Source organism: Glycine max, chromosome 6 (genome assembly GCF_000004515.6).
Source record: "Glycine max cultivar Williams 82 chromosome 6, Glycine_max_v4.0, whole genome shotgun sequence".
Lineage (NCBI taxonomy): Eukaryota > Viridiplantae > Streptophyta > Magnoliopsida > Fabales > Fabaceae > Glycine > Glycine max.
In genome coordinates, this window is record NC_038242.2 from 1,410,061 (window position 1) to 1,912,098 (window position 502,038).

The 502,038-nt window shown below is 31.4% G+C and overlaps 54 protein-coding genes, 2 long non-coding RNA genes, 3 other non-coding genes and 4 pseudogenes across 92 annotated transcripts; 31 read left to right on the plus strand and 32 right to left on the minus strand.

Annotated features, from left to right (window-relative positions):
- Window positions 1–2,090: 2,090 nt before the first annotated feature.
- Window positions 2,091–7,466, minus strand: LOC100791684 (WD repeat-containing protein DWA2). 6 transcript variants are annotated; one of them, XM_003527354.5, is made up of 13 exons: window positions 6,933–7,466; window positions 6,769–6,852; window positions 6,568–6,700; window positions 6,306–6,417; window positions 5,834–5,933; window positions 4,916–5,043; window positions 4,479–4,548; window positions 4,043–4,131; window positions 3,694–3,739; window positions 3,254–3,324; window positions 3,100–3,173; window positions 2,856–2,914; window positions 2,091–2,403 (listed from the first exon to the last, which is right to left on the minus strand). In XM_003527354.5, exons 1-13 carry the CDS (start codon window positions 7,449–7,451, stop codon window positions 2,362–2,364), a joined length of 1,527 nt encoding a protein of 508 aa, XP_003527402.2. In that variant the 5' UTR covers window positions 7,452–7,466; the 3' UTR covers window positions 2,091–2,361. The 6 variants fall into 6 exon arrangements, 3 of the variants coding, with proteins under 3 accessions (XP_003527402.2, XP_006581142.2, XP_040872181.1); XM_006581079.4 differs by having other exon boundaries at window positions 3,100–3,324; XR_005891928.1 differs by lacking the exons at window positions 2,091–2,403; window positions 2,856–2,914 and having other exon boundaries at window positions 3,105–3,173; window positions 3,533–3,739.
- Window positions 7,467–12,336: 4,870 nt separating this feature from the next.
- Window positions 12,337–12,596, minus strand: LOC121175035 (uncharacterized). The gene is made up of 2 exons (XR_005891935.1): window positions 12,534–12,596; window positions 12,337–12,436 (listed from the first exon to the last, which is right to left on the minus strand). It is a non-coding gene; the product is annotated as an uncharacterized lncRNA (long non-coding RNA).
- Window positions 12,597–19,977: 7,381 nt separating this feature from the next.
- Window positions 19,978–23,447, plus strand: LOC100786713 (uncharacterized). Its single transcript, XM_003527595.5, has 2 exons — window positions 19,978–20,907; window positions 22,565–23,447. The coding sequence occupies exons 1-2, from the start codon at window positions 20,401–20,403 to the stop codon at window positions 23,336–23,338; spliced, it is 1,281 nt and encodes a 426-aa protein (XP_003527643.1). The 5' UTR covers window positions 19,978–20,400; the 3' UTR covers window positions 23,339–23,447.
- Window positions 23,448–30,677: 7,230 nt separating this feature from the next.
- Window positions 30,678–31,631, plus strand: LOC100787270 (uncharacterized). The gene has a single exon (XM_003527596.3). It carries the CDS (start codon window positions 30,678–30,680, stop codon window positions 31,629–31,631), a length of 954 nt encoding a protein of 317 aa, XP_003527644.1.
- An 8,201-nt stretch (window positions 31,632–39,832) lies between these two features.
- Window positions 39,833–43,400, plus strand: LOC100787793 (protein ALTERED PHOSPHATE STARVATION RESPONSE 1). 2 transcript variants are annotated; one of them, XM_014777204.2, is made up of 4 exons: window positions 39,833–40,832; window positions 40,922–41,127; window positions 41,584–41,807; window positions 42,521–43,400. In XM_014777204.2, the coding sequence occupies exons 1-4, from the start codon at window positions 39,989–39,991 to the stop codon at window positions 43,257–43,259; spliced, it is 2,013 nt and encodes a 670-aa protein (XP_014632690.1). In that variant the 5' UTR covers window positions 39,833–39,988; the 3' UTR covers window positions 43,260–43,400. The 2 variants fall into 2 exon arrangements, with proteins under 2 accessions (XP_014632690.1, XP_003527645.1); XM_003527597.4 differs by having other exon boundaries at window positions 39,834–40,832; window positions 40,940–41,127.
- Window positions 43,401–46,128: 2,728 nt separating this feature from the next.
- On the minus strand, window positions 46,129–50,270 carry LOC100788338 (pentatricopeptide repeat-containing protein At2g06000). Of its 4 annotated transcripts, XM_006581080.4 has the most exons (6): window positions 47,968–50,270; window positions 47,735–47,868; window positions 47,133–47,183; window positions 46,966–47,046; window positions 46,759–46,822; window positions 46,129–46,413 (listed from the first exon to the last, which is right to left on the minus strand). In XM_006581080.4, exons 1-5 carry the CDS (start codon window positions 49,477–49,479, stop codon window positions 46,804–46,806), a joined length of 1,797 nt encoding a protein of 598 aa, XP_006581143.1. In that variant the 5' UTR covers window positions 49,480–50,270; the 3' UTR covers window positions 46,129–46,413; window positions 46,759–46,803. The 4 variants fall into 4 exon arrangements, 3 of the variants coding, with proteins under 3 accessions (XP_006581143.1, XP_040872175.1, XP_006581144.1); XM_041016241.1 differs by lacking the exon at window positions 47,133–47,183 and having other exon boundaries at window positions 46,966–47,071; window positions 47,968–50,269; XM_006581081.4 differs by lacking the exon at window positions 47,133–47,183 and having other exon boundaries at window positions 47,968–50,268.
- A 1,352-nt stretch (window positions 50,271–51,622) lies between these two features.
- LOC100807408 (ATP-dependent zinc metalloprotease FTSH, chloroplastic) lies at window positions 51,623–55,188 on the minus strand. The gene is made up of 5 exons (XM_003527386.5): window positions 53,655–55,188; window positions 52,755–53,001; window positions 52,476–52,659; window positions 52,061–52,232; window positions 51,623–51,958 (listed from the first exon to the last, which is right to left on the minus strand). Exons 1-5 carry the CDS (start codon window positions 54,918–54,920, stop codon window positions 51,737–51,739), a joined length of 2,091 nt encoding a protein of 696 aa, XP_003527434.1. The 5' UTR covers window positions 54,921–55,188; the 3' UTR covers window positions 51,623–51,736.
- Window positions 55,189–60,713: 5,525 nt separating this feature from the next.
- LOC100788860 (lysine histidine transporter-like 8) lies at window positions 60,714–64,629 on the plus strand. Its single transcript, XM_003527599.5, has 5 exons — window positions 60,714–61,107; window positions 61,244–61,377; window positions 63,054–63,478; window positions 63,572–63,703; window positions 63,891–64,629. Exons 1-5 carry the CDS (start codon window positions 60,770–60,772, stop codon window positions 64,377–64,379), a joined length of 1,518 nt encoding a protein of 505 aa, XP_003527647.1. The 5' UTR covers window positions 60,714–60,769; the 3' UTR covers window positions 64,380–64,629.
- A 5-nt stretch (window positions 64,630–64,634) lies between these two features.
- Window positions 64,635–67,141, minus strand: LOC100814378 (uncharacterized). The gene is made up of 2 exons (XM_003527399.4): window positions 66,886–67,141; window positions 64,635–65,484 (listed from the first exon to the last, which is right to left on the minus strand). Exons 1-2 carry the CDS (start codon window positions 66,999–67,001, stop codon window positions 65,277–65,279), a joined length of 324 nt encoding a protein of 107 aa, XP_003527447.1. The 5' UTR covers window positions 67,002–67,141; the 3' UTR covers window positions 64,635–65,276.
- Window positions 67,142–68,680: 1,539 nt separating this feature from the next.
- Window positions 68,681–69,405, plus strand: LOC100500598 (uncharacterized). The gene has a single exon (XM_003527405.5). It carries the CDS (start codon window positions 68,789–68,791, stop codon window positions 69,116–69,118), a length of 330 nt encoding a protein of 109 aa, XP_003527453.1. The 5' UTR covers window positions 68,681–68,788; the 3' UTR covers window positions 69,119–69,405.
- Window positions 69,406–72,672: 3,267 nt separating this feature from the next.
- On the plus strand, window positions 72,673–80,867 carry LOC100776222 (L-ascorbate oxidase homolog). The gene is made up of 8 exons (XM_003527413.5): window positions 72,673–73,638; window positions 73,792–73,901; window positions 75,573–75,843; window positions 77,985–78,087; window positions 78,192–78,537; window positions 79,139–79,504; window positions 80,177–80,255; window positions 80,370–80,867. Exons 1-8 carry the CDS (start codon window positions 73,483–73,485, stop codon window positions 80,580–80,582), a joined length of 1,644 nt encoding a protein of 547 aa, XP_003527461.1. The 5' UTR covers window positions 72,673–73,482; the 3' UTR covers window positions 80,583–80,867.
- Window positions 80,868–83,467: 2,600 nt separating this feature from the next.
- Window positions 83,468–87,652, plus strand: LOC100780490 (enoyl-CoA hydratase 2, peroxisomal-like). 2 transcript variants are annotated; one of them, NM_001255771.3, is made up of 12 exons: window positions 83,468–83,616; window positions 83,692–83,753; window positions 83,866–83,888; window positions 83,981–84,086; window positions 84,559–84,629; window positions 84,820–84,892; window positions 85,488–85,527; window positions 85,699–85,771; window positions 85,838–85,988; window positions 86,725–86,795; window positions 87,090–87,263; window positions 87,389–87,652. In NM_001255771.3, exons 2-12 carry the CDS (start codon window positions 83,697–83,699, stop codon window positions 87,474–87,476), a joined length of 927 nt encoding a protein of 308 aa, NP_001242700.2. In that variant the 5' UTR covers window positions 83,468–83,616; window positions 83,692–83,696; the 3' UTR covers window positions 87,477–87,652. The 2 variants fall into 2 exon arrangements, with proteins under 2 accessions (NP_001242700.2, XP_025984477.1); XM_026128692.2 differs by having other exon boundaries at window positions 83,490–83,616; window positions 83,697–83,753; window positions 87,389–87,646.
- An 11,671-nt stretch (window positions 87,653–99,323) lies between these two features.
- Window positions 99,324–99,403, minus strand: MIR394G (microRNA MIR394g). Its single transcript, NR_126743.1, has one exon. It is a non-coding gene; the product is annotated as a microRNA MIR394g (primary transcript).
- Window positions 99,404–108,100: 8,697 nt separating this feature from the next.
- On the minus strand, window positions 108,101–108,172 carry TRNAP-UGG (transfer RNA proline (anticodon UGG)). Its single transcript has one exon. It is a non-coding gene; the product is annotated as a tRNA-Pro (tRNA).
- Window positions 108,173–118,659: 10,487 nt separating this feature from the next.
- Window positions 118,660–120,226, plus strand: ODC2 (ornithine decarboxylase). The gene has a single exon (NM_001249411.2). It carries the CDS (start codon window positions 118,682–118,684, stop codon window positions 119,984–119,986), a length of 1,305 nt encoding a protein of 434 aa, NP_001236340.1. The 5' UTR covers window positions 118,660–118,681; the 3' UTR covers window positions 119,987–120,226.
- Window positions 120,227–124,310: 4,084 nt separating this feature from the next.
- LOC100499708 (putative plastocyanin) lies at window positions 124,311–125,143 on the plus strand. Its single transcript, NM_001251766.3, has one exon. The coding sequence runs from the start codon at window positions 124,413–124,415 to the stop codon at window positions 124,914–124,916; it is 504 nt and encodes a 167-aa protein (NP_001238695.1). The 5' UTR covers window positions 124,311–124,412; the 3' UTR covers window positions 124,917–125,143.
- A 932-nt stretch (window positions 125,144–126,075) lies between these two features.
- LOC100789389 (phospholipase D delta) lies at window positions 126,076–134,329 on the minus strand. Its single transcript, XM_006581082.4, has 10 exons — window positions 133,001–134,329; window positions 131,917–132,033; window positions 131,137–131,331; window positions 130,355–130,636; window positions 130,189–130,257; window positions 129,933–130,080; window positions 128,536–128,684; window positions 128,247–128,414; window positions 127,294–127,494; window positions 126,076–126,812 (listed from the first exon to the last, which is right to left on the minus strand). Exons 1-10 carry the CDS (start codon window positions 133,919–133,921, stop codon window positions 126,519–126,521), a joined length of 2,544 nt encoding a protein of 847 aa, XP_006581145.1. The 5' UTR covers window positions 133,922–134,329; the 3' UTR covers window positions 126,076–126,518.
- Window positions 134,330–136,963: 2,634 nt separating this feature from the next.
- On the minus strand, window positions 136,964–146,092 carry LOC100789917 (hippocampus abundant transcript-like protein 1). The gene is made up of 14 exons (XM_003527601.5): window positions 145,803–146,092; window positions 143,488–143,599; window positions 142,854–142,966; window positions 141,475–141,597; window positions 141,166–141,371; window positions 140,997–141,072; window positions 140,155–140,241; window positions 139,953–140,033; window positions 139,842–139,874; window positions 139,589–139,642; window positions 139,408–139,449; window positions 137,950–138,028; window positions 137,793–137,863; window positions 136,964–137,253 (listed from the first exon to the last, which is right to left on the minus strand). Exons 1-14 carry the CDS (start codon window positions 145,965–145,967, stop codon window positions 137,197–137,199), a joined length of 1,299 nt encoding a protein of 432 aa, XP_003527649.1. The 5' UTR covers window positions 145,968–146,092; the 3' UTR covers window positions 136,964–137,196.
- Window positions 146,093–150,671: 4,579 nt separating this feature from the next.
- SMT2-2 (24-methylenesterol C-methyltransferase 2-2) lies at window positions 150,672–152,144 on the plus strand. The gene has a single exon (NM_001317553.2). It carries the CDS (start codon window positions 150,758–150,760, stop codon window positions 151,847–151,849), a length of 1,092 nt encoding a protein of 363 aa, NP_001304482.2. The 5' UTR covers window positions 150,672–150,757; the 3' UTR covers window positions 151,850–152,144.
- Window positions 152,145–156,316: 4,172 nt separating this feature from the next.
- On the minus strand, window positions 156,317–156,886 carry LOC113001851 (uncharacterized; annotated as a pseudogene).
- Window positions 156,887–157,190: 304 nt separating this feature from the next.
- Window positions 157,191–158,379, minus strand: LOC100794321 (uncharacterized protein At1g76070). Its single transcript, XM_003527447.5, has one exon. It carries the CDS (start codon window positions 158,170–158,172, stop codon window positions 157,393–157,395), a length of 780 nt encoding a protein of 259 aa, XP_003527495.1. The 5' UTR covers window positions 158,173–158,379; the 3' UTR covers window positions 157,191–157,392.
- A 2,695-nt stretch (window positions 158,380–161,074) lies between these two features.
- On the minus strand, window positions 161,075–163,755 carry LOC100800850 (pentatricopeptide repeat-containing protein At1g20300, mitochondrial). 4 transcript variants are annotated; one of them, XR_001388960.3, is made up of 3 exons: window positions 161,982–163,755; window positions 161,560–161,687; window positions 161,075–161,405 (listed from the first exon to the last, which is right to left on the minus strand). XR_001388960.3 is itself a non-coding variant. In XM_006581084.4 (2 exons), exon 1 carries the CDS (start codon window positions 163,707–163,709, stop codon window positions 162,015–162,017), a length of 1,695 nt encoding a protein of 564 aa, XP_006581147.1. In that variant the 5' UTR covers window positions 163,710–163,755; the 3' UTR covers window positions 161,075–161,405; window positions 161,982–162,014. The 4 variants fall into 4 exon arrangements, 2 of the variants coding, with proteins under 2 accessions (XP_006581147.1, XP_006581146.1); XR_414551.4 differs by having other exon boundaries at window positions 161,560–163,755; XM_006581084.4 differs by lacking the exon at window positions 161,560–161,687.
- Window positions 163,756–164,053: 298 nt separating this feature from the next.
- On the plus strand, window positions 164,054–168,034 carry LOC100798201 (probable prolyl 4-hydroxylase 3). Of its 4 annotated transcripts, none has more exons than XM_006581086.4 (9): window positions 164,054–164,194; window positions 164,306–164,556; window positions 164,645–164,732; window positions 164,940–165,037; window positions 165,157–165,254; window positions 166,384–166,513; window positions 166,618–166,805; window positions 167,188–167,277; window positions 167,495–168,034. In XM_006581086.4, the coding sequence occupies exons 2-8, from the start codon at window positions 164,360–164,362 to the stop codon at window positions 167,259–167,261; spliced, it is 873 nt and encodes a 290-aa protein (XP_006581149.1). In that variant the 5' UTR covers window positions 164,054–164,194; window positions 164,306–164,359; the 3' UTR covers window positions 167,262–167,277; window positions 167,495–168,034. The 4 variants fall into 4 exon arrangements, with proteins under 4 accessions (XP_006581149.1, XP_006581150.1, XP_006581148.1 ...); XM_006581087.4 differs by having other exon boundaries at window positions 164,055–164,194; window positions 164,329–164,556; XM_006581085.4 differs by having other exon boundaries at window positions 164,062–164,194; window positions 164,316–164,556.
- A 4,845-nt stretch (window positions 168,035–172,879) lies between these two features.
- Window positions 172,880–177,218, minus strand: LOC100790965 (RNA pseudouridine synthase 2, chloroplastic-like; annotated as a pseudogene).
- Window positions 177,219–179,147: 1,929 nt separating this feature from the next.
- Window positions 179,148–186,336, minus strand: LOC100808125 (probable nucleoredoxin 2). 2 transcript variants are annotated; one of them, XM_003527473.5, is made up of 3 exons: window positions 185,952–186,336; window positions 180,721–181,221; window positions 179,148–180,182 (listed from the first exon to the last, which is right to left on the minus strand). In XM_003527473.5, the coding sequence occupies exons 1-3, from the start codon at window positions 186,060–186,062 to the stop codon at window positions 179,490–179,492; spliced, it is 1,305 nt and encodes a 434-aa protein (XP_003527521.1). In that variant the 5' UTR covers window positions 186,063–186,336; the 3' UTR covers window positions 179,148–179,489. The 2 variants fall into 2 exon arrangements, with proteins under 2 accessions (XP_003527521.1, XP_003527520.1); XM_003527472.5 differs by having other exon boundaries at window positions 179,148–180,113; window positions 185,952–186,335.
- A 10,180-nt stretch (window positions 186,337–196,516) lies between these two features.
- On the minus strand, window positions 196,517–197,613 carry LOC100811160 (E3 ubiquitin-protein ligase ATL23). The gene has a single exon (XM_006581089.4). The coding sequence runs from the start codon at window positions 197,261–197,263 to the stop codon at window positions 196,871–196,873; it is 393 nt and encodes a 130-aa protein (XP_006581152.1). The 5' UTR covers window positions 197,264–197,613; the 3' UTR covers window positions 196,517–196,870.
- Window positions 197,614–205,615: 8,002 nt separating this feature from the next.
- LOC113001852 (uncharacterized) lies at window positions 205,616–206,354 on the plus strand. The gene is made up of 3 exons (XM_041016055.1): window positions 205,616–205,672; window positions 205,803–205,964; window positions 206,154–206,354. Exons 1-3 carry the CDS (start codon window positions 205,616–205,618, stop codon window positions 206,352–206,354), a joined length of 420 nt encoding a protein of 139 aa, XP_040871989.1.
- Window positions 206,355–208,772: 2,418 nt separating this feature from the next.
- Window positions 208,773–211,944, plus strand: LOC100814379 (probable 26S proteasome non-ATPase regulatory subunit 3). Its single transcript, XM_003527484.5, has 8 exons — window positions 208,773–208,992; window positions 209,109–209,299; window positions 209,668–209,805; window positions 209,882–210,018; window positions 210,115–210,169; window positions 210,460–210,570; window positions 210,800–211,039; window positions 211,304–211,944. Exons 1-8 carry the CDS (start codon window positions 208,914–208,916, stop codon window positions 211,814–211,816), a joined length of 1,464 nt encoding a protein of 487 aa, XP_003527532.1. The 5' UTR covers window positions 208,773–208,913; the 3' UTR covers window positions 211,817–211,944.
- A 2,923-nt stretch (window positions 211,945–214,867) lies between these two features.
- LOC100792023 (expansin-A11) lies at window positions 214,868–216,842 on the plus strand. The gene is made up of 3 exons (XM_006581090.4): window positions 214,868–215,163; window positions 215,350–215,671; window positions 216,259–216,842. Exons 1-3 carry the CDS (start codon window positions 215,025–215,027, stop codon window positions 216,563–216,565), a joined length of 768 nt encoding a protein of 255 aa, XP_006581153.1. The 5' UTR covers window positions 214,868–215,024; the 3' UTR covers window positions 216,566–216,842.
- A 2,073-nt stretch (window positions 216,843–218,915) lies between these two features.
- On the plus strand, window positions 218,916–220,163 carry LOC102662391 (expansin-A11). Its single transcript, XM_006581091.3, has 3 exons — window positions 218,916–219,042; window positions 219,282–219,606; window positions 219,857–220,163. The coding sequence occupies exons 1-3, from the start codon at window positions 218,916–218,918 to the stop codon at window positions 220,161–220,163; spliced, it is 759 nt and encodes a 252-aa protein (XP_006581154.3).
- Window positions 220,164–220,919: 756 nt separating this feature from the next.
- On the plus strand, window positions 220,920–224,227 carry LOC100775677 (protein Abitram). 2 transcript variants are annotated; one of them, XM_003527497.5, is made up of 6 exons: window positions 220,920–221,315; window positions 221,402–221,450; window positions 221,542–221,668; window positions 222,073–222,143; window positions 222,286–222,358; window positions 223,812–224,227. In XM_003527497.5, exons 1-6 carry the CDS (start codon window positions 221,138–221,140, stop codon window positions 223,923–223,925), a joined length of 612 nt encoding a protein of 203 aa, XP_003527545.1. In that variant the 5' UTR covers window positions 220,920–221,137; the 3' UTR covers window positions 223,926–224,227. The 2 variants fall into 2 exon arrangements, with proteins under 2 accessions (XP_003527545.1, XP_006581155.1); XM_006581092.4 differs by lacking the exon at window positions 223,812–224,227 and adding an exon at window positions 222,706–223,698 and having other exon boundaries at window positions 220,940–221,315.
- Window positions 224,228–229,548: 5,321 nt separating this feature from the next.
- On the plus strand, window positions 229,549–234,314 carry LOC100792549 (la-related protein 1C). Of its 2 annotated transcripts, none has more exons than XM_003527605.5 (6): window positions 229,549–230,342; window positions 230,558–231,149; window positions 231,225–231,369; window positions 231,464–231,554; window positions 233,369–233,440; window positions 233,629–234,314. In XM_003527605.5, the coding sequence occupies exons 1-6, from the start codon at window positions 229,950–229,952 to the stop codon at window positions 233,869–233,871; spliced, it is 1,536 nt and encodes a 511-aa protein (XP_003527653.1). In that variant the 5' UTR covers window positions 229,549–229,949; the 3' UTR covers window positions 233,872–234,314. The 2 variants fall into 2 exon arrangements, 1 of the variants encoding a protein (XP_003527653.1); XR_005891931.1 differs by having other exon boundaries at window positions 229,556–230,342; window positions 233,306–233,440; window positions 233,629–233,706.
- A 2,218-nt stretch (window positions 234,315–236,532) lies between these two features.
- On the plus strand, window positions 236,533–238,359 carry BZIP47 (bZIP transcription factor 47). The gene is made up of 3 exons (NM_001358718.1): window positions 236,533–236,956; window positions 237,049–237,126; window positions 237,990–238,359. The coding sequence occupies exons 1-3, from the start codon at window positions 236,618–236,620 to the stop codon at window positions 238,062–238,064; spliced, it is 492 nt and encodes a 163-aa protein (NP_001345647.1). The 5' UTR covers window positions 236,533–236,617; the 3' UTR covers window positions 238,065–238,359.
- A 13,162-nt stretch (window positions 238,360–251,521) lies between these two features.
- SSTP-2 (subtilisin-type protease precursor) lies at window positions 251,522–255,813 on the plus strand. Its single transcript, NM_001249582.1, is given in 9 exon segments — window positions 251,522–251,787; window positions 251,871–252,115; window positions 252,246–252,357; window positions 252,505–253,015; window positions 253,923–254,023; window positions 254,220–254,462; window positions 254,563–254,677; window positions 254,746–254,956; window positions 255,217–255,813. Coding segments are annotated over 9 exon segments (2,301 nt in total). The 5' UTR covers window positions 251,522–251,581; the 3' UTR covers window positions 255,774–255,813.
- Window positions 255,814–262,840: 7,027 nt separating this feature from the next.
- Window positions 262,841–266,162, plus strand: SSTP-1 (subtilisin-type protease precursor). Its single transcript, NM_001251323.1, has 9 exons — window positions 262,841–263,074; window positions 263,169–263,428; window positions 263,530–263,641; window positions 263,827–264,328; window positions 264,409–264,512; window positions 264,667–264,912; window positions 265,025–265,139; window positions 265,250–265,460; window positions 265,556–266,162. The coding sequence occupies exons 1-9, from the start codon at window positions 262,866–262,868 to the stop codon at window positions 266,107–266,109; spliced, it is 2,313 nt and encodes a 770-aa protein (NP_001238252.1). The 5' UTR covers window positions 262,841–262,865; the 3' UTR covers window positions 266,110–266,162.
- A 526-nt stretch (window positions 266,163–266,688) lies between these two features.
- LOC102665130 (uncharacterized) lies at window positions 266,689–268,902 on the minus strand (annotated as a pseudogene).
- Window positions 268,903–269,437: 535 nt separating this feature from the next.
- On the minus strand, window positions 269,438–271,937 carry LOC112997680 (GDSL esterase/lipase At3g14820). Its single transcript, XM_026128806.2, has 5 exons — window positions 271,673–271,937; window positions 271,135–271,265; window positions 270,319–270,552; window positions 269,932–270,187; window positions 269,438–269,836 (listed from the first exon to the last, which is right to left on the minus strand). The coding sequence occupies exons 1-5, from the start codon at window positions 271,929–271,931 to the stop codon at window positions 269,643–269,645; spliced, it is 1,074 nt and encodes a 357-aa protein (XP_025984591.1). The 5' UTR covers window positions 271,932–271,937; the 3' UTR covers window positions 269,438–269,642.
- Window positions 271,938–276,370: 4,433 nt separating this feature from the next.
- On the minus strand, window positions 276,371–280,319 carry LOC100793078 (GDSL esterase/lipase EXL3). Its single transcript, XM_026128807.2, has 5 exons — window positions 279,959–280,319; window positions 277,913–278,043; window positions 277,532–277,765; window positions 277,000–277,255; window positions 276,371–276,839 (listed from the first exon to the last, which is right to left on the minus strand). The coding sequence occupies exons 1-5, from the start codon at window positions 280,239–280,241 to the stop codon at window positions 276,649–276,651; spliced, it is 1,095 nt and encodes a 364-aa protein (XP_025984592.1). The 5' UTR covers window positions 280,242–280,319; the 3' UTR covers window positions 276,371–276,648.
- Window positions 280,320–289,823: 9,504 nt separating this feature from the next.
- LOC100793604 (GDSL esterase/lipase EXL3) lies at window positions 289,824–294,653 on the minus strand. The gene is made up of 5 exons (XM_041016253.1): window positions 294,250–294,653; window positions 291,267–291,397; window positions 290,908–291,141; window positions 290,513–290,768; window positions 289,824–290,115 (listed from the first exon to the last, which is right to left on the minus strand). Exons 1-5 carry the CDS (start codon window positions 294,572–294,574, stop codon window positions 289,925–289,927), a joined length of 1,137 nt encoding a protein of 378 aa, XP_040872187.1. The 5' UTR covers window positions 294,575–294,653; the 3' UTR covers window positions 289,824–289,924.
- Window positions 294,654–298,891: 4,238 nt separating this feature from the next.
- On the minus strand, window positions 298,892–307,379 carry LOC100794840 (protein FREE1). The gene is made up of 10 exons (XM_003527535.5): window positions 306,337–307,379; window positions 304,941–305,027; window positions 304,711–304,842; window positions 300,495–300,626; window positions 300,167–300,232; window positions 299,966–300,076; window positions 299,594–299,683; window positions 299,449–299,479; window positions 299,212–299,282; window positions 298,892–299,098 (listed from the first exon to the last, which is right to left on the minus strand). The coding sequence occupies exons 1-10, from the start codon at window positions 307,183–307,185 to the stop codon at window positions 299,021–299,023; spliced, it is 1,647 nt and encodes a 548-aa protein (XP_003527583.1). The 5' UTR covers window positions 307,186–307,379; the 3' UTR covers window positions 298,892–299,020.
- Window positions 307,380–310,570: 3,191 nt separating this feature from the next.
- On the minus strand, window positions 310,571–313,112 carry LOC100794123 (prostaglandin E synthase 2-like; annotated as a pseudogene).
- A 5,430-nt stretch (window positions 313,113–318,542) lies between these two features.
- On the minus strand, window positions 318,543–322,244 carry LOC100798550 (rac-like GTP-binding protein RAC1-like). 2 transcript variants are annotated; one of them, XM_014776161.3, is made up of 7 exons: window positions 321,973–322,244; window positions 321,439–321,526; window positions 321,238–321,347; window positions 321,070–321,133; window positions 320,398–320,462; window positions 320,210–320,275; window positions 318,543–318,945 (listed from the first exon to the last, which is right to left on the minus strand). In XM_014776161.3, the coding sequence occupies exons 1-7, from the start codon at window positions 322,069–322,071 to the stop codon at window positions 318,814–318,816; spliced, it is 624 nt and encodes a 207-aa protein (XP_014631647.1). In that variant the 5' UTR covers window positions 322,072–322,244; the 3' UTR covers window positions 318,543–318,813. The 2 variants fall into 2 exon arrangements, with proteins under 2 accessions (XP_014631647.1, NP_001240094.1); NM_001253165.2 differs by having other exon boundaries at window positions 318,808–318,919; window positions 321,973–322,080.
- A 6,674-nt stretch (window positions 322,245–328,918) lies between these two features.
- Window positions 328,919–330,286, minus strand: LOC100802281 (uncharacterized). The gene has a single exon (XM_003527547.5). The coding sequence runs from the start codon at window positions 329,780–329,782 to the stop codon at window positions 329,225–329,227; it is 558 nt and encodes a 185-aa protein (XP_003527595.1). The 5' UTR covers window positions 329,783–330,286; the 3' UTR covers window positions 328,919–329,224.
- Window positions 330,287–334,910: 4,624 nt separating this feature from the next.
- Window positions 334,911–344,433, plus strand: LOC100794655 (kinesin-like protein KIN-6). Of its 3 annotated transcripts, XM_006581093.4 has the most exons (24): window positions 334,912–335,511; window positions 335,601–335,800; window positions 336,047–336,170; window positions 336,273–336,367; window positions 336,887–337,022; window positions 337,373–337,438; window positions 337,604–337,666; window positions 337,872–337,922; window positions 338,282–338,364; window positions 338,455–338,593; window positions 338,938–338,980; window positions 339,251–339,405; window positions 339,538–339,726; window positions 341,589–341,698; window positions 341,804–341,849; window positions 341,971–342,077; window positions 342,181–342,256; window positions 342,399–342,505; window positions 342,605–342,680; window positions 342,820–342,926; window positions 343,021–343,096; window positions 343,544–343,695; window positions 343,820–343,898; window positions 344,056–344,433. In XM_006581093.4, exons 1-24 carry the CDS (start codon window positions 335,032–335,034, stop codon window positions 344,167–344,169), a joined length of 2,874 nt encoding a protein of 957 aa, XP_006581156.1. In that variant the 5' UTR covers window positions 334,912–335,031; the 3' UTR covers window positions 344,170–344,433. The 3 variants fall into 3 exon arrangements, with proteins under 3 accessions (XP_040872159.1, XP_006581157.1, XP_006581156.1); XM_041016225.1 differs by lacking the exons at window positions 342,605–342,680; window positions 342,820–342,926 and having other exon boundaries at window positions 334,911–335,511; XM_006581094.4 differs by lacking the exons at window positions 342,399–342,505; window positions 342,605–342,680 and having other exon boundaries at window positions 334,911–335,511.
- LOC121175036 (uncharacterized) lies at window positions 343,332–344,210 on the minus strand. The gene is made up of 2 exons (XR_005891937.1): window positions 344,081–344,210; window positions 343,332–343,884 (listed from the first exon to the last, which is right to left on the minus strand). It is a non-coding gene; the product is annotated as an uncharacterized lncRNA (long non-coding RNA).
- A 4,946-nt stretch (window positions 344,434–349,379) lies between the features above and the next one.
- Window positions 349,380–356,018, plus strand: LOC102664074 (uncharacterized). Of its 2 annotated transcripts, XM_006581097.4 has the most exons (4): window positions 349,380–349,738; window positions 350,151–350,244; window positions 351,982–352,122; window positions 352,558–356,018. In XM_006581097.4, the coding sequence occupies exon 4, from the start codon at window positions 352,674–352,676 to the stop codon at window positions 355,680–355,682; it is 3,009 nt and encodes a 1,002-aa protein (XP_006581160.1). In that variant the 5' UTR covers window positions 349,380–349,738; window positions 350,151–350,244; window positions 351,982–352,122; window positions 352,558–352,673; the 3' UTR covers window positions 355,683–356,018. The 2 variants fall into 2 exon arrangements, with proteins under 2 accessions (XP_006581160.1, XP_006581159.1); XM_006581096.4 differs by lacking the exon at window positions 351,982–352,122.
- Window positions 356,019–359,028: 3,010 nt separating this feature from the next.
- LOC100814019 (uncharacterized) lies at window positions 359,029–359,358 on the minus strand. The gene has a single exon (XM_003527565.4). The coding sequence runs from the start codon at window positions 359,356–359,358 to the stop codon at window positions 359,029–359,031; it is 330 nt and encodes a 109-aa protein (XP_003527613.1).
- Window positions 359,359–364,555: 5,197 nt separating this feature from the next.
- Window positions 364,556–364,639, plus strand: TRNAL-CAA (transfer RNA leucine (anticodon CAA)). The gene has a single exon. It is a non-coding gene; the product is annotated as a tRNA-Leu (tRNA).
- A 1,187-nt stretch (window positions 364,640–365,826) lies between these two features.
- Window positions 365,827–371,918, minus strand: LOC100795186 (pathogenesis-related thaumatin-like protein 3.5). Of its 2 annotated transcripts, none has more exons than XM_014777208.3 (3): window positions 371,412–371,869; window positions 370,612–371,317; window positions 365,827–367,474 (listed from the first exon to the last, which is right to left on the minus strand). In XM_014777208.3, the coding sequence occupies exons 1-3, from the start codon at window positions 371,467–371,469 to the stop codon at window positions 367,429–367,431; spliced, it is 810 nt and encodes a 269-aa protein (XP_014632694.1). In that variant the 5' UTR covers window positions 371,470–371,869; the 3' UTR covers window positions 365,827–367,428. The 2 variants fall into 2 exon arrangements, with proteins under 2 accessions (XP_014632694.1, XP_006581161.1); XM_006581098.4 differs by lacking the exon at window positions 365,827–367,474 and adding an exon at window positions 368,315–369,049 and having other exon boundaries at window positions 371,412–371,918.
- Window positions 371,919–379,292: 7,374 nt separating this feature from the next.
- Window positions 379,293–384,235, minus strand: LOC100795719 (protein PSK SIMULATOR 2). The gene is made up of 13 exons (XM_003527610.5): window positions 384,032–384,235; window positions 383,602–383,917; window positions 383,001–383,314; window positions 382,816–382,908; window positions 382,614–382,704; window positions 382,200–382,293; window positions 381,738–381,835; window positions 381,509–381,578; window positions 380,719–380,816; window positions 380,525–380,641; window positions 380,297–380,373; window positions 380,121–380,165; window positions 379,293–380,017 (listed from the first exon to the last, which is right to left on the minus strand). The coding sequence occupies exons 2-13, from the start codon at window positions 383,824–383,826 to the stop codon at window positions 379,522–379,524; spliced, it is 1,818 nt and encodes a 605-aa protein (XP_003527658.1). The 5' UTR covers window positions 383,827–383,917; window positions 384,032–384,235; the 3' UTR covers window positions 379,293–379,521.
- A 1,627-nt stretch (window positions 384,236–385,862) lies between these two features.
- On the plus strand, window positions 385,863–389,628 carry LOC100819883 (tubulin beta chain). The gene is made up of 3 exons (NM_001354292.1): window positions 385,863–386,496; window positions 388,295–388,564; window positions 388,660–389,628. Exons 1-3 carry the CDS (start codon window positions 386,097–386,099, stop codon window positions 389,334–389,336), a joined length of 1,347 nt encoding a protein of 448 aa, NP_001341221.1. The 5' UTR covers window positions 385,863–386,096; the 3' UTR covers window positions 389,337–389,628.
- A 4,145-nt stretch (window positions 389,629–393,773) lies between these two features.
- On the minus strand, window positions 393,774–395,410 carry LOC102664899 (uncharacterized). The gene is made up of 4 exons (XM_041016257.1): window positions 394,909–395,410; window positions 394,736–394,798; window positions 394,465–394,539; window positions 393,774–394,277 (listed from the first exon to the last, which is right to left on the minus strand). Exons 1-4 carry the CDS (start codon window positions 395,191–395,193, stop codon window positions 393,885–393,887), a joined length of 816 nt encoding a protein of 271 aa, XP_040872191.1. The 5' UTR covers window positions 395,194–395,410; the 3' UTR covers window positions 393,774–393,884.
- Window positions 395,411–399,785: 4,375 nt separating this feature from the next.
- Window positions 399,786–402,351, minus strand: LOC100785675 (transcription initiation factor TFIID subunit 11). The gene is made up of 3 exons (XM_003527594.3): window positions 401,913–402,351; window positions 401,762–401,832; window positions 399,786–400,243 (listed from the first exon to the last, which is right to left on the minus strand). Exons 1-3 carry the CDS (start codon window positions 402,222–402,224, stop codon window positions 399,916–399,918), a joined length of 711 nt encoding a protein of 236 aa, XP_003527642.1. The 5' UTR covers window positions 402,225–402,351; the 3' UTR covers window positions 399,786–399,915.
- A 3,029-nt stretch (window positions 402,352–405,380) lies between these two features.
- On the plus strand, window positions 405,381–410,625 carry LOC100781933 (ER lumen protein-retaining receptor erd-2.2). Its single transcript, XM_006581101.4, has 7 exons — window positions 405,381–405,698; window positions 407,135–407,504; window positions 407,739–407,938; window positions 408,908–409,048; window positions 409,411–409,491; window positions 410,092–410,216; window positions 410,311–410,625. The coding sequence occupies exons 2-7, from the start codon at window positions 407,282–407,284 to the stop codon at window positions 410,357–410,359; spliced, it is 819 nt and encodes a 272-aa protein (XP_006581164.1). The 5' UTR covers window positions 405,381–405,698; window positions 407,135–407,281; the 3' UTR covers window positions 410,360–410,625.
- A 2,828-nt stretch (window positions 410,626–413,453) lies between these two features.
- GASA8 (gibberellin-regulated protein 8) lies at window positions 413,454–414,634 on the plus strand. The gene is made up of 3 exons (XM_003527602.4): window positions 413,454–413,613; window positions 413,768–413,807; window positions 414,197–414,634. The coding sequence occupies exons 1-3, from the start codon at window positions 413,533–413,535 to the stop codon at window positions 414,376–414,378; spliced, it is 303 nt and encodes a 100-aa protein (XP_003527650.1). The 5' UTR covers window positions 413,454–413,532; the 3' UTR covers window positions 414,379–414,634.
- Window positions 414,635–418,342: 3,708 nt separating this feature from the next.
- Window positions 418,343–427,860, plus strand: LOC100796244 (uncharacterized). Of its 7 annotated transcripts, none has more exons than XM_041016229.1 (15): window positions 418,344–418,843; window positions 418,991–419,142; window positions 419,252–419,309; window positions 419,727–419,833; window positions 419,940–420,162; window positions 420,261–420,498; window positions 420,607–420,673; window positions 420,763–420,817; window positions 420,943–421,012; window positions 421,094–421,187; window positions 421,308–421,640; window positions 421,736–421,957; window positions 422,253–422,619; window positions 427,087–427,152; window positions 427,718–427,824. In XM_041016229.1, exons 1-14 carry the CDS (start codon window positions 418,735–418,737, stop codon window positions 427,134–427,136), a joined length of 2,145 nt encoding a protein of 714 aa, XP_040872163.1. In that variant the 5' UTR covers window positions 418,344–418,734; the 3' UTR covers window positions 427,137–427,152; window positions 427,718–427,824. The 7 variants fall into 7 exon arrangements, 6 of the variants coding, with proteins under 6 accessions (XP_003527659.2, XP_040872163.1, XP_040872162.1 ...); XR_005891927.1 differs by adding an exon at window positions 425,622–427,022 and having other exon boundaries at window positions 418,345–418,843; window positions 427,087–427,860; XM_041016228.1 differs by having other exon boundaries at window positions 427,087–427,858.
- A 79-nt stretch (window positions 427,861–427,939) lies between these two features.
- On the plus strand, window positions 427,940–429,777 carry LOC100796775 (WEB family protein At1g75720). The gene is made up of 2 exons (XM_041016056.1): window positions 427,940–428,080; window positions 429,325–429,777. The coding sequence occupies exons 1-2, from the start codon at window positions 427,940–427,942 to the stop codon at window positions 429,775–429,777; spliced, it is 594 nt and encodes a 197-aa protein (XP_040871990.1).
- Window positions 429,778–434,471: 4,694 nt separating this feature from the next.
- Window positions 434,472–435,066, minus strand: LOC102666133 (uncharacterized). Its single transcript, XM_014777118.2, has one exon. The coding sequence runs from the start codon at window positions 434,992–434,994 to the stop codon at window positions 434,623–434,625; it is 372 nt and encodes a 123-aa protein (XP_014632604.1). The 5' UTR covers window positions 434,995–435,066; the 3' UTR covers window positions 434,472–434,622.
- A 7,527-nt stretch (window positions 435,067–442,593) lies between these two features.
- LOC100797301 (transcription factor E2FC) lies at window positions 442,594–446,318 on the plus strand. 4 transcript variants are annotated; one of them, XM_006581110.4, is made up of 14 exons: window positions 442,594–442,729; window positions 443,036–443,210; window positions 443,320–443,370; window positions 443,468–443,553; window positions 443,709–443,797; window positions 443,887–443,941; window positions 444,786–444,838; window positions 444,924–444,974; window positions 445,055–445,103; window positions 445,193–445,258; window positions 445,343–445,419; window positions 445,576–445,774; window positions 445,852–445,909; window positions 446,045–446,318. In XM_006581110.4, exons 2-14 carry the CDS (start codon window positions 443,036–443,038, stop codon window positions 446,053–446,055), a joined length of 1,020 nt encoding a protein of 339 aa, XP_006581173.1. In that variant the 5' UTR covers window positions 442,594–442,729; the 3' UTR covers window positions 446,056–446,318. The 4 variants fall into 4 exon arrangements, with proteins under 4 accessions (XP_006581173.1, XP_025984601.1, XP_025984597.1 ...); XM_026128812.2 differs by lacking the exon at window positions 442,594–442,729 and having other exon boundaries at window positions 442,737–443,210; XM_026128813.2 differs by lacking the exon at window positions 442,594–442,729 and having other exon boundaries at window positions 442,737–443,210; window positions 445,852–445,904.
- A 3,742-nt stretch (window positions 446,319–450,060) lies between these two features.
- Window positions 450,061–452,999, minus strand: LOC100797848 (putative HVA22-like protein g). The gene is made up of 7 exons (XM_003527614.5): window positions 452,898–452,999; window positions 452,355–452,395; window positions 452,140–452,238; window positions 451,989–452,045; window positions 451,825–451,888; window positions 451,513–451,722; window positions 450,061–450,618 (listed from the first exon to the last, which is right to left on the minus strand). The coding sequence occupies exons 2-7, from the start codon at window positions 452,384–452,386 to the stop codon at window positions 450,250–450,252; spliced, it is 831 nt and encodes a 276-aa protein (XP_003527662.1). The 5' UTR covers window positions 452,387–452,395; window positions 452,898–452,999; the 3' UTR covers window positions 450,061–450,249.
- Window positions 453,000–458,071: 5,072 nt separating this feature from the next.
- On the plus strand, window positions 458,072–463,893 carry LOC100812226 (endoglucanase 2). The gene is made up of 6 exons (XM_003527638.5): window positions 458,072–458,692; window positions 458,855–459,138; window positions 459,826–460,263; window positions 460,779–460,926; window positions 463,021–463,187; window positions 463,270–463,893. Exons 1-6 carry the CDS (start codon window positions 458,473–458,475, stop codon window positions 463,600–463,602), a joined length of 1,590 nt encoding a protein of 529 aa, XP_003527686.1. The 5' UTR covers window positions 458,072–458,472; the 3' UTR covers window positions 463,603–463,893.
- A 3,850-nt stretch (window positions 463,894–467,743) lies between these two features.
- Window positions 467,744–470,578, minus strand: LOC100815440 (cytokinin riboside 5'-monophosphate phosphoribohydrolase LOG1). The gene is made up of 7 exons (XM_003527643.5): window positions 470,273–470,578; window positions 469,791–469,888; window positions 469,689–469,719; window positions 469,478–469,577; window positions 468,831–468,901; window positions 468,253–468,396; window positions 467,744–468,134 (listed from the first exon to the last, which is right to left on the minus strand). Exons 1-7 carry the CDS (start codon window positions 470,396–470,398, stop codon window positions 468,039–468,041), a joined length of 666 nt encoding a protein of 221 aa, XP_003527691.1. The 5' UTR covers window positions 470,399–470,578; the 3' UTR covers window positions 467,744–468,038.
- Window positions 470,579–500,215: 29,637 nt separating this feature from the next.
- On the plus strand, window positions 500,216–500,967 carry LOC100778552 (auxin-responsive protein SAUR50). The gene has a single exon (XM_003527657.5). It carries the CDS (start codon window positions 500,360–500,362, stop codon window positions 500,660–500,662), a length of 303 nt encoding a protein of 100 aa, XP_003527705.1. The 5' UTR covers window positions 500,216–500,359; the 3' UTR covers window positions 500,663–500,967.
- Window positions 500,968–502,038: the final 1,071 nt, after the last annotated feature.

The window sequence follows — 502,038 nt, forward strand, 5'->3', positions numbered from 1 at the left end:
CCCTCAATCTTCATTTTTAATATTGAGAATTTTAAATATTTTTTCTTTCCTTTTATTTAGAAGTGAATTTCAACACCATTCTTAAAATAGGTCAATTTTTTTGTCGATGGTAAAGAAAGTGCGTGAAATGTACTTCTAAAAAAACTCCAATTGAGAAAAAGAGGAGAGTGGGAATTTTACTCATTAGGAATTTAGAGCATATGAGTTGATATTTTTAGATATTTTGATGTTATATTTAATCAAAATTATTATTATCTTAATAAGTATATGATAAAATAATAGTAATAGTTATTAAATAAAATTTTAATTATTATTATTATTATTTGTACTCCATCGATCGTACATCGATCGACTTGCGACTTTAAATCTCTTTGTGTTTATGCATTTGAGGTTGAAAAAATTGTATATCTTATCAATCGCCATTGTCCGATAAGTCATGATCTCACTCACCTAAGTCCATGTTGATTGGTAGTTAACCTTTCTCCCACTAGTAACAATAAACACTTCTATAATTTTTATGGGGGTATAATAATCGTCCAAGAAGTATCGTTACAAGATACTCATAATAGTGATTTATAGAGAGTTATGAATTAAAATGATTGTTATTAAACAAGGGAAGGAGTCATTTAAATAAGAAGTCTTAAAATAAGTCTAAGATGACATATTACACTTGTCTTAGTTTAATGTTTTTGAATTAGGTTTATTAAATTTCATATACGATCTAGTTAAAAGAATAATATTAAAATATTATAAAAAATTATCTATTAAATTTTTCAAAAAATAATTATTAATAAAATTAATAATATTCTGTATAATTACATGATCACGAAGATAATAATAATAATAATAAGTAATTAATTCACTCGTGCGAGCGAATCCTCTCATTCTCATAGACTTTCCAAAGACGAGAATCCACAAATAAGATATTGGGCAGATAACGTGGCCGTAGGGACATACCGACACGACAGAAAGGGTAAATAAAGTGGACTTGAATCAATCCACGTTGGAAAGCAAAAGTCGTCTCCCCTTATCCACATCTCAGCCCCAAGTCTTAAGTCTAGTCACTGAAAATTGCTCGCACCTTCACTTCCACCCCTTGTTTAACGCTGCCTCGGCACGTGTCTTTCAATTTCGCCACGAGGACATGTCAAAGCACCCGTTGACCATGAGAACAAAATTGGTGGATAAGAAGCTGACTCAATCTGAGAGCAAGCTGACGTGGTACGAGAAAGTTGAAAGAAAATTCATGGTCATTAACCTCTTCAAGTGGCAGCCAAAAACAAATCACCTACCAAGTGAAATCTCTCTGATTGCTCCTTGACTAGGAGACCAAACAATGTTATATGATCCGTTTCAGAGCGAGAACAAAAAGGACGTAGCCGCATATGGCAATGGAACTCAACGTTCCTATATTCTTCCTCTTTTTTGAGGGCCACAATTTACGTAGACTAGCTAATCCAAAACAAAGAGGGTGCAAATCCAAATTTAAAGGATTAGATTAGGATGTCCCTGAAGTGACATCTATTTATGGATATGATTGATTGCTCTCTTTAAACTAGTATTTTCAACAAGCATTGTTGCACCCAAATGCTCAAATCTTTATTCACCACAGACGCACGCCAACTACATGGAGTCATGGACAACAAATGATTTCCAATGTAATCATTTAAGTGACTCAGTTTTGCACTTGGATAGTAGGTCTCGATAACAAATTGTACACCGATCAAACAAACTTATCATAGCGCCATTGATAAAAATAGGACATCTACAACGTCACGTTGTCCACGAATCTGGCTAACACAAAAGGTGTAGCGGCTCAGCCTCACCATTATTAACCAATGACCAACTAGTTATACATTATAAATATATAGAAAATATTATCTCCTTTAATTTTGAAGCATACATTATATTCAAATAATAGTAGAACCATAAATTAATTGGCAAGGGTCGGAAAAATTAAAACTTCTCTCCATTAGCTATAACGACACTCAGCCAATTTCATATAGGAACGTTCTGTTTCCCAATTACAGTCGATTTATTACCTTTCCAAGAAGACATTAGAGAACAAACTCGAGAGATAAAGAAAGAACTTGAATGAACTTGTAGTTCCATAGATATACAACGACTCCATGAATTACATGGATGTCTAATCAAAGAATAAGCTAGAAACACAATCCAGCCTAAAACAATTCAACGTTGAAAGATAAAAAAAAAATAAAAAAATAAAGCCAAAATGTTGATTTCTAAGCTATCAATGCAACATTTGGGTCTTTCAGTCATCTATTTATCTGAAGACCCGAGAGGCAGAAAATTACTGACATACAAAACAAGATGACAAATGATGGTAATTGGTGCTGAACTTTATTTTTTGGAGATGAAAGGCTTCACTGATTCAACAACAACCTGTTTTTGAGAACGAAATGTCAAATTAATGTGATGATTATTGATAAACGTAGACAAGTAAATTGCAAGAAATAACTATCGAATTCTTATCTATGCTTTTGAGAAAGTCACAGATTTAGATTGTCATTATACCCAACCAAAGGCGTAATCACGGGGCAAATAATAAAACAAGCAATTATACTTTTGTTGATAAATATAAGTATTATTTATCCAAGTTGTATGGTCTTATTGCATAAAAAAAAAGTTGCATGGTCTTATGACCACATGCATGCTATTAGCTCCCCTATTAGCAGGAAAGTTCATTTACAAAAACGGAGTGTGTAACAGTAAGATAAAGAAACTGAGAAAATTTGACACCAAAAGAAGAGTTTTATGTTTTACGCATTTTTTTTTCATCAAGAGAATTTATCATCTACCATTGAGAATTAGCCTAGATTTACTTGTAGTCTTACCCTGCCATCATAGGATAATGATGCAAAGATCCATGGTTCACAAGAACTCCATGTGAGCCCTGTAACATGAATAAAATATTCGTGAAGAAAAGTACATGTGAGCTTAAAAGTTAAAACCATGTAAAAATTGGCAAAAGAAGCAGAAGCTACAATTATTTGCCTTTTCGGAATGTGGATCAAATTTGACATGATGTAATTCTAAACACAACTAAAGATCATGGATTGAAAAACCTTAAGCTCTTACCATAAATGCTGTCTTCATAATCACTGTACGTATTAAGCAATGGATCAACCCATCGGGCAGATGAATTGGCTTGTCTGCTAAAGTAAGCATAGATGAATAAAAAGTAGTCCTAAAATAAATGTAATATAGTAACATCTTAAGATAATAAGATGACCTTTCAGTTGTTAACTCATCATGATTTATTGAGGCAAGCCACAAGTTGACAGTTGAATCCGTACCAGCACTCTGTAACATCCACATTCCATGAAAAATAAGTAAATATCCCCTACATGATAATTTAGTATGCAGACCACCTTTAACCAACAAATGGACACCAGCAAGAGATTTAGAAGTCATTAAAAATGCATATTTGTATGTGTGCACATGTGGGTGTGGGAAAAAGCTTCTCTAAGGCAAGTTTATATGTAAAGTAAGCAATTAAGGGTGTATCCACCTTCAAATTTTAGTTGGATAAGCTCACCATCCACTTTAACATAAATCAAGGATCGATACACCCTTCGCTTTAGAAACAAGCTCACTTCAGAGGATCTACATCCCTCTGTGTGTGTGTGTGTGAAAGAGAGACAAAGAGAGAGAGAGGGAGCGAGAGAGAACCAAGATCATTCCATCATACTCTGGGTTACACTTGACAGTCCAAGTCCTAGCAATACAAGTAATACAGACTGCCAATCAGATGTCAAATGATATCAAATAGTATATTTTCATTTTAGAAATTTTTTTTAACAGAATAAAGAAAAGTTATTTGTGCTTTAAAAGTATGATTGTCACAACATATGGTAAGCACTGAAAATAGAGCAGTAATTTCCTTCTCTGCTTTCATTTTTAGTTTACTTTCATTTTTTCCAAAACAGAGATGATTGAAAATTGGAACATAGTAGGATTCTTGGATTGGGAATATAGCTAAAATACAAAAATCAGCTTTGTAACTATACATGGTAGGTACCAATGAGTATGTCCTGGAAGCTCTTGGATGGGAACTTTAGGTTTTCTTAGATCCCAAATATGTATCCCAGACTCATGTTCTGCAGTAACCTGTACAAAACATAGCAATTCAATTTTGCCAACATGAACAAAAGGTGGCAGAATATTACTATATCAGAAGGCAGTTGCTACTATAAACTCATTGAGTAATAGACGTGAGAAAAAAACATGTAATGCAAATCAAAGTATTTTAATACTTGGAAAACAAAAACAAAAATAGTTATCTATGATGTGTTAATTTGAATCTGTAATTGAATGTGAGAGAAAAAATGCTGGCAATCCATATAAAAGCATTGGTGAATTTCAGAAAATGTTAAAGAACACATTATCACAAAACACATTATGAAACCAGTTAGTATAGACATATTATAATGAGGATCACAAATTTCAACTCTTACAAGCATGTGCTGCTTTTGGGGATGGTAATCAACACTGCATACATGGGAACACTCGATTGACATAGTCTTCCTGTGATTCAAAGAATCCTATTAGTAGACATGAAATTCCTAGAGGTACCAATTCAGACAAAAAACTAATTGATTTCAGGGGGATGTATATTTGTCTCTCCCCCCCCCCCCCCCTCCCCAATCCTAGTTGCAAATACATTCACTTCCAAAATTAAACAATATTGAATAATTTTTCAGGATGCCTAAGATCATATTACTGCATAATTCAAAGTTCAAAAAAATTAAATCAACTCCTTTCCTTGTGAAAAAAAAAATGAACAAATGCAACCATAAAATCACATTTTTGCTCAATGTGGTGGAATATTATCATGTCATCAACTAAAATAAACCAGTAAAAAACTTAATGATGTTATATGAACATTACATACTTCATTGTTCTGACATCCCAAAATTGGAGATACGATTCACAAGTTGCAGCAACAGAACTCACATCATGTGGGTTCCATGCCCCTCCAGATAACTTGTGCAGCATACCAGCGGAATCTTGCGATTGTACCTGTTTTTTTGCTCGAATTTATTGGAAGGTGTTGGAGGAACTAAGTCAAAATCATCAAAAGTTTCAGGCATTTACAAATAGTAGTGACCATAATCACACAAGTCTATGATTATTTAAGTCCCAACTAAATCTTGAGTCCTAAATTTCCGAACTACAGTTACATACAATATTATTTAACACCAACTTCCAAGAAAATTTTGTGGTGTTTGACTTGCAATGAGATTGGAAACTAAAATCAATATCAGATTTTCAAACCCAAATACCCTTAAGGGAACAAAATTAAATCCATTATGGACAATATGTATGGCCCACTACTGAGTCACTTTTATCATGAACTTACTCATCACAGATTTGTTTTAAGAAGTCCATTGACCTATATCTTCACTCATCTTCAACCATTCATTTTCTATAATGCCTCTCATTCAAATAACTTCATAAGATTCAGTAACAAAAATCACATGATAATTGTTCATATATTACAATTCAAGGAATGTATATTGTAAAATATTTCTCCAATTACTTTTGAATTTTAAATGCCTAGATAAAAGAGAAAAACTATCCGCTTCATTTTTGCACAGGACGAAATGATCTTTCATTGTTTACTTTCTCCAACACGTTTTCTTCCTCTTTCTATTTAGGATTCATTAATTCGTTCATTATAACAAATGATGGTAACTTGAATAATGATAACATGTTATTTTGTACAAACATGTGTTTCCTGTATGAACATATGAAAAAAAAATGTATGTATTTGTGTCACAAAAGGTGTACCATACCATAAAATTCATACCAGTGCAATTTTCTTTGAAACGTCTAAATTCCACAAGTACAGGTTTTCCTCATTGATGCTGATCAATTTATCATGTCTTCCAGATGGCCACCATAGAATACTGTTTGGTGGTGAATATTTAGTAAGGAATACAAATTCAAGATTGATGAATAGACTTAATTACATTTTTTATCCCCCCTAATACTTTTACAGCAGCTAAAAGTGCAATTAGTTAAAAGTGCAATCGGGTCACAATAGAGGAGCTAAAAGTGCAATTAAACCTAAATAATAGAAGCAAATTTTCCGGGTGATAGCTAAAAGGGTGGTCCAGTAGAGTAAACTAAAGAAATGACGCATTGCTTGATAGTTAATATCAGCATTTAACTATCTCCCCCACATATAAACCTAGGAAAATGACATAGCACATAATGGAAGCCAAACTCTCTAAAAACATCGTTCTAGAGTCAAGAGCAAACGGGAATTGCAAACTCACCATTTAATCTTGCCAGAATCTGTGTCAAGTGAGGTAATTCTCTCTAGCTGAGGTGAATTTAACTCGCCATATAGCTCGGGGATCTGCCATATTGCTGCCCCATACGTTTCACCTATAAATAAATAAGAACATAAAGGTAATCACAAGTCTTCCTAACCAAACCAAGAGCCTTAGAATGTAGCACAAGCTATCTCAACATACGGGAAAACACTTACAATGTGAAAATACACAAACAAAAAAGTTAAAAGAAGAGGTTAATTACCGTTAGAGTAGACGGTTGAAAAGATCCGTTGATCAAAGGGACAAGAGACAAGGTCCCAGATCTCGTTGGGGTGAGAGAACAATCCCTCGCAGAAGAGTTCAGTTCCACTCGACGAAAGCCGAATCAGATGTACCTATCATGGAACGATTCACTCAATTAATTTCTACAGGGATCAAACTAGAACAATATGCGAGTATGTACCTCATTTTCTTCTTTGAGGCTGAGAGTGCCAGCGAGGAAGCTAGTGTGATCTGTGTCTGCTTTAACATCCGATATGCACCTAGCCTATTATATAAAAGAGTATAAGAAATGGAATAGTTAATTAGATCGATGCACAAAATTCGTGAGGGTTTCGTGCCTTGGACCTGATATTTTAGACCGTATCCGATGCCTGAAGACGCAGCTTGCATTGCTCTTTCTTTTTCTTCGACGCCGAATCTAATACTACACCCGCCGTGCGACACCTCAATACAAAGTAGAGTTGCTGCTCGCTGGGTTTTTTTCTTTTTTCTTTTTCTGAAGCCGTATTTTTGGACCAGGGGAGTTGCTAGGTGCACCCAGCAATATTGCTGGTGCACCCAGCAATTGATTGAAAGTACCATTTTGCCCTTTAAAATAAAATTATAAAAAACGCAAATCATTTCCGGAACAGCTCTGCTAGACAACAAATTCTTCTTCTCTCCCGTCCCGGAACACAGCTTCTTCTCTCCCGGAACAGCTTCTTCTTCTCCCGGAACCTGCTTCTTCTCTTCTCCGTGAAGCTTCTTCTCCGCGAGGCGCGCCAAGGCTTTCTTCTTCTTCTCCGCGAACAGGTTAGTTCCCCTTCCCCTTACCCTTAGCTTGTAATGTGCATCACTGTTAGCATAGCAATGGAACCTTAGCATAACAATGGAACCTTAGCATAGCAATGGAACCTTAGGGTAGAAGACGAGAGGGGAGAAGACGAGAGTACGCCGGAAAAAATGGCGGAAATGGCTGACGGAGGAGTCTTCCGGAAGACCCCTTAGGGGTTCTTCCGGAAGAACGTTTTCCGGAAAGTCTTCCGGAAGAACACTTCTTCCGGAAGACTTCCGGAAAACGTCTTCCGGGAACTTTCCGGAAGAAGTGGTTCATCCGGAAGAATTCCGGAAGACGCCCACTTCCGGAAGAAGTTTCAAACTTCCGGAAGACCTTTCCGGAAGAACCCTTCTTCCGGAGTGTTTCCGGAAGAACCACTTCTTCCGGAAGTGGGTTTTTTTTTTTTTTTGTGTTTTTTTTTTTAAATTTTTTTTAAACAGAAATTGTTTTGTTTTTTTTTTAAATGAATTATTTTATTTATTTTGGTTATTTTGTTTTTTAGATTTTATGAAAAATGAAGTTTGGGTTTTTGATGTCATATTTTTTTTATAATTTAAATTGTGTATTTTTACTAAATATTAATTTGTAAATTAATTTTTTTTTATAAAAGTAGTTGTGTTTTTTTTGTTTATTGTTTTTTTTTAAATTAGTGTTTTTTCTTTAAAAATGAAGTTGGCTATTTTTATAATTAAAGTTGTGTGTTTTGGAAGTTTTATAAAAATACTAATTTTTTATAATTAATTAGTTTATTTTATTATAAATGAAGTATTTTATTTACTAAAAAAATTGTGGATGTTTACTAAATAATTTTTTTTTTACATTAGTTGTTTAATTTTTTTTAAAAATTAAGTTGTGGATGTTTAGTAATGAATTATTTTTATATTAGTTGTGTTTTGTTTTTATAAATGAAGTTGTTTATTTTTTTTAAAAAAAAATTAACTTGTTGATGTTTACTAAGTAATTTAGTTGTGTTTTTTTTTATAAATGAAGTTGTTTATTTTTTTTTAAAAATTAAGTTGTGGATGTTTACTAATTAATTATTTTTATATTAGTTGTGTTTTTTTTTTTTATAAATGAAGTTGTTTAATTTTTTTTTAAAAAAATTAAGTTGTGCATGTTTATTAATAATTTTATTTTACATTAGTTGTTTTTTTTTATATAAATGAAGTTGTTTAATTTTTTTTTAAAAAAATTAAGTTGTGCATGTTTATTAATAATTTTATTTTACATTAGTTGTTTTTTTTATATAAATGAAGTTGTTTAATTTTTTTTTTAAAATTAGGTCGTGTATGTGTGAAAATGATTTGATTTAAGTTAGTCTTATTTGTTTATAAATAAAGTTGATTTTTTATAAAGAAAATTGTGTATATTTTGACCGAAAAAAAAACGTGTTCGACATGATTTACAGATCATGGCCAGAACACGAGGTTTAGGTCGTGCCATAGGTAGATTTGTAGGCAGAGATAGAGCTGCTGACGAGGATGCTGGCGATGTTCCCGAGAGGCGTAGGCCTACTGCCTCAGCCCGTAGGCTACGCGTTCATCAGATGACTACGGAGGGACGTGATATGGCTGAGGACGTCGCTGACATGACTGATGATGTCCCTGAGCAGCCTACGGAGGCACCTGAGATGCGTGCGGACGCACAGGGTGCTGATAGTGGTGAGGGGTCAGATGGTGATGATGCTGCAGAGGGATTCCCTGGTGGTCCACGTGACCCGTCAGTGCTCACATCATTTGCCGAGCATGTTGCACATGCCGTGTGGAGTGGACAGGTATTTTAATTTGTTAATTATTTGTCATTGTTTATTTATTTGTTTATGATTAATTTTTTTTAATAATTGTATAATTTGTACTTCAAATCAGGAACGTCCTGATTTGAAGTTAGTGTCACATGGGAGGAAGCTGACACTGATTGGGAGGCCAGTGCCTGAGATTGAAGGCCTGGTGGCTGCCACAGGATTAAGTCCACTGATAGATTGTTCAGTTATTACTGGCGATCCTGGACTTATATCCGCATTTGTGGAGAGGTGGCACAGTGAGACTAGCACCTTCCACCTTCCAGTAGGAGAGCTGACGATCACATTGGATGATGTGTCGTCCATTCTACATTTGCCCATCACTGGCGCCTTGCACAGTTTCCACGCTCTTTCTACGGAGGAGGCCAGATTCTTGCTCACGGAGTTGCTGGAAGTGTCTGCGGAGGAGGCCAGAGCCGAGACAGCGCTCACACGTGGAGCATATGTACGATTAGGATGGGTTCGTGACATTTATGAGACCAGATGTCAGGCCCGGCGGTGGATTGTCGCAGCTCGCGCTTATTTGCTGCACCTTGTCGGTTGCACTCTTTTTGCTAATAAGAGTGCAACATACGTGCATGTGGTCCACCTTGACGCTTTCCGGGACCTCGCTCATAGTGGTGGTTACGCTTGGGGGGTTGCCGCGCTGGTTCATATGTACGACCAGTTAGATGAGGCTTGTAGGACCACCACCAGACAGCTTGCGGGGTACTTGACGCTATTTCAGGTAAATTTTGTGTTTATTAATATGTTAGGTTCGATTATGATTTAAACATGTTTTTATGTTATGTTAACCTCAATTATTGTGTAGTGCTGGATCTATGAGCACTTCCCTAGTGTGCATCAGTGCGTGACTGACGACACATACCAGGAGACGTCCCCACGTGCTTCCCGGTGGTTGACGTCGAAGGCGCACATGAAGGGCATCACAGGAGCACCCTACAGGGCACGTTGTGATGGTTTGACCGTCACAGATGTGTCCTGGTTGCCGTACACGGAGCATCGGGGTGTTAGGGCGTTTCAGGAGATTTCATCGTTCCAGGGTCAGCTCAGATGGGGTCCTATGATCGTCGCAGTTCGACCGGAGAGGGTGGTACGCCAGTTCGGTTACATCCAGAGCATCCCTCCGCCGCCTGTTAGTGCACGATTGTCACAGGAGCAGATAGATGACAGGTGGATGGAGTTTGCGGATCACTTACTACCTGCGGGTCAGCCTTGTTTAGTGCCTGGGCAGGTATCTGCGGATTACATTGAGTGGTTTTTCCGCATATCTCACCCTTTCATGACACCGACCCAGGCAGCTGACCAGCAGAGGGATGCACCAGCTGCAGACCCTGAGGACTACATACAGCCGCCCAGCCCCCAGGTTCCAGTGGCATTTGACCCCCCTCCATATGTGGTAAGATTATTTGCGCGTTTAATGTTTTATGAGTTGTTGTTTATTTTGAATTTCATAATAAATGTTTTTACTGACTTTGACAGGATGATTACGAGGGATATGAGGCGATTGCACAGAGGTTGGAGCGTGTGCTCAACCTTAGGATAGTCACTGCAGGCACAGAGTTATATGACATTATGCAGGACTGCCTGACGATCGCGAGAGGGGGACCCAGTGCTGATGGGACGGTCAGGGCTCGTCAGAGACGCCGCACGGACCATTGATCATTGTATTTATATTGTTGTGTTGTAGTTGACATGAATATTTGTAATTATTACAGTTTTTGTTTAATATAGTTGGCGTGTTTTGCACAGTTTATTATTTTATAATATAGTTTGTTATTCCGATTGTTTGTGGTCCTTAAGCGAAGTTTACGGTTGTTTTAAATTTATTTTTAAAAAAAGGGAACCTAGAATCATGAGTTTTGTTTGTAAGAATTACATAAAAAATAAAAGTTTTTAAAATAATTAATAAATCAGGAAATAGTCCCGTTCCCCAGTTCTCATGTTTGGACGTCAAAGAATCCAAAAAAAATAGTCCCGTTCCCCAGTTCCGTCAACTAACACGTCAAAACAAAGCCTCAAAATCGAAAAAAATAGGAAATGAACCCTTTTTCCATGTTCAAGTATCCATGTTTGGGATTTTTTTGCGTGGGTGTGCCTGTGCCCTGAGACAATGGAGGGCGGCCATTTCTCATGTTTGGACGTCAAAGAATCCAAAAAAAATAGTCCCGTTCCCCAGTTCCGTCAACTAACACGTCAAAACAAAGCCTCAAAATCGAAAAAAATAGGAAATGAACCCTTTTTCCATGTTCAAGTAAATAATTACTGTAATAACCGAATTCATGATTGGCCTAAAGCAAGCAGAGCTAGCATGCACAGTTCCATTATAGGCTACATAACAGCATATTAGACCTAATCATCTTGCTTGTTTACAATGTGATAAACGGATTAATTAAAGGATCCTAAAAAAGATCAAATCTTCCAAATGCACAGAAGCTCCACGATCACAATCTTCAAAACCTATTCATTAAAGAAGCAAGAGAGTTCATTAAAGTTCAAACTTGGAATATTCTTATTCCCCTTGTATTCTTGTAACTCTCGCAAGCATACTCATCGTCACCATTAAAACGCATTCACGCATAGAAGGCGGCGCGCACATTCTCCAAGCAATTAATAGCCACCTTAAGTTACATATGATTCACTCTCATCATCGTATATTCCTATTTCGTATTCATATAAATTGCCAACTTCCTTTCATATTCCCCACGTTCTACTACTGTTTCAGCAAGGAAGGGACTTATAATCCTTCTTCAATACTTCAACGTCTTTATATATCTTCGTGTCTGGAGCATGATCATGGAGTCTCAGCCACTTATGGGTTGGAGCTCTTTCTACGAAATAGATGAAGAACCATTTCCATTTACGTGCCAATTTTCTTACAGGTAAACTATGAATGTCATTATGTGTTGTCAATTATGACAATGATGTATGCTGTACGCGTAAATGATTTTTGTTGGACCAACAATTTCCTTGCTTAACCAAACGAGTAGTTGATAATATTAATTGGTTAGTGACGGGTTACAACGAATTATATCGCATAATGAATACAAATAAATAAACAATGAATGTTTAGTCTTCATTTAGGTCTACATAGTGTGTTTTGAATGACATCAAGCTTGTGTATTCCTGCATTCTACTAATATATGGAATTGCCCATTGCTTTGCCTGAGAATAACAATTGGTTGACCACAACAGCGCTGGGGGCGGCAACGGACAATGGTCTTTCAAATAAACCTGTTGTACATGAACAAACATTATATCATGCGCTGACCGTGCCAAACGAACAAGCGAAGTCATTGCATAATTGTTACACTAACTATATTCAATGTACCTGAACAAAATGATTTCCAAACACGTGACCGACACATATGATGCGGTGGCCAGAAGAGTCAGGTGGTGGTTGACTTCTAAGAGGGAAAAATGTCATGCTTTGTTGTTGGGACAACGATACAAGGATTACGTTATACCGTGAAGCAATCACATATCCCATGTCTGTTATATCCATCCACTTGTCCACACTAACCTGAATGAACCAAACATACACATGTAAGTAATTTAAACATTGTTATAAAAAAAATTAACCTAAAAACATACCTTTGAAAATCCATCAACAAGTAGGGACAACTTTAATTGTTCAAATCTCTCTGTGCCACCGAAGAGGTTCATGTACTCATGCGACCACCTGCCAAGTTCTTTAAGCAATTCATTACGCACTAACGGCCACGAATCTTCCCCCATACCTAATAAAGCGCCAATGGACCGATATCCACAGTTACCGTCCGCTTTCACATCCACAACGTCACGAATGAAACCTTGAAAGAATGACGCAAATTGATCCAACATCGGGATGATCCTTGTTGGCTGACGCGGTTGAGAACATGATGCACTTCGTTTCACTGGAGAGTTGCTGCTTTGAACAGAATGAAAAGCATCAACATACTCCCAGTAAGACGGATCACGCTTTGTGGATGTTTGACTTCTTTTCATCGGTTTCTTCGGTGCACCTTTAGTGTTCACCTTTGATGGAGGAGGGCACATAGAGTTATGATCAGGGTATGCGATTTCTCGAAGTTTACTCTTCAGATTTACTTTGCCAGCCACATCAAGTTCATCAAACCTTTTAGATATGACCTCTATTTCTTCCTTGATGGTGACTTCCGTCTCACATAACCCTTGGTCTGAAAAGCAAAGTCTCCTCCAAAAAAGATGGACTGACTCCAATGGGATGCTGCTAGCAGTATACCTAGAAAGCTCACATGCACAAGGAAGCCGTGCGTGCTTCTCATCACACAACCACAAGAAGAGAGATTGTTGCCGAGATAACGTAGACGGTCAATCTCAGAAGCAATCTGATTTAAAGCATCCCTCGAAACCATCCAAGAAGCCTCTTGTATAAGGTTTTTTTATATACATGGCCAACCACATGCGTACTGGTTTCAAAGGATGCTTTAATTTCGACGTGTTGCAGCGTGATCATGTTGTTCATGGCATCCCAAACACTACATAGGTCTCCAACGCTATTTTGTAGTACTCTTTTGAGAGCCCAATGAGCTGATTCAACCCTACATTTAAAATACACAACAAACATGAAAATATACAACAATTAAATACCATTTAATATTAATCGTTACTAACAAATAAAATCAGTTGTTAATACCTGTTTGTTGTTGTGTTGCCTAGGTGCATGACCTTATTCGTCCATGCTGTAATAAATTTTTCCTTGTGGGGGATAATCCATGTGTCGTTAACATAGTCAACGAACATCGGCCAAGGCGAACAAGCAACTTGAAACTTCTGATATGACTCATGGAACTCGTATTCGGACGGACAATCAACCAAAGTACCCCAGTTATCCATTACATAGTCCCACGCATTTTTTTCCCCGATTAAAGATTTGCACTTCGCCTTCACATTCTTATCGATATGAAACCTGCACAACAAATTAGTAGACTCGGGAAACACAGTTTTCACTGCATTCATCAGTGCTAGGTCTCTGTCAGTGACAATAACAAGAGGGAGGCGATCGTGTCTTAAAAATAGGCCTCGAAATCGTTCCAAAGCCCATACAATATTATTAACACGCTCAGCCTCCAGATATGCAAACCCAGCAGAGAATGTCATCGCCGTTGGTGTCACTCCAACAAAGTCAAGTAGTGGGAGTCTGTACCTGTTTGTTTTGTAGGTACTGTCTATAAAAAACACCAGATGACATGCATTGCATAACTTTACTGCATCTGGGTGACACCAAAACAGATCACGCACCACAACTTCATCCTTCAATCTATGCCAATGAATGTATTGATCACGTTCGAGAAGCTTCATCAGATGCTGCATTTCGGTATCAGCTCCTCTTATTGAAGAACGATATGCACTTCTTGCATTGTAAATTTGCTTTATCGTGGTGTAACTGTCGGCATTGTGTTCCTTCAACGTTAGCAAGATGTTTTTCGGTTTCACCATCGACTTTGTCATATCAGCAATAATTTTCTTTTCTTCCTTAGTCAATCGCCCGGCGTATGGATGTCCAACTAAGGACTTGCCAATTCATGATTATGAATCCCACAGATCAACTTCACCATCCAACCTTCCCCTCCACGCACTGGTTTCCCACGAAGCCTGAAGGGACAACCACATTTCCTACTCCCGGTGTCTTTTCTAACGAATTCTTTATTTCTACACTTGTACGTACCACTCCTTTCACACCCAATTAACACAAATGAACTTCTTCCTCTGCTACCGGTCTCTGTGTCAGATCTCATAATCACTGCAACAAATCCATTTTCATGGGCAACTGTTCGAGCCCATTGCAAAACATCATCTCGAGTAGCGAATACCTACAACGCAACCCTAACACATTAATTTTCATACAAACCATCAATTCAACCAATGACTCAAATTATCATGATTACCTGAGATGTATTAAAAGCATTTGAACAATCGACATGTGGTTCATTCACTCCACATTCTTCTTGATTATCATAATCATAATCCATATGAACTTCTTGTGACATCGCAAAGTCATACCTCCATTGATCTTCGTCCATCTTAAGGACATATGCATCATACACAAGTACATTCAAATTATCATATAACCACATCCAAAAATTTACTACACCTTAAATAACAAACATATTAATAGGACATATGCATCATACACGACTATATTAAAATTATCACTATATTCTAAATTTATAACTACATTATTTACTTAAACTAAACTTATCACTATAATAAACAACTAATAAAACATTTTTGTACCATTATACATTTAAGTTACCTAAATCATTTAATATTATACCATTATACCTAATTAAATCAATAATCCACAACATATATAAAACAGAAATAAAAAAAAATTATAAAACAGAAATATATATATATATATATACCATTATAAAACAAAAAAATTATAATCCACAATATATATCATTATACCTAATTAAACCAATAATTCATTATTAACTAACAGAAATATATATATAAAACAAAATTAAAAAAAATTATAAAACAGAAATTAAAAAATTATAATAATTTAACATTCGGAAGAAGGTCTTCCGGAAGTTACGAAGCCAATTCCGGAAGAAGTCTTCCGGAATAGTTTCCGGAAGACTTCTTCCGGAATTGGCCTTCAACTTCCGGAAGACCTTCTCCGGAAGTGGTCATTCCGGACCTTCCTCCTTCTGTGCCTAAAATTTCTTCCGGATACACTTTTTACTGTTTTTCTTCTCTAAAAACTAACCGGAAAACGAAATAAACGCGTACCTCCGACAAAATAGGAACAACAGCCACTAATAAAACTTCAAATACGGAACACGGGACCACCAAATCTTCAAATACTTCACTTCACGGGACCACCAACAGACTGCTGAAGGGACCACCACCGAAACAACAGCAAACGGAAGAAACAAACAAAGCAAACGGAAGAAGAAACAAAGCAAACGGAAGAAGAAACAAAGAAAGCGCAGTAAAACACAGCCTGAAGACGTTAATTTAAAGAAATTTACACAAGGGCAAAATCGTCATTACGTACGCATTAAAAAAAAAAATAACTTCCGGAAGAAGCTTCTTCCGGAAGTCTTCCGGAAGAAGCTTCTTCCGGAAGACACTGGAATTCTTCCGGAAGAAGCTTCTTCCGGAAACATTCCGGATGACGTTCTTCCGGAAATTGTCTGTGAGTTTTTCCGGAAGACACAAATTATTCTTCCGGAAGAAGGTTCTTCCGGAAACTTTCCGGAAAAATTATTTCCGGAAACTTTCCGGAAGAACCTTCTTCCGGAAGAATAATTGCTGAAGGGCAGTTTCGCCACTTCACTGTTTGCTGGGTGCCCCAGCAATAATGCTGGGTGCACGTAGCAACTCCCTTGGACCAGTTGTGTAGGCATTCGCAGTAGTTACAATGGGCTTTGAGCAGAACACTATTCATTAAAAAAACCCATTAAGCATTTTAGGCCTCTTCCTAAAAAAACCCATGAAGCCCGCTATGCATAATACAAGGGAAAAAGAAAAGAAAAGAAAAGAACAGAACGAAAGAATCACCTGACAAAGAAAGAGAGGAAAAGTATATAGAAGAAATTTTGGTGAGACTTATCCCATCCATGCTCAGGAATCAAGAAATAGTCCTTTTCAGTTTCATTCACTACGTATCAATCACCTTCTCCTTCCACCAATCTTCAGCCTTAAAAAACTTGCAAGAAATAATACGGCATTGGAACGTTCTATGGATCAGATCATGTTTTTGGTAATTCTGTACGTTTAGAGCAAGTGGTGCATGTCCTCTTAACCGCTGCATGGTGGCAAATTAATCCAGCGCCAAAATAATGGGCTATGGGATAAATTTGCATCCGCTCATGCACCACTTTCTGAATGTAGACGTGGTATTGAATAACTGCAGAACCTAATTCGGCCTTTTATAAGTTTTATTACTTGATTAAAATTCACTTGTCAATTGTGATTTGTGAAGTTCTGATTGTTGAAATATGTATACAAATCTTAAGTTAATTATATAAAATTTTGAAAAAGTAAAAAAAAATAAAAATTCTTTAGTATTTTTCATGAGTTTAAAAGAAAAAAAATATATCTGAAAAGGATTATGCCATAAAAAATATTTTTAACAAATTTAAATTATGTATAATCTAATTCTTCTGTTTTCTTTTAATCTTTCCCTATCTTTATAATCTTTTTTACTTTTTTCATGCGGTGCTTCTCTTATTTCCGTTCGAACGCCTCGTGTGATAAGCCCGTAAATATGAAAAAGAATAATGATATTTTTTATGTTTGAATGGAAAATAAAAGATACAACAGAACAATTGATTTTATACAAAAAAATGGTTTTTCTTTAGTTTACATTTTTCTTCATTCAAATAAATAAAGGATAAATGAACAAGCAATCAAGTATGCTCATCATACTTATAATATCTAAAAAAGTAACAGATTTTAGCATTTTTTTAAATGTTAGTTTTTAATCTTTTATATTTTTTATTTTTATTTTTAATATATTTATCAAATTTATTAATTATCTTTTTTAAATAGTTTACGATTTTATTGCTTTTCTATTTTATTTTTTACAATTTTTAGTTACTTTAACCATTATTTTAATTGAACATTTATAATTTAATAAATTAATTTTTCAGCTTTCAATTATTAATTTTTAATTAGATTTTCGGCTAGTTTTTTTTTAACACAGCCCAAATATAAAAGTGTGTTGTTAATTATAGGAAAATCACAAAGGATTTTGTTTATAAGCAAATAAAGAGGAAGTTAAATAGAAAATTAAAAGTAAAGATTTCTGACAAAAAGAGAGAACTAATAATAATAATAATAATAACTGAAAATTAATTGAACTATAAACCACCAAACTGAAAATTAATTTACTACTACTCTTAGACTAATTAAAATTTACAATAATTAGTTTAATTTGATTTTGATTGATTTTCATTAAAATATTATTCCATAAAAATTTATATACTTTTTTATTTTTGAAATCAAATTATATTAAAAAAAATCTTATTAATAATCTATATAAAAAATTAACATGCTAAACATTCTATAAAAAAAATATGCTAAAATTTCAATTTTGGTTAAATCAACTATATATTGAAAATGTCATCAATAAAATAATATGAAACCCAATTGATATTCATATAAAAAATATTTAAAAAATGTAACATTAAAGTAATATATAAGTGTTGTAGGTTGATTTGAATTTAGAAACATAAATAGCAAACTCAATTTTGATTTTAATTTTTTTTAAAAAAAATTGGTTTTTATTTTGAATTTGTTTCGATTTGACCACCCTTAATTTAAGTGAAAACATTTGTGGTTTTTACATTAAGGAGATCATCCAACTAATAATAAGAAATTAATATCTTTTTAAGATGTGGACTTTTTTTATTTGCAATGAGACGTGGAGATTATCAAATTCTAAAATGTAGAGATGACACCTAAATTTTGCCTAACTATTTATTACGTTAAAGATATAAAAAAAATTATTTAGTTTTGTAAATAATTTTAAACATATAATAAAAGTTCGTATTTTTACCTCATATGTCCATGTATGGGCCATCGTAGCTATACCTAACTTTACTGCCGGTCTAACCTAACCTAAGTAAAATAATAATTGGTTAAGTTTACGGGATTTGATTGAAAATATCAAATTTGTCAATCACATACCCCAAACTGACTTGATTATTCTTGCAGCAATGTATATCACTTTATATAATAGAAAATACCAATAATTATGACATAAATAAATTTTATTCGTGAAACTGCAACTATATACTTTATTTTAAATTTAAATTAAATCATAAATGTATGAATGAAATAAAGGTGTATTTTTAATTAGCATATATATATATATATATATATATATATATATATATATATATATATATATATATATATATATATATATATAAACTGAAATCTTAAGGAAATATAGTCATTAATTATTTTACTTTTATATTTATTAAATCAAATTAAGCATAAATGTTAAATTAAAATAAATTTTATATTTATTACTTTCCTTTTTATTTTATTTTGATTTTTTTTTTACTATTTTTGTTGCAATGTATACTACTTTGTATAATAATAAATTATATATATATATATATATATATATATATATATATATATATATTTATAAACTGAAATCTTAAATATAACATAAACATTAAATTAATCATTAATGTTTTTCTTTTTATATTTACTAAATCAAATTATTCATAAATGTCAAATTAAAGCATTTTTTTACTTTCCTTTTTATTTTATTTTGTGACTATTTTAGTGCACCTAAAATTACAAAAATGGCCATTCAGTTTTGGGGGGATTTTTTTTTGCAGCAAGGTATACTACTTTATATAATAATAAATAAATAATATAATAATAAATTATATAGCAAATTTAATTTAATAAGAAAATATAATAATTATTTATCAGGACCATTTTTTTAATTAATGAGTTACTAGTCACACACTCTTTTGATTATGTTATTTTTTATTGTTTGAAATTGATTAAAAAAAAATTGGTTCTCATATTATATCTTGTATTCTTTTAACATGAATTTATAATTTTTAATAAAGTTTAATATATTAAAGAATGTGTGTTCGAAAATTTGTTCCTGATTTTGTGATATAACTAATTTTGGGTTAGACAACCAGCTAAAATCTTCCAAAACTGGCCGGATCGGATTTGTCACATCAAACCCACACATGCAATAATTCAACCCCCTTTATTTATTTTTATCTATTTATTGACTGAAATCAACCCCCTTTATTAGAAAAATACATAAAAGAAAATGTTTGTTGAGAAAAAAATGAAGACGAAGATGACGATACACGTTCTTGAATCAAACATGGCGTTACAATTAGGTGTATGTGTGAATTAGAAAACTCTGGGGACTTTTCAAAATTCTCCTTCTCTAGGGTGGTACCTCCCAAACTTCTCGTGATACCAAATAGCCGCATGGTATTAGTATGCATATGGTACGGTACCCGCCACCTTCAATATATGCAACCCAACAACACCAATTCTCACCAAACCATATATGCTCCTTTCATCATTTAATTTGAATCATATTGCTCTCTCTCTGCGTTAGTTGTATCGCACATCATCGTACGTGATCACAAAATTACCCTTTGGCAGAACAAGCTACTAATATAAACCTCAGGGTTTTGTGGAAAAAAAGAAGGAAGAGATCGACGATGTTACAGAGCCCCAGAAAGTTTGTGACGCCCTTTACTAAATGTGTTTCTGATCTCAATTGGCGTTTAACTGGGTTGATCATCCCTCTAGTTTTATTCATCACGTTCTTCTCTCTCCATTATTCATCTTCCACTTCTTCAAACGGTTTTTCAGCCTTTTACCCTGTTCAGCAGTTTCTCTTCAACCTCCCTTTTAAGTTTATCAGCGAGGAAGATCCTGTTGTTTCCAAGGATGAGTTGTTGCGGTCCAAAATTGCGGTGTGTTTGGTTGGTGGTGCCAGAAGGTTCGAACTCACGGGACCCTCCATTATCGAAATGGTGCTCAAAGAATACCCCAATTCGGATGTTTTTCTTCATAGCCCGTTAGACAAGGACACGTTCAAGTTCTCGCTCCTGAAGTTTGCGCCGAACGTCGCCGCCGTTCGAATCTTCCACCCTCAACCGTTGCCGGAAAACGAGTCGTATGTTCGAGTCCTCACCGCGCATAACTCGCCCAACGGAATCCAGGTCATTTCGCTGCTATTTTCTCTTTCTTTCTTTCATTATTATTACTACTTTTTCCCCTTTTTGGATTTTGATTCCTAAAAATACCACATCATCAGAATCATGTTGTTAAACGTATTATTGCTGATTACAGTGAATGAAATTATATTATTAGTGTTGCATTTTTTGTAATTGTTTTAGTTTTTATTTTTTAAGTAGCTAGTGTCTTGAGTACACTTTTTAGGAATCTCCACATATTGTTTGGTTGATATTGGTTTTATGGAATAATTTGTGCAAGTTGCTCTGGGTCACATTTTTTGTACCTTGGCGGATATTTTCATATCAGTATCGAATTCATTTCTTTTTCACCTCGCCTTCCAGAAACCAGAAGTCTATTTATATTTATTTATTTATTAGGATGCTATCTTAAAAGAAAAGTAAAATACATTATCAAATATCTTTACTTGCACTACATTTCATCTTCCTAACCCATGTAGGTTGGTTAAAGCAAAAACTGTTGAGGGAACCCAGTCATTTATGACTGGGACAGAATGTTTTAACTGTATTAAATATATAGGAGGTTATTATCGTAGGCACGTAACACGTACGTTCACGTTAGGTCGTGTATTTATGCATATGTTTATCTTTAAAGTATACTTATCTATAAAACGGATACTTAATTTGTATAACTTTATATGTATGTTAAAAGTTAATTTAATTAGGTAGTAACGTTCTTTTTTTAAGAATTTATACACATCATTCTTATATTATAATATAATTAATAATAATATAAAATATGATACTAAAGGAGAAATAAATTGAAACTGAAAAAAATATTTGAAAAGTTAATGTTTTCTATTTATATTAAATTAAATTTGATAAAATCTGTTTGAATTTTTATTTTTAAAAGCTTGATATATCTCATAAAAAAACAGCTGATATATAATAATCTATTTTCCACATACTGGAATATATTTTTTCGTTTTTATGTAATATCCAGGTCAGTTTGATCGACACTTTCAATTATTTGGCAAGCTTTTTTTTGAAAATGTTCCTGAACATAAAATTGGGATGATAAAAAAATATCAATTTAATATAATAATATATATTTTAAGATAAGTATAACATACAATATTAATTTTAAATTTGTTTCATTACTCAAATGAATAATGGAAACATTTACTCTTTTTTTCACTGGCTATCAGTCAACCACTTTGTACTTGAATTTGCTGCAATTCTAAAACACAACCATCTTTACTTATAGCTAAATTAATTCCTAGCCTGTTTTACTTTTTATTAAATATGTCTACAGTCTTGTGGATCTGTTAAATCTTTATTTATTTAATTGTTTAATATTTACTTATTTAGGATCGAGTTGGATAAAATTAGAAACTTTGGAGAGTTAGGAGGCAGTTTTCAGTTTGGTAGGGTTGACAGGGGTAGTGTGTGAGGGCAAGTTCCTATTTTCGGGTCACCATTCCTTTCTTACCCTCAATGATTTATGAACTTTAATTGCTAAATCAGTAAAGCTAAACTGAACAACCAAGCTTGCTTAGAATTGAAGTATCAAGTAGTAGTATGACGCCAACGTAGAAACTAAATGCTAATTATGACTGTTTTTATTTATTTATTTATTTTTGGTATTGATATATGACTGAATTTAATTTACGTTATTACGCAGGGGCTTCTTCAGTACTTTAACCTAGTGGAGGGATGCCTAACGATGATAAAATCACACCAACAGAAGAAAAACTTCACGTACGATTGGATAATCCGAACACGTGTTGACGGGTACTGGAACGCACCGTTGGGTTCCGAAAACTTCGTTCCGGGAAAGTACCTGGTCCCAGCGGGCTCCTCGTACGGTGGACTCAACGACCGTTTAGGAATCGGCGACCTCAGAACCTCGACGGTGGCACTGTCGCGTCTCTCTTTAGTTCCAAACCTCGATTCCGCTGGCTTCAACAACCTCAACTCAGAGGCAGCGTTTAAGGCCCAACTCACGACGCTGAACGTGAGCCACGTGGCAAAACGACTCCCGTTTTGCGTCGTTTCGGACCGCAGGTACGATTTTCCACCGGGGCGGTTCGGGGTGCCGGTGGCGGCGCTGTCGAGCCCGGGCCCACTGAGTGGGGCCAAGTGCAGGCCATGCAGGGAGGTGTGTGAGGGTTTGTGCGCGGAAACTGTGATGGATTCGGTTGAGAAGGTGTGGAGTTGGACCCATTGGGAGAACGGTGCGCTTCAGCTTTGCGACGCTCACGATGCGTGGGAGAGTGGTTGGGAGAAGAATTTTGACCGGCTTGCTGGGAAGAAATTTGCGGCGGCTAGGAAGCGAATTCAGTCTATGAAAATGGAGGAGTGCGTTAAGGATTTTGTTCAATTGAGGAAACGGAGTGCGCATTGGAGTGCGCCTCTGGTGGATGAGATTTGTGCATTGGGTTTGAATCCACCCTGAACACCGTTTCTTTCTTTCTGTCACACAGTTTAGTAAAGTCACTACTGGATTTTCTACTTTTCTTTGGCGGAAATAGGAGAAATATCAATTCTTTTTTCACTCGTTGGAATATTTATTTTTCAAATTTAAATATATAACTATATATAAGTGGGTGTGAATATGGCACTCTAATAAAATAAGTACATCGTGTTAAAGTAAAAAGAGAGAGAAATATGTTTTTAGACTTTAATAAACAATAATAAAATTAATATTACTTAATTATAATGTATCTATAATTTATTATTTATATCTATCTATAATCTCTATATAAACGTAGTTTTTTTTTTTAATACAAGCCGAAACAGGAAAACATGAGAAAGAGAAAACTAGAAACGAACGGACAGAAACTCCTAAAGCATCAGAAAACAGAGATTGTTTCAGATCATTAGGACAGTTTTCCCACACTTTGAAAAATATAGTTTATTCGACAGTTTTGATGAGTGATTAAAATTGGGATTTGGGAGTTATCTGAGAGTTGGTTATGCATGATAATTGAAAAATAATTATGAATAATATATTTTCTAATTACTTATTATCAGACTTAGACCATAAAAAAAACTATTTTTAATCAAAACTCATTTTAAAAATTAAGGACATTGGCCCACGTACTCAGTTCATGTATTTCGTTCGTAACAAACAACAATGCTGAACAGTATAATTTGTACTCTTTTATTCATCTAATTACTTATTTATCCATCCGTCATTTATTCATTTTTTGGTATCATCATCAAATAATAATAGAATAAGAAAGCAAAAAAGAAAAAGAAAAAAAAAAGGAAGAAGACAAAACAAAAGTGGAGAAGAGAGGGCGTGGAAGAAGCTCCTATATATGAGAATGAAAAGCAGTTGTACGGCCTTGTGTTTTATTCTCTTCTCTTCTTTGGTAACTAGCATGGGCCATATATATTATTTATTTGAGTAGCAAAGCTCTCAGTACTGAAAAACAGTGGACCAGGCACGTCTCTCTCGTTCTGGAGATCACCGTAAAAATCATCACCCAACTTTGACGTACAAAAGGAGACAGACACAACACAACACAACCACCGTACCCTCTTGGTTCTCTTCTCAAGTTTGTTCATGTGATTCCACCATCATCATCAACGTCAATTAATACAACACACTGCATGCCCCACACCACGTGTACCAGCAAGACCCATGAATTCAAACCCCAAATCCCAGTCATTTTGCTATGGCCACCGCTAACGTGAAATTAATACATTACTTCCAAACAAACGCCAACTAAAAGAAAAGAAGAGGAAGCAGACAAGCAGCGGCATCAGTTCTATCAATATTTTTTTTCTCTTGCACTACTAGTTGGTTTCAATTTGTTTCTGCAATTAGACGATTCGGTTGATCCGAAGTAGTCGAGTCATGTTGATCTTGGAATATTTCTTGAATGAGTTTATTCTGTACTAACAGAAAACACTGTTGGAAGTCGCGTTGCTGCCTCAGTTTCCAACCAAATTCAAGTCCAACTCTTGTTAGAGGAATTGTGCTGGTGGCATGAAATGAACCACGAAGCAAATTGTTGAAGATTGGAGGATCAAGTTACTGAAACGGTGTTGCCCTTGCGTTTTATTTTTTGCAAAACGTAAAGGGAATTGCCTCAACAATTTTTTAGCCTGTTAAACGAAGAGAGAATTTAAGAAACATTTTTTATAGTTCAGTGTAAGAAAAATTGGAAATTAGGAGTCTGTGGACGAAAGAAGAACTGGCCATAGGCATGCGTCCATTGTAACGGGCCCACCTAGGCCTAATCTGGTGCAATGGATGCCGCAAGGAAATTACTATTCACACCTCCCTTTCACTATTAAAGGTAAACCCCCTGCCTTTTTAGAAATGATTTAAATACTCCTGAGTCTTGACATTTAACCACCGTATTACCGGCGGTGATCTTAAAAATCATTTTCAAAATATTTTAGGATGTAACAATTCAAATATTTTAGAAATTTGATTTTTGTTTATATTTTAATTTAAGAATTAGGATTAGTCTCTCTTGTATATTTTAAAACTTAAAACTTATAATTCAGTAAAATACACGTCATATTTGCTAGTTGTTATAATTCAATCATATTTTTAAGAGAAGTAATCAAGCTGAAATAGCGACATTTACAATATTGAAATTTCTTTGGGTGGCATATAAGTGTAATGGACTTGTGGTGCTGGTTCTCTTTTGTTTGCTTAGCTGTTTCTTTCTTCGTCATGATCATGTTACGCACACTAAGAAACAAAAAAATTGACTTGCGAAATGACTTATTTCGATTCGTTTTTAAGTTAATTTTAAGATTGTTTTATTAACACAAATCATTCCGTTCACTTGTGTATTTGCATTTATTTTAATTTTAGTACGGTTGAAATGGTCATAACATTTATGATGGTGAAATATCTGTATGATTTTTCCATTTTTTTAATACGGTCATTCAGTATTATAATATCTACTTATTTTGGGAAGGTATGCATTAACAAATTATTCCCACTTATTTTTTAAAAGACTATGTAGCAAATTGTAGCATCAATTAGTAAGGATAAAAGTGTTGGCTGCCTAAAAGAAAAGCAACATAAAAGGTGGTCAGGGAGATGTAGCATTAAGTCACTAACCATATATAGGAAGAAAAAAAACATAAAAGATGAAGCAACACCATGATAAGGGATTATTATATTTTGTTACTGGATATAAGACTGGCCAGTGATATCTAAATCTCTGTCTCCGGTTGAAGGGGGAGGGTTGTGTTTGGGCTTGATAGCGTCCTTATCAACGGGGCCATCAGCACTCTGGCTCTCACTTGCCGGTGGCTTTGTTGGCTTCTCCGGTTGCCCTTTCTCCGTACCGTACATTCCACCACCATAGGCACCATGTGTTACCGGCTCCATTCTTGAGATTTGGGGTCCTTCCCCCAGTTTTTGCTTTTCATTTTCACCCTCTTTTTCCATTTGAGGCTGAGTGATCCCACCCCTCTCCTCATTATGTACATCTTTATTTCACCTTGTATGTTGGACGAGTGTCTTTTTTTATTTACGTGCCAACATATATCCATGCCACGCAGCCCATGTTCTCTTTCAACCGCTTCATGTAAACACCATATTCTTCCTTTTTATTTGTGCATGTCTTGCACTTATGCTTCTTTTCTTTTCTAGATTTTTTTGGGTCATATTTTTTACCCATTATTCGGCTTAGGCCCATTGAATTTTGAACAGTGACTATTTTTTGTGGATAGAACAATTTAACGGGGACAATAGTTTGTCTGGGCCTGTTTTCCCTTTTCTTTTGGGCTTTCTATCCCATACGAAAAAAGGAGACAATGTTTTGTCCTATAATAATAATGTATATTTAGCATTAAATCATTAACATTCGTTAGTCTTACATGTATGATTTACCTAACTTAATCTCTGAAAGTGGCATAATATGAGTGTTGTAAGTTTAATGATTAACTCAAATACTTATATAAACCAAATGACTAAAATGTAATAGATGAAGATGGAGATGAAGAATACTTCCAGGTGCCACAAGTATAAACAACTTATTTGCCAACAAAAATTAATTTAAAATAATATATCTATGTAGGAAAGAATCATCGCATCAACACGGAATACTTCACATCACTGTGAGGTAAAAGAAGTTAAAATAAATAGGTAATAATAAAATGAATTTAATTATAATTATAATTAAATAATAAATTATTTAAAGATAAAATATGCAGTATAGTATTCCTCGTGTTATACCTGTCATATTAAATTAGAAAAACATAGAAATAAAGACACACCTATTTAGATAATACTACACCAAAAAAGAATAAAACTCAAAAGTAGAAGCTTAAAGGTGAAACCTTGGTTTAAAACGCTGGAATAAAACTTCCTTAGCAAATTGCTATCAATGGGTATACTAAATAGGTGGTGAGTTGAACTCACTATCATGTTTAGAAACAAATAATTACTTACTATTACCTCTCTTCCATAATAATCGTCCAATAAAAAGAAAAAAATTGTCCAAAAATAATTTTTATTTTAGATTTTTAATATAACATCAATTACTTTTTTTCTCAGTTATATATCACTTATAATATTAATGATATGAGAAACAAAAATAAAAATAATAATAATAATGTTAATTTTATAAATTGAATTAATGACCTAAAACGAAAATTATAATAATACAAAGGGAGGCAGTATCACTTTGCACCCACAATAATCTTTTTACTACCAAGCCTAACACTGTTATTAAAAGTTTGCTTTTATAACAATTCCCCTAAGAAAGTGTTATAAAAAAGTATTCAAAATTTATCTATTTTTTAATTAAAATAATAATATTTTTAATAGGAAAGTGCTCTTAATAATAAAGTCATTGTTCTTATTAAAATAAATAAATAACATGTCTTTAAAAGTGCCACAAAAAGTTTTAATCTATGTTTTGATGTGAAGAAGGAAACAAAGAGAATGAAAATGAATAGGTGAGAAATAAATTCTTCTCTCATAAATGTTACTAATACTTCTACAGTGTATCACAAATGTTACAAAAATGGTTGGCGATGAAGTCATAAAGGTCATTTTTGATAAATGTAACGATGATGATGACCTTGAATATCAGCTATTGAATGCATGTCTCAAGAAAAGTGCACTTGTGTTTTTTTTTTTCCTCTCCTCGCTAGCTGTTCTAGCACCGGATACATAGGTTTTAGAGGCATCTTGCTGGATCAGAAAGGCAACATCATCTTGAATTAATATATTAAAGCTTCTTCCGGTACAGCAGAGGTGCTATCTCTAACTACACTACTCGTTCCTTGATAGTGAAATTGATTCAAACTCTTCTTATGTGGTCGATGGTTTTACAAAAAACAAAGGCAGTCCATAGATCATGGTACTCAATTTAGTGGATTTTTAATAAAGCTTTCCTTAAGTCATGTTAACAGAGAAGCCAATAGGCCTGCCCGCATATATTGGCTTCTCTATCCCATTTGGATTAATTAATTGTATTTGGTTTTGAAAATTTGAGCTTATGAGTGCCAAATGTCTGGCTTACATGAAAGTGTCGGAACATCATCAAATTAATGTATTTATCTTTTTATTTAATTTTAGGAAGACATAGGATTACTCATCTAATTAAGTCTCGCTCCACACTATGTAATATGGGTTTAAATATATTTTTATTTATGTAATTCAACCTTTTTTTATTTGTTTTAGCCATTGAATTTGTTTTATTTTTCCTTCTTAAGACACTTTAAAAAAAATGTTATGTAAAATGTTTTAAAGATGAAATTATATAAAAAAAAATTATAAAGATGAAAATAAAAAAGCCTTGATTTAATTTACAGGGTCTAAAAAAAATATTGAAGCCTCCCATGATGTGGTGTCTATTTACTGCAAAATGAACCGGTATTATTTAGGATTAACAAATTAATGCACTAATATGTACACGCAAATGCGGCAACTATATTACAACAACCGTGATTATTGAGGCTGTTAGAAGGCATCAGTGATTCCTAAAAGGGCTATATCCGTGGTAACAATAAACGGGTCATTAAATAGCAGAATTACACAGTGCGTCAGTAACCAAAAGCATATATATGAACATGAATTGGCATACATATCACTTTACAAGTCGATCCTAAAAGGACTATGAAACAGTTTTTCAACAATTCCTTCCAAGAAGATTAATGATAGTTTCAGTTTTAATGAAGGAATATTAAGCCTTTATTTTGTTCAAATTAACCCCCGAATTTCAAGTTGAACCTCATGAGTAGAACAAGAAATACTTTTCTAGCAACAACAATTAGCTTAGACCCTTTAATTGTCTTCTGCACAAAAAAGGCTCGCTAGCTGTTTGACTTTAGGAAGATCATTTTCCGGATATTTTGGAGGATTATTGATTTCCACATAATCTTGTTAGAAATTATAAACCCAGCGCATAATCTTCTTGGACTAAACATCTTCAGATCAAGCATTTCGAGTTCCAAGGGATGGCAATATCTGTGTAATTACAACCAACACGCGTTCAATTAATAGAAAAACTAGAGAATCGCCGGAAAGCTATGAATCATTTAAGATTCCATATCAGACATTACAGGAGAAACCACGCCGACGCACGCGGTTGTTTACATGATTGTGCACCAAGTTGTGTTAGTGACAGCTTGTTCGCTATATACAGACACAGTAGCTAAATATTTGTTTTCTTCAAAAAGAAAAAAAAGTTAATCATATTTTTTCATGTTTTTGTGTTATTGAAATGAAATACAATAAGGAAAATATCTTCTTTTCTTTTTAATACCAAAACAAAATCAAGTAGATTTTTTCCATTGATATAATTAATACATCGATTTGTTTAAACTTATTTATTGAAATAAATGTTTATTTTGATAAAATAAGTAATTTTTATTTTTTTAGTGTATTTATCTAAACTATTTTTACTTGTAAAAAATAGTTTTATGCTTATTTTAATAAAAAAAATCTTATTTGTTTCTTAAAAATAATTTACTTATTAAAAACATGTTTATATAAAAACACTTATTTTAAAGTTATGTTTTGTAAGTTTAAATAACCTTTCTAAATATGCCGAATACAATGAGGAATCACATGAGTATATTCAAAGTAAAAAAAAAATTAAAAAATTAGCTAAGGAACACACTACCAAATTAACTTGTCTGCTACCGTATTGAATACAGGAAGAAGAAAATAATCTCAATACCTTTCTAAATTGGTTAACAATTATTCTAACACTACAAAAATATCTTCTCATTATTATGAATCAGATCCACTGTCATCTTGTAATCGGATTCAATTATCACTAAAGAAAGTGCATGTAATAAAAAAAAAAATCACTAAAGAAAGAAATGGAATGTAAAATGATTATTTTTAACGTAATAATTAATTTTGGTTTTTCTTTCATTTTACCAAATTTTGATATTAGAGGGGAAAGCTGGAATAGTTTCTTTTACATTACTCTCCCTTATTATCTACTACCACTAACAAGAAATTTGATAAAAACAAGAAGCTAAAATAGTAGTTTTTTCAATTTCTGAGAGGGGAAAACAAGCTCGGCGACTATGTGTCTATGTCTTGGTGTGCACGTGTATTACAGAAACTAAGCATATAATGTGACAGAGATTAAAAAAATAGCTGAATAGATTATTGTAGTATAACGTACATAAGTATTTTTAATTGATGAATGATCATAATTTTATTACACACATATGATATCCGTCATATAAATACTTGAACGAAATACCTTCAGGGTCGCCAAAATACAAGAAACTTGTCTCTGCATTCCTTCCCTCACTTGCTTATTCATTCATTAAATTCAAATAGAAACATGGTAGGAGTTTTCCGGCGCTCCCTTTCATTCCCAAACAAAAATCCGAACCGTCCATCAGCTCCGAAACCGCACATATCTCACCACATCAGGTCCATCAGTCTTCCGTGCAGATCTCACCCTCTGATCTCAGAGATCAAGGACGAGATCAACGGCCTCAGAGCCTGGGCCTCCACCTCAAAATCCAATCCACAAACACACACAACAATTTCCCACGGTTTAACCCTTCTCAAAGACACACACGAAACCCTTCAACACATTCTCCAACTCCCCCAGACTCTAGAAACCCTCAGAAGCCACCCTCTCTGGGTCGAGAAGCTTCTAGAAGACTTCCTCCGTTTCGTCGACGCCTTCGGAATGTTCCAAACAGCCATTATGTCTCTCAAGGAAGAACACTCCTCCGCTCAGATGGTCATAAGAAAACGCGACGAGTCCAAGGTTGTCGCCTACGTAAAAGCTAAGAAGAAAATTTCCAAGGAAATGGAAAAGCTCGTGTCTGTCCTCCGATGTGTTCACGTCACACAACATCAGCAACATTCCATGCTGCAGGTTCCATCTTTCATTGTGGATGCTGAACTGAGACACGTCATCGCGGATGTCATGAGCGTCACGGTGTCCGTTTCCGTTGCGCTGTTCAACGGGATTGGGGTGTCGTTTTCGTCACGAAGGATAACGTGGACGCAGATGGTGAAGTTGTCCAGAAATTACGGTGGGAGGGTGAATAATAATAAGGAGCATGAAGGCATTGAAGAGCTTCGAAATGGGGTGGAATTAGTGGAAAGGCTTCATCAGAATCTGAAGAAGAAGGGTGATGAAGAAGTCAGGTTGGTTTTGAAGAAGATGCGGGATTTGGAGGAATGTGTTTGTGGCATTGAAAGTGTTACCGAGAAAGTTTTCAGGGCTTTGATAAACTCTCGGGTGGCGCTGCTCAATATTCTTACCCTTACACGGTAGATAGATAGCTTCTGTTACATATTTTTTTTTTTTTGTTAAAATTATTTTTTGAAGAAAAGATAACAAACTTCATTCTTTTTTATAATGTGTCCTCGTCCTCTTATCTTTTAACGGCAATTATATTGATTGAACACACGTGTATGACGAGAAAATTAGAAAATTTCATCATGCTCATATCGAACACACGTGTATGACGAGAACATTATATTGATTGAATAGCGTTATACAGAACATCATGTATCATATATATGGGCTGTCTTCTTGGATAACCTTTCGTTATGTTCATCGGTATTGAACATCGATCAATATATGTAAGTTAATTCTCCAGGTTTTCTCATTTATTTATTTTCGAATCTATTGCCACGGTTAGACTCGAATTCAAATTCAAGACTACCAGGTCATTGATGTGCTGGTGATTTATGCCATAATATTTATAAAACGGGAAAGGTTCATTATGAAATAAATATTGTCCATAGGTATTGGAGGAGCGCATATACTTTAATTAAACCAGATAGACAATTCAGTTTTTTTCCCCTTTTGATAATAGAATAGTTCGTGCATTTCTCCGTTGTATTGTAGACCACTAGAGCAAACACTTAGACACGCAAGCAAAATTAATTAGCCACATGTTTAACACCCTGGCTCCCAAACCCCAAAGGCAAGACCATCTTCACGTAGGCAAGTCCCTTTTTATAGTATAAATTAAATTATTTTTCAACTTTACATGCATTATTTAGGAGTATATATATATATAGGAATAGATTCCCTTTAATACAAGAAAAGATGGAAGTTGCGATGAGCCATTAAAGGCACATGGCATGTTGACGGTTCTTAAATACGAAGAGGACATGAAACATGATGACAACCAAACTTAATTAGCCAAAGGCCTAAATCTGTAAAGGATAAAAAGGTAGCACGTTAAACCTAGCTACCATCACCATTTGAAAATAATTAGAGCACACATGATTTGTTAAGCACAACTGAACATCGGGCTACTGGGTTGTTGTCCATATCATTATGATTATTTTATTTTAGACTAGTGACTTCATATGAATTATTATTTTTCTTTATCCCTGATCAGTTATTATTATGATTAATTTTTGGAGTTCGTTAATGAAACCTTGAGATATACTTTAAAAATTAATAAAAATATGATATATTGAATAAAATAAAATAAAAATAAAATTTCAATATTTTAGCTTAATCTATTAATCCACCTTAACTGAGTATACTTCCATTTTTTTTATTGAGCCGAAAAAAATATTATTTATTTATTTTAAAGATAGGTTCTGCGCAGCGTTCTCAATCATTCCTTTTTATATATTTATAAATACTTTCAAATCATTCCTTCATTATAAGGACTGTTTCTCAAGAAAATCAACCTTTAATTTTCTTCTAATCATTGATTCTGCTTCCTCTTGGTCCTCATCTTGTGTAATGAAAACGAATTTTCCACCGGCACAGACAGCCCATCTTCGCTCATGACAGTATGGGATATATAGGCCTCCTTCTAGCAGGCCCAATTCTCTAATCACAAGGTAGTGTGGTCCCTCTAATTAATGTTACTGTGTTAGTTGCAACTGTACTAAAATGTGGTTATGCTTTCATCAAAAATAAAAATGTGGTTATACTTTAAATATATACGTGAATTATTTTTTGCTTTGAATAGAAATGGTCAAAAGATAGGGGTCAAAAGTCAAATCCTACTCTTCAAAATTGTCTACATGATTCTTTTAGGTATATTTTTATGGTTAACTTAGTCAATAAATCACCACAATTTTATTAAATTTTTAACTACATCTTTATAATTTAATTTCTTCATTAAACCCTTATATTATTGTAACTTTATAATTGAATTCCCATCACTTTATTAGACATTTGAATAATGTTATATCTATTTTTCTATAAAAAAAAATATGTTTATCTCCGTATTACTTTATGAATAAAATATTAAATAAAAAATAAATACAATTAATGTCTCGACGGTATAAAATGTACTCCATATATAACTTTGATTGATTAATAAGAACGGGATTAAAATTTATTGTTGACATTTATGTATAATTAGCTAGAAGTCAAGATGATATGGTGGAATGTGTATAATTAAATGGCATCGGCCACAAAGTATAAATTCATTTGAAATTTCAACCGACTCTTAATTAATATTTTTGCGACAAAGGAATCTTATCTTAAACTATAAAAATGACATGCCTTAATTATTTTTCAACTTGAGATTATGAGTGGTGTAAATGAGTACGAGATCGAGGCTGGACTTTTTTTTTTTGCTACAGACCTTAATATTGAATATCTCTATTACACTACATTTTCATCTCAAACACCAAAGTTTATGTCGAATTTAATTAAAAAATTGCTACCATGAGAATAGTGTAGAGTATTTACCAATTTTGATGAGAATTAATTTTTATAAAAAAAAATCTCTTTTAATCATATTTTTTACCTCCACAAGATGCAAACTTAAATTTGTATTTGAGTAAATTAAACTTAGTTTTACTCAAACTAACATTATATTGATTCACATTTATTTGAAGTGTCATGCTTAATACAAGCTTGAAACGTTTTTATGGCTGATTATATGAACCTTCATCATTTAAACTACATAAAGAATCAAGAGTGGTATCCCAAGAAAAAGGTTGTGTAATTTAGTTAAATCAAAAGACATTTATGTCTTGAAAATGAATTAGGACTCATAATTATTTTGATTAGATGTAAATAAATACAAATAATAAAAATTGTGTCTGATATGTTATTAGAACATAATCTGTTTCTATGCGTTTGAAGTTTTCAGGATATACTCATAAAACAATATGATATAACATTTAAGTAGAATATTTAAAACCTTCATTTAATACTTTATGTCTAAAATTATTTCATACAAAAAATATTTTTCTAAGATTTGTCAAAGTCCTGTAAAAAAATAAAAGAAATTCACAATCTGAAAGATGTTGATTTTCATCGAAAGATGCGCTTGGTTGTTGTAAACCTATAACAATGAAAGAAGTAACTTTCTTATTGAAGTACAAGACACATTATTCTATATCAACATGAAGAATGGACGTGCATTTAATATGCATTTAATGTTCTAACGGACTCAAGATATCAGGTAAAGAACAAAGTAAAGAATTCAAGTGTTGAAAGACAACATATACTTGGAGATTAAGGCTATATATATAATAAGCTTTAAAGGAATAAGATATGAATCATCTACGCGAATCATTATTTTATTATTTTTTCTAAAGCTTTCTATTAATTCCGGTAAATATATAAAACTCTCAAAAGACCTTGTATATCTTGAGAGAAAAGACTAAAAGTATTAAGTGATATATTCTTCTCTTAGACGGTCATACTTTAGTTGGAAAACAATCATCCAACAAATCTTGTTGATTTGTTTAGAGCGAGCAATGACTTGATAGAACAAAGAACTTGCAAGTGTAAGAGTTAGAAGTGAAAGTGAACAATATTTGTAACTTTGATAAGTTAATGAAAACTTGGTGATTTTTAATAACTGGACGTAGTTTTGAGGTAGAGATAAATCAATATAAATTCTTTGTGTGCTTTCTTATTTAACTGATAAAGAGTTTTGAAATTATTTTTAGATCTTACATCATCTTTCTAAATAATTTTTTTTATCATTTGATCTTTTTATATTTATCAGATGATAAACTTGTTTTATAGTCCTAAGAAAAGTTTTGAAATTTTTAAAAATATAATTCAATCCCTTATTGTGTTATTTATTTTTACAAAGTTTAAATTAAAAATCTTTTTTTCTCTCTCAATCGAGTCATTTTTGTTTGTATTTATGATTTCTTTTAAACTCTGACACATTGAAACTTGTCTTATTTCCAAAGTTCTAGTTCATGAGATCTACATTGAAACTCTTTTACTGTTTATAAAAGGTAATTAGATCCTAACAAAAAAATATTTTCAATTTAAAAAAATCTTAATTTCATATGCACGTTCGAGTTTTATATCCATTGTTCATATCAAAACAACATTCATTAAAGTTGATATAAAAAACATTGATTTGGTGGAAGGATTCTAATAGGATTTAGACACATTGAAGACTTGTTATTGAGATCCAAATTAAACGTTATGCATCTGGAACCATGCAATATTATTAATTAAAAAGGAAAATAATAAGTAGAAAATTAAATTTGCAAGAGAAGTCCAATGGTTATATTTGACACAACACAATTGAAGTGGAAAGGGATAATACTTCACAAATTATAGGAGATTAATTAAGTACTGTGTATGATTTGGTAGCAATCATTTTTAACCCATGATAAAATAACTAGTTCTCCTTCAAGTTATATGGCACAAGAGAAATCCAATTTTGCAACTTTGGATAAGACCTTTCATGAAGATAAATTTTAGATAAAATTGTAATAAATTTAATAAAATACTCGTATTGCTCAAATTAAAAGTTCCATCTTAGAATTCACTTCTGACCCGCATAAACGTTGGGTTGACCTTATGCACCTTATATTATTACATTATTTAATACAATAGTTTTAAAATCAAACTAATATTATATCAATAGTCCTATAATTTTATAGTCACTACTTATAAATTTTATATTAATTAATTTTTCCATCTCAAAAACCAAAAACTCTAACTATTTCCTACTATTGTCTATCATCTTTATCTTCAAGAATACACCATATGTTATAAGATCATTTTGCTATTTCCTAATTTAGGAATATCAATGATTAACTATTTATGAACTTTTTTTCTATAATATAATGGTCTTATTGATCGGTGTCCGTAAAAAAAAAAGATTTAAAAAAATTGTATGAAAATACATTTAAATAGTATACATGAACACAAATTTACCATAAAATTTAATGTAAAATTTTGAACCTAACACACAAAAGCTGTTTTTTTAGGCTAATCAAATTTTTGAGATAAAATTAGTTTTACCTATCAATAATGAAACATATATATTCGTAAAAAATCAAATTTAACTCAAAATGAATTCTCTTAATTCCTAGCATGAAACCAACTATACTCATAATCAGGGACTCCATCTTAAATTTTAAATTTACCGAGTTTTGATATTCCTGCTTTCTATTTTTGGTGCGCTTTTAAAATTTGTTTGGTACTGTGAGGACAATTAACTGCATAATGTAAAAATATTTTGACACTGACATGCATGCCATCCGTTCTGCGTCACACTCATCCGACAAAATTGTCATTTTGTTTAAAATTGCAGAATTTTGGATTTTTGGCAGAAGGAACGCGCATGAAAAAGGGGGAAATTTGGTTCATACTAAATTTTATTTATCATAAATTAATATGATGCGAAAAAATTAAAAATATAATAAATAGTAATAGAATATATAATATATAAAAATATTTATATATCATTACTCGAGATAACCCGTTAAAAACTTAAAATATACCTTTAAGCATGAACAGATTTGTTTTACTAAAAAAAATATGGACAGATTTAGAGGTAGATTTTATTTGAAAGTAAATTATGACAACATGGTATAAAGTTATGGTTGTCTGTAAAAACGACTCATCGCACCAGGACTATAGGGGATGAAAATAGAACTCTAACGACTTTATCTACTGACAACGACCCACCAAAAAAGAAACATGTCCCTCTAAGCAAATTACAATTTCCGAATTATCTGCCTTTTATCATACGTATGTCACGTATATATCAATGCATTTAGTAGCAGACTTTCGCCATGTTTCTGTCGGACTAGGTGTTTGGGATTGGTATTCGAGTTTCACTACATTCATATATAACATGATTCTGCGTCTGTGTGCGTATTTTATAATAGTTTTTTACTATTTAAGAAGGACTATGACTTTTCGTAGAATTAGGATATGGCAATTGGCACGATATAGCAAGAGCATTGTTGTTCTATATATTCGGTCCAGAGTAGTTTCCACATCAGAAAAAGAACAAGGGCACTATGAGAAAAGATGGAACTACAAGACACTTAAAGATAAGGCATGCACACATGCCTACCACACTCAACGCGAGTTGGAATTCCACTCACAACTTTCTTTTCATGTAAAGACAAATTTAATTTCCCATCAAGGGCAAAGGGAGTTCACTGGAAACTTTTTTTTTTTACTAGTACTAATTATAATAGCTTTGCTCCCATTTCCATATCCTTCCACCTTAATCAACTTCATCATATTGCCTCGATACCAACCCCTCAAAATTTCCCTATGGCCTCATAATAGTTCACTTTGAACTTAATCAAGTGAAATGATAACGTTTGGATTCTTTCATTCATCTTCCATATGATCGATCAAAAAAAAGCTAGGGAATTCATTGCCTTCACCTTTGGTGAACAATCATTAGTATTAATAGTCAAGTTGAAAGTTGCGCAAATTTAACGGAGTCCGGTTGCAACGGCAAATGGATGGTTACCACGGTTTTCCTAGTGTCAATGATTAGACATCAAATGCCATTGTAAATTCATAATGACGTGAGGTGTAGCTAAATTTACTAGATTTTAGACAATTTTCATTGAAGTGAAATGTTAAAAAGTTAGCCTTTAAATCATAGTTTAATAATTTTAATCTGACTAAGCCCTGATTTAGGATTATATAAAATTAATATTTTTAAAATTTTATAAAAACTCCAAACATATGAATAATTCTACACTTGATGCTGAGAAGTAAAAAGCTTTCAATATTTCATAGGTTGTATTTGGTAAGTTAAACTACTTTTTTTTTTTTTTTTACAGTAAGTAAGTTAAACTACTTGTTACATCATTAACAACGGTCAGAATGCGGGGAGAAACAAATCACTCTTCCAAAGAAAGAGTATAAATTTTATGTAATATTTTTTATATTATAAATTAATTAGAATTTATTTTATATATAATTATTGAAATGATTATTACAAATTATATTATCATCATACATAATCCTAATTTATAATTAAATGATAATAAAAGAAGTTTATACTATCGATTCACTTCAGTTAAATTCTTGAAAGAAAGAAAAATCTGAAGTTCTAATTTTTTAAAAAATAAGATAACTATAAGAAAATTCATATGGCCGAATTATAAAATCAATTCTATATAAATACTCTAACCGCAAAAGGCGAAAATCAAATTAAAATACATATTGAGAGTTAAGTCACACCTCAAAAAAAGTCATGCCTCTAAACAAAAAGAATCTCAACTTTTTGTATGAGACCATATATATACTCTCTACCATAACAATCTTGTTTGAGTAGTATTATATTATCAACAATAAAATTTTCTCTTTGTCCTTCAATTTGTTTTCTCTCTTTGAGTGTATATTTAATGCAACAAATGCACGAAGCTTAAACTTAAATTTTTAATTAAGTTTTATTTTTGACAAAAAATTGTCTATTAAAAAAAAGTTAATTTTGTGTAAGTTGATTCAAGCGTTTCACATCTCACCCTTTAACTGTTTATACTTGAAAGATTTGAAAAAAAAACATATATTTAAAACATCACTACTACTTGTGCTTGGGTTGACTAATTTTATATTTGAAATAATTCATAATCAAAGTATAAAACATTTAATTATTCTATGTTATAATTTGATTATATAGTGGTTATGCAAAAAATTAAATGCCCAACGTTATTTTATGCATTCAAATTTTATGATTTTTTATTCATACAAATGTTATGATTCCTACCTCTCTCCACTTTACACACATAAATTTTATGATAAAGTAGTTTTTTATTATTATTAGAAATCACAATATAAATTATTTCTCCATGAAACAATTTATATATTGAAATTAAACTTATTTAAGAATATATGATTTTCGCTAACATGATTATTGCAATTTTATAAAATGTGATAATGATTTTAATTTGATGAACAAAAGACAGGAAGGTGAGTTGTACAAAAGATTAAAAGAAAGAAAAAAAGAAGAGAGAAAACAGCATGTAGGACAAGTTTCTCCTTATAGTGATTTACTTAAAAAGACTTGTTGTCCTTTTTCTTTTTCCAGCAAATATTCGAGTGAATTTGAATACATCTAACGGCGATAACTGTGAGTTAACTTGACTTGTTAGAATACACACGCAATAAAAGTAAATAAACAGTGAATTGAGGACTATCCGTGCAAAAAAACTCAAAAAATCACAGCAAAGAGACGTTACATGCGCTACCCGCCACTTTATTATCACAGTTGCACTTAGCGGTCCACTCCTAGCTTAAATTATCAAATTGACCCATTAACACAAAACGCTTTTCCAAATCAACTGATTTCGAAACGTCACTAATATTTAAGAACCTGCAAATCACTCTCTTTTCCACCAAGCGCAGGCACTGATTCAAAAAAATAAAATACTAATTTAATTCGCAGCCGGTGACTCGTCGGAACCATGGGCTGCAACACCTCGAGACTTGACCGGCTACCGGCGGTGGCCCTGTGCCGTGACCGTTGCAAGTTCGTGGACGAAGCGCTTCGGCAAAGCTACGCCCTCGCTGACGCCCACGTGGCACACATGGAGGCCCTGAAAACACTAGGACCCGCTCTCCTCTGTTTCTTCGACGGTTTCGACGATTCCGACGAAACTAGTGTTCGAATTAAGGAAACCAAAGTCCCTGTCGCCACGAAATCTCCACCCCCTCGCTCCCCTTCTTCCCTTAGTTCGGACTCAGACGATGCAAACGTTCTTTTGCATTCCGAATCAGAAACCGAAGACGCGGAAAAAGAAGAGTTCCAATTGTTCACTCGCGCGCGTTATGATTACGCGCACTCGGCTCGTTACCCTCCGTTTTCTCCGCCGCGTGGCTATTCCGGCTCGAAGCCGCCGTCTCCGCCGCCTCCTTCCGGCTCCGCCTGGGATTTCCTTAACTTCTTCGAGCCGTACGAGAAGTACCACGTGCCGTATTTTCCTAGCGGCGGTGATGCTGACGGGGCAGAGAAGGACAAGGGGAAGGTTGAGAAACGTGACGAGTTTAAATCCAAGGGAGAAAATGAAGAAGTGAAGAAAAAGAAGGGTGATTCGAAGGAAAAGAAAGTGGTTTCGGAGAAAGAGGAAGTTGTTTCAGTTTCAGAGCAATGTAGTGACTCTGCGAGAGTGAAGTCAGGGAAAGGTTTCTCCGAGGCAATGAAAGAGATTCAGGTTCTGTTTGAGAAAGCATCGGAGTCGGGGAACCCCGTTTTGGAAATGCTGGACGTTGGGAAACTCCGTTACCATCGAAAATTTGACCTCAATCCGGGTAAGTATGGTGGTGCATGTGTTTTTTTTCTGTTAATTTATCGTTAATTATTTAATTGTTTGTGGTTGTTGGTGAAACTAACGAAAAAGTGAGGTATTTGGGATCAGTTTCGTGCAAGATGATGCATGTGTTTACTCCCTCAAGTCCTATTGGGGTTAAATGCATAGAATCCTCGTTGCTTGGGCGGAGAATGGGTTCTGGGTATGAAGGAGACAAGGGTCATAGTTACGGTAATCTCTGCTCTACTCTGAAAAAACTATGTATGTGGGAGAAGAAGCTGTATCATGAAGTCAAGGTATAAACTTCTATTTTTCTTTTTATTTTGCTTCCTCTTGATTATGTTCAAACTATATTGTTACTTTTGTGAGTCTTTTGAAATTTAGCAAAATAAATATATTGGAAAAACCCAAGTTTTTATTTTTTATTTTTACTATAGTGGTTGATAAAAGCTTATAAAACTTATTATAGAGCCTATTCTAGATGTATTACTGAATCAATCACTTGTCATATCCATGCATCAACCCTACTATTGTTGAGCATGAAGAAGAAGTGTTATGGGAAAAGAATTCAAGTCCTATATGTTAACTAACGATTGTGCATAATAAGAGATTATTATAAAGCTTAGACAAATCACACCCTCACACTTTATAAGCTAGTTTTTTGAGTATGAATTAGAATTTAAGAAAATAAAATGTGTCTTCTACGGGTTGAAGATCCATAATTGGCTTTGTGTTTTTTTTTTTTTTTTCAGGCCGAGGAGAAATTGCGCATGCTTCATCAGAAAAAGTGTAAGCAGTTGAGACGTATGAAACAAAAGGATGCCAATGCACAGAAAATTGATTCTGTTCAAACTTTTGTTGGGATTTTATCTACAAAAATGAAAATTTCTATACAAGTAGTTGACAAGATATCCATTACAATTAGTAAGTTGAGGGAAGAGGAGCTGTGGCCGCAGATCAACAGATTTTTTCTCAAGTAAGTCATAACTAAAGTTTCTCGTAACTAATTCTATGCTAAATTGTTTGAGCCATGATCTTAAGCCATAATAATTGCGTTTCTGTTATTCACCTTTTATGGAAATGTTCGAAAAATGGATAGCTAAGAAATAGTAATTTTACTCTTTAAGGACGTTATCTTGTTTGAGTCTGCAGCATACTGTGAATATAGTCTTATACTACTATTGTAGGTATGATTAGTATGAGCATGAAAACAATAACACCCTATTATTGCTGCATTAGAAACATCCCATCTCTATGTTCTGTATCAACTGAAGTGTGATAGAGACTTGAACAATTAGATAATAAATAAACAATAAAGAATATTCTAATTTTAAGTGACGAAATTAGGTGAGTGTTTGGTGTCATGTTGGGTATCCACGTTCACTGGAAAATCATATTAAAATTAACACTCAAGCAACTATTTGTTGCTTCTGGAAACCACGTTGAGTGCAAATCAACGTGTGGTAACACTATAAGAAAATGCAAGTGTATGTCCCTTTTCCGGCAAAGTAATTGAGGAACCTCCTGAGTGACTTCTTAACTTCCAAGTTTAGCTATTTATGTAACTTGTTTAAAAAGTTGTTTTGAACATTAATGCATCTTTGAAGGCATCTAAAAGATTGTTATTTTCCTTCCATTATACTTCTTTTCCCTCCTTCACTTGCTGATGATTATCCTTGTATGGAAAAGGTTTCTCGGAATGTGGAAAGACATGCAAGAATGTTACAAATGCCAATACCAGCAAATTGTTGAAGCCAAAACTTTAGATGCCTCATCGTTAAACACAAAGCCTGGCAATGCTCATATTGATGCAACAATAAAACTCAAATCTGAGGTACAGAAATGGAATTTGAGCTTCTTAGATTGGATTCACGCCCAGAAGTCTCATGTGAAAGCCTTGAATGGTTGGCTAGTAAGATGTCTATTATACGAACCCGAAGAAGTACCCGATGATTCAACTCCCTTCTCACCTAGCAAGATTGGGGCACCACCTGTGTTTGTGATCTGTCACAAATGGTCGCAGGCAGTGGATAATCTCTCAGAGAAGAATATAATCGAAGCCGTAAATGGGTTCATGCTAAGAGTGAATGAGCTCTGGGAAAAGTATATTTTAGACCTTCAACAAAAACTAACATTGGACAAAGAATTTGAGAGAAAGGTAAAAATGTTGGAGAGGGAAGAGCAAAAGATGCACAAAGTGATGCGGGCTCATGAGAAAAAGATGGTTACAGTTGGCAGAGAAGAATCTGATGCACTGTTACGTGGAGATGCTGTGCACCATGCTGATGTCGTTGACACTACTAACCTACAATCAGGTTTGAAGCAGATCTTTGGTGCCATGGAGAAGTTCACTGACTCCACTGTTCGCTTATATGAAGAACTTTGCCAACAAATTAAGCAAGAGGAGAAACCAACAAAAATTAACTAGCTTTACACTTTTTAGATTGGATGAATTTTGTAGGATTGAAGTTATCACAATTTTCTGAACCTAATTTTTATGTATACGGCATCTCATAAAGTTTCTTCGAGGAAACATTTGGTTACTTAATATTTGGGGATTTGTTTTTCACATTCCTTTTTATTTATTTTTTCTTAGACACCCCTCGGCATTTTTATATTTTTTTCCAAAAACATTCATTCTCAGAAACTAATTTTAAAACATATTTTTAGATGTTGGTGCAGCATCTGAAATTTGGTGTCTCGAATAAATTTATTACAATTCAGAAACTAAATTTGGAAATGTGTTCTGGAAAGCTATGAAAGCACCAAACACAAGTTTTCCCAGATGTATTCAATACATTACATTCTAACACTTCGAAACCGTTCCTTTGTTTTTTTCCGGAACCGTGCATGATGGCCCCTCATCTTAACCTAATGATCATAAAGTTGTTCAAGCTCTGTTAGCTTCATGTGTCTACCATAAACTATATAAATCCAAAAAAATCAATCGTAGAATTCATACTTTTTGTCTTCAACATGTAATGAGTGATGATACATGTGCACTTCCACATATTATACACTATTATTTATTTCAATTTCTCATTTCTATGCATCATAACGTTTATCATATTTATATTTCTTTCTTTCTCAACGTAAGTGTAAATTAGCACTAGTACTCTCTCTTTGGATAGAGTATAAAATAGAGAAAAAAGAGAGAAGAAAAGATATGTTATTTGTATTAACAAAATTAAGGAATGAAACAAGAGTCTTATAATAATGAACAAAACCTATAATACATGCACAAAATTGTAAGTGCATACTTAGCACATCAATATTGTGATAAAATCTACTCCCTTTCACGCGTGGGATCGGAGGGAAGATTTTTTTGTTAGACTCGCAATTTTATTCTCACTCTGATTTCCCTGCAAAAAGACAACTGAAATATTTGTTATCCCTCCCATTTCAAATCCATCTATTTCCCTCCTTATTTCAGTGATTAAATAGGTATATATTTATATACTACTAATTAAATCATCAAACAATATAGAATATCATTCAAATTTTAAAGTGAATCTTAAAAGAACTTATCAATAAATTTATAAATAACAAATAATGATTCATTATTCTTAAATAAAATATAAAACAAATTTAATATAAGAAATGTTAAATTAGAATTTATTATTCTAGAATGTTATTCTTAGTCATAAAAATAAAAAGACATAATTTTTTTTATAAATTATATAATATAAATTATTTACTTAAATAACATATTTTGATATTATATATATAATGTGTGTGCAGAGCCGGATATGGTGAGTATTATAATACTTATATTTATCCTCATTCTTGAAAAAATTACATATAAATACCCGTTCATCTTCAACCTCAATAAACAAGTAATTACCATCTTGTTTTTAGATATTTTTAATAGTATCGGTAGGATCATATTGATTATTTTCCACATGAAATAATAAAATACAAAATCGCCTCCTTCCTTCAATATTTGTCCCTTCCGTTGTCGGCCCTACTTCTTGAGTTGCGTGCATTCGTGTGTCTCCTTCTAAAAATTAAGTTCTAGAAGTGTTAGTCAAAATGTTTTTAAATTAATGTATAAATAAATTAGTTTCTTAAATGTATTAACTATTTTTGAAACTAAATTCTAGAAATTCTATCCACAACAAAAAATGTATTTTGGAAATTAATTTCCAAAAAAATATATTTTTGCAAAAAAGAAAACACAGAATAATGCGTATAATAAAAAGGAAAAACAATCTTTTTTTTTTTTATTAAGGAAACATGATATTCTAAATTCAAAAGCAACTTATTTGTTTGTTTCTTTTTTTGGTTTTGTGCTTTTGGACTACCGATTTATTTATTTAATATTTTGATTTTGTGGACAAGAAACTACTATTTAATTATTATGGTAAACTGATAAAAGATCAATTTGATCTATAAAAACACTTTAAGAGATGAAAATAAAATTTTTAAACCTAGAAGACCATAATAAAACCAAAATATAAGATGAAGAACCAAACATATAATGTAACCTATTCAATTGTTTTTTTTTTAAATATAGTTCTTTATTATTTCACAATATTAACTTATACCTTTAGGCCATAGCCTACATCTAATTGGAGTGTTTTACATTTCATCGATGATTATCATCCGTGTACAAAACTGTCAAGTATTTTTATTTTTTGAAGTGTCAAAACTGACAAGTTAGAATAAGAGATACTGACAGTTAATATTTTTCCACATCAAAACTAATATCCAATAATACATATACAATGGTTAACGTTAATCTCTTATGATGTATTACCCCATTAATACATCACAAACACGCGTAACGTTGTCAGGTCCATTTGCGTTATTTTCTTCTCCGTGTTCGTCCATCCTCCATCTCTGCGCAAGATTTTATGTACTTTGGCGGTTTTGGCCTCAAACTCACTCCCAAGTCCCATCCATCCAGGTAACAAGACTACTTCCAATCTCATCTTACCAAGGATTTCCAATCCTCAACCATCATTATAAGTTTATAACTATAAATAACTTTATCTCCCTAATGGCGTTACCAGTATTATTGATTTAACTGCTTTGGGACCCAATGACTCATTTTGGGAACCATCAATTAGTATTATTGATTATTTAGATAATCCCGTTATTCACAATTCTAACACGTAGAGCTTCTTGTATTCCTTTGTCATGTTCATGAAGAAATAATTATAATTATGTGAAAAAAGCATCCAAATAGTTTACGGAGAAATCGAGTAAAATGAAAAAATATACGAGACAAAAAAAATGAATTTAAAAAATAATTTTTTTTAATTCCCAACTGGAATAGCTCTGCAAGATTGGTCTTGAAGAATAAGATATTCGTTAAATAACTTATAAAAGGAGTGTATCTAGGACATCTTATTCTTATAAGGAGTGCATCAAATAGAGAAAAAGGGGCGTCAAACTGCAAATAACGATACCCTTCTAGAAATTACTCTGAACCATGATCCAATAGGATTATTAACCTACTAAAAGCAGAGCATCAAAGAAACCACCCCAATGCTAGCTCCGCAGTTAAGCTTGCTAGGCTTTGATAGAGGGCCACACTTTGGTTCCAATTGCCATGGAGCCAGTTTGTCTTCAAATAACTAAAAATGTAAATAATGTGTATGTTAGTTACCACATAGTTAACAAAACAAAAATTATAAAAAGAAAAACATCTTTTTATGAATAAAAAATAAAAAAATAACAAATTACTTCAACGTATTAGTTTAATTGGTATCTTACAAATTTACAGTGATATATATCTTAGTACGCGTCCTTGAGAAAAATAGAAGATTATAAAGTGGTTTAGTAAATATAGTAGGGAAAATATAGATAGTAGAAAAGATAACTCTCCTCACCTATCTAATAGAAACAGTACAAATTTACAGTTAATGTACCACGAGCAACATGAAAGTGATGGATTCACGTATGAACGAAAGACAAATTACCTCAGTTCATCAAATTGAAGTCTAATTTTGTGAGTAAACAACTTCTCATCGGTTGAGGGGTATCCTAGAACATAAGCCAGCATCAAAATTCATAATTCAGATAGTACTTGAATGTTATAAAGTTGTCATGCTTTATTTTTACCTATTTTCTATGTATTAGGTTCTGCCTACACATAATTTACCGAAAAGAGGCAAATTAAAAATCACCTTGTACCCATGAAGCGCACTTTGTACCAGTTGTGATATCTCAATAAAAGCATCTTGTTGAGAAGCCCCATGATTAAATACCTTGTCAAATGTAAAAGTGTACCAACTATATGTTGCCAAAAACTCCCATATGGTTAAAAAAACTCAGCAACTCAAGTAAGGCTTACCAAGTCTTGCAGAGTAGAGTGAATTTAACCACTGCAAGTGCATAAAACCACCTGTATGGAGTCAATACACGGTTTACTTAAGATCAAGGAGTTGTGCTGTTGTGTTTTGAACCACAGGAGATTTTCTGCAATCGAACTGTGGTTATAGAGGGTTCTTTGCATTTTGGCCCAAGTCTTTAAATCTTTCTACACAATCATGAATGACAATAATCTTGAACAATTTTACGATACAACCACCTTCTATCTTGTAAGTTACCGAGCCTAAGAACAAAAGAATTTCCTTAAGACCCCTTTTCAAATGTTTCACATTTTATTCAATTTCTTACAAAGAGAATTCAGTATACTCTGAAGCAAATGCACTATCATATGAACAAGAATATCAATTACTAGCACTACATTTTACAAACAAAGAGACTAAATAAAACCTATTTCATGTTAGAAACTAATTTTCAAATCTATAGGAAAAATGAAAAATCCATGTTTGGGATTTTGACAAGTTTTATGTCACAACCATCCAACCCTCCTCCTCTACCTGGACTTGAGACCAGCCATGAGACCATGAAAAGTGAAAAATCAACTCAACAAAATTAAATAGAGTATACCTAATGTCAGGTCCAAAAATAATCAGCAGAAACTTGGAGGGAATGGCAATGCAAATGTAAATACTGATAATCTCCAGAAACAAGAGACACCCTGTCCGATGATAGCATGCCATTGATCCACAAGCTGGAAACACCTGCACCAAGTACTCGAGGCATAATGGTGGAATGCCGTGTCAATCCACTGGTTTGCACTTTGCCATAGCACTTCACTAAACAGCAACAGGTATACTTACATATGTGGTTTCATGATAAGATTTCTTTGATGATGTAGTACCCAATGTCAGGTTCTGAGCAAGAACTTCCTTAACGCGGGCAGCTTCACCAGGCATTCCAGCCTTCAAAAGACAGGATCTTAAATTATTTACAGTGATTTCATCTGGTGCACAACCAACAGCCAACATCTTATCAAAGAAACCAATTGCTTCAGGCATTCTCCCTTTCATACAATGTCCAATAATAAGAATGGTAAATGTCAACTTATCAGGCTTGCACCTATTCACCTCCATTTCTGCTACAATTTTATTAGCCTCATCAACATTGCCAGATTTGCAATATCCATCAATGACAGGATTATAGATAAATGGTTGTGGAACAATGTCGCTCTCATTCAACAGTCTCAAAATGTCACGAGCTTTATGTAGTCTGTTATTATTGCAAAGACCACTGACAAGAACAGAGTATGTATATAAACTAGCGCCAATATTTTTTTCATTCATTTTATGCCACATATCCATTGCTTGGTGCACCTGCCTAACTCGAAAATGCCCATTAATTAGAGAAGTGAAAGTAGCAACATCAGGCAGACAACCTTGAACAAGCATTTTCGAGTACAAGGCTAGTGCAGAAGCCATGTCACCCAACTTACCAAAGCCATCAATAAGAGCATTAAACGTGAACGTATTAGGTGCAGTTCCAGAATTAATCATTTCATCAAAAAGTAAACTCCCCTCCTCCATCTTTCTCAACTTACAATAGCCCGAAATAATCATGGTGTAACTAACAACATCAGGTGCAAACTCCCCATTCAAGCAAACTTCCCTTAGCAAACTTCTAGCTCTATCCACCTCATTAATCAGACACAAACCATGAATGAGAGTATTATATGTAATTACATCCGGCAAACAACCAAAACTCCTTAAATCCTTGAGAAGCTTAAAAGCCTCGTCAATTTCTCCGACCCTGCACAACCCTCGGATTAAAATATTGACTGTGTAGGTCACGGGCTTATACCGCAATCTGATAAGCTCCCTAAACAAAACAACAGCATCAACTACCTTATTCTGCCTAATCAAAACATTGAACAAGTCATTATACACAACAGCATTGACTCCAACATTATTGCACTGAACATCAGCTAGCAATTCCCTAGAAACATCCAACCTACCGACAATGGCATAAGAAGAAACCAAAAACCCTAACAACCGATTATCAGGAATCTGGCCATCACACCTCATCCAATCGTACACCACTTTCGCCGTATGGTGAAGATTGGATCGGCAGAGTGACCTCAAGAGCAAACTATAAGTCAAATAAGAGTGACTCATGTGCAACTTGTGTCTGCTGAATTCAACGAACTTGAAGCCGAAATGGGGAATAATGCTTAACTTATCGACGACCTCGTAAACGAGCGAAGGAGTTAGGTGATTACTGAAATAACCCACTAAGGGGTCGAGCAAGTTGGCGCGAACGCAAACAGTGTAGGCGATCTTGACGAACCAGGCTTCCGCCCCTCTGATAGAACCCATGAATACCGAGGCGATAACATCGGTTCTAATTCGCCGCAAATGCAAATGCGCACGCTTCGAGTTTTTTCTACCTTGGGCCCGATTGGGCCTTTGATCTATCTGAACTCCTCCATAGACTCCACACTCGTAAGTTTAAATTATTACAAACACCGAATGTTGCAAGGGCAATCGCTGCTGCACAGTTAAAGAGAAAGAGACCGGTTGTATTAATGAATTTATGAAGATTGTGTGTTCGATTGATTTTAGTGTCTGGTATGCGTGACCTAGATTGGAGGGATGTATTTATCAGGAACGGACCAAGACAAGACTGCGTTTTCTAATGGGAAAAGGGATCCCCCAGCCTCTCTCTGCTTAGGGTTAGGGTTTTAGCATCTATCACCTCAGGCGCCCAGCCCACATGTGTGAAGTGAACTAATGTCACTGTTTGTATATAATGTAGGGGGCAAATATCACTATTTGTATATCATCCATTATGAAAAACTCACTATTTTAAGTAAAAAGAAAGAATTTGACGTGAAAATATGAAGTATTGAGAACTAAGAAGTAGAAGGACTTTGATTAAAGTCATAATCTAATTCTTTTATATTAGCATTTAGATTTGGTATATAAATTTTTCTTTGTTTGCTATCTTCATTATAGTTGATAATATTTTTATTCAAATATATTTCCCTCAGCCATTTTTCTACTGTCTTATAAATATGTTATGTATATTATCATCACAAGTCTTTTTTTTTAAGAATGAATTTGGTGGAAATTTTTAATTGATATTGAAATTTTAGCACAAACTATATAGGATGAACATTTTTAGCAATTAACACCTCTATTGAATTGAAATATTGTTGGAGCATCTCATTAATCAACGAATTTATTAGCAAAACATACTAACTAAATTAATTTCAGCAACGATAGAAATTCGTAAGCAAAAACAAACAATTTTTTTTAAAAAAAGGTACATCTGACATAGGAATATCAATAAGAGACAAAAAAAAAAAAAAACCTTGTTGAAGGGATGAATGGAAATCTTCAAAATTGAGATAAATGAAAAAGTTCAATTTTTGTGAATGGTTGATTTGTTAATTGTACCTTAATTGGATTTTTTTATATTTATTTGTTTTCACAAAATTGTTTTGTAACCTATTGGAATGGGAAATGTACAACTTCAGAGTGAAAAGAACAAACATTCGTGAAACAACGAAGGTCTCTTTGCTATATTTAGAAAAGACAAAAAATCAATATTTTGCAGACAAAAATGGAAAACTAGAAATGAACCAAGATTTTGTAAAACAAGAATGACGAATAGCATGAAAAACCAATCCCTGCAAGTGCAAACTAAGAATGACAACGGTTGCTTTGTCGCACAAGAATAATGAAGATTGCATATGAATCATTAAAGTGGGAATAATTTATTTTTTCTATTTTAATTATATAATTTTTATTTTATTAAAAATAAATTTGATATAACTTTTTAAATGAATTATAAAAACTTTCGTACCCCATTGCCCAGAGGCTCTTCGCTATGCGAGAATTATAATAATCTAAAAAGAAAATTGTTAGGAATAATTAGGATATGCATACTTTATCTTCTAGAATACATGCTGCACTTCAGAAATGCCCAATCTTGAGGAAGCACCTCTTACCACTCTACATCCTTGTTCTCCAATGCCCAATGCTTGTTCTCATACGAACTTATTGCTATTCATCAGATTTGATTGATGACTAATTACAAAGATGGCAAAGGGAGTGATGAGGTACTAACTTGTAAAGATAGAAGTTCTTTATGAGCAAGTTTCAAATGTTACATTGAATACGTCTTCATACATGTTCAGTAATCTTTTCCATTTCTTTGGCGTCCAAATGGATGCTGCTGCTCTAGAGATGCTATACAAGCTCAACATGTCTATGTTGACTGACCCAAGACATTTTTTCACATGCAAGCGGTTGCTCTTTCCAAATTAAAGGTGAATAAGGATGCAGCAGACATGATGATTGAGGCCGATGCTCACGAAAAGAAAATGCAGAGGGAAATAACCATAGGTTCATAACATTCTGTTATTTTAGCAGTAAATCCTTTGTATACAGTTGAAAATGAACTTCATTCTAAAGTGTAACACAGAGAGAACCATATTTCTTTTTGCGTAAGCTGTTGTGATAATTTTTTTTTCTCCTTGAATTTGATAAAATAATTATTGATTCTTACAGTGTACATGTCAGAGCGTATTTTATAGTACAATCATAATTGTGTTACTTACGTGTATGATTATGCAACATATAATTCAGCTTTTCCATCAATGAATAGACTCATGAACTCTTCACCATCCACAGTTTCTTTTTCTATGAGAAGTTGAGCAAGCTTGTGAAGGATGTCAATGTGAGTTGTGATAATATGTGTTGCCCTAGAATATGCTCTCTCTACCAGTTCCCTCACTTCCGCATCCACTACATCCGCAGTTGCCATGGAGTAATCCTTTTGCGATGACATCTGCGTTACAATCATTTGACAGGGTGAGGCATATATACATTGGTGTTGAAGAACACCGTTTACATTGTAAAAGGCATCAATCTGTTATAGGTCATGGCATACCTGTTGACCCAAGAATGGATTTCCACCAGGTCCACCAATGGCAACTTGTCCAATTTTTTTGCTGAATCCAAATCTCTCAACCATCTGCCTTGCCACTCGTGAAACTTGCATGAAGTCATTTGATGCTCCGGTGGTGACATTTTCCTGGCCAAAAATAACCTCTTCGGCAACCCTGTTTTGCCATAGAGACATGGAATTTGTCAGATAATATTCAAACTTCAAAGCACAAAACTCTGCATCTCACATCTACAAAATTATAACCATATCCCACAATACAATAGTAGACAATAATAACAACAGTTCATATATAGATCACTCAAGAGTAGGCCAGTAGTGTTGATATAAGAATGAATGACTAGCAAATGTCAAAATCTAAAATCAAACAAGGTAACTGTGCATGTTGTGTTCCACTGACCTTCCACCCAAGGCAACAGCCATCTGATTTTCAAGGTAACTTCTACTGTACAATCCAGACTCAAGCCTCTCTTCACTGGGAGCAAAAAATGTGAGACCACCAGCTTGGCCACGAGGAATAATTGATATCTTGGCTACAGGGTCATATTCAGGCATTAAAGCACCCACTAGAGCATGGCCAGCCTCTGAAAATCAACATGGGAAAAAAAAGGTTGAATACCCAAATACCAACCAACTCTTAACAAACTTGCGTGTTGAACATTAAAAAAAAAATGCATACCATGATAGGCTACTAATTTCTTCTTCTCATCTGAGACTACAGCATTTTTCTTCTCGGGTCCAGCTATGATCCTTTCAAGCGCATCAGATATCTCATCTTTACTTATTTCCTTGAGGTCACGCCTGGCTGCAAGAATAGCCGCCTCATTCATCAAATTCTGCAGATCAGCCCCAGTGAATCCAGGGGTTCTCCTAGCAATTTTTTCAAAATCAACATCCTTTGCAAGCGCTTTTCCTCTAGAATGCACCTGAGAGAGAAGAGTTGATTAATCCAGATACACAAATGTACGAAACAAAATCAATCGAGACACATTGCATACAAACGTGGACCTACCAAATGCACCAATCTAATTAAAAAAGCACAAAAAACTTACATGCTAAGGTGCTCTTGATATACTTCAATCAAGATTAGAATTTCATCTAAATAATTTGTTAGAAAAATGCTAGCAAGTGGCAACACACTCTCTAACTCTATTATTAGCTGAAATTTATTAAAAATCACAAATTTATGTGAGTCTCATTCCTTACACAGCATTCAAGATTTTATAGTTCATAACAATCTTTTTGGTAACCACCATAATAGTCCTTTGGGCCAAATATGGAATTAATCAAGTCCACGCTCCTGTCCAAGGATGTATTTTGTGATAATTGAACTCAAGTCCTCTCTCACAAGTTGAGCTTGTGTTGTCAACTAAGTGAGTCTCATTGTGTAATTTATAAGTAAATAGTAGAGGGTGTTATAAAGGAATGTGTCACATAATTTCATGCTAGAACTCCTCTCTACTTAATAAAATGTTAGCTAGGTTATGGAAGTGAAATTCTAATACTAGTAACAGTAATTAAAGAACAATAACAATATCAAAAGGGTTATGATGTTATGTTATGGCTGAGACAGACTCACCTGAAGGATTTTAACTCTGCCGGCAACATCAGGTCTATCCACAGTAACTTGCCTATCGAACCGGCCAGGCCTCAACAACGCCGAATCAAGAACATCCGGTCTGTTAGTGGCAGCCAAAACAATAACACCAGAATTACCAGAAAACCCATCCATCTCAGTAAGAAGCTGATTAATAGTTTGTTCCCTCTCATCATTTCCACCTCCTAGCCCCGCCCCTCTCTGCCTCCCAACGGCGTCAATCTCATCAATGAAAACAATGCACGGCGCCTTCCCCTTCGCCTTCTCAAACAAATCCCTCACCCTCGAAGCACCAACCCCCACGAAAAGCTCCACGAACTCCGAAGCCGCGCACGAGAAAAACGGCACCCCAGCTTCTCCCGCCACCGCCCTCGCCAGAAGGGTCTTTCCGGTTCCCGGTGGCCCCACCAAAAGACACCCCTTCGGAATCTTCGCGCCCAACGCGGTGTACTTATCGGGATTCTTCAAGAAATCAACAACCTCTTGGAGCTCAAGCTTCGCTTGGTCCGCGCCCGCAACGTCAGCGAAGCTCACACCGGTTTCGGGGACTTCCTGGAACTTGGACTTGTTCCGTCCAAAGTCCATGGGCCCACCCATCCCGCCAGGCCCACCGGGCCCGCCTTGAGCTCTCCGGAAGAGGAAGAACAAACCCGCGAACGCGAGCAAGGGGAAGAGCAAGTTGCCAACGATGTTGAACAAGCTGTTGGGGGATTCGCCTTCCGCGACGGAAATGTCGACGCCGTTCATGGCGAGGATGTCGATGAGGTCCGGGTCATTGGGGACAATAACGGAGGCGCGACGGCCGTCAACCGCGGTTAGTTGGAGGGCAGAACCGTCTTTGCTGAACCTGACTCGCTCGACCTTACCCTTCTTGACGGCGTTTAAGAAGTCGCTGTAGCGCCAATTGGTGCCTTCGGGGAGGTCGGAAGAGGATTGGGGCTTAGGCGCAGTGAGGAGGAGGTTCTGTGAGAAAGGGGATGAGGGTTGGCTCTGTTGCGCTTCAATCACGGGGGGAGGGGTCAAGTTATCAGCGGCTAGGGCTTCTGGGGTCACAGAGAGGCTCGCGGAGGAGACGATAAGTGCAGCTAGAGCAGCCCGTGAAGATGCGGATTTGACTTGCTCTGAATTCTGAGCTTTTAAGATGCTTCTCTTGAAAAGAAATGGTAGTGGAGTGGATGATTTGCTTGTGACTAGAACCTTCCTTCCGAGCAAGTTTGAACAAACCAAGGCGCTGGTGGCGAAGGCCATTGATTCAATGATCTATGCCACACTCACAAAAAATCACCGTTTCATATAAAGCGTGCTTTATCAACTAAAATCACGATTATATATCTTCGATTTTGCTTCGGCTACTTGCTGGATTCTATGCCATAGATTTTTGGTATACGTGGCCTAAACTTGATCCATTTATTTATCCACACCACAGACTAGGTTAATAATAAACCCAAACAAAAACTATAATATCAAGCGTGGTTTGCTTTTACAGCCGATTTTGGTTTTGTGTCTCGGGCCATTATGTGGACTTCGCCTGCTCTGTTATAAGGGATTTTGTTCATGCACATTGCACAGTTAATCTTTCTTCCACGCCTAATATTTTGAGTTTGACTGAAAAATTAATTTTATCCCTGATTTATTTAATTTAAATTTAAATTACGGATTGGGAATCGTGGTTGGTGTCCGACGTGCTTCCAAAATCGCCGTTGTGAGCCACGAGTTTTGTTTTCTTTGCGTTTTTTTATTTATTGGATATATGGATTTCTAATTCGTATTTTTTTAATTTTATATATTTTTTATTTAATAAAATAGTTTATTTAAAATTTAATTTTTAATTTTTTTGTTATTTAATTATTTTTTAAATATTTATTGTTGTTAATTTTATATAATTATTTAATTTAATAAAAAAATTGTCTATTTTAATTCAATAAATAAATTATTTATTTAATAAATTTGTTTATTTAAAAATGAATGCATAAATTATTTTGTTATATAATTACTTTATAAATCTTTATTTTAATAATTTTATACATTTAAAATTTTTAAATTAAAAAAATTGAAAAATTAATTTTTTTACATATACAAATTTTTATTAAAGCATGATTTTTATTTAAAATTTATATATGTAAAAAAATATATTATTAAATCAAAATTAATTATTTAAATTTATATATGTGTTAAATATACATTATAAATTTTAATATTATATATACGATATTAATTATTTTATAATATAATTAATTTGGTTAAAATTTTGTATTAATAATATGAAAGTTACATATTTGATACATGCATATAAAATATATTGGATGTAAAAAAAAAATGCTAGTGCCAGAGAAAATCCCTGTTATAATAATTTTGGGCCCATGCTTACTGGACCTCATATATTTCCACCTGCGCTCCATATTAATTTTAAAATTAACCAAAAGCCCAACAATACCAACTTTAGTAACCAAGTTGGTACCTTATCTTAAACATTTTATATTTTACCATTCTCAGTACCACAATGGGTCTAGTCCAATTCCAATATTCGTGAGTTTTTCTTATATAATTAGATTGATATATTATAATCACTAGAAGTGTGCGTGCCTTAGAAGTCAAGGTGCCTTGAACACTTTCAGCGGGGGACAGAGGCACGTGAGAGGTGGAGAAGGAAGGAGGTCAAGAGTTTAGGAACTTGGGGTGAGAAAAAAATCTTGTAAATAAAAGGAGGGCAATTAACAGATTTTGAAAATTAAAAGGGGGTGCAAAATGAAATATACTGGGTTCAAGAAGTAGTAACCTAGATTTTGTACGAAACTTCAACTCTGGGCTTCTGTCTTGTATCTTCTTGATGTGTAATTTTAGGTCAAAAAAGAAATTGAGGGTTTCTTCCTCCACCTCAAAATTTTCAAGCCTATTCCTCTACATTTCGGCAAAAGTATTTCATAATGTAGAATTACAGTCTAGTATGTAAGGGGGTGACACGAGAGATTCGTGAGGTGCAGAAAACACGTGTTGGATCTAATAACCCAAACCAAGTTTCTGAAAGATTAATCTCAAATCAAACACGTGTTGAAAATAATCTACACACAAGTGCAGAAAACGAAACTAAGCAACAAAGACCCGTAACACAAATCAAATGGAAATTTTCACCTTTCAGATTTCGTGTGAGGGAAAAAAAAAAAAAAGGAATGCTTAGAGAGACATTAGAAACATGCTTACCTCAAGTGAGACCAGAGAGTGGATGTTGAAGCGTTTTCAACTTTTCGGAGAATGGAATCAGAGTACGACAAGAAACCAGAGTGAAGGTTGAAGCGGTTTTCAAGAGTGGAGGTTAAGCAATGGAAACGACAAGATAAGAACACTGAAAATCATATCCATGCAGCAGGGTTGAACGCAAAACCCAATCAAGCAGAGAGAACAAATATTTTTCGTAGTGGAAGAAGAAGAGACGCTACGGACTCACGAGGGAGAAATGTCATGCGTGAAGTGAGAGATTTTTTTTTAAAAAAAAAAAATGCTATATTACTATAGTGTTCATATTTTAAGATTAAATTTAACGGTAAAATTACTATATTCTGACCTGACCCAATCTAAGATTTTTTAATTATAATGATGGATTTTCCCAAAACTGATGATCCAATCCAACTTGTATACACCTTTGGTTATTATAATAATAATTACAATTTATAAACTTGTAGTTCATTATAACAGTATCCCCCACACACCCACCTAAAGTAGATCATAAAGGATCAAGGAGTATGATAAAGTGCCATAATTTATCCCATCAATAACCAGCTGAAAATGGGTCGGATATCAGCCCATTATTTTTTAAGCGAGTTGAAACTTCAAAACATTAATCTCGTTTAAAGGTAAAATGGAATTTAACTTACTTTAAATTAAAAAAGAAAACACGGGATAAATAAAAAAGACTAAGATGCAATAAAACGCATAAAAAGTTGGTAAATAAAAATAAAAAAACCAAAATAAATGACAATTTTAATCAACGTTAAAATTTACTTTTTGTTGCTTGTCAATTAACTAAATTTGTACATGCAAAGATTGGGAGATAAAAGAAATCAGGTCCTATTTTAATTTTTTAAAATATGATGGTCAATCCAAATGGATTAAAACTATTATTGTCAATCTTAACTAAATTCATCTGCATCTTCCTTATATGTTGTGAAAGTAATAATATAATTTTTTTATCAATAAATATTAGTTGTTAATTATTAGTTTTTTTAATATGAGTAATCGAATTTATCTCGTTTTTTCTTCTTCCCTTTTTCCTTAATATATGCGGTTGAATAAAGTTTCATGACTTCATTAAATAATTTGGTTCACTTTTATTAGTGAAGCTAGGATGTAATTTTGCTTTATAATGATAAAATATTAAAAGAGAGAATGCCAAATAGATATACTATGAATCATTTTTCTAAAAAAAACAAAGTATCTTTATACCCGAGGCAAAGACAAGAAAAAAGTGATGGCACAAGAAAGTTTGTCAAGAAAATTAAAGAAAGCTCCAAAGCAACTTTGGTAAAAGAAGCCACTTCAAAGATGCATGCAACCACAAGACCCAACTACTTGGTCTCAAAGGTTTGTTCATTATGGCAAAACATTGGAAAATAGGTGGTGCGCTTACCTTCGAAGACCCTAAAGTTTTTTGTTAGGAGGGTTCCTCAAGCTTTCGTTGAATGTGTAGAAAAAACTAGAACAGCCACATGTTTAATGCACGGAAAGCTGAAGACACATAAAAGGGGATTTGTTCAAACGAACCGTGGGACAGAGGTTGACGGCAGAAACAACTAGGAATGAGCAAAGTTTATGAGCCTTCGAAGAAAATTGGTAATAAGGCTTTATCTAATTTTATCAACAAATTAAATAAAAATAGGTGATTTAAATAAATAAATAAAAGCAAGTAAATATAATTCCGACCAGAATGTGATTAATGTCCGACTCATCACATAGCCTACTTTGGAAAACGCCGATCATTAAGGCATTAACAATATGTCCAAAAAAATAAGAGAGAGAGGGAGAAAGAAAATGCTAATCATAGAGTACGTAAATTATGTAATTCTCAGGCTTACTATTTTTCATACCTATCGTTATATACCTACTTATTTGATGGGAAGAAAATAGTGGAGTATTAGTTTTTTGGATTGTGTTATTTTGGTTTTTTAGATTTCAATTACCGTAAATGGGTCTTTTGGGTTTTCTATATTTTATAATCGAGTCTTTTTATGTTGATTTATTTAATTTGATATCAACTTAACGCCAAATTTTAGATGAATAAAACATTTGTAGCTTTGTAAATTTGTAATTAACATTTACTTATATTTTTGAAGAATACATTATATGTTAAATATAATTTATTTAATGAAGTAAATAATTTAAAAACTTTATAAAAAATGCATTTTATTTATTTCATATGAATTCTTAGTTTAATGTCTGAATTAATAAAATTAAACATGTACAAAAAATTAAATGAAGTAAGTTTATCAAACTCCTAAATTAATCATATTAAGATCCCTTCTCTTCTTGTGTGCGTGCAGGAGACATATCAAGTGAGGTGATTTTTTCTTGTGAAAGTGAGAAAAATAATATTTACAATTAGATATTATTGTAAATGATTAAAATAAAAACATATAGTCCCAAAAATGTACAAGTTTGTAAAAAAGTCACATGATGACGTAGATATATATTTTCACCAAAAAATGAAGTAAACGATGTTTTTGTTTTTGTTCCATTCATGGGGATGATAATATTGGTTGTTGTGCATGGTGTATCTCGACCAACCCACTACTTGGACCGAAGCGACTGCTGTTTTCTAATAGAAACATTGGTTAATCTAGTCACAACCACTCACAGTATGATAAAGCAGTTGTCCGAAAATCATATTTTGTAAATTGAACGCACACGGGATACTTTTATTTGAGAAAAAAAATGTCACCCTTTCTAAAAAATTAGTTTATCATATTTAATTTAACCAATTTTAATTGATTTTTTATAATTATCTTTCATTATAATTTAATATTAAAAAAAAGAGTTATTGAAACTAAAACTTCAATTAAATAAAAATATTTTTAAAATATTAACATTAAATAAGAAAAAGCTAGGTAGATTTTTCTTATATGAGAAAAAAATAATTTTTTTCTTCTTCTTATATTTGATATTAGAGGAAGTACATTTTTTTATCTTGATATTCTCTTCCTTCTTATTTATAAGACCCAAATTTTAAAAAATGTTTATTTTTTCTTACATGACTCAATCTATAATATTTCTTATATTAATATTTTTAAATTAAAAACACACTTCATTAAAAGAAGAAAAAGAATGCATTAATAAACCATTAGAAGAGAGAAAAATATAAATGACAATGATAGTTTTTTTAAAAATAATTTAAAATAAATTTATTGTTATAAACTAAATTAACTATTTTTCTTAATCTTAATTAGGTAATTGAGTCTAATATATTAGAACAAGGAGAATATCGTTTACTCCTTCATTTAATAATTATAAATTTTTTTCCAACTAATTCATGTGAGTCCCTTAAGAAAAATGATAAATTTTGTTAATCGTATTACATTAATTTTTAAAGAGAGAATAATTAAATAAAGGTGTATAAGAGAAAAATATTTTAAAAAAATACATCTAAAAGTTAGAAAATAATCTTATAATTATAAAAAGAAAAAAACAAACTTATGAAAAGGTTATTATTCATAATTTTTTATCTTCAGAATCATGAGGAAAACTACTAGTATCTTATATCATTTATGTCAAAAAAAATCACAATTGTATTCTCTCTCTCTCTATATATATATTATTTTTTTATCTCGTGATAATAAAGAAACTATATAATTGTTACATAAATTTAATCTATGCTGTAATTAATCATTAGATAACCGACGTACATACGTTGACTTGGCATGCAGTAAGATTATTTGCTACTGCAAAAAGAGTTTTACTCCGTAAATAGAAATGTATTAAAAACGTTAATTGCATCTTTACGTACTTTCCTCATTTCTTATATATATAACGGAGGCTAGGATCAAAATACAATTCGTGACTTGACTTAAAAGAAGAGTGGTGTGAGTGTGAGGAGTGACAATTATCATAATATGGAGGAAGTGGTGGAAGTAAAGGTGAGTGCTAGACCGAGAGAGACTCAGAGCTCTCTGCAGGGGATTTCAACTCCATCAGAGGATGGGGTCAAAAGCCCATTTGCAACTCGTTTTCTGAGCACCCCTTTAGCCAGCCCCATGAAGAAGGCCATTGAAAACATGCAAGGTTACTTGGGAGAAGTTGGTCGCTTCACCAAGCTTGACCCACAAGACGATTGGCTTCCCATCACCGAGTCAAGGAAGGGAAACGCATACTACGCTGCGTTTCACGTTCTTTCTTCAGGGATCGGATTTCAGGCTCTTGTTCTTCCATTAGCCTTCACCACTCTTGGCTGGTCAGTTTAATCATATTTATATTTTTCTAACTTCTTTTTCCTTTCCTCTTTAGGTATTTGGTTTCCATATTTATGATAATATGGCTATTGGCCAACACCTATTAATTAAGTTTCATATTTATTGGTGTTGATGCAGGACTTGGGGAGTCATATGTCTCTGTGTGGCTTTTACATGGCAGCTCTACACGTTGTGGTTACTGATTCAGCTTCACGAATCGGACTCAGGGTTGCGCCATAGCAGGTACCTCAGACTTGCTATGGCAGCATTCGGTAAGCGTACAGTTATAGTTTTTTTTTTTTTTTTTGGCTATTATTACGTACAAAATCGCCAACTCATACAAAAATGATTTTCGACATCTAAAAACATATATTTGGCACACTTACTTGTAAAAGAGGGAAAAAATATAAGTATCATACAAAAAAAGATCATTGCTCGAACTTACAAGTGCAACGATGGAAAAATTGTGACTCTCAACTAATTAAAAATATCATTATTATGATTATTATGATAATTACTATAAAAAATTAGCAATCTTTTAACACATGATGATTTATATCTGAATAATAATATACAAATTAATTGATACTTTTTAAAATGTTCAGTTAACATAATGTTTTGTATAAATATTTTTTATCCCGTCATCTAATAATATAAAATTATTGAAAATAAATTTATTGATTTTTATATTAACTATTTTTAGTTATTATAAAAGTCATATTTAAAATAATTTTAGATTGGTTAAATATATAAAATTATTATTTTTTAATACATAAAAATTAAAGTCTTAATTTATTGAATTTACTTTTTATATACTGTCAAGTGTAAAGTTAACACACTAATTATATATCACATAATGTAAAACCATGCACTATTTACCCTAACTTATTTGTATGTGGGCCATATATTTTATGCTTATATAATCTAGTTCTTTAAGAAAATAAAATGGAACCAATGTTTCAAAGGAAGTACATATATTATTTATTCATTGAAGTAACTTTAAATCATATCATCTCCTAGTAACAGCATTAAAGTTGAATAATGATGTAGATCTTGCTTTTTTTTTCTTCCTTTTGATGTACTGTGTACATACTTATCTACACTTTAACATCATAAACATTTAGATTTAGCAAATCTTAAGGTAGACTTATTTCAACTATTAAGAAAACAACAAAATGCTGTCTAAAGAGTATTAATTATTTAAAGTGGATGCGATATATGGGTATTATTTCCTTTGGAGATTTAAAATAATATAACCCATCAAATTGACATGACATGTCAAATGAAGAAATGAAACAGAAAAACATCATCTTATACGTGGATCTAAAATATGTCCTCCTCAAAGTTTTATTACATAATTATCTTATTTAATTGGAATAGGGCTATCATTTATAATGATACATGTACTCTGTATATAAAAAATGACTCCTTCTAATCTGTTATTTGTGCTTGATTTTTACATCAGTTTTAATTATTTCAACATCAAATTAATAATTACTCTAAAAGAAGATAAATAATTGACATAGTATATAATTCTACTATTTCTCACTTATATTTTATTATATTTTCTATACACACATTTTAAAATTATTTTTTTCAGAATCAAGGAAGCAACAAAATTATTCCTCGTCAATTTTAAGAACATAGAAAAAACATTTCCCTTTAGATAAAACTTATGTTTGTTGCTCTTTATGCATGCACAAGTTGGTCTGTTAGGTCAAGTTTATGGCTGTTGTATTATGGTTGACCCCGCCTCTCGTGAAAGCAACTTCAAAAGTATATTCTGTTTTATAGAATTTAAAAATAAGCACCATACCCGAATAGTTATAGTGATTAGTGGTGTAACCAATTTTAAATTTATAAGGCGTTGTTGTTGTTTTTTATGATATGTTGACCGAAACAAACCTCGGCAATTGACAAGACAAAGGACAAACGAAACTGCATGCAGGAGAAAAGATGGGAAAACTACTAGCACTCTTCCCAATCATGTATTTATCGGGTGGAACGTGTGTGACACTTATCATGATCGGAGCTGGCACAATGAAGATATTCTTTCAGATGGTGTTTGGAACGCCAAGCCCACTCACAACCATTGAATGGTATTTGGTGTTTACATGCACAGCCATTTTGCTTGCCCAGTTACCAAACCTCAATTCAATCGCTGGGGTTTCCCTCATAGGGGCCATCACTGCAGTGAGTTATTGTGTTCTTATATGTATAGTATCTGTAGTCCAAGGTAGACTTCATCATGTATCCTATGAGCCACGAAGGGGACACTCAGAGTCAGAGGCTAGCATGATTCTTAGCGCGTGGAATGCACTAGGCATCATTGCTTTTGCTTTCCGCGGTCACAATCTTGTGTTGGAAATACAGGTACGTAAAAGTATTGCATGGTCAAACATTTTGTCTGCATTTAAACAGTTAAAAGCATTTATTGTTGCTAAATTGTCCCCCTCAAAATTGTAGGGAACCATGCCTTCGGATGCTAAGCAACCCTCACGCTTGGCCATGTGGAAAGGTGTTATGTTTGCTTACATAGTCATCGCCTTGTGTTTGTTTCCCCTTGCCATTGGAGGTTATTGGGCTTATGGAAATTTAGTAAGTATTATTAATTAATTTCCGTGGTAAGACTTCCTACAATTCCCATTACTTTATCAAAAAGCTCGTTCCAAAATGAAATTATGGGAAGTGCAGGAAGTAACAGTCGTATCCGTGATAGCCTGTTTTTCCAATTATTGACTTTGCGATTGATCATAGAAGCTAACCGCTTGCTCTTTGGTGCCAGATACCTACCAATGGAGGGATGTTAGGTGCTTTGCAAAAATACCACGAACATGATACATCAAAATTTATCATTGCTTTGATAAGCTTGCTAGTTGTTATAAACAGCCTCAGTTCCTTCCAAATCTATGCAATGCCAGTATTTGACAATCTGGAATTCAGATACACCAGCAAGATGAACAGACCTTGCCCGAGATGGCTACGAATAGCTTTCAGGGGTCTCTTTGGGTGCCTAGCATTTTTTATTGCTGTAGCCTTGCCATTCTTACCAAGTTTGGCAGGTCTTATAGGGGGTGTTGCTCTACCAATAACCTTAGCATATCCCTGTTTCATGTGGATACAGATTAAGAAGCCACAAAAATGTAGCACAAACTGGTACATTAACTGGACACTAGGCGTTGTTGGGATGATTCTAAGTGTACTGGTTGTCATAGGAGCCATTTGGGGAATAGTTGCTCAGGGCATAGAGATCCATTTCTTCAATCCCCGGTAGAAATAAGATACTTATACTATGCTCAATCACAACACTGGAAGTTGATTTGCAACTGTTTCATGGACAAGCATGCGGAGCACACAAAGTTGGGGACATTAACTCCCATCAGAAATGAAATTGAGAGAATGTTTGGCTTGTGACAACAGACATTCTATTCTAATTGTTTGATATCGTTCATGAAACATGAGTCATTTTGATGTAAAATATCTGGAAATAAAATGTATTTGCAGAATGTGCCAGAAAAGAAAAATGAAGTTAGTATGTGAATCTGCCCATTAAATATTCCATTGACAATCACAAATCAACTAGGTCTTAGGTCGGATAAGGAAATATTTTCACATCATCACCCAAAGTGAAGTTAAACAAGGGTTACATTCTCCATACAAGGCCAACACCACAAAAAATTATCTTCAAAGGCTAGCAAAGCTAGCAACACTTTGCACCTACCATTTAATCACCTTATGCGCAATATCACATTGCCAAACCTATCTCGCACATATGTTGTCATTATACAATAACTCATCAGATGGTATTTGAGCTTTCAATGTCAAGGGGTCAAAAACTCAATAGTAACTTGCAGCAGTTGCACTATGTATACAGAAACAAACAGCAAAAAGAAATGCCAAATATATAGGTTGTGACAAGATCCTAGCATTACTAAGCCACATTGCCTCCAACAATGATCTAGATCAACCAATTGGATAAGCTTGTCTTGATGTAAGAACCATCAATTATATACTTCAGTCGACTTGCTATGTGTGGAATCAGAGGATACACAATCCAGTGATGAATGATAAGCGAGACCAGTTGAAATGGTCACAAATGGCCAAGACCCTAGCCAGTAAATGAATGGTAAGAGAATAGGAAATATGCCAAAGGTCAAGACTTGATGCCACTTTACATTGACAATGGAAGAAGCATCCTTCGTCTCTTTTTCCTTGCAAGCCTTACTTGCTTTGTAATTTTCATGCATAAAAGCAATAGGATTGTGATGCAGACTAAAATAAAAGCAAGCCGGATGTGCTTGAAGTACAAAGAGACTACGGAAAAGACCAAGAAAGCTAAAATAACAAGTTCCCATATTACAAAAACCACCACATCCACCCTGCACCGCAATAAAGAGACATCATTATCACCAGATTATGTTATTCAAATTTCAAAAAGCATTGACAGACAGAGATAACAATTAATCCAACTAAAAAAGACTGCAAGTATTTTATATGCATTTCAGGGCCACAAGTCATTTGTCTGATAGTGTTCAATTGGTTCAGAAATTTGGGAGGAAAGGGCAATAAAGAGACCAAAATCTACTCATTTTCATTGCACTTCCTACACTAGGGAAATTTTAAGTATATTGCTTTTATTGTTATGACTACAAATTATATATTTTCTGTAAACTGTAATCATTGGTATTTTCCCCTTTGATCCTCTCCCCCTACATTAAAAATCCCTACCACCAGTAATTGTAAAGGTGAAACATTAATTTGTGCTTATGATTAGTGTTGCCATTTCAAGTTCAACAAAAAGTACTGATTGATGGGCACATAAGATTCCAAAGGCTTGGCGAAACAATGATATAATAAGCAAATAAATGTGCTATCAGGAAGAAAAAATTATTTATCAGTACGAACTATGAATTTGAAATCTTTTAGAGAAGCCCCTAAATATTAAACAAGTATAACCTTTTTTTAAAGCAGCAAAATATCTGAGATCAAAAGTGTATGAGAAGAGGAGATCCAGATTGAATTAATAAGGGCATACCTGTCATCCTAACCAATTGGGTTTAAACTTGGAACTTAGCCATAGAGCCTAGACAACTACTCCAGTATATAGTGACAACATCAATTTTGATAACATACCAATCTTCTCCTACTCCTACACATCAAAATCCCCCAAAGTAACAACTAACTATGACTTATTTTGCTTTTTGTAACCAATGAATCTAATAACTACTTGAAGCCACTTTTCACCACCGCCTAATTTCAATATTATACCCAACAAGATACAAGTCCTGCATTTAAGATTAGCAAATAATATGAATCAAAAAACTTGTTTTTCTGTTTGTATTCGTTAACTATCCTTTACCCTGGTTAGGAAAAACTACCTTATTTTTAATAAGATTAGGCACATACCCAAATCAAGGAGTCTAATGAAACGTATGTGCTCGGGAATAAATTGAAAACTAATCCAGACAACCACGCCGAATCGAATCACCCTGTACGTGCCTACCAATTTATTATAATACTATTTTCCTAATCGAATCATATTAACAAGTAACCACAATTTTCATCTTAGTTTTAAACACAACAAAACAAATTGTAACGGGAAATAAGCCAAATCCAAAAAACATTGCAAGTAAGAAAAAAAAATTAGCCTAGCGAAATTCGTGATCTTTCAATCCCGTGGGTACAATAATTGTGAGACAAACAATAAACATGGAAAATAAAAAGGGGTTTTTGATTAATAAAAACAGCGCAAGGATTCATAATTTGAAAATGAAGCATACCTGGAAGTGGTGATGTTTGAAGAAGTGGAGGAGAAGAACGAGACAGAGGCCCAATCATGCTTGGATCGAATCTGATACTCTCGCAGCTGTTCAACCAGATTCGATCGTGTTATCATGGTTCGCTCGCTGTCTCTCTCTCTCTCTCTCTCTCTCCTCCTAAAGCAGAAGCAGAAACTCTGATTCTTTCTCTCTCTAAAACGAAAACGTCGACTATGCGACTTTTTCAGAGCCAGCAAATGAATTTTGATTGTAGTTAGAACGAACTAAACATGCATCCCATTTGTTTTGTTTCAGGCTTTCAGAATTCAAACGGGCCAAACTAGGCTCAATCTATAGGCCCTTAACTAAATTCTGTTCCGGCTCGTAATTTAAGTCAAGAGTATTGTTAATAGTACCTTCATAATTGCTAAGCATACCCCTTCTTTAGCTTAATTTTTTTGACAAAATACCCCTCATAATAGGAAGCGTGTGTTGTATTATGGTGTGTGTTCCAAATACAAAAAATAAATGTGTTTCCATTTGTATCAATTATGAATACAAAATAGAAATTCACTTCCTTTGAATTATAAATTTATGTGAAACAAAAATGTGTTTCCAATAATTATGGGAATCGAGTTTGCATTTTTATGAATGGAATTATAGTTCCAACTACAAAGAAGTCAAGCATAACATAAAACAATGCAAAATACATTTAGTGAAACAAAGTAGTGACAATCATGAGACTTGCTTGTGTATAATTTTTTACTTAAACTAGTCATGGTCAAATCATTAGAGTTGGTTGATGGTTTTGGTTAATACAAGCTTGTCATGATCTAGTTGATGGATCTCGGTTGACAGAAGGAGACCATGAATGAATCTTTGGAGTTCATGGATAGCTCTAGTCGACACAAACAAGTCATGGTCTTTGTGATTAGATTTGAGCGGTGTCACACATATAACTAAATAATATTACAAATTATAATGTTGTAAAATAAAAATTATATATCACAAACATATCCTTACATTTTATAATAGTACCAACTCATGACATTTAAAAATTTCATGATCTAAATTTAAATTTAAATATTATAGGTGGGTCTTACCCATAACATATTTAGTGAGCATTACAACATTCTTTAAAACTACACTAGAATATCAAATTTAAGTTTTTTTTTTTGGATGGAAAAACATCATTAGAAGAATGAAGACTCTACTATAAGTGATTAGTCTAATTTTTTAACAAAAATTAATTACAAATAAAATTGGTACATAAATATTTCAAAACATAATAAAAAAAAGAGAGAAAATGATTTTCTCAAAACAAAAGAGTTAATATTCAGTTATTAGTAATTCAAATTTTCGAGTGATTAGTTTAAAAATAAAATTGATTTTTAAAAGACTAATTAATCATAGAAGCTTATTTCCAGTTCTTTTAAAAATTGTTTTTTTTTTCTTTCTTTCTTGTTTTCAAAAAAATTTCAAAGGTGTGATTATTGATTCATTCACACACAAAAAAATATAGACTTTGTTTTATGAAAATAAGAAACAAACGACACATTTTCATGAACAAGTGATAAAAAAATGTTTCATTAGATAATTTTTTAAGTACTTTTTTTAATACTAAAAACAAATATTATCCTATTAAAAACATATTTAGTCTCAATTTTAAATGATAAGTATTCACTCTGGTCAGTATTATTAAAAAAAACATGTGCAGTTTTAGAAGATTTTACTATTTTTAAATTAAAAATAAATAAAAACTTCATCACATTTTTTTTATTAAATTCCCAAATTTAATATTTTAATTATTATTTTTGAACGAGATAAAAAGAAAAAAAGAGCAACAAGAAAGTAACACAGAGGTGAATCCGGCGATATCGATTGCAATTTGTAATCAGGGAGGTTCTGTTGTAGGTGGATAACCATGGCTTCGTCTTCAGCTTCTCCTCGACCGAGCGCCGCCGCGGAACATTCGAAGAGGATATTAGGGTTTATGGCGCACGCGAAGCAACGGAAGGACAGCTTCATTCAATTCTTCGCCATGACGGGTATCCTTCTATTGAGCATGCGATCTTTGAGCCAGAAGTACAAAATCCACGGCCTCCAAGAAGATATCCACGCCCTCAGGGTCGAGCACGATTCCCTCACCGACCGCATCAACAACATCAAGAACGACCTCCTTCGAGAAGCTTCTCATGACCCCACCGGCCTCTTCGCTTCTCGCCTTCGCCACCTCTTTGCCGAACAACACTGAACCCTTTCGGTTCCTCCTCTCGTGAGTTATTTTTTTCATCTCTCCGAAGAAACAATTTAAATTAACTCGTGAATAATAATAGTCTTTGAAGGTGTTTGTTGCTTTCTGCTAAGAAACATTGGTTCTAGTTGAGGATATGTGTAATGTTTTGCACTTAAAAGATTCGTATTAAATGTAATGTCCTGTGAGGATGAATAGAAGGGATGCAATTAGGAGCGTCTTCATATATGTCTAACAGCTTCAATGTTGATGTTGTGTTTATATGTGAAGTCACTTTGCTGGAGTAATGCTTAATTTTCCCAAAAACTCTGATGCCAAACCATTGTAAATTCCACCACGCCTCAACTGCAATAAGTTTCTTGAGTCTGAATCCACACTCTTCCACATGTGCGACCAATTTACTTTGAGTGATAATTAGAAATATTCACTGGATCTGGCCTTAGATTAAAATCACAAATAGGTGAATCAAGTGTCCTACCTGACCTTATCAATGTTTGCAATCCCTCCATCTCTCTATGTTCTCTGGATTTGGTTAATTCTTTTATCTTGGCTTTTCGTTTTGCAACTATTCTCTATTGCACAACGCTTGATTAATCTAATATGGCTTGCCAAAAACAAATACCCACGCTTTGATTTGGCATGCTTTCCCTTTGAACAAAAAATCCGTGTATACTTAACCTCCGATTTCATTCTTTCATATAGTAAGATGATTACTTCATAGGTTGTGAACTCATGATCACGATTCTTGTTACCACAATTTCATGGACCAGTTATATGGTTATAGTATCTTATAATGAGGTGAGCAACCCTCTCCTCTTTATTTTGAGGGGTTGAGTCAGCTAATCCATTCTCAATTCTAATATGATATCACAACTTATCAGGTCCTAATATTGCTAGTTGAATATATGAGACGTGGGGGTGGGGTAATGTGTGAGGGGTTAGTGAATAGCACCATTGATTGATTCTCAAATTTACTTACCATGAGAAATTATTCGGCATTAGGTATTGTCTACTAAACCAATAAGAGTGAATTTAGATACTTTGCGATATTTTGTTAACTAATGTCCTAGACACACAACAATTAATTTGATTTTCCAATTATTAAATCTTTTACTTTTTATTTTATTTTCAAAAAATGTTTAACGAGTGTTATAATGTCATTTGAAGCAAAACCCTATTATAGATGAAGTTTTGAGCTTAAACCTACCATGTACTTGCTTGGATTGAGTAATTGAAAATTTTGAGAAATTTAAAATCCTAAAAATGAATTTAATTTGTATTTATATACATTGAAAATGTATTTTTTTTATATAATCATCCCATCAGATATGTATAGTCTATTTATAATAACTTTTAAATGTCAAATCCATGATGGTTTTTTTATTGATTAATAGTATAAAAAGATTTATACGGACAAAGCATGGAAATTAAATTCTTTAAAAATTTTAATTACATCAATTAAATTTTCATCATTCTTTGAAATCTTTTTGTTTGGAAAAAATATTTAAATTCATCGATCCTGAAAATAATTTGTTTAAAGTGAGTAATTTAATTTCCTTCATTGTTGAAATAGAATCACAACGTGACTTTATTAGTTAATCTACCAATGTAGACGAATATGGGCATGCAAACTTGTCGACCCAACCTAACCTGACAGAGATTTTATGCTTTGAAAGTGACATCAATGTCAACTCAGATTTCGGATTAGAGAACTTTTAATATTTTTATTTTATTTTTTTATTCATAAAAATTGAATACGTTATAATGTTAATATATTTTATTCAACCAAGTTAATTTTTTTAACATAAATAAATGATATTATTTATATTTTTATGAAAGAAGCTAATTTGTGATTAGCAACGAGAAAAGATACACCTCTGATAATAATAATCGTCTGTACTGCTGAAAATATTATAGAGAAAAATTAACATAAAGCCAACAAAGTTTAATATGATCACCAACCAAAACAGTGTCAAAAAATTAAATAAGTAGGATAAGAAAATTCTAAAGTGACTTAATCAGTCAAAAGTATGCCAGCTTATAAGTAAGATAATGTACAAATAATTCAAGATATTTATATTTAGACACTTAACAAATTACAAACACCTTAACAATACTTCTAATTTTGTTTTTGTTATATTTCTTTTTCCATCATATCTATGACCAAACATATTAATCACTAATTTATCTCCTCTTCCTATCTCTATCAAAAGATGTATACACACGAGAGGTGTATAAGCATATTTTCCGAAAATTTATTGGCTTTAGAAATAAGGGTATACTTGTTTGTAGTTTTGGAGCTTGTTGACAGCCAGAAATAAAAAATCACACAAGTACCCTTTAATTGCTGCCTGGTAGGAATCAAGACATATTAGATTCTCTAACTCCAACTTCAATTTATTAGATAACCAATTATCTGAGTAAACTTCAGCTACCACCTACCAGATCATGAATCTCTTTCTTTCATTTTGGTAGAGGGACTTCCGCTGCCATGTGGGATGGTGACAAATACGGTGGATTGTTTGTACGTGTGATGGGAGACCGGGCAAATGTAAGAGCAGCAGGAAAGATGACACATCTGCATTTGTCAAACGAACGGCTTTGCTTTGCTTCATTAATTGGGAAAAAAAGTCCAAAAAGTACACAATAAAGCTACAATTTTTGTCATTGTACCAACACCAACCAAATTTAAACAGTACCTTTTTTTTTTGTAAATTATATTAAATTGATATGATATATGATGTCAAATTGTCAATAGTGAAAATTTTAGATCTCGTAGATAATTACTATCACAGTTCACAGGGACCAAATTTTAACAGGTAAACACGTAATATACATTGGTCAAGAAACCTACCCAGTCCTCCTTCAAATTGAAGCAACTCCAACCATATTTAATACAAAAAATAAATGAATGGAATCATTAGATTTACACAATTATATCTTTGGTTGCTCCTTATTTTTTCTTTTCTTTGCTTCCTACTTGAAGGTTATTAAGAAGTGCAGACGGTTTACATTCTGATAACATAATATTATAGGCACAAATTATAACATATTATTATCAATATGTGAAAGGGAGATTAAGAACGTGTACTTGAATTTGTCCCAATTGTTTCAATTGAAGAGAGAAAGTTGAGTTCTTATGTGAGAGTAAACTGTCCACTTTTTTGAGAATGTTGTATGTAAAAATTAAAATTGTTTGATTGGGAGACAATTTTCTATCTGACTAACAAATAGTACCGTAGTAGGAATTTCTCTACTGGTTATAAAATGAATGATCCAACCCATTAAGGATTCACTCTTAAACAAAGTCCAATACAATATACATCAATAGTTTGGTATTATAATAATAATTATTGACTATAATGGATTGCTTTAAAAAATCTTAAGTACTTGTATAGGGTTGTTTATTGATAAAGAAAACAATAAATTATTTTCTCTTGATTATTATTAAGAAAATAAGGAGAGATCGATCGTTTTCTTATTTTAATTTTGCAAAGAATACTTGTTTAGTTTGAAGGAAAAAAAACATCTATCGTTTTCAAAATAAAAAAGACCATTTTTTATTAATATTAATTTAAGAAACAGAGAGGTGTTTTAAACCAAACATAGCTTAGCAATCAAATTTCTTTGTCATGTGATTGTCACTCATAATTAAGTTGTAAATTGACAGTAGGGTTTAAGAACATCAAAACAAAGTAACAATTAACAAACCACTACCGGTTCTTCCACATGGGGACATCTAATCTAACTAGGGCCGCAATTTAAAAGTGGAAATTGCGTAGGACTGCTACTCCATCTCCCTTTACTGAATCGCTGAGTTTGGAATATCCTCATGAAGAGGGCCCTTCGGTTTTCTTTGCGTTTGAACGCGTCATGTGTGCCCCTCCCTAACCTGTAAGCACCAAGCATGAAAACAAATCCTTCACCACCCACTGTTTGTAATGTAAGAGTAAGCCCACAAACACAAAGGAATCCATGTGGAAGACAAAACTGCATAGTTCAAATATAATTAAGCTAGTGTGAGGACCCCACGACCGACACTTGCATTTAATTTCTACCCTCTAGAAAAAAAATATTACTTTTTTGTTTCCTGCCAAATTCCCTTCAAATTTTCCCTCTTCTTTTTTTTTTTTTTTAACTTTTTCAATTTTTTTTCACGGCTACATATATTCCATAATTTACATTACATACTCCTCTGTACCGCACCTAAATCTAAATGTGTGCCATCCCTAATCATTTCTGAACCCTTCCCCCGTTCCCCTTTAAAGTCTCTTTGTCCCTTAATAGAGTGGGCATTAAGTACACTATCGGGGAGAGACCAAAGAGTGTGTTGTGTTGTGTTGGTAATTAAGAAAAGAGCAAAAATGCCGCTCAAGTTGGCGGGAGTAGCCACTGTCGGTTCCCTTCTTCTATGTGTTGCTATTTCTCTCTTTCACATCGCTGGGGCCGAAGATCCCTACCGCTTCTTCAACTGGAATATTACTTATGGTGATATTTACCCTCTTGGTGTTCGCCAAACGGTATGAACCTTCTCCATTAGAATTAATTTTTTACACTTTTTTTTTTGTTATATTACTATATCGTACTGCACTGTGTGCATCACTGATTCACTATTGCTGGATTTGGATCATATGGTGAATAATTCACTGCATAAAACATGTCTTGTTTAACAGGGAATATTGATCAACGGGCAATTCCCAGGTCCAGATATTCATTCTGTTACCAACGACAACCTCATCATCAATGTCTTCAACAGTTTAGATGAGCCTTTTCTCCTCTCCTGGTACTCTCTCCCCCTTTGTTCAAACATTTTCGATCTGCGGTTGATGTTAACAATCATTAAGCTCAAAGCATCATAACGTGGGTTAGATCAAAAAGTGCATGTGATTAGAGTATTTTTTAAAATATAAAAAAATGTTTCTTTGTTTTGATGTCGATCCAGTGGGGGCATGTCTGATGCATGCTTGAGTCGGTTACACATTGCTTTAGACACTTCTTTGCTTTGGATGTTTGTTAAGTCATATGATTCGTCTCCGGCTGGAAAGTGGAAACACTGAAATTTGCCATGTGCTGGACCGACGAATGTGTAGACGCGGTTCTAGATCTAGCAGCTCGCTGCTCTTTCATACAGTATATTACAATGAATGTACACTAAAAAGGAAAGTATTCTCATGTTTAAAAAATGTTCTAAGCAAAAATAAAAAATGCTAAAAATGAACATTATATTCTTTCTGAAAAGGACAAAGACACGTGATTGCCACACTATGCAATGTTTGGGTGGGAGAGGAAAGTGTGGGAGAAGGGACGTAGGTTATCTTTTTAGTTTTAGAATCACGATGTAAATTTTTTTAGAATGTGAGTGTAATTTTTTTAGAAATTTACATCAATGTTTAAAAACTTTCCTCTCTCAGAAAATGTATTAGTGTTTTATTTTTATGTTGAAGTATTAATGTGATGGCCTGTTTACCTTTTTGTAATTTTTTTTATTTTGTAAATTATGCTGGGCAACAATTAATGTCATGGATCGTTTACCTTTTTCTCTTTCTCTTCGGCAACAGTCTGTCGTGGACCGGAATCCACGGTGACTTATAAACTACTCCACATCTGTTTCCTAAAATCACGAGCGCTAGGTTGGGGATGGAAATCACATTATAAGATATTTTCAACTTTCAACCCATTTATGTTTCTTTAAAAAACAGTTATTACATTAAATTTATTAATTATTTATAAATTTTTTTCTCTTTATTCATTGACTTATTTTTTATTAATATTTAGAGAATAAATAATTAAATAAGTTTATATAAGAAAAAAATAATTAATACATTTAAAAATAAAAAAATCCTATAAAAACAAATAAATTTTAAAAAATCCTATAATTAAGAACAGAGAGAGAAAGTATAAAGTATTAAGATTAAGACTCAATTATTAGATATAATTAATTTTAAATTACTATATTAAGTATAACTAGAATACGTGTTCTAATTAATGTTACAAATTAATTTTTAAGTAGTAATTTAAGTTACAAATTTAATGTTAAAACCTTAGTAACTAATGTAATAAAATTGTTGAAATTTGAATTGAAGAGAATCTTGAAAATACAAATAAAAAATAAAAGGGAAAGGAGGAGAAAATAAAGGATCAAATGTGATTTTTTATAGAAAAATGAAAAAGATTACTACAATAAAATTAAAGATCCTTTCCAGAAAAAAAACATTTATTGAATCTTAATAAATTAACGTTATTTATCTGCCTGCGGAATTATTATTAGGCCAGACATTTAAACGATACTACGACTCATATTTACTGTCTGACACTGTGATGGATGGCTATTAGGATAAAGTATAGAATATGGGAATCCATCTAATTAAGTAAGCAAAATTGTTACAAAATTACATAGATATTATTGCATAAAAGATTTAAGCAACGTAATTAAAGTATGAGTTTAATGATACAGGAATGGGATCCAGCAGAGAAGGAACTCGTTCGAAGATGGTGTTTTTGGAACAACATGCCCCATTCCAGCAGGGAAGAATTTCACTTACATCCTTCAAGTCAAAGATCAAATTGGGACCTTTTACTACTTCCCATCCCTTGCATTCCACAAAGCCGCTGGCGGTTTTGGAGGCATTAGAATCCTTAGCAGGCCAAGAATTCCAGTCCCATTCCCTGATCCAGCTGGTGATTACACTGTCCTCATTGGAGATTGGTACAAGTCCAACCACACGGTAATAAATTACTACTTCTTTTCATTTCCTCATTAATGCTTCGTAATTTCCTTCATTACTACGCATTACCAATTTCTGTTTTTTTTTTTTTATATATATAGCAAGTGTCATTGCTGCACACACAGATGAGACTAATGAACATAAGCTAAAATAGGATGGGAGTTTTTTTTTTTTTACTGAAAAATGGGATGGGGGTTACTTACTTTAAAAAATACCAATTACTATCAAAATCAAAATTTAAACTGAATTTTATCATAAATTTTTAAGCCGTCGAACATTATCAATAACTTAACTGGGAATTCAGTAAAAAACAAAAAACTTAACTGGGAATAACTCCATTTAGTGTGTTCACCTTTTTAAAATATTTTTATTCTTAACTATTTCACTATTTTATTTAACTTCCAATTTCCGTTAGTTCATTTTTTAAAACAAGTCATAGCCCATTCCATGTACAATTAACCTCCAATTTCAGACCCGTGCCTTTTTTGGCACTAAGTTCTCAATAATGGACGTTTGATTTTCTCGTGTCTAATTCGAGCAGACCCTCATACATTTTCAAGAAGCAAGGAATTATCCCAACCTAAAAAAACCATAAACATCCATCATCTTACTACTTTTTCTTTCTTTCTCCTTTTCTATGTGCTCAGTCCCCACGTTGCCGCTTTCTCTGTCTTTCTTTGAGTAAATGGCAAGGAAAATTTTCATTACCATTTATTATAGTATGCGTCTTTTTAAATATTTTAATTTAATTTAAAATATTTGTTATTTAAGAAATTTTAAATATTCAAGTATTACGTATAGTAGTAATATACTATGAGACAGATCCTGTGAAGAGTCATGCAATGACTTGGTTCGGTGGCAATCCCTTATGATTCCCAAGCATTGCGTGTCAATAAATATTCATTTACTCGTTCTACGTAGGAAATAGCAAACTTGGGAGTTGGCATTGCAATTTTTTTGCTTTGTGTGCCCAGAGATAAGCTTCTTCTATCGGTGACTGCATCATCTATAGCCAATTTGGCAGGTGGTCATCTGTCTATCTCAACAGCATCATCCACGTTCTATGCAAATTATCATATACGGTAGAATATACTATTAAAACTGTTATAAATGTTTAACTGCTTTTTTTTGTTCTATGTATAGTATTACCAAAGTTAATGGATTATAAAAATATTAAAAATTATTATATCATAGAGAAGGGGTAATATATGGTTTGATGTTTGATCCTACGTTTATGTGTATGAAGTAAATATTTATTGGCACATATTAGTTCTTAATTTCTAGTCTGAGATACGCTGAGTTTTTTTTTTTTATTAAAAAAAAAACAGTAACTAAATATCAAGATACCAATAATTATTGCTCAACTACTTATATCTCTTACAGTCTTTGGCAAGCTGGAAATGAATGTTCGCATTTACAACTTGGTGTGAGTAAACATTTGTAGTTCATAAAATAAACGAGAATATTTATAAAACACGTGGTGGTGGTAAATGAATATTGCTAAAATGTTCATTCAAATATCCTTTTAGCTTGTTTCTTATATCAGATATTATTGATTTTAATAGCATGCATCTGTATATATATTTGGCCACTTAGTGATATTTTTTTGGCTACTAAGTGATACTTATTTCAACAAATAGATCAAACACTTACTTTTTTTTAACTAATTAGTTAGTAAAAGTTAAGGATTAAAAAATTAAAAAAAAATTATTTCCTCTGATTTCAAATATAAGAAAAATATATATTTTTCTTCACCTCAAATATAAAAAAATTTGAACTAACTTTATCTTATTTAATGTTATTATCTCTAAAATACTTTTATCTAATTAAGATACTAATTTTAATGATTTTTTTTTATTTTTGATATCAAATTTGAATGAAGAATAAGTTAAAAAATATCTTTTAATTAAAATTAATATAATTAAATATGATTAATTAACTTAGTTAGTTTGACATGTTTTATTTTCTTATATTTGAGAACTAAAGAGAGTATGTTTGAATATGTTCTACTCAATTAAAACCTTACTTGATGGGAATTTTTTTCTGAGAAATTTAGAAATTAGATAAGTAATACTGCTGTAGTATTTTTGGTTGGACTTTAATTGAAAAGAAAAATTAAAAAATCTGTGGATTATATGCAGACTTTGAAAGCCCGTCTTGATAGGGGCAAGAAGCTGCCTTTTCCCGATGGAATCCTTATCAATGGTCGCGGACCTAATGGAGTGTCTTTCAACGTTGAACAAGGTATTCAATTCAGTCCATCTAATTTGTCTGTTAATAAAAAACAAAGAATAATTTTGATACATGATCTTTTTTGCTATGTTGTTTATCATTCATGTCCACAACAGGAAAGACTTATAGGCTTAGAATATCAAACGTGGGGCTGCAACACTCCCTTAACTTTAGAATCCAGAACCACAAAATGAAGCTGGTAGAAGTGGAAGGAACGCACACCCTTCAGACCATGTACTCCTCTCTTGACGTTCATGTAGGGCAATCTTATTCGGTGCTGGTAACTGCAGACCAACCTGCTCAAGACTATTACATTGTGGTTTCCACACGATTCTCCTACAAGGTCCTCACCACCACTGGAGTGCTTCGCTATAGCAACTCCGCAGGCCCAGTATCAGGCCCACCCCCTGGTGGACCTACAATCCAAATTGATTGGTCTTTGAACCAGGCCCGCTCAATTCGGTATATATTTTAGCTGCTTTATATATCTACTCCACAGTCCCCAAGACAAACAAAAACAGCCCAAGAAGAAACCTTTTTTAAGTTCAAATTCAATTTTACCCAAAATCTTTATTTGATAGTATATTTTAAAAGGACTTGGTTAATCAAAATTAATTTTGTAAAAATTTGGCATTAAAATTATAATATTTTTTAGTATATGAGAGAAAGAAATTAAGTTTCATTTTTATATATTGGTATAAGAAATTTTATATTATCAATCATAATATTTAAGTTGCTAGACTACTAGTATAATTATTTTATGAGTTTAATGATCATGTATATCTTTTTCATTAGTAATTTGTAATTAAATAATAATATAAAATTCTTTTACATTAAATGTATAATTTTTTTTATCTTATTTTATGTGTTTAATAATAATTATATATTGTTATATAATCATCAATTAATATAATTTTTATAATAATTATTATAAAAGACAATAAATTTTTAATGCATTATGATTTTTTATTGGACAACAAAAGTACACAGCCTTATTTTTTTTCCTCTTTTATTTTAGTACCGTGTATGGAATAATTAATTACGTTTTAATACATGATTTCAGGACAAACCTTACAGCAAGTGGACCGAGGCCAAACCCGCAAGGATCGTACCATTACGGTATGATAAACACGACGAAGACGATCATACTGGCGAGTTCCGCTGGTCAAGTAAATGGGAAACAAAGATACGCAATTAACAGCGTGTCTTATGTTGTCCCAGACACCCCTCTTAAGCTCGCCGATTACTTCAAAATCTCCGGTGTTTTCCGCCCCGGAAGCATATCTGACAGACCCACTGGCGGCGGCATTTACCTTGACACATCTGTGTTACAAGCTGACTACAGAAATTTTGTCGAGATTGTCTTCCAAAACAACGAGAACATCGTTCAGAGCTACCATCTTGATGGCTACTCTTTCTTTGTCGTTGGGTAACCACTTATAACTTTGCATACTTAAATTCAACTACAAGTATATGCATATCATTGATTGGAAAGTACCAAAATGATACAAATGTCTTCTCAAAATATATTTTACTAAATAAAGTGTCAGATATTTCATATTTAACTAGTGGTTGACCAAAATAATGTATATAAGTATGAACGTTCCTGAACTCATTAGTTAGCTTTTAATATTAAGTTTAGCCTAAACTCAAATTCTAAAATGATACTTGAACTTATATTAGTGTTTGTTGGCGTGGCTATTCGATCACTTGTTATTGGATCATTTGTACATGTTTAGTTTATAAACCTCATGTTTGAAATGTCTAGTCCTTAGCATGAGGAGGAATATTGAATTGGAGTTCTCACAGAGTCACATTGACTACTAATATGATCAAAATAGTGTAGATAAGGGGAGGATAGCTTTCACCTCATGAGCTAGTTCTTGGAATTCAGTTAGATCCAAATCAAAATTGTAATAAAAAGTAAAGAAATTTTATTGTGTTCTCACATGGGCTAGTAATATTTTTTTATAGCTTGCTTTCATATAAAAGTATCATATAGCATTTACTAATAGTTTGTGTTTGGCTTTCTGAATTGGAGTAAAAACATTTCAATTGTATATGTAATTGTTGGTCTAAAATGTGTCAATTATATATGCAGTATGGATGGGGGACAATGGACAACTGCTAGCAGGAACCAGTACAATCTCCGAGATGCAGTTGCACGTTGCACCACACAGGTGAGAATCAGGCATGGTTCTTGGCCATGTCCTTAATTTTATTTCTGATTACTTGCTTGCTGGTTTAGAATAGAACTAAGGGATGCTTTGGTTCTTGATTTTGTTTTTGTTCAGGTATACCCCTTTTCATGGACTGCTATTTATATTGCCCTTGACAATGTGGGAATGTGGAACTTGAGGTCTGAGTTTTGGGCACGACAATACCTTGGGCAACAGTTATATTTGCGCGTTTATACAACATCAACCTCAATCAGAGACGAGTTCCCTGTTCCAAAGAATGCAATTCTTTGTGGTAGGGCAAGTGGGAGACACACGCGACCCCTTTGAGTTAGCAAGGGGTCCACGCTTGAGGAGGCATTCTAGTTTTAGAATACGAAAAGTAGTTCTAATTTTATAGTTGAGTGCTTTCGTTTATTTATTTTATGCTATGCTCCAATGGGATGATGAGTATGTATGATTTTATCCCTAAATGACCCCAGCTCGAGGTCACATTAATTCTTTCCCAGAGAAAGATAGAGAGTGTGTGAGAGAGAGAATATATATTATATTCCCTTTGTATTATCTCGGATTTTACTAGTATTGTTATCAAGAAGGGTGAATCTGATCGCGAAAGTTGGCGTTTGGAACCTGGCTAAGCAGGGTCTGTGATTCATTTAATTGTTGTAGCTGTGCAGAACTTTTTAATTTCAATTGCTATATGCCTACGTAGTTTTTACATTTCCTTCTGCAATATTGACATCAGAAACGACGCAAGATGCTGAAATATTTATGATTCGGAAGCTTAAGCATTATCTACAAAAAGCTTGAACAAAATCTGCTTTTTTATTTTGTCAGTATGAAATAAAAAAAACAGCAAGAGAAAAGCAAAAAACAACCTTCTAAGGAACACAGCTCTTATTGCATCGGCCAACAGCAGAGGCTGAACTTGAAAAGGACATTGGTCGATGACTTGAAATTGATGATCTGAATCTGCTATAACGAAGAGTGAACTAAATCTGCATTAGTAATTAAGGGTGTTCCTAACCTGTTCCCACTGAATTAGTGAATTGACTCATTCTACCAAAATTTCCCTTCCTAATCAGTCCCATTGAGACCACTATTTTTTTTTTATGTTCCTATTCACACCACCACTATTTTATTTTTTGAAAGACATTGACACCACTGTCACTAACCCACAAATATGATATATTATATTGGACTTCATTACTATCCCGGGGTCTATTTCTCCCTGGCTAATAAATAAAATTCTTGAGTGTTTAGATGATAAAGTACTTTAAGATAGTACTACAAAATTCTTTGAAAAAAAGATATTACTACAAAAAAAAATTGAAATCAAATACAAGTTAAATTTCTTTATTCAAATAAATAATTTGAAATACAAAGAATTTGTATTACTCTATTAAAAAAATCAATTATTTTATCAAAATAAATTATTTAAAAAATCAAATGAATTTAATTGATGTAATTAAATTTTTATACATTTTAAAAATTCTTTAAAATTTTAAAATTTCATATCCAAACTAAACATCAAATAATTTCACTTTATTAAATGATAAAAAAACATAAGTTAAAATGTTCAAAATAAAATTATTTATTTTATCTATTTTTTTAAATGTCACAATGTCTAATTCAATGTGTAGTGTGACACTTAATAGGTGTATTCAATTAGGATTTGAAAGGATTTTAAATGGTTTTTAATTTTTTTTAAAGTATTCAATCAAGATTTTAACAGGCAAAATTGTAAATTTGATCCCCAGTTTATCTTTAGTTTCGAATTTGGTCCCCAATAATTTAATTTACGAATTTGATCCTCTAGGACACAATTAGACGTTGACCATTAACAAGTGATGTTGACTGTCACGTGTCACGTTCTTATTGGATGGTGACTGTCACGTGTCATGTTGTGATTAAATGTCAACTTCATGATGAAATACAATGTTGTTTTCATTGACCAATCAGAGCATGACACGTGGCAGTCATTATCCAATAAGAACATGACTTGTGACCGTCAACATCACTTGTTAACTGTCAACATCCAATTGTGGTCTTAGGAATCAACATTGCACGATTTTACAAAATAGGAGGACCAAATTCGTGAATTAAATTACTAGGGGACCAAATATGAAACTGGAGATAAATTGAGGGACCAAAAATGCAATTTTTCCATTTTTAAATAATACAAATAAGTCTTATGATATTCAATCAAGATTATTAGGATTTTTTAAGGAATTTAATAAAATTTGTTGGTATTCAATTAAAAAATTTGACAACTTAAAAAAAATCTCACAATATTCAAAATTATACAAATTTTGATGGATTCTTTTTTTATGATAACTTATAATGAATTTCATGAGATTTTTTAATAGAACATACATATCAAACAATCTTATCCAAACTCTTGAGATTTTAATGAACTTTCTTTCTTTTTGACATATTTTTCTTTTCCCATCTTACATAATTCATTATCTCTTTGTTGAAAGTCCTATATGCTCATAATTTTTTTACTCTTTTGACCCTTGAATAACATGTCTTGTAAGGTGTGATATGAGACATTTTCATAATTCTTTAAATTTGGGACATCTTGATTACATGTTTATTTTTAATAGACATGAAAAGTTGTATCATGCATAAGTGAATAAATATATAAATATTTTTTTGTACATGAATTTTTTTGTTACATCTATAACTGGTACGTGAAACAATCATTGAACATATTTTGTGTTTAGTGGAATCGTTAATGTGAAAATAACTATAAGTATGATGTTATATGGATATTGCGATATATGATTCTTATATCATTAACATGATTGATGATTGAAAGAAAACAAATCTACTGTGCTTTTAAATATGTTAAAGGAAATTGATTTATTATGCAATAAATTTAAAGTTCTTTGTGTAGGATAACTTTTATTTAAAGTGTTCCATGAGAAAAATTTATAAATCTTTATTAATAATTTTGAAAGTTTTTTTAAAAATGTATAAAATTATTTAAAATTTTAAAAATTCATAATATTCTTTTAAATCTTATAATTTCATGTTTTATAAATTTATTAAAATCCACACTATAAAAAATTAATTTTAAAAGTATTTTTAAAAAAATCTTTAAAATCATTTTAAAAGTACAAAATCTTTTAATTTCTTTTTAAAAAAACTATATCAAAATAATGTTTTAAAATCTCAATCCAATTCATCTCATCCCCCGTTGAAAACGGTGTAGAATGTCTAAATACATTGTACTACACTGTATCAGCGAAGGAAACGAATTTATTCTTCTCTTGCACTCGTCTGGAGTCAAGACTCTGGAGGAGCCTTATCCCGATCCGCAAGAACACGCAAACACCGATCAATTAATTTTCTTTATGTAATCAATCTAACTTGGCATCTAATAATTATATTAATCGACTCTAATCTCACCCTTGTGTTTCAATAATTGAAGGCTAGATGGGGAGTGCATCAGAGTTCGACCCAGCGCTTGCGCTTTCCCACAAATTCCCTGATGTAATATTCTTTGCGTAATCTTTTTCTTTTCTTTTTAGTAGGTTTTCCTAATTTACAACAAACTGAATTCTGAATTTCTGTTATCATTTTGATCGTGCGAGATGCTCTGCAGACTACGTACTCTTATACCGAAAGGTGAGGCATTCCGTATGTCAAAGCTTTCAATTATGAAAGGCGCATATTCTCTCATGTTATGATTAACTTTACTAATCATTTTAAATGAACAGGGATGCAGCACTTTATGCCCTAAGCGTAGGGGTGTGTTTGTCGGACGCTGTTGACGCTGATGAGCTTAAATATGTTTACCATGAAAATGGTCAGGAGTCTATCAAGGTAAGTTATTATTTATTTTAAAACTTACCCAACGGGATGTGTCTCAATTGCTAATACATACTGAGCTTCTGAGGAGCATCTGGGTTCAATTTTACCAAAGCTTTTAAGTCTTATAACTCCCATAACCATCTGAAAGGATATTTCAGTCTCACTAGAAACTAGAAAGCCCAAGACCCTAATTCCTGTGGTTATAAAAAATATATATGTTATATTGACGTATTTCTTCACCAGTATCATCTTCAAAAATATTGCTGAGAATTCATTATGCTTACCAAAAAGTTTGAAAATGATTAGAGTTTTGTTACTATGGAGTAATCTTGGTAAATGCCCAATGTAACACAATTTGCTTCAACCATTACTATTAACTAATGCTAAGATATTGCTAATCATTCATTTCTGTTTAGGCAGTCTCTCTTAACATATAATTTCAAAATATTGCTGACTTATGCATCTTTTTCTACTTTGTGTTTAGGTCTTGCCTACGTTTTCTACTCTACTTGTACTTAGATCTGGGGCGAGTGGTTATAATCTCCCAGGCTTGAAGTGAGTGCTGCTTAATACTTTCAATATGTTTATGCTTATACTTCATGTATTGTTTTAATATATAATCTCTATAGTATTTATGTTGTTGGTGAATGTATAATTCCTTCGCTTTTTTCTCCATCTTCTGTCATGTCAATCTTCCTTTTTTTCCCTTTCTGATGCCTAACCCAAAGAACTTTATGTGTACTAGATATGATCCACGTCTTCTGCTTCATGGACAACAATACATAGAATTATACAAACCACTTCCTTCAAGCTGTCATGTAAGCTTTTTTTTTTTTAATGAGAAATGGACATGCTGGATATTTAGATCGAATTGAGAAACTAATGATTTATTGTTCTAATTTTAGCTCAATACACCAACATGTCAGATGATATTTGCTGGAAAATCAAATCTATCAAACTTATGGTAGACGTGAATGAAATTTTACTCAATTAATTATTAGAGGGTTCCATTTTTAGCATTTAGACACACTATAAATTTCAAGCATCTGGTAGTTACATATCTTTTTTACACATGTGTAATAGTCATGTTTTCTTTGTGTATTTTCATCCCGAATTCCCGATGTGACTAACAGTGAGAACAATTGTAGCAAAACACATTTACTTGAGAAGAGTGGCCTTTTGATTTTGGTTTGAATTTAATTGGGGAAATAAATATCATCTGCGAGTTACAGATGAAGAATGAGTTCTATATATCTGAGTGAATCATAGCATGAACACCCCTCTAATTTCTCCCCATCCCCCACAGGACTTTTACAATTGTAATTTTCATCAGCATGCTAAGGTTAACTTTCTATCATGATCTTCTCTCTAATTCTTTGTAGATAGACTCATGATTTATTATTCTTATTACAGATACACAATAAAGTAAGCCTTGCCGGATTACATGATAAAGGTTGGCTTGCAAAAGCAGTTTCTACTTAATGATCTGTTGTGCATGTGTTTACTCTACAGTTTCACTTTCACATCTTCTTTGGAAAATGAATATCTTTATGTGTACATATTTATTTATTTTATATTCCTTTTTCTGCTCCTTCAAGATTGGATGTCATTTCTTTAATTTCAGGTAAAGCAGCAATTTTGGAGATTGAAACAAAAAGCTACGAGAAAGAATCTGGTGATTTATTGTGCATGAACAGGTAATGCTGAAAAAGTTCCCTTTAAACCTTTGTTATCATCACACTCAACTATCTTGTTGCTTGCAGGACAACTGTCTTTCTACGGGGTTCTGGTGGCTTCTCAAAGTCATCTAAGCCATTTTCTTATACAAACTACCCTGTGAATCAGAATCCAGCTGTGAAAATTCCTGAAAGTAAACCTTTTTCGGTGTTTGAGGATCGAACCCAACCATCTCAGGCATGTTATAACTATGCAATATTGTTTGGAATAAATTGGATTTTTTTTATTAATGTCACTGCATCTATGTTTTTTTTGCCTTTCCCTCATTTATTTGCCGTTGCTCTGTTACCTTCTTTGTGACATATTTGGAAAGCAATGTAGGATATGTATCTTAAGTTCTGGACCAGCTTACCCTCTCTCTGAACATTTACACTGATTCAGCTAATCAGCTTCTAGCCATATGCCTTAGATATTTGGTTGTCAACTTGTCATTAAGTAGTGTGGCAAGTAATTGAGCACCCCCCCCCCACCCCCCAAAAAAAAAAAAGATATTGTAAAATGCTTATCTAATGATTGCAGTAAAGCATTAGAGGCCCGACGTTTCCAGATAGTTCTTAGTTCTCCAATCAAACAGTAACATGTGGATTTTTTTATCCTGACATTAAATAACCTCCATTAAGAGTATGTTGCTGAATTATAGATGTGGAATACTCAGCGTGGAAGTTACCAGCCCACCAATGGTCAGAATAATCAAGCTCAGCCACTCAAGCCCAACTCTCAAATACAACTAGAGTTTTCCCTGTTCATGTGTTTATCTAATAGAACCCATTTTTTACCCGTTCTTATCTCTGTACACATTCTTCACTGTTCTGGCACTCTGTTGAGATTCTTGAAGCCACGGAAGCCTAACACATCTTTGAAAACTTTTGATATTTTCTCTAACACAGATTCTGAATGTTCTTCATTTTGGCAGGCATTGCTCTATAGGCTATCTGGTGATTACAATCCTCTGCATTCAGATCCCATGGTTGCAAAGGTTGCCGGGTTAGTACTCTCATCCTGTCTTCTGAATGCCAGCCGTTTGTTAAACACTTGAAATTTCTAATTAGATTGCGTACCTCTCCCTCTTCCCTGGTAGAAGTTGGGGTGTGCTAAGGTGAATGAGAATTTTCCTTCCTTTTCAGCCATAGAGTTATAGACATAGTGGTTATGTGCCATTTTAAGATATAATGCCATCAGTTTGTGATGTGACCATTCTTTTTGGGGTCATTTTCTATCATATGGATTGAATTCATTTGTTCGGCTAGTCTAATTTTAATTTTTAACTTGTTGCCAAAGATTCTCGCGGCCAATATTGCATGGTCTGTGCACATTAGGATTTGCAGTTAGGGCAATCATCAAATGCATATGCAGAGGAGATCCAGACTTGGTAAAAAGCATAGCGGGCAGATTTCTTCTACATGTCTACCCTGGTGAAACTCTGGTTACTGAGATGTGGCTTGAAGGCTCAAGGTAGAATCACTGTTTGTCTCATTGATTAAAAAAAAAAATAGTATCAATTATCTTGCACTATCCACTTCCAACATATTCAAAAGCTTGGGGAATTATGCTAGTGATTGAAAGTTAATATCGTGCAGGGTTATATTTCGGACTAAGGTGAAAGAGCGAAAGCGGACAGTCCTTTCTGGCTACGTCGATCTGCGTGGTTTGACTTCGTCACTGTGAAAGAATTCAAATTCATTTACATGTAGGCTGTAGGTCGATAATATTTGCAGAGGAGATAATTTTAAAACGTAATTAAGTGCGATATCGATGATTAAATTTTACAAAATGGGTATCTATGTAGAATAGTAAGGTGATATTTCCCTTCAAAAAAATAAAAGCAGTGTTATTTAGATAAACTTCTCATACTCATAGGAGAAAATAAATAAGATAAAATAAATTAAACTTTTTTTATAAATTAAAAACTTAAGTATTTTGACCTTAATAAAAATTTAGTTTGTCAAAAAATTGAGGTGCATAAGTTAATTTTAATTTATAAAAAAAGTCAAGTTATTTTACGTTTTGATAATGAAGTCTACTTTTTTCTTATTCACCAATCACCAGGAAAAAAAATACTTATGTTTTGACTTATTCCGGTCATGCTCTTGCTCGTAAGAATTTATTACATTAAAATTTAAATTTGAATAGATAAAAAAATAAAACGAAAATTGATTGTTTATTTACTTTTTTATATTTCAAGGTAACAGTGAATTCAAAAGTTATCAACTTCGACTCAATTACTAAAATGAAAAATGATATATGTAATGATTTGTAATTAAATGATAATAAAAAAAATTATGTTAAAATAATTTTATAATGTTATTCAATTATCAATCACTTATTACTAAATATAATGATCCAACTTATTATTTTTGTTGACCTTAGAGAGTTATGGCTTATAATTTCAAATATGTGTAGACTATAAATTTCAATGGCCTAATTATTATTTTTAAATATAATGATCCAACTTATTTAACCCAGCAGCAGTAAAAAAAAAAAAAGAAAGCAGTAACGAGCTAAGTCGAATTAAATAATGTTTTTGACTAATAAAATGAACCATTAAATTCACTCGCGGTCAATCAGCACGAGTCATTAAGTTTACTCGCAGTCAATCTGCACGAATCATAGTATAATACTAGTACATAGTAAGATTATTATTATTAACAGAACCTTAATTATTTTTTTGTTACAATCATTTTAAAAATTATATTTTTAGAGTAACTTTTAATTAAAAAAATTAACTTTTAATATACAGTATAAAATGTTACATTAACAATGAATAAAAGTTAAACACATTTCCAATATAAAACCATTAAGTATTTACTCTTCCACCCATCTTTCATTTAGTGCCAGGCACAATATTGTAATTTAGATTGTTTATTCTAAATTAAAAATATAATTTTGTTATATTAAATTAACGGTGCATAGTTTTTTTTTCTCTCTTTATTTAAAATGCACTAGTAGTATAAAAAAATTATAACCATTAAGATTCTTATTTTTTGTTATAAATTATTTCAAAAATTATATTTAGAGTAAATTGATACTATAAATGTTATATTTTTTATCAGTATAAAATATTATATTAGCAATGAATAACAAACATAAAAAAATATTAACAATAAATAAAAGTTAGATCATGTTCAACAAAACTAATTGAAAGTGAAAGCTAATTGATAGTCGAAAGTTAAAACTTTTAACTAATATTATTAAATCATAAATATTTAATAAAAGTAATTATTAAAGTAGTAAAAAAAATTAAAATTCCAAAAATGACATATTTAAAATAGCATAATAAAAAAGTTTAATAAATATTTGAAAAAGAATAAAATATAAAAAATTAAAAATTAAAAATTAACATTTAAAAAAATACTATTTCAGTTATATCTCACAAGACATTTTATTTTATTTTTGGGTTTTTTATGAGTTAAAAATTTATTTAATTATTTAGTAAATGAGTTTTTTTAGTAATTTTTAATATTTTTTGAAATGTTACTTAAAAAATATTTTTTTAAATACTAACTTTTTTTATTTTCTTCTACTTTTTCACAATGTGTTTATTTATTTTTCTTATCTTTTTAAAATAGATCATTATTTTATTTTATTTTATATTTTTTCAGTTATTTTAATAAATAATTTTACTGAACACTTATTTAATAAACTAATTTTTTAATTTTTAACTTTCAATTAAATTTTTAATTTTTATTTAATTTTGTCAAACATAACCTTAGGTAACATTTTAAAAAATGTTAAAAAGTTACTTAAAAAACTTAATAAAAAAATCAAACAAATTTTTAAATTAATAATTTTTTTCGAAACTAACTAAAATAACCTTAAACACATTTTCATATAAAACCATTAAGTATACAGTCTTTCACTCATCATCCATTTAATGCCAAGGACAACACTCTTTTAAAAAGCTCTTTAATATATTTTTTTATATTTTCATTTCCGAATTTTGTTTATTCAAACAAAGACTTCCATTTTTCATATTGATAATCATCTAAACCATTCAACTTGCTATTATATATTTCTCTCTTCTCCCTCTTTATTTTTTTTTTCTTTAAGTAAACAAAGCGTAAAGTTTGTTAAATGTTCGAAAGAGAAATCATCATTTCAAGTTCAAAATCCATACCCTAAAAAAACGAAAAAGTTGTGCCTAATTATAACATCAGGGTGGAAGATGAATGTCCTCCCCACAGGTTATAAACACACGGCACTTTATTTTATACTACGTTCCTCGGTCCACTTTGCTTGGGATAAGAGTCCAGTGAAGCAGCATCTCTATAAACTCTTTGTTATGATGAACAGGGTGGGATTCTAAGGTGAAGTCCTAAAATTCCATCCTCACCGGTGAAGCACTAATTTTTACCATTAGATGAATTTATAAAATATTCAAGGGTTAAGATTTAAGAAAGGAAACTGACTTGGCCGGTACTTTTTAAAATACATTTAAATTTTTTATAACAAGATTTTTATTTTTTTTTCTTCTTCTTTTCTTTATTTTGTCAACTTCCCTACCACCCTCACCACTCTTCTGCAACTCTCCCAGCACTCCCTTCCAAGAACGAACTGAGCCAACTCGTCACCATTTCAAATTTGAGAGAAGTTACGTTGCTGTGTTTTTTCAATTTCATTCAATTTCTAAATCTTAATTCATTACAAATTTCTTTATTTTTTTTAATTTCTTCAACCCCTTCCTACCATTACCAGATTCACCACTATTTTGCTGCAAAATATCGCAAGACCCAAATCTGAATCCAAATCAAATTTCATCCCAAACCACCACTTTCTTCTACTGATTTCTTCAATTTCAGGTCAAAAAAGTTTTGACTCACGTTACTACAAATTGAGAAAAAGCTTCAACTCGTTCTTACCACCACTTTCTCCTGCTAATTTCTTGAATTACATTCCATATATCAAATCTAAATTCATTCTTTGACACCATTGAAGCAAATGATTAAACCCATTTATCATCAGAACAAACGAGAAAGTTTCAAACAACAAAAATCCCATATTTAGGATTATTAACTTACAACAAATCTCCGGTCAAAAAGAAAAAACTTACAACAGATCTCTTACAAAAAAAGTAGCCAATTCATTTCAAATTTCAAATCCCTCAAACTAATTTATGAAATTGAGAACATGCAACTAAGATTAAAAGAAAGAATAACAAATCGAGAAAAATCCATGACATCAATTAGCAAAATAAATGAATAAATTTCATGATAGTCATGGATCAAAACAAAATAGATACAGCAGGAAAAAGAAGGAACATCTATTGTTGCAGTTGAAGAAGGTTTGGGTGACGGAGATGAGGAAGAATCACTTAGTGGAGGCAGCAGCAGCAGTAACGGAAATGACAACAGAGGAGTGGGTTGAGTTCACCAAGAGTTCATTATTCTTTTTTTTAGGAGATTAACAATAATTAAAACATTTAATAATTGTTTTAAAAAATCATTTTAAACAAGAAAAATAGAAAAGAGATGCAACTTTGGCAAGCAGATCTGGATAGAAAAATGATTTTTTAAATAATTTTATTTATAATTAAAAATTATGTAGCCGGTTACAAACCTGTAATAGCAGGTGAAGGCAGGCATGTATGTGCTGTAGTCGTGTAATAATGAGATGGTCCCTATTATTAAGGCTAATTCCTAGCTGTCTGCGAGTCGTACACTTGTACCAAAATTAAATTGAAGGATTTGAGTCGTACAAAAACATGGCTGCAAAATGCACATTAGTATGCTCATAGACCATGTCTACTACCTAGCAAGTTTGAGGAGGGGCCGCCACTACTTTAAACACTCATCCTGCTGTCCTGCATTTTTACACACCCCAATCACATTTCCTATCAGACTCATCATTACGTCTCACTTTATTTTTTAAACAACTTTTATAGATAAATCTACAACCACGGCCCATACGTCGTTTCGCACTCCCGGCCTAATGCAGTGTTGTTATTTTCTCCGCGGAAGAAAACAAATTCAATCTACAAGCACTTCGAAAAAAGTTTGATGGACACACCCAGATATGGGAAGAGAGAGAACAAAACACGAATACCACAACATAAAAGGATTTTTAGGATGTTTAGAAATTAGAATTATTTTACAATGAATTTAAAAAAATTATGTTTTCATGATAAAGATAAAACAACAGATAATTCTTTGGAGGATTTCTATGATATCACCATTAATTTATACGATAAAAATGATTTTTTTTTATGTATCAACCAAATACTACACTATTAATGCAATAAGAAAAAATATTAATAAAATATGTTATACATAAAAGTTGATTACTATATATCATCGCTAACATTTATATAATTTTAGTTTCAATTTTCCATTTTTCCCCTACAACTAGTATGAAGCTGTAATCCTAACAAAGGGCATTGAATTGTTTGTTACTTAAAGGGCATTTAAATAGTTTTAGATTCAAAATTTTATGGTTAAATAATTATTTTTGTCCTTAAATGTGTAATTCGTTAACAAATTCGTACCTAAGAGATGAAAATACAAAATTTAGTCTCCGGAATGTTAAAAAATGCGACAAATTTATTCGACTATTACCTTTCGTCCGTCGTCGTTAATAAAATAATCTACATGACACAGATGAACGGATTTGTCAATGAAATAATTGAGAATGTGATCACCTCTAATTCCCAACATATGAACAAATTTGTCATATAATATTTTCCTAATTTTTTATTTTCCCACACTCTAGGAATTAGAATATCTTGGAGTTGAATTGTACCTGATGTACAAGAAGCTGAAACTGAAGCTGCTAGAGTTGAAATAAAACCTAGTGTACAAGATGCAAAAAATGAAGTTGTTGGAGTTAAAACTCAAGTTAACAATGGTGCAGATGATGATGAAGTTAAAGAACATGATATGGATGGTGACTTTTCCAATCATTATGAAAGTGACCTAGACTACGTATATGTCTCTCTAGAAGATGATGGACAATCAACTGACACAAGTAATGATAATTACCACTCTTGAAGAATTTGAGTATCTTTCCAATAGTGATGATGAAGGGGACACCAATTCTAAAATCGAATATCCTCAATACAATCCTAGAAGTTGTTTTGGACAAGTGCATTTGAAGGTTGGGATGGAGTTTGATACTATCAAAATGTTTATTAAAGCTGCAAGAAACTATACCATTTTTCATGGTAGAGATCTGAAATGGGTAAAAGTTGACACCATTCGAGCTAGAGCACATTGTAAACAAATTGAATGTCCATGGGAAAAATTTTGTTCATGGTCTGAAGTTATAAGAAGCTTTCAAATCAAGACTTTTTTGGAGGAGCACATATGTGGAAAGGTCTTAAAAAATAAGCAAGCTACAATGAAATGGGTGGCAAAAAGGGGGGCTGATAAGCTTAGGGTTCATCCAAACCTAAATCATGTTGAGGCACATGAACATATTAGAGAACATTATGGTGTGTATATTGATGAAAGAAAGATGTTTAAAACTATCAAAGAGGCTCGATCACTGGTTGAGGGAAGTATCCAATTGCAATATGCTAAGCTTTGGGACTATTCACATGAGTTAACAAGAAGCAATGAAGGATCAATTATGAAAATGAATTGCATTCTCATACCTATATCTTCTCTGTAATTCCATAGAATTTATATATGTTTAGATGCATGCAAGCAAGGATTCAAGGCTGGTTGTAGACCTTTTATTGGTCTTGATGGTTGTTTTCTGAATGGGTATTATGGCGATCATTTGCTTGCGCCGGTGGGACAAGATGTAAGCAATGCATTTCTTGTGATTGCATATGCAGTAGTAAATGTTGAAGATAAAGATAACTGAAAGTGGTTCCTCATATTGTTACATGAAGACATTGGAGACTACGAGCAATATGGCTGGAATTTCATGTCAAACGCTCAAAAGGTGCAATTCAATTGTCTTGCTTTCAATAACTATGATGCAAAGTAGGGTTTAGATATAGAAAATTGTAATTTTGATTGCATGCATGCATATGTGATAGTTTTTGTGTCGTGCTAGCAATGTGATATATATGTTTATGTCGTGGATATTTTTGTTAGTAAGTAGCATTTTTTAATGATACAAATATCAATAAGTTATAAAGATCAGGGTTATATTTGCCACTTCAGTAAATTGTTCCTCATATGATTTGTCAAACTCTTTATTTTCCAAAACTGTTGCTTTTATTAATTGTTCCTCAATAAAGGTTAGTGAAATTGAGAAACAAGGAAAAAAGTCTAAATAGAGACACTATTGCTTTCATTAATTGTTCCTCACCATGTTCTGTTTATATGTCTTTTCCTGCTTTGATATTTTATTTTTTATTTTCATAATCTTCGTAAGTGTTTTGTTACTACTCTTGCCAAAATTGAATTAGTGTCTGCATTATTGTTTGAATTTGTCTCACAAGTTTCTTAGCTAGGATTGTGTTAAGATGGTTGAATATATATGACAATTTTTGTAATTGTAGCTATTAGTCCCCTAGTTATTTTGCACGGTTGAATATATATGTCATAATCTACTATATTGGGTGGCTTTTAGGTGAATGACATTTTAATATGCTATCAATTTGCACGATTTTCAGAAGCTGTTAATATGTAATGTGTATTTATATGCCATGTGTAGGGGTTGCTTCCTGCAATGCAGGAAGTTATGCCAGATGTTAAACACACGTATTGTGCCAAGCACTAAAAATACAAAGAGTTAAGAGGACTAGTCTGAAAGTATTTACAGTCTGCTACTGAATCACAATTTAATGCTAGTATGCAAGCTGTCAAAAGGAAGAATGAAAAGGCATGGGCTTATTTAAACAAGTTGTCCCGTGAATCAGGGACCAAAGCCTACTTTAGTGAAAATTGCAAGGTTAACAACATAACCAACAACAATTGTGAGTCTTTTAATACAATATTCTAAAGTTAAAAAATAAGCCAATTTTAAGTCTATGTGAGGATATAAGGACCTATATTATGCGCAAGATGACAAGTGCTAAACTGAAAATGGCTGCAAGATTAGGACCATTGGTACCTATGCAACATTTAAGGCTGGAAAATGAGAAAGTCGAATCCAACAAGTGGATGGACAACTAGGTTGGTGATCCTGATGGAACCAGATTTAAGGTCTGCCATTATGAAATAACACTTGATGTCGATCTACAAAACTAGTCATGCACATGTAGGATATGGCAACTTACAGGTATACCACTAAGTTAGTTAAATTTGTCAATTTTGGATATTATGTACTGCATCACTATGAAAATTTTGTATATCTACAAAGGTATGCCTTGTAGACATGCGATTGTTGCTATTAGATACAATAACCACAAATCAAAGGACAACGGTGATGGTATGCTGAAAATTGGATCTTACAATGCAACCTATGAAAATTACATACACCCTAGCAGGAGTCAACGATATTAGGAAAATACACCTTTTGATAGACAGACACCACCCCATGTTAAAAAAAAAGACCTGGTCGACTCAAAAAATGTAGAAGAAATTATCAGAATGAGGGCCAAGTCAACAATAGTAGATTGAAAAGATCCTATAAGAGTTTATTTGTACTAGATGCAATATGGATGGTAAATGCAACCACACACATGAATAAGATATCTCTAAAAATATGATTAATTTTTTTATTGTTGCTTACATGTTATTCAGTCAGTAATTATTTAATATTGTCTTTATAGATACTGGATTTTTGGCTTCAGAATTCTATTTATATGAGTTTGGTTGCTAAAACTTAAATATTTTCTTTGTATATTTGTTCACATATATGGAGTGTATTTAGGACACTCCCAATAGCTTTGAGTCTCGTTTTGATATACAATTCTTTCATAGAATAATTAAACAGTGAGTTCCTAGGGCATCGTTCCCAGAGGATACCTTGTATGGATTTCTTCATATTTGTATTTATTGTTTACTTTTATCTTACTCTTTCTCCATACCTTCTAGTTTCAAATATCTTTGCTTGTTATGTTACCTTTCTAGGGTAGATGAAGGTATTTGATTGTTCTTTGTTCCTTTCGGCTCGAGGCAACAACCCATTGGATTTTATTGCATGTACAATTTGGTAAGGTTCTTCCAAAAATCTTATATCGAATTGAATTTCCTTTTGCATATTGCACTTCAACAGTGGAGCTTTGAATAACGTAAAGGCCATAAAAGAATACGTGTCTCTTTTTCTTTGCATCCTCAAGTCATATTGACACTCTTTCACTAAAGAGGAATTGGAGAATAACCATTTCTATTTCCATCGACCTATTTATTACAATTCATCATAATAGTAAGAAAAACATTGAATTTATTGATTGGAATCCTAAATATCAAAATCCTGTATCAATCTGGTTATTGAGTAAGGTAGGAATGAACATGGATTGAAATAGATACCTAGTGACCTGGAACATTCCCCTCCAATGAATTCCAAAAATACATGATAGTCCTCTTTCTTGGTTTTTCTAACTAATTGAATATGAAATTAGTCAATATTTTGTTGCATTGAATAATGCCTTTAAGGCATTGATGCCCAATCAAATCCTTTTACTATAGACCTTATTTAGTATCTATTCAGTGAATGAGTTTCAATATGATTTGAGTTCCAATTTTGTAAAGTTCTTCTAAAAAATTTGTATTGAATTAAATTTCTTTTTGCATATTGAACTTTAATAATGGAGCTGTGAATAACATAGAGGCTATAAAGAATACAGTCTGGACATGACATATTTTGATGATCATTCTCTATATTCCACATATTGAATAATTTGTGAATGATTAAAGATTCTGAAATTTTCAAAAATTTTGACCAATAGTTTCTTAGGATGCATTAATTAGTCAACACTAATTTCACAAACGCGTTCTAAAAAAGTTAATACAACAATAGTTGCTTCCTTACTTTGAAAATAACTTATCTGCACCTTTTTAACCTTTCAGATTTTTACAATTTGGATTGGTGATACCATTTGCATTCCAAATTAACCATTTTTTTTATTGTTGCTTACAATTTATTGATATTATATGTTACATATTTGTAGGATGAAATTAATTGCTCTCAATCTACTAATAGTGTTCTAGCTCAAACTCCAATGACCACTTAAAGTGTTGTGAATGATTTTTATATATGATTGATTAGTTATTGTTAAATTATATTATACATAACTAACCATTATTTATTATTATTGTAAAAAACCATCTTCATACCTAAATCAATTTGAATTATCAAATGGAATATCTCATAACAACAACAACCAAATTACATGAGTTTTATATCCACATCAGAACTACTCAAGTGTCAAGATTTAAAGAAGAAAAATATAAGATATATTTATCTTTTATTTATAGTAGATTATAAGTAATTATTATAATTCAAATAAATTTATAATGATTAATACACCATCAGAATGTTTATTTTGATAAACTAATATAATATTTATTTTGAATAATTTTCATTATATCAGATAATTTATAATTAATAATCAATAATTTTGCTATTATTATGTTTGTTTAAAATTATTTTATTTAATATATTTTTTTAAGTGTTTATTATAACATTATATTTGTAAAAATAAAAAAAATAATCAAAATTTATTCTAAACTTATATTTTACCTTTAAATAAAATAATTGAAAATTTAACAAATTAATCCAATAAAAATATTAATATTTAAGTCCAATAAAAAATTACTCACAATTTCATTAAATAATAATAACTTATTAACATTCTAATCCAATGAAATATACTTATAACTAAATGAAAAAAATTATTAACATTTTTTTAAAATAAATTATATTAACATTGTTATATTTTTGTCTAAAAAAAATTATTGACATTAAAGTCTAAAAATTATATCTTATTAGCATTTTCATCTAATATAATCAATATAATCATATTGACAATCAATTTTATAACAATTTCATTCTTTTATGTCACATAACCAACTTTAATAACAATAACAAATGCAAATTAATAGTCAAATAAATTTGTCACAAGTTTTATATTTCTAAAAATTAAATTTTAGATTTTTATCTTTAAAAAACAAATTAAATATTCAAAAACAAAAGTAACTATTTATTCAATTTTCTATATATCCCATTTCCCCGGCTCAATACATCTTTTTGTTGAAGAGGCATTGAATTCAGTATTGCTAGTTGCTATTCCAAAGCCAATACATAAACTTGTACAAAAAGTCCAAAAGTTACAATAATAACTTGTACAAAAGAGTAAAGACTGGTTTTGATCTGTACTCCTACGAAAGACAAAAATCCCATCATCCCAACTAAGAAAAAAAAAACTTAGAAACGAAAGAAGAAAATGGTAGATGAGTGTTTTAAATTAATATTTCACCTGGTAATGGGATGATTGTTTGTTACTGAAGAGAGTGCCTACTTTTTCTTTGTATTGAATTGATATATAAGATGTTAGGGTCAGTCTTCAATCATGAGCCTTCCCTAACGTTCAGTGAGGGCTCGTGTAGCGTTGTAAAAATGTGTGTTCGGCAATATGTAAAGGTCAGTCATAAATTAATGCAAGTAGTTAAAGTACCATCTAATCTCTATAGTCTCTGTTGCCTGCTGCTGGATATGCAAATCCAATTTGCTAAAACCAAAGCAAAACCAATTTTTCAATTACATACCAGGCAGTAACATCACAAGTGATGACGATCATGCATGAAGCTAGCTAGCTAATAGACGCTGAAGTCTACTAGCTCAGATAAATGACCAGTCTTAAAACTTAAAATCGTTGAAACAAAAGAAAGAAAGAAAGGAGATCTTTTCTGCATGCATCCATCCTAAAATAAGTATTCATTTCTGCAAGAAACTGGAGATCCTAGCCATGAAAGACTTGCCCTTGGCTATCAAAATTAGAAAATTATTCAACTCCCTTTATTCCTAAAGGGATGTAAAGTCGCAAATGGTACTACCCTTAAGAAAGTAAAAACCCTAGACCCCACATCTTAGAAAACCAAACGTACACAACGTCAAGAATTTATTTTAAGAAATAAACTAGAAACATCAAACAATCGCTAGACTAGTAGAATTAAAGAAACATGGAAAGGCCCAAGTTCTAAGGGAAATATAGGGTTTCATAAGAATGGAGGGAAACAAGATTATAGGGTTTCTTTCTAACACCAGAAGCAAGCGGCAAGCGACTCGAGGCGTTCTACTCTTTATCCGATTTCTTAGCATTTTTTTGCAAACGACCGGTGGGATCCTGCAAAATCAAAAAATGAGGGGAAAAGCACACAGTATCGTGCTATCTAGTAATTACCTAAAAGAGAAAATAATAGTAAATCGATACTCCTCATGTAAGCAGCAGGGGATAACATTGTGTAAGAGCATTTATCAGACAGATAGAAAGCGATTATTAAAGAGAAACAGATAATAAAAATACACACAAAAACAAAACAACAAAAGGAAAGAAAAAGGAAGGAGGTTGCTTTACCTCATATAATTGATAGCCAGAAAAGAAAAATGGGAAAAAAGTGTTTATGTATTTAACTGAGATTTATAGTATCACGGAGGCTTGACAAAGAGAAGCCAACACAGCTCTATTGGCAGTATATCCACCTCCGAGTACGTAGATAGGGCCAAGAAGTGGAGGTGGACAGAATGCCAAGAAACTCTGTAAGCAACCCTTTGTTAAACCCACGTGAAGACAAACTATGTCCGGGCTTTGCTTTTGAGTCGCCGTTGAAACATCGCAAAGTCAGATTGGGGTTTTGTTTGGGCTACCAATACAAGGAAGAAAGTGAAGGGAAAGCATGTGGTGTGGCGTATTAAAGATGTGATGGAGCATGAGAATAAATAAGAGAGAGAAGAAAGAGGAGGTGGTGTGGTGGGGGTGATTATTGTTTAATTAATTTATTATTATTATTATTTATTATTAATGAGAGAGAGAAATGTTGTTGTTGCAGTGCAGACTCAAAAAGATTTGATAAGCAATGAGATTGGATGGTTCATTCCTGATAGAGAAGGCATATTTAGAAAGATCAAAGGATCATCATAGATGTTCTTCATCTTCCCTCGTTCCTGATGAAACCAAACCCACTCTAGCTTAATATTAGCTTCACTCCATCAATCTAATCTTTTCACACCCTCGATTCTGATGCCCACGAAACGCACTTGGATCTATCTGCTGACGCTCTACCTTCGACACTTGGACGAGTATGGGTACCATTTTTAATTTGTTGGGTTTCGATTGTTCTAAAAAAGAAATTAAATTAAAGAAATAAATAACCTATTTAATCCTTAAACTATTCATTTATTAATAATTTAGTTACTAAATTTTCAAAATAATCTCATAATGTTTACGATGGTGAAAGGAAAAGAGAAACACAAAAAATAACAAATAGAAAATAAAGTAGAAATGAGATGGAAGTAAAAATGAATGAATCCTTTTAATTATTTTTAAAAAAAATCAAATTTGATAAATTGATGAAATTTTTTAGTACTAATAAATAGATTAATTTTTTACCAATGACTTGTTCAGTATTGTTTATATTTTAGTATTTTTAGTAACTCTATCTATAGAAATATAATTTTAGTATATCTATTTGAATATAACAAGTTCGAGGGACTTACATATGTCGATTAGAGAGCTTCTTCGGCTACTTGGTAATGGTTGTCCTACAAACCACAGAGTAAATTACCTACAAATACTCAAATTATGGATTCAGGAGTGAAAAATGTAGAGTTAGATGAGAACATGTCTAAAAGGGGGAAGGTCCCTCATATTATAGGCTCAGGAGTGAAAAATGTAGAGTTAGATGAGAAATGGTTACCTACCAGCCAAGCAGGTCTAGGAATGGTCGAGGTGCACATTCAATTCCCGAAATTTGTGACCTAATATGAAGGTTCTAACTGTCCCTTTGCACTAGATGATTAAACGTCTCTTTGAGTTTACTTTAGTATTGGTGCAAAACATATTTTTAGTGGAAATATTTTATATTTTATAGTAATCATATTTATCATCTTTATTTACTATTATTTATATTAAAATAAAACTATCTCATGTAATTAATGTGTATTGCTCCTGACTAATAAGTCGTTAGTCTGACTAAATTCGATTACTTTAAATAAAATATAATTTTCAGTTTTATGGAGTAAATTTTTTAATAAAAAATAATCATCAATAAAATTAAAGAATATTTCATATTAATGTTGTTGGTAATATATATATATATATATATATATATATATATATATATATATATATATTACTTTTAAATCATGAATATTAATGAGTCTAATTTAATTCACAATATATGTTGAATTTTAAAAAATATTTGAATTCAGTTATTGCCTAATACATTCTTAAAAAGTGATAAAAAAAATTTAAATATGACTAAATTTAAGATTAAAGTTTAGTTTCCTAGCCAGTTAAAATAACAAATCTTATAAAAATATCTCAAAATTCATTAAGGAGCTAAAGGTCTAGTTTACAGTGGTTATAAATAAATCACGAAAGATTTTATCAATTTTGTATAAAAAAAAAATACCAAGTGTAATTAAATATTTGATGTAAGATTGCGACGGATATTATTTTTTATCATTAAAGAGATAAATATTATTTATTACAAATTTACAACGAATAGTAACACATTTTCTTCAAGCTGAAACTACAAATGACTTAAGGTCAACTGCGTGAATATGTTTTTGGTTGCATCAACTCTGCGAATATATTGAGGGCGTGTTTCGTAAAACTAATGTAATGGATAATTAAAAGTTAAAAATTAATAAAAAAAATGAAAAGGTTAGTCGAAAGCTAAAGTCAATAATTTAATTAATACATATGAATTTATTCTCACTAAGTACAAGTTTTTAGGTGTGCGTACACATCAAGTGTTTGCCCAAAAAAAGGCCATGGGCAAAGATGGAGTATTTTCAATTTTATGGCCTGATTATGTTTGAGGTGAAACATAGTAATTTACTGGCGGTGCCCGTGGTACTATAAACCGCAAGGTATTAATAAAGAGATCATTTATCTTGAATTTTCAACTAATCTCTTTAATGCAGTAAAAAAAAATCTCTTTAATATTTTATGATGAAAGGATTAAATAAATACAAATATAGTTAATATTTTGGAAATAAAAAAGTATTTGATACTTCTATATATTTCAACTAAAAGGACCAACAAAATATTGTAAAATAATCTATAATTTTTCAAAAACGAGTCTTTCTTATTTTTTGTATTATTTGTAAGTAAAATTATAGTTTTATATTAATAGCCTCGGTATTAAAAGTTAGTGATTAATGGTAAAAGCCGATGTTAGTTATAAAAATGAAAATTTCAATTTTAATTGAAAATAAAACTAAAGCCATTCGTTATAAAGAAAGTTCATTTACTCATTTTTGGTATTAGATTTTCCTTCACTGGTATAAATTTTAAACGGAAATTGAATTTTTAGTAAGATATTATGTTCCATTCAAACACATTATTCTAAGAGTTTAATATTTATATATGAGTGATATAAAATAATTTTATATTATCATTTAAATATAAATTATTGTTTAAATTATTTTTAGATAATTGTTTTAAAAGTTAATAAGATATGATGTATAATAAATTATGATTGAAGAATGATATAAAATTTTTTAACATGTCAATTACTGTATAACTAATAAATTATGATTGAAGAATGGTATAAAAAATTTTAACATGTCAATTACTGTATAACTTTTTTCTCTTGTTCTAATAAGAATCAAACAGTTCTATTAATGTAGAAAAATGGCATCCGCTATCTTATTTTTCGTTCCTTCGCTTAAACTATGAACTGTTATATTAACATTAGCTGAAAGATTAACAAAAAATATAATCATTAGTTGGAAGTAATATCCACACTAATAAATTTATTGAATAAATTAAAAAGATAAAGATATGACTATGACGAATTATTTATATTTTATGTAGATATATTAAAATACTCATTCGATAAATTTCCATCAAATGTGTGTGGATATATGTTGGGATATATATTATTGAGAAAATTGGTTTTATATGAGAATAAAATAAATAAATTATAATCATATCATGATATGTGATTGTTAAAATAGAGTAAATTTTATACTCTAACATTAATAATTTACCAAATTTGATATGAGTAATTAGCATTTATTCTTTTATAGTAAAAGTTACGTGGTTTAATTTATTTGTTTTTTATACGTGAAAAAAAAAAAAAACAAGTTAGAGTGAGCGTTATAGAAGGTGGAGGCCCCAACCCCATGCTTACCTTTACATTTCATGGATGGGACCTACTACCTCCCACTACTTAAGAATCCAAGGTATCCTCTGTTCAACTCAACCGAATAACTTAAAAAATTTCCGGTAAAAGAAAATGCTTTTGACCTACTATTACATTAGGCATATAGCAAATGTTCCTCTTTCGTTTTGGTCATAAATTTTTTAAGAGAAAATGGTCAGTGTCTCTAATAATTTTTTAGTTCCTCTAATCAGTAGTATATTAGGAATATTGGTTTAGAATGAATGATATTTTGTTATTAAAAAACATATTAAGGTGGTGTTTGCTTCAATTTCACTTGGGTTTATTTGAATAAATTTTTTTAAAAAATTAGTATGAAACTCATATCTATATATTATATTTTAATTCAAATATATATATTTTTATTTTCACACTTCTTTTCTTCCTTTAAATTAAAATGTGTCTAAAGATAATGATAAGATATAGGAGCATTAATATTTAATAGTGATAATAGATTCGATAAATAAAAAAATTTTCTTAAACTTCTGAATAGTATCTTAAAATACTCGGTTGTTAAGGTTTCATTCCTTATGCTAGTAACTGGCTAACTGCACACTTTTTTTCTCTTGAAAGGTTCCTTTTCCCATTGAATAAATACTGAGTGACGCAACGAAAGAGATATGATTTAATCTTTTCCTTTTTGTCGTCCGATACGTCGCACTCATCACGCCCACAAGCACAAAGCCACGCCCTTAGGAAAACTCACCAGCTCCTCCAAACCCCAAAATAAATCACAAGAACAAACTCCCACACAAATAATTAGTACCATGTCTTTATTTTCTATATGCATTTATGAGACCAACCCATTTTACTCACCTTATTTATTGCTTCAAATCTAACCCTCCAACTATCGTCTACACCCACCCAATTTAATTTTTTTTTCACACTTTCGAAGTTCAAACAAGAAAGCCAGAAGAAATCAGGATCCGTTGTTCCCAGGAACATACACATCCACTCCAACCGATGACGATGACCTTTTTCTTAGTCTAAGGTGTCTCATCTCCGTTTTATTAGTCTGAGGTACATAACAGTTGGCCTGCGGAATCACTGTCAGAGCTATGATTAAATCATTGGAACAATGCAAAATTATTAATACTTTCTATTATATTACAAATAGACCATTTTTTTACTTTTTTTCTTTCGTGGAGTACGTACGATTTGCAATTTTCGTATTTAGGAATAGGATAGATGAGAAACGATGAATTAGCGTGTGTGTAATCATCCACACCTTTGTCTACTCTGCACAATAATAAGCATGAAATTATTAGTGCATGTTATTGTTTTACTACCAAATGTTTTATTAGATTTACTCTTGTTGGTCTATATTCTATTTAACCAAACTTATCCTATCCTCTTCCCATATATTTTCATGTTTAAAGTTATTACATAATATTAAGAAACATTTAATAGAATTAAAAATTGATGCATTTAGATTAAAATATCCTTATCCTAATATCTTAATTTTTCATACCTACACCATTAGTACATTAGTGGCAGTCAGTATTAAATAAGAGGATATTTGAGAATAACCAATTAATTAGGCTTTAAAATTATAAAACATAAATTGTTTTGAAAAAATTAAAAAGCTAAAACATAAAAAGGATATGAGGAGAAGAATGTAATATATTTTTTTATTGATTATGACATCGGTACAAAATAAGTCTATTAGAAACGATAATTAATTTTTTTTGTTGAGGACCATAAGCACATAAAATAAATATTCTCTTTTTAATATGATTTATTTTATATTTTAAAATTAATCAGAATTCAAATATTATTTTTGTTCATTTTTTTTACCCTAACCAAAAAAGTAGATTTTTCTCTCACTCTTGTAACACGTTCTTTTTACTCTACTTATAACTGTACTATTTTCGTTTTTTTTTTCTTCTTTCCATTCTTGTACAAACAGAGTGTAAGCTTTAACCGTGCTTATTGCTTAATTGGATGTGTAACTTACGATGTGTTTGGATTAACGTTAATGAAAAAATTACGTGTTCCACTGTAAAAAAATTTAAAGTAATTATTTTTGTTGGTCTTAAATACAAAAAATACATATGGTCTTAAATATAATAAAATTTTAAAGAATTTTATATTATTTAATGTTATTATTTTTAAAATATCTTTCATTTAACTGATGTATTAATTTTAATGACTTTTTTTTACCAATATCAAGTTTTAATGAAAAGTAAATTTAACAAAATTAATTAAAATTGATGCAATTAAATATAATTAACTAAATTTTTTAATTAGTGTATCATATTTTTTTTTATATTTAAGATCAGAGAAAGTTTCTTATAACTTTTATTTGAAAATTTATTGGCATTGGATTTATTTGTTTCCAAACACATACTTATTGGTGAGCACCCTAATGCAACCACCCAACAAATCGTGAAAGTATGCCAAAAGCTGTGTAAAGTGAAAAACAGAGGAAACATAGATGATAGATCTTTGGTACTTTGACCGGAAAGACTTAAAAAATGGTATTATCATTGAAAATTTGAACTAACTCAGTGTCTTCCAAATAAAAAAAGAACCAAACATGAAAATATGTTAGATATGAAGAAAAATAAATAAAAAAAGGTGAAGCAGAATAGTAGCTAGCTTGCTACAACCAGCACCTACTAGTCTTTTGAGGTGAGTCATAAACAATCACCTACCGATTCTCTTCTCCGTTCAAGTTTGGATTCTTCTTTTAACAAAAAGGGAAGTGTAATATTAAAAGTATTTTTTATGCTGATTATTAATTAAAATTAAAGTTTATTGATAATGCATGCAAAACAAAATGACCTTAAATGTGAGTACTCCATTATGAATTACTGAAATAAAAGTCTATTTTTAATAAGAGAAAAGTATTAAAATACCTTTAATATTATAGTTTATTTTAGACTCTTTCGAAGTGTATAGTTATAGTGCTGTAAAAAAAAATGTATAGTTATAGTGAACATAAAAGAATTACGCAAGTGAAATTATTTTTTATAATAAGAATGAGATATGAAGAAGAGAGAAAAGAAGAGAGAAAAGTTATTTAATTTTTTGAAATTGACTTGAGGAGATACAGAAAAAACAACTTTCCTGTCCACACTTTGAGTTTAACCTTTCAAAAAGGTACATGCGCTTTGCTCCCTGGCCGCTATGCAGGGTAAGCGTCAACTTTTATTCTTCTTTTGTTTCCTTTATTGAAAGGCATTTTTAAGGGCTGGTGCAACGGTGGGGACTAAATTTCTACTTCGCCAACTAATATAATGGGGATGACACAAACAAAAAGGGAAAGAGAGGATGCTTATCTTTTATCGTTTCTCTTTGCTGCATCGAGTTTTTTATTTTTACTTTTAGGACACAGAAGGTTAATACAATGGAAATTGTTCTAAAGTACTCAATAGGCTATTAAATATGCTTAAAAAAAAGGCTATTAAATATGCAGGTTCGGTTGATTAATTGGTCGAATATCAAAGCAGCTTAAGAGCCCAACCTAAAAGTGCAATATTACCTACACTGGGAGCTAGGGACTTGCAAGATTCCACTTAATTTGAAGAACTCAAATGCAGAGGAATCCACAATTCTTCATGATTATAAAACATTGGCGTCCCATTGGAGCAGCTCTCTCCCAATTTTTCCGAATCCTCAAATAAGATGCTATCAGGTTCCTCATTTTCTACTTTTCTTGTTTGGGCCATAGATACAATAACTCGGCCCAAACAGGTTCCTTAATTTCTACTTACAAATGGTGCTGTTGGGCCAAGCAGTTTGTAATAAATGAAGGCCCAAAGACTGGTTTTATCCTTATAACTAAAAAATATAAATCAACATTATAAAGGGACGTTTACCACCACCACCAATATTGGGCACACGAAACAAAACGTGAAGACGAAGAAGAAGAATGGGGCGAACTACCCCCAGAACTACTGGAATCAATATCGAAAACCTTAACCATCTACGGCGATTACCTCCGATTACGTTCCCAAAACCCCTCTCCATGGCTCATGCTCTCTCGCCGCGTCTTCTTCGACCTCTCCGATCACGCATGGGAGGAGTCGAATTTGGTGTATAGGACGGTGGGGTTTGAGGTTTTCAAGATGAATTGGGGGTTTCTGACGTGTCAGAGAGTCGAGACTTTGGGCGAGCGACTGTTTTTTGTTGGGGGGAATTCGTCGCTTTCGTTCTGTGCGTCTGAATTCGATGCGTGTTCTTCGGATTGCATCTATTTCACCGACGATTATTCGGAGTCCAATGAAGATGATGCGTGTGGGAAGCATGATTTGGGCGTATTTAGTTTACGGGATAAGAGCATTGAACCGTTGCCGTGTTTTGATCATAATTCCTGTTCTCGGCTTGGCTGGCCGCTATCAATTTGGGTTTCGCCAAATCCCTGTTGATTTCATTCTTTCAATTTGCAAGTTCTGTTCGTTTCAGTTTACTGAATTTTAAATGCATGTGATCATGAAGACCAGCTTGCCTTATTATGCTATGGAAGCATAGAACTATGAACTACGAATGTAAAGGTGTGAAGTGAAGTTAGTTTCTTTTTCAATAAGAAAGAACGAGACATGAAAGACTAGAATCACCTCCTGCACTTTTGGTGTTCAAAGTCGTGACTATTTTCTTCTTATGGGCAAGCCACGAGGGATCCGGATTGAAGAGCAAGATCGCACTGTACCAAAGCTATATACAGTAACCTATATTTACTGTGAGCTTGAACTGTATTTGACTACTTGCTGAATTTGTTCTGAATTTGATTGCGAATTGTGTTATGATTAGTGAAGAAAGTATTCTGACGGGTATTAAGCAGATACTTAGCAATCAATCAATCGTTATCAGGGTTTTAAGGTATTGAAAATGTTATGGTGTTTTTAGAGTAAACTCATTGGTTAAATTTTTTTTGTCTGCTTTTCTTGTCTGAAACTTTCTGTGGTTGAAAACTGTTTGTAAATGTAGAATGATGTTTGTAAATGTCTCATCTTTGTGCTGTGAAATATAATGCATTAACGTGAAACACAAAAGAATTATGATCGTTGAATGTTTGTGCATTGAAAGTTGGAAACCGTAAAAACAAAAAAAGTAGAGGGAGGGGCATTCCGAGAATCGAACTCGGGACCTCTCGCACCCAAAGCGAGAATCATACCACTAGACCAAATGCCCTCTGATATTAATAAATATTAAAGATAGATAAATGATATTTAATAGATAAGCACCCTTTCCGCTTTCTTAGTATTTGGGTTGGGCTTTCTTTAGACCAAATGCCCTGTTTTCAATTGCTTTGGTTTGGGCTTTGCATTCTGGCCTGTGTAAAAATAAGCCAATAATGTATTCTTTTTATTCTTTAAAATTTCCTAAAGATAGAATAAAAATTGATGAAACCTTGTGCTCCGGGAAGCAAATCAGGTCGCCGATGCTTTAGCAAATTATGCTCAGTCAATTGATGACAGACCTCATAACTTTTATTTTGTTCCTTCTTTTATTTTAAATGTTGAATATCTCTAACTTATTTTTTTATATGTTAATGTGGGTGACCTAAAATCCTGATTATAAAACAAACGTAAGGGATTGAAAAAAAAAATAAGACTATTGAATGTATGAATTAAATGGCATGAGATTATTGTAACTTAAGCATTGATCTTAAATTTGAGTTATATATATGTGTGTGTTTAATACTTTCATATAACATTTTATCCGACTTTAACATAATTGTGTCTAATAAATTGAGAAGTATATATACTATTCGTACATCTCAAATAAATTCAATATTCAGGTATACAATTCAGTTGAAGGACAAGAATTGGGTTAAATATATTGGAAACTGATATACTAACTTCTCTTTGTTTTGAAAATTATAGTAATGTATTGAAGTCATTGTTGCAACTTTATAAAACACACGCGAAAATATACATATTATGGTATTTGTGTGCGCTTTTTTTTTTTTTGGATAAAACGAAAATTTAAAATTTTCTTATATATATAAATACTCTCTTCATGGTGAAAAACATGATTATTGGAATTATAAATATAGACTATGAAGTCATACTCAAAAGATAAAAATTCATTTTTAAGCGATTCTATGATTTTTAATGAATTTTTATTTTTTAAGCATCCATATATAATTTATATGACTCAAATTTATATTTCTTTAAAAAAAAATTATGCCGAAACAAATTCTTGCTTAATACGACCCTTATATTTGTGTAATAAAAACAAGGCTAGATAGAGACTATCATCAGTGCATAAATCAATGCAAATAATATTATTATATACTTCGTAAAAATATATTGGATTAACTTGTAGTTTTAAATATTTGAACTTAGAGTTCTTTAATGTATTTTATTATTCGGAAATGTTTTTCTCTGCACAATTTGAATTAACAAGATATCGAGTAAGAAAAACAAAACTTCTCGACGCCAATTTCCAGTGAATAAATTTGTAGAAGTGCGGGTATTATTCCTGCTAATTAACTAATTGGTAAAAGTAGAAGATTGATCTTGCATTTGCCAGGTCGGCAGTGCAGGTGACAGATGGACGGCTGAAACATTGCTAACACATGAACTGGCTTGAGTCGGAGGATAAATTCTGGATATTCTAATTCTAATAATCATAAGAAAAAAAATGTTCTTGCTATAATATTTTGTTTTTGCTTGAACGTGGCTCGCTAAATATTACGTTCCATGATGTCATCTTTCTAATAAATTATTAGATAATTCAGAGAATTATTATGTTATTTATAATTTCAATCAATAATCATGACACTTGCATAATAAAAAATATATTTATTAAATTAAATATATATTTAATAATTACCTAATGAGAATAAATGGTGTTATTCCTGATTTTAAGATATTTTAATCAATTTAAAATATTAAATTATTTATGTGTCATATGATTATTAGTTTATACGAAAAATATTATTTATTATTATAAAATAGATAAATAAATTAACATATTAATAGTATAAAATATTTTATGGTATCATCCAATAATATAAAACTTCCACAATAAGATGCAAGATAATTATTTTAATTTTCTTAAATTTACTCATATGAGTTTAATTAATTTTTTAATTATAGTACAAAGAAGATTTTGTTATAAAAGATAAAAGTTACTTTTGATAATGTTTATATCTTGAGAGTTATTCTTATGACTTTAACTTTATTTTATGAATGATCTTAAGAAATATATATATATATATATATATATATATATATATATATATATATATATATATATATATAACTTCCTTCATTCTATTTTATTTTACGTTTAATGTTTTGGTAAAGAATTAACTAATATAATTAATGTTTTAAATTTTTAAAAAAATTTATTTTCTTAATATATCTTTGGTTTTTATATTAGTTCGATTCTTTCTTATTTATATATTTTTGTTTCTCACTTTACCAAAAATTATCAAGGATATCATGTATACTAAAAATATCTAATTGATATTCTAAAATGACAAAAAATATAATGTATACTGAAAATCTTAACTTTTATAATGATAATTATTTTAAAAATTACTCCTAAGATAATTTTTAATTGATTGGTAGCATAAAAATATTTCCATTAATAATAAATGAACATTAAACTTCAATTAAATTCCTTCTTATCACTAATTTATCAAATATCAATAAATAATAATTTTGTCCCCCAATTTGTAAAACTCCCATCCAAAAGAAAAATGTTGTAACATTCTCCAATAAAAGAAGACAATGGTAGGCTATTGCTCTCAAATTACCTTCTCTGCTGTTGGCTGAAACCAAAACTATGGTTTTTTCCTATAGATGCTTTAATTGGTTATGTAAGACAGTTTAAAAAATTGATATGTGTTGCCTTTTTGTTGCTCATTGTATTTATTATAATTTGACTCGTGATTCCTTGACATATGGAAGGTTATTGAACATAAACCATATGATCAGAAAGCCGATGTCTTTAGCTTTGGCATTGTTCTTTGGGAAATGCTCACGGAAAAGGTAATGCATTGTGACTTTTTCCCCTCTTTGGCTTTCTCTTGCTTGACATCTATAGAACCAAGACTTTTGTCCTTTTTAATAAAGTGACCATTAACATGGACTCTATCATTTTGCTTAGTACTTCTTCCCTATATCAAAGATGGTACATTATCAATCCTTTTAGCTGGATTATTTCCCGCAACTGAAGTACTAAGCAAAACTTTCTAGACAATGTTGACCACATTAAATCATATATGGTGAATTGATAATGTATAAACTTTGATATAGGGAAGAATAAAAAGTGAGTAACAATGTCTTGAACAGAAATGGAAAATTAAAGTTAGCAAGTATGCTTTAGACATTTGTTTTTGTTCAGCATTATTTTGGTTGCTCAGAATTCACATCTTTTTTATCTCTGTTTTTATGACCGAATGACAGCTTCCTTATGAGCATTTGTCCCCATTGCAAGCAGCAGTTGGAGTGATCCAGAAGGTATTCCTTAACTAGAAATTACATATGCTGTTTTGAATGGTATATGTTGGTTATGATTAAAGAAAGAGAATTCATAGGATAATGTGCAAGAAATATTACTAACTTCAAAGCTCTATAGTAGCTCAAGCTACCAAGCCATAAAATATTGTGAAATTGGATATGTTTGTGGATATGAATTGCAGGGTTTAAGGCCTAAAATTCCAAGGCATACTCATCCAAAGTTAGTGGAATTGCTTCACTGGTGCTGGCACCAAGATTCATCTTTGAGACCCAATTTCTCAGAAATTCTAGAATTTCTGCCGCGTGTGACCAAGACGGTATGTTGAGGGGAATCTTGACAATTTTTGTGTTGCATTAAAAAGAATTATTGAAGCTTCTACAATACTATTTCTTTTCGTCCATACTTAAAAGATCCTTGAACAGGTTACAGCTAGGGGATTGTGAAGGCTAGGGGAGTGCATAAAAATGAATATTCACCGAGGTACCCCTCAACATGGTAAGAGCCTAAGAGGCTAAGTGCACATCTAAATGTGAGATTTCTCAATTTAATGTAAAGGTTCGTGATTGGAATATGAACTTATATGTGAAACTATTTCTCATTAAAACAAGCAGAGTGATAAAGGATAGGAAGACGTTAAAAGAACGATATCGTTAAATTAAGGTTGAAAGGAGAGATTTCGTTGAAGTACGATTAATCAAGTTTTATAACAAAAGTTGGTTATAAATAAAATTAATAAATATTCAGATAGTGAACATTTCACACACTAATGACATGTTATCATAAGAAAACATAATATTTATGTTCTTTCATTTTTTCTAGCATGCTCATTTCATTTTTTTTATTTTGACTAAAATATAATTTCATCCTCCTATATTTTTTAGTGTTTTTAATCTTCTTGTTTGTTAATTGAGATCTTTTTTTCTCACTTTTAAAAAATTTAGGATTTTAGTCCTCTATTTTTTAATTGAAAAATTTATTCCTTATTTTTTAAAAATTCACAATTTTAATTTTTATGATCAATTTTAAATATTAATATATATATCTGGTAAATATTGTCCGACACATGTTTACTTATTATTAAATATTTTTTAAAATTATTTAATTGCTTGACAAGTTTAATTTATTAAAAAAATTAAAAAATTATAAAGTTAATAAGTGTAATATTAACCAAGAGAATTAAAATCATATTTTTTTAAAAAAAAGAGACGATATATCTCAATTTAAAAATAAAAAAGTTTAAATCACAATTTTTAAAAAAATAAAAACTAAAATATCTTAATTAAAAAAATGACGCATTTAGAAAAATATAAACCAAAAATTATATTTTGGCCATCTATTTTATACTTTGATATGTGTAAATGTCGGTTTGATCATTGCAAACTGATTCGCAATCTTAAACGTAATCTTTTATCTTTTTGCCAGCTAGCGAACTGTTAAAGACTTTAAGTAATAAACTAGTGCGTTACCAAAAAATATTAATAAACTAGTATTAGCTTTTCAAAATTAATATAGTATAAAATAGAGTGATCTAGAACTTTAAATAAATAAATAAAACATAATAAAATACTCAAACGGTGCAAATATCGTATCATGGTATCAGATATGGTGGCAGAAGTTATTTAGCCTCTATTGTTTTTTTTTTTGAAAAAAATAAAAAGAAGGAGGAGGATGTATTTAGAAATAATATCTCACTAGGTTCGATTTACTAGTTAGGTTAAGTAATTTGTAATATTTAAAATCTGTTGATATTTTTTTGTTCTTCGCTAATATATGAATTTTCTTTCGAAAGTGATTCTGCTTTTTTTTTTCTACACTAAGTAATTTTGTTTGAAATATAAGTGGATATTAAATATAAATAAATATTTTTAGTAGAGATTCATATACTTTAGTTTATTATATTTTGAGAGACTAGTTTTTTATGTTAGATATAATTCTCATAAATTAACTTAATTGTTATATTATTATTAAGAAAGTTTAGTTCATATTGAACCGTTTGCAGGAATTGCTGATAGACGTGACAAATAACTCAAACCTGCAAAAAATACGTATTTTGTTTGAATGTTACTTAATTTTTAAAAAAGCGGAGAGTAGTTGAGGCAGTAAGTAGTAGGCTTCAAAGTCAGTGATGAAAAGCATGGGGAGAGGGAAATAGCTGTCCATTGATGAATATTCACTCCAAATCACATTGTAATTTGTAAATAAGTAGGCTTCAATGCTTAAAGTCAAATAGTCAACGTAGCAGAAGGCATATACCTGGTGCCCATTGAATAATTGATGTATATTCCCTCAAAATCGCATCCTGAGCTGTTATTTTAAATAAGGATATTATATAGTATTATCAAAAGGAGACAGAAGCATCTGCCTCTCACCAAACAATGTCCCGTTCCAGACCAACTTCGGTGTCACCACGCCACAGCCTCTTTTGGATGCTGCAAAGATTAGATTATTGCTTTGTTTAGTTTGTGAAAGGAAGTTTTTTTTTTAAAAAAAGTGAGTGAGGAAAAAAGTAATGAGAAAGAAAGAATTGAAGAAAAGAAAATAGTATATTTAAAAAATAACAAGTATTTTTATTTTGATAATTCTTATAATTAAGAGTATGGTAGCACTTTTAATCTTTGTTAATGGTATTTCTAATGCAGTTTTCTTTTCAAATTAAAGGAAATGGATTTTGGTGTAAGACTTATCAAATTGAAGTTTTTTTTAACCCAGTATATCTCTCAGCAATTCATTTTAAGAAATTAACTTTTCTCAATGACTCAATAGATATTGGAACATTTTTAAAGGGCAAGCAAGGTTATTTGGTGATTACGTCACATTATGTTAGACTAATCAAATCAAACGAAGTATAAGAGTATTTTATCTGTCAATCATTTATTACTATAAAAATGAGAAAAACATTATACAACAGAAATAATTATGTCAATATCTGGACCGGAATATGTTTCATGCTGTAACATATACTTTGACGGTTTCTCCGGACTCAAATGAAGTCCAATATCCAAATAATCAAAAGGAATATTTTATTCCTTTCTATTTTGTAACACAAGTTGGGTTCGCCGCCTAATTATCACGAGAGAAGAAAAAAATCCATATAACTCCGTGTGGCGCAGGTAAATAGGTGTGTCAATACAATTTTTTATGTAAATATTTATATGTTTGATTTGAGGTTGAAAAAATGATTTTGAGATAAAGTTGTTTTAAGATATTTTTGTGTTAGATGAAAAATTTATATCGAGATTTATTATTAATTTATTTTATGATAAGATCATATAAACATAAAATACTCCACTTTAAAAGTAATTTAAACAAAATTTATTTTATTTGAAATCAATTTTTTAAATACCCACTCAAACATACATTGAAATCTTCATGTGCACGCAGCTAAAGGTTTTAATTTAATAGGTTAAATTATACTTGTGTCATTATTTAAGAATCTAATTCATCTAATTATAAATTATTACTTAAAAAATTAATTTTAGAACAACTTTAATAGGGCAATTGTATAAAATTATTTAGACTGATAGGATATAAAACTCTTAATTTAGGTTACAGTATAAACATTGTGTGCACAAGGTTTCTTCAATCATGATTTGGGAAGGACCCTTTATTCAAAAATTGGTTAGCAAGAAGAGAATTAATTTCCACAATCCACACATAATCTTTGATGACCATGATTAAATGCTTGTTTGTATTTTCGTTCAAATGAATGCAACACTGACATTTTCCCTCCCTTGCTTTTGCGTTCTTGTTTCAAAAAACATAAAATGTTCGTTGAACATGAGTTTAACAGTTATTCAAACACACTAAATAATTTATTTAGAGGCATGGATCTATTTCTTAATGTTGTAATTTTTATCTCCAAAATTTTGAAATGTACGTCGCAAATTTTAATTATTCCTTAATTGTCTGTTAAATTTGTTAGTTTTTTTTTATGAAGTGTGTTAAATTTGTTAGTTGACCATAAAAATACAGGGGAAAATATTAGCATAAAAATATGAGAGCAAAATATACAATGTTGTTATGAAACTTTTGTGGGCAAAATTTGAAAGAAAAAATTAAACGAATTTAGCGGACAATTGAAAGAATGTTAAAATTCATCACCTTTTGAAACTTTAGTGAAAATTTCAGAAAAGAAAATATGTGAGAGCAAAATTTACAACAAAGTCACACTTTGCGACAAAATTTACAATTAAGCAAAACTTTTTAATATAAAAAAAGTTTTTAAGTCGATTGATTGAGTAGCATATTTGAATTATGATAAACTGCTAAATCTCACTGTATAAAAAAATTATAAATATTAAAATATTATACAAAATACATGAAAGAGAATAAAAAGATACGCATAATTTCACAAAATCTCCAAAATTTCGTGTTTGGGGACGGTGCACTGGTGGTTGTTTGTTTTGTAATCTCTAATTGTTATTATATTTTCGAAATAATAGTCTGACAACATGTGCCACAGCCCACTGCTATATATATATTCACCATAATCACCACGTTCTTTGTAATATGCTATTATAAATTTTATTGTTTTAATTTTTTTTAGCGTAAAGGAAAGAGAGTGGAAAGAAAGACAGAAAAAAAAAAAGAAATTTGGTAGAGAAAAAAAAAGTCGGAAATTCATTAGTTATTTTTACTATTTCTCATATACTTTTGTTCATTTATTTATCTATTTTTATCCTCTACCTTCTCTATATAATTTAAAATAGCTATATATCGTACGAGAGTGTTTTTAAAAAATCTTCTTAATTCCTTATGTATTTCAATCTATTTAAAATAAATATCAATAATTAACAATAACATTGTGTCACACTATAAATTAATTATCATAAATCTAAATTATAATTTATATGTTAAAAGATACTTATTTATTATGAAATTAATTATAATAATTTATATATTAAAAAATATTTATTTATTATAAACTTCAATTATATAAAAAAAATATTTATTCACAAGTTAAAATACTAATTTCTTTCCTGTTTTTCTTTATTAAAACCATCTTATTTCTTTCCTACGGAAACTACCAAACGGACCAATTTATTTGCTTTAAGACTATTATATAGGGATTAGTTAAGTAATTAATGGTCAAAGGAGAAAAGAGAATTAAATTAAACAAAAGTAAAAGGGATAGATCGATAAGATATCATATGTTAAACTAAAATGTGGCTATATAAAACAAATGTGACAACAGGAATTGTAATTATTAAATGGAAGTTTCATCTATTAATAAAAAAAGAAAGTAATAATCATATCAAATTATTTATATTTAAACAAAGAAATATGAAGGATATTGGTAACATATTTTTATCAAATTTATTTTTAACATATATTTTATTATTGAGTTAATTTTATGTAAATTAAAATATATAAATTTAAATAAATTTCACTAAATAAAAAATAAAATTCATTTAAAATTAATTTAAAACGCCACTAATTAAATGACCGAGCATCCTAATACTTTATTCACCACGTGCTATGTGATATGTTATTTTAACTTGTGTTTTCCACTGCAAGTTTTTTCAGTTCTTTCCATTCGTTTTTAAATATTGCTAACTTACATTCTATTTATTGAGAATAGTAAATTAAAAAATAAAATAAGAAACAATATATATATATATATATATATATATATTGACAGAAATCACAGGACAATAGTTTTACGTAGTATTCACACACATAAAAAAAAATATTAAGCATTTTTCATCTTAATTAAACGAAATTCCTACTTTTAGGTTATTAATTAGTTATTCAAAAATTGTGTTTTTATTAAACAATAAATGTGACAATATTCTTGTACTGAACGTGAACTAAACTCAGGCAGTAGTCTAGTTCTGTCCTCATTTGTGTATGAAATGCACCCACCGAACTACTGCACACCGAAGTGACTGACTTCTGGACCAAAAAGAGTACTTATAAGCGTCCTCAACCAACTACTACTGTATGGATGTTTAGATTTCAGTTAAAAGATTTTTTAAAAGTATTTTTATTTTTAAAATAAGAAATTATTTCTTCCTTTATCTTACGTATTAAAAATTGAAGTTATAAATTACAATTCTTAAAAATGTTTTGTGGTGGTCTTAAGAAGAAAGATTCCAACAACCCCAATGGTGGCTTATGGTGGTTCTCTATTGGTAACTTGGTTGCAGTACTTGGAAAGATTCTAAGGCTCAAATAAAAATGTGAATTAAGAGATAAGATTGATGGAAAGTTGGTATAGAGTTCCAAACTAAAAGATAATGTGTATGCATATTGAGAATTAGATTTATTACTAAGGTTTAGATGACTTAAATATAAAGTGAAAGATTACATACTACTAGAATAATCTTAGATGAATGGATATATTAGAAGTTATTTTTATTTTAACTTTTAAAAGAACTTATTTATTATAGTTGATGACAATCTTTACTATAAATAAAAAACAGATTTAGTGGAGAAACAAAACACATGAAAAAAGAATGTGTGAAAAGGAAGATTGAGAAACAAAGTTATTTTGTTGAGAGAAAAATGTATTTGTGTGAAAATATTATCATTTTTTGTAACCATTAAGTGAGGTAATTGAATTTGTAGAATGATACAATATTTGGAGTGAGTTACAATCTTATAATCATATTTGTGATAATAAACTTTTTGAGTTGGTTCAGTGAACATAAATAAAAGATGTCAAATCACATTAATTATGTTTATTATTATTCTCATGGGAGCATTAATTACCGAATAAACAATTGGGAACTATATCAGCTTGCATGGCAAATTCACTTTTGCTCTTAACAAATTTTATATAAATCTGGCAAACTCGCATGGTTTAACACAGGTTTCATAATAAATAAAAATCCAAACTAAGTAAAGTAATAAAAATGACAAAAAGAAGTCCTTCCTTTCTACTACTACCAAGTGTATCAACCTCCCCGCAATTAATTTCCTTTTTTATTTATAAAAGTAAAACGAGGGATTGATTAGATCTGAATATCCTTTCAAATGCTCCTGGATTCGTCGCGCTGGAATACCTAGGAAGGTCATATTTTATTCATGATTCATAGGGTATGCATGAATCACATTCCTGTAAATATAATAATGTATGATTGAATGATGCAACAAAGGCCGTGCCTAGTTCTCTCTCTAGCTGTATGTGTATATATACGCTCATAATCCAAGTCAATTAAGCTTCACACTCCTCACTACTTACTTACTTACTTACTTACTCTCATTTACCAATTAAAAATGCCTTCACTAGTTGCGGAGGCATTCGAAGCCAAGGGCGCAGAACCCTTGAGCCTGAAGCCCATTTTCAGTGCCTCAGGCGTCAAGGGCAAGCGAGTAACTGCACTATCAGCAGAAGCAAATGCCCTCACTGATTTCATTCAAGCAATCATAGCTGACAAACCAGACATCGACTCTCCATTCAGCGTCCTCGATTTGGGCGTCGTAATGGGCCTCATGGACAAATGGGCCTGCAAGCTCCCCACGGTCCAGCCCTTCTACGCCGTCAAGTGCAACCCAAACCTCTCCCTCATCGGCGCGCTCGCTGCACTCGGCTCCAGCTTCGACTGCGCCAGCAAAGCCGAGATCGAATCTGTCTTGTCCCTCGGAGTCTCACCGGACAGAATCATCTACGCAAACCCATGCAAATCCGAGTCCCACATCAGATACGCCGCCTCCGTAGGTGTCAACGTCACAACCTACGACTCCCTCGACGAGGTCGAGAAAATCCGCAATTGCCACCCCACGTGCGAGTTGCTCCTCCGCATTAAACCCCCGCAAGACAGTGGAGCGCGTACCAGCTTGGGCCTCAAATACGGCGCGCTTCCCGAGGAGGTCCATGAGCTTCTCCAAGCTGCTCACGAGGCGGGGCTCAAGGTAACAGGCGTGTCCTTCCACATTGGTAGCGGCGGAGCCGACACGCGAGCCTACGACGGAGCCATATCCGCCGCTAAAAACGTATTCGAAATGGCTTCTGGGCTCGGCTTGCCCAGAATGCGCGTTCTGGACATCGGAGGCGGCTTCACCTCTGGGCCGCCGTTTGAAGCCGCGGCATTGAAAATAAACGCTGCGATTCAGGCCAGCTTCGGGAACGAGGAAGGGCTCGTGGTTATTGGCGAACCGGGTCGTTACTTCGCTGAAACGGCTTTCACGTTGGCGACGAGAATTATTGGGAAGCGCGTGAGGGGGGACGTGAGGGAGTACTGGATTGACGATGGGATTTACGGAACGCTTAATAACATAGTGTTTGATTACGCTACCGTCACGTGCATGCCACTGGCGTGCACCTCGAAACCGGAGAATCCTAGATGCAGCAGGGAATTGAATTTGAAGACTTACCCTAGCACCGTGTTTGGACCCACGTGCGATTCTATTGATACGGTTCTGAGGGATTACAAGCTGCCGGGACTGCAAGTGAACGATTGGCTAGTGTTCCCGAACATGGGTGCATATACGACGTCGTCGGGGACTAACTTCAATGGGTTTAGCTCCTCAGCCAAGTCCACGTTCCTTGCATATTCCAGCCCGGAACACAGCATGTTCTAATCAATGCAAGTCCCAAACCGATATACCTTGGTATTTGCTGAATGTACTTTAGTTATTATTATTAACTTATCTCTCTTTTGGTTTGGGATACTCAATAATGGCGGAATGGGTGCTCGTGTACGCCGCGTGGTTTCTCTCTTCTGATTGTACTTTCTTTTTCTTTCCATTTATGCTAGTGTTTTCTAATTTCGAGACACCTACCTTTTGATATTCGAAATAAAATTTTGTTTATTGTTGGTACTATTTTTATAAGCTTGATCGCACTCTGTTATTTTTATTAGCAGTATTTTTTTATTAAAATTATTTATAATTTCTTAATATGTATTTATTATTTTGATATTATATACAATGTTTTTTTTTATAATTACATAATTTTATAAATAATAATCAACATTAATTCAAACTTTAAAATAATAGATAAAAATTTGTTTTTAAAAAATACTACTACCAAAAAATAGAAAGAAACAAATCCCTTCGTGCATGTATTTTCTATTGAAAAGCGTGGCAATAAATTGCATTGTCCGGGCATAATTTGAGTGCAGATGTGAGAAAAAATAATTGATTATAATAGAATGATAAAACCACATAAATTTGAAAGTTTTCATAACGTGATAATGAATATATTATGTAGAAGTGTTAAATATATTTATTAAATATTTTAAATTAAAAAAGGTGATTATCCACCAAAAATTGAAAAAGTAGTATCAAAAGAATTCGAACTCACTCATGGAGAATGAGAGAATTTGTTTTGAATTTTGAACTACTTGTGTCCGCCAAGGTTGGTAAATAAAAAAGAAATTTGAATCAAATAAAAGTGCATATGAAAAATAATCTAAAATTTTCAAATACATGGTAAAAGTATACTTAATAAAAATTAAGTATATTTTCTATTAGTTTTTTTTTCTTTTTTATTGAAAGGAGCCTAACCTCAAAAAAGAGAAACTAAAAAAAATAAATAAACGGGAGATAGTTACCCCAACAACAAAGAGCTTATAGCTCGTTTTGTGATGGTTTTTAGTTTTAAATTTTAAAATTTTTAAAAATAACAACTAGTTTTAGTTTAAAAAATGTAAACAAATTTTTAAAATAAAATTAATTTTAAATAAATTCATTTTGAAAGTTTTATACCGTATTAAAATTAGTCTAAGAATACTTTTGTGTAGTAGTAATACCAAGTTGTGAAAGTGGTGAGGATGTTAGTGACAATAATGATGATAAACCAGTTATAATGGTGATAATGATGATGATGATGATAATGATGATAATAATGTGGAGGTGGTAATGGTGGGTAGTGACCATGATGATGTAGTAGTGATGACGTGTAGGTGGTATCGGTGGTGGTGATAATAACTATTATGGGTGGTAGTTTTGGTGATAACAAAAAAATGTCATTATCAAATGTAGAAAAGGTGCGTTTTTAAATTAAAATCCATATTTACAAAGTTTTTTATTTATTTTGAAAATGATTTCAAAATCATTTCAACTTTATTTTTGTGAAACATGTTTTGTTTTAAAAATTACATTTAAAACTCAAAAATAAAAAATAATTTACATTATTAGTACATAATACATAGACATTAAGCTAGTACTTTTACTTGTCATATGTTTTAAACAAAGATAAAATATGTTTTGGGTCCTTATAAAATTTTAAAAATATTAAATTTGTCATGGGATCATTTTTCAAATTAATTTAGTTCATTTAAAAATAAACATATTTTTTTGTCCTCAATGATATTTTTGTTAGACAATTTCTTTATGTGACTAATGGATTTAGTTACATCAAAACTCAATCCAATGTTGCATCATCTTCCCCCTTAATCTCATTAGGAAGTGACAAAAAAATTACAAAATTTTTTGGAATTTTTTGCCACTAGAAATTATTTAATTTATTTTGAGGGATTTTAGATATCATAAATTATTTAATTCATTTATAAATTATACATTGAAATCTATTAATCATGTCAGATCCTCTAATGAAATTATAATTAAAGATCATAAAAAATATATTTTATTTTTATAGGAACTAAATTAATAAAAAAAAATTATGATGATGAAAATAATACTTTTCAAATTTTACAAAAACCCAACTATATTTTAACCTTAAAATAATGATAATCGATTTTCATTAATCCATGTTAGTAAATTAACATAAAAGGAAATTAATTGATGAACTTATACCATATAAAAAAAGACACGTGGCTTTCATAGTACGAATAAGATTTCAGCCTTTCATCGCAAATTCGCAATGACGTTAATGAACAAGACCTGTGGCTTTCATAGTACAACTTTAGTTCTATTAAGTATTTTCCCATCCGCTGTATGTACAGTATCTATTTTAGTTTTAATTTTTTTTTCCATCCTGAGATATTTCCACAAGATCTGTTATGAAATAATTTTTTTATTCAAAATTTAGTCATGTTTAAAAACACTCTCGTACAATATAGCTATTTTAAATTATTCTCCACAAATACAATATGTATTATCAATTAAATGACATTTATTGAATAGATTACATTGCATTATATCACCAATAATATAGAGACACATTTTGTCACGAGCACCTTATAAGCAATACAAGATTGCCTTATTTTTTCATGAGCTCCTCATCATAAGTATTATAAGAGCACTATATTTTTTCTGAAACTAATTGATGATCTGAAGTCCATAGTAATGTACTAATGTATATCATTTAGAACTATATGATTAAAATATATAGAAGGAAAATTTTGAATAACATAAAATATATATTTAATAATTTTGTGTCATACTATTTTATATATATATATATATAATAAAATATATATTCAGCAAAAAAAAAAAGAAGTATACCTGTGATATTAAAAAATTGAGATCTATCGTCACTTGGGCCTCTTTGAATGTTGGCTAACTTGTCGGCAATCTTGGGCCTTCTTCTGATGGGTCCTGTACAGTATGCAATTGACCCAGCTACAAGGACCAGATAGGGCGTCGGCTTATCATCGGTAAGGTGAAAATGTGCTAGACTAAGGTTAGCTTTATAAGATTCAGGTTTACCCTATTTTTTTTAAAAAAAAAAATTAAAAGATTGAGTTTATTTATGTACTATAAACTTCCTTTTTTAAAAGGTTGATATGAGTTTTTTCAGAAGTTTGGTTTGATTCAAAACTTATTTCATAAAACACTTTTAATTTTAAATTTCATAAAATTAGTCTTTAAGTGAGTTAATATGTCTAAAGTGATATGTAAGTTAATGTTTGTGTGTCATAATTTAAATAGAACAAAAAATTATGTAATTTCAAACCATTACATTAAATGTTTGATATTATTATTATAATAGGTCTAAGTCTAACGTAGATCAGATTATAATATAAGCCCACAGTGAATAACAATTTGACTTATTTCAATCTCTATTTAATAATAGTAAGTCCTATACAATTCACACTCCACACAAGATAAATGATTAATATTCTGCTCAGAAGTAAAAACAGTCTGGATAAAAGAAAGTGAAACCAATATTTAAATGAACCTTTCAATTAATTAACAGTATAAATTTTTTTGTACATGCAGTAAAAAAAACTTTTATATTAACAATACATGTAAATTATTATTTTTTAAAATATTTTTTTAGTATTATTTTCTAAATAAATAGTTTAGAAATTGATAGTGTAAAGAATTTTTGTTTTATTAATCAATAAAAAAAGTGATTTCTGATTAATAGGTGTACAAAAATTTACACTAATAGTACTATGTAAAAATTAGTAAACTCTTAGTTATCTTCCATTGTGGCTTTAACTCATTTGGAACCTAACCAATTTATAATTGTTTGCCAAAGTCTTGCAAAGATTAGTCTCTCTACTGGGTACCAAAACTTTGGTATACCAAGAGCTTGCATATGTACCTCACACTAAGGTTGATCTAGTTAGTTAATAAAGAGCTAAAGGTCAAATTCATATCTTTTGTGAAAAGATATTTAAATATGTTTATAAGTATTTAGTGAGGCTTTAGAGATATCCAAATTAAAATGAGTTCTTCCCATTAAACTCACCTAGAACATGTTTGGAACAGCATCTTCCAGCCAATAAATTGACGTCCAAAGGGTCTTTGAAGCAGAAGTGAGAACTAACTGCTTCAGCTTGGACGTGGAAAACCACGTCGGGGATTCCAAACCAAACGCAGTAATAAAGTCTTAGTTGTATAAAAAAGAAAAGAAATATCTAAGCCACGTCAGAGGATAACATCCAATCCAACCAATGGCAAGAATGGTGGTGATGAGATGAGATAAGCCACGTCCACTGTATCCCATCCGCATTATCTACATCACCCATTGCTCCTTAGATTTCCAGCCACAGAAAAACCAATCCATTCACCCACCCTATAAAAAACACTCTGCAATTTTGATTGATTCCCCTATTCCACACACAAGAAGACTCCTCAATCATCCATAGACATGGCCACCGTCACTTCTGCAGCAGTTTCTATTCCCTCATTCACTGGCCTCAAGGCAAGCGCAGGCAAAGTGAGTGCCGCCGCAGTTAAAGTCTCAGCTCCCCAAGCCACAAGGTTCTGCGGCATCAAGGCTTCCCTCAAAGACGTTGGAGTCGCTGTTGTGGCCACTGCTGCGAGCGCAGTTCTAGCTAGCAACGCCATGGCCATTGAAGTGTTACTGGGCACTGATGACGGGTCTCTGGTTTTCTCTCCCAACTCTTTCTCCGTGGCCCCTGGGGAAAAGATCGTGTTCAAGAACAACGCAGGTTTCCCCCACAACGTTGTGTTCGACGAGGACGAGATTCCTAGCGGCGTGGATGCAGGGAAAATCTCCATGAGCGAAGAAGACCTTCTCAATGCGGCTGGTGAGACTTACAGCGTTACTTTGGATGCCAAGGGAACCTACAGTTTCTACTGTTCGCCTCACCAAGGAGCTGGTATGGTGGGAAAAGTCACCGTTAATTAATTATATATTGTCTCCTACGTCTAAGTTCTCATATGCTTGTTTTCCTAGAAGAGCCTAATTCATCTTTCTTGTTAGGGCCTATGGGATGAATCAACAATATAATGCCTTTGTGTAATTCATTTACCTCCTTTGCTTTCTTGTTTTATATCGGACTGTTTTTTTTTTCTTTTCATATTTTGTAAAAATCTTTTAGTTTTTATTAATCTTTTTACTACTATTTTTCTACATCTAAACAATTCATTACATAGTTACATACCTCAAGCATCTAAATAAATAAATAAGAGAGTAGTTATACACAAATATTCTTTAATTTTAAACTTGCCATTAATATTTCTTCTTCTTCTTTTTTTCTTTTTCTTTGTCACTTCACAAAATTTATGATGTTTATTATTCTCTCTTTCTAGGTGTTAAATAGATTAATAGAGGTTCATAAAACATTTTTTTAAACAAATAAAAAGTTCTAGACTTAGTTTACTTTGGAAATTTTTAAGTTTGCCATAAAAAAATAACAAAATGTTTGATTAGATTTTATATAAAAAAAAATTTAATAATTATGTAATGAGAGTGCATACTATCATTAATAACAAATCATTATGTACAGGAAAATTCGGTGATTTTATAATAATTACCATCTGTGACATAATATAAGATTATTGACTATTTCAGACTATTAGTGCATAATTTTTTAAAGATAAATTGCTGTTTTAATATCTAAACGTGTAAATTAATGACATTTTCATCTTTGAAAAAAATGAAAATTTTGATTTATTTTTGAATATATAAAAAATATGATAAACATTCTTGTTGTATAATTTAATAACAAATTTATTCTAAAAAAATATAAATTAATATGAAATTGGTCTCACTAAACACAAGTGAATAATTTAGGGACTAAAAAAAATTAGAACTAAATTGTCATTCTATTTTTAATATATAAATCAAATTTTATATTTATAGTGAATAATTTAAATTATAATATAAAAATATTTTTAATCATTGATGTTCACTTTAAAAATGTTATCGAAATTTAATTTAAAATAAAATTAAAAAGTGAAATCTTAAAATATTTGAAAGAAAAAAAATATAAGCTGAGAAAATGTGGGTAAAATAATACACTTTCAAATAAAATAAATGAGAATATTGAAAATGTTCGAGAGAGTGTCTTCTAAGTTTTTAGCATAGGAATAGTAGATTTCTCTATAATAAATAATTAATCTTAACATTTTTTTTCTTACTGAAATGTATTTGCACTAGTACAGTGATGAACGATATCCTTGAAATCAATTGCCTTTCAGGCGGGGTTACTGATTTAAGAATTAAGATACCATGGTTTATAGCGCGTTCCACCACTTGGCAAAAAAGAATGGATACTAATACGAATTTACAACGTGGCTGTGACATACAGTCCACTGATTAATAATAATTTACTATATACGCAGCCTGTTGCATACTATACCACCGTGTAAATGGTTTAAAAAAATGCAGGGGCAAGGCCTCTTTTTAACAGTTTACACCAAGCACGCCAGCAAAATCCAATTGATCCCTCTCTCTTCTTCTCTGAGACTTTGGTACTTATTTTCACGTAGAAATTAAGAGGGTATGCTATGTAGTTAGAGCGTCAGGAAGGGTAGACCGGGAGCCAAGCACCTTGCCACCAACATCTGGGAAAGACTCAAATCCAGTTAAGGACTTTACCTTCCCATAGGCATTTACACACACGGGATACTTCATTATGTGCCCTTGCAATGGAGTATAGTCATCAGCTGTGTACTTCTTCCAGTTGTCTTCAGCAATCTTGTTCACACTTTTCACACACTCCAAGCTTTCAGGCTCCTTGAAGCAAGCTTCTATGGTTTCCATGTGTTCTGCCCACAAAGACATTCTATACCCATATACCTGCAAATACCTTTATTTAAGTACTCCGGATCCGGAAAGACAAATATCTGGGAAATTGCCTCGGGCCTCAAAGAATATCCCCAATAATAATAAACACACAAAGGTGTCTTAACTTTTTTTTTTTTTTTTTTACTGCACTGCAATTCACATCAATTTTAAGAACTTTAACAACTTTTTAATCCAATGGTATGACTCTTCAAGAAAGTAAAATTGATTTCACAAGTTATTTTACATTTTTATATTTCTTTAACATGGGTCTTATAAATCAACTCTCAGTTATTTCTTAATGATTAAGAACTTAGAACAATTCATACACGTGACATCATATCATCTTCCTTCAATGACAAAGCTAATTAAGAACGGTTCTTAACTTTAAGGACCCATTTAAAAACTATTTCTGGAGACGCTCTAAAAGGCCAAGAAAGAAGAAATGAATAACTATGTATAGCTAATTTTACATTATATATTTAATGATACAAACCTGACCATGTGGATGCCTCTTTTTCTGACTCCATGTATGATGCGGTTGATGTGCACCCATTGCTATCTCAGTATCTCTGGATCCAGCCAAAGATCGTTGATTTATATTGGCAGACCCAAGAATTACATATTCATCATCCACAATCATTCCTTTGGCATGTACATAAATCATAAACCGTCGGAACTTTTGTGAGGCTGAAACCTGATTGATGATCATTGCAGAAAGATGTTAATGTTATCAAACGCAAAACAAGAATATTAACCCTGAACTACATATAAGATGTTAATGTTATCAAACGCAAAACAAGAATATTAACCCTGAACTACATATATCTACCAACAAGTAAATTGGTCATACTTCACATTCATACTACCAGTAGTCTAGAGGAATGTAGCAAGAAAGATTTATGTGAAATGAAAATTGACCGAATACTTGAACTTCAAAATCCAAGAGACATAAGCCCTTAGAAATAATTACGGTCTTAAATCCTTCTCCTTCGTTTCTTTACTTTTTCCACTTCCTTTCTCCTTTTCACGTAGTTTTTTCGTTTCTTTACCTTAGATCAACCGACCTAAGGAGAAGGATAACTAATGTTCTTATCAAAGAATGAGGCTAAAACCCAGGTTAAAACATGGAAACATATGAAGGATGAGACTTATTTCATTAAATATAATATTGATAATGAAACAAGAATTATATGAATTATTATTCATCTTTAAACAAATAAACTGAACAGTATTTTTATAAAAAAAATAAACATTTTTTGGCCTAAGTTGATGTTTGAGAATTTAAGAGGAATTATATTATTTACATTTATATAAAAAGGAGTATATGATATACATGACGGGGCCACTGTCATCTTAATATATGACATTACACTTCGTCAATTGCCAGGTTATTGATTCATTCCATTAATAATGCACCAAACTCAGAAAAATATTTTGAATGATTACCGTTTCGCCATTATCTGAAGGTGAATTACTTGAACTTGAAACTTCAGTTGTCAACTGCTCTCGGTTTCCAAGACAGTAAAAATTGAGGTAATCTTGTGGATGACTATCAAGCTGCATAGATTTTAACTCCAGAGCTATGATTTCATACATCATTTTCATTGTTTGTCCCTGAAAATGTGAATTCCTTTTAATTAGTAATAAATAGCACTTAAATTTTATCAGCGAATAAATTATTTCCAATGTTAAAATTTTGTATGACTAGCTAGCTACGTAATTTACACAAAATTACCTGCCAAAAGAGTATCTCTTGCACTGAAGTAGAAGAAGGGGAACCTTCAGGCCACATTGGGATGACAATATAAACTGTGAATCTCTCCTTCGATCTTATCTTACTGACTATCTTCAGTGCCAACTCCACAGGAATTAGGTTATCAGCACCTGATCATAGAATGGAATTTTAGATAAGTAGAAAATGCTATTTTAAAAAATTGATGAAAAAGATCGATATCAATGACAAAGTCTTGCCCCCGCTAGGTGGGCTTTGAGGAAAAACAATGATATTTCAAGTGATGTAGTTATTAAGGCTACACAATCGTAGTACATAGCTAACAATTACTTTGAGCAAGTTTGTCATTCGTAATATATGTTAAGCAGTTGTTCGATTGCCTGTTAGGATAAGTTTATCCAAAAAATGTTGGAAAAATAAAATAAAAAATGAAAGAAAATAAATACAAAAAAGATGCACAGTCTTGAATTAAATAACAGAATCACAGTAGCAAAATAAATTTAATTGATAACACATGAATAATACATTATAACATACAATAAGCACACGAAAAAAATAAATTAAGGAAAGAAAGATATAGCCTGGGTTGAAGCGCGTAAATGCTATCCTTAGAGAAAAAAACGCCCCATTGCACTCGTGGGAAAATTTGATTGCGCTCCTCTCCCAAGATACGACAACCTGTTGGTTCCGATCTTGTGCAGCGAAAGGATCCCCGAACCTTATGAACACCAACGCTCTTACTCTCAAGAAATAAATTATTTTATAAGAGAAGATATAGAAAATTTTTGGGAGAAAAAGATGAGACTGTATAGGCACAGGTGCAACAAACAAAATATGACCGTTGAAAAACCAACCTATAGCTGTCACAATAAACATAGCAAACTAGTTGACTCATTAAAACAAAATTTTAAAAAAATCTAAAATAAATATTTTATTTTATAAAATAGAATTAATATATATTTATAAATTTTAAATTAAAACACAAATATTTACCAACAAAAAACACTTCTAAGAAAAAAAAAAATAACAAGAAAAACAGAAAATAAGCTTATCCATAATCTAAAATTAATTTATTTATAAATTAAAAATCATCTTTTATTGAAGCTATAAGAGAGCTTCTAGAAAGTTGCTTATACATAAGCTAATTTTAGCATAGGAAGAAACTTTTTTTTTTTCTTCCCTAGGTACTTCTAAAGAAATTTATCAAAATAGACACTATGTAAGAGCAAAAAGGAACTGTACTGTGAGCATTGTCTACAATTTTTTGTAGTGTTCTGAGCTTAAAAGTAGAAAAACGCATGCCACACGCTGAATACTAGTCATAGGTGCGTATACAGAAATTACGAGCAACAAGCAGATGCAACAAGTTACATGAGTAAGCATCAATATTCTGCCAAAACCTGCTTCTTTGTAAGCTGGCCAAGCAAAGGATGATCCAATAAAATATTGATTCTCGATATAAATAAAATGTTGAGCAGATCTGATCGCATGTATATATGCTGTTTGAATACTCTTGTCTATGACCAAATTTTTTGCACAAACAAGGTTCTACAATGAATGACAATAAAAAAGAAATTAGTGAGAAAGGGAAATCCAAAGGTTCTACTTCTATGACATTTATCCAACCATAGAGCAACTCAATGTTGGATGAGTTACCTGAGTCTCGGCAACAACTACATCCTTAGGGAATCCTTTCAAAGAACCAGAATCTATGGATCGAAAAACCTGCGAAAAACATATACAAAGTATAAATAAACAAATTCTCTGTTGAAAGAAAAAGAAGGAAACAGAAGACACACTTTAAAGACAGTGAACTAGTAACCTGAACATGCCAATTTTCAGGATCGTCTTCCTTCGAAACCCATAGTTCAGGATCATCAACTGGAGTTGATTCCGAAGGACTAAGAATCCAAAAGATGCGTTCTAACTTGATCAAAGAATCATCGTTCCAGTGAGATACTCTCTTGAGTTTCCGACCCAACTCAGACCATTTGGTGGCTTTTCTCCAGCGCTGCTCAAAATTAGTGAGTATATCATATGCAGCAGGGCCTTCAATTTTGCAATGTAAATCATGCCATGGTTGCCTTGGACCCTTGGTTCCCGCCTATTATTAGAAATGGAAGACAAGACAAATTTCAGTTAGCAAGAAAGACCAAAAGTACAATGGTGATCTAAATCTCAGTATCAAACAATACCCCAGACAACAAATTTATGTCTATGAAGATACTATACTAGATGCGAAGTGCCAATAACAGTACTGTATTTATAACAAGCCAAACCTGCTGAATGAGTGGAAGGAAGGCATGGGAGTTTTCTGTCACTACTTTTAAAATGTTAACAATTAAAGTATGCTAAAACAATGTCCGTATGAATATTTATACTTCAAACCAAGAAGTCATTATCTGCTTATAGACAAAAAGAGGAATATTAGGTCAATAATTAACCTGATTGAACAAAACAATTCTGTTTTTGCTTATTAGATAAAGAAACAGAAACTGGACATATATCGTGCTAAAAAGACAAGCTCAGGTATATGTCAATGTAGATTTCGGAATGCAACAACTTATAACTAATGTATGGTATCCTCAGAGATTATGAACTTACACAAAACGTGGGATTATGATAATCGTCCTGATAAACAGTGTCGATATCACGTAAAATTCTATGCTCGGGTGTATCATACCGGCCATCACAAAGATCTAGACCACCTATAAATGCAGTTATCTTCCGATTATTACCGTGTGCTTGAGTATCCACTATCACACATTTCTGATGATGTGTAAAGAGAGTGCCAACAACCTGAAGTTTGGTGCCAAGTAATATATATAGTCAATATGTTTTTCAATTTCTGGTAAACAAAATAATCTTTGTTTTAGAAAAACAATCCCTGTTGGCATTCAAAAATCTCAATGAAAAGTTTTCAATTTTATTTTTCTGGGCTCAACTTAAATTAATAGTTTGCATGTGCCAGGTATGCAGATTTGGGCAATAGAAACAAGAAAGGGTGTGTCCACTAATTCATTGACACATAAATGTGAAGTTCAAGGAAGGAAGTTATCCCGTGCATGGGAAAGAACTTCATGTTACATTTTCACATGATCTTGTCATGTCAAAATTTTGTGTCTATTTCTCTTTTCATAGACATTTATAGATTTTGATAAGGCCTCCCCTATTTAGTGTCTACTAAGACAAAGACGCAAAAAAGTTCGTATTATTTTGTCATGTTAAAATCTCAAGGTTAGGACTCATCCATCCTAAGCATGTATTAAAATTAGAGTGATATTCTGAAAGGATGGAAAGCAAGCATGATTAAGTATCAAGAACTTTCTAACAGAAAAAATGACAAAATCTGGGAAAGCTACTAAACCATAGCATAAAGCATGCCTGCTGCTTGAAAATGCTAAGCTTACTGCTGGCATATCTTGGTGACAGCAAACATCTAACTGATGAATGCTTGAAAAACTTTCGAGTTTCTTCATCATGCGTTTGCATTACTCCACTCTGCAATTAAAATTACTAACTGGTAAGGTTGTTAAAAGAAAAACTCAACAGACACCACAGTCAACTGGGCAGAATGGCAAACAAAGGAAATCAACCCAAATCGGTGTCGATGTTCAAGCAACTTGTAAGTACAAAACTCACTAGAAGTAAAATGAAGGCAGAAAAAAAACGAATGCTGATTAGTTAAAACTTAGAATAGAAGCCTATATCTCAGAAATATGAACACAACGTCATGTGCCTATATAACATGTGATTTTAAATTGGAATCTGTCACGGGGTACTTGAATCAAAATTGAAGAGCAGGAACACAATAAGGTCCAATTTGAATACCAAAACCCAATATTACTAACGAAAGGAACATCATCAAGCCACTCCTTGAAGGTAGCAATCATATTAACACGTCACAAGTATGTTCCATGGACAAGTCATTCTAATGAAGGAGCAAAAAGTCACATCAACATGTTACTCCTTAAACTTAGTAAGCTCAAAAACAAGTAAAAACTGTATTTACGTATGTGAGAAACACATGGTTATTGTGAAAAATAAAAACAATAAATTTACATCATACAACTATATACATGAATAATTACGATTATTAGTTGGTGGGCACGAGACCACTTAAAAATAATGAAATAATTTATAAATTCTACTAATATTTTTCATTTTTTTCTATCTCTTTTTTTCTATCATAACTATATTTTTTTTTCTATCTAACCGTTGGATAACATATTGAGTGTCCCACAAATATTTTTCTAATTTATATTTATAGTTCCCAATAGAGTTACTCCCATTATATCCACAAAACTATGTAAAATACTTAGCAAGCAGATTAAATTAAAACTTCTAAGCTAGTACTCACCAGTTTATTGAAGTTCATATACAAACAAAGAAAAACCTACAGAAACTCGATTGAACCTAAGCATGCAACAAATGCATTTTCAGTTTAAAACGATTACTGAAAAAATACCGTGTTGATGCCAAACTTGCTGTGCGAAGTCTTATCATCCCAAACCAATAGTAAAACTCGCAAACCTTCTTGCGACTTGTACTTGAGCAACTCCCCGAGATTCAAGTTCCCACCGCTAGGTAAGGCTTTTGTAGGCTCTCTGACCAGCTTCACCTTGTGGTAGATGGACCAACCCACAATGTAAACCAAATGATGCGCTCCCAATATCGCGTGACATATATCTTCCCAGCACTTCCCGTGCTCAAACACAACCCCGTCCTCTAACTCAACCTCCGGCAACATCGAATCAGGCACGTGCGCGTCCTGATACAGCGTCACCGATCCTCCGTGCCGAACCGGAAAATACGAGTCCCGAACAACGAACCGGTCCGGATCCGTTTCGGTGCGGGACCGGTACATAAAACTGTCCTCGCACCTCGTGAATTTCATCGCCAGGCGCACCGCGCAGTCAGGCTTCGGCGGCTTCCCGAACGTTCCTATGATCGGAAACCAGTCGCGGATGGCTTCGCCGGAGAGGATCCTCTCGGCTGAGACGGTGGCGACTCCGATCAGGTCGGCGCCGAACATGTCATTGTCCTTGACGTAGAACTCGACCTGCGAGGCCGGGTGAGCGAGTGGGATCTTGAAGTGCTCGTCCCACGTCGGGTTCTGCGAGTTCGAGATCACGCGGGTGCGCGCAACGGTGGCGCCGGCGAGGCAGACGGTCACGTAAGGATCGCTGGTGATGATTTTGCGGTGGCGGTGGCGGGCATGTCGTTGCTTCCTTTTCCCGGTGATGGAGGCGCTGCAGGTGTTAAGAGCAGAGAAGAACCTTCGCACGCGCTCGGAGAGCATGTCCATGTTCGGAAGGAACCGAGCATCCTCGATTACCAAATCGAGGGTGCCGTGGAGGTAGACCACGGTGTCAGGATTGTGAGGCATTGTCACCGCGGAGGGGTCAACGCAAGGTGAGATTAGATTGAAGGAGTTAATTAATTGATTGTCGGAGGGAAGAGAGTGATAGGGAGCGTTACGTTGCTGAAAAATGCGCAGCGGAACCAGCGAACGCTCGCTACCACGGAACGGCGTTACGGAGGCTACAGCATTACTCTCCGTCCCTTGGTTGATTTGTTCGGCGGCGGCGGCGGAACAGAAGGGAATGGCACACACTCTGGCAACGGTGTGCGCAATAAATAAAAATAATAATAATAATATTATGATACGGTGGCGTTAGCTAGCGGGAAAGAGAAGGTAACGGGATTGGGCACTCGTTTTGTTGTGTTTGTTGCCGTTGGCGTCTAATTTTTTGGATATATGAACACGTGTAAGTGACAGCAGTAGAAGGAAGAGGAGATGCTGGTGAGCCCAATGTAAACATATATTTTGTGGGGCCTTTAGGCCAGGACAGGCCTGCTTTGCTATTAAATGACGTCCATGTGATTCCATTCCCTACCCATTTGCATTTTGCTACTATAATAGATATTCGTATCTCGCCCTTAATTAGAAATTAATGCGATATATTATCAAACTGTTATGAAAGAACCATTCTTCTTCACTATTCTCCTATTTGTAAAAAAAATTAAAATTAAATAATATCATTAATGTAAACTGAATTTTATTTATTAAAATGTAATATGATATTAGAATCTAAAATTTGTATTAATATAGCTGCACAAGTGCAAAAGATTGCAATAATTATAGTAATTGACAATCTCCATTCAAGAGCTACACAATCAATGTTGTTGTGAGACAACCCAAAAAATTCCACCAATACATCTTGCCTCTATACAAGAGAGTTGCATAGGGGAAGATGCTATCAAACATAAAAAATGCCCTTCTGTACCCACCAATAAGGAACGCCCCCCACCTTACATTCATTCAACAAGCCCCAAGGCCCGAGACTAGAGTCTACCCAACAAATTAACTCCACTAGTCATGTTAAGTCACTTTCCTCAGTTTTCGTTCGGTAGTGTCTTTCTTCTTAGAATCTCCAACAAATTAATACCACCAATCACGCCGCATAATTATTCCGCGTACCCATGGATCTCTGACTCATGCAGGTGAAAATGCATTGCATAAGATTCATTAACCATTGAGAGAGTGGGTAGCTGAATTTCTTCGTTCCTTTGAGCCACATCCATGAGGTGATCAAAATATCCTCCCACAGTTTATACACATCCATCTGCAAGCCATTAAAACAACAATTGTTTCGACACCTCCAAACACACCACAGAATTGCCCAGATAATAATCCTCCAATTTGCAAGGTCCCTTTTCGTTCTCAACATATCCAGCATTAGAAGAAAAAGCTGCGCAATTGAACCAAGAGAAGCTATGGGACAATGCAATAAATCAAACCACTTCATCCACGAAGACTGTATCAAGGGACATGCTAACAAACAATGGTAAGTGGTTTCAACAGAGAAGTTACAGAAAATACAAGATGGATCAGAGATAGCAATATTTCTTCTCACTAAATTTGCTCTTGATGGAACTCTGTCAAGAAAGAATCTCCAAATTGCATGTGAAGCTTTCGGAGGGATATTTACCTTCCAGAGTGCCTCCATGAGACTATAATGCCGGTTGTGTGTTCTCCAATTCAGCAGTGAGTTGTATGCTGAAAAAACTGAATAATTACCGAACTGTTTGGGCATCCACCTCCATATTCTTTTGCGATCCAGTATAGTGAATGAGTCCAGAAATGCATCTAGTTGATGGACTAACTGAAGCTCCCATTCAAACCAATGCCGTCGCAAAGGTATGTTCCACGTCTAATCCCCCCCCACCCATATCACTTATCTCCTCCTCCTTCAAAGTGCAATTCATGTATAATCTAGGGAACCTTAGTGCAGGTAGCTCATTTTCAAACCATGAGGATGCAGGTAACAGTGAGTATAAGAGACAATGTTGGAAAATCACTTTAATTGTAGTAAGTAGGTTCAGGTATAAGTGGTGTGTTCAACGTCTCCATCTCCTCAGACATTAAAAGTGAATTTTGTGAAAAGATAAATGACTAAAAACATATAAGGGTGAACATGACCCGACATAATCCATTTGTCTGGCCTAAACTAGGGTTGATTTGAGTGGATTTAAGTTTTAAAATAGACCTGACGCATATCTTAGGACAAAATCATATTATACTTTAAGTTATTCTAATCCGATTTAGTATTATATACTTATTATGTCTTATTATAATTATCGTCTCAAATTATTTTACACAAATCAAGAAAAATAATAAATAAATAAAAGATAATAATGATTTTACAAAATTAATAATATTATCATTAATTCATTTTATTTTTTCCCCTTATATCATTAATGTTATATGATATATAAGTAAAAAAGAATAATTAATGTTACATTTAAAAGTTAAAATATTAATTATTTTAGCATAAATTTTCTTCTTCTTACAAAATAATTATTATGGGATGAATGAAATATACATTATTTTTAAAATATAAATATTTTGAATAATTGTGTATTAATAATATTTTTAAGAAATAACATTTTGTTTACATTAATGATATAATTTATTTTAAATATGTATTATGAAATATAATTTTATACTTCTTTTATTCTACCATTTAACTTTACCTAATGTTAATAATGAAACATTGTGCGAAAATATTAGGTTGATTTGATTTTTGTCACACATATTTCAGGGTCTTTAGCAGGTCGTCGGGTTTGGATTTAAATAAATGACACGGTCAAATTTTTATTGCTTGCCCTTAGTTGCCAACATAATTATCATGTCATTGTTTAGTAAGGATACATGATACTAAGAGCCAAAAATGTTAATAGAGAAAAATATGGAAATTATTTAGGGACTAAAGATATAATTAAAAAAGTTTTGAAAAGAAAAACATATTTAACCTTTATTGAAACACAATGTCAAAAAGGAAGCATTTGGAAACACAATGTTGCACTTACGCATCTTATCACAATTTCCAAATTGCAACAACACAACAAAATAAAAATAATTATAAAATTATAAAATTTACCTTTGATTTAAACCCCGCAATTGATAAGGAAACATGATACAATAGTAAAAAAACTATTGAAGTTTATCAAATGCCTACTAGGAATGAACTTATACAACTAATTGTTTCCTCATCAAAAGCACCATTAAAGGCAGAGCTTGTACATATGAGGATTAGCTAAAGCACGATAAATATTCACTCCTTTTAAATTAAAAGACTCTAACTAATTTATATTCGCCTAATTCAATATGGGAGGAACCACTCTGAGCATCATACTTTGAACAAGAGATATCATCTGTAAAGCAAAATTCAACCACACAAAGAATCATATAAATATAAAAGGTCAATGAAAATAAAGTAAAATTTGACTGAAATATAATAATATATAGAACAAATTCTTTTCAAACAAAACAAATTAAAATAATTGCTAATTAAATTTTATTAATAAAAATCTATATGAGATAATCTCACATAGATGAGTTAAATCAAGATATGTACCACATGTAATGTATAACTATAAAACTTTGAGGTTTATAATTCAATTTACCTATTAATGTTGATATCTAAGGTCCAGTGTTGGACGTGGTTTGAAGATTACGAAATTCAACACCAAACGAATATTACGTATTATCTTTCATGTGTTTTTGTATCATGTGAATGAATCATCATATCAACTATACCATGCCTAGACTAATTATTATCCACATATGTAATCAAAATTTGGAGTTGATAAGTAATAGTAGAGATTCATCAAGACAAGACAAAACTAAAGAAATACTGACTTCGATGTTAAGGGGAAAAAATAGAACATTTTCATTAAAGTTAAGTTCTTACCGAAGCAAATCCAATGCACATTATACTAAATCCAGGAAAATCAAAAGGTGCTCTTTCAGAAAGGAATAGAGCTGACAATTGAGAAGAAGTATTTGTTAGTAAAATTTAATGATAATCTAAATCCTTAAAAAAAACATAATGGCATACTAGCTCTTACCTGTTAATGGAGAGAAAACCAAGGGAGAAACAATATGTGCAATTGAACATATGCCTGAAATGCAACCTTGAGCCTTTCCCTAAAAAAGGAAGATAATTGAAGAGAAAAATTAAACAAATTTGAAGTTATGTACCAAAAGTATAAAATAAAACTAAACAAAAAGCTTTTTAGTATACACAATTGAGTTGCATTTTGCCTTCATTATAAATTAAATAAATTATACTATTGTTTATCTCTTAAAATGTGTTTTACAGGCAAACTCCAATAAGAGAAATTAAAGGAATCATATGCATTTTTTAATTAAAGCAACAATCATGCATTTTATTTTTTAATACGACAATAGTTAATAGAGGTAACAAAATTATTGTTCTACTAATGATGCCTTCACATCATACAACACAACACTGTCTCATAGAAACCAAATTATTTAAACATGATATTTTTTTCATTTTTGCAATTTGAAATTAGGCTTTACTTATTACATAGGCCAAAATTCAAATTTTTAGAAATCATATAAATTCAATTCCACTAACAAAGATACAAAAATAAATAATAATCCCAACAAGTTGGACTGTAAGAATAAATTAATCTTAAGAACCTACTTACCAAATTAATTATTTATAATATGTCAATATGTCTCAAATCTATTTTTACAGTCAATGAGATGTATTTTAAGTTATAGCTTACACAAGTACATCTTAATTTTTATTTTTTTTAATGTTGTATAGTCCTCTTTATAAATGTAACTCATCACATATTTTATTTTATTTAGGTACATCACATATTTTATTAATATGTTGACGAAATTTTTTAATTAACCTGACATTTTTTACTTCAACAATAATTAATATCAGTTCAATTCATGTATGTTGCAAGAAAATGTTCATACAAGTAAATTTTTATCATACATTATATTACAAGTTACAGAAAATTTAGTATGGTCTTTTTCATAAATAATATATCTATGTGCATTGACGCACTTCATGCAAAAAGAGTGCCTAGCTACAAAGTAGAAGATGTAGAAGATGATTTTGCCTTCGAGATTTTATAGACCATGTTACCTCAAATATTAAATCATAACAAAAATAAATCATAAAAAATATGCCTTTCATAACTATAGTGACTTTTTTAACCTTAGAGTTTGTAGCATCATGAAATTCTTATATATTGCTTTAAACTTATATATTTAACACCCATTAAAAAATTAATAAGCATACATAAACATGAAAAATATAATAAAATATTTATCTTCTTCAAATTAAAATAATATTGATTTCAAATAAAAATTGTTAAGTGTAACATTTTTTTCCTTTTATTCTGATCAAAATATTTTGTATATAAAATTTAGTTTCCTCATAATTTTTTTGAATTTTTTTGTTAGAAGAAAAAAATGAAATGGTGAAATAATCTTTGCATGTACATCGTATGAAAAAATTGTTTGTATGATTAACGTTGTACCTGCTCATGGGGACCAGCTTGTTTAGATACAATACTTCGTATCTGCAAAATGTAAAAATAAATTATTCAATATTGTGTTTTGAAAAAAAAAAAATACTTAATTTGAAGGGTGAAAATGAAAAAAAAAAAATCACCCGTTTAAAGAATAATATAGAAAGACAAAATGAGGAAGTAAACTCACACAAGGGTGTGAGAAGACAAATAAAATTGAGAACATGGCGGAAGCATAAGGAACCTGTCAACATTCACACACTAAATATTAAACAACATAAAAATAAGGAAACATAGACAACAAAAGGATACGGGAAGAATATACAGAAGTGAAAATTAAATTACCGCTCTAGCTCAAGTTTCAACCTTATAAAATATTATATATCGAAAAATAATTAATAGAAACAAACTTGTAATTATAAATAAAGTAGCAAAAGACATACCAAGGAGGACCATGCTATGCTGTAAAGGAACATCTGCATCCCATCATTTTAATAATTTAGAACTTCATAAAAGAGATATTGTTTTATGATTTTATGAAAAAACATGCTTACATGTATACAATGAAAGAATAGTCCAACTGAGAGTAGTCTTGCCTCGCCCAAAATAGGAGCCAAAATAGGCATAAGAAGAAGCTATGACAATCATTGTTTAATATTTAGATTCACGATATATAAATTCAAAGAAATTGAAGATTTACAAAAAGGATAAAAGGACAATCAGTTGATAATTAAAATATAACTTTGTAATAAATACCTGTGACACAGTTCCTGCTATTCCAGAAATGACCATCAAGTCAGCAAATTGATTCTTATCAAAGTGAAATTGAGCCTTTAAAAAATACTGCACACAAAAAAAGTGTTACCAAATACTTGTCAAAGAGAACGACATAATAAGTTTCAAATGGACATAGATACTCCACGTTACAAAGGTTTAAAAAATGGAAGAAATTAAACATCAATAACGGCTGATTAAAGATATTGAAAGCCTATATAGTAGAGTATGAATTCAAATAGCCAAGAGAAATATTTATAATTATTAATAAAAAAAATTTGTAAAGATAATTATCCTTATTTGGTGTATATATATTTTTAGATTATTTTGTCTTCTAACTAATTTTGAAAATTATCTTTGATTCAAATAGTTATTAGAAAAAATATCTTCTTAAATATAATTATTAGAAAAAATAACTTCTCAAATGTGATAATTATTTACATCTTTTAATTATTTTTATTTTTAATTTAAACAAAAAAAAATGATAGTTGAGACATGTATTACCGGTTTCCGACTAGTAATGATAAAATATATATATATATATATATATATATATATATATATAGATATATATATATATATATATATATAGATACAATGTTCTTGGATACTAGATGTTTTGCTTTGATCCTAAGAATCCAATTCAACCAATAAAAATATGAGTAAGCATCAACGTATGTTCTAGCAATGATGTAAAAGTGCACAAGCCTTTACCAACACTGAAACTTAAAAATAAAAAAATATATAATATACATGATATCTAAACTAAAAATTGGGACTTGAACAAGATACAAAAAAATACGAAGAGAGAAAAAAAAATATACCAACAATGATCCATGAAGACCAACATCTGCAAGGCTATTGAAGAATGCAACAATTGCTGCTTGAGTAATAGTCAAGCTGGAAATTTGGGTATACATCATACATGTATAATTATGACACAAAATAAAAAATATTTGTTTGCTTAGAAAATAAGAAGGAAAATTGTAGCACCTGCTATTGAGGAAAGAAGTCAGGTCCTCTATAGAGCGCAATGCTTTAAAAAGATGCTTCTTACTTTCCAGTTTTCCATTGACCTTAGATATAATTGGATTTTCTTGTGAAATGATCGGAGTATAAAGGTGTTTGTCATCAATGGCCGAATCTCGAAGGAAAAATTGCATGTATAGTGCTCCAATCACCGCGATAAGTGTGGAAACCTTATTTAAGGAAAGATGTGTAATCATTGTAATTAAGGGAAATAAGATTGAGATTATGATGCATTGCAATTAGGGAGAGATGTGTAAGCATAAAGCAAAATACTTGAAAAGTCAAGGCAGTAGATAAAAATCGAGCCGATAAGGTGCCACACACAAACGCGGCAGACGCAATTCCCGAAAGAATTCCAAACGCAGTGCTTCGTCCACTTTCTGGAATGTTATCTGCCTGCAAGAGGAAATCCATGTAGTCAGTACAATTTTAAATTATTTCTTATTTCATAAATATCACACTATTTAATATTAGTAGAATTTTATTTAGATACCCATTGAATACAAGATGAGACTCATTAAATAATGAAGAAAACATATATTCTTAATGAGTCTTGCCTAAATTTTATCAATAAAATGGTATGTTTTAATTATTAGTATTATTTTTCTTTTACTGAATTATTAGTATTGTTTGTTATTTATATGCTATTTATTTATGTATTAGTCGTTTAATTAATTAAATCATAATTTATATTTAAACATACTCTTGAAGTTATGAAAAAATATTAATATATTTTTAATGTAAAATTTTATGGTTTAAATTATGCTTTGATTGCCATGATCTCTGCTATAACATCTTATACACACATATATATATATATATATATATATATATATATATATATATATATTAAAAAATTTAAGTGTTTTGAACAAATATATTTTAATGATAATTTTCTAATAGATTCTTTCTATAATATAATATAATGCTCATTTATTTTGAAATATTTATTGTAAATATATAGAATATAATGATAATAAGTAGGGTTGACCCGATATTATCCTTAATTTAATGAGTTTTTAAGTCAAATATGGATTCAAGCAAATGACTTTAACAAAGTTTTGGATCGAGTAATAATAAAAATAAATTTATCTTTTGATATATCTGACTTGAATCTTACTCACACTTAAAATGAATTAGAACGTCAAATTTGAGTTTTTCATGATGAAAGAAAAAATAGAAAGAAAAAGAAAAAGAACCTAAAACTTAACCACAATTAACATTTAGATAAATTTAATAGAGTTAAATATATTTTTGTATTCTACAAATTGGGTAATATTTAATTTTAGTCCTAAAATAAATTACTTTCTTTTACTCTCTTATTAATTGAAATGTATCATATGTGATTTTTATTTCTATAAATGGGAAAACAAGAAAAGACATTTTTTTATGAACTACAATAAACACATTTAATATATTTTCATAAATGACAGAAAATATATTTATTTTTTAGATTTTATTTTATTTAACCAACCAAAAATGTATTTAACTCATTTTTTTGGTACATTGTATTTAAACCCAATTTAATGTAGTTACATATATAAACAAGTATAACTACACTTATTTCCCCTAAAAAAAATTACACTTACTTTTAGCTGTAAAAAAAAAAAAAACTACGTTATTTTCATTTGAGGGAAATAGTGAAGACTTACCACGTAAGCTAGACCGAGGCAAGGAACGCTTCCTTCGCAAATCATTGAAATAAGTATCTTAAACACATAGTAGACGTAGAAGAATTTTTTCGTCCTGCTGTAAGCTAATATGCCTGCGAAACAGCCACCAGTCCATTCTAAAAGATAAATTTGACAATTTAAAGGCACCAGTTCATGTCATGCATTTTTTAAATTTAGACAATTGGTATTTTGTTGTAGAAGACATTTTTTTATAATTAAAAACATTCACAACACCGTAAAATTACTTTAAGACTATATATATTATTTTAAAAGGAATCAAGTATATATTACTTGATATTGTCATGTGTTTATGGAGAACGATTTAATTTCAATTAATTATTTTATCATTTGTATAATATGTAAAAAATCTTGTATTACTATTATTGTTATTTAATTTTGTAATATTAAATTTCTAAATAACTGTAACTTTTATATATTATAATTTAACTCTTTCTATAATGTATTAAAGAATAATAATAATATAATAGAAAAACTCCTTGCTAGCCGTAGATTGAATTTTAAGAATAGTATGCTGTATTTAAAAGAGATGTATATACACTTTAAAAAAGGTGGAATCAATTAAACAAAGGGAAAAAATTGAACGCAAACGTACCTACGGGAATGATGGTGAGGATCATAGGGACTGTGAGGATGGCCTTCCTCCCATACTTATCCGAAAGATTACCCAAGAGTGGCATCATCACAAGCGTGCCCAGTCCTATCATCTGCATAAATCACACGTCTTTTTACCCATATGGACATGGATACAAATTACTGCACATTGTCATAGAAATTAACTCCAAAAAAAAAAAATCTTCGTCATTGATATTATTAAAAGGTTATGAGAACTATAAGGGGGTAAATTGTAATGAAAAGAGTGAGTGATAAACAGAGCATTTGCCCAGCTGTTATTTGTAACAAAAATCTAAAGAGCTTACGAATTGCATTAAATTCAATATACGCTGGATACAATGTGATTGTGAGTCATAATGGTGAGTCATAGTAGATGTTAAATTTTTATTTTTTTTACAATAAAGGTAAGTTTTTTTTTTCTTGTGATTAATAATAGATAGTAGTATATTAGTACTATATTTTATTTCTATTTTCAAATGTAGACTGGACCGAGTGATGGAGGCTAGAATTTGTGCTGAACAAGGCCCGCCCCATTTCTATTTGGCCCAAAAAAACCAGTTGGAGACTCATCCAAATTTAAAGCTTAAAACGGGCCACAGAGGATGACAAATAGTTGCAAGATGGACATAAAAGTGATGTTGATAAAAAACAAAAAACTCATTAGTCCGAATACGACGAGACAATAGAAAGGTGAGCAAAACCACGACAAGTCGAGGAAAAAGCTTAGCAATGCATCACACACACTAAGGCCAATGGAGTCAGTTGTAAATTTGCAACAAGTTAAAGAAAATGGGAGCCTATAAGACTCACGATATCACAGGGAAATTTCTTTCTCTGAGTGGTGGATCAGGCTTATCGAAACAGACGAAGGGACGCTATCTTGGTGACAATTTAACGTCACCAGTGATGGGTTTTTGAATTTTGAGGTTGCTTGTCTATAAAACAATCATCATTTATGGGCAATCAACGGAGGTGTCATTAAGTCATCAACAAAATCAATTTGTGTTTAATTAGAAAATATCATAAACAATCTAGATAACAACTTTTAAAATCTTGTCTGATCCAAATAAATCAGATATGTAATGGAATTTTAATTATTTTTTAATGTAAATTTAATTTGTATTTTTTTTAATCTACAAAGGCTAGTAAATGGTGACGGGCTTAAATAATTTTGTATAAAATTATTGTTAAGTCTTAGCTTTATTACAAAAAAATAATTTATTTATATTTTAAATTATTACACCAAGTTGTACACAAAGGAGAGATAAAAAAAAAAAAACTGTGTAATTAGATAGGTGATCTAACGGAGATAGAAAGTGTAAATGTGTAGAGATAATTAACGTTATTCTTACAAGAAGAGAAATTAAATTGATTTTTTTTACAGGAATTAATTTGATTTAATTCACAAATAAATATATTTTAATTCTTTATTATGAAACACATATTAAGCTTTTCATCCACATTTTTTTAATATTGAATCAAATAAATAAAAATTGATCTTTTTAATTTAATAACCAAATAAATAAAAGGCCTTTCTTAGGTCAATATATATATACATACATAAAATAAATGCGAAATAAACATCACAAACTAGCTATATGCTTACTTTATCTTAATTTAAGAGGACATGAACTGATGAATGACAATTAATAATTAATATACAAAAATTATAATATTCTTAAAAACTACATATCATACTATTTTATTATCTAATATTAAATTAAATTAATTTATTTAAATCTCATTTGTCATAAAATGGTGTAACTCATGAGGGATGAATGCCAGGACGTGCACCGCGCGCAGGTAACACAATAGCCACAGATTTTTAATTTCGGCCGAAGAATAAAATTTATATGTACATAGAAATTAAAGATGCCTAGCTATGAAAATAAAATGCATAGACTTTACTAAATTTGTTGTTAAATACTGAGGTAAATGAGTTTCATTTAGTTCCATAGCAGTTCTTACTTGTACCGTACGTATGTTTTGTGTGTTGCTTATTACTGAAAAGCTGTTATCGAGCAAGAGTAGCTTAGATTATCCCAAAAAAAGGTTGTTGATATCAAAAGGTTAGTTAAAGAATCTAATTAAGAACAACGGACTCGATCAACTCAATTTCCAGTCACACTAATTAATGTACTTTAATTTGACTATATCACTAATGGTCATGGATATGAAATCTCTAACAAATATCATACATGGACAAACATAATCACTGATTAAGGAACAAAACCATGAGATAGAAAAGGCAGAATGAGTGAAGATGGTATGGAATATTGGTGGAGTTAAACTCACCGCTTGTTGAAAACCAGTGATGTAGATGGCAAGTGAGCATTCATCTTGTCCGGGACAAAGAGCAGCCATTGTGACATCGGTGATGGCTGGTACCACCATGAACATGGAGAAGTTATGAAGAAACACTGCCATGAAGAGATGACTCAACCCGTACAATTTGTCCATGATTCTCCCTAGCTATGGCTCTCTCAATCAGTTTCTCTTTGAAATGACAAAAGAACTAACTAGCTAGAATTCTTGGTAAGATCTTAATATTAACAGTCTTACAGGGAAAGCTACCTCTCTACTTAGCCACAAGTGCAACAAAGTTTCACTTAAAAGCACCCTATATATATATCGTACTTTTTGCGATTGCTTTACGTGGTATCTCACAATTGTGCATGTGGTCGGTCAATCAAACACTCGCAGTAAGTAAAAAAGGGTGGAAAAAACTTAACTGTTTTTGCTCTTGTGGAGCAATATGGTGAACTGTCAACTAATTCAAATAAGTGACAGTGAAATAAAGAATTTTTAGTCACGTATATAAAGAGCTATTGATTATTGATTTTTTTTTTAAAAAAATATTTATTTCAAGTATTTCGTTAATCGTCTAACCGTTGATTGAATCGGGTGAATGGCGTCAAAGATAATACAAATAACTAGGATCAACTTACGCCTTGAAGTGTGCAGGTTTATGTTTACCTTTTTTTCTACAGGCAGATAAAGCATCGTGCAGGTGGGCCAAAATCATCTCGTGATCACTGATTAAATTCATGGTTGATTTAATTTATGGATTAAGTATCTTAATTGTATCTAACTAGACAAAAGCTCGTATAAGTTAGGCGATTAAACTTTCAATTCGTTAAGTTTTTATTAAGAATCGTTAGCTATATGATTTTGTTTTTAAAAATTATATATATATATATATATATATATATATATGTGTGTGTGTGTGTGTTTTTGTTGTCACATATGTGGCTTGCTGCATAGTTTTTAGCCTCTATTTGCTAGATGAGAAATTAGATGGAAATATCTGAGGTTGTTTGGTGGAGCAGAGATATGATGGAAAATGGAAATACTTTTCTAAATTGTAGGGTTTATTTGTATTATTTTTTACATATTTGTTTAATTTCTATTTAACTACACCTTTAATATATATATATATATATATATATATATATATATATATATATATATATATATATATATATATATATATATATATATATATATATATATATATATTTCTCTTCAATCTTATTTCTCTCTTTTCTACCAAATAGATGGGATTAGTCCTAGGATCAATGAGTATGTTCCAAGATGCGATGATACAGAACTTACTAAAAGGGGAGTTCAATTTTTTTTTTAAAATTATATGGTCATTTAATATTTTTTTCTATATTATTTAATTTAATTTTTTTAAATAGATTGAAACTATTGTTTTATTTCATGTCTTTTTTTTTTCTTCAAATTAAAATGTAATATATGATTAAAAAGTATTATCAATTGGTTGTTAATTTTTATAATGTGTTACTTTCGTAAATTCGTATTGAACAAACTGTCTGATAAATGTGATATATCTTATGTAATGGATCAATAACAATAAACCTAAAACATTTGATTTTTTAACAAGATAAAAAATACAATCAATAAATTTTGAAGAAAATCAAATTAAATATTAGTATATTGATAAAAAAAATGTATATAAACTTTAGTATATGAAATAATATTTTATTGGTAATAGACAATAGTGATAGAATTATTAACATTTTCTTCAAGAGACAAATTGTAAAAACCAAATTAAATTATAAATATTTTAAAATAATAAGTACATTAAAATTATTAAAAAAACGTGCCAGCTTTCATAGAGAGCAAGAAAGAAAATTAAGAAACGTCCCAAAATTCTAAAAGCTTTTAAAAATCATTTTCAATCCCCCGATGTGTATATTGGATTATGATAAAGATAGATATATGTTAAATTATAATTTTAATCTCGTTACTTTTTTAAATCTATGATTTTGATTTCTTTAAATTTTAATTGTAATTTTTAGTCTTATAGTCTTAAAATTTGACCACTTTGATTCTCCTAAGTTAATTATAAATTAATTAAAATTATTAATTATTAAAAAATTATTAATCTTAATTTTCTACACCACAGTATTTCTGTTCTTCTCTTTAAAAACTTTTTCTACCTGCACTGGCATTTCACCAATAATAATATTACATTAGAATTAATAATTTTTTATTAATTTTTTTTAATAATTAATAATTTTTATTACGATCAAAATCACAAATTTATAAAATTAACAAGACATAATCGAAGACCAAATTTACTTCAAGCTAAGATCTACTAAATGCATGCATTGGATTTGTGATGAGATCACTTGCAAAGAAAAAACAAATGACGACAGAAAAAATTAGGACATAATCGAAGAAGAAGGAAGAATGGATTAAGGAAGTGTTTCATTTTTGGAAAATGAATGAAAAGTATAGAGGAAGAGGAAAACATATCCTAGAAAAAGAAAATATGATTCACGAAACTGTCGGGCGAGGAAGACATGTTCGTTTATATAGAGAAAGAAGAAGGCAACCTAAGTACAGTTTGAGGACTGTTGCATTGCCTGTTTTAAAACCTGTTCTGGGGAATATCATAGTCTTCTTGAAAGAATAAAGGAAAGGTTTATTTTCGAAATTAATATTTCAATTAAATTTTTCATTAATTACCACACATATTTATAAATCTTCTTTTTTTTTATTCAAAAAGGTATGAAATGCAAAAATACTGAAAAGGACACCGAAGTTGACAAAGTTGAAATCTCAAATACATAAAAAAATTTCCGGAGTAATCTTATTACAACCCATAATGTACGTTAAATTTGTTAATTTTTTTTTAAAATTATCTTAAAATAATTCAAACTATAATTATAATTTAAAATTATTTTACATTATTAATATATAAATATTAAACTCATATATATATATATATATATATATATAAAAGAAAAATCAACTTAAATAAAAAGTAACTCTTTGTGTATTTTATCATTTATTTTCTTGAAATCTAATTATTATAATAACTTATTAATCTTATCTATGAGATATCAAGCAAACATTATCTAATGCTATCATTACTTATTTTGATCAATTAATATAATTAAAAATAACAAAATTATAAATTGTTATTTGCTAATTATAATTTTTAAATTTTTTAATAAATCAATTTTAGCATTTAGATTATTTAAATTTAGTGATCAAGATTTGGTGTAAAATATTAATTTTATTCACATATACCAATCTTATCCCATAAGATACTTATGTATTTATTTTATATATGTTCTAATAATATTTATTATTTTTTTAACCTTTTAAATTCTTCTCGCTAAATTAGCATCCTAGATTCGTCAGGTGCATGACACACTCACTGATTTTACTTAGATATTATTTAAAGTTTCATCTAATAAGACTTTATAAGCTATTAAGTATTCTATAAATTAAAAAAAAAAAAGACTAGACAAATACAATTCACGTGAAGAGAATATAACTCTCTAGGTTTATTTATTGTATTTTTTTTATAAAGATCTAAACTAACTGAAAGGATGGTTGATTCTTTCAACATTGTAATGGTACTTGATTGTCTAAGTTATAGCAAGAACTAATATGTTTTAGCATAGTTAGTTTTTTTGTGAACTAGTTCTCCATGAGTCAAGATCTCTTTAGGACAAGTTTTTAGAAGCTTCCTATTACACATGCTTGTGGTGGCCACGGAACTAATATTAAAAATTGAGACTTAAAATCCATCAAAATTTTATGTGTGTTAAACTGTGTGTTTGCTAGCATTTTTTTTCTAGTTAATTAAAAGACACGTTTTTTAGAGGAAAAAGACAAAGTTAGTATGTTATTTAACAGACTTTAATGAAATTAACGGAAATAATCAATTATCAAACAATGTAAAGATGAAGAATTAAAGACAAACCCAAAAAATTTACAAAAGAAAAAAAGAAAAAAAATAGTCAAAGACCAAACTGAAAAATGAAATAAAATAATAGTTAAAATTATTAATTTTGCCTTAAAATAACAATAAAGTTCATATTTAAGTCGTAACAGATACTAAATAAACGCCTAAAAAATATCTAGTCTTAAAAAATAATTATTACTAGTATAATTATTTATTATCTATTAAAAAATAAATTCCTAAAAAATTATTATCTATTAATTTTATAGATGAACTGAAGTTTTTAAAAAATATCTCTAGGTGCCGTTGAAAAGTCAAATATTTTAATTACAGTGATTAAAAAATATTATTTAAGATTATTTTTAAATAACTTAAAATTTCAGTAAACATAAATAAATATTCATTATCAAATGACCTTACAACATACATTAAATCACTTTATATTATTATTATTATTATATTTTATGATGGCTTTTGTTGTCTTGTGTGTTTACTTGCATTGTTTAATCGAAACAACAACTGAAGCAGGATTCACGCGCGGAGCACGTGAACCGGAAGCAGCAGCGATCGATCCACGTTCCGCAACACAAAAGATAGAAACGAATAAAACAAGGAGTCGGGACCAATGGTTTTCCCACTTAAATTAACTAATTACTCTAATTATAAAAGAACCTTTCTATTAAGGTCTAGTTAAGTTGGTTCAGATATTGTAAATTTTTAAATATTATATTCAATTTTTACGCATAAAAAAGACTTATTTTATTTTTTAAAAAAAATATAATTAATTTAATTATGTTAAATATATCAATTATTTATATTATTATTAATATTTAAAGAAAGAATATAAAAAATTATTAATACATTTAATTGTAAAAAAATAACAAAAAATTAAAGACTAGTTAATAACAACTTAACGCAGCCCAGTCGTTGAATAGCCCAGTCCCCAAAATAAGTAAAACCTCACAATCACAAACACACTCTTTTTTGTTCTTTGCTCACTTCCCTTGTTCGTTTCACTCTCACAATGGACTCCCTCTCTCTCTTCTGCACCGGAGCCCTTCTCGCCGGCGGCCTCTACTGGTTCGTCTGTGTTCTGGGCCCCGCCGAGCAGAAGGGCAAACGCGCCACCGATCTATCCGGCGGCTCCATCTCCGCCGAGAAAGTCCAAGACAACTACAAGCAGTACTGGTCCTTCTTCCGCCGCCCCAAGGAGATCGAGACCGCCGACAAAGTTCCCGACTTCGTCGACACCTTCTACAATCTAGTCACCGACATCTACGAGTGGGGCTGGGGCCAGTCCTTCCACTTCTCCCCCTCCATCCCCGGTAAGTCCCACCGCGAGGCCACGCGCCTCCACGAGGAGATGGCCGTCGATCTCATCGAGGCCAAGCCCGGCAACAAAATCCTGGACGTGGGCTGCGGCGTGGGCGGGCCCATGCGGGCCATCGCGGCCCACTCCCGCGCGAACGTGGTGGGCATCACCATCAACGAGTACCAGGTCAATCGAGCAAGGATGCACAACAAGAAGGCTGGGTTGGACTCTCTCTGCGAGGTCGTGTGTGGGAATTTCCTTAAGATGCCGTTTGTCGACAACAGCTTCGACGGAGCGTACTCCATCGAGGCCACGTGTCACGCTCCCAAGCTGGAAGAAGTGTACGCCGAAATCTTCCGAGTTCTGAAACCGGGGGCGCTCTACGTTTCCTACGAGTGGGTGACGACGGATAAGTACAGCGGCGATGACCCTGAACACGTGGAGGTCATTCAGGGGATTGAGAGGGGTGACGCGTTGCCTGGCCTCAGAAGCTACGCCGAAATAGCCGAAACGGCGCGTAAGGTAGGGTTTGCTGTTGTGAAGGAGCGGGATCTGGCCAAGCCGCCGGCTCTTCCCTGGTGGAGCCGATTGAAGATGGGTAGGATCGCGTACTGGCGGAACCATATTGTGGTCACTGTTCTCGCCGCTTTGGGAATCGCGCCTAAGGGGACCGTCGATGTTCATGAGATGCTCTTCAAGACCGCTGACTATTTGACCAGAGGGGGTGACTCTGGGATTTTCTCTCCGATGCACATGATCCTCTGCAGAAAGCCCCATGACAAGGACGAACAAAACTCTGGTTAGGGTTTCGTTTCATTTGGAAATTGGAAAACAAAAACCACCACCGCCACCTTGTTTCTTTCCGGTACTCTTTTTTCTCATTATTATCCTGGGTTTAACTTGTTGTTATTAGTTATTATTACTATGAACTTGGTGTAATTTGGATTTTGATCTTTTCAATTTTAATTTTAGTTTGCAATGTTGATCTTTGAGTTGAGGATGTCTATTTCTTGTTTTCAATGGAAATTACTAGTATTTAGAATAGAGTAAGGTATTGATTGGAAATTAGTATTAAGGATGTCTATTTTTTTGTTTTCAATGGTAATTACTAGTAGTAGAATTAAGTAGCTGCCTTCACATTCGGCGAATTAATTATTTGATTCACGAATCGAATCAAAGTGGCATATGTGAAATGCTGATGGAGGGTATTTTAATGAATGCATTTATTAAATAATTAAATTGAAGAAGAAGGGGGGTCGGAGGTACAACACATGTTAGATTGGCTATATTAGCGCGTGATTAGGTGGAGACCACTGGCACTAACGATAAGTTAAGCCTGGTTGTACCGTAACGTGCTTATGTTCGATTTTTCAGCGTCTGAATCTGGCCTTGATGCTTTTTTGCTTTTACTATTTGTCACGTAGCGCGTGGGTTTTTACTTCCGAAGGCCCAACGGCCACACGTACCCCGACATCTGGCCCGCACTTGCTTTAGATCTGGCAAATCAGTTTACTCACTTGTATCGTACTTGCTCCCATGACTAGTTAATGTTTAACTAAAACCACGGATTTAGATTATTGCTCTGCTCTCCTTCACTGATGCAATTTTTGCCACAAATTTGAAATAATAATAATAATAATAATAATAGTGACAGTTTGTTTCACCGATTAAAACTTCATTTTTAAAAATATAAATTTGAGTGGAATATTCTTATGTTTGATATAATTTTTGAAAAAATTGAGTATTATTGATTTTGAGAAAGTAGGAATATGATTTTTATATCATTCTCATGAGCATCCAGAAAGTGTTATTCTCGTGAAAATGTAAAAAAGTGATATTCTTATGAAAAATGTGAAGTTATTTTATAGCACATTTTTTTAAAGTTTTTTTACATATTTTTTTGATTCATTTATTTCAATTATTTTGAATTTTAAAAATATTTTTAAAATTTAAAATTGAATCAAATATACTAAAATAATTTCTTAATATTGATGGGAATGATGTTTTTAGTGATGTAAAATTATACCTTTAATTTCATACAACCCCCACCTGGGTTTATGAGGATGAGGACCCACTGAGGTTCTTTTTTTCCTTTGGAAAATTGAGGCATGGGGATAAGTACTATTGTCATGACAAATGACTGATGGACAAGACATACATTGCAATCCATATATTGATGATGAATTATTTTATGACATTAATTTAAAGTAAAATCATAAATTATTTTAAATATGTCGTTTAATTTCATTTACTAATATTTATGAATTAGTTTATAAATTAATTTCAACCAAAACTTTTGATGAGACTATGTTAGGCAAAATATTTATTTTAGTTTTTAGTTTATTTTATTAGTTAAAAAATTTATTTGATTTTTTGATAATTAAGATTTTTTTTATAATTTTTTAATAATTTGGGATTTTTTGGATGACAAGTAACTAAAGAGTTAAAAAATTAATTTATTAAAATATAAATTTTTGATAAAATTAGATGTTGAGGTAACTAAAAAATATAAAATAATAAAAAAATAAAAAAATAATAAATTTTTAAAAAAGATAACACGAAAAGTTAATAAATATATTAATAATAAAAGTGAAAGAAAGTATAAAAACCCAAAAGCTAACGTTATAACATTATTTCAAGTAATTTTTTAAAAAATATTAAAAATTATTAAGAAGCTACTAATAAAAACTTTTTATCAACACTCAAACAAGTTTTTTTAACTATTTTAGCTAGTAAAAATAGTTAGGAATATCTTTTCAAATATATTCTTAAAGTAGCAATTTTTAGATCACTCTTTTCTAATTTTTTGTATATTTTTTCTTTTTTTTTACTTAATATATTTATCAAATTTGGTGCTTATCCTCTTTAAATAAATCATGGTCTTATTGCTTTTTCAGTCATTTTATATTTTTTAACTACTTTAACAATTAAATTACTAAACACTTATAATTTGATATGTTTTTTCAGCTACCGGCTTTTAATTACTTTTTTAGTGATTTTTTTCAAACATAGCCTAAATCCACTAACTTATACTCCCAATATAGTTGTAATTTTTTTATGAGTAGAAAAACTAAAAGAAAAAAGAATGGAAAACACAAACTATCTAAAACGAACGACGCCTGTGGCATTAACAAGAACCAGAAAACATATATGTGACTTTTGTGCTGTTCCTTTCCAAGCTGTCTCTGTGTTGTTCATTCAAAACGACGTCACATAACAGTTGTGTTAATATATAATTGTGATTCAATTTTAAAAATTATGAAAATTCGGAGAGACAACACAGGACCAACTTGAAAAGGCACAACAGAGAAGTCAAGTCGCTAAGACACAGGTTTAACAAAGAACATCAAAGCCAAATTAGGTGCAAAACATGAGTCAAACACTGTAATTTCAATGTTCTAAGAATGCTAAAAAAGATACTGATATTCTTCAAATTTAATTTATTTTTAATCATTCATTTTTTAATTACTATGGCTATATTTGACAAAACTAATGGAAAAACTAGTCAAAAACTGAAAAATTAACTTATTAAATTAGAAGTGTTTGATAGAAGTAATGAAAAATATAAAATGACATAAAAATAATAATATTATGATTTATTTAAAAAAATAACAAAAAAATGAATAAATATATTGAAATATAAAAATAAAAATATTTTAAAAAATATTACTTGAAATTACCTTTCAAATTACAAACTACTAAAAATTTACTAAAAAAAAATTATTTATCAAAAAATCAAATAAATTTTTCATTCAATAAAAAAGTTAAAAACTATCTAAAATATCTTATCAAACATAATATATATCATATTATCACAAAAAATTGTCACCTAATGGAATTTAGACGGGCACGTGGACATCAAGCGAAAAGGATCTACTACTATTTATTACAGTATAGGGTTGGTATCTTTCTCTCTCTGAAAAGGATCTACTACTATTTATTATAGGGCTGGTATCTTTTTCTCTCTGGAAAGGATCTCCGATCTTGATCTCTGAAAAATTGAGGTTCCTCTTTTTCTTTGTGGAAAGTTAAGGCACGGGGATGACCAGTATGGCCATGAGTACTCATGACTCATGGACGATAATATTATAAAATTAATTTAATAATATTATAATCCGCCTTCGAAGATTGAAAATTTGGGTTTTAGGTGCTGAATTTAATATTATAAAATTAATTTAAGTAAAATCATTTGTTTATTTTATTTTTTTCAGAAGTAGTTTTATACTTTCTCTCTTCCTTATAACTTGATATTTTTAGAAGATTTAATTTATAATTTTTTATGCATTATTTTTTTATTAGCATCAGTTCTTGAAAGACGTGATAATAAGAAAACATAATCCTCTAATATTTGTTAGTTTTGTTTATAAGAATGTTTTTGAAAAAAAAAATACTAATTTAAAATCAATATAATACTTTTAACTAAATAAAATTCTTTAATCTATGTGATTGAGTTAATTAGATCTTATAATAAGTTCTTTACTTTTGTATTTTTTGTTTGTTTTATAGTTTTATCATCCCCCAAATGGGTCAAATCCACTCCCCACTACATGGATTAATCATATTCTATATTAGAAGTCACTCGATGATTTCTCTCGTGAAATAAAATCCATGGTTACATGAACTATAATGATTTTTCTTGAATTGGGAATTAAGTAATATGTTTTGGGAGTATGCTAGAAACTTTTCTCAAAGTAACCATTCACCAAGTTTTGGTCAATAGGTAATAAATAAGTGTACCGTGGATTTTTCAATTATTTATTATCTAATTTTATGAAAAATATATAAAATAATTAACGAAGATAAAAGTATAATTGAAAAAAATATATTAATATTATCTTTAACTCTGGAAATGACATATAAATAGGATTTTTTTAAAGTTAGACAATTATAAAGAAATGAAAGAAGTAATAGTGCTATGGGACCTAAGATTACATATTTAAAGAATGTAATTTTTTCATTTCAAATATCATTTTTTTCTTAATTATCAGGGGCTAAAAGCCCAAAAGAAAACAAACTAGCGGACAAACAAAACAGCAAAGCATCCGCTAGCAGATGCAAAGATACAAAGTCAGGGGAAACATCAAAAACTTGAATCCCATGATGCATGTTCAGACCATGTTTGGCAAAAGTGTCCGTTTTGGGGTTTTTATGCCCTGTTAATTATTTTTTTAAAAAAAACTATGCTGTTTGTAATGAAAAATTAATGCATTTTTTTAAATGAAAAAAAAGAGCAAATAACTCTTTAGGTCCTGAAAGTGAAAATCAACCACAATTCAGTGTCTAAAGTATCAAAATTTTGATTTAATATTTGAATATGAGAAACGATAACTACATGACAAATTCATTTTCAAAAAATATAATTTACGAACATTATAACTTAATAACTCTTACAAACCGAATGATCGATCAAACGAAATTGTCCACTTATACATTCTCAAAAACCAAAATTATCATTTATCCAAAAACATTTGCATCCCCCTACACATGTTGAGACCATGTTTGGCAAATCGTCCGAAGCAGCATTGGCCTCTCTAAAAACATGATGCCAATGAATGAACAGAATGGCTCTAGCTTGGCGGACAACTAAGTGAATAGACTGTACTATGGCATAACATGGGTGTTAGGGAGATAAACCTTTGTTGAGCAATTGAGTGGCCACAAGAGAATCTGTTTCCACCAAAATTCTTCTAAATTCAAACAGCACAACTGAACAAGATCCTAAAGCAGAATATACATAGCATTATGATCTCTTAATATTCCATCACAAGCAGCCCTTGATCCCGTTGAAGAGTAAGCCCTATCTGTATCCAGCTTAACCCACCCCAAAGGGGATGGGGCAAAGAAATTAGGGTGAAGTTATTCTTCATCTTGAAAAGCCTAGACAGGTCTTCCCCATATGATGCATGTCAGTGATGTCACGAAGGAAATAATCGTTTTGTCTTATCAGAGCAGAATTGGGCAGCCAACAATTGGAGAATATGAAATCTTTTCTTCGTTCCAAACAAGGTTGGTAGCATAGATAAAATTCCTTGGCCAATGCAGAGAATGACCTCTCTTAAAAATCCAAATAAAAGTATAGTCAGTCAGTCCCTTATACTTAAGCTCATGGAGGTAATTTTGATGAATGGCATTTGACTAGGATACAGATCGGAATTTTGATGCTAATATATTCATTCACAATACGATACTTGCCTATCACAACATGTTGCCAACTACATTTTTTTTTTTTTGCTGTACCTAATTAAATCAATCTGCAGTTTGGCACCGAAAATGTTTCAAAACCAAAAACATAGCCATTAAAAAAATCGAAAGAACAAATTAATCTTCATTTGTAATGAACAAAATAATCAGTTTGCTCTGTCCAATTGAAGAGGCCTAGGTGGAGCCATGGTTCTTCTCTTCCACAGGTTAATTTCTATTCGTGGCTTCAAATTAAGCACACCCCCATGACCAACTCCAACACCAACCAAAAGGGGTGCAGAAAAAGGGATAATAATCTGTTCCTCTTCATCGCCATCACTATCCACTCTGTAATGATCCGAATAGTAATCAATTTCCTCTTCATCTGGCGCCACCTGAGCCACCTTCCAATCAAAATCACCAAGAGCGTCACGTCCACTTGAAAACCTTCTCATCTGACTCACGCGCGGTGCACGTGCTGCGTCAGCAAGAGCACGATCCTTGTTAATATCTCCAGGCGCAGAAGCGTTGGATTTCCTTCCATCAGACTTTGGCTTTGTCCCATGGAATAATAACATCTTTTGAAACGTCGAAACGTGATTTTTTACCTCTATGTCTCTGGAAGCTGAGGATGTTTGTTTGCTAGCAACATTCCTCGCTTCTTTTGTCATGGACTTGCTCTTGGACTTTGATTTTTCGATTTGTTTCTTCTTGTGCTTGATCTGTCCCATGCAGGAGATTTTCGGTGAAGTGGGTTCTTGAGAATAAATTTCATCAATGTCGTTATTATTGCCTCTATCATGGGTTTTTCTTCTAGCTTCATGGGGAATCATGGATACGATAGGCTTTGATTTGTGGTCCCTGCCTGGGCTGAATGGATGGTTTTGAAATGTCACCGTGACTGCTGAAACTGCTTTTGGCAGTGCCTTCAAGATTTTGCTCTTCATCCTATAAGCTGTTTCTCTTTGAACAAGAGTTGTGAAAGATTGGTAGAAGCTAGCTTGCAAGAGTTGGAATTTGATATTTTGATATCCTGTGTGTTATGATAGGGTGGACTCTCCTTATATACCTTGGATTGTTGAAGGTGGAACTAGTAACTAGAGAAAAGGTTGTTCTTAGTCTTACTAATAACTAATTAATGATTGATTTTGTCAAGAAAGGTAGGAATTGGGAAACAGAGAAAGGGTTTGGTCAAAGAAAACCAGCATGCATGTCACTAGTCAAAGTAATACAGTAGCTGTTTGCTTCGGCCAATAAACGTAAGCTACATAACTACAATTATTATCATTAAGTTACAAGATAACCACAATTATTATTATTAAAAACGTGCAGCGGCTTGAGGATTTTGTTGGAGCCATCAAGTAGAAACACTGAAACAGCTTGCAGTACGTTGAAGTAGTGGGTGTCCTTTTGTTCGTCTAAAAATTATGCTTTTTTGTTTTTTGTAGAAATAAGAAAATGGCCATTACGGTTTAACAAAATGTTTTATTGTTATTTATAAATGTCAAAATATCATATTATTTTAAATTTTATATCGAAAATTTGTAAAAATAACATGGCTTTATATTTCTTATATGTTTTAAAATAATTTTTCATTAAGATTATGTTCAAGGATAAAAAATATTATAGTAAATACTCGTCATTTACAAAAAATATAATTATATTAACTAAATTATTATTTTTATTTACTTATAAAGTGCGATACAAATGACAAGTGATTTGAGATTTTGAGCAGTTTAAACATATGACAGTTGGATATTTAATTATGTTAATAGAATGTGAGGAGATAAATTTTTCCTTAACTAATACTACTCTACTTTTTCGGAGATAATCTCATAACTTTTTATTGTAGGTATACATTTGTTTTAATATATATATATATATATATATATATATATATATATATATTAATTTATTAATAGTACTAATTTATTTCACTTAGTGGAGGTCCAAACAAACACTAACCATTACAATTAAATTTCATAAATTTTTTCATGTGTCCGGAATAAATTTTTGTTGTGTCGTTTGGGTTGATTACGTCTATTTCTGACTAGTTAAGTTTTGATCTAATCATTGAACGCGGCAGGTGGTTTTTAAAATTAAAGAAGAAGACGACGTTTTAGTAAAATAAGGCAACTAAATCACTACATAAACGTGGATTTTACAAGAAAATTGTTTGATATCGGATTTTAAATTACCAGTTGTCGACATTTGAAACGCGATAAAATCTATATTCATGTTTAAAAAAGAAGTAATCAATGTTGAAAAAATTATTGGTATATATAGTACGAAAAATATTAGTATTATAGTGAAACTTTTTGAAATACTCATACTCAGCATATAAATATATAAGTCATAAAACAATAAAGTACTAATAATCAGAGTTAAATACAAAGATACTTTCATAGAAAATATCTTCAGTCACTCGACTTTTTTCGTCATTTAGAATCAATGTTAATTAGTTTGTTCATTAATCATTAGATGTTTTATAACCATTTGGTATGAAATAATTACTCATTTTAACATTGAACAGTTTTCCCTTAAAAAAAAACTTGAACATTTAACAAAGTTTTAAAGTAAAGTCAAATTAAAACAGGCTCGTTCAACTCTGTCATCTGTCACTTTTTCTTTAAAACTTTTGATATCTCGATTCCCTAACAATCAAGTTGATTTGGTGAACTTGTCTAAAGAAACAAAACTCTCTTTTTTAATTAAATTTTTCTTACAAACGTTAATCCACAACTCTATATTTATGGATCGAATTTCTTGTCACTTGAACTACACTAAGCCGCACTCTAACCACATAAACATATCCAAATTCAAAAACGAAAAAATAGGACAATAGTTAGACACCTGGTAAGTATGGACAAAATATACATAAATTGTCTGATTGTTAAATACTGCTACTCCAGGGTGTTATTTTGTACTATATAAATTGTATCACCTAAACTGATTTTTATATGATAAATTATCAAATTATATAATATAATTACAAAAAATTGTGTGATATAATGTTTTAATTTAAAATTAATGAAATATGAGTTATTAATTAATTTAATTTAACTAACTGATATAAATAAGGTCTATACAAATCTCTCTGCAGAAGTAGAATTTACCTTCATACATGTAGGGGTTCATCTCTGATGTCACTCAATCTATTTCGAGCATCATTAACTTGAGTTTGAATAAGACATTTTTTATTATTTCACTTTGTTTTTATTTCAGATATAAATATATAATATTGTAGCTAAGGCTCACTAGTAGGAACAATGAAGTCCTTTTATATTCTTTTTAAAGAAATGAGTAACGCTGTATTAAGGATGACTTATAACTAAATTTTACTATTTTAATCTCAGGTCACCATACTCGCTTTGAACCCTAATTATTGGATTTATACAATGAGTCAATGATACAGATAATTGAGCATGTGCATTTCCTTGTAAAGCAACACGTGTGGATGCCGATTTTCCACGCTGTTCGTGGAACTTTGCACTGTAACAGTGTGAATACAGAATAACTTCGTTTTAAAATATATAATATATAATATATAATATATAATACAATCAGAGACAAGTTGTTTAGCAAAATAATATTCTTGAAGGAAAATAAAACTTTGAAAATAGTTATTTTATTGCCGCATGATGGATTTCCAAGTCATATTAGTTTTGCGCTGTTGATTTTTTTTGACGTCAATTCGTCAAATGTGGTTCCTTATTCGGTTATTCCTAAACAAACCCAAACCTCCAAAATCCGCTAAAAAGAACAAGACTCCCGCCGTATTGAAATGGCACAAGTCATAACATCTCAAAAATATGATCAGACGATACACAACGCAATTACCATACAGAATAACAGAATTCTTAGGAGTGCTGATTTATGAACACTTAAACAATCCAAATATATAATTGACCCGCTTCATTTCTCCCTATTTTTCTCTTCATTACATCACATCACTAATCATATCAACACCTGTCTCTCTTCTCTAGTTTCTTGATGTCTGTATAGATATTCCTATTCACGGGCAGTACAAAAAATGCTGTTGATGCAAGTCTCGAGAGAGAGGTATCCATAGACCGCCTCCCACTTGTAAGAGCATCTCAGTCTCTTTTGAACATGCCGTAAGTTGTTAGCAACTCCACGAACAACAGGAACACATTTGCCTAGCATACAGCATTTCATTCTGCCAAACCAGTCCATGGCTTATAAAGCATAATTTAGCATTTCATAAAAAATAAATGGCAACCGTAGTTAGATGTAAATAATAAGAACAGAAACAAATTTGAAACCTCAGAGACTCGGTTATGAATTATAAATGCCCCATATTGACATCACACCTTACAAAATGTGACAAACTTGCAATAATTAGAGAATGAGTATCCTTCCCAGCGACAAGAACAGCATTTATCAATTACAGGTTCAATGAAATGCTTCAAACAACTTGTGCCATTTCCTTCATGAACACCTAAAATTTCGGCCATAAACCAAATTATAAATCATGGCTATCAACTATCCAAATTCAAGTCAAATGGAAAAGAACTCCATCCATGATCTTAATCAGCTAAACCACCATACTACACTAGGACATAAATAACAATTCGAGGCTAGAGCATCATAATGAAAAAAAATATAATAATAATAATAAGGCACGCTATTTTTTGGGGGTGGGGTAGTAAAAAACCGTTGTTTTGTCTCAATTGTAGCAATTAACAAGCAATACCACCATTTTATAGTCATACATAGAAGTTCTCTTATTCACCTCAAAGATGTGATGTGAAGGATAAAGCAACTTCTACAAAGGACGAGTGACAAACCCCCTCGCAACCATCTTATCCACCAACTCTTCATGTTTTTTCAACTGTCCAGCCTTTCTCAGCAGCTCGAGAACCGTTTCATAAACTGACAGGTTTGGTCTTAGGCATTTTTCTTCAACCATCTCCATCATTAACTTGTACGCATTGTTCCAGTGCTTCATATCACAAAACATGGAAATCAAAATTCGGTAAGTATTCACATTAGGTTCAACCTGACTCTCATCCATTTCCTTCTTCATTTTCAGAACCATATCAGTAGACCTTGACTCAGCAAACATCCTCATCAAAATATTATAAGTCAACGTATTGGGCTGGCAGTTCAGCTCCTTCATTCTAGCATACATCCGATGCGCACCATTCACGTCATGTAACTTAGCTATGCATCCAAAAATAAAATTGAAAGTGGACGCATTGGGAGCAACCCCTTTCTTGACCATCAAATTGAGAATCTTCGCAGCCTCTTCGAGATTCTCATCCCTACAATGACTCTCAATGATGAAATTATAGCTAATGGTATCAGCAGGACAACCAAGCCTCTTCATCTGATTGTAAACCTTCAAAACCTTCTCAGTCCTCCCAGCCTTCACATGAACCCGCATCAAACTATTGAAAGTAACCGCATTAGGATCACACCCTGCATCGATCATCTCCGAGAAAACATCATGAGCACGCGTAATTTGCCCGCACCGGCACAACGAATCAATCACAATGCTATAAGTGTAAACATTAGGTTTAATTCCAGCCATCTTCATATCACTAAACACCTCTTCAGCCTTAGATATGTCACCAGCACGACACCACCCATGAACCAAGCTAGTGTAAACCACAACATCAGGCTCAAACCTATGCTTAAGACTATCAAAAAACGATTGAGCCTCATTTGCTCTTCTTTTCTTACATAAGCTACTAATTACAATTGAAAATGCAACCATATCAGGGGTGCAGCCATAGTCCTCCATACGGTTAAACGCGTGCACTGCCTCAGCAGCCAATCCGGCCCTCACGTAGCGGCGGACGAGGGCGGAGAACGTGTGGACGGTGATTTCGACGCCGCGAGACTTCATGAGATCGATGACGTGCCAGGCTAGGTCGAATTGTCTCAACTTTCCGGCGAGGTCGAGCATCTCGTTGTAGGGCTCCGGCGAGGCGGGGAAGCCGTCGAGAGAGGAGGACCAGTTGAAGAAGGCAAGGGATTGGAGGAAGGGGATGCCGTGGCGGACGCCGCCGCATTTCTCGATGACGCGGTGGGCGACGGAGGGGGAGATTGGGTGGGCGGCGGAGATAGCGGAAAAGGCGAGGGAGAGGTCGGGGATGGTGAGGTTGGGAGTTGGGGGAGGGGCGTTAGGGTTGGGTGTGGGGTTTCTGCGGTGGTGCTCTTTAATTGCGGCGTGGAACTTGTCGGCTAAGGTTGTTTCTTCGGGGGAGAGATTAGGGTTCTGGGGAGTGTCGGGTTGAATATCAAGTTCGGGAACTAAGGCCGAAGCTGAAGAAGAATATGGCTTGAAAGTGGGGGATAGGAGGGGTGAGAGTGAGTGGCGGAAGCGTGCGCTTGGTTTTATGAAGGCCATGAGTGGCGATGTTTGAAGTGAAGTAGGCGTTCTTATACTAGCAATGAAACGTGTTGGCGGCGGCGGCGACCGGGAGAGAAGAAGATACTTGTGGACTAGGGCCATTGGCCCAATACAACCGCAAATTGGGCTCCCGAACCTACCCAATTCTCTCCTCTCTTACAAATTCTATTTTTCATTTTTAATAAGAAATTTTTTAGAATTCCTATATTAAAATTTTTATAATCTTATTTTTTATGTAAGAAAGTAAAATTAAATGATATAAATTAATTTCTTAATTAATATAAAGTTAGTTATTTTTGCTTATGAATCCAGATAAAATATACTTGTATCTTTTTTTTTAATTGAAACAAGTCGGTTTTCCACCTTTACTTTTTTTTTGACAATTTTAAAAATATAAATGATTGCGCACGTTACTAAAGTGAAAATAAATTCTTCCTAGACATTAAAAAAAAAAGAGAATAAAAAAAATCAAGGCGACATTTCCGCATCTCGAGTTTTTATTTACGAAACAAAAAACGAAGGAAATGCCGTGTTAGTAGAGAGACAGAGACACCGGTCACAGTCACACCACACCGGCAAATATTTTGGTAAGTAAAGAAAAGAATAGTGGCTGGAGTCAACGAAATCGTGACGACACCATTCGAAGGACTTGTTTGTTTAACTACGACTGAGTATATCGTAATTCGTTCGTCCATTAGCATTGCTTAGGGTTTTGGAACAGATTCAATTCAGCGTTACTTCAATCCAAGCACATGGCGAAAGGAAAGCATACGCATACCCGAGCACAGGGGAAGAAGTGGTCAACGTTCTCGCTGGTTCTGTGGGCGCTTTTCTTCCTCACACTCATCCTCGTCGTGCTCCTTGCTCTCGGCATTGTTTATCTTCCAACTACCGACGACGATTTTCCAACCACGGATCTCAGCGCCTTCAGGCGCAAGACCTCTCAAAGGTGCTATTATATAAATTCATTATGATCCGTTTGGTTTCCGTTTAGCTGAAAATGTGTTTAATCTTTTGCTAATCGTTGTTTCGCGAAGTGCCGAGAGTTTGGTGGAAAATCCGCCGGAGCAGTGGACCGAGATTCTCTCCTGGGAGCCTAGAGCGTTCATCTATCACAATTTTCTGGTCAGTTTTCCTTATCTACTAATGATCGGCTCATCTGCTTCTCCTCGATCTTTTTTTTTTTTTGGAGATAGCTAGAAGTTAAGCGTCTGTTTTTTTTTTTTTTTTTTGAGTGAGAGATCTTATTTTACTGCTGTAAATTCTTGCATTAGCAAACTGTTGAAATTTATATTGTATGCAAATGTTAGTTCTGCTTATAATTTGGAACAGTCAAAAGAAGAATGTGAGTACTTGATTGAACTTGCCAAACCTCAAATGGTAAAATCAAGTGTTGTTGATAGCAAGACTGGGAAGAGTACAGAAAGCAGGTTTGACTTTTGGCATGTGTTTTTGTAATGGATCCAATAATTGTGGATTGTATTTTTGTTCATACACTGTTTTGAGAGACTAGTGGCAATGCATTATTCTGGATATCCTCTGTCTGTAGGGTTCGAACCAGTTCAGGAATGTTCTTGAAGAGAGGAAAGGACAAAATTGTCCAGAATATAGAGAAAAGAATTGCTGACTTTACCTTCATACCTGAAGGTATGAGTTTTATTCATCAATTTTAAGTTATTAGCTTTATATGTTCAATAGCCCAACAAAAGCTATATGAATTGCTTGCATTTCACATTAAGCAGAAGTATAATTTTTAATAAAAGCTCTTCAAACAATTTGCATATTTCATTATTATACCTAAAAGTCAAACTTATCTTAAGATGAGTTTTCATGTTATCTGGCATTTTTGCTACTTTTCCCCATTCAGAAGGGGGTTAAGTTTCGGGTGATGAATTCATGAAGTTGGGAAGTTATAGAGTTATTTACCTAGTAGTTATAGAATTAGTTGGGTGGTGGTTATAGTGGAAGAGCAAGGGCTTTGCTTAAATAGAAAGAGTGATAGAAGGAAATGTATTCAAATATGCTAGCTAGCATTTGGGAACTGAGATTTGTTGTAGAAAGGGGAAAACCTTGGTTGGAGAAGAATTTTCTCCTCTTCTTTGTTGTCATTCAATATTCAATAATAGAAGCATTGTTTCTCTTTTGTCTTTGCATCTCTCTCTTTCTCTAAATTCTCATATTCTATGTCTGGGTCTGTAACAAATTTTAACTGTTTTAAGCTCCCTAAATTATTATCCCAATAAAAAGAAAATTTCAAAAAGCATGTAGGTTTTTCTCTTTTAAAGAATTTATTTAATGTCTTGGATGTTTGTTGTGGAAAAGTAGGATGATATTGTACCAAAAGGAAATTGATCTGTCTATAGGGGATAGAGAGAACTAGAGTATTTTAGAATGTCATAATAAAGGTGATGATTTAAATTAATGGAATTACCACAAGCAACTAATTCCTGGCTTGTATCAGTACATTTATTTTTTGTTATACCTAGTGCACTGTCCCGTGTGATGCGCGGGGTGAATATTTTTGCGTGGGGTAGAGTAAATCTTTTAATCTATAGATTAATGACAAGGGAGGTCCATGGAGGGAAGGGGAAACACAGGACTCCACCGAACCCCATTTATTAGGACATGTATCGATACATTATGCATCAATGCCCAAGTAGCTCTAAAATCTATGTATTTGTCAAAATATTTTGTTTTCTAATAGCACTTCCTATCCATGGGCATGGTTGAATACTTATTTTTTATCATTTGCTGACGGTTAATTTAACATATTCAGAGAATGGAGAAGGACTTCAAATTCTTCACTACGAAGTAGGACAAAAATATGAGCCTCACTATGATTACTTCCTTGATGAGTTCAACACTAAGAATGGAGGCCAACGTATTGCTACAGTTCTTATGTACCTGTAAGCTGACATTCTCTTTCCAAATTATGGTCTTGCATTGTATTTTTTGTTGGATTTTGGATGGAAACTTGATAGTTCCCTTTCATTTTTTCCTGCTTATGCAGTTCAGATGTTGAAGAAGGCGGTGAGACTGTATTTCCGGCTGCCAATGCAAATTTTAGTTCTGTGCCTTGGTGGAATGATTTATCCCAATGTGCAAGAAAGGGTCTCTCAGTGAAACCAAAAATGGGTGATGCTCTGCTATTTTGGAGCATGAGGCCTGATGCCACACTAGATCCATCTAGTTTACATGGTTAGAAACTGTTGAAAATCGTCACCAGATTAGCTGTAGATACAGATTTTGTTCCTATAGCATGTGAAGTGCACATTTATCCATTTTTTACCACATTTAATTATGAGCTATCTTTCTACATTTAGATTCAGATTGATCCATGTATTTACTACTGCTTTTTAATCTTATGCATGCTTGCTCTATTTAAGCGCTCTGGGTAAATTATAATAAATATGCAATATGGAACTTGTCTTGAGAGTATTGTTTCCATGTCATTCCATACTTTTTTCTTATCAATGGAAATTAAAAGCCACCTGGCACTTTGTTTTATACTCACAATTTCTTTTGGTTCCAGGAAGAACATGATTGGTAAAGCTAATTAAAATTTTATCTTTGCTTCCAGGTGGTTGCCCAGTAATTAAAGGAAATAAATGGTCTTCAACAAAGTGGATGCATCTTCGTGAGTACAAGGTTTGACCCATCAACTGCACAGGTACTTCTAGAGACTAAGCTTGAGCCTATTGTTCTTTTGAAAATAGATGTACTTCAGCTGAAAAAAATTTAGCCTTGTTTTGTACACATCTCTCACATCATATATGAAATGTCATGCACTACACACTGGAGCACCTTACTGTTATTGGTGGATCATTGAACCTCGGTTCACATATTTGTCAGATATCATTGAGCACCTTATCATTTTATATTTTCAGGATTAACGTGGTACAGGGTGAGTATTTCATCACATTTTGGATTGGATAAACACAAGTTCAGTGCATTTCATGTTCACCTTTTATGCTACCTAGTGATGTTCCCCTTTGCTCAGGTGCGCCAGCATTTTCTTCACTTGTAGAATAAACCATTTGGTTTCTCTTTCTCATGGATAGACAATTTTGGCATTGCCAAGGGAAAAAAGAATACTTTCAGTTAATGATCTGAGTTTTAGTCTTGTAGAGTTTTCAAGCGAATATGTCTATTAGGTAAGAGGCTCACCAGGGAGTGATGTGTTGAATACAAGTAGAGATAAATTTGCAATTTACTGGGGAGTGATGTGTTGAATACAAGTAGAGATAAATTTGCAATTTAGCATAGTGAAAGGATGGTATGTTGGTCATAGATAAGTTTTTGAGAATGTGCTATATTTCACAGAAGTAAGAAAAACAATAATTTTTTTAGTTTGTACAGAAGTTCCCCCCTCCAGTGTTCGTGTAATTATTTTTATTATTCAACCATGTGTTGTTTCTTCGTTTAAATAGTCCATGTTTATGTCATTATTATAGTCTATCTCATTTGATTATATGACTATAATGTGTGGTATAATGATAGTTTTGCAGTTACAATTATTAAAATCAAATTTACAATTTTCTGAAGTCGTAGCGTTTATTTTATTATTTTTTCAAAGGAGCGTTTATTTACTTTAATCATTATTATAGAATTTATTTTTTATTGTCAATTTTATTTGAAGGTATTATTAAATCCTAGGGTGTTATTCTGTTATCGGACCTATTCTGTATTTGATTCCCGTTTATTCACTGGATTTCTCTGAATTATATGCTTTGTACGGGATTGAAGTCCCCATTATCGCGTCCTTCAAAAAAATATTTGGGTCGACAATTGGAGAAAAATAAAGAGTTGTACTTAGGCAGTAAGGGTAGAGAATTAGCTTCAGCCATTTTGATTCTTATCAGGGACAACAACCAAAAAATGGGATAAGAAGGGCGACCTGAAAAGATATCATCTTAAAATCCTGGAATTATAAAGGAGACACATTGTACAAATTCATTTCGGCATTGGCAAGCAATCAATACTATTAGATTTATTAGTGAGACTCATCAAAATAAATATTTTTTAATTAATTTTAGTCGATCATTAAGATTTATTAGTGAGACTCGTCAAAATAAATCATTTTTAATTAATTTTATTCAATCATTAAGAGAGTTGGCTATAAAAAAAATCACTAAGTGTTGAAAAGAGAGTATGAGTGGCATTTATCTTTCTAGTGTTTCTTCATGACTTGTTTATTTGTGACTTTTCATTGTTGATTCAATAATTGTATGTTTATCATGTGAGTTTTGAATATTATTTTATTGTCTCCGAGTGTTGTTTGATTGTAATATAGCAAAAGAAACATCATCTTCATGATTTTTATTTTTTTTAATTTCTCACTCCTACTGAATTGGCCATTCTTAAGAATATGACAAACCCCCAAGGGTTCTTTTACGGTAAGCTTCTCTCTTTTTTTTTCATGTAAAATTGTTCACTTACACTTCTAGCTTTGTTAGGATAGCCAACGAAAAAACCACCAAGGGTTCTTTTTGCGGGAAACGGTTCTTTTACACCAAAGAGGTGTTTGTTTTAAGGTATGGAACAAGATTCCTGGGAATATGGACTTTAGAATATCACGTTCCCATGTTTGATACATGTTTTATAAAAATATTTTCAAGAGTAATTGGATGTAAAATACACATGATTATCTTGCTTCTTATTCCCACGAAAAAGGGTGGATATATTGGATTCCCATCAGAATAGAAGTTATTTTTTACAATAACTATCTATTCCCACTTCATTATTCCATTTTTTTAATTAAATAATTTTTTTCCCTGAAATTACAGAAACATGTTTTTGGGACTATTATTTCCAAGCATATGAAATTTCATATCTTGAAACAAATGCCCCAGGTTCTTTTACATCAAACATTTTTTCATGTAAATTATACACCTTTACTTTTGTTAAGCAACCTTAAATATGAAGCTGTCTTAAATTGAGTTTCCTTGTTCATAAGTAGTTATAAGGAGTTTTAAGAACTGACTTACATGGAACCTTGTTAAGTAACCTTATTAACTAAATAAAAGTACAATATTATAATTTAACATTAATCTAACCATATTCATTAGGAATTGCCTTGCTTGGAACGATGTAAAAGATACATTAGTATAATTCAACATTGACCTAATCATATATAATTGAGTGCAATTCTACTTTTCAGATACACTACCCTTCACTTTTGTTGCGATGTACAAGGCATTGTATTTTGTATACATATGCCCTTACTTGGAACTTCTTCCATAACATTCACCGCCCATATAACACTTCACAACTTTCACTATTCTCTCGAATTACCTTTCTACCTCGTCAATAAATACTTTAAGGATATCCATTGAATAAGACATTTCGAGCAATAAATACAAGTAACAATAAAATGAAAAGTAACTTTTACAGACTTCTCCCTAGTTGACCGTCAATCCTTCTTTAATGATTTGCCCATGTGCTTCCTTACCTAACTTGCTCTTATTGGATTCCTCATAAGATAAATAGAGTTGTCTTTCACTTTTTTTAATCTTTCCTTCTTGAATTAACATGGCCTTAATTTCCTTGAAGTTTCACTCTTTTTTAAGGGTGTTATAATTCACCTAAAACTGACAAATTCAGCAAGAATTTAAGGTGAATTATACAAGAAAAGACGCACTTCCATATTCATTAGCTTCAACTTTGCTGTCAAATTTGACATTTCAACTACATGATCTTGAATGGACTAAGACAAGTCAAGTTTCTTGTTTATCTTGTTTATCAGCTCACTTATGAGTACTCCTTAACAATTTTCATAAATTCCTTAACATCATCTGTTGTGGCCATGGATGACCAACATTTTCAACTAATGTTGGTCTCAAAGTTTAAGGAAAGTCTATTAGACCGTTCCCAAACCTCAAAGGGAGGCTTCTCAGCTTTTGTACTAGTCTATGTAATGATTCTTGTCATCCATCACAAATGTCAAGTACTCAAGTCTAGTCCATTACACTCAATTGAAACCTAATGATTTCAAATCAATCAACATAGTTCAACCCATTGAACTTGATGACTGACAATGGCTGAAAATGTTAAGTCAACAAGTGATGTTAATGAATTCATGAAAATAGTTAAAGATTGCTCACTCTGACATTACTAAGAACTTTGATTGGTCTCAGCTCATTCGTGGTCATGTAACTAAAATGTCAAATCAAACAAAAAAATTAAAGTAAATTCACTTCTATTTGAATTTGGCCAATTCCAGGTGAAATATAACACCCTTGATGGAGAAAAAGGAATTTTTATTAACTTGAGAGACATTGGCTTCAGTCTTAAAAAACCACCACTACAAATAACACTTTTTTGCTGGAAAAAAAAAACCGACACTAGGTCTTTTTGTTAAAGGTGAAAAATCACATTACAGTAATAAGTATCTAAATCATCATAGGTACAAAAAAAAAAAAAAAACAAGGGAGAACTAACTAAAGGATTCAAGGTCACACCCAAGGAAAACACAAAATGATTCAAGAATCTATCCAGGTAAAATTTTCAAATCATCCTTATTGAAATTACACCCAAAACCCAGTACCTTAGTGCAATTTTCACTGTTATTAGACCCTAAAGCATCTACACATTATAGTTTAATTACTATCATATAATAACATGTCCAACTTAAGGCATACTAACCAGACCATGCTGACACCAATGTCCTAAATTTCAATAACATGTCCATGCAATGGATCAAGCGTTAACCATTAACATCACAAATCTCTTTCCATGTACATTACAAATAAGTAATTTTGAGTGAGTGATGGATGAAAACAAATTCCCTTTTTAAGTAACTTAAATGGGATTTAACTTAATTAGTTGAATAAGATACGTGAATTATTATAAATCCTCTAATATTGTCTTTGATCCCTACAAATAATAATAATAAAAGTGAACACTCTAAAATTAAAGTCTTGGCTTTACAACAATTTTTTTTCTTTTAAGATTACAATTTTATTTTTACCTCAATCAATCATGTTTGAGTATTATATTGATGAGGCTACTTATAATATGTATAATTAATTATATATAAAAAAAGGATAGGTACTGTTACTGATGAAGAATGAACTAATTACTGATGAAGAATGAACTAACAACGGTATGTAATTTTTTTTTGGTAGAATATGAGTATGTATTTTAACATTGTTATAATATACTAGAAATCATGATCGGAAAAAATGATTATATTCTTTTTTCCTCTGATATCCTTTTGTATATATTATTGCCGTGTGATATTGAACGGAAATTTTCGCTTTGAAAAAACAAATCACAAAATATTTTTTTGAAAAAAAAAGTCTCAATTTATATATATATATATATATATATATATATATATATATATATATATATATATATATATATATATATATTCAGTATCTTTTAGTAAATGGTATTGTTTTCATTTTACACGAATCTTAAGGCGAAGTGATTTAAAAAATACTATTAAAAATAGAAAAAAAATGATTTTAAAGAATAAAGACCAAAAATAGAACTTTCATATAAACTAATTAGGAAAAGTTTTACTTTTTTCCCTATAAAAAAGTTCTATTTTTTAGAAGCCTAAAAGGAGGAATCAATATTATTGCAGATTTAAACTTAGAAGGGTAGGACAGGATGAAAAAATTAAAATTCCTTCCGGCTAAAAAACATACGGTCATTTAGTCATAATTCAGCCTTTATATTTATTTAATATAAATAGTGTGCCTTTTTGTCGCTCTCTAAAGCTTTTCAGATCAAAAAATTATTCTTTTTATATTTTTGTGGTCTATAAATATAAATAAAGATGATTCGAAGAGATGTCATAATTTCATCATTCAAAATATATTTAAGTTATTTTTAATATGCCAATTTTGAATCATGCTAACAAAATCAAATTGAATAGAACTATCTCTATACTTTTTTTAGCACGGCTTAAAAAATTATTTTCAAACAATTTATTTTTATTTTTCAATTTTATTAAATTTTAACACAACATATTAACATTATATTTAAGTTAATAAATAAAAATTCAAATAATGTTTGAAAAAATCAAATCAAACTAAATGAAGTTCTCATTCTGTACTTTTATTTTATCATCTACTCTAAAAAGATTTTTTTTTTCACTTTTTTTATCTTTTATCATATAGATATGATCTTAAAAATTGTAATTACCATAAAAAATCATTTTTATTATCTTTTAGTTTCTCTTATTTTATTGCTTTTGAAAAAATTTAAAAATCAAAGATCAAATAAATATGCAAATTTGAAAAAAAAAGAGCGAAGAATGATGAAAGAACTTCTACTTGGTAAAATGTATAGACAGATAGATGCGCACATATAGATTTTCGTTTAACAAGTCCATAAATATGAAAAAATGTATTGCGAAGTAGTTTGATAAGAAATCAAAACCTGCTTACTGAATATGAATATAGTGCCCTCGTCATAAATTTGAACGCTTTGAGAAAGAAACGGTCTCACTACCAATTCTACGAAGCTGGCTCAAGATCTCAGCGAAGTCTGCAGGGGGTTCGCATGAAAAGTGCACCTGCTCCCCTGTATGGGGATGCTGAAACCTACAAAACAATACACAACACCTTATCAAGTTTATTATGTAAAGAGATGGGAAGCAAGGTTTAACAAGTTCTCACCCGAGAGTCAAAGCATGAAGGCAAGGCCTATCTAGCCTAGAAACCATTTTTACAACTTTGCTATGCAAACTGATGGGAGTTCGGGGCCTTAGCAGTGAGAAGACCATGTTTTTTGTCCCTCCATACACCTCATCACCCAGTAGAGGAACTCCCAAATACTTAGCATAGGTGCGAATCTACAAAAAAAATATTGATTGTTTTTGGAGGCAAATTATAGGGGAATTTTCTTCAAAAAGATGAGAGGTTTTTCTTCAAAATATTGGCATCTATTATGCATTTAAAATGGTGTAACGTTTGAGTACATGTACAATGGAGAAAGAAAGGAAAATTAAGCTCCACTAAAAGTTACACCAGCAATGTCTGCAAATAAATGTGAAAGACCCAGTGGTGACACCTCCCAGATCTCCATGTGAAACTGTGTAATTCAGATATATTGCCATCCAAAAAGAAACATACTAATAAGTCCAAATTACAAGCCCTAATTCCAAATTTCCAATTACAGTAGTAAAAACTAATATAAGAATCATAAATATAATTTCATGCTGCATTGAGAACACACACTTAACCAGTTCTCTGTTTTCTCCAATTTACCTCAGCATTTTTCAGCAATATGTTATCCCATTACTCACAAAACAGACTCTCCTTTTTGTTTTCTCCAGTTAAAAAACAAATTCTCCTGCCGAAGATTTGTGTGTTTAAGATTTTTCACGTCGTGTCTCTAAATATTCAGACAGTTTATAGGTTGACTGAAAATTGTTTGGGCAAACATAGGGTTTCAAACTAGGTAAACTAATGTTGAATTCATGAGACCATCAGGGAAATAAAATGAAATCTGCCCAATTTTTTTAAAAATAAAACATGCATTGTTTATCATTACATTCTTCAATTGATACAATATGGAAAATAATGTGAACAATGCTTCAATCCAATATCAAGGGAAAAGCTATTATTTCACCAAATTTCATTAATTGCCCAAAGAATCTGATTCGCACAATAGTGAGACATCAAATTGTACCATGAACCATTTCCTCAAAGTTGTGTCATGAAGTATCTGATGAGTGCGTCCAGTTTCCAACTTCCACTCAACCAAAGAACAACTCCCCCCAGCAAGTATCTCAATTACTTTGTACCTGACAGATGGTAAATAATCAACTTTTAGATGAATACATGCCCCTGGAGTAGCACTTGCTATGAACCTTAAATATACCTTAAGGGTATCCTGCCATATGGAAGACAGCATAACTAACATAATGACGAAACACTTGAATGGATCACGCCAAGAGAAATATTCAACTATTTCCTTTAGTTTTGATATTTTGATTACAAGGGAAAAGCCCAAGGATGAAATATCTTCTAGATGGCCATTGGGCAAGATCTAATTAGCAAGATCGCTTGGATTGAATAATAAAAAACTTGAAGTTCATGTTATGTGTACATACACATGTTTAAAATTATACAGTTTTTCCTATAAATATTTTAATTGATATGTACCAAATTTCACAATACTCAAATATGACCGGATGAAACTAAAATAATTTGTATTACTTAGGAAATAACTAAATATAAAAAAAGTGTAAAAGGACCATTAGTCACCTACTAGCAGCATGACGGGCCTTTCTAGAATTAACTGGTCCAGCTACAGCAGTCATACGAATCCGATTATTAGGATCACGGCCAACTGGAACCTCAACACGCCCAGCAACTGGAGTGGGTAGCCCAGCAGTAAGACTGACATAAATCCTTTTGATGGTATGTTGCTTGAATTGCTCTGACAATTTCATATGTGAATGTTCATCCTGATATGAAAGCATACAAATAACAAGTACAAAACCAAATGTCGATCTTTCGAAATATGAACAAGAATTTCCATTCTTCATTAAAGTTGGGTGCTAATGACTAGGTTTTAAGAATGCACCTTTGCAACAGGTAACCCACTCGTGCCTTTGTCCAATCTGTGTACAATCCCTGAGCGAATTGAATTTGATGCCACAGACAGTCTAGAATTTAACCCCTCACAAAAACTTGCCAGGGAGCGATAGCTATTGAATTCATCATCAGAATCTTCTGTATCTGAAAGAGCTTCCTCCTCTTTAGAAAATTCAACATTTGGAAGGTTGCAATGATGAAGAATACCATTGACAAGCATCCCCGATGTATTGACCAAATAATGAAATTGAGAATCTAACTATTAGCTTCCATTAACAATGCATTGTCAATAATTTTTACTTGGCTGCAAATTAAAGTTAAAAAGATTAACTTCATAAATCTTACAAGTCAGGTTCGGAATTACCATGTGTGCAGGTTTATTTATGACTAAAACATGCTCATCTTCATAAACTATATCCAAAGGTATATTTTCTGTCACAGCCCTCAAATTCTGCAATTCTGCAATTCTGCGATTGTGCACTTGATCTCATCCCCAGATTTGACATTGAAAGAAACCTGCTCAAGGATCATCAATTAAAAGATGTCACTGATCCGTGCAACTAAAACACAAATTAAGAGAGGAAGACCGAGCACTGTTAAAAGCTACCAAGAGATAACAAAGGAACCAAGTTATTTCAAATGGGAAAAAAAGTTATGATTACTTAATCAAGAGTTGCCATCCTCACAGTTCATTTAACTAAAAGGCATGTAATGAGTGTGAAATGAATATTGGTATACAAGTCAACATAGGGTACAAGCATGGACACTAAATTTACTACTTGTGTGGATATGAATTCACAGAATTTTTTTTCTCTAAACACGAGATTGGAGTATGCTGGTGTGTTATCAATTACGGATTGCGGATAATTGCCGAAAGCCAATAACCCGCAATATCATATAGTGTTGCAGGCATATAGCGGAACTCACATAACGGTTGAACTATATGATATATGTCATACGTATACAAATTTAAGTTGTGTGCAAATAAAAATAAATGGATAAAAATTGACATAATATTAGCTCAAAAGTTCAATTGGCTGGAGACCCGCCAGACATGACAAGAGGATGCAGAACGTATGCCACAACCACAACAATGATAGGGGTCGCAATAGTTGATTAAGTCTCAATCGCGATTCAAGAAATTCTGCTATGCGATAGCACTGTAACGCCGCCATAGCGGCCATGAACAACACTAGAGTATAGTACCCGGTCTAAACTCTACTCATCGTGATACCTACGTATCATAAGTAATGGTGGTTTCTTGAAGTCTCTTATCGCAACAAAAAAACCCAGCATTACAGGTTTAGTTTCAATTTCAACTAGGCTATCATTACCGCAAGGAAACGCCTCCAATTTGTGAGCATCAGCTAAATACTGGAAACATTTTCTAAATTCTAAACACAAATCACATTCATATTCATAAATAAACCGCACATAAACAGTATATCTTCCAGGACTGAAACATGCAGATTTATCTCAATAAACAAATAGTCAAATTCAAATTAACTTTGAAATTCTTTTCAAGAGAAACCAAACACGCTCGTAAACACAAACAGAGCTGGTCATATATACGTAATTGCAATTGCTCGCAGTACGACACAAAACGGAAGTAAAAACAGCTTTAGAATCTAATGCATGAACGCGCCTCTGAGATTACCTTATCAACCACACGGCCATTGACATGAACGAGTCCTGATTTGATACTTGATTGAACTCTTGCCCTACGAATGCCATTGATGCGGGAAGAGATCCAGTTGTCGAGTCTGAGTTTTCCAGATCCGATTCTGCTATCGACGGCCTCCTCCAACCGCACACCGGAGAAGTTCAATTTTGGCTCTCCATCGGAGTCTGTGTCGCCGGCGGAGCCAGAAGCGGCGCTCGCGGTGGCAGAAATAAATTTATAGCTCGTAGCAGAGAGAAAACTGAAGGAGAAGGTGCGGTTTGGAATTGAAATTGGAATGCTCGGGATGCGGCAACGCGGCAACATCCACAGGAATGAAACGTAGCATTTCTATTTGATTACTTGTTCACTTTTTCGCTGAATGGTGGGATAAAAACTGTAACGGGAAGTTTGAAACGACGACGTGTTAACCGGTTCGGCTTTTATGATGCCAAAGGAAGGAAGCGCGGGATGATACAAAAGGAATTGAGGCCCACTTTCAAGTAAAGTAAGCGTTACTAAAAAAATCCCGACTCAGAGACCAAAAACGGATTTTTTTTGTTTTTGTTTCATTTTTTTTACATAAATTTTCATCATGTTTAAAATTCGTTTTTTATAATAATTAAAAATTTATTTAATTTTCCACATTTATTATTGAAACAATGGAATAAAAAATTTGTTCCTTTCCACCATCTCATATCTAAACAATGGAATGAAGATTTTATTCCGTTATGATTCATTTCATATTCCTTTTAATGAATTTTATTTCATTACTCATAAAAAATTATATTTATTTTATTTTTTTCTTTTCCAATCAATTCAAACAAAAGAAATACTTGTGTGTCCTCAAACCATTTTGAAGCTGAAGTCCATACTTGTACCATAGCATTTGAGGCTAGAGACTATGTATCCTTCAATTATCTTTGAGTCAAGTATCTATCATAGTCTATGACTCAAAAATCGACCAATCAAACCCTTTGAGCTATCAACAAACAATAATATATCCAATTATAATAATGATCTTATATGTTATTTACGGAGATTAAAGGATATGATCAAAATGATAATCATGAAAATAAATTGATATTGGAGACTAATATAAAAATAACTCTTAATTAACCTAGAGATGGAGGAGATTACACATACTTGAATGGTCTAACAAGATCTCTCAAACTCTAAAAAAAAATTATGTCATGTATATTTTTTGAAGTACTGAAGACCTTAAGATCATTAAGTTCTCTATATTCTAACTATCCCCATGGTGATTATTAAGTTATTTTTCTTGGTTGAAGTTTAATGAATGAATTGTTATTCCCAATTATTTAATGTTATTAATGATAATAAGGGAGATACTCCCTTTTGAATATAAGTAATAAAAAAATTATTTTTTATCTTAAATATAAATAAATTTTAATTAATTATGTCTTATTTGATTAGATTATTTTTAAAATATTTTTTATTTAATAGGAAAAACAAAAAATTATGCTTGATATTAGGTTTTAGTAAAAAAAATCATTTTTTAATTGATATCAAGTTTTAATAAGTGTGAACTCGATTATTTTTAATCGATACAGGACAGTACACTTCAGGGAATTTTTCTTTTTAATATAATGTTTTAGATTCAAGTTCTTTAGAAGTCTAACATCTTGAGATCAAACTTTAAAGAGTGGCTGTAGTGACAGTTGGCGACGAACGAATATGTGTAAGTACGTTTTGCTATCCTTACGTATTTGTTAAGAAATTTAAAATAAAGAATTATTAAATATAATAAATAATAAAAAATTTAACTCTTTTTACAGAAAAAAAATCATATAATTTCATTCATATAATAAGTGAGTTAATACAATTTGAAATGAAATAAAAAAAAAAAATGTATGCTAGTATGAAATGTAGACACACTAACTGAAACATGAATTACTTGATTTATTTCTTTACGAATAAATTTTGTAGAAAAATTCTACACTTGAAAAATTTTATGCCTAAGTTGATTAACTTGTCTACCGATCAACTTTATAGGAAAGTTCTATACTTAGGAAACTTCATGACGGTACTCCTTCGAAATGGCTCCCGGCCGCCTCATTGTTTGGGAAACAATTTCTGTTAACAGCATCCACAATTTGCTTGCGGTCATCACTTGAGATAAAATTCAAATCTTACACCCATTTTATTGCAGCAAGTAAAGGAAGAGCCTCTGCCTCAATAGAAGAAATTAAACCAGGTGTCCAGCTTGTTTTCGCAGAAATAAAATTTCCAAGATGATTACAGATACATGCATCATGACCATATATTGACCAATATCAACGAACAATGCAACTTGTTCACTTTTAAACATATCAAATACAGTACGTACTATAAATTTTATTGTCATTGTTAGTTATAGAAAGACACTTGATAACGAACAAGTAACAACAGTTTTTCTTAAAAGCTATGGAGAACCAAATAGATGATTCCCCAAGTATCACCTTTCCTTCTTATGACTCTCAGTCACACATATTCTGAACAAGTAGAAAAGCACCATAAAGATACGTAATCTAATTTATCTAAAGGGCATTCCAGTCCCTTCCCTGGTGCAGATTAGGATACAGCCAAGTCAAGTTATCGCCCCTCTTGGACGGTAACACAGGATATAGAATTAATTGCCACAGGAATTTAATTAAAAAATTCCTAGACATTATTGTCATGACGTTCCACAGTTCTGACGCACTTTGGGTGCACTTCATAGCCACATTGGAGACACTGGTAGGCCCAACTAGACCCTTGCTCATCACATACGCAGCAAATAAAGGGCCCTCCACCGTTTCCATCAGACACCAAATTCAGATCATGGCGGTGCCCTTCATGATACACCAATGCCGGAAGACCCTTGGCCTCTTCCTCAAGCTGTTTCTCCAGCTCCTCCACTTTGGCGTTGGTGAAAGGGTACGCATTTTCTTGGTACAAGTTTATCAAACTCCTGCCATGTACGGTTATTGTTTTACCATCAGGGCCTATGATCACCAACCAGGGAATCCCTTGCACGTTGTAGTGTCTAACGAGGTTCTTGATTTCTGGGTCACCGAAAGGTAAGGCTAACCAAGGCATGGTGCTGTAGTAGGAGTCAAAGGATGCTTGGTCGCGGTCGCTGGATATTAGCACAACTTCGAAGTCTTCCTCTCCCTTTCCGGCTAGCTCGTGCTTTATCTTCTCGTAAACAGAAATCAGTTTTGGAGTGAACTTGGCGCATGGGACGCACCATTCCGCTGAGAAGTAGAGTCCAATTGTTTTACCCACTAGCCAAGCAACAGGTACCTGTGTACATGAGCAACACCCGTCACCCGGAACAGGATCCATGATTCTCTGCATGCAGTTCAAATAAAACTGCGTGCACCACAAATTATATATATTCCTATTCATATATGAATCGATATTCTACAAGTTTTTCTATAACTACAAGCCAAATAAGAAGCGAAGAAATTCAAAACAAGAGAAATGCTCTCAAACTTCCTTCTTAACCCTCTCTTTGCCTGGAATTTGTCAAAATTTAGATATGGGATCTACAAAAATTAGTGATTACCGTTAAATTTCAGCTAATCACAAATAGTATTAAAAAAATGTCACTAAAATTGCTCAAAAAAGAAAGAGTTAAATTTTTTTAATAAAAATGTTATAATTAAGAATAATCACAAATAGTATTAAAATTGTAGTTTTCTAGTTTTTTTAATATATCTATATAGTCTCTACTTTCTGTAGTGCTTGATGAAAACTTTTAGAGAACATGAATTTAGTTGCATAATGAAAATTAAACTTCTATTATATAGTGTAATCTTTAATGGAGGATTAGATAATTAAATAACAAAACGTGGAAAACAGTAGCATGCATGCAAGCGAGATAATTAAAGGCGTTGGAGCCATTTACCTTTTTGAGTCCCGTGTGAGTGTGACTCAAAACATAGTCTCTATGGTGGTTTGCTAGTAAATTAGTGAGAGTCTGATTATCACGCTTCACTTTGTCTTCCTTTTGCAGCTGCTCCAACCTCTCGTTACTGAATGGATAAGCTTGGATTCCGTAACGGTAAATAAGTTCAACCCCGTCACGAACTGTTACGTGCTCTTTACGATCATCAGGTTGCAACAAAATTAAGCACGGAACGGCTTCCACGTCGTACTTTCTGGTCAAGGATTTCTTTGTTTCCAAATCGGAGAACGGAATTGCAAGCCACGGCATGTTTCCATAGAAGCTATTAAAGGCATCCAAGTTTTCATCAGAGGACACATACACAATCTCCAATTGAGGGACTCTGCTTTTCAGCTCCTCGTAGATTCCAACTAGGATTTGGGTGAATCCACGGCATGGTGGGTACCAATTCGCAGCGAATAATAGACCCACTACTCTCCCTTCAAGATCAGAAACTTTCACCTGCATCCACAATTTACAACTTAAACTTAACCAAATAGCAACTATCATTATATCAATGTAATTAAGTGGTTTTTCAACAAGTCAGCAAAAAAAAAAAAAAAGTGCTAATGTAACGTGAATTCAAAAGTGTACATGTTTCAGTTCTTACCGCATTTGTTTGCATCTATTTTTTATAGGTAACTTATTTGTCTATTAATATTATAAAAAAATAGTTTTTTATTTCGATAATTATCAATTAATTTAATTCTTAAAAATAGCATCATCAATTAATTTCGATCCTAAAGATATCAAATCAATCAATTTCATAAAAAAATCAAATTCATATCTAAATTAGACCCGGTATTAGAGAATGATTTTTATGATAGGCCACAACATAATGGTATGAATTTTACTATAAATAGTGTTATTAAATGCATCGTATATTCGTTAAATTTTCTTACTAAATGCGCCATAAAAGTAGTGGTTTTTTTTATGATAAGCCACAACATAACGGCATGAATTTATAATAAATAGTGTTATTAAATGTATCATATATTCGTTAAATTTTTCTTAATTTGATGCATCCAAATTCCAAACAGCAAAACCAGCTCCTGTGGACAGCAGCAACTAGGGTAAAAATGGGCCACACCACATGTTAAAGTTCACAACTTTGACCTATTTAGACTTTGCCTAATTTTGTTAAAAAAATTAACCTACCTTAGAAGATTATTTTAATAATAATTTTTAAAAATATGATGACATAATATATATATATATATATATATATATATATATATATATATGTGTGTGTGTGTGTGTGTGTCTCAATGGATAAGTAAGTATATAATTTTAAGATACCATAATAAAAAAATTTAAATAGATTAGTATATAAAGCATAAAAATACTTTTTAAGTAAATAAATCAAAAGCTAACCTCTTCTAACTAAAAATAAATAGAGAAAAAGAATTATACTGTAACTCTATAAAAAATTTATATCATCATCCAACCACAACTCATCATGCATAATAAAATTATTAATTTTTATATTAATTATTTTAAAAATCATATATCACCGATAATTTGATCATTTATTATTAAATGAAGATATAAAATTATTTTCCACATTAATATCATCATTAAACTAAACTAAATATACTTTTAAGGGACTTCATCAGTTTAACACTGAACCAGGCCCAGGCCATATCCAAAATAAGCCTCCCACGAAAATTCTTAAAAAAGAAAAAAAGGACATCACGTGGATACGTTTTCGTAAGTGTCACTGGCATACCAGAGACCAAAACCGTGCCAGACACCGTACGGCTGCCTTCCAGCGATGACCATGTGTCTGAGGTGTCAAAGATACATGAACAAAGTTCAAGATTCTAGATTAATCAAAAGGGCAAGATAACAAGTTAACAGCACATAACACATTTCTCCTTGGCTGATAAAAGAAAAACAACACATTTTCTCTTAGTCCTGACACAATATTCTTTCACTTAACTTTTATTATTGATAGAATTTAGGTGAAGTGAATTCCACTAAATACTACTAGTGGCAAAATGATGTAAGGAGATTATTTTTATAAACAATTTTTTTTAGAGTGTCCGTTTTGAAAGTATTTTTGGGAAGGGTCTTTTTTTTGGGTATTCCGTCAATAGGGCTCGCAGGTTCTTTTATTTTTAGGGTATTCCACCAATAGAACTAACTGGTTCTTTTATGTAGTAAAGCAGTCAAAGGTTCCGTCATTGGAGATGGCATAAAGCGGCAAATTTGGAGGCCACGTGGCGTATTCCCAAGGGGGATTTCTCATTCAATTTCGAGCATTTTGACATATTATGGGTTTCAAATGGACATTCCTATCAAAAGTTATACCCGTTTCAAGTTCAAAAAAAAATTGTACAAAAACACATTTTGCCATTACGAATGATGGAATAAGCCACGTGGCCTCCAAATTTGCCACTTTACGCCATCTCCAATGGCTGCTTTACTGTATAAAGGAACTCGCCAATCCTATTGACGGAATACCCTAAAAATAAAGGAACCCGCCGACCCTACTAGCAAAATACCCCAAAAAAAAGACCCTCCCAAAAATACTTTTAAAATGGACCCTATGAGAAAAATTATTTGTAAAAACAACTCCCTTACTCATTTTGTCAACTAGTACCTTTTATTTGTAAATTGTAACCTCATGATCTTCAAGTTACTGTCGGTGTCCATAATTCGGTTCGGTTTAAAGCAACATCAAATTACTACTGTATTCAGTGAAACTCAAATTTAATTTATTTACTAGTACCAACTAATAAACAAATAAATGCGTTGCTCTCTCTTAATCAGAATTCAGACATACTTAAAAAAGATTGAACAAATTGAATAACACCGACAAAGGTATAAAAGCAACTAAGAAGGGTACATAAGAACAGAAGAGAATCCAGTGCTATCCGAAATTATGAAAAGGACTGGCCACCGAAATGGCCCACTGTTTTTTTGTAGGGGATAATGGGCCACGTGTATAACGCAAAGCGTAATAGCTAGGACTAGGCTACAGGAACCGTTTAGGTGATACTTGTCCTTTGGTTGCAATGCTTGGTCCTCCATGACACACTGAAAGTGACTACAAAATATTGGACATGTGTAGCTCCTGAATGTTTTGCATCTATGATCTAACTAATCAAACAACTCCGTAGCTAACAAGAATATCATCACCATTCATCTTTAATTTCATTTTTTGCTTTTAACAACAGGTTTGGTAGGTGTCTCAATACATTTAACAGAATGCTGGGAAATAAATCATCTTCCTTCGTTAAAAAAAAAGGAAAAGTATATATGAACTCACCTTATGCTAGTCAACATCTAAAGAGAGAAAGTAAAAATAGATAATAGGTGTAATAGGTGATATAAATGATAGGAAAAGAGAGATAAATAAAAATAAAAGATATTAAAGAGATATTCAAAATAAAAAGATGTTCAAATATTATTACTCTTAAAAAAATGTAATTATTTTCGATATATATATGATGTGGTTCACGATTTATTAGTTGAGCAACTTTAAAGACAGTTAACCTTAAATACAAAGAACAGTGACTTAACCAATTGACTATTAGAAGGACTGGTTAATATGTAGTATTTAATAAGTTACAGTAGATTATTATAGTGTGAGACCCACTTTTTATGAGTACTACAATTACAATTTACAGTTACAACACTCCATTGACAGTATCTTTATCTTTAACCTAAAGAAGATTTCTTTGATGGTTTGTATAAACAGCTTCTTTTTCCAATTTAACCATCTCTCTCTTTCGTAGAGTAATAGTGTTAAAGATGGTACAACTCATCAGAATCGTAAGCTTAGTTTCTTGGGGATGGTTTCATAAAATTAAAGAGTAAAGGAATAGCCTACTATATCAAAAGCTTATAGAGGACAAGCCCCATTAGACAGCCATTACAATACAAACCTGTTTCTCTCACAACTTATGTATACCCTACCTCGCTTGCTAGCTACCCCGTTTATTTGGGCGGGTAAAATACTCCATCGGATGTGTCTGGTTCTTACTTGCCGTTATTGGTTCTCAAATACTAATAAAGGTCAAACGAAGTGAATTTTACCCATCCGATTCATACTTAGAGAAAAAAAAAAGAAGCATATTCTGCATGCGGGTTTGCAGCTGACCACATATATCATAACCAGAGGTAGCTATTTCATATTGAGAAGTTACATCCTTTAAATAAGATTAATATGTTAATTTCGTTTTTAAACCCTAGAACTTGATTTTTAAGGTGGAAGATAGGCTTTCCTACAGCTAGGTCCAATACCCTTCATAATTTTGGGGTTGCAAATGCTTTTAATTAAGTTCTAATTTATAAAACGTATAAATAGATAAATCGATAAACTTTTTATTACCTATTACAATCTCTCTAGGAAAACAACTGACATAGTTCTGGGTCTTCACTAAGAGCAACCTAGGCTTAATATAATATTTGTCTTAAAAATAAATTTGATATTAGAAATAAAAAATAGACACTGGAAAGTTTAAATATGTCACGAATCATGTTTAATCAATTGGACTAAATTATTTAGCTCATCTACCTTAATTATATGAATAAATTTTCACCGATATAAGAGTAATTAAAAATGACATTTTCTTTTGGTAGTTACAAGAAAACGCGATTGAACATATATAATATATGCTCACCCGCCACCGGCTACCGCAGCAGGAACCCACCAGACAAGTTTTTTAAAAAATAAGCAATTCTAACATTTTGCAAGACTAACTCCTGACCAAAAACTACACCATAAGCCACAGCAAAGAGCTCCAAATAAAAGAAAGTTAAAGGAGAATCAAACAAATTACGATGTACATAATCATATTATTTACTTGATCGAGTATTATATTATCATTAATTAAAATACTATATGAAAATTTTGTTATTATCTGTGACTAAGTTCAAAACTTGTTAGAGAGAGGATCATGAGCAAATCTGATAAAATATACAAAGCATATAAATATTAAAACATACGAAGATCAAGATAATATATAGGACGAAAACTGACCAGTGGCCACCATCTCAGACGAAACTTGAACTAAACGATAGAACCCATAGAAGCATACTACATAGTATATACGATTAACCTTCTTTTTTTTTTTGTTTATACATACTGTATACTAGTATTTATTTTCAGTTATTACCCGAAGGACTCTCTGAATAATTTTATAACTCTTACAAAACTAGAGAAAGTTGTAAGAATAGAGAACCTGAGCCCCAGTTGGAGAGAGAAGATAATCACGATCTTGGGAAGCAAGTAGGTGTGAGAATTTGCCGTAGTTACCATTATCATTCAGCACAACTTGGGCTCCATCCTTCATCTCCGCTTTCTCTCTCTTATTCTTTCTTTTTTATAAGGTCTGAGTACTAATCTAGAGATGAAAGCACCGCGAGAGGAGTAGAAGACCCCTTATACACCCGACACTTATATTCATTAGAAGTAGAATCATATTCTTTCCACATCATTATTACATCCTATGCATCCACAAATCACACATCAACACCTTCACACGTAGCATTCATCCAAGCCCCAGGATAATACCAACCTACACCGCACACACATAGAGAATGATGGTGCTTCATTTTGATTGTCGCGATCTCATCCATGTGCGCCTTGACTTAACTTATGTTCGAGTCAAGCGAAAAGAAAATGGTCACGTGTATGGTGGTGATTCCCTGAAAGGAGTGTTATTATTAGTTTTGCTATCTTCTGGCAACGGTGTAACGGAAGGTCCGTGTTGTCATAAAAGATCTTTGAATTTGATTTGAATTAAATTGATGATGCCGAATACGGCAAAACCCTTCTTCCGACACCTGTCGCTCCTTTAATTTCCCCTTTCTTTATTACTTTTCACTTTTCTTTAGCCACTCCTCTTTCATATTCATGGGCTAACCTTCTTGTTATGTACTCCTTCCAGTCTTATAAAAAAAAGCCCATATTTTATATTTATAAAAAATTAATTAATTTTATTAAATTGTATTATATATTCCTTTAGGTCTCAAAATAAAAAAAATGGTGTATGCTAATTAAAAAAATTTAAGTATATTAATTTCATTTAACAATATTTTTTCTAACTTATTCTTCATTAAAATTTGATATAAAAAAATTAGTCAATAAAAATAATACATTAATTAAATGAATAATATTTTTAAGATAATCACATTAAATAAAATAAAATTAGTTAAAAAATTATATTTAAAATCAAGAAAAATATTTGTTTTTTTTATATTTGAGAACGGAGGAAATGCAGTGTATTATAGAATTACCAACGTCTAAAACAAGTTGATATCACATTTTAAACAAATCTTTTAAGTATATTTTTCTTATTTGTTTTTCAAAAAAGTAACGGAAATACTAAGAGAAAAAAAATATAAGAACATGTAGTGTTACTGTTTACCATTATAATCTAAATATATTTTAATTATTTTACATTTTAATTTTAATTGAAATTTAGTATCTTAATTAATTGTACATGTATAGAAAAACTGAGACAGAAAATTAATTAAATGGTGATACAAAAACTTACGAGCTTTAGTCATTTTAATTTGGATATATTATTTTGAGAAAAAAATAAAATGATTTCTTTGGGTTTTTAATCTCTTAGTTTTCTTAATATCACATAAATTTATGGGTTTTGCTAATTAGTGTTTTTATGGTACTTGTTAAGATACCAAAAAAAAAATTATTAAGTGAATTGTAAAAGAGTATAAAAAAAGTTATAGATAATATAATTTTACACATTTTTATAAAAAGAGTTGTTTAATCAATGTGTTAAGGACATTAATTAATATTTTCTTTAATTTATTAAATATTTTTTTATGTATCATTATATTATATTATAAGAAATATAAGTGAGAAAATAATTAATATTATATTAAAAATTAATATAATAATGATTTTTAAATAATTTTTATTATAAATTATAATGAGATGGAAGAAATATTTATGAGCAGCCATGTCAACATTGGCAAGTAAAGGGAAACTTTTTTTTAATTTCATCCACCAAATTATTTTTAAATCTAAGTAACTATGTTAAAAAAAATTGACCTGAATTTCTCTAGTTGTCCAAATCCCGTCTAGTAGTAAAAATAAAGCAGTGGAGCTCCTGAATCATTAGTGGGAACTTACAAGCTACACTAGTATTAATCACACGTTCCAAGATATAACAGGTGCGAACTGATTCTCCAATCTCCAATCTTTTGGAACATGGAGACTTTTTAGTTATTTACTTTTTATACAAGAAACATGTAGATTACATCGACGTATAAAATAGAGCACGAATGATTTCGCGTGTCAAACTTCTCTACTTGTATATTTTTATATGATATAAATTATATCTTTTTTATATCTCTGCCCCTTAGAAGCTTATGACATTAATATATTTTTATAAGAAAATTAATACATTAAATATTCTAAATGAATTCTTAGCCTGCAATGAAACTAAGGATGGTTAGGACTTAGGAGCAGAGCATGAGTGTGAAGTGGAAATTAACAAGAAAATGACACGTATAAAAGCAGTCGGACAAGTGTCACGTGTTGGCCTCTGGAAGTTGTTGTGCAGCGTAAATAATTCGAGTGGATGGGGCCCACAATAATAGTTGAAGCTCACGTGTCCTTCGGAAGCCTTTTTGGATTCTCATTCTCTTGCTTCCGTTTCCATGCCTTTCTATCATTCGCTTCCCAACTTCCAATATTACTTCAGCCTCAGCTGTCACACATTTTCTGCTCTTTCAACCAACGGATCCTAAGGAGAGCAAACAAAAACAATGAAATCAAAAATAAAGTGGTTCATTTCAGATAAAAGAGACTCAAAATAAATAAATAAAAGTTTTGAATTAAAGTGATTACTAAATAATAAAATTAAGTATTTTTATAACTTCATTTTTATTCATGTTATTTTTAGTATGATAATAATTATTTTTTCTTTTTTAAAAACATTTTATTTTATTATATGAGACTTCACCATATTCAAATAACTTGCAATGTGCATAATCCCATAATCGAATATGGTGTAAGTGCAATCGATTTGTGCTCTCCCGCGTTGTCTCGCATGCCACTAAGGCTAATTTTGGAAACATCGAAGTAACGTATTCTTTCTTCGCATTTCTTCTCATTTTTGTGAAGAAATCTACAATTGTGGAGCAGACCATTTTTTCGTACAAATTCCATTGTGCCTTTCCGCTCAACCGAATGGAAGAAAGCTTGTATTTCTTTCCTTTTCGTTGATGCTATAGCTTTCACTGGTTTTCTTTTCTTTAAAACGAATAGAGCTTAAGGGTGAGTTTAGTTGTGAGGAGAAAAAAATGAGACAACGAAAGAGAATAAGTAAAAAGAGAAAAGAAAAGAAATAGATGAAAAATAGAGTAAAAATAATAGTTATTTGGGTGAAAAAAAATAAAAGAAGAATATTTAAATTAAAATAATTTGATTGATATAAAAAAGAAAGAAAGAAAAGATAAATTAATATTAAATGAGGAGAGAGAGAATAAAAACATGTATACCATATCCAATTCAACACATGAAATGGAGAGAGAAGCTCATTTAAGTACAATTCTTCTCAAATCTTTTCATATTATGGTGAAAGTTTTTTTATCATGAGACCCATCATTTAAAAAAAAAATCCTTCTCAATCTCTCGTACCAAATCACCTAGTTTTTTTTATCATGGGATCCATCATTTAAAAAAAAAAAATCCTTCCTAATCTCTCATACCAAATCACCAACCTTTTAGAATTTCTCCTCTCTTCCCTCCTTTTCTCTCATCCTCTCCTTTCTCTCATTCCTACCAAACCAACCCTAAATGAAAAATACACATAACAAAGCATTGGGGAGGGGTGATCTTTTTATTGAGTTTGATTCTTTTTAGTAATATTGGCGTAATCAATTTTCATTTTTAAATTTAGTTATATAATTTTTCTTCTAATTTTAACCTCGAAATAAATTCATTTGTAAAAGCTTAATCAGTACTGTATTATATTATAATTATTTTAGAGTATTTTATATAACAATAATACCGATGATAACCATAATGATAATATTAATGAAAATATTAATGGTGATAATAACATTAATGACAACAATCATTTGTACTCTTTTATATCAGAAGTTTTTATTTGATTTATAATATATATTACACTTTGTCTTTAAAAAAATCCTAATATAAAAACAACTTAGTCCAAGTTTAAAGAACCAAAGCATATCTAAATCTTTAAGTTTGGTATTACGAAAATCAAATTTAAAATATCTAAATAATAATTAGCAAATTTTTAATTACATTCTCTATTCCAAAATAAAATAATTTGTAATTAATTAATATCATTGAAGAAAATTGATTAATTTAGTTAATATTATTTAATTTGTTATCATTTTGTATTATTTTTTCAAAATTATACTTAAAAATATTAGAATTCATCATCTTTGTTTCCACTTAATTACTTTATATCTAATTAATTAATGTATATTAGTCTTCTTCTCCAATCATTATAAGAGAGATAATATTTTATTTTTTTTAATTCATAAGATTTATTGTAAAGTAGTTAAGGATATTTTAAGAAAAAAAAATAATTAATATACAAGACAACTTAAAGGAGTCTTATAAAAAGGAAAAACAATTTTTTTAAAAAAAAAAATCTTATACATAGAAACATAAATAATACAGTTTTATAGAATTTCCACATTTTCCTTTTGCGTTAACACCATGAAAACTTGGCTAGGTACTGTGGAGAACATAAACAACACAAACGTCAAGGCAAATGTTATTTACTTCACTCATTTTTACTAATATACCTCCCATTTGTATTTTTTATAAAATTAACATTTTTCACCTTTTTAAAGAAAATTTCAACACATTTTAAAAAAGTATTTTCTAAAGTGTTAAATTTCTAACACATCTCAGAAAGTAATTTTCACAAGACTGAGCAAAAGTTGGCTTGATGGCAGTAAAAACATGATTTTGTTTCATTGTGAAAGGAGTTTGCTCCTTTTAGCCTTTCTGCTTGTTAGCTTCCTTGTTTGTCTCTCTATGCATTGCTTCCTCCTTTACTTTCTCAACCTCCAAGTCCTTGAAAAACCCATAAACTTCCCCACTCGCTTATGATCCTTGGTTCTTGTCATGATCACCTTTGCATCTCCAACATCGTTGAGAATATTGCTCTTTTAAATCCTTCTGGTGGAGTATAAGTGTAGGTGAAATCTCACATCATGTAAGAATGAGAAGTTTGAGCACCATATAAGTGAATACAAGATTTAAAAATCTGAGTTTAAAGTTTTGGATTAAAGTGTGGTGTCAAACTCATTTATGTAGTTGTTTATGGCCCATTAGTATAAATTCCTCCGGTGTTTATCCTCCTCAGTTACACAACAATTAATTTCAGAGTCGATGGTTCAATTTACTGACAAGCCCAGAGGAATAAAATGAAAGAGATGGATCCATGAACATAAGGATCCCTTGTATGGTCCATTGGTGTAAATCTTGTCGATTTAACTTCTTGATTTCCCAACGATGTGAAAAAGACTCACAATCGAGGGAAAAATTGTTGCAATAAAAGTGTGAGGTGAAGTTTCACATTGGGAGAAAATGTAAAGATTGAGTAATATATAAGTGAGTATAAAACTCATAAACTTGAGTCTTAAGATTTTGGATTAAGATGATGTTAGAATAACTTATGTGGTTGCTCATGACCCATTGATGTAAATTTTTCTAGTGTTTACCCCTTATAATTCTGAAAATTGACTTTTGGAAACTCTTTTTTCAAAACTTGTTGAAATTTAACATTCCCATAAATTTCTTTTGCAAAAGAATAATATAAATCGAAGGTGTAATAGTAAAAATGAGGTGTAAATCATAATTGCCAATGTCAATCTAGCCTTACAAGCTGGAACATATTTTTTGATCAGTTAAATGATGGAACATATGGAACAAAGTAATGAAAAATAAAGATTAGGTAATTATTTAATGCACTCTATTATTAGGTAATTACCTAAACATTGATACTTGCAGCTGTTAAGCAAGCCCCAAAACAAAATACTAGGTCCGCCAACAGGCCCAACATTACTTTATAGTTTATACTATGTCATTAACGAAAAAGGCATCTATCACTTTGCCAATGTAGTCTATCGTTGTCAACCTGTCCCTTCCCTAACAATAACATGCTGGAATTTCCATTTCTGGAACTTAATATTTTAAACGGGTGGGCGTATTTAAAATTCTCTATTTTTTTACAATAAATTCTCTACTTTTTTTTTTCTATAGGCAAAGACGATAATTTCTCTAGTTGAAATGTTGGTAAATTGGAGTTGAATCTCGGTACTTTGCCTTTGCGGGAGATGTTAGAAACTGTATTATTCTTAATTCTAAATGTTGACATTTTAAAATGAAACAGAGACAAGTGTTATACTCAAATATTAAGAATTTGTAGATTTTAAATATTTGAAATTGCAAGTAAATTAAACCTTAGAAGCAATGAAACAAATATTCAAGAAAAAACATATATATATATATATATAGAGAGAGAGAGATAATCTTATTTTTTAAATATATAATTATGAGTTCGATCATTAACTTGTGTGTATAAAAAAATATTTATTAAAATAAAATATTTCCTTAAAGGGATCTCAGTATCCCAAAAGATTAGTATTGACTCTTGATCGAAAAATACTCTTATTCATCAAATAATTTTTTTATACTGCTTAGTAAATGAGAAAATATATTGTAATAAGATAATTGATAAAAAATAAAAAATATACATAAATTTTAAGAATGTAAACAAATGTGTTAATTTATTGAATTTTTAAGGATGTAGACTTGAATCAATGGAAGAAAAAAAATCGGTGTACGGATCAAATTTGATTACACAAAGTGGCGCAGATTGATTGATTAGCATATACTTCGGTGTTAAATACAAATAAATAAAAACTTATTTTTCTTGGTCATAAATATAAGTAAAATTAAATTAATTTTAATTTATTTAATAAAATAATTCTTAAAATATCATTAGTTTAATTGAATTTTTGTTTCCAGTAATTTTTTTATTGATAGCAAGTTACAGGAAAAAGTAGTTTAGGAAAAAGATCTATATTTAAATGAAATTTATACTATTAAATGATTATAACTAATCTTTTTAATAAGGATAAGTTAATTTTTTTTTCTTCTCTTATATAGTAGTATTTGAAACTAGAGAGAGTAATTAAATTTATTAAAATGATAAATTAATGAATTACGTGAATTAACGCATTAGGTCAGTTCTATTTTACCATTTTTTGGGGAACATTTATTTATCTTTAATCATAAGGAGGGACATTTTCAACGAGTGAATCTCTTATTTTGTCCTTTTCTGATTGCTTTTATGCATATCTGGACGTCATCGTGTTAATCCACATTCTCTCTCATAAAAAAAATGTTAATCCACGTAAAGTAAGGAACCACTAATCTTTTGATAGCGCTGAAAATGAAAAAAATAATCTAAAAAGTAAATATGATATTAGAAAGTTTGTAATACTCGAGCAATCTTTATTTAATAAATTGAATTAGAACCCGTAGTAAAAATGAAAACTAATTACCTCACTTTCGTTATGTGAGAGTATATTTTTACATGTACCGTCAATCATTGATGGGGATAAATAAATAAAATAATAGAGGACGCTTTTTAAGGGTTCATGGAATTTATGAAAAGACGACCTCGGCCGCCCTCAATTGAGATACATCAAAAAACATTCGTTCTGACTCTGCAAAAAATGTTACTAGAAAATATTTGTTGAATTTTTATTGATATAAGAGCATCTCTAATGGAAGGTGCTTCTACTATTTATTAAGTTAAAAAATGATTTTTTGTGAATTTTTTTTATTGGAGTATAATGATGTGACAAAGTGAGTTCATTCATTAAGTTTAGATATTTTGTGATTTTTTATGATTTCTTGCATTGAAATCAAATTTTATCTGAATTTTTTATAAATGATATGACATTGCGGGAATCATTTTATAACAAGTAATGTGAGGACCATAAAAAGATGATTAAGAAACTTATATGAATTTCTTACCTTAGAAATACTCTAAGATTATAAACTATTCTTAGTAGGACATGTGTCACTGGACCTGATTTATATTTCTTCCTTTTCTGTGTATGAACTCCTTCCTTGATGGTGGGTGAGTACCTGAAAAAGAAAAAATTTAACGTTTAAGTTAGTATGTGAGTCAAGAGCATAATAATGAATGATAAAATGTTATTTATCTCATTTTGGTGTTTCCTCCTATATTAATAGAAGGGTCAAGTTTGGACCTGATGATAATTGTTCGTAACACGTGAAGGTTGGTTACCTCCAATCCGATCTTCTGAGGGCCTGGTATAGTACATAAACTTTTTTAAAAAAAATATACTTCCTCTAATCTTTTTATTTGTCTTTCAAGATTGTTTGATAAAAATAAAGAAATATAATAATTTTTCTTAATTATAAAACGTAATTGTTGGATTTTCTATTTTACCCTTTTTTCTTTCGATTTTACAATAAATGCATATACAAGTTAATTAAAAATTAAGAGACAAATAAAAGAATAATTGTTAAAAATGTGATATTAAATTTTGCAAACAATAAATAAATCATCTTTGTTGAAATCAGATTATTCTTAATGAGATCTGTTCTTTTAATTATATTTTTATTTTTGAATTTGACACTTTCCTCAAAAAGATAAAACTCAAATTCACTCACACGACGCGAACTACTTGTTCGTACTAATGTTTAAAAAACTTATTATTTTTTAACCAGTATTGAAAAAAAGTTTTCTTTTTACTGCATTACTGGAAAAAAAATTATTTATTACTTGCTGTTGACGTTTCATATTCGCTCCTCTTAGGAATCTTGTCAAACCATACACGACTGCATGAGATCATGCTCTCATGAATTATTTTGTGACTAATTTTAAAAAAACAAATAAGGATATGTGCCCCAAAGGATAATTGTTTTCTATTCATATTTTATACTTGTCCCAAATATAGGGAAGAAAATGACAAAATAAAATATAAGAAAGCAACGTTTTTTAGAATTGGAAATTAGAAACCAACCTTAAAATGTCATGTGAGATATTTCAAATGCTTCCTAATACTTAGTATCGTATATTAACAAGAGAAGCGAACAAAACTTTTTTAAGTTGGAAAAAATTAATATAGATGACAAAACTTTTTCTCATAAAAAAATTAAAGACTGAAATAAAAATTCTCTAAATTCCATAGAAATCAAAGAGATTTTTGACTGAAAAGCTGGAAGTCTAAAAAACGTTTATGATTGTTATAAAAAAAAAAAAAAAGCGTTAATGACTAGGATGTTGGTGAAGGTGTGAAATGGAATATTAGTCGTTGGCGTATTGTTGTGGGATTCTGAAACCTCAGGTGCAAGTGCAGTGCAGTTGCAACACCTTCTTAACTACTCCGTGGGGCTCCTTACGATATGACAGCTATTGGTTTTCTTTCATTCCCAACCTCAAAGTCAGGGAGGGACCCATTCGCCCATTTCTTTCGCAGCCTATTAACTCGTTAATTCTTCTTGGGACATACCATGCAAATAATCAATAAAGAAGATAAATTATCAGTTAATTTTATTTAATAAATATAAAAATATATCTTGAATTTGATAAAAACTAATCATATATTTTTTTAGTAATTAGCATAAATTTTCATTTTAATATATTTGAAATCATTTATCAGCTTCAAATTTTGGATAATACTGTAGTCAATTTTTTTAAATTTAATTTAGCATTAAAATAATAAACCCGTGTTAATTTAGCAACGTCAAAAGATGACGTAACTGAATAGAGAGTGACAAATATGAAAAAAATGAGAGAGAGATTTTTTAAAATAAAATAAGAAATTGCAATATAAATATAAATATCCTGAATAAAACATATATCAGAGTTACACGTTTCTTTAAAACGCTGCACGTAATTAAAATAAGAAACTTTCGTAAACATATATATTTTGGTTAAAGGGACTTACTAACCAGAAAAGTCTTGCCAAATACTCTCCATGACCCCGCAATAACTATACTCTTGCTTTAATTTGGAATGTTCTTTTTTCTTACGCACACTCTAGTTTTTAACCGCGTCTAAACTCAACAAAACAGAGCGATTGGCAATGGAGACGATAAAAATAGATAAAATTTAAATGTAATTTTTCAAGTGCTTTGGAGCATCCCAATCAAAAGTTGTTTAATGACTTGTTTGTCAAAAAAATATTATGTTAGTGTGTAGCATGTGATTTTAAATTAATAAAAAAATACTTATATAAATAATTATTACTCATGAGTTGTTAAAAGAAAAATGATATTGGCAAGTTACACTAATTTGTTAATAGAATTTTCTATTGGAAAAAAAATAATTGAGTTGTTTAAGTGTAAGGTGACATAAATTAATTTACTTACATGAACATCATTTTAGATGCTCTTAGTCAGAAATTCATTTTGATAAATTGTATTAATATTAAAATATAAAACTGTAATTTCAATTAATTAAAGAAGTGTATTAAAAAAAGAAACATACTTTTCCAAGCTGGCATGTAGCTGTATAGTGTTTTCGAGTGATAAGATCAAAATCAAAATCACCCTGCGCACTCTGTGACTCCCATGGAAAAAGCAAACCAAACCGTTCAGTTCACGACCCATTCATTCATTCATTCATTCATCCACTTGCTTCAACAACCCTCACCTACGTGTCTGGGATTTACGTGATAGCGTCAATTCCCCGCTCTTTCGTTGTCTTCTCCTCCATTCGCACCTTATCAGTCTCATTTATATTATACCCTTTTTACGTGCAGCAAGCAATACTTTACGCAACAAAGTGAAAAATTCCAACAAGCTTCACAGTTACATCTCCTCCAAACCCCATAATATAAAAATTAAACAATAAACACATAAATTAAACATGGCTTCTGAATTTTCGGGTACTACTGCTAAATTCATCCAGGCCATAACACACCACAACCACTGAACCACTACACGACACATAATAATAATAATAATAATTAGTAACGGAAGTTCAAGAAACTATAAAGAACTGACAAAGAAAACAATAAAGATAATTATGAAATTACTAATTGAAAATTTGGCTTCCCTTATTCATTCCTTGAATAATGAATGCTTCATTGTTCAGCAGGGGCTTTGGGAAGTGAAGATTTGCGGGTCCAGCTTGGTCCTACAAACGGGGCAAATAGGGTGCTTAGAGAGCCAGGTGTCAGCGCATTGGACATGAAATCCATGGTTGCAACCGGGGACCACTCTAGCCGGTTGCTCGCTCTCGATCTCGTCGAGGCAGACGGCGCATTCGGTGCCCAAGACGAGTTCTTTGCCGGTGATTTTTGGAAGCTTCTCCAACTCCAAAGCGGATAGACCCTTATCAGTTACGGGCTTCACCGGTTGACCGTCAATGGGGGGTTGGTTGCGGCGGGTAGTGGCGTACCATAGAAGGCACATGTAGACGATAAAAACCCCGCTCATGCCAAGGCACGGCAAGAAAAGCGCCAGAAGAACCGAATCGAGCATTTTTTTGGCCTTAAAAAGTTTCAGTCTCAGTGGAACCTTTGTCCGATTCCAAGAGAAAAATAATTAATGCGGCGGTGGGGGTTGGTAAAGGAGTACCCAAGAGATTGGGTATTGGCGACAATTACCCAGCATATCGCAAATTCACACGGCTCTATGTCTTGTGCTATATGGGAAAACCAAGATCGAATCAGAGATTCCGGTGAGGGTTAATAGGCGAGTGGAGAGCTAAGAAACGAAGAAGAAGGGTACTATTATTATGTGCGCCTTGTTTGCACTTCTTTTCTGTTCTAACGCTCTTAGGTTTTTTTTATGATTGAATGTGAATATATATATTTATATGAGATGAAGGAGAGAAGTCATAGTTATAGCTTTAGACTAGGACGGAGTTATTATCGCCAACTACACTACTCGTTTATCACAAAAGATTTTAATTTTTAAACGGATCCCCACTGCACAGCTGTCTTTGAGTGAATATCTAAATTACTAGTACAGTACCTCATATGGGTTTGGTTGGGGGAAAAAATATATATATTTAAATTAAAATAAAAAAATAGTAGGATTCATACTAAATACTGTAAGTAAATAATGAAAATTTTCCTTTAATTCCTCTTTCCTTATTAACAACCGAGCATACCCTCAAAGATTTTTAAGCTACATCTACGTTTGTTTGTTTGAAAATAGTTATTGGAGAGATATATAAAATATTCTCTTCAACATTTAATATTCTTTTGGTTACATCTTCGGGTTATTATTTTTATTTTATTTAGAATAATCAAATAATAGATGCAATAAGTATTAATTGAAAGCTAAAAATATATAATATTTTTAATTATTACATGTCATTTTAATTTATAATATTTTTAAATTAACACAAAAGTTAATTGTTAGTACAAAATAAATTTTACGAAATATGTAATATAAATTTTAATGAGAAAAATGTAATATTTTCAAAAGAAAGGTTGAGAGTTATGATGAATATAAACTATACTATAAATAGTATTTTAATCTCATTACACAATATAAAAATATTTTCATTTATAATAAATAATTTAATAGTGTTAAAAGATTGGGATACATACATGAAGATTTCATCCTCGTTAGTCATTACAAGTTTACAACCATCGGAAAAAAATAGTTGTGTAAAATACTTTTAGCTATATTAATTTCGCATGTGACAATTTAACATTACATGAGACAAGTTGGGAATCTATTTGGTTGAGATTTGTAATTCAACACATGGGAGAAAATTTAGTTTATTTTTAGAAAAAAATGGCATTGATCATCATGTGTAAAAATAATGTGGCTTGTATTTATAATAAAAAATTGATAAATTAAAAGAGATAAAACAAAACATATTTTATCGAAATTATTTTTTCACTCATAATATTTTAAAAAATGATGATAAAAATATTCAATTAGTCTGTTTATGTTAGAATCTAATAAATTTATTTACAAAGTCATTATCAAGGAAAATTTGTATACAACTAATTTACATTATTAAATTTCATCATTTTAAAGATGACTATTTACCTAAAGGAATAAATAAATACGTTCTATTCTTTTTCTCCTTATAGGGTTTTGTGCCATTGGATTTTTTATAATATATTTAATGAAGCAAATGACAATTTAGTTTATAAAAAACTAAAAATTTAACTTAGTCATTAAATATATAAAAAATGGGATAATTATTTAAAAAGTTATATTACTTACGTTGATAAAAATTACTCCAAAAGTTATATTCTTTTAGATGATTTCTAATTAATTGATATCGTAAAAAAAAAAAAAAAACTATTGCTTGTGCATAAAAAATAAAAAACCGTTTTGACGGTGTTCTACTTCTAGCTACTTGGCAAATGGCAATGATGAGTTGGGATAAACCGATAAAGCACGTAAGAAGAAAGCGACGTAGGAGGGTAGCTGTGGGCGACGATGGATTTTCTGGAGTGGGTGCTGTTTACAAACGCACACAAAGGGGCAAGAAAGATATTCATCTGATATTTGCTACGACTGAAATTATTGAAATGAGGAGACAAGCTTATAAGTGGGCTTACCAAAGGAGCAATCTTGATAAGGAAGGCCCCTTTCGTTTCTATCTCCACCGCAATCAATTCATGCTACGGACCCAAATAACATAGCTTAATGTCTCAGGGCATCCACCAATAAAACCCAACAGATAACTTTAACATATAGGATCCTTTCATTTTATAATAATGATCCTGTAAGAATAAAAAATAAATTTAAATAATTATTAATATTATTTATTCTTTTTATTTATATTTCTTATAATATTAACGAATAACCATGAATAATAAATAAACTTTTAATGAATTTATTATTAATTTTACGGAAAAAATGAGTTTGCTTTTAGGGTTTAGATTTAAATATTTTTTTGTACAAGATTTATAAAAATAAAAGTTCGAAAATGCATAGCAACGGTTCCTTAAAAACATGCTTAAAGCCTGGGCTAAAGCAAATTGCAGATGAAGGGAAGCAACTTTAACAGCAGCATTGTTTAATTGAAAATTGAAAGTACAGTTCTGAACTCAGTTTGGTTCGTTGGTCGGACTGGTCTACCCATGCTGGTATAGTTAAGCTAGTTTTATTATTGGATTGTTTATATATGTAATTTGAGATGTTCCGGTCAAACTTTATCAATTTTGTAAAAAGTCCAACAACTTGACCGGTTTTAAAAATCAGGATTGAGTTGTGCACGTTAAAAGAGACAATGGGAGTGTATAAATTATATCCCCACTTTTTTTATTTATTGGAAAATTGGATTTTTTGTTCCATTGAACTTTGTTTTAATTTAAGTAATTGTTATTTACATATTTTTTACTATTAATACACTTCACTTGTTATCAATTTTAATACTTGAATTGTTATTTTAAATTTTAAAGTATGAAATTATGAATTTATGAATGGATTTTTCTTAATCAAACAAGGTTAATTATATACTTTTATATATATATATATATATATATATATATATATATATATTTTAAATTTTTTTAATATTGACCAATAAAATTGGATCAATTATTGACTTATTGATTAGACCATTAATCCAATCACCCAATACTTCAACCAGATCCATCATCAAAGGAAGTTTCACAACTATTTGAAACACTTTTGTTGTAACAGGGGGAAGAGTAGAGCACAATTGCCTGATTTGAGTCAAGAATTTAGGGGGAATGAGTCTCAACCGAACCTTAAGATATGCGGTATGAGTCAGCTTATGTTTTGAAATCCATTTAAAATTCAGATGTGTGCTTTCTAAAATCTGATACAACAAACCTCCGTCCCAACGGAACTGAACTTTAATAAATATATAGTTAGTTGTAGTGTCTCATTTTTTATTTCGTGCTCCCGTTTTCGTTAATAGGGTTTATTGTTTTTTTAATTCCTGATTTTAAAAGTTTTTTATTCAATTTCTGATTTTTTTTTGGTGTCTTTATAAATTTTGTCTGTGTTGTTATTTTCTGTATTTTTTTTCATATTTACTTTTAGTCTTTTAAAAATAAAGATATAAAAAAATATGAGACTAAAAAAACAGAAATTAAAAATATAAATCTTAAAAAGTTGTGAAACTAAAAATGTTTTATAAACTCTTTATAGTTTTTTCTAGGTTATAAAATTGTTTAATAAATATCAATGAAATTGATTAAAGTAAAAGGAGCTAGTTACTTATAAGGTAACTAATGAAATTATGAATTATTATCGAAAACGATGTCCTCATTTAACATCTTGTGTCTTGAACAAGAATATTTCAAAGCAAAAGGTATGATACCCATATAAAAAAAATTGTTAAAAAATATTAAATTTTGAAGAGAAAATATTCTCTTGTTTTAAGATTTGGATTCTTTAACCTAAAAGGAAGACAGTTTTATCTTAATTTTCCTTATTTTTTAATATACACGTTTCACTGTAGAAGAATTAAATATTAAAATCTAAATGATGTCAAATTGTCAATTCACAGGTAGTAGTTTTTATTTATTTATTTACGGTTTATATTATACAATTTATAAAAATCAGACTAGTAATCTGTATTTTATATAAGTAATGAATTTACAGTATACATTTTTTTATATATTATTATTTTTAATTTTGAAAAAACATCATGTGAATAGATATATCATTTAAATGAAACATATTGATGACCTTTTAATTAAGAAATTATGATTGTATATACATTTAAATTACTACAAAGTTGTTAAATTCTTATATTTTAATTTCTTAATTGTATTTTTTTTTATAAACGACTTGTTAATAAACTAATTTTTTAACACTTGAAAATATACGGAGTAAATATTTTTGTATATAATTATTTAATTATACAAATCAAAATTACTTTGTTATATATTCTTTCACTAAATCAAATTAATATAAAAAATATTTAATTTTAAAGATAGTGGTATTTAATATAATGATAATGGGATTTGTTAGAATGTAATATATATTACAAGAAATTATGATAAGGAGAAGATACACCTTTCGTAAGACTAGAAAAGACCACCAACAGTAACAGGATTAATTATATTAGAATGTTAATATTGTCTAATATTAAGGAAAATGTGATAAAAGAAGTTATGATTTACATTAGAATATACAAGTCATCTTCTGATAGGAAAAATTAAGAATGTAACTCAAATTATAACTAGTGTGAGAGAAAGATTCGACTAAATGTGTTACTCATATTGTCATTTGATAGGAAACAAATAAAAATAAAAATAGAATAAAGAAAACAATGAAGGGATGAATTTTTGAAGTATGTTTGGTATGAGTGAAATAAGATGAAATAAAAATATAAAGACGTGGATTCTACAACGTTTTATTTTGTTGCAATAATAAGCGGAAACAAACAGTAAGCTGTTTCTTAATTACCAAAAAAAAATTAATAAAAAAATCCATTGTTTTACTCACCGTGACAATCAATCGTTTACAAATAACTATAATCATTTGTTAAAAACTTTTTTTTTGTTCTTTCCTATTTTTTATTCAAATTAAACACTTATTTTAACCTATTTCTTTATTTTTGTTTATTATATTTTTCTATTTCCTATTTTTATCTGTTCTATGTTTCACCTAATTTCTCCCTTTCCATCTAACAAACCATAGGCATAAATGAGAGAAGGGAGGAGGCGTTTTAGTCGTAAAAAATCGGGAGGAGGTGTGACAGCCTAATATTTTCTTACACGAAAAATAATATAAACTCTATTAAAAGAGTATGAAAAAAATTGAAAATAATAAAAACTAAAAGAATAAAATAAATAAAATTAGTATTAGTTATTTTTTTAATTTTTCATTTATCTTTTTAAAATAAATTTTTAATGCAACAACATCTATTTATTTTTTTATGAGAACAAAAAAAATATTTATTCCATATATTGAACTAAAACAAAATTACTTAATGAGAGCAATTGCCCCCATTAGCTTCTACATAATCCGTTCCTGAATTGGTGGTGGCTACACACTTTGTGGCCAAAAGAAAATATATCAAATAAGGACTTTTTATGCTACGTACTTCTCAATTCACACTTCTCATCTAACGAAATTGCACACATGTGGCCAAGCATGCCAACAATGGATACTCAAATTCGTTAATTGGGACCGTCAAATCTTTGTTTATTAAATCACAGAGATTGCATTCGTTTAATAGCATCTAAATTCGCATACTCCAATAAGCTATTAGTACGATGGATAAATCTGTTTATAACTTTTTCTTAATCTTGATTCCTTAAAAAAAATTCTAAATCTTAATTAGAGAGTTGTTATCAGGTAGCTTGGCCTACGTAGTTTATAATTAATGAGAGGAACAAGTATAAACAAGTTTTTTTAAAGAAAACTATAAACAAGATAAGAAATAATTCTGCATAGAACTATTTATTCACACTTTTTATTGTTATCAAACTAGAGAAAAATCCGAGAGAATAGGATCGAACGTGCATGAGATGTGAATACATAATTGAATGAATTGGTTCAGTACAAATGAGTTTTACAAATACATAGAAATTAATCATCGACATCATGAACTATACATAATACACGCAAGACAAAAACATCTAATAAGTTAATTAATTATTTTTTTAAAATTGTTAAATTAATTTACTAAATTAGAATTATTTAATAAAAATAACGGTTAAATTAATCGACAAATATAAAATAATATTAAAAAATAAGTTAATATGATTTTTAAATATTTTTATTATGCAGAGAAACTATACTTTTAGGTAATTATAAATTTGTTTCATAATAATTTTGAAATCATATTGTTTTTTTTTATTTAGATATACAATATTTTATGAAAATTTAAAATAAATAATATAATATTCAAGGAAAATAATTATTAAAATGAATAATGGTGATGACAACATGCTTGTACTGTAGCTTTTCGTTATTGGATGCATCCTGCATCAATGATGACCCATGATAGCAATGCCTCACCTGCAACTTCAATCCCATGCTTTACGTACGTATTGCGAAGATATGAAAGCAATTTGTGTTCCTTAATTTCAAATAGTGTTTATTGAATCAGTTGTGAAACACGGGGTTGTCTTCCCAGAAAGTTTTTGGCATATTTTTCTCCATGTCGTAAACAATAATTTTTTAAAAAAAATTTAAAGATTAAATTATTTTTTTAAAAAAATTCGTGATTAATTTGGCTCATTTTTAAAAATATAAAAAAACATATAAAAATTAACTAATAAAAAATTTATTATTTTTTCTCCTAAAAGTATTTTATAGAGAAGTTTACCCAGACTTCATCTCTACTGAGAAGATGGAGATCAGAAACATTAGTATTTCGTATAAGCTTGTTTCTCTTTGTTGTTATTTTTTGAAATTGGAAATCTCATGGACTTCGTGTATTATGTTGTTTACGAGCAGGTGACAACTTTTTCCTAAAAAAAAAAAGGACAGCACAATCTGTATATAAAGAAAGAAACATAATGTCGTAAATGAGTCTCAATATATTTTTAAAAAATAAACTATGAAAAAACTATATTGGATTGATTTTGATCCGTAAAGCGTTAATTAAACGACCCGTTGAATTTGAAAATAAAATAGGATTAAAGAAAGAATTTAATTTAGTTGATAACAATTAATATATCTTGTATTTATTTTATTTTTTCAAAATGGTCATTGTCGCTAACCCTCGTGTTTTCTTCCTTAATTGTTTGTCATTACAACTTTTTTTTGTTAGTCTAAAAATAATTAAAATAAGAAAAATTATAAATTGGTTCTAATAAATAGGATTAAACACCACTTCTAATTCGGTTCTTACGAGGGAGTATCTATTTAATTATATTTAATCTGATCTTAGTATCCCTTTTTAAGTAACTATAATATGAATTGGGTTAGATTTTACATGAATGCACTCCATGAGTCTTGGATTAATGGATATTTTTGCCCCTCATCGGTAGAAATCAAAGTCCAAAAACTGTGTCTAGATATTAATAATAATTCATGTATTTTGTTATTTGACTTTTGCCACTCATATTGCCTACTAACTTGAAAACTACAGTAGCTCCCTATCTTTTGGTGTTGGTGTGAAGGTTAAATTACTTAATTGTTGTTTAAGAATTTCCAAATTTTCAAATAGATTCTTAAATTATTTTTTTAAATTATATTTCTGATGTTAGTTTTTCGTGACTTAAATTTGTAAAAAAATATTTTATAGTGATTTTAAAAAATCAAGGGCTCGATAACAAAAAATTATATAACAAAAATGTCACCCCAAGGAAAGTGTCAAATATTTCAGCTATCAAAAGACTAATTTAACCTATTATGAATCATGTTATATCCTCAAATTCAATAAAATTATTTTTGTGACTCACTTATGATTCTTATTCTTCTTTAAGTATTTTTTTTTAAGTTCTTATTTTTTTAAAAATATTGGTCAATTTTTTAATCTAGTCAATATTTAAAATTTAATATTGTTAATCGACGGTTAAATTAAAAAATAGAGGAATCGATATGATAAAATAGACAAATCTAAATAAATATTTCCCGTCACACGGGTATCAATTTATTTCTCATGCCTAGGATTGTTCCCAGACAATGGAAACCGGCAATCCTTGGGATTTTATTCCCCTGTTTCTATTTTATCCTTCCAATAAGATGGAAAGTTGTTTTCTTCTATTGAATTTTTATTCTCTTTGTTTTCATTCTGCTTGTTCTGTTTTAATTTTCAAATATAGCCTTACATATTGATCACATGGTGGTTGAGTGCTGCATCTGATTCATGGGGAAATTCTGGTGGGCTCGCACAGTGAAAGTTTCGTTGTTGAATCAGCAACATGCGTTACATGCCTTAATATAAGTCATACCTGTCATAACTATTTAAGGAAGAGCAACATGGCTACTTGTAAAATCATTGTTATCTGGCTTAAAGTTGTTTATATTGACGTCACTGTAATTTTTATGTTGTGTTGTGCTTAAGACATTAAATGCATTTGCATCTCAGACGCAATCTTTCTAGATGAAAAGGCGAAAAGTTATTCAAGTTTCTTACTCACCATATCTGGTGCATACCCTTTAACAGGGGAAATTCTATGGGGCTCAAACACGGAACTTATCTAGGGCTTCTGTTATAGAGGAAGTAGCGGAGTCTGCAACACAAGTAGTTGGGAGCTCTTATTATAACACCATAAAGAATGCCTTCAATGACACAAAAACTGATATTCAGACCAGAGTTTCTTTTAAGGTAAGACAAATTCTTTTATCTTTTAGGTTGCATTCTGATTAATTCCACTTACTTGAAGATGTTTGCATTTGAAATTGTGTTCAAAAGTCAAAACTAATATTTTTCACATCTTGATTGTTTGATTTAAGACTTGAAAAAACACGTGAACATAGTTCCCCCTCCTTCTATCAAATACATTTTTCTTGTTAGTTTAATTCAAGTTTATTTGAAAATGCAGTATGCTGCTTCGAGAGGGGTGTATGGACGCCATTTTTCTATGTCAATGGATTCTTGTTGCCTGATACTGGAGGTGCTGTTGACTACAAGACTTGGAGGAAGGTCATTGACCCATTGGTTGGAGCTAAGAATAAGAGTATCCAAAATGAGGAGTCCCTTCATTTCTTCTTGTAAAAATTGCCTGCAAATAAATAAAGTCCAGTTGCATTAGCACTGCATCAGTGAAGGAATCTGAAGAATGTGTCCGCTGACTAAATTATAGGGGCTATTGCCAAAAATGCGATATTGGAATCAAATGTTATAAAACATTCCTTAGTCCTTATCCTTACATATACATATGTGGCATCGATTCGAATATATTGGGATGTGATATTCCTTAGTTTATGTTTGAATTTTATGAAAAGAAATAATATGAAATGTTGCCTTAAATACTTAAATAAAGACTTTTATTATTTACAATAAAAAAATTTCATCAATAAAAAAATATTTGTGGTCTAAAAAGAAAAGAAAAACCTCAAAGTATCGTAGACTGTACACACCACACAAGGCTATCACAAGTAACAACTATTACATTTAATTTTTATATTTGTAATATATGATATATTTCGAGTGTTTGTTTATCATGTACAATACATGTATGTGACCCCTACTTATACATAGATTTTACATGTAAAAAAAAACTCATATTGTTTTACATTTATGTTATATTGATAAACTGTTTTAAATTTTATATTATATATATATATATATATATATATATATATATATATATATATATATATATATATATATATATATATAAAATCCATGTTATACAATACATGATTGCTTCATTTTTTTTAACTTGTTGTAAGGAATTTATAAAAAAAAATTATCGTGCATTAAATTATCCTTTTAATTTTGAAAGCCAACGATGAAAAAATATGAAGGTGGTTTTTTTTTGGAAAGCCAGTAATATTTTAATTATATCATGTATCTAACGAAGTTATTTAACACAAAAAAGTATGCTTGGTTATATTTCTCTTCTTTATTTATTAATTTATTTTGTTTAATTTTGTCTCATTATTAATTAAATGTTCAATCAGGTCTAATTGTTTTTTTTTTTTTTTAGAAAAACGTCTAATTATTCTTAAAAGAGTCTCAATATAGTCATTTTATCTATGTACTTGATTTCTTTTAAGTTGTTATGTTTTATCTTTGCATTTAAATTGAATTTCAACATTTTTTTTAAAAGAAATTGCCAATAGTAAAAAAAGAAGAAAAAAGTTATGTATTAATAAAATAAAGTTATTTTACACTATCATTCAATCACAATTAAATTACATGTATAATAAATTTAATGATTTTTAAGATTTACAAACCTTGCAGTCAAAAAAAGCTTACAAACCTTAAAAGACATATCAATAATAAATTATAATTGATAAAAAATATAATAAAATTTACACAATGTATAACTATTAAACTCTAAACAAACCTTTATCATAATTTAAAATTTTCAACATAAATACAAAATATAATGTATATGTTCAAAGCTATTTATTATAAATTTAAATGATAATAAAATTTATATAATGAAATATTTATCTGTTATAAATTTTAATTACATATTGTGAAAAAAAAATAATTATATAAGAATAAACATTTATCCTTCCGATGTAATATTTAAATTAAAATGATTATTATTTAAAACTTAAAAAATGTTTACATTATATCAGTCAACAATGTAATAATAATTATTAACATTTAAAAATAGATAAAACCAATGCTTCTGCTGTTTTTTTTTTCTTTTCAATAGGAGGCAACTATAGCGTTAAAATTAATTAATTCCACAAAATTAACTCAATCTGCTAGGATTTTTTAATATATATATATATATATATATATATATATATATATATATTTTTATTTTTTTTCCCCTTTTTACTAATTCAGAAGAGGACAGCAGAATTTACAATTTTTTGGTGATGAGGAATTACACATATGTTGACAATATCACAACCAATTTTGAAGATTGTGATTATTCTTAACTTTATGGACAGTTCTAAAAAAGTATTATTTTGTTCATTTAAATGAATCATGATAGAAATGCAATTTTTGTTTGTTGTTGTGCTGTTCAAAGGGAGCTCATGGGTTATCAAAATTATATACTTACAACAAAAAATAATAATCATTTACAATTATTGTCATAAAGTCAATTAAACTGACTAGAATTTGCATTCCCAGAAAAATAAATTAAACTGACTAGAGACCAAAGGAAATAAATACTTGTTTTCCTTTTTTCAAAGTATTCAATGAAAAGTACTGTACAAAAAGTATTCAATGAAAAGTAAAATTATTTAATTAATTTTTTTATTATATTTAAAACAAAAAATATTAATATATATTTTAAAATAATTTAAATATTTAATAAAATACATTAAATGTTTTTTTTAATCAGTTAAGCTACAAGCTGCATAATACTATTTTTGAGAGAATACATTGGGCTTAGTAGCTTGCTTTTTGTAGTTCTGAAACAAACCTGGCCCGTGTTTGACTTGGCCCATTCATCAAAGGCCCATTTTACGTTTACAAGTTTTCGTATCAGGTGAAGTGAGGTGACTGTAGTCTGTAGAGGACATGTGCCAGTTGTGCGACCATATTGCTTCCAATTTGGTCTTCTTCACCCTCTTAGGGTTTGCATCAGATTCCCCTAATTCTTGCTTGATTTTGCGCTTTCGCTAGATTTTCTTCAAAATGACTCAAGATCTAGAGATGAAGGATCGCTCAACGCCTTCCAACTCCGTTTCTTCGCCTGCTCCATCTACTCTGCAGCGTAAGCATATAGTATCTTTCTCTAACCACTTCCACTGTGCCGATTTCGCATTTTCACAAAACTATTCCAGCTTTTCGCTCTTTATTTTTTCTTTTCTTTGCTATTTGGATTTGCAGATTTGAAGGAGATAGCGTCTCTTATCGAGACCGGTTCGTACTCGAAGGAAGTTCGTAGAATTGCTCGCGCTGTTCGCCTTACAATTGCGTTGAGGCGGAAATTGACAGCATCCGCTATCTCTTCTTTTCTCGATCATGTTCTCACTCCTGGCTCTGAAGTTCACGCCAAATTGTCTGCGTATCTTCCCAAGGTGAACTTCTATCTTAGATTCAGGGGTTGTTCCTGTTGAATAGGGCTTTAGATTTTGTTGCTTTTATTATTACACTCATTTGAATTGTGAAGTGGATGAAGATGAGTAGTCGTCTATGTTTCATTTAATTTGAATTATGAAGTGGATGAAGATGAGTAGTCCCTCTAAAAGATACTTCTGGTGATTTCGTTACTCATGTGGAAAATTCGTATAATTTTACTTCTGTTTAAAGAATTAATAGTGGGAACTTGAAGAAGGTCAATGAGCGTAGTGCTCTCTCTGGCTTTGGGAAATAATGTGATATTTCCTTCCTATGCTTTTATGGTGTGATCTTGTTTCGACTCCTAATTTTGTCACTGATTGTGTAGGATGATGATCATGAGATGGAAGTGGACGCTGCAACATCTGCGATTCAAACCCCAGCCAAACACTTGTTGCCCGAGCTAGAAATCTACTGTTACCTGCTTGTACTCCTTTTTCTGATTGATCAGAAAAAATACAGTGAGGTCAGTTCCCCTTTTTTGACTTTGCAAACTGATGAGTGACAACTGATTATAAGCTAATGTTTCTTTTACTTTTCAGGCCAAAGCTTGTTCCTCAGCTAGCATTGTTTGGCTGAAGAACATAAACAGGAGAACTGTTGATGTTATTGCATCCAGACTGTATTTTTACTATTCGTATAGCTATGAACTTATGGGAGATCTTGCTGAAATTCGGGGGTGAGTTAGGTGCTAATCTTTGTAATGTTAAAAAAAAGGAGGTTCAAGACTGAATTATATTTAAGTAATTTTAAATTTTGCATTTTTTGTTTTCAGCAACCTTCTTGCATTGCACCGAATTGCCACCCTCCGCCATGATGAGCTGGGTCAGGTTTGTTTCAAACTTCCTTGAGCTATTTTACTTAAGGGCTTATGATCATTGTTAGAATTGAGCTCATGTTAAAACCAAGGACATATTTGATAGCTTTTATGGATTATCAATTAATTCACATGACTGGTTTGTAAGTAATTATAGCTTTGATTTATCTTAAAATTTCAATTGTATTCCTTATTAAATCACGCACTTACAATAAATATTCCTTGAATATAGAATGATCCGTCAAACAATTCATGCAAATTATTTAATTTTTAACTGATCTGTTGACTGTTGATTCAATGCAGGAAACACTTCTTAATTTGTTACTTCGTAACTACCTTCACTACAACCTATATGATCAGGCTGAGAAGTTGAGGTCGAAGGCTCCTCGATTTGAAGCACATTCAAACCAGCAGGTATAGTAGTTCTTTTATCCTGAGCACCTAAGCTTTGATTTTTTTATTTTGGGTAAACAATCTCTACCTTTTATTCCAGTGCTCAGAGATGTTGTGTTAAATCCCTTGTGAATGTCCTCAACTATTGTATTATTGGTGTTTATGTAGTCTAATTTATTGTTGCTCTGAGACTCTTTTTTGATTCATTTTCCCTTCACTTTTTATCCTCATTTGTTGTATTTCTTTTCAGTTTTGTCGTTATCTCTTCTACCTAGGGAAAATTCGGACAATTCAGCTGGAGTATACCGATGCAAAAGAGTCTCTCCTGCAGGCCGCCCGGAAAGCTCCTGTTGCTGCACGGGGTTTTCGAATTCAATGTAACAAGTGGGCTGTGATAGTGCGTTTACTGTTGGGAGAAATACCTGAGCGGACTGTCTTCATGCAGAAAGGAATGGAGAAAGCTCTAAGGCCTTACTTTGAGCTTACAAATGTAAGTTCATGTTATGCTCCCAAGTTTATCATGATAACATCATTCTAAACTGGTTCCTGATATCATTATGATTAGTCCTGTTTCGATCTCTCTCTCAATCATGACAAGTGCACTTTTTTTGGTTCAACTATAAATTCATTCCATCTTACATATTTGTGAACACTCTCTTTGTATCCCAACAATTAATAATTTCATATGCATGATAATGTTATTCAATATTGTACAACTTTGTGGTAGTGTTAGCTTATGTTGTGGAAATTTCAGGCTGTGCGGATTGGAGACTTGGAACTGTTTAGGAATATTGCGGACAAGTTTGCCACTACCTTTAATGCAGACAGAACCCATAATTTGATTGTTCGTTTGCGGCATAATGTCATCAGGACTGGTTTACGCAACATCAGCATCTCCTATTCTCGCATCTCTCTAGCTGATGTTGCTAAAAAACTGAGGCTGAACTCTGCAAGTCCTGTTGCAGATGCTGAGAGCATTGTATCAAAGGCTATTCGTGATGGTGCAATTGATGCTACATTGGATCATGCCAATGGTTGGATGGTGTCCAAAGAAACTGGAGATATTTACTCCACAAATGAGCCTCAGTTAGCCTTTAATTCTCGGATTGCTTTCTGTCTTAACATGCACAATGAGGCGGTTCGAGCACTTCGATTTCCACCAAACACACACAAAGAGAAGGAAAGTGCTGAAAAGAGAAGAGAGAGACAACAGCAAGAGCAAGAGCTGGCTAAGCATATTGCAGAGGAGGATGACGATGATTTCTGATAATTGTTTTTTTTCACCCTATGAATTGCTATCTGGATACCTTCATTTCCAACGTTTGCTCATCTTTTCCTTTTGAAGAACTTTCATTATCATTTCCTTTTTCAAAAAGTGAATTTTTCATTTCCTAAGTGGAAGATCTCTGAAAGTCAGTTTAACATATCGAAATATTTACTTTTTTTTTTCATCCATGATGACTGCTATGGTTTGTTCCTTGTTAGGAGAATTATGTTTTAGGACCTGAAGAAAAAAAAATCAAATATTTAGGACGATGCGAATTCTGTTCAGAAGTTTTATTATTAGAAACTGTTACCCTGGAGGATTTATTGAATTATAGCATGACAATCTATTTTTCTGTCAAGAACGATTCATTTTCTTTGTGCCCCGAGATGAAATCCTTCCTTATGCATGTGTAGATGGGGATTTTATGTAAACGTATTAGGGCTTTTGAAAAAATGAGGAGAAAATTGAGCAAAGGATAAGTGTGGTTATGCCTATGCATGTGCAAGCGATGATGTATGTGAAATGCCCAGCACAATTTTATTTGCATCTAGTGCAATGCAAGCATATTATTTGTCATGGTGCACTAGTGAGGTGATCCTCGTTTCGGACTTAAATTGGATTGATCATATTATTTGCTTGTGTTTGGACCAAGCTATTTGCTTCGTGAATTTGAGTTCAATATAGTGATCTAGAACAAATATACCGTTTAAAAAGTTATTTTAAACAATTTATTTTATATTAATATATGAAAATATTTTTTTTTGATAAAATTATAAAAGGTCTTAATTTATTTATAATTATGGGTTTCGTATTTAAAATAACAAAATTGATAGTATTTATGAAACAAAATTCCGACGATAATTGTGAGGCAAACCTACATGATTTTTATGAAGTCATTAATATTTATAATGATAAATTCCACGGTATTTGCATATTTTAAAGGTTATTACTTATTGGTACCTTCCTTAATTTATCAATAAATCACAAAAGCAAATGTTATTTGTCCAATAAATTATGTGAATCACTTCTCAATAATAAACACGTGTGCTTGTAACTTTAACTGTAATATGATATTGATAATATGACTTGTTTGTTTAAGATTTTATTATTTTCTATTTGCTAAATGACCCTTAGGAATTAGGATTACTTTTGTCGTCCATTCATTTATATTTGCATACTACTCATCTTTTATATTTTAGAAATTGAAAATAAATATCTGAAATATTTTGTGATTATAAAATTTAAAATATATTAAAATTAAATTCTAATTCAATTATGATGTACTTTTAATGTTTTTATGCTTTTTTAATGTATGTTTAGATTATTTTTTTCACTTTTTTTCTTGGTTCACTGTGAAAAGATATTGGTACTCTGGAAATAATGACATTGAAGCAATCACTTTTCTTTAAAAAAAAAATTTAATTTTTCCCAATAATGACACGCGACTTTATCACGTTTTTATACAAAACCTTTTCGTATGAAACAATAGGTTTCTTAAAATATTAATTATTGGCTAAAAAAATGAAAAAAAGTTAAGAAATGATTTAATACTCCAAAAGTTTCGTAGGAGTATTTTTTAATCGAAAGTTTTAGAATTTTACACTTATGATTATTGATTACAAAACCCTTGTAATAATTTTTTTAAATATTTTTATCAGATCTCAAAATTGTTTGAATCGTCCAAAAATTCACTTGCAAGAGGGGGCAATTTTACTCAAACTATATACGATAAGGATATAATTTGAATTATTTAAAAAAGCAATAATAAAATTAATGTACCATTGAACAACTTATATGAGAGAATATCATTAAGATATGTGAATATTAACATATTGTTGTTGCAAATATAATTGAAAAGTGTTATATGGTGCAAAACAGTTTTTTTTTTTCCTTTTCATTATTATTACTATTATTTGCACTGAAAGTAATTTTTACTAAAGATTCGTATCATAAAAAATATGGGAATTTTATCTTTCTTAATAATAAATTATTTTCCTTCTGTCATAAAAAAAAATCTTCATAAATCTTTACAAATCACATAGCAAATAATATAACAATTTTTTTTATCAATATATTATAACAATTTTATATTACAATTAAAAATAAAAAGGTTTGCATTAAATATATAATCTATTACTATTAATATATCTTTATCATAATTTTTAATGAATGTTTTTATTTATTAATTTATAATTCATTATAGCAATACTCACCTAACTAATCCAAGACAGATTTCAAGAAAAGGAGTTCCTGAAGATATACAGTAAAAAATTTCGAATGTTTTTCGCACAGAATCCCTTCGTTGAATACTGAATACTATGTTGATTGGAAATAGCATTATTCTAAAAAAATTACGAAAGTTAGAAAAATTGGAAAGCCGGTGAATTCTGAATACTATGTTGATTACAGTTGTCATTGGGTCCAAATGTCCAATGTGAATTTCTTTGTCGTTCGCTTTGCTTGACGGTGGATCAAGTAATCATCAATCCGATAGATTCAATATTTCACAAATGAGACAATATATATCCAACCCCAATTCTATGATTCTCTAGTCTATACATACATAATATAGATGCCACGTTGTGTATTCTCTAATTGAATCGACGGTGATATTGCCAATTAACCTTGTGCCTTCTAGCACCATCTATAATATAGCCTTAACAATCTGTATTACTAGTCAAAATGGGACATGTGGATATTACTCATTAATTATGACATTTCCAAGCATTTGCATGTGACCATCGGTGACATTTGCTCCATTTCGCAAAAATATTACCTGTGATTTTATCCGCAAATAGCTGCAAACCAAGAAGTCAAATGAAACGATGGAACTAAAATTGGGAAGGAAAATAAGAAAAGACACGATCAGATGGGGATGTCCAATTAATCTTGGTTTTTTTGGATGCATTTACGACTCTTGTGCATGTGAGCAAGAAGGGAAGTGTCAGATAAGAGAACGTGGGAATAATTGAATGACACCAGAACTGTACCAATATGCACACATAAATTTAATGCAAATAAATGATATTCTTTTTTTCTCAGTTCTTTCTTGTTGCGGCATTCACGTGTGGCATCGTTGCCTTAGCGAGTCTGATCCCTTATTTAAACACTAACTCCGTGCTTAATACAAATTCTATCATTACATCCTTATTTTTCACTCGGCCGGGGTATTGACTTGAGCATATTTGGTGCGTGAAGCAAGATACTAATGGCTAAAGTCATGTTTGTTTTGGTCAGCTTCCTCGTATTATGTTGTTACACAATCAACACTTGCGCCTTCTCATCTTCTGGATGGACCAATGCCCATGCCACTTTTTATGGAGGTAGCGATGCCTCTGGGACAATGGGTGAGTCTAGTACTATAGTACCAGTACCTTATTTTTCTATATTTTAATTCCCTTAAGATGCTTATAAAATCGCATGATTATTATATTTGATAAAAAGTATGTTTTTAACATGTCACTCAAGGACAACAAAGTAAGAGAATTTGTTAAAGTTTTTCCCCTTTTGCATATATTTGTGTGTGATTGCAGGAGGAGCTTGTGGGTATGGGAATCTGTATTCGACAGGGTACGGAACTGATACAGCAGCATTAAGTACTGCATTATTCAACGATGGAGCATCGTGTGGGGAGTGCTACAAAATAACATGCGATTATCAAGCAGATCCCAGATGGTGCTTAAAAGGAGCATCAGTAACCATAACTGCCACAAACTTCTGCCCTCCCAATTTTGCTTTGCCCAACAACAACGGAGGGTGGTGCAACCCACCTCTTAAACATTTCGACATGGCTCAACCCGCATGGGAAAAGATTGGTATCTATAGAGGAGGGATCGTGCCCGTCTTATTCCAAAGGTTTTAACTTTATTCAATATCTTTGTCTAATAATACTATCTTTAAAACTGTAAGTAATTTTGTAAGTAAACTATTTAGAATTTAGACCTAGGTTTGTCTTGTCCTTCCTAAGTCATTTTTAACGTATATTCTATTATTATTGATTAAAATTTATTAAATTATAATTGGTAGTTAAATAAAATGTGACATCTAAAAAAATATTAAGATTTTTAATAAATTTTAATCAATAGTATAATATGATCAAAATAGTATGTTGAAAAACTCAAAGGAATGACACAATAGTATAATTAAGGTCACAATGTGTTTATTATATGTGAAAAATGATTTATTTAACAGAAAAAATTATATTTAATTTTTATCATATGTAAAATTCTTTTAAATAAAAAACAATCACATATCGTGAAAATAATATCTTTGACTTAATGAGCAGGACTATGTTCACTTGCCTAAAAAAACATTAGTATGTTAGAGATATAGAACTAAAATGTGCTGCTACTATGATTTCTCAATTACATATCCACATGAATGTCAGAATGTGAGAGCATTTTTGGTTGGTGGGAAATTAATTAACGTTGTCTTGCTTGCAGGACTCCATGCGTGAAGAAGGGAGGGGTTAAGTTCAGTGTGAATGGGAGACACTACTTTGAGCTTGTGTTGATCAGCAATGTGGGAGGGGCTGGATCTATTCAATCTGTGTCCATCAAAGGCTCAAAAACAGGATGGATGACCATGTCAAGAAACTGGGGTGCTAATTGGCAATCCAATGCGTATTTGAATGGTCAATCTTTGTCCTTTAGGGTCACAATCACCGATGGTGTAACTAGGCTTTTCCAAGATGTTGTTCCAGCAAATTGGGCTTTTGGCCAGACTTTCCCTACTAGTGTCCAGTTTTAAGGGCTACAAAGGACTATTGAGTTGTGTGGGTTTTGGACTTTCTCGTGAACGAAACGGCAGTGGCGTGCTTATTATTTTACTGGAGCAGCCCGCCACCTATCTTTTCTGCTTTTGAATTTGGTAAATATGAACTTGATGGCCTTAATGAAGGAATTATATAAGGAATTATATGTCAGCTGTAAGCCGTGTAAAATAAACATCTTCAGAGTTTGAATCATACGATACTATGTGAACACTTTTGTTGAGTTTTTAGTACAACTCTTTTTTCATGCAAAAAGCTCATATCATATCCTTTGAAATGTAGTTCTGAATACAAAATGGAATGTAATAAAAAAAAAATGAGAACTAGCATGAAATTGCGATACCCGAGCTAAAGCATGAGTAACGCAATTAGATTGTCTCCTACCAAAGAAAGCCTATGTATGCAAATGCTAACAATGAAGTCTGTAACAATGGCGGCCAATTCAGAAAGGGTTGTACACTTTCCTTTAATCCTATTAACTACAATCAGTTTCTATAATGGCTCTCTACAATAGCCTCTAAAATAGCCAAGGCTTCAGCTTCAACAGATCTCATATTACCCACGAAATGAATAGAATAGCTGGAATTGAAGCACATTAATTCCCTGAAAATTGAAATTCAAGTCTAGAAGCAACGTGTTGTTTCTTCATACTAGTTCGTCAGTTGCATTGCATCACCCGCTTAAAAAAGCATAATAGTTCTGGATTTGAATTTTCTCTTTGAAACGAGATGGTTCTATTATTTAAGTAGAAAATGTCACCATGACAATTTTTTTTATTAAATATTTTATGAGTTTAATCATCAAATGTTAAACAATTTTACACTTGGTATAATTATAAATTATTATTAGTTTAATTTTTAAAATAATTATTATAAAATTAAAAAATTTATTATACGTGATAATTTATAATCATAATTTGTAATCAGATGTGATTATAAATGTATTTTATAATATTAGTGTATAATCTTTAATTATCATATATTATTATTATTATTAAATTTATATGAAATTATACCAATATCGTTTTCATTTTTTAAATTTCACACTCATGATTTTTAATAAACTTTAATCTAACAATAATTAGTTCATTAAATTAGTAAATATATTATCAATACATTTTTAATATATATATATATATATATATATATATATATATATATATATAATTCCAATACATTATTAGTTTAAATATTTTATATTTGTCAAGAAATTAAAAATTACTCCAGTTATGACTTAAGAAGTAATAATTGTTGTCAGTATGTTTAGCAAATAATTTCATCGGACTTCTAATTTTTTTTTTAGTGAAAAAAATTATTTGATCTTCTTAATAATATTAGTTATACAATTTTTTTTAGTGCTTTGGCTATTTTCTGAAATATTACTGGTATTTTAACGTTTATATATTTAAATTAAATATTTATTAATTTTTTTAGCCATTTTTAGTTTACATAAGGATAAAGTAGAATTTTATTTGATTTTATCTTTTTTTACGCAAAGTATATACTAGAGATTTTTTTTTTTATCTTTTTACCTATAATGTATTTATTTATTTTTATTATTGGTTGTTCACTATCATATAAAATGTATTTTATATTTTGCAATTATATGATAGTGAACAACCAATAATAAAAATAAATAAATGTATTATGGGTAAAAAGATGAAAAAATATCTTTATTACTATTATATACCCAGCCTGTGTGCATCATACAGATGACTATGCTAGTTACCCAGTAATTACTACCTTCAAGTCTCCAAACTCATATCCCATATGTACTCCATTCCAATTTGTTAGTCTGGATTTTAGGGTGAGTTCTAAGTTTGTGTTCGTAATTACCAACACAATTCAGTAGGTGTTTGGGCTTCAGTAGATATTAGGAGTAGTTAAATAGGTAAAAACAATTAAGTAGTATTAAAAAATGTGAAACGACAACGTTTATTAGTAGAAGATGATACGTATATAAAGATATAGCTTCTGGTAACTAACGGAAAATAGTACAAAAGAATATATCGTCAGGTGAAGCCGTAACATACTAACATTTTACTACGCGTTAGCAAATAAAATGTTGCCAATATAACGTATGCAGAGTGATTCTTGTCAGTTAAATCCTAATTTGCCAATTAACTCACCAATTTGTCAATCAATTCCTAATATTCCAACTAATCTTTAATATGTTAATAAATTCTATTAACCTCTTACATGTCAAACAATCTCTAATATGCCAATTAACTCGCAATACAGCTCACCAACGAATTAAAGACATCTATCCTATATATGCAGCCACTTATAATTGAGTAAGAAAAACACAAGAATGACCACTACTACAGTCATGCTTGTTTTAGTCAGCTTCCTCGTATTATGCTGTTTCACAATTAGCAATTGCGGCTTCTCTCCTTCTGGGTGGAACAGTGCCCATGCCACTTTTTATGGTGGTATCGATGCCTCTGGGACAAATGGTGAGCCACTGTACTTCAAAGTTATCCAACCATGTTTTTATACAATGATATATTCATGTCAATTGTCAAAGAGAAAATGACACAATTGTTACCAAATAATGACTCATATAATTGAGTGCAAAATACACTAATTATTATATCTCATAAAAATGATGCACATTTTACATGTCAGTCGACGACAACAAGAAAAGAGAATTTAAATTTGTTTCCCTCACTGAAGTTTGCATATATTTGTGTAGGAGGAGCTTGTGGGTATGGGAATATTTTTTCAGCAACAGGTTATGGAACTGATACGACAGCATTGAGTACTGCCTTATTTAACAATGGAGCTTCATGTGGGGAGTGCTACAAAATCACATGCGATTATCGAACAGACCCCAAATGGTGCTTAAAAGGAAAATCAGTAATCGTAACCGCCACGAACTTCTGCCCTCCCAATTTGTCCTTGTCCCCCAACAAAGGAGGGTGGTGCAATCCACCTCTCAAACATTTTGACATGTCTCAACCCGCATGGGAAAAGATTGCTATCTATAGAGGAGGGATCGTGCCCGTGTTCTACCAAAGGTTTGAACTTCATTCAATATCTTTGTGTATTAAGTCTTAATATATTCCCTCTAAAATCAGAAATGTAATACACATACATCAATTTTTGTATCTATCTCTTTTCACCACGTCAGTCATCATATTTCAAAATTACAATTATTTGTTGTACGAGTAACATTTTTTTTTTAAAATTATTTATCCGCATAAATAAAAGGCGAGCATTTTTGGTTGGCAGCAAATTAATTAATTAATAACGTTGTCTTGCTTGCAGGGTTCCATGCGCGAGGCAGGGAGGAGTTAGGTTCACTATGAATGGGAACAACTACTTTGAGCTTGTATTGATCACCAATGTGGGAGGAGCTGGATCTATCAAATCTGTGTATATCAAAGGCTCAAAAACTGGATGGATGGCCATGACAAGAAACTGGGGAGAAAATTGGCAGTCCAACGAGTATTTGAATGGTCAATCTTTGTCCTTCAAGGTCACCACCACCGATGGTGTAACTAGACTTTTCCGAGGTGTTGTTCCAGCAAATTGGGCTTTTGGCCAGACTTTCCCTACCCGCGTCCAGTTTTAAGGCCACAGGGATTAGAGATTAGTGGGTTTTCATTTTCATTATCTTAAAGATAATGCTGGTTTCAAACAATTATTCCTGGAAAAGGAAGCAAAAATATTTATGGCATTTTAGGGATAAATTCAATTTGATTGTTGTTATCTTTGTTAAAATTCTCCAGTTTAGTAAAAAGAAGAAGCAATAATTTTTCAAAAACTTCAAAATGAAAAAAGTGAACATTTAAGGGTATATTTGGGAGTTGAATTTTGGAGGAGAAAATGGAGGCTAAAATTTATAACTATTCTAATTTATATAATTAATTAATTAATCAATATGATTAATAGATGTAGAGGAATTAGGACCAAAAAATAAAAATATTTCATACTAATGAATTTAATTAATGTTTTAAGATAAGTTTCCAATAATGAATTTTAAATGAGAAATTTGATAAAAACATTAACCAAGTGATTAAACAAAAATTTTAATGGACTGAAATTATTTGAGTACTATCCGAATAAACAAAAGATTTTACTTTTCATTTAAGATAAATTTCTTATTAATAAATTTATCAGTCTCAAAAAGAAAACTATCCTTCCTCAAACTTATATATAAGATAAGATTTAATTTAGTAGTAATGTCAATATTTATTTTGGTAAGTAATGTTTTTAACTGAACTTTTCTTTTCAAACATATTCACGAGTGCAAATAAAATATTTATTAAAAAATAACTTTTATTGGGCCATTTGATATAAGTCATATGGAAAAGGGTGAGGCCCAATCAGATTTAAGAAGAAACACAGAGAAAGAGAATCCTCAATCCTAAGTTGTTGTCACCTCACTTGTAACTTGTAAGTACCAACGAACCCAGTGGTTCTGTAACCTTTGATACCTGTTACCACATACTAGTTACGAGTGTTACCCTATTTGTCGAAGGCTGCTTGTTGCAGTTTTTTTTTTTTCTCTCTCTCTCTCTCATTTAAAATTGAATAAATAAAAAAATGTCAACCATAAACAAGGACCATATCGTCGATGAATCGAACCGTTCAGAAACCAAACTAGTCGAAGAGGAAGAGGAAGAGGAAGACTTACAGAAGCTTCTAGTCCCTGACGTGCAGAATCTTCCTCTGATCCCTCCTTCCGCCGTTGAAACCAACTTTGCCACTTACTTCGCCCTAGGTAATTATTTTTCTAATAAACCCTAAACCTCGATTGTAGCTGGGTTAACACTTAATTCTGATGAAAATAATTAATTTGAAGTGCAGATTTTATGAAGCCAGCTCACGATCAGTACGTTTACCGCCACGCCAATGGGTATACTATTCATTCTACTTGGAATTGAATTGTGTTGGTATTTTCTTTTTCTTTTTTAAAACTCTCTGTAACTGTTGTTGTTACCTTATAGCTTGTGCGTGATTGGGTTGGCTCCTTCCCACGTTGCTTTCAAGGATGAAGGTGGAATCACAGCCGTTGATTTCAATGTTGGAAAGTCTGATCGCAGCGGGATGAAAGTCACTGGAAAGCGGAAGAAGGTACTTATTTTTCTCAATTTTGAATTTTCACACTCTCCTTCTGTCTGTTTCTGGATACGTATGAAGAATTAGTAATGCTAATTCCTGATTTCTATTGTTTTTTGGTGCAAAGTTGAAAAATGCTTTCATATTTGTGATATTACTTTTAAGAATAGAAGTCTAGAATTAATGGCTTTATTGTTGTGAAATGGATCCACTTGTTAATGGTATTATTTCATTATTTCTGCAAGTGGATTGAGTTGCAAATTTTATCTTGTTATATTATATAGGGTGTTTTCAAGAAAATGCAGAGCTTGTTGTTGTTAATGTTACTGTTTAATGAATTTTGTGCGTTGTACAGTGCTTTACTTTATGAAAAGTAGCTTCTTCTTCTTCTCCTTTTAATAGGATGTGTTTTCGTGCAGAATGCACAACACTTTGAGTCCAATACGGCTTTGTGTAAAATTTCTACCAAAAATGATTCTTATATTGTGAGGTAAGTTCTCTATTATAATACATCCATATGATCAAAAGTTCGTTTATGTGCTGTGTTTGTGTGCTTAGCGAACTCCTCTTCTTTCTCGTTGTCCTTTAAATTTTAACTTTCTGATAGCTTGACTTGTCGTGATTTTTCATAGATGTTGCGTCAAAGGCTCCCTTTTGGAAGTCAATCAACAATTAATCAAGCAGCCAGAACTGCTTAATGTTTCGGTAAGAATAACCAAGTTCTTATCCAGCCTATTTATTTATGCTGGATAACATAGATAAACTTTTCTTATAACAGGAGCAATTATGCATATTACAATGGAGAATAGAAAACCAGTATTGCCACTTACTATGTTTGATCTTCCAACCTTCTTCACAAATCACAATCAAATTTGGCTAGTGTTGTTATCTTTTTTAATTGAATCCATCCTATAGGCATGTAGTGGTTACTTAAATAGGGAATTTTTATTTGTTATTGAAGTTTCAGTGTGAACTAATAGGGTCTTTGTGCAGCAACGATACCAGATTTATTTGCCAAGTCTTACTTATGGTGATCAATGGGTATTTTATAGGTGCTGTAGTCTAATGCTAGTACAATCAAGAATGCAAATACAGTTCACAAAGGAAGAGAAAGAGATGTTGAGAACTGTTGGTTGTGGTAGTAACTAGTATGGTTAAAAAAATTGTGTTTATGGTTCATAGGATAGTGGGAAAATGTATGTAAGGCACTAGAAATATTCTTTGGTAGATATGCACCTCATGTATGCGCACCTAAGAAGGTTGACCATCTCCCATCTACTCAAGAACCTATGAAGGAAAGGAGCCAATTTATAACTATACCTTAGCAGATGCATCTGTATGAAACATTATATTTTGAAAAATGATTTATCTCATGCTGTTAAAATTGGTTGTAAAGTCATTATTTCACATTGTGTTGTGATTGATACTTCTGTGATTATTCATGAATTTTTTTCTTTATTAGGCTGTTTATTATAGCATTACTTAATTGACGATACCCTTGAGTGTAGTGCCCAATGTAAATTATATAGTATCATGTGTATGGGGAACTAATGTGGTAGGAATTATAAAATATACTATATGTACGAATAGTTACGAAATATCCTATTTATTAGAAATAGTGGATTACCACATGCGTGCAGGATTATAGGTTTAACAGCTGAAGTGGTGTTATCTGTGCAGCGGTTACCGTGGTATATGGTTGGCATAGAAGTTGATTCATTAATGTAAATGTGTTAGATCCCTGGCGTGTGTTAGAAGAGGGAAAGTAGGGAATAGCCCACTCCTCAGTACTCAGTTAAATATAGTTAAGAGTTAGTTAATGACTAATGAGAATCTGTTAGTTGGGAAATTGTTAGTAGCAGATCGGGTAATTGACAATATGATAGATTAGCATGGATAGGTAGAATTGTGGGGCAGATTGGGAGTAATCAGGAAATACGAGGGAGAGTTTAGGTCTCTCAAATAAGGGTTCCTTGTAATGAAGGTCCTTTTATTCATCTTCGTTCTTATCCAGTTTTATCAAAATGATTGTTGCTACTGCTAAATACTTGGGTGTTTCGTTGAGATAGTTAGAGCATACACGAGTTTGTGCTATGAACTATTCTCTAATTTTTTTCCATTCCCCCTCCTTATGAATTTATTTTCATTAACCCTTCAGGCTTACAGAGAAGGATACATTGCTATTATCATGCCAAAACCTGCTGATTGGCTCAAGGTCAAGGCTTCCCTAGTTAGCCTTCAGGAGTACAAGAAATTGAGGGAAGTCAATTGAATCTGGAACAAGAATGGTGCCATAATCGAAGTGCTTACCCCACATGATGCTTCATTTAGTGGGGCCCCAAATGCTACAAACCGGATCAAATTGATAAATTTTTAGGTGCAGCATATGGCGAAAAACCTTACACCGTGGCCAGATGATTAGTTAAATGAAATCTCTTAACTCCACGGCCAACCAAGAATCTCATGTTATTGGATCTACTCCATTCTTTAGGTTTTTCTCTTTTATTTTTTGCTTTGTTATTTTATTTCTTCTTTTGAACTATTTAAATTAATAACAAATAATAATGATGATGACATGACTTTTGGCCACTTTCCTAGATTTTTTTTAAAAAATAATTACTGGCCAGAGGTGAGTTTTACAGATTTTTTTTTTAATAGAGGTGTATTATTGTAGTTTCATTAGAAATAAATTAAGAGAAGAAATTCACCAAATATAAAAATGGGAACCAAAACCATCTTTTTTACTTTTTATCAAACATCCACGAAAACAATTTAAATAAGCATAACTTTTTTTTTATCCAAATATTCTGATGTACGCCACTAACATAAGTAAATTAAAAATTGGATGGACTCATGTTATGTAAAAAAATGTTTGAATGAGAAGATGCCCATTATATACTGTTGCTGCTAACTTTTTGTGTTTTATTTAATAAATTAATTAGATATTTTATATGTCAACTTTCATGGAAAATGTTCTAACATATAGTGTTCGGTATCGCTGAAAATAGAAGAAACTTCTAAGAGAGGAATGAATAATAAAAAAGGAACCAAAATAAGCTAACATTAATTCGTTCATCTATTTTGGAACCTTCCTAAATAGTAAATAGTGAAGGATTGAAAAGTCTAAGTGTGCTAGTAGGTCTCACTTGAAAATGTGATCCTCTAAAAATATGGAGGGAAGAGGGAGAGATTAAGAGAAAGAAGATTTTTTTTAGCCTCTGGCCCATCACTGCCTGGGCTTTAAATAATTGTAAAAGTCACTCTTGATGTGTTTGATAGAGGGCTATTATATAGTTTCATTTCATTAATGTATCTTCCACCTTTTTTTACATTTTGAAAAGTCTATTTTAAAATATAAATTTATATTTTGAAATGAAATTTTCGAAATGTAACGAGAGGTGTCCCATGTAATAGTGAAAGTACATGATATAAATGTATTGATAAAGAAGAGAGAAATTTTATATATTTTTTATATTTCACACTTTTTTTTATTTTACCTTAATTAAAAAATTTCTCTTATTTTTATCTTTTAAATCAAACATACCCTCAAAACCTCATAAACCTGTTCATGTAAAAGTAACAGGACTCTAGGAATTTCATGACTCCATTCTTTGGTTCTTCGCACCCTCAAAAATTTTAATATCCCCTGTTTACTCTCCTCTTCCTATACTCAAATGTAAAAACCCTAAAATCTACTCTACACGTAACCCAAAAAGTTATGAATTTTCTAAACTGTAGGGATTAAAATCAGATATCATAAATTAAAGGAGAGCCAAAATTATAAATACTTATTTAATAAGAGTAATGATATATAAATACCCATATATTATAAATACATATTTTATACTTTTATTTGTTTCTTTATCTCTATTTAATATACGCTTATTTCTTTTTCTCTCTCAATACTTTTATTTGTTTCTTTATCTCTATTTAATATACGCTTATTTCTTTTTCTCTCTCAAATAAAATATGTATTTTTATTTTTTTATTAATAATTAATTTTTGTAAAAAAAAAATGATCAATCTCATTGTCGTCTACCAATCTTTTTTTGTTTAAGATCCTCTTCTAAGAACTTAATTAAGACACCGAGAATCTACATTAACTAACATAATATTAGTAAATATTTGATGGAGTCAAAAAGTTATAATTTCGGGCTGCATAAAACTAAATCATGTGAATCAATACTTATAACAGAAATTATTGGCAACAAAATTAAGGGGGAGAGAGAGACTGTACAATAAGAATTCTTATTACTTGTTATGAAGACGTAAAAAAAGTCAAAGAATTACAAAGACAATTTGAAAATTGAAACAATGAGCACGTACTCTTGTGAAACATTCCTCTGTGTGTGCATAGAGCAGAAGTTTCTGATCGAACTTGACTCGTGCACTACTGCTAAAAAATTATTCGCTATGAAATTAATAAGCAAAAGAGATATGCTCGATCTTCAAGTTCTTTTAACGTTGTTTCCCCGTGATTTCTTGCATAACTAGCCTTCTAGATCCGTTCACGTTGAGAAAGCACAAATTGATATGCACTTCAATCTCTTGCAACATATCCAAAAAGTTAATTAGATTTGTTGTCCTGAAATTCCTTCACAATCCGCTTCAATATTTCACACTTGCAGTAATTCTTCACACAAATATCAGCAATCTCTCTCCAATGTTCAACCTCATCATCTAACCTCTTAATCGTTCGGCTCATAGTGTCCAACTCATTGATCACCACATAAACCCTTTTGGCAGCAACATCAAGTTGTTCACACAATTTCATACAAGAGTTTGTAGTAGTGTTGAACCTTTCACGAATACTCACTCCACTTAAATCTCTTCCTTATGACCAACCAACTATACATGGTGCAACAACCACCAACCCAATTACACTATGAAACGCAAACACCAATAGAGCAGCCAGAAGAACGCTGGGCGAAACGATTAAACCAATTCCTCCAACCTTCTTGCAAACACGCTTTATAGTTAATATTCTTTGAATTTTCCTTTTCTTTGACAATAGCATACGTAAGAGGGTCATGTATCTGTCGTGAATATATGTCACAGAACTGCACAATAGACAAAGGGTTATTTTGTAATGCTATACGAAGGAAGAAAGTTGTGTGTGGATAGGGTTTTGGGATTGGTCATCATCATAAGACGTTGTTTGGCTTAGCTTGACAACGACATTGGTGACTCTTGCGTAAGCAAATCTTGTTTGATGGATAGCTTGAAGGATTGTGTCGCAGCAATGACGTGCTTCTAAGCTTGCTTCCAAGTAGTCCACCAGAAGACGGTCCACCTTCATGTTTACTACAATTTATTGCTGGAGTGGTTCTAGAAGATATTAAGTAAAGTGCATCTTAAAGGAAGATCATATGTGTGTAACGTATAAATAAATGCACACGCATAAGCGAAAGACGAATAAAAAAAATTAAGTGTTGCATAAATTATTAAACTCACCCGTTCTTCTTCGCAAGAAAGATAGCCACCTAGAGTTTGTCATCTACTAAATAAAATTATAAAAAGTTTAGAGATTAGAGGTGTAGTTTTATTATGTTGACCTTCTTGTTGTATGGTGTGTGTATGCATATATATAAAGAGAGAGAGAGAGAGGTGTGTTATATATTTCTTGCTTGGGGAGAGATTAAGAGATTGAAGCGTGTCCATAATTAGGGATTAAATTTCTCTGTCCAATAATTTCTTATTGAAAAAATAAAAAATATCTTAATTATTAGTTAATAAGATGTATATACGAAACAATTAATGTGTTTTGAGGTCTTGGACAATGAATCTTAGAAATATCTTTTATACTGTAATTTAATCATATATTCTCATATGCATATGATAAAGTTATTAATTTTTTAATAACTATCTTAACTGAAAGTTATATTTAGAATGCTTTTTAATGAATTAACAACGTAACAAAGTTTACTACATAAAAATTGAACTCCTACTTTTATTCAAATAAATTATTATCATATCAACAATATTGATGCCCGGTCCGGTGTTAATTTGCACCAATTAAACACATTATTTTAATTTACATTTGTTTATGTGATAAAAATAAAGTTATATCAGTATAAACTAAAATAAGATTAATTATATTATAAATATTGAGTAAATATAACCACTACCAACACGCATACAAATCACATGAAATGATTTATACTTACACAAAATGGTGGATGAAATTCCTGTTTGCTTGCAAAACAGCTGGAATCCTGACATGAGATAACCATTGATACGAACGCGTTTGTGTACAAGATACGAAGCACATATGGCGTCATAGAAACATATTAACGTGGACCTTGCAAATTGCAATTCCATCTTTATTTCAATGTCAGCCCATCCCTCCTAAATTATTTGGAATGAGAAATATTAGTAACATATAAATATAGTTTTTTTTTTCCATGTGAGAAATGTTTCTATATCTTTTTATTATTGGCTGAAATTTTTGAAAATTATAATTTTTTTAATGCTACTTCTAATTTAATGAGTTATTCACATTATTTTTAGGTTTCATTTTTTTAATTAATACTAAAGTGTGATAAAATTGTGAATTAGAAATATTTTTAATAACACTCCTCATTTTTCCACCATAAAAAACAAAAATTCCTCATTATTTTTTTTTTGTTAAAACTAGCACTCCTCCTTTTTTTTACCATTGACAAATATTTCTTTAAAAAAACAAAGTTTTACGAGTTTTACTTCAAATAAGTTTAGTTAATAGTTTTTTAATTTTCAATAAACTAATTTTTTAGCCTACACGCGCAATACATAGGATACTTGTTTATTTAATGTAACTAATACATTTATTTTAGATAATCATTTTTGAATATAAAAATTATATTTAACAAAAAGTTAGAATAGTTGAATTTTTAGCCTAAAAAATATAATTTTAGGTTACTTGTCAAAAAAATAAAATAATATTTAAATTTGGTTTTATTACATATTTTATTTTAGGTGAGTCAATCAACTCATTTTTCGAATAACATGTGCTGAGTCAATTCAGATGAAGTTGGGTTGACCCACTTTAATAACTTTGAAAATTCACAATCATGCAATGGTCTTAATAAGAAATGATACAATATAATATACTACTTAAATTATGAATAAGTAATATAAATTATATTTTAGATTTCTAATAAATAATTTATATCATGATATAATGTCATTTTTAATTATCAATAAATTATTTTATAAAAATAATAAAATTTAAATTATAACAAAATATTAAAGATGACTGAAAGAGATAAAAATTAAGAAAAATATCTAAAACGACACTCTTGTAGAAGGAAAACTCCACAAAATATTATTGTTAAAAAATGTATTGTCTGTTGAAAACACTTTCGTTTAAGATAACTATTTTAAATTATATACAAAGAAAATGGATACTAATTTATAGTCAGCTTTTTTAAAATCATATGTTAACAAACTTTTAAAACAATTATAAAAGGATATAAATTTTTATGCATTGACAGATAATTTAAATGGCAAAGTATCTTTTAAACTAAAAATTATCCAAACTATTCTTTAGAAGGAATGTAGTGTTCACAATGAAGGGATTTATATTTGGATATTTTTATGTGAAAGTAGGTTTGAAGTAATCCTGAAAAACAAAGTTTTTGAGGTAAAATTTAGTATAAAAGTTACGCTTTACTCCTTCTAATAAAATCAAAATTTGAAGGCAAAATAAATTTTGCCCAAGAATAATAATACTTTTACTAAAATCGAGTTTGTAAAAGGAGGTAAAATCAACTGTGATAAACACACTTGCACAAAAGAAAAGAGAGAAAAAAACAGCTTGAGTTTACCGTTTTGTACAAAAGAAAGAGAAGAGTATGGTACAAGACTGAGGGGTAATATAGCAAACGAATATTTTTACTAATAGAATTAAGAATAAAAATAGAGAAAAGAACTAGGTTTGGTAACAGCTGGGGTAGCTACTGCTACACTTTGTTTGTGTTTCCGCCGAGTCGTGAAAACAGAAAAAGAGATCGCAGGTTGCGCGCCGCGGAGAGTGAAAGCCAACGCAACGCAACGCAGGAGAAGCGGCTCCTGCTACCATACCAACATCCACACCCCTCTGTAATTTTTATCACAAACCCTTCTACCATCACAAACCCTAACTCATTCTTTCCTTCCTTTAATCTTATTATTTCTCTGCCCTCTTATATTTATTTTTTGCAACAATTTTCATCCGTAACCCTCACCGATATATTAATTTATTTGTCCATGCTTTTTCCTTATACTCTGATCAATCATTAATCTGTCTCTGTGAAACCGGAAACCCTAATCGGCAATGGTTACCACCACCGTTGATTCTTCCTCTAACCATCACTCACCCACTGCTGCTGATACCTCTAATAATTTCCCGCAAAAAACCATGCCATCTCCGTGGGCTCAGGTCGTTCGCGGTGCCGACGCTGAACCCAACGATCAATCGCCGCCATCTTCTTCCTCTTCCTCGTCCCTCGATTCCATTAATTCTAACGGTCCCGCCGTTCAAACAAGCGATATCGCCGTGAAACCTGCGTGGAAGAAACCGGAGGCCAATGGCGTCGCCGAAGTTGGGCCTGTAATGGGCGCTCATTCTTGGCCCGATTTATCCGAGTCCACCAAGCCCACCGCTAAATTGACATCTGACTCCTCTGTTAAGACTGCTGCTGATGAAGAGTCAACCACCACTCCTCAGGTCCGCTTTTCATACCAAAGCCTAATTCTATCATTGTCTTCAGATTCTATTTAATTTGAAGAATTAAACGAATTTAATTGTTAATCTTAAGGGTTTTAGGGTTCATAGTGTTGTAATGTAGTTCCTCTGTTGTTGACATTGTAGACGACTTATGAAAGATGTGTGATTGTTTACAGAAAATAGTTTTATCCTCCCTGATGTTTGTTGTTTTGCAGGGTCCTGTTACTTCAGACCCCCCTCAGAAACAAGCCACTGCTAATGCAAAACCTAGTCCTACTCCTGCAATGAACTATGGTATGGCTAATAGACAAAGATCAATGAAGCAGCGTGGAGGGGCAAATGGCAATAATGTTGGGTCTGGTCCTGTTCAGAACAACTTCTCTGGTACTACCCCAAATCTTCCTCCACCACCACCTCCGCCCCCCTTTCCTGTTCTTCTGATGCCTCCAAGTACATTTGCCCATGGGATACCAGGGGCTCCTGTTCCTACTCCAAGGGATCCTTACAGGAACAATAACTGGGATGCAAGACCTCAACATGGGGGTTTTATGCCACCAATGAATGAGCATCGGAGTCCCTCTCACAGGGGCAATGCTGGGCACCATCCACGTGGAGAAGGTCCCTATCACAACAGTTATGGCAACAGGCGCGATCAGGACCGTGTAGGTTATGCAAATACTAGAGATGCTCATGTAAATCAACAGAGGATGCCTCCAAGGGGATTAATGAGGCCCCCACCACCTAATCCTGCTCCATTTATGGGGCCTCAGCCTATGCGACCCCTTGCAAACCCTGCTGGGTTTCCTGGTCAGTTTATTTTTTTCTTCTATTTGATTGTTACTACAACAAATCAAACCTAATTCACTGTCTCTTCCTTTATAGAATACTATTATTTCCCAACACTTCAATTTGAACCCTTTGGGGGCATGCCATTTTTCACACATGCACCTCCTCCTGCGATGTTCTACCCGGTTGCAGAAACTCCTCTCACCAATACAATAGCCAACCAAATTGATTATTACTTTAGGTAATTTGTTCCGTTCCGTGTTATTTACTATTAAATTTTGCCAACAAATCCTGGCTGTTGAATTTTCTTTTCATTACTGATTTGTTTATGACAGTGATGCTAATTTAGTGAAGGATGAGTATTTAAGGTCCAACATGGATGAACAGGGATGGGTTCCTATTTCTTTGATTGCAAGCTTCCCACGTGTAAGTTAATTGTGCTTGATAAAGTAATATTTTCAACATTTTTTCTGCTAAGTCTTTGAGTATGTGATCCATTGTATGTTGAAAACCAGAATTTTATAGCTGAAACTTATGTATACTGGTATTTTTTTATGTACTTCTTGATTGTATGGTTGAATAATTTTAGTCATCTACTAATCATCATTTGTCTACTGTGGATATTTTTAGTAGATTGTAATTTGCCATTAAGGAATTTTTCCTTTTATAGTTGACGGTAATGTTTGTTACCTTAAAAGCAGTTGTTATGGTTGAAACTGAAGATAGAATATAACAAAATAATAGATCTGAAAAAAGAATGAAAAATAATGGATTTTCTTGGTGCTTAAGAGAAAACATTCTGTTTTTCTTATGTTAGATTGTCTAGCTTTTTGTTGGAATATTTTGTTTTTTTGTGTGTGTGTGTGTGGGGGGGGGGGGGGGGGGGCGTGTTAATATTTTCAAAAATTATTTTATGATTGTCAAAGCAACCTGTTGCCACAAAAATGTTGTCCTTTGCTTGAAATAATATTATTGAACATGCAGTGTCATCTGTATAAATGATGGAAGGAACTTGTTAGGAATGGTTATTGATTTCACAAAGCTTTAGATATGGTGTTAAAATGTGTTCTACTTCCAAGTCATGTATTTTTTTTTAATGTTACTGCCATAATTTTATTTTCCCTTTCTTGAAATTTTCATTTCCACCATATACAATTCCACTGGTATGGATATTGGAAAGAACAAGTCTTAAATAGATATGCACTTTTGTGAGCTTTGGATGTGGTATTCAAGTTGTTACACATATTATAATTGGACAATGCTTGGAAATCTAATGATCTATGGTATGGACTGGTCTAGAGTGAGATTTATCAGCTTCAATTTCATTCCATCCTAGTTTAAATCCACAAACAATGACAACTTATGTCATTCCATTCTATGTCTGGTCCTAATAATATATGAACATTTCTTAAGGTATTAGAAACCAAATCCCATCTGAAAGCATTTAAATGTGTCATGCATTTTTTTATTGTTTTCACTTCAAGATTTATGCTTACAAATATTTCATCTTTTAATAAACAGCTGTGTGCTTGCATGTATCAATGGAACATTATTTGCTCATTTATGCCCATAAGCCAACCTCTACTTCCTACCCCATTGTTCTGTGTGTGTTATTCTTGTGAAACTCGCACCTTTAGTAGCTTTATAGTAAATGGTAAATTTTATCAAGAGCAAATTGCATTTGAACCTGAGTTTTTTTTTTTTTTAATTGCACACAACACCGCTCTTTTTTTCTATTTCTACACTAACCCCCCTTTAATGTTTGAAAACATTACACTTACACTCCTTTATATATTACACTAAACCCCTTATAAAGGATGTTGTTGTAAACATTAATTTAGGTGGGGTACTGTGTGCAAATCGAAAAAACCTCAGGTGGTGTTTATGTAATTAGCTCTTTTATCAATCTGTTGTTTGATTGAAAGTTTTCATAAAGTAGATGAAGTCTACAATTCAATTAAAAAACTAATTGAGGAGAGGGGGAAAGTTCTCTTTGTATATTTCTTACACCTAGTGTTAATGGATCTTGTCCAACAATGCACACACAGAGGGGAGGGGGGTATCTTTAGTGAACATGCACAAGATTTTGACTATTAAGAAGATTAATCTAATATGTTGTGGAGTGATGATCCTTGACCCTTATGTTGCTAATAGTTATTATACACCTTCAATGTCAGGTCGTGATTTGATTAAACTATCATAAATGGTAAGTATCCTAGGTTCGTTTTATCTTTTTGCAGGTTAGAAGTTTGACAAGCAACATTAAGTTGATATTGGATTCATTGAGAACTTCCACTTTTGTGGAAGTGCAGGTAAGTTCTAATTTTAAAGTTTTGTCATTCTCATTCAGCTTTCACTGGACACACTTCTACACATCTCATTTCTGTTCATTGCCATGTTTGCAATGCAGTGGAGCTATGTTTGAAGTATACTTTGATTAAAGCTATTCCATTTGTTATATTTTCTAATTAGTTATTTCTGCCTTCCAAATTTGCTGTAGGGGGACAAGTTGAGGAGGCGCACTGAGTGGATGAAGTGGCTTCCGTCTGTTCAGCTTCTGGCCAAGTCTGGCTCAATATCCCCTAGCGAATCAAGTTCTAATAACCTAGCAGCTGATTTTGAAAAGATCACAGTGGATGATGCTAAAGTTAACGCCAAGCCTACGGCAAATGATGATGCTGCAGGAGAGTCCTCAACTCAGTCCCAAGTCCCAAATGATGCTACTACTGTGAGCAGCAATTAAAACTCAACTCAGTTTATATCTACCTCATCCCAGAATACTTGGCCCATATCTGGCCCTGTGCGACTCTTGATTTTAAAGGGTTTTTTTTTGGAGGGGATGGTAAGGATAGGTTGTTTGGAAGTTTCATTCCTTTCTACGGTGACAGATTGATTTTGGTAGCAATTGAATCAAAGAGGGAAAGAAATAAGAATTCTTCGGAATTATTATATTGGCCTAAAGAAAAGAAAGTTAGCCTAGAATTTTGATGGAGGTGAATTTGAAGAGTTTTTGGTTTTGTATAGTTTTATATCTGCTGCGGATGATTTATTCTTTATTTTCTGGTGGCTTATGGTGGTATGTGTGGGTAAAAATATTTTTTATGAATTGAATTCAGCACTTGAGCTTTGCTTGTGCCAAGCTGCCCTGCCATTTTAACGAATTAGGTTATGTTGTTTGTTCTGTCACTTCTATGCTCTGATTTCTTGTTTCGTTTATTTCTCCACATTGTTTCGCTGTCTTTTTCTTTTGATTAAATTGCAATTTTGCTTTTTTCTTTTTTTCAAATTTGTGATTTTGATTCTCCTAAAGTTTTAAAGTTTATTATCTAAAAGTGTATTATCTAAGCATTAACGGTATAAAATAATTTTATATTATTATTTAATTTTCATTTAAATTATTTCAAGATAATTATTTTAAAAGTCATTAAATTTATCATATATGGTTAGAAGGGTTGTGATCCAATGATTATGAAAAAAAAATTCTCAATTTTATGGCAACATTTGATTCGCATGATTTGTAAACTCTTGTCTTGGTCCCTCCATTAATTTTTGTGTTGACTGATATATTGTTGTTGATCGGTTATTTAGATATTTAGATGACATGATTAAGATGAGTTTATTAAAATTTAAATGTGATTATTGTTTATTTTTAATTAAATTAAGTAAAAAAAAATAAAAATTGTTATCTTCATTTTCTTTTTCGGTTGATGATGATTTCAAAACCTTCATCTATTGCATGGGATAACCCGCCACCTGACCCATGCATTGTGCCACCTAGCTTGGGCCAGATTCACCCTCGATGTCATGTTTTCCTCATTGGCGGCCAACTGAAAATTGAAAATCAAACATCCAAAAATCAATATCTCTTCAACGTTATCATCAGAAATAAAAAAGCATCATAACTCAATTAAAAAAAAAAAATCAAGAATTTGGAAAATTTATTATAAATTGAGAAGAAAAAAATTATTAGAAATCTCAAGCATCAACATTATTCAAACCCAAAGCTTCAGTACCACCGGCGACCTCCTTCCATAGCCATAATAGCACACACCTTCGTCGATGTCGATGGCCCTCGGTGAGAGCAGCGACGAGGACTCTGAGGTCAATATCAAAGCCATCTTCACTATTGTCCAATGACGCGGCGACACGGAGAGAGAGACTAGAGGAGGAAACATTGCTCCGAAAGCACGACTGGCGGCATTGCTCTGAAAGCTCATCGATCGCCGCTAGTGCTGGTGCTGCTGACATTGACGATAACAATGTGGGAGTTCGCGTCGCAAAGGAAGCTAGAGAAGGACCAGTGGCTAGGTTTGCGTTGCAAATATAGCGGAATTCCTTTAACTTTTTTTTTTTTTGTTTTTAAATTAATTTTGACTTGATTTATTAAAATTAAACAATATTCATGTTTTTATTTTAATAAACTCATCTTAAAGTATCAAGCCATCTGATTATCTGAATAGACAATCAACATTAATAATATAATGGTCAAATCTTATAATTTAATTTTATTTATTTCCGTATTTTGATGTAGATATTTCATTGGCATTTGTTGGCTTGATGTCTCATGAGTCCCATCACATCTTCCCCTGGAAACTTGAAATGGATTCTGCCGTTTAGAGGTAGAGGTTTAAAATTTAACTGTTTTAAACTGTCAACTCTTTTAATAAAATAAAATTTGATTAAATCGAAAATTGAAAAATATTTGGTTTGGATTCATCTTTTATTTTCGTGATTAAAGTTGAATTTGTATTGATATTTGTGTAGTTTTTATCACTTTATTATTTACATTCAAATATTTCTTATGTTTAATTCAAATGATTTTTAGTTTAAAAGTTAAAAACTAAATCGAACCCTTTCTGTCCTGATAAACCGTGCAGGCAGTGATGGTTGGCCGGTATTATGGTAGTTTTGGCTGATTGTTTTTTAATGAAACCATTGAAATAGAATCGTTCTTATTTTTCGTTTATGGTGCTTGTAGTCACAATGTTAATATATTCGTAGTGCACCAATAGATGATAGATAGGTTCACTACCTCACTATGTTGTCCACTACTAACAAGCTATAGCTGTATAATACTAGAATATCTGAGCAACAGTCGCAGAGTGATTATGGGAAGACGATATCCAGGTTAATGTTTTAAAATAAAATAAAAACATAGATTGAATTTTTAAATGCACACAATTTACATAATTAAATTTATAAATAATCTTATAGAAAAATATTTTTTTAAAAAAAAGTTACTTGTATTTGTAACCAAACCAAAATGTCCTCCGAAAAGAGAACCAAGTAATAATAAAAAAGAAGAAAAAAGAGGTGGTGGTTTAATTGTGTGGGGACATGAACCTGGGACCTCCTTGTCAACCCTAAATGTGGAAATACCCTTGTCATTGGCAAAAGTAGAAAAAAAAGAAGAAGGGGGTGAAGCATGGCCTCGTGGCCACCCAAACCTGCAGAGATATTTTGTTCGTTTGAGTGTGAGAGAGAAAGCGATGGCCTCATCACCATGTGATTGCTGGCCCCATTCTTCTTCTTCTTCTTCTTCTTCCATTGAACATGTCTGGAACGACATCAAACTCGCCTCTCTCTCCAATTCCTCCGTTGACTTAGACTTGAACAACAACAACCACTCTGTCTCCGTTTCTTCTTTCCTTAACCAACCTCTTTCCACTTTTCTCACTCTCACTTCTACTTCCTCTTCCTCCTCTGTCTTTCACAAACATGACCACTCTCTTCTCTCTGTCTCCGACCCCAACACCCTGCAAGATCAACGCCATACGCGTGTGATCAAGAATCGAGAATCCGCGGTTCGGTCCAGAGCCAGAAAACAGGTAACTTAACTCTCTGCCTTTGAATCTTCTTAATGCTCAAAACTTGTGTTTTCTTTCTTATTAACTGTTGGAAAAACAATTTGTACGTGCAGGCTTATAGAAAAGGCTTGGAAGTTGAAATTTCCCGTTTAACGGAAGAGAATTCCAGACTAAAAAGACAATTGAAAGAGGTTAGCTATTTTTTAAATTTTCTTGTTCCTTCTTTTCATCCGATCTTAACCATTTCAGTAATTCATAGTTCTTGCGATTTTTGTAAACTACCTTTTAAAGTAAAGAAAGAATATGATCATTTTTGTATAAACTTTTTCCCTAATAATTGTACGGAAAGAAAATATTTATTTTTTTAAAATCTGAAAGATAATTCTGTGCTAGCTTTTCACGTAGAATTACAATAGGCAGCTGGAATAGAATTAAACCTCATTTATTTAATTTCTAAAATATATGACATGTATAAATTGTCTTTTTTTGTGTGGAGAAATTCATTTTTTTAATCTTTTTCTATAAATATTTAAGGAAAAATTATTTAAATATGTAAATAAACAACATATGCATTTGCGTTAACACTATAAACTAATAGTAATTATCTTAAAAGCAATTTAAATTTATTTTTGACTAATTTACTATGTAAAAGCTTAAAAAAAAATTGCTACATACTCTTAGATTGACAAATCACATATTGATTAAACTCAATAATTCCGTAAATATTTGTAATATGTTAGAAAGTAAAAAAGTATTGATACTTTTTTCGGTAAGAAAATTTTATACCTGGATTTTAAATTATTCTATCCATTTCGTTAAAATTTTGGTAGGAAAATTGTGTACCTGGATTTAAAGGAAAGGTGAGCGAGAAATTAAGACGCTTGAGTTGGTTAGGTATCCATCGTCTCTTTTTTATGCGTGGTTGATTGTCTATGTTACTGTGAAAAGTGTACGGAAACGAATTAAAAGAACACGTTCCCTCATTCATTCATTATTCAGTAGTGGTCAGAGGGTTTGGCAGCTTTAATATATTCCGAAATTATTTTTGTTACAGTTGCAGCGCTGTTTGTGCTCCTCTCACACTCCCAGAATGGCCGCTCCGTGTAGAACCTCTTCATCTCCATTTTGAGAAGGAAAGGAACCCGTGAATATGGCATGACTCTTGCATGTTTTCAACTTTCAAATGTTTGTGAAAGAAACACAAGGATTATAAATGGATTGAATTTTAATAGGGTTTTTTTTTTGAGGAAGAGTTTTGATAACCCTGGTTTTGTAGTTTTGACTAAGTTTGTCTAGTAGTTGGGATTTGAGTAATTAACATGGAATCTTAAATTTAAGCTTCGTTACCATTATTGTATATATTAAAAAAAAACTGGCTGCTTTCTGTTATCAAGACTAATAAAGTTAGAATGTTTTCTTTAGAAAAAAATATATAATAGATTCCTTGTTAGTTCTTCCACATTTCATTATATTTTAAATAAAACAGATAATTTAACTAACTAAATTTGATTCTAATCTCCTATCCCGTGCATTTATTCCTTATGACCCGAATGTTATCTTGAGATTTGTCTTGACCCTCTGGGTTTGTTTACTTGTTTTTTTCTATCATCAGTCTCTATCTCTCGATTAACTTGACACGAGTTCTTTGCGAGCTTGTATCGTTCGCGGGAACATGGTTTAATGTTTCATTGCGGGATTGCCCTAGAATTCACGCGCGTTGGGTATTTCTTGGTGTCGCTACCTCCTTCCCAGATTATTTCTAGCTACTTTGACTTTTGTAGTTATTAGTTATTGTCATGTTTGCAAATTACCTTATGTATTGTCAAATCGTCATTGCATATTACAATTCGGTGGATTAATTGGGCAATAATTATGCTAGTTATTTTTTGGTTACCATGTTTTTTTATTATTAATAAAAAATTATTAGTTATTAACATTTGTTTTAGCTTGATACCATTAAGAGAGGGAGTGAATTGGTTCTTTGAATTCAATAAAATAAATTCAATGCAAGTGAAAAGAAACATATATACGCATATCAAAATAATAATAAATATTAAAATTTTAACAATTGAATTCATTTTCCCCCTACTGCAATCTGCCTTTGACTGGTGTGGTTCTAAACCCAAACATGAAACAAACAAAATTTCACCACGTTGCCCTTTTCTTGTGAATCTGTTACGATAAAGTAGTTGTGGTTGGCCACGATGGATTATATATTATTCCTTTTATGAATTAATTATATAATTTGCATACGTATGTTTTTTACAACATTTTTATATATTTTTTCTCTTTTTTAATTATCTTATCCATTTTATTTTATATTTGTCTGACCATTTCTCTCTTAATTATAAAAATTCATAAAAATAAAATTTCACTTAAAATATAATTGGGAATCAAATTTTAAAGAAAAAAAAATAAAACTCCTGTTTGTCTAGTGCAAATTTTGTATCAAATTAATTAACTTTGTATGTTAAAAGGATTATCTTAATCAATTTTAATTTTAATAATTTTTGTTGTTGGGAGTTTATGAAAGTTTTTTGTTAAGGTTATTCTCTTATGAGAACTCCTGTTTCTTGCCATTTTATAAGTGGTGAGGAAAAGATAAAAAATGGAATAAGAATTGATTGTAGTGTTTGGATTATTTTTCAAAATTAGCCGAAAGGATAGATCATACTTCATACATGAAACATTTCATGAGAAATAAAAGTAATGAGGAGCATAGGGTTTTTGTCGTTGTGGTTGTCAAAGTTTTTCTCTTGCTATATCACACAGTCATTTTGAAAAATGTTTTTCCTGATATCATACATCTAAATAGAGGAACTAAAATAAATTGTTACTTATTGTTTTAGTAAGCATTTATTTAAAATTACTGGACAACAAAATTAGAACTACTACGTACACACTACAAATGCTGATACTTTCTTAAGTACTTTTTTATTTTTATTTTTATTTTCTTTGACCACAGCTAGTGAAAAACCCACACAACTTTTACTTTCAAAAGCTTTATTAATATTTCATTTATATTCATCTGATTATAATTGATTTAAGAATTGAAGCTTACATTTATTAACTTTTTGCACCCGATAGAGCAACCTTATGAATACTTATAATAGTAGGGTGTTTTTTTCAAGTCATCTTTTATTTTTGAAAATATAAGAATGGTAATGAATATTCTCATATTTGTTAAAAAGATTATAATAATATATTCTAATTAATAATATATTCACCAGTTTTTGCCCCTCCATGCACGTACATATCACCTCTGACATTAATTCCCATAATATAAAACTATTTCTGCAGGCCAAAACACCTGGAGACTAAGCTTGCCTTTCTTTTTAATGGAAGAGATATCCAATTCTAGACTCGGAACACAGCTACAAGCTAAGTGAGGTCACCTATTCTCTCTCAATAAATCATAATTTGAGAGTATAAATTAATTGTTATTTTTAACAAATAATTGAGATTATAATCGTGAATTACTTTAATTCTAATCTTTTAAAAAATTCACTGTTTATTTAGTTTTGCACAACGTCGGCTTCCCTTTTTCTTTCAGAAGAACAAAGAAAAAAGAAAGGTTAAACTATTTATTTGACTTTTACACTTGCTTTTAGTTTAAGTTTTGATCTATATATGAATATTATGCTATTTTTAATATTATTTAATGTAGAGCATTAAAAATAGAATAATAGTAGTAGTATTCAACTATTATCAACTTAACTATAATTAATTTAATTTAGTTCCTTAAATAAATAAATAAAATAAGTTTACATCATTAAATTTTGAACCACAATCTTACCGGTTCAACAACCCTCGGTCTTTTTTTTTTTTTTTACGAGATGTATCTTCTGTACTCAAGCTGGATAGCACTAATATGAAAGAAGTTTAATAAATGGTCCATTTAAATAAAAGCAGAACATAAATTAATTACGAAAGCAATCCTTAATCCTTGTCAGTAGATACAGAATGAAGAGATTTAAACTAGTTTAATTTTTCATTTTATTGATTAATTTTGGACTTTTGTTGACGTTTCTTTTGTTACAGCTGCAAATCCGTTTGAAGCGCATTCCCAAAATGTGCACTCTGTATAAAACCTCAACATCTCCATTTTGAGAAGCATCACTCGCAACGCAATGCAATTTGCCAAGTATCGCTACACTCTGCTCCAACAAGGACAACTCACTCCCTTAATTATCTAAAATAAGAGGGCCCAGTGGCAATGGCCCACCCATGTTGTTTTGTCATTCCTTTTTAACCTTTTTTTTTTTCTTTTCTCTTTTATAAAAATACAATCTTGTCCTTTTCTTCTTTTTATGGTATTTTTCACGTGAGGAAAAAAAACCGAGAAATTTTTTTAAATTCAATGGGCACTGGAGTAAATCAAATCATAAAAAGGGATATTTGTTTTAAATATTATTCTGTTTAATTTTAAATTTACTCGGTTGTACTTGTAAAACCGTAATTTAGAATTTTTTAATTTGCTTATCGGCTATAAATGCCCGGGGAGATTTACATTTTACTAAGGCTAATCAAAGTGAAACAAATAATTTAATCACTATCTTCAATAAGAAAATCCTTAAGCTTGTTATCCATGAACTAGTTCAAAAATATTGTAATGAAAGGAAAATAGGTATTTGCCATTAGATATTTGATCAAATAAAAGCCTTCAATTCTTATTAGAGAAAGGTAGCGCTAAGTGGAGCAAAAAGAATTTTACAAGAGATGGAAAATGAAAATTATTAGCCCCAAAATGTTTGTGAATATTATTATATAGAATAAGGTTTTATAAATATTATTATATAGTCTCTATTCATGCCTACTCCAACTCCTACCTTGTGTCTATTTGGTAGCCAGTGGACTCCCTCAACACACCAATCGCGTTGTTCTCGCCTCTCATTTTTTATTTTTCTTCCTTAACACGTGAAACAATCCAAAGATTCTTAGCAGCTTGATTTACCTTTCAAAACTTTGCATCCACACTCGGATTTCATGGGTTAGGGAGTTTTTTTTTATTTCAAAACTTAGCAGCTAGATTTTCATTTTTTTAATATGTAAACAAAAAGGACAAAAGGCGAAAAGAAACAAAACTACATGGACGAAATAATGGCTGGCATAATAGTAATATAGCAAAACTTTCTATTCTTTTAGGTCCCATACCTTTTAACTATAATGACCTTATAAATTTTATATATCTTTCTTTTTTTTTTTTAACTATAATGACCTTATAAATTTTATATATCTTTCTTTTTTTCTCAATCATTAGTTTGTGTGACGTAAGATTATTTTAGATTCGACTAAAGACTTAAAATTAACGGGCCGGATATCATGTCCAAATTAATTCCTTTTATTTTTCAAAAACAAAATAATAATATAAAGAATTATTTATACACAAGATTTTTACAAGCAATTAGGAGGAACAACTATTCCAAGAGTCATAAATTCGTAATGTTAAACATTTAAAGAAAAAAATTTATCATCTTAATAGTCTTACCTGATTTAAGCATAATTGTAACTCAAAAAAAATATTTATAATCTACACAAAAACAAAATAGAAGGAAAAAAATTAGACATAGACAACACAAAAAATGAAAAGAAGAAAATATTAGAAATGAAAGGAAGAAAATAGTTTTTAAACTTAATTCAAATCAGTTAAGAAGAGAAATTTTTAAGTCGAGTAAAAAAGAGAGAAAAATAGAAAGAATTAAAAAAATATCTACGGGTTAAGCACAAATAAGTTATATATAAAAAAAGAGATTTTGGCATGAGTCTGATATAAATAATTTAGGCTTGAGCTTAAAAAAAAGTAAAAGAAAAACTCCAAATTTGCTCTCTTTATTTTTAGTTAACACTTTAATTATGTAAAGTGAAGATGTTAACTCTTTTTCAATATATAAACTGATTGATTATTTAAAAGTCGATGATTTTTTTTGTCTTTATATATAGTCAATGTATGATTATTTATAAATTATTCTCTAAAAGCATTAACAATTAAATATATTTTTAATATATCACTTTAATTATTTATATAAAGTGAAAATATTAACTACTTTTCATATACTGTTACTATCATTATTATTTGAAGTTTTTATTATTATTAATTTGAATAATTTAAAATATTGAAAACATTAATTTTATAGCAGTACTATTGTGTACATTCTAACACTCATTTTCTATAAATTTAATGGCTAACCTAATATAAAATAGTGTATAAATTAAAGTAGTGGTAATAGTTTTAACAAAGTTTAATGAATATAACTTGAGTGAAGGTTTTTATGATAAAAGAAACATGGAACAATAAAAGGAAGGAGAGTAACTTTGGAGGAAGAAATTGAAGTCTTCTTGGGTCAAACAAAAATAAAAAGAAGCACTCAAATTTTTCTCATATTTGGGTCATTGCACTCAAATAAAATCCGCCCCGATTCGATCAATAATGGGATTCTTGGTTAGAAGCGAGGTTCTGTGACATGGACATCCAACAAAACTCAATTGGTCGGTTGGTCTGATAAAATTCTCGATCGAATTTTGAAAAGTCTTTCTCATTATTCAAAACAGTGGAGCTTTCGATCAAGATGTTCTCGCCTTACCAGTTTGGGCTCTTGCTCAAAAATATATATTGGTGATCTCTTTTTTATTATTTGATCGAACAATTCCTTGAGCGAGTTGACGATAATATTTACAAACTTTAAACACATTGTTTAGAGCCTCAATACAATTTTTTTGGATAATTTTTGTTACAATTAATATTACGAAAATCAATATTTGATCGAATATCGCTTTTTTTTGGTGTTTCTTGGCGAGTCAAGATCATCTGCAGACATCATTCAAGCAGGGAATGGAAGTGATGATGACACTATTATATCGAGTAATAATAGTCCATTCGAAATTTACTGGTACTATGTATATGTGTATTCATATAATAGAATTCAAAATCAAAGTAATAACAAAACTGTTCCATTTTTCATTGGCATCTTGGACTCAGTTTATCAACAGTAATCTATAATATCAAGACACGTCATTAGAGTTCTAAAAGATATACAGTCAATAACGAATTATATATTAGTACTCGATTATTACATCATTTCAATGATATTTAACTAATGGATTCAACAAAAACGATATATTTATGTAGGTATATGGCCAGAATCGGCAAGTTTTAGCGACAAGGGTATGGATCCTGTTCCATCCCGTTGGAAAGGCACATGTATGAAATCCTACGACTTCAATTCATCTAACTGTAACAGGTAAAAAAACAGAAAAGAAAAAGCGCCACAAACAGCCTTGAATCAAGCTTAAATATGTAATCCATAATAATATATGCTGAATTTGATTTTGAATTTTTTATTAGGAAGATAATAGGAGCAAGGTATTACCCCGATCCTCAAGGAGACAGTGAGTATGTGACACCAAGGGATAAAAATGGGCACGGAACCCACGTGGCATCCACAGCGGCCGGAGCCACCGTGCCCGGTGCATCATACTACGGTGTCGCGGCGGGGAGCGCCCAAAGTGGGTCCCCAAAATCACGATTGGCGATTTACAAAGTGTGCTTCAAATATGAGTGCCCTGGCTCCGCTGTTCTTACAAAGTGTGTTTGACGATGCCATTGCTGATGGAGTGGATGTGATTTCTCTGTCGGTTGGTTCCGATCAGAGTTGAAATATGACACAATTGCCATCGGAGCATTCCACGCCGTTGAACGCGTCATTCTCGTGGTTGCCTCCGCCGGAAACAACGGACCAAGCTTAAACACCGTTGTCAATGACGTACCTTGGATTTTTACCGTTACAGCCTCTTCCATAGACCGCGATTTTAAGTCCAACGTTGTCTTCGGCCATAAACTGATCCAGGTATTTAGTATTTACTGCTTCGAGTATTTCATCAAATCATTCAATACACATCACAAATATGCACAAAAACGTATACTAGTATATCACAAGGGAAATGATTATGCTCGTACTCTCTTAACAAACTCACTCGAAGCAGTAAATACTAAATATCCAAATATGATGAAATATATTTTAATTATAAAAAAATGTGTTAAAAGATTATGTCACTCTTGACTAATATCATTAAACTAATAATATTTTATGTGTGTTAGATTATATGACGATTAAGATTTTTAGGAATATAATTAATTTAACATAATTTTAAAAAAATATTTAATGTAACATTAGTTTTATAAAATAATATATTTGAAAATTCTCAACTCAAACGAAATATTCTCAACTCTAAATATTCTCAACTCTAAATAAGACTTTGTTTCTCGGTAGCCTGATATTGCAGCACCAGGAGTTAACATGCAGCATGGATTGGCAACGGCACAGAAGGTGTTCCAAAAGGAAAAAAGCCCTCCCAATTCAACATCATATCGGGAACTTCCATGGCATGCCCACATGTTTCAGGACTTGCAGCTACCATAAAATCTCACAATTTAACTTGACACTCCGAGAAACAGCAAGAGAGTGTAGAATAAATGCAACAAAAGTATATTATTGCCTTTCATGTTAGTTCGTATTATTCTCTTAACTCTTAGTTGCACTGATCAATGTTCTTGGCAGCACCCTCGGATGCTGTTATATATTGGGTCTTCCTCGGTGCTTAATTGTGTCAGCACTCAATAGCTTGGGATTAATATTGGTTAAAAGAAAAGGTGCAATATCTGCGATGGCGGAGTTATTGCATGCTTATTCCTTATGCGTACTGCAATTTCGCGTCAAGCACTCTGTCCACGCAAAGTGCGCCAATATTTGATGAAGATTTAGTTACCAATACCATATAGGAAAATTTTGACCTTTTTTACGGGTATAGTAATTAACAATTATAACCAGCAATATCACACATATTTGACCTTTTTTATCATCATATATACGACGCTAAGATGACATGATAAGGATTTTAAGATTAAAAATAAAGTTTTTTTTATTTTGTATTGTTTTAAATCATATGATTTATTTTTTTTACTTTTACTCTTTAATAACTATTTTTATGACACTTTCATATATAAACTCGATCACACATAATAATATTGGCTACTTTTATTAAAATACTTTTTGATAATCTTAAAATAAAAATATTAAAAAAAATTCTTAATATATTAAAGGTTAAATATTTTTATTAAATATTTTCAGTTTTAAACACTGAATAATTTTGAATGGACGGAAATTTTCATAAATATGATTTGTATAACATAAACTTGCAATTATATATATGAGTGCGTTCTGACGCACAAATTAAAAAGATTATCAAACTGGAAATTAATCATGTGGCTGAGGGATGGCACCCTGTTAAGTTGGCCATTTGTGGAGAAATGCTTATCTTATTTGTCAGACAAATACAGAGGAGCCGAAGGTGTTAGTTTTGTTTCTCAAATCTCAACAGAAGAGAAATGCTCATCTTTTTGTTTAGTTATCTGTCTCATCAATCCATATGCGTAATTCATCGATCAGAATTAATTATTGTAGTGCGCCACTATTTCCATGTTCCACATTTGATCTTGTGATAAGTATGCAGTATTGCTCGATCTATCTGCACAACCGCATAGGCCTCTATGGTAGTGAAGATAAGTGATCCAGATTAATTAATTAATTATTAGGGAACAAAATGTCCTAATTGGGTGCAGTATCAAATCTCAATGGCGTTGGCGAATCAATGTTTCAACTGTTAAGAGAATTCCATCATAATAAGGATGACGATGAGAGGGTATGTACATTAATTAATTTGCTATGCTGGAATAATGTGATGAAAATAGCCACGCGCGCTTATATATATGAAAATGAAAATAAAATGTGGCTGGGCGTTTAAAAATTAAAATCCCAAATTTTTTTGGACACGCTATAATATCAGTTGGTACACCGTTAGTAATGATGGCGAAACATCCAGTTGCACCATTTTGCTGCTGCTGGGAGCGAGTCTTTTTCCACAGTTTATTCATGTAACATTTATATAAAACTCGTTGTTCAATTTCTCAACCCAGTGTCAAACAATTGACCAGTCTAAAGGTACAAGCAGATCACTTCTTTGACGGCATTAGCTACTTTATATGTCATTGCCTCTAATTCTGCTTTAAATAACAAATATGGGTCTATAAAAGTTAGAGAAATGTTATGAAAATATTTTCTAACGTGTTTTTCCTGATACATTCTTTATTATTAATTGAAAATTATATATTTTTTTTAATATTTCTCTTTAAAGAATTTTTGTTATAATTTTGTAAAAAAAAAAAAGGTATTCTTCCTAAATAATATAAACAAGTAAAAAAAAAAATCAGGAAATAACAAAAATTTTCAACATAGAATTTCTAAATTCTAACATAATATACTTAAATAAGTTCGTTAGATTTAATTAAATTAGATTGTTGTTAGGGAACTAATAGAAATTCAATCCATTTCATAAAAAAAATGTGACCTACCTACTATCCAACAAAACTACTTACTAAAATAGAAATTTATTATTGTATCAAAACAAATAAATATTTACTAATCTTATTAATATTCCAATAAATTTATCTAATGATTAAAGTTTTGTTTAACAAGTCATTTTAGCTATTTTTTAATTTTTTTGTTTGTCGAAATTTTTGGTTTAATTGGTTGACAAACAAACATTTTTAAGTAATTTGTAATGCTTTTAAAAATACTATGTAATGTTTTTTAAAACCTTAATTTTTAATTTTTTATATTTTATTCTTAAAATATTTATTCAATCTCTTTATTATCCTTTTTAAATATGTCATTTATATTTTCTAGCTATTTTGAGTTTCTAACTAAGTTTCATTGAACATAACATAAGTGTGTATTAATTAAGAAAATGTTCGATTTAATTAACTTCAATGTAACTTTCATTTTTATTTTTATTTTAAACATTTAAACGTATTCTTAGAAATGTTAAAAGTTAACCAAACTTATTTTTATATATACCGATAAATAATATTATCAGCTATAATATTTCTAGAAATAGGATTTCCGAGAATGAAACGCATCCAAAGAATGGCATCCTTAAATACTATGTGGTGCAATGTTGGTGGGGAAAAAATGCATGTAGGAGACATTATAGGTACTCCACATTTTCCATTCCAATTGCTGATACCATTATAGCATCCAAATTGTTATGGTTGTAATTGAAAGGGGATCGCTGTGCGGGCTTTGCAGTGAGCTAGCTGTGCAATCAGTGGGCTGGTGCAGCTGGGCTTCATGAAAGACAAAGTGCACTGGAAAAGAAGAAAAACAACTAACTACGTAGTTAATTTGGAATCTTTACTGTCTTGGGGTCACGCATGATTGTTGATGTGTGGGATTGCTTTCATCAAGTCTCATTGAATCTATTACATTGATCATTGATGACAGTCGTTGATCCTTCATATTAGAGTACGTATTATTTTGGATTTCTGAAATTATAGTGAATCATCAATCTATTAATGAGGATTTTATATTCTTAATGATAATTTTGAATAATGTCAACTTTTATAAAATGTCCATATATGAAAAATGTGTTTTTTAACTAGTATTTTAAAATTAAAAAACATTAAAAAAATTCTACCAAACACTTTTTTTAATTACTCGCTCTCTATTTCAAAGAAAAAAATTGTTTAAAATTTTCTTTTTTCATTTCAAAACTTGTTTTAGAAATCTAAGCCCTAGTAAAAAATATTACTGTCAATTATACCCCCAATTAATGATTATATATGTCTTCTATCATTTTTCTTTTCCACCTATCATCTATTAACCTTCTCTCTTAATTACCATAAATTAAATTAATTATTGAAAATATTTTAGTTACGGTGTAACAAAGAAAATTTTATAGATGTTTTTTGAGAAGGCAAAAAATATTATTAATCTGAATGTTTTCTTAACTTGTGTGCATTTTGAAATGGAGGAATCATTAGTGAAATATTTAAATACCAAAAAGAAGAGGTTAGCTTCATTTCCAGTATAATAAAAAAAAAGAACTTATGTTCATTTATTCATATTTAACTACTTAGTTAATACAAATGGACTTCGAATTACATATTTACCATTACTCCAAGTAATCGATCCAAATAGATCTTCCTTCAACGTGATTAAAGTGAGGGAAAAAACAAGTTGGTAGCTTAGTTTCTTACTAATTCTCGAAGATTGGAGTTTGTTTGGAATCAACTTGACATTTACCCCATTGGGAGCATCGACAAGAGGGGAGTACAGTGTTTCGTCCTCTTCACCAACGTTTGTGACAATTCTAGTCACTTTCACGACTCTTTTCCCTTGGAGATCGGAGATTGCTATGGAAGGGTAGTTGATGTTGGAGATATGATGAGAACTCGAATCCTTGGGGTAACTGAAATTATTAGGAACATTTCTGGAGATAGTCTTAACCAAGGTTATATTAAATCCAACGTAACATAAGTACGTACCTAAAGTTCATTGCAGAGCTTCACCAATTAATTTGAGGGGTTCAGAATAATAAATAATATTTATATACCCAAAATTTATACTATGTAATTGTATTAAATTGTACTCATATATAAATTATTATCGTATTTGTAAAGGATGAAAGCTTATAAAAATATATTGAAACACAGGAGTAAAAAAATGTTATTATCGTTATTAATTTAATATGTACTATTTAGTTCAAGCTTTTGCTATGAGAAATACAATATATACTTCAATACATCAAAACTTAAAGTACGGCTCTTTATTCTTTCAAATGCTTAAAATTATTAATAATTAAATCAGAATTAAAGTTTTGAGCTATTTGTTATTTTTTTTATGGTTGATTGTTGTACCTTCTAAAAATATTACTCTAAATTAATATGAAAATAATTATTTAACTCAGAAAAAATAAAATAATAAGAAAGTAATAAAAATACCAACATATTAAATTAATCAATAGATAAAAGGATTTTTAACACATTTTATTGTAATTAAATATATTTATTAATATAATATAAAATTAGTGCGTTTAAATATTAATTTGCATGGCGAAAATTATACATTATATTAATTAAGGGGGCAATTTTAGGTTACTCTTTTTAACATGAAAAACTAATCTCCAATGACATAAGAAGTCGAACCCAGCGTGAAGTAGTAGAATTTGTGGGTCACCGGTGAAGCATCCATTTTTACCGTTAGATTTATTTATAAAATATTCGATGGCTGAGATGAAAGAAGGGATACTGATTCAATTGGTAAGCTTTTAATTTGTTTTAACTTTTTTTCCTATATTTTTCCATCACTCATCCCCATCACCGTTTTGATTTCCTCATAAACCACCACCGTGAGCCCCCGCCATTCCCGCAGTGACCACCACACCACCCTCGTGTTGAAGAAGATTTGGCAATATTAATTGTAGCACTCCTTTTTCCTTTTCTCTCTCGCTGTGGGCAAGAAGAGCTTCTTCTTTGCCTGCTTCTTCCTGGTCTATGTCATGCAACACAAATTTTGTGTCTTCTTTTACTTGTGACTTCATTTAGACCTCTAAGCAGGGCATATATCTTATCCTTTCAGTAGAGAAATTAAGACAACAAATGTTCCCAGGAACTCTACGTATATAGATTCATCAATATTTCGCACATGGCTCCATTGGCATTTTTTCTGTGAACTCAAAGGCTTCTTCATCCAAATGCCCAATGCTGTCAATCTTGTCTACTACATTCACAAATGTTGCTTTCAGTTGGCGTCACGCCCTAGCCGTAACTATCGAGACCAACGCTACGTTCTCAAAATTCTATTTCAGCGTTTTCTTGTAGTGAAATCAAACTACAAAATTAAGATTATATTAGTTTAGTTTAAATATTATTTTCAAATCGAACAGCAATTTTCTTTTGTGATAGAATGGAATATATATATATATATATATATATATATATATATATATATATATATATATATATATATATATTTTTTTTTTTTTTTTACTTCAAAATTAATTCAAAACGAGCCATAAGCACATGTTACTATCTGGTTGCTACCTCCACCCTTAGTTGTCGATTTTCAAATGATTCCTATATATCATTTGAAGATATAGTAGGCAGCCATATAGGAATAAACATGCAATAATTCCACCATCGCTGATTGTAGCTTTTCTTTAACAGTAAATCTCAATGGCTGCCGAGTGCAATAATTCTACCATCGCATGCATACTATATCTTCAAATTATTCTACCACGGCATGCAATAATTCTACCATCGCCCAGCTGTAACTCACTTAAATGAAAAATGGAACTGTTCTGATTGGTAAGGATATGGAAACTTTTTCGCTCGACTGAATGACATGGTGTATATCAGTTTATATATGTATATCGATTGTCAAGCTGTAACTACAAATTGATATATGTATTGTGTATATAATCCTCGCAATGCATTATATGTAACTTGAAATTATGGTATATACTGTGGTCAGCACCATGTCCATGTACAAAATTTCCATATATGCTGGCTAGTGGCTACTATATCTTCAAATGGCGCACTTTGCGTGGACCGAGTGCTTGAGGCATAATTGCATTTGCAGTGCGCACAAGGAATAAGCATGCAATAATTCCACCACCATCGCAGATTGTACCTTTTCTTTAACAGTAAATCACAATCGCGGCTGATTGCTGACATAATTGAGCACCGAATGAAGTATAAATAACAACATGCGATGGTGCTGCAAAGCACACTGAGTGCAACAAAGTGTTAACATGAAAGGCAATGATACACTTTTGTTGCATTTATTCTACACTCTCTTGTTGTTTCTTGGAGTACGAAGTTCATCTTCAGCAGGGAATGGAAGTAACGATGTCACTAACCGTAAAGAAGTTTATATCGTGTATATGGGAGCCGCAGATTCAACAAATGCTTCCTTCCGGAATGACCATGCTCAGGTTCTCAATTCAGTGCTAAGAAGGTACACTTATTATTATGTGGACACCAATTAATTAATTTGATTATTGATTATATTCTTACATATTTTGTGTGAATGAATTGAAGGAATGAGAATGCTCTAGTACGGAACTACAAACATGGTTTCTCAGGGTTCGCAGCTCGTCTATCAAAAAAGGAGGCAACCTCAATTGCTCAGAAACCTGGTGTGGTGTCTGTTTTCCCTGACCCAGTTCTGAAACTCCACACTACACGGTCATGGGATTTCCTCAAATACCAAACTCAAGTCAAAATTGACACCAAACCAAATGCGGTCTCCAAATCTTCTTCCGTCATTGGTATCTTAGACACAGGTTATCAATAATTTAAAAACAATCATATTTACATTTGTAGACGTCATTGATTATTTACATAACAAACAATTACCAAATATTTTTAAAATGTTAATTGTTAACACAAAAACGTAACATTTCACAATTTCAGGTATATGGCCAGAGGCGGCGAGTTTTAGCGACAAGGGTATGGGTCCTGTTCCATCTCGTTGGAAAGGCACCTGCATGAAATCACAAGACTTCTATTCCTCCAATTGTAACAGGTAAAAAGATCCACAGCCCCTCCAAAAAGATAGGAACCCATAATAAATAAATAAAGGCACATATATATATATATATATGTGCCTTTATTTATTCTCTTTCAAAGTGTCCGTACATCTTTATCTTTTTACTTTTGAATGGATATATAGGAAGCTAATTGGCGCAAGGTATTATGCTGACCCTAATGACTCGGGGGACAACACGGCTAGGGATTCTAATGGGCATGGAACCCATGTGGCGGGAACGGCAGCTGGTGTTATGGTGACTAACGCATCTTACTACGGTGTTGCGACAGGGTGTGCAAAGGGTGGGTCCCCAGAGTCAAGATTAGCGGTTTACAGAGTGTGTTCTAACTTTGGGTGTCGTGGGTCGAGCATTCTTGCTGCGTTTGACGATGCCATTGCGGACGGAGTGGATTTGTTGTCGGTGTCACTAGGTGCATCCACTGGGTTTCGACCCGACTTGACGTCCGATCCGATTTCGCTTGGAGCATTCCATGCTATGGAGCATGGCATCCTCGTCGTCTGCTCTGCTGGGAACGATGGACCCAGCTCCTACACCCTTGTCAACGATGCACCTTGGATTTTAACTGTTGCAGCTTCCACCATTGATCGAAATTTTCTATCCAACATCGTCTTAGGTGATAACAAAATCATCAAGGTACATACTAAATTGAATATGTAGACTCTGTTGTGTGAGGCTTTGATTTGATCTTTGACCATTTGAATGGAGAGATAAAATTTATTTTAAGAAATTAATCACTCTCTAGTTCTAGTGAGATATCCTTGACTCGCATAATAGAGAAAACTATAATATAATAGTTTAATGACTATGTTATGCCTGATAAAAAAAAATACCATTGACCAGACAAAAATAATTTTTATTATAATCTAAAAGCGAACAAATTTCTCGTATGAAATTATTTGTAATTTGACAATAACAGCCTAAAATGCTTGATTATTTTCTCTAACAACAATCTATAACTTATATAACCAAGGATAATTATCCTACTATTCATTAGTTCTATTATTTTTTTCTATTTCAATAGAAGGGACAAATAATAGTGTAAAACTAAAAATTCTATTTATTTTAGTTTGGATTCTTTTGTTCTCCTATGCTTTTTTTTGTTGTTAAAGGCCTTGCCCATTCCTTTTTATTTTATTAATCAACTTTTGGACTTATTTATTTTATTTTATTTTTGTAAAAGACCCAATCCATTGCTTTATAACCAATTTATACGTACATTATCTTTTGTAAATCATTTTTTTTTTTGTTGGTGAACGGCAAAGAAAGGGTATAATTTTTATCCTTCTCAAAGGAATGGGCAAAAGATATATTAATGTTTTGAAAGATAATGTTTTGATGCATTAATATTCATTTTACGATTTTGCTGGTGAATGTTTTGAAAGCATTATTAGTTAAAGAATATTAATGCATCATATTATGCGTTTTTAATTAATTAAGAAATATTAATGTGTTTTTTTTTATGTTTTCTTGTTTTTGTTTTAAATGGGTACAGCTCAACTAATGTCATCTTTGATCATTATTGATAATTATTAAACTTCAGGGCAAAGCTATAAATCTATCCCCTCTTTCAAATTCTCCCAAGTATCCCCTGATATACGGTGAGTCTGCCAAGGCGAATAGCACCAGCTTAGTTGAAGCAAGGTATGTACGCAAAATCTACGACCTGTATATGTGAAAAACTTGGCAATTAATCCGAAGCTCAAACCTCAAGGGTTTGAAATTGGACAACTTAGAGAATCAAGTAATCAACAAAGGAATAACAAACATGTTTTTGATCAGTTATCTGTCACAACTCAAAACCTCTAAGGCAAAAAATTAAATCATTTGTTAAATGCAGACAATGCCACCCAAATTCATTAGATGGGAATAAAGTCAAAGGAAAGATCGTGGTCTGTGATGACAAAAATGATAAATATTCAACTAGAAAAAAAGTTGCCACGGTGAAAGCGGTGGGAGGAATTGGTCTGGTTCATATTACTGACCAAAATGAAGCAATAGCATCAAATTATGGGGACTTCCCAGCAACGGTCATAAGTTCAAAAGATGGCGTCACAATCCTCCAGTACATCAATTCAACCAGGTAAGGATATTGGCACTTGAAAGAAGCAAACATTTTTGGTTAATTTTAGAATCTTGTTTGATCACGGGTTATTTTATTTTAATTGTTTGTGCATATAAAGCAATCCAGTGGCAACTATTCTAGCAACAACATCAGTTCTTGATTATAAGCCTGCTCCCCTGGTGCCAAACTTCTCATCAAGAGGGCCTTCATCGCTTTCAAGCAATATTCTCAAGGTATGAATATCATGATAAACTATCCTAAATGTTCAACACTAAACAGAACCTGCATTATTGCTTTGTAGCCTGATATTGCAGCTCCGGGAGTTAACATTCTCGCTGCATGGATTGGAAATGGCACAGAAGTGGTTCCCAAAGGAAAAAAGCCCTCACTATACAAGATAATCTCAGGGACTTCCATGGCTTGCCCGCATGTTTCAGGGCTTGCAAGCAGTGTCAAAACACGCAACCCCACTTGGAGTGCCTCCTCAATCAAATCTGCCATCATGACTTCAGGTCACCCATTTTCATGAATATATAAATCCAAAGTTTCACTTAACGTTTTCTAGTTTCGTGACGTTGCACACCTTATTGCTGCCTTTTTATACTATCAAAGTGATAGTGCATTTTACACTATAACTTGTTTCTTATAAAAAGGACCTTATAGTATAATCTATTTCTTGGACTACAATGTACTTAATTATAAATTATAAATCAATATTCTTTAAGTAACGTGATATAGCAATGTATAAACTTATCTTTCTGTATATATGCAGCAATTCAAAGCAACAACTTGAAGGCTCCCATAACAACGGAATCAGGGTCGGTAGCCACACCTTATGACTATGGAGCAGGGGAAATGACAACATCTGAACCATTGCAACCGGGGCTAGTTTATGAAACCAGCTCCGTTGACTACTTGAACTTCTTGTGTTACATTGGATTCAACGTAACCACGGTTAAAGTCATCTCCAAAACCGTCCCTCGTAATTTCAATTGCCCCAAGGATTTGAGCTCTGATCATATCTCTAACATCAACTACCCTTCCATAGCAATAAACTTCAGTGGCAAAAGAGCCGTGAACTTGAGTAGAACTGTTACAAACGTTGGCGAAGATGATGAAACAGTGTACTCCCCCATTGTTGATGCTCCCAGTGGAGTGCATGTCACATTAACTCCAAATAAACTTCGGTTTACGAAAAGTAGTAAAAAACTAAGCTACCGAGTTATTTTTTCATCAACTCTGACCTCCTTGAAGGAAGATCTGTTTGGATCTATTACTTGGAGTAACGGTAAGTATATGGTTCGAAGTCCTTTTGTGTTAACTAAGTGAATTTAAAAGTAACGATGAATAAATGCTTCTTCATGCTTTTAGTTCAGTGTTTACTAGTATCATTCTCTATTGACAAATAAATTAGGGGTGCCAGTTTGTGATATTTGTTTAATAATTAATATTCCAGGTAATCTAGTGTTCCAAGTGTTTCGTAGATTTTCAAACGGATATGTAAAAATTGAATGCTACCTATTATTTCTACCTCGTCTCACAACCAAGTTATTATGCTTGACTTCTAACTTACTATTAGCTATCCAGTTATGTTGATCATTTTGAATTTTAAAAATAAAACATTTAAACCTTTATAAACCTATCTTTACCGGGATTCTTAGAGCAGAATTACAGATCATCGCATATAAAGTACCTAATGTCATATGAGAGAATTGATCTGTTTCTACCTTTAGACTGGTCAATTTGACACGAGAAATAATCATACACATGGGGATTTAGGAATTTAAGGAGTTTTATATATAAGAATTGCATGAAAAATCGATCTCTATATTATATACTTTGGAAAAAGACTCTAACCAGCAGCTGGATGGTGCAACTAGATCTTGATGTTTCACGGTCATTATTAACGGTGTACCAACTGATACTAGCGTGTCCAAAAATTTGTGATTTAAACACCCAGACATATTTTGTTTTCATTTTCATACGATTAATACGCATAGCTCCGACATCAATGTAGATATTTTCATTATGTTATTCCAGCATACCAAACGCCTCATATCCCATAAGCTTTGTATACAAATGTGCTGCCTCTCCTTACATGCCATCCCATCATCGGCGTTATTGCGATGGAATTTTCTTAACATTTGAAACATTGACATACCAACTTTATTGATATTTGATATTGAACTGATCAATTAATTAGGACATTTTGTTTCCTATTAATTAATTAATCTGGAACACCAGCTACCAGTCAGCCATATAGGTATGCGGTTATGCACTTATGCAGAGCAATACTGTATACATATCACAAGATCAAATGTGGAAAATGGACATAGTGGCGCACTACAATAATTTTTATGACTCATGCATATGGAGACTGATAACAAAAAAGTGGGCACATACATCCAACTTCATCACTTGAAGACTTGAGATTTGAGAAAGCACACTTACGTACACTAACACCTTCAATTCCTATGTTAGGAGAAAAATATATAGCTTGCATAATAATATATGCAATTCTCCTCAAATGGGTCTATCCATTCCAATGGGCTTAAAATACGGCATCATAATTGACGAGTTGATTCATTGGTAAAAAAAGTCACTAGATCTTTGCCCCATAAAAACAAAAAAATATTGATATTACGTACCAAACACAAAGTTGTGTATAACTTGCATTTCCCCAATGTTTCCTATCATCTAATTCACTCATGTGTGCCTTCATCGTCGCATAGTTAGGTCTATTTTTTCTTTTTACATTTAAGTTCAGGGTCTTTTTTTAGCAATTCTTTTATTATTTTAGTTTTCTTTTATATTTTTATTTTTAGTTTCTTGAAAAACAAAAACCCAATTCACTCATGCTGTACAGGTAGGACTTATACTCAATATCATTGATTAATCTGAAATATCTTCATAACAATTATTCACATATTTGATGATAAAAAAATTACAAAAGAAACTTTATTTTTAATTTTAAAATTCTCCCTCAAAGCCACGGATATTGTTAGTTTATTGGCAAGTGCACCAATTTGTTCAAATAGTATTTTAAAATAAAAGTTCGAGTGTCGAGTCTATAGTAACTTTGACTATATTCATAATTTGTATATGTCCAATTTTAAGCAATTAATGATTTAAATTTGATATTTGTTGAATAATGATACAAAATGTAAAATTCAAGTGAATGACAGGATGAAGTGACATAAAGTGCTTAGAGAGTTTACTTGCATGTGAAAAAATTTTAAAAAGAAAAAGACTAAAGTTAAAATGATAATGCAACCAGATTAATACTTCTAAAGTAAAGAATGTTTTGTAAATATATTTTCAAACAATTTAAATATTTTTATTTGACTATATTAATATAAATCATCTCTAATCCATATATTTTTTAATATTATACTCTCTTTTTTCATTTTATTTTGATATACTTTATGTTTTAATAACTTGAATTCAATATGATTTTGTTTATCAATTATTTTTGGATTTGTACGTTACTTATATAAAATTTTATAAGTTTTTTAAGTTAGTATTTTACAATATGATTTTATAAATTTTATAATTGGTTAAAGATGTCTTTAGACAGACTTTGTTTTTAAATAGGTTCGTAAACCAAGTAAGACTTTTATGTAAATTGGGTCCAGCCTTTTAAAAAAGTCTATGACAGGTAATGAATCAAACTCAAACCTTGCGTATTCAACTCAAACTGAACTCAACCCTAATAAAGTTTTACTTGACTCGGCTCATTTCCACCCCTACCCATAACAACAGAATTGGGATCATTAGCCACACCTTATGACTATGGAGCAGGGGCAATTACAACATCTGAACCATGGCTAGTTTATGAAACCACCACCTTTGATTACTTGAACTATTTGTGTTACAATGGACTTAACATAACCATGGTCAAGGTCATCTCCGGAACTGTCCCCGACAATTTCAATTGCCCCAAGGATTCGAACTCTGATCTAATATCCAACATCAATTACCCTTCCATAGCAGTAAACTTCACTGGCAAAGCAAACGTGGTCGTGAGTAGAACTGTCACAAGCGTTGGAGAAGAAGTGAAACAGTGTACTTCCCCGTTGTTGAAGCTCTCAAAGGAGTATTTGTCACATTAACTCCAGATAAACTTCAGTTTACGACAAGTAGTAAAAAACTAAGCTACCAAGTTATTTTCACACCAAAGAAATCCTTGAGGAAAGACCTGTTTGGATCTATTACTTGGAGTAACGGCAAATATACGGTTCGAAGTCCTTTTGTATTAACTAAGTAGTAGTGAAATTAAAAGTAGCGATGAATAAAATGCAAACTAATTAAGTTCTTCATGGTGCCTAGCTACTCTCTAGTTTTCATTATTTCTTATTCATTTTTTCTCTATTTTAATTTAATTAATTATAGTTTCAGCTTTCCAAATATACTTTTTTTTTTCTTTTACACGAAGCTTTCCTACTTAATTACTACCATGTTTACAAGTAAAATTAGTTCTAACTTACTCACAGGCCTTTTGATCCAGCTTAATATAAAAAAGAAACGAATTACATCTTTGCAAAGGGTAAGTGTTTGGGGGTATATTTGTAGGGTGCACTGATAATGTATATTGAATTATGTACGAATTTTCTGCTGTCAAACTAATATACACCTTGTACTTAGTTCTGGTTTCTAATAATAAATTCCATATTTACTCATAAAAAAATATATTAAATGTAACGCGTTTCAACTACATTAATGTCATGGCGGGATGGAAGTAACCTCAGTTTTTACACCGTTGGTAATTCAACACCAATTTCATGCTTCAGATACAAACTCCTCAAATGTCATAAAAGATGGATTTTTAACAAAACTTGTACAAGGTAAGGGGTCAGTGAGCTAATGAAATAAGGAAATATAAGTTTTCTGCTGCTTTAACGTGACGAGTTTGGCTGTTTGCGCCATCTAAAATTTTAGTCTGCTATAATTAATTGGTGGGCAGTAGATGTTAGAAGCCAATAAAGGAAAGTATTATGCCATTGGAGTAATTCTAATCCTCCACCCCCTTTTAGATTGATTTGATTGAGGTGGAACCAGGAGAGAGAAGAAGAAGAAATAACAGAAAATAATAGATGTAATATTATATAATGAAAAAGGTGGAGAGAAATAGAAAATATAAATACATTGCACGCCAAATTATTTTTTCATTTTTCAAGTAAGCTGCTACCAAATTTAGGTAGTGTTAAAAGATATATTATATATATGAAATATAGGTCCGATTGCTTAAAATTTATTTGTTTTAAACTATTTATTTTAATAAAATTATTATTTTTTTAATTTTTTTAATATGTTTATTTAAACTGATTGTACTTAAAAATATTTATTTATTTTAAGAAACAAATCTTATCAATTTGTTTCTTAAAAAACGTTTATCTAAAAATCGTTCATTATTAAGTTTAAACAAATTCACTCATAATTAACTTAGTTTCCAATTTAATTTTATCACCCTAATTTTATTACTTTATGAATTTTATGATTCAAATTTTTTTATTTTTACATATTTTATCATCATATTAATAACAAAATAACACAGTTTTACAAAATATGATAATAAAATAATGTTATTTTATTTTTTTTAACAAGTCAACAGTGTTAAAATGCACACAAATTTGAAATGATAAAAATTTTTAAAAAAACTTTGAAGATAAAATTTCAAAATGATAGTAAAATTTATAATTAAATTAATATTTTTCCAAATTTATATACTCACAAGTTACAAATATGCAAAACCCATTAGAGAGTCAGAGAAGGAAAGACATTTAAGGAATCTAATGGAACAATTCTTTTTAGAGCATCTCAAATGAGTAGCTTTGAGAAGAGAAAGTAACGTGACTTTTCTTATTTTTTTATTAAATTTTTTACGACTTATTTAAGTTGTTGTCCATTTATTAAAGAAGAAGAAAAAGTCAGTAACTTTTCTCCTCAAAGTTATTTAATTTTTTATTAAACTAATTTGTTAGATCTCAAATTTTATTTCATTTAAAATAAAACATAATTTAATTTTCGTCTCTCTTCCTTATTGTATCATTATAAAAGTAGGAAAACAAATATAAATTAGAACAAACATAATATTAATTAATAAGAATAATTTGTTTGTTGCTTTGAATTTTCTATTCTAATAACATTAGGTAGTAATAAAATTAAGTTGAGTTTCATTTTTTTGAAAGAATTAACTTAATAATTGTATATTTTTGTTTAAGTATAATATTTTAGATAATGTATTATCACATTAAAAATTTAGAGTGATAGACAAATTATGTTTATTAATCAATATTATGTTTATTTAATTGTTTGTTTTAAGTTAGGTTTGTTTTCATATTTTTTTTAGTGTTTTTATTATAATGAGAAAAAAAATGGAGGATAAAAGATAAAAATTATATTATATTTTACTCTTAAATAAAACAAAATTTGGAGTCCTAAAAATTAGTTTAATGAAAACTTGTTGACATAGGTCTAATCTATTCAATAATCATGTTAGCTTATTTGTGCTCTTGGACTCCTTCATTAACGGTAATAGATGAATGAATTTATTGCATTTCTTTCACTTTTGATTACTAAAATTTAAATTTTCATTTTTCGAAAATGAATTCGTTACTATTTTATACATTTAAAAATAAAAATGATTATTTCATCTTATAATTATCAAATAATATGCCTGTGATGATGATTTTTTTCAAAAATTGAAAATGTCTTATTGCCTAGTTAGGCTATAGAATCTTTTTGGCTCATCTCAATCGCATGGCGACATGGTTACCGCGTTCATTGGGTAATTATATTTATGTATTTAAATTAATTCTATTAAAACCAATTCTATTAAAGCTGAAAACTAAAATGACACTTAATTTCTGTAAGAGTCGTGTAATTAGCGAGCCAGAGTAATGCAACCAAAGAGCTTCTTTCCCCACCTTAATTCCTTTATAATGAATTTGATTGATACCATACATAGCTAAGCTTTTTTTTCTTTCGATTTACATAGCCAAGCTTTAGCTGCTATATATAATATGTTGTTTATATAATTTTGACATGTTGCATTACATGTTACTAACTGGTTGCAACCTCCAGTTTTGGTTATCGAATATATGCTGGCCGGCACCAACTACAAAAAATTTCTGTATGGCTGGCTACTAATACTATATCTTCAAATGTCTCACTTTACATGGACTGAGTGCATAACGGGCAATTGCAGTGCTCATAAGGAATACGCATGCAATCATTTTATCATCGCAGATTGTTGCTTTTCCTTCACTGTAAAAAAAAATAAAAATAACAATTAATTGAGCACCGAATGAACTAGACCGATTGCATGCATTATAATACATGAAGAAAATTATTTATACTAATCTTTTGTTTCAAGTTTTAAAGTTGACTTTTTTGTTTTACAAGCACAATAACAATCAAATAACCAATAATTTAATCATTAAAAAGATAAACAAACTCATTAGATAAAATAATAATTATGATAAAATATGTTTAAGTCCTCTATATTTAAGTTGAATTTTGTTTTTAGTCTTTCAAATTGTGCATTTTAGTCTCTGAAATTTTATTTTAAAAAAATAGTCTTTGGGCTTACTCTCCAAAATTTGCACATTTTAATTTTAGGTTATTGATTAAAGATTAAAAACATTTTTTTTTATCAAATTTAGGGACCAAATTACTTGATATAAATACTCAAGAACTAAAAACAAATTTCAATAAAAATATAAGGGATTAAAAATATATTTTATTCTGATAACTAACAATCATCAAATTTTATGACAATCATATGTAACCTTTTATAATATAATTGTAAGAATAATTAATTTTAATAAATAAATAAATAAATGAGACTTATAATAGTAAATACATATGTTTGCCTAGGTAATAACAATGATAACAAGTAATAGAATTATCATTCTTATTGTATCTATTAATTAATATATTATTAGATGTATTAATTAGTATATATATTTTTTACTATAAATAGTATATATTATTAATTATTATACATTTATTAAAGTATATTCATTAAAGATTTTGAGGGAGGGGAGCTGAAGCCACTAACCCCCGTAAATCCGTCCTTGCACAAAACACGACATGAGAATGGTTTTGTATACTCCACAATTTAATATCCAATAAAATAATTTCTTTTTTATTTTAATTAGGAAACTCCAAGATTGCTTTAACTTATACAAAATCTGAATAACACAAAAAAATAAAAAATCGGAATTAAATGTTGCCCGATTGTTGACTAACTTATACAAAATCTTATTTAAATGCTTAAAATCGTGTCATAATATAATGAATATATATTTGCAAATATATATTTATTATATAATTGCAAATATATATTCTAATTTTGAGTATAAATAACAGCATGTGAGGGTGCAGCAAAACACACACTGAGTGCAACAAAGTTTTAACATGAAAGGCAATAATACACTTTTGTTGCATTTATTCTACACTACTCTCTTCCTGTTTCTTGTAGTGTCAAGTTCATCTTCAACAGGGAATGAAAGTAACGATGACACTAACAGTAAAGAAGTTTATATCGTGTACATGGGAGCTGCAGATTCAACAAAAGCTTCTCTTAAAAATGAGCACGCTCAGATTCTGAATTCAGTGCTAAGAAGGTACGTATAATTACATAATATTATTATTATATGGGCACCAATTAATTAATTTGATGATTGATGTGTTTACATATTTTGTGTGAATGAATTGAAGGAATGAGAATGCCCTAGTACGGAACTACAAGCATGGTTTCTCTGGGTTCGCAGCTCGTCTATCAAAAGAGGAGGCAAACTCAATTGCTCAGAAACCTGGTGTGGTGTCTGTTTTCCCTGACCCCATTCTGAAGCTCCACACTACACGTTCATGGGATTTCCTCAAAAGCCAAACTCGTGTCAATATCGACACCAAACCAAATACGCTGTCCGGTTCTTCTTTTTCTTCATCAGACGTCATTCTTGGCGTCTTAGACACAGGTTGTCCATAATCAAAAAAAAAAAAAAAACATGATATATATGTGTGTGTTTCATTTTTTAAAAATGTTAATAATAATATATACAAAAATGGAATATTTCAGGCATATGGCCAGAGGCGGCGAGTTTTAGCGACAAGGGTTTCGGTCCTGTTCCATCCCGATGGAAAGGCACCTGCATGACATCAAAAGACTTCAATTCCTCTTGTTGTAACAGGTAAACTAAAATGTGAAACCATAATAATAATAATAATAATAATAATAAATATATAAAGGCGAACGTTATTAATTATTAATTATTATTAGAAAAAAGGTGATTTCAGCTTGCTGTTTAAGAAGGTTTGGAATGAATCCTATTTAATTAGGTAGTGGATGGAATAACGGTTAGGTTTGTATTTATAGGAAGATAATTGGCGCGAGGTTTTACCCTAACCCAGAGGAGAAAACGGCAAGGGATTTCAACGGACATGGGACTCACGTTTCGTCGACGGCAGTGGGCGTGCCGGTGAGTGGCGCATCGTTCTATGGTCTGGCGGCGGGGACGGCAAGGGGTGGGTCCCCTGAGTCAAGGTTGGCGGTTTACAAAGTGTGTGGGGCTTTTGGGTCATGTCCTGGGTCGGCCATTCTTGCGGGGTTTGACGATGCCATTCACGACGGAGTGGATATCTTGTCGCTGTCGCTCGGTGGATTCGGTGGAACCAAAACCGATTTGACCACCGACCCGATTGCGATTGGAGCATTCCACTCCGTCCAGCGCGGCATCCTGGTGGTCTGCGCCGCCGGGAACGACGGAGAACCATTCACCGTTCTCAACGACGCACCTTGGATTTTAACCGTTGCAGCTTCCACCATCGACCGTGATCTTCAATCCGACGTGGTCTTGGGTAATAACCAAGTCGTCAAGGTACCTACATATTCTACTTTAAATCGGTGCAGTGCAACTAATGTCATCTTTTCTCATCGTTGATAATTATTAAACTTCAGGGAAGAGCCATAAATTTCTCCCCTCTTTTAAATTCTCCCGATTATCCAATGATATATGCTGAGTCTGCTGCCAGGGCAAATATCTCCAACATAACTGATGCAAGGTACGTACTCTAAAAACCATTTGTCGTTTCGTATTGGACAAACTTCAAATCAAGCAATCAACTAAGCAATAACAAACAAGTGTTTCATCACCAATTATATGTAATACTCATATATAACCTCTTAGCAAATGATTAAATCATTTGTCACATGCAGACAATGCCACCCAGATTCATTAGATCCAAAAAAAGTCATAGGGAAGATTGTGGTTTGTGATGGAAAAAATGACATTTATTATTCAACTGATGAGAAAATTGTCATAGTGAAGGCGTTGGGAGGAATAGGTCTGGTTCATATTACTGATCAATCTGGATCAGTAGCATTTTATTATGTGGACTTCCCAGTAACAGAGGTAAAATCAAAACATGGCGACGCAATCCTCCAGTACATCAACTCAACTAGGTAAGGATATTATATAGCACTTGAAAGAAGCAACATTCTTGATTAATTTTAGAATTTGCTTTGATCACGAGTTATTTTCTTTTAATTCTTTGTGCATATATGTAATATAAAGCCATCCAGTGGGAACAATACTAGCAACAGTTACAATTCCTGATTATAAGCCTGCTCCCCGGGTGGGTTATTTTTCATCAAGAGGGCCTTCATTGATTACAAGCAATGTTCTCAAGGTATGATATGACGATCGATAGAATTATACATATCAATCATCATCCTCAATATGCTCATTGCTCAAACACTAAACAGAACATTCATTCTTTCTTTCTTTCTTTCTTTCTAGCCTGATATTGCAGCCCCGGGAGTTAACATTCTCGCTGCATGGTTTGGAAATGACACATCAGAGGTTCCAAAAGGAAGAAAGCCCTCACTATATCGCATACTCTCAGGAACTTCCATGGCTACTCCACATGTTTCAGGGCTTGCATGCAGTGTCAAAAGAAAAAACCCCACTTGGAGTGCCTCCGCAATCAAATCTGCCATCATGACTTCAGGTCACCCATTTGATAATGTGATCTAAGTAAGTAATGTGATCCAGCAAAATGTACCATACCAACTCATATCATTCTATAAATTAATATGTATGCAGCAATTCAAAATGACAATTTGAAGGGTCCCATAACAACGGATTCAGGGTTGATAGCCACACCTTATGACTATGGAGCAGGGGCAATTACAACATCTGAACCATTGCAACCGGGGCTAGTTTATGAAACCAACAACGTTGACTACTTGAACTATTTGTGTTACAATGGACTTAACATAACCATGATAAAGGTCATCTCCGGAACTGTCCCCGAGAATTTCAATTGTCCCAAGGATTCGAGCTCTGATCTCATCTCCAGCATCAACTACCCTTCCATAGCAGTAAACTTCACTGGCAAAGCAGACGCGGTCGTGAGTAGAACTGTCACAAACGTTGACGAAGAAGATGAAACAGTGTACTTCCCCGTTGTTGAAGCTCCTAGTGAAGTAATTGTCACACTCTTTCCATATAATCTTGAGTTTACGACAAGTATTAAAAAACAAAGCTACAATATTACTTTCAGACCGAAGACCTCCTTGAAGAAAGATTTGTTTGGATCTATCACTTGGAGTAACGACAAATATATGGTTCGAATTCCTTTTGTATTAACTAAATAGTGAAATTAAAAAGTAGCGATGAATAAATGCAAGCTAAGTTCTTCGTGGTGCCTACACTCGAGTCCTGATTATTTATTATTCATATGCCTTCTGTTTTAATTTAATTTATTATACTTTCAGCCTCTCTAATATGTTTTTTTCTTTTGCAAATATATAAGCTGACTTACTATTTACACTCAAAATTAGTTCCAACTTATTCACTAGCCGTTTGCCCTCAGCTTAATTAAAAAAAAGAAATGTGATTTAATTACATTAATTATAGCTGGATCGTAGTAACCTCGGATTTTTACACGGGTTGGTAATTCAACATCAATTTCATGCTTCAAATGCAAACTCCTCAAAAGTAGTTGCAGACTAAAATGATGAATTTTTAACAAAACTTGTACAAAGGTAAGGGGGAACTAGGGAAGTGAGCTCATAAAATAAGGAAACTGTTTCGACTGAGTTTTGAGTAAGGTGTGGCTGAATTTTGGCTTGAGTTGTGGTGAGCTGTAGCAGAGTTTCGACTTTGTTGTGGTAAGCTATGACTTAGTTTTGACGAATTGTGGTGAGTTGTGGTCGAATGGAATCTTGGATCTCCTAATCCGGTGTAGGAGAAGTACCTACAAAAAGGACTCCAACAATCAACTCAATTGGATCCGAGATACTTATGTATCGATGTATGAAATGATTAAAACATACCTTGTTGTGTTTTATTTATGTCAATATATACATATTCGACATTAAGGAGGTTACACTAACTAGATAGTCCTCTAAGCGTTGCGTGATCGTGAAAAGTTAGTGATCATCACTATCGAGTTCATAGGTTGTACGGTACATAAATCCCACTAATCGAGTAACTATCAAGTTCATGGGGGTTGTACGGTACATAAGTCTGTCAGATTCCCATGATGGGTATTGCTAAGTTGAATAAATCGGGCATATACATTACACGAGTTTAAGATGATTTAATTTTCCTTATATATCATTATTTTATACTGGGTGAGTGTTTTCTTTGAAAAACTGAGGTGTGGATCCAACCTCTTGAGAAGTGCTTTTAAAAAAATGAGGTTTGGATCCTATCTCTTGAGAGGTGCTTGAAAAAGCTTATCAAAATAGTTATTGGCATTCAATGTTGTTTTCAACCGAGGGCAATTAAACACACCTTTGATTAGTGGGCAATTGAAGTTAGAAAGAAGCTTATAAAGGATAGTATTATTATACTATTACAACCAAGCAAACAATGTTTACTTCAAAGTTGATACCTTATTGATATAATGTATTATTTACTATGAGTTAAAATGTAATTTGAAAAAAAAAATGTAACTGAAAATGTTCGGATGATTTTCATATTTTGTAAAAAAAAAAAAAAAAGAAAAAAAAGTTATTAGGCTAATTTTTGCAAAGTACATTTTGGTATGAAAAACCAAAAACAGAAGTAATGCATTTTGTGCCATGGCAGAATGCAGAGTATCTACCCAGGATTCATTATGAACAACTTAATGCTAAGCATCATCAGTTAACCCCCCAAATTAATCTTGAAAGCTACAATTCTATTCTAGATTTCCATAATGCATCAAGAAAGAAAACCAAACATGTTTTCAATCAAATAAATGTATATATCAAAAAATGATTAATACACCTGATAAAAAAATGAGAACTCGGCCATACCGGAAAATGCATAGATATTTATCAGTAAGCAGTTAGATCGAAGCATTGAGGCAGCTGTTTTAGATTTCCCATCTATTCCCAATACAAGACTTGGCTTCAAACAAGAATTATTACCCATGTTAAATTTTAGATACGATTCAGCCTGAAAATGAGCCTCATTTATTGAATTTCCAATCATCCCACTGAGACTCGTTCCCCAACCAAATGAATCTTCAGAAACATCAGATATGGTTACACCCAATTGAAAATATTTGGGATTTAATTTGTCCATCTCGACCCAACCTCCAATCTTTGTAAAATCATCAATTTCAGACTCTGCCATTAGGCAATAGAACCAGCTGACACACTCATCTTTGTTCCCATTGATGGCAATACTTCACGTACTGCCTCAGAAACTTCATCTTCATATTGCTTGGACAAGACTAAAGGAATTGTAAAAGCTCCAAAATTTCCTAGTTCCTTTGACGATAAAGGCATGTGGTGAAGACCCAGAATAGACAGTTTTGTTCCTCTAGAAAATTGATACACAGGTTGCCCAAAGGTGCTACATCTATTCTCTGTCATATAAGAACTAGGTGGCATTCCCAGACCAGTTCCAAGTTGGGCCAATGAAGCAATAATATTCTGACTTTCTCACAGTTATGCCAATAGCAGTACCATTGTGCAGGTTGAGAAGAGGTGACCCAAAATAGGGTAAATCTGTCAAAACTTTTCCAACCTAAATGAGCACAACACCATGTCAGCATATCAATGGCCTAATTAGCAAAGGCCAAAGGGTAGAGTGGAAAAGAAAGGGCTCAAAAACATTTTTTCTTTTACTAACAAAATGGATGTATCAACCAGCCAAACAATATAGTCATTGCAGTTTACTAAAATCCGTGCCTCCAAGAAGAGACATAATAATAGCTAAGATGATTTTGAAAGAACTATATCTTAAGTGAGCAATCGAGTTTCATTTATAGTGAAGAAATTTGCAAATCCAGCCAGACAATAGGAAGGCAAAGTAAACTATCCGTAATTCATCTACATAGACACGTGACTTGAACTCAAGATGATGAACCCCATACAAACCACATTCACACATAAGAATACTTTTGTTGCAAAATTTTCAAGGCTAGACTTTGTGTTTCTAACAACTAGCATGTTTTTTTATGTTTCCCAATATTTTTACACAATCGGTTGAAATAGCACACTTGCAAAATTATCATTCTATGGTCTGGTAGTTGTTCCCTAGTAGATGAGACTTCAGGAATAAGGTTTATATTGGAAAATCATTCCTAGATTTTCATCTCTAATTTTAAGAACTAGATAAACCCAACACTTGAATGTGTGTTAGAATAATGACATCATCAGCTGATCCCCTTTTTGTTTTTTTTAAATAAAATAAAAACTCGTGAAATTTCTAATGGTAAAGGTAAACATTTTTAAATTTGAATTCTCACCCAGCATCATAATTTAGCTATGTTAAAGAAAAATATAATTCTTTTTACCACATTTAATTAGCGAATTCTATAACTAATTACGGTAGGTTTTTTAATAACAATTATGTCTTTTTTTGCATTCAACGCGACGATAACATAAGAGTGTTCAAGAATTGATCTTATTAAAGCCAAATAAATCCTTAACTAAAAAACTGAAATTGAAAAATCACAACCACTGGCTATGAGTGCAACTAATTATTATCTAATGTTTACCTTCTCATCTTAAAGAAGTCGAATCTACTCATATATAAAGGTTAAAATTGTGACAATAATAGAACCGTAATTAACAAATAAAACAATATTTGTATCCAACTCTTGCGATTGGACACTTGTCTTTTAAAATTGAAGATAAAGAAAATTTAACATGATAAAACCATGAACATGAATTCAGTTGGAGTTCTCTCAAGAGAAGCTGATTATATATTTGTTGAGGATTTCACCAACAAGAATTTGGTATGTCTTTTGTGTGGGATGGTAGCTGTCCCAAAACACATATTTGGAATCATCTACGCAGGTTGTTGGATCTAACGGATTACACAGAAAAGCCGCCTCTACCGTCCCTGTACCGCAGCATCCTCTGTCAGCAACATCAAATCCTGAAATTCAATTATTAGATTTAGGATTGGAACAAATGTGTGTAAATTAAGAGATTATTTTTTTTGTGAAAGGGAAGGGAGGAATAGATTTGTACCATAATTGATTGGGTTTTGGATGATATTGAGCAAAGAGTCGTAAATACGGATATACACCACCTTCGCTTGAGGCAAGCTTTGGTTTAGGTTGTGCAGCTCTGAAGATAGTTTAGAGTTAAACAATTTTGATGCCATGTTTATTTCTTCGGTGCACACTCTCTCTAGACCTCCAAACAACGTTCGTACGAATGGCAAACATCCTAGTGGAGGTGCACCAAACACTCCTATTCTCCTTGCCCCCAATCCATATAATTCCTATATATAAAATAAAAAATAGTCATCGCACATTGTTTAAATTAAATGGTCAGTTATTTAACCCCATACATATATAATATATGCGATTCTAATTTATGATGGGAGAGAAGGATAGTACAGAGTGAGATTACCTTAACGAAAGAAGAGGCTTCTTGCACCAACATATCAGTATAACCCGAAACATCATAAGTCACTTTCCTAACTCCTGATGCAAAATAAGTATTGGCAATGTCGTTGCTGCTTGACACCACAAGTACTAAACTTTTGGACAAGATGAAGTTGGTTTTTGCTTCTCCAAAATTTCCCTTGAGCTTTCCTATGTATTCTTTGAATTGCTCTAGTTGCTCAGATAATGGTGTGACAGACTGTATTAGCAACAAAGTACGATTAAAATAGTTTATTTTATGAGAGAAGATTGTTAGTTAGCTTCAGCCAAATGATGGGATAATATCAGGATGGAGAGAAGAAAAAAATAAGTTAAAATAAAATATATATCTGAAGATGTCATGATGTAATATAGAAACACATCATGAGAAATAAATAAATAAATAAATAAAAACAAAGAAAAAAATATTTATAAAATAATGCAAGAGAAAGAAAATATAAAAATAAATTAATATACAATTTAATGCTTTCCCACTTTTGAAGCCGAAGAATGACACGAGGACAAATCATGTCAGACTAAAAAACAATTTAGTGGCAGAGAAAATCTGTTTTAAACAAAACATAACACGTTACACGTTTGCTGTCCACGCGTATTTGTCATGAACTATATTTTTATAATAATTTATCAATTTTATTTATTTAATAAATATTTTATATTTTCAAAGAATTCAATATATTATATATGTATTATTTTTTTTGCAAAATACTAATGCAAATACTTTTGTAAGAAAATAGGTTAGTGGTGAAAGAATAATTAGATGAAATGAAATGCATCTATTTACCACTATTTGTGCGGTCAAAGAATCATATCCGGAGCCACCCGAAGCAAAGTTGACTCCCTTGAGGAGATCACCAGGCTGCAAACTAGGACTCTTGTATGGTGTTATATATTCGCTGATTCCCAACTCTTCCGCTGAAGACGACAATCAATTCAGAATTATAATTAATAATTGAAATTTACAAGCAAAATATGGATCAATTCGTTTCTGGGTCAGAAAAGAGAAGAGTTAAACCTACCTAGATAGCTAGGTGATCAATTTTATTAATATCAAATTAAGACCAGTTGAATGAATTCTTGTGCAGAATGTAATGCTTCATATGTTGTTTTAGACATCATAAATTTGATTTTGTAAACATTGAAGTACTGAATTTATTCATCACTTGAAATTTACCTGGGGATACGAATGAATAACTAGCGTGTGTATATCTAATCATATTGAATAGTAAGATTCTAATTAATAATTATGCACTAAATTATGGAGGAAGTTAAGATGATGAGGACGTAATTAACAGTAGCATGAATGGCACGTACGTACGTACCTATGAAGTCAGCAGGGACCTTGCCATTGCTGAATCTTCCTGTTGGTATCCCACCCTGGAAATCCCTCCCATAAGGAGGGAAATTGCACTTAAGCAGTGTTATTAGGTTATTGTTAGTTCCTGTGTCAACGATCGAATCCCCAAACAAAATCAGTGCTGGGATTGTTTCATTTCCTCCTAGCTTAACGATAGCCTCTGCACTGTGACAAAAACTATAACATAAAACACAACACACAAACACCACACTCCACAACTCCATTTTGCGTTTTCTGTTGCTCCTACTCACTCCTAATTCCTTGCAATTATATAGAGGTAGGTACTGCTTTAATTAATTCATCTATTTTATGTTGCTCACATCATTTATTATTGGTTACACAAAAAACCAGGGACTGATCCAGAAACCATCAAGGAAGGTTGAATTTTTTTTTGGTACTTTAATTATTTGAATATCTAATTTATAATAAATAAATATTTAATAAATAATGACTTTTATAAAATTATTTATTAGTTTTATATGCAAAATTAAAATTGATTTTTGTTTCAAATAATACATGAAGAAAATTATTTATACTAATCTTTTGTTTCAAGTTTTAAAGTTGACTTTTTTGTTTTACAAGCACAATAACAATTAAATAAACAATAATTTAATCATTAAAAAGATCAACAAACTCATTAGATAAAATAATAATTATATATCTAAGTTGAATCTTGTTTTTAGTCTTTTAAATTATGCATTTTAGTCTCTGAAATTTTATATAAAAAAAATAGTCTTTAGGCTTACTCTCCAAAATTTGCACATTTTAATTTTAGGTTATGGATTAAAGATTAAAAACATTTTTTTATCAAATTTAGGGACCAAATTACTTGATATAAATATTCAAGAACTAAAAACAAATTTCAATAAAAATATAAGGGATTAAAAATATATTTTATTCCGATTAAATATTATTTAAATGTTGCCCAATTAAATGTTGCCCAATTGTTGACTAACTTATACAAATTCGGAATTAAATGTTGCCCAATTAAATGTTGCCCAATTGTTGACTAACTTATACAAAATCTTATTTAAATGTTTCAAATCGTGTCATAATATAATGAATATATATTTGCAAATATATATTCAATATATAATTGCAAATATATATTCAAATCGGAATTATATATGTTTCTATGTATAAAATTCAATTATTTAATTCATCAAGATTAAAAAAATAATTATTTTAGTATATATCAATAAATTTATTTTAAATTTATAATTTTTTCCAAAATCATATTTGTTATTAATATTTTTATCTTTTTAATTATTTATCAATATATTTTCTTTGTCTTTTAATGAGAAATTATTTTTCATATTAAAAAATTAATACAAGTAATATTATTCATTGGATTTTTTAAAATTTAGATCTTATAAATAAATACAAAGTGAGTATATTATTTTTGGAATTATCATAGATGGCCAAACACGATCACTCAGATATGATGAGTTGCTCATTTATATTTTTGTGGATCCATAAGTCAATGTTAGTGGTGATCAATTGTTCCAACCAAGACCCAACACGACAGGAAGACGAAATATCCTCGGAATTACCTTGCCACGTTCACACGGAAAACTAAATGCAGATCAAACTACGTAAAAAGGAAATTAAAGATTGATAATATACTAATTAAATTACTTGTTTCCTTGCTTAGAAATTATCGATATTTCTCAATCATCAATTAGGTCAGATATTAATTTTTCTTACTATATGTTTTAGGTATCATTTATGGTTGGACTAACTCTGTTTTTAAGATTTATGATTCCTAAAAATTATGGTTTATGAAAATAAAACAAAATTCCCTACCAAACGTGCCCAAGAGGGATACATACGATTTAATGTTTACAATGTATTTTGATTTAAGAAAAAAAAAACATTTTTTCTACGTTATGGCCAATGCAACCAAATTCTATTATGTGTTGTATTTTTTATATTAATATGAAATACTCTTAACTTATAAACATTATATATTTAACTTTTTCAGGAAAAAAAAATTAGAGCACAATTAAGAAATTTAGAGGAATATGAGCCGTTGGAATAGGTAGGTGTACATACATTGTACATTAAACTCTTACTAGGGTCAGTTCAGTAGCCATAAATTTGAATAATATTTTTTTTATAGAAAAACATGATTTATAATAAATAAAAAAATTATGCGTTCACCGAATCACATTTGATTATGTAATATAAATTTATTCGCTTTTAAAATAATTCAAATAATTTTACTGTTATTAAACTCTTTTTTTAACAGTAATTTGAATAATATACATTTTTGTAATATAAAGTTATAGTTTTAATTTCAGTGCGATTTATATTAAAAAAAATCAGTGCGGTTGTAAATAAATAAAAAATCTTATGTCATACATATATACAGGTACGAATCATTGGGAGGAAGATCGAATTAAAAATAATAAAAAATATTATTTTAGAAAATGTTAAGTGCTTCAGTTTAATTTTAAATTTTTTGAATCTTGTAACTAATAAAATGATTCACAACTTCTTTTTTCTTTCTTTGTCAATTTTATATCTCCACATTAATAACATGTTTAATTTAAAAAAACAAATTAAATATCTTCTAAAAGTGATAAAAGTATGTAAATTAATTTTCAAAATAATCTAAAGTAAAAAGTAAAAACACACTAAAAGTTGGCTAACCTTTTTCGTTATTTAAAGAAATATCCACAAACGTTTTGCCTTCTTTTTCTTCATAGTACTTCACTTTCCCTTGCTTGTTTATTAGGTCACGTTTGATTTGATTATTTTTTGTTTTTATTTTCAAAGAAAATAGAAAATAATTTTAAAAATGAGTTTGTTTTGATTTTAGAAAACATTTATTTTGAAAAATATTTTTTGAAAAGATGCCTAACACTAAAAATGAAATAATGTCGTTTTCCGCATTTTCACAGAGAAAGAAAATCAAATGGGAAAACACAATAACATAGATGGCAATTATAACAAATGTCTTCATTTTTCATTTCTTCACAGCCATTTGGTATCGTGAAGGTTGATGTGGTTAGGTTCATCACTCATCCCGTTCTCATTAATTAGCTCCAAGTTCAGAAGATCATCCTTTCAATCTCTCCTCTACAGAAGGGTGTTACTGAACCATTTCAGTGGGAGATCATGGTCATTCATTCACGAATCTACCCCAATTTACCACATCCAAGGAATTGCGAAAAGCCAAATTCCAGCATTAACTTTTGTCCTCATATTCCCCGCCATTTCATCAACCAATTAAGCATCCAAGATTATGGAGTGTCTATGCTCCTATTTCATCGTATTATATTATTTAATTTAATAATATAATTTGTAAAGTTTTTTATTTTATTTTTTACAGTATTTGATCATTGGAATTCTACAGATAAATAATTGTCTTGTTATGGGATATAGTTGATAATTGGAATAAGTATATTGTTTTTTAAAATAATAATTAGCATATATTAGTTTCATTAATTTTTGAACATATATTATTATTTTAAATTAAATGCACAAAATATTTTATGAATTTCATTATGAAAATTAATTAAACCAAACACATTTTCAATGTATTATTCATTTTCAAAAAATAGAAAATAAGATTTTAATAAAACAAACATGGTTTCAAAATCTTGAAAATGTAAAAATGAAAACTATTTTCAAAAAATAAAAATAAGAAATATTTTGTGAAACCAAGCCACCTCTTATTTTCTAAAAGCGAGGCTGTTGTAGTTTGAGTCAATTAAAGGATTTTTGCCTAATTTGCTTCTGCTACACTGCAGCGGTTGCAGATTGCCAAAAATAGAGTGACAACCCATTAACATATCCATCATCTAAGGGAAGCGTTTCAAGTCCTGATCACAGAAGATTCGTGTATATATAGCAGTTTACTAAATGCACATAGAAGTAGAAATAAGTTACGTACCTCGGACAAGAATGTATATATTACCTTTCTTATGTTTTTATATATTAGACTCTTTTAACTAATTTATATTTTAGAATAGTTGGTTGATTCAGATAATAGTACTCTTAAATTTTTAGCTTAATTATGTTTTTATTTTTAAAATTCAATGAAAACCAGCTCATTTTTAGTCCCACGAGATAAACGATGCTAACAAAAATGATGACTTGTCTAGTGAATTTTTTAAAATTATAGGGACTAAAATATATATTTTTTAATTTGAGGACAAAAATGATTTTATTTTAAATTTTAAAAACTAAGACCATAATTAATCCTACTAAAAATGTATATTATTTTTTCAAAATTATCTTTAAAATGGCTATAATTCATTATCTTACTCTTTCTACTTAATTACTTACGACTTAAATTAACGTGAATTAGTCATATTTTCTAATCTTTATAAAAAGAGAAAGAAAGAATTGTTTTTTTACAGTAGAAAGAATTTATCTTATTAATTTACAGTATTTATTTATTTTTATTTTTTTGGACAAAATTAGGTGTTCATATTGATATAAGTGATAAAAAAAATAATTCTTCTGAAATAACATTTTTATTAAAAACTTGTTTTTTTATAATTTATTAAAAACTTGTTAATGAGAAGAAGAAGAAAAAAACGTTAGAAAGACTTTTCACTTTTTTAAATAAGTCTATTTGCTTTACTCGAATTAACATTAGAGTTTAATATAATTTCCGAATATCGAGTGTCTAAAACAAGGAAACAAATCCTTTAAAAAAACAGCAAGGAAACTAATATATAATGTGTCTAATTAAATAAAAGAAATACAAATTTGAATTAAAAATAAAATGAATATAATATGATCAATCATTTGCAGTACTCATATTTTTAAATTTAAAACAAATAGAAATAAGGAAGAAGAAAAAATACGAATCTACGGAAAGTAGACCCGTTACGTTATATATACACACTCACTAACATGCATATTCATCTTCTTCGATATGATATGTGTTGTAATTAATTTATTAACGCCATGCCATGATGAAACTCAGTAGAATCGAGTCAAATATTTTTGAAGGACTTGGACTATGAGCTGTCTGTATACTCCTTCGGTGGGATGATAACTGTCCCAAAAAACATATTGCGAAGCATCGGGACAAGTGGCACCCAAAGGGTTGCATAACACTGCCACCTCCAATTTCCCTGTGCCACAGCATCCTCTATCCACAACTTTATACCCTGCAATATTAATAATTCACCAAGGAACTCAATTATATAACATTTCAAAACAATATATGTAACAAATTTATTTGAAAAATAAATAAACAAATGATTAGATAATTGTATATTATTAGCTAGCTAGCTAATTAATAATTGGGATGGAATTCATTTAATTTACCATAACGTTGGTAGTTCACAATGATATCCATTAGAGGGTTGTAAACGTCAATGTAAACGATCCTACTATTGGGCAAGTTATGCTTAAGAGAATCCAGTTCCCTTGATAATTTGGAGTTAAACAACTTGGCTGCGTAATTGTATTCTTCTGCGCACTCTCTTTGTAAACCTCCAGCTAGAGTTCTCTGTGATGGAACGCATCCAATCGGTGGTGCACTCAGTACTCCGATTCTGCGTGCTCCAAGTCCATATAATTCCTTCACATTTTATAAATATAAAAAAAAAATCAATTATGTGGTGAGGTATTATCCACAAAGATCCATCGTGCGATACCATATGTTATTACATAGACTGAGACAAATTTATATATAGATAAAAAGAGAGAAGTTTCATCGTATGTAATTATGTCAAACCTCAAGAGGTGTTAGTTATTTGTCATAATTTTTAGGATAGAGTTACTTGAAAATTTGGCTGAGTTAAATACTTGTTGGAAAAAATAAAAATATTAAATAAAATTAAGTGTACGTACGTACCTTAACGAAATTAGAAGCAGAGTGGAGCATAAGGTCAGTATAAGCTGGAATATCATATTGTAATTGTCGAACGCGAGCGATAAAATAGGTGTTGGCAATGTCGTCACTTCCAGCTACCACAAGGAAAAAACTGTTGGCTAGGATGAAATTTGTTCTGTCCTCTCCAACAATGTGTTTAAGCTTCCCTATGTATTCTTTGAACATGTCTAGTTGTTCCGACATTGATATCACCGACTGATTATAATCAAACAATTATCAAGTTTTTTTTTTAAAGGATCAAGTTATCAAGTTAATTAGAAAAATGAACTACCATGATAATTAATTAAAAGGATGAGTGTGCATGTGTGCCTATCTTAGAAGTGAGAATTAGGGCTAAAATACCGCTATTTTTGGCGTTAAAGGATCGTATCCGGAAGCACCAGAAGCAAAGCAGACTCCCGTAACAAGGTCACTTGGTTTGAGATTTGGATCCAAATAAGCAGGTAAAAGCTCCTTAATACCCAGTTCTTCAGCTGAAAGTCAAAGAAGTAATTAATTGCAACGAGGAACAAAATTATTTTGGATGCTACTGAAAGAATGTTGACCAACACGAACTCTATTTTGATTATGGTTTCCATGACCACAGTGTATGGTAATGTTTTCTTATATAATTAATGATGTAAAATATGACCAGACAAAATCAAATGAATTTTATAGTTTGTTTTTCTTTTTTATTCACTAGCTAACTAATGTCCTTAGAATTTTTATTTTTTTTTACGTCTTTTAAGATGTCTACCCTGCCAAACTTTATTTTATAATGTGTTCCCTAACACTCGGGTATCATGCTATTAGCAATGCTCAAGTCTCAACGTTTCACAAGAGACATGCGAACTTCAATTTCTATTTAGCTAGGATCAATGTATACTTTGCGATCAAGCTAAGCCATCGTTTTCATTTAGGTTGGAACAGCTTTTGGTCTTAAAAATATTGTTTAAAAGGATAATTTTTATGCTTGACATAACTACTACCAGTCTACCTTACCTATACCATCCCATGAATATTTGTTTTCACGTATTACCATGACCAATTATCATCTCCTCACATAAGTAGTCCAACTTGTTTTCTTTCGGGACCTAAAAGTTAATGGGTTATAGATATTTTATCAACCTTTAGATATTCAAGTCTGCAATAGTATTTAAATTATTCAGTTCTAAATATGCTTTGCAAGTTGCAACATCAAGTTCGTGATGTTCCAACTCAATCCTCGATAATAAAAAAAATTATTAGAAAGATCTCTTATTTCATAAAATTTCAGACAACCAATTAAAAGTGTAGTTATTATAAATACTCAAAATACATCAATCCATAAAAAATAATTTGCATAATTGCATGAAGATTTTTTTTAACTGTCGAAATAAACTTTTTAAACGAAGTTTTCAAGGCTAGGGGACCATGGTGTTGCGACTAATTAAATTGGAAATGAAATAAATGAATAAAAAGCATGAGTTACTCTCAAAGTTTATTAAATCATGATTTTTTTAGAAAACCTTTTATTTAAATATAGTTTTCAAAAATTATAATAGATATGAAAGTTAGTTTATGCATAAAGGTAGAAATTTAATTGCACAACATTTGATAAATTATTACCTTAAGTTAATCATGTCCGCTAAAAAAAAAAGTTAATCATGTAAATTATTTATAAATTTTAAAAATATTTTGTTACTTCATAATACAACGAAATAAAATAAATAGAGGAAAATGGTAATTTCATAAAAATTAATTAAATTATAAATAATATTTTTGACTTTACGAGATAAATAGTTCTTCTACAAAATAAGTAAGGAAGCACTAGTTGTTAAAATCATTTACCTAAATTTTACATAAAACACATTTAGTTTTTTTTATTATAATATGAAAAGTTAGAACTACCAAATTGCCACAAGTTAAAAATTCTCATAATATAAAATTAAAGAGATACTTTAAATTAATCCTTTCTCATTTAAATTAAATTAAAAAATATAAAAAAAATATACACTAAAATCCCATACATATACACTCCCAATTCAAGCATACACAACAACCTATTTTCATATTACCATGAAAAAAACTTCATATAAAGAATATAAGCTCAATATTTTTTATAGTGATCTTAAGAACATAATTTTTCTGTCTCAAGTAAGTAGAGTTCTCCTAATATAATACTCCATTTTGAGAGTTTGAAAAGGACGTAAACTTCTTGAAAAACACAAAAAATGCTTAGTCTTGTAATATGCTATGATGAGAATGCTGTGTAGATGGCCGGTTAACAAATGATTTTTGAAGGTGTTTTTGCTTTTCTGGATGATAAAATATATTTTCCCAACTAAGGGTTTTCATGTGAGGAAGCATTAACTTAGTTAAAAAGCATTTCAGAAAAGTAAATTCAACACAAAAGGGAAGGCACAGTACCTAGCAAATCTGATGGGATTTTCCCGTTGCAAAATCGACCGGTTGGAATCCCTCCCTCAAAATCTTTACCGTAAGGAGGGAAATCGCACTTGACAAGTGTTTTAACCATGTTGTTGTTGCCCGGGTCAACGATCGAATCTCCAAAAGCTATCACTGCGGGAAATGTTATATTTGGTGGTAGTTTCACCACAGCCTTCGTTCTGAACGATAGAACTAACAATAATATGAAACGGAGCATTAAGCTTGTCAAAGAAGAATTAAAGAACTTGATAAACAGAGCCATAGTGCTGCTGTTTTCTAAGAACTTCCACTAATAGCCTCTTCACAAGTTAACTCCCTTTAATGAATAAGAATAATATATTCAGTGCGTAGCGTCTATCTTTTATACACATATCACGTCCTTTTACTCATTTATTGCACAAGCAAGACTGATTGGATCCAGCGGTTGATCGATCATGCATTAACTTCTCAACTTTTTAATACAAAAAAGATCGAGTTAGTAGATGCGAATTGACACCAACCACAATAATTTGTTATTTCAAATTATTTAAGTATGTGATTGTAACTTTGATTTCGCACTTAATTACTTGTATATAAAAATTACTACTACTTAATTTCAGCGTTAAGCAAACCATTAATTGTACTATGAGATATTTTTTAATGGTAAAATTAGTTGGGCACGCCATGTTATAAGTTGGTGCTGACTGCTGAGTGCTGAATTGGGAAAATTTGATCCTTCCTTTCGGTTGGTTGAGGAAGGGACTGTCTTGTCTGGAACCTGGGACCAACAACGGTGTTGCAATAAGCAAATCATTAGAGTAGACATTGGATCCTTCCTTTACACCTACATTACTTAACTTAACACGGATCCTTGGATGTCTCTCTTCCTTTTTCTTTGGTAAGATGCAGAGTTCAGGTTTAATTTCTTATCGCATCGGTAAGGTTGAGTAGGTATTCTCTTATCCATGACCCAATATGCGAACAAGTCATGACATGCATGGTTAACGTACAGCCAATTCCATCCACATTTTTTATAAGTATAGGTAAAGGAGGAGAAAATATGTTGACTACTGCATTTAATTTGCTGCTTTCACTTTTCTCTCTCTCTCAGATTCAGCTGGTTAATTACTTCATGGAGTGGCAGGGTAAATCCATACAAACAAATGAAAATTATATTTCGGCACACGTATTTATTAATAAGTCTATCAAATTTAATATTTTTTTAATAATTGAAGTTTTTTATTCTTTTTTTCGTTTGAAAATTTATCACATACAAGTGAACTCTCTAAGCATTTTATGTCACTTCATCATGTTATTCATAATGTATAAAAATGAAATGGTATAAATAATTATCATTAATACGTCACTTGCTATAAAGCTAGCAAACAAAATATAATTCAAGATTTACATCCTTAAACCAATAAATTAAAGTGTAAACTTGTACCACAAAAATGATGTTTAACATTTTAACAGCATTAGAATTATAACAATAATTAAATTTGACATAGTTATGTATCTGTTAAAAAAAATTTAAAAGTTTTTTATTTAATGATAATAATAATTATTATTATTAATATTATTATTATTACTTAAAGAGACTTATTTATCAAACTTAATAAATCAAATTGAGTCAAATCTTAAATAGATTGAAGTAAAGGTCCTTAACAAATTCTTTAGCTCATTTTCATTCCTAATCACAAGTATCACACGATGTGGATGATAATAATGATTGAAAAATGCTTTGGGTGACATACCTGACGCCAGCAATTGTTTGGACCGATTCTTCGTGGCAAAGCCATCACGTGAGAGTCAAAGGTAAGGTACCATGCATGAAAAGGGGTTCAAGTTCAACCAACCAACAAGAAAGGTAATGCCACTTTTTTGGTATTTAGTATTTACAAAGAGGGGCAATTTGGTCTTTAAGTTGAATAACTACCACGATGTCAAAAAAAAAATTTCCAAACATTTAATAATTAATACGATTATATAGTCAAAATTTCAACTTAAAATTATTGATTAAATTAAAATAATCTTATATCATTTGATTCACACACTTAATAATATTATGATAAAACTTTTATTTTTTCTATATGTTAACAATTTAAAATTATCAAATATTTTGCTTAATTTATAATAATGCAATGGCATTGATTTAAATTTTTTTTTATAAATAAATAAAAAAATCAATGATACATTTCTCTGTCAAGAATTAATTTATTGATGTAGTAAAATTTATTTAAGAGGCCAAGAACTCCAAACAATTAAAAAAATGATACACAAAAATTTATAAAAAATACTAACAACACGTTTATAAGAAATATATGAGAGACATGCCATAAATATTAAAGTAAACAATTCATTCTAATGCTCTCTAATTAATTAACACGAGAAACTTCAAGTCTCACTGATGTACCAGCTTTTGGTATTTCTGATGTCTTCTTGATATATATAATGTTTTATTGTTGATAAAAAACATCTTTGTAACACGTTAATTTCATCACACACTTTTTTAACATATTTTTATTGATTAAAATTTATTAAAAATAATAAATTTTAGTGGATTTATTAAAAATAATAAATTTTAGTGGATTTAACTTTTCATTGAATGAGTCTTTTTTATTTTATAATTTTTAATAAATTTTAGTCAATAGTATAATGTGTGCTAAAAGAGTGTGTTATCAACACTACTCTTTAAATATTATAATTTCATTCAATTTTGAAAATAAAATCTAAAAATTAATTAAATATTTAAGTTATTTTATCAATAATTTAATCATTTTCATCATTTATTTTTGACATTATTATATTGGTTTGAGTAAAACTATACTCAAGTAGTCAACAAGTCATGTTGACTGAAAAATGGTATTTGGTTCAAATCTTATATATGAATCAAAATAAAATGTCTAAACAATCTTTTATTATAGATGATCAATTAAAGATTGATTATTAGTAGAGTCAATAAATAAAATTTATAAGATTGACTTATTATGATAAACGGAGAAGAGGAGAGATCATGAATTAAAACATTCTCACTAATAAAAAATTAGTAATTAACAACTAATATTTATTGATAATAAAACAAATAAAATCAAAAAATACCTTACACCAACATGATAAATTTTTTATCATTTGTTAGCCTAATAATTTCAATTATATTTAAACGCCTTAAAAACTAATTAAAAACATTAGTATGTATTTATTTCTTTTATATCTTATTCTTACCACAACTTTTTTTTATAATGTGGTCTATAACATTTATCCCTTTTTTATTATCTTCTACTACTTTTTTTAAGTTCTTCTACTACTTTCATATTCCTTTGACAACTCCTACTAAATTTTTGGTTAGGTAAAATCATGAAAGAAAGAACACTAAATTGTTAAAAAAAATATCTTTTGTCTAATTCTCAAATTTAGTCCAATTGAAAACTTAGATATACCATATCAAGACACCATAAAAAAATAATTTAATCAATTAAATATAAAAAAGTATGTAAAATTGAATATAAAATCAAAATTATGAATTTTTTTAAAATAGAGTAAAATAATAAGAAAAAAGTAGGATGACCAGAATTAAGAAATTAAAAGAAACTAAAATTATAATTTAGATAAGAAAAAATCAAAGGAAGGATAGAAAAGAAATAACTTGGTCTCTGGCCTTATTTAATTTCACCTTAAAATAGAAGGTGAGTCTCACTTCAAAAATGTATTTAAAAAAAAAATTGAAAAGATGGAGAGGAAAAAAGTCAAGAATCCTTCTTGATCTAAAAAGACATCGTAATCTTATATTCAACACTTAATTTTGGTTAGAGATTTTTATATCATTTTATGTGCATTTTATTTCTTTTAAAAATGGTTTAAGGTTTCCTTTCTTTTCACATTTGTTTTCTCTGTAACAAACATATGATTAATAATTTGGTGGGTAGTGGCACAATCCGGACTAAAAACTAAAAAGACATCCCGTGGCAATAACCAATAATTGGAATGTATGGTACGTGGCGCTTGGAGCAGTTGCCTCCCTCCCTACCATACAAATTTAGGTATCCTGATCTGACGTCTTGCACGCAACAACAATATCATTAATGATTGTGTGAGACTATGTCAGCAACAATATGCTTTTCTAGCATATACACTATATGCATAAGATAGCCGTAATGAACAATAAATATAAAAAATTATTTTTTTTACTCTTAATGTTTAAAATTAAGATTTTATGTCAAAAAAATTAAATTAAGAATTAAATAAAACATAAGATGGTGTTTTTTTAGTTTCATTAAATTAGACTAATAATTAAATTTCCAATCATATACGCACCAAATAAAATAATAATTATAATCGGGATTTTTGGATATTTCCATCCAAAAGTTGAACTCCGAAGTTAATTCATACACCAAATGACCCCTAAATATTATTTTTTTAAAAAGATCCTAGAATTATTATTTTTTTAAAGTTAGGTAGGTGCATCTTGTTCTCGTGAAGAAATGTGCAAGAGTGATTCGTAGTTTCGTACATCATGCAAGCGGGTGGGCTACCTCGATCTTTTGATATATATGTCGGTTCATAATGAGTTGAAGTTCATCAATTTTAGATTTAAAAGTTCAAAATCGAACACAAAATGTGCAGGCTGAATGGCATGCTTTCAGAGTTTTAGAAATAAAAAAATAAAATGTACTCGCGAATATTCGCGGGTAAAACTTGTTATGAGTTGAAAATTGATATTTAAATAGATATATACTTTGATTAATGAGACAAGAAAAAGTAGTCAATTATATCATATATGAGTATTCACAAAATGAGTTAGGATGGATTTACCCATATTCATATTTAACCAAAAACTTTTATAGTGTCAATTATGTGAATCCAAATCCAACCGATTAATCATAGGATATATAGGCCACGTGAATCCGACTGTTAATATAATATATTAATTATAACATTGTATATAGTTAAATTGAAGAACTAAAAATATATACAAATAGGAAAAAAATTATATACTAACAATATAAAATCTAAAATAAATTTAAATTATTATCTATTTAATAATTATCATATATAATAAGTTTATTGATTTTAATAAAATTACCTTAAAAGTTATACTAAAAAATTTGTTATTAACCTAAAATTATTTTACATTATCATTGTATTACCATTAAACTTTAAATATAATATTGTTAGGTAAAATATTATTTATTAAGACAAACGGTTAGACTATTAATGTATTTTTGTTTAAAGAAATATATATTTTAAAATAATGTTATATTAGAGTAAGTTACTTTGATTGTTCTCAAAATAGATTGAATCTAATTTCTTATATTTAAACACATCAAAAGTTCTTTGGGTTAGGTCAGATTGATGGGATGAGACATGTTATGAACACCTCCATAAGATATTTGTATTTGAGGGTAACTACACTTTGAAATTATTTAATATAAGTAAAATAATTTATTTTTTTTAGCATAAATTCATATATTTTAAAATTAATTGTTTTTAGTTTTATTTTGTTTTTACTTTTCTTTTAAAATTATATTTTAAGAAATATCCACATATATATTGTGGATACCCACTTGACGAGTACCCATGTAAATACATATAGGAGTGAGGAGACAATTACTCGCCCATTGCTATCCCTACATGATTCCCTTCTCTACTATAGAGATATAATTGGTTCAGTCAATTAGGCATAGGAATGTTAAGTTATAAGATATTATAGTGTCCATCCTCTTATTTGTAAATATCCATATCTGATATTATTTATGGAGGTAACACCTTCAATCTTTATCTTTGTATTTGTTGCATACCTATATATGAAAATTAATATATTTTCGTTATTCATACTTTATTTGATTGTAAAATCAATACAATTTATTAAGTATAAAAATTTATAAGATTGAATTGAAAATTTACACTCATCCAACGATAATTAATAACACTAATCTAGAAACATAGTCATTTAATATGATCATTCCAAAATGTAATGTGTGTGTGGATATGGACATTATATTAAGTGATTATATAACCACGAAATAATTAACTTTTAATTTTGATAATCCATATATGGATGTATGATCCAAATTTAAAGTTCTGACTTCTTAGAATGAAAGCTATTCTCATTTGATATCTTCATATCTATATTTGTAAGCTCATATGTATGCATATATATGCACGTGGGGCAAAGTATGTACTATAATATCTATACTTGCACCTAATAACATTAAACATAGTGGATAAATTCTTAATGCCGGACTTCATCTTATTAATCAAGTGTTTACTTTATCCATTATAATTTTTTTTAGAATATCCGTAAGATTAGGGTAGAAACGTTCAAACACCGGTACCAGAGCATCAAAGTCTAAAACAAAGGTAATGTGTTGTTGGAAACTGAAATAAGTCCTGTTTGAATGGATTAAGAGTAATAAATAAACAAAATATATTGACAACAAATGTAAAATTTTTAAAATTCCTTAGACATTTTGAATAAGTAAATATTTCAAGCTCAAATCTCATTTCCGAAGAAGAAAGATGATGAGTGTAACTCTCGCATAAAACTAGAATCAAACTTGTATAAATTCTCAAAAATAAATATATAGTTGTTTTCATGGAAAGACCCATTTCATTATTCAAGGTACCATAAGAAATAAATTGTCGTGTTTTTTTCTTTTCGCAAAACAGGATAGGATTTTATGTCTCTCTAAAATTTACATTGAAATATAACATTAAAGAATTTGTAATTTTGATTAAATATTCTAATTTTATTAATGAATAGTGTAATATTCTTAGATGTTGACTTCTTAATAACTCTCATACTATGGCATTTTGATAACTATAAAATTTGGATTTAATTGATAGTTAAATTTGATTAAAAATGATTAGAATTATTCTATTTTATTGTTGTTTTTAAAAGAATAATGAATATTTTAATATCATTTTAATTCTTGACCAGGATTCAAAAGAAGGAAAACTACAAATACTTTAAAAAAAATTGATGTAAAAACGAGAAAAAAAAGTATTAAAGAAGAACTTGAAAACTAAAACATCTCGCTTAGCATGCAAGACAGGTCTAACGCGACACCTCGCTCAGTGGCCAGTCCAAGCTTAGCGTGAAGAAGACCTATGAAGAACCCCAAAGACACACTTAGCGCAAATCCCGCACTAAGCGTATGATTGCTGCCATACTCGCACATCGTCGTGCTAAGCGCGTGATCACCGTCATACCCGCTAAGCCTAGAAAGGCGTGCTTAGCTACCTTAAACCTATAAAAGAAGTAGAAAACAAAAGAGAAAGACACACCTAGACTCAGAGTTTTTTATTGAATACACCAAAAGCATGAGTATCTTTAAAAGGGGAAACCCTTTTTCTAGAACCATTCTCCCCCTCTCCTTTTCTATTCATCCCTCTTTTTCTTTCATCCCCATCAATCCCTAAAGTGTAAAGTCTCTATTGACAATGAGAGGTTAAATCTCTAGTGTTGAAAATCTAGCGGTCAAACTCTTATAATGCAACTCTTTCTTATTATCTATTTGATGCAATTCTAATTTTTATTATTTTTTTTTATGCTTTATTGTTATTGATTAAGTTAACACATTCCACGATAAACTTGTAAAAGTTTTGTTCTCACTTACAAGTTTTACGAGAAACTTTTTAAAAGATTATTTATTTTATAATTATTTTAAGTGAAACATATTTATATTTTAAATGATATGCTACCAAAATATATATATATCTTGTTATTATAAGTAATACCAATTAGTTTTTTTTCAATTATATAATTTCATATTTATAACTTTAAATCTCTATTTCTAGGTGATTCGTCAAAAATGTTACGAGTAACCTTAGGCATATACGGTGGGAAAGGGAAGTGTGATCTTGTTATTCACAATCACATGTATTTTCCGGCCACATTTATTTGAATCAAATTAAATATAGCGAGGTGCCGACTAATTAGTTGTTAGATATTGGATAACAGATTATAAAAGTGGTGAATAGTGCTGGCTGTTGAGGTGCCACTCGTCGTACCTGCATCTCTCAGGTAGTTGCCACTTACCAATTGCCAAATTGGACTTCTGAATTTCTGATTATTTTCATTTGTAAACGATACGATATTTTTAAATATAATCTAAATATAAAATTTTTAATACGACTTTAACTTAATTAAATGAGAATTTAAAAAATATCAAATTTGAATACGAAATATATGAATTTAAAACTTTCTATCTTAAATGGTTTGAAATTTGATTTAATAAATAACATTGACAATATTGAGAATTAAAAAATTGTGTTTTATATTCATAAATAAAAGTTATTTTATTTTAAAATTGGACTGATTTATTTTTTATATATTTTTCCTCCTCTCATTACTGAATAGTTAACATACATTCTATAGTATAAATTTAAGCAATCGATTTTGAATAAAAAATATTTTAAAAAATATTTTATTCTTTATTAAATTCTGTTAATTTCCTTATATTAAGTATTTCACATACACACTTCATAAAAATACAGGTATTATACATTAACAACATCCACATACACACTTCATAAAAATTTATGGGTATGACTTATTACAGTGCCTTATCTCCATACTTATATACGTAATATACTTGCTATAGATAAATTATATTTTAAATGTTATATATGTGTTGGGAAAAATTTAGGTACTATACGTACGTACCTTACCAAAACACCCACACCATAAAAATTTATGAGTATGACGAGGGTAGATAGTATTACAGCACTTGATCCTATCCAGATATACTTGCATAATATATTTGTTTTATTTTATAACTAGAATTTAAAAATTTTAAAATATATTTTTTAATTTTAATTAACTAAAAGGAAAGTAAGGAGCATCTAAATATAATATAGGTCATTAGCAAAAAAAGAAGAGAGAGAGTATATATAGGCACCTAATAAATCAAATATAAGTACGTATTAAAGTTACTATTCATATAAATATGAATTTGGGTACACTTCTATTTAAATCAAAATCAATGTCATTCAGTTTGCAGTTGAGTTGGTGTATTGATTTATCGGCAAATAATAAAGATGAATGTTTTTTTTTGGTGGACATAAAGATGAATGTTTATAACCACAAAACGTTATCTTGATTCATATTTTGACAAAGAAAAAAATTGGTTATGTATTAAGTAAAACAATTTTTCATTATTATTTAATTATAACCTATTATATATGATAAATTTATTAATTTTTAATTCTTAAAAGAAAAAATTATTAAATTTTATTATAATTAGTTTAAAGGTCATACATATAAAGATTTATAATTAAATAATAATATAATATTTTTTTTCAATATATGATGATTCAACTCTTTGACAAATCACACCCTTATTATTCATCACTTAACCAATCACACTCTAAAATATGATATGAGTATCTAAATTAATCTCAACACCACCCTGCCAAGTGCCAACTTGCTTTCTCAAGGTTAGACCATTGTATACTGAAGATTTCTATGTTGAAATGATGAGCACGTAAAGCCTATCCATTTAAAGTTCCCACTTCACAAATCCATTCATGATTCCAACCGTACCTGTGGCGCACGCGGCTTTGCCAACCTTCAAGTGACAAATTGACGGCCTAGACCTTCAACAATTTTTCCTTAATTTTGATAGTTTCAAGTCACATTTTCCTTGTGGTGTATGTCACTTAGCCAAACATTAAAAAGTTCCTTTTGTTAATAACAATTATAAACTCGTTTAATGTGTTTGATCTATTACCTGCCAATATTTGGGCCTAAATGAGCTTTTCTCTTACCTTTTCTATTGGAATCCTCCCGTGAAGCAAATTAATCACATGGTAACCTATTTTACTGGCTGTATAAATGTAAAACTTATTCTATTTTAATAGTATATTTAAATTAAAATCAATAATTAATTATTCGGTCTTACAAGGAGAGTGTCAAACTCTACATTATTTAGAAGTTGACTATAAAACTAAAATTTAATAAGAAATTCAGATGAACTGGGACAAATATTTTCGAAGAATAGGAGCTACGAGCCTTCTGTAAACATTTTCTGAAGGATGAAAACTATCCCAAAAAACGTAGTCTCCCACATCCGGACACGTGGGATGCAAAGGGTTGCATAACACTGCGGCTTCTATTTTGCCCGTACCACAGCATCCTCTGTCTCCCACTTTAAATCCTGCAATTATAAAGGCATGACGTCCGACAAAGCTTTTTCTATTAATTGCTTTTTAGAATTTTTGCCTGTGAGCACTGTCAGGGGCAGTAAATTCAGTCATAAACAATTGGGTGCTACTTATTAAGAATGACCTAATAGTAAGAGCCTTAAATATTTGTATGCCATTTCAATTTTAAATTTTATTGTCACCATTGATCTATTATCTATGGAATCATTGTCTACTGTGAAATTAATAAGACATTTGGGTTCTAATTCTACACAAATCATTTTCTACTTCTATGGCTGATACCTTAGAACTATTCTAGCCAGTAACTTGATGATCATTGATTATTTCTTAAGAAATACTAATAATGAATGAATAGTAAGTGTGTAATAAAAGTGAAAAGTGTTAGATTACCATAATTTTGGTAATGTACAATGATATCAAGTAGGGGGTTGTAAACATCCAGATAAACCATCCTGGCATTAGGCAAGTTCCGGTTAAGGGAAGCCAACTCCTTTGCGAGTTTGCTGTTGAATAACTTGGCCGCGTCGTTGTACTTTTCTGCACATTTTCTAACTATTCCTCCAACCAGTGTTCTCTGAAATGGCACACACCCAATTGGTGGAGCACTGAATACCCCTATCCTCCGACCACCTAGTTGATATATTTCCTTTCAATTATATTCACAATAATTATTAATTAATGTATGTACATGGTAAGCTAATTAATCAATCAAAATAACATATTCATAAGTGATATATGTGCATAACTTGAATAACATATGCTAACTAATTATTATTTATGCATACCTTTAAGAAATTAGAAGCTGACTTGACCATTAAGTCAGTGTAAGCAGGAATATCATATTCTACTTCTCTAGCATGACTCAAAAAGTATGTGTTGGAAATGTCGTTGCTGCCTTCCACAACAAGAACAATACCATTGGCTAGGATGAAGTTTGTTTTGTCCTCTCCAACGAGTCCTTTTAGTTTTCTTATGTATTCTTTGAACAAGTCTATTTGACCGGTCAACGATATAGCTGACTGGTATTCAAATATTAACCAAGTTAATTAGAATAATTAAGAGAAAAAAATGAACTATTTTTTGTGTTATTAAACAAAATTAATTAGGAGCTGATAGAGAACAATGAAACTGAATGTTACCCTACCGCTAGTTTAGATGTGAGAGGATCGTACCCTGAACCACCGGATGCAAAGCAGACACCAGTGACGAGATCGCTGGGTTGAAGATTTGGATCCAAATATGCTGGCAGAAGTTCCTTAATGCCCAATTCTTCAGCTGATCATATAATAAGAAATTGTGTTACAATATGTTCCTGATTATTAAGAAGGGAAAGAGATACAAGTAATTATTAATTAAGAACATGTTTGAGATGGATTAATTTATCCTATTTCAGTTGTTTTTAGGAGAAAAAGTTGTTTATAAAAAAGGTAAAATTTTGGGAAAAATTAGCTTAAATTTTGATTTTTTTTCTCTAAAAATATAAGTTATTTGTATAAAATACAACATTTGCAATTTACGATTGTTATTTAACATTTTTTTCTCTTTTATTTGTTTTCATATTATAATCCTAAACTCGGTCTAAGATTTTAGATTTTAATCTTGTAGATAAAAAAATATAATTATAATTAAGAAAAAAATTCTTTTATTATGTAATTCTTTCTTCTTCTTCCTAACGAAAATAATTATGTTTACATTAGTTTTCAATAAATTTATTCAAATAAAACTTATTATGATTATAATTGATGAAACATATAATTACATTTTAAAATAATCTGATTTTTGTAACCGTTGCAATCTAAACACACTTAATTAATTAGGTGTTTGTGATTTTAATTCTTTTAAAAAAAATAAAGGACGTGTCTGATTTAAAAAAAAATAAAGAAAAATTTTTAAATTAAAATAAAATATAAAAAATGTGAATCTCATGAAATAAAATTTAATTTTTTTATTCCTTCGAAACCAAGGCACCCTAATTACTTACGATTTTGAGATATTTATATATAATTACCATAAAAATATTAAATATCAGTACTGTACTAGTAAAGCCAGACCGCAGGGCGTCGGACGTTCAGACATTCTGTAGTTTTTGCAGGGAACACAATTCTGAATCTGATTGGCTGATTTCTCAGTTACTTGTCTCGCTAAAAGGCATGTATCCTTTTGATTTTCTAATTTTTCTTTTTTATATGTATAACTTGCATTGGAATTCGTACAATACATGGTTGTTTTGGTAAAAGAAAGAGTGAAGAGAAAAAATAATAAAAAAAATATATATTTAAATATTGTTAAAACAAAAATAAAATACATTAGAAAAACAAAAATAAAATGCAAACGGTTCCACCGTTAGACATATGGGAATGGCTGGACAATTTTCTTTTATATACATATATATATATAGACTATAAGGTATACAATAATATTTGTATTTGATAGTTAACTAATCTTATTTCGCCATATTCACTTATTTACTCATTATAAGGTAAATTAGTACTATAGCATGTTTGAGTTAGAATCAAATTCTTAAACTTTAATTAAAGATATACGTGTCAAATCATTTATATCTATAATTTTATTTTACCGGAAAAAGATTATTTGAGAAAATAAAGATTGTTTAACAGGAAGGAACAACCTCTCATGGAAAAAAAAATCTTGAGATGATCCTAAAAAACATATTAAATTATCCAATAAGCATAACATAATTGACAATATACATTAATTTTGTAAAAAAAATTATGAATTTTAAATATAATTAAATGTTGATCAAGAATTAATCATACAGTTAATAAAAAGAGTCAAACTTATGAGATATTTTGAAATACATTGGAAAATCTAAGATTCTATTTAAGTTAATATCAAATCAAATGAAAAAAACATATTATATTAATAACGGAAGGGATAGTTTCTGCTGGGAAAAAAAATTTTAAAATGATTCCATAAAACATATTATATTAATAAAATTCAGCAAAGGATTCAAATTTTATACAGTTGTAGAGTCATTGTAAAGGATTTATTTTCCTATTTAACATCAATTCAAAATTTGAAAACCTTAGTTGATTCAAAAGTTTTTTTTTTCACTCCCAAAAAAAGGATTATGCGCTAAAAGTATAAAAAGTTTTACACTTTAAACAATAATTTATGGTTAAATAACAATATAAAATTATTTTATATAATTAATACATAAACATTAAATTCATAATATATCGGTGAAAATACATTTTTAGTCATTCTATAATTTATAATTTATAATTTACAATTTTATCCACCAATTTTTAATCAATAATTTTAATATCTCATTTTTATAAAATTCATAATTTTGTTCTAACTATTAAATATTTGTCTATTGACCGCCAAAATTATACTAACATTAATTAACCATAATCTAAATTATGTAGATGACATGTTAATTAATATTTAACAATATTTAAGTTAAATTACATTTTTAATCCTTCTATATTGCATTAAATAGATGGTACGTGTGACAACTAATACTTAATAAGACAAGAGTTGGAGTAATAAAAATGTCATTTTGTTCAAATCTCTCTATTAATATAATATATTAATTATTAATATTTATCGATAAAAAATATTAAATTATTTTTGAATAATATAAAAAAAAAAAAACAAAAACTGCAATTTTACTTAAATATTATTAAATATTAATTGCCATGTCATCTGCTTAACGTCAAGTCATAATAATGTTACAATTTAATGATCAATGGACAAGCATTTAAGTGCTTTAATTTAACATTAACATTAAATATTGGAATATCATGGCATTATGTTTGATTTGAATATTAACTTTTCTTAAAGTACGAATTTTAAAGTTCAGTTTTGTAAATATCGTGGAGTTAGTGATATTTTAAATATTTAATTATTTTGCTTTTAGATATCAAAATATTCGAATATTTTCACATTTTTATATTAAAATGAACTGAGAAATTAAACTGTATAATTTTAAACTCTTAAGGGCAAGATTAATATGATAAATTAACAAGTCAAAGATTAACTCAGAAACAGTAGTATTTTTCAAAGAACTATATATAAATGGTTGTGCAAAAAATATTTCTCAAGCATATGCTACTATATATCACGTAAGAGCATAGGGATAAAAAAAATATAGTGTATACCTACAAGGTCTGATGGAACCTTTCCATTACCAAATCGACCAGTTGGGATGCCTCCTTCGAAATCTCTCCCATATGGTGGGAAGTTGCACTTAGCAAGAGTTTGCATGTTGTTGTTGTTGTTCCCCGTATCCATTATTGAATCTCCGAACACCAACACTGCTGGAACCGTAACATTTGGTGGAAGTTCCACCAAACCCTTCGCTTTGCAAGAAACCATTAACAGTAACATGAAACAACGTAGAACAAGAATACCAAGGGGTAGAGGAGAAGCCATTAAAGAATCCATGGCAGTGATAATTTTAGCTACTTCTAAGTTTAGCTTCATCTTAAATAACTTAGATCTGCGAGTGCGAGAAATACACCTATATGTCACGCAATTGAGTTAATTGGCTCATTCATTGCACGCAAGAAATGACTTCAGCTAACTTCTGACTGCACGTACAATCCATTTATGATCTTTTTTATTATCGACTTATAGTATATCCTAGCAAGTTGTTATTATATCGTCGAATGTCTAAATTAAATGAAATTTGATAAACATGATCTGTAAGACAGTATCAAAAGATACAACCAATCAATTATTAGATTTTGTAATTTATAAAAAAAATATTAAATATAAAACTCAGTTGTATCAATAACTTCAAAATAATGAGAGACTATAGTGAAAAAGAATCACGAGAAAAATACTAATTTTAAAATTTATATATATGTATATATTTATAGGTGTTCCGTGTTCAAAACAGACTCCTGAATGTAACATGATATCCTGAATGCATGCATCCTTCCATAGTTTGATTTTTGAATAATTTATTTTTTTAATTTGTTCATAACCTTTAGGTAACAACATTGTATCCACGATTTTGTGCTTTGACCTCATTTTCCCTCTCACCTACTAATTGAAAATATATTAATTTCTTCATCTGTCCAACTGTTTGTGATCTAGTGAGTGAGTGGGCCAAGTGACCGGAACAGAGACGTGCACGTTCGTTGACAATTCTGTTGTTTAGCATCTAAAGTGTTCTGCTAACAATTGCGTTAAATGTTTTGGTTAAAAAATTAAAAGAATTTTTATTAAATTATATAAAACATATTTGAAAATAAAAAAAAAATAATTTTATGTTTCTCATTCAAAAAATTAGTTATATTTTTTTAATCATCAATTAGAATATTTGATTTCAAGGTAATATCTTAAGATATATATTTTCGTATATTTTGATTCTATGAGATTAATCTTTATTTAATCACACTTTAAATTTATTACCCCTTCTCAGGAGTATATTTTGAAGGAATAAAACATAAATTCTCTCTACAAACTTAACATATATTTTCAATGAGTTACATACATTATATTTATTTTACTGTTTTAACTAGTACCCTTATAACACGGAATAGCATTTGCAAAATCTAGAGGTAACCATCATGCCAATTGAGTATGTAGGGGCTAAAGAAAACAGATGGTTCATTTATTTTTTGAGTATGTAATATAATTGCGTAACTTGATATAATCTTGCACAATAGTTCTAAAAATTGCATATTACCTGGCTGACACTCTTAGAATTTTTGGATCCCGATGAATTGCCTACAATAACTTAGAAATAAATGTATAGAATATTAACCATGAAACACTATAACAACCATAAAATTTAGAACAAAAATTAATATCTTGCTATATTTTTTTTCTTACTTGGAATGTTAAGGATTCAAAACTCTCATGATAACACTTTTTCATTTTTGTCATGAACATAAGTTATCTTTCCTCTCAATATATATATAATAAATATGTTTCATATAGATATCATATCATTGTTATAGGATTTGATGACTTTTAATTATTAGTATATAGAATAATTTTGTTTTTTTTTAGATTATGAGATCATATTAATGTAAGTTTTATTTATTGTGATTGTGTATAAGGAAATCCAACTCAAGTAGTTGAATAGTGTAGATGAGTTATAAATCACTTATACTTGAATTTCATTTCTAAGAATAAAAAAAATTGATTTTTATTATGTTCATAAAATCATAACCTTTCAAAGTTTGAAACAAGAAATTAATAAAATCTTTAACAAACAATATTTAAATAATTATAAAGTGACAAAAAAGAAATTCAATCTCCCTTCAATAGACTTCCAGATCCGTCCCTAAGTAGAATGTTTTAAAAATGCAGATAGTTTCTAATTATGGCACCATCATCGTGAAGGAACGGACTTGTTGCAAATGCATCCACTTTAGGCTTTAAGAGAATAAACAGTTTATTTAGATAAATTTCTAACAGAATTACTGAATACAATTTTGTTTTATTTATAAGAATTAAATACAAATACGATAATGTATAATAATTTACACACTATCATGAGTTACTCGTCAAGCTAGTGCACACAATTTAATTTTACGAATGAGGCAACATCAAATTAAAATTCTAAAGTCTGACGGTCTGAGTCAGTCAACTGTTTATAATGTGAGGTAACATTCTCGAAAATCACAAACCCCGCAAAGAAGGCAAATGCATTAATCTTTTCCACCGTGGATATCACAATAATAAGTGATAATAATAGTTTTTAGTACTAACATGCCATACAAGTACAACATGGTAAAAGACTCGTGTTGAACATATGTAGTCATGTAGAAATTCGTTGACGTTAGGGCAGAAGTCGGCGTACAATTTTAATCAGTGTATTAGTTTCGTTTAATACCAATGTTCTTAACATTAATATGGTTACTCAAACATACTAATTTATATTTTGTTTATTTAATCAAGATTGATTCGGGACTAACTGATCATATATGTATAGTAAATAAATTAATATTAAATTGTAAAAAAAAGTAAAATTTTAAATTAACATTAAATAATAATAACTTGATGTCAAAAATCAAAACCTTGAAAACAGTAGATAAAAATATTTATTATTTGATAACTAAAAATATGATATTTCACTTTAACATTTCACAATGAGAAATTATTCGATTTTTTTTCTCTAAGTAATTATTTGGTCAAGCAAGGTGACAAAATATAAATTTGATGTTTTTGTTGGAAACTGAGACCCTCATTTTTCCTACTTTGAATTAACTTGTTTTATACTTTTCTTCTTTTTTCGTTACACGATCTTTACACAAATTATGAGAGTGAGAATGATTTCTCAAGATTTTATTATTTTTTTCAATTTTAAATTAATTAAAAAAACCTTTAAATTCAATTTTAAAATAAATCATGTTTTATTTTAAATTATTACAATTTCTATTTGAAAACTTAAATTAAACAGTATTAATTATTATTGTTATGAGACTGCTATTATTTTTAAATTTAAATAAAATCCTATTTTATTTTAAGTCCTAAGAAATATCGTCGACAGTAATTAGGCCGACGATCTAGTTATAAATTATACTAATATCTTCAAGCAATTTTATATTAATTTTATAATTTTAATTTATATAACTAAATGATTTATAACAATAATATTTACCCTTAACCATTAAACCAATACCTTCACCATTTCAATTACCCTGATTTTTAGAACATTAGAATTTTTTTGGTTCACATCAGTAGCTACAAAAACATTAGCAAGACCCTGATAAATGTTTGGTAGAGAAATTCTTAATTTCTTAGAAATCTTAAATTGAGAATGTTACATCCTATTCTATAAATCATTCTCAAGAATTTATTTTATGATTATGTCTGCGAGTGAACAATGATGATAATTTTAATAAATAGATGATTTAAATTATGTTTGTCAGTATATGCTTAATTCTGATAAAATATATTGCTCAAATTTTTTAAACAAGTTCATAAATGTGCTTTCTAAAAATGTTAAATTTTAAATCTTTAAGTGTACAAATTTATAGGTTATGAAATTATTTAGAAATATTTTTAATTATAAACAAAAGATCATACGGGTCAATTATGGATCCATAACTTAGTGACCCATTACTCCAACTTAATTAAAGATGTTCAAGTTGGATAACATTGTACTTAATACCCCTAAGGGCGACATTGACCAACTATGAATCATGAGGGGGAAAAAGCAAGGAAAAAGGGTGTAATAAAAGATAATCTTACCCTTATAAAAGAATCTAACATAATTAACATTTTTTTCCTTGCAAGCTCCCATTTGGGATATCTCGAAAAAAAGGTCAAACTATATGAAAAATCCACACGACTCTCAACCAAGAAAAAGACTACCCATACTCGCGTCTTTAAACTCCTTCCTAAGTCCTAATCCTTCACCCAGAATTCCAAATATACCCCGACTAATTACCCCTTCATTGAATGTTTTGTTATTCCACTTAATCGATATAAAAGTTAGATGAAAAAATAACACATATTCGGCTTTACATTATTCAGGGAGACGCAAGACTGATCAAAATAATTGTGACCAAGTTGATCTTCCGAACTTTAGAAGTTACAAAATCTCTAGCAAAACAGTATTACTCAGCTGAACCAACAAATCGTCTGAAACCATAATGAATTCACCATAGCTATACATGTATATATATATGTGTTCAGCGTCTATTTTATACAAGCGGATAAACGAATTTAAGTGAGAATTGAACAACTAACGAAGCACACCAAGCTTTAAGCACAAAATAAAAAAATAAAAAAAAGATGCATGCAAGGTAAAACTAGGACATGAAACAAGCCCAAAAATAATAGTAAAAGGAAGGCAATCCCAATCATTGATAATTAATGTGCAAGAGATAGCTCAGTAAAACAAATGAATTTTAAACTTGTGAAACACGAAGACACCTTCTCATCCATATTAATGTTTATCGGAACTCAATGAGCACTCACAAGAAATGGGTGCTGGCAAACTCCACACTCAATAGTCTCTGAACCCGAGCTAGGCACCTGAACCTGCAATAATATCAAACAAAGCGCCACATGAGCGCCAAATGAAGATGATGATTATGATGATCTAATGATGCATGTATGAGAAAAGACGGGGGCAGTGGTCACTAGATTCAAACCTGCAGATGGACAGTGCAAATAGGACATGCAACTTCCTTCATCCGTCTTGCAGATCCATCAGACTTGGAACCTACAAACCACACCACTTAACAGAGCTGCAGAGATAAAATTCAAAATCTAAAAAAAAAAAAAAAATTCAAGCCATCTCAACTAAATTATCTATTACAACAGATTGCTTGAAACCTGCTTCCAAGTTATGAATAAAAAAATAAAAATCTATATAGTAATTACATTACCTGATGCCTTTTGATTTCTCTCTAGTTCCTCCTGCCAAGGCATTCACCAACAAGAAAGATTACCAAAGTAACTAAAAGAATTGTAGCTTTCCATGGGCGATAAAACAAACACAGAAACAAACAGTATAATGTCCCAATCAGTTACCTGAAGTTTCTTTGCAAGATCCTCATGACTCTGCAATGCAGGTTTACTTGATGACTCTTTCGCACTAGTCAGCCGCTGAGTCACTTCAGCCTATACAGCAACGGAACTATAAGAAACTTAACAGCATTGCTTCTTCAGTTATTCACTGTTCAGGCAGCACTAATTGAATTGAAAATAAGAGAGTAATAGAAAAGGAGTATGGTATGCCCATTATTGGGAGGGGACAAAGTCCCTACTTGGATATCCCATTTAATAGCACATTAGCACTACAAACTCAACAAATACAACAGCAAAAGCATATTACAAAACAGTATCCCTATTTTCAATATATCCAATATGATCCAATGAAAAGCCAACAAATATTGCACATACCATGCAACGGTCACAAACTCGTACAGGCTGAGCATTCTCATCAGCAGTCAGAGCAATTCTACCATGGGTACATTTGTCACAGAAAATATCACCACAGTTCCTACAGTGATGCTATTGGAAGCACAGAGGATCATGACATTAGCAACAAAGCACACAAAAAACAGAGAACATTGGTTGAGCAAGGAAAACAGGGAGACTAACCCTGCGAACAAAAGCCCCAAAATCAGTGCCACATGCTGTACATTTTGAGACGGCTTCATCCGGTACCTATACCAAAATAGAACCTTGTAAGATAGGTCAACTAATTTTCATTAAAATCAAGTCACATTCAGAAACTTTGCAAGAGTTAAAAGGAGTGAAAAATACTAACAATTGAAAATAAAGTCAAAAAAATACTAATTAAAGTAACAAAACATGTTCCAACAATCACAAGCCTCTACCAGAAAATGATTGGAAAATATTTCTTCAAAAAAACAAAGGATCCTATTTCTGAGAGGGAGAAGCCAAAAAGATTGCATCTAATTTTTACCCAATGATCCTTCTCTTCATTGGCAGGTTTGATAAGATTCATCCAATCACCAAAACCTTTCTTTCTTTCTGAAGACTGTTCATTTGTTTTCACAGCTTCAGCAGGCCTCCTGCCTCCACCCATTTCCTTGAACTGCATTAAGAAAAAGAAAATAAAGGTAATTAAGACATATATATCATATAATCCCAATATTTAAAACAATTTAGTTGTTGATAAGTAGCCAAAGAACCCAAGAAAAGGAAAAATGAAAAGCTATTTAACTAGAAAACCTGTGTAGAATTTAATAATTAAAATAGATTTAGGCGACCATAAATAATGTTAACAGACGATTTTTTCTATTATTGCAGACATTGCAGATACTATAACTGATTTTAAGAATATGAACCAGAGTAATAATTATTAAAATCCCAGATAGTGGCACAAAGCAGCAGACCCCAAAACTGGTACAGTGAGATAGCGGACAGCAGGATAACCACTATTATGAAATTTCTAGAATCTAGATGTAAACTAAATATTTATACTACCTTCGTCACTCCGTCCCTAAATATAAGACTTCTTTAAAAATTTGCTTGTCCCTTTTTATAAGGCTCTCTTCAAGTTGTCTTTTGCATTAATTATTTTTTTACTAAAATACCCCAAATTACTTTTACAATAAATGCTATGAATTAAAAATATAAATGTATTCTCTCTCTTACAAAGATTGGAGAAAAAGGCTAACACACATTAATTAATTAGGTAGAAAGTAATTAAGCAGAAAGAGAGAGATCATGAGTCCCAATAATTCTAACGATAAGTATGAAAAATAATATAAATTGCTAACAAATTTAATACTTCTAAATAAATAAACCAACTTTCTTAAACAGTATGAATTAGTTAAAAGAGTCTTATATTAAGGGACAGGTAGTATTACATATATAAATGCTATAAAAATACGCATTATTAAAGGCATGTTCAGATTAATAGTTGTTGAATATCTTTTGGGGTTTCTAAATTAGATTTGTATGCATCATTACTAAATATTTTTTCCTTGTTTTAGAAGTCAGCAGACATAGACTAGACTAGGCTGTCACATAGACTCGGCTAGGCTGTCTTTTCCCCCTTTCTCTCTCTTATGCTTTGAACTCTATAAATTGTAAGCTGAAACATGAATATCAAGAGTCATGTGAGTGAAATTTCCTCACACTTAAATTCAAGTTGGTATCAAGAGAAGAAGAAGGCATCCTATTAATTAAGAAGCACGCAGTAAGCACTGCGTCTCCCCTCGTGATTCTCATCCTTCTCCAACTAGTCCTCCAACCATGGATCCTGCTTCCTCACCTGTCTCTCATCACTCTGATTCAGCCTGGCCCATTGCCATCCGAAAAGGTACTCGATCCACTCGCAACCCTCATCCTATTTATAAGTTTTTGAGTTACCATCGCTTGTCTCCTTCATATTCTTCCTTTGTTTTCTCTGTATCCTCACACCATGTTCCTTCTAATGTTCATGAGGCACTTAGTCATCCTGGATGGCGACAGGCTATGATTGATGAAATGCAGGCCCTTGAAAATAATGGTACTTGGGAACTTGTTCCTCTTCCACCTGGCAAGAAGACTGTGGGTTGTAGATGGGTCTATGCAGTTAAAGTTGGGCCTAATGGTAAGGTTGATCAACTTAAGGCTCGATCGGTAGCTAAAGGCTATATTCAGATTTATGGCCTTGATTATTGTGACACCTTTTCTCCTATGGCTAAAATCACCACTGCTCGTCTGTTTCTTGCTATGGCAGCCATGCGTTATTGGCCTCTTCATCAGCTTGACATTAAGAATGCTTTCCTCCATGGTGATCTTGAGGAGAAGATTTATATGGAGCAACCTCCTGGGTTTGTTGCTCAGGGGGAGTATGGTCTTGTTTGTAAGCTGTGTCGATCTCTCTATGGGTTGAAGCAATCCCCTCGGGCTTGGTTTGGTAAATTCAGTCATATTGTTCAACTTTTTGGGTTGAAATGAAGTAAGGCTGATCATTCTGTTTTTTATTGTCATTCATCCCCTGGGAAATGTGTTTATTTGATAGTATACGTTGATGATATAGTGATTACAGGGAATGATGCTACTAAGATTGTTCAGCTAAAAGAGCACTTATTCAGTCATTTCCAGACCAAAGACCTGGGATATTTGAAGTACTTCCTTGGTATTGAGGTGACTCAGTCAGGAGATGGTGTTGTGATCTCTCAGAGGAAGTATGCCCTTGACATTTTGGAGGAAACAGGCATGCAGAATTGTAGACCTGTTGATAGTCCTATGGATCCAAATCTGAAGCTCCTGGCAGATCAGAGTGAAATGTGTCCTGATCCCGAGAGATATAGAAGACTTGTGGAAAAACTCATTTATCTCACCATTACAAGACCTGATATTTCCTTTGTTGTTGGAGTGGTGAGCCAATTTATGCAAAATCCTCGTGTTGATCATTGGAATGTTGTTATGCGTATTCTTAGATACATTAAGAGAGCTTCAAGACAAGGATTACTTTATGAAGACAAAGGTAATACACAAGTATCTGGGTATTGTGATCCAGATTGGGCTGGTTGTCCTATGGATAGGAGATCCACATCCGGATATTGTGTTTCCATTGGAGGGAATGCTATCTCTTGGAAGAGCAAGAAGCAAACTGTTGTTGCCTGATCCAGTGCAGAGGCTGAATATAGATCTATGGCCATGGCTACATGTGAACTTATGTGGATCAAACAACTACTTCATGAATTGAGATTCTGTGAAGTTGGGCAGATGAAGTTATATTGTGATAACCAAGCCGCTCTCCATATTGCTTCAAATCCAGTCTTTCATGAGAGAACCAAACACATAGAAATTGACTGTCATTTCATTCGGGAGAAGCTATTGTCCAAAGAAATTATCACTGAGTTCATTAGCTCTAATGATCAGCCAGCAGATATTTTGACTAAGTTATTGCGAGGACCTAGGATTCAGTCTATTTGTTCCAAGCTTGGTGCATATGATCTATATGCTCCAGCTTGAGGGGGAGTGTTGAATATCTTTTGGGGTTTCTAAATTAGATTTGTATGCATCATTACTAAATATTTTTTCCTTGTTTTAGAAGTCAGCAGACATAGACTAGACTAGGCTGTCACATAGACTAGGCTAGGCTGTCTTTTCCCCCTTTCTCTCTCTTATGCTTTGTACTCTATAAATTGTAAGCTGAAACATGAATATCAAGAGTCATGTGAGTGAAATTTCCTCACACTTAAATTCAAGTATAGTTAAAAGTCATAATACCACAACAACAACAACAACAACAAAGCCTTATCCCAATAAGACATACAAAAGTTAATAAGAAGAAAAGTCAGAAAATATAAAAGAAAAGAAAAGTACAACAAGAAAGGGCATGAGATGGCTGATGAGCAGAGAGATGTGAACAAAAAGTGCAAAACGATGTGCCAAAGTTCTACATGGTGTGAGTTGGTCTGAAAGAGTTGTGTCAGAAGTGTGCGGGTGGAGAAAGATAGAGCAGAGGTGAGGAGCATGGCTGGTTTGTTCACAGAACAGAAAACAGAGGCTAGGGCAGACTGATGATAAAGGAAGTGATAAACAAACACAAGAGAACAGATTATTAGGACAGGCAAGTTTCCAAGTTTGCCCCCAATAAAACCGTAAAACAACACCGGTTTCAGGGGCAAAATTGAACTTAACATGTCACCTGCGTAGCACCTATGATGGTCATGATTGGCCACAAAAGGCACAAGTCTAGCTAAGATAACCACGTGTGACATGATGATGGGGGTTGGAGGAGTGGCAGGAGGCCATGATGGCATGATAGTGCTACTACCACTAATGTGCACAATTAACTACAATGCTGACTTGGGGATGAAAAGTGTGATAACTGCTAAAGGTTTAGGAAGGGAGAGAATCGGGCACTCTTGAAACTGCCTGAGCCATCAGTATTTTTATATTCTTGTTCATCTATCTTTCACATATTATTAACCCAACTTTTATCAGTACAGTAGAGTAGATATAATTCAGCTTGTTCTCTGCTTTCCTTTACTTTTGGACCTCTGGTCTTGTTATCTATCACATGGTAACTCAAACTGAGAAAGCAACCTTAAAACAAAATCTTGTCCCATGGTAACCTTAAAAATACAGAGCCAGTGTCTTATGATCTAGCCTAATTTATCATAAAAAAACCTGAACAATTGTTATAACAGAAAGTTGAAATATCTGAATACCTGTATGGTTGCAGCAGTCACTATATCCAAAAGTGTGTTAGTAGTGTAACTATTAGATTGCAATCTGATCCGTCTTGGCTCAATGTCAACAGGACTCTTTGACCAAAATGCAAAGGTAGATGAATCGATTCTCTGCATGATTCAATTAGCAAAAAATTATAATGAGATTGACTAGGAAAATTAATTTCATGGAAGTAGAGAAGTTTTCTGAAGGAAATCAAGAAGCTCACATCACATCTTGTTATGTTCTCAAGAGGATAAATTCTCAATGTCCGGCTGGTATTTGGATCCAGCATACGAATTCCATCCAAACCAATCTGAGCAGACAGAGGTCAACGAAGTTCAGATCAACAGCAATAACATAATGTGACCAACATTTTTTAGAAGCAAAAACAAAATCAGGAATATATAGAAAGAATAGACTAATCTAGACATATATATATAGAGAGAGAGACTACTACTTTGGGTCAAAGTCATAAACCAGATCCTTCATTAACCTACTTATACAAAAGAAGCACCCCTAGCCATGCAATTGGTATCCAATATCCTTGCGGCTAGGAACCACGGACATGTCAAAATAATTGTCATACCCACTTCAAACACATAACCATGCTAAAAATATGATATAGATACTTTGGATACTCTCAAGTCGTAACTCTTCACTAAATTTTGCAATTATTTATTTTTTGAACTTCCATACAAAATATAAACGAAAACAACATAAGAATTAGATAAAACAATAGTATTTTTTGAGTTTAATGGCTATCAGTGTTATCAATGGCAGATGGCAGAAGGAAAAAATTCCGTCATATAGACCCGCTATTGTGGCCTATGGTACTGCCATAGCAGGCCTCCCTTCACAAATTTACTAGGACAGTTGGCAAAAAATCTGCCACGCCATTCCGCTATAACGGCCATGGTAATCCAATCACAAATAGTTTTACATTGTAATCCAATCACAAATCATCATTAGTATCACTTTTAAGATAACTATTGTAGAAGTCAATAAACTTCCCACACACGGTTGTTTATGATTGGATGACTGTGAAAAATTGTTTTACCCAGTCAGTACATAATCTGTTTTCTCATTTTTATTAACTAACGCTAAATTTCAAAACATTGAAGCTATCTTGTAATTAAAAATTGTGCAAATGAGTTATAATTCAAAATCCGTGTCTTGTGCCATATGTATGTGCTCCCCTAGTCCCTAGCCTGACTATAATTACTTCAATAACAATGCAAAGGAAACAATTTAGTTAACTTGTTTGGTTCCACTTCCACATCCCAGAAGTGATTTCTCACAATTTAGTTAGGGTGTTTGGTTCCACATCCCAAATGTCATTTTTTCACAATTTGTTAGCATGTTTGGTTCCACATCCCAGATGAGATTCTTCACGTATACCAAGAAGCTAGTAGCTAAAGCTTCCACATCCTAGACGTAATTTCTTAATTCTCAATGAATTTCCAAATGTTCCACATCCTTGTCTCTCATTCATTGGATTGAATTCGATGAACAAGCGTTGATATTGAAGCCCTAAACCAGCTTTGGGGCAACAGCTGAACGCAATCCTCTTAATTATAAAACACAAACATAACAAATGGTTCTAAATGCAATCCTCGTCATACCTGACAGAGAACATCCATAGTGCTCTGACCCCCACTTTCGGCCAACAGCTTGACACGAAACTTTTGCACGCCGCCACCTTTGACATCTTGTTGTGTATCAGCCTTGGGCACCGCTTTCACAATCTTACCCCCCACAGAAGAAGATTCCTTCTGCGAGGGGAAACTGATGGACCTCCCGTAATCATCAAACGCCGCCCAAGTCGACGATTTTGGCGCCGTGCCACGCGCCCCGTAGGGTTCCACCTTGCCCCCTTCATAAGCATACACCCCATCTCCGTATCCATCATCTGCGCCACCACCGCTCTTCCCGTAAAAATCGGATCCCAAATCGGAATGGCTCCGAGTAAATCCGGCTCGGTACCTGTCGTCAAAGTAGCCTCCACCTTGATCGGGCCTCACGGGAGCCTCGTATGCAGGTTCGTAGGTCGGAATCGGAGGAACGGAGGAGGGTCCGGAGTAGCTGTAGGGAGAAGGGACAGGGTTGTATGAGGAGGGAGTGGAATTGGGGTTGGGAGGCGTTTGATGCTGATCATATGGTGAGAAATAGGGTTGTTGTTGTTGGTAGGGAGGGTTAGATTCGAAGGGAGGATTGAAAGGAGGGGGTAAATTAGGGTTGGAAGAAGAGGGAGGAAAGGAAGGAGCAGTGGGTGGAGAAGGATCGGGATTTTGAGGGTAGGAAGGGTAAGGGGTGTAATCGGAGGGAGCGTAATTGGGGGTGAAGGGAGGTGCAGAAGCGTAAGGGTTGTTTGGGTGTGGATCGGGATTGGGATTGGGATTGGGATTGGGGTTTTGGAGATGAGGGAATTGATAATATGGAGATGGAGCGGAGGTGTAGTCTCCTTGCTGCATGGCTGATTGGGATTAGGGTTCTTGAGGAATGGAAGGAAGAGGATGAGGATTCAATACTCTTTCTCTCAGAATATGTGCAAGTGGTTTGTTTGAGGTGGGGGTGTAATTCGCGGAACACGGAGGTTCTAGAAGTAACTTGGGTGCTGCGCTATCTGCAGGCGAAGGACATGAAAATACGCTAAATAGCAATTGTTAAGGTAGTAATTGCAACAGAACATGCTTTTTATTGACTCTGTGTTTCATTACTTCAGTTGCTATTTACTCAATATTTTATTATTATTTTTTTATCTTTATTTATGATTAGGCTTTAGGCATTTAAAAATTAAAATTGAAGTTTATTTTTGCATTTAATATTTCACTATTATAGATTAAAATATATAACTTATACTACAAAAAATTATATAACTTAAAAGATAAGACTTTAATCTTCTTTACTTTCATCTATGATTGCGCTTTATACATTATTAATGTTTTCTCAATACTTATATATTTCACACACTTTTTTTACAAAAAAAAATATCTCACTTATCACAAATTACCTTTTTTATCTTAATTTATATACTTGAATTCTTAATTATCTATTTATTTTATGTGTTGTCCATTATCCCTATTTCTTAATTAAAATTCAATAATTAAAAAAATATTCAAACGTTAAAAATGACCTTATATCATAAGAAAATTTTATAATAAATATAAAAAATATATTTTGAATTTATAATTAGCAAGCTAAGTTGTATGCTGTATAAGATTATTTTTAAATATTGATCATTCTTTAAACAAAATCATTGGAAACTAATTTAAAGTTTGAAATAAAAGAAGGTAAGTTAAAAAAAACAATTAGGAATATAAGTATATAAATAAAAATAAAACATGAATAATTTGAAATGCTTAAGAAAGAAAATTTTCAACCATATTTACAAGAGATGTGTGAGATACACCTAATAATTTTTTTTATAGAGAAAATAATAAAAAATAAATGACTCATAAGTTAACTCATCAAATAAATAAGTACAAGCAATTTAAACATCATAAATAAATACAAAGTAAAACAAAAAAAAGTTATATGAAAGAAGATTGGCTGAAATATTATATATTTTTATTTTGGTTCCTATACAAATTTTTTTTTTGTTTTTTATTCCTATAAAATTTAAAATTATTGATTTTACTTCCTATAAAAGGAGCAAATTTTAGTTTTGATCTTGTAAATATTTTTTTTTGCTATAATCTCTTTAAAGTCTAAAATCACTATTTTTAAGGTAGATAAATAACATTAATTACTAGGATCTAGAATTTTTTTTCTTCTAAGATATCATATTTTGACATTGTATTACAAACACTAGCGATTATTATCTAGGATGATTACTTAAACTTACCCCAAACACATAAATCGTTTACAAGTATCACATAAAGATAGGGTAAAAGCAAAATTTTAACTTTTTTTTTTAAAAAAATATAGACTTTAAAAGTGGGCTTAAATACAAGTAACACATAAACCATTACAAAGTATTTTACTTTGCTAAAAAGGTTTCGATGATTTTTTATTTTTTTTGGTTTAGAGATAGACTTTAAAAGTGTACTTAAATATAATTTTGTTTGTTTTATTATACTTGTTCCGTAATTTTGATTTATTTATTTTAAAATAAATATATTTAGCCAATCAATTTCAAAAAAATTATATTCTTAATTAAATTATCTATTTTTATTTTAAAATAAAGATATTTAGTTAACTTATTTTGACATATCTATATTCATATTTTTTTATACTTGTAAAATGGGACAGACCCATACTCATACAACAGAGGAAGCCAATGATAAAAAAATTATCTAATAAATATATATCATTAATTGATATACAAAATATAATTGTCACTTCAAAATGTCTTTCGTGCATGTCACAAAATGTCTATGATTGAGAAAATTAAACAATAATTAAATAATAATTAGAATTAATAAAATAAAATATTTACATAATATTTCTTTACAAAAAGATGAAATTGCTATTAATTTTATGATTAAAAAGATAGAAGATAAAAATTAATTGTATAATAACCAAAATTTGATAAATATAATATTTAAATAGAATTTACTAAAGAAAGACAAGATTTTTATTGATTTTTAGTTTAGAAAAAAGTATTGAGATAAAAACAATTATATAATAATTTAAATTAATAAAATATAATTTTTTGATAAGATTTTTAAAAAATTTACTATTAATTTTATAATTTTAAAAAGTCAAGAGATAAAAATTGATTGTATAAAACTTGATAAACTATAATATTTAAATTATATTTTCTTAAAAAAAATAGAATTATTATTGATTTGATAATTTAGAAGAAAAATGTCTAGAGATAAAAATAGATTATATAATAACTAAAAATTTAGTCAATATGAATTTTAGATAAAATTTATTTTAATAATAAATAATAATATATTTTTATAGGCAAATTAGATGCCACTTGATTCTCAAGCAGTCATACTGCTGCTTGCCTACTCAATGTGAATCTATGATTCAATAAAATTTTTTGACAGCATCTATGATTCAATAATTATATAAAATAGTAAATTAGTAACACTAATAATCTAATGAATTTATATATTTGAAAAGGAAAAAAAAAAAAAAAAACAGGGATCAAGATCCCTCCTCTTTCAACCTTGGTCCGCCCCTACCCATTACATTGGTATTAAATATTCACCAGTTTTACAGATAAGTAAATCAATAATGATAATAATCATTATTTTAAACATTTACAAAGATAAAAATCAGAGAAAAATATTAAGGATATTATTAAAGAATGGTATTAGCACTTTACTTTTCAATTTTGGTCTATTATAGATTTGTATGCTATGATGTTTTCTTTTCTTTTTGGCAAAGGAATATCGTAAATACTATTGAAAAACTCATAATTGCTCTTGAAATTCAGGAGTCATAGTTCCTTTTTGAATACAAGAAAGGCTGAAAGTGCTTTTGAGAATTTTTCTACTAAAAATATAGAACTTTTTCAGTAAAGAAGTTCTCAAAAGCACTTTCAGCCTTATCCAAACAGGCTCATTGTACTAGTTCCTATTGAAACAATTTTTTCTAGGCCACACAAATACAACTGCAAGAGCAAGATAAGCTTATCCAAAGGATAGTTGTATCATATAGTGATCGAATGTCACAACGTTGTATCCTATAAGAGGATAGTACGTGCTAGTTTCTTCTCTCTCCCTCACTTTCCCTAAACAAACTCGAGTGTGAATCATCACTCCAGATTTCATATATGAATCAGCAATACACCCTTACTCCCTAAGCTATATAAGACAGAAAATGTCAAATTTTGCTGTCCAATAATTGCATAATCAAACAATTTGAAGCAAAAGAGAGATTTTTGTGCTTGTCCCAAAGTGAGATAAACTTTTTTATTGAATATATACCCGGATTTACCAGAACAGTATGTGATCACTAATCACCACAAGATAAATTACAAGTACAAACTGCAAAGCATTTATAGCTTACTAAGACTCACCAAACTTAGAATAAAAGTCATTTCATTTCCCCATATAGAAGCTATGTATTTTTGCTCACTATAGTTTTTTCTAGCTATGCTCACTCACCCTAGAAGACTGTCCTACTGCAAGATCCATCTCAGAAAACCATTTCCCAATCAGGGCGTGCTCTATTATATCTCTACCTGACTTGAGATGGTGGATGGGTCTTAGAACACCAAACACAGCAAGATCTGCTAAAATTTCTTTGACACAAAATACATAGCCGCAGCCCCACTATACTTTGCCACTAACCTCTCAGAAAAACTGAAATTTCCTGCATGTCAAGGAAACAGCTAAAATTGTTTACACTCTATAACATGCTAGACTTTGGGATAAAAAGCCAAAAAGGTTCAAAAGGAGAGACAAGGATGTTAACAAACAGTGAAAGGGAATGATTAAAATAAATATTGCCTTACAAAAGACATAAAACTAACGTAGATTTTAACAGTTGAATTAAGGCTTCCTATCTCTTCCTCCAAAGCCTTCAATTTCATGATGTATAATTATTACAGACGTGGCCATACAATTGGATAAGGTTTACTTAAATTTGAAGCAAAACGGTTTGATGAATCAAGAGATCTGTTTAGTGTCATGCATCAACAGGGACAGATTAGTATCCATCCCATTGTGCATATTTTAGGGTCACTACTCACTACAGAATAATCAACTTTGCATGACCTAACTGAAAACGACAGAATTTTCAGAACTTTCTCCATATTAAGAAAATGACAGAGGAAAACACTGATTTCAAGCAATATGAAATTAGGATAAAATGAAAATGTCCCATACATGTCTAATATTTTAGGAGAAAACGAAATATGCTTTGAAGAGTTATAAAATTGTACAGGGTCGACCAGAAACACAACCAGCTTATAATTCAACTATTAGTTGCAAACTACAATTAAGAATACAACATTCTTTTTTTGATTATATGTATTAAATAATCTTTTTGTTTTTTAGAAGTAAGAAAATAAAATGAAAGCTTACAAGAGACAAACTCTTATTGAAAATCATACCTTGGGTGGTGATATAATCAAATGATTCAAGAGCTTCAGGAACATTTCGATATATATTCCGTGACAAGGCATGCACCAAGTGATTATCCACCCACCAATACAACATGTCACAGCATAATGTTCATACATAGAAGCAGTTGGTTATAGCACCACAAACTCCTAATAATGACATCAGATGTAACCCGATGTGCTACATATAAAGATTGGATAAGAAGATACACATTAATTAATTAGGTGTGAAAGCAATCAAGTAAAAAGAAAGAGATTGAGTTCCCGGAAACTTCATGATAATTTTAGCAAAATAATACAAATTTAATGTTAGTAACTATATTAACCAATTTTGTTAAAGGATATGAATTAGTTAAAGAGGAAGCAGTAAAGAAGAGAGATAACTGTATGCAACCAAGTAGTCGAAGTATAATAAGCAAAACATAGTATCGCCACTTGTTCTCTTCTTGTGCATTTAGGTCATAATCTGGATGTATCCTTTTGATCAATTTATCAATTATGTCTGCCAAAAATAAACAGCGAGTTTAATTACAAGAAAAGAACTTTTGATTTTGCAAAGAACAAGATAAAGAAATGGAAAGAATAATAAGAACCTGAAGAGTCGACCATTTGTTGACCATCAACGGTGAGGATAGGCACCTTCTTGTAGTCGGACCACTTGATCTCCTTCTTGTTGATGGGATTTACCTCAACCACTTTGAATGGAATATCATAATAGTCCAGAAACGCTGCAACAAATTGAAAGACTTAATCATCAAAGAAATGTTAGAATGAATAGAAAAAGAGCGGAAATTGTTCAATTGCAACCTTGTTGCAGAATGGACAGGCCTAGTATTGAAAGAGGCAAGTTCTTTGGGTTTGAAGGCCTTGGTCAGAGCGTCTTGGACAAGAGACGTGGCAGCAGCATAAGCAGAAAGGTATCTAAACCCAGTAACAGAAACAGAAGGATTTGGATTTGGATTTGGATTTGATGGGGTCAAGCAGCCATGGCCATGGGGAGACACGCCGCTGTTGGAATTGCTTCTCAGGGCTCTGCCTACAAACATTGCTCTCTTCACCCCTCTCATCCTCTCTCTCTCTCTCCTCAATTCACCGTCACACAACCAAACCAGGATATGACTTCAGGGTTTAGGGTTTTGCTTCTTTTTCAACAACAATAAATAATAATAACAAACTATTTCTTATATTAATGAAGCCATGAAGGTGTTTTTTTTTTTTCCACCCAATTTTAGATAACTGCCAGCAATCTTTCTAATACATTTTCTTTTTCCTTTTTTGACACAAACTTATAATACATTCTCTTCTATATTCTATTCATTAAATTTTATTAAAAAATTATAAAATCATAATTAGAGTTCATTAAATAAAAAAAGAATAATTAGAATGATTTTTGTTTGCTTTTATTACATTGGACACTTTACTTTTTTTGAACCCTAAAAAAATCCTAAATGTTGGTTTTATGTTTAGTTAGTCACCTTTGATGTTTTAAATCTAAAAAATGTTAGTTTGAGACTGTCACATAAGAAACACATTATTTTTTAATAAATTTTTCTTGCTTAAAATATCTTTATTGAATTTCACCAGTTAATATTAAAATAGTTGTCGACAAAATTATTCATGTCACTATTTAAATATCATTCTCTTTTGTCTTTGTTTTTCTTTCATAAATGAATATCTTTTTTTCTTTTATTAAATTTACTAACGAAAGTTTCACTAAGTTAAATATGAGATTAAAAGCAATGTAAAAAAAAGAAGGATGACAAGTGTAATAAAACAAATAACATGGGTGATCATTCTAATTAACTCAATAAAAAAAATAATATAATAACAAATCGTTGGTTTGAGTGGTATTGAATTTAGATTCTCTTAAACAAGATTTTAGATTTCTTGATAGAAATTAGTCATTAACAAAAGTTGGTGAATATTCCATATAATATTGTGGGTTAAAAAAATGAGTGTCACACAATTTTATAATTTCCAACCAATTTTAACAAATAAAAAAATGGAGAGGAAAATTATGCAGACAAGAAAAAAAATGGAAAAATCATTTAAATGAGCTGGGGAAAAATGCAAATGAATGGTATAAAAAAATGCGAATTAGCAATAAAATTGGTCAAAATAATGAAAATGAATGAAAAGAATGGGTGAAAAATTAATAATACAAAAAAATTGAAATGATATGATAACATGTTGCTCATAACTTAGCTATCTTTGTAAAGAGACAAGTTAATCATGGATGATTTTTTTTTTTTTTTTGAAAGACTGACCATGGAGGATTAAAACTATCAAAACTCCTGGTAGCCATGTCTTTAATCATACTTCATCTTGTATTCTATCTTTGATTATTAATGAAATAATACGACTTCTTTCTGTAAAAAGATTACTTTATCCCCTAAAATAAAACCTATTTATGGTAACTAGAAAAACTATCCTAAATTTCTAGTAACAGAATGCACAATTTACAACGGTAACATAGCAAAGAATGTGAGATTATTACAACATCATTTCACATGCAGTTCCTCGTTTGAATACAGCTATTGCTCAATAAGTTTTGTTGGCACGATAAATTGACTTTTCTTTCACCAGTTCAATGATCAAAAAGGTTTTTTTATGCGCTCAATTCCATTATAATTCATCACATTTTATCATACTGCAATGCATTTCAATTCATGGCCTGCAACATGTCCCGAAGCTTCAACCAAATGCCTTACCTCAAAGCCCAATGCATGCCAAAAATAGCAGCAAACGCAAACAGACAATGAGTCTCTAACAAAATAAAGATACAAGGTTTGTACATACGCACCAATTCCTTGATACGACGCCGCCCTTTCGCATTCACAGCTCCCTGGATATTCTAGGAAATTAGATTCATATCTTTGGAGACTTCCATAGGAATACACAAGGAAGGAAAACTGTGAGTCCACACTAGGACTGCATAACAACATCGTGAAGAGGAGCCCCATCTGGGACCTGCGACGACTCCATCGACGTGATACTAGCAACATTTGGTTTTGCCCTTGGATCCACATTCATGATTTCTTGACCACTAACATCAGAATTACCATGCGGGGCATGCATAGTCATGGGCAGGGTCACAATATTATTATCACACATGGAGTCTCCCTGTGCAGTAAGAGAGATCCCAACTTGTGTAGTCTTCATCCCTTGGAGTTGTCGTGGCAATTGTAAGTCATGCATGAGCCCAATATGCACCCCCTGACGTGAAGCTACATGTGTGTCTTAAGCTCTAGTTTAAGTTGATTGCCACGTGCGGAAGAATCCAGTCTTACCCTTTTCCTGGCCATGTGAGCTAGATTTGAAGAAGATGAAATCATACTCGTTTTCTGAGTTATTGATGATTGGCCCTCATGACTCTATTGGGGTTGCATGGCATCCAATAGAATCACATTATTATGCTGAGTTGTGGCACCCTTGGGATTCTCCTTGGCTCGAATATTTTGAATGAAAATATTCCCCACGGTTGGCATTTTCTGATTGGTCTCGTTCTTCCTAGGTTTGCACTTCACCACCATCCACTACCCATGCGTTGCAACTTCATGAAACTCTGTAGCTGGTGGTGACACCTTCTCCGTATTATGGTTAGGATTAGGAGTCACCCCTGCCCCTTGCTTGATTTGCGTTCCCTGATTATCAACAACCCACTGAGATAGCGGTATGGTTGGGCAAGCTCGAGCAACATGGCCATAACAACGACAAGCAACACAAAGAACATGTGGACCCTCATATTCCACTTTATACCAACTCCCATTGAGATTGAATTTTCCCTCTATAGGAACGTTCAAATTTATTTGAACACACACTCGTGCAAATCGACCACGATTCATATTCAACGTGTTTTGATCCACCTTGATTGGTGCACCAATAGCTGAGGCAATGGTAAGCAGCATGCTCCCATCATAATACACCATTCCTAGTCCTCGGAATCTAACCCAAACCAAAGTTTTGTCCATCGTTGTCGTTGACGCCTCAAACTCAAGCACCCAAGGCCGGACCGTAAGATAATGATCGAAAATCATTCATGGTCTCCCATTAACTGCCTTCTCTCTATCCGCATCCAAATCAAAATTCACCATGAAGTATCCATAAGAAACATCAATTAAATCAAACCCTTCATCTGGCTTCCATGTTGATTGAAGTTTTTCCTTCATGATCAAATATCCGATACTCTTGCCCAACAGCTTCACTACCAAGCATTTCTTCCAGGGAATACATAGTTGCTCAAAAACCTTAGCGTCAATCGTGAATTTGGGAAGCAAGCGGTTCCCTCCTTCATAGTCCAACTTCATGTTTCCGTCTTGCAAAAGGTTGCGTGTTGCGATAGGTGGAGACTTTCCCTACGATCCTATCTCTAAGTGACATGCGTTGAGGATCTCTACCACCAACCCCGTCAGGTGGTTTTGCATGGCCGTGTGCGTGCGCGCCATCACCATTATTCTCTCCGCTCTCCATCTTCTTTTTTTCTCCCACTCACTTTTTATTTTTCCAAACTATTTCAAATTCATGTGATAATTATCATTAGATTAATATATCCTTTTCCCCTATCCTCGATAAATTATTATTTGGTCCGGTCCCGACCAATGTAATAATAAGGTTTTTTTTGTATAAGTTGAAAAATGTGAGTTTGGGTTTTTTATTTTAAGGAGAGAGTTTTGATTACATATCTATCAAATTTTTAATAACAATATTTAAAAAAGTGATTTAGAAAAACATAGATAAGAGTTGCTTATTGTTCTGGCATAGACTTTCCTCTAGGATTTGAAAGACGCAGTGAGATCATTCAAGTGTGGGTCTCACGTTTCCTTTGAATCAAGGGTATGCTTTATAATAATCTTTTTTATTTTTGGGATAAGATATGATTTAATCATATTTTATTTTATCAAGAGAGGGTAATTTTTTTCAAAATGATCAAATGGAGATAGATTTTTAAAAAATACACTTTTACGGGTAAATCGTAAATAGATCCAGGACTTTTGATTTATGACTTCTACGAGAATAAAAAAAAATCAAAAGCAAGAGTGGAATATTATTTTTTAATAGATTTTGTTAAGGCTGAGGACTGGAAAATTGCGATTATTTTACCCAATAAATGCTTTGCTATTCCTCAATAAATTCACCACTCTCTTCCATACCTCTATCATAACAATTTATTTGCATATGATGTTTTTTTTTTTTTTAAAGGCAATGATGTTGTGTTCTTACTAGTCTCTTATGGAGTATTTATTGCAGAGTCTGCACCGTATTGCCAATGCGGCTCAGCAAATGGCCATCGTAAGTCTTAAAAGGGATAGCAGTGATCCTGTAACACTATGTTGAAATACCGAATAAGTTCACATTAACTTTTTCATTAGCAGTGATCCTCTAACTTTCATACTTACCATGAAATTAATAACATTCCAAGGAAACTTAAGCGTTTTGAAAGAGGAAACTCAAAGATTGCTAGTGCCATACCAATACCATTGCCACAATCTAGGGTCTGATAGAATTAAAGTAATGGCATCCAATGAGTTACTAAGATAAAACTTTAATTTTAATTAGCAACATTAAGAAGCAAATCAAGTTCTATACTAAATTGTTGGGGGAGAAATATATGGTTCCATCAAGTTTAAATTAAATCCACTTGCACCGTTGTGACGTATTCTAGAAGGAAAATGGAAGATTTCTATGCCGAAAGCAGACATATAGGCTACAGGTAAATGAGGTAATCACAGCGATTACCACTTGTACATCAAATTATTTGGTGCCTAATCAAAAATCTAGAAAGATTCAGGAGAAGGAAAATTGCGCATTCCCCTCTATAAAATGAGAAGGAAAATTGTTGCTTTGAAAGTAAAATTACTTTTGAACTTTTCCAATTTTAATTCAAACATGTACATGAGTTTGATTGTGTAGAAGAGAAAAAAATTAAGAAAATTAAGAAAAAATATTTTAATTAAAATAGAAAAAAAATGTGAAAATCACATTATTTTTTGAAAATTTCTTTTTCTCTTCTATTTCTTTACAATCAAACAACTCTTAAACATTCGGTTTAACTAGTGTTTTTAGATTTTTTTTTAAAGAAAAAAAATAATGCATTGATAATATAATTTTATAATTTTATAATAAAGATTGAACTAAGTTTTAACCATCTACCCCAACCTTCATCATTAGCCGTGTGTAAACTAGTTTATATTTGCGTATGCTTAATACATACTCCCAAATCAATTTGATTATTTGATATAGATAGATAGTATAGATATACACACTTTAAAGAAAAATATTAAACTTTTTTTTATGTATGTATTGATACGTTCATTTAATTTTTGGGAGAGAAAAAATATTTTTAACAAAGTGATTTAAGATAAAATTCATCAAAAGATCAAGTAATCTTGAGTCTTTTTTTTTAATCAGTGTTTTAAGTTGAGTTTTTGAGCTAAGAAAATAAGTTAAACTTCATATTAGCTTAGTTTGAAACTGAGTCCCCTACAGTTGAGAAAAATTATTTTGGTACAAATAAATCAAGAAATTTTAACGCTTAGGTAGGATATGCGCAGTTAAAAAATGTATCTGCAGGAGATCTGGATCCACAGATACAAGAACACGTATAGCTATGTAAATATTTAAATGGTACATCCCATAAACCAAAATGGAATTTTATCCTTCAATAACATCCCTTAAGTGTTAAAATTTAAAATGTGCAACATCTGACCAAAACCATTAAAGAAATTCATAGAAGACATCAAAAAGGCCAAATGAATATGACCACATTCACAAAGCAAGCAGTATGGGCTACTAACATAATAATAGTAGAAGGAAATAGGTAGGCACCAGCTATGTAATTGAGCTAGTTTTAATTACAGAGTATGAAAATGAGACAGACAAGGCAGTAATCATGTGATTGATTATAAGGCCTAAGAAGTCAGTCCAAACTATACACAGCTTCCTGCTCTGCTACAGAGGATAGGGAACAAAACAAGACAAACCAATGGAGAGGCAACATTAAACGTTGGCCAGACAGTCAATACCTCCTATTAATCTCTGGTTATTAAATCACAATGTTGAGCAAGCCTTCTGATTCTTAATCACAATATTGAGCAAGCTTTCTGTGCTTTTCTCTTCTTTTTCTTTTGCTTTGGTGGTTGAAGAACCACTTTGATGGCAGCGTCAAAGACAGCTTTAACATTCTGTTATTAACAGGGGCACATGAAAACTGTGATATAAACAAGGCTAAAATACTATTTTGGTCCCCTAGAATTTAATTGAGACATTTTGTCCCTCTAATTTTAAAAATTGATGATTTTAGTCCTTCCGTCTAATGGCTTCCGTTGAATGTTAGTTTACATATGTTGACTAACTAAATTATTCTCTTTCTTATTCTTTAATCCATTTCTGTAACCCGCAAACATACACCACCTCAATCGTCTTCTTCCTCAGAGATTCAAACCACATAAAAATCCAAAACAAAAAAAATAACACTCTTTCTCATATAAACAGGAATATTAACAAAAACGAAGAACCAAATCATGAAGACACTAACAACAATATGCTAAAGCAAATACAACATTAAGAAATTTCATCGAAGTTGAAATTTGATATTCCAGGCTTTAGATGCACTCAGCAACACCCATTTGTTCTTACCACACAGTAACTAAGATTAAAAAAAAAAAAAAAGCAGATGGTTTCACCAGTAGCACACATTAGGATTGGCCAAGTGCACGTTCAAAAACAAAGGAAATAAAAGAAACAAAAGCAACCAAATCGCATAGAGATGAAATATGTTATCCATGCATTTGGATTCACCAACTCGTTCTCGCTCTCTCACCGGCATCGAAGAAGACTCATGGAGCTTCCAATACTCCATGTTGGGAGCCTCGGATCTGCACCGCCACCGCCCACAAAAGGATTGAGAGTGGGTGAGCAGCAGAAACTAAGATCTGCAATGCCACCAACCAAGGCTTTGATCCCAACAGCGAAAACTCAGATATGCACCACCACCGACCATGGCTTCGATCTTGGCAGCAAAAACTCAGATCTGAACCGCCACCAACCATGGCTTCGGTTCTCACAGCAGAAACTTAGGTCTGCGATGTTTGTTTTGAATGGGTTGCAGACTTGCAGTGGTTATCGACATTCATTCCCCCAACCCCTCCTCTCTACAATCGTTTGTTAATTTTTCATTTGTTCAATTTTGGTTAATAATGTAAATTACTCATTAATGAGACCCCTAACCATCAACTAATACAGATGTCTTACATAGGAGCATAGCTCAACGTTATAAATTAACAGTCAATGGAAGCCATTAGACAGAAGGACCAAAATCATCAATTTTTAAGACTCCGGACCAAATGTCTCAATTAAATTCTAAGGGGACCAAAATCGCTGAGTCATCAAACTAGGGGGACAGAAATTGCATTTTAGCCTATAAACAACAGGAAAAAAAATCACTGCATATGTGTTAAGAGAGAGAATTGCACCTGCTGTGTTTTTGAACTACACTCGATGTAAGCAGGAGCACCAATCAGTTTTCTTAATTCTTCTCCCTTCAACCAAAGTGAAAACAAATGTCAATGTGTAGATCAATGTAATTTCTGAATCAAGAATTCACACCTACCCCCCTAGCAAAAGAAATGGGTGGGGCTTAGAAAATTTGTTTATTTCATACCTGTGTTGTAGTTATTGGTACTGCACCAGGGTGGTCTATAAAAAATTGCTTATCTTCTCGAAGATCTGCAGATCAAATTAAGCATTTTACAATTGTTATAAATCATTCAAAATTGGTAAGAAAAAGAAGTTGCTACTTTTGCCATGCACCATCCAAACACAATTTAGATACTGGGCTTGCGAACTATGTCCTCCATATATTTTCTTCTAATAAAAACAAATCAAACTAGAATTTCCTCAACTCCACAACATTGATGCTAAACTGAATAATTTTCTCTTTATTTCTGCAATAACCATTGAGAACTGTTAACATCTTATTCTTGGCAGAGATTTTAAACCAACTTCTGTGAGCATTATACACCAGGGCATCAATAATGCTTTAGCACAAAGAAAGAATAACTATTTATGAAAATGATAACAGCAATGCCTCTATGACGCTGTTTGAACCATTCCATACACTCTAGGTTGGTGCGTGAACAAACCTCAACGAAAAACAAATGTAAAGAATAGAATAGTTTTGATAGGATAAGGCAATAGACTGATGTGAATTGTGAACAACTGAACTTTGAAGTCAAGAAAACCATTTCAATAACCAAAGCCAAGCAGGAAGCTCTAACAGGATCGTCAGGATTGGTTCCATTCCATTCAATGAAGGAAAGGGGTAAAGGCTTACCTAACTTTGTTCCAACGAGAATTATTGGAACACCAGGGGCATAATGCCTTAGTTCAGGGATCCACTGAAAGAAGAAACCAAAAGAACAATAACTTAATCAGTCATATCATACTGAGTGCAGAAATTGATTTAAAATATCACCGTCCTAATTGAGAGAAAGAAGTAAACCTTCTTTGCAATATTTTCATAGCTAGCCTTGCTTATGAGAGAAAAGGCAAGTATAAATACATCAGCTCCTCGATAACTCAAGGGTCTAAGCCTATTATAATCCTCCTGACCTGTTAATCAAACAAGTTAAACCACCAGAAACAAACAATTAGTCAAAAATAATACCCGATTCTATATAACTGAATTGGTTGTCATAATTACCAGCAGTATCCCACAACCCCAGGTTTACGGTGCTTCCATCCACCACAACATTAGCACTGAAATTGTCAAAAACCGTGGGCACGTAGTCCTGTTATCGATGATCAAAAAACAAAAATGAAAAAGGGTGAAACAAACCACAAAGCCATAATTCTTAAAGAACAAAACCAAAATCAATTGGAAAGCTGATTAAAAAAACAAAATAAATAAAGCAGTAGCAACGCATCCCTGCTTTGCTCAAGTGGTCTCAATCAAATTGCAAGCAAATTCTCAAACTCAATTATTACTCAACATAATAAATATAAGCCCTAAGTGACAAACAGCGTTAAATGACTTTGAAGCACTTGGTTCATTAAGGAATACAGGAATAATAAGAATAACAATGATAATATAGTGAATCTCCAAATTTGGAAAGTTCCAGACGAAATGAAACATCAGTTGGAAACTCCAAATTATAGGAGTTTTACAATTCAAACGCATATATATCTAATTTTAACTACAGATAGTTATAATTGGGAAGAGGAGAAAGAAAGAAACCGTGGGAAAAGTGTTGCTGGTGTAGGAAATCAACAAGCAGGTTTTGCCGACAGCGCCGTCGCCGACGGTGACGCACTTAATGAACCTCGATGCACTCATTTTCAGATCAGAGATCTGTTTCCAAACAGCAACAATGCCTCTATAACTCTAACTAAATTGGAGGGAGTTGCAGAGAAAGGGGGAAATGAAATGGAAATTAAATTGAAATGAAATTCAAAAGAAAGAAAGAAAAGGTTTGAGACACTTGGCTGACTGTGACTGACCCAAGAGACAACCTTTTGCCAGCTATCTATAATTTCATGTGACTATTTGGTCCTCTTCCTACTACTTAGCCTCAACAAAATAATTATTCCTTCCTCTAAATTAATTATTTAATCAAGTAAAAATCTTTGTTTTCTTTTTTAAATTTTTTTTTGTTTGTATGTGTGTTAACGGTTCTTTATGTTTATCGTTTATTCTAAAGTAAAGTAAAATTTCAAATCAACAAAAGGCACAGACGTAACGTTAGTTAGACACACCTCATTACAAAAGAAAAAACATTAGTTGGACAGGCGCAAATGATTGCGTGGATCTTGCGTCGATGATTAATGGTTTAAATTTTAAAAATACTCTTTTGTTTCTCTTATTATTATTTTGAATGTTTGATACATCAAAATTTACCTCGCAAGTTATTTTATTGTGTAAGTAACTATGTATCACATAAATGAGAAAAGTGAGAAAAATATCATGCATATCTCAATCTTCTTAGTGTAATTAGGGAAAAATATATAGCATATATTTGACAAAGAGAATAAAAATAAAAGAAAAATATTTTTTTAAATAAAATAGAAATAAAAAAAATGTATGAGATGTTTGTTTGAAGAGAATTTTTTTAGAGATAGAGTGAAAAATAATATTGTGGTCATAAAAATACCATTATACCTTTATTACAAAATCACTAATAAAAAAAAAGAGAAAAAGTTGGATAAAAAGGTTAACGTTTGATGAATAAAAATAATAGGACCCACTCATTCGATATTATTTTTTTATAGATATGCTTTACCAAACACCAAGGCATTATTTTTTTATACATCAATTAATTTTAGTATAAAATAAATACACCAATAAATAACTTTCGATTTTAAGGAATATATTTATCTTTTTTATCATATAATAAAGTTTCACTCTTACTTATAATTATCAAGTTCTTTAAAATTCGAATAAAATACTCAGTCGATCATTAAATAAAGGTTTGTCGAGTTTGAATATTACATATACTTTTTTAGATTTTAGATTTTTTTTATTATTTGACTGGATTTTAAAAAATATCTTATCTATGTTGTACACACGGTTTTTTTTTTAACAATACACATAGTACTTACTAATAATATTTTATATGTTTAGCTCGGTAAAATATTTTGAAGTTCCTAGATATAGAGCTCATTATATGTACGTGCATCTATTGTATAGACCTCGTTGAGAAGGAGATGCAAACATATATGTGAAACTAAGAAATTTAATTTAATTGGTTGAACAGAATATAAGTATTATAAATTTTTGTTACTGTGTTTAATTATTCATAAGGATAAAAAAAATTTACATATGTAGAATTGTAAAATAGTTTTTTTGCATTTCTGTTAAAGAAAGTTGTAGTTGATTTGTGGAATTGTTTGTGCAATTTTGTTTGGAACATGAAGACGATAACATGCCGCTAACTGCGTTACCAAACTCCATCGAAAATTGAACTACTATTGTTTGGATCTAATGTGTGAGGAAGTTGAAGGAACATGGAATTGGGAAGGGTAAAGTACGACCTCCATGTGTTGTTGCCAACACTAACTTCCCTCACCTCCCGGTCCCGTCTCTTATATTCAACAGAGCATTGTTACCATTTTGTTTCCTTCGTTGCTTCAAGGAAATGAACATCTTTTTTGTTCTCTTGTTGGAACTAACAACCATTTTGGATAAGAACGGGGCGCAATGTATTCCCAAGTCCTAAGTGCATAATTTATAGTTTGGTCCGTAATTTTCAATTGTCAATTTGGTTTCATCAATCTCACACTGAATTTCGGTGCATTGATTGTGCAATTATCAATTTGTCCTTCAAATTAATGTCATTTCAGCTAAAATTCAGGACATTAGTGTAAGTAACCTACAAAGTGTATATTTTTCTTTTCTTTTGTGCGAAGTCCTCTTGGTCTTGGATCACGTTTTGAGAAGGGAGAAAAACAAACCCCATATTTAGCCCAATCTCAAAACACCCCCAATGGTTATGGTTTTAACACCAAACTAGGACAAATGCAAAATGCAATGATGTAAAGTGTCTCCAAAGATGAGGTTTTATCACCACATCCTCGTGCTTGGAACAAATTGGTCTCTTACTTTCGTCCTTCAATCTCATTTTCTATTACTATGATATGTTCCTGTTTCCATTAAGTTACTCTAATATTAAGATTTAAGGCGTGAAACAGATTAAATTCCACAATAACTTCTGTTACGTGTTTCAACGTGCCTTCATTTCTATCTTTCCTTCAATTTTCTTACTAGAACAAACTGTACAATTAGTTTCCTAGTACTTTTTTTTTTATTTGATGCAGATTTTAGTAATATTATAGTAACTGATTGGTTTCTAGTTTTTTTTTCTTTTTTTTTTTAAGGGGCTTGCTTACAAATTGAAATTATCACCGCCTTTAGTAAACTTTCTATGAGATGGTGATAATGTGATGATATCCTAATTGGATGCCCCTAGCAAAAGAAACAACTTACTGGAGTACTATACCAAAAGTTTGCTAACATACCGTTGGTGCTCAACCTACACAAAGCAACACCCCAAGTCCGTCTTTCATGAATGTTGAGCAGACGTCACACTCACATGAATGCAATAAGAGTATCATAAAGTGTGAAATTTTCTCCACCTTAAGTCTGGTCAATTGGCTGGATAAAATTTTGACTTTTGTGTCTAAAAAACAAGGCAAAACTCATGCTTATTTATGCATTTTGATATCCATGCCTTTTCATTTGACCTTTTTTTCTCATACTTATCATCAGTGCCATTTCACTTTGACCGGTAAACTCTCTGGGAAGGATGAATAATATGGAACAATTTGATGCCCTTTTCTTACACTCAACAATCAACAGTGAGGGAACAACTAACATTCCCAAGTGTGGAAAAAGCCAACACATTCTTTTATTGGCAATTATTGTTTACATATCCTTCTCTCAAAATTTGAAATCTCACGATAAAACTTAATTTGATCCATCACAAGATCGAAATTGTGGAGCTTAAAATGTTCGATCCAGTAAGGGTTGTTCGGTTGAGTAAAAAGCGAGGTGATTTTGTAGTTTTTTTAATGCAGAAGAAGGAATGAGCTAAGATAGAGCAGCAAGGGTTGATATTTCAACAATATTGGCATCTCAATCCCAACAACACCTAACCCACCCTGGTATATACATTGATAATAAAGAGGGAATAGAAAACACTTGGAAGGAACAAATCACATCCAAGAAAACTCCTTTGAGAATCTATAATTAAGAAATAGTTATGTATATTAGTTTTCATCAAAGTTATTTTTACATCCAAGCAAAGTTATATTTCTTTCAGTTTATTACTTTTTATCTTGTAAAAATATTTTTATAAAAAAATAAAAAATAAACAACTCCCCTTCGCCCATTTCACATTACTAGAAGATATTTTTAAAAATCCAATATTTTCTATCTCAAAAAAAAGTATCAAATTAATATTTTTATTTTCTCTATTTCTATCAATTTAAACATAATATAAATTCTTACCAAAATGAAGTGGCTTTCTTATTCTCATAGTCTCACTCTCATTTTTGTTGAGTTCATCTCCAAGTCCAACTCTTTATTTATTTTTAATATAAAAAAAAACCTTGATGAAAACTAATATACATAACTATTTGATATTATTATACATAACCAATATACTTAGCTATTTATATGGTGCATTTGCTCTCAAACAGAGTAATCGGTGCAATCAAGAGCATCGTTAGGCTTGTAAATTCAAATTGAGGTCGATGCGGCTGACTCTTCCAAACCTTGGTATCGTTTAACAAGTCATGCAAACCCACAAGATCGAAATGGCGACTGAAGTGAAAACACATTCTGGTAAATTTACGGAGGAGGGTTGGTTTTAGAAACTATTTACTCAATGGGGTCTCATTTATAATAAATTACGGGGGGGGGGGGGGGTTGTTTTCTACGTGGGTGCCGCCATTGACACTGGCGGGAAGCTTGAACTGCCAGTGGTAATGGCGGGATAGGTGCTAACTAGGAGAGAGGGGGAGGGGTGCAGAGGTGTCCCGCCCTTGGAGATGGCGGGATAGGAGAGAGGGGGTGGTCCCGCCCTTGGAGCTGGCGGGACAGGTGAGAGAGGGCGGTACCGCCACTGGCGGTTGCGGGACAGGGGGAGAGAGGATCCCGCCTTTCGAGCTGGCGGGATAGGCTTGTGTGGGTTACGTGAATGAAGGCTTGGTCTGCACCTTTTTCTGAAAAGCCTGCACCTATGTTCACGTGAATGAAGGCTTGGTCTGCACCTTGTAAGCAATAGCTTTCAGGTTCTGAAAAGGCTAGCATATATAGCATCTTAACGTTAAAAAAATTTGAACGTTGGGGGTGGGGTTTAAGTTTTGGGCTATAAAAAAAATGTTGAACTTATCTATAAAATATATTTTATTTATAGCCCTTCATTTATAACCCTTCCATCTTGAGTTAGAATATATTTTATTTTACAGATATTTCTAGAATTCATAATAAAATTCTCATTCTTTGATAAAAAAAAATAATAATAATATTCTATGCTATGCTGTAATTACTACTAATAATACTAAAATATTATATACAATAATCAAATAACATCTAACAATATATACAATAACAATAACTAAATAAAATTTTAATTCTAACTAACCAAATAACAATTACTACTAATACTAAAATATTATATACAATAACCAAATAACATCTAACAATATATACAATAAGAATAACTAAATAAAATTTTAATTCTAACTAACCAAATAATATTTTGATACTAACTAACCTAATATTGGAATATTTATTAATAAGTAAAAAATAATAACACAATAGCTACTCATACAAACTAATTTAAACTTAGAACTTTTGTTAATAATAACTAACCTACTATTTACATACTAACTAACTTATAATACTAACTAACTTAAACTTATAATATATATTAGCATATTTACTTTGAAAATACATACCAGGAATTTAAGGGCACTTGAAGCACACTTGAAAGATGAATGCACAGAAGAACACAAACACAATAATCTTTCAAACTCCAGAAGAAGAAAGAAAGAGAAAGCAAACTAAGGAAGCTGTGTAAACGTAAAGAATGAGTTCAACATTTTTTTTATAGCCCAAAACTTAAACCCCACCCCCAACGTTCAAATTTTTTTAACGTTAAGATGCTATATATGCTAGCCTTTTCAGAACCTGAAAGCTATTGCTTACAAGGTGCAGACCAAGCCTTCATTCACGTGAACATAGGTGCAGGCTTTTCAGAAAAAGGTGCAGACCAAGCCTTCATTCATGTAACCCACACAAGCCTATCCCGCCAGCTCGAAAGGCGGGATCCTCTCTCCCCCTGTCCCGCAACCGCCAGTGGCGGTACCGCCCTCTCTCACCTGTCCCGCCAGCTCCAAGGGCGGGACCACCCCCTCTCTCCTATCCCGCCATCTCCAAGGGTGGGACACCTCTGCACCCCTCCCCCTCTCTCCTAGTCAGCCCCTATCCCGCCATTGCCACTGGCGGTTCAAGCTTCCCGCCAGTGCCAATGGCGGCACCCACGTAGAAAACAAAGCCCCCCCGTAATTTCTTATAAATGAGACCCCATTGAGTAAATAGTTTCTAAAACCAACCCTCCTCCGTAAATTTGCCACAATATGATGGTCAACTACCTTGATGCATCCAGTTCATATATAAAATATAAATGGACATTGAATATGCTTTACGAATGAGTGTACCAAACATGCTAAAGTGGGAAATGGGAGAAAAATCTCAAGACAGGGTCTGAAAAAAGAAAATAACATATTCCAAAGTTCTCACATGATATTGGGAATTATTTTTTTCAGGAGTTTCACACTTTCACGTAAAAAAAAAAAAAAAAACTCCCCTTTCCCCTATAGTTACTAGAAAAATCAAGAAGCCCGAAAATAACAAAGGAAGAACAATTTTCTATCACAAAATTTGATTACTAATTCATTGTTTTTTAATAGTGTATTTCAAACAAAATTATTACTTGATTTTGTCATAGTCCCAACTAATTACTACATGATACAGCGTGGACTTTATTAATTATTTTTTTACAAATTAAAAATTTAGCCACATATCACATAAAAATCGTCTAGAACATAACGTATGTTTATGATCATACAAGAATTTATATTATTTCACACTCCTTTTGAAATGAGAAAATATTTCATTTCTCTTTTTTTTTTTAATTTTTTTCCCATTCAAATCTATTCATCCAAATAAAGTAGAGCTATTTATTTAGTGACAAAATCACTTTACAGTGTCTTGTTCCATTTCCTCACATTGTCAACTAAACATTTGTCGTCAAATTAATTAGTTCTATATTGTCATGTAAGTTTTTATAAACTCATCAAATATGTTATGTCACGTTTAAATTAAACATCAAAATTATAAACACGGGTTGTTCTGTCTTGTATGGCTGAATATCAGCGATCAAAAAAATTAATGGAGGGGTAACTAAAAACTTTCCGATACAAATCCCAAACCATTATTTTATGTGAATAAAAACTAAGCAAAAACGTTTTATGGTATAACAATTTTTTAGTTGTATGAGCGGAAAGAAGAGAGATAAAAAGGAAATTAAAATAAGAGATCGATATATAATTATCGTGACCTTGAGAGATGAGGAAAAATATAAGAAAAAGAATAGAGTAACTAAAAATGAGAAAATAGATTTGTAAAAGATAGCCCGAAATTAAATAGACAGATTACGGAACTGATGGTACATACAAAGTTCACATCCAAAGAAGAAACTACTACACATTGTTTCTGTGCACCCCAATTCAAAAAAACCATAGGCGGTACACACAAGTTCCCTTTTTGATAAAGAAAAGAAAAGGAGAAAAAAAAAAACACGAATCAGCAGATTACCCTCGCGGATCCTTACTAGTAGTAAGCATCAAGTAACAAGTAACGTGACCCAACAAACTTAGCATCATACTGCAACGAGGAGAGAGGGGGAGAGAGTGGTTTAAGAAGATCAGCGGAGGCGCAGAAGTCGCCGGAGATTGTTGGTTGCTCCGTCGTCAACGCAACCAGCCGCAGTTTCCGCTTTGCAACCGTGTTTGGATCTGAGAGAAAAGTTGGGAAGTGGCAAACTACTGGGTGGCGGAGCCAGATTGAAAACCGCACCCGAAACGACGACGTCGTCGATGTTTCCCATCCCTAGCACCACTTTGGGAAGGTCTTTGGGATCAGGTCCCCAGCGGTTATCAGAAAGAATAGATTGTGTTCCCGGTCTTTTCTTCGCTTCCTCTCTGCTCCTGTTTTTCTTTTTATTAACAACATGGGGCAGAGGAAGCAGAGGTGGTTGTTGTTGCATGTAGATGAGTGAAGAAGCTGAGAGCGGATGAGAGTAGGAGAAGGACATGGCGCGTGAAGGAGGAGGAGGAGGAGGATTCAAGAGACCTGCATACGTGTTAAAGTTCTCAGAAGGCTTATTAGAAATGAAATTACCTCGTCCATTTTTCTTCGGGGTTTTCATTCTGATATTCCTGTTGGGAGCAAACGATTGTTTTTGAGCCGTTGCACCGTCCATTCAGATTTAACGGAGGGATTAAACAAAAAATTAAGCTAGTAAAACAGCCGATGATCTTCTTCAAAATAAACGGATCAAGAGCCTGTGAATTAGTTTAGAATATATTTCAGGGAAAGAATAATAATATTAGATGAACAAAGAACCAACACTTGATCTCATCAAATCAGATCAGAAGAACAAGCTTCTATGTATGTATGTTGTTATCATAAAATACAGCATATGAACAACAGAAGAAGAAGAAGATTTTGGTTGAGGGGACCCTGGTTTTAGAAGAGAGGGGTCTAAGCCTCTAAGGGGTTTTCTAAGCGACTAACTACAATCGTACGCCTTTAATATATATGCCAAAAATCGCAAGATCGAATACTCAACGTATTTTTTTTTTCTTTCAATGAACGTTAGTAATGCGATATTTGCAATTATTTTAATGATTATGTCAGAATTTCTCCTAAATTACTGACAACCTTTGCGGTCGGCAACCTTAGACGAATACCGTTGAATGGTGTTGGGCGGCAACCGCCGGGGCGTTGAGGACCGTTGGATTTTGTCTTTGTAAATAGCCGTTGGGAGGAAAGTGACGTTGATAAGTTCATTGGGTTCCTCGAAATTGGTCTTAGTCAGACAAGATAGGAGAAATCCTAGCCATACACGTCTTCAATGTGCTGGGGCCCAGCCTTTCGATATTTGTTTATTGCCCAGTGACCTCATGTGCCGGGAATAACTATGTGCTTCCCATTGTTTTTTTTTTTTTTTGTCGTTAACTTTTTCACATTTTTATTAAAAGATATTTTATATAAAGACAAATTTATATAATAAAAAATAATTTAAATATGCTGACAAATCTGTCATCCAATCCTATAAAGCATAAACTGTCACATGATAAAATCACTAATTTTTATAATATATTTTTATACAAAATTTAATTAATTAATAATAAATAGTTTTTTACAATAGTAAAATATAAACAATTAAATACATAAGAATATAACTGAATATAAAAATATTCTAAATCCAAAATGAAAAAACCTTATAAATATATAAATCTGATACAATATTTTTTTATATAAAAAGAAAAAAAAAATGGACAAGGCGAGAAGAAACGTGTTTTTTGGGATGGAGGAAAGATAAAAAAAAAATGAAAAACAAAAGTGAAGCTTCATAATAGTCACACGTGACTAAGAAAAATTGGACATGTGAGTGACACTGAACAAATTTTTTATAATAAAGTAAGTAGATTTCCATCCCCCACATATTCAAAGTACCCTGTAAATATCTATTTGAAATAGTTCATCTCTTTTTTATTTTTCTTTTCTTATTCCATTATATATTTTTTGTTACATTTACTCTTTCTCTCTTCTATTTTCTTTTAACCACTACAATTAAGATATTTTATTTTTCAATAATATATCAAGATATTTCTATATGTTTGAATTGAGTTAAAAAAATATTAGCTACTCTTAAAATTCACAGTCTCTTCAAACTTGAAGATAAAACATATCATCCTATCTAAAATGATAATAAAGCAATTATGAGTATTCATGATATTTTTTTAATTTTAAATTAAGAGTGAGTGATACATAATAAATGACATTATGTGCCAAAAAAATCATTGAATAGAATAAAGCATTAATGAGGTCAATTACCTAATAATATAAGAAACTTGAGAAATTAAGAAGCCAAAACATCCCAAGTCATTTTTGGATCCAACGGCAGCACAACAATATTACTGTCCTCCTTTATACATGTTACAATGCATCTTAAACAATACTTGAATTTCGTAGTCCGCAATGCTATGTAAAGGCAATGTTTAGAAAATAAGATTCCAAGACAAATAACTAATATGATCCTCAAAATCGAACAAAGTCTGAAGCATATGCATTTGCCAGTGAGTGACCCCCCTCCTTCCCATGGAGAAAAAATTGATACCAGAGCCAACCCTTTGTACTGAGCAAATTTCAACTAAAAAATCCTTCTAATTTACTCTTGACCGAAATGAATTTCCCTACAACTGGATTCATTGAATTCACTTTGAACTTGGATTAATATGAGTTCACCGAAATGAAGCTTCATTCAACCTACCAACTATATTGATGTCTTTTGATGATTTAAGCTAATATGAGTTCATTCCAAAACACATATACTTCTAGTTTGTTTTCCGTATTATTTAATAAATATTTATGTTATTTTTTTTTACAAATGAATATGTATTTATATGATTAAAATAAAATAGATATGAATAATTGCACATATAAGATAAGCAAGAAAAATATGAAAAAAATATATTTAAATTAAAGGATAAATTATGAAGTTGGGTAAAAAAAATAGACAAAAAACTTACACAACTATATAAGCAAAAATATTAAGTGGGGAAAAATGGGTTAATGAAAAACTCTCAATTTATAGTATTCTTTAAAGAAAAAATATAAACAGATATTTAATTTCTCTTTCTTCTTCTTTCTTTATTTTCTATTTTTCTGTTTCTTTATCTCATTAACTCTATTTTTGAAGTATACGTTTATCATTGCTCTATTTTCTTTTTACCACGATAGTGCAAAGTATCAACTCACTTATAATTTTTATAGTGAAATTTCTCTTTTTAATTATTATTTTTCAATTTTTTATAAAATTCAAACTCAACACTTTGCTTCAAATATATAAATCAACGTCTTGATATCATTTTTCTATTAGAAATACAAATAGCGATACATAATTATTATTGTTATTTTTTAAAATACCCATAACACGGTGATAATGGAATCTTGGTTTTCTTCTTGGTCGGTTCCTTGAATCGTGGCATCGCTGTCACCCGTCACACACTGAGTTGAGGTCAAGCTATCCGAACTAGATCACAAAATTGCTGTAGTACATAATCTCACGTAGAATAAACAATAAACAATAGTTGCTATAAATTATTTACAAAATGATAAATGTTTTGTCAAAAAGAGAAGAAGAATATAACAAAAAATACTTTTTTTTATTTTTATTTTTGAGATACAAGCATAATTTATTTTAAAATAAGTAATATGTATATATTATAATAATTTCTTACATTTTAAAAAATGAATTTATTGTAAAAATGAAAGAAAGAAAAAGCAAGTAAACTTCGAATCTTTCATTTCGAATAGTCCGCACGACACGCCGACGTGGGCAATACTTTCAACCTTGGCGCAGCGTGCATAAAAAGATACTTCAGATTGTTAATATGTGAATACAGTTTTTTTCAAAAAGAAAAACGTATGATTATATTTTATTTTGGTACATTAGAACATTGTAACATATGAATATGTAAATATGAATAAAGAGTAATTTAAATCAATGGGTTAAATATTTTTTTTAAGAAGTTTAAATATATTTTTAGTCTCTTCAGTTTAATTTTTTTTAATCTCCTAAATTAAAATGCGTATTTTTTATTTTCTCAATTTTTTAAAATGATTGTTTCAATCATTCTTACAATAAAAATTATCACAAATCATCCATCCATCCAAACTACAAGGAGAGACTATTTTTTTTGAATTATAAAAATTAAAAATATATATATTTTTTAATTTGAGAGACTAAAAAAAATTATTACTTATGTAATTTTAAAAGATTTTTTATATTCTTCAAAATGCATACAGTTTGAGAGAGAAGAAAAAATAGAAATTGAAAATAAATATGACAAGCAACACGATAAAGAGAAAGAATGAGATAAAACTAAGAAAAATAATAAAAATAAAGTATGTTAAATAATAAATTCAAAATTCACATATATAAAATATTAGATGAGTTTTTTTAAAACTATTCAAGCTAACTTTTTTATGATTAAACCCTAAATTCTAAACCTAAATACTTAGATTTTAGAACTAAAAATTTGTATGTTTATCATAAATAAAATAGTTTCAAACGAGAAAAAAGAGGTTAAGGCGTATAACCTATTTTTTTAAAAGCAATTTCATTTTTTTTCTTTTCAAAACTGCATTTTTTATAAGAAAAATAAGCTCTTTGATTTTTAAAAAAATATTTTATAAAATTTATCCTTTTAAAAAGAATAAAAGTTAAACCAAATACTTAATTAATTAAAAATATAATTTTCGTCCCCCTATTTTTTCAAATCTATGATTTTAGTTTTTTATTTTTTAATTGAGACATTTTACTCTTACTTTTAAAAAATTTACAATTTTAATCTCTCATTTTTTAATTGAGATATTTTGTTGCTTATTTTTAAGAAATCTACAATTTTAGTATTTGTAGTGAAATTCAAATGTTGATTTATATATTCTATAATCATTGACTAATGATTATTTCTTTATTATACATGTGACAAATATATATTTTAAATTATTTAATTACTAACAAACTTAATTTATTAAAAAATTAAAAAAAATACACCATCAACGAGTCTGAAATTAATCACAGGAAAAATCATAAATTTTTAAAAAATAGGAATGAAATATTTCAATTAAAAAATAGAGGACTAAAATTATAAATTTTTAAAAAATAAATAACAAAATATCTTAATTAAAAAAATAAAATAACCAAAATTACTGATTTTTTTTAAAAAATAAGATAACAAAATTATATTTTAACCTAATCAATAGAAGCCAAAATACTAGCTAACTCGACTCACTGTAAATTTGAGGAAGTTAGTGTGCTAGTGCTACTTTAACTCACAATTAATTTGTTCACTTTGGGTTTGACACTTTGGCTGTTGCTCTTCAGTTTCAGGGTATTTTCATAATTTTTTTTTTTTTTGATTATTTTGGTTATCTTAACCTTTATGCGTTTGAATGCACTGATATTTTTATTTTATCATAATTAATTGCAATTTTATTACGATATAGAGATTTATGAAAGCCAGCTCACAAGAAAGATTGAGTATGCATTTGGTATATTTTAAGATTGGTGACTTAAAAAATTAGAAAATATTATTGATTTTTTATATTTAAAAAAAAATTGATGATCAACCCACCTAACCAGCAAAGTCATGGTGAATGGAACCAGGCTGAGATTTTCTTGGCTCGCTACAAGATGGACTAGTGATAAGTCTTTTTATGACTTACTTTTACAATAAAAAAATAAAATGAAGAAATGTGATTGACCTTGTTATTATATATGTATATATATTTGTCTGTCTTTTGGGACGAATGGGCCTTAGAAATTGAAACATTCGAACGTGTATTTAAGCGCTAAAAATTCAAATTCCAAGTATAACACATTAAAGCGATCAGTACTTTAAACCTCAATCTTCCGCCTTTTCTAGTCCACACAACACAATGGATCCGAACACTTCACCACGGTGCCCCGGCACAATCACCGTTCGTCGGAACCCTCCCCGGAGAGCTCGCGCCACCCCCCAAACGACGCCGCAAAGCTTCCACTTACCCGAAATCGCGCCATTCCCAAACGATGACGTTTTGTCCGCAGCACAAACACCAGAAATCCCGCCAACGCCTCTCCCCAAACCGGAAAACAAAAACCTAAAAGTTTTCCTCCGAATCCGACCCCTCCCTTCGTCGCCGGTTCAAGCTCCGCGCGTGAGACCTAAGAGCGCGTGGCCTCAGAACCCCGTAAAAAAGAACGCGCCTCCGCCAGGTGCTAAAATTTCCAAGAACAAGAACCCCGCCGCGTGCTTAACGGTCAACGACTCACAGTCGGTGACCCTATCAACTCCCGTAAGCTCGAAAGAATCGAAGCGAATCAAATCAGAAACTTATGGAGGCTTCTCGCACGTTTTCTCTTCCGACTCATCTCAGGTAACAACAATATTCATATTCTGTCGATTATTATTTTTTCGTTATTGGCGTTTTTAGCTGACAATAACAGTGTGATGGAGTTTTTTTAGTTTCAAGTGTATGAGAGAATGATGAAACCTCTGGTGGAGGAGTTTCTTAGAGGTAGAAGTGGAATGTTGGCTGCATTGGGACCCAGTGGGTCTGGGAAGACTCATACCGTGTTTGGAACCCCAAGGGATCCTGGGATGGTACCTCTTGCCCTACGACATATTTTCGAGGACACTGAGCCACATGCCATACAAGCATCTAGGTATTATTGTGCGTTAATTCCAAATCATTTATGTATAATGAAGTTTAAGTTAAGCTGCACATGAAAACAGTGATTGGTTAGTACATAGTATGCCTTGTATTGGTTATGTTATGATAAATTGACAACGCAAACATGATTACACAGTGACAAACTTTGGAGCTTGGAAAATAATTTGCAACTTTGGTTCAACATTTTTGTTGTTTGATTGAATGAAATGCCAATTTTGTACCATGGTGCAACTTGCAGAACCTTTTACATGTCGATATTTGAGATATGTTCTGAACGGGGTAAAGCAGAGAAGCTGTTTGATTTGTTATCAGATGGCAGTGAAATAAGCATGCAGCAATCGACTGTGAAGGGATTGAAAGAGGTTTATAGCTACGCCAACATCTGTTTATTTGCTTTGCCCATATGTGTGTACCGTGTAACATGGTTGGTGATGATTTTGTGTTTCTTGTGTTTGCGTGAACAGGTTATCATCTCCAATACTGAACTGGCAGAATCCTTAATAGCACAAGCAACACTGAAACGTGCGACTGCAATGACAAACACTAACAGCCAATCGAGGTAGGATGGGAATTTAGGAATGTTTCATCCTTCACTAAAATAAAATAAAAAAAAGGATTTGTTGTTGGGTATTTTCTTCACATGGAATGTGTAGAAATCTAGAATGCTTTGATAATAGGAAGAGGTTATTTTGCTATGCACTGTGGTTTCATTTTTTATTGAGGATATCTCTAGTAATGAACTGAGTAATGAGTAGGAAGAGCCTGTGCTTCGATGGGAAAACATTTCTGCCAAATTTTAACGGATGCTTTAGCATGTAATCTGTTGTCCGGTTTATGATGTTATACTGTACTTGGTTTCACCCAGAAATGGAGAAAAAAGAAAAGATTGACCATAAGGTGCAACTCAAGATTTATTTTGAATAAATGTACTGGAAGCAATTGCTATTCCAGTTAAATTTTTGTAGGAGGGGTTACAAATTTTGTTATAGAAATCATGATTAGTCAGTAGCTTTCGCTTAAGATTATGCAATTAATCATTTCATGTTAAGGTTTGATTGTTTCTTCTTTATACCTGCAGTCGGTCACAATGCATCATTAACATTCGTGATGTTCCCCCAAAATGTAAAGGGGTGATCAATCCTAAGTCAAATGGTGCTTCTTTGACTATCATTGACCTTGCAGGGGCTGAAAGAGAAAAAAGAACAGGAAATCAGGTTGAGTCTTTTTTTCCATACTGTTATGACCAAATAAGCTTGATTTTGGGCATTGTGCAGTTTTCAGTTTTGGGATATAATCTAGATGATCTCTTAAATGTCATATCTTTTACCCTCTGTTGTCATAATCTTGTCTATCAATTTTATTTCAAAAGGTTTCATAAAGTTTGAAATACAAGCCTTTACAAATTATTAGAGCGAAACTTTAGTGTCTAATAAAAATTAAAATATCTAATAAAAAAGTAAATCCTATTAATTTTAAGAGGTTTGTGTACAAAGTTCAGATAACCGGGATGTCATATGTTGCTTTTATCTCCACCTATCTCAACCTTTTTTTTGTGATGTTGTAGGGGACAAGATTGCTTGAAAGCAATTTTATCAATAACACATTAATGGTGTTTGGCTTATGCTTAAGAGTATGTAGCCTTTGCTTCAAACTATGAACCGAAGTTATTGTGCTTTTGGTAGCTAGAGTTTTATTGATTTTTACACTACTGCCAACATTTGGAAATTTTCAAATATATTTTTCTCTTATGCTTTTACCTTCCCTCATATTTTATGCATGATTTTGTTGATTTCAGTCATTATTGGAGCACCAAAAAAATCGCAAGAAGCCATTGCAGAAGCACTTCCAAAGTTCCATGGTAATGTTTTTAATAATTTAATTTTTTATTGTATTTTGATAGACTTTAGTTGTAATCTTTGTTACCATCTCTTAATGGCTAATGTCATATCAACAAGCATAAGCTAAAAGCTTATTAATTTTCTCAGCTTAGGAATCTCTTTTAGACAATGAAATGGGGAAGAGTTACAACTTAACAAATTTGACTTTGTATACCGCTGCTGCAGTTAACCAGGTACCTGCGAGATTATTTGGAGGGCAAGAAGCGCATGTCCTTGGTATGTATATACTACGTTCAAGATTCATTTTCTCCAAGCTGATCAAAGTTATAGCTAGCTATATGCGGGTTTTCTTTTCATGAGAATCATATGCATATACTACTTTCAAGCTTAATTTTCTCCAAGCTGATCAAAGTTATAGTTAGCTATATGCGGGTTTTCTTTTCATGAGAATCATATGCATATACTACTTTCAAGCTTAATTTTCTCCAAGCTGATCAAGGTTATAGTTAGCTATATGCAGGTTTTCTTTTCATGAGAATCATATGCCATTTTTATATAAATTTGATTTTTTTTTCCTTTCAAAATCATCAATCTTGCCAATTCCTTTTGTTAATTTCTACTTCTTGTGTTCACAGATTTTAACAGCAAAGTCAGGAGAAGAAGATTATCTTGATACTTCTTACCTACTGAGACAAGCTTCTCCTTACATGCAGATCAAGTAAAATTCATTTCATCACACGATCTTATGTGGATTTCATATTTACCCCAGATTGATTGATTTCTAAGTATCTCTTTTCATTTCTGTTAGGTATAATGAAGTTGAACCATCAAACATAGTTTCCAAAAAGAGGCATTACCAAGCTTCATCCATAATGGATAATACAAAACTATCACCTTTATCGGAACATTTAAAGAGAATGAGACTTGTTACTGAACATACTGACCAGGTTTTCCTCTACTTCCTAGCTTGATTCCTTGTTTAAAATAGAAGAGACAGTTGTGATTGTCATAAAATTGCATTTGCATATTTTGTACACATTTTTTACTGCAAAGAGCATAAATATACCTTGTATACTGTGTGTCCTGTACTTTCACCAATTTGAAATTTTTATTATCCCCAAAATGATCATCATCTTCTCATTCATTTGCATGAATATATTTTTGCTTGTTTGGATATGTTCCATTTGTGAAAGTGAAACCGTCTTAATTATAGATTTAAGGACTGAATAAATTTGTTCTTTTTATTTCAATTTTACTTATTAATCCATTATATTATTTTGTTTGTCTTCAGAATGATGAAAAGAATGTTGAAGAAAGGAAGACTGTTATGGAAGGTAGAATGGGACATTTAAAAAATGTGTTAAATTTATCGTTTCTGTTTTTCCTCAAAGGGGATGCTACACAACAAAATCTAGGGATAACATATCCCCTTCCCATAGATCCAACTTGGACATTGGACCTTTAAGATGGTGTATCCAATGTTCAACATTGGAGTGTCCTATTGTGGATTTAATTTTTTGCATTCTAATGCTGGGCAATTCTTATTTAAAAAAATTCGGTCTCTTGGACCCGTAATAATCATCCTGACTTTGATTTTGTGACAGATGCTTCAACACTCTGCAAATTAGAATCTAGTAGTTCTGTCACTTTCAAGCCAGAGTGTGATAGCCAGGTCCAGAGCGAGAGAGGCCACATTATCATGCAGAATTTTGCTAAAGTTATATGGAATGTCTTGAAGCAATATAATTCCAAACTAAAGGTAATAAGAAAAAAGAAGTATGTTTGCTGAAAGTGATCATTATTTTTTTCTCATTCATTAGGGTGCTCTGACTGTAGTGTTTGTAGATAATCCATCTATCTGCACATAATATATTACTTTATTCATAATCAGGTTGCAGAAATGGAAATAGAAAGTCTCAAAGAAAGCATTGGGTATGAAAAGAAAAAATACTTGGAACTGGAAACACACTTGAATGAGTTTAAGGCATGTTGTACTTGCTGCAAAAGAGGAAAAATAAAAAATGATCCTGAAGATTGCTCATCAGTGGATCTTGATCAACCACATAATTGGGAGCAAGAGGTTGAGTACAGTATTCCTAGATTCCTACTCTCTAGTATGAAGATTAGTAAGATTTTCATAGATGCACCTTCATCTTTAATATATTCATCAAGAATTGATACTCTGTAATCTGTATGGGATGCAAGGTCACTGTATCAAATAACTATTGAGCATCAGGAATTATAAGGTTGTCAGCTGAGGCAATTAGTTGTTCTTTTTTCTTCCCTATTTGCAATTAGTCTTTGTTACTAGCATTTGATAACTACAGGCTGTAAATCATGAAGATTTTGATGATGTCAAGAAGAATTAAGAATTTGCTTGAGAAAGGGGGAGAATGTAAATCATGCAAGCTTTGATGGTGTTGAGAAGAAATCACATGTTTGTCATCATCAAAAAGGGGGAGAATGTGAATGTATGTATACATGATTTTGATGATGTCAAAAGAAGAATCAAACAAGGCTCATTTTGCTTCAAGATTAATACAAGATTGTTTCAACAAACAAAGCCTTGATTCAAGATTTCTTCAAGATCAAACCTTGCCTCACAATGAAAGGTTTCAAGTCATTCAAGGCACATGTAATCGATTACCAATACATGTAATCGATTACCAATGGTTTGAAAGTGTGTAATCGATTACACATCATATGTAATCGATTACCAGAGACTCTGAACGTTGGGAATTCAAATTTTAAATGAAAGGTTACAACTGTTCAAGAAAAACAACTGTGTAATCGATTACACTAATTCTGTAATCGATTACCAGAGAGGATTTTCAAGGAATATCGCCAACAGTCACATCTTATCATTTGGATTTTGAATGGCCATCAAAGGCCTATATATATGTGTGACTTGGGATGAAATTGAAGAGAGAGTTTTGCTGGTCCAAAATGTCTTATCCTCTCAAAAGAAAATGAGAGAGATTCCAAGAGAACTTCATTGTCAAATGCTCTCTCAAAGAACTCTTGGGCAAACACTTGCACATCTATTAAGAGTTCATCCATGGATCTTCATTGTAATATTCTTCTCTTGAAGAGAGAATTCTTCTTCCATTCTTCTTATTCAATGAGATTGGTTAAGAGACTGTGAGTCTCTTGTTGTACAGGATTCCTGAACACAAGGGATGGGTTGTCCCTGTGTGGTTCAGACTTTGTAATGGATTTTACAAAGATAGTGGAAATCTCAAGTGGGTTGCTTGAGTACTGGACGTAGGCACGGGTTGTGGCCGAACCAGTATAAAACTGTGTTTGCATTCTCTCTTCCCTTATCTTGTTTATGTTATTGCAATCAATTTTGCCTTGCATGTTTATAGAACATTATTAAATTGATTGTTGTTGCTTCTTCTGCATTCTAAGCCTATCCCTCTTAAGATTATTGAGGCCACAAGATCCAACACAGGCTACGTTAGTGTATTTGTCAATCTTCTTGAACTTTATTTGTTGGTTCATTCATGGAGAGATCTAGATTTAATTGAGTTCAGAATTTGCCAGTTCAATAATAAATTGAGCTTTAGAATGAGTGTCCATGTAGTTGAGGAAGTCAGGTTGACATGAAATAGTTTCAACTAGTGGCAAGCTAAGTTAGCTGGAACCTATTAATTGGCTAACCTGTTTTGCTAACTCATGCTTTCCTATGGCCTGTAGTTGTTGCTAGGTTTTGGGTTAATGTCTTGTTAGCAGGTAAATTTAGGCTTCACAATATTAAAAACGATACTACTAAACTCATCCCATCTAATGTGTGAACTCACTGAACTGACATAACTGTGCTTTGTGTGCTTGTTTCATATGAAAAGGTTCACCCACTAGTATTTTTCTCCCCCCCAAAATATATGCAAACTTAAGTCAGATTGCAATGTTATACATAATTCAGTTATCCTTTCTTTCCAGGAAACATTTCATGCACAGTCATCATCTGAGCCCAGCGTTGGCCAGTTTGATGAAGAGGAGCCCATTCTTGTTACTTCCTGTATGCAGTTAGATTCTGAAAACTCAGATAGGTTAGTCTTGTGACCAATGTGATCTTTCACATGTAGTTCCTGGTTATTGTTTTTGGCTTTGATCAGATATGCTTGTTCCTAATTTCTGCATGGTGTATAATATAGGGAAGTTTTGTCCTTGTCAAAACCAGAGCATCAGAGTGCTTTGCAGGTTGATGCTGGGAGCAAGATACTGAGTGTTTGCTAACTTTTTCATTTTTTTATATGTACATGTGTTAGTTTGCTTAAGTCTATTCATTGATAGGTTAGTCTTGGTTGTCCATTCTTTCTAGGAATCATTTCATGCACGCTCATCGTCTGAGGCTACACTTGACCAGTCCGATGAAGAGCCTACTCTGGATACTTCCTGTTCACGGTTGGATTCTGAAAAATCAGATAGGTTTGTATTATGAAGAAATGATCTTTTTTGTGTACTCATGCTTTTTCTTTGGTTTTGAACTAATATACTTGTTCCTTAATTCTTGCTTCTTGTAATTATACAGGGAAATTTCAACTTCCTTGTCAAAAGTAGAGGGTCATAATGCTTTAGAGGTTGAGGCTGGGAGCAAGATACAAAGTGTAAGTTGAAATGTATATGTTAATGTGTATTTGATTCAATTTGCTAGGAGGTTGACCCACTAGTTCTTTTTTGGAAATATATGCAAGCAAAATTCTGATTGGAAAGTTATCATTATGCTATTTGGTTGTTCATTCTTTCTAGGAATCATTTAATGCACCCTCATTGTCTGAGGCCACACTTGACCAGTCTGATAAAGAGCCTACACTTAGTACTTCCTGTACACAGTTAGATTCTGAAAAATCATATGGGTTAGTATTATGAAGAATGTTTTGTGTGTACTCATGCTTTTTTCTTGGTTTTGAACTAATATACCTGTTCCTTAATTCTTGCTTCTTGTAATGTTACAGGGAAATTTCAACTTCCTTGTCAAAAGTAGTGGATCATAATGCTTTAGAGGTTGAGGCTGGGAGCAAGATACAAAGTGTAAGTCAAAATGCTATATGTTAATGTGTATTTTAGTCAATTTGCTTGGAGGTTGACCCACTAGTTCTTTCTTTGAAATATATTCAAGCAGAATTCTGATTGCAAAGTCATATATTATTTGGTTGTCCATTCTTTCTAGGAATCATTTCATGCACACTCATTCTCTGAGGCCACACTTGACCAGTCCGAAGAAGAGCCTACACTTAGTACTTCCTGTACACAGTTAGATTCTGAAAAATCATATGGGTTAGTATTATGAAATCTTTTGTGTGTGCCCATGCTTTTTTTCTTGGCTTTGAACTAATATACTTGTTCCTTCTTGCTTGTTGTAATGTTATAGGGAAATTTCAACATCCTTGTTAAAAGCAGAGTATCATAATGCTTTTGGGGTTGAGGCTGGGAGCAAGATACCAAATGTAATTTGAAATTCTATATCTTAATGTGTACTTGAATCAAGTTGCCTTAGATTTACATGTTGCTTCATTGAAGTATAGATTGTGCCTTAACTGAGTTCAAAATTTGCCAGATCAATAATTAACTAGGGTTCAGCATAAGTGCATATAGTTCAGGAAATCAGGCTGACATGAAATACTCAGCTAGTGGCAAGCTAAAATACTCAGCTAGTGACATGAAATACTCAGCCAGTGCATATAGTTAAATTCCCCCTACACTTCATTCCTTAATCATACCTATAGATCCCGACAAGAGATTTCTACCATATAAATAAAACTTTTAAAATTTAAAGAAATGGACAAATGGTCCTACCTGTCTGCGTTGTGCTCCATAAAATAATCACTGTTCATATTAATTGAACATGCAAAGCTTACACAGGAATTTTGTTTCTTGTTTGATCCATCTCTCAGGAATCGTTCGTTTCGTCATCATTAACAAAAGATGACATTTTGGATCCTTTGTCTCCCCAAGATGTTTCATCTACTAAAACACGTAACCTTGTGGGTGATTCACGTGGTAAGATTGGTGTCGATAGCTCCCGCAAACCTCCTAAGCCAAAAAGGTCCGTGGTGTATTTATGGGGTAGAAGAGTATCGAGTGGTGTTTAACTTTAACCTTGTAGATGTATAGTATTTTCTTCGACATTTACTGATTGTAAATTTTAATTTCATGCTTATTGAAATCAGGACACTCGTGCCTTCTTCATCCATGTTATCAAGGGATTTGAGTACCTTTGATCTCTGTGACGAATCTGAGAAATTAAAGGTACTATATAGAATTTAATAGTTAAATTTTGGATCAGTACAGTTTCAAATAAAGCCAACCTGTACTGTACAAAATCACAAGTTTTTATGTAGCACTATTGATGCTAAATATGAGAAAGGATAGTGAATTAGGAGTTAACACAAATGTCTATTTACAGGGGAATCGGGGCACAAGGAAGTTACCTGCACCTGATCCTAAGAGATCAAATGGTAGCATCTCTCTGCTCCACTTGCTGCAAAGTAGAAAAAGTAATCTTCATCGACTAGCTTAGCCACTGAACCCTTTTCAGGGATACATATCTCAAGTTCGTTTTGTGCAGTGTGTCTTCTGCCTTGTAGCTAGCCAATTTATTGGAGTTTTTACTTACCGTTAACAATTTAGTTTTTTGCTTGTAAATCTCTTATTTTTCAGTTGCACTGCACAGTGTAAAGTGTATATGCTGTGTATGCATATATACATTTTCGATATACGAAGTCTCATTTTTTTGCAATTCGTATCATTTCTCAAATTCAATATGGTATCAGGGATTACTCAAGCTTCTGCGTTCACTTCCGTTCTCTTGAAGATAATTTCTTTTATCTACGATTATTATTATTATTATTAATAACAATATTGTAGCACTCATAAAATTTATAACACTTGTAAAGCTACTATCATAATTAGTTAAGTATAAATATAAAAATAATAAAATTGTTAATTCCTCCTTTTGACCTCTGGGTTTCCACGAGAAAAAGAGGATCTTTCTTTGGGCCTTGGTGCCCTTGACCTCTTTATTTTCACGATAAAAAAAAAAGCGTTTATTCTTTTATTGTGGAAACAAAAAGGTCGGTTAAAGCTTCCTGCATCTCAATAATATCAACCAGCACATCTTTATATTCTGGAAAGCTATATTTGAAATATATACGGTTAGTTGATATTATTGGGGTGTAGGAAGAAACATCCAGTGACACCAGGGCCCAAAGAAAACCCAAACCAGCACAAACCTGTAAATATAGATGGGGATTCTAATTGAGTAAGCAGAGTGAAAATCTCACTCCCCAAATTATACATTCTAATTTGTAGTCTATTGCAGTGTGCACCTTCTATTGCATTCCCAAAAACCCACTCTGAAATGTAAATTTATATTTCAAAATAGACTTTCTAAAATGCAATGGGAGGTGCCTAATGTAATTATAAGAGTGCAATAGATAAATGCCTAATTTGTAATATACGTTTGGATAAACGAAAAAAGTTATTCGCCCACAGAACAATTTTAACTAGAAGTGTCAAAATGGGCTAAGCTAGCACAAACTTGTCTGATTGAATGTATGGTTTGGTCTTTAAATTTTTGAACTCAAATTAAACGTAAACTTTTTAGTCCAATTTTATCATGGACCGATGCGGCTTTAGCTCATATTAGACTACATGAACTTCATCTTAGAGGTGAAAATTGAATTTTATTTTTTTACCCAATCTGTTATAGTTTACAATCTTCTTCAGTTTAGCCTGCATTGTGTTGAGTAGTCTGTTTTGTCACCTCTTATTTGAACCATCTCATTTTGGCATATTAACCTAATGATGGTTTGAATTTACATCTTTGTTTTTGAATTTTTTACATGCAAGAGAGATTATGTTTAATTTTCTTCATAAGTTGATGCATTGTGAGTTGCGAGTTATACAAGACGAGTTTGAAAACATAAACAAAAATTCACAAGCTACCTAGATTGGTTGATGAGTTAATGCAATGTGAGTCGGGTTATTTCTTTTTTCAAATATTTAAACGCGGTCCCCCTACGTTTACAACACTGAAACATGAGTTGTAATAATACTTTTGTGGCAGTAGGTTGCAAAATTGATTGTATAATCCGTTCATGTTTTTTTATGCCTGTGAGTGAAATGCAAGGAGACAAGGCAGCGCTTCTTTAATTAGTGAAAGAGACATTAGGAAAAGCCACAAATTTTGTCTCATAAAGCTTCGTTTGTGGGGAGGATTCATGCTGAAGCTGAACACAGTTCTCTTCTTTTGCTTCGGGAACACAGTTCTCTTCTGTGGACGTGGTCATGTTAATGCACATCAAAATAATTGATCCAGAATTTTGAATGATTACACTGCATAAGTTCCATCATAGTTTTAACTTCTTCTTTTAAATAAAAAAAATTAAAAATTTACTTTTAAAAGTTTTAGGTGTGTTTGTTAGAGTTTTTTTTTATAAAAAAAAAATCATTTGAAAAACCCAATTTCTGAATAGTTTAAAAAAATATTTTGGGCAAGTTCTCAAAAACCTGCAATTATAATTACCTTTTCAAATATTATTTTTTTTATAATTTGAACTGAATAAATAAAATTTCCAATTTTTATGAAATCTCTAAAATATAATATTTTTGTACATTTTTGAAAATAAACTAAACAAGCGGACCCTAACATTATATACAATAACTATATAGTAAGATAGTTGGGAAGGTTGTGAACGGAAGTTCGTCAACCGATCTCCCCCTTCTTCTCTAAGCGACGATTGAATTTGTCTCATAACATGTGCTTGCAACAAATCAAACGGAAAAATAAACATGCACTATATGAATGCCTTTCTTTTAAGAAACTGAGCAAATGGGTTATGTTTAGATAAAGACTTTGAAAACCTTTACCTCTAAAAATAATTGCTTTTCCTCCTTAAAGTTGTGTGAATTGGCTGAAGAAAGCAAGATGCGATGCATAGAATCCATGACAGAGACATGAAGGGGATATTTCCTTTTCAGCTTAGACAATGTCTATATATCCTTTGTTTTCTGCTTCTCTTCGAAAACTCATTCACATGAACATAATCCTTCAAACAAAAGCCACACAAGAGACAAATGAACCAAGACATACTAAAAGTGATAGTGTTGCACATATTTGTGTAATGCGTCCTTTCTATGGTCTTTGTATCCCCTTACAATTAATTAATAACTGGGTAATCACAAGACACATAGCCCCTCTTTGTACCTTCAACGAGATAATTTTTTGTTTTTTTGTTATGTTATGGACGCATTTATTTCTCATTTTCTTTTGATGATACCATCTTACACCATTCAACTTTAGTATTAAGGCAAACCCTTAGGGTCGGGCTCGTGATCACATTTGAAATAATATATATGAAATTCTAAATTCAAATTTCTGTGTGATCACTGTACACCAATTTTTTTTCACAGTTCAGGTCTTCAACATTGCACACACTCAATTAATTTACACTTCAATATTGCATGCACTAAAGTATAAATTTGTGTGAATTATTAAATAGTGATTTTTCATAGTATAAAAAATATATTGATAATTTTGTACGTTAATTTATTATATTAGTAAAAAAATCAGAAATCAATTAAATTTTTCGCAATAAAAAACTATAAGAAAAATAAATCATAAATCAATTATATTAGTAAATAATTTTACACTATAAATATATTTATCATTTTAGTTGCTTTAGGTTATGATCTTGTGATTTTTTTTTTGTGAATTGTTCTTAGTTTTGTGTTTTTCTTTTTCCAATTCCTTTGTACCAAAAAACAATATATATCAAAATTAAAATCAAATTATACATCCATATATGTTTAATTTATCTGAAATTTGGTATATATAATTGTTAAAATTATATTATGTCATTTGATAGTCAACTCATTAAGTTCACACTCTATAAATATGTATTAAGTGAATTCAATGTCCAAAATACATTTTTAGTAAAGTAAGTGTCTTTTTTTTCTTTCTGATCTGGCCTGTTTTTTTTATTAAAAAAATAATTAAGAATATACAATAAAAATAAATGTTTTTGTTTGAAGATTGATAAGTCATTAATTAAATTTCTTAAATATTAAGAAAAAACAAGAAAATAGTACTACAAATACTTAAGAGTATCTGAATTCAAATATCTGAATTATCGTCTCAATAATTTTATTTTGAATATAGATTAAACATAGATTTTTTTACTGAACTAAACATGGGTTCTAATTTAGTAAATTTACCTTATTTATTTTGACCAAATACTCAAGAGGAGATTGATTTCAATTTAATTATATGCATAAATGAGGAAACATTCAAAGATGCGTATTTTGAAAATTCAATATTAGTTGCTTTTAAATTAAAAGAAGTCTAATAAATAAATAAATAAGATTCAGGAAATAAATTAATAAATATTATTTTTATTGTAGTGATTTAAAATTAATACATAATAATTAAAAACTCTCACATGCTAGGATTATAATTTGTTAGGGAAGAATTGAGAAAAAGGGAAGAATAGCAGACAGGGACAAAAAGAAGCGCATTCATCTGGATTCTCAATTTGTTCACTCCCGTGAGATGTTTTCATAATACACAAGTTACACTATTCTCTCGTAGGGGGTTTGGAACAGTTAGAATTTGTATATCATAACTGTGTTTTCTGAATAAAATAGGGTTGTCTGAAAAATAATCATCATATCTTTGGACATTAACGGAAATTTGATAATTTTTTTCTTTTTGAAAAAAAAGATGTTTTTAGAATGTACGGTGTAGATTTTTTTTTTTCCAACAGATTTCTTCTCCTTCAAATACGTTATCTCCGATTATTTTAACAACTTTAAATCTCTTTCACATTCCTACGCCCTTTTCTGCAATTATGTAAAAGTTGGTTTACTTGTTGTATTTATACGAAATTATCTCAAAATCACTTTTTAACAAATTTAATTAAATAAAAACTTATTTTGATTATAATCAATTATAACAACCAACAATGATATATATAATTAATTAATAAAAACAAGCCATTACTCTTACAAATTATTCTAGTTCATCTGAACTTCAGCAAACAAAAAATCTAGTTCATCTGAAAGAAACATTAATTCATAGTTCAAACACATCCTTATTGGTCTGCATTGCTTGTTTCATTGTTGATTTTAATTTTTCCCATAAGATTAAAACATAAAAAGGATCTATAATTATATGCAGATAAGGTATGAGTTTAAGCCTAACTAGGGGAGGTAAATTGGTAAAGCTCGATCTATTTTGGTTCACCTTGTCACTAGTCTGACAAAAATAGGGCAAGATAAGCTGGTTTGCCTTTTAATGGTGATTTGAAAATCTTGATTTGTGTCACTTAGGGATGAGTTGGAAGACCAACTCATCAGAAATGAAAAAAAAATATATTTTTTAATATCTTGTTCATAAAATTAATTAGAATGAACAAATTTAACCAGAAAACATAAAATATATTATTATAAATTTGATTTTAATATAAGTTTTTCTGTATTAGAAGAATTGAATTTATAAAATAATAACAAATATGTATGTTAATCTTTAAATAGCACTATAAACTTAAAAAAAATATAAAGTAAAAACTCAAAAGCTAAATATTTAATAATATTTACATTTTATGTGTGGCGAATCAATCCTCTGTCCCATTGTCCTGTTGGGGAGCAAGTGGGTGGAGTCAGGAAGTCTGGCCCCAGCATTTTTAGCCCGGCCTGCCGGGCCAAGGCCCACATTAGCCCTAAGGCTAACTGAAATCTGGAGACGGGTCGGGTAGAAGGGGTGTGGGTCGGATAGTGAAGTCTGAAGGCAGAAAGGGATTGAAATTGAAGAGTGTTGTGTTGGGGGGTGGCCCCAGTAACTCGGAACAGACTCTGGCGTCGCACGTGTTGATGCCCAACCTACGAACTAAATTCAATCCATCAGCAAAGAAATCAATATGCCAAATACACAAAGAAAAACGTTTCCTCTTCTCTTCCCATTCTCAATTGCGCTTTCAACAACACAACAACGCTCGCTGGCACCACCTCCAAAACCGTAACACACACAACATTCTATACTCCTTTCAAGCTTATTAGCCGCAGCTAGGGTTTCCTTCTCACTCTCCCAGGTTCTCATTCTCTTCCCTCTCAATTCCTTTCCTTCCCTTTCTCCTTTTTCGTATAATGTGTCCGCGTTTTAATTGTCATACGCTGCGTATTCAGTTTTGATTCTTATGTTTTCTATTTTAATACAACTCACTTTGGGCGAGGAAGCCATGGGTTATTTGTTTTTTTGTTTTTTTTAGGGTTTTTCTATATCTTATGTCAACCTTCCGTTTTTAGGGTTTTGGTTATTGTGCCCTTTTTTTAATTAAACAATTATTAGCTACTGTTGTTGAAAATTAAGGATATCTATTCGGTTATTTACTTTCTGGGTTCGGACTGGATTTTTTTTAATCATTAATTTCTGCGTTGTTTATTTAATTTTACTTGCATTTTGTGTGCGGAATTCTGATTTTATTTCTGAATTGGGCGTTTCAGGGATTGAGTAACATCTGTTCATTGATCGTGATTGGAAGGTTACAATTCGGTTTATTTGATGGTTGCAACTTCGTACCAGCCGTTGAAGTGACTGGTAATCTTATTTAGATTTTTCTTTTTTTCTTTTTTAATGCCCAACTTAGGACTTAACATTTCCAATTCTATGCCTTTATCTATCCCCAGTTTGTTAAGTAATAGCTGTTAGGCTTGCTTGGTCTGTAAAAAAGTTTGCAGAGACGAAGTGAAGTTTTTTATTCTGAAAAATTGATTACAGTGTACTTCATGTTCTGTGATTTACTATTGTGGTAAATCTTTAAATTGATGTTGTGTATTAACTAAGGAAGTGATAAGTGTGACTATGAATCATAATGTTTTTTAAAGCATTGGCTTTGTTTGTGAATTCTACTCTAGGCTAACAACAGTTATAAACTGTGAAACTTGCTTTCAATTTTTTTTTCGTGTGTATTCCAGTTTGTGGCTGTCAAGTCTGTCCTTAAGAAGAAAAATGATGCCGATATTTTTTTTTGAAAAAAATTAAAAATTATAATAATTAGCGTAATCGTATATGAAGTGAGTCCGTTACGTGAGGTTCATTAATAAGTTAATTAAAATTACGAGTTTGCTGTTTGGCCACTGGTCAGCTGTAATTTTGATTGTCTTTATCAATATATGAATGCATTCTTTCCTATATTTCTACTAATGGCCATTTTCTGTTTGTAATTTATTATTTGAATTAGCAGCGACAACACTCTTACATGTCCTTTGCAAAACAGGTTTGGAAGTCATCCAATTCCAAACTGCTATGTATCATGTAGTCATTAAATATTGTAGTAACAAAATTACACTAGTCAATTTATCATAGAACGTGGTTTTCTTTTGAAGTAATTTGCTATATTGTTGGTGGCAACCTATTGCTTTAACTTAGTTGTTGACACCGAGAATCTGCCTGCACATGTATATGTTAATTAATAAATAAAAACAGAATTGAAGTCTCTTTATCCAGGACAAAGAAAGATATTAATTCTGGTGTAGTCATGTGATTGTTGAAAAGGCTTGGATTTTTGTGGTGTTCTATGCATGATAGAACCATAGAGGAAGGCAGTTGAAAAGTTGTGTGTTTGACCTAAACACCAGAACCTTCTTTTTCATTTTAATTTTGTATCTCTGAAGTCTGAATCTTGATCCCTCTAAAGTTGGCACTTACTCGACATAGTTTTCTATTATTCTGAGCTAAGTGTCAAAAAATATTATCTGTTGGCCATAATAATGGATTTCATTTTTTTAATCCAGATCAATCATAAAGAGGTCATTATTCTCCAATCTTTGTTTTTTAGTAGGAATAAAAAAATTAGGGTCAGTGGTGGCTGCCCATCTTAGGGCATGTTTGGATTGGTGGTAGAGGATGGAATGGAGAGGGATGGAGTGGAAGGGGAAGTTGTTCTATTGTTTGCTTTATAAAAATTGGAATGAAATATAATGGAAAATGATGGATCATGATCCATTTCATTCCATTGTTTAACCCTAATTTTGTTCCCCCCAAATCTGGGGTGTACTTGAAGGAACAAAGTTTTTATATTGTAAAATAACTATTTTATATTTGTAAATTTTTTCCTAATCATTAGTTTTTCAAAGATAATCTATTTAAAAATAAGGATAATATAGGAATTACAAATTTATAACTCATTCTGTTCCATCCTTTTTCAAACATAGAATGAAATTTTTGTTTTGTTCCATTATAAAATATCCAAACAAAGGAACTGCATTTTTATTCCATTCCATTATATTCCATTTCATTCTGTTCTCTACCTGACTACCACCAATCCAAACATAGCATCAGGGTCCAGGCTGGGAAGTGGGCAGGCCTCTAAGCTCAATAAGTGCTTCCGGAGGTATTTACAAATAACACACCAATAGTGGACCCTAGCATGATTCGAAACCTTGCCAGCTAAGTTAGCACTGTTTCAGCGCACAGGTTGTGCCAACCAATGGCTATTATTATTCTTCAATTTTGAATTTTCATGTTTTCTTGATTTTGTGTTACTTGTTCCTATGATATTCAATTGGAGATTTTAAATGATGGTCTTTTATAAACACATCAGTTATTATTATTATTCTATGTTCTGCAAAACTGTTGTTTCGTTTATTTATGGTAATGGTGTTCTTAAATTGTCAAATCCACTATCAATAGTGGGTCAGATACAAAATTAGACTTTAAGACTGAAAAAGTCAGGTGCATTTATTATTTTTTATAATAATTTACCAGATTGTTGGCTGTAAACTTGGGGCTTGATTTGTGTGTGGTCTGTTTCTTGTTAGGAATTTATAAGTTCCTCTAATTACCTTTATGTGTGGAAATATCTGAATACTGTCCCTAACATGAATATTTTCTTTGTCATTGATTTTTCAGTGCATGTCCGTGAACTGTTTTTTTCAGAAATTCTATTGAAATTCTTAATGGGAAGAACAGTTTTGGCACGCCAAAAGGATGGTCTTGATGCTCTGAGAAAGATTATGTAAAGCGTTATGACTCTTGAAGATTTCTTTACCTTGACCGAGATGAAAGATGGGCTCACAGCACCTTCTCGGGTGCAGGAGCTGGTCTCTGTGATGCAAAAGGAGAAAGATAGTGAGGTTAAAAATGCTGCTGATGCGACAAGGCAGTGGGCTTCTGTTGCTAGCACTATTGCTGCTACAGAGAATAAAGATTGCCTTGATCTTTTTATTCAATTAGATGGACTTTGCTTCATTAATAGATGGTTAAAGGATGCCCAAAATTTTGGGGTTGATGCAAATGACAGCTTCGTTGAAGAATCAATCACTGCAATGTTACGTGCAGTTGAAAAGCTGCATATAGACAGTGAGAAGTCAATGTCTTCAGGAATTCGCATCACTGTAAGTAATCTTCTTGACCATCATAGTGCTAGGGTTCAGGATAGAGCAAGAACATTGTTTGACAGCTGGAAGGGAGTTGGAAATGGTGATACTGAATCTCATGAAGTGGAGCTTGCTAAGGTTGACAATGCAAGTGACAAGATTGTCAGGGAGGAAAGGCAGCCATCTGCTTTGAATGAAGATGGCAATGATAATGATCCTGCATCAGGACTAATTGGATGTGAGAAATCTCTATTGAGAAGCTCGGATGATTTACTGGTACATAGTTCTGATAATGTGCCCCAGTTATCTGCCAGTGTGGAATGTATTGACATCAAAGAGGGATCAGCAAACCATGTTGCTGGTGTTCCTTCTTCTGCTCAAGAAGTTGCTCCCACTCATGAAGGATTGCCTATATGCACTACGGGTGAGACCACTTCGGCTGGAACCTGTAACTTTTCTGTTTCAAATCAAAGCAGTTTTGAAGGACAGTCAGATGTGGTACAGTTAAGTGACTTGGCTAAAATGGAAAAGCAGGAGCAAAACGTTAATGACGCTCCAGAAAAATTTGGAGCACCAGAGATCTGTTCTGTGTCCTCTAATAAGCCAGAGCCCGAGCCTGAGCCTGTTTCCATGGTTGCTTGTGAAGCCAAAGCACCAGAGTCTGTGAAAGAACCAGCTTTAGAGCAAAATGTTGAACACAGTGAGGATGATGTTTGTCATAAATTAACTACTTCTGCTAGTATGAGGACACCTGCATCTGACAGGAGTGGGGAAGATGATACAACTAGCATTATACAAGTTTTTAAAGCTGCAGAAAATGATAATGATTGTTGTTCTAATGCCTTGCAGGGCACATCAGTCAGTGACAGTAACTTGGGAAAGACTGAAGTGTTAGACATGTCTGTCTCTGGAACAGAATATGTCACAGCATCAAAGGAAGATAAGGGCCACGAAGAAGATACATCAATTGGTTCTGATTGTAGTAAACCTGGAATAGATTTCAGAAGCTCTAACATAATTGACAAGAGAGGTTCTGACAATGAACTTGACTGTGCCATTGTGGATGCTTTGGAATTTGCTCGACAAGTTGCTCAGGAAGTTAATAGAGAAGTCAGTAGTTCTTCAGAAAAAATCTCAGAAGACAGAATCAGGCAACCGGGCAGTCCAAATTCTGTAAGAAAAGAGGACCAGCTCACTCCTGTCCCTCCCAAGGAGGTTTCCTCCCGACAAAGCCATGCTACTGAGGCATATTCAATGGAGAGGCATGCAAGTATTTTAGACAACAATGAGGCTGAGCCAAAATGCAGACCTGATATGGTGTCCTTAGAGGTGACTGAAACAGCTCAAGATTCAGCAGGTAATTCAGAGAAACGACTCTGCGGCTTTGATCTCAACGAAGTTGGTGCTGATGATATGGATGTTTCTGTAAATGCTACGTCTACCCCAATACCAGTTGTCTCTGCTTCAAGGCCTGTGCCAACTCCTGGGTTGCCTGTGGCCCCTTTGCAGTTTGAGGGAACACTTGGATGGAAAGGGTCAGCTGCCACCAGTGCCTTTCGACCTGCATCGCCTCGTAAAAATTGTGATAATGACAGGAATCTTTCTGTTGATATGAACTTTGATGCTTCCAAGCAGAGGCAGGATTGGCTTGATTTTGATCTAAATGTGACCGAGGGTGAAGAAGGCAATGTAAAACCTACTGCTGAATCTTCAGGCAGGGCTTCTGGGCAATCGTCAGTTGAGTTTAGTCCTAAAAAATCAAGCAGGCTTGAATTTGATTTGAACAGTACTGGTGATGATGGTGACACCCAACCTTCAGATCACAGAATGGAGGGACAACTCTTTCTTGGAAGAAATGGATATTGGAGCCAATCCCCTGCATCGTCGTCATCATCAATGCAGCCATCTGTTAGAAACATTGATTTGAATGATAGGCCATGCCTTCAAACTGATTTGGTAGACCAGGGGCCCAGTAAGTCTGCTCATCTTATCAATGCATTTGGTTCTAAATCATCAGATGCTCCTGTTATCTCTCTTCTGGGCGCCAAGGTAGAAGTTGGTAAAAATGAATGTGTTCCTCAAATGTCGTCTTTGCAGAATGGCAAGGCTATTGAACCTGCGATAGATCTTAGAATGTCAAGAGCAGGTAGCGTTTTAGGGATGACCCCCACAGTACCCTTCAATCATTCACCTGTTTTTGGGTATAATGGAGTGGCATCAGCATCAGTGGCACCCGCAATGTCTTTTTCATCAGCCATGTACGGATCAGGTGGCACAATTCCATACATGGTGGACTCAAGAGGAGCTCCAGTTGTCCCTCAAGTGGGTGGATCTTCATCAACTGTCCTTTCATCTTACTCTCAGCCACCAATCTTTATGAACATGACTGGTACACAACTTGGTCTGAATGGATTTGGACCTTCACGTCCTAACTTGGACCTGAACTCTGGCTTCATGATTGAGGGTGGGAATAGAGACACATTAGCTGCAAGGCAATTTTTCTTTCCTGGTCAGGGCAGGGCTGTGGAGGAGCAAGTAAGATCCATGCCACAACCCTCAAGTTCAGGGGTTAGTGGGAAACGAAAGGAACCAGACAGTGGTTTGGAACCCTACCCATTTATCTACAAACATCCGCAACCTCCTGGAAGTAGCTTCTAATTTATGATTTCACCTCTCTTCTGAACTGTTCATAAACACACACCTTTCCAATTAATGCTTTATTACCCGAAATGATCATCAACAGTAGTCAGTGCTCTGGCATCCTTTAGTAACAGAAGATCTCGAACTCAATAAATGCTGGGGGAAGATGGATGTAATATGATTCAAACGATTGATTGTTAAAGGGGGCAGGAATTGGATTTTCTTATTGTTCTTTTTCTTTTCTTTCGTTGTTTATCCTTTCTTGTAGCTTCACAGAAAGGCATTACAAGCACAGAAAGTCTTGGTGCGTCTAGCTGTAATTTCTCTTTCATATGTCAAAGAAATTTATAGGCATAGTATCATGTCTCATTGTCTCGGTGGCGCTTTAGTATGTTGCCATTATTTGGCTACTTTTCATTATTAAATTAATAACCTGTTATAAAGAGAAAGGAAGAGTCACCGCCTAAGAAAGGCCTCTGTTCAACTTTTTTTCTGCTTACACTTGCACATTCTCAACATGCATGATGTGAGTCGTCTTTTACTGATCAACTCGGCTTTTTAATTATGGTTTCACCTCAATGACATTTTTGTTACAGATTGATTAGCTTCCTCTGTTTGAACTGAATCTATTCAACCCTCGGTCCTTGTTCATTAATACCACAATCAGATCATTGTAATATGTTAGTGCGTTTTACAGTATTCTCAACCTTGGTGATGGCGACTGTTGATGGTGTCAGTTAATTTTCCGCCATTTTCAGGCAATGTCAGGCTAGCCTTACATTTTCAGTAATGGCATGTATCGCCCAATTTAAATAAGCAAAAGCATCAATGTCAGTGAATTTGATCAGTTAATTTTTTGTTGTCGAATTAAAAAAAAACTAGCTCCATACCCGCACATTTAAAGAACGAGTTCAATATTTACCTATAGTTTGCGTTTTAATCTACTGTCCTTTTCATGTGGCTGACTTGTGATTAGTGAGTTATCTACTGATGTTTAACGTCAGTGACTCAGTGGCCTTTGGTGATATCAGTATGGGTTTCAGACTCAACAATATACTTAACATTTGTATATTCAATTTAGTGCCACCAACACCAAGGTTTGGAAACAGGGTGATTGAATAGCTTTGGTTTAGTCAACGTCACCGGCCTTGGAGAAAAAGGCGAATGAAAGTCGCTTTTAGCAAAAGTGCATTAGGGACACGTTTTTAAACATTATGGAAATGTTTGATTTGTAGTTAAAATTATTGTGTCGTGTTTTAATATAATTCAACAAAAAATGAAAATAAATAAGATCTTTTGTAAAAATATTTTTGCCTCAAACATACTTCTTTATCTGATTTTTAAACATAAACTATACTTGGGAATAGGGGTGAAAATAGGTCAGCCGGCTTACAAGAGCCTACGATGAATTGATTTATTTAATTAAAAGGTTAGGCTCAGACTTTTTTAAAAGTCTATTAAATTAAATAGACCAGGCTTAGATTTATTAAAAAGTCTTATAAATCTGATAGACCGGCATATATATATATATTATTTTTTGGATACAATTAATTTTTTTTTGAAACTATCATACTTTGATATTACATATTACTGTTCCATAACTTTTATTCCTATAATCAATGACTTTAATTACAATTGACTTTAATTACAATTTAGGTGTGAGTCATCTGTCTTTTTATATTCCTCATTATTTTTATTGAGTTTTTTTTTTAACTTTCCTATTACGTTCCTACTCCATAGAATATTAAATATTTATTGTGAAGAAGACTTTTAAAAAGACTATCAGGCCAGACCAAACTTTTAAAAAGATCAGGCCTCAAAGATTCATCGTAGGCTAGGCTCAGGCCTTTCAAAACCTGGTCTGGCCTATTCCCATCCCTACTTCAAAAGTGAATCACTTGTTTCACCTTTATATCCCCTTATTAATCTCTTTAATTAAATCACAATACGTTATTACAAATAAAATTATTAGGTAGTGAACAAAACTACTTTGTGATTACCTACGACATTTACTTTTAATAATGTAGGAATTTGTTAGTGAGACAAAAAAAAAGGAGAATATTTTCGGTTCTTATATCTGTTGCATTGAGTTTAGACAAAAGTCTTAAGCAAACATGTTAGACTCTTCTTATAAGTAACTTAACCAATTCCTTGGGGAAAAAACTTGCATGATTCTATGAAAAAAATAATTTTTATTTTCTTGTTGGAGGAGTTATTCTTCTTATTCACACGATGAAAAATATAGTTCTATTTTTGTTACCGTAAAAAAATTGATGAACCGACTAAAATTGATTCAGTTGACTAGTTTCATGTTGAGTGTGTTTGGAGAGAATTTATAAAATTAATTTCACAAAATTAATTTTGATTAAAATCAATTGATGCTTAGATGTTTTTAATTTGAAAATAAGTTAAAAGTGAAATTCAATATAAATTATTTTATCTAACGTAAAAGTTATTTCGATTCAAAATTTATTTTTCAACTTGAGACTTTACATCTAAATATATATTTAAATTTATGTTAATTAGTATTTTAACAAAATTTTAAATGATATTATGTGAATTCAAATATGCATTGGATGATAATAAAAAAATTGTATGGCCCGGTCTAATTAATTCAATCGCAGAATATTTGGTTTGAATTATATTTTTATTGAAACCGTAGTCATTTAGAGTCCTTTACATTGATTTATGAAAATGAAAATAATCGAGCAGCAAACTGGGACAATAAAGAGGCCATGTCAGTGATTCTGGCTTGACAGCTAGCGGACACAGTGGACTTTGTAGTCCATACTCCATACTCACTGAAAAAGAAATCATCCCAATACTCGGCATGGTGCTATTGCTATACGGACCAATTCAATTCCACCTTCACCTTGCAAATTCCATAATGATTAATTGTATTATTCTTATCAACTACAGGCAGTGTCAACCAGTCCACCAAACCCTGCAGTGACCCAGATGCCAATGCCTCCTCATTTTCTTATGACTTATGAATATATCATATTATCTTTTCCTGTTTCTAAATGTTAATTAATACATTTTCTGGGAGTAACGCAGCGAAGCCAAAGCCTAGAATTTGGACCCAGAAGTTATCCAAAGGAACACAATTTACTCTCAAACAAAAATATCATTAATTATTCCAACAAATTTCCCGCATCCATTGATTACAAGGAATAAGCATAAGGATATACAAATTATTCTGTAAAAAAAAAAAAAAAAAAGGATATACAAATTACAAAAACCAGTCCGAATTTTAGAACCAAAACACACACTTACAAATAGGGAGAACAAGAGGTTAAGAAAATAAATGAAAACTATCTTATTTATTTATTACTATATACTATTATGAAGAAGGGTGTTATTATTACAAAGGGGCTAAGGGAAGGTGGCTGGGAAGTCTGACACGGACCTGAGAGGCTGGGGATCGCGGCGCGACGCCGTGCCAACAGATACCTCCCTTGCACACATCCTCTTGGCTGTCAGCGTGGTCTCTGTGAAAGGCACACGTGGCCTTACGCGAGACGTCCCACGTGAGCGTTGCCACGAGGAAGAGAATGACCGCGGCGGTGGACACAATAACAACATAACCGCCGCTAAACCTTCTCCCCGAAGCAAAGCCATAGGCCTCAAAACACGCCATGAGACCCACGAAGATGGTGCTGAAGTTCCTCGCCACCGCATCAGATATCGCCATAAACACAACCTTTCTCTTTAATGCGAATGTTGAAACCTCGCTTTTTAATTGCCAAAACAGGGTGGGTCCCTCTCTCTCTCTCTCTCTCTATATATATGCTGCTGTCCAGTGCCACACTTACGTGTCCTTCACCCGCCGATTCTTGGAACACCAATCATATCGTTCCACGTGTCTTTCTTGCTACGTGGCTTCTTCTCAATTGCCTTCCTTGCCTATCCTGTAACCCACTTGGGATTTTTTTGGTCATGTATTTATTTATTTTCTTCCCATTCTAGGATTAAAAAAAAAACGACGGTGGGCCATGCTATTAGCGTGGGCAATGAGTGACGTTTCACTACTTGGACATTGACTATAACCATACCCCTAACCCAATACTGCCAGGAAATATCCACATTCTACTATCCTTTCCTCTATACACTATACTATCTATACCTACTCAGTTTAATTCTTACAACTTACATCTCGATTTAACTCAATTTCACCAAAAACAAAAATGGGAGCTGTTTCCCACTTTAATTTGACCCTATCACTATTTGATATAATTTCATTTTTTCATTAACTTAATCTCTATTTATTTAATTGTGTGGTGTATTGGTCAATTTGTTAACAAAAATGTCAACATAAAACTCTATTGTATTACTATGTCAGCACATTGATGTTGATGTGTCACACTAGTATTTTTATTAAACATTGGATGTTAAGTTAATGAATAGATTGAGAGAGATAAATTTTAAAAAAAAGAAACTAAATTTACGAAATGGCAATATTAAAAAGACTACAAATGTAATTCTTTGAACAAACTGCCATACAAGACTTCTTCATGAGCTACTCTCCAATTGCACCAATAAGAATCTTGCGCACACGTCAGAGGGAGGCATATATGCAAAGATTATGATGTTTAAAGCGATATTTTATGTGATAAATGTGTGTACTTGTTGAAGGTTGCTATGAGGTATTTATAAAGTCAAGTAATATGTTAGGTAATTTTTTGCCATCACAGCATATCTATTCAGGAAATCAAGATTACACCAATTATCCCTCACACATAATGTTGATGATTGTGTGAATATAATATTTTTTATCGATAAATATTAATTATTAGTGTTATTCATTTTTATTAGCGAAGGAATATCTTTTTTTTTTTCTTCTCCTTTAATCACCAATCAATCTTATAGTATAATTGTATGATTTCAGAGATTGATTATCAAGTCAGTATTATTTTAAGGATTAACATTAATAGAAGCTAGTGAATAAATTACATGTTCGACATAAAGAGTTAGACTGATTAGGTGAGTAAGCTATTCGATTTTATTATACTTCCAAAACAGGAATTTAGACTTCTATTTTTTAGAATGAATTATCAAGTCCGCTCAATTATTATTGATTGATAATTTTCTTTAGAACTTAAAGGGAACTATGTGCCCATTGCGTCCACATATTTATTTGTAGAATCTACTAACTTAAGCATAATGTGGAGTGATGAAGAATCATTGCACACAAAATGTTAGGCATCATTAGGCGCTGCTTCATGTCATAATCATGATGAGTTGGGTGAATATTGCTTTGCTTGTGTGGTTCGGGACCATTAAACAAGTAGTATTGCATAATTTGTGTTAGGAACTTGAGATTACGATGCTTGAACTTGATGAAATATAATAAGCATAGATAAAAATAGGGAGGAATTGGAGGGCATTTCGTTATCGCTTGCTCCTTTTGGCGTTGCACCTGGATCGGCTTTCCCGCTTTCCCGATCTTTAACGTCTTGAGAATCACAAGAAGCCTTAGCCTCGTCAAAGTTTTGGACACTTCCTTTTTATCTCTAACAAGTTTTCGGGACTTTTTTTATTTATTTATATTGGGATTCATAGTTCAAGGCATTCTTCCCGGTGTTAAAGGCTTTTTTTTTTTTATCGAGAATCAAGTGCACGCACCTACATCTATCCATGAATCTGACCAATGACTAATGACCAAAGACAAAAAAAAGGACCAATGACTCGTTGAAAAACCTATTACCACTTGTGGTCCAAACTGATCATCGCCACACCCATTACCCAGTTTTCTATTCGTGAAAAACATAAAAAGTTTAGTACATTGGACTCCTACCACACTCCAGCCAGGTAAATTATAACCAAAATCCTTCAGAGTGTTAACTTTCTTAAACCAAATTTATAACTTAAGACACATAAAATTCAGCGTGACACATAACTTGACGGTAATTAGAATTGCTTCTTTTTCTTCTTCGGCTAAATTTTATGTGTTTGAAAGAGAAATAGTTATATAACATCGCTTCAAGGCATACAAAGATAAATAGATTTTATGAGTTTGAAAGAGAATGAATATAAATCTTAGTATACATATAAAGGGTTCTGTTAAATTATTAGTTGCTTCATTCTAGGATAGGATATGTTGTTTAAACATCGTGTAATGGTGATGTATAATATTGATATGGTTAAATTATTTATTTATTTTTTATAGTTTCACAATTTTTATTTTTTAGTTTCTATATCTTGAAAGTGAATTTTTTAGACATTGTAATTTACATTTTAATTCTCTTAGTGGTTTAAAAGTGGTTTTTTAGTGTATTTTAATTCTCTTTTAGTTTCCATAGTTTGAAAGTGATATTTTTAGTCTCTATAATTTATTTTTTAATTACCTTTTAGTTCTTACTAAAAAATTATAAAAATAATTAGTTATAAATTATCAACTATTTTTTTATTACAAATTATCTTACAATAAATTAGTTTCGAATTACTTGTCAATATTTTTTTAGTTAATTATAGTTGATAATATTACTCGTATTTTGATGGTAAGAACTAAAAGAGAATTAAAATATAAAGTGTGAAAATTAAAAAAATCACTTTCAAATTATATGGACTAAAAAATAATTAAAATATAAATTATAAAAACTAAAAAATCACTTTCAAACTACAAGTACTAAAAGAGAATTAAAATATAAATTATAAGAACTAAAAAATCATTTTAAAATTATAAAAATTAAAAAATATAAATAATAAAATTATAAGAATTAAAAGAGTAATTAATTTTTTTTTAAGTACCACGACTAGGAGTACGGAACTCCTCAAGCCCAACAAGGAGACGGATACAAAGCAGCAACACGGGAGAGAACGAATGAATTCAATTGTCAAACTTACTTTATTTATTTATTTTTATCTTGTAATTCTGTAATTTTGTTATGTATATATTTTATTTTAAGTTTTTATGTTTTTTTTTCAGTTGTTCTTCCTTTGATACTTGATAGAAATAAAACCACGATGTTAATTTTTGTTTTATTTTATTATATAGTACATAATCGAATATTTTTAATTGGTTAACTTTATATATTATTGTTTTTTATTTGTATAAATAGGTGATATTTGGTTGGTCCTTTTTTAACTTTGTAGGAAAGAACTATAGTTGTAGAAAACAAATTGTAGGAAAAACAAAAAGTTGTACAATAAAAATTAATAGAAAATTATTGTTGTCATTTTGTAGATTTGTAGAAAAAAAATAGTTATATTTAAAAATTTAATAGGAAAAAGTATAGTTGTAGAAAAAAAATTAATATTAGTGTTCCTGATTTTTTATAGTGCTAATTTTTCTTATATTTTTTTAGTTGATATTTTTGTAGGAAAGACTTTGATGTCTTTTTGTAGTTCTTAGGGGAAAAAATTGATATACTAAATTTTTTAGGTTGTAGATAAAAAAAATAGCTTGTAGATAAAAATTTATTGTTTAGGTTGTACATAAAAAATAATTAGGATTTAAACAGGAGAAGTCTTTTAGGGTAACACCTCCTAGGTAAAACAAACTAAGATGGCGTCAATCATATAAGATTACGTCACCTATTCAATTTTATTTTAAAAAAAATACTTTAAAGAGGATAAATCATTTAGGATGGTGTTCTTAAAGAAACATTTTTTTTACTGACAACACAAGTGTCCTACGTGACAAAAATCAGCCAACTTGATAAAAAAACTATATTAGTAAATTAGCCCATCCACGAACATAGACCAACCCAACCATAAAGCCACTCCCGAGATTGACACCAAAACTACACAAGACTGATCACACCTCCATCACAGCTAACCGCAACTTCACCAAAGGAAGGGCATTGCCATTGCACAAATTGGTCATTTGGTTTAAGCAAGCTCGCACTCTTCCAGGTTGTTTCCCCTTTATTTCACCAAAAATAAAAAGTAGTAACTAGTTCCTATACCGTATCAAGTGAGAGAAAATAAATTTGGAAGAATGAATTCATTCAATTTAGTTTTAGTACATACACTCAAATCAATAAATATATGTAGAGCAACTAACTAACAGAAAACATAAACGCTAGCTAATTTACCAACTACTTTTTTATAAGCTTGATATATTTTGTTGATAAAATGAAGTTACTCGAAAAATGGAAAATGACCTCTAGCACACAAATTAGTCAATTTACTGTCATCATAATATCCTTTGGATATTTGCCTTAGCATTTACTAGTATGTATTATGTCTCTGTTTCAGTGATTAGCAACATAATTGGTGCTTTTACAACTGGGAAATGGCGAAGAGAGTCCAACTATTTAAGGGTTATTATGAGTATGGGTTAAAGTAGCTTATTAACTAGTCAAAATAGTTTATAAGTTATTAAAATACCTTACGAGCATGTGTATACTTTTAATAATATCTCAATCGATATTTGAAGATTATCTTCTTAAAAATCTAGAGATATCAAAATAAGTACGTTCTTAATAATCCCCCCCCCCCCCCCCCCCCATAATATAACCAAAATCAAACCTAGATGAACATGTTTGAGATATTCATTTATTTGTTAATTGTATGAATCTTGTCGATAAAAAATAGTTGAGGCTGAAAAGTGGTGATATATATAAATATAATAATTTATTTATTTATTTTTTTGTTATTTTACATATATTTTTAAAAGAGTTAAATCTTAAATTAAGACCGTCACGTGGAAAACTGAATTTTAAAAAATAAACTACAAGCTTTTTGTTTGTTTTAGTAGTGAGGAGGGTCAAAGGTCCAACAAAAAATTCACAAATCCCACAAAATGAGATTAACCTCGTCGAATCTTTGCATCTTGTTCTTCATGCTTTGTATCCGTTTTTTTAAAAAAAGAAAAGTTAAAAAGATAATTGGGGGAGGGAGAGAATAAATTATATTTAAAGTATAATTGAAATTGTTCACAAGAAGTCAGGATGGCCGAGTGGTCTAAGGCGCCAGACTCAAGTTCTGGTCCTCGTGAGAGGGCGTGGGTTCAAATCCCACTTCTGACAAAACTTAACTTTTGCAATTTCGATGTATTATTTTCAAACATTTATCGGGCCAGAAATCTCCTCAGGCCCAAATCGCCTAGGACTTTTTGAATTGTTAATGGGATGGGCATTGCTTTGCGCACCAGGAAAGCTGCTTGTGCACCCAGCGCTTTTTCATTTTTCCAAAATTATCCCTGACAAATTTACGGATCCATAATCCGTAGGAATTTTTTAAATTTTATAAAAAAATGTGATTTACGAATTAATTTAAAATTAATGACCCATGTAAGATTCAAACTTGTGACTTTCATGAACTAATAGGTCAATTATGTTGTAAAATAATTAATGTCACTATATTTATTAGTTAAATCTTAATTATATTAAAATAAGCATTTATTATTTATTCTCTGTAGACTAAAATACTAATTTATGTACATGAATATTGCCCCCACAACCAAAAATTCCTGAATCTGTCGTTGCTGGACAATAAAGTCTTTTGAAATTGAATTCTTCTTGTTAGTTTTGTTTTTGGAGTATTCTTATTAGTAACCCCCTCATACTTTTTTATATAAGAAATAAACGAGAGCATTTTATTAACTTTAATTATAAGAAACATAATTATGTATTATTATAAAAATGTTATTATAGCAGGAAAAAATGTTATTATAAAAATAACCGCTTCTTTCCCTTTCCTTTGTTGATATCAGTATTAGTATATGTTGGATGTTTATGTTTGTGACTATTGTCTTGTAGTGACTATTATGAACGTGAAGAGATGATTTCTGATTACTCACGACTTTGTTTCATTAGTTTTACAAAATAGTATTAAAATCGTCTAATTAGTGTGATTTCGTGAAGAAACATACCATCCAGATTCACATTAGAACACAAAACTAGTCATTTCTGCTGCGACAAGGATTTATTAAAAGGTGAGCAGCAGGTCGGAAGACCCAATTCTCACCCATCATTGCCCTCTTTAATTTAGTGGCATGTGTGCCAAGCTTGATTATTCAATATTTGCTGCAACAACATTAGATAATGTAATTTTCGTTTATTTATTTTGGACTAAAACCCTGCTCAACAAAAAAATGTGAAAATCATTCACAAGGCGGCTTGGGACTTTTTTTTATGTCAAATTGTTGTACCTTCAAAGAGAAAAAAATTCATGCTCATGGGACCAGCCAATTTAATATCTTGAGCTGATTTTTTTATTCCAATTATTTAATTGTTCACAACATATAATAAATAATCAAATATGGAAAGATATACATAAATTAGGATTCCACGGGGATCACTTGCAAAGAAGGAAAACAAGACAAGCAAAGTAGGTTGCAATTTGCATTTTCTTTTGTTGGGGTGCCATGACATTGCCACCCTCCTTACCTACCATTTATTCAGGCCCGTGTTGAACTGAATCAAAAGAAACAGAATTTGGCCTGGCTCAATTATACTATATAAGGTATTATTATGGGACTCCATCCATCTTTTAGCCTTAAAAATAAGATATAAATTCAATAAATAGGTCTTGTCTAAAGCCTAAACTCTTGAAGTTGAATGCATAATATATGTTGGGATAAGTAGTGGCACGAAAATGACTACGCGACCACGCCGATGACGAAAGCTACCAAGGAAATAGGGTATGTCCATCACCAAGGTATTGTCTCAAAGGAATTTAAGTTGAGCATTGACGCGTTAATGCATAAAAAAATCATGATAGTATAATCCAAGAGCAGAAGCAAAGCAACAATTTCAGCAACAATGTTTGACTTTAAAGTTTGAGCTTTCTACTTCTTGTTTTTTAAGAATGTGCGTTCAGGGGTGGTTTGAGAAGTGCCCCCCAACAATATGAGAATATAGGATATTAGGATGCATCATTTTAGTAAGAAAACTCATAAATGGACATTTATATATTCCCTGCTAGTAGATGATATGTGAACTTCAACGATTCATAAATCAATAAAGCATGCCAAAAGTCAACACTCGCCGCAACACAAATCCATTTAGTTTAATGACGAGTTAAAGACTTTATTAGAGTAGCATATTCGGTGCCTTTGTTTAAGTTTTTTTTTTTATAAAAAAAACACACACTTATTTTTTAATAAAATTAACAATTTTATGTTTTTCTTGATGTGTTTTGTTTTAAAAAAAAAAGTATTTTTTGTTTATTTTGATAAAAAAAAATCCTATCTGCTTATCAAATAAGTGTTTTTGTAAAAATAAATATTTATTTTAAAATTATTTGTTTCACGTTTAAACAAACTAGCTTATTGTTATTAAGTTTAAGTTCAAGTTATATATATATTTTTTGGTCTTGCTAACATGTGTCCTTGGGGAATTGATTAAGAAACTAAAATAAAAAAAATATTTATTTTAAAAATCATAAAAAAATTCATAAATAACACAAATTTACACATCCCAATAAAAATCTTTATATTTTTAATTCCTTAACCTATGTTTAAACCTCAAAGACACTTGTTAGCATTTATCATTTTTTATAATGGCCACAAATGAGAATCAAATTTAGATTCTCATGTATTTATTCCAACCTTCATCATCACTAAAATGAGACTAGTGGTTAATTGAAAACAAAATTATATATAATAATTGAAAACAAAATTATAAATGTACCAAAAAAAGAAAAAAACTATAATGGAAAACTAACTAAAATGTCAAGAGACTAAAGATACATTTGTATGCACCTGGATCAGATCATTATTCAATCTTCATTTATCTGGTCTTTCTTCGTCCAAGATCTGAATCCGATCTTCATACTATTAAGACTAATCCGAGCATCCACAAGACATACGAAGTTATGGAGAATATTTCGATACGACAGCTTGACCCATAAATATCCAACTGGTACAATCACAATGGCACACTGAAATTCTTAGAAGATAAGCTAGACATTTTAGTTCACTTAAGTGTTTTGAATTATGTCGTCTTTACTATGAGGAAACGTTTTTTAATTGAAACAAAATTTAAACTAAAAATGACAAGATGTTGCTTGATTTGAGAAAATGTTTTATGTTTTTACCTTTTATTATTAATAAATATATGAAGTATCTTACTTTCACTATTTATCATTTAAATATTATTTAAAAATTATACTTTATTTTTGTATATTCTGCAGGCGGGCAGAAACAACATGAATAAAGATGCTGTAATTTAGTAAGCAAAAAATAAAAGATGCAGCAAATTAACTACAATAATAAAGGATAATATAAATTTTTTAACGCTTACTATATGTCTTTATTGTGAACCCAATCGGAGGTTTTCTTCATTGCCCTTGGATGGTCGGTGTAAATTATCAACAATAAATAAATAAAAATTCGTAGTCCCTAAAACCTATAACGTAGAAATATAAAATGGAGGATAAGATGTAGAAGAAGCACCAACCACAAGGCGCTGAAAGGATGATCCAAAAATTCGATCATAGAATCAAATTACCTTTCAGATTTCAGATTAATAAACGCTTGGTTCTAAACGATTGCTAGATTACACCGCTTAATGCCAAATAAAACCGTGGATAGAAGCACACCACATTTTTGTAATTTACCATCACCCAGACGCATTCCAGACACAGGACCTTATGTTATGTTGTCCTTCATATTATTTTTGTTTGTACTCCTTTACAGTTTATATAAAATGCCATATTTTTCCATAGGGAAAGAGAGCGAAAAAGTGATTATCAGTGTAAGAGAAAAAAATGCAAAGTGATTTATTGAAGATAGAAGGCAGTAAAATAAGTACTCCTCAATAAGAATCCATTTGTCCTTGTGGTCATTATGTTGTCTATTATTCCGAACAAATAAATGAATCCCATCGCCCATAACACAAAGAATTCTATACTATACCTATTCAACTAAGCAAGAAAGTTACTCTCCTGCTGGAAAGAAATCATTTAATTTCCCCACCACCTTTCCTCCATATAGTATGTTGTTTATTAATTTTGGGGGATGTTCACTCTTCACCATTGAGCCACAATAGCCATAGCTTTTAACATGGGATTGTGCTTTTGGGGGTTCCAGGACAAAAACAGAACACTTGTGTTGCATTGTAAGGTGGTGGAGTTCCATCGATGGATGATGTATTTAAAATGACACGCATGCCTACGTAGTAAAGTAGATTAGACAAGTGGCGGATAGGGTCCCACCATGTTTGTAGGCACAAAAACATAGTTCATGGGCATAGTTTGTTTTAAGAACAAATTAACAGAGGTGGCACAAGAGCCAAACAGCGATGGTGATACTGACAAAGCCCGCAATGGTTTGAGATTCCCGCACGTGGGTACTACCTGCGGACCATAATTCACTTGGATCCATGCTACCTATATACACAATTGTGCCGTTGTTAATTTGTGGCGACCCAGAAGAAGATGAAGCCGAGCCACTACTATCTGATTTAGGGTTTTGCCCCTGCCATGATTTCTGACTGCAGATCCACAACGACCATAAGAAATGAGAAAAATAATACATTAATACTAGTATGTGATTGGACACTATTTCCAACCAGAAGATATTATAAAATGAAAATAAGAAACGAATTCTGGACGTATCAACATGTGATTCCAACATTGCTAAGCACTAGTTTATGAATGAACTAGATACTAGAGCTGCCCTCATTTTGCGAGTTTTGCCCAAAGATGAGTGAACCTCTCATGTGCAGTAAATAATATTATTCAACTTATTGAGACTCGATGGCAGAAAAAACTATTATAATAGTTATCTTAGCCACTTTCCTTAGCCTTTCGTCAAAATATGGTCCCCTCCCCTGCCTCAGCGACCCCATGTGGAATTCTCAAGTAGGATGTGCCGTACAACACTATAGACTCTTTTAATTAATCATTTTACTACGATTAAGAAATTTAATTAATTGAAGTAATATTATTATATTTGTCATTGATTTATATTATTTTAAAATTATATAAAGATTACGACAAATATTTTAAAAAATCTCATAAAAGATACAAGAGCTAAATAGTTAAATTCGATAGATTGTGTTCTGGACTTCTGGTGAAATATTAAGCACACCTTTGACTCTAGACAAATGAACTAAAATTTCAACAAAACGTTAATTTTGGATGGACAACAATAATGGGCCACAAATTTTTAGAATCAAATTTCTTTTTTCTTTTGATTTAGAGTTTCCTGCGTTAAATGAAGAATGTGTGCTCAAACTTTCTATTCACTCTCAATTATTTGAGTTAGAATTAATTGGCTACCCGTTGGTTTTATCCTCGCATTAAAAAAATATTCAAGCAAGACCTACCGTGTGAATGAAGATGTTTTAAAACAAAAAGAAAGTACATATATAATGAAATTATTATAAGAAAACGTCAAAGTCGTATACAAACAAAACGACGCGATAAATAAATATTTTTTTTATTAAAATTTAAATAAATTAACAATTTAGTTTATTGCAATTATATCTTACTTGCAAGTTGCAACTTAATTAGCTTTTAAATACATTTGTGTGTATGAATAAATCTTTAATATATAAAACTGTATTGTTTTAATTTTAGCCTCTTAAAGATTAACTTTTGTTTGACAGTAAAGATTAACTTAATACAGTACAATTTTATAATTTTATAATTTTATGTGTATGTATTAAAAGTATAAATTAAGTATTAACTATAATAACTAATATAATAAGTAAGATTAAGTTTGTATATTTTAATCTTACTTATTCATATTTATTATTATAGTTAATACTGTATTTATTTGTGATTCTACTGTTAAGTAAAAAAGGCTTCTCATTTTAGTTAGTAGTACTGTTCTTGTCTTTACAACTACACAAAACGCCGTTATTCCGTCGCTATCGAAGTGAAAAGTTGTTGTAACTTGTAACGTAAAATGAAAAAAACAAATCATAGCAGAAAATGCGTGAATCTCAGTTCTCAGTTCTCAGTTCCCAGTTCCCACCGCACCCTACCCAACGTTCATATTTTGCTACAAAGACAAAACTACCCTTTTAAAGTGAAAAGTAAAAATTACCTGGGATTACTGTTAGGAGAAGGACAAAAAGTGATGGTGTAAGCCGCAGCAGAAGCGCACGTAAACGTGCTGGTCTTGTCATCGTACGCGTAGCTGTAGGCGCGTGGGCAAGCGTTCTTGAAAATCTGCGAGTAAGGCGAAGGCTTGCAAGTGTTGGGTGACCCATACGCGCCGCTGCAGCAATACTGCGGTGACCCGAACGCCTCACACGCGCTCTTACACGCCACGCTCTGTTTCCCATCCTCGCTCGTAACCCTAAGCTCCGAAGGACACGCGCCGTTCAGGTCCCCAGCACACCCCGTGCTCGTGCAGTTATCGCCGGAGCCACCCTGGGGAGCCACCAGCATCGCCACGTTGTAACCGTCCACGAGGCTCACGTCGAAGAAATCCAGGCCTCCGGCGCCGTCGAGGGTGAACTCGGCCAAGGTCGCCGGCGGCGTGGCGCCGCTGCCGGCGCATTCGAGCTTGCCGGAGCCGCAATCGCCGGTAATGCAGGAGAATTTTCCGGCGGAGTCTTGGGTGCAGAGAGTGCGGCCCCAGAAACGGCCGCCCCAAGAGGTTGGAGCGGTTACGGTTTTGGACTCAGCGGTTTGAAGAACGAAACCGGTTGTTGGAAGCGTCGCGATTCCTGCGTTTGAGAGAATGCCTGGCCACACTGTGTAGTCGCATTTGTTAACCAGTGTGAACGTTGTTGTTGCTAATACACCTGCACCAAAATTAATTAATTAATTACTAACGATTCAAATTCGGCTTCTAGTTACTTGTGATTTTGATTATGAGTATAGTTAATAGTTAATTACCCGATGCTAATAGATGAAGTGTTAGTAAAAATGGAAATGCTAGTGTTAAGTGATCCATGTTAAGAGAATCGAATCGAGGATAAGTTGGTATATTGCAAAAAATAAAGAATGGAAAAGATAAAAGGATTATCGAAATCCTTCTATTGTGTTTAAGGACAAAGGATTTGTGAACTGAGGAGGGATGATGGGTATTTACTATTTATAGGGAAATAATTTTGCAAAAAAAAAGGAGGAATTATTATTAAAAGACAAAAAATTTACGAAAATGTGATATCATCCCCGCCAAAATACGAATGATTTTACCCAGCTTTTCGGTTCAGGGGACCCAAGATGGAAAGAAGCCAGTGCCAAGGCTCAAGGGAAAACAAAGGATAGCATTTCTTGGCACCATATATTCAGGGGAGGCAAATTTCCCAGCAGATGCTTTGGGGAAACATGAGATGAATTTGAACTGGGATTTCAAGTTATTTGAATTTTCCCCATATTTTCTTTTTCATTTGCTGGCGTGGCAGATGATGCAATCATCTACATGAATAAATAAAAGGCTTAATTTTACATTTATAATTTATAATTTAATTAGATTCCTCAATTATTAAAAATGTAACAATTATATACTTTTTTGTCATATTTGTTAATTTAATTAAGGAAAATCCATATTTTGACATCCTTTGTCAATAAAATCTATGTAAAATGTTATATTTTTCAAATTGGTTTTTGTAGCAACCTATGTAAAAAAATTGTCAGCTTAGCAAAATTGACTTAAAGGATATGAATATTGTGTTTTTAACAATTAAGAGACTTAATTTAATATTTTAATAGTTGAGAGATCCAAAATGAAATTTAAATTATAATTAATTTATCAAATATATAATTTAATTTTCTACCGAGAATATCTATAGTATAAGGAGTGAAAATTTTCACTTCTCTTTTTAAATTATAATTAATTCATCAAATACATAATTTAATTCTCTTTTTGAGTCGAATAATGTATAAAAAAAAATAGATATGTAGTAAAAAAAAGTGATATATTTTTAATCATCAAAATAATTTTTAACCATTAATTACTTTTCTGTAAGTGTTTATATAAAATTTTAGTGATTAAAAAAATAATCAAATACTAAAAGATATTAAATCTACGGTAAACAATGTTAAAAAATCGTTTTTTAAAAGATAAAAAAATCAAGCATTTGCCTACTTAACTTCAACTAAAATTGGGGTTAAATAATCACATTCTATGTGATTTAATAAAATTACATCCATTTTTTATATTTTTTATTTACAAAATTTTATGTAATTTTATTGGACCATTTAGGATGAGAATATTTAACCTTATTTTTATTCGGGGACAATTAAATAAAAAAGAAATCAAATATAATTTTTGCATAATAAAAAACAAGTAATTGATCCGACTAGTCAATGATTTAAGACTTTTAAATAAATAGTTAAGAGTTTTAATGTTACCTCTTGTATGTATAAAAAGAAAATCTGATTAAACAAGACAATTCAGAAAGTATATTCACATCTCTCAAAAGAAAGTAAGTAGTCACAAGTAAAAAAAAAATTCCTTACAAGCATATGCGTATATAAAAAAAAAAAGTAAAGATAGAATCACATTGGTTATTTTTATAATAGCTTATAGCATTTTATATTTTTTTCGCTTTTATTCTTAATATATATATATATATATTTATTTTTGTTGTTATTTTTTTTTTATATTTTTCAACTATTTTGTTGGTTAATTTTATTAAGTATTTATATTTTAATAAGTTAATTGTTCAACTTTTCGTTGTCAACTTTCAACTTCTAATTACCTATTAACTTTTCAAATAATTTTGTGTAATGAACATTCCATTTAATAATACAAATTTTTCGGGAAAAATAACAAACTTTAATTTAGAGGAAAAAGTTGTGAAAAAGGTATATAACTTCCTCAAAATTTACAATCCATTTGTTTTATTTTTTTTTCTCGTGAAAAATCATCTTTAAAAATTTAGTGTATCTATTACATTTTTTAAGAAGAAATATAAAGAATTTGAAGTATTTACATGGTATCACCCACACTAATGAGACAACTTAAAATAATTACCTGTCTTTCACTTAAATATATAATCAATTAATGAGTGTCACGTGATAATAAAGATAACTCTATAAAAAAATGACAATAAAGATTAAAAAAAACAATTTCAGATTTATGAAAGATAAAACAAAAAAAAAACGACGTCTTAATTCCCAAATAGGTGATCTTAATTATGAATAACACCCACTCAAAAGAAAATTATAAATAACATCCGATTATATCGTAAAGTTAAGTCGATCTTAATTTTGAAGGATAATGTTTTAAAAACTATTTCCATTCCCATTAAGTTCTGTGTACTTAACAAATAATATATTTTTAAATATAACTAAACATTGGTTATAGAAATGTTAAATTTATACTATATGTATAAAAGGATAAATAAGGAGGATAGTTATTTTTTTGTGGATGAGTAGAAAAAGGAGAATAGAAAAAAAAAAAGAGAGAGAGAGAGAATAAGATAACACCTCCCAAAATGACGTGAAATGGAAAGCAAATAATGTCTTTTTTTTTGTTTCAGTTTCTTAAAAAATTAAATATTTTTCTTTAACAGATTCTTTAAAAATCTTAAATAATTTGATGTTAAAATATAATGAAATAAAAAATAATTTTTAATTAATATAAAATATTTTTAATATAACTTATATATTTTTTCTATTCTCCTTTTTTACATATCCAAACAAGTAAAAAAAATAAAATCCCACCTATTTTTTTTCCTATTCATCCAAATAATACAACTTCTCTACTTTGTTCATCTCCTATTTCTATCAGATCTATTTATTTCCTACTATTTCATTTCTGATTTAAACAATTTGGGAGAAAGAAAGTCTGAAATATTGATGTAACCATCCACCTTGCAGAACAAGAAATTCTGAAACACAGACACAGGCAATGATCATTAATCCTTAAGTTGGAAGTTCACACACACATAGAGCCAATGGTCATTAAGATTTAAGAGACTCAATTTGGAAGTTGAGAGGAAGAAAGTCTGAAACATGGATCATCGAAAATTCGAAGCCACCACCTTGAATACCAAAATTGTCAGCGAGTAGGGGGAATATTACTAAACTACAACATCCTCATGAATTAGATTTTCGTATCAATTGATCGATTTTATTTGATGAAAAAACACACAAAAACGAACAAAATAAGAAAAAAGAGGGGAATAAAAAGAGATCCGACGGAGCTATATATGGAGTCTATGGACAAAATAAATTCCGTCACAAAGCACTTTATCTCCCTCGCTCCACTCTATATATATTTTGCCCCGTCTCTCTTTTTTTGCTTTACACAAAGTAATATACCTTTTAATGAAATTACATCATTACCATAAAGAAAGATTAAATAAACTATATGAAACAATTTGTATTGTCCTTCCCAATTAAAGACAAAAAAAAATGACCTCATCTTATCATATTCAGTATCCAATTAGCACCACGAACTTCTGTACGTATGTTTTAATGGCTATTGTTTTCAGAAAGATAATGACCTAGTTGATGTGATTTTCATAATTTCAAAGGCTCACCTGACATTTTACATGCTTGCCTTCCATATATTGAAAACGTAGATGTACTCTAATTTCCAGTATAAATTAAACTGCCGGCTCAGCAAAATATATCTTATGAGTTATGATTTTTATTTATTTATTGGTTATAATGTTTCTTATGAATTGAAGTAAAGGAGGGCGACTTATGTTTGAAGTTGCCCGTAAAGTGAAGGGATTTATTTTCTTTCTCAAAATAATTAATATATATATATATATATATATATATATATATATATATATATATATTAACTTTCCCTCCTTACATACATTTTTTTTTTCATCTGACCCTTAGACAATCTTATACCTTGCTCCATCTTTGGAGATACGTTGTAACATGGCATATATGCAAGAATATTTCTATGATGAATATGATGTCAAAGTAAGGTCATGTGTTTCATGTTTGAGAAACTATAGCCAACACACTATTTTGGATTTGTCTCGTACCAATCATCATTCTTCATTAGAGTCAGTATTTGCAACCATCTTAGTTTATGTAGATGATACTTTGGTGACAAAGCTCTCCTTAGCTCATTCAAGATCTGATTGATTTCTGCTATCAATATATATATAATCTATTTGTGCTCAAATGGAAGACCTTAGTGATCTTTAATATTTCTTATGAATAGTAGTGAAGAAACTTAGTGATGGAAGACTAAATCTTTCAATAAAGTTAAAAAGCACAAAGGCAACTAAGAGCAATCAACACCCTGTGAGTTCAGGTTGATCCACACTCGTATCTATCAATTCAATAGTATAGGTGTTGCATTTTGGTATGCTAGCTAGATCATACCAACTGAAGTCTTTGAGGGATCGTTTTGTGTTCCCCTAACTTACCTATATTAGTGTTTAATGACATTTTGTAGAAAGTAATCATGTTTAGTTGTTTTTCAGAATCATGTTTGTTTCTAAATTCTAACAGCACATTTGACCCAAGTGAAAATTGGTAACTTCTTTGTTAGTGATAATTTATAATGAAATTTACCACAAATTTGTTTTTGATTAAAAAAAATATAAACATAAATCACTTCAGATAGCTCAGTACACCTACACTGATGCTGAATTAACATGGCTCCAATAATTTCTGACATAATTGCAATTCCTCCTCAGCAGCCCGCGTGATCTTCTTTGACAGTCTCAGCACACTAATCTTGTCCTATAATCCTGCATTTGCTACAATCTCAAACCAAACACATGGAATTGGGTGAAACTCAAATTCAAATAATTTTTTGTTTATTATTTGAGTTTTATGTAAGTAAGAGCAGAAAAAGAGAAAATTCTATATAACTACTTTTTGTTTATTTTAATGAGTGTTAATAAAGCTTTAATCTTAATGAAGTTCAAAGTTTTCAGGAACTGGTTTCAGACTTGAAAGAAATGAAAAAAGAAGTATTAGAATGAGCTGGAAACCCAAGCTGAGAGTGATGTGCAAATAAGCGAGTTATGCTCAAGCTTTCGTCATAGATTCTCAATTTCTCATATAGCCTAGTTTTTTTTTGTTCATCATTAGGATAATCCAAATAAAATGGCCACATTTGGTTTGTAACATACCATGAGGGATTGAAGTGATAACAATGTTTAAGCAACCACCAATCTTTCCCTTGCTTCCAACACTGTGGATGACATCAAGATGATGCAAAAAGCATGCAGGCCAATTTGAAGTTGGTATTTATGCTAATATTAATTTGTATCAAGATTGCTATTTCCTAACAGCAAGCTTTTGTAGTGTGCAATCGTGACAAATTCCTCACTTGCGTATATCTTGTATAAACGTTGGCTGTCAGCCCTACAAGCATGGCTCATGCTAGGGTACAAATGTGGTTGATTGGCTAGGCAAAACAAATTGCAAGATTATTGGTAAAAGTTATTCTTAATTAAAGGATGGCTATATGGTATGAAAAATGCCATCAATAATATATGACATACGATACAATAAAATATTGTAGATAAATTATCCAACTTAACTTACATATGGACGACATAGCTGGTCGAAATTTAATTTTCACACACAGAGATTTACGATTTGATTTCTCTATAGCTCCGCTACTTGTTACCAAGCAAACTAAGTTCTATAGATAATGTACATTTAATATGAAAGAAATGAGATATCGTGTGCACCGGCAATCCAATACCTTCTTCAGCTTTGCTTGGGCTGTTGCTAGGTGCAGCCAATATTATTTTTTGTGCACCCAACAATTTAAGTGAAATAAAAATGTCTTTCACTTAAATTTTAAAAATCCTCTCCCTCTCATCTCCTTCATGCATTCGGTACATGCTTCTGCTGCAACACAGCTTCTTCCTCCTTTGTCTCTGCGTTATCGTTGCCGCGTCGCCGTTAGCCTCCATTGGTTCCGTTCAGGCTGTTTACACCACTCTCGTGCTTTTTTGTCGTCAAGGTAAGGTTTTTTTTTCTGGTTTAGAATCATGTTTGGTATCCACGTAACACATATGGATTACCTAATCTGTATGAGTTATACGAATTAACTCAACTGTAAAACTCATACGGATTAGTTAATCCATATGTTTTTTTAATTTATCAATAAATTAAATTTTTTTAAAACTAAATGTTTTTTATTTATAAAAAATTATTTTGATTTTTTTTAAATAGTTATTTTTTTATTAAATATAAATATATTATTTTGTTTTTTGTTTGTAGATAGTTATTGTTTAATTTTTAAATAAAAAAATATTATTTTAAATTGTTTTTAAATAGTATTTTTTTAATTACAAATATATTATTTTATTTTTTGTTTGCAAATACTTATTGTTTAATTTTTAAATAAAAAATATTATTTTGAATTATGTTTTTAAATAGTAATTGTTTTTAATTGAAAATATATTATTTTGTTTTTTGTTGGTAAATAGTTATTGTTTATTTTTTAAAATAAAAATAGATTATTTTGAATTATGTTTTTAAATAGTAATAATTTTTTTAATTGTAAATATTATTTTTTAAAATAGTTATTGTTTCTTTTTAACAATCATATTAACATATTTATAATTTAAAAAATTAAAAAACTTAACATTTTTTTAATTAAAAAAATTAAAATTCCATATAACTCTTATGGATTAGTTAATCCGTATAAGTTATATGAATTACATAATTCGTAAGTTATATAAAAGTTATGCACTAACAAATCCATAAGTTATATATAAAAAAAGTTACTTAAAAGAAAGCAGAAAACACTCCATAAGTTATATATATATAAAATTACTTAAAAGAAAGCAGAAAACACTTAAAAATATTTTCAGAATTTTATTTTAATGCTAGGTGCACAAGTAAAGAAGACACAAAAAAGACACGTAAGTTCAAAATTTTATTTTAATGATAGGTGCACCTAGCAACATCCCTTTGTTTAGGTGCTTAAGAAGACACAAAGTCCAACTATTAAAACCTATAGATCCAAATTTGTAGGCCCATTATGTTGTGAAATGCGTTGCTCTACGTCGCGAACACGACTAGTGAGTTTGTTTATTGTGTCCTCCAAAGTCCATTATATTAGGCGCTTTTAAATAAACTTAATTGCATATTTAAGTTATTTACTGTACGAGAGCTAAAATTGTATGATGACTGCAAAGTTCATTAAAATAAGTTGAAAATAAATTTTGGTTTAATCATTCTTTTTATCCTTATAATTTAAAACAACTTGTTCTTTTAGTCTTTCAGTTTAAAACATCTATGTTTGGTTATTATAGTTACAAATTCAGGACGCATATGAAACCGAGAGAGAAAAAGTTGCTGGAAAAATTGAGGGTAATTTGGAGATAACATGTTTGAGAGAAAAGAAAAACTGTTACAAAATAAGCATAAGCTAAAAATGTACACATGCATAAAATCAACTTTTTTTCTTAAAAAAAACTTACATTTCAGAAAATGTTCCTAAACAAAACAGCTGAAATGAATAGTTTTAGTTTGTCCCAAACACATTTTTCTGATTCTAAAGATTACTATGATAGCACCTCAAGTATAGGTTTAAAATGAAAATTATTCATTTATTATCCTCGTAGTTTTAATAAAATGTTACTCATATTTTGAAATATAAAATTTAGTGTTTAATGTTTTGATGCCTTTTTTTTTATTTTCGCATGTATTTTTCTGAGAAGTACATCTTCTTACATTGCAATTAGAGGGATAGAATGAAAGAAAAAACCTAGATTGAAGAGCAATGGGAAGATTCCCAGAGTATAAGAGATAAATTCATGAAGCACCAAAAAGATAAAAGAAAAAAAAACAGCAGCAGGTTACAACAAAAATAGAGCAATGTATAGAAATGGAATTCAACTATTTCCTTCATCCCCTGTACAAAATTAATTTATAAAGTTAAAAGAATCTGGCGTTAGTCGTTTATATAGATATATACATAACTAGAGCTATGTATAGAAATGAATGTTGAATATTATCCTTAAGAAAGACTGGGCTAGTAAGAATTCTAGCAGAAAAACAGAGCTGAGAGGTGACAAGTGAGAACCACAATTGAGTGTAGATGAAGATTTCAGTAACCCAACCCATCCATAATATCCAAAACGTTATAGTTTTGGTGGTTAAAGACTTGTCTTGTACCGAAGAATTCCTTGGCAGGTGAACTCCCAGCACTTTTGGTCACTTGCAAATGTTTGACGTGTCTTTTCTTGGCCAAACCAAGATCCTCACTTTTGCTAAGTCCTGGACTCTTTCTCCTTGCAATAACCTCCTCCAATAGTCTCCTATCCTCATGAGAAATTTGAGTTCCCAACGGCTTGTTGCTACTATCCACAGATAGAATTAAAAACTGTCGCATCTTAGACTGAAGTTCGAGTCCTTTTGGAGGAGACCGTGTTGTAGGCATTGGTCTCAAGGTATTCTGTCTAGATTTTACAGAGCTAATCAAATGGTGAAGCCATGCCAACAATTCAATGATGTAAACATCTATCTTCCTCTTATCAGCGTAATAAAGTGTCTCCAGGCGAATCAGGTTACTTTCTTTGGAGGTGTTATCACCAAAGTCATTACTGCAATATTAGAACAAAAGTTATCATTAGGTTTCCTTCCAACTGCACGTGTAAACACAATTAGTATATGCTAAGAGAATAATACTCCATGTTTACAACTAACCTTGCGTTTGCCCATTCACCAACCCATCCGAAACCTTGATGTGCTCTGTCATGAATATCAATAGAGAAAACAAATGCATAAGCAATTGCAGTTAAAGGAAATAAGACCAGCAAGGAGAGAGTGAAAAAAGAGCAAGTATAAGCAAAATTTTCAAACAAATATATTACATATCTTACTTGACTGTATTTGTAGCAAGTGGTGCAAGCCACTGAAGAATCTTATCCATTTCAGCTTTGATCCGAGTGATGGAGAGCTACAGAAAATTGCTATGTCATTTAACATAATTCAAAACGAAATAAAACCCTATCTTCATGAAGTGGGTGTGAGTAAGCCCCCAAAAAAATGACACATAACTAGGACTAGAAAATGGAATGCAATGGATATCTGGTGGAGCGAGGGTGTACCTCTTTCATGTCACCAATGGTTTGCAACTGGGATGGAAGAGCAGCCTTAATATTGTTGGGCAAACCATGATACAATGTGTCTCTGGTGTTTGGAGGAAGAGCAGTTGGGCGAGATGCCTGATGTAAGCAAACATTATTTTTATCAAAAACATCTATAGGCAAGGTCATTAAAAATTTATCATCATGATACATACAACCATATTTATCTGATTGATGATGTTAGCATAGTGCAGTGCAAGACCAGCTTCTCCTAGTCTTTCAGAACCCTCACTGTGCTTGGTTGCAGCTGTACCTGCCATGAATCCACAATTTCACAAGTTCTTATGACCTGCCAACAAGATCTACATGACAAATAGCACACAAAAAGTAGATTTTCATACAAGTCAATACACGACTTGAACACAAACATAAATAATTAAGGAATTCAATCAATTGTCTTGCAGTTTTCTCAAATGCTACTCAATAAGCTAATCCAAGCAAAAAAATATGATTTAGGGGCAGAACGGTTGAAATCTCATTCAACTGATTAGAGTCACATAACTTTTTGTTGCAAGGTATATATATACCATGTTTCCAAAATTAGCTTTGGCGATAAATTTTGCAAAAGAGCATATGACGTGTTTGATCTCAAGGGTATATTTTCCTTGTAAATATGCATATGATGTCTCTAATTTCAACTCAACCACAGAGAAATGCAGCTGGCTATTTCAAGTTACAATTGCATAGAAAACAAGAGCATGGAAAAGATTGAAAAAAATATTATGCAGTCTGCTTGCTTTACAGAGAATCATGTCATACAGTTAGAAGGCATGTGATTTGATTATTTTTTTTCAATAAAAAGAGTAGGCTCAGGATTAAAAGAACAAGTTCAGACTTCCAACCCTAAGTTAATTCCTGGACTCCTAGTGCATGAAGAGTTGCATATGCTACAGCTATATTATGTACAGCATTGGTTTTTGATTCATAAGGGATACAATCTCATACCATGATTTCCAGCGAACTCATAAATTGCTTGATGTATATAGGTAACAATATCTACAAGCTTTTCAACTATCTGCACCAAGCAAATTCAATTTCAAGAAAATAAGTCCATTGTTGTAAATTTGCAGCTATAAAACATTCACTTCTACACTTAAAAGAAGGAAACATGAGGAAATACTGAATTCAACAATAACCGATGCAAATTAAGATTTATTCATTCATAATAATATACCTCTTCCAAAGTTCTGGACCAAAGAGACTTCTTTTTCAAGCTCCTCACAAGCTTTCTTTGGTGCTTTAGCTCACTTTGAAACATTGTGATACTCTCCCCTACAATTGTAAAGAGAATGTAGCTGTCAATCATTAGTTAATTTTGGCAGAATTAAATTTGCAATCCAGCTGATAGTATGTACATTATACTGAAATCAAAACAAGTCAACCGAAACTACTTTTAAGGCCACCAATAGTGAGAATATATTTCAGCTGAAAAATGAGTTTGTTGCCCATAACAATGGGTAACAAATATTATAAACCAATAATTTTTTTTTTGTGAGATTATTATATACTCCATCTCAAATACTTAGATAATATACCAAACTTAGCAAATCAAGGGGGAAAAAAAAACTAAATCGTCATTACAATTCCAAATATTATTTGGAAAAACATTCGGGAAAACTATATGATTGTTGCTAACCTTTTAGAGGAAGATTTAAGGACTCCATTTCCTTAATCTTTTGCAGATAATCTTGTTCAAAACGTTCATAAGCATTTAACTCATGGTATAATTCCTACATAAAAGGAGAAAATCAGTCATTAAAAAAGGAACTGCTAAAAAATTTCAATTGGAAAACCTGATTTTAACCAATAAAGAACTTAGAAAGCGTATCAGAAGTAGGAAACATAATAACAAAAATAATATGAACCAATATAAATACACCTGTCAGTATGCCTAAAAACTGCATATAGGTAATACCGAAGATCCATGAATCAAAATCATGCAGCATATATTCAAGAAACCAGAAAGATGACAACAACTTTACTCAGTCACCTGTTCACTAAGGAGATTAAAAAATATGCAGAACTTTATTTGAAATGACAATGAGCTTACAGCAGTATTCCGAACTAGGCTGGTAAACTCCTGCATCGTCTTTTCTGCATCTTCCTGATATCGTTTGTCATCCAGGACATCAAAGTCTAATCTGATATTTTTTGGACAGATTATAATGTTAAATGCTTGTGATTGTAATCAACTAATTCAATTATGATAAGTTAGCATAATCTTGTCATAAGCAATGTACATGGAAACTCACCTTGAGAAATATCTGTCTAGGTTGTGCCACTGTGGATCTTTACACATATTTCCAAACCTAATTACTTCCCTTGAGAAGACATTGAGTTCTTCCCTACAAATTGCCCCCCAAAAATCAGGATAAAAAACATAAAGGAAATTCATAGCAATGACAACAAGCATACTATTCATTGAACAAGCTAGAACCTTTTGTCAGCCTCAGCAAGAGTTATTAACTTCTCCACATCATTCGATACCAATAGCTGAACCCCCTCCGATTGTAAAACCTCATTTTTAAGGAACTGAATGTTTTCTTCAGCAAGTGATTGAAACAAAATTGCTCCTTTGGTTATTGTATTAGCTACTTCGAATGCCAGTATTGATATCTTATTCCCTCTAAAAGTTGTGCCAGAGACAAACCCAGTATTAGTGTTTAACTTTGGCATGCCACTTCCAATTGTGTCCAGAACTTCCACTGCTCTCTCACCTGCTTTTCCCAGAAAAGAACCCCTCTGGTTCACCTATGAAAAAAAGAGACATCAATCATGAACCATTAAAATTCCAATTCAGAAATTCCCTAACATAATTATGAAATGTCATTAATATATTAAATTATTCATAATTGTCCATTCAGACATTGCAGGCATCAATGTAAATTTCCCCCAACAACCAATTCTAGTATAGCACGAAATCCCTGACTCCAACCTATCAATTTCCACAGAAACAATCTTGAAGATATGCATTTTGTCAACCTTTTCAACTATCCAAATAAAAACATGCAAACAATGCAAGCAGAGTGAAAACACACCTGTTTTCCCCCAGGTGAAGGAATCGATAGACCAAGTTCACGGGAAAACCCAGTATCATGCTTCTTTTTCTTTCTATCATGACCACTATTAGACCTTGAATCTGAAAAAGCTTCTCTCCGATTCACAAAGCTATTTTCCTTCTTAAGCTTCCCAGAAAACCCCAAACTCTTCCCTCCAAGTTCACCATTTTTCTCCACCATACCAGCCGAACAAACCGCTCCCATTATTATCTTCCTCAAAAAAAAAAAAATGTTTCCAATCACCAGAAAAAATAAAAAATGCAACACAACACAGCAATTAAGAACCCAGCAACACCTGCACAAAAAATAAATAAAGAGTTTCAACTTTCAAGCTCAACAAACAAACTACGATGCTTCTACGAATGAAAATAAATACAGAATGATTCCAAGTTTCCGAATCGGAGCGTACCTATTTACAGAGAGTGTTTGAAATGAAGAAGGAAATTGAGATTAGAAAAGAAGGGCATGGGAATGGTAAGGAGGTATAAAAAGGGAAAAGTCGCCGAGAATTTACGACTCCGGGGTTTGACCAAAAACATGAGAGATGGACATGACATGTTGTTGGTGACATACATTCATTGATTTCATATGGTTGAACGAATAAAATAGTAAAAGTAAGCAGTTAATGAAAAGAGAAAGAAAAAAAACGCGCAAATAGAATGCTTGTTGGGATTTGGAACGAAATGGAGTGTTTGACTCTAGGGAAAAGGGAGCGACGTGGCACCCCAACAATGAATGCCAATGACGACTATCCTCGTCTGTCGTGTAGTACTGTGTAATGTAATGTATCAATTATCAAACAATAAAACGTGAAAACACAGCAAATCCAAGTCGCGCCCACTATGTGGACCAAACTACCCTAATTAACATTCGTATCAACCCCCTTAATTCTGTATTACACATTTTTAGATATTCAAAAACATAATACTCCTCCTATATTTGCTGATTATTAATTTAATTTGTATATATACATTAGACTATTAGTCTTCGTTGACCGGATTTAGTTTCTGGAAAGAAAAAAAAAACAAACAAATACAGTATTTAGTTTCATGACTTCCTGATTCATTAAAGAGACCATGTGTGATGATTTAGCGAATCGTTGTATCTTAAAAGTTTAAAGGTATGATATTATTTATTTCTTTATTCTCTTGTAGTACTACTTTAATATTTGATTGATATTTTCAATCGAAATATTTAATCCTTTCAATTTTTCACTGAAATAAAATATAAAATGCATAGAATATAAGGAAATCTATGGAATGTTTAACAAATTTTAGGAAATTTTATTCCCTCGAATCAGTTTAATTAATTAAGTTATTAAGTGTAAATTGCAAGTGTGTCGATTCAATTCTTCCCTATATATTATATCTCTTCCCCCATTATTTTATCCCTTCTCAACTTATACCTCTCCCTTGCTGTAAAAAAAACGTAGACCTCTCCCTAAACTAATATATAAAAATAGGGGTATTTTTATTAAATTCATAAAAAAAAAGTATTTTTGCATTGACTAACGTCTCCTGTTCATGGAATGAAACGCCAAATATTGAATTTGAGTCTGAAGTATCATGAAACATAAAAGGTTTACGTTTCTTTTTTAACAAAAGATTGACGAGAAAATCAAATTCACTTAATTGAAATTTGGAGAGCAAAACGTACACAAAGGCGGTATTTGGAGACAAAAAGGGCATTTAAGCTCAAAAAATTGAAACTAAAAAATATCATATATGTATATACATATATATATATATACTTAACTGAAATTAAAATTAAAATAGATATACATGTAGAAAGTTGAGAAGATATTTCCTATAAAATAGAAACTTTAGCAACATATTTTCTAAACCATTATTTTAAACACACTATTTAATTCTTTATTGTTGATAAAAGTTTAATAGAGGTAAAATTTCGTGTGTATCACTTAGTTAATAAATGTTAAACTAATTTTTCAATTAAGAGTTGTCGTGTCATCCATAAATAATGACAAAACCAGCAATATATATATAAAATAAAATTTAAAAAAAAAACATAAAAAATAAGCATATGGCAGAGATTAGAAGAAGAAAAATTATGATTGGGTATATGCAAATGACTGCATTTGATCTGATCTGAAATGTACCGAATATAGGGAAGGCAATGATGCAATGGGCAATAATGTAAATGGAGGTTGAGAAAAGTGGGATCTGAGAGATAACGTGAGCGAAGTTATGCGCTGGTGGTTGGTAGCGGTAACATGGCTATCACCCTTGAAGAATGAACGGCACAGGACACCGCACTCGAAAACAAAATATCCCGCCCTCCATTATTACCATCCTAACCTCCGAATATCCCTCCCTCTCTATTTTCTTCCATAAATCACTCCACTCTCCTCAACGCATCATCGTATTTCATTTCATTTCCCTCCCCCCACTCCCACCGCCAACGCCAAACAAACCCTAAATCTCTCTCGTCTTCTTCTTCTTCTTCCTCCTTCAACCATGAGAGAGATCCTGCACGTTCAGGGAGGCCAATGCGGTAACCAAATCGGTTCCAAGTTCTGGGAGGTGATATGCGACGAGCACGGCATCGATCCTACCGGAAAGTACAACGACGAAGGCAACAGCGGCATCCAACTCGAGAGGATCAATGTCTATTACAATGAGGCCTCTGGCGGAAGGTACGTTCCGAGAGCCGTGCTTATGGATCTCGAACCTGGAACCATGGACAGCATCAGATCTGGCCCCTACGGCAAGATCTTCCGCCCTGACAACTTCGTCTTCGGCCAGTCCGGCGCCGGTAACAATTGGGCCAAAGGTCATTACACCGAAGGCGCCGAGCTGATCGACTCCGTTCTCGATGTCGTTCGCAAAGAGGCTGAAAACTGCGATTGCCTGCAAGGTATATAAATGCACATTTCCACATTTAGATATCCGCATTTAGCTTCGCTCAATGCGAGCGAGTTTATTGGTTTTTTTTGTCCTTCTACTTTCAAATGCCGTAATGTTTGAGCCACGATGAATCTGCATATCTGTTTCATTTTCATTTCAATGTTGATGTTTCTCTCTGTTTTCTGAATGTCGTTGATTTCAATGAATTCGATTGTTCAAACGGTGATTTATTTAGCATTATAATAGACGGTTATGGATCTGCAAGTTTCTGTCGGTCGCATGGATGATAGTGACATAGATCTGGATCACGGATTTAGAGGTTAATGATAAACAGAGCATAAGATTCTGCATTCTAATTAAATCCAAATGGTAGAATGAGAACACTGAAATTGATTATATATTTGCTTCTAGGAGAGATCCAATGTACATGTTCTAACTCAACATACTTAAAGCAAATTGTTGTTAGTTTTTGGCTCTGTTGGATGCAACACTTTTAATTGCTTGCAGTTGGTATAAACATAAATTCACGCTGTCATCTGTTGGATGAAGATTGGACGATTCATGATTTATCTCTATAAATCAGATTTGAAACATGCATTTAAAATCTGAGCCGTCCAATCTTCATCCAACGGTTTAAAGCACTGGCGGTGTGAATGTTTGATATCGGACTGCACTGAATCCATTTCCGTCTATCGTTATCTTGATTAGTGTACTCTATACATTGAATTTGAGAAATAATTGATAAATGTTTCCCTCCTGATAGGTTACTGATGATATGCAAAGGAAAGGGGAAAAATAGTGCCACATCAACGCTCCTTAATTGATATGTTCATTCTTTTTTTTTTATCTGTAGATCTATAATATAATAAGTCAACGAATAATAGTAGATCTGGAGTAGTATCACTGTATCAGGAATCGGGATTTTCTTTGTGTCATCTTTCTGCTGCAATAATTGCTGTCTCAATTCTCAATTATTTTTACTTTTTTTTTTCATTTTTTTCTTGTTGACATTATGCAACCGGATTGCTTGTTTTTAGGGAGAAAATGACAGGGCTGAGCTGTTAAATATGGCCCCTGTTGTCTAGAGTGACGACAGGCAGGGACCACCTTATCTTTTATAGTGCTGAATTAATTAAGTAAAACTACATAAAATCTGTTTATTTTCCTACTAACGTTTTGGGGTAATGATATTTGACTATTGTTTTAAAATGATAATAATAATCCAACATTGATACTCTCTTCCTATTTTTACTTTCTCAAATAAGCAAAGTTTGAAATTGTTATTTTGATGTATAAATATATTATTTTGGGTTTTTTATTGCTGATTCTCAAAACAGTGTACTAAATAAATGAAAGTATGTAGCCAACTTGGATCTTTAGTTACAGGGGCAAGTCGCTGCAGTATATTAGTTTAACCCCTGCATCTGAATTCAAATATTGAATTGGAAAATACCTGCATACTAAAGCAATGCAGATTCATGAAAAGTTTTGTTTAATTTTGCTCAACTATAAGACATAAGTTATTACTTAGACAGTGCTTGTAATAGTGATCTAGGAGCCACACAGCACTACATAGTTTCCAGAGACCGCTTAATTTGGCTTCTATTGAGTTGTGGTATATAACTCAATAGAAGCCAAATTTAGCGGTCTTGTAATGTGGGTTCTATGAGATTATTAATTTAATTGAGATGCTTCCATGTGGAATATTGATAGTAAATAATTATCTCAAGGTTACACTAACGTTAGATGACTTGCTGTTTTTGTCCTCTTTTATTCTGAAATCTGAAAGTTTAATTTAATTCCCACAGGTTTTCAAGTTTGCCACTCTCTTGGAGGAGGCACAGGTTCTGGCATGGGAACACTGTTGATATCAAAAATTAGGGAGGAATACCCAGACAGAATGATGCTCACTTTCTCTGTTTTCCCATCTCCAAAAGTTTCTGACACAGTTGTGGAGCCATACAATGCCACTTTGTCTGTACACCAACTGGTTGAAAATGCAGATGAATGCATGGTTCTTGACAATGAAGCACTTTATGACATTTGCTTTAGGACATTGAAACTCAGCACCCCTAGCTGTAAGTATTATCCTCTGTTGTACACAATTGCTCCCAGATTAGGCATATATGGGTAATAACATCTGTTGATTTCTCTCCTCGTGGATTTATTGTAGTTGGTGATCTCAACCATCTGATTTCTGCGACCATGAGTGGGGTTACCTGTTGTCTGAGGTTTCCTGGACAACTGAACTCTGACCTCAGGAAGCTGGCTGTCAATCTGATTCCATTTCCCCGTCTTCACTTCTTTATGGTGGGGTTTGCACCTCTCACTTCTCGTGGGTCTCAGCAATATGTCTCCCTTACTGTCCCAGAGCTGACTCAACAAATGTGGGATGCCAAAAATATGATGTGTGCTGCTGATCCCCGACACGGCCGATACTTGACTGCATCTGCTATGTTCAGGGGAAAGATGAGCACCAAAGAGGTTGATGAACAAATGATCAATGTGCAGAACAAGAACTCATCATACTTTGTTGAATGGATTCCCAACAATGTGAAGTCCAGTGTGTGTGATATTCCACCCAGGAATTTGAAGATGTCATCCACCTTTATTGGGAACTCGACATCAATTCAAGAGATGTTTAGGAGGGTCAGTGAGCAGTTCACTGCTATGTACCGGCGCAAAGCCTTCTTGCATTGGTACACTGGGGAGGGTATGGACGAGATGGAGTTCACTGAGGCAGAGAGTAATATGAATGATTTGGTAGCAGAGTACCAGCAGTACCAGGATGCAACCGCAGAGGAGGATGATGAATACGAGGATGAAGGTGAGGAGCAGTATGTTGAATAGTAGCTGGATCAATCTTGGGCAATGCTCTGATGGTAATTACCAATGGCGTGATGATAACTACTGGCACCGATCTATACCATCACTGATTTACATTTGCTGCTATTCGTGTATCTACTGCCATATGAACTCTATTTCATTCCCATTTATCTCTGTTTTTTTACATTTTGCCAATTTCGTCTATATGTTCTGCTTTTGAATTGTTTGGAATTTGGCCGGTTAGACAATAGTTGATTATTCTATACTTCCAATTGCTAAGCATGCAAGTGTATGAAAAGTTTTGTTTCCTCGCAAATTCGCATTACATACCTTCACTCCCATGTCATGGACTCATGGTCCTGAAGAAATGGGCTCAAATGGGCCCCCTTTTATGACGTTCTTTGCTAAATATTATGTCTTTCTTTTTATTAAAATATTTTTAAATCCGTAAAAAATTCATATTTTTTATTTGTTTTTGTTTAAAAGTGTGAAGTCATGAATTACTATTTTTAATTGTGCTTTTGTTTTTAACGAATTTAATTAAAATATATTGAAAAATTCTGCAATTGTTTTATATCATCTTTAGATGGACTGTTAAAAATTTAGTGTGTAAAACTTAAAATCATTTTAAAATACTTTATGCATATATCATAATTGGAAAAATAATAATAACGGATCACGTTAGAAAATCAAAAATAATTTTAATATAATGAACATGTTTTTAATTTGTTTGATCTAAACTCTAAAGAGTAATTTTAGTGGGAGATGTTTTAAAAGAACCAATAATTTCCTACTGAATTGTAAGGATAAAGTTAATATCATGAAAGATACGAGGATGAAAATAGGAGATACTGAAAGATAGAGTAGAAAATTGAGATGTAATAGCGAGGAGATAAAAAGTTAATAAGCCACATATCTCGACAAGATAAATTTTTACCCTTAAGTGACGAGAAATAACATGAAAAATTATGTTAGCAGCTATGGAGTAGATATGCAAATGGGGCGGGAAAATTTATTATCCCATTGTTGGGTGTTGTTTTGTTATTTATGTAGAGCTTCGGGCAATTTTTCTCGGCATTCATGCTGATTGGGATAAAAGAGTTCAAACATTCCTGATTTGTTTGGTTGGATGAAAGGAAAATCAAGGATGAAGAAAAAGTTTAAAATTAAAATTGAAATGAATGTTAACTTTCCTTTTCTTTTATTTTCTCTTAAATCAAATATGAGAAAATACTGTTTATCGTCCTTTCTTTCCTTTCTATTTTTTTCCTCCCACTTTGATTTTACAATGCTATTCAGATTTTTAGTCAATGGACATAACTGGTTGTTATTTTTTATTAGCAAGAAATTGTTTAACTTGCATACCATAAAGATTTCTTTGATTTTTTATGTTGCTTCTCCGGATTTTTCATAAATTTTTTATTCATTATTATTATTACTTTTCTCTTTCCTATTTTCATTATATCTTTCTTGTTTCTCTTAAATCAATTAATTAATATTTTCATTTTATTCATATATATAATCTTTTTTTCGTCCACTTACTCTCACTCAAAGAGAGGCACATTATAAAACTTGTATGCTTAGTTTGAATATATTCACTTTATTATCTTATGCTCATTCTATATTTTGTCTATGCTTCAACATCACTATCTTTGTTTCCTACCTCTCCATTAAACACATTTATGATTGGTTCTATTTTAGGGGAGAGTTAAATCTAAAATGAAATTAAACATTTCTCGTAATTTCGTGATCACAGAAATTTGCCAACTAAAACAAAAACATGTACATCAAGACCTAAGATGGCCTAAGAGCTGCTTCAAGGAGCTATGGGGGACCAAATATCTTGGCAAAATTGTCCCATCATCCTATCGTGACTTCGTGATCACACTGAATAGCATATATAAATAGATCTATTTTGAGCCCGTTGCGGAACAATGCCCACACTCCACGAGCAACTTATAAAGTAGGTTTACCTGGAAGTTTGTCTTTTAATGAACAAGTGATGAATTTTTTTTATGCACTGTAAATTTGGTAAATTGGTATGTTTGATGTAAAGTCAAGGAGCTTGTGAATCGAAAAGTCAATTCAAATGGCCTGATCCCAAAAGACCTATCTTGGTGTTGGCTCATTCTTCCTTTGCGAAAGCTGAAACAGTCACAGGACTACGATTTCATCGAAAGCCATCTTAACAGCCGACCCGCATAACAAAAGAATCCAAATTTCAAAATTCCATCTACTGGATTTTGCTAACAATAAAATAATAGAGTGCTACGCTACGGATATGTGTTTGGATGAAGGAGAACAATCCATAAGAGCATCAGAGTCATGGAAGTATGAGGATAAACATCGCTCGCAAATAGACGAGCTTCTCATAATCCCAAGTAAACTCTCATCACTTGCTCGCTTATCATTCAAATTTCATCCACTTGTGTATAAAATAATAATATGCTGATTCAAGAGACAAAAATAAAATATTACTGTTTTGTTGTTCATAATCACGTAGCAGATAAGGAATACAGAGAGACATGGAGCATGAAATGAGTACAGCTGCGGGCGTCGTTTAGCCTTTTATAGAGGCGGGAAACCCTAGGCCTAGGGTTTCTTCATTGAGCTACGCTGGGCCAAGATTTGTTTGGGCCTGAACCTCCTGTGTTCTTCTGGGTTACCCATCAAATACAAACCAGATTATTGGTTTAGAAATCGTATTCCCAAATGGTTGGCACAATCCTCTCCTCGGTTTGCAAACATATACAAGGCAAGTCTCAAGGTATATCCATCGATTATCATTATTCTTTCGTTATATTAAGCTCAAATATATATCGTGTTCGTATTATGTAATGTAAGATATAATTTGGCATAAATCATAATTATATTTACAAAAAAACTTAATATCTTATATAGTTAAGAATGTCGACTTCTTGTATGCACCATAAATATATGTATGAATCTTGCTAAAATTATATTTCAATATTTTAAATTGTATATAATTTGTACATTTATCTTTTTTAGGGGAAATTTGTATATTTATCTTATGACCATGGTTATTGGAATTTGAAAGAAAGGTTTGAGATTATTCCTTACTGCAAACACTTTCCCAAGAGCTTAGTTGAGCAAGTCCTTCAACTACTTGTGGATCATTACATTTCTATTTTTCACTTGTGTTTTTCATCTATACAAAGAAGCCCGAACTATCGACAAGGTTAAGGGATAAACAAGGCTTCGAGAAAGATAATCAAAGTTCATATATTGTCTAAACACTTATTAGACGAGCTTCCTAATCAATGACTGGTTATGACGGTCTACATCAGTGTCATAAGAACATCCCGTAAAGAAAAAAATTATAATAAACAAATAATTTGGGCCTTTTTCTTGGTCCAGAGGCACAAAAATGCCTAGCCCAACCCAATACATGGCCGTGCAAGAAACAAATCCCTGACCCTGACCTCACGTTTGCACAGGTGCCAGCCTAAAACAAACCCTAGCTCAGAAACAGGCACAGGCGGCGTTAATAGGTTTTTCCTCTCTTTTTTTTTTTTTCAAAGTACTACTGTATTACTGGGAGGTTATATATCTATTCTATTAGCTACTAATGTGTGTCAAACTTAGCACACGTGCTTTGAGCTATTGCTTCCTGTACTTTTCATATTACTTTCGAAATCATCATTTTGAAAGCAACATGAAACAATTTCAGAAGTGCAGAAAAAAAACATCTCATGCGTTGATGCTTTATTCTTGGGACCCAAAATAATAGTTGAATGGGCTGTTAGCATGCACAATTATTATTTGATTTATTTCTTTTTAAAATGTCCCGTTTATTTATGGATTGAAACGTTTCAAGGAAAGATTAAAAAACAAAACTACTTCAAATCTTCAATCAGAAAGTGTTCACAATAAATATATGCTGCAATACACAGAACGAATCAGAACATAAAATATGGTTCTCTCTAAAAGAAGATGGGGAGCTGCTAAAAATTTCCATTGTCAAGGATACAGGCAAAGTCAAGATCTAACGGAAGGTAAACTCCCCCCTCTAAAAGAATTGTAAAAGTTTTTTTTTTTTTTTTGCTGAGTATTATAAAAGTTAGTACGACACTATTATTATTTTCCTTTTTTATCCATCTATTAAAGAAACAATTAAAAAAATGGCATTATTATCATTATTAATTTCATTTATGACAAGTACATAAAATATTTAAAATTCAAATAAATATAATTAATTTTAGCTTAAACATTTGAACATATAAAGTGAACAGATGTAGTGATGAGTGAGTAGGTGATGCTTTGCTAATATACCATTACATTTACACCGATTCGACCTTTTAAATTGCCTTAAAACTCGGAATCAGAAACGTTATTATCATTGTCATGAAACATAAATCGGACAAAATCTCCCAGAGAGCTTAGGATATACATTCTGTGACCAGTAACACCAATTCAATTCCTTCCTTACGAATAATAGTATTAAAAAAAATATACTATTAGCATTGGCTAATAACAAAATTGAATTTGAAGGTAAGAACCTAAAAGGAAGAACAAATTAAAGTATATGCAAATATAATACTATAATTATCATCATCTACAAGAGTAACGGGGTTTACTAATTCCAATTGGATTCTTGAACCTGTATTTTTGAAGCCTATTCTGGCGGGCCTGAGCAGCTGCCATGGACCTACTCAGATTCTTATCGGCCACGTTCATATCCAACGCTTCACAAAACTCCATTGTCATGGGCTCATCGAGTGGCAGGTTCAGATCGGGAATTCCAACTGGGCCCACATTATTACTGCTACTTAAGGATGCCACTCCCAACGACGTCGTTGCGTGAGCAAGACCAACAACTCCCTCGCCGCCTTTTATTTGGCCTGATCCAGCCGTCTGATTCAAGATCAACGGTGGATGATGCGCCATGCCTGAAAATTGGAATTGCTGTTGTGCTTGCTTGTGAACGAGACCACCTTGACTTAGCTGGAAAAAAATAAAAATAAAATTGCAATTCAATACATCAAAATAAAGGAGTGGTCCCCACCATCAGAGAAAAAGATAAAGCAACATAAATATAACCAGAACAAGAAATCCACAAAGGAAGAAAAGAAAAAAAAAGATAAACGCAAAAAAATTGTCATGGTAGTGGAAGTGGTAGTAGTAGTAGTACCTCTTGTTTCCTTGCCTTCAACTTTAAATTGTACTCCTTCTTCATGTCACAGTAACCATTCACATTCTTTATCTCCTGTAAAGAATTTTCAGAGATCAACGATAACCAATAATTTTTTTTTATTTTTAAAAATGTGGTGGTACTTGTATTTAAGAGGGTCCAAACACCAAAAATTCAGAAGAAAAAAGCCCGAATTACTCGCTAATATAACCAGCTACTATCTCTTGCAAATAATGAAACTGAAAGGGAAAGAGAAAGAGAGAGAAGTTACCCCACGGAGCAAATCGTTATCTTTGGTCAAATCTTGTATTATCCTGAGATAGTGTTCTCTCTTCTACAAGTTTTGAGGTGAAAACCAGAAATTAAAAAACAAGGGATGAAAGAAAGAAAGAAAGAAAGAGAGAGAGAGGCATAAAAGACAAAGATATATTAAAAGAAAAATACCCTTTTGAGAGAAACGTTTCTTCTTCTTCTTCTTCTTCTTCTACTGACGAGCGTGGTGGGGTTTTCATCGGACTCACTGAGCGAGAAGGAGAGAGGAGTGGCAGGACTTGAAGCTGCTTTTTGTAGTGTTTTAGGATCAACGGCAATCGTAGATCTCTTTCTCTTGCAACCCCACGAAGGAGGTGGTAGGATTCCACAGCCACACTCAAATTCCCGAATAAGACTTGGGAGGCTAAGGAGGATTTCAGCAACCTCGTTCTCACTCGCACCCTGTTTCATCATCATGTTCTTCTTGTTTCAATCCAATCCGAATTTATATATATATATATAGAGAGAGAGAGAGAGGGTTTGGGTGAATTAAATTTTTGTGGTAGCGTGGAGTGAACAAGTTAAGAGAGAGAGTGTTGCTAGGAAGGGAGAGGCTCTCTTCTCTGCTTCTAAATAAAAAGGGGAATTTGGAAATCCATACCACGCGCCAACGCTTGACACGTGTCGTCTCTCGAACAATTGAGGTCACTAGGGTTTATTGTTGCTCTCTCTCTCAAGTTTTTGTGCTTTTTTGCAATAGGATAGGATTGGTCGCCGTGGTGCTGGGCGTAGGTAGATTATAGCAAAATCATTTATCACTTCTTTTCTTTAACTAAATATCTTTGTGAGAAAGTCGTAATCTTATTTTTGATATGGTATCGTTAAATTTGAATAAATATTTCAAATTATGATCGGTAGTTTTGTGATAAACTACCCTTTCTTTTGTTGCTGATTGCATTATTATCTTGTGTGAAGTTTTTTATGTGTCAAACCGAATTTAAATTTTAAAGTGCTTTTTATTGAAACAAAAATAAAACATCTACGCCGATTCACTTTCTTACTTTTTTCAGTTTTTTTTTTTTAAAAAAACAATTTTATACCATTCAGTAATTATTTTGTTATTTACAATTAATTTTTAAAATTATTTCTAAAAAAAGTGTTTTTACTTTTTCAAAAACGAAAAATCTTAAATAACTTGTAGATTTTTTTCAATGTGTTTTCTATTTTTTTTTTCAAGTCTTTTTATTGAATTGTGTGTTTTTCTATTTTTTACAAGAGTTTTTTTTATTTACTCGCTGAGAAAAATCAATTAAGATTATCTCTAATAAAATAGATTTTGGTGATGATGCATCACGGTCAATCATTTAAAAATCACGATATGATTGTGATTGAATTTGGATGAAACTATAAAATTATTTTACATTTTAAAAGCTAATAAATTTATCATAAAATTAACCAACACTAGAAGAAGCTTTTTAGGAGTTCACTCAAGTGAAATATAGATGCCTCAATTTTTACTGGCCATTGAATGTGTGGCTCAGAAGCTTGTGTTAGAAATGATAAAGACAATGTTGTTATGACAAAAACTTCCTTCTGCCATGGAAGTTGAGGCAATTGCTCTAGTATTTGCAATCAACTGGGTTCGTCAAATGCATCTACGTGATATTGTTGTCGAGATCGACTGCAAGCAACTTCATGATGCCATTCTCTCTTGTTCTCGATCTTCATCTAGACTTTGAATTCGGCCTTTTAATTGCAAAATGTAAAGAGCCACTAAGTTTAATTCACATCTCATATACGAGTCTAGTTAGAACACAAACAGATCAAGTTGTTCGTCTTTAACTAGAACGTCAAGAACTTTTGTTAATTTTCAAGTTTTTTTTATCATTTTCTTAATTGTATTAAAATTACTCTTGCTAATGAAATGATATAAGCCATTTGCAATATAAAAAAAAAAAAAACTTATCTTATATATGATGAGTCGTAATTAAATAATACTGTAAAAAAAAATTATAACATCAATCTAAAAATATATACTTTAACCGTAACATAAACTTGAAACTTTGTATAAATTTTTTTATACTCAGTGTATAATTTTTTTTCTCTAAAAATATTATTATAAATATATTTATGTTATTTTATATTTTTTTACTAATTCAACACATAATTTTTTCTAAATACTTAATAAGCTAACTTAACAATTTTTAGCTTTCAAATACGAGATAATATCTCGGTTCCAAACTAATTTTTCAGCGGTTTTATTTTTCAAATATAACCTTTCTCAATAAAGTGTATCTACAATCCATATAATTTTATTTTTACCAAAGAAACGAATTTTTAGAAAACAGAAATATGTTTAGGGACAAGCACTTTTCATATGTAGTCATGAACCAAACCATTTTTTTTTTTTAAAAAATAGTAGTAGTAAATAAACAAGGCCTTAGTATTTGTTTATTATTTTATGTTTAAAATAATAACACAAATTAAAAAATATAATTAATACTTTTAGTTACACTATTTTTTTAAAAAAATCTTATATTTCTTTCATTATTATTCATTATCAAATAAAAGTGTGTATATTATTTTTTAATGTCCAATAATGACTTCACTCTTTTTGTTTCTAAACAAACTTTTGCTCATTTAATATTTTTTTAAAAATATTCATGTTTCCATTTTTAAAAAAAATTATTTTTCTATTTAAGAATTTGAAATAATATTGATTTCTATATTTAAATTATATCTTTCTTTATACTTTTTTAAAAATATTTTACATTATTTTTTAATAAAAATATATATAAATATAAAATTAAATACTTTTCTTGGTTCATGTGTTATTTTTAATTTTATCTTCCTATATAAATTAAAATAGTTATAATGAATGAGAAATTTTTAGAAATTATTTTCAACGAAAGTGTTTATAAAAGTTTTTTTAACGCAAGCATTTTTAGAAATTTTGTTAATTTTTAATCCAAATTTTTCATCTTTAGTTCTATATTAAATTTTAATATTTTTAAAATAATTTTTCAATAGTTTAAATAATCTTATATCACAAAATTAAAATACAATTTATATTTCTATAAATTTAATTTATTAATTTTAATTATAAAATAAATAATATATTTAAAAGTATTTAAGTATATAGATAAACAATAATTGTGTATATTTCACATTCTGAAATACACTATAGATAAAGAAAAGAAATGAGGAAAGTTAAAAGAGAATACTGTTTAGTATTTACAAGGCAGGGGAGAGATTATACGAAGAACATAAAAAGATGATGGGAGACAAAATACTAGTGATTTCTGTTCAAATGATTAGTAAGATAATTAGTTTGTATGGTTATTAATTTTATACATATGTTTTTTATATAAATTATTTTTTTATAAATATGAATCATCAGTCAATATATAATGCTGGTAAGTTTTTATACATACATATATTAATATTATTTTAATATTGATATGAATTGAAAAAAAAAAATATATATATATATATATATAACTATATTTTATAATATTTATTTTATTAGTTAAAACTTATAATAATAATAATAATAATAATAATAATAAATATTAATTTTTTTCTAACTTACTTTAATTTCTCACTACTTTTATATTATTAGTTTTTTTTTATTCTATCATTTTTTATTAACTGTATTTAACTTTAATTTTTTTATCATTTAAAATTTTTAGAGAGGCACGTCTTCCTTTCGTAATAATAATAAAATAAAGATAACGCCAACTAAACAAGACAAAATTAAATTTATAGATATTTAAACTTACTTTAAGCTATATGCTAAAAAGAAAACTAATAATTTAGCAAAAATAGAAAAAAAAAATATTTAAGGGTGATTTTACTCATTATAAAATAAGTGAATTTTGTATTGGTTTTTTTAACTGGATTCATCCGTTTAACTGCTAGTCTGAAAAATCAAGGCCATCCGTATGATCACCTCTTCAAGTTTTGAATCCAATGTTCTCAACAAGGTTATCAGACAATTAGTTTTCTATAATGACAATTACAGACTTAATTAAAAGACAAAAAAAGAAAGTTCAAGAATCCAATTGAACAAAAAATGTTTTAGGAACTTAATTAAAAATTGTCAAATAGTAAAGGGGCCCAAGAAATAATTTAACGTCTGATTAATCTATTGTCTAATATGTAAAGGAAAAAAAAGAAGTCTTTTCAATTATTTATTATGATATTTTTTTTCACACTCCTTGAGAACTTTTAAACATAAAGAAAAAGTCTTTTTTTTCTCACACTGCTTGAAAAGAAAAAGTAATATATGAGAGAGAAAAAACATGTAACTATAAATAGGAATGTTTGTGAATTAGATTTGATCAATTTTAAAGAAAAAATTTGCATCTGATTCAATTACTTCAATCTTCTTAATTCTTCTTTCAACAATTTTGGTCTAAAATTTAAATTTGATCCTATCTAAAACATTTTGAACTGTAACAATTTTTAGTTTTAGTCTTATTTTTTTTAAAGAAAATATAATAAATATAACAAGAATAATTAAATCTATGAAAAACAGTTAATAGTAGAATAATTCTTTAAATATAGACTATTAAAAATAAATTTATAAATGCAATTAATAGGTAATATAGCCTTCAGCCAAAAAAGGTAATATAGTGAAAATTACATTTATATACCCTCATATAAATAGTTACAATATTATTATCTTTAATTAAAAATATCTATGTATACAATTCTACCAGTATTAGACAATTATATTCTGTGGAAAAAAAGTATCATACATTTATATATAAAAACATATTTGTGTATAATGAATTGGATCCGATGATATTAAAGTCCATCCAAATCATTGTTGGGCTTATAGATCACTCGTCGATGGGTTATTATTATCAAACCACCTGCATGTTCATTATTGTAAACTTCATATTTCAGATGTTGAATACGTGTTGGACATTTCACAATATGACTAAAACAGAGTATGTGAACTAAAGACAACTCTCACCTTTTAAACTAACTATTGAGATTAAGTCTGAACCCAAATTCTTAGAGAAAAATTTGAGTTGTGAGAGTTGGGCCAAGATTAAAACTAGCTGCTCTGTAAACCACGGGCAACATCTTAAAAGTTATATAACATCATGCCATACAAGTTGTGTCACCAGCAATAAATGGTAAAGAAAAAATGCGAAAAATAAATACGAGTGTCACAGAAGGGCATAGTTAAGCCATTTTTCTCCTCTTTGCTACTGATGATAATACAAATTCACCATCAGAGTCTGTGTCATCATCATCATCATCCTCAGAGCTTAGATCCTTAGCCTTCCTCTTCTTGGACTGCTTTGATGTTGTTGTTGTTGTTGTCGTTGTCTTCTTTTTAACAGAAGAGACAGGGGAGGTTGGGCTTTTTTTCTTAACTGTGACAGACTTAGTGTTGCTCTTCACAGCAGCTACAGACTTAACTGGAGAAGTGAGCTTCTGCGGAACTTTCTTCTTCTTCTCAAATACTTTCTTTGCCAAATCTTTGGGAAGCAACCCCGATTCCATCAACCTGCAATTGCATTCAGTCATCAAAAATAAACAATTTTCTATTCTTTATTAACTATGGCAGGTATGTTTTGTTGCTTGGAAGATATTTGCAGAGCAGATAGATTGTCTTGTTTAGACAAGGGGTCCATAGTTAATGTAAAACTCAAGTGTCACTCGTTGCAGTAACTAAGGATTGTTACAACATTTCTCAGGAGTTTATTAAACAAGCGGCACCACAGGGTTCACTGATACTGTTAAGCTATTTAACATCATTGCTGAATCAAAATTAAATCCTTTAAATAATTTGATGACAAAACTTCAAAAAAAAAAAATTGGCATCCTAAACAATTAAAATACTTTTAAATGAATAAAAGTAACAGGGGAACTAAACATTTATTGCCAAAAGTGCCAAGCTAGGTCAATTTGGAGGTGTGAGATACTGAACAGTTTACCTGGATGAAAACTCTAGATATTGCAGCTTCAAGGAACAGATTATAAATCTATCGAATTATTAAATCAAAGAGAATCGAGAGAGATAACTAAGCCTGAAATGATTTTAGAATAAGACATTAAAGCAACAAAAGTATCCTTGTTCTGATGCTCATGACAGTGATAGAAGGTTTGATACAAAAACTGATGACAGATCTAGCATTTTAATCACAAAAATGATAGCAAAATGAGTACATTGCAAATACAATATGGACAGCAAGGGTAGATAGTGTCTTTTGAAAAAGTTTTGAGAAAGAAGCTAGTCTAGCATTAAGTTTCAATCAACTATACACCATTTCCATTCAGCTCACCCCACAAATGCATAAGGGCAGATATACTGGTGCCTATTTACAACTGCTAACCTGGTTTCGGGGTTAGGATTTAGAGGGACAGTATATGTTTATAAATTGTTATGACAGGGAATACATACCCTGGGGAAAGGAGGGGACTCAATAAATGCTCCCTTTTCCTGCCATACTTATTTTGTTTACAAGTCTAGAATCAAAGTTTGTCCATCTCACTCACCCTTTGAAAGAGATGAAAGACTGATCAATCACAAGGGGGAAAAGAAAGGGGGAGAGGGGAGACCCCTAGACCTGCCTTTAAAATGGTTTCTAGTTTGCCTAAACAGAACCTAAAGTAAAAACAGAATCCTTGTCAGGACAATAATAGCAAGCTTAAGTGCATAACCCTCACTTTAGCACAGACAAATTGAGATGTTATAAAAGCAGGAAAATTACTATTGATCCTAATTTGTTTCAATCATTGGCAAATATATTTAACACCTGATATTATATCCCTAACACCAATTCTACAATTCATAGGGCATTTAGCCTACTGAGACCCAAAACAAATTCAATATTTTAGGAGGCTGCAAAATCGTTTTATATTCCAAAATCTAAATACATGTTGAGCCCAGAGCTTTGAAATTAAAAGCAATGCTAACTCTTCTAAAAGGTACTACTAATAGTGTTCATGCTGGGGAGCCATAATGAGCATTTCAGCTAAATTATATTCCACAAAGAAGACACAAAACAGTAACAAAACAAACCAGATTTGTGACATTTCGCTGCTGGGGACTTGCTTGAACAAAGTCTCGTAGAAAATCCTAAGAGGGTCTTTCTGAAAAAATAGGAAAAGTAAACTTAAAATGACAGAAAAGGAACAAGAGCGAAGAGAAGAGAAGAGAAACATAAGCATACCTCCTCGGGTGGATCTCGTTTCTGGCCAGGTAAATCATAAACCTTTTTTTCTTTCTTCTTCTTATTATTCTTATTCTCTTCCTCTTTCTTTATTGTTATCCTCTTTTTCTTCACTTCCTTGGAGTTGGAGGTGCTTCTCCAGATGGGAATGTCGTCGTCATTTTCTTCCTTCTTGACTTTAGGACCCTTCTTAACGGCTTCGGGCTCTTCTTTCTTGAATTTTGTGACCTTTTTGGAAACGGAACTCTTGTTGTTGGAATCCACCTCTTTCTTCACCACCGGCTTCGAATCTTCCGAAGCCATTTTTCTCATGAAAGAAAATCAATTTCAATCTGCAATGCGAGTCGGAAGGGAAGTGTACAATACCAGAATTGCAGTGCTGCCCTTTTCCCCTTCGTTTCACCAAAAGTGTACTTTGAGGTTTTGAATCCAAAACTATGCGTTTTGTATATCTTCACTTCAGATACAATAAAATACAAAATTTGGGCCTGGATCCAAATAAGGCCTCGTTATTTGAGGCCACTGTTACTATTCCCATTCCATTGCTTTTTTCTCTAAATTCACCTCAGCAATCATACTTCTGTGTTTTTATTCTCTCGAAAACACGTTGAGGCCTAACTCGTGTGAGTTGTTATAAATTCTGACATTGTTTTTATTCTTATGAATAAAAAAAAATTCTTAAAACACATTTCCATTATTCACAATACATAACATAAATGTGCCTTTTTTTATCATAGACATTTTTCTGTTTATACCACATAGTTCAAGTCATATAAAATCGTTACGAGTCGGGTATTTAACGTGCCATTTTATTGCAAGGGTTTGTCAAAGCAATATAAAAGGAAACGTATTTTTGTTTTGTAGTGTGAATCAATGTGTTACACTAATGAAATTATAAATTATCCATAAATTGGATAGAAAGAACTTTCATCCTTCATTCGCCATTTTTTTTTATATAAATTTCTTGTCGAAGGCTTTTGAAGGATAGTGATAAAATGAAGATGGTTCAGGCAAAAGGCTCACGATTTGTAAAAAAAAAAAAAAAAAAGGAAAATTCCAATGATCAAAATATTGTCACCCTCGTGGTAATATATTTTTAGTTATAATATTTAATGATTTTTAATTTTTGTTTTATCTTGAACGACACTAATAAATAGATTACCTTGATGAATCTTTCTACAAATAATATCCTACAAAAATTAACAAAATCAAAACACAAAACATGCTAATATGTGTACGGTTCCGAACTCACAAGATACATATGATATTCTACATAGCACCAAGAGACACATGTTCACCCTTACTACAAAAGCGAGGACGTCTGACCTTTAGCAACTGGACTCCCTGACTAACAAGTTATATGTAACATATTAATATTTGAATATCTTGTCTATTCACAGATAATTAATTATTTATAAGCTCATACATTATTTACAAGATACAATTATTTTTTACCTTTTATCTATAAATTAATATTTATCTCTAATATTATCTATAAGCTCTGACTATGATTTATAAACCGAAAATTATTTGTAAAGACTATAACAATCCATACAAATAAGGACTAATAGTCACGCTTCCCTATTATAAATAAAAGTTCCATCAAACCCTTTGCACATCCCCATTATCTCAACCGCTCACCTTTCAAGCTTAAGCATATTTGCATTTATATGCATATACTTGCTTACTTCTCCTCACTTATATTATTGTGTTAAATCCTTTGTTTTGCAGATTTCTCCTCCTACCAAAGGCATCTCTCTGAGTCGACGTATAAAGTCTGGAACCCTACATCTGCCTCATCAACCCTGATGTGTCTCGGTTCCGGATTTTAGTAAGAACAATATGTCAATGATAAATGTTATCATATCAAAGGTAAAGTATGTAAAGTCTCTATTAGTCTCAATTTAGAAAAAAAAATTAAAATCATTAAAATTCTAAAATGTAACTAGAAATCTATTACCTTGAGGGTAACAATATTTTGACAGCTGTAAATTTCTTTTAAATTATTTTGCCAAAACGTGAGCCTTTTAGTTGAACTATCTCCATTTTATCTTTACCCATCGAGGGCTTTCGTCAAAAAAATTATAACAATTAATGGGGAATGAGGGATGGAAGTTCTTTCTACCAAAATATGAACATTTTATAATGTGATACAATGTTATCTTTTAACTATTAATAATTTTCTAAATTGTATTATAATGCAATTCAAATAGAAAGTTTAAAATGATAGTTTGGAAGAGATAAGTTTTTAAAAAATCAAACATAAAAATGAAGATAAACTGAGAGTAGTTTGAGATGATTGATAATTTTTTAATTAGTTGGTAAACCAGATTAAATTTGGAATTAAAATTAAAAGTATTCAAAAGGAAAAAAATTTAAAAATAAATTAAATGCTCAATGTATATGATTAGGATAAGACATGGGTTTCAATAAGGGTTATAATCAGCTTATCACGTTCTTATCTTGTATTACTCTTATATCTCATCCTATTTTTATCATATATTATTGATAGTTGTAGCATGTGGTGCTAAAAAAGATTCAATTTTCTTTTTGATTTATGGTTTTTTACTTTTTACTCTTATATCATATTCTATTCTATCATATTTCGATAGTTGCAACATATGGTGCCAAAAAATATTCAATTATCTTACCAATATATGAACAATTTATAGTGTGATACAATATTTAAATATAAAAATGAAAATGATAGTTTGAAAAAATTAAGTTATTAAAACAAATTAAATTTACAAATAAAAAATAGTTTGAAATGACTGATAAAGATTTTTTTTAATAAGATGTTAAATCAAATTAAAATTTGGCAATCAATTTTAAAATTATGAAATCATGAGAGAAATCGAGTATGAAAATTTGAACATATATTCTTCACACAAATGAGTTTTTAAATTTACAATTTTTAAATATAATCGTGACTTTGTTAATTACACATGCAAAAATGCGTCCATACCCCAAATGTGTTCTGTGATAGTTTTTATCGGTCATTTTGTTAGAATTATTAATTGTTAATGACGTTAATTCTAAATTGGCAGAAGGATCAATCATGAATTAAATTTAAACTGTTTAATTATTTAAAAATACATGATAAAAAACTTTTATTATCTGACTTGAATGTAAAAAAAACATCAGACTTGAAAATTAATCGTTATCTGTTGCATCTGGACGTGAGAATTTCTCCTTCCATATGAAAGCAATTTAGAATATATTCTTCTAATTCTTGATAGAACAAACGCCGCGCGTGCCTCTCATTTTGGTATCAATCCCAATTCCCAAATGGAAACTCGATCGATGGACCAAAAACAAAAAGCTCAAAGAAAAGGTGGTATCATTTTGGTATCTACCTTAGAATTTATGCTAAAGCAAACTATACAGAAATCACAAATTTGGTCTCAATTAATTTGCCGAATGGTACTATAAATTTCTCTAACATCGTAAGTTACTAGAAAGTGAGAGAAATTAATAAGAATGGTGTGGCCTTTGAAGGAGAGAGGAAGCAAGCTAGGGTGGACAAGAAGCACTTTGTAGTCCCTATCTGCAACTCCTGGCCATAGTTGGCGTGCGTCGTCATGTTTTTGTTATTTGTTCCACGTCTTCCTCTTGGTCTTGCCCCTCGTGGTTCCATTTTTTGGAGGCACAAGAGTACCAACAGAAGCTGGGAGTAGCGCAGTTGGTGGCCTTGCTCTTGGTTTTGGCCTCTTACCTCTCCGATTTCAGGTCCATGTGGTCACCACTCATTTGGAGACCCTACTAGTTGCTACTACTATCATATATGTAAGTCATCATATTCATATGATACCATCTGTGAGATTAATCCAAATTACTAGTTTCTTAGGATTCGGCCAATTTTTGTGTATCCCATTCCATCATAATCACACTTTATTATTACTAATATATACACTACTTCTAGTTGGTCTCAGTCTAATTGATTATACTCCCCTTAAGTTTTTTTTTTTTTTTTTTTTAACTCTTCTTAATCGGGACTTCCGAGGTCAATTTTAATTTCAGTTATCATTACCACCATGCTGGATACCTACAAGCATCGCTTTGAGTTTGATAGAAATCATAGATTCATGGAATGGACGATCCTGTGAACCATAACTAAATCTAAATGAACCCCTCATGAACCATCACACTAATATTTGAACTTATGTCTTCATGTATATTGTTCCAAATCTTGATCACTAGATCAACTCTAGTGATTTCTCAACTTTTCAACATGGATCAGACACAATAAACTATGAGTGATAATATATATATATATATATATATATATATATATAAAACGTTAAGTACTTGTAAAAGATAATGTTGAAGTGAAGTGAATATTTTTATCAAAGTAACAATATATGATCATATATGCATACATATTATAATGAAACAGATAGAGTTGTCAAACACTCTATTAGGTTATTAAATAAAGTTAGGTTGGAAAAAAAATGTGACCTAAATAAAAATAGACCAGCTTGAACTAAAAGATTATGAATCTAAATTTAATGAGTCTATTTTGACATGATATTATTTTGATTTTTTATTATTTTTTAAAAAAATTATAAATTAACAAAAAACAGGTCAATTCATACTAACTCAATATAATCAAGGGTAAATAATTATTTTTGTGTATGAATGTGTAATTCATTGACAATCATTTGGGGACAAATTCGTCTTTCTATATCGCGTAAATTATTTTATCAACAGACAAATAAAAGTTAATAGTCAGATATATTTATCGTACTTTTTACACATTCGAAAACTAAATTTTATATTTTTATTTTTCAGGAATATATTTATTTACGAATTACACACTTACAGACAAAATAAAAGTGATTATTTATCATATAATCAATAATTTCAATGTTGAGGAATGAATATTTGTTTTTTCCTGCACTTTCATTATTGGACCATGCATCGGCCATTATTGGTTTCAATCAAAACTTGGATTGATGTAATACTTTGAGTTGAGGTGGCCCATTATACAGACTAAAACCCAAGCCTAATCCAAAATATAATATGATAATTAAGTTTTTTTTTTATCTACATTTATTCCCGACCTAATAAATTGGAATTTTCATTCCTTTCTCTCCAAATATAAATAGTTTATACTCTCAAATGAATTGATTTTAGTTTTAATTTTATTATGTGAAAATCCCTTCTTTATCCTTAATTGTAGTAATTAGTTTTGATATATTTGAATTGCATGAATGGGCCAGGGCCATTACCAAATGAAAGATGCACGGAGGAGATGACGTGGGAAGAAAGTCGTTGAGCAAGTATTCACACGTGTCCCCCAAACTACACACATTATCTCCTTCCTTTCTTGGGAAAGTCAATCAATTAATCTGCTGGAAAACAAAAAAATGAAGGGAAGCAAGAGGCCCATCCACGCCGTCACCACATGGGTTCGGCGCCAACCGCCCAAGATGAAGGCCTTTCTCGCGGTGCTGTCCGGCCTGGCAGCCCTGCTCTTCCTCAGAATCTTCGTTCACGACCACGACAGCCTCTTCGTCGCCGCCGAGCTTGTCCATGCGTTAGGAATCTCCGTCCTCATTTACAAACTCACCAGGGAAAAAACCTGTGCCGGTACCTTCCAATTCCTTTCTTTTTCTCAAAATATAAAAAATAAATAAAAATTAAAAAATTACCCTCGACATTTCATGTTAGGGTTGTATTAAATTGGGCCTTTGATTAATTGGATTGGTGTGATTCTTGTGGTGTTAATGTACGATCTTGTTATGATTTTAACAGAAATTAATCTTATATCTTTTGTGATGTGTGTGCATGCAAGATGTAACGGTTGATTTTAAATCTTTTCAGGGCTTTCGCTTAAGTCGCAGGAGCTGACGGCTATGTTTCTAGGTGTTAGACTTTATTGCAGTTTTGTGATGGAGTATGATATACACACCCTACTCGATATGGCAACCTTGGTCACAACCCTTTGGGTTATTTATATGATACGCTTCAAATTGAAATCCAGTTATATGGATGATAAGGACAACCTTGCAATGTACTATGTGGTCAGTTATCTAATGCCTAATAACCTCTTATATAAGAAACTGCAGTTGGTGAAAAATGTGGTTTTTCTGCAAACTTTTGGGGTAGGATTGTGTTAAAACAGTTTAGGAACTTCTGAAATTTATAAAAGGTTTAATTAATAGCTTCCAAACTTATCTTCTTTAGTCCCTATAGTTAATAAGTGAATTTTTTACCTATAGTTAATAAGTGAATTTTTCAATCCCAGAAGTTTACATTTTAATTCTTGTTCTACTATTTAAATTCTTTTAACTCCATTATAAAATACAATCGACGACAAGAGGATAAAAAATACGATCAATGACACGTAAGAGGAGTCCTTAAAAGAGTTAAAGAATTTTAACGGCAGAGACTTTTGAGAATTAAAATATCAGGGACTAAAAAATTCACATATTAATTATATGGAGTAAAAGTGATAAGTTTGAAAATTATAGGGAATAAGTGGGTAATTAAACCTTTATAAAATTCTATTATCTGTATGGTTATTATTAGTTGTATTTTTCTTCTCTGTATTGTTGATTCCTCGTGTATTCCCTCTCCCTTAAAATGGATACGGTTTTCATAGAAATGGGAAGGGAAGGGCATTGTTTGATTGTGTGTTCTGTCATTCCTGCACGCTTGTTTGGCTTGATTTCCTGTTCAAAAACATACATTTTAATGTCTGACTACGCGGAAAGTGATTTTGGAGTAGTGCTTAATTCTAATTTTTGTTTTTGAAATCTCAAAATGGGATCAAGGCAGCAGAAATTTCACCTTACCATTTGTTACTATTTCTATAGTTTTCCCTTTACCTGTGAATTTATGAAATGAAAGGTTTTTTTTTTAACCAAAATGAAAGTATTTTCTGTCATAAGAACTAGGATATTTTATTTTCCATGTGACTGATTGAATGATGATTCAATTGCTATGCCTCTGAGTATGGAGTGTTCTAATTTTCTTTTACGAAAATGCAGGTTATACCTTGTGCCGTGCTGTCCTTGCTTATTCATCCAACAACCCGGCATCATCCACTTAATAGGATTCTCTGGGCATTTTGTGTTTATCTTGAAGCTGTTTCTGTTCTCCCTCAGCTGCGAGTCATGCAGAACGCGAAGGTCTCAAAGATATACGTTTCTGCCTTTTACCTTTTCTTTATGGCAAATGCTAACCAGTGAGTGCCCTTAGGGCATTGGTTAAGGAACTAAAATTGCACTGTCCATGACATTTTTTAGTTCTCATAATTTTAACATTAAATACTTTTTCCTTTTAATTTCTTAACAAATAAACTAAGGGCACTGGTTAGCAAAACCCTTTCTTTATTATCTTTTGAATCTCTTAAATGGTGACGATGATGATGTAGTTATTACATCTTCCTTTGCTAGTTAGTCTTCACTCTTCATAAATACAGTTATCATTCAACTTTGCCTATCAGTCTTTCTAAATAAAGTTGGATTTAATTTTTAAATTCAACTTTCAGATTGTTGAACCATTCACAGCACACTATGTTTTTGCCCTTGGAGTTGCAAGGTTCTTGAGTTGTGCACATTGGGTCCTCCAGGTTTTTCAACTCCTCTTAAGTTTTTATCACCTAATTCTGCAAATACGCATTCAAATTTATTGTAATGTTCCAGAGATGTGTGGTATGTAGAATTTTGATATTTAAAACCTTCGATCATTAGAAGTCTTTGCTTGAATGTTTCTGTATGATACTTCTACTTTAAACTAATTTACCAAATGACGATAGGGTTCTGATGGTTCCTAAGGAGAGTCGTTGCATAAGAATTTTGGCATCAAGATTTTTGGCTTGCTAGTTATGTCTTTTGACCTTGTCAGCCTTTAATTTAATATCCAATGATAGATGATAGATAGGCCGACCATATACTTTGGCCTAGTTTTGATTACCTTTTTACCTTATGTGAGTTTTCCAGTAGAATAACTTTATAGGCCAAGATTGTCAAGCTCTATTTTGTTGGTAGGTAACTATAAAGATGAAAAAGCTCTTAAAAAAACTGAATTGCATCAATTAATTTTAACTTATGCAAGAAATTTGATTCATTTACCCCCTTGATTAATTTTATTTTCGTTTTCTATGCATTTGTTAAGAAGTTTATTTAAACTGATTCTGTGAGTAAGAGCATGGCTGTGTTGTCTTCCTCAGGTATTAGATACTCGTGGACATCTACTGACTGCATTGGGTTATGGATTGTGGCCTTTTATGGTTCTTCTATCAGAAATTGTGCAAACTTTCATTCTGGCAGATTTTTGCTACTACTACGTCAAGAGGTGGATAGTAAAATTATCAGAATATGCAATATATCATATCTTAATATGCTCTCGTCAACTTTCTGACCTATTTTTTTTACTTCCTTGGCTACAGTCTTGTTGGGGGACAACTTGTTCTTCGACTTCCTTCAGGAGTGGTGTAACTTAACATTCAAGTAGGACGTTCCTTTAACATGCAGCACTCAAGGAAGTCAGAGTAGCTAGTTAATCTTTTGATATGTTATGTATCTATCTGCGGTCATTGAGTGAACAGTTCTCAACTGCGGTCTAACTTCCTAAAATTTTAATTTATCTTTTGATCAGTTCGGGTTAGTATTGGTAGTTAGCAGATATCAAAATATCAAATGATCCTTTGGATACGAGCAAATGCCAGTTGACAATTGATGTTAAAAGAAATCAATTATAACAATTGGAGCCTTGTGGTGATGGATTTGATGGGGGCACCGTACTTGCATACACCAGTCTCGAGCCAGAACTCTACTTGATCACACCTTGTCTTACGTATCTATCTTGCCCAAGAAATCACAAGGTGTTTTAAGGCCTTGTGCGCTTTGGAATTGGAGCGGTTTCTCTGCTTTCCAATTTATCCTTTCACAGTCCAGGAAAAGCAATAATTTGATAAATTGATCCCTAAACGTTTACAGGAGAAGAAAATAAGAAGAAAAATAAACTTATTTAGAAGTTAAAATTATTCTATGCATAAGTTGAATTTTTTTTTGGAGAAACTAATTATAAGAAATAATTACTATATTTTAAACTTGGTTAAATTTCTTTTATATCTTTAGTTTATCTAAGTATTCAATGGATTACGAGTATTCATATTAAATGTGATCATTATTTACCACTTTAAACTTGGAGATTTTTTGAAATAAAAATTAAACTTATGATACTATTATTCAAAAATAATTAATTTAATTACTTTCTTTGGTGTTGATAATTTCTCTTATATTTCTTATAAAAGATAAAAAGATCAAAGGTGGTAGTATTTGCTTATCCAAAAAATATATCATCTATTATTATCATTGTTGTTGCATTTATTGTGATGATGGTAGTGATTATAATAACAATAATAAAGGTCATGATAGGATAAATAAAACAGTGAATGTGACCATAATCATAATGATAAGTAATATATGTTTTTAAAAAGATAATTCTAGCGAGTCAAATTTAAATTAGTTATGGCAATTTATACTATTTATTGTTATGAATGATTAGCATATATTAAACCTAAAATCATACAATAATAAATGGGGTATATCCTGTAATTAGAAAAAATTAGTAGTTTCCCTAGAAGGTCTATATCAAGATGTTAAAACAAATGTAACAGGTGCGCTTGTCTATACATAAGAAATTTAATCTTGCTAATAACCTCTATTACAGAAAATTGATAATCTTCAAAAATCAGTTTGTTCATAGACAGTCAGATGCAGTAGACTATAATTGTTATAGTCACACAACGAAATTTTTTTCCTTGAACACTTGATGTAGATCTACCCTTAATTAAAGAGTCAGTAATGTGTTGCAAAGAAGTAAAAGACCTGCGAAAAGGAGCCAAATCACGGATGTGAGCCCAAACTTGAAGAAATTTTCTATAAGAAAAGAACAAATGAGCATTTGACTCAACCTCATTTGAACATGAAGGGTAGAGGGAACCCTTGTTAAAAAAAATAGTTTTGTGAAGAGTAAACAGCCAATTCCTTTTAACAAACCAAAGAATGAAAGACATAATACCTTCTTAATCATAGTTTAGAAGTCCAATCTACCCCTTGCAACTAATAATTTTTTTCTGAAATCGCAAGTTATTTTTGTATCCTTTTAATCGTTTATTCTTTCAATATTTTCTTTAATTTTGATCTCTGAAGTCTGATCCTTATGTCCAGCTTGGTTTATTTTGTCCATATGGGACTAAACAGAATAGACAAAAAAAAAAGATATAATCTCATATTACCGTGTAACAGCTATGGTGCCAAAGCACACAGCTGTCAGGATTGCCTTCTGCATCTCTTTTCCTATATTTTAGCTTACTTTATTTGCTAGTTTCTCTTCCAATTTCACAATGTTATTTACTTGATATCAAAATTCATACATCACCGTCTCCCAAAGCCTTAGTTGGCGGCGAGCCACTTCACAAATTCTTGGCTGTTATAATAACAATAATAATAATCCAGCACCTGTAGTTTTCCGTCCACTATTCCCCCTTCCCCAATAATGCAATTTAATTAGTCCCAATAAAATGATCCTACTTTTGTGGTCTCATACGCATAGTTAGGTAGCGCTGCATTTAGCACCTATGATATGGCCAAGAAAAATACGTAGCCTCGTACGTCGAGTCCTTAAAATTGCATAGCATGCTCTTCCGCTTCGATTGCAGTCAAAAGGCCTAGTTAATTGTAACTTCAATCTATTATTCTACTATTCTTAACCTGTTTTGCTTTATAGATTTGTTGCAAATAAATCTGAGTGATGTTTTATACTTCAAAAAGATTATCATGTTAATAGTGTTGAAAATTTTAAGGGTCTCTCTTATTGACTCATATATTAACCACTATTATAACATATGGCTTAGACAATGTATTTGGCAGAAGACAAAATTAAGAGAAGCGTATTTATGGCTCAATGAAAGGGCTGAGCCATCTGAATAGTTAGTTCATCACGCTGCAAAAGCACTTTGTGTCGCCTGTTATATTGCGTACACTCGATGGTTCCAATTCCAACAGCTCTTTTCACTACCAAATGTCTACACATCAGTCACTAATGGAGGAGTATACAATAAAAACTTTCAATTTCAGGTCTATTCCGTGTCGTATCAGAACAAGAGTATCCCGCTCCCATTTTTATTATATATTTTCTTATCCGTGCTTTATACACATGGATTATTTTTTAATTTTAACTAAAATGCTATTATATTTAAATCAATTAATTTTGCCATATGCTTTTAATCGAAAATTTAAAAAATAAATAGAGTAGAGCAGTGAAAATTATTTATAATTTTGTTTTCTGTTATAATTTTTATTTAACAATCTTTATACACGCATATTGAAGTGTTTAAGCAAGCTAGTACCCATTGTTTGTAGTATTCTCTTCTAACTATAAATAAATACTCCTAGTTTCACATTCCATGAACTTTTTCATTATTTGTTTTTATTTTTAATTAACAATCCTTATACACGCATACTGAAGAGTGAAGAGTTTAAGCAAGCTAACGCTCACTGATTGTTTGTAGTATTATCTTTTGACTATAAATAAAGGCTCCTAGTTTAACATTCCATGCACTTTTCATTTTCAAGCACAATACCTCTTCCAATCTCTCTTTGCTATGGCTATCTCAAAGCTTCTAGTTGCATCCCTTCTGGTATCCTTTGTCCTCTTCCATCTCGTGGATGCTGATGACCAATCGGTAATTTAATTAAAGATGCTGCTTCTTCATTTTTATATATATTAGTGATTCTTTAATTCTGTATAGTTTAAATAATCCTTGTCACCTTATAATTAAATTACTGTTTTAATATTTAACTAATAACTAATTTATACATGCTTTTGAGAAACCGCAGGCACACGCACAGACTCAGGGTTCTCTTGTTCAGCATATAGGTATTCCATCAGCATCTGTACGCGCGATATTTTATTAATTTAAGAACAATTTTTTTTAAAAAAAAACAGTGGGTAATGACAACGAATTACTTGATTTTGAGCATATACTTACTAAATTAAGGAAAGGCATATGCTCCCCTGATTTTTTTGGGACAACTCTCTTTAGCTCTGTTCACGTCGTCTAAACCAATTAATATATCACCAAATTTTAGAACAGAATTGATGTTAAATGATAAGAAAAGATAATTGTGGCAAGCAAAATGTAATCATCATGTTAGTTTATAATTTTATCAAACAGTTTACGCACACCAAAAAATCAATATATTGATTTGATTTAATTGAATTAGATTTTGAACTAATTACTAACTTGAATGATGAATTGATTTCAGATTGTAATGCTGCATGTGCTGCGAGGTGCCGTTTAGCATCTCGTCAACGCATGTGTCACAGAGCATGTGGAACTTGCTGCAGACGCTGCAACTGCGTGCCACCGGGAACTTCCGGTAACCAAGAAGTGTGTCCCTGTTATGCCAGTCTCACCACCCACGGTGGCAGACGCAAGTGCCCTTAATTAGAGTGTGATACCCTTCCAACCCATGCAAGTTATTATATATATGGCCTTGCTTTGCAATCTCGTCATGGTATGTTACGTGCAACAAAATGTCAATGTGTTCGAAGACTACCAGCGTCGGTGGAAAATAAACTTGTGTCTTTTCAATGCATGTTGAATCGTTGCAGTGCTATTATGCTTTCTCTTTATCAGCTGTTGACTGTTGTATCGATCATCAAGCTTATATAATAATAAAGCTTAATTTGTTGTGTTGCTATTTTGGGTAAAAGAGATTGAGACTACAAAGCCAGCTTACATAGTGTGTTATTTAGGTCGTCGAAATTAAATACTACTAACCAAGACAACTTGGGTTGTGGTTTTATCCACACTAACCCTCCTTAATCCTCTTCATTAGTAAATGCCTTAATGGAGTCAGAAGCTACCCAGGATGACAAATCCAAGTTACGCGCGCGATATCTGAAGGCAAAGTGTTGCCTTTATTTAATCCTTTGAGACTTGAGGTCTAGCCAGTTCATCTCAATGTTTAATAAAATTTAATGAAAGAAAACAACTTACTTATAAATATTATTAGTATTGATGTTCGATCCATCAAAACTGATGTTTCAGTTTGGTATAGTTATTATTTTTGTCTTAAGCTATGCTTGTCAATATAGTTTTTTTTTCTTAGGTTATGTTTGGTAAAAATAAAAGAAAAGTTAGTTAGCTTAGTTGTTAAAAGATTAAATTTATTAAGATAATTTATGGAATTATAAGTGTTAGATAAAAATATATGCTAAAGTAATTAATAAAAGTAAAATAACATAAACAAGCATGCTTATATGATACTTTAATGTTTTTATTTTATTGATAAAAATATATTTGGGGTATCTGTAATTTCAAATTTTAATTAATTTCAAACTCTTTTATTTTTTTTGTTATTTATAGATTAATTGTTTTAATTATATTTTTAGTTTCAATTATATATATATATATATGTGTGTGTATGTATTCATATTGTATATTTTACTATATTCTTATTCTATAATAATTAAATAAATATTGTAAACATGTGGTTAAAATAAATTTTTAATTTTAAAAAATATCTAAAAATAATAACAAAAATAAAATTCTATGGTAGAAAGAGGAAGAAGAGAAACAAAAAGAATAAAAAAATTATACTTTAAAGTAAAAAAATTGTAAAAAAAATAATAAATATTTTATATATAAATGAAGAATAAAAATAAAGAGATAAAAACTGATCATTTAAAAAATGTTAGTAACATTTCAAACAACATTGTAAATTATTAAAATAAGCTTATTTATCGGATGTCATTAATAATGTCAAACAAACTTTTTAATTAGCAAAAAAGTTAAAAATTAAATGAAAATGTTTGATAAAAAATTATTTAACAGCTAAAATTATCAATATTAATTAAATAAAATATTAATTAATTTAAATAAAACATTAATAATTCTTATAATTATTTCAAACTTAATTTTAGCCCTAAACAAATCAATCCATAGTGGGTTGAATAACACAAAGCGCTACTCTTGGACCAAAATCCGTGCTCGAGCCCCAAAGTGTGTCTCTCATTATCTAATTTGGATCCTATATTGTCTTTGGGCTACTGCTACGAGAAATACCGAACTGGTTAAAAAAACATTCGCACTATACATTTTTTATATTCCACTTTTGACGTACCTAGCCTCTTCTACTTGCGAAGGAAGACTCCACAAGGTGAAATGCAAAGGTCATTACCAAGCAAATACAACCAATACAATGGAATAAATTAAGAAAGTGAAATTATTTGGTTGTATTCGATTGCATTTCATTACAATTAATTTAACAGTAAAAACTGTGTGGAATAACTGTTTTGAGAAAATGAGTAAACCATGTTAACACTTCCTCAATCACTGCTAATAAAACATCTTATTACCAAGCAGAAAAATATCTATATTTTTATCATGTTTGATTTCAAGACAAAATATAAACATTTAGGACATAGTAAGAGTAATTTTTACACTTTAGCAAAAACTATAATAAAATGTAATTTTTAAACTATGTCATTGATAAAGAATATTTATAAGTTTTGTTAATGATTGATTTGTGTTAGAAAACTTATCTATTATCTTTAGTAGAATTAACTTTTTTAACCATCATTTTCCTATTTACAAAGTTTGGATATAAGACATTATTTTAAAGGACGGAGTTTTGTTCTACTAAAAAATTTATTGGTTGTAATTATTCTTGTAGCTTGTGTCTCAGGGGAGGGGACCTAGTTCAAGAGCACTTAAGTGTAAGTGTAATGTGCATATCTAGGTCAATTTTTAGGGTTTGTATAAGGTGCATTTTAATTGACTGATCTGATATACTCGTAAGGATCTTATTACATCTGATCTATCAGTTGCTTCGAGATCCTTAGGCATGTTTCCCAAGTGGTTAAGGTTGGTTGGGGGCCAAGGTTTTGGTAGTGTGTCTGTTAAGGTGTCTAATTGATAGTGTGAGCACATAAGGTCGGGTTCTAAGTCCCTTGAGCGTGTGAAGTCCGACCGAGGGCATTGTGAAGAGTAGAACCAATTGAAAGGATCAAGGGATACAAAGTTCCACAACTTCGAGGGCGAAAGCACGAAGATGCTAATTCCAACACATTGGTTCTCCATCTACGAACATGTAAAATTGAAGGGGTGCAACAATAAATTATATTAACAGTAAGTATATATTTTTTTATAAAATATATAAAGCAAAAAAAGTCTCATATATTAAAAAAATGTCATATTTTGACAAAAAGGCCTCAAGTACATCTCTCACATTTAAAGTAATTTTTTTAGACCTTATTTACTGTTACATCGGTCTTAACAAAATGAGCCCTTACTTCAGTAGGTGAACTACACACAATGGAGGCAGAAATTAGCGAAGTAATTGAAGGGTGGATTAGAAGAAAGAGATGTGGCAGTCACGCAGGAAACATGATCCTTGCCGCTGAGAATGAAATAATCATAAATGGCGTTTCAACTTAGAATTTCAAAGGTGAAGAAGCTTAGGTTAGGACTTCTTGGGAGTGTTTGTTTTGCTTCGCTCCAATTGCAACTCTAATACCACCAACCCCGCCTTCCGCAATTACGCCTCTGTATCAAACTCGTGTTCACAAAACCAATTCATAACAGAACTGCCACGTGCTTCTCACACACTACGCACTGGTGCTTGTTGCGTGACAATAAATAAATTAATTAACATAATGTAGGTAACAAAAAAAAAAAAAAAGCGAAGAAAGTAGACTGAGATATATCGTCTGAGTCTTAGAGAAGAACATGCAATAAAAACAGGCTTCCCATGCCGTAGTGCACGGAGAGATGCCATGTGACATGCATGCTTTTCTCTTCATCTCTTGTGCAAGATTTCATCCTCAAACAAAATTACAAAATCAAGGACTAAATAACTTTTAGGTCTATGAGCTATATATGATTTTTATTTTTAGTATCTAACAATTTTTTTGTTATTTTAAATATTTGATATATTAAAAAATTTATAAAACCCTTAACATATCAGATAATTTTTTTTTATTATCAAAACTCAAAATAAATTAACATCAGAAACCTATTACAAAATTTTTAATATATCTGATAAAAAAATTATCAAAATAAAAATCAAGTATATATATATATATATATATGAGAGAGATTTAAAAAATATTTAAATCCATATTTAAGCCTAATATCAAATACGGAATTTTTTGGAGGGGCATTAATTTGAATGATAATAAAATAAAATACTCCAAGTAGAAGGGATAATTAATTGGGCGACGTGATGTGGCGTTGCATTGAATTGATAATTGATAGCAGTAGTATTTTGCTATGATTGACTTTGTGAGTCCTGGTTTCCTTTCTTCTCCACATAGATAGGAGCGGACCCAGTCATTCAATTCCATGGCTGAAAGTGCACACTGCGGCCAGCTTCTATGTAATTTACTTTTTATTCACTGCGGAATTCGGGATTAACTAAATTCCTTTCATTCTTCACCATAAGCAAATAATTAAATGCTACAAAACAAAATAATAAAAATACTCATCTCACGGCACGGACATTTGCGAGCCTTCCTTTTTCTTTTTCTTTCTCTTACTTTTCTCGTGATTCTCTGAACACGAGGCACGAACCAATTACTTTTCTCCCTTCCTCTCCTTTTTATTTTTGTTTTCTTTTTTCTTTTTCTCAGTGCTACAGTCTTATTCTCATTGCTGCCTATCTCTTTTTTTTATGTGTCTTCTCCTTCCTCCTCCCAACCTTAAACACTCATCAGTGGTTGTGATTCTCTCTGATTTTGGTTTGCGTGTGGTGTCGGAATCAGCGAAATGAAAGACGGTGAGTGAGTGACAGAAGAAATGGACATAAGTGAAGGAGGAGAAGCGATGACGAAACGACACACTAATAAACAACAACAATCTCAATCTGCTTCTTCTGGGGGACGCAACCTAATCCCTGCCGCGTGTGGTAACTATTCCGCCACTCATTTTCTGTTTTATTTCCTCTTGTCGCTTTCCGATAACGCCTCTCTCCCTTCTTTCTTCTTTTTCTCATTCTCACTCCAAATAAAAATAGCATAAATAAAATATCTCTACCTCTCTTTATTTGAGATAGGTTTGAATGCGAGTCTTGGGGACCTTGAGTTTTCGGAGAAATCGAAGAAGGAAAAGGTGAGAAGCTTGAGTGCTGTTGCCAAAGCATTATCAATGGGTTGCCGTGTTTCTCACTCTCAAAAACCAACCAAGAAATTTAAGCTTCCCATAAAGGTACCACCACTAGTACTAGTACTTGTTAGTTATGCGCTATTTTCGATTCCTGGATTGTGTTTGCGAAATGTTTTTTTTTTTAATATTTAATAATTTAATGATTTGGCAGTTTCTGAAGGACTGCAATGGCGTTGATCATGCCTCTGTTCCACGGAAGATACGTTCAGGTGCCCTATTTTCGGATTCACAGTAAAAGATGTCACATTTATCTTCTCTTTTTTTTTTTATCCAAATTCTTTTATTATTCATCGTTCGGAATTTCGGATAAGGGAATTTTGGATAAGGGTTGAAGCTAAGCAACAATGACGGGACTCACGTTTCCCCTCTGCTCTCTAATACTATAAATTAAAAGGCTGTACTACAGTGTATGGTACTTTATGAAAAGAATGAATAATCATATTTTTTAAAATAAATTATTATTATTATTGGGAGATATTTCTATTTTCTACGGTGGATTTGATTTGTAGCAGCACTCTTTCCATTGAGGTAGTTAGGATTTTTTCTTTGTAGTATCAAATCTTCCTTATTATATATTTATTTATTTATGTTAAAAGGTGGGGATTTTATATATGTTGAACTTACAGCTGTGAAGAAACGGGGTCGCGAATCCTTCTTTGGTGATTCAGAAAAGGTGAACCATAGGATGAACGGAATGGAATCTCCCCAAAAAGATGGCATAAAGAAATCCAAAGTGAGTGCTGCAACAACACATCTTTGTGGTTCAAAACTTGACCTTTTGCTTCGTTTTTCTAGCCATTATTTCAATTTCACCTTTTATTTACTTTTGCTTTTGGTAGAAACAAAGAACCCCGGGCTGGTCCACGAGGCAAGTTTCACCGGGGCCCATCACAAAGGATGAGGAAGAGGTTGTGGAGACTCTATATGCCTTGGCTGGAATGTTCCCTTCAGATAAGGCCTCCAATGTTGTTAAGAGTGAACTTGACAGTGAATCATTACCAGAAAACTCCACGGTTTTACAGGACCAAGAGGAGAGTCAGAGTGCTAATGTTACTCTTGAAGGTTGCTCTCTCCCTCACGGCACTTTTACTAGCAATTAATTAACGTAGTAATTAATTTATGTATTCTAAGTTTTTAATTTTTTGGGTCATGTATTCTAGCCTCGGGAGCTACTCAGGATGCTGGAGAAAAGTCACCTACGGGGTGTAAAAAAGCCAGTTCTTTGAATGAAACCATTGGTCAAGAACAGACTGATTTTCCCGAGAGTGCTAACTTCTTGGTGGCTACTGACAACACTGCTCCAAAAACAAATCCGCAGGCCGTGCCTATGATGGTTAAGACTGAAAATGGCGGCAACGTTGCATTGCATGACTCTCAATTGTTGTCTCTGGAAATGGGGTGGGTAGTTTTAGTTTTTTTTTTCAGTTGCATTCTGAAAATCTCTCTAGCCTATCCTTTTCAAAAAAAAAAAAACTTAATTTTTCTTGTTTTCTCATCATTTTGCAGATTAAATGTGCCCACACAACCACAAATTTCACATATTGGAAGGCAATCAGACGTGGGATTTCAGACGGTAGTCATTTCAACTTTTACAATTTACACTAAAATTCTTGTTTTACAGGCTAGTGCTAGTACTATTGGTGTTATTGGCTTACGTTTCAGGTCGGAACCGTTGGTTATAAGCAAGAACATCTAATTAAGTACCAAAATGAAACTGGTATGCTCGAGGGCAAAGTGTGCCTGTTACAAGCAGTGAATTTTTTTTTTATTTGGGTGACTATAAGTATAGGCTAAAGCATTTCATCAGTTGGCTGACTAAGATATTTTTGTTTGTTTTATTAGTAGGTTCGGCATTGTGGCCAGGCTTGTCTCCGATTGCATCAGCTGGGATTACTAGGGCTTCTTATTTGCAGTAAAATTCTTTTTTCCACTTCATTATGACCTATTCTCTCCTCTTCAGCATGTCCTGATTTGATGGATTTTCCTTCTGAAGGTTTTCTTCTGCTGCCAAAGCTCAAGATTGGATGAAAACTGCTATGGGTGTCTCGAAACAAGATTTGATGGAAACTTGTTCTTCTGGTGGAAAGGTAAATGAATTACAAATTTGTACTTGTACTGCTGTTTTGCATGATTAACCTTTTGTATAACGGCAAAAGTTCTTCATCCCAGTCAATGCACTCCACTCAAAAAGTTCAGTATCGATGCAGATTTCCGAAATTATTACTCATAAAAAGTCATGGAAGAGGTGTGCAGCTCATGTTCACATCAGTCATCTCATCCGTAGTTTAGAAGTGTCAAAACGACAGGCGGGCAAAGAACATGAGCTTTTTCCTCAAACAATAGTACACCAAGGGTCAAAATGTGGGGTACTAACAAAAGCACACAACTTGAATTGGATGAGAAGTGGAAATAGTCATGCTACTCAAACAGTTTATTCTGCTACAACGAGTAATTCACGTGAAACTAAGAATGGTATTCTTCAACATGACCTTTATCATGAGGCTCCCCCAACACCTGGGGTGTATGATCCTCAAAAGCAAGTAAGCTATGGATAATAATTTTGATTATAGTGATAGTACCTTCCCTGTGTCCCCTCTTCCTCGTGCCTGATTTGATGACTATTCATATTATGCAGTGTTTCAACTTCTTGTCCTTGTCAACTGGAGTTAGTGATCAGTTAAAGGCCAACGAAATTTTTAATAAAGGTGAAAGTAAGTTGGAGCCATATTCAAAACAGCAACTGCCTTATTTTCAGTCACTACAACTACAACAGCAGAGGCAGCATGGCCTCATGCCCGTTCAAAGTTCTCCGTATGCCTCAACTTTCCTAGATCAGCTTCCAGTTGCAGGACCACAGGTTTTTAACTTACTAGACCCCTACCAATCTTATATTAAAGAACTACAAAATCTAGGGTCAAGTTTTAGAAAAATAGCTTAAAGTAACTTTATTGTCCAACATGATAATAATGATGTGGCTAAAATTTATTGTCGACTTGGAATAACCTGCCCCCGACCGGCCACCCTCAGAAAAAAAAAAAAAAGACTTGAGAGAGAAGCCATGCAATTTATATCCTTAATATAACAACACCCTCTCCCTTTGTCTTATTATCATATTAAGCTTAGTTTCGTAATAACGCTTTAATTGACTGCAGGTTCGGTTGCAGCAGCAGCATCTGCCTCATTATTATGGTACCCCGTTACGTGGAAGTCATTATAGTTCGACAGTTTCCTATAAGCAACAGCACCAAAGTTTTTGGGCGGTGCAGCTAGCAGCTCAAGGTGGGTCTTCTTCTGTGAATTGCAGTATTGTGAGGGCCCAATATCCTAATTGGCAAAATGGTAGACATGACTCTTCTGTTCCCCAAGTAATCCTTCCCCATTCCCCTGCATCCTTAGAAACATTTGGATCCAAAATCACTTCAATCTCTGACCAGCACCTCTTCACCCTCGCTTCATCAAGATCCAGGGCAAATGGGCAAGACATTCATCTTGCTTCTTCTGTGTGTGAAGAAAGTAAAGGTAGGTTCCGTAGTAGTAATAATAGTGGTACCCCATCACTGCAATTGTTATGTGATGAGCGTATTTGAAATTGAACACAAAAGATAAGGCATAGAAATATACTTATTTCATTGTTGTATTTGTGCATGTGCTGGTCTTTGTGCTACTGCTACACATGTCACGTTAATCAACGTGGCACGGAACTTGCCATGTCTATAAGCCAGCGTTCTTTGACACGTTGGGAAAGGGAAACACAACGTAAATATTTAGCTAAATCTGAGACTGACAAGGCCTGCGCTGTCTTGGCATCAAGTAAATGGAGTACCTTGCTTTAGGTCTAAACAGGGTTACATGTCAAATGGTTGTTTTAAGGTTTTTTCACAAATTAAAAAAAATATTGTATACTATATTTATATAAATTTTGACTAAATTATTTTTATTTGTTGTTTTACTATTTTCTATACTATTTTCAACTACTTTATTTATACTTTAATGAAACATTTGTTTATAATATTTTTTACCAGGAAGTATTAATGTTCCACGGTAAATGTTATAAAAATAAAGCTAAAATATGTTTTTTCGTCATTGGAAAATTGACCTTTCAGATTTTGTCTTTCTAAAAAAATTGTATGTCTTTCATCCTCATAAGTCCCTGTGGAATTGATAGTTCAGATTTTGTTTTTGTAAAAAGTTTTGTCTGTCTTTCATTAACTCCTTATCAAATTGATATTTCAGATTTTGTCTTTGTGAGAAGTTCTGTCTTCGTAAAATTATAATGCATTAGTTTTTGTCCGAAACAAGGTTTGATTGTGTCTAAACGAGCAAAGATGGATGTTTAAACGAGAGATAATATTTAAGTGATTGTACAAAATAAAAAATAGCATAAAGAGCAAAAATCTGAAGCAAAACTACACGACAAATAATGTTGTACGCTCGTATAGCCCAGTTAGAAAAGGTAAAATTGTTGGGCTCAATAGGTCTAATTAAGAAATGAAAAAAATCAAAAGAAATAAAAATTAAAAGAAAAACAAATAATTGTATTAAACTTGGGATTAGGATTAGGATGCCCATTTTAAAAATGGACATGGTCCAGCAAACTTAGAAACTAATTTTAATTGTAGTGAATACTTATCTTATAATCCTGTAAGTCGTGATGCATATAATTCATGTAGTATCATATCTTGTAAATTGACAAAGTTCATGTATAATGGGTTATTGGATTTAAATAACTTATACATGTTTTTTTTTTGTTTTTTTATAACTTATTTTATTTCCAATATGAGAAATATACATTACTTGAAAATCTTTTATTTTTTAAAATAACATTAGCTTTAATAGTTGTTTTTTTATTATATTAATTTCTATTTAAAAATCAAGTTCTTCCTCTTATTTGTATTTTTTCTCTCTTGTGGCTTTGGAACATCATCTCTCTCCCCCAAAATCTATTATTTAAAAGTGAGTGACTCTCTCTTTTTATTCCTTGACCTAGGTTTTTTTATCCCTCGCCTCCTTCTTTTTCTTTCCCCCTCTCTCTTCCCCTTCCTTGCATTTTCTTTCTCGTTCTCTGAAGGTGAGTTATTATCTTTTCTTCCCTTGATCTATGTTTTTTTTATCTTTCTCACTCACTCTCTACACATCTTTGTCACCAGATCTACTACACTTTGAAAGTAAGTGAATTTTTCTCCTTCTCCAGATCTATTATTTCTCTCCCACTTTTCGGTTGAAAGCAACCTAATTTGCTATTTGTTTCTTACTCTTCAAAAGTGAGTAAACCTTTTTCATTCCCTTGATCTGAGTTCCTTATCTCTCTTTGTCCCTTTCTCTCTCTATTTCTTTTCCCTAGATCTATGCTTTGAAAGTGAGCAAATGGTTCTCTTTTCCAGATCTAATATTTCTCCACCGCTCTTTGATGGAAAGCAATCTGATCTATGCTTTCGTTCTCACTCTCTAAAGGTGAATCTCTCATTTTCCTTCCCTTGATCTATACTTTTTTTATCTCTTTCACTTGCACTTTTTTCACCTCTTCGAATGTAAGTGACTTTTTTTCTTGTCCAGATCTATTTCTCTCTCTCACTCTTCAATGGAAAATGACTTGATTTTCTATTTATTTTTTTATCTTTGAAGGTGAGCAAATTGTTTTTCCTTCCCTTGATCTAAGTTTCATATCTCCCTCTCCTCTAAATCTACGCTTTGAAAGTGAATGAATCTTTCTTTTTTCCATAATTGATATTCCTCTATCACTCTTTGATGGAAAGTAATCCAATCTCTGCTTTCTTTCTCACTCTCTGAATGTGAATGACTTATTTTTCTTCCCTTGATGTACACTTTTTATTCCTCTCACTCGCTCCCTCCTCATCTCTCCTCTCAAATCTATGCTCTCAAAGTAAGTGAATTTTTTTCATTGTTCAGATTTATTTTTTCTCTAACACTCTTCAATGGAAAACAACCTTATTTGCTATTTCTTTCTTTCTCTTTGAAGGTGAGCAAACCTTTTTCCTTCCCTTGACCTAAGCTCCTAATCTTTCTTTCTTTTAGATCCATGCTTTGAAAGTGAGTGGATCTTTCTCTTTCCCAAATCTAATATCCCTTTATCACTCATCAATGGAAAGCAACCTAATCTGTGCTTTCTTTCTCACTCTTCGGAGATGTGTGACTCCTTTTTTTCTTGATCTATACTTTGTATCTCTTTCACATATTGTGTTTGCATCTCTCTTCCTATATCTATGTTTTGAAAGCAAGTGAATTTTTCTCCTTGTCCAAATATGTTTTTCCTCTCTCACTCTTCAATTGAAAACAACCTGATTTGATATTTTTTCCATCTTTGAAGGTGAAGAAACCTTTTTCATATTATAACTTTATACCATGTAATTTTCTATTTTTTTAATATTTATAAAATAATAAGTCTATACGAATTATAAGAAAAATCTATTAGTTTAATAATGTTACATGGTACTTAATTGCATGATTGACAATGGTAGGTATGCTTGCCGTTAATTTAATTAGTTCCTTCTGTGCGTTGACAGTTGGTGGGCTTTGGCTTCAAATTGCACAACCTAGGTGAAGGGACACAGGACTTGTGAATCAATGGTAGTTCTTACTTTTACTCGAGGAACTTTGAGAATCTTTTAAAAGTGGAGTGGTTGTGCAAACACTATGATGTCTCGTAGATAATACATAGAGGCAACACCATTATGGGATGTTATATTCCATACATGTTTGCAATTTAATTGCATGCACTTAGGTTAGCTTTTTTTTCTTCTTTATCTTGGTTAACAATTGCTAATAATTTCCTTCCTGGCACAACTTTTTTTTTTTTTTTTTGTCTTTATCATTGATTTTGCTTCTACATTTCATATTTATCACAATTTTGTTAAAATTAGTGTTTACTTCTACTTTTTCTTTGGCCTATTTTTTTTTTTATTGCAAACCATGGTACAACTCATAAGTTTAAATTGGTGTCTTAATATCCAATCTTTTCATTCTAACAAATTATAACACTTGATCAGGATTAAGATTCATGTTGGTTTAGATGGATATGATGATAATAATGCATTCAGAGGAGTAATCTAACAACTATAATTCTTATAGTCCTTTGTGCTTAAAGTGTTACTACAACGAAGATATGAGTGAATAATAAGTGACAACTTGGTTAGCAATTAGTAAATGCTTATTTGTGTAGTCTTGTGAGGATAATTTGGTCCGAGACACTGATAAAAGGAGAAACCAAAATATTCACTCTTTTGTATTTTGAGGGACATTTAACTTTATGTATAAAATTTGGCTGACTAGAGTGATCGTGGATCTTTCTAAATGCAATTTACATTTACATTGGTAAGGTGTTGATTAGGTGTAAAGTTCACCCAAGCATTAGCACATTAACTCAAAAGTATCATATGAAAATATAGGGTCATAGCCATTTGTTATCCATTTGCTCATCATATTCATTGTTGCCATTATCTCAAACCCTATTTATTCGATGAATGATGAACATTTACGAAGCTTTTTTGTATAATGTTTTTGCATTTCACATTTTTTTTCCTAACTCAGTTTGTAATGATGTTGACTTTATCTACTATCAGTGGCCCTTCTACTCTATATGCACTCCACTCTGTAAAAGATTTTTGGGATCCTTGAGGACAAAGTAAGCAACACTATTAGAAGTCTTGCGTCCCTTCATTCTAGGCAGTGCAATAAAGTACCATTTTTCAAGAAATATTTGGACAAGCTTTCGATCGATCATAATTGTTAGACCTGACAATCCCTTAAATTGTGTTGCTCATCACTGGTGCATGAGAGTCTTAACCATAATGACTAATTGCCTTGACTGGGTGGCTCCCTCAATCAATGCCCCAATCACACCAATCATCATAAAAGATGTTGAAGTCACACTCACTCTATATAAGTGCACATCAAGGGGTACTTAGGTATGTTTGTTTTCCTACTTATTCCTTTGGGTCTGAACTAACTTAAGCATTGGAATCCTTGTAGGTACCCCACATGGTCTTTGCTCCTGGATTTTGTCCAATGCAGTCGGATGACTTGCCCAAAATGTTGGTAAGAATATTTGACACCTATCATAGGTCCCTTATAAAACTTTTCTTGGCCACATGAACCAAGATCATTTCCTTTTCTTTGAATCGTCTGACCAATTATCAACTTAGGTGCTCCTGTCCAATCAAGATCCTTTTTTGCTACAACACAATTATCTTTTTTTTTTCTCCTTATTAAATTTTCTAATTCATTTTTATATGCATAACAACATTGTATATGCATCTTTGACTTTGTGTTCTATCAATTTTACTATGACATCATACATGCGTTTTTTAATCAATGTGGATGATTTTTTGCACAGTCTACAAACACTTTATCAATACTTTTTATTTTTTTGTGTTTTTTTTAATTACATCACATTATCACATATCAATCCCTTACTCTTTTATTTTTCTCCAAGTATAAACACATAATGGTATCCAAGAATCATTTTATTTTATTTTATTTTTATTTTTCTGTCACATTTGCCATAATATGAACCCTGTAGCTTTCCATAGGCTTCTCTGGTGGGTGAAGAGTCCTTCTCTTTAGTTGTGCTAAAAATATATAAAACTTTTGGGCCATTTAGGTCCAACACCAACAGTACCAAGAGCATCCACCCACCGCCTTCGCCCTCAAACATAACAGAATTCTAGTGAAGTGGACGCGAAGAAACGAAGCTTCCAATCTTATATCTAAACCCTCTCCTTTGTCCAATCCATCTCATTCTTCTCTCCCTCTCTCTCACATTCACTACCAGCCAGCTATCCTTGTTCGCTGTTTCCACTTTGGAAGAAACACAAACATGAACATGGAAGATGGTGTCATGCTGGTCAGAAAGGCCGAGATAGACACAAGGGCGCCATTCCGGTCTGTCAAAGAGGCTGTCTCGTTGTTTGGTGAGAAAGTTTTGGCCGGGGAAGTTTATGCAAGTGCTAACAAGCTCAAAAAGGTTCTACAAATCACTTCACTTTATTGCTTACTCATTTATACACACACATACATATGATATGACCAATTGATCTACAGTGAAATTTACTTGGTGGCACCTAAAAAATATCTTACTTCTGAAAGCCCTCTTGTTTTATTTTTTTACTCTTTAATTCATTAAATTTTTTCTTGATTACGTAGTTCTAGACAAAAGTACCAATTTTTTTTGTTCTGTGTAGCATCACTCATCTACAATCCATTTCAGAACATTTACACAAAACTGCTTTCATTTGTTTAGTTTTTCAGCGACTCGTGCCCGTAGCCCTAGGCATCAATTGTGCTGGCGTTAGATTTCTGAACTAATAGTAACATTTTTACTTTTGAGTCCCAATTTACAAATCATTTTACCAACATTTAGATGGTTCAAATCATCTATATCTTCCAAAATTTTACACAAGAGGAATTCAGAATATATTTAATAATAAATTTCAATATGCTTTTGATTTGTAATGAATTAACATATTTTGTTTTAAATTTTTAATAATTTCTTTTCTTTGCTTCGAGTTTCAAAATAAAACAAAAGAAAATTGACTTTGGTCATTGTTATTTTTATTTTAGACAATTTACTGTATATATTTTTGTTTTTGTCACTAGAATATTTAGGTCATTTGTTATTAGTTTCTATCAAATATTTTTAAAAAAAAATTAATTAAATATTATAAGGATTATAATAAAAAATAGATATATTAAAAGGATTAAAACAAAATAACAAATATTAAAAACATTATTTTATTTTATTAAAATCTCAATATATAAAAAATTATTAAAAATGTAAAATAAAATTCATTGATTTATCATGAAACAAAAACATATTTAAGTTTAAATAATAAACATATATTTGAGGAGAGCACAGCGAAGCATAAGTTGGTCCAACCTTATGGTTGCTTGTAACAGATGGTTATTCAACTGCAGTCTGCAGACTGTGTCGTGTGCTTTCTTGTAATTTGCGTGTCTTGCTTTCTTTATTGTGTCATAGAATAAAGGCCGTGAAAAACTATACTATTAATTTATGCTTTTGCACGTAGGATACCTTAATTATAATCTATTCATTGTATATCTCAAGCTTCGTAATTGTGTGAAATATTGAAATACTAACTAAACTTATTCAATAACTTTTTATATCGTTACTTTCACTTCCTATTCCTCTCTATTACATAATTCATTTATCTTACATTTCTTTTTCATAGATCTAATTGGTTGTTATAGATACAGAGTGGAGCAAATGAAAACGGCGTTGAATTTTCGAGAATTGAAAGCGTTGAAGCCGAGTTAGATGAGACGCGGGAAAACCTGCAGAGGGCAAAGGAAGAAAGCATGGTAATGGCGCATTGTCTGTCTTCTCTGCAGGAAGAGCTAGAACGTACGAAGCAAGAGCTCCGACAATTGAAGCAACGGGAAACACAGAAGCACCCAGAGGAATCTGAAATCGAAGATGTAAAGTTTGTGGAGAACTTAACGACGTTTGGAGTGAAAAGTTCGAGATTCGACGAGGATAAGATGGAGTTCCAAAAGAAAAGGTGCGTGACGTTCGCGAACCCGCAACACGGGGTTGAAAAGTTGGAAAGGCACCCTTCTCTCAGGAAGAAGAACAAGAAGTCGCTCATTCCTTTCATTGGAGCCATCTTTTCAAGGAAAAAGGGAACCCAAGAAATTCCATGAAACCAATTTTTAATCACACCAAGTACCATATATGTTTTCTGTTTACTACTAATTAATATGTTAATTGGCAACTGCATTTTGTTTAGAGTTTCTTCTCAGAAGGTATATTTTCATGTCCTCTGTAATCTAACAGACTTCAATGGCAAATGGTCCGTACAGTGTAGTTAATTAAACTCATGAGATGCCGGTAGCAGACAGAGTAGCGGAATATGAATGCATGTTGAGCGTGGTTCATGTTATAAAGCACCATTATTCCAATTTCACATTCTCAGTTTTTATTTAGACACATTAGATCCAAAGAATCAAAGCGATTTATTCCAATTCAAGAGTTGAGATCAAAATCGTGTAATGAGCAAGTGACAAAATTTTAAGTCGTGGCCTGAATTTATGGAATACGTTAATAAATCAATATGGTGTAGGTATTGGTTTCTTTCAGAAGAGAAATAACATGTGTAAAGATGGATACAAACAAATCAAATAAAATGTATCATTGAAGTGTTTACATTGTGTTTCCGCGTGAATTCTCAAGCTCAACACGCTTTATGGGAAGATAGATTTTGCACCTACAGTATAAATAAAATATTTTTCTATTATCATTGAATTATAAATTATTATATATACGATAAGTTTCTTTTTTATAATAAATACCTTAAAATTATACCAATAATATCTTTTAATTAGTTCATAGTGCAAATTTTTTTTACAACGCATAATAATTAAATCATGTTTTATTTATATGCTCAAAATTAATTTAGCAGTGTGACTCAAATATCTGTCGAGGGTGATATTGAATATAGGAATCTTTTAAAATATTATGTTTCTTCGAAGATTTTAGTCTTCTTCATGATGAGAATCATTGGATAAGTCATAAGATTTTTACAAAGCATAACTTGCCCAACATATACATGTTCTTCGATGTGCAAGATTCAATCCTCTTATTTTAGAGAATTTTTAAATTAAAAAAAAAAACCCAAACAGAGATGCACATACTAAAATGTTGGTTTATAAATTATATATTTTATATTTTATATCATTAAAATAAATTTATGCTGATTAAATCAATTCTACATGATATTTATTTTTAAAACTTTTTATCAATATAAGTTTGACTAAAATTTATTTTTCATCCTCCTATTTTCTTAAATCCACAGTTTTAGTTTCCTCATTTTTTAATTGAGATATTTCATTTCCCATTATTAAAAATTTTATAATTATAGTTCCTAATTTTTTAATTAAAATATTTCGTCTTTCACTTTTAAAAAATACACAAGTTTACTCCAAGTGATTAATATACCATCTAAACGTTGACTATCATATGTTTATTTACTATCCACATAATAAATTTTTTAAAAAAATTATTTATTTACTAACAAACTTAATTTATTAAAAAAAGAACATATTCAAATCTAAAATTGACCATAAAAACTAAAATCATGAATTTTTAAGAGTGAAAAATAGAATATTTCAATTAAATAATAGGGGAATTAAAATCACAAATTATAAATAATAGAGGGACAAAAAATATGTTTTAACTTATAAGTTTAAAATAAGATGTTATTATTTAAAAAAAATATTTGAGTAAAAATTCGAAACAGGGAGATTACTCAATGAATTATTTTTATGGAAACAAATTTTCAATATTATTTTTCATATTTTTTTTATCTAGTGTCATAAATATGTTTTGAAGTAATTATTTTAAGAATTCAGTGATGCTTATCATATTCTTTTGTGAAAGGTAGTTAAGCATATGTGAAAAATGATTAAATGAAATAAAAAAATATCTTAATAGAAATTGAATTAATAACTCTTTATTTATAAAGAAAACAATACATCATTAAGACATTTGTTAACTACATTAATATTATTTTTTATGTATCATTAATCAAGAGTTATTAATTTCTTTTTTCAACTTATCAAAATTTATAAATTAAAAAAAAGATTTAATATATAAATATTTTTAATTTTATTGTATATGTTTTTTAATAATTTAATTTTTTAATTTTTATTTTACCAATTTATAATTAAATTTCATAAATTAATATGCAAATTATTTACATAAATTTTTTGTAAATTTATATTAATATAAAAATTATTTTTAGTCTTGTAATTTATTTAAATTTATTCATAAACAAGACAATAAAATACTTTCTTTGTTTAGTTAAGTATATTAAAATTATTTTCTATGTATCATTAGTCAAGAATTATTATTTTTAAAATTATTAAAATTTATAAATTAAAATATACTTAACATATAAATATTATTTAATTAGAGTGAAAATAATATGTATATTAAAATTAATTTACAAAAATTTATGTAAATAATTTACATATTAATTTATGAAATTTAAATATAAATTGGTAAAATAAAAAAAAATATGTAAACTATTTAAAATAAAGACATATAAAATAACATAAAATAAAATTAAAAAAATTTATTTATTAAATATTTTTTAATTTATAAATTTTGATAATTTGAAAAAAGATTAATAACTCATGAATAATGATACATATGTTAATATAGTTAATCAAATAAAATAACTCTGTTAATAGTTTATTATCTTATTTATAAATAAAAGATCATGAATTTAATTTTTATTAAGACATTTTTTATTTTTTATTTTATTTAATTTTTTGCATATAAGTGCTGTTTGACTTTGACTTTGAATGGTGAACCGATTTGACTTTGAAACAAAATTTGATTTCTCAAACCTTATAAGTGGTATGTATTTAATTTTATTTTTTTGCTGAAGCCTGATGGATGTATTTACAAATATATTCCAATTTGATCAGGTGTGATTTAGTTTTAGATGTGGTAAATTATATTTTAGTAAATATAGTAAAAATATATAATTTAAATATTGTGAAGGATTTTTTTTATAAAAAAAACAATGAATTTATCGTTGGTAGACCGTTAGGTGGTCTAGACATTAAATTGATTTACATATGAATTTAAATATTTTTTTCTGTAGATTTCGTTCTTAGTGTGTTAGTGTCTTCTAGGGAATGGTTGGCATATAACTTCAACGGTTGCAATACTCCCGTGTCAATTAGCAAAATCTAAACGTAGCTAAGATTCCTAAGAAAAATACTTAAATTTCAGTAAAAAAATAAAACTTATATTTTTAATAGAGTTTAAGTGTTATTTTTAATCTATCATGACAAAAATTAATTTGAAATTCATATAAAAAGTAAGTAAAATTTAATCAAGAATTATGAACAATTTAACTTTAACTTTAACACATTAATTATCTATATTCAATCACTTATGTCCGATCAACCTTAAGTATATGTTTAAATTAAAGTTGTGAGAGCCTAAAATTACTTTTATTCAAGAAGCAACATTTTTTTCTTCCTTTTTTAGTGTATAAGATTTATTATTGTGCAGTAGAATTAGTAAATATTTTTCAAATTCTTTAATCCAAACATACATAGTTCAGCAAGATTAGCTGAAAAAAAATTGGCTAAAAACTGACTTATAAAATATAAATATTTGATAAAATTGGTTATTGAAGTAACTGAAAAGTGTAAAATGATTGAAAAATAATAAAATGACATATTTGAAAAGGGTAAGCAATAAATTTGATGAATATATTAAGGATAAAAAAGAAAAAAAATATAAAAGCTAAAAGTTAAAAATTAACATTTTAAAAAATATTACTTGAAGTAAAATTTTAAAAAAATACTAAAAATTACTGAAAAACTACTAAAAATAACTCGTTTATTAAACAACCAAATGAATTTTTTAGTTGGTCAAAAAATTAAAAATTAACTGAAATATCTTATTAAACATAACTATAATCTAAGAGTATCTCCAATAGTATGCTTACATAAATTACTTAACTTTAAACTATTATATTATAAATAATATATTTTCAAACATTCTAAGATTCACAAAAATAATTTAATCAATCACTTTAGTCATCTTCATAATATGTTTGAATAACATTAAAGAATTAATTATACTCCGTAAAATATTGATGATGCCATAAAAAGTAAAAAAACTTATTTATTAGTTTGTTTTCCCCTTAGAAAAAAAACAATTGATTTTATTTTTCATCATAAATCTAATTCAAACATAATATAAGTTAATGAAAAATATTCAGCATGTCATTGTGAGCTCTAAATTAGAGTTAGAAACATAACATGTACAGCGGAAAAATTGTCCTTCTAGACACAACTAATTAATATATTAGAATTAAAATTAAATTATTTAGATATCATTTGAATTCGCTTTTTATAGAAGTAATTTTTTATTAGATTTTATTTGTTCCATATCGAATTCTGAATTAGTTCAATATTAAAATTTTCATGAATAGGAGGATTACAAATAAGAATTCTATATTGATCATTCTTGTTAACAATTATGGGATATTCAGATTCTGGCTCTGACATGTTAAGTGAGGGAAATACCACCTATCACTATCAGCCTCAAATTTAGGGTGGGTAGATCCAACTTCAAATCAGTCTGGTCATGAATCTTTTATTCTTTCATGATTTTGCACACAAGCTTTGCTTTTTGCTGTTTCGCGTTATAATAGAACCTGAAAACTCATCCAATTCAACATTTCAACCCCATCCAAGAGCCACTACACAGACAACATTATTCTCCCTTGTTGTATACACACGATTGAAGCATAATTGAAAAATTAATTAACATAAAAAAGAAGCAATCGAATTGAAGTAATTCCATTATATATGCAAAATTCAATGCTCCTATATACATATGCATATACATGATCATTATAGCATAAGGAAAATAATGTAATAAGTATAATGAACCACATATGGTGGCAACCGAATCAAAGAACACAAGACATTAATCAAAGGATAATTAATGTCAGACTCTCAGACAACATCAGATTTTCGACCATCCAAAACGCCATCTTGTGCTGACTTATTGAAAAACTCGATGCAATCCGCAATGGCCTCATTGTAATGCGAGTAAGAGGAATAGTACGAACTGCATGAAGTCTTGGGCGGTTCAAACCGGTCGTTTACTTTGTGCTTCGAATCCTTTGAGCGACGAGAATTAGGTACCGAGAACACTAGGCGCATGAAGATCTTGCGAAAGCGTTGAAAGAGCTTCATGGCAGAGAGGTTCAACTTTGGACAAGGTTGAGGGATTTGTTCAAAGGATGCTTCTTCTTCAGTTCTTATTTGTATAACAACAAAACCCTCTGTTCTTGATTTATGTGGGTTGTTGTGCTTGTTGTACATTTTTTTCTCCCTTTGGCACAAGCACACCGATCTTGAAATATATAGTTAACTTGGACATGTATGGTTTGGTTTCCCCTTTCTGGAGGGTATATAAATAAAAGGGTGAGAAATTGAGCATTTATATAAATTAAGCTTGAGATTTATATTCCATATTGGAAGGCCAAAAAGATATTGGACAAGTAAGAAGTGCCATGTGCCTAAATCATTTGCATGGCCTTCCTGTCCTCACAATTTTGGTCTCTTTGCTTAGGTTTGTTGATTACGTTCAATTAACATCTTAAGCTAATTCATGATCAGTAGCGGGATTAGTACTCTTTTTGATTAAAATTGTGGCAGAATTAGGCGCTTTGGATAGAGCTAAAACTTGATCATTTCAAGTTTATTATTAAAAGGAAAAGAATGATGATCGGTCCACACTGCCTCAAATATAAAACCTTGACGGATCTCCAACAACAATCATTTCTAACAATTTGTGGAACCCATCCAACATGTCCAACGTTAAAGCAAGTGATTTTGACCTAATTCATTCTCTCTTTCTCGATTTTTCTTTTATGTACAGTCACCAATCCTGCAAAAGTTTCAGCTTTCACTAGGAAATCATAGAAAAGATAACGTGAATAATGCAGGAATAAGCTCACCAATATTCGTGTGTGTGATTATGTATTATATTTGTCATCACAATTAATCCAAATCATTTTGTACCCGAAATCTACAGGGGATTTCATAATTATAACCGTAAATAGGGAGACACACATCCTCACACATATATGAAAGTCGGCGACGCAAGGTAATAGTCATATTCATTTCTTTTATTCAAGTAGTTTTATAAGATATTTTTTTTGTTAAACTTACGAGAGAATAAAACGAAAGAGAAAAGCCAGTGATCATCTCTCTAACACTTGTTTTTTAAGACTCTACTTATAATTAATTAGAATTTATAGGAAATTATTATTTATCGGTAGGTTTTGCTTCTCGTTCGTTGATTTTTTTTTTCTTCTGATTTAAATTAAATGAGAAATAAATCCTATCAAAATTAATAATTTTTAATAAATTTTAATCAATTACATGAAAAATATTTAAAAATATTAGAAATAGTGTCGTCAACATTTCTCCAAAAGAAAAAAAAACGACGCATGTCCATCAAATGTAAAATTAGTTTGAATACTCAAAGATTTATAGATTTTCTTCTTCATGTTTTCATTCAATCTTGAATTGTTATATAACTAAGAATAATAATTTTTATGATGATAATTTTTAAAATCACATATAGAATAATTTTTAATTAGATAATAGTATAAAAATCTTAGATTAACAGTATGTTAAAATTAAATTTTATGTTTGATTCGTAAAAAAATATGGTACTGAATAAAACAATTATTTTTGTTTCACATTTGATTTTAAAAAAATTATGAAACAACACAAATCAAGCAAATAAAAATTGGACAAAATCTCTAATTTAAAAATCATGAGAAATTTTTTTGTCCTATATACAAAATATTAAAATGACACATATATTTACATTTCCATCTCTTTAATAACAAAAAATAGTAACTAATCAACGTAATCGTTTTAAAAAGGAAACATTATTTTTTTAATTCTAATCTCTCTCTTTTTTTAATTCAAGTAAACACATTTAATTTAACATTAAATTATATTAAAATAATTAATATTATGTATTTTAGTAAATTTTATATTATTTTATTTGTGTTATCCGTTATTTGTCAAACGATATACAATTTAAAATAACTATCCTATTACTTACATATTTGTCTTGTATTATTTTTCTTAACTTGTCGAGTATCATATCTTTAACAAATTAAATGACCTTACAAGTACTTCTATATTGTCATAATTGATTTTTTAAATAAAATTTGAATTATTTAAATAAGATATTATAAAATATTTTTAAAATTTAAGACATTAAATAATTTTATATCTTTCATTTGATACTTAAATCCAGAAATCTAAGATGATATGTTAAGAAAATATATTATTACCATTCTTAGTAAACGTTTAGCTATCTATTTTTTTATTTCCAATTTTTTTATTCAAGTTATCAAATATATATATATATATATATATATATATATATATATATATATATATATATATATATATATGTATTATGATTGAAAAAAAATTGTTCCATTATTAAGTTTATATGCAAATATGAACTTAATATTATTTATTGAAGAAGAGATAACAATAAGAAGAAAAAAAATTATTGACTTTGATATTGTGTCTTTTCTTTCCTCTAAATTTTTAAACTATACAAAATGAAAATGAAAAAAAAATATCTTTCTCTTTCCTTTAAGATTTCCCTTCAACCAATCATAATAATAATTGCTATACGTTTATGTTGAAGTAATTAATCCACTAATATATGATATTGTAAGAGCATATGATTACTTACCAATTGGCAGTAAATTAGAAGCTAAGAATATAATGATTGACATTCTTTTGGCAAGTTTTAAGGGAAACAATGGATATTTTCATTTGAAGTTAAAACCAGCAGGATTACACGAATAGTGGTCCAAACAAACTTGCTTAAATTCTCTCTGTAGAGGCAAATTAACCCGTGGGTTATAAAAGTTTAATTAAAGTAATGGCTTCAGTACAACCAGCATTTGGGGGAAGAAATTATTGAATGTTGAGGGATTATTTTTTTGTCTATGGTTTTGGTTAATCGCGTAATTAGTTGTTGAATTTTATTAACTTTTTTTTCCTACATTACAAAAATTGCTACGTATCACATGAAAATTAGCCAATTACTTTTTTGGCTTTGTGATTTGTTATATCTTCTCACAGCATCAAAGCATAAATTTGCGCACAGCATCAAATCAATATCACATAAAAACTAAGTAAGGATCATATGAATATAACAATCTCGGGGGTAGAGAATGTAAAACGTGGTGATGATAATGAATGAGAATCGTTCAGCATTCTGTCTGACGAATTTTATCATTAGGCTGAAGGTTTGGGGTAATCATGATTGATTCGTAAGACATTATCATTGTGTCTTGTACTTGTTTCGTCTAAAAATAACCCTAGGATAGAATGAGGTCATTTCTGCATTAAAAAAATACATTCAATTTTAACAAACTAGTTCGATCAATGATTAGATCCAAAAACAGAACAATTTTCCCCTTCAATTTTATATACATATTTTAAAAAATAAAATCAAAATATTAACAGAATCAAACATCGATAAATACTACTTAAACCAATAATTTATTAATAATTTTTACAATAAATCTTCTATAAACTCAAGATATACTATAACACTTAAACTTAAAATATTTTGTTTAAGAGATTCAAACCATATATTTAGACCTATTGATAATTTTTAGAAATATAAATCAAATTCTCTTGACAACATTTTTTTAAAGGTAGATTTACAGTATTTAATAGAAATTTAAGGAAAATGAAAACTAATTTTTGGAATAAAAAAATGAAATATAAATTAGGAGTGATAAATGAAAAAGGAAACAAAAAAGACACCAAGAAAAGGCTCAAGGATTATAAAAAAATGTTTATGAATCATATTTGTTGAAAATGTCATGAATATGTTTGATATGTTTAAAATATTTTTGAAATTGAAGAGATGATTGTATTTTTATTACAAAAACACTCTCCATCCCTTCATGAAAATCATAGACTTTGTTTAATGTCATCACATCTCGACAAAGTACAAGAAATGTCCTTTTGAGAATATTTTGACTAAGTGTTGGAAAATGATATCTATTTTGATTCTATTTATACGATCTAATTATTTAATTTATTAGAATTAAAGAAAATGTTTAATTTAATTGAAAACAATAAATATGTTTCAAATTTATATTTTTTTTTTCAAAACTCTCGTTGTCATTAGTATTTATCTTTATCTTCTTCTAATTGATTTTTTTTATTACAATCTCTATTTAACTAAGAATACTTTTTGTCTAAAAATAATTAATGCAAAAGACAGTGATTCAAAAAATCAATGCCATCTGTCGATCATTTCTCTGGACTGGTGGAACTACTATCTCTAGGAAATTCCCCATCTCTTGGAAGCAGGTTTGTACCCCAAAGAATCAAGGAGGTCTTAACTTGATTAATCTGGAAATCTGGAATGCAGTAACCATGATGAAGCTTCTTTGGAATGTGTGTAGTAAGAAGGACAGTCTGTGGATTAAGTGGATAAATTGTTATTATATGAAAAATGGCAACGTGATGTCAATGGGAATAAAAGATTCTTGCTCTTGGATTTTAAAAGGTATTCTGAAGCAGATACAAAAGATTCAATCTCTTACTAACTGGAGTACTTTGTTGCAAAAGGATAGATTTGTGTTGAAGATAATGTACAATGAATTGCAGGATGTTTCCAGTAGAGTTCCTTGGAGGAAATTATTTTTCTCCAACCTAGCTAGACCCTGTGCAAAGTTTGTTTTCTGGACTGTCTGTCATGACAGACTTGCCACTAAGGTTAGAATGATGAAATTTGGGTTACTTAGTGATACCAAATGTAACTTCTGTGATCATCTTGAAACAATTGACCACCTCCTGTTTGAATATGCTGAAATGAAGGATGTTTGGATTCAAATCTTGGAATGGCAAAAGATTAACCACCAGCCAAAGAAGTGGATTGAGGAGCTTAGCTGGGCAATGGCGCAGGGTAAAGGAAAGGGGCATAGAGCAACTTTACTCAAAACCGCATTAACCGAGACTGTGTATGAGCTTTGGAAATATAGGAATGAAGTGAGTTTTGGGGGTATAGTCAATAATACACACATAGGAAAAAAGATTATGGATAGTATAGTTTATAGAAGTTGGACTCATAAAAAGATGAGAGAATATATTGCTAGGCTTCTGATTTCTTAGTGTTTTGTGTTGTTGGACTGGATCCGCGCGATCGCCTTGTTCTCATTGTTTTTTGTTTTAATCAATTTGATTATTTCAAAAAAAAAATTAATGCAAAAGACATTATGGATTGAATATTATAAATAAAATTTTCAATCTACAAGGTTGAAACGATTATCTGAATTTCAATGTGCAAATTAAAAAATAACTTTAAACTCTAAAAAAACCGAAAATTCTAAACATTAATTTTGACTTAAAGTTTTATTTTTTTTCTTATGCTCTTCCAAACTCAAATATAAGAAAGAAAGACTGATTTATGTCAGTTAAAAAAGTTAGTTAACAAAATTTAATTTAACTAACCTGATTTAAAAAATAATATTTTTATTAAATTTTCCTTCATTAAAATTTAATATAAAAAATAAAATGAGTCGTACTTTTAAAAAAAATTAGTCATTGAAAATAAAATCTAAATTGAATAAATAGTAGTTTGAGAATGATATCACTGAATAAAATGAAACTAATTAAAATTTATTTATATTTTTTTCAACTAAACATTATTTTTTTTCGTCTTATATTTGAGTCCTAAAGAAATACATATACTTTCGAATATAAAAAACTCAGAATCATGTATTTTCTTGAAAAATTATTGTAAGTTGGTTTATCTTAATTTTATTAAAGGCCCATGGTTGACCCTAGTCCACAGGCACAGAGTATGTGGACTAACGCTTAAGGGTGTGCCGCTGAGGGGCCTTGACCTTCACTGACTTTTTTTTCTTCTAAATTTTAACTTCAATGTTCACCATTTTTTTATATATATTCTTTTCTTTTCTTCCCCTATACATTTTATACTTTTAGTCACCTTCTATGTTGTCTGCCTTATTATTATACTCTTGGCAAATAAGCCCACGATCACAATTAACTACGCAATTGCATCGCATGAAACTACAACTACCTATGCAAAATGGCCATTTTAAAGTAAATATGAGTTTTTTTAAGAATTATAGATTAAAATAATTACTAAGCATATAATAATAGCCTGCAAAAGTATACTATCAATCAATCAAAAAATATATTTAATATATATTAAGATATATACTATAAAATCAACAGCAATCTTAATTTTTTAAAGGAAATCTTATTTAAATATTACATTTTATCAAAATGTAATAATTATAAAATCAATTTTTTATCGCCTTACTTTTATAAAATCAATAGTATATTTTAAAAAGAAATCTTATATGAAGATTATATTTTATTAATTTTAACTATTATGTAATCATTTTTATCTCATGATTTTTCTTTTTCTCTAAACGATAAAAATCATTTTTATTAAATATTATATTTTTATCAAATTTTAGTTATTATATAATTATTATTTATTTCATGAGTTTAAAATTCTAAAATCAACATTAATTTAATATTTCTTTTAACAGGAATCTTATCTAAATGTCATAGTTTATTAATTCTAGTTATTATATGATAATTTTTTTATTTTTCTCAAGATTTATTAACTTAAATTGTTAAACTTTATTTTTCTTGCAGTAAAATAATTTTTGCTTCTCAAAGTTTTATTAGACTGATAATTTTTTTTTTTATGGTTTCAAAATTCTAGAAGAGCACATTAGCATGAGACACTATAGTCATGAGTCACAACATCAACAAAAGATAAAGGTTGAAAGACATCATATCACATAAAAGAAAAGTATTTCTAATTTTCCATTTTTCATATCTGACATTTAGTATTTTACATTTATATATATTATAAATATAAGCGACTAATTATAAATATAAAATTTATTAATGTACACGCATTTGTTTTTTTAGTATAAACATTAGCCAACTATAACTACATATTATCTTTAACGGTGTAAATTACAATAAGAGATTCTCTTAAAATACATAAGTAATGTAGCTTACTAATACACTTATATTAAAAAAAGTATAATTATGTTAATAATATATATGTACACATTATGTAAAATATAAATTTTTATATATTGATTGTTTTTTTTTCTTGTAGTTGAATTTGGTTGATGTTATTCTAAAATAATTTAGTTTGTTATTAAATATGAAATATCCATCTCCTTTGGATTCATGTTCTTGAATAAAATTAATTATTAATTTTTGATGATGATTATTTCGCATCAATATTATCATTAAAAAATACCAAAATAATTAATTTAAATATTGATGTAATTGACATTTCAAAACATCGATTAATTTATGAATATTTTGTATACAAAATAATAATATATTTGTTAAATAAATATTATTTTTTATGATTAACACTCTTGTCATCCAAGTATGAGTCTACCTTTGAGGCTCAGCCTAATTGATCACTACAGTTAAATCAATTGAAATCTTTGATATAAAAGTTCGAAAGAAAATGCAAAGTTATAAGAGGTTTGGATTGTAAATATCCACCATAGGTTTTAATCGATGTTTTGGTGTTGTTTGTTAACTTGTTTGGTTTGATATTTCTTCTTTATCAGAATTTGTTATTTCTTATTGTTTTTTCCCCATCATTTTCTCTCAGATGCGATATTCATTTTCTTACGTCGGTTGTCAAGCAAAAATGCATAATTTGATACTGATGCATTGTAAGTCTGGTTAACAATTTATAATTTCTGAAGAAATGGTTTACGTGAGAGAAGCCCAAAAAGGAGCCCAGAAAGTGAGGCCCAAAAGGAAAAGAAAAGGGCGGGGTGGCGTGTGCATTCGAACTGAACTGACCGCTTTTTTTGCGTTGGTGTTGGCGGCCACACCGTATCAAACTTTCACTTTCACTTCTCTTTTCTCTTTCCTATTGCTATATATAACAGTCTTACTGTTTCACACACAAACCCTCTCTCTCGTATCTTCCATCTCACTTCAAATTCATTCTCCCTTTCCTAATGTGAGTTCTCTCTTTTCTTCTTTTCTTATTTCATCCGATCATGTCCCCCATTCCACTTATCAAATCTCATCTTATCGTATCATCTACACACTCTGCTCCGTTTCGTATTGATTTTTCTTCACCACATCTTCTCCAATTATCTATTATTTTATTGTATCAAAATTTAATTTAATTACACGCGCCGAGTTCTATTTTTAGAATTTTATTCTGGCTCTAGCATTAGCATTCCTAGGTTAAATATCAAGCAAATCTCGGTTCTTGCTATTAAGGCACTTCCTAATGCTTTGCACTCAACTATCCCTGCAGATGAGTCAAAGATATGACAACAATGTTTTCAAATCTCACATAAATAATATCCAACTTGCTCCTGGTATCACCGAAACACTTCATCTTCCTCCCCCACTTCAAACCGAGCCTACCATAAGAGGAAAGCAAAATGGTAAATCAAAAGGTCCAAGAAATGCAAAATCTGCGAATGCCGGTAACAGTCTTTTAGACTATGATGATTCTGTCAAACTCTTCATTATCAATATCTCTCGTTATTTATTTATTTTTGCTTGAATTTATGCTGGGTGGATTTTCCCTATCAGATTCCCCTAATTCGACTGCAGTTAACAATTGTCGCTATGACAGTTCCTTAGGTATGTGTATGACCACACTTGAGTTTTCCTCCATGATGCCTTTTTAAGCAAGTTCCTTCGTTAATGTGACTCTCTTTATAATGCACTACTTGGGCAGGACTGTTAACCAAGAAATTTGTGAGCTTAATCCAGGATGCTAAGGATGGAACGCTGGATCTAAATAGAACCGCCGAGATCTTGGAGGTAAAGAATATGTCTTTCATGGTTTTCTTGACTCATGGCTCCTTTTGAGCTGTTCCTCTAGTCCTATTAATTTCAATTTTCTTACACGTGCTATTAGTATAGTGTACTTCTGTTTTACTTTTGGTTTATAACATGTCTAAAATTAATTTTGGCAGGTTCAGAAAAGGAGAATTTATGACATTACAAATGTTCTTGAAGGGGTAGGATTGATAGAGAAAACATCAAAGAATCATATACAGTGGAAGTAAATATCTATTCTTTTGTTTGTTACTTTGTGGCTTTTCATCATCATATATTTGATATGATGATACACGCTGTGTGCCTTACGAGCAGGGGATGTGATGGACTTGGGCCTCAAGAACTGGAAGACCAAGTTAATAGTCTAAAGGTTTTGATCTTGTTTACTTGTCAGTTGGTGCAGATGTATTACATAATTCATGCTTTTAGACTGCTTTACATGGTTGCTTTGAATTGTAAGCATCACTTAGTTTTTTACATATGACATATATGTGAAAAATGAAAACATACTTTGCTTCTTTTGAAACCATGGGTTATAGGAATCTTGGACTTCTTCTTGGGCACATTCCTACTCATCCGATTAGACATTGCTCCAAGGAATCTTTGGTTTCAATATTTATGTATGGTCATACCCATGTATAAATTATTTGTAGGTAATTGTACACTTAAGGCTGCTTAGGATGAAGAAATTGATCGAAATAAAATTCAAGTTGCTGGCAGTAAAGTGCAACTTGAACTACTCAAGGCATTGTTCTAGAAGCCAAAAGAAAAATTCTGGGCACATAGGCATCTAAAAGGATCACTTGTTTGCGTGGATATCTGTGTTTTGTAGAAACTTAAGCTTGACATGTTTTCGAATAGCTCAAGTGTATCTTACATAATATATGTTATGATGCCTTTTAATTTAGCTTCTTGGACGAGGCAAAATCTAAATGTGACATGATTCCATGACTTATGGTACTATTTAAATATAGACCAGGTATAAACTGTATATTATGGAAGGAATCAAGGAATATAGGTCTCGCCACTTCTGCCTTGTATTTTATATACTTATGCAGATATTATAGCAAGCTTCTTTCGTGAGCTTTTGACTGATGTAACTGATTATCATTTTTAGTTTAAAATGCTTGTTGGTCGTAGGATTTTAGCTCCATCTTTGTATACTGCAGTATGCTAGTGATTTGGTCCAAATCTGACAGTTTGGTTCTATACAGGCAGAAGTTGATAGTCTATATGCCGAGGAATCCGAACTGGATGATTGTATAAGGTTTGCTACTAATATCGTGTGTGAAAAGTTTCATGATGGTTGACCTATCAGTTTTTTTAAAACAATTATCATTTTAATTTTTCAGGAAAAAGCAGGAGCTTCTAAGAAACCTGGAGGAAAGCGAAAGCTCTCAAAAGTATGAACTTCTGACAACTTGTCTTATAAGTTGCAATTTCTTGGTTTCTTTTCCTGATAGTAAGCTTGCTTGATCATTAGGTACCTTTTTTTAACCAAGGAAGATATTCTTAGCCTTCCCTGCTTCCAGGTGATTTTTTGTGTAAATATTTAAAATTTTATAAGGCTATAGTCTGTTTATCAATTATGACTTCTTACCTTTATCTACTATTTTCACAGAATCAAGAAATTATTGCAATCAAGGCTCCAAAAGCTAGTTGCATCGAGGTCCCTGATCCTGATGAGGTGGGATCTACCTTCTGCTAATATGAATGTTGCAACTTGTTTGGTATAACAAGCTTTTAATCGATTTCTCACTCAAATAAGCAGGAATTAGGTTTTCGGCAAAGGCAGTACAAAATGATTGTTCGAAGTGCCATTGGACCAATAAATTTGTATCTCTTGAGGTACTTATTTGCTGTAACATTGAAGCCAAAAGTTTTCTTATTACTATGTTATCTGTGTTTGCTTTTGTTAAAATCTTTGCTCTTTGTTGACTTAAGGTCATTTTTTTCCTTCTTTCTCTTGGGTCTTCAATAACTGATAATTTTTAATCTTTGAAGCAAGGACGACAGCAAGTTTGAGGATGATAGTGCCAAACGGATGAAATTAATGGATCCATCATGGAATAGTGATCCCATCAGAAAGAGGGGTGTGGGATTATTAGAAAGCCAACATGATGAAAAAAATCCTTCTGAGCATTTCAGTTTGCAGGGTTCACAAGCATTTGGAATTCAAGAAATTACTCCCACGGATTTTGAAGTATGTATTACTTGAAGCTCTAAATGATAAAACCATAAACTGGGAAGACAATGTTTAGTCATTGTGTTTATTTGCAGATGGAAGATGACTATTGGTTTCAATCAGATCCTGGAGTGAGCCAAACAGAATTGTGGGGTAGCAATATCTTCTAACCAATCTTTATTATATGAATTTGATTCTTGGATTTCACCACTACACAAGAATACAAGGTGACCAATTTAAAGCTCATAATAATGAATGATCTTTTTTGTCTCTTTCTTTTCTGTTCAGGAAATGAGTAGTTGGTTCAGATAGATGTGCTTCAAGACGATTAATCCAATAAGAAGTGTGGGATTTGCTTGAACACAAGCTTCACTAACAGATACGATTAATAAGAGATAGACTTTTAATTGTTCCAGACGGCACACAGGGTACATTTCAAACTGTAAATTTTAGCTCTTTTTTTTGGCTCTTTTCTATCAGCAGTTGCCTTAACTAGGATAATTGTGTCCTAGTTCTACAATGTAACTTATGAATGAATAAGATTGAGATATAACTTCTAAAATAGAATTGTTTCAAACCTATTATAGCTTTACATGGACAAAGCCATAAATCCTCTCCCAATAAAGTTTCAAACTATCTAGGATAATTGCACTTTTTTTCCCACAACACTAAAATTTTTTTCCTTTATTTTCATATTCATATTGCAATTTTTTCATTGCAAGTATTTGTTTAGTTGCTTACATCCTATCGATCCTTTTGACGTGATCTTGGAAAAGTTCTAATCGAAAACCATTATATGTCCTGTCCACAATACAAATCCATTTGTGTTTCTTCACAGCGATACTACTATTTTATGAATTGCATACTAATTTGCACCTACAAACGAAACACCAATTGATTTAACCGCGTAGTAATAAATGTAACAAAAAAAATGGTACTAGTGGTACAATAAATATGAAATAGGCCATGGATTGTACAACTTAACTAAAGCACTTTCAATTGATTTAACCGCGTGGTAATAAATGTAACAAAAAAAATGGTACTAGTGGTACAATAAATATGAAATAGGCCATGGATTGTACAACTTAACTAAAGCACTTTCATAATGTTGACCCTTTTGTATGAAGTGGTCCAACGTGAACAATAAATCTTAAACTTCAAAAAATCATATAGATTTTAATTGTTTTTTTCTAAAGAAAAAACTTTTTAAATAAACATATCAAAAAAGTAAAAATTTGCTTAATTTATTATTTTTTTTATAAAACAAACTGATTCATTAAACAATTCCAATTAAATATAAAAAATTTATAATACTCATGCGTTTTATTCAATCAATTTAAAATTAAAATTCCTTGTTACTAATAATTATTTTGTGGCCATTACCAGAGAAAGAATTTGATATTCATAGCAGTAATAATAGCATGCATCATTAATTTAACACAATTATTAAACTGAGATAAGTAAACTCTTACCTATAAGCTTCACCTTAACTAATTATTGTAATATGAAAGTTTTTTTTTTTTGTCATTGATATACGAAATAGGTGAATCACTCAATAATGTCTGATACACGCACCAACACAAAAGACCCAATATACTCACACCCTAACAAAAGGATTATATACATTTAAGGCTTAATTATCATTTGATGTCTAAATTATTTTAAATGGTTTAATTTGTTGTCAAATTTTTAAAAGATTCAATTTGATCTCCAAATTTTTAATAATGAATTAATTTGGTATCCAAATTTTTAAAAAAATTTAATTTGATTCAAATTTTTAAGAACTTGAGAACCAACTTAAACTATTTAAAATAATTTAAGAACCAGATAATTAATTTAGGCACAAGCATCACATGAAGTCTTAAGTACATACACACCAAAAAAAGGATCACATATACATTAATATAAATAAATTTAAAAGGTATTAAACGTCCTTACTAGAGCATTCATCATTTGAAAGAGCCATTCTAGACACTCATTGGGACACGCAAAAAAAAATGATATTTCTTTTGTTCATTCTTGATTAGAAATTCATATCACTGAGTGCAATATGGATGGATCACATGCAACCTAGTCAATGTATCCCACCCATCTCTTTCAATATACACATAAGGTTTATTTTGTGCAGATATTGGTCAGTTTCTTTTGATAAATTTTATTACGCTTCTCAATAGTTACAACTTGTTCAACTATTACCATTAGACACTATTTTCACTTGACATTTTCTTCTCTTAAGCCTTTACTAAGTCAATCATAGGCACCTTTCCCTTTGTTTGCCAGAGACCAAATGTCCCAGTAAAGTGGTATGATTGTTCATAGTTGGGGAAGAACGAGATGAAATAAAGGGGAGTGAAAATTGTCCTAGTGAAGACACTAATATGTTTTCAAATAAGTTATTTTAAGTCAATGCTATTTTTCTCCTTCTCTTTTTCCCATATTGGAGTCTTTACTTAACAATTACAACTTGTTTTTCTACCGCTCCTACCGCTCAATCAACACCAAAATGTTCGGTTAATGCATGTCAAGTTAGCAACAAGAGATTTATTTCATTATCAATTACACCATGAGTTCGTAAGATTTACTTTACAATAAACAAGTTATTGGACACAAATTGTGACATAAAAATTGTAACTCACCCTTATGAAATCTTTTCACGCTTCATCCTCAATCTCAAACCCCCTTATTACTCATAGGAGTAAAAATAATTTTACAAATTAATTTGACCTGTTTAAAGATTCAAGACTCAAACCTATCCTAAATGTTTTTTTAGGTTTGACATGACCTCGAAAACTTAGCTTATTATGTCTAATTTATATCAAAACTTTTAGATAATCCTGACTTATCCCTAGATAAGTTAATTGACTAACAAGTGAATAAAAAATATAAATTATAAAAATTAAAAAATCATTACCACTGTAGACATGAAGCAAGGGTGAAAATAAGTAGGCTATTTTTTGTATATAAAAATCAAGCCTTACTTGGCTATAGACATGGCAATGGGGCGGGTCGGGTACGGATATTGTCTCCCCAATCCTTTACCCCGACTTCTCAACATATCCCCATACCCGATACTCGACGGGTTTGAGTTTATTGTCCCATCCCCGTACCCGTCGGGTACCCGTTGGGTATCGGGTATCCCCAACCCCGTTCCACACACCATTTAGAAAAATATTTTTTTTTGTAAAAAAATATTAAAAATTTGATTTTAGAAAAAAATAAATTGATTGTTAAACATTTATTTTTAACTACTTATATATCAATAAATTTATTATAACGCGTGTGTCTACATAAATAGTTAAGAAAATAATATTAAATTATGTAAAAATTTTAAAATAAAATTAACTAGTAATAAAAATTATATGCATTTTGATTAAATTATGCAAAAATTCTAAAGATTTTAAGTGGCGGGGCGGGTTTGGGTTCGGGGTCGGGACGGGTCTAGTAATCTCATACCCGTACTCATACCCGACTTTTGATTATCGGGGAAAATCCGAACCCGTACCCATATCCGGTCAATTCGGGTATTACCCGTCAAAGTCGAGACGGATTCGGGCGGGTACCCACGGGTACGAATTTTCTTGCCATGTCTACTTGGCTATATGACGTTAAAGTATAAACTAATGTTTATAATAATTTATTTAAAAGTATATCTTGTAATAAAACATAAATTTATCTTTAAATAAATTTATAGGCTTAATTCTTTTCTTTTTTTCTTTTTTTGCTTCTGGGGAAAAACTAAAAGAAGCTACATGGGGCTATCCTTCCGAAGAAGGTCAGCAAGAGAGGTCAAAATACAAAGGGGGACCCAGGTGAACCCGTAACACCGCCAAAGAATGGGCCACTGAATTGGATTCTCTACCAATAAATTGGATTCACAAGAGGAAGGTTATCATATTCACAGATGATATTCCTTAAGCCCAAGACCCATGACTGCAGGCCTTGACGGAAACCCATAATCTCAGTTCCATCATACGCATAGAAACCTGCCAGCCAATTACCAACACTATCTCTGATGACACCCCCTGATCCTATATCAGCCGGGATCATGAGAATCGTTCTCCTAAGGGGCTGGAAAAGGTCAGTTCTGAACCAGGAGATGTTGGAAATAACATAATGAATATGCCATTTCTCCTCCTGAAAGATTCTGTTGCTCCCCTATCAACATGTTTAATATTTAAAAAGATAAGTATATATTTTTGCTACATTATGAAAAATTAATACAATAATATTTTTTTTAATATTTATAAATAGAATATTAAAATAAAAATGCAAATAAATGTATTAAATATCTTAGAAGCATAAAATAAGCATTTCATACATTTTCATTTAATAAGGGGATTGATAAGGTGTTGTAAAAAAAACAATTATTCATATGAAAAAAAAAAAATAAATGGAATGAAACATAGGCAAAAATATACACAATTTTACTATTCCACACCCACTATTGTCCACCTACCCATGTTTTCCAGGCTAAAACTTGAAAACATTGATGTCTAACGGATTCCAGCTGATCGATTTTTTCTTAGTCTACCTCGCGTAACTCTAATGCTTTCTTCCATTATTGTATCTTCCAAGGGAGGATTCTCATTTTCATTTGCAGAAGAGGATGAAGGTGGTGCTGCTTCAATCTGCATTGGCTCATCCTCTGCAGGTATAGGATTAGACTTCTGGCTACTTAAACCTGCAACAGTGTAGGGTGCTTTAGGCACCTGTGAAGAACCCAACTTCTCTGCTACTTCCTTCTGGTGCTGACTGGATGAGCTAGAAGTAGGAGAAGATGGATTCTCAGCTTGTGGTTCTGTTGCAGCTGCTGGTTGGCTATTACTAGATGCGGGTTGACGCACCCTCACAGCTGGTTGTTGCTGTGAATTAAAGAGAATGTTTTTTTTATGTCTGAGTAAGTCAGCAAGGAAATGGGATAAAGACAAAGAAAATGAAATTTGATGCAGCAAAGATCCACAAAACAACTTATTTTGGGAAAATAAGAATAAACCATCAATTAATCTGTGAAATATTACCATCTCTCATATGTAGTCCCTAAAGTAATAAAACTATATATTTAATCTCTCAAGTATTGAATATCTATCAGTTTAGACCTTAAATTGATGTATTTTACTAGCAGCGATTTGGGGATCAATTAGATGGATTTCAATACTTGAAGGACTATTTATTATGATTTCTAATACTTGAGAGATTACTTAGATAATATTCTTACTTTAGTGACCATTTAGGAGAGAGAATAATACTTTGAGGATGAAATTGAGAGTTTATTTGAAAAACAATCCCTACAACATGGAATGCAATAGCAGCAACACCATTGGAAATAAATATTTGATATCTAGATTTTCCCCACCTCTTTAAAAAAAAGTCATTCTAGGCATAAGTTTCTTTACATGTGCAAAATAAATCTCCTTCCTAGATTAATCATTTAACTATCATTCGTTGAATTCTGAGCTGACATGCACGCCTATAATTATTAACACATGTTGAATATGTATATAAACAAAAGAATGAATGGTATGCAGCACAAACCAAGCACATGATTTGAAAAGCTTATTTCTGTTTTTTTTTCTTCCAGATATTCTCTTAAGTTGACAAAAATACAAAAACAATTGTTTCTCCAAATGCTAAATCATGAACACACCAAGTCTGATAAACATAGGAAAGCTGAAAGTTTTTCTGCATAGGAATTCCAGTATAGTTAAGCCACACCTCAAATGTAATAGTAGAGAAACAAAGACAAGCTCAATGACTACCTGAGCAGGGCGTGGTGAAGGTGTTGATTGTGCAGCAACGTACTGCAAAATTTCAAATATTCTAGTCTGGCCATAACTAGCAGCTTTTTGCCAATACAAAACTGCAATATCTCCTGCTCTTGTCCTTAGTTCCAACAAGTTGCGATCAATTTCTGTCTCATGTTTTGCAACATATGGTCTAAAGAAGGAATCATACACATATGTTGTTCCCTAACACAGGTAATGATATTAAATTCAACCATCAAGCTGAAGAGAAGCAGATACTAAAGCAATATCAGATATTAGATTCTACCACAGAAATGGATTTCATACCTTTGTTTTTGGGTACCACAAGTATATGACAAATGCCAACTTAGCTTCACTATACATTGGGACCCTTCAAGAAGAATAAGTTGCTTATTTTAATAAGAAAAAAAGCACAATAAACTTTTTTCCTTTTAATTACAGAAAATCCATTCCAAGATAGTATCTATTACCATGATATGAAAGCATCAGCAATCCGCTCACATACTGACAAAACAGCTACCAAAATCCTGCAACACAAAGGGGTACAAAAAGAAGTTTTTACCAACAGTTATGCAGAAGTGTAAGTTTTATATAGATGATGGATGTGCAATTGCAAACTACCAGTACTGGCACCAAAAGCGAAGTTGTTCAATTTCTGGCCTATTCTTTTCAACTGCTTTATAGCATTCATAGGCTGGGAAGGCATAACCAAAAACCATCCTGCCATGCCAACAAATAGATGAAAATATAAATAAATTCCGTGGATCTTGAAAATTACAGCAAAACCCCATCATCATACAAAAAATGATCAGAGAATTAGTATAGCATATACATACACAAGTGCCCTGGTAATAAAAGATCCTATCATTGCGTATCCCTGCCATTGGGAAAAAAAGAAAGAAGAGATAATCAGTTAAACCAAACAAGATAACGTCCAACTTCCAAGAAACTGAAACTGAAGAAGAGTCATGGGTCTCAAAATACACCAATCATAACTTAAGCATGCTTTAATATTAGAGATCACGCAGAAATTTTGATTAAAAGAGGATTATGCAGAAAATTAGGGTGGAGACCAATTTAAGGCATATTCACACAACGTTATGCTACTTACGAGGAAACATCACCTTGTGCAGCGCAAATTGAAACCGAAACCATATGAGGTATACAATAAATAGGTTATATAGTAATTTAAATTTAAATAGCAAAGACGTTGAAGTTGAGAGGAGTTGTCTCTAAACAGCACACAACTCGAATTAGGGCGAAGTAATAGAACGATCAGTTTGGAACATCAAAGTCAATAACCCAACGATACAGTGAAGGTTGTTCAGTTTTTAATTGACGCATCGCAAAATGAAAGGAAGTGAGAGAAGTGAAAATACCTGTCTCTGTGTAGTGTAAGTAAGAGAAATGAAAAATGAAATTTGTTCAGAGGCAGAGAGAAAGGAATTGGAGCCGTTTAATTTGTAATTCTATGTTCGTTGCTTCCATTTCTGTTTTGCTGGATACGCTTATCTACTCTACACTCTAGGGCTTTCATATTCACACCTTCTTTTCTGCTCTTTTCACCCCTCATTCATTGTTTTATTATTTTACATTCCCAAATTACTCCTTCCTAGTGGAAACATATTTTCGTCGACCAAAATACATACATTAGAAATGTATTTTTGTTAAAAGGGTGTAAACTCAATGCACAACAAAAAGCATATTTCCTTTGTGTATTTTGCTCTACTAAAATGTGTTTTGTTGTATATCGCTGTTAACAATGTAAAAAGGTATTTTTGTAATGTATTTTACTCCAAAAAAACGTGTTTTTGTTATGTTAAATTTTTCTAAATACTTTATAATTAATATATTTTTAAAGTAATGAAATTAATGATAGCATAAATTAGTATTTTTTAATTAAATTCATTAAATACAATTATTCTTTTTAATAATAATCAGAGTAAGTATGATATAAAATTATGTATGAGTTTAGATAAATAACGAAAACACGATTACTTTGAAAAAAAAATAAAATAAAAAAATCTTAGTTGTAAGAAAATAGAGTAAGGATAAGAGTGTCATTTTGTATTTCTTCTTTAAAGAAAAAGTTAGAGATAGGAAAAGTAGCTTATCACTCTTTGGAATGAGGATAGCAACCCTACACTCTAAGGGTGTGTTTGATTTATATTTTCATTTTTTATTTTTATTTTTTGAAAACTGATTTCATTTTTAAAATATTGGAATTCTGAAAACATGTTTGGTTTGACTTTTTGTTTTTTGTTTCCAAGAAATAAAAATACTAAAAATTTATGATATATTGATTTTTTGTCTTTTTGTATTTTTAGATTTGTTTAAATTTCATTATTTGACATTGCATTTTCATTTTACCTAAAATGAGATTTTTGTTTCCAACTGGAAACACTGGAAACGATATTTTATTGTTTTGTTTTTATTTACTGTGTTGTTTTTTGTTTCCATTTTCACTCAAGATGTTTTAAAAAATTTAACCAACCACATTTTCATCACCATCTTTTATTTTCAGTAAAAACCCAACACCCCTAGTTTAACCCAATCATATCCAACCATGGACTTGGGTTTTGTGTATGTACAAAAATAGTGTTTTAGTTAGTGCATAGTAAAGCATGAATATTTATTATTTTATATTAAAAATTTATAATAAATGATTTTTTTCATATTTATAATGAAAATTTTAGTTATAATATAAATTTATTTTTAAATTGAAATGAATAAATGTTTTTTAAAAATAAAAGAAAAATAGTATTAGATAAGTAAAAAATGTTTTTTTTTGTCAGTTACAGGAACAGTGAAATGCACCTTCCAATTATCGAGGGAAGAAAGAATTTTTTTCAGAGGGAAGAAAGAAAGATGAGAATGTTTAATAATAATAATAATAAATATTAAGCATAGAAATTTTAAATTTTTAAAAATTGTAAACAGCGATTTACCTAATGAAATATTATTTATCTAAAATTTATGATAAATATTCAATTCTGTTACTCTTTTGTTATTCAAAATGACAAAATATCCTCCCATTTAATTTTGAGAAACTAATTTCCTAAAATATAGTCAGACATTGAAGCGATAATTCATGTCAATAATTTATTTTCTGTTACATAGATGGTGAGATTGAACTCAAAACCCCGTATTTGAAGGAATACTTAATATAAATTAAAGATTTTTTGTATTCGAGTTCGGAGAAAACTCTTGAGACGAAACTCAATTAAATTATACTATCAGTCTTTGATCAATTATACTATCCATCTTCCTCTATTAACTAATTTACCCTTTTTCCAAATCTAAAACTTGAAATAATAATATAGAAATGAATAAAATAAAATATTAATTAATAGCATAATACAAAGTTAATATTAGTCTTAAATCATTCTAGTAATTTGTACATGAGTAAATAATATATACACAAATAGTGTAAAAAAAATTACATTATCATTCAATGATAAATTTTCATATATAATGAGTTTACTATTTTTTACAATAATTAGCTTTAAATTTATACTGGTTAATCTAATAGGGATTTTTGGATTAATAATAATATATAAAGAAATTAAATTCTTGATACGTTAAAGTGGAACGATGAATGACTATTACAGTGTCATCATAACGGAAGCTTCTGAGTGCTGACTTTTGCGCGAGTAAATTATTACATTACTCCAATATGGCATATAGTCATATAGATAATGAATTGAATTGTCTAATTATCCATCGTAGTGATCCATATGTCCTTAATGGAGCATCCACTCACAGTCCCATTAGGGCTGCTTCTTTTTGTCAACCACAAGAAAGGTACGAAGACATACATGGTAGAATAAAAAAAAGAGAGGAAGAGGACATACATGTTATATATATAATTTATTTTAATGTAACTAAATTTTTAATATTTTGTCTCTCATGGTGATTCTTGATATAATTAACAACTATTTTTAAATGCAAATTGTCAATTTTAACCTTCAAAAATGAAATAAAGATTTTAGATAAAGCTTTCAAATTGATAATAATAATAACAATATTTTAAACTTCATTCTAGTTTTTTAAAAATTAAAATTAATAATAAGCTGTTCAAATTTAGTTATTATATGAAAAGTTGTAAAAAAACAAAATATCACTGATAAACAAGTTCATAATTATTCATTACTATTAACTATTAAGGGATTCATTTATATTAAAAACATACTAAAATATAATCTATATTTATTTTTCAGGAAAAATATGTTTTAAAGTAAGATTTTTAAATAAAAAAATAAACCTAAAAAGGAAAATATAAATTTTTTTTTATCCGTTAATTTGTTCTATATTATATTATATTAATTAATTAAGCGTGAAAGTAAAGGAAATCATAAAGGAAAAATGTGTAGATTGCAGTTGGATGCTAAAGAAGTGGTTAGTTCCTCTTAAAAAGAGTGAGAGAAAAACAAAAGAAAGCCTTTTGAAAGTATAAGTGATCCATAATCTTCCTCTAAAGAAAGTGATCCATAATGTATTCCGTTTCATGATCTAATGGGACACGCAAAAGCCCAATATCAAAAAGATAAATTGTAGGTCATGATGCCAATGTTGCAATATCAAAAAGATATGATATGATGTGGTATTAGCGGTAGATACCTTGTCCCTTAAGTATTTAAGGAACAAAAAAATAAAAATAAAAAATACAAGTTCAGTGGTATTTTTTACTTGACTGGGTTAGGAAGCTCCTTCAAGTGTCTTGTCCTGGTAGACTCCAAAACTTCGGCCTTTGCAGACCGAACATGAAAACGATCAAATAATGCTGAGATGTTACTCCTATTTACTTTATTGTTATTGTGAATATTTTATTATCATTAAATTTAAATATAAAAATATTCTATTTTAAATTTTTAAATTAAATTCTAGACTAATAATTAGTTTCAGGGAGCAAAATTTGTAAGAATACATCAAAATCTAATTAGGGAGTCAAAGATTTTAATTACTTTTATTTTGAATATATTATCTTTAAATTCAAATTAAATCTTAATTTATTTTAAATTCTACAAGTTTAGGAATGCCCCTTAAACCTAGTAGTAATCGCATAGTCACAAAATCGCTTATTCCATGAAGCATAGCTTTACTTTTATGTTATGTTCATGAGGGATGGTATTAATGTCTGCAATTTCCTTAAGATGCAGCCACTAACTTTAATGTAGGGACTGCCATATGCCTTGGTGGGAAACCAAAGTTCTGCGGTTTCATGTTGCACCTACACGTGGAGAAGTTGCTATTATACTAAGATAAAGTCTCCACCCTCTAGAACATAGATTGCTACGTATATACCAACATTGGTCATTTATGTTTGTTGTTTGTTAAAAAAATTATATATATATTATCAACTACTAGTAATAAAAAACCATCATACTGGTATGACTTTGGAGTTTTTTTTTTTTTTTTTATGAATCAGTTTTATTCAAACTCAAAACATTTTAAATTTAAGATGGCAATTTTTCTAGTAATTTTTTTTCTCAATACACAAAACTAAAACTCAAAAAATCTCCCAAAGAAAGTAAACTACTACTAGTATATATTACTTGAAATAATTTTTTTTAGTTATTTTTCTTTATTTTACTTGAATATTTGGAAATATTTTCTACTAAAGAATGTTAATAACACATTTTTAATACTATTCTTTTAATACACTAATAAAATTTTCAAATATTTTAAGAATAGTTTTTAACCTATCATTTTTATCAAATAAAAATATATCAAAATTACATATTTTAATGATAGTATATTAATTTCCCCAAAATATTAGTATTTACAAATAAAACGAATAAAAGTGCTTAACAAAATATATATAAAACCACATTTTTCTAAGGATAATAAATTTGTGCACGTTTATAATGAGAAAATATGTGTTCAAAATATTTTTATTTCACTTTTAAAATTAAAATTTATATATAAGAATTAAGATGAAATTAGTGTTAAGTTTTAATTAAATGAAATATAAATAATACGGGTGTACACAAATAAAAGATTAGGTGTGGCAAGTTGTATAGTTTAAATATTACATGAGTTAATAATTATGTTATTTTATCAAATACTCTAACATTATTTTTTTTTTAGAAGAAACACTCTATCATTCTATTTTAGAGGATATGCACTCGGAAATGAAATAAACAATTTGTTTATTTATCAGATGTAGTACCATTTTACTTTTGGAGGATTTGTCCTTTATAATTAGGTAATTTGACAGTCTTTGTATTGATATTATTATTGTAATGCTGCTTGCTATGCACACCTTGTGATTAAGCTAGCTTTCTTTAATTTAATGGAATACCTTGCTTATATATACATTTAAATGAGAAAGGCCAAAATCCTGACCGTTAGTTAGCAACACATGAATGTTTGATTGAGGTTGAAGTAAAATGAATGGTTTTAGGGTGGTTGCTTAAGATAGAGGGTCCCTCTCACTCAACAATTCAATAACAAAAGCCCACCGACATCACTCACATGTTGACTCCCTCTTTTTACCATTATACCCTCGCTATCACCGACACAATCTTCTATTCACACGGACATCCTCGTCATTTCCCTAACAAAAAAAGACAAAAGTCACAAACCACCAGTACCTGCCCCCCAATCCACTGCCAAAGATATTCTCCCGCGAGAACAACATCCTTCGCCGTCGCCACCATTTTCTTTAAGCTCCATTTTTGTTAACCGCCATCGAACCGGGTCGGGTCGGGTATTAACGAGACTCCTCCACAGAGAGGCAGTAAACTAGGTTGTTGGAGTTGTTCTGTCTGAAACCGAACCACATTCCAAAGATAGCCGTTGTCATTGTCAGAAGGAGAAGGCATTGCGTTTTAGAAAGCGATACCGTGAGAGACAACAATGCATCGCGCTAGGGTTTGATTATATTACACAGATCGAAACTCCCCCCAACGGTGTGTTGAAGCGCATTTTGCAATTTCAATAAATAAATAAATGGGAGAAAAATCGAGGTCCAAAGGAGGGTGCTGCGGTTGGTTCATCGCGTTCGTCATTCTGGCTCTCGTCGTCGGTGCCATTGTTTTTACCGTTAAGAAGAAATTTAGTCACTCCGGTTCCGATAAGCCTGCTCCTGTTCCCGGTCCCCCTGGCGCCGTTGACCAAAAATACTCCACTGCACTCAAAACCGCAATGCAATTCTTCGATGTTCAGAAATGTATTAATTCTTTAACCTTCTCTTCTTTTACGTCCTTTTCCGTTCTTTTTATTTCAATATTTCACTATGTGGCTCAATATATATTTATCAAGGCATTTATGTTATTTCCCCTGAAATATGGTATGCTAATGCTTTAATGGTTAATTGATTAATTTCATTCAGCTGGGAGGTTAGTTGACAATAAAATATCTTGGAGAGGGAATTCGGCTCTTAAGGATGGGAGCCAAGCGAAGTTGGATCTATCAAAAGGGATGTATGATGCTGGGGATAACATGAAGTTTGGTTTTCCGATGGCTTTTACGGCCACGGTGCTGTCTTGGTCCATTCTGGAATATGGAGATCAAATGGATCACGTTGGCCAGTTAGACGCCGCTCAGGATTCGCTCAAGTGGATCACTGATTTTCTCATCAATGCTCACCCTTCTGAGAATGTTCTTTATATTCAGGTTACTGTGTTTTTCAGCTTTTGTTTCATGCCTCATTTCTGTGCAAGTTGGCCAGTGTGCATCTGTGCATGCATAAGTTTATTATCTTTTGTCTTCTTACAAGGACATGGACACTCTTGGTACTTAATGATTATTGGAATGTTCTTTATGGTTAAACTGTAGGATTTGACTTTGATCCATCTATAGTGCAAGAGATTTTACACAATCAGTGAATTATATGATGCCACCTGTTTGAAAAACAATTAAATGCTTTAGCAAGCAGTGTAAAGTATTTATTAGTTAGGACAATTATGCAGCGTATTGTTGTTTCCTTACAGTGAAAATCTGTTACATTGACAGTTAATCAAATTTAAAATCAGATCTATATTGTTGTTCTTCCTATTTGTAAGGTTATTGGTATGTTTGTGGTGTTAATCCCATGCCAGGCCATGAAGTTAGATAAGGGATTTTGTTCAGGGCAGGCTATTGATTTGAGATTTTCTAGACTGCATTTTTTTTAAACTCTTTGTTGTATGTGCATATGATGATTGAATAACTCTGATTACTCTTTTTCCTTTTTATGTTCAGCCACTTCAGCTTTTTTCTTTTGGTGTATTAGGACTATCGAGCCTTTAAGTTTAACAACCTATTTTTAGTTCAACCTTTTCCTTTTCTAAGTTCTTCCATGTATTCAAATCATTGTGGCAGGTGGGTGATCCTGTTGCAGATCACAAGTGTTGGGAAAAACCAGAAGCCATGACTGAGGAACGTCCACTCTTACAAGTGAATGCATCTTGTCCAGGATCAGACATTGCAGCTGAAACTGCAGCAGCCATGGCCTCAGCTTCTTTGGTCTTTAAAAAGACTGATCCTACATATTCAAGCACTCTCCTCAAGCATGCAAAACAGTTGTTTACTTTTGCTGACAAGAATAGAGGATCTTATAGTGAGAATATACCCGAAGTTGCGACATATTATAACTCAACTGGATATGGTGATGAGCTTTTATGGGCTGCTAGCTGGCTCTATCATGCTACGGGTGATGATTCTTACCTTCAGTTTGTGACTGGCCAAGATGGGGAAGACTATGCTCAATGGGGAAGCCCAACCTGGTTCAGTTGGGATAACAAGCTTGCTGGAACTCAGGTATTAAGAAAGGATAATGATATAGTACAAAATTTGTTAGCACAAAAACGGAATAACACACTTCTTGAGTGATTTCCATCAGGCCCACTCTGTTTTTTGTTTTTTCTTTTACTTTGATATTCAACCAATAATATTGTTTGAACATGCCAAATTTCACATGAGTGTTCATACTGCAGTGTATAACACATTCGAAAAAGCTCAATCTTTTTTCCAGTTTCCAATTTGAGATTTTATTAACTGAGGACAATCATTAGTGTTCCGAGTGTTGCTATAGAGAATGGCTTTTTAAATTTTATCGCAACCTACTTACCTACACATCACATAGATAAGACAAAATGACAGATTGGTTTAAATTTCTGCCCTATGAACAGAGTTGAGCCAAATCAAGAGTCTTGTGGCATTCTTGTGTTCAGGATCATGCTTCTAGCTATACTAGTTATATTTATATTACAATACAAAGCTGACTTTTGTTATTCACATATATTTCCTTTAATAATTCTGCCTTCTTGGTGCAGGTTTTGTTATCTAGATTAAGCTTTTTTAAGGCAAAGGACATTTCAAATTCGTATAGCTCTGGGCTCCATAGTTACAGGAAAACTGCTGAGGCTGTAATGTGTGGTCTTCTTCCGGATTCTCCAACAGCCACAAAAAGCAGAACAGATGGTAATATTCTCCTTGAAATGCTATATGATAATCCATACTCACTTATAATCTTATTTTTCTTTTCTCCCTGCCACATACCATTTTTCACATTTTTACATCTTGTTAGTAAATGGCAAGTGCCCAGTGCACGAGTCCTTATAACATAAGGGGGTCTAAAATGGATCAAATGCTTGCAACCTTACCCCTCACGAGTAGCCAGTTGTCTGCATTATTAGAACCCATTATGGTTATGAGGGTGCAGCAGTATAGTACTGCTTCCCCAAGTCTCAGAATTAAATTTAGTTGCAGACGGATATCAAATAATTGACATGCCGACTTTTTTTTTGTTGCTTGTGATGTTGGACTCAAGAAATAAACACACTGAATTCTGAGTAAAGATAGAAATATTTTTTTTTTTAGGCCCGATTTGAGTTCAGAGATAGGGATTCCGCCTAACACACCGAGGGTTTCTTCCTTACAAGGGGTTTCCTTTTTAAAAAACACATGAAATTACAATTTGACACCATAATTCCCTTTTGCAAGTCTACAACACAACTTTTGTATCACTATAACTGTTGCCCCATAATCTATAATTGCCTGATCCAAAATTATTATAAAAATATCTGCCTAATAACTTCCCAATACAGAATTGTAACTGCCCAAGTTAGATTTTGATCTATCAATGCCTCCTACTACAGTAGCAGCCTTGTCTTCAAGGCTGAAATAAGGAAACTGTTCTTTGCAGATTAACATTTGAATTTGGTTTCATCAATTCAACTTCTTTGAATTCTTTTTGTTCTCCCTCATCATCATCTTCCCCCAAATAAGCACTGTTAACTTCCTTTTAAGACACCAATGAAGTGAGGCAAATGGTTCGCCACATGGAAAATAACCTTTTTCCCTCCTTTTAACATATTCTTAATAAGGTAAATGCCTAGTGCCAGATTTTAACAACGAATTTCAAAATTACTACAAGCAAAATTTGCACCTGTTCCCAATGTATTTCCACCTGCTTTCACACTAAGAGAAGAAACAGAATGTTGAACAGCCAAGTGATTAGACCTAGTGTTCTCATGTGCAAAATTGCCTCCCTTGTGTTGATATGTAACTGCTCCCTTGTGTTGACATCATAAATTTTGTTTGATGCATGGCTGCTAATTGTTCACAAGGATTTTCAGTTCCACTTCTAAAAAACCTTTTCAATAATTCTACTTCTAAAACCTCCCATGCCATCTTTGCTAGTCTCTTCCTCAAATATCTAAACCAGTGTGTTGTAGTCTTTTGAATTTCAAAACTCTTTTCGGCGTGGACCAGCCATCCAGTTGAATCTTGCCTATCAAAAGTGGGTAATTCCACTTTCTGCACTGCCTTTTTAATTAAACACATCTGAATCCCCACCTTCAAGGCTGGATGAATGAGTGTTGAAATGCCCTTGATTATGTGGTTGACTACTTCTAACTAGGTCAGAACTTCCAGCAGGGTATTCTACATGACTCTTTTTGCTTAACCAACTCCTTCAACAATGATAGGATTGTATACAAACTGTCAAGCCTTTCTCTCATTTCTCCAAAATCTCTGCAAACATCTTGGATTGCATCTCCCACTTTTTCCATATATTCCTTGTGGTGAGAAACTGAGAATTGGATCTTAGTATCTCTTCAGCATTCATCTCCTCCACATGCTTTTCTGATGCTTCCACTCTAAAGTCCATCCTCCTCCATGACATCCGACAGGCAGGTTGGACCAATTGTTGGACTCAAGATATAAACATACCAAGTTTCCCTCTAATAAGGAGTTTCCTTTTCAAAACATAGGAACTAACAATCTGACACCTTAATTCCCTTTTACAAGTCTGTAACAACTTATATATAACTATACTTGTCACACCATAACCTATAACTACCTAATATGAAATTAATATAAAAATAACTACCTAGTAACTTTTAGTACAGAATTATAACTGCTTGAATTAGATTTTGGCCTATCAGGTGATAATCATTACTCCTGGATAAAAATGTTTTTTTTTCAAATTTAAATGTTGGAAATTCATTTCAGAATTATATTTCTACTGATATATGTTCTCTAATTAATTTTTTATTCTTTTCTCTGATACAGATGGTCTTATATGGGTGAGTCAATGGAACTCTTTGCAACATCCTGTTGCATCTGCATTCTTAGCTGCTGTTTACAGTGACTATATGCTAACATCGCAGACACCAAAACTAAAATGTGATTCAGATTCCTTTACCCCATCAGATCTTCGAGACTTTGCCAAATCTCAGGTGTGCATTCATTATTATTTTGCTCACAATATCTACTTGGAGTGATCCGTGTTTAAATTGAAAATCTATGTAATACTTTCAGGCTGATTACGTATTGGGCAAGAATCCTATGCATATGAGTTTTCTGGTGGGCTATGGAGATAAATACCCACAATTTGTGCATCATAGGGGTGCTTCAATTCCTGCTGATGCAAAAACTGGCTGCAAGGATGGCTTCCAGTGGCTTGAATCATCTGATCCTAATCCCAATGTAGCTACTGGAGCACTTGTTGGTGGACCCTTCTTAAATGAGACTTTCATTGATTCCAGGAACAATTCCATGCAAACAGAACCAAGCACGTACAACAGTGCTGTCATAGTCGGTCTCTTATCAAGTTTAGTCACCACGTCTTCTGCCGTTCAATCCTTTACCTAAGCTGTAGCTTCCCATCCGTCCTCAATTGCACTTGTTGACATAGATTTATGTTTTTTGTTGCTTTATTCACTTCCCAATCCTGACAAATGAAGTGTTGTCAAAAGCATGAAACATAATATTGTAACGATATGCTTGATTGTATGAGTGTAAACCCTGAGGTTTGGATAGGTTTATCGTGAATATGTACGGGTGTAGTTTGCTTTGGCATTATTAGCTCAGCAGGTGTGGAGCTATTTTGTTGTAGTTGTATGTAGAGCACATCTTTAAAATGTATCATTATTATTATTACCACTGCTATGATTATTATCATTAGACTTTGGTCACATTATTGATCTTTGGTTTCATTCTGTTGTACGAGCATTTTGTTTGACACAAACCAACCCTCGACATGTACATTTTGTTGGCATCTACGTCTACCTAGTACTAACGCTGCACATGATCACTTGCCTACATGCAGTGTTCCTTTCTTCTGCCGAGATGAATTTACGAGGAAATGATATAATCTTATTCTTTTCCTTCATTGGATGAAAAGTAGCAACATAAGAAGCAAATAATACTGCTTGGCTTGCATGCTTCATAATACCTTGGTATACATCACCTCATGTTAAGAGCGAGGTAGTAAAAATTAATGTGTAAAACTGAAGTTGGATAAGCTGTAACTTGATGATAAAATTTGTACAATTGTTGAATGATTTACGTGTACCTGTGTAAGTTTTAGCGCATTATCTGAGACTAGGATGTAGCACTATATTGGGGTGGATATGAAAGAAATAAGAATTTCAAATATTAATCGTGATAAAAAGGTACCGCTCGCTAAAGTTTAAGAAAAATCGAGTATATAGATTTAGTCATTGAAATTATTAACCTTGGTTAACTAAATAACAGTTATTTTAGTTCCTAAAATTACAAAAAATAAAGATTAATTAAAATGATTGATATTTGGTAATTATAAGGATTAAAATGATATTTTTTTTATAGTTTGAGACTGAATTGATCAATACTCATTTTATAGACCAATTTGATTTACAAATAACTATACGCATGTTTGGATGCACTTTTTTTTTTTTACTGGTGTACGCGTGCTCTTCCAAAGCATTAGAAAGCTACTTTTTGTGTCTATTTAATAACTTGACGTGAAAATATTAATTTATGTGTGTTCAAAATGCTACACCAAACATAAGACGTGATGTTACATGAAATTGGGTGTTGGACTACAAAATCTAACAAAAGAGTAAAATTAATATTGGATTAGATAAGATATAGAGTCAATTTAGTGGTAAAAGTTGAAGTAAATACAGGAGAACTTCGATTTAATTCTCATTATAGCATTTGTAAAAAAAAAGGGAGGAGTAAATATATACTCAATAACAATATAGTATAGTCAACAATCAATGGTCAATCTTATACCATGGGGAAAAAACTGTATTGGAAGGTTTTTCAAACCAATTAAATAATGAATCAGACAATGGCGGAGGTTTAAAAAATCATAGATGGCGTAAGATGAAGTAGAAGCCGACGTTAACATGATGAAGAAAAAGTCAGAGGGGCTTGAGGTTGATGTAAAGAAAAAATTAAGCCAGTAGTCATTTGAATGCATAAAGGGAGAAGCAGACGGGAATGTTTACTTTTGGGTTCAACAGGAATTGTTGTGGCAGAAAGTTTCATGTCGAGAACCCAAAATTTAGAATTTCAGCAAAGAAGTCCAAGTTTAAGTTCGTGAAGGTCGCCAAACTTTCAAAACGCCAATGATTTTGTTTCCTTTCACATAATTCAGAGGCTACGTACATACACACATGCTTTGTACTAATATATACCCGATCGCATGTCGACTCTGTTTGACGGTGAAACTTGTGTGAAAGTGAAACTAACAAAGGAACATGCCAAAACGGAAGCCAAAGTCCAAGTCCAAAATACACATTAATTATTGAAAAGTAAGGAAAAGCTAAATAATGATTCAATTGCAAACCCGCTTTTGGTGGGACATCAATTAAATTCATTATGTCACTAGCTATAAGCTGGCTATTAACACAACTTAAGCAAGAATTAATTAATCCATAAATGTTATAATTACGTACTCTCTTTTGGTTTCTCTTTAATCTTTTTGACCAACATATATAACATAAAAAAGGAAAGAGGGAAAGATCAATGCACACAATTAAAGACTATGAAGACATGATTCCCACCGGCACTGGACATTTTATCGACCAGGCTAATGCTTATCCAATACTCAAAAAGAGCAAAAGGAGATAAATGGGAAAATAAAAAGTAATCAAAAGCTAAACCAAAAAAGGGTTTTTATTTATTTATTATTATTTCCTTTCCATACACGTTCCCTTCCTTCCTAGTTCCGAATTCATACCATTGCCATACCACCCTTTGTCGAATAAAGAAAGAATCACAACGTGACCAGTTTCCCATTCATTCTAGTAGCGAAACACCATGTCCATGTGGGCATGCACTCGTTTTGGTTCCTTGCCGCCAAGAAATTATTGCTTATTCGTATTACATAATTGAGTCTTATTAAAATTTCTTTTTATAAACTAAAAAATTCAGTTATATACCATGTGAAAATATAACTATATATGTGATAGTATAAAATCATGTAATGTTTTTTTTTTTTTTCCTGTGGACCCTTGGTTATTTATCTGCTAATTAAAGTCAATAGCTTATAGCTAGGTCTATTGAAGAGTCACCAGCCAAGCTACTAAGCTGTGGCCTGTGGGGACAGTCTGACTCCGTCATCACCACTTTATTTATCCTTCCCTTTTGCTTTTGTTTTGTACACGAGGCACCGTGTATGTTGTCCACTGGGTACGGTCAAGGACAGGTGTCCTTTCAGCCCTTCAATTATTCAAGATCAACCAATAACTTCTACCATGCTGCTAAATTGCTGCTCCAATTATGTTCCCAAAGTCTCCAAATGTCCCATGATACTGTGTCGACATAAATAATGATGCAAGCAACCATGAATTACCCATGGTTTTAATTTTTTGACACTGGAGAAGATCAATTCATCTCTATACTTTTGTTTTAGAGTTTGAATATTCTTTTCAAACCTATCTATAGTTTGATTTTGACTGCATCCATGCAGTTTAAAACAAATTCAAACTAAAATGGACACGAGGTACCAATTTTCAAATAGGACTACTTTTTGTTCAAAAGATTAAGAATTGATAATTTGGTAAAACGAGAAAATGTTTCAAGATTAATTTTTTATTGGAGATTTAATTATATTTAAGGTTTTTTTTTTCTTTTCAAAGATGTATTACGTGAATATTTTAAAACAAATTAAACTAAATTTTCTCTTACAAATTCAAATTCAATATGTATTATCAATTAAACTACAATATTTGAACAATGCGATATATTCATAATATATTGACTTCTTTTATCAATATAATTATATGTTAATGCAGATATACTTATAACACATGATAAGCAAAAACCTAATACTTAATTAATATCATTGATGTATGATGTTTATGTAATAATACATAATTAAATCATATATATATATATATATATAATTAATAAACTGTTAATAAAGATCTTTGGGGTAGGGGCCAGCAGACCCACCTTTGGCCCCCTTGAACCATCCTTCGTTGCCTATTTTCCCATTTCCCTTATAGCTAATAGGATCCCCCTTTAAAAAGAGGAAGAAAAAGTTCATAGAAACCATTGGAATGAAGCAATATATGGTAAATGTGGTTCTGTGGGTTCCATCGATCGGGGACCATAATAAGGTTGGTTAGAATAAGACTCAGAAGGTGTCTCTCTTTTTCTCATCGAGTAGTTAGCAAAGAAAAAAAAAAAAGAATAGGGTCCCGTCCCCGAACCCACGTATGAAATATAACTGGGACGATAACAGTCATAATAGATAGATGCCGATGGAAACCTCATCATGTGATTCATGTCAACATTCCAACCAATTTTTTTTTTAGTTCTATTTCTGTCAAATTTCAACGTGTCATCATTGTTGTCCATCCACATCAATTCTTTCCATTAAGAGCTGTATTCAACAACTGATTATTTTTTATTTGAAACTTATAGCATCACAAATCACCGACACCATAGAAAATTAATGCATAGTATATATATTACTATAAATATATCTTCGATGATCATCCAGGTCAAATTCTAATGCACAATTAGTTGGTAACTAAGAAATAATTAAAATACATAGTCTCAGCCATGAAAGCCAATCAAGAAAGAAAATTAAAGAAATTACATGGTGAATATCTTGAACTTGAACCATAGAAATTACAAATGATTAGATCCACAGCTAAACTAAAAACGACTGTGGTCGCCCTATTCTGTGGAGCTTACAACTACATCATGGGGTTGAGGTTATATTATACTTTATACTTATACACTAAATCTAGGGTCTTTGATGGTGCATTAGTGAGCTTGTAGAAGATTAATTATTTAGTTATTAGTCAACGGGAAATATCTGACTTTGCAGTGTTAACTAACTGTTGCTCCATCTCCCAACTTAGCTTGGGGGCCACGCCACAGTGCTCGGGGACATATTCCTGTTCAAAGTGGAAAATCAACGGTTCAGATAATTGGACCCACCACGTTGTCCCACGTGTGCACATATAAGTGATTGGAATGTATCATAAGATGATTATTATTGTTATTGTTATGTACCTCAAGTTTGCACATGAGTTCTTGGGCAGTGTGGGCAGAAACAATAATGTGACGGGCAGCTGGTGTTACGAAACCTTCGTCCACAGCTTTGTCCATGAATGCCAGCAGCGAGTTGTAGTACCCATCCACGTTCAACAACCCCACCTGCAACCCATTGCGTCCCATCACTCTTTTTTTTTTTTTTTTCATTATCATCGTGTGCCTTAAAAATATAACTAATAATTTCTAATAATTTTTCACTTTAATTACTCTTTAACCAATATTGTTTGATCATTAGTCAGCATTCATCTTCTAAAAATAATCATCAATCAACTTCTTCTCTCTTTTGAACCGTAAACACCATCATTATGTCTTTTTCTTTGACTTTCTTAAACAAAAGAATTTTCGCTAATAATGTCTATTTAACAGTAATTAATAAACGAATATGCTCTTTTAGAATATTAGTTGATTTATCATGTGACGGGACCATTTTTTATTTATTGAAAAACCCTATCACGAGAAATAGGCTTCTGGTGTACAATCTTAGACAAAACACTTAATTAAAAAGAAAAGTAGTTTTTTGGTTTTCTAGATCTTACCGGTTTATCATGGATGCCTAGTTGAGCCCAGGTGATAATTTCCAGTAGTTCTTCAAGGGTGCCATATCCACCTATTTGGAATATAAATTAGCAACGAGTTATTGTTACTGCCATGACAATACAATATAGTGGCACATTAAAAAAAAAAAAACTTAAATAGGAATTTTCATCGGAGTCACCGCCCGAAGAATCAGAGAATTACTCCATACAACATACGGTTGACAGTTACAGAAACAGATATCTAGGGAAACGCTTTTGATTTGTAAAAGAATGTCGGAAAAGGATGAAAATTGAAGATGGGCGCATATATTTATATACGCACGACTTTTTTTTTTGTTTTTGTTTTTTCACAAGCACAATGCCAAAAAAAATTGTTTGAAAGGTTTTCATTGTATAATTGATGTAGTATTTGTTAAATTATTGGTATACAAAATTTACATGGGAATAGAAATAATTGAAAGGGGGTGAGTGAAATAATTTGAGAGGTGACGTTAGTTAAGAATGTTACTGTTTGGAAAGCAATAATATCTGGTTATCCACATACGGACGCATACAAATACAAGTTGGAGAAGAGAGAATTTATAAAAAAGAGAAAGAGGAGAGAATATGATATGATATTGATGGGGGAAAGAATAAGAAACAGAAACCTGGCAGTGCAATAAATGCATCGGCTTGTCGGGCCATTTCGGCTTTGCGTTGGTGCATGCCCGATACAGCTCTCACTTCTCCAACACTCTCTCCAGTTATCTAAACACATAAATTAATTAACTATTGTCAATTCCACCAGTACTATTGCTTTTAATTAATTCAACTTATGGTCCTAATTGTCAAAACCAATTACAGTAAGTACTGCTGTACCTCTCTTGCATTAAGTGTCTCTGGAATCACCCTGTACCAGCAAGAAGATTCATGAGCATAAATACAGGAAGAACGAGACAGAAGAAGGGAACGGTGAGTTACCCTAACACGTGGCGTCCACCATCATACACAACTTGTGAGATTAGACCCATCAACCCTATGCTTCCTCCTCCATAAACCAAGTCAATGTTCCTCTCCACCTACATAAATATATCATACATTATTTATTTTTAAAAACTATATATATATTTTTCACTTAACAATGTCAGAATAAACTATAGCCTTCCATCAACCATTTGTTTTTGGTATCATGAGTTTAAATGACTATCGTAGTTGTGGTTGCAGTTTCGTCATAATTTTTAATATTATAATAAAAATAAAAATAATAAAATCACAATTAATTATTTTTGTCATAAGTTAAAAAACCTTTAAGGTGCGATCACAATTAAATACAAACCGCAATTTAATATCATATTCAACTGAGTATTAAAATCTATTTAAGAGATTAAATTGTGATTATGTAACCTAATAATATGAAGAGAGAGAAAAAACAGGAAAGTGTTTGATAATATGTATATACTTGCCAGTTGTTTTCCGAGTTGAATAGCAGCGAGCTGGTAGCTGGGGTTTTTGCCAGGGCTGCTACCACAGTAGACACAGATGCGTCTGAACCTAGACTTGATGGTGGGTTGTTGGTGTTGAGTTTCCATAAGAGCTAGAGAGTTGAGGAATTGAAGGAAGAGAGAGTAAGTAGCTAGGATAGGAGAACGTGTATGTTGTGCAAAGGCAAAAGTGAGGGGGAATTATGAGAATTGGTGTGCATTGGTTCTCTTTATATATAGTGAGTGTGTCTCTTAAATAAATTAAGATGAGAATGAGAGTGCCATGCCACCCACACATGACATGATAATATTTCGCATATCATATCAATTTCCCCATCACATCTCACATCTCACATCTCTCTTATCTCTTCTCTCGTCTCGTGACATATTCTTCCTTGAATCTGATTGACACTTCCCTATCCTTTTTTGTTTTCTTTTTTCCTTTTCTAGTTCTCCGTATATTCCTCTTTCACATGTATATATTTAGTGATTAGATTAGAGATGTGGTGTAAATTCATTCTAGCTAGCTAGAGTTATCAAATTGTATAATGAAAGCGTCTAATAGATATTTTTCTTAAATTTTTTAACAAAATTAAAAACAAAAAAAGAATTCCACGCTTTCATGATAAAAATATATATTATATAAACAACTGACCTTTCGCGCTTATATGTACAATATCAGTACGTCACATGTACGCTAGCTAGCTTAATTAGTTAATGACACATATACAAGACTTCACATTTTTATATTTAAATTTTAGATCCTATTAATTATAGATTTAATTTTTTGTCTGTGATAATATACGAATATGCGCTATCCATACCTCACTTGGTATACCTGGACTTAGCAGTTCATGTTATAATGTCTCTTCTCAAATAAAATCATGGTAAGCCTGTAATCGTTTCCAACTTTTTTTTTTTGTTATAATGGTTTCAAACTTCATAAGTTCATATCATGCACGGATGCACTGTACCTAAAAAAAAGCTTCATATCAATATATCATGCTATTGCAGTTTCTTTGCGGTTCTCATGTATTCGTACCATTAAACCGCTATGCAGTTCAGAGGCCCTAAATAATTGTCCTTCTCCGCCATTTTTCAAAAAAAAGTAACGGGAACAACGAACATGATCTTAACCAGGTTAACAATTTTACTAAAAAAAATATCACGGTTCAGGCTTAACACATAGATTTGATATTTATTTTTATTCTAAAAAAACTCATATATAAAATAATAGGAGAAATGAAAATTGAAAAAAAAATGACTATTAGTTTAATTTTAGAGACACGAGACTATTAAATATGCGGGTAATTTTTTATTTACTGGTACAGCACCTTGTCAATTGTTTCGACTTTCAAAACCTTCATCACATGTTAAAAATATAAATATAAAAGTCCCAGTACATGGGAGTTATATAGGCACACGTGAAATCTTCGATATTGTCTGTCCGGCCCGTGATTCGTGAATTGCTTTTACTCGTGTGAAGAAAAACTTGCATAGGAAATCCGACGGTATGCATTAATATATTTCACTAACTTTTACAACGATAATTTTAAACACTTACAACGATTTTTAAGAAAACAAAAATTTATTGTTGTCAAACAAAAAAATAACCGAATTATTTTTGTATTTTTAGTGTAATTTTATTGCAACAACAAAAAATGTACTGTATTTGCAAATTGCAATCATTTAAAATGATTTTTTTATTGTATTTACAATAATTTATCGGTTAACCAAATAGATTATTTATTTTTTATTAACAACTGTAGTTTCATATTACTGAAAAAAATAATAGTTTTATGCTTATCTAAACTAATAAAATATTTAATTTCACTCTTACGAGTTTTTATCACACTTATTACCTTTTATTCAAAATATTTATTCTTATTTATCAATTAAATTAAAAATTAGGGCGAAATTATATATTAAATTAAATAAAAGTGAAAATAAATATATCATATTAATAGTAAACATTCTCTTAAATTCTTTATTGACGAGTGGATTTTTTTTATGGACCTACTGAAAAGATATCTGATAATTTTTTTTTTTGTCAGAATGATAATAACAGCTGTAGCGGTTGTTACATGTAATACAGGACCAAGCTACTGGGCATGCTCGATTGCCTATCAATAATCACCACTATAATAATAATAATGCATAAAAGGGACATTTCGTAAAAAATAAAAAAAAATTAAATCAAATTCACATGGTCTTATGTGTACTCAAAATGGTCTAAAAGGTATATACCCTTTTTCTATTTCACATTATCGGTTATTAATTTGAGAGTTTTTTATTTATCTCAAAGCATTTATTATTTTAAAAATAATAAGTATTAATTGTTATTGCTATATCATATAAATATTTAAATAATTTATAACTTATTCTATTTAGTAAAGATATTTTATCAGAGATAATTATTTTATAATCATAATTTGTGTTTAATATTTTTTAAAAAGTGTTTATTACTTTAAAAGATAAATTATGAGAGAGAAGGAGTATATAATTTTTTGACAAAAAATATAATTTTTAATGAAAGAGATAGAAGGAGTGCATTTTTTTCCCTAAATTTTGTGTGTGTGTGTAATTTATTGAAAAATCGAAATCCTATCTCGTCTCAGAATTTTGAAAATATAGGCATGTTAAAACATTTTTAGATGATAATCTTGCAGTTTACATATCGAATTTCATTAATGAGCCTCTTGTACTTAATTTTGTCAATCACGGAAACAAAAGGTGGCAGTACTTTGAAGTTTCAAGAACAACTAAACAGTGGCATGTATCGTCTTTGTCGAACACTCTCCACTGCTCAAATCAGATACTTTGCTAATTCAACCTATTTATGTACCTGTCATTTTCCAACGGGAAAGAATGTTTTAGTAATATTCCATACCATTTTACATTTTTTTTTCTTTCCTTTTTGGTCATTAGCAGCCTACAGACTTTACACATAAATAGCTTTTCACCGTGGTTTGTGGATCAAATGAGAATAAGCATGCCACTATTACAACACAATAGGCACTCTCATTCCCATTTGCTTTTCCTCAAAACTGGTTTCATATTTTATTACCTTCCTCTAAGCTGGTTTTTATGATTTAGTCTGAATGAGTTAGAGACCAGAACCTTGGTTTTTCAATTTCCGTGAAAAAAAGGTCACAAAACCTTTTTTACTTTTAGCCTTCTATAATATATATATATAACCCTTTTGAAAAGATTCTTCTTCTGAAATAAAATGAGCCGTAATTTCAAATTATTTATGTTCATATTAGAGAATACATTTGCCGAAAATTTCTAAAGTCCAATACCAACTCAAGAATTTTTAACGAGCTAAGGCGGAGAGGATGCTAATAATACCGTACCTTATTAATATGCAAGAAAGAGTAATACCAATAATAATAAGTTAGTTGTGGGAAAAAATATTTTATTCTTTTGAAAGGCTGTGGGAAGAATTTATAATTGCATTATATTGAACATGGCTCTTTCGTGTCTTAAGTAAGTTAACCAACTCGTGAAATATTCGAGATAGACCTGTTAAATGTTAATTAAGTTTATTATTTTAATTAAATAAATAAGTTTTAATTTGAGATTAGTCTTATTTTCTACTATGCATTTGATACAAATGAAAGAGGTAAGAACGAAAAGAAAATGAATGGAAATAAGATGAATAATAAAATTGGGTGTATTTGATTCTGACGAAATTTTTTAAAATTAAAATAAGTATGACACCCACTAAATAGTATTTTTACTTTCAAATGTTATCAAAATTAATGGAAATGGCACATTGCACGAGACAAAGTCATGATTCGTATATAACACGGTTATGTGTGTGTCAACATAAGTATATGCGCGTACGTGTGACTTATTTACAAATCTTCCAATTTTGTCAAATATAAAATTTTGATTTTTCTATTTTAAAAATACATATATTTTAATTTTTCTTCCTTGTATTAAAAAAATTATAATCTTTAATCAATTTTTTAATTTTGCCTATATTAATTTATTTCTTATATTCATTATATTTTAATCAATAAAATCATTTCATGATGGTTTAAAGTTCAATTGAACTAAAATAAAATAAATAAAAATAGATAAAATTAAGAATTTAATTAAAATTATAAATTTTCTAAAAACAGGATCAAAATTATGAATTGAACACAGTGAGACTAAAATTGTATTTAAGCTTAATAATAATAAATAATATTTATAACAAAAATAAAATAGTAATGAATAAATAATAATAATAATAATAAATATTTTTTATTTAATATTTTTTTTCTTTTCATACCTATAAAATCACTTTTATTTAAATATTTATTCTCTTTCTATTCTATTTTACTTCTTTTCATTCATTTTTTAACACAACCAAGCACTATACTAAATGAGTGAAGCTCAAGTTTTAAAAAATCAAGCATACATTCTACAATTTTATATCACAATTTTAACGCATGTTTTATTTACCAAAGCAATCTAACTTAATTAATTAAATAAAATATGTGAATTATTATGAATGTTTTCATACATAGACTTCAGTGTCATAATTTATTAGTGTTATACTTTTTTCAGTGTCATAATTTTTAGTTAGCATTTACAAATTAAATTTATAAATTTGTGTGTGATAGACTTCAAAGGCAGGATTCTTTCCTAAAGATTTTTTTTCTTATCATAGTTATGGTTAAATTGAAAATATAAACTTTTTCAATTATATATATTTGTATAACATATACCAATATAAAAAAATTTAAAACGAATCACGTATACTGGCGGTACTGTTCACAAACATATAAGAGATTGTGTGCGAGTTTATATAGTATATATTTGTATTTTGAACTTCTTTTTTTTTCCGAAGAGAGTTATTTATTTCAGTGTTCTCAAAATTGCTAAAAATAATTACTTGAAAGGCATTTTTCATATATAGTATATATAGATATTTAGTTTTTCGTCCTATGATGTGTAATAGGACTAGAGGTTTGTGGCCCCATATTGATTGTTTGATGTACTTTTGTTTTTATGCAAAATTTCCTTTTAAATTTTTTGTAAGGTAAATTATTTATATGTTTAGTTTAAACGAAAAATCATACACAGTTAAAGAAAAATTATGGAAAGTAACAAAACTATTTAGTAGTAACTTTTTTATTCTTTTATCTCGCTAAATTACTCCAATAGTAATTTTAAAGATTTTTTTTATTCTTACCATCAATTTTTAAAAAAAATTAATTATTATAATGAGTAACTAATTTTAACAAATAAATTTTAAAAAATAAATAATAAAAATAAAAAATAATCATTTTTAAATATAATTTGATTTCTTCTTTTATATATATAGACACACAAGAAGAGTGTGAACAGCAAGTATGTTGATAAATTGGTAAGGAATGATTTCAGCTTAATCAATGATATCATAGGTATATAAAAATATAATTACCCTAATTATAGTAAACCTTTTACCGTTAAGATCATTCTCAAAAGATCAACATTGATGATTAATAAAGAATAGCCAGAACAAAAACTCATATCGACTTTTTAGTCTCTAGATTGCTAAGGAAGGAATTAAGTGGTAGTTAAATGATGTGATGCAAATATCCAGTGTACAAATTGACGCTATCATCAACTTCGCTATATCATCATATACTTTTTGGCGTGTAAAAGAGAAAAAAAAACATTACATGCCTGAGAAATTAAAATGTAATACTATTCAAACTAATTATTTATTAATTATTTTTTTTTATTGTTGTCGTTGGCAGAAAGATAGACATGTATGTCTAATAACATTTTTTATTTTTTGGAATTAAATTTGTTGAATATGTAATTGGTGTAGTTTTTAGTTTTCTTTTTCTTTTTTTTTTAATCAATATAACTAACTATAGTGAAAATAGAATCATGAAATAGTTTTTTTTATCAGTTTAACGAACTGACTTAAATTCTTTATAAATATGACAACGAAGTAGTTTATAATAAAAATTAAAGTGTTAACATTTTTTTTGTGACAAAAAAAATAAAATTAAATACAAAAGAAAAATACTTTTTTTTATTATTATAATGGCTACCCCAGAGGAGCGTGGGACATAACTGGTGGTTTCCAAATATTCTGGGTTTGGAATAGCAATTCCACGCACAACACAAGCCTTTGTCTTCTACTTGTCTTCCTTTCTTGAATCTTTGGTTCCCAGAATCCTTCACGCCATATGTGAACCCGTCTCTCCGAGTTACACGATCAAAGGCACCAATTTGTCTCTTTTGAATGAATCACATCATAAAATATTATTCATCCTTTTCCTTTTTCTTTTTCTAGAATAATTTAAATAGGAATAGAAATGAATCTTCAATTCAAACATCCTTTCCAATCCAGTGCTTTCCAAAAATCTTATATGACGTGGTTGGTGTCTTTGCTGCATAATGTAAACTCAACTTGTGTTTCTTTATACATTTATTTTTAAAAAAATGCCTCCAACAAATTCAAAGATGATTTGAAGCTGTTAATGGCGTGTTTAATGAGCCTAAATTATGGCAAACGCTTCTAACTCTTCAATATATAATGCTATGTATTTTTTTATTAAGTTCTATAATGAATAAGAATTTCCCCCCTTAATTATAGTGTGAGCCTGCTGCCTCTAAAAGGCATGCACATCTATGCTTCGCAAAATTGAACAGGAACGTGCCATCTTAATTAATTTCTTTGGCTCTTCACAAAATCACAACTCGTGGGTATGTTTATTCAATTCGGGGATATTATTATATAAATAATAATAATAATTGAATGTTTGAACTTGGAATTGTTTAATGCTGTTCGTTTCACAATGAGAATCGCGCTGTGTGTGGTCCTTTCACTATGGCTTGTTTATATTTATATACTTACAATCCTGAAAACGTGGATTGCGAAAGAGATTATATAATTAGGAAGAGACATTTCCATGTTTAATTTGATTCTAAAGAAAAGCCAAGTTAATGATATTTTCCTAACACATTAATGGAGCTTATTCAATTAATGTCTACTGGGCAAGGGAGGCCATGAAATTTCAAATTTTATGTATTAATTAATATCTTTGGTGGCTTTTCATGGGCCATTATCTTGTGGTTTTGTGGCTCTGGGTAGAAATTCACCGATGGTTGAAAAACAGAGCAGTGCAATGTGGGTGAGGAAAGAGCCACTTGGCACGCATAGCGTTAAGAATGATGTTCTCTTTTGAAAAGAAAAATATATATTTTAAAGATCTATTACGAACACATTTATCTCCGTGACACTTCTGAGTTATAAACAATACAAAAGGTTGGAGATTTTTTCTTCTGACCCATTAGAGTTGACCCAATAGAGTTGCTTTCAGAAGAGAACTCCAATTTGTTTGATTGCATACAAATGTAAGTCCATGGACTATTCATTTATGTGAATCACCTACATAAAATTATTTTAGCTTAAGCGGTTTGAGTTTTAGATATATTACATTAAATATTTTTTAAGAAAGTCATCATCCATAACAGTCTTCATCCGAACAGAAGAAAAATGTCAAATACACATAAGAATATTTATGAGTACAACAGAAAAAGTTTAGATTCACTTCTTGAAACTCATTATATATATTTCTTTACTTTTTTTCAAGGGGAAAGATATTTCTTTACTATTTACTAATAATAAATTTTCTAAATTTTTATATGAAATTTTCTTTACATTTTTTTTAATTTCAAATTATACATACACCTCAATCTAAATTTGGTAATAACTTGTCTTTTGTAAAAATTTTATTTGAACGCTACAAAAATAATTTAAAATATTTTTATTAAGTTAGATCAATTTGTAATTAATAAATTAGTTTTATTTTCCTAACTTCACTTTCACTGTTTATTTATATTATATTAATTCAAAGCTAATATTTTTTCTTAATTTCATTTTAAAATTTTACTCTTTATATATTAAGATAAAATTAAGTACTTAACAAATTCAATATTAAACTATAAGTTAAAATGAGTTATAGTTATGTATAAAAATAAGTAGTCAAAACCGTTTTCCGCTTAAAAATAAAAAAATAAAATTGATTACAATTAATTTATTATTTATCTTTATTACTACGAGGCTGATGATAAAACACAAATGTAAGACAACCTTTTAATCCTTTCTCCTTATATAAATTATAATAAATGTATTGAATGAGAGTATTTTTTAGAAATTATTCCTCAACAAAAATGTTTTTGGAAATTTTTCTTCAACAAGAATACTTTTAAGAATTTTTCTTAATCTTTTCTTTAACAACATTTGTGGTGCATACTAAAACAAGTGTTATAATGACTTTAGTTTTTTTTTTCTAATTTTTAGTTATTTAGTCTTTGACCTTAAAAAATATATTTTACTTTAATCTTTATAGATACGTTAAAAAAAATAGGTAGAAAGGGATTAATTAGTGGATGTATGACATATTACAAATTATACCAATATTGAAAATGTCTGGAATTAATTTGAAAAGTTTTCTACTACTACTATTAATTATACATTACTCAATGAATTTAAATATGCCAGAAATTATATAAGTCGTCAAACTCATTAAACACTATGATAATGCATCATTAAATGCAAGTATAAATTCTTGTACTTTATCCATCAAAATCATATTCCACCAATTTTGGTTTTAATTTTTGAACAAAATACAAACACATGCAATGCTCTAAGCTTTAGGCACTGCGAGAGGACTCAAAATAGTTACCAGGATTCTTTCAACAAGAATTGCTTGTGGCGTATCAAACTTACCGTATAACGTACGTACCACGGTTTTCTATAAAGAAGTATCGTGATACTAGTAATAAACACAAAATACGAGGAACTATATACGTACGTATATGAAAGGCATACTCCGGACAACGTACATATATAAACTATATATCTGAATTTTAAGACAATGGGCCTCTAATTCTGCCAACACCCGACACATGCAACCTGTGACCTCTGACTGCGATACATTCGTGTGCTTGATTGGTTTACACTTGTTGCTCACTTTCACTTCCCAATCCCCATCACCGACTGTTTAATTACGCGTTCACTTGTCTAGCACATGTTTGAAACTTGGAAGTTTGAATAACACATATTCATCATTCACTTTGAATAATCCTATCTCAGTACTGCATGGCATTGAGATGATTGGATTCGAAAACAATGTGTCGGTGGTGACCGATCACTCATTGCACTTGCATGCAGCTAGATTTTTAGTACGACGGTAATTACTATATATATTGAAAGTTAAACTTAATTACACTTTTTAATTATTATTATTAGTTCAATCCTAATGATGATTTGTTTGCAGTATCTTTTCTTATATACCAACAGAACAAGTGTGTTGAAAAATAATAATGTAATACCCATATGAAAAACATAAGCAATGCTGTCATTGTTTATTAACTAGCTAGAACTTCTGCATAAGCTACGAGGGCCAATTATTCTAACTACCAACACATTAATATGACATGACATGAACGGCCATATGAAAAGTGGTAATACCTAGTATGAAGAGATTTGAGATTTGAGAAGGTAAAAGTGAAATCGAAAACGAGACTGCTAACGTGCTGTTGGTTCGGCAAATATGGTCTACTAAGTTAGTCAGAAAGAAAAGGTACTAGTGTTGCTGGCATGATTTGATCCAACATCTTGATAAAGACATTTGTTTGAATGTGAATCTAAATCCACTCAAAACTCAATAATATACAGATTTTAGTAATATGTATAATTAAATTATAAAACTTTTAAAAATATAAAATCAAGAATTAATATATATTTTAAAATAGTTATTAATATAAATATATTTTATACAAAATAATATCAATAAAATAAAAGTACTATTTTAAAAAAAATTGTAGATAAATTTGTGCTTTAAATTTCAACATTGGTCTCATGTTATTTCTAAAAGAAACTTTTATCGATTAGTTTTAGAAAAAAATAATAATGTGGATCTAAATAATATGTGTTTGCGTGTGGAATTTAAAATGAAATTTACTAAGCCTAAATATTAGAAAATTTGTTTAATAAAATTGCATGAATAATTGTATCAAGTGTATGAAAATAATTAATTGAAATTAAATTTTAAAAAACTAGAGGAATGTGATATTAAATTTATTAATTAAATGCAATGAATAATTGTATCAAGTGTATGAAAATAATTAATTGAAATTAAATTTTAAAAAACTAGAGGAATGTGATATTAAATTTATTAATTAAGTGAGGGTTGAATTAAAAATAATAAAATAATTAAGCTAGTATTAGATTAATGAGTTGGGTTATATTTTATTTAAGCTTAAATAAGTGTAAGATTGTGTGTTCATTTTTCTTTGTTCCTTTTCCTTCTTTTTTTGGCTGAACAGCATAGGAATTGAGTAGCCTCTTATAACCCAATCTGCTCATAGGTTTGGTGGAGATGGGCTAGTGCATTTGTTTTGTTACCCCTCTAATATGCGGTTTTGGGCTTTCAGAATGGTCATACCAAAATGTAAAATTACTTTCCAAAATACACCCTTTTGTTGGTTTCTGGAGTGACCAATCTAAAAGGTAAAAAAAATATTCCAGAAAGAATGCAGGAAGCAACAACCCTAATATGCCTTGCAACCCAAAACCCATAATCAAAGTCCACTAGTAGGTAGGATCTAAGGGCTAACATTTTGTTGTTTTCTAACCGTAGTATTTCACTGACGTTGGTATGTGATAAATGAAGGGAAAATAGAGAAAAAGGAATGAAAATTGAGATGATATAAGAAATATTGTGTGTTTAGAAATAAAAAGGGCTTCTCTTTAAAAAAAAAAAAGACGTGTGTCCCATACTTTTTTTTTTCATATACCAGTGCAGAAATTTTACCGCATTATGTCAAACACAATTAATTATCAATCCTTCATAATCAATGGTCAAAAAATTTAATGTAAAATATTTTATTTTCCATAAATAATAGACTATCAATGGTTCATAATAGATTATTAATCTTTATATTTTGTTGATCCTAATCGTTGAACACATGGGGAGGAAACAAGGAGCATAACAAAGTTTTTGTAATAAAGATATCTAAGTAATTATAATATGTATTTTTAGGTAAAAAATAACTCAACTAAGAGAGCATTTGTTTCCCATATAACTTTTTTAGTTCCAAGATTATTATTCCTATAAATAAAACATGAAAATGTTATTCTGAATATTTAATAAAAAATATATTTGGTTGACTATAAAATTAGTTAAGAATATATTTTTATATTCCTGAGAATAATTAAGACATATGTTTGGTTAACTTATTTTTTCATGAAATATATATTATAATTACTAAAATATTCTTATTATGTTAAATATTTTTTCCATAAACAAATAACTTTATCATAATACCAATAAATAATAAACAAACTATACTTGAACGGTTATATATCATATGTTCTCATGACAAAACTCCTCTAACTACTCATTTATTATTCATTAGAGTATGACCCAAAATATAAATATACTTATTTAAACTACATCGAACATGAAAAAAATAATTGGCCATAAATGAAAAATTATTATGGGTAAAATTCATGAGGTTGGAGGTAAAGAAAATTTGACACATGAAAGAAAATTTTGAAAATAACAAAAATTAGATAACATAACTAAGGAATTATTAAGAGAGGAGTGTGATACTCAATGCAAGATGTTATATGGATATTTTTACTCAAAGGAGATTTTTACCCATGATAATAAATATCTTTTACCCCTCCGCCGAGATTAAGTATTGGTTGGGGTTAATTATTTTATTACGTAACAATAAATGCAGGATTATTTTTTATTTTCTTATGTTTTCGAGACTAAAAAATCTTACCTGTGAATCAAATGCTCTCTAAACATGTGTTAATCATTACTAGGAATAAAAAAACCATCTCAATCAATTTTAATAGTTAATCAAATACATTTTTTAATAATGCCCTGGAATAATATTTCTATGTTATATTCTTATAAAAAAATTATCCGTGAAACAAACATCCCAAAAGAATTATTCCACTCCCCTTTAAACTTATAACAATAATGAAAATACAAACTTTACCCTTAGGTGGCCCTCTCCAAATAATACACTCAAAATATATTTTTAATTCAAAGATAAATTAATTTTTCACAAATTGACTCACTATTTTTTATTCTTAGAAATAGTCTCTCCAAGATTTTCTATATTTTCCTCTCACTATTTCTTTTTCTCTCTCTCTCTAATAGTGAGAAATTGCTGATGATGGCCGTTGGTTGTACTTCACGTTGTTCGCAGGTTGGGCCCGGGCCCAGCCCATCATGCAATTTAACGTACACCTTGCATCTATATAAGTTTAAAAGGATTTGATGGAGATTCTCAAGCACACCCTCTCTCCGTTGCTCTTATACTCCTTCCGTTCTTGTATCTATATAAGTCTAAAAGGATGGTCATTCATTTTTATAATATTTAATCTATAATATTTTTTTATTAATTATTTTTATTTTAGAAATACTCATAATTAAAAGAAGAAGAAAATATATTGATAAATTATTAAAAGAGAGAAAAATATTAATGACAATGATAATTCTAAAAAAATTATAAATTTAAAATAAATTTATTACTATCAACTAAATTAATATATTTTTTTAAAATTTTAATAAACTATGTGATTAAATCTTATATATAGGAAAGAATAGAATATTATTTTCGTTGATTTCATTTTTATGCCTTCAAACATGAGGACGATTTGAAGGACCAAAGCCGAGAGAGAGAGAACTGAAAGCAAGGACCAACTCGGAGTCGAAAACCAACATAACCTTGTTTGGAGATGCAAAAGATGATCAGCCATCGATAATCAATCAAGAATGCGACACTCACTCTGCGTTCCCGTGATCCAATTTTTTTTTTTTTTATCAGTATGATCTGATTTTTTTATTTATTTATTTATAGTCAAAGTAATATCTGACTTCCTAATTTTTGTCCGGGTGTTGCTAATGCTGGTGCACCCAGCACTTAAGGTAAAATGACAAAAATACCCTTTATCCGTAAGCCATTTAAGTTGATCCGTAAAAGTCTTACGGATCAACTTGATTTGTAGAAATTTTACGGATCAATTTGATCCGTAAGCCTTTTACGGAACAATACGGATCAACATGATCTGTAAGTTTTTTACGGATCACCCTCACACACACCCATCACAAATATAAAAAAAATGCAGGAACAGTTTTAGCATTTTAATTAAATGCTGGGTACACCAGCAATAATGCTGGGGGCACCTAGCAACACTCTTTTTATCCATGGCAAGGGAGATATGTAGTGGCTAATACAAATGATGGCCCATGAGTTGTGATTCACGGGTATCCCAGAAAAACACAGCCCATGTTGTATAATGTTTGATCTACTAGCTACGTACTATGGGCCAAAACGCAAGATTTGCAACTTGTGATGAAATAAAAGAGAGAAAAAGGCAGAGAAACAAAATGAAAAAGAATTAGACTCTTTTAAAAGTGATCCATATAGTTTAGGGAAAGGAATGGATGGTTGAGATTTGAAAGGAGTACAGCAAGGGACGATATATTTGGATAAAGAAGCTGGTAGTGGAAACCCCATAAAGAAGTTTTCTAATAGTTGTATTCGATCTATAACCCAGTGGTCATACTTACTATTTTCAAGGTGTAGCTGCTCAATTTACTATTATTAATTTTTTTTGAGACAAACTATTATTATTTTGTTGGGGGAAGGGTGTTGAATGAGAGATTAGGGTTATTAATTTGGGAGCATCAGTGAGAAGCCTCAATGTGTGGCTTCGGGAACCTTACTCTATTCAATTTAATTAGAAGTATGATCATTTAAACGTTATTTTACTCTGATCATTTAAACGTTAATTACTCTGAAGGATCATAACAAATTATTGAATTCTCTTCTATGCCTATAGATTCAGGAATAGATCTTGGGCTGGTGGCACCTTTTTTGGGAAGGTTTAAGAACACATAGGCTGATGTTCTTGTTTTTTTTTTCTTGGGGATTGGTATAGTTACTTACTGTACATGTCTATGATGTAAATTGTTCTTCATTAATGAAAGTTCCTTTTTGTCTTTAAAAAAAAATATAACTTTAACACTTACGATAACCAGATTACTTATTTTAAAACAAAAAAAGTGTAATAATTGATCTTTGACGTATTAAAAGTACTACGTCGATATACTATATATAATTGTTTCAGATAAGAAAACGGGATAACCTTTAGTTAACTAGCTACCACCAATCACCATGCTTGATTTTAATTTTTAATCAGATCCCTACGAGGTTTGATGACAACTCCCAATCTCAGAATGTAATTTTGGGTGAACATGCAACCTTTCACGTGGTAAACAATCGTGCTTAATCGGGTCCACACTAAAATAACTAGTGTCTAGTGATGTCTCTGCAGGTCTCTCTCAACGAGCCCCCCTTTCTTTTTGTTGTGTTTGAAAATACTGATTATTTTCAACAAGAGACCTTTTCAATTATGCAGGGTCACACTTTGCAATTGTAATTAATCCTTCAATGACCTCCATTAGAGAAGATTTAGAGAAATCAGGTGATATTTACAATTTCTGAAACCATTCATTCCCCCACTTTTCTTAAATAAGTTTGAATTGGGTGGGAATGAATTTCAATACAGTTAGTTGTTGAGCCGGTTTGTCATTGAACTTACATTTTAACTAAATCAAGAGCAACTCAGCAGAGCATTCAATCAAAATATTTAAGCTTCATGTCAATCAAGATTACGAAAACAAAATTTCCACCCTGGCTTGGACCCCTCTTAATTAGCATATACTAGTACTTTTTTTTGCTATTATACACCGGTCACTCTTTGTTGCAAACTAACGAATTTGATTCTGATCATATGCTTCTCTTGATGTCATACAACACATGTGCTTGAGCATGTTAGAGGTACATTGTAGTCCTTTGGTGCTCGTGATCCCAAGCTGAGCTGTGATGGGGCCGATTCTATTTCCCCCCATAAGATAAAGCCATGCATATACCTACTGTATATTACTGAATATTAGGCTGAATATTATTAGTGGAAGGGTTTTGCGATATTGTATTGTATCTCACTATTAGTATTACTGAATATTAGGCTGCACAACAGATTAGCTAGCTAGCCATGTAGCTAGATTAAGGGGATTGGTTGTTGAAGTATTGAGTCATGAAAATAGATGGTATTGTCGGTGTAGACCTTTATCTCATACCAATCTAAACATGTTTTTTCTTCTGTCTTTTCCAATTTCACCGTTTGATCTCTTTCTATCCCAGATGGATTTGATTAATCGTTGTCTAGCATTTAATAGGTAAACAGGTGAATGCTATCTTTTAGTAGATCATATATTAGGGCCCATATTCTTAGAATTTAGCAAGGATATAGATATACCATGCATTGAAAAATGCTCCATCTCCATAATTCAACTTGCTGCATGTTTACTACGTAGCTTTTTCTAATTTCTAGTAAAACCAAAACAAGTCTACCATCGATCAGCTCCACTCTCTCTAGCTTATTATCACTATAACCGTGACTTTGAATGGTGTTTGGTAAATTTGGAGAAAAGTTGTTGGTACCGGCATTTTTGCATGTCCTTACTATACCCGTAATGTCTCTTCATCAGCTTTGAGTGCAAAAGTAACGCGCTTGCATGAGCATAACAGAAGGTGGTAGTGGCAGGGGAAGGTTGTTGTATTTTCTACCACGGTTAAATGGTTAATAAGAAAAGCAAACTAACTGTATATATATATATATACTTTGCCTCTTCGGTGGTACGTGGTAGGGTAACATATTCCCATCTGTTTTTTTCATTGCTCTTAACAAATACCAACCAATCTGAATCGCAGAACATGGGTAGCCTCTTTTGAAGACTGAACCTGTGATAACATGAACACAATGGCCCAAGATTCACACTTCACATTTAAGACTCGTTTTAGCTATCTATCTCATAACTTCACCGTTCAGAAAGGATGGCCATAAGGTTTTCCCCCACTATCTTAATTACGAGCTAGTCATGGCCATGGATACGGAAATTGAGTATTCATATCATATTATGCAAATTGCAACTTAGATGCAATTGGACAACAAATTTTACATAAAGAGAAAGAAAGAGAAATATGATGTATAATAAATGATGTTATGCATTTTGTTTTTAAATATGTGATGAGTGACTATATATATCATCAAGTCAATAGTATGAAAAAATATATGTTACAAGAGATTAATTTCTTAAATAAATATTTTGATGGAGAATATTTTTTTTTAAGCAATGATGGAGAATATTCTAAATTCACAAAAAACAATTATGTGATGAAGAGAGAGAGAGATAAAAAAAAAATGTAACATAAAATTATCCAATGCATGCAGTGGACGTCTTCCCTCCCCATAAATACTAGTTTACGTGTTTGGAAATTAAATTATGAGAGACCATAAGTATAAGATTAGTAAGAAATTTTGATGCTTTCTCGGTCCACTTATTTTTAAGTGAGAATTGAAAATGTCATGAACCTGGCTCCACACACATGAAAAAGAAGACGTCATGATTTAGACAAAAAAATAAAAAGAAAGTGGGGGTAGGGGGTGGTGGGGACCGAGTTATGTAGAGCAATGCGAGTTAGAATTAATGGGTAAAGCAATATATGATGATCACATGCTATGCCTGTTCATAGAGATACACACGTACGTACAATGAAGGTACTGGACACTGGTTGAGGGTGTGTGCATTAGAGATATCGTCAGTACCACTGACTTGTAAGTGTTGGCCTTAGAACATGGGCATGAATGAATGATGGTTATTCTGCAGAAAGAGCCAACTCCAGAGCCCAGTACTCCTTCTCATTTAATGTTTTCTTTTCTTTTTTTTCTCGACCAATTTATTATATCTGATTGCGACCCTGCTGCTTTCCATTGCTAGTGCTCTGCCGCAACGTACATTGTATTTGTAGAAATACAGGACCACACCCCAACCACTCCTTTTTGCAAGCTAGAGATTAGGGAGGGATGTGACGATGTGAGTCTTCCACCTTACACTAATTTCTTTCTTTTTTATCATCTAAAGGCTTAGTCATCAGGGTCAGTTATATATATAAAAACAATGTATTGCTGAATTTGTAGTCTCAATACATGATATAATATGCTATTAATGTAATAGTATATATGCTCACGACCTCAATGCAAGAATTAATCAGGAAAACGCACGACTCTCTATCACGATTATGTTATATATTGCCCTTAACGTTAAGAAAACAAAAATGGCTAGCTAGCTCCTAACTGCACGAAAACAAAAACAGCAACTTTTAGGGGGTAGCTCCTGGCTGCACCAAAATAATGAACACCCGAATCGAACAAAGTCGGGTTATGTAGAATAGAACCGAAGCAATCCAACCAACTGAACCATGTCGTTACAGACTGTCATAAGATTACAGCAACCCGTTAGTTTAACTTCATAATCATTTTACTTTTAACGAGTAAAGTACAATTATCTTTCAATTAGATTACAGCTATTTCTTTGAGAAAAATTTAAATATTTTTTTTTCAATCTAGTTTGTTTTCCTTCATAAAATCCTTTGAGTAAATGACAATATACTTTTTAACAACCTTGCTAGTTGCTACAAATTAAAACTTAATGGGAGATGTTATTTGAACATCCTAAATTTATAAACATTTCATTAATATTTTTTTATTTATTTTTATCTTCCTATCACATCATATCATTAATTTTATGAGTTAATTATCTCTTGTCTCTTCTTATATATCTCAGAGTTTCTACGCCACAAGACTCTCAAAATCATTTTCCAAACTTAATGCTTGGAATTTGTATTCAGCCCATTGGACATAATTAATTAAGGGGTTTATTATGGATGAATTCATCCAACTATATACACTCTCGATTTGATTATCCTTTCACATAAATATGTTTGGATACAGAGTATATTAGAGTGACAGATAAGTGAAGATAAACTTCTTCAATTTTACTATAACATAAAGTCATTTACTTGAGGATTTTTAAAAATATAAGGAAAAAAATAAGATAGTCATGTAAGATATTTTCATTCTTATAAATATTCATTCCTTATTCTTTTCAAATAAAATAAAAATATGGCTAGAGGAAATGAAGACTTTTACCTACTCGGTGGTCGTTCATTTAAGGTATATGAAGTATTAAAATTAAATAATTTTTCACATGGAATATCATAAGTAACTATTTTAATGGGTTTTTTAGGGTTAAATAGTAAAAAATATAAAATAAATAGCGAATAAACGCTACTGATTCCGTTTTTCAACTAACCCATTGCCATGACAAGTATGGGCACTCAACCAACCTTTTTATTTCTAGTTAAGAGTGACTACAGGTTAGTTGGATCGCATTTGATAAAAATATAAAATCTGAATCAATTTCGAACAAGATAAAAGAACTGGAAAAGCAGAAAAACAATTATTGGTTGTATTGACTAATCCGATATAACGTGTAATAGAAAATAGAATGGACTGATGCTTAATTATCACCGTGTCTTTCGGTCAAAATAATTTGTATAAATTTTAAGATAAATCAATGGTCTATAAACTTAATTTTGCAAAAAGAAGGGTTTAGATATTTTCACAAACCTCATTTTGTCCTGAAAATTTGTTTGCAACAATAAAATAAACATGCACCCACTATATCATAGCTTTTAAGGTTCAACAATGAATACTAATAGGTTAATTTTAAAAACGTAAATGTTTACTGAGTGCTTTAAGAAACTTAAACTATAAATAATTTTTTTATTGGAAGATGAAAAATTATATTTATTGTGATCTTTTTATGTTCTCTTATGATTTATGCAATAAATATTTTTTCTATAAGAGTACTAATTAGTAAGACTCTTCTAAAAAATCAGGTAGAAGAGTTTCGTAATTAGAGTAAAAACCAACAAATATTTTGAACATGTGATTTTAATTCTGTTTTTAAATTTAATTTAAATATTTATACAAAAATAAAAAGCATATTTAATAAGAATTATAAATAGGTACAAATAATTTTATCAATTATTATTAAAAAAATCTTATAAAGCATATAATTTAATCATCTATAGTCATTTAAAATATATTATATCTTCGTTTCTTATAATTTTATATTAATTAATTAATTAATTTTCATTTTATACATAAACTTGTTATTATTAATGAATGTTGTTATATTTTATTAAAATTTAAATCTAAATATTATGATATATTTGATTTAGAATTTTATGTGTATAATGAATATTAGGAACCTATAAATGATGTTTTATTTTTAGTTTTACAGTGTTTTATATTATTATTATTATTATTGGTTTGGCCACAGTTCAACCATATTTTAATTATTGAACTCTGAATGATCAGATAGTACTAACTTTGTCCCTATTTAATGAAAAAGTTCCAATTATCCCGTAATTATAATTCAGATTGGATTAGATTAATCCAAATGAATTGGATTGAATTCATAATTACCTCTAGGCTCTATCACTTGGTGAGGCCAGATGCATTTGCTCTCTTCGTTTTTCTTGACAACTTTGCAAAGAGACGAAAGTTGACTTACCTGTTAGCATTTGAAGGATTAAATGCTCCTTTCTATTAAAAACTATTTTAGTCGAGATATACTCTAATAAGTTGATTTCCCATTCATTACAATCATCTATCACTTGAGGTAATATATAGATTTTAAAATAATAATTACAGTAATTGTTATTAAGAAAATAATATACTTTAACCAAAATATCCGTATTGAGAATTTTTTTAAACAAACCCTTGAAGAAATATCTTTACAAGTAAAATGGTGATGTTACGCTGGACAGTGATAAGTTTTATCGAAATGATGATTTTTTAGAATTTTGTAACCCGACTCATTATATTATTTTTGATATTAATAAAATAGTTCTAAAAATAAAACAAGAAATATTAATTGAAAAATACTAGGTGTAAGTGTACATCTTAGAAATAACTTAGAAATTTTCTTTTAAACACACACCGAAACAGGGAAGAAATTTTCTTAAAGGAAAAATTGTCAGATTACTTTATTTTATTCAATTAGTTGAAAAACAGGTAATTCGTGGCCGGTGCTTTTAAGTGTCTTTTTTTTAATTAGATGCAATTGTAGTAATTAACCATCATGTTAAAAAATTATTAAATAATAATTACTTGTGATTAATTTTTAAAGTAGTTGAAGAATAAACTAAAAAATCAAATATGAATATGAAATGAAATAATTATCTTTATTAATAGTTATACATATTTTAATAATTTGCATGACTTTGACTGCAATTCAGCCGTCTGTTATTTATTAGACGTGTAAACATTAAGTAGCTAGCATATGCCTATTTGTCTTTTATTAGTGTTATTCGAATTCGTGCATCATATTTTCATACATTTTCTTTGATATTTACATCTCTTGAAAAGAAAATTTTAAAAAATATGGAATGTAAATTGTTATCTGTCTTTCTCCTAAAAGTAAAAATTCCAAGAAAAAAATTGTAATATAAAATACTTGCGAATTCTTCTAACGAATGTTACATGAGTATTGATTAATTTAAATAAAAATATTCATTAAAAAATACAATAATGGTGCAGTGGTAACTTTTCAAATATAATGTCTTTAAAAAAAATCATTTTTAATATTCTTAACCAATGACTTAAAAGCAACGGTTTCCATAATTATATTTTTACATTTGTATTTTCCTTTAATTACTAGTTTATAAATTTTAATGTTATTAAATCACAAATTTGTGTGATCTTTTGTCATATGGCACGTAAGCGTTTCTATATTAGTTCTTATTGGTATTTTGAATTTGATACAGTATATTATAAGCTTAGAATGGGTTAAATTCACCTTCCTAGCTCGATCTAATTAACCCCTTTGATAGAACAAAAGAGTGGGGAAATGCTGGAATAATTTTATATTCACAAATTAAAGGTGGTCCAATTGGAGAGGGAGTGGCTGCTGCAATATCTTAGAGAGCAGGTTGAGAAAAGAATAAATTTGGAAGAGAAAGAGCATTCTGTTTATAAATTCTCATTATTCAACTCTAACAAAAATACATAGGGACTAGAAATATAGAGCTAACTGGTTAAGCTAACAAATTACTAAGCCAGTTATACAAGTAATAGAAAATAAAAACAGAAAACTAACAAATTACTAAGCCAACTGTACAAAAAATAGAAAACTAACATAAAACAGAAAGCTATGCTAGCTAATAGCTTGCTGTTAAAACAGAACTCAACACCCCCCCTCAAGCTCGAATGTAAATGTCAAGCATTCCTAGCTTAGAATGAATATGGTTGAAGGGACCAACATGTAAAGACTTGATGAGTATATCTACCAATTGCTCATGAGTTGAGATGGGAAGAAGGTGAATCATACCGAATTGAACTTTATCTCTCACCACATGACAATCCATTTCTATATGTTTTGTGCGTTCATGGAATACAGGGTTTGCTGCTATGTGCAGGGAAACTTGATTATCACAATATATAACAATTGGTTTAGGATGCTCAATATGAAGATCCTTTAATAAGAAAGTAACCATTGTGCTTCACAAGATGCTTGAGCTAGAGCTCCATATTCAGCTTCTCATTATGATCTGGACACAATGGATTGTTTTTTACTCTTCCAAGATATTAGGGAGGTACCTAAGAAGAAGCATAAACCTGTTTATGGATCTTTGGGTGTCAGGACAAGCTCCCCAATTTGAGTCACTGAAGCCAGTTAAAGAAGTGGAAGATGAAGAGGAGAAAAACAGGCATTTTCCAACATTTCCTTTGAGATATTTGAAAGTATGTGTTGCAGCTTGCATATGGATATCTGTTGGAGATTGTAAACATTGGCTCAATCTTCCAACAACATAGTAAATATCATGCCTTGTGTGAGTAAGATACAATAATCGCCCCACAAGTTTTCTATAAATAGTTGGATCAGAGAGAGGCACACTAGAGGATTTGTGAAGTTTCAGTGTGGGATCCATAGGCGTGGAACAGGGTTTGGCAACAAGTAGACCAGTGTCTTATAGGAGATTAAGGCAATATTTTCTTTGAAACAAAACAATACCTGAGTTGGATTGGGCTAATTCAAAACCAAGGAAGTACTTAAGCATTCCAAGGTCTTTAATGCTGAATTTTGCATCCAGGGAATGCTTCAATTGTTGGATTTCAGCAAGATCAGTGCCAGTAAGCACCAAATCATCAACATAAACAAGGATAATAGTGAGGCCAGTGGGAGACCTTTTAGTGAAAAGAGAATAATTTGCCTTAGATTGTTGGAATCCTAAATCAAGTAAGGTGGAAGTAAGCTTGGCATTCCATTGTGCTGGCTTGCTTTAAGCCATACAAAGATCTCAGCAACTTGCAAACTAGAGCTAGATTGTCAACTATCAAGCCTGGTAGAACCTTCATATATACCTCCTCATTCAAATCACCATGCAAAAAGGCAGTGTTGATATCAAGTTGATGGAGATGCCAACCCTGTGAAGCAGCTAGTGATAACATAAGTCTTATTGTGGTCATTTTCACAACAGGACTGAAGGTTTCAATGTAGTCCAAATCAGCAGTTTGTGTAAAACCCTTGGCTACTAATCAAGCCTTGTGCTTGTAAATGGATCCATCAGCTTTGAACTTGACTTTGAAAACCTATTTGCAGCCAATTGGCTTTTTATTGGGAGGTAAAGGAGTAAGCTGCCAAGTGTTAGTCTTAATAAGAGAAGATAATTCAGATTGGATAGCCTGTTTCCAACTTTCATGACATATAGCTTCCTTAAAACTAGTAGGTTCAGATTGTGAAGATACATTAAATGTGAAATGTTTGTGATGGTATGAAAGTCTATGGTAAGAAATGTAGTTAGAAATAGGATACCTGATGGTAGAAGACACTGGAGAGACTGAATTGTGAGTTGTTGAAGAAGTTAGAGAACAGTGGCAGTCTTTAAGGTATGAAGGATGTTGTTTCTGTCTTTGTGATCTGCGGGGAGAGGGTTAAGGTAAGGCTGATTGATGGTGTGGATCAAGTGTAGGGTTTGATATTGGTATCTTAGGTGAGGAAGGGTCTGGTGGATGAGGCATATCAAGCAGAAATCATATGGAGATGATGGAGGAACATGCTTAACAAGCTATGTGGAGTCAGCAGATGGTAGTGAGTGACTATTCAGGTAAGGAAATATATTTTCATAAAAAATAACATCCCTGGAGACAAGAAGTTCTCTTGTTTTGAGATAAAAAAGTAAATGACCTTTGACACCTGATCTTACACCTAGATAGACACATTTTCTTGCTCTGGCATCAAACTTCTTTTTTGTTAGCCTTTAGTGTTGAGGCATAACATAAACATCCAAATACTCTTAAAGTGTTAATGGATGGTGCGTAATTGAATAGAATCTCATGTGGAGATTTCTGACTTAGAAATTTAGTTGACAATTTGTTTATTATATGAACACCCTGTGAGATAGCCTGTGTCCAAAAAAAATTTAGGCAAATTAGCATGAAAAAGTAATGCTTTAGCCACAACAATAAGGTGTTAGTGTTTTCTCTCTACAACCCCATTTTGTTGGGGTGTCTCCACATAAGAAGTTTGATGGAGAATACCTTGGGAACCATAGAAATTTTGCAAGGCAAATTCAGGGCCATTGTCTGATCTAATGCCTTTAACTTTGACAGAAAACTGAGTTTCAACCATAGATATAAACTATTTAATATGGTTTGAAACTTCTGATTTTAATTTCAGAAAAATAATCCATATGTATATGCTTTTGTTATCAACAATGGTAAGAAAATATTTATGACCAAGCAATGAAGGGTGAGCATAAGGACCCCATATATCCATGTGCAACAAATCAAAACATTGTGAGGAAATAGTGATGCTGTCAGGAAAAGGAAGCCTTTTTTGTTTTGCAAAATGACAAGTGTCACAAGGGTTACAAGAGTTTGTACAATCAATGGAAGAGTACAATTTATTCATTTTGACAAGTTTATCATGAGAGAGAGATGTCCTAACCTATTATGCCAAACATTGCATTTATTAGAAGGAATGGTATTGATGTTACAATTATAGGAGAACTGAGTTGTTGGTGAAGATAGGATGTATAAGCTAGCTCTCAATTCAGCTGCTCCAATCGTCCTCAAGGAGGAGTTGTCCTGTATGGAACAACCAGTAGGGTGAAAGTTTAGACAATGAAGGTTGGCAATTAGTTTTGAAACTGAAATCAAATTAAATGTGACAGAGGGAATATACAAAACATCAGTAAGGTAAAATTAATCACTAAAATGTATGGTTCCTACCAAGTTGGTTTGAATTTGAGATCCATCAGGTAGTTTAACAAGTATAGGTCTTATTTGTTTGAGACATTGAAAATTAGTTTTGGAAAAACACACATGATTTGTAGCTCCACTATCAAGAACCCAAGAGTTTATATTGGAACTATAAACATGAAGAGTAGCACAGATTATACCTGAATTATCATTCTTATGAGAACTAACTAACTGATTAGTGGTGTGAAAGGGAAAGGCTTGAGAGGTTTGTCGCAACAAGGAAAGAAGAGACTTACGTTGCTCTGGTGTGGAATCTACAGATGAAGCATTTGCATATACCTCTTTATGTCCTAGAGATTGTAGATCATCTTCAATTTCTTGATCATCCATAGAATACTGGTTGATAGCACCTCCTCTATGCAAGTGAGGAGGGTAACCATGTTTCTTGTAGCAAGTGTCTATCATATGACCTGATCTGTTACAATAAGTGCACATTTTTGTGCTTCTGCCTCTACCTCTTCCACCATATGTATGGCCTCCACGACCTCTGCCTCTGCCATAAGTACCATTATTGGTATCCAATTGAGCAAAAACTCTAGAATCATCAAATTGAAGAACCAAATGTCTTTCTTGTTGAATGAGGATAAAAAAAAACTTTGTCTAAATCTTGAGAATATTCCAGATATTCGATGCATTCTCCATCCACATGATAGTTTGCAAGATTTCTGGATCAAGAGAATGATGAAGTCATGAAACCACTAAGGTATTACAATGATCCCATAGAGTGAAATTGGGATCATTAAGAGCACGACGAGACAAAGAACCATCCACAAATTTGACCTTTTTCTTGGTCTTTAAAGCAAGGAGCATTGCACGCGACCATGAGTGGTAATTTCCACCATTGAGAACCTGAGCAACAATCCCCACACCAGGATTCTCATTTGGATGAGTATAATAGGGACTCAACAAGTTTGTAAGAGCTGCATTATTGACAACAACATTGTTCGCAATTGGGTTAGCATTTTCAGCCATGATTAACCAAGGAAGAAGCTTGAAGAATTGCAATTCAAGATCAAGAAAGTGCAACAACAACAATGGTTGTAAGAATGATCAATCAAAGATCACAATGAAAGAGAAGATTTCAATTGATACCATGTGAAAAGAATAAATTTAGAAGAGAAAGAGCATTGTGTTCATAAATTCTCATTATTCAACTCTAACAAAAATATAAAGGGATTAAAAATAGAAAGCTAACTGGCTAAGCTAACAAACTATTAAGTCAGTTGTACAAGTAACGGAAAAAAAGACAAAAAACTAATAAAATATTAAGCCAGCTATACAAAAAACAAAAAACTAACAAAAAAACAACTATACATGTTAAAAACAGAACTCAACACAGGTTTTATAGTTTCAACCGTAGTAGCGACCTAAGAAGAAAGAAAGTACAAGAATCGTACGCGAATATTTACTATTTTATTTGTATGAAGCATGGTATTAAACTTATCATCAAAGAAAACCAAGAAGTGCCTCAATAGATCTCCATACATATTGCTTTTTGTATCGACAAAAATGTTACCTTCGAAGGATAGTCGTATGTATGTATATATTGATCGATGCTACGATCATTTGGGTAGTGGTGGTCATTAAAAAACATATCAATTGTAATAATAATGCAAAAGAAAAAATGAAATAGAAGGGACATTAATATATGACCGTTGTCCCCTTTAAGAAATTTTCTCCCCTGTTTCGGTGCATGTTTAAAAGAAGATAGAGGAAAAGACCGTACCGTAAAAAAAAAATGCTAGCAGGAAAGTTCAATGCAAGCATGTGAAATCCTGCATTCATCTGTCAACTCATAAACCCAACAAGCTGCATCTGTTTGTACTCTCAACTCATTAATTCTTCACCTTGCACGCTGGTGGATCGATTTTATGGTCCAATTAGGGATAATTGTACTCCTCTCAGCTCAATTCTTAGCGTAATAATTAAGTGTTTTAGTCTTTTTTTTATTAAAACAGTTTTATTTTAATAATTTATACTATTAATGTCGGCACTAAAATTGGTATAAATTATTGAAATTAAACTTTAATTAATAACACTGCGGCTTAATTTTGTGGACGATGAAATGGCTTCTGACAGTTTAATTTTGGAAATTTCTTTTTCATCCGTTAAATTTTACAATGCCAAAAAGTTATAAAATTTCATTTAGTGGAATGATAACTAGTTAATGAAAAATGGAGTCATTTAGCCGTAAACCTAATAGTAGTAGCCTAGTAGGTGTCTAGTAGGTGTAGTATTTATAAATGTACTGTAACTGATCATCACTCAAGTTTATTACCAATCTGATCAGAGTAAAAACAGTGAAAATTAGCACCAGTTAACTGTTAAGAAAACAGGAGTTAGCTTTTTTTATTTATTGATGAGCATAAGAGTTGAGGTTTAATAGTTTTATCCTCTCGGGTTGACCCTAACACAAATATAACACGTGAAAATTTAGGTTTTTCTTACTGAAATATATTGATAAAGGGGAACTAAAAACTCCTAGGAAAATTAATACTAGTCATATCTACCAATAAGACATTGACGATAAAAGCAGGAGCTACATCAAAAATACAAAACGGACTATTACTGTTTAACCCAACCTTAGCCAAACTCTCTGCAAGTTTTCTTGTCTCCGATCCATACGTTCACATAAAAGTTCCAAAAAAAAGTGTTTCCAATCTTGAACAAGTTTACAAATTTGGTAAACCTTATACACTACAGATTCGAATACTTCCCTCAATAATTACAAAAAATGATTAATACATGCTCCTGAAATCTACGACTGATCTCACACATGCACTTGTTCTCCTTTCTTAGACTGATGGTGTGACTTAATTCATAATGAATGTGTTAATTAATGTCTTTCACATTTCTAACACTTTTAAAATTCTCAATCTCCGATTCTTCCGAAAAAATTAAATATGACTTCCAAGGAGCCAAACGTTAAATTCCGACAATTTACAATATTTTGAAGTCTCCCACTCCGGTTTATGTTTTGGAATTTTGACATTTTTTTCAATAATATTCCTTTTATTATAATTATTGTACATTTTTTATATATCAATATTTTTTGTTCAATTTCAGTCTTTATTTTTTCTATTGTTAATAATTAAGCTCCTTTTTTAGTTTCCATCTACATAATTTCATGTTATTTAGGTTTTGATTCTTATCTATATTGACACACATTCATGAATGTCTCTTAAAAAGTATACACATGTGGCGACGTATTGTTGGTGATAATGACCAAAACTGAAAAAAAATGAAGATAACTTATAAAACAAGAATGATTAATGAATCTACGAAAATCCTAATCAGTGGTCGAGTGTGTAGTGAGAATCTCAGCTTTGAGCAAGAAAATGGAAAAGTGTGAAATGGCTCGAGAGCAGGGGACAAGGCAAAAACTCTGCAATTTAGGCTCTGCATCTTTCATATTCAAAATATGAAACAAAAAAGGCAAGGAAGCATGTACGGATACGGACTACTATTACATTACGGCCTTTGAATTACTGCACTGGAGAAAGGGGTCGTGTTACACGGGTACTTCAATTCTTGCCGTTGGTTTGGTATACAATCAATGATTCACCTTTTCATTTCATCTTAATTTTAATGCAAAATATGGACTTCTTCGTAAAGAATAGCTGGTGGTAAACTAGTTAAATAGAAACATAGGAAATTGCGGGGATGCTTCTTCGTGTAAGACTTTTACCCATTGACATTGACAACTGGAAATATAAAGGACAAAATACATTTATTCTTTCTCAATTTTATTCAAATTGTACTCGATATGTCTTTCTATTTTTAATCTAATATTATTTTTTTGAATTATTGCAAATTAAGACAAGCATGGGTTCTAAATTAAGAAAGGTGTGTTAATAGAAAAAAGAAATACGGTTATATTAATTGATAAAAATCATGTAGGACAAATTAAAAGAAGAAGGATATTTCATGTAAAATCACTATTGAGATAGGGAATTTCTGAATTTGCATGCTTTCAATATATTAAGAACATGCCAATATATGTTAAGAGAAAAGAATCGTGAACACCCAAATAATACAAAATACTCAATCTTTTAGAATTTTGATTTCTGTGTAACTTAAACTAGCTTACAAAGTAAAATTGGCCGATACTTACATATGATATTTTGGTCATATCACACTCGTCAATATGATATTTCTAACACATTCCTATCATATTGAGTACTGGATTTGAGCATAAGGTTTGTAAGGTTAGTTTACAGGTAGAATGATAAACTATCCAATAACAATTGATGATAGCATGTCAATAAGTGAATTAATATGTACAATAACAACTAATACCATAAACTCTAATATCATATTAAAAAAGAAATTAAAATTATAACGTGTAAGAGCGTGAAAAAATTATTATTATATTAAAATTTAAATTTAAATTTAAATCGACCTCAAAATGTAACTCACAAGAGAAGGATACTTTCACTTATATATACAATTTTCACCTTATGACTAATCAACAGAGAATCTTAACACAACCAAAATCTTTCATATTTCTTTTTTTCTTTCTTTATCACGTAAAATTGGTAATAATCATATTAATTATTAATGTTTTTTTTTCTTTCTCTAGGTGTCTTCATCAGGTGTCAAAAATATTTTTCCTAAGGATTTTTTTTCTTTCTATATGGTGTTAAAAGGAAACATTGGAAAATGGAAATTGCTGGGATGCTTCTTGTGAGAACCATACGTAACGAGTAAATTCACGAATGGATAAATATCATGTTGAAAGTTGAAGAATGGCAAGGCAATGGGACGACTGACGAGAATTTATATATACTTTCAATGTATGTCAAGAAAATCACAAGAGATGTCAAGAGAAAGAAAAAAAAAATTCTATGTAATGTAGGTAATAATTAGTTTTGCATTTACTAATGTGTTGTTCACTTGTTTGAATGAAGAGACAAAATATAGGGAGAATATATTTTAAAGTTTAATTTTGTTTCCCGTTGTTTCAAATATATATAAATCAATTGTCCAAGGGAGTCAAATTAGACTCAATTTAGTTAAGTAAAATTTTAAATTTTAGTTTGTCAAAAAATTAATCATTAACAAAATCAAAAAAATATTTAACATCAATAATATGATGATCTAAAAAATTAATATTTTTCTAGAAATTAAACAAGGTATTCTCATATGCAGAGCCAAAAAATCAAACTCTTATTGGTTAAAAAAATACACTTAGGAAATCAAAGTATTTTTTTAAAATAAAATAAATAAATAAATATAATGAAAGTAATTCTATAGACATTTTTTTCTTTTTCATTTTTTATATTTCTCCTAAAAAAATGGATACATCACATTACTAAGTTATCAAAGAAAAATTAGAAAATATAAATTTAGATTGAGATATGTTTGGGAAAAAAAATGTTTTATGAACATTAAAGTGAGACAATAAAACAATATTTTCTCTAACTTTGAAATGTATTTTTAAGTCATGTATATATGTATATATAAAAGAATAAAATATTAGTAATTAAAAAGAAATAATGTATAAGTTCACACATAATAATCTGAATTGGTTGGAATAATAAAACTGTAAAGAGGGGCCAAGGTGTCTTAAAAAAGGGCAACAAAGGCAAGTTTTTAGCTCCCTCGACCAGCCATAGGCCCCCAAAACGGCCCTAGGTTGTCCCCACAACCCCACATGACTCTGTTTCTCAATCTACCGCTTACTGCCCAATGCTATCGATAAATAACCACCACATTCTCTTTTCCCTTTCACAGCAAACTCTTTGAAACTTTCTCTTCTCTCCCACGCCTCTTCCACACGCCAGCCACAATCCACAATAATAATGGCTTTGAGAAAATCAAGTAAACTTCCTCAAACAGCACTCATCAAGCAAATCCTCAAGAGGTGTTCGAGTTTAGGGAGGAAAGATGATCAAGGCCTCTTGGACGTGCCAAAGGGTCACTTTGTTGTATATGTTGGAGAAAACAGAAGCAGATATATTGTTCCTATTTCCTTCCTAAGTCGCCCTGAGTTCCAAACACTTCTCCACCAGGCTGAAGAAGAGTTTGGCTTTGATCACGAAAAGGGTCTCACGATTCCATGTGAAGAGGACGTTTTTGAGTCTCTCACCTCCATGCTCAGATGAGAAACTTGCCTTACCACGTATCGATCATTTTTCGTTTTCTTTTCTTTTTTTTTTTGAAGGAGAGGAGAAAATTAATAGCTCAAGATGAAGCTGCTTCACTGCTTCTCTTACTTGATTTTCTCCATTTCTTTTTCTTTATATATATGAGGTTTGTATTTTAGAGAGACTCTAACCTCACGGAATTATGGTTTAGATTGTAAATGTACTAGAAGTTAAGCAGCATTTTTTCCCACAGAGGTGAACGATCGAGTAAATGTGCCCTGTTGGAGAACTAATTTAAATGATAGTATATATTATATGTTGAACTCTTTGGGTTCTTTCTTTCTCTCTTTTGGGTAAAATTATGCGTTTCCCTGCTTTGACTTCATCCGTTGATCGACACCTTCCACTAAATGTGCTCTATCCCTTTCAGCTCTGCAGCTGTGTCCTGTTTACACATATTAAAGAGGCTGAATTAATTAATAAGCATATGGATCTGCTTAGGTTACGTATGTCTTGTTTGACACACAACTTAAAAATCATTAAATAAAAAGTTTTATTAAAGAAATATGATGATATGTGTTAATAATATTTTTTGTGGTTTTTATTTTTAAATCCTTAATTAATGTCCTAAAAATATTTGTCATATTTTAAGTATATATATTGATGGTACAAAGACTTGTAAAATAAAGAAAGAATTATTCATTTTATCCTTATAGTGACAATCTTTATAATTTTTATATTTTATTAAAAATTATTTAGTTTAATTTTTGTATAATACTTTTAAATCTCTTTTGATCTTTATTGTCATACAAATTTTACCTTTTAGTCTTTATCATTTTGTAATTTTATATGCTTAAAAACCAAAAATTACTAGTACATGAATTAAAAGGAATAATTTTTAAGCATAGGAACTAAAATGTATAATGTAAAGTTTGGGCAAGCATAAAAATTAAATGAGTTATTTTTCTTATAATAAATAATTTAATTAGAAAAAATTTATTTTTCTTCCAGCGACTACATGATACAGATACAATAAACATAAAATTTATATAACATTTTTTTTGTTTATTTTTCTTTTTTTAACAGGAAAGGTTAATAGTTAGTTTATTAGTTTTTGTTAAAATATTACTTCCTTCATCTTAGAATAGGTGTTATCTCAAAGTTATTTTGTAAGAAAAATTAATAATTAGATAAAAAAAATTAAAATCAACATTATTATTAATATTACATTAAAAAATTAGAATGATATTTCCTTCATCTCAAAATAGTTATTATCTTAAGTTATTTTATATAAAAAAAAATAGATGAAAAAAATGATAATTTTATAAAATTATTCGTATATTATCATTAATTCATTTTATATTTTATAACTCATCATTAATATATGAGTACAT

Bases quoted from the DNA above. Each gene is read 5' to 3' on its own strand.
- LOC100791684 (XM_006581079.4), bottom strand. From the start codon at position 7,451: ATGCTAAGGTTCCATTGCTATGCTAACAGTGATGCACATTACAAGCTA. The intron at 6,418-6,567 runs GTAATTAACCTC...ATTTATTTATAG, and splicing joins TTCAACCGTCTACTCTAACG to GTGAAACGTATGGGGCAGCA. The intron at 5,934-6,305 runs GTGAGTTTGCAA...ACCACCAAACAG, and splicing joins GATTCTGGCAAGATTAAATG to TATTCTATGGTGGCCATCTG.
- LOC100786713 (XM_003527595.5), top strand. From the start codon at position 20,401: ATGTTACAGAGCCCCAGAAAGTTTGTGACGCCCTTTACTAAATGTGTT. The intron at 20,908-22,564 runs GTCATTTCGCTG...GTTATTACGCAG, and splicing joins ACTCGCCCAACGGAATCCAG to GGGCTTCTTCAGTACTTTAA.
- LOC100787270 (XM_003527596.3), top strand. From the start codon at position 30,678: ATGGTAGGAGTTTTCCGGCGCTCCCTTTCATTCCCAAACAAAAATCCG.
- LOC100787793 (XM_014777204.2), top strand. From the start codon at position 39,989: ATGGGCTGCAACACCTCGAGACTTGACCGGCTACCGGCGGTGGCCCTG. The intron at 41,128-41,583 runs GTATAAACTTCT...TTTTTTTTTCAG, and splicing joins AGCTGTATCATGAAGTCAAG to GCCGAGGAGAAATTGCGCAT. The intron at 41,808-42,520 runs GTAAGTCATAAC...TGTATGGAAAAG, and splicing joins ATCAACAGATTTTTTCTCAA to GTTTCTCGGAATGTGGAAAG.
- LOC100788338 (XM_041016241.1), bottom strand. From the start codon at position 49,479: ATGGGTTCTATCAGAGGGGCGGAAGCCTGGTTCGTCAAGATCGCCTAC. The intron at 47,072-47,734 runs GTATACTCTATT...GGCAACATATAG, and splicing joins ATTTTTGGACCTGACATTAG to TTGGTACACTTTTACATTTG. The intron at 46,823-46,965 runs GTGATTTTTAAT...CTTATGTTCTAG, and splicing joins GTGCGCTTCATGGGTACAAG to GATACCCCTCAACCGATGAG.
- LOC100807408 (XM_003527386.5), bottom strand. From the start codon at position 54,920: ATGGCCTTCGCCACCAGCGCCTTGGTTTGTTCAAACTTGCTCGGAAGG. The intron at 52,233-52,475 runs GTCAGTGGAACA...ATGGCAAAACAG, and splicing joins GCTGTTGCCTTGGGTGGAAG to GGTTGCCGAAGAGGTTATTT. The intron at 51,959-52,060 runs GTATGCCATGAC...ATTGTAACGCAG, and splicing joins ATCCATTCTTGGGTCAACAG to ATGTCATCGCAAAAGGATTA.
- LOC100788860 (XM_003527599.5), top strand. From the start codon at position 60,770: ATGGAGGAAGTGGTGGAAGTAAAGGTGAGTGCTAGACCGAGAGAGACT. The intron at 61,108-61,243 runs GTCAGTTTAATC...GTGTTGATGCAG, and splicing joins GCCTTCACCACTCTTGGCTG to GACTTGGGGAGTCATATGTC. The intron at 61,378-63,053 runs GTAAGCGTACAG...AACTGCATGCAG, and splicing joins ACTTGCTATGGCAGCATTCG to GAGAAAAGATGGGAAAACTA.
- LOC100814378 (XM_003527399.4), bottom strand. From the start codon at position 67,001: ATGATAACACGATCGAATCTGGTTGAACAGCTGCGAGAGTATCAGATT. The intron at 65,485-66,885 runs GTATGCTTCATT...ATTGCGGTGCAG, and splicing joins TCAAACATCACCACTTCCAG to GGTGGATGTGGTGGTTTTTG.
- LOC100500598 (XM_003527405.5), top strand. From the start codon at position 68,789: ATGGCTTCGTCTTCAGCTTCTCCTCGACCGAGCGCCGCCGCGGAACAT.
- LOC100776222 (XM_003527413.5), top strand. From the start codon at position 73,483: ATGCCGCTCAAGTTGGCGGGAGTAGCCACTGTCGGTTCCCTTCTTCTA. The intron at 75,844-77,984 runs GTAATAAATTAC...GATTATATGCAG, and splicing joins GGTACAAGTCCAACCACACG to ACTTTGAAAGCCCGTCTTGA. The intron at 79,505-80,176 runs GTAACCACTTAT...TTATATATGCAG, and splicing joins TACTCTTTCTTTGTCGTTGG to TATGGATGGGGGACAATGGA.
- LOC100780490 (NM_001255771.3), top strand. From the start codon at position 83,697: ATGGGGAGTGCATCAGAGTTCGACCCAGCGCTTGCGCTTTCCCACAAA. The intron at 84,630-84,819 runs GTGAGTGCTGCT...TATGTGTACTAG, and splicing joins TATAATCTCCCAGGCTTGAA to ATATGATCCACGTCTTCTGC. The intron at 86,796-87,089 runs GTTAGTACTCTC...TTGTTGCCAAAG, and splicing joins ATGGTTGCAAAGGTTGCCGG to ATTCTCGCGGCCAATATTGC.
- ODC2 (NM_001249411.2), top strand. From the start codon at position 118,682: ATGCCTTCACTAGTTGCGGAGGCATTCGAAGCCAAGGGCGCAGAACCC.
- LOC100499708 (NM_001251766.3), top strand. From the start codon at position 124,413: ATGGCCACCGTCACTTCTGCAGCAGTTTCTATTCCCTCATTCACTGGC.
- LOC100789389 (XM_006581082.4), bottom strand. From the start codon at position 133,921: ATGCCTCACAATCCTGACACCGTGGTCTACCTCCACGGCACCCTCGAT. The intron at 131,332-131,916 runs GCATGCTTTATG...ACCAAACTTCAG, and splicing joins TTAGCATTTTCAAGCAGCAG to GTTGTTGGCACTCTCTTTAC. The intron at 130,258-130,354 runs GTTACTAGTTCA...TGTTTTTCGCAG, and splicing joins CTGAAAATTGGCATGTTCAG to GTTTTTCGATCCATAGATTC.
- LOC100789917 (XM_003527601.5), bottom strand. From the start codon at position 145,967: ATGGACAAATTGTACGGGTTGAGTCATCTCTTCATGGCAGTGTTTCTT. The intron at 143,600-145,802 runs GTGAGTTTAACT...TGATTTATGCAG, and splicing joins TCACTGGTTTTCAACAAGCG to ATGATAGGACTGGGCACGCT. The intron at 139,875-139,952 runs GTAAGCATGTTT...GATGGGATGCAG, and splicing joins TATTCTTTCATTGTATACAT to ATGTTCCTTTACAGCATAGC.
- SMT2-2 (NM_001317553.2), top strand. From the start codon at position 150,758: ATGGACTCCCTCTCTCTCTTCTGCACCGGAGCCCTTCTCGCCGGCGGC.
- LOC100794321 (XM_003527447.5), bottom strand. From the start codon at position 158,172: ATGAAGAGCAAAATCTTGAAGGCACTGCCAAAAGCAGTTTCAGCAGTC.
- LOC100800850 (XM_006581084.4), bottom strand. From the start codon at position 163,709: ATGGCCCTAGTCCACAAGTATCTTCTTCTCTCCCGGTCGCCGCCGCCG.
- LOC100798201 (XM_006581086.4), top strand. From the start codon at position 164,360: ATGGCGAAAGGAAAGCATACGCATACCCGAGCACAGGGGAAGAAGTGG. The intron at 164,557-164,644 runs GTGCTATTATAT...TGTTTCGCGAAG, and splicing joins AGGCGCAAGACCTCTCAAAG to TGCCGAGAGTTTGGTGGAAA. The intron at 165,038-165,156 runs GTTTGACTTTTG...CTCTGTCTGTAG, and splicing joins GGGAAGAGTACAGAAAGCAG to GGTTCGAACCAGTTCAGGAA.
- LOC100808125 (XM_003527473.5), bottom strand. From the start codon at position 186,062: ATGAAGGATGGAGCCCAAGTTGTGCTGAATGATAATGGTAACTACGGC. The intron at 181,222-185,951 runs GTTCTCTATTCT...TTGTGGATGCAG, and splicing joins TCTCTCCAACTGGGGCTCAG to GTGAAAGTTTCTGATCTTGA. The intron at 180,183-180,720 runs GTAAATGGCTCC...TGGTGCACGCAG, and splicing joins CTCACACGGGACTCAAAAAG to TTTTATTTGAACTGCATGCA.
- LOC100811160 (XM_006581089.4), bottom strand. From the start codon at position 197,263: ATGCTCGATTCGGTTCTTCTGGCGCTTTTCTTGCCGTGCCTTGGCATG.
- LOC113001852 (XM_041016055.1), top strand. From the start codon at position 205,616: ATGGCTACTTGTAAAATCATTGTTATCTGGCTTAAAGTTGTTTATATT. The intron at 205,673-205,802 runs GTAATTTTTATG...ACCCTTTAACAG, and splicing joins TTGTTTATATTGACGTCACT to GGGAAATTCTATGGGGCTCA. The intron at 205,965-206,153 runs GTAAGACAAATT...TTTTCTTGTTAG, and splicing joins AGACCAGAGTTTCTTTTAAG to TTTAATTCAAGTTTATTTGA.
- LOC100814379 (XM_003527484.5), top strand. From the start codon at position 208,914: ATGACTCAAGATCTAGAGATGAAGGATCGCTCAACGCCTTCCAACTCC. The intron at 208,993-209,108 runs GTAAGCATATAG...TTGGATTTGCAG, and splicing joins TGCTCCATCTACTCTGCAGC to ATTTGAAGGAGATAGCGTCT. The intron at 210,571-210,799 runs GTATAGTAGTTC...ATTTCTTTTCAG, and splicing joins AAGCACATTCAAACCAGCAG to TTTTGTCGTTATCTCTTCTA.
- LOC100792023 (XM_006581090.4), top strand. From the start codon at position 215,025: ATGGCTAAAGTCATGTTTGTTTTGGTCAGCTTCCTCGTATTATGTTGT. The intron at 215,164-215,349 runs GTGAGTCTAGTA...GTGTGATTGCAG, and splicing joins CGATGCCTCTGGGACAATGG to GAGGAGCTTGTGGGTATGGG. The intron at 215,672-216,258 runs GTTTTAACTTTA...TCTTGCTTGCAG, and splicing joins GTGCCCGTCTTATTCCAAAG to GACTCCATGCGTGAAGAAGG.
- LOC102662391 (XM_006581091.3), top strand. From the start codon at position 218,916: ATGCTTGTTTTAGTCAGCTTCCTCGTATTATGCTGTTTCACAATTAGC. The intron at 219,043-219,281 runs GTGAGCCACTGT...ATATTTGTGTAG, and splicing joins CGATGCCTCTGGGACAAATG to GAGGAGCTTGTGGGTATGGG. The intron at 219,607-219,856 runs GTTTGAACTTCA...TCTTGCTTGCAG, and splicing joins GTGCCCGTGTTCTACCAAAG to GGTTCCATGCGCGAGGCAGG.
- LOC100775677 (XM_003527497.5), top strand. From the start codon at position 221,138: ATGTCAACCATAAACAAGGACCATATCGTCGATGAATCGAACCGTTCA. The intron at 221,451-221,541 runs GTATACTATTCA...GTTACCTTATAG, and splicing joins GTTTACCGCCACGCCAATGG to CTTGTGCGTGATTGGGTTGG. The intron at 222,359-223,811 runs GTAAGAATAACC...TTAACCCTTCAG, and splicing joins CAGAACTGCTTAATGTTTCG to GCTTACAGAGAAGGATACAT.
- LOC100792549 (XM_003527605.5), top strand. From the start codon at position 229,950: ATGGTTACCACCACCGTTGATTCTTCCTCTAACCATCACTCACCCACT. The intron at 230,343-230,557 runs GTCCGCTTTTCA...GTTGTTTTGCAG, and splicing joins AGTCAACCACCACTCCTCAG to GGTCCTGTTACTTCAGACCC. The intron at 231,370-231,463 runs GTAATTTGTTCC...TGTTTATGACAG, and splicing joins CAAATTGATTATTACTTTAG to TGATGCTAATTTAGTGAAGG.
- BZIP47 (NM_001358718.1), top strand. From the start codon at position 236,618: ATGGCCTCATCACCATGTGATTGCTGGCCCCATTCTTCTTCTTCTTCT. The intron at 236,957-237,048 runs GTAACTTAACTC...TTGTACGTGCAG, and splicing joins GGTCCAGAGCCAGAAAACAG to GCTTATAGAAAAGGCTTGGA. The intron at 237,127-237,989 runs GTTAGCTATTTT...TTTTTGTTACAG, and splicing joins TAAAAAGACAATTGAAAGAG to TTGCAGCGCTGTTTGTGCTC.
- SSTP-1 (NM_001251323.1), top strand. From the start codon at position 262,866: ATGAAAGGCAATAATACACTTTTGTTGCATTTATTCTACACTACTCTC. The intron at 263,429-263,529 runs GTTGTCCATAAT...GGAATATTTCAG, and splicing joins TCTTGGCGTCTTAGACACAG to GCATATGGCCAGAGGCGGCG. The intron at 263,642-263,826 runs GTAAACTAAAAT...TTGTATTTATAG, and splicing joins AATTCCTCTTGTTGTAACAG to GAAGATAATTGGCGCGAGGT.
- LOC112997680 (XM_026128806.2), bottom strand. From the start codon at position 271,931: ATGGAGTTGTGGAGTGTGGTGTTTGTGTGTTGTGTTTTATGTTATAGT. The intron at 271,266-271,672 runs GTACGTACGTAC...TGTCGTCTTCAG, and splicing joins GGTCCCTGCTGACTTCATAG to CGGAAGAGTTGGGAATCAGC. The intron at 270,188-270,318 runs GTAATCTCACTC...TTTTATATATAG, and splicing joins AAGCCTCTTCTTTCGTTAAG to GAATTATATGGATTGGGGGC.
- LOC100793078 (XM_026128807.2), bottom strand. From the start codon at position 280,241: ATGGCTCTGTTTATCAAGTTCTTTAATTCTTCTTTGACAAGCTTAATG. The intron at 277,766-277,912 runs GTATTTTAGCCC...GATTATAATCAG, and splicing joins CTTTAACGCCAAAAATAGCG to TCGGTGATATCAATGTCGGA. The intron at 277,256-277,531 runs GTACGTACGTAC...TAAAATGTGAAG, and splicing joins CTGCTTCTAATTTCGTTAAG to GAATTATATGGACTTGGAGC.
- LOC100793604 (XM_041016253.1), bottom strand. From the start codon at position 294,574: ATGAAGCTAAACTTAGAAGTAGCTAAAATTATCACTGCCATGGATTCT. The intron at 290,769-290,907 runs GTATGCATAAAT...TATAATTGAAAG, and splicing joins CAGCTTCTAATTTCTTAAAG to GAAATATATCAACTAGGTGG. The intron at 290,116-290,512 runs GTAATCTAACAC...TTATAATTGCAG, and splicing joins TGTACATTACCAAAATTATG to GATTTAAAGTGGGAGACAGA.
- LOC100794840 (XM_003527535.5), bottom strand. From the start codon at position 307,185: ATGCAGCAAGGAGACTACACCTCCGCTCCATCTCCATATTATCAATTC. The intron at 300,627-304,710 runs GTATTCAGATAT...TTCTTAATGCAG, and splicing joins TGACTGCTGCAACCATACAG to TTCAAGGAAATGGGTGGAGG. The intron at 300,077-300,166 runs GTTAGTCTCCCT...TGCTTCCAATAG, and splicing joins TTGGGGCTTTTGTTCGCAGG to CATCACTGTAGGAACTGTGG.
- LOC100798550 (XM_014776161.3), bottom strand. From the start codon at position 322,071: ATGAGTGCATCGAGGTTCATTAAGTGCGTCACCGTCGGCGACGGCGCT. The intron at 321,527-321,972 runs GTTTCTTTCTTT...CATCGATAACAG, and splicing joins CCAGCAACACTTTTCCCACG to GACTACGTGCCCACGGTTTT. The intron at 321,348-321,438 runs GTAATTATGACA...TTTGATTAACAG, and splicing joins GGGGTTGTGGGATACTGCTG to GTCAGGAGGATTATAATAGG.
- LOC100802281 (XM_003527547.5), bottom strand. From the start codon at position 329,782: ATGGACGGTGCAACGGCTCAAAAACAATCGTTTGCTCCCAACAGGAAT.
- LOC100794655 (XM_006581093.4), top strand. From the start codon at position 335,032: ATGGATCCGAACACTTCACCACGGTGCCCCGGCACAATCACCGTTCGT. The intron at 339,727-341,588 runs GTTGAGTACAGT...CTTTCTTTCCAG, and splicing joins CACATAATTGGGAGCAAGAG to GAAACATTTCATGCACAGTC. The intron at 342,927-343,020 runs GTTAGTATTATG...GTAATGTTATAG, and splicing joins GATTCTGAAAAATCATATGG to GGAAATTTCAACATCCTTGT.
- LOC102664074 (XM_006581097.4), top strand. From the start codon at position 352,674: ATGACTCTTGAAGATTTCTTTACCTTGACCGAGATGAAAGATGGGCTC.
- LOC100814019 (XM_003527565.4), bottom strand. From the start codon at position 359,358: ATGGCGATATCTGATGCGGTGGCGAGGAACTTCAGCACCATCTTCGTG.
- LOC100795186 (XM_006581098.4), bottom strand. From the start codon at position 371,469: ATGGATCACTTAACACTAGCATTTCCATTTTTACTAACACTTCATCTA. The intron at 371,318-371,411 runs GTAATTAACTAT...ATTTTGGTGCAG, and splicing joins ACTTCATCTATTAGCATCGG to GTGTATTAGCAACAACAACG. The intron at 369,050-370,611 runs GTAATTTTTACT...GTGGATCTGCAG, and splicing joins TCTCCTAACAGTAATCCCAG to TCAGAAATCATGGCAGGGGC.
- LOC100795719 (XM_003527610.5), bottom strand. From the start codon at position 383,826: ATGGGAGCGGTTTGTTCGGCTGGTATGGTGGAGAAAAATGGTGAACTT. The intron at 380,817-381,508 runs GTATGAGATTGT...GATTCATGGCAG, and splicing joins TGAGTTCGCTGGAAATCATG to GTACAGCTGCAACCAAGCAC. The intron at 380,166-380,296 runs GTAAGATATGTA...TATTCATGACAG, and splicing joins CTTGCTACAAATACAGTCAA to AGCACATCAAGGTTTCGGAT.
- LOC100819883 (NM_001354292.1), top strand. From the start codon at position 386,097: ATGAGAGAGATCCTGCACGTTCAGGGAGGCCAATGCGGTAACCAAATC. The intron at 386,497-388,294 runs GTATATAAATGC...TAATTCCCACAG, and splicing joins AAACTGCGATTGCCTGCAAG to GTTTTCAAGTTTGCCACTCT. The intron at 388,565-388,659 runs GTAAGTATTATC...GATTTATTGTAG, and splicing joins GAAACTCAGCACCCCTAGCT to TTGGTGATCTCAACCATCTG.
- LOC102664899 (XM_041016257.1), bottom strand. From the start codon at position 395,193: ATGATGATGAAACAGGGTGCGAGTGAGAACGAGGTTGCTGAAATCCTC. The intron at 394,799-394,908 runs GTATTTTTCTTT...CAAAACTTGTAG, and splicing joins GAAACGTTTCTCTCAAAAGG to AAGAGAGAACACTATCTCAG. The intron at 394,278-394,464 runs GTACTACTACTA...ATTTTTTTCCAG, and splicing joins TGAAGGCAAGGAAACAAGAG to CTAAGTCAAGGTGGTCTCGT.
- LOC100785675 (XM_003527594.3), bottom strand. From the start codon at position 402,224: ATGAGAAAAATGGCTTCGGAAGATTCGAAGCCGGTGGTGAAGAAAGAG. The intron at 401,833-401,912 runs GTATGCTTATGT...CTATTTTTTCAG, and splicing joins AACGAGATCCACCCGAGGAG to AAAGACCCTCTTAGGATTTT. The intron at 400,244-401,761 runs GTTTGTTTTGTT...ATGCAATTGCAG, and splicing joins AGCGAAATGTCACAAATCTG to GTTGATGGAATCGGGGTTGC.
- LOC100781933 (XM_006581101.4), top strand. From the start codon at position 407,282: ATGAAGGGAAGCAAGAGGCCCATCCACGCCGTCACCACATGGGTTCGG. The intron at 409,492-410,091 runs GTTTTTCAACTC...TGTCTTCCTCAG, and splicing joins GTGCACATTGGGTCCTCCAG to GTATTAGATACTCGTGGACA. The intron at 410,217-410,310 runs GTGGATAGTAAA...CCTTGGCTACAG, and splicing joins TGCTACTACTACGTCAAGAG to TCTTGTTGGGGGACAACTTG.
- GASA8 (XM_003527602.4), top strand. From the start codon at position 413,533: ATGGCTATCTCAAAGCTTCTAGTTGCATCCCTTCTGGTATCCTTTGTC. The intron at 413,614-413,767 runs GTAATTTAATTA...GAGAAACCGCAG, and splicing joins TGGATGCTGATGACCAATCG to GCACACGCACAGACTCAGGG. The intron at 413,808-414,196 runs GTATTCCATCAG...AATTGATTTCAG, and splicing joins TTCTCTTGTTCAGCATATAG to ATTGTAATGCTGCATGTGCT.
- LOC100796244 (XM_006581102.4), top strand. From the start codon at position 418,735: ATGGACATAAGTGAAGGAGGAGAAGCGATGACGAAACGACACACTAAT. The intron at 419,143-419,251 runs GTACCACCACTA...ATGATTTGGCAG, and splicing joins AATTTAAGCTTCCCATAAAG to TTTCTGAAGGACTGCAATGG. The intron at 421,958-422,252 runs GTTTTTAACTTA...AATTGACTGCAG, and splicing joins TTCCAGTTGCAGGACCACAG to GTTCGGTTGCAGCAGCAGCA.
- LOC100796775 (XM_041016056.1), top strand. From the start codon at position 427,940: ATGGAAGATGGTGTCATGCTGGTCAGAAAGGCCGAGATAGACACAAGG. The intron at 428,081-429,324 runs GTTCTACAAATC...TGGTTGTTATAG, and splicing joins GTGCTAACAAGCTCAAAAAG to ATACAGAGTGGAGCAAATGA.
- LOC102666133 (XM_014777118.2), bottom strand. From the start codon at position 434,994: ATGTACAACAAGCACAACAACCCACATAAATCAAGAACAGAGGGTTTT.
- LOC100797301 (XM_026128812.2), top strand. From the start codon at position 443,009: ATGCTTTGCACTCAACTATCCCTGCAGATGAGTCAAAGATATGACAAC. The intron at 443,554-443,708 runs GTAAAGAATATG...TAATTTTGGCAG, and splicing joins GAACCGCCGAGATCTTGGAG to GTTCAGAAAAGGAGAATTTA. The intron at 445,104-445,192 runs GTGATTTTTTGT...CTATTTTCACAG, and splicing joins TTAGCCTTCCCTGCTTCCAG to AATCAAGAAATTATTGCAAT.
- LOC100797848 (XM_003527614.5), bottom strand. From the start codon at position 452,386: ATGATAGGATCTTTTATTACCAGGGCACTTGT. The intron at 451,889-451,988 runs GTAATAGATACT...TTCTTCTTGAAG, and splicing joins GCTGATGCTTTCATATCATG to GGTCCCAATGTATAGTGAAG. The intron at 451,723-451,824 runs GTATGAAATCCA...TACCTGTGTTAG, and splicing joins TGTGGTACCCAAAAACAAAG to GGAACAACATATGTGTATGA.
- LOC100812226 (XM_003527638.5), top strand. From the start codon at position 458,473: ATGGGAGAAAAATCGAGGTCCAAAGGAGGGTGCTGCGGTTGGTTCATC. The intron at 459,139-459,825 runs GTTACTGTGTTT...TCATTGTGGCAG, and splicing joins AGAATGTTCTTTATATTCAG to GTGGGTGATCCTGTTGCAGA. The intron at 463,188-463,269 runs GTGTGCATTCAT...TAATACTTTCAG, and splicing joins GAGACTTTGCCAAATCTCAG to GCTGATTACGTATTGGGCAA.
- LOC100815440 (XM_003527643.5), bottom strand. From the start codon at position 470,398: ATGGAAACTCAACACCAACAACCCACCATCAAGTCTAGGTTCAGACGC. The intron at 469,578-469,688 runs GTACAGCAGTAC...TTATGTGTTTAG, and splicing joins AGACACTTAATGCAAGAGAG to ATAACTGGAGAGAGTGTTGG. The intron at 468,902-469,477 runs GTTTCTGTTTCT...TATTCCAAATAG, and splicing joins TGCATTTATTGCACTGCCAG to GTGGATATGGCACCCTTGAA.
- LOC100778552 (XM_003527657.5), top strand. From the start codon at position 500,360: ATGGCTTTGAGAAAATCAAGTAAACTTCCTCAAACAGCACTCATCAAG.